Consider the following 528,443-nt stretch of genomic DNA (forward strand, 5'->3'; position numbering starts at 1 on the left):
CCGCTCTGTCTCCTGAGCCACACCTGACCCGGGTAAAAATGCAACTTCCTGTTTCACGTGCACATATTGGTCCAGCACCATAAGCCTTTGTCTAAGGCCCTTTTCTACAGAAGTGAACAAACACAAAGATCATAACAAATTTTTAAACGCACTTCAAGACGAGTCAAAAAAAAAAGAAAAAGAAAAAGGCTTGTTATGTTAATTTGTGATTCTAAATATTCTGCAGATGTGAGACCACGTGGCTGTTTGTCTTTCTGTTTTGGCCCCTCGATAGACTGGCGACCTGTCCTGGGCGTACCCCTGCCCACCTTTTGCAGCCGGGATAAGGTCCAGCTCCTGGATGGATGGTTCAGACAGAGCGAGCATCACGAGTCGCCGCGCTGCTGCCACATTCAGTTGTGGGTTTTTGTAAGTTAAAGTTTTGTTCACTTTAGAACAAAACTAGGCCTGTGTAAACACTGTTTATAAGCTTCATGATTCTTTCAGTGTCCCATGCTGTCTGTTAATAAATTTTTAACAAGGAAGCGAGGAGGATCTTTGACAGCAGCACTCCCAGCTGCCACTGAGTTCAGAGTGAAGATTCAACCTTCAGACTGAGTTGCAGATATAGGATATTTAACACAGCTATTTTATACTTGAGCTTCTTGGTTCCATTTGAGATCAGATTTCCTTCTGGTACAAATGAAAAAGCCATCAAATCAAATCTATCTTGTTAGAACAGCCAGACATTACTTTTTGCCTTTTTCTTTTAAGTTTAAACAAAGATAACATAGCTGATCAGGTTATATCAGTTTCACAATAATCTGAGTTTTTACCATTTTTACCTTCAGTCACTTAACAGCTGCTCTAAATAGATTTGAACACATTTGAAACAGATTCAGATTTAAGACATTTTTAAAAACCCCGTCTGAAAACAAATGGCTCTCCTCTGCTTTCCCACCTAAGACTGGACTCGGTTGCTGTCCTCATGCAGAGCAGAAGTGCGTGTTGTTCCATCCCCTTGTTGTTATTCTGTTTTGTTTTATGTGTTCTCTCCTTTTGGTGAATGTGCCTGCCGGTAGACCGGTGCATCAGGTACAAGCTGTTCAAACAGGCCCCGATACAAAGGATAGCAGCATGTCCCTTTCTTTTCAAAAAGCGACAGGCGGAAATAAATGTTTCTATGCTGTAATCAGTTACTCGCTCCATAGAGCAACGTTATGCCAAAGCGGGGCATTTGAGACTGTCAAGGTAAGACATTATCCTTCCTGAAATAAATTGTAATCAATGATGACACAGACTGATGGGAGCTGTCTGCTGAAAAATTGATCCATTTACCCTGACTCTTACGTTTCAGCGATAGATTTAAAAAAATAAATAAATAAATGTGACTGACCATTTGGAAGCTCCAAGATCTGAGAGACACGTTAAGCCGGGAGACGTTCCAGGTCGCCAAAATCTGGGCCGCGGGCTTAAAACATCCAAGTATCCATGTCAAGAAAATTTGCAGAGTGAGAATTTAATAATGGCTTTAGTATCACTTATACCCCAGTGGGCTGACTGGGCCTTCATGCCTGCTTTCATTCTAACTGGATGTATTCTGCATCAGCGGATTGGCTTCATTGAGATTCATCTAATATGGCTGTTGCAGGGTTACAGCCCGGATTTCAGAGGAGGTTTAACTCACATCCTCCGTGCTATTCTCTTCCTCGCTCCGTGGTTGACAAGAGACTCGTGCTACGTTTGTTTTCCAGCTGGGTGTAATTCAACATCGATAGCACTTATCTGTGCTCCACTGATCTTCCCTGGCATCGGGAAACCAATGGGATAACGCCTCTCATGTGGCAACTTCTGGCAGGCGGGTTGTCGCTTGGAGCTGATCTCACGAAGTCGTGTTCAAATTTGTAGATACAAACCAAAAAAAGTAAGTGCGGCAGGGAAGGAGTCGCTGTTCCTGAGTAAATCTGCACAGAAAGAAATGTTTTTAGTTGTGTTTTGTGCTGTTTAAGTATTCCCAATGCAATGCAACAAAAAGGCTGAGTGCATTAGTGGGCTCAAAAGACTGGAGTTCTGTTAGATAAGTTTAAAATACCTGTCAGATTATGTTTGCTGGGCCACAAAGGGATGAGAGAAAACGGCAAATTCCACAGTTCTCTGTATTTGTACTTATTGTTGCAGTCAAATTAAAGTTTTCTGCAGAAAAGATGAGATTTACAGCTGCACCAGTTTAAGCCTAATATTACTATAAGCCAGGTTCGACAAAGTCAATAAAAAATTGATTACAAATAGTGGACACCCTCTCAAACATGATCATAATGCTAATCCTTGGCTTCTAAGTAAACTGAACCTTTGTTTTTTCAGAGGCTTTTAATATAACACAATGCTGGACAGAAAACAGCCCCTGGCAATGTATAACTGTAAGTTGCTCATTTGTCATAAAATTGGGAAACAAAGATGTAAACGGTGCTGCAAACACATTTAATTCCATTGTGTGGTTATAAATTTTAACATGAGGGATTGGAGAGCCGAGAATATTGAGTAGCTTTTAGAGGCAGCCTCAAGTGGCTCTTCATAAAACTGCAGCTTTTGGCACTGACACAAAGGACAGAGCTACCTGCCGTATGGTATTCAGGAACATTGCGTAATTTTCTGTAGCAGCAAAGCAGCGATTTGACAGTAGACATCTGGCTATAGGAAGGTGCTTCTACCACTGTGGTGTGTGTGTGTGTGTGTGTGTGTGTGTGTGTGTGTGTGTGTGTGTGTGTGTGTGTGTGTGTGTGTGTAGGACTGAGAGCAGTGAGTAAGAGACTTTACTTTTTTAACTGTTTAATTACCAAGGAACAGCTGGAAAAGAGAAAATATTTAAAATATCTACGTGTGTGTGCATGCATGTATTTTTGTATGCATGCGTCTTTTTAAACGGTGAGCTGTGCGCATTATGAAACTGATGCACGCAGGTGTAATTTTTAATAAGGAGGAGCGAGTTTAAAATAAAGCGGCATCACCGAGTTAGCACCTCATGTCTCTCTGCACACGTGTGCACACAACATGGGTTCAGTTCCTCGCGCTGTGGTGTGTTCCAACATAAAGAAGCTTTTGTCTCTCTGTGCTTTGTTTCGGATAAGTAAATTGGGAATGTTGCGATAAGAAAGATGGCTAAAGGAGCGCTTCTTTTCAAACACAATTTATTTGTTGTATGTCACATGTACAGAACGTCACAAAAGCCATTTTTAGACCTGCAGATATGAGAAGTATTTGCATCGTTGATGACGACTTTAAGTCGGTCCTTGAGAAAAAGAGGAAACGCTGGCGCTTATGAGACTGAAAAACCACTTCAATAATTCGTTAGACATTAGCGTGACATGTTTTGTTTTGGGTAAGTGCCAGACTCCCTGAGGTACGCTTGCAATCAAATATGAACACGGCGACACAAGGCTGCTTCAATATTGATGCTGTTTGTTACAGACCTTGATTCATCAGCATCTTTCTAATGGATTTAACACTGAATTCAAATGTAATCCTCTAAATGTAAAAGGTTTGTAAATGCTGAGGAAAATTGAGATGGTTCGGCAAATTGGGTACAGATTTTAAAGGACAATAGACGTCTTCTCAGTGAAAGCCTGAAATGCTCGGACCCCCTGAAATGCCAGCTTTATTGTCTCAGGCTGTTGTTGTTGTAGTTGAGTGTTTATTTTCCCCTAAAGTCTTAAACTGCAGCAACTTAAACATGTGCCGCTGTGTAAAATGCTTCTGAATTCATCCACACTTTTGCAGACGTGTCGGTGCTGTGAGGTTTGTGGCCTCTTGCCCTGCAGCTGTTCTGACAGTAGGTGCATTCACCAAACGGATCCTCCAGTTCACAATCTGACGAGTTATCGAGACGAGTCTTTGGTTCAGGAGTCGTCCGTGAACTGGGAGAGGCACGCTGAATATATGCTTTGATTGGCCCATCGATGGTCTGATAAACAATACCTGTCACTCCTCCCACGGGTGGAGGTTACACAGCGAAAGAGGTGCTTTCATACTTTGTATGCTGCATTGAATTCATGTCTCATGAATTGTATGGCTGAAAAGAGTGATGTAAAATGGGCAGATTGTGTAAAAGGCTATCATTTTGTATGCGTTGAGATGCGGGAGGCGTTCAAGTGAGCAGCTAAATTGTGGGACATGTGCACGCTTGGTGTTGAATCCATCAGCAGTCCATTGTTTATGTAACTGACATCTTTTAAACTGGGGGTTAGTCTTCACATTTAGCTGCAGAGATGTTGGCACTTTGAAGGTTAACTCCAGTCCGAACCTGGAATATTTAAGTAGATTTTTTAAGCTATAGTAAATATCTTGGCCTTGCTTGACTCTTCCTGTGAACGAGGACTGTCTACATCAAACCAAGTGTCAGCAAACTCAACTGAAGGGCATAGACACTGCTCACCAGGCTTTCAATAGAAAGACGGGTATGTGTGCTCGTTTTGTTCACTGCGTCATCGTGTAGTGTATTATTTATTGATATTTTTAATTCAGTTCAGTATGATTGATGTTGTGCCAATTCCCAGCAACAGTCACGTCAAGGCTTTTTTACTGTAAAGCAAAGACCCTGCAATAAGATAAGAAATAAGAAAGAAACCCAAACAATCCTATGAGCAAGCACTTGGCGACAGTGGGAAGGAAAACACCTATTTTTAGAGAAAAGGCAGAAGCGGGCTGATTGAGGTGCAGCCGTGTGCTGTGATTGGTTGGGGGTGAGTGGTGAGAGAAGAGAGCGACAGAACATCATCAATCGTGTGATTTGTGCGTGCTGGAAACGGCTGCAGAGTGTTATTAAAGGCTCCACAGTGTGGTCTGTGCAGCAGCCAGACAATGGTGCTTCATGTGGTTAAAAGCTACTCAGAGCTCCAGTTGAGTAAAAGGTAAATTCTTAGGAGGGCTGGCACAAGCAGCCCCTTTCACATTAAACTGAGGCATTTTATTAATCTCAAGAATCCAAAATATCACATAATAGAGCTTTAATCATCCGACTTTGTTACAATAAAATCTTTCGGCTCAGAGTGGGAGTAAAGTGTGAAATATCTGAGCTCTGCATCCAGACTGCTATACTGTAGATACTTAGGCCACCCCACCTTGTGATTCACTGAGTCATGCAGCACGATCACTTAAACGTGTTGTGTGCGGACACACACACACCACAGCTTTGTTTACTGGGTCACGAGGCCATCTTAATGAGGGTGTTTAATTTACCACAGTCAATACTAGTCTTTAACCACCGATGTGCGTTTGAGCTCTCGCTCACTCTCATTGAACACGTGCGCTCGCATCGCACGTGCTAGCGGTTCACACGCTGGAAATGCCAATGCCATCGACATTTGCTGACGTCATCTCCCGCCGGTGTGAATGAAAGTTGGATTTTCAGTGAACTTGACTTCAACTTTTCAGTGTGAAGTTCACATCTGATCAAAAGAGAGAATCTAAAAGACTCGCGTATGCTATATGGAAGGCTGTTATATGTCGAGGGCGTCAGCAAAACACTACAATATTTAACAAACACACTCATTCTGCATCTCACATTTGTATCAGCTTAGCTTGTGTTCACTGGAAAATGTTACAGTTGCTGGAGGAAGCTGCATCGAAGAGCAAAATGGTCAAAAGGTCCTGAAACTGCAAGTTTAATATTTTAATTTGAGAAGGAAATCCTTATAACTAAAGTAAGATTAATTATTTAGTACAAGTTTAGCACAAATGTTAGATATGTAACATATAAGTAGGGATGGGTATTGTTTAGGTTTTATCCGATACCGGTGCCAAACCGGTACTTTTGAAACGGTGCCGGTGCTTAAAAAATGGAGAACACAAAATTGGTCCAAAAGCCTCTCATGTTCAGCTGTTTGGTTTTTTTTGGGTTTTTTTGTAAAAAGATAACAATGTTAGCCTTTTCTGCAGCTATAGGGCATATATGGCATCACTCTTGGCTGGAAGCAGTGCTTAATCAATGGAAAACACAAACTTTGTCCAAAACCTCTCATGTTTAGCTGTTTTCCACTTTTTCTTTGGTCATTTTAGCCTTTTTGGCCAGGGTGAAGGGAGTATCTGCCATCAAACAAGAGGACAGCCGCTGGCTAGGGGCCAGGACTCTCCTCTTCGGGTTTTTGGGGGATGTTGCTAACTCCGGGCCCGATAACAGGCACCACACCCGCAGTAGATGTGCTCGGTGTGAGGTCTCGCAGCAAGCTATCAAATACGGCGCATTTCTGGGCTTTAAAAAAAAACGCTATGCGTCGCCAGGTGTTTCATCGGATTTGAGGAGTTACTTCCTTTGACAGTATCACAGTATCAGCTTAAAGCACTTGTTGCAGGCTGCTGAGTTTGCATATTTTGCTGTGAAGTACAGCCAGACTTTTGACCGCTTCGCCTTGGGCATTTTTAATCTGTAGCTCTGCTCTAAAAGAACGTACGTACCTGGCCTCGCCTACTATCCTCAGAAACGTAAAATGATTGGCTAGAAGTGTGTCACAGCTCAGGAAAAAAAGCACCGAAATAAAGCACCGAAATGTGCGCTGCTTTTCGGTCTGGTTACTACCGTTTATGTCAGAACCAGTATCCGGCACCAGTATCCGGTGCCATAATGGCACTGGATACTGGTACCCATCCCTACATATAAGTCTGTAAATGATAACATAACATTTTAGATCGCTACAACGGTTCTGAAGGATCTATAAACAGAAGACTTGTTTAAACTTAGGAGGTAGATGTGGGGAAAGTGGAAAAAGAGGGACAGTCACACTGACTGACAAACGCCTTAGTTTATTCTTCTTTGTTATTATATCTGTCTGCAGTTTTGGTGTTTGAAGAGGCCAATTTGTATGCTTCAGTCTTTCTGTGTTTAGTGTGCTGCTGATGTTAGTTTGTACTCCCAACTCTGGTTTTTGGTGTTTTATCTGATTTTTTTAGATTATTTTCAAGTATTTCATAGTTTAGCCCCTCGCTACATTACTAACCTAACTCCATCCCGGCCAGTGTGCTCTCTTAAGTCTTTGAATTACACAGGACGGCTCTGCACAAAGTCTGAATTTAAGGCGGAAGGAGAACCAGCTGAGGCAGTGTGCTGCTCGTGGAACAACTTCTACAAGCATCTGAGCCAAGACTCAGATATTTGCTCTGTTCTTATGGCACACTTCTTTTTTTTTTTTTTTTTTTTAAAGAGTCTGAACAAAGTTTGTACTCCGTATATGCTCCATTTTAAAAAACGAACAAACAATAAAATAACCAATTAATGTTAAGGCTACAGACTGAGAAGAAATGTCATTAATGAATGTGAACGCGCACAAACGCACATCTGCTGCAGTGTCTGTTCCTGTGTCTCCACCGTGGGCATTACTATGTCGTAGTTGCTAATAAGAACCAGCGTTGGAGAAAATTAGACACTTCTACTTTCTAATTTCGTGTTCCAGTTTTTTAGTAGAAACTTTTTCCCGTCAGATATCAAAGCCCATCAATTATCGTAACAAAAAACCTTAAACTCACTCATTTCTTTCTGAGCATTGCCTCAGTATTATCCTAATTTATACAAGTATTCAACACTAGTGACACCAGGAGATCAGAGAGAAAATTAACTTCTGTGCCATAGTGTGTGTTTGTGTGAGTGTGTGCGTAGGGATGAGGCAGATAAGGCCGGTGCATATGTCTGTGTGCGATCTGTGATGTTATTCGTCACCTTTATTATCGCTGCACTACATAAACAGTCGGTACAGTGCATTTCGCAACACACTGCTGAGAGTAAAACAGGATTCAAATCTAGATCTTGACCCTTCAAAGCTTCACAAGAAGCTCTTTGGCGTAGTTAAATCATGCTGCAGTAACACGGGTTATCAAGTGTTGCACACGCTTGGCCAGTCTGGCAGCTTGAGCGCATAATAATCTGAAAGTTGTGTGCATTTTTGTGTGTGTGTGTGTGTGTGTGTGTGTGGATTCAGCTTGTTCATTTAGGTGAAAATGCCATGAAACTGTAAGACCGGCTGTGAACCCAATTAATTAAATTACAGACAGGAATCTAAAAATTACTCCGAGTTTAATTTAAGAGTAAGTAACGAGTAAATGTGAAAGGCCAGCAGGACGTGAATTTTAGATCACGCTTGCCGTACTTACCAGAATCGACTCGAATCATTCAAACGAGGTCCGTGCTCCGTTTAGATGTGGCAGCCATAATTTAGCCATAATAACCAAACTAATCTCACTTTTTCCGTCGGCACGTCTGTCTTCGTGGAGGGCTCCTTCACTGAAGAGCTGCACATCATCTGTCTGTGATGACGCCTTCTTGGAGTCATTTTGCGATGAAGTGTTGTAATTTACAGTGATTTCTATTTTATTTATTTATTCGTATCCACTTATGCTTCACCTGCTTCTACTTAAGCTGCTGATTTCCCAGGATGACTTCTGACAGCTCTCAGGGAGCAGTTACTTCTTCCACCCAGCTGTGGATGAATAGCACAGTGATAGCTTGAGACACCCCCCTCCAAAATAGAGCAGCACTTTACTTTCTATGGTACTGGAGCTGCTGATTGTTAAATGTAAGTACATGCAGAGGAGTACACAAAAAGTCTGATTGTGAGGTACATTTGTAGTTGAATACCTGACTAGGAGGTATTTTATTGCTCTCTAAGAGCGATGACTAAGGGATTACACGTGCCCCATGCCGGGGAACAAGACAGCTGTACCACCTAAAGTGAACTGGAAGCAGTTAAGAGGTTGAGTGCTCAGGCGTGTGTGTGTTTAATAGTTCCCCTGGTATATGTATAGGCTTTCACTTTCTTATTACAGCCGATTCTAATAATATTTGAGAATAATAAAGAATCAAACTGTCATTTAGTTTCTAAATAAAAGAGAAATAGCTCCAATTTAACACTTTAATGCCCATTTGTACTAACACACTGTCCTTATTCCTCCCCTCATTCCCATCAGGTTAAACCTGCTGTCACCTCCTGCTTATCCAAGATTGAGCTCTTACTGACAGCACGATAAGAACACATGAACATGTGTATGAAATCCAGCCCTGTGTGAGAGACACTTAGCTTATTGGGAAATCCACGAATCCTCCTTTTGGTTGCGCTGTTCAACTCGACACTTACTATTGACGGTACAGAATGACGTCGTCTGCTGGGAAGCATTCAGTCCTCTTTACTTTTTGTACACTGTGTAGTGATGTAGCTGTAACTTTAAACGGACATTTTCCTCCACAAACATACACCCTGTATCCCGCAACACTCAGGCGCTCTCAGAAACGCTCCTGATTGGTCAAAATCAAAAACTGAATCCTCTCATTTACTAAAGAGACTGTTGCCCTAGCACTCCAAACTGTGGGAGGATCCATCTGCAAACGTAGTTTAGACACAGCTGTGCATATCACCTCCTGCACGTCATTATGAAATGAAAGAAGTTTCTCCATACTGTCCTGCCAAATAAAGCAAGTAAGGTGATTAAGGATCCAACTCTTACTCTGAGTTTAAAAAGTCCTCTGCAGAGATGAGAGCACTCCATCAGGCCTTTATGGTTCAACAGCTTGACAGGAGCCACTCTGGCTACATGAGCACGAGTGGATGCTCAATAATTAGTACTGCTTGCTGTTTAACAGTGTGCAATATTTATTTAAAGACTTTTATGGATTTCAGTCCGGTCATGGTGTTCTTCTCAGTTAATACTCTTGGGGGGAAAAAAGAAAACTAACTAGGATTTTTCCTGGGAATGTGTCCACAGGACATTTAAACACCACTGCCCCTGCCACTAATCAGTACCACAAATACTAGTTGGTTAAACTAACTATTCATATTTTATTAACATGCATTGCTGGTTAACTGCTGGTCCAAACATGTTATGAATCCAGTAGCTGCAGAGGAAGCCCAGGCAGATGGCGGCCTCTCCTTCTCTCTGTGATTGGAAGTTGTAAACATGCAAAGTGAAAAGTAAACAGATGAGACCTGCACAAGCAAACTCTGACACTGTGTGTGTGTGTGTGTGTGTGTGTGTGTGTGTGTGTGTGTGTGTAATATTACACATCCTGCAAAGCATCACATAATTATCGGTCATGATTAACAGTTTCAAATAGCTCTTAATAACACTCGCAATATCTGTATGGACAATATTAATATTTTTTATGAGTCTTTGTCTGATATTTAACTGCTGGGAAATCCCTACTTTATACAGAATGACCTTGCTAGACAGCAGTTAATTAACATGAAATTACAAAGTAAGATGTACTGCGATGACACAGCTTGCACAAAACAAGGCCGAGCAGTCACTCAAATGTATGATTTAGTGCATCGAAAGGCTGACTATAAATCAGCCCTGCCTTCACACAACACCCTCTCTGTGAGGAAAAGCTGCCAGCTTGGTGACAACAGTGGAGCAGTGTTTTCAGGTGGAGCCTCTGGCCTGGAGTCTGATCTTGTAGGAAGTGACATTTGCCACAGGTGGAGCTCACAGGCTGCCAGCTCAGCTGAGCCTCCTCACACGCCGAGCCTCCTCACACCAGCTCTAAGTCAAAGCTACCGTGCATCACTCGCTCGAACAACAGACGAGCTGTCTGTGTTTGGTCTATGTTAGAGTGCGCGAGCTTGCCGTGATCTGCTCCTGTTCTCCTCGGTAACACGCCGGACAGAAGGTGCACGGACGTGTATGTGCTCAAGAGAAGATGGGAGTGATAAAGAGCCCGCTTGGACTGTTTGTTCTTTTACAGCGTGGCAGTCTTACGCCCTGAACACACCAGTTGCCACGGTAACAGTAATATTTCTGACACCAAGGTGGAGGATGATGTAGCGGCGCAAAAAGACATCTAATGATTGGCACAGTGTCTCTGACGCATGTGAATAAAAAGAAATGAGCGATTTGGCTCTCCTCGTTTGATCTGCTTCGCTCTCGTTGCTTTTTTTTCATTCCTTAAATCCCGTCTCGGCTCCGTGTCGCAGTCTGAGCCGCTCTCCTCCCTTTCTCTGCCTGCTCTCTGGCTCTGTCGCATTGAATCCTCCCCGTCTGGCTGCGTGTGTGTGTGCGCGCGCGCCTCTGTTTCTGCTCTTCAGCTCCTCTCTTGTGTTTGCTGCAGTGCTTTGATTCAAGCCGGAGCGTTTTAAAGCCACAGTGGCGAAGAGAGGTCACACTTTCACACACTTTTGCACATGCACCGACTCACACTGGAACACACACTTTAAAAACAGTGATGTGTTGCAGCGAGGAGCAGTTGTGTGTGTCTGTGTGCTCTCTGTGACACCTGAGGCTAAGCGGGTTCTGTGGAGCGGTGTTAGCACTTAATGAGATGTCTCATCACATACACACATGCTGCATAAACACTCCATTTCCCACTCTCTGTCACACACTGACACACATCTTTACCCGCACCATCAGCGCAGGGTGTCACTAAGCTGTCGCATCACAAGTGCTTGACACAGAGTGACTCAGGAGGTGATCGGAAGCGATCCCTGTCGTGGCCGGCTACTGGCCATCATTTGATGGCGTTCACCAGAAATTGAACTTGTCAGTGTGGTCAGCACGCCGCATCGATCCGCCTGCTTAATTGATGTGTGCATTGTTAAGTCGTCACTCGTGAGGGTCGCCCGTGGCTTTGTGATGCACTGCTGTGTTGTTAATGTCTAATGAAGCAACTGAAGCTGGAGCAGGAGACTTCTGGGAAGATAGTTCAGTGGCTTGCACCTTGCAAACGATGATCCCATCGTTTGTGGGCAAATTGGATGTCACCATCACGCCGACTGGGACATTTCTCTGGGAACATGTAGGGTGGGATGTTTATACTGCCCCGCGTGCACCCTGGCTGACGGTTCTCAGACAGGTCTAAAATTGTCCCCACAAGCAATCTTTGAAGAGGGAGTAATGGAAACGAAATGGAGATGGCAGTGGACCACACCTGCCGGGGGAGCGCTTGATGAAATCCCTCATTTGAAAGTAGCCCACGTATGATGGTGTATCCACTGCTGCTGTTTCACCGACCGAGCTTTCATCAGCTGTATATACGTGCGCTTTTTAGCATGCATTTCATATCTCGGGCTTATTTTCACTGATTAAAATCATTCACTTTGTTATCTGAGCTGGCTCTTGGAGCGCTCAGAAACGGCAGCAACTGGGCAGCATCAGTGGCTGGATGGATCAAATCCCAGCTGTGCTGATTGACAGGAGGCTCAGTGAGTGACAGAGCCATCAATCCCATCTGTCTGAGACACTGTGTACCCCATCCTCCTTGTCTATTCTCTTTTTATTCAAGCAGAGGGATTACAGCAAAGAAAGCAGCAAAGCAAGCAGTGAAGGGATTATCGAACAGCAGCAAAGGGATTAGAAGGGAAAGTTGCACCTCAACAGAGCAGCGGACCCCCGTGGCCCATGTAAAAGACTCACGCACGGGTTAGAAAGCTGGCTCCACGGACAGCTGCTGCCACACCGTCTGCCAAAACTAGAGATATTCTTCAGAAGGTGTTTGGCACGCAGAGTTGCCAAGACTTCACAGCTCTACCCTGTAAGCATTAGCTGGCTGTTTGGACGGTGAAAAGACACAAAAGGGATACATCAAAGGGACTTGAACTCTAGCGCTCGGTCGTAGTTTCAGCTGGGGATCCAAATGAGAAATTTCACGTGCGACCTCAAGACCAAACGAAATGAAATCATCTGCCTTCCTTGTGATGCTCAGACCTCATCAAAGCAGGGCTTTGACCTACAGAAGGAAAAGCTGCCCACTGTGGGCAAAACCTACCTTTTCCTGTATTTCAGTAAAATCTGAACGTCTTACAGCAGATTTAGCTGTGATGTGACGAGACGAACCATTATTGCTTTATGGGTTCGATTCAGTGTTCCACTTAAAAATTCAGAGTTGAGGGTATTTCACTCGCACTTTAGAGAAATGCTTAATATAGTAGCACCATTCCTGCCATTTATGAGTGGCCAAGCGAGATAATTAAAGGCAAGGTGAAGTGCTATAGAAGGCAGCAGTGCTCGAGTAAAAGAAGAATAAGCCCTCAAGTTGGTGTAAACAACACAGGCTTTAACAAGAAAAGCTCTCTGAAGGTTCAGTCCTGCTAATGTATCGGCCTTTTGTGAAACCAGCAGAAACTCATTGTGGTAAGTTTAGTTATTAAGCAGCACAGGAACAACATGCTTTGGCTTCTCAGTAGTGACATGTTGCTGCAGCTGCTTTTGTCTGCTTACATTAAGCAAAGATGAAAGCATTAGTCAGTCGGCTGGCATATTTTGGGTCTGGTGGCTCTTTGGAAACATCTTGTTGGGTCAGAAATACTATTTTAAGCCCATCAAACTGTTATCTAATGTTTTATGCATTCAGATAAACAATTGGGAACAAATGATGTGTTTTTCCAACAGCCTGCTAGTAACAAAGTACCAAAGAGCTCATTTCAAATCAGTCTTTGCCGTTATGTGTAAACACAATGTTGGTTCATCCCTTTAGTTAGGTGCTTGAATAGGTCAAGTGTTTTAACATAAAAACCCCCAAGTGAAAAAGCAGGCAATGTCCAAAGACCATCTTTGAAAAACTCTGAGAACTGTTGCTCAAGACCACTTAAAAAAAACAAAGAAAAAGCAAGAAAGTGTCTCCCTCGAAGCAAAATAAAGAAATGAGGGGCTCAAGACTTTTGCACAGCACTGTAGTAGTTCCCTCAGAAGCAAGGGTGACCGAGTATCCACACAACTGTTTATTGCTCACATTTATCCTGGGAAACCTTTCAATCCTGCATTTCCAGCTGCCGGGCATGTAACATGAATAATACGTCACAGCCTTGGGGTGTCTGTCCACTTTTTGAAAGGTTGGTGGTTCAATCCCTTGTTGCTGTACGGTATCCTTGGGCAAGATACTGAAGCCTGAGTTGCTCCTGATGTGTTCACTGTATGAACGGAGGAGTGAGGTTTGTAGTATAGAAAGCTGGAGCAGAGAAGTGCTGCGTACTGTAAGAGCTAGCCCATTTACCCTAATCACCAGACCGCCCTCAGATGGATCCTTTTAAAGAGGTTTGGAAAGCGCAGGCGTCTTAATGATGGCCACATTCCACTCGGGTGGGGGTCCTGCTTTTGTGCATGCTGGTTCAACACGGTTTACGGAGACACGGGCATCATCAGTCCCCTTCTGATATTTGAAAGTCTTTCCATACAAAAGGTCTACAGGACACCTGTGAGGTAGAGATCGTGGTCTCTAGCTCTCTAGGGAACATTTTGGTAGAATGGGAAGATGAAAATGTACAATTACTAAAAATACATTTTTGGAAACAATGTTCATTTCAACAGCAAATGGTGCTGAAGTTAAACGCACGATGTCCAACTGCGTTTTTAAAAATTACTTTTACTGTGCTAGGTGAGTTAGATATGATTTGACCATTTTGAGACATCCTGCTGAAATGCACATTAAAGATGGGGGATTAGGACGTGCGCTTTTTTCCATCCTGTAGGTGGCCATGAATAATGTTAAATTTATGAAAGCGACTGCTGGAGATGAATCCGAGGTATAAGTAAAGGATTTTTTTCTTTTAAAAAGAAATCTCGCCAACTTTGTCTGAATGAAATGTGTTAAAACTTTTTAGAAAAATGAGTTAAAGGAGTGGTAGCAAAAATCATCCCCTTCTATTATTATGGGGAAAATCTCTGGGAAGCTTGTTAGTAAAAGTCTTTCTACATATACACTGATTAGACAAAACATCCTCAATGTTAGAAGCAGGAAAAATAGACAACTGTAAGGATTTGAGCGAATTTGACAAGGACTAAACTGTGATGGAAAGACAGAACATCTCCAAAACTGCAGCTCCTGTGGGATGTTCCCAGTCTGCAATGGTCAGTATCTATCAAAATGGGAAGCAACAGTGGCAAACGAACGACAGGATAATGGGGATCCAGTTATAGCTCAAATTGTCAAAATGGTTAATGCTGGTTCTAATGGAAAGGTGTCAGAATACACAGCATCAAAGTTTTATTCTGTATGTGTGTGCAAAGCCACAGGGCGCCCATGCTGACCCCTGTTCACCACTGAAAGCACCAACAATGGAGAACCAGGTGGTGACGTGATCTGATAAATCACATGGATGGCCAGGTGCATGTGCATCGCCTATCTGTGGAACACCTGACAGCAGGATGCACTACAGGGAAAAACAAACTGGCAGAGGCAGTTTGATGCTTTGGACAATGTTCTGCTGGGAAGCTTCGAGTCCTGCCATCGATGTGAATGTTACTTTGATACATACCATCTGCCTAAACTCCAGTGCTTTATTTAGCTAGCGAGTAGTTGATTATATACAAGGCAACAGCTCATGCCTTTGGTGTGGCCCTAACAGGGAGTAAGAGCTTTAGTCTGTTTAGCCTCATTTTTAAGAGCAAATTGAAGTTTTGCTCCGCACGTGAAAAATGAAATATTCACAGTAACACAACGTGCATTACATTTCTGTTGCCACGGGAACCCATTAATGTTATTGCAGATTACTAGGCCTTTCATAAATGTGATCATCAGCACCCCATAAATATTCAGCTCACACACAAATGATTGCTCTGACCGCAAGAAAGTCAGCAGAGACCTAATTAAGAATAAACTTGTTGTAAATGCGTTTAAATGTTTTATACTTACCAGTCATCAATAGCTGGCATCCTGAGCACATGAAAGCTACAGGAAGCGATTCATAAATGTGCTGGAAGTTTGAAAATGAGAGCCCCCCCCCCCAATCTAGGTAATACAGTAACATTTAGAAAGGTTAGTGTTGAGTTGGAGTCCTTCAGGTAAAGACTTTACCCACACTGAACTTCCCTTCAGCTGACATTGGTTAATTTTAGGCAGCTGCTGTAGGACCGTTTCAAACCGTTTACCATGTTTGTTTCACGCGACATCAGGAAACCAATCAAGGTCATAGCCGACTGTTATCATCCATCTCTGTTTTTCCACATATGCAAATTTGATTAAGTTATTATTAATCAAGGCCGTCACTCAAATCAGCTGAAAAGTGGGTCACAACATCCATCTTATCACAAAATTACCTCTGCAATTTAATCTGACGACAATTAAGCACCAAGCTATTCTTCCATCCTGGCACCATTTCCTCCCTCACCACCTTCAGTTAACCTACTTTACCGAGTGGATGCAAGCCAACTGCGCATGGCTTAGCGACGCTCCGAGTCACTAGATCCATGGAGGAGTTTGAGAATGTCAACCAGCGTCAGCTGCCAGCATCCACCCAGCAAGCATGCACAGAGTAAGTGAAGCATGATCAATAATGCCAGTTGAACTCCAAACTTGAGTGATTCGGTGCGGTTAATAAGTAGATAATCAGATCTATTGAACCCCTTTAAAGACAGCAGGGTGTCAGAGGAGATGCATAACCTGCCACACACGAATCAAGTTATTTGGAAAAGTATCAAGAAAAAAAAAATAAAAATCCTTCAACGCAACCACACCCGGATTGAATGCTAATAAGAGGCAGGGGTGGGCTGAGAAAACAACATGAACCTACTTATGTAAAATAACCCAAACAGCCTGCCTCCAGCACACCAACAGATCCTGTCACATTCCAGCAACAAAGGTGAGAAAACCGGAGAGTATAATTTTCTTGCATTGATCAGCAGGATTTCAGTATATGCCAAGTTTTTTTCCCCACTTGGTGAAATCTAATTACTGGTGGGACACATTGTTCTGAAAGGGCTGTGATTTGACAGCTTCATATGAATTGCACGACTCCAGCTTTCAGATAAAATACACATTTTGCTCCAGCTGAGAAGATCAGCGCGACGTTTGTAGGGAAACTTTGACCGAAGGACTCTGAGATTATTAGTTCTTAAAGACCAAAGCTGCCCTCCACTCGAGCCTTTTGTGCTTTTCTTTCGGTGCTTATGGTTTTACTAAAATTAGCCACAAAATAATCGCCTAATGATGGGAAGGTGCACTGAGAAAACTGCTCTGACCCAGGCAGGGACGTGGGACGTCTGCAGGTGTCTAGCAGGTAGCAGCAGAGCTTTTGATCCACGGAGACCCTTGATGACCCACAGGACTCAATCTTGTTAGAGGGCAACCTGTGGATGCTCGACTCAGGAGTTTGGAGACTTTGGCTCTTTGCTGTGTTCCTTAAACTGTGTGTGGAGACCATCTCCCTGCTGCTGCTGTCAGGGTGGGTGCTTGGTCTGCAACATGGCGTTTCTGACGTGTCAAAGAAATGAATCAAGGACCCAGGATTTGCCGGAAGGACATCACATCGTAACAAGATCACTGATGTTACGCACCTGTCAATAGTTTCAGTGTTGTGGTATAATAACATGTATCGTGTAGAATATACAAGGCACACCAACACGATTCAGATTTAGTTAGAGCTAACTTTATTTGTAAGTACAGAGAACATATATCACTTTATTTTTATTTTTGAGATGCAATCTGTTTTCCTTCTTTTGCAATCCAGCTCAGTCTCTCAAAGGACCCAAACATACTGAGAACAGGTAAATGTAGATTTAGAAGACAAACGAACCCTTGATAAATGTGAACATTTGGTGTAATGGAGAAAGAAATCAGCAGGCAGTATTTCTGCTAAATAAACAGCTTTGTTTCATAAAAAAAAAAGACGTGATACAAGGAAAATGGAAATGTCACAGACCCTATTTTCATATTCTGCCAGCTCAGCTGTAGATAGCATGAGCTCCAGAATAGGCTGACATTATATCCCCTTGTCTGAAACAAATAACATTTTCCATCTGTGTGTACTTTTTCTCCAATTTATTCTTCTTTCCCCAAGACACTGAGCAGTAGTACATTGTCATAAGCATGTCTGTTAGAATGATTGCTGGCTAAGACAAAGAGAAGCATTGAAACTTTATTGCATGAACTGCTGTTATCATCTAACATGTGCAAATATACACAGAGGGAAGCGACAGGGGGATGGAGGGATAAATGAAAAGGTGGTTGGGTAGATGAGGCAGAGAAAGCAGGTAAGCGAGGATCGCTAACCAGAAGAGGAGGCAGGAACTTTAACATTACTGCGCAACAGCTTGTCAGAAACACTTATTCATAAAAAAAATCCCACCAATACAAGTTTGTCTCTTTGAAAAGAGTCAAACATGATAAACCAGGAGATACAGCGAGGCACTGCAGTGGCCTGGGAGAGCGAGGAGACAGAGTCCCAATTAAAAACTACGGCGTCGCTGCTCAGTATTGATGCACGGTTCGAAAGCGGATTCATTCTCAGAGGTAATGGAGCAAAACTGCTGGAAATAATCCAGTGCAGTACAAAGTGATATTTTAATTTTGTCCCCCAATCAGTGTATTCTGTGAAGGAGCACAGATGATCTGGGGAAAGGAATCTGCTGTGATCTCTCTCCTGGCTCGCTGTCCCAAACATTGCATGCTTCACTGCCTTATGAGGAAACATTGACACTTTCTGCAGATGATGTGTGATTGTTCTGTCACCGGTCAGAGTAATTCAACATTCAGTCATCGCTTTTTAGGGTGAAAGGCCTGCAGGAAACACTGGGGCAAAACAGTCTAATTTTTGTTTATTCTCACTGGTTTTTAAATGTGCTGGACAGTCATTATAGAGCTAAAACCACAGTCCTCTGCACTAGATTAGATTTATTTGCTGTGATCCAGACAGCACTTAGGGGCTAGTTTGGATATTTTGCATCAGAGTATGGTGTGCATGTGAATACATTTAAATATCAGCTGGTGTGTTATGGGGGAGGGGCTGAATTTGCTCTCATACGCGTGCACATTGACTCATTGGTACAAACACACCCACATAGATGTATAAAGCAGAGTGCTGCTGCTGCTGGGAGTCTCCAGAGTCCCTTATTAGTCCGGCTAATTTAACATCATTTGACAGAGAATTAATCCATAAATTAATCAGCAGAGCCTCAGAAAATAACATCACATGGCTCCATTACAGCACCATGTAATCCCATTTACACCTAGCATTGAAAATCCCCATGCAGACAGACCATCCGCCATAATCTCTGGTTCTGAAGAGACCGTCAAACTGCTTCTCTGACAACTTTTCCAACATCACACAAACCAGACACTCTAAAAAGACCTCAAACGCCACGTCTGTGTCGACATACCTCTAAATATTCATACAGATACGCTTTGAATTAAGAGCCATGTTCAAACCAACGCTAATCCGATTTGCATATATCCACATTTTGAGGGTGGGTGGGGGTTAAAATCAGACATGAGTAAGAAAACACCTGCAGAGATCTTTTAAAAAAGGAAACCACTTACTTTCACTGGCCTTCGACATGAGATGTTTCTGGTGCGCCCTTGTCAACAAGCCATCTTTATTGTGCTTCTCTTCTTGCAATAAAACCCCATACGAAAATATGGTCTAAAAACCAGATGGACCAAATGTGATTTCATTCTTCAGCCCCTCAGTGTACTGTGCTGTCATTTCTAAGGAAATGTTGGGGAGGGGGGGTTGTGCCTAAATGCTACAGTGATTACACATTCCCAGAATGCACCGTGAACAAAGAAAAACAATGAAGATTGTTCCCATACGAACAACAGCGACTGTGTAATACATCCACAAGTCTATTCTTCTCTTTTGAAACCAGCAAAGTATGAAATCACCGAGCAGTCAGAGACAAAAAGTTCAATCTACTCACGTTGAATGTGTGAGGCAACAGCAATGCAAGTAGTTAAAACCCTGTTAGCGTTAGATATGTTTAGCTCACATTAAGACTAGATTAAGACTTCAGCAGTGGGATGTATCACACTTCAAATATATGATCTTACTCTAAAATATTTAATGCTATTTTCCACAAGTTGACGGATGTGCGCAAAGATGCCATTATTTGAGTTAAATACCACAACTATGGAATTACTTTAACAGGGGACTCAGTAAATTTCTTCTAATCAATACACCGTTTTGGACTGTCGTACATTTTTGCTCCCATCAGGTATCTGGATATGAATACGGCCTCACTGTGCATCCCCCAGTGCACCCAAAGGAATATGTACATATCTAGGGCCACAAACGCCCGTCTTCCTCTTCCTCCTCATTTCTCTCCCCGTTTCTCCAGCTGCCACCATTTCCGGGATCATATCGTCTGAACGCCTGCCTACTGCCACTCCCCCCCTCCGCTCTATTCTTCAATTTCCAGTATCAGGTCATCTCCCTCCAGGGAAGCATCGGGTGTGACATGAATAGCCTTAATGGTCCCAGCCATTGGGGAGTTGACCACAGTCTCCATCTTCATGGCAGAGAGGACACACAGCGGTTGACCTTTCTCCACCTGTAAGAAGTGCAAGCACAGCTCAATAAAAAAATGTCAAATGTACAGATCGATGAACAAAACTAGCTGGTTTAAATTTGGATGTTTATGTCTCATGAAACTCTGAAATTTAGATTCTACTACAGCAATGTCTGAGGTTTTTCTCTTTAGTGCGCACAAGACTCTTCTGACGATGTCTCAGGTTCAGCGTGCACTACTTCCAAGCACTTTGTTCTCCAATGTGCCCTTCTCTCGCTTTGAACACATTTGTCCTGTTTGTTATTTATTCCCACTGTCTTGCTATTTATTTACAGAAAAGAATTTCGCTGCTGAGGCCAAAGAGACAATCTTTGAAAAAAGGACTTGTATTGACTCAACGGGATCAGATCAAGTATCCAAATGTTAGAACATTGAGAGCAATTACAAAAAGCAGAAGTACTTTAATTGAAATGAGAGATCACATGATGAGGGAAAAACTGTAAAAACCCTAAATCGACTGACCTTGGATCCAACTTTTACTTTGACCTCTAGGACCTTTCCAGGCATCGGTGCTCCCACCTGACCCCGGATGGACTTCTGAGCTTTGGGATGGAACTTCATTTCCTGGGTGAAGAGACAAGACAAAAAATAACGCATCCATCTGTCTGGTCAGTCACTCTTCCAAGTACCCCCACACACGCCTGTCGCCATTTATCCACTCATCCAGGCAGTGATCTATCCATATAGTCATAACTGCCCATTGAAATGTTCCTCTTTGCTGAGTCCCCTTCTACACTTCACAACCATCTGTTTCTATGAATAAAAATCACTAGGGATAGACTGTCTGTCACAAAATCTGTTTTTCTTTTCAAATCCGACTTCAACGTGCCAAACAATTTTCAAGAATCTTCCCTTGCATGCTTTATACAATTATAATTCAAGGATATCCATCTTTCACTCAAACTATCCAGTCTAACGGTTATTCATCATTTACCAACTCGCAAGTTTGTCCTTTGATTAAAAGTATTAATTTCTCTGCAACGTCATCAACCCGTCCACTTTCCCAGCTGTATCTCACGTCTCTCCCCAAACATTTCCTGCGTACCTTCATGGCGACTGTGTCTTTAACAAGCACAGATCTCAGCTGTCCGTTGAGCTCAAAAAAGACCTCTCTCTGCCCGGCCTTGTTCAGGTCACCCAGTGCCAAGGCCTTGATGTGGAGGATCTTCCCTCTCTCCAGCTCGACCTGAAACACAACAGAGAAGATGAGAAGAAGGCAAGAAAAATTAAAGAGGGGACGGTGTGCAGGAGGAAGCGACGGCGATTATATTGCATTAGAAGACTGAAATTAACACATGGATACTCAGTTCACAAGTCCAGCTGCAGCAATAAAAGACTGCAGAGCCTGTTGGAGGAGAAAAAGTTAACTTAGGCAGATAATATTTCCTCCTCTTCCTGAGTTCTTATTGCTTTTAGGGTGGGCTGAAAGCAATAAGACATCCTATGTCTGTGAGAATTTTTATTTGACACTCAATAAGAGCGTTTTTTTTTTTTTAAGCGGTTTTTAATGTCACCACATCCAGTTAATTTCCTGCATCTATTTTACCTCGGTGCTTTTTACTTAACCTGCGTGTGCTGAAGTGTGTTTGCGTAAGACGGCGAACAAAGAATTGCCCCCGTTTACAGGAAGCACCTTACATGTTAGCTCTGTTGCTAATGTGGTGTATGTGTTTGGGAAGCGCTGAGCTCAAACCACTAAGTGCCAACCATTTAGACTAGGGGCTGTGGGTTAATACTGCTCTTAACATAATAGTGTAGTGGGGTTAAAAAAAAAAAAAAAAAAAAAAAACAGGCTTATGCAAATTTCTTAATCACAGCCTAAAACACGCTTTGTGTGACACTTCTTTGAACGGCAGTTTGGAGTTTAAATTGCTGCTAAAATCGCTTTCTGCTATCAGAGAATCATCAAATGTAAACTGCGGGACAAATGCAGGCTCTTTCATGCTGTACGTGTTGGTCAGAACTGGAAGCTTTGAAAGCTTAGTCATTTTAGACATTTCAGACATAAACACTATTGTGAAAATACACAAAGGATCATTTTAAATGCCGTCTATCCATCCATTTTCTTCCGCTTGCACTCGACAATTAACCCAGTCCCTGGACTGTGGGAGGAAACCAGAACACCCAGAGAGAACCCATGCAGACATAACAAAACTGGCACACCGGCTGCATTCAAACCCAGGACGTTCTCACTGTGAGGTGACAGTGCTAACCGCCACACCGCTGCACTGCCCTGGTTTTCAAAAAAATCCTTTGCAGCCAAGAACTTGTGGACATCACCACATGGTGTTTTTCTCCCCTTGAGATGCTCGGCCAGGCCTTCACTGCACCTGCATCGAGTTACTGCTCAGTTTTGTCTTCATGCACTAAAGAGCATCCTCTGCTGGTTTGTGATCAGGTGACTGACATGACCGTTGAAGAATATCACATTTCTTCGCCCCAAAAACTCGGCACTGTGAAACGTTGTCCAATCGGTTGTGCAGCATTTGGCTCAATCTGAGCTGGCCAGTGCATTCCTAATTTTCTAAGAATGCACTACATAGCTGATTTGGCTCCTTTTTTCCTCTGTGATACTTTTATTTTGTTTGTTTTTTGCTTGATGATGACCACCTTTACTTGCATCAACATCTTTCTGCACCTTACATTGAGAGTTCCAGTGAACACCTACCATGTGCAAGTGCAACACTTGAGATCAACTCTGAATCTTCTACCTGCCTTCTCTATCATAGAATAAAAATGGAGCAGGGCTCATCTGACCTTGAAAAAGAACGGCTGTAAATAATTTAAGTCCTGTAAGTATTTCTTTTTTACACCTCTTAAAGTCTGTGGTCTGTAAGCAGTGCTGCAATTTTGCCTCTGTCTGTCAAATGTGACAGAACCACAGAGTACTTAATAGAAAGCAACTGTTGATTCAATCAAGAGAAGCGGTGCATTTCTATAATCTAGCTCCAAATCTGACCCAGGGAACCCCAATTTGATGACTCCTGTTCTTTGCCCACTGACCTGCAAATAAAACACAGCTGACAACTATGAGGAGAGTCCGTGTTTGGCCTACAGTCTGTAAGCCGTTTGATTCAAGTTCATTTTCTCCAGTCTTTTGAATATTCATACACCAGTTTGTGCCTATTTATGTCAAAGAAAACTCAAATCCCAGGCGCCAGGTGGCAGTTATATAATGCACTCTGGTGTTCAGCATACTCGTCCAATATTTTTTCTCCTGCAGATAAACTTTTCTCATGCGACACCATCCCCCGCTGAGTCAACTTGCATATAGAGCCACGCTTCTGTGCTCTTTTGTGACTTGAATAGCTCGTATTTCAACTCGGTCAAATCTGTCTGCACATTAAAAACATGTCACACACGCCTGTGTGTTTTCGAATCATTTAAGGAGTCATTTTTCTTTCACTGAAAATCAGATTCATAAGGTTAACTGACAACCTCTCAAATGACCTCAGAAAACATGAGCGACTCAAATGATTAGCTGTGAGGTTTTTTTTTGTTTTTGTTTTTAAAACAAAAACCTATTATTGTACTCTGGCCCCTTTTCTCCAGCAGGCTCCTGGGTGGTTGTCAATCTGCTTCTAGTGCTATAAGAGCAGGAGGAGGAAATGCTGCGCTGCTACTGACTGAGATCACACCACTGTGTCGTCTGTGTGTGTGGTAGAATTAATTCTGTTCACCAAGTTTCCATTTTGGCCCAAAATTCATGTTTTGGGAGTGATGCAGAAAAACATCCCAATTTATTTATAATTTATTTATTTATTTATTCATTCATTTATATATTTAAATGTGGGTTTCCATCTGCTGTATATACATATACATACAGCCATATTCATTCTGCACATGTCCTCTGAGGCTAGAAACTGAATCGGTTTTTACTTTTACCAGACATGTCAATTCAGACATCAAATAGAGGAGACGTGGTATAGACAGAATGACAATTAGAGAAATAAAGAGGCAGGCAGGGGGAATGACAGAGACATGACAGCGGGCCAGAGGAGGCGAAAAATGCTTCCTGTCTTTTGCACAGCTGTTCACTCTGTTGTTTGCTACCTGTGAGTGTGTCTTAAGACAGACGCGCCTCATCTCTGAAGCACAAGCAGGTCGACCACCTTCTCATATCAATTCTGGTCAGTCGTGCTTTCTGGCTTGCCGGTCTTCCCCTCGACACCAGCCGCTCTACTTCTTCATTTATCTCACTGGGTGGAAACTCATTTTTCCCCGTCTTTCTATTTGTCCAACTTTTTCTCTCTGGCTTTCAATCTCGCTTTTTGTCAGTCCTCCCGTGTGTCACGGCTTTCTATTTTGTATTGTTATTTTGTTACCTATTTCTGGGGCCACTGCGACTCTCATGACATTATTAATTTCCATCATCTGCCTCTTTCGGCTTCTCTTATCTGTTGTGTAGCTCTCCGCGTCTCCTACTTTGTTTATGCTTCCCTTCGTACCCCACACTGCCATCTGAGCTGCTGAGTATCCATTGATATTCCAAACTAAACCTCAGCGCAAAGACAAAAATACACGATGCTGCAGATATGTATTGATCTTAATTTTATTCTCTTTCTCTGGGTGCTCCGACTCTTTCTTTGCAAGCTTTTGCCTTCTCTCTCTCTCTCTTCTTCACATTTACACTGAACTTCTCTGCAGCTGATGTTGTTTTGATAGGCCCTTGACAGCGCTTTGCAAAAAACACAGCTGCCTACCTTTTTCCATCTGTGTGTCTTCTACACTACATCTCCTCTCAGGCGTTCCTATATAAAACACTAACTGCATATAAGAAGAGTTTCTAACCATTTAGGAATCTTTTGATTATTTTGTTAGAGATGTGAATGTATAAGCAACTATAAAATCCAACACTTCTGTGTGCTGTCTGCAGCCGCCACCTTTGTTGCATAAGCTTCTCTACATTACACCTCTTCTATTGTTTCACAGTTAACCACCTACAGTCTTCAGGTTCTGAGCCCCACAGATAAGCAAGAGAAGTTATTTAAAGTCAGTATACCTACTAAAACAACTGCACACCTCAGACTTAGGACCTTCTTAGAATTAGTATGTATAACAAATTCTTCTGCACTTAACAACATCAGATAAACTACATTGATGGTTTCAAAGCCAATAAAATACTTTTAGACCAAACACTCAGCTGCTTCCTGCTTTGGTTTCTTACCACTATACTGTTTTTTTGTGTCTCACATACACACATCATGAATCTCTTCTAACCCAGCGACACATTAGTGCTCTTCTCGCCTTTACGCACCAGCCTCCTGTCAGACTCACCTGCTTAGCCATTTTTGTTTATCATATCCCTGCGTTAAACAAGTTTCCCTTTCTGCTTAACACGATGTCTTTGATGCGACTTTATTAATGACTTGTGTCGCCCGTGACAGTAATGAGATTATGTGTCGGTGTCTGCGCACATTAGCGGTGATGGTCGGTAAATAAATGACTCCGTGTTTGTGAAAATCTGTGTTTATATTTCTGTCAAACATGATTAATAGCACACTGAATCATCAGCACATGCCAGACACACGTAAGGCGATGTCGCCCTCCGCCTCTTTTTAGTGCTGTATGCATGTGTGGGTGCATGACTGCTATGGACTGACCAGTAACCCGTGAGTAGGTGTATATTTATGTATGTGTGCACATTAAAAAAGGCATCAGATGTTTGTTTTTCTCCAAAGTGGTAACTTCTCTTATAAGAGGGACATGTGTAAATGGCCAGCGCAGCAGGACTCAGCAGGATTCATAAAAATAAATACAAATCCGATCATAGTTCTCTACAATATTCAGAACAAATGTTTGAGGCTCGCTTTCCTTTCTTGGCCTATTCGCTAGATTTCCAACAACCTTGATGGGAAGTGCGGAACAATATATGATTACAGTGAAAGCCTTTATATCCGATTCCCACAACATCAGCTGCTGCAGGCTTTGGGTCCAGCGCTGAGCTCTAAAAGATGTGCTGGCTAAATCATTTTTGATCAAGACTTTGTGTCTTTTACAGACTATCTGCCAAAAGCTCATAAACACTGTCAGTTACAAGAACACAGTTAATAATGCATCTGCACTGCAAAAGTCACGTGTATTGACAGCTATCACCTCGGATTTGTCAGAAGCACCTACAAAGCTCCAGCTAGAAACTAACCATTTCCTGTTTTTCTGGGCTTTTCTCTGCTTTCACAAAACTTACTGTAATTCTACAAACTAGTCAGTACGGCCAAAGCTACAAACACCAATTGATAACTGTCACAAACTGACACGATGCTACCTACTCTTCTGCGCACTGGACTTTTTTTTGTTGCCGTCACTCATTTGGCCACCACGCAGTCCATCTCCAACTTCACACTCAAGCTGTCAGAGTCTCATCAAATGCAACATCTCACATGGCCAAAAAGTCAATTCGCCCGGAACTCATGCAACTCAAAACTCCCCCCAGTGACGGCTGCCTGTCTGTTAACGTTGTCAGTGGTGCTTTGATAGGTGCTCGACTGCCAGGTTATTAATATTTCACTGGTGATAACTCTGGCTTTCAAACATAAAGGCACGCGGCACCTAAGGAAACTAATGCATTATGTATCAGACGGTATGTCCTGAAGAATATAGGAAGAAAAAAGCGAATATAGCCGATAGCACAATGTCTCACCGTCGATACGCGCAATATAAAACCATGCCAACTCCAGAGAACTCCAGTTACAATAGTAACAATTCACGCTTAAATTCAGTGAAACAGCAATGAGACAACTGAAATCAGTCATTCTAGTCTTTTAGCCTCCGTGAGGTGACTCACTCTCCTTACGACGGGTCACTCTTTGACATGTTTTCATTCCACGGTTTGCTCGGCACCGCTAATCGGATCCGATCTGATGAAAGTGCCCATCGTCATGACAACAGGGGCAGGCTCGTTTCTGTGGCAAAGACTGATGTTGAGCACAAAACTGAGTGAAAGTAAAAAAAAAACAAAAAAAAAAAAAACGACAATAGCTCTGACGGAGAGGAGATTAGATAAACGGCAGCAAGACGAGGTGACAGCTGAGGTTGGAAAGAAACATCAGTGCACTCGGTAAGTGTGAATGACAGACACTTAGGCAGGGAAAATGCAAACAGAATCATTGAAAGGTAAGACGGGCTGTGTATATGAAGTCTTCAGTTTAAAGGAAGGACAGTTAGGAAATCATTTTAAATGGAAGGAAAGTCGATACAGCAATAGGCAAGACTGATTATTGATAGTTTTTGCTTTTCTTCCTCTAAAATTGCAGATTTATTTTTCTTGCAATTCACACTGACTATTTAGTATGTTGCCGAGTGTGAAAAGAGCTGAACAATGTATCCCAAACTGCAAATTCAAAGCAAATAATTACATGCTAAAACTGCTTAGGCTTAATCAAATGTTTGAAGGTTTTATTCTGATCTGTGGTTAGGGGTCTGGGTATGGGTCCCCTTACAGAATTCTAACTCGAGGCATCAAATGATTTGGGTGGATGAGGTGGAGCTGCGAGTCTTTAGGGTCAATACTAAATGAGCACAGTGGATTTTTCCTAATAATACAGCAAGAGGGTAGTAGTGCTTCCTATGTCTCCGGTAATATAAAAATCAATTAACACCAGCCTGGAAACATTTTGCTGCACTGAAATGAAGCCGTAATTAAACATGGTTGCCTTTCACTGCTCTGAATCACTGTCAGTCGGATCCGTGTGCGGCAGTCATACTGAGGGAATGAAGAGCAATTTCTGAAAGGAAGAAAAAGATGCAGGAGGATCAGATGATTTATAATGTATGAAGGCTGTTAGGAATATACTGGAATTTTAATACTCGTCAAAAGATTAGAGAGTTTGACGTAGAGTACAGAAAAGAACCCTTATGAAAGAAATATGTACTATATAGACAATTAGTTTAACATATGAAAACAAAATAAGGACGATGTATGAAGGCTGAGGGGAGAGTAGGCCGATTACTCACTGAGCTTGCAGCAGAATATCACACACTCTCAATGCACAAGACTTAAAAAGTAGATTTTAAGACACCATGGAAAATAAATCTGTGGGGTTTCTCTACAACACACCCCATATTTATGAGCATGAATACTTCTGAAAAGCCTCCAACTACATTCAACCAAAACAGCAACAGGAGGCTGAACACACACAATCTCTACAAGAGAACTGGAGGTTTTTTCATATTTAGAGAGAAAAAAATATGTAAAATGAGTTAAAATAATGTGTTTATGGATTTAAAGGTTTTCAGTGACTCATTTTGCAGGGCGACTGCAAGTACCGACGAACTGACTGCTGATTTAGTTAGCTGGCTATATTTTGTCCATGTAGTTTAAGATTTCATAGTTATATTTAATTTGAAATATTCAAATTGAGGCACATTTAGGGGATCAAAAAAAAATCTTTTAGTATAGATCCTGTACGCCAAATGCTTGCACAGACAGCAGATGGCAACTCCTCCAGCTGCAACGGCAAATTTAATTGTATAGAAGTTTATGATGTAGCCGTGGCTCAGGTGGTAGAGCGGGTCGAACTGATGAGTATGTGCTATTTTTATATAATATAGCAGGAGGGTAGCGCAGAAAAAAAGAGCTTGTATGAAGGTGTGTGATTAGGTGAGCGATCCTTAGTACCAGTCCATTATGAGAAAATGCATACGGCACACTTGTATTTTTATTATTTCAGACCTCAGTAAACATTTCCTAATCAGTATATTCTTGTTTGTTTTAATTCTTTAATACAATCTTTAATTCTAGTGTTCTTTTGGGGAATTATGGCCGCTAGCAAAGCAGACAAAGAACTCAATAAGCCATAATGTAGCTTTCTTGTGAGAGATAAGTCACCACCATAATTCCATGAATGGTCCCTGGTTTCTACATGAATCCAAAAAACCAACAAGGTGACAGCTAAAAATACCAAACTCAAGGCTTCAGAATAGTAGTCGAACTAATGGCTGAGATTAGGGTGGAGTTACTGTAGACTGTAACATTTTAGTTACAGTGTTACAGTGTAACATTTTACATTTAACACTAACTAAAATGTTAGTATTACTGTAACATTTTAGTTACACTGTAACATTTTAGTTAGTGTTACTGTAACATTTTAGTTACACTGTAACATTTTAGTTAGTGTTACTGTAACATTTTAGTTACACTGTAACATTTTAGTTAGTGTTCCTGTAACATTTTAGTTAGTGTTACTGTAACATTTTAGTTACACTGTAACATTTTAGTTAGTGTTCCTGTAACATTTTAGTTAGTGTTACTGTAACATTTTAGTTACACTGTAACATTTTAGTTAGTGTTCCTGTAACATTTTAGTTAGTGTTACTGTAACATTTTAGTTACACTGTAACATTTTAGTTACACTGTAACATTTTAGTTAGTGTTCCTGTAACATTTTAGTTAGTGTTCCTGTAACATTTTAGTTAGTGTTCCTGTAACATTTTAGTTAGTGTTACTGTAACATTTTAGTTACACTGTAACATTTTAATTAGTGTTCCTGTAACATTTTAGTTAGTGTTCCTGTAACATTTTAGTTAGTGTTACTGTAACATTTTAGTTACAGTGTACAGTGACACCAAAGGCAGCAGGTTTTCAGGTTTCCTCAATTTATCAAGGTGACAGGAATCAGTTCAGTTTCATGATGTTGTTATAATCAGCTTCATTTTACACTTCACAAGGTTAACATGTAATTGTCACGCGTGTAGGTTTAGTTAAGTTAAAGAACAAAAACACAGGAAGGGCTGCAAATCTTAATCATCCTTTTATAGAAGTCATAAAAAAGCAGCAACAAAAATACTTCACAAGGTCACTTCAGACCTTGTGAAGTTAAAAAAGAAAAAAATGTCACAGACATCTCTGCCCTGCCTCACCTCCTGCTCACTTGTTTTGTACTGATGCCATCTGGTCAGAGGTACAACCACACCTCTTCACCCAAACTGAAGTCTCTTACTATTCTAGTCCATTACTAAACTACAACTAATAATAGTTTTGTTTGTATCCGAGTGAGTTTACTCTTTAGGGACAGAGAAATCTAATAGAGTACCATTTGTATTCCTCAATACCGAGTCGCTCATCTTCCTACATGATCTGGCATTAAACGGACCAAAATCATGTCTAACCTCATGTAAAATTACAGGATAGATTTTGAAGGAAAACAAAAGGTTATTAATACAGTTTTATTACGTTAACAGACCAAATCCATCTGAAAACGTTTCTCTGTGATCAGACGCGACTGTGACATTTGTAGCAAAAGTTTCTGTCAGCAGCTACATCACACTCTAATCTGCTCTTCAATCTGAACTTTAACAATCATTTTAGGCTAAGTTTTACTCAAAGTGTTAATGAGTAATGGGAAAAAAATTATAAAAAACAAACGAGTGTCCTTAAACGTGCCGTCTCCTTTTCATAGAGAACTGTTTAATAAGCACGGCAAATACCTGACATTATTTCTGCTGACTGCATATTTATTAAAGTTTAAACTCTTCTCCATCCTGCTGCTTCTACTCGTGTAACATTATGAAAGTGGCAGAAACTAGGTGACAGCCAGTTATTACCTGTACTTACATGCAAAATGATTCAACTCATGTGTTTTGCTTCTTCTGACTGCACTGTTCAGCTGCCTCTCTGCTGCAGATTAAGCGAACACTATAATCTTTATAAGTCAGCACCAGTTAAAATTTTTGGCACGACATGTTGGTCCCAGTAGTTTTCACAAGCCTCGTCTCAAACATCATACAACTAAATTAATCTGCTATTTCAGTGCAGGAAGGCCAATCTGCTGGCCACAGGGATCAGAAATCCTGTTTGTTGTTCCCCTGGTAAATTGTTAATATCTCCGTCCTCCCACTGTTATCAGCACTTCACTGTGACTGCACCAAACCGAATCAAACCTCAGTCATCTGCACTGACGGAAAGATCATTTCCTGCAGATAACGTCTTTTCTTTATTAAACTGTTAAAACATCAGAGTTAATTAAAGATAAAATTGGGCCATTAGAGGAATTAAGATTAAATGTATTATGATACAATTAGTGACAGTTGCTTAACAATAACGTGCACTTTTCTTCACCCCACTTCCCTCCAAAAAAAAGCAAATGATAAAAGAGGTGTCCACAGACAGCAGGGGTTTTTGTGCATTGTTAGCATTTATTTATTTAATATCCTTTAATATCCTATGAAGGTTGGCTTTGAATGCACAAGAATTAGGCTGAAAACAACTCATTTAATGAACTCTACTTAACTCAAGTCATTTCTCATCAGCTAACTGAATCCAAGAACATTTACTCAGTTAAAATCCTGCTTTAATAGGGGGAAGTTTTTAACCTCGTTTACGTGTCCGTGTGGTGATTCATGCATGTTAAAGATGATATTGTGAGCGTAACAAGCTAACAAAGCCGTGGCAGGAAAAACAATTAGATTAGTGATGTAAAAACAGTGAGAATGGTGTAAGTGGTTACTTACCTCAAACTCTTCCGCAATCTTGGGTCCATCCAAGAACAGCCTGGTGCTGAGACAATCCACTGGGCCAAAGTTGGCTGAAAAAAGAAAACAGGAAGTGCCGTTTTTGTTAGAAACAGTGTCGGCGCCAGTTCTCTGCACATCAGTTAAAAAAGTTCAGAGATCAGCTCTCTGATCCAGGATCAGTAATCTTGATAACGCTTGTATGGTTCTTCAGAGCCACAAGAGAATTAGATTATCCAGGCCGAATTCAATCATCCGAACTGATGGTGTACTCTTGTGGTCATTCAAATGGGAAACATATCGACACTGGAAACCACGACCAGCAAATCTATGATTCTATCAGGAACTTACTGAGATAATTCACACTGACAGTGAAAACTTCAACAGAAATAAGAAAAGAGGAGTTTAAAAAAAAATAAAATCAAAAAAACGTCTGATCTAAAATGTGAAAAAGAAATAGAAATAACTGCATTACATCATGCCTTTATGCTTACGCGTCATAAAAGTCAGTCACAAAGTAAAAATGCAAACACCTTTGTACTTTCAAGAACTACAGGTCAACAGAACAAAGATCTTCTATCCTGATTTGTTTAGAGCACGATGAAGGCAGGATCTCCACCTCTGAGCCCCTGACATGGTGCAGCAGCAGTGACTTGATTTTAAGTTCATCAGATGTTCCGTCACATCACAGGTCCCTCGCTGTAATTACTGCAACTCATCCACAACTGTTGATGGGCAGAGGGAGGAAATCCCACATTTTCCCCCAGATGTTGGCAAATTAGCCACAACCAGGTCCCTCCAACTTAAATTAATCTCTCAAGTTAAAGAATCAGAAAGGAAAAAGGATTTTCCTTTCTGATTCCCTGAAATGCTGTCCAGGAAGAATCCCACAGCTTCAGTTTAATCATTTAATCTTGTTTGCGTAATTAAACTCGCTGCCGTGTAGGATTGACTTTACATCCACTGGATGATCTGGGATCAAGCCAAACTCCTATCAGCTTGATTAGACTAAAATATAAACTTAGATATGGAGAACAGGCCCCGGATATGTGCCTTTTATTAAACTCCCACCAAACTTCCCATATGCTGATGCATAATAGCTCATTTTCATCACACCACACGGGAGAAACTGCAGAATATCCAGCTTTAAAAAATGGCTTGTTTTGGTAAATATTGTAAATATGAAACACTCATAAAAGAATGAGTGTTCACATTAGATTAAGGGTTGTATAGAGCCTAGCCCGCTATTGAAGGAACAACTGCACATTAATTAAAAACCTTCACATAGAGCCAACGCCAGACTAACAACTAACAACGTCCTAACTCCACAAAGAATAATTAAACTCAGGTCAATCCAGGCAGCAGCTTCAAACTGCTTCCAGTCAAATCTGATTCATATGTAACCTTTATTGTTGAATTTGCTACATTAGTCATTTCTTGCTCCAAGCTTGTGCCTTTAGACCAAGTTGGAATTACGATGATTTCTCTCTCCAAACACAAAAATATTTGCACCAAATGGGTCAACTTTATACTCTGCGTTCCTGACCCAAGTTTGGCTGGTACCAATTTCAAGCCCCAGTAGTAACACAAATGAGAACAACATACCACAAACTAAGACTTGTTTAATCACACGAATGCAGTGTGATTAAACACACATTTCACACAGCAGTTAAATTACAAAAATTGAAACAGAAAAAAAAGAAGTCTCATAAACCCTACAGTTTATTTCCAGTCGGTCCACTCACCAGTAAACTCCTTAAACTCCTGGAACACCTTGGGGTACATGGCTGCTGACATCACATCCTCAGGGGTGATGTCATCCCCGTGTGTGGCTCGCAGGCCCTCTTCCAGGGACTTGAAGTCCATAGGTGGCAGAGAGGCACCAGGTCGACCGTCAATGCGGGGAAGAGACTTCAGCACCTGAAATAGGATGTTGAAACGGAAAAGGAGGAAATGAAGTCTTTCTGGATTTTCTTCATAACGTCCCCATGGGAGGTGGAAGCATGTGAAATATCTAAAGTGATGGTAAAACCTTCACATTGTACTTCACAGCTTTACATAAAAACTTGAACCTGTCAAAAACACTAAATTGACACAGAGTGAGAGGAAGAGGAAGACAGATGCACTGAATGCTTTGAGGCACAAAGGAGGAGAGAAGCAGTAGAAACAGAATGGAAACTTAAGTTATTTTTTTTTACATTTACATAAAAACAGCAGCACTGTCATGTCAAGCTCTGCGGTGGTTTCTACTTTAGTTCTCTCCATCTCCCTCATTTCAGCCAGTAAGCTACTATCAGCCCATCAAACATGACTGCAGCGTTACACGTGACAAAAATAAATGACAATTCAAAGAAACTGTTCAGAAGCGATATACAGACACTGCTTTAAGACCAATGATATGACATTTTATCTGCCCACACAGTTGCTGGTGTCTGAAAGAGACAATTGATCTGGGGCTAATAATAATGTGCGCTGAGGAGATCATGTTGAGAAGTGTCAATTCATCTAAAGGCTGCTGTAAAGAGTAGGAACCCTTGTTTTGTCTCCTGAAACATGCAAAAGGAGGAAGCTACTGGAAGACTTTGCGTTTTCACTCGTGGTCTTTGGTGCTGACCTTTGTGGTCTATGTTATAGTGTGAAAAACTAAGCACATCCCATGACTCAGTAGGTCATAGAAGCACCTTCAACAACTTAAAGTCGTACACAAAGCAATTCATCAGTTTCTCACATGCTGTGGAGGAATTCTGGCCCATTCTTCTTACAAATGCTGCTTCAGGTCATTGTTGTTTGTGTGCATCTGTTAAGGTTTCAATCAGTTTGAGATCTGTTCTTTGATTGGGCCATTCTGTTACAGATTTCACTGTCCTGGTCCAGTTTTAGACAAGCTTTAGTTGTCAGAAGATCGTCACACAATATTGCAATATACAGAGGGGGTCATGGTGAGGTGACCCCTCCTCCACCTTGCTTGATAGTTGCTATGAGGTGTTTGTGCTGCTCTGCTGTTTCGTTTCCTCCACTTTGGTCTTGTCTCTCCAAAGGACGTTGTTCCAGAAGTATTGTGGCTTTAGTTGAGATGCAACTTTGTAGACCCATGTTCTTTTTAGATAAGAGGCTTCCCGGCTAGCCACCCTCCCACACAAGTGATACTTGTTCACTCTTAACACGCCAACTGACGCCAGTAAAGTCAGAGATGTTATATTTGTATTTTTTTGCAGTTTCTGGTCAGAGCGTTGCACAATCTGACCTCGGGGGAGAATTTGCTGGGATGTTCACTCCTGGGAAGATTGGCAGCTGTCTTGAATATTTTCCACTCGTGAATAATCTTTCTCACTGTAGAATGATGGACATCAAATTGTTTGTAAACTTTCAACCCTTCTCAAATTGATGGACAGCAACGGTTGCTTCTCCAAGTCGTTGCTTTTAGTCTTTCCTCCTTGGCATTGTGATAATACATGCAGAGGTGCACACACACTTGCTGATGATCAGTTCATTGATTGTATTTGTTTATCAGCTTATTTTGTTAATAACAGTGAAATCAGTTATGTTTTACAGTTTATCTGAGGTTATAATGACCTAACTTAAGACCTGCTGAGGACCAGATGATTTTTATTGCATCCTGATAAAAGTAAAACCTTGGAACTGAAAAAGGGCGTACTTTCTACCACAACTGTATACATTTGTTATGTTTACTAATTTGTGTGCTGCTTTGCATCTTCATAACATCATCAAGCGTGTGTGTGCACCCTGCAGAAATCTCTAGAGAAAGGGCCCAGTGCAATTCTATTAGTCACAGAGCTAACCGTTCAAAGATAGCTTACTCATTTGTGCGTGTGCGAGAAAGGCACTTCAAAGATAGCAGGTTCACTGGAGTCCCTGCTCATTAGCACAGTCTCCTCTGAGGATGGCCTTACACCTAAATGCTTGATTGTTTAAGTGTGAGACACAGACAGTGACTCCGTGTGTGTGTCTGTTTCCATTAACAAATAAAGGAAACTTCCTCCAAGGTTATTTGGTGACTCTCCACATTTCTGTGGGAAATCCTAAACATCACACGCACTCAGTTTTCCCCTTTCCTTTCTTTTCAAGTATGCTCCTCTGAGGGATATGCTGCATTTTTAATGACACTCATTTCATTAGCTCGTTTCATTTCTGATGGTCTAATACACTTCTCTTTCCTCAGTCTCACAATCCACATTCCCACCTTGTCCCCCATCTTTTTCCCTTGTCCATTGTGTTTTTTCCACCCGCACCAGACGAGGAAACAACTCAGTTACCACTTTATGATTCAAAGGAATGAAAGTAACTTTGCGACAGCCTTTGAGAAATGAATGAATGTGATATAATTATGGAACGCCTGTTCACCAGCTAATTAACACCACCGAAGCACCATTAAGGAAACACTGCTGCTTCTTTGCTGATAGTGTACGAATATAACCTTAAGCTACAGCGTACAGCTGGGGTTATACATGTGTGTGCTTATATGCATTAATAAAGATGAGCGACACAGCAGCAACTAAAGGTCAATGACTGAAGGCAAAGTAGTCACAAGCTAGCTGTGCTTTCTAAAGATAATGTGATAAATGTTTTACTTTCTTTCCGTTAAACAAAATTCCTCTCGTGTCTTTTCACGTCTGAGCCGAGGTTATGTAAATCAGTCATGCTGATACATGGTGTGTGAGAGTGAATATCAGATTTAGGTCTCAGCTGTGCGGCTTCCGTGTCGACATAGGCAAACACAATAGCACACAAATTAAAACACAATGAAATCAAAGCAAAAGTAAACTGTGGTAGTCATCATTTAACTGAATGAACGACTGAAGTTATGCTGTGCGCTCAACTGCCCCTCGGTGCTGACGGGCTGTCGGTGTCTGAATATCGAGAGATTTAGTCAGATGTTCTGGCTGAGATGAGAGGATTTCGTATGAAGTATTTACTCGGAGTACACACTACGATGCAACCTGCAGCTCTGATAGTTGTTTTTTAAAAAAGCCTGGTGACTTTTTTGCATTATTTGGAATGCAAATATCCACTTAAATAACAAGTTAAATGAAAAAAGAAAACAGTGACACTTTAGCATCTTGCAGCGTGAATGCTGACTTAACAGAAAACCACATAAACCAAACCTGATGACCGGAATGAACACAGCAGCTATCTGCGCTTTTTAAAATGGTAATGACTCACCAGACAAAGTATTTAAAAACATAAGACACACCAATATACCATCACAACTAAATAAAAAACATCTGATTATGGTTGAGGAAGAAGAAAAGTGGCAGGAGGACAAGCGATGTTTCAAACAAACAAAGAAAGGGAAGGACGGGAGCCAAATGACGACAAAAACAAACCAACAGATCGTTTAAGATAAAACTAAGCTATGAACTGAGGCTTTAAAAATGACTTGACCAGTGGGGGAATACATTAAAGTATTAAAAATTCCCTTTAACTGTACATCTACACACTTACACTGCTCAATATATTAGATGGAAAAGGAAATACTGAAAAAAAAACTTTTCAGAAATGTCAACTAGCCACTATGTTAGAAACATTGGGGAAATTGTGACATTTTTTAAATCCTCTGTGTGTTCTTGTAACTCCCAAGGAGACGTCATGCTGGTGGCCCCCTGATGCGCATAGCGGTCGCCCTCGCTGTATGCACTCGTGAGGAGACGAGAAAAGAAGAGCAGAGGCAAAGAAACTGTTTTCAGCTTGTGCCAGATGAGATAAAGCATGAAACACAACTTGAGTGTTTGCATGTGTGTAACACCTTTAATGAAGCTCTCTGGCCCGTGTTTGTTACAAAAAGGCACAAGTGAAGGACGTGAAGGACAAATGTTGAGCGAGTATTTTGTGATCTAAATAGCCGTGTCCATTTATTCCAGCAGATTGGAAGTTAAATGGTTTTTAAATAAATAAATGAATGCTTTTGTACAAATCCTTATTGGAATTATATACAAAGACTCCAATATGAGTACCTTAGATCTGAACGGCTCAGGGAATCCTCCGTGTGGTATCCCAACGTATCCCTGAAGGAACTCGACGACAGAGAGGGGGAAGGACAACTCGTCCGCTCTCTCCTCCACCTCTGCTCTGGTCAGGTTGTTCTGCACCATGAACTGGGCCAGGTCACCCACGATCTTTGAGGAAGGAGTCACCTAGCAAAGAGGAAAAAAGTCTGAGCACTTTGGGAGTGTTAAACCCATTTCTGGATAAAGAAAGTTACTATTAGCCTGATGTACCCTTCAGTTGGATACTTATCACAGTTTGCTTAGGACAAGGAGAGCCGCTGTTATTCACTGTGGCCTTTAAGCTGACAGAAAAAAAAAAAAAAAAAAAAAATATATATATATATATATATCCACATATTTATAGAGGAAAAAATAAAGTATTAAGAGAAAATCGAGCATCTTTTTAGTTGGGTAATGTTAGAGTAGAAGTTGCTGCAGTTTGTCTGTCAGGCTACAGCATTCTTCCACGCCAAGTCCTCCCGTTTGCAGAGCACAGGTATTTCTGCACATCCGCGGTGATTTCAGCAAAAGAGAAGTGGTCACAGAGTGTTTGTTTTAATGAAGATGCTGTTTACAAAGATTAAGCACAGAGAGACCCGGAGGAAGGGAAATGAAAAGATGTTTACATCGACACAGCCTCTTTAATCATCTGATTTGGTCTGCTCCGTGAAAACAGAATGAACCTGAAAACGAGGAGGGAAGAAAAAAGGGTGCAGAAAACATTCATTAAAATCACAAGTATTCACTCTTTCATTATTTATAATGGCATATCATTATGGTAATAGCGATCCCTATTAGCATAATGGTGATAGGTAGAGTCACTTCAGACTGAACAGGACACTGGTGCAAATATCAGTTGCACACATTACTCTTATTGTAATGATTGGAGACGCAAATTTAAGGCTTTCCTGTTGACTTCCATCTGGTGCTTGGACCATTAAAGTGAGAAAGGGGTCAATTAATATGACTCACCAACTTCCAATCTCATAAACAAACACTACGGTTTGTACTCAGTCCTTAACATTTTATTATCTGTTAGAAAGAGAGAGCCAAGGGGGAATAAAACAGAAAAGATGCTGTTAGTTTCACCTTCCAGATTTAACCTCTTCTAAATTTAAAAACCATTTTCACATTTTGGTTTTTGGGGTTGTTTTCAACCCCGATGCATCGTCTGTAAATGTAAGAACTGACAGCTGAAGGAGCAGCGCATGCAGGAAGCGGGTCCACGTTTTACACAAAGTCTATTTCCAAGGCAATTAGAGCACTCAAAAGGAGAGAGAGCAAGGAGAGAAAATGGATGAACAAATATAGATTAAGCTGACATTCCCTGAGGAATCCCCAAACAAAGACCTTGACACCTATTTCTCAAAGAAGCGACACCAAATTATTGTGAGGAAGAAATAAAGCACACACATCCCTCTGGGATTACTACAACCTCCTGGGATTTGGGTGCTTGTTAGGCTATCTGAGCTCGTGGGATCACTTCAGTCTTTCAACAACTACAGCCCCGTGTGTGTGTGTGTTCCTGTTTAGGCATCTTTGTGAGGACCAGAAACTGGCATTCTACTATACTTGTGGGGACCAAGAGAGGACATGCACACCAGTCCTCACGAGTTTGAAGGCATTTTCAGGTTCAAAATGTGGTTTTAATGCCAGGGTTACAATTAAGTTATGGTTAGGCATTCATTTTTGATGGTTAGGGGTAAGGTAAGCAGCATTATGTGAACTAGATGTCCTCACTAAGATTGCAAAACGAGAATGTGTGTAAGCGCTTTTTGTGTTTAGACATAGCAATACTGACTTTTTTCATGTCAAGCTGCTGTAAAAATAGAAAATGCCATCAGTGGAAGCAACAGTATAAACGATTTAAGCTACACTGTCAGATCAACAGAGCAAATCCTGATACAGCATTATAACATCTTTGGTTAAAAAAAACAATACTTAAGTGACAAAAATAATGAAAGTGTCTCAAACGGTTCCTCCCACTGTGCAACTGCATTTTAACAAACATCAACACGATCAGATCAGTTCTTTTGAAACTTGTTTCTGTGCAATCAGAAGCAAAGTGTCAAGAACAGCCCCAGGATGCCTGCTAAAGTCCAAAACCATTTGGACTATGTTCAAAGGACAAGTGCAAGTGATTACGCAGCGAGACAAGAAACAAGATAGAAGAAATGCATCTCCCTTCAGCATTGTCGGCTACAACACCTGTAGTTCAGGTTGACGGGGTTTGTGAGTAGAGGCTATAATGACACCCTGCTTTTACACAATGAACGACTGCAAAAAGCCTTGAGAGATTTGAGCCGGTTGTTAATACAAACTGTGGAGATGTCAAACAAAAGCATACTGCTGAGTTACTTAAAATCGATCAAAACACAGCAAAGCTCAATGTTGCTTAGTTTTCTCTGCGTCTGGAGTTCATGTTTCTCCTCCTTTCACTGCACAGGTGTTACATCTTTCCATCTTTATTACCCATCTTCACAGAACAGCCTTCTTACTTCATCCCTCACTCACTATCTTGACCTTTGTCTTTACACTAAAAGCCAACATGTTGGATTTTTACTCTTCATGAATCAACTTGGTCCCGTTCCCATCCCTCTTCTCTCTAGTCCGTCTGCCAAATATTTCTTTTTGCTTGATCCACAGTAACATCACGAGTGTTACTCTCATTATCAATCTCTGTTGATGAATCACCCACCTCCAACTCTCTCCGGATGCCTCACACACGGGGAAAAAGAGAAATCATATTTTCAGCGGTGTATGAGCTATATATGATGTGTGAGCTTTCCTATATTTTTAGACGAGGAGTGAGGAAAATCACATTGTGGTCGGGTTAGAAAAATCTGATTTCCTCTGTTCCTGCGCGAAGCCGAGCTCAGACTCTTGGCTGCTGATCGCTCTCCGTCTTACTGATAAGATGGTGTCTTTATGCCACTACTTTAGAGGGGAGTTTAGCTTTTGACTGAACTGACGTAAGTAATCAGCTTCTTGAGCCTCTGAACAAAATGCACTGCTGTAGAAAACGCCTGCTGTTATCTTTTCCCCCTGACAAGACCAAGAAACCGGGTGTTAAGCCCCGCTAAAAGGTTGACAGTGCACCGTGTTACATCTACATCTTATTCAGCCAGAAACCTTGAGGAGAGTCGCTGGATTCCCTCTGGGAAAGACATACTGGGACCAGATTGGATATAAAATTTGTAACAATCTGCTCTGAGATGTTGAGACGCGCAGAGAGAAATCTGATCAATTGAAGGTCCTGCGTTCAATTTCAGAGCGTCACTAAAACAGAAAAAGGAAAAAACTAACCGTCTTTGTCCTGGGGAGCAGAAGTTTCTCTGTAAATGTTCATGTTGATCCTTTCAGTAGCTGAGATGGCAGAGAAACTGACCCACTTACTGACATTGCCATTCATCGAGTCACACTTTGGCAAGGCTGAACATAAAAATAAACATCTACGCACATGTTTACTGTTGTATAGATACAGTGCTAAATAATTTACACTGGACATATTTTACATTCTGTTACCCAAAGCTACTTTGGAGACTGAATAGGGAGATTAAATTAGCTCCTGTCATTTCTGCCTCTCTCCCATAAATTCTTTTTATCAGGAATTAATGCCGATTAATCCAAATTAAAGCTCTCATTATCACATCTGAGACACGAGCCCTGTTCCACCCTCACCCACCTCCAGCGGCTCTTTCTGTTCCCACCACCTCCGTCTTCCTTTTCTCTCACACTGCTCTTCCACCCTCTGTCCATCTTTCTCTTCAACTAATGTGCAGTCCTCACTAAGTGGTCCTGCGTGACTTCGCACCCCTGGCAGCAGAAATGTGGCACAATGGCACGTTTGAGTGTGCGGCATGCCGGTGGATTTTGTGTGTGCATCTGTGTACTTTGCTCGAAATGCAACTATCCAAACCTGAACTGCCCTAAAGAGCGTAGGATTATATCATCCAGATCAGTGTGTGCGCGACTGTTTCAGGGAGAAGGCAAATGTAACGAAAACACATACACGCCCTGCCCAGCCAGCCAAGCTAGGAGCAGAGTGAAGAATGGTACCTGTCACGAGGGGAGGAGACGAGAGAGGAGTGATAACGAGAGGCTTAGAGAAGAGGGGGAGGGGAGGAACGATAGAAAGATTAGAGATACATGAAGGAAGTAATCGAAATGAGGGAAGGTGGGAGGCGGTGATGGAGGAGGAGATGAGACCAAATGAAACTGGAGAGTGAGAGTGGGGAGAGACTGCAGACGGGGTGATGAAGAGTGAGGCAGGAAGACTAAGAGGGAGAAATAAAGGGATGGACAGATTAACCGAGGGGAGGAGAGACAGAAGCAAACAGAGAAGAGCAGTAGACATCTGCAGCCCCACGGGCAATACAAGGAGGTGGTCCACCTCGAAGTATGAGACCGAGTGTGTTTTGAGATGGGGAGGTGAGTGGATACGTGCTTGTAATTGCAAGAGGAAAGTGACAGGGTAAGGGAAGAAGACAGAGCACACTCACAAATGCATATACAAGCTGTCCTCTTTATACCGACAAGCTCTGAGACAGATGTAGCTGAGAGAGAGGAGGAGACTGGAAGTTGATAGCAAAACAAGTTAAAAGCAGGGAAATCGAGGAAGGGAGGCCCTGGTGAGTTTGACAACTTATGCTCAAGCAATATGCAAGTCATTGCCAATTAACCCAGCAGCTTTTGCTGCAATGCATGTTGCGCTGACATTTGCGTAGATAAAAATTAACTTTAGAAATGCTCGTTGCTTTATGTGCATTTTCAGTTCATATCACTGACACAAACACTGGAGCCATCTGTTCGTGTGTGGGGGTTTCTCACTCGAGTCTTCCAACCAGTAACGAGTAGATTTAGAACGAGACTATGCACTATGTGACCAGTAGGCTGACAGGAGGGCAAAGGAGACTGACATCAACCAAAACACGCAGCGTACATGATGTGTTGTGGAAAAGGGAAACAAATCTTGTGTCTCTATTCTATAGCTGCTCACCAGTTTCAAGGTCATATCATCAATGGTTCTTTTCAGCTTAGCATTCCCAGCACTACATTTTACCACATGCATGCTTTTAAACCTAATTAAACTGTATGCGATACATACATGAAAACAGAGCACAATCCTAATCCTACTGCAGGTGTCATATTTAGTAGAGTCATTGTAGCTTGGGTCATTAAATAGTCATAGTTCAAATGCTCTGCATGCAAACGAACGGCTGGTCCACGATCATTAACAGATTCAATCTGATCTTTCTGAACTTCATGGTCACTAATGCGAAGGAAAACTAATGAGGTAGTTTTATACCTGTTTATAATTGTAAATCAAGTCTGTGGATTAAGGCAGATTTACAGAACTGGTACAGGATACTCAGCAAGCAACGTAATGATTATATTCAGCTGCACATCTGGAATTAATATTAAGCTATGAAACTGTCAGGCTTATAAGCATTTTATGAAAATCTCCCAGATTCCCGTGTCGAGTTTGATGTTGTCTGGTACTGAGTGAGAGGCCCATGAGCTTAAGTAATGATGCAGTTTTGTAAGTTGAGACATCCAGTACAAATATCTTGATTTCTTAATTCAGAACATGACACCCACTGCAAGAAAACATGAATTAATAGACTCTGTGAAGTAAACAATCCCTTTAATGCAAATCACTTTTATGTAAATGCTTTGAAGACGATTAGACATTTAACTTTGTTTTTTAATCTGAAATAATTAGAGCTGTGTTCTTGATTAAAATGAGGAAAGTATCCCCATTTATCCTTCACTGACGGCACTAAACTTCAAAGATATGGGCTTCGCCGTGGTGCGTGTGGGCATATACTTTAGGTGCACTGCTTACTGCCAGTGCAGTATGTGGTGTGTGTACTCCATGTCTATATCTGACAAGCGCACTCCTTCTCCCTTATCGACAAACCAGCAGTGTGAGAGACACAGCCATTGTTGAGCTAACAGGATACAACGGAGAGCATAGCAGGGCCCGTAGGCACATTAAGCCAACATTGGCTTGTGCAGTGAAGCCCACAAAGTCTTAATTGAATTGATAGAGAGGCATGGGCAGAGGGGTAGGGGATTGATGAGGAAAACATAAAGGGGGAGAGAAAATTAGGGAGAAGGGACCAGAGAGGGAAAATTGAGAGACCTAAAGAAAGAGAGAAGGTGGTGATAAAATAATGGGGAATCCATGGGAGCATGTCTAAGGTAAGAAAAAGCAAAATAAAGAGATGGCTGAGAATAAATGCAGAAAGCAGCATGTGGAATGGAGAACAGAAGGAACGTGAGAGGGTGGCTCGATAATGAAAGAAAATGCAAAAGAAAGAACAAAATAATTACAGGGAGAGAAAAAGAAATGTGAAAAACATAGTAATTAATGAAAGATAAACAAGAAGCAGGCAGGAGGTCAGCCTAGGCACAGAATGACAGCGTTCCAGCAGAGCTCCCTGTCCGTGACTACAATTAGTGATGGCTGAAGTTACGTTAAATCCACCTGGTTAATGAGAGGATAAATGAGCCTAATGTAGACTAGCCGGGAAAAGATAAGCAAGTCTAGCAAGGGAAATGACAAAGCTATAAAAAGTTAGGCACACAACAAAATTACTCGGAGGAAAAGGGAGCTGAGGAAAGCCAAATATACTGCTGCACTGAAAGTGAATTCAGACTGCACAGAACAGTGAACGCACCTAACTTAATCTGGGATTGTTTTGCTCAGCCAAGCCAGGAAAGAGGGGCGGCTTGGCAGACTGAGTCAGTGAGAGCCAGGCTGATGAAAGAATATGGAAAACTCATTTCTAATTGTGCTTTCAGCAGGAAATTCACGTGACCCAAGTCAGACATAATATTACAAAGTAAAACATCATTAACGCTGCAAATGTGCCCGACCTTGTGCATTCTACTCATTTCCCCAAACCCATTTATACGGCTCTGTTTAAGAAGATAATGTAAACCAACACAGCTGATGCTCCTAAATCAAGGACTTTCTAATATACTCTTATCTGCCAAGTTAAATTAGGACTTTCTGGCATCAGTTACTGCAGCTGGGTGTTGAGGCCACTATCATCACTGACTCCAAATGCATCTTTGTTGTGCTGGTAAACTAAATTAAAGCTTGCTCATGAAAATAAAGAGCAAGCTGGGACGCTCCGTGTCCATGTCTCACCTTAATAAGGTCTCCAAGTAGTTTGTTGGCCTCTGCGTAGGCCTTCTTCACCTCCTTGAACTTGTTGCCCAGTCCCATACTGTGAGCCTGCAATAGACCAATGAACCGAGTAAGCTTTTCTTTTCATTACAACCAATTTAAGAGAAAAATCAAGGAATGCTGGACAAGCCAGTCCTGCAGCTGAACACTTGGGAAGAATTCTACAGCGACGGTCCTGCGGTTTAAATCACTTTGAAATGATCTCTTAAATTTTTCAGTGTGACTCTAACAGCACAAACGGTGTCAGCGCATTAGAAAACAGGCACAGCGTGAACGCAGTTAATCGTACCAGTCGCAAATTTTGGAATTGGATTCGTACAATGCAGTAACCTAATGTTTTTAGCCTCGAAATAATCCACTGACAGGCAAAAACAAAACAGCAGCATTTAACTGTACCTGGAAGTGAAGGTTGGTGTACTGTCCCCCGGGTATCTCATTCTCATACACGTCGGCATTGCCAGATTTCATGGTGGCAGTGCAATCAAACGGAGCATACAAGCCTCTGGCTACTTCCCAGTATTCACTGTAGTCAAACACCTTCTCCAGAGCGATGCCTGCAAAACAGGACAATAAACTGACATCAAATCTGTGCTCAGTGCACACAGTTATGTGACTTGAACTGAAAATTACTTTACACTTAAATGTCACATGGGGCAAAAACAAAAGCAAAGATATTTTGATGTTTGAGGTCTTTTAATATAGAAAACTAAAGCATGTCACTAGAGATAGAGACCCTGAGCAGAAATTTGAGTTTGTAATCTTAGGGGTTACTTACACTCGCCTGCCCCGTCTAAACCTGTTAAATTATATGTTAATGCAAATATCTAATCAGCAGATCACAAGGCAGCACTTAAATGCACTCAGACCAAAGTGTCAAAGTTCAAACGGAGCATCAGAATGGCAACAAGGTGAGTTCAGCGACTTTGAATGTGCTATGGTTGTTGGTGTCAGACTGATGTGAGCATTTCACAAACTGGATTTCTACTGAAATTTTGTCAAACTATCACCTTTTTCTAGGGTTTACACAGAACTGTCTGGGAAAAAAGCAAATATCCGGCAAGCAGCAGTTCTCTGGGTGAAAATGTTTTGTTGATGGCAGAGGTCAGGAGAAGGGCCAGACTGCTTTGAGCTGATAGGAAGGAAACAAACTCAAATAACCACTTGTTATAACCGAGGTATGTAGAAGGGCATCTCCGAGTGCACAACATGTTGAACCTCAAAGCAGATGGGCTACGGCAACAGAAACTTGTATCAGCTCAGTATAGGAAACAGAGGCTACAATTCTCAGCAGAGTCACCAAACAGAAGATATGAAAAGCAATGGATGATCTTTTTAAATGCCACAGCCTACCCGAGCATTGCTACTGACCATCTCCTGATGACTCCTTTTAGCAGGATACGGTGGATTGTCACAATACTCTCAAATAGCCTCCAGAGTCATAGATCTCAGAGCACCTTTAAGATGTGCTGGAACAGGAGATTCCCATCATGAATATATATCGCTGACAAATCTGTGTGATCACGTCCAACCCAGTAATAGCACAGCATATGAATTGGCTGATGGGATTAAATGCATTCAGCATTAAACGACAATACTGTTGTCTTCATGTAAAGTAGCAATCACCAGATTTAGCTTACATTGTGATACGGTCTATAAATACAGATGAACCGTTAGTGAAGCCATGGGAGCCTGCCATTTATCTGAATTAGTCATATTGACAACATGCGCACTGTGCCGACTAGTCAATTGTGGGCTTATGATGCTGATGCTAATGCAAAAAAAATAAGCAGCATGTTAAACTGAGCAGTGTGCTAAACTGTTGTTAACACACACCAATCAGGTATGTTTGAATACATCTCCAATGACACCACAGTGTGCCGATTCCTACTCTCAGCTGTCTGCATCACATACAGCAGAGTACCATCAAATAGAGAACATCGTGTGAAGAGGAGATGTGCCTGCTTGGTAGGTTTCTATGTAGTCTCTTTCCCTCCTCTATCAATAACACAGTATCAGCCTGTAGTTTTTATAATGTACTTTCAACAAACTAGTCTGCAGCACAAGCAGCAGCTCATGTCTTCTGGAAGGTGTATTACAGGATAATATCTAGTTTACCTATTGTGTAAATTGTACTCTGAGCCTGTAAGCATGCTGGAAAAGTCACTCTGTATTTTAATCTAGTCTTTGCTACATCAAAGCTGCTTGTTAAATCCCTCGGATATTTTGAGATCTTTAAAAAAAAAACTAAAACAGCATTTGTTGCTGCCACTTAAGGTGTGTTAAAGCAGCTTACCTTGCAACTGCTTTAATACCATGACAGAAATGGCAGTACACTGAGCTTTTGGCTAATGATGACAAAAATCAGCCATATTAACGAGCCAAACTTATTACTTCAATAACAGAGACAAGCTTGTACTTTTTAGATTGAAGGAGTACATACTCCAAAGTGTTTGCGTGCCTCCACTGATCTTGGCGGGTAAATGGAGCTACTGTGAAATTAATGTGATATTAATGTGCATGTTGTTGCTCCTCAAATTCAACCGTCTGCCAAGTCAGGCAGTAATTGGGTCAATTTTCTTCTCTTTGTGAACACTTATTTTTAATCTTTCATTTATGCTTCCGTTGTGAAATTATAGTTTGGATTAATACAGTGTGGGGACATGTTCGGCAGCTGAGTGTGATTCAAAGGTCACCGTGGGCGAATCTTTAGCTCCTCCCTAAAATCAGCTGCAGCTGAGCCGCCACACTCAACTTTATATGTGTGGGGGCTTTTAGCTGATGGACAAAGAGACATTTGCAACTTTAAACCACCTAATTTTAAGTCCACCGATTTAAAACGGTGGATACATCAAAGAGGAATGCCCTGTAACCATGGTAATTCAATCACTTCCTGTCAGTGTGAGATCTGGGCGTGAGAAGAGAGGGGGTCCCTGAGCTCTTAGCTTTTTGGAACCGGAGGTCATGGGTAAGGGCTATGACCCCAAAACATAACCTCCTTTATCATAACTTCTGACATGAATGTAACCACAATGCACATAATTAACATCATGTTTTATTAAATAAGACTCAGTGAGCAAACTCAGCTAACACTGATTTAACTGGTTTAGTATTTAACCAACAGTAGAATTGTAATCTCAGCTAACCTAAAGTCTGGTAGGCCACTCTACACCAAGCAAGTTAATGCACGTGTTAGCCCGTCTGCTCTTTTTCCAAGTCTTAATTGCAATTATGCTAAATGGCACATTTCTCACTTCTGTCACACTGCAGGGGATTAACAGACTGTGACCGCCAAAGAATGATGTTTGACTACTAAGGCTTTGACCTAATCAACTCAAATAGTGATTGAAAACGATTTTTTAAACTGGTTTGAATTAATTCCCAAACACGGTGTGACACTTGATATTGTTTAAAAATAAACAAATGATATGTGACTGAGTTATAAGCTGAAATAAGGAGATAATGAAAGGTCAAAACATCATCTTACAAGCTAACATTTCATTTAAAGTGTCAGCAAGTGGACAGGTTTACACACGCCGAATCCGAGTCTCAGTGGAATTTGGGGGGATGAAGATAATCTGCAGTAAGAGTTGAACAATGACACCGTTTGTTGCAAAACATTTAAAGAACTAAGAACATCTTAGTGGCGTCATATTCAACGAGAATGAACCATTCAATATAAGAGAATCTTGTGTGTCATTTCTACAGTTCTTGAAAACATCTTCAACAACTCTGGAGATGTTTTGAAGATCTTCTACACGTCTTTGTCTCACTCTCACACACCCCCCTCTCTCACCCCGCTGCCATAAACCTGCATTTACTTTACTGAAGAAAACGCTAATTTTCCTATAAAAGCGGTTAATTTGGCATCTGTAACCATTTGCTTGCCTAAAAGGTATGAAAACGGGACCCTTTTAAAAGTATGCACATGACTGTTATTGTTAGACAGCTTCAGGATAACGAGACCACCCATGGCCCAGTCCTTGATGGTTTTAATAAATGGTGTGATGAGTCCCGTCTTTAATTAAACATATCCAAAACAAAACATATCATCAGCAACTTTAAAAAAATTTACAACGGTCTGCCATATCTGAGGAAACTCATTTCCACATTGACAAAACTATGATGATTTGATTGCTCTTCTGTTGTCCCTCTATATTTATTTGTAAGGAACAGGAGCTCACAAATTATTAAATGGTCTAACAAGGCCGACTGGCGAGCCACAGCTGAACACATGACACATTGCATGACACATTATTCAGTCAGTAAGTAACACAATGACTGAATTACACTATGTCACTGGCCTTTCAGTTTCTTTGGTCAACACTGTGGTTTATTCTAAACAGAATTAAACTAATAATAGAAAAAAAAAGATATTTCTGAAAGGATTCAGGGTGTCAAGTCCAACAACGGTGCAAAACCCCTGGTCCGGACGGGATTCCCGGCCGCGTCCTCAGGTCATGCGCGGCTCAGCTGGCTGGAGTGTTCATGCACATCTTCAACCTTTCCCTCTCTCTGTCTGTAGTCCCAGCCTGCTTCAAAATGGCCACCGTCGTCCCTGTACCCAAATCCTCCACCATCTCCTCATTGAACGACTGGCGACCTGTAGCCCTGACCCCCATCGTAAGCAAATGCTTCGAGAAGCTGGTCAGGGACTTCATCTGCTCTGCACTACCCGACTCACTGGACCCTCTACAGTTCGCATACCACCACAACAGGTCCACTGATGATGCCATAGCCCTGACACTACACACTGCCCTGTCACACCTGGAGAAGAGAGACACGTATGTGAGGATGCTGTTTGTAGATTACAGCTCAGCATTCAATACCATCGTTCCCTCGAAGCTGGACAGGAAACTGCAGGATCTAGGACTGAGCAGCTCCCTCTGCAGCTGGATCCTTAGCTTCCTGTCTGACAGACGCCAGGTGGTCAGACTGGGCAGCATCACCTCATCCCCCATCACACTGAACACTGGTGCTCCACAGGGGTGTGTACTGAGCCCTCTCCTGTACTCACTCTACACCTACGACTGCACAGCCACTAACAGCTCCAACATCATTGTGAAGTTTGCGGACGACACTACAGTGGTGGGTCTTATCACCAACGGTGATGAGACGGCTTACAGGGAGGAGGTCAGCGCCCTGACCCACTGGTGTCAAGACAACCATCTCACCCTCAACGTCGCAAAGACAAAGGAGTTGATAGTGGACTTCCGGAGGTGCAGAGAAGTACACACCCCCATCACCATCAGCGGCACTGCTGTGGAGAGAGTGAGCAGCTTCCGGTTCCTTGGCGTACACCTGGCTGAGGATCTTACGTGGTCAGTACACACAAACAAAACAGTGAAGAAGGCACAGCAGCGCCTCTTCTTTCTCAGGAGACTGAAAAGATTCGGCATGAGCCCCTGCATCCTCAGGACCTTCTATCACTGTGCCATTGAGAGCATCCTCACTGGATGCATCACCACCTGGTATGGCAACAGCACCGCCTACAACTGCAAAGCTCTCCAGCGAGTAGTGCGGTGCTCTGAACGGATAATTGGAGGTGAGCTTCCCTCCCTCCAAGACATCTACAGGAAGCGCTGCCTGAGGAAAGCGGGGAGGATCATCAAGGACTCCAGTCACCCCAGCCATAAACTGTTCAGACTGCTTCCATCAGGAAGGAGGTTCTGCAGCATCCGGTCCCGTACCAGCAGACTGAGAGACAGCTTTTTCCATCAGGCCATCAGACTGCTGAACACGTCATAGACACCTCAGCTTCACTACTGGAACTTCAACATTATGCACTCCACACTGTATATAAATGCCACTTGTTTTGCACATATTCAACTCTGTATATTTTATATATTTTATTATTATTATTATTTTTTTTTTTACTATTTAATTTGTAAAAATGTGTATACACACACACACACACACACACACACACGTAGGAAAATATTTAGTATACACATCCAGAAATGCATACACTATTATATATTGTACATATATTTATTAGTTTCAGGTTGGCCATTCTTGTATTTTGCTCGTTTGTGTTGTTGTGTTTGCACATCTCTGTTGCTTGTGGGGCTCGCACACAAGAATTTCACTCGCATGTGCTGTGCCAGTGTGCCTGCACATGTGATGTGACAATAAAAGTGATTTGATTTGATTTGATTTGAAACACACTTCAACCAGACCGGTGTGATAAAACAATTGATCACGACCGACTTGCTCCCTCTCTTATATCATATTATTCTTTTGTTATCTTAGCTCCTACTTCGCACTCTCTCGCTTTTACTGTTAATACTTTAGCCAGCTTGCCTTCTTCCCATAGTAATACCATTTTTCTTCAACTACTTTAAAGCATTTTATTCACACAATTGACTTTATTTGGACTTACCAGGTTTAAGTTAATCAAGATTTCTTCATCTAGTTTAATTTTTGCTTAATGCGGCACCTAAATCTTTTGTGTATTTTGGAATAAGTTACATTTCTGAAGCCTGGTGTAGTTCAAATAAAACAATTCGGAGTCTAAATCAACAGCAGCAGCAGCTGCTTCCTGCTGTGTGCCAACATCATCTGGCTCTGTCCTGCAGAACCTGCTCAGTCGACTCCAGCCAGACTGTCTAAAAGACCCCTACAAATTGAAATCTGCAGATGTGCTTCATTCCCAGTAAAAGTCCCAATGATGACTGCCTAACCTGGAGAGAGGTGCTCTAACTCAAGCCAGCCTGCGACTTCAATAGCAAGCAAACAACCAGCTTCAGCTGCCGTATGATCAAACTAATGCCCCTGGTACTCTAAAGACAATTAAGGAAAAAAAATGGTCTGAAAGTCTAAATGACTTTGAATTAGTCTGAAATAATAAACATTCAATCTAAGATTAACTTTGCAATTAATTTTATTCAATAGTAAACTGAGAATCAGACACAAATCTTCATCTGCTCACCCCTTGCTCCTTTTGTACACAGATCCTTGTAAATAAATCCGACACACACGCAACCGTATGACGATAAATCTATAATTAGAACACAAAGGATGATAGGACAAGCTTTTTCCATAATTGAATAGTGTGGACTCGTTTGCTTCACTTGTTCCCCCCTTTTAGGCACCCATGGGAACACACATGTCCATAGATCACTCACACAGATGGCTGCTTGGTAGTGACGAACTGCCATCAATATTCAGCTCATTAGCAGCACAAAATCACTAACAGAGGATACAAACAGACAGACGCATACTTCTGCTTTCATTAATCTATACACACGTTTTGTAGACTGACACACATATACAGTTGTAGCACGCACACACCAGAGGCTGATGAGACGAAGACACAATAACATTGTGGGAGAAAAAACCCAAATACAAGGGTAGATGTAGCAGGTTGGATACATTTAATGCCTCTGCTCAAACGTTTGTCTGGGTTCAGCTGTGAGTGTGTAGGGTTTGACCGTCTACCGCAGTTAACGTATAACCTCTGAGCAGAGCGTCTGCCATTTGTTACTAAATATTTTATCAATTAAATCCAAGCATGATGCACAAGAGAAGGCAGTAAATGCAGTGTCAAATAAACATGAGGACTATTTTAATATGTGTCATCATTCAGCTGCATAACTATGTGTGAATATGTATGACTTTTAAAACGCATGGGTATGTACGCACGTCGCGGCTTACTGCATAAACAAAGAGACAGCATGAAGACAAACAAATTAACCACAGAGCCAATGCTTTGCCATTTCTCTGGGAGAAGGAGATACCAAGAGAGATTTTGAGGGAGACGAAGGGAAAGGACAAGCAGAGGGGGAGTTGGAGGCATGGAAAGTGCAGTTAATTGGTTTGTCGCAGATTGAGAAAGAAGGAAGAGGAGGATGACGAGGGAAGACAATGTAAAAGCAGGGGGAGTAATAGGAAAAGGCATAAGAGCAGAGAGAGGGTGGGAGATCGAATAGGCAGCGCACACTACACTGCACTGATTATTGCTTTGAAAGAGAGATGGAAGAAAGCTGGGAGAGAAGCAGTAAACAGACTAGGGTCAGTGAGGTATGGAAGTGTCAGACAGTGCTTTTCTTGATTACAAATGTAGTAAGATGGGCAAACAGAGAGGGAAAGGGAGAGAGGCACAAAAATCACGCGGTGATGAAAAGAAGACACGAGGCCAAGATGACAGGTATAAAAGAAGCTGGATGTGAGAGGGAGCTGTATGCATAATGCATTTACCAGGGTCACCCCAGGATACAGGATAGAGCACAAGTATGCACAAATGTGTGTGAGACAGTCTGCAAATTGAAATTCCATGAATAACCTGAGAGACTTGAAAAATTCTGGCTTTTGAGTAATGACCTTGTCTTTCTGTTCCCATTTTTTTGGTACTTTATGCTCACAAATTGATATTGTGTCATTAAACCGGACTGCGACAAAATTTCTTTCACTGAAACATTTATGTCGTGCTCTACAATGTTTCCTACTCGAGTCCAAGAACCTGTTGCATCCAGCTGTGGGTTAAATGAGTACTGAGTGAGCAGCAACGATGCAAACAGATTTTCCTTCATGGCTCAAGCCACACATTATGCTGCGAACACAGCACGTCCAAATGGCTCTGCTACTACGTTGCTTTATGAACAAAAATCACTTCCTCTTCTATGAAAGGGTTTTAAATGTGAGTGATCATTGCATTTTGCTGCAGAAACAATAAGCCAAGCAAAGCAGCTCATTCACTTTGAAGGACTCCTTCAGGTACAAACACCACCAACACCTGTGGCGTGCCGACTCGAGTTTGGGTGTAAAAATGTGAACCAAGCCTGTTATTGCCCTAATAAATAATATGTTTTTAAGTTTTAAACTATTTTTCTATATTTATGCTTTCATGGTTTTATGATATGGTCTAATACATTTTCTAAACTAACAGTTTAAGGTGGGTTAATTACTTTAAATGTTAAGCACTGATGTAACCATGTAAAACAAACTAAGGCTTGCTAGATTCTGCATCAGTTTAACAAAAAGTGATTTTATTCACGACAGGAACTGCAGAACCCTCTTCAGACCACGTCTGAGAATACACCAATAAATATGCAAAGCAGGGATGCACATGTGTGTATCACCACAGACTGAGGAGTCTGTGCTTGAGGATAACTGCAATGGGGCTACATAAGAGTCTATGCCAAGCGATCAATGATAAAACTAAGGACAATCACCACACGGCAAAAAACAAGCGATAGAAAATAGTGTGTCACAGAATATCAGGGCGACTACGCCAGTCTATTTAAAACATAATCGCCAATAATTTACCCTACAGTGCCAAACTTCTTATGTTAAGGACAGCTGACAGTGTGCAGTATGAATATCATGTAAACAAAATTAGCTGGGCATTTTAAGGTTCTGAGTAATGGAAATGAGCTATCACATCTGGTTAGCAGAGCTGAGTCAGTATTCCCAACAGCATTACTCCACATAACTGAGCAGCAAACTCCACATCACTTTTAATTCCTTTAACCCGATTCGTTTCCCTTCAATTTTTAAACAGAAGTTTTACGACTGAGTGCGCTAACACATCTTTTCTGCTGCCCTCGCTGTGGGAGGTCACCGAGCCCAGTCGCTGATCAGAGGTGTGGGAGAATATAACATAATGCACAATACAAAGGCCAACAACAAGATATCTGGTACGATGCTGTTTGGGAAAGCAAATCAGTCACTAAGTGTGACATTAAGACATTTTCAGAGAACCTTAAACCCTTGAAACGCTCCAAGGATGCTCCTGATGTGCTTGTGCTGCACATCAGGTTTCAACTTTTAGCAAACTTATGAAATACGACCACCTTAATAATGGCTACTGCTGATATTGTTTATGAAACCATGTGAACCATTTATCTTATGGATCAGAGGAGGAGTTTTTTATTGACCACAGTGGTTTCCTTCTATTTGCTGTCTCCTTTTCTTTACATCGCCCTCTAACAATCGACTGTGTACTGTACATTATCACTGAGCAGAACACACAGGTCTGCCTGACTTTGACTCATGCATCTATTTGTTGATCAATGCCTTTCCTCCTCTGAAGCAGGACACTCAAAAATGTATTCTGAGCTTGATCTCATTAACAATTCCAAGCTGCAGGTGTAGTTTTAAACATTTAGTTACTCATCGCAATACTTACTAGTGCTCCTTTGGCCAAAAATAATTGTAATTCTTTATATGACTTTATTTTTTTTTAAACAACTGACCTGAGAGGCTAATGAGTGTGTGACATACCAGTGTCAAGCTTGGTCCCCTTGGTGCAGGCAACCATGGCTCCCATGCTGGGCTGGGAGGTCATCCCAGCCATGGAGTCAACCTAGAGAGAAACAATCAATATGAATACTGTTTGACCGAAAACCTAATTCATGACCTTTGTAGATCGCCTGTACATGTAGTCCTTCCCAAAGTCTTCAGCTAATTACACTGACCAGGCAGCGTTATGGCCACCTGACCAATATTGTATTGACCCCAGTTTTGCTGCCAAAACAGCCCTGAGCTGTTGAGGCACAGACTCCACTGGACCTCTGAAGGTGTGCTGTGGTCGTGTAAGCTGTCAAGCCTCTATGGATTGGACTAGTTTGTCCAGCACATCCCACAGATGCTCGACTGGACTGAGATCTTGAGAATTTGGAGGCCAAGTCAACGCCTCAAACTCTGTTGTACTCCTCAAACTGTTGCCGAACCATTTTTTGCTTTGCAGCAGTGCACATTAGCCTCAGCCATCAGGGTGTACATGCCTACAGCAACACTTAGCTAGGTTGCATGTATCAAAGTAAGATCCATAATGAATGGCTGGACCAAAAGTTTTCCATGTGAATATTGCCTGAAGCATCACACTGCCAGCTTGACTTCTTCCCATAGTCTATCCTGGTGTCAGGTGTTCCCCATGTAAGTGACACAAGCACCGGGTCCATCCATGTGATGTAAAAGAAAACGCGAGTCATTAAACCAAACCGTTTCATTGCTCCATGGTACAGTACTGATGCTCCTCTGCTCATGTTGTATTCTACATTTCTATCAGAACCAACATTAACTTCTTCAGCACTTTGAGCTCATCTGTTGGATCGAACCACATGGGCCAATCCCCACGTGCATCACTAAGCCTTGACCGCCCGTCACCACAGTTGCTTCCTTTCTGATAGATACTAACAACTGCAGACCGGGACCATCCCACAAGAGCTGCAGTTTTGGAGATGCTCTGACCGAGTCAACACCCAGTCTAGCCATCACACTTCAGTCCTTGTCAAACTCAATCAACTCCTTATGCTTGTCCATTTTTTATGCTTCTAACATCAACTTAGAGGAAAAAATGTTCACTTGTTCTGTAATATATTCCATCCACCTACAGTGGCCGTAATGAAGAGATAATCAGATTTATTCACTTCCCCTATCAGTGGTCAAAACGTTATGCCTGATGAAAGCACAAAGAAAAAGTAATTTTAGCACACTTTATTGCAATTGACAGATAAACCAATGAATACAAATGCTGAGTGGGCGTTTAACCGATCCATGGTGGGCAATCAGTTGTTGCATACGGTGTTACAAAGAACTGAACAGCACAAACAGCAAATAGTAGCCAATTGTTATAATGAATCTGCCCATGCTGGCAGCATGCGTCAGTGATCGCAGTAAGGAAAATGATCCTGGCTTCAGCAACAGTTCCATCTTAATTTCAGTGACATTTCACAATGCAAACTGCAGGAACTGGTAGAAAATTAATGTTTGTTCATGTTGTGAGGATAACTGGCGTGTAGACTGAAATAATTATTTTCTCATTATTTGTCGAATAGCAGTTAGCACTCGCCATATGGCAAGCATCCTATAATGACCCTGATATCAATTTTAAATCAAAGTTATGGAGAAGTCCCACTTTATTAAGTCTCATAGAAGAAACATGTTAAATACGTACCGCCACATCAACTACATCAGCACCAGCTTCAGCGCAGGCCAGCATGGCAGCAACACCAGCTCCAGCTGTGTCGTGCGTGTGCACATGGATGGGTACGTCTGGGAAGCGGTCCCTCAGAGCGCTGATCAGAAGCTTACTGGCTTCTGGCTTCAGCAGGCCGGCCATATCCTGGTGGGAGATGGAGGGGAGAAAGGTTATAGGTCTGAGGAATACATGCAACGCACTCATTAGCACAACAGAACGAAGAGTCACATTTTCTACACTCATTATGAAGTGTAAATTATAACTGATATTAATACAAATCGCAGGCAGAGCTTAGATGTTTAGTTGTGCTCCCTTTGATGATCATTGCACTTCAAGAAATTATTATATATGCCGGTTTCCTCCTTTAAAAGTTAACCTCATTAGCTCTGCCAGCTTTTTATGAGATTGTCACAGCTGCGTGTGATGGTGCACACTGTGGCAGAGTGCGAGTTTATCATTTCACGTTTAAAAATATTCGGTCATGCCTGAATGAAGAAATTAATTCATTGTGAGCATTATCAGTCTATTCATTTAGATAAGAAGCTCAAATATACAAGTTAATTTAATTGAAGCAAGCTGAAAACCTTCAGCTGCGTTCAACAGTTCACTTGTGAGAGTAACTCAATGTGTCACTTTAAATCCATGTGCGAGGTGTGTATGCTGTGGACACTGGTTATTGATGGCTGGATATTAAACATTAATTTCCATACTAATGGCACCAAATGTAACAGCATCAGAAAAAGATCAGTACTGTAGATGCAGAATATTACAGTTTGCTCACATGATGAAATATTGGTCAGTTTTCAAGTTCTCGAATTAGTCAAGCCAAAGGAGCTTTACCATCAACACAAAAGATATTTGCATTCAAGTGCTAGTTGAACTGTACACCACCCATGTTATCCAGCTAGACAAGGTTTAGTTTGTAGTTTAAGCGCCAATCATGATGTACAGAACTTACACATACAACTGCTGGTGTAAGAAGAGAGCATGTGTGCATCTGAAGATGAAAGCCTTCATAAAAGCTCTTCACCTGATACTATTTATGTTATTTATGTCTGGAAGCAAACTGGCAAGGATTTCCACACAGGAGCAAAGCAAGTGCCAAAAACTTTAGATTTTCAGAGGGAAGGAAAAGATGGCCTGTGCAGCTGCCAAAGTTGAGTAGCACTAAACCGCTCCCAGGTCTTATTTACTTACCTTGATAGATAGGATGTGAGTTCCAGCTTTGACAAGCTCATCTGCCAGTTTGACATAGTATTCCAGAGAGTACTTCTGCCTCATTGGGTCAGACACGTCACCTGTGTAGGAGATGGCAGCTTCAACTACGCCACCTGCTGCTCCAGCAGCCTCCATACCCAGCACCATGTTAGGCAGGTAGTTCAGAGAATCGAAGACACGGAAGATGTCCATGCCGTTCTCCTTGGCCACCTCGCAGAACCTTATGGTGGGAGCGGGAGAGGCGATCGTGTTAGTCGACCCACACAAACTGTAGTGTTTTTAAATGTTAATTGTAATCAGGTCATGGATGCTGTCAGGACTGCCTGTACACGGTGAGATTATCACACAGTCTCACTCACACATACATAATGAGTTCGTCTTCATGCACAGTGTACTCCAGATAATGGTGCACATCCGGGTAGGGATAAGCGGTTTATATCCGTCTCCATATCGGCACTCATAAATATTGCTGTACCTGAGTAAATACAATATTCCCACTATTTTCATGAAAAGTACGCTTACACAGCCCACAGGAGCTCACAATGACTGGAGAGAAATGTATAGCCGCCTCATTATCCGAGCTGCTAGTGGTAAATCCCTCCTATTATTGCCTTGGCCTCGGTATCTTAATCAGGTTTTTCATAAACAGGGTGAGTACGTACTGTAGCTGTGCTACTGTGAATGCAGTATTTACACAGACTGAGAGCTTTTATTTTGGCAAATAAACAAATACGCATTGTGTGTTCATTTGTGCCACAAGAGGATTAGCTGTCAAACGTCTGTGTCCAGTCTTTATTTAGAAATACAGTACAATGTATACAAGCGCTGTCTAGTCTATGCTATCTGGCGCCAAATGGAAAAAAACACTGCATTGCCCTAGATATCCAACTCAGAGCTGAAGTGATCATCATTCATGCAATGCAGGAGGATAAGTTTTGTTGTTAAGAAGTTCATAAAGTCCTAATCTAGTAAGCAATCATATGACCCCTTCATTTCTTTAGGCCGCAAACATTTCACATCCCTCTCCCTCCAAAGTGTACTATGACCCTGTAAAAGAATTTAAATCAATTAAATAGAACGGAATTACTCTTTTGATTTGATTTAGCTAATGAAGACGCTTAGGTCACTTGGCTGTTAGCCGCTGCACTGAAAACATTGCGGGTGAGGGAGTGAGCGTGTAAGCGGGATGGAAAGGGAGCCGGGCAAACAGATCAAAGTCATTAATCACAATGATGTGCAAATTTTCGATGGCACTCTCCCTATGGGACGCAGACTGAAGAGGGAGACGAGGACCAGGAGGAACAGAAAGAAAGGGGGAGTTAAAAGGAAGATAAGAAGTGTATTATGCAGGGAGACGAATGGAAGCATAAAAATGGGAGTTATGAGTGGGGATAAATGATTGGTGTATGGAAAGGAGGGTTAGAGTAGACGTGTAAGGATAGGGTAGTTGTGTGATCCAGGCTCTAATATTTGTGTATGCACTGCAGGTGTGTAAGCTTGTATATATATTACTCATGCACATCAACAAAGTAAGCTTGTCAATCCATCTGGAAAAGAACTGCAGGCGTGTCGGTGCATGTGTGGAGGTAGTGCAATATTCATGGCCCTAAGTGCATTACTAATATACAGCTGTATCAATGATGTGTACCTCGGTAAGCATGCCGAGAGACAACAGGAACACATCAACCAACTGACATGATTAAATGTGAGTAAATTGTGTGGTTTGTGGCTAGCCACCGTACGGTGCATCTAATTAGATATATCGAGAGGAGAAGCAACTGTGCTGGAAGGCTAGGTTGGACATGTCCAGCTTTTATTTTGTAGGCGCACTACTGCTGGGTAGATGCTATAACATAATTATTACAAACACAAGTAGCTATAAAACATCCCTAATGTCATTAACTTGAGCTTCAAGAAGCTAACTGCTGAAAAGGTTGGAAAACAGCATGAAATATGAAGCTCGTCTCATAAAGCTGTCAGAAACAGTGTCATCGTATGTTGATTAATTTTTATCGATATGGGAAATCTAAATTATATATGACACTTAGGCAACTGTTCTTAAAAATTTAAAAAGCCAATGTGGTGTAAGAGTGCTGTGCAAATTTTATATGAGCATTGGGGAGTATATTCACTTTTCAGAGGTGGAAAAGAGTGGAAAAGGCTGTGCAAGTGTACAAAACAAAATCTACAAAGATGATTCTGTAACAAAAGGATGTAACCAAAACTCACAAAAGGTTTACAGAAAACACATTTTGTTATTTTGAAATCATTTCTCAATTCCAAACTACATCATGAGCAGAAAAGAATGAAAAATATGTGAATATGATTAAAATGTCTTCCTCCAAAGAAGCAGACACCTTTCTAAAATGTTCTTTAATAATATTTCTCCAGCCTTTTTGAAGGTCTTTGAAAGTTTGTCGTTGGACATCGTTTTGATTTTTTACTTATTTTCAGTTCAGTCTTCGGACCGTACCATTTCACAGGAACTTTAGGGAGGAACTGGTGTTGTGTCTGCACACCTTGCCTTAAAAATTTTAATGGACATATTTGGATTCAGAATACACATATTCATAGTAAACCTGAATAATCTGAAAATGTGCGCGTCACTCACTTAAAGACCGCGTTGTCAGGGTAGTTGGTGTAGCCCACGGCGTTGGCTCCTCTCAGCAGCATCTGAAACGGGACATTTGGGATCAAAGCCCTCAGCTCCTGCAGCCTCTTCCAGGGACACTCCGATAGGAATCGCATGGCCACGTCAAAGGTAGCACCTACAGACACGCACAGGTTACACTTTACGTCAGCTCTCATCTTTCACCCCGACTTTGATCTCAAAATCAAAAAAAAATTATATTTCAAACTTCTCCCATTACCCACAAACACATGCAGATTTAAAACAGTAATGGCTGCTCAGATGAAATATCCGATGATAGCTTCACATACTGTTCATTCAAACATATTCATTTTTTTTTAAGTCACTTTAAAAATCTAAGAAATGTTGCAGTGGTAGACGCAAAAAGGAGAGATAGCAATCCGCTCATTTCCCTTTCTGGGGGAGTAGATTAGCGAATCTCATACCCGTTTATCATATCAGCCAGAAATATTGAAGCCTCCAGTGATATTCTGCTGATCCAACACTGTCATCATTAAATTTCATTTTCTGAACACTCATATGTTTAGACACGGAGAGAATACCAAGTATAAGTGCTTGTTCCTTACTCTAAGATGTAAGGATTGCCAAGGAAAAACCCGCCTCTTCATAATTTTTAAAGAGATTTGGGATGGGGGGGGATTTTAACCAATGTCAGCATCTCTTAAACCAATAGCTTGGAGCGGAAATGACTTCAAGCAATCCTGTGATGTTAAACATACTAGTATGAATGTTTCATTGCACGTGAGATAGCAAAACATGATGCTGGGTGAGCAATTCATCTGGGACGGCAGAATGTACTCTGATAATTTGATAACGCAAATGAAGACTGACAGCTGGTCTCACACGCAGGACGTTAGGCAGGAAAATGTTGCAGCCTGCCTGTTTTGGGTTGTATTTTGGAAAGAAAGGCTTTCACTCAGAGTTGAATGTGTGCCCAAAAAAACCAAACAAAACCAAACCAAAAAAAAAGATAGAAAAAAGCCCTCTATCAAAATTCTTGTAGTACTACAGTACCCTGAATTAAAGCTGAAAGTCTGCACTTCAATCACTTCTTCATTGTCTGATTTAAAATCCACTGTGGTGGCATACAGAGGAAATAAAGTACCATTGTTTAAATACCAATAGATCCAACTATACATAAGGATGATTAATATCCATGTGAATTACTGAGTTACATAAACCAATGTCAGCATTTATCGTTTTTGCCTGCGCGCGCAATACGGCCTTGATGTAACATTGATTCAGTTTTTACGTCCTCTGAGATTCCACTTTGTTACTGTAGTTTGCTCGAGCCACCTTTGTGCAGTCAACTCTCTCCCGCTCGTACCGACAAACTGCTTGCATGCCCGAAAACCTGCGAGACGCCTGATTACACAACTGCTTGTGTAATGAACAAGATCCAAATAGCAGCATGATGGCATAGAGCAATTAAGAATCTACTTTTTTGTGTCCCCATCTGATAAATTTCCCAAGTGTAAAATAGTTGAGGAAACCATATAGACGCATTATGTGACCCAGTTCATTTTACTGCATCTTTGCTGGTGTGGGGAGGAATGCTATATCAGGAAAGGACTTAATCCTCAAAGGGCTTTCACAGGCTTAATCTCTTCAATGATTCATTCTGCCTCTAAGCAGCTGAAACATGTGAAAGCAATATTCCCCATCTAAGACCACTGTGTTAAAAAAAACAAAAACATTCCTACATAGGGACATTAAGTAAGGGTAAGAGAATTCAATATTCACACGATCGTCTCGCTTTAGCATAGATGAGTAATATTTTTCACCTCTGATCTCTCTGTAACAAAAGTGCACTGTACAGGGACGCCTTCTTAAGGCAGGCCTGGTCGTCATTTCTCCAGTGGTTATTAAGTGATTTACGAGGAGCTGTTTAGAGGTACTTTTACAAGCGGCCGCTGTGGGACGGTGGGTGCTAGAGCCAACCTTTTAACTGCACGTAGTCCAATTTGTTTTCCACCCTAAATCGATATGAGGTGAGGAAACAAGGCTGGCAACTAGTCAGTCTGGGAACTTTGGATTTTAAAAACAGTGAGGATGAAAAGGTGCAACATATTTTATCTGAAGAGAAATCCACTCATCTTGGCACGCACTACTTGGCCTGTGAGTGACTTGCTTCTATAAAGTCTTATGTGACCTCAGAGATCTTTTCAGTCAGGACCACTTTAGCTAAAACAGGATTGTTATTGCCATCTGTAGTCATTTGTATTTTGTTGTACTGCTGTGTCCTGGGAAGTCTCCGCCCTTTCATGAACGGGTGGGTAGAGGATACTATCCTGAAAGCTTTCACCTAGCTGCCGTCTTACCGCTGCTTTCCTCTCGCACATATAAAGGATGGCATCGCCGCCCCAAATCAGAAAAAGGTTTCAATGGCAAAAGATGAGACTGACTACGAAAAAGGAGCGCTGTGGTCGAAGGTGGTTGTAAAGTCGTCGCTTAATTCTCAGTAAAATATCACTGCAGTTTAAGGTTTGTTTTGAGGTTTCACATTTTTAGAGGCATTCAAACGAAAAGCTGTGGGGAAAAAAAAAAAAAAAAAAAAAAAAAATAAAGATCCTGATGTTGGGTTTGAAACCAACACTGACCCCTCTCGAGCAAAAGCACCAAACTGAACATCTTGTGTCAAAATATTTGGTGACGGATTCTTCATTGCGCTCTAAACGCTGTGTCGTTACTGCAAAACTGGCTTAATCAACATTAATTAATATGGAGAAGATGACACTCGGTGAAGTTACAGGAAGCTTTCAGGGGAGTGTCTCTTTTTAGAATGAAATCTGCCTTTAAGTGTTTAAATAATTATGAGAAAGTACCGTGCAGTTTTCTCTGACTCATAACCATATCACGCAGGAAGCACTGAGGCCTCAAGAGGACCCACTAGCAGATTACCTTTCTCTTCCAATTCAAGTTTTCTTAACAGAGAGAAATCAATCTTACGCTCCTCAGCTCATAATATCAGCTTATTGACAGAATATCAGTAGTTGTGTAAACTTTCCCAGCCCACATTCAACCTCCGACTTCAGCGATCTGCTATTACAGATCTGAGGTTTGAGGTTTCTTCCTGTTAAAAGGGAGTTTTTCCTTCCCCCTGTCGCCAAAGCACTTCCTCAAAGGGGGTCGTCTGATTGTTGGGGTTTTCTCCGTTTTGTAGGGGCTTTACCTTATAATAGAGCCAACTGTTGATGTGATTTGCTGCTGTGTGCATTTTTAACTGATTTATTCTAAATTTATGAGAATGCATTAATTTATGGAAGACATAATTACACACTCTACCTTTAAGAATCACTACATTCTAAATAAACCAATGTGTAAAATGGAAATGACATCTTTATATGATCTTACTATGTTGTTTGAATTGCCACTGCTGTAGCCAGGCCTTTTTTAAATGTACATCACACTATTCAACCTATACAAAGACTTTCAGCTCTTCAGCTTGCTTTGAAACAGTCCAATGGGTCAATGTTTTAGACTTTTAAAGCCCACATTAACTGTCTGCTCAGAAAAGGATGTTCTCTTCGATGTTTGACCATAAAAATGGCCTCAAAGCATGCTGTGTCTTTTCTCTTTTCAACTGTTTGACATCGTCCTCATTTCTGGAACACGAAACGTTCTGTGCAGACGCGTCCAAGCCATTTCTAAAAAAAAGGATTTACCAGAGCTTCTGAAAGGCTTGACAACTGCGCCGCTCAAACACAGCCAAACTGAATTTATATCCTCTTTCTTCGGTCAGTCTCATAATAACACCACAATATTCCGGGTGATGGAAGCCAGGAAGCATTTAAGCCCTTTTTATTGAAATATCTACTCAGTAATTGACTTTTGCTATAGCCTTTTTATCTGTCCAAACATGAAGTAAGTAGACAGTTGCTTAATGTGAGATCAGCTCAAAGCGCTCTCCCACAGTAATGAAATATATTGCTTTTCCCTTAACTGGTGCACCATGATCAGTTTCCAAGAGGAATTTAATCTCAGAAAGGGTTTATAACTCCAAAGAGTTTTCACCAGAGACTCTTTCATGTCTTTTTTTCCCACCTCATTCTGTTCAACCAGCATTTAGCCAACCGGCCACTAAAACAGGACCTGAAATAGCGAAAGGCATTTGTTGTTTACTTCTTTGTTCTTCTGATCTCCTCAATCACGGTCGTTTTCTATATAATTTAGCATTAAATTGAATGTTTCAACCTCGAGAGCTTCTCTGGGCATATCCTTCCTGTGAATGTGTGTGCCCTAAGTGTTCTAACGGGTGAATGTACTCTTTGAAACCAGTTCGTAACAATTGCACTTCACACAGGACCGTTATCAAGAAGTGCTGATAATTGGTCACGTAGCCAGCTGTTCAAGCATGCTGCTCGCATTTTTGCTTCAATTTCAGAGTAATTGCATATTATACAGGGACACTATTGGACTGCGCACGCTTCAAGAAGTTTCAATAACGTGTGATTTTCTCTATTCATTGAAGAGTAGGCAAAAGGTACAATCACTGTCTATTGAGGGAACTTGCTGGGGACTCTGTTTTGGAAGAACAGGTGGAAGAATTAGATTGTTTTCAGTGACACAAGTTTCACAGGTCAAACCGGAAAAAGTACGAGACGCAATGAATGACGATCACAGCAGGAGTGCGGGGAGAATAGAAAGGAGAGGCACTGATGACGAGATGCAATAAAATAGCAGGTCGAAAGGTTTTGTTTAACTAGATAGCCAGCAAACCACTACTGCCTATGGGAGATCAAACATTACAGCTCAGTTATTTTTAACTTCATTCAGCGTCATACAAAGGACATTTTTAGGGGCGAAAAGGGCAACAAAAGTGGACGAGTTTATCGTAACGTGACGACCAGGAAGCTTACCTCCCCAGTTCTCCAAGCTAAAAAGGTTGCTAAAGTTGTGGCTGACAAATGGCGAGATCTTCTTCAGGTCATGGGTCCGAACCCTGGTAGCCAGGAGAGACTGGTGAGCGTCCCTGAATGTGGTGTCCATCAGCAGGAGGCCTTTGTGGGCACGGACAGCCTTGGCAAATCCTTCAGGACCATCACGCAACAGCACGTCACGGAAACCTACAGGAGGGTCACCTGATAGTGGGGAAAGGGAAAGAGCACGTTAATGAGGAGAGCAACACTGAAGAGAAGGCAAAAGGAAAAGCTTTAATGATAATATAGCTCTATGTGATGAATATTAATCAGATGTTTGAAGATTTTTTTTTATTCCACCACACATACGTCTATGAACTGAAAATGGATTGATGTAATGAAAAATGTAAAATAAAAATTATTTACACATCACAGGGTTGCACTTATAGCAGTGCAGAGCAAAGAGGGTTTCATTTGATTCAAACAGGGTAAAGACACAACGTGTAAGCACCCCTTTTTAGTCTTTGTGTATCGACTTTAAAAAACAGACAGTATGTGGCAAGTTAACAGATTTACACCCGTTTAACAAGTAAACAGTTTGCACATGTACTCTATGAACATGGAGTTTTCTCTTAAGTTGTGCCATTAGCAGGTCTGGCAGTTGTCATAACGTCTACTAATGAGGTAATGGCATCTCTCAATGCTGCGCCTATCACCCACAGCTCAGGAGATCAGCTATAAAAGAATTCACGAATATAAGCTCAGCAGCTGGCTTATTAGACACACCACCCACCAATTTGTGAAAATGGTTTGCTCTTGCTGACAGTGATTCCTACGGCTATGGTTTTATATAGAAACTAAGATGCTACCTTAAGTAAAACAGAAGTGACACAGCTTCGTACAACATGTTGCCAGCTTAGAGTTAACTTCTAGGATGGTTCCTAGTTTGCCCGTCACGTCTCCTCCTTCTCAGTCCTTCGTTTTCTGGAATGTGCCCATGATTTTAGGTCTCGGATCAAAAAAGCAAATTCTGCTTTTGCAAATTTGACAATGCAGTCAATATTTAGCCCTGACTTGCAGCCTGTACAGGCTGTACCGTGTCTCCCTGCCACAATATACTTGCTAAATAGCTATAAATGTTTAACAAGTATATCGTGTACCATGTTTAGTGCCTGAGGCTTGTTTGTGAGCATCTAACAGTTTGTAATTAGTATGTGTTCATAAATGAGTTTGAGGTTAATTTTGGTTTGTATACTTCTCTTGGTACCACCAATGACTTTGATGGTGACTCATCTATTAACTGAGATATTTCAGTCTTTCGGGACACAGAAATTCCAGCTAACAGATGAACTCTTAACAGGAAAACAGCATCACATCCATTAAGAGTGCTTTTTAAATCTTGCACGGTCTAATCCCAGAGGGACCCGAGATGAAGACTGTTGGACATGCTGGCAGTGTTTAAGTGTTTCTGGTTAGCTCACAAGACTATAATGTCACATACAGCATTGAAACATAACACAACTGCTAAAATCATCCACAAGGAGAGAGAAAAATTGATGCTGGCATTTCCAGTTTATTACAGCTTAGTGGTCCTCAAAACAAACATCACATACCCCTGGCTCTACGCCGCTATAACCAACCTTCTATCCTAATCTTTTTCTCTTTGCTTTGCAATTAAACACAGGCACAACCCAAGGTATTAAAATACTGGAAGCACAATTTGGACCTATTTTTGCTGTGCTGTGTACAATCATCAATCAAAAACACTCGTTAATGAGGTACTTTCTGCCAGCTTAGATGTCCTCCAACCTTGCTTCTCTCACTCTCTTCTCTCACTCTATCCTTGCTCTTGACCTTTTATTGTTGTACCTCATCCCCGAAAACAAATGATCTGTGCTATAATTGTCTCTAAGGCCTGCACAAGTAAAATGGGCAACACACATGCACACACAGCAGCACAAATACATTTGTTCACACGCACAGCAACACATTAACGTAGAAACACAAAATGAGCTCACACTGGCAGAGTAGACGAGCTCTGTGAAGTCATGCTGCTGAAGCAGAAAACAGACATTTGAACTGATCAAGATCTATGAATAAGGGAGCCTGGATGATTCATTGTCAAAGTTGCATTTGTCACAAAAAATGAAATCTTAGAAACTTTGTTTTTAACCACCTGTGACGTCCTCGCATCTAAAGAACAGTGAGAAAATGAGGGCGTGTGCTCTGGGACTGCAGAGCTTATAGCATGCCACAGTTTCCTAGAAAACATTTGGCTCTGGAGTAGATTTTACACACACACACACACACACACACACACACACACACACACACGAGTGCAAAAACTATTAGAGAGATACAATTCCCGGGTTGCTGTGCTTGATTTTGACCAATCTGCACACGAACATACCCAGTCATCTGCACTGAAAACACCTCACTCCTGGTTCCCGGCTTTCTTGCCTTCTCTGTTGCTCAGGCTGATGTTATTTCATACCTCGTACCCTTTATATTCTTCTCCTGCTCCACAACAGCAGCTAATATGACCTGATAAGACTGAGCTACAGTGCCCCGAGCATCACTATTACCTAATTAAAATAAAACCAGTATGCCATACCTTTGTTCCAAGTTGACATCTCTCTACAAAAAAAAAAATCTGTTGTGTGTGTTTGTTTGCGTTTCGGAACATTTTAATTGACAGATCCGGTGGGACTACTAATTAGTGCTTTACTAAAGTCAGGTATGCTGTAACTGTCAAATTATTGTCTATAAATAATTCATAAACACACAGCCTGGTTAAAAACTTGACTGGAAGTAAAGTTCAGGAAAAGCATTTTCCCCCCTAAAACCAGCTGCATGGCCAGTGAATAAAGTTACTTTGCTATATACACACAACACCTAAGGTATCTTCAAATTTCACAAAGACCAATTATAATGCTCTAAAACAGAAGCAAAAGCAGCGAAAGCCATTTTTGTTTGAAGATTGGTAATAAAAACGGGTTAAAAAACAAGCAGAGGAAAACAAAAAGGGGATTTTAAGGATTTAAGTCCATGTTTCTGTTTTTTCCTGTATACTATAACACAATATTGTACAACAAACTACTTCTACACTTTATTCCAAAAATGGAAATACAGTGTACGATGGGGAGTTTGAAAATAGTCTGTCATTTTTATTAGTCATCCTTCCTAGAGCGGGCTCACAGGCATCTGGTCATTAACCTCTAGATGTCCTCCATTAAATAAATCCAGATAATAATTGGAACAAGGTTTCAGACTACAACGTTTCAGACTACAAATCCTAATTAGAAAATAATGGCCTCTGAGTACTTAACAGGCTCTGTCAGAACACCCTCGCCATGTCTTTCAGGAATACTTTCCATCCCATCTTTCCTCAGTGTGGTGGGACCCAAACTGCTTACTGCTTATCTTTAAAAGTGAAATTGAGATATCCCAATGTGACTGACCTTTGCTTTTCTCTTATCAGAGAGTGTTACATAGCAATAATCCTTTAAATATCTTCCCCATTGTCCCTTCTCGCCAATATCTTGATCAATTTATCTGTGTCTCACCTGTCACCACACCCGTTTGACCATTTTCTCCATATACAGGGATTATATGCTGCCCGAGCCTTCTGTCCTCCTTTCATAACCCCTTTCTCCTTCCATAGCCCTGTCACTCCCTCCATCCCTCTCTCCACAGAGTGTGATAATACAGGCCTAATCCCTCTCTTCTCTCAATCCCTCTGTTGAATGAAAGAAAGGATATAAGCACATTACAAATCTCATTACTAGGCTTTAGGTATGCCTCTGTGCGTCCCTGTGCTGCATGCACCTATCTCATCAGCTGCTTACAGTAGGTATGTGCAGTGTGTGTACACAAAGGGACTCTGTCTGCAGCATTTGGTGCAGCATATGTCAGGTTTGTGTGATTTAATGCACATGTGCATGTGTGTTTGCTCTCCTGCAACAAGAGACAGGCAATGATGGCCTTCAACAGAAAATTTGCCTAAATGAAAACAGTGGAGGGCATGCATGGGGAAATGCACACTCAGACGTGCACAAACGCCGCAGATCATTCGCTCCTATTCTGCTCCATTCCGTTCCACTGTGCACGGGTTTTAGATGTCAGATTTGATTAGTTATGCCTCATTATGATTCGTAATATTCACATTATTTTGCTATAAATTCATGTTTACTAGGCATGCTGTGGTATGTGCTGAGGCAGAACGGGGTGCTGATAAACATGTCAGATTATTACGGCTGACTATTTCGTTGCTGTCAAAAGGGAACAGCTGCATAAATTCATGCGGTTTGTGCATGGAATACTTTTACACCTGACAGAGAAGTGAGAAAGGAGAAAAAGCAAACCACTGCAAAATGACCCCGGAGACCAGATTAATTCGCATAAGTCCTTTGTTTCAATAACTTTAAGACATATTTAGGAGTAAAACTAAGAACACGTAACTTTAAAAATACATATTTAAACAGCCTTGTTGTTCTTCACAAAATGTACTTTAACACTGTAGTTAGCCTTGAGGGGGGAAGGGGGTGGCTTCACTCCAGAGACCCAAAGCAGCTCATCAAAGAGCCCAGCTTGGCCCTTGGCCTTTCCTTTAAGACTAACAAGGGAGTCGTGCACACAGCGGGGTGAGAAGCGGAGAACTTCTGCTTTCAGAAACAATGAGCTGCACCTCTCCCCGACTGTACTCACAGCTCAGCAGAGCACTCTGGGCTAAAACCCTTTACCTCCCCAAGTGCTAAACGGAGCCATTTAGGAAGGCCTTTCCGCCTACAGCTATCAGAGCGTTCGACAGACCATTCGTCATTCGGCGGGTGCTTTTATCCAAAGTGCCCTATGGATACACAAGTGTTTACATTTTTAGCAACGCTGCCCCAGGAGAAAGAGGAACCTGTGACACTTGCTGTGGCAGTACCTTGCTAAATGAGTCCAAATGTAATAAATTCAATGTGGGATGATGCATTTTGATATTTTTATGATAACAGTCCTGGACACTCGTCTTGTGGGTCACAACCTGTCTTTTATTTTAACTTTTTTTTTCCTTATAACATTTTGTTGACTGAAGCTCAGGCCCAAGCTTCGTTAAGCCAAATGCTTTTACGGTTTGGGACAATGTGTTATTGATTTTTGACTGGGAGGGCGAGCTGCCATCGGAGTTTACTGAATAATTTGTGAGGGAAAACTGTGTGCAATGACTGGTGAAACTGCCTTTGGATTGACGTACCCATGGTGACGGGAGGAACGACGGGGTCTGTGGAAGAGGGCTTAGCTTTGACTGGGATGGGTGTTGTTGGTCCATTCACCATCACATGACCTGGATACGAGCATAAAAATAGAGAATACAAATCAGATTGAGCCTAGAAGACATCCAGCAAACCTGAAAAACAAGAGGGTATGGATTATAGGACTTGTGTGTCACATGTGTCCTGCTACATTTGTGTGCGAGAGGTTTTCTGCACATTAGACATCCAGGTTATCTCCCTTTTGCACAGAATTGAGCTTTGTCTTTTTAAACCCAAGGTTTGGTGAAAGCCTGAGATAAGAATATTTAACTTTACTGGTCTTATCAGTAAGTTGGACCTCCTTCGTAGAGTAGCACCTAATCTAAAGGTCTTTAGCACCTGAAATGTTATCATTTTCCCAACTCTTAGTAGCTACAGAAACAAGCAGCTCTGCTCGATATAGTTGGTTGCCAAGCTATTAATCTTTCTTAATAGCCTCGTCTTAGATAAGCTTAGCTTTGTGGAAAAGTGCTACAGTTTTGATGGGCAATAAACCTAAGCCCAACAATCAATGGTGACAGTGCTCAGTCAGTATGGATCATGTAAATTGATTTGTTTTCCACCTTTAAGTGTTACAATGTATCGTTTCTGCACTGACCAAGGTAGTGCAGGAGTTTCTGGGCTCTGTTCTGAGTGGGTTTGAGGTTGAAGAGCTCTTGGTTCTCGTCAATGAACTGGGTGTCCACTGTGGAGTGCAGGAACTGGTGGTTGGACAGAACGTTCTGGAGGAACGGGATGTTGGTCTAGAGATGGAGAGAAAAAAAAGGAGAACGTGTGTCAGTAAAAACGCTGAATTAACAAAGGCTTCGTTTTCACAAACTCACACACAGTATATGAAAGCAAGCGAGTCAAGACCACAATCATGCTGCCGCTCTGTTCTGCAATTTAATCACTTGAAGAAAAAAAAAACAAAAGCTCCTGCTTTTTTGAAGAAAGCGTCTCGAGTAAGAGCTCAGTGTTAAACAGTTAAGGATACAAAGCATACGCGCTACCGTCACATCAGTAAACAAGTTGTAATGTCACAAAAAACTCAAAATTTTAATAACGCAGTACTTCAAACAGTCCCAGCTTCAATAGATAAGCACACGTGTGTGAGGAACAGGGAGAAAAGTCAACTGTAAAACTAATTACATTTTATTTCTATGTTGCTGGTGTTTGCCTGCCTCCAACGTATTACAGCGCCAATTATGCTCTCTAAATTAGCCAAGAGAGGGAGCGTGAACAAGGGAGAACATACAGGAGAAATATTTAATTGTTGGAGTTGATTTCATTACTTGATTTGTTGCCTGTTTTTCCCTCCACTGTTGCAAGCCTGACTTAATGTGACTAGACTGCTTTGAATTGTTGTAGGAGCCACAGAAAGTGATGGGGGGGAGGAATAGGAGAGCGATTAGTAGAAGGAAAAGCACAAAAGAGCAGAGAGTTGGAGGGACTGAGTGAAAGTATGCGTTAATATATTCTTGAAGCAGCTTTAAACGTGTTCATCACTGTTTAATGTCCCAAAGGAAGGGCGGTGGGGTATAAACTGTGTGAAAGATAATTTCTCCAAGTCTGTCAAAAGTGTCTTTGCATGCAGCCCGATGTGGACTCTTAAGTGACATTTAAAAAGAAAACCTCATCCACACAAGTATACAGAACCAACACACGCAAACTGAACCCCAGAGGACCACCCCAGTATTCTGTGTGACGAAACTTGAGCCCATAAATGTCCGATCCACTCAGTTATCTCTGCAGTTTATAGATGAATGTCTCCGTCTCACACACACGTAGGCAAACTACCTTTAAGCATATGCCCCCATTAAACGTAACCCACATATGGACCCAATTGACCTAACAACCAACCATAATTTGGGCATTTGGATGACGGTCAAAACCAGATTGACTTCAAATGATTGCAACAGCACAATTACTCAGAAATCATGTAATTGGGAGAAGGCAGTTGGGGAATAAACACACACAGATGCATGCCCCACATGCAGTGCTGAGAGAGAGGAGGGATGTAGGGGAGAGATCAATGTGCCTGGGCATATTAAAGCTCATGCTAGTCATACTAATAAAAGGCAAAGATGGAGTTGAATGCAAGAGAAAAAGCAAAAACTAGGTTTTTTTTAATAATTCTATGAATGAGACCATTAGTTCTTTCAAAATACGAAGTGAAAATGTGGGAAAACTCCACGTTTGCCCATTGATCACATCCCTAGTGAGGGGAAAAGAGGGTTTGTTTTCCGAGGGATACGGGCACAAACACAAGATGACACTGCAGTCTTAGCCGTCTACTACTGGGAGAGGAGCTGGAGAGCAAAAGCGACAGGAGCTGTAGGATTCACATGGCTGTGCTGCACTGCCAAGCCTTGGGCTACAAGCTGTGGACCAAAACAAAAAGGGATTTTCGCCCAATGCTATCGCTGCAGTAAGACTTCAAAAACCTGTGGACCTTTTTTTCCTCTTCCATTTACAGAATCTGCCAACAATAACTGCATTAAACTAGATCATATGCTGCTGCCTCACATACCAGTCTCCAAGCAGCTTTGTGAAAGCTGGATATGGTTATGTAATACATTTTTATTGGATCAAAATCAAAGCTACAGGCCAGCCAAATGAAGACTGGCAAACCCAGTGCGTTTGATTAAAAACAAAACATATTAGCTAAAGAAGCGATGTGTTTCACGCCATTATAGGGTTCACTTTGGGAAAGTGCAGATGGTACGTTACGATGCTACCATCAGTAGCAGCTTAGCAGAAAGGTAAAACAGGAGAAACTCACATCTAGGCAGTTTAGTAACACTTGTAACTGTGACGCAATTCCAGCAGGTTTTAGATCTCACCCTGGGTCAACACACCTGAATCACATGATTAGTTCGTTACCAGGTCTCTGGAGAACTTCAGGACATGTTGAGGAGCTAATTTAGCCATTTAAATCAGCTGTGTTGGTTCAAGGACACATCTAAAACCTGCAGGACACCGGCCCTCGAGGCCTGGAGTTGCCCACCCCTGACCTAAAACCAACTCCACACCTGCGGGGTTTGTCTAATCTTGATTTACTTTAAAGGGGCAGAAAAACATTTCCCTCAATTTCCAGTCAGTCTCACTGGCCATCTATTTGAATCTTCATTTTCTGTTACAAACATGTCATCCAATTTTGGCCAAAAAAGAAAAAATAAACCGTTTTCCCAATTATTACTTTTACTCTAAAACTAAAAATATCATCTTATGTTTAGAATCTAAACTCAGTTTATGACAAGCAGGATTTTATTAGTACACAGGAGTCGTCTTTTATTTTTTTTAAATAAAGGGCCTTGGGATATTTTTGTTTCACCTGGACAAGTTTAGAATATTTTCTCGACATCCACATCTATTATTTATACGTGTAAACAAACGTAATAGGTGGAGGGTGCAATCAAAAAGTTGAAATAAAAAAAAGAAATGTGACGAGGCAGAGACACGAGAGAAATAACACCAACGGTCGTATCTAATGAAAGACTCGGAAATAATGGAGGAGAAGATTAACGTCACTATTAATGCATGGAGGGTCGTCCTTTTCCTCTGCTGTACTAGATCAATGTGTTCATTATGAGGCTGCTCAGTATGCCTGTGGCCATCACACTCACTCACACACACACACAGATGCACAAGCAGTCCCTTCACTCCATTTCCCCTAATGATTTTTAATGCACACTCAAAAAAAAAAGAAAAAAGAAAAAGGACAAAACACACAAACACTTGGGCTCTCCCTACCTACCACTTTGTCTCCTTTTCAACACGTCTTCATCTCAGTAATGTCTCACACAAACACTCAGAGGCCCCTTCCTGATTTGGATGCCCCGACACAACCGCTGAGCTCCAGCTTTCAGAGCTATGCGCACAGCATGCAAAACACGAGTGCTCACACACACTTTCCTGCAAGTGATGATAGCGGCTTGAGTTCCCAAATGCTTTGCATATTCTTTAGCACATACACACACAGACAGACACACACCTTTGAGAACAGTATTAGTTTTTAGTGAACACATGTACTGTAGAGCTGAATTCATGTTGAATTCAGGCTCCCTCCAACATGGAATACTTAAACTCTCACATACATGCCTCCTGAGGAAAAACCAAAAAAGAAATCCCTGCCTTTTTTTTGGCTACATACTAAATAACAGGCACTTTTCCCCCCGGCAAAAGATGACATCTGGCTGCGTCCTCGCCCAACTTTTACCCTTGGAGCGCTTTGTTTATCACCACAAGAGTGTCTGTTTTATTGCTACTCTGCTCACAGCCCGTCGTTATTACTCTTGTTGCAATCAGCTTTACCGGTGATTGTCAAAGCAGCGTTGTGAGCTAAGTATTGACGTCGCAGCCTGTTGGCACAACTGCACACAAGTCAGCTCCATCACTACTTTGCAACACTTTTCCGTAGGCTAAACATAACGTTCAGTTATTACCAATTTAACTTAGATTTTTGGAGAAAATATGGCAATGTACCTTTCTTGCAATTATTTGCCTCATAATGAATGAGGAGAAGCCATATGTTAATCCAGATATAATTTAGACGTGACGGTAAAATGCAGTCTGGATATCTCAGGGAGGAAAATAAATCGTATCACCTGCTAGTTTATGCATTCTCGTTGTCTGCAATCTGTCTGCACCAAGATTGGATGTCATTTTTCACTAGCAGGTGAGTAGGTGGAGTGAGGGGAAAAAAATGCAGGTGTTACAGTGTTACAGTCCAGACTGCTCCTTATTTATATCCTATAAATAATTTATAACTGTAAAATAGCAGGGGGTCACACAGAAGGGATGGTGTTTACACATAGATGGAGAAAGAATCAGTGACAATAATGCAAAGGTGTTTTCACAGATCAGATCATATTCGGAGTGCAATTTGCAGCTGACATTTTTTCACCATCATGGTAAAAATCATATTTTTGGGAGTCACATGTCTACTTGTGTTATTGCCTTGTTTATATTCAAGCCTAAAGTAAACAGACAGTAATCTATTTAGACAAAGCTGTCCTGTTGCCTTATACTCCTGCAACGAACACCCGAGATAGAGCCAGCTCTTTCCCATTTCCTCACCGATTCCCTAGATGTTTTTTTTAGATGATTTTAAAAATATTTTAATCATATTAGCAAACTGAGAATTAGTTATGCTGACATCAATTTCTGGGTGAAACAAAAGAATCCAACAGGTTGCAAGAGACGTCTGCTGTATTATGCGGTCCTACGTTTGCTAAAATACCAACTGAAACAGACACCTGCAAAGTATAAAACCTGCTCTGTTAAATGTGTAAAGTGATATCATTTTATCTGTTGATTCTGGTTCCTGTCACCCTTCTAGTCTTGCACAGCCACTAACAACTCCAACATCATTGTGAAGTTTGCGGACGACACTACAGTGGTGGGTCTTATCACCAACGGTGATGAGACGGCTTACAGGGAGGAGGTCAGCGCCCTGACCCACTGGTGTCAAGACAACCATCTCACCCTCAACGTCGCAAAGACAAAGGAGTTGATAGTGGACTTCCGGAGGTGCAGAGAAGTACACACCCCCATCACCATCCGCGGCGCTGCTGTGGAGAGAGTGAGCAGCTTCCGGTTCCTTGGAGTACACCTGGCTGAGGATCTTACGTGGTCAGTACACACAAACAAAACCGTGAAGAAGGCGCAGCAGCGCCTCTTCTTTCTCAGGAGACTGAAAAGATTCGGCATGAGCCCCCGCATCCTCAGGACCTTCTATCACTGTGCCATTGAGAGCATCCTCACTGGATGCATCACCACCTGGTATGGCAACAGCACCGCCTACAACTGCAAAACTCTCCAGCGAGTAGTGCGGTGCTCTGAACGGATAATTGGAGGTGAGCTTCCCTCCCTCCAAGACATCTACAGGAAGCGGTGCCTGAGGAAAGCGGGGAGGATCATCAAGGACTCCAGTCACCCCAGCCATAAACTGTTCAGACTGCTTCCATCAGGAAGGAGGTTCTGCAGCATCCGGTCCCGTACCAGCAGACAGAGACAGCTTCTTCCACCAGGCCATCAGACTGCTGAACACGTCATAGACACCTCAGCTTCACTACTGGAACTTCAACATTATGCACTCCATACTGTACAGTAACGCCACTGTTTTGCACGTGTCTCAACTCTGTATATTTTTACATATTTTATTTATTGTTTACTCTATTTAATTTGTAAAATATGTGTACACACACACACAGAAAAATATTTAGTATACACATCCAGAAATGCATATACTATTATATATTGTACATATATTTATTAGTTTCAGATGTAGCCATTCTTGTATTTTGCTTGTTTACATTATTGTATTTTGCACAACTCTGTTGCTTGTGAAGCTCGCACACAAGAATTTCACTCACATGTGCTGTACCAATGTACCTGAACATGTGATGTGACAATAAAAGTGATTTGATTTGATTTTTGGATCTCAGTGCAGCTATTTGACACTGAACAGGACCTAAACTGGGTCCTTGAGGGATGCCACATTTATTAGACCTAGAGATGAAGAATGGTTTCCTTTTCTTGGGCAGTAAAGGTTGTCTTTCAGATGCAGGAAAACCAGTGTGAAACTTGACTCTGCAAAACAGCTTTGTGCTCCAGATGTTTTTAAAATGTCAGCAAATGTAATTATACAATGACCCACCGCATCACCATCATTCAGAAACTCATATCACTGCTATGTGGATGACACTTAGTTTTATCTACTTGCTAAGGACTCCTACAAAGAGACAGTGAATCATCCAAAATCCTGGATGGGGAAAAAACTTCAACTAGAACTGAAAAATATTTTATTTGGTCCCCCTTAAGCTCCACAAATATCCTCACTGAGGCACTTTATCCACTTATGTTCAAATTCCATTTGAAATCTTGGTGTTTTTAATGGATAGCTCATTGATTTTTAACAATTAAATCAGTGTTATAAACAGCAGCTTTACCAACTACAATCTATTGCTAAATGAAAGCTAATTTGGTCTCTAAAGGACTTAAACATTCATCCATGCTTTTATCACATCTTGGTTGACCATTATAACACCGAAGATTCAAAATGCAGCTGCTTGACTTCTAGCTGGCACAACGACCCACTTCAGTTTTAGATAAAACCTGTGAAATGTCAAATTTAAGTACCGTATGTTTTTTTTAAATCCCTACATTGGCTACACATCATTGGTATCAGATATTTTAATCCGTTATTTTGTAGAGGTGGGAATCACCATATATCCCACGATACGATATTATCACGATACTTAACGCACGATACGATATTATTGCAATTTTTAAAAATATTTTGCGATATTCAGATTCTGCACATAAAGTTTAACTTTATCAATATTCATTTTATCTAATATCAAAGCCTCGCACTCAGTCTTTCTCTCATTTCAGTCAGTTTTATTGTTGACAAACTGAACGGTTTGTATTACAGTCTAGTCCAACTTAACTGAATGCAACCATCTGGTACAATTATAGCTATTCTGAACTATGCAATTTATGAAAACTATGCAGCCCATTCAGCAACTGAAGAATTTGACAGTAAATTAAAACAAAATATAATTTTACATTAAATAAAAAAGTTTTAAACTTAATTAAAATAAAACATGTCTTAAATTAAAATAAGTAAACTGTCATGTTTATTGCTGCCAAAAAGAAAGTTAAACACATTTGGACAGTGAAGGAATGTCAGGATTCTTGCTCAGAAAAAGGATCAAAATGTTCTGAAGTCAGAGTTCCAGTCCACAAAAACTTTTTTTGTAACAAAATATCAATTTCTGCTGTCCCTGTATCGATACATTATTAGCAAACAAAATATCACGATACTACACAGTATCGATTTTTTCCCCCACCCCTATTATTTTGCAGGTTGTGGAATAATCTGCCATCCAACAGAAAAAAACAAACAAAAAAACCCCCCAACAACCTATTTTCTGTTTGTTTTCATCAAATCTGAGGTGCCACAAGGTTTGGTCCACTGTGAATTTTAGCTGGTGTTTCTGATGTAAATTCTCATTTAAAAATTATCTGATTTTTGACTCCTTTTTATAGTTTTTAAATACTATTTTATTTATATTTCTACCATTCTTGTAGTTTTTGCTCTATTTTCATTTTTAACAGTGTTGTTTGACCATGTGAGGTTTGTGTTTTGAAAATTGGTTTTGTTGGAGACCTGGGAATGTAAATGAGTTTGCCTGGAAACCACAATGGGTCAACTTCTGTTGTTTTAAATGTGCTACATAAATAAAACTGGCTTGACATTCGCTTGAAGAACTAAGACAAAGCAGAAAGGTTACTCTGCCTCCGAGGCATTTACCTGCAACATGAAACCAGTGACATAGCTGCTCATCCAGCTCAGGATCCAAATTCACAAGTTAATTCCAGTAAAATGATAATTCTGACCTTCAGCCCACTTTGGGTTAAGACTCATTTGGTGATCATTGTGTCTAAGTTGTATTAAATGACCAACTCATCTAGAAGGAGTGGCGACTCTTATGAAGTGTGGATGAGCTCATTAGTTCTTCAGACAGATGAACTTAAAAGAGCCTCCGGGTGGCAAACGTCCTGTGTTAACTCACTTAATCAATACAAGTTTAAACAACTAAACAGTGCAGCGCTGTATCCAAACAAACAAAAATGCCAGTTAAATGCAAACTACAAAGTTCATTCGCTAGTTAGCTTCTTGTTTTGAGGCACTCCTCTTTGCATTAGTCACAGATCACCACAACTACAAGCCGAAGCATCCACAGAGATGCGATAAATATGGCACACTTGTCTAATTGAAGCCACAAATTTGAAATGTCACTTGCTCCACTGAGTCCCTTAATCAGCATGCATTTGTTTTCAAATTCCAGTGTTCAGCTATAAAGTCAAGATTTAGCTCTGTGAAATTCAGTTTTGAGGCAGGGACACAAGCAAAAAAAAAAAAAGACCTTCTTGTGAACATCAGACTATGGGCATCTCTAATTACAGACTACAAACCTGCTTTTTAAAAACGCAACTGAGCCGACACCATTACGCTTTAAATATTTCACACCACATAATGTTTCCTACTTTGGAAAACTTGCCAAATATTTTGTCTCTTACATAAAGTAGACAGCAGTAAGACCTTCAGAGTAAATCGGTTCATGTTTTGTGACAAACTGAGGAAATTTATGCAAAAACTGCAACGACAAAGTATCAAAGACACTACTGGTGCAGACTTTTAAAAATTTAAAACTGCGCTCTGCATTTCAACCAAATGCACAACACAGACACCTCATCTCTGTCTTCTCCCAACGCGTACACCGGCTCCCCCCGTCATAGACAGCCTCCATGCTCATGCAGTGATTAGGAGTTGAATAGGGGAGCTGTCAGGTCATTCGTCTTTCCTCTCCTCTCCTCCTCTGTCTCCCCTATCCCCATCCGTCATGCCTTAACCACTGGCCTGGACACATAAACAAGATCAACACACACACCCTCGAGGAGTCGACGTGCACGCTTACACAGACACGAAGAGGACCCCACACACGCGCTACAGATTTACTCAAGCAGTCAAGACAAACAAAACACACACACACAGAGCTCTGGCTTTTAAAGAATCCAACAAGGACCCACGACATTAAGCAAATATTTACAGTTACAGTGACATGCAGGTGGACGAAAGGAGAGAAAAGTGCTACCAGAAACTCCCCGTGCTGCTGATGACATATTCTGACTGGTGTGTAAAAGGTCAGATGCATGTGTTAGCTCTTATTCTTGTCATTAACTCCACACTGATGGGCACATTCTGTGTCCATGCCCTCCCCCCCTCTACTTCTTTAACTCAATAGCGATGCCTTAATGCTCTGCCCTCCATTTCCTCTTTACATCCATCCTATTTCTCACATCTTGTCTTCGTGCTAAAAGTAATCAGTAAATGTTCATCAGGCCAAGCATCCTTATCCAAATCCAGCATCCTTTACAGCCCTGAAATATCCTCTAAAAATATTAAAGAAAAAAGGAGCAGTCTGCAGTCACACACACTCCTCACCCCTGTCAAGCTAACAAATTTGTTCATGACCATTTTCATGGCCATATCTACAAATTAAATCTAGAATCTGCATTTGACATTTGCTATGAGGCTCTTTCCTCAGTGAAATAAAAAGTCTGATTGGCAATCTTTCCAGTAATAAACCCTATCACCACGTCACGGCAGAGCAATTTTTACTTTGTAGTCACAGGAGGAGATGACGACAGAAATATCTCCACTGTAAATCAGCCCATGGGGTATGGGGGGGAAAATAATCTACCAAAATATGAATAAATAAACAGATAGAGAATGGTTATTTCTAGGATTAAAGTTTTCCGTGGGCATCTGTGATCATTTGTGTACCTGAGGCTTTATGAAGCGGCTGAACACTTCATAGAACTACGTAAAAGGAGGAGGAAAAGTAATCTAAAGCTTACAGATGGATCTGACACATGCTGGTTTATTTTCAACTTATTCCTAATACAGTGTGTTGGCTGCCTCTCTGAGACGCTCTTGTCCATAGTGCTGAAATTGCAGCTATCCGTGGTGCTGAAATCACAGGCATCCTGGACAAAATTGGGTAAGAGCTATTGCGCTTTTGTTCTTAGGATCTCCCTACAGTGGCATAAACAACAAGTTTAAAATCCAAGTGAAAACTTCTGCAGACGACAATACGCTGCCTAAGTTGTGTTCTGTGACAGTGTTCAAGCCCACACAGAGGATGAATTACTATCAAAACACGAGCTTATCAGTTCGCTCGATATTTACAAACTTGCACATCAATCACAGCAAATTTACAGCTGTTTGTTTCCCTTTTTCTTTTTTGAGCGACAGTAATAGTGATTCTGGCAAATGCAGGAAATTACAGGCTAAAACAGATGAGATGGTGAAGGCTGATACAGCAAAAGCTAATAACGGACACAAAACAACCCAGTGAATGCGTCTGGACATCACAAATTTCCTACACATGAGTTTTGAAACATTCCTAAAGTAATCATGCAGGATGACCAATTCACGACCACCAGGGAAAACCATATTCGCCAAGAATTATAAATAATATCTGGTGAGTTTTCCTTAAGCGGCGTGGCTCATCCGGTATAAAAAAAATGAAGTGCTGAACTGGCTAAAAGAAGGACTTCTTAAACTCTTTCAGACACTCTGAGACGCAAGTTTATTAAAACAGATTGCCGCTTAGCGGTATTTTGGGAATCCTTAAGCAGTCTGTGACGCACCGAAAGACTCATGATGTACTTCAAACCCACAGGGCATGTTGTCTCAGACTCTGCCAGCAGGTGTCTGGCCTTTTGTGTTAATTATACTTGAACGTGGGAATGATTATCTCATGATCCCTTCAAACAGAGAAGGAAAAAAAAAGGTGGCCCTAACTAAAATGACAAAAAATGTACACATACACCTCTTATGTCAATTTAATGTTTATAAAAATTAACAACTCCCCTCAAACACTCCTGTCCACTGAACCGCGGCCCCTTCCGAGAGTTTTGATATAACATAAAGCAGCAGGGATCTTTTAGTGCCTGTAGAAAACATCAGAAATTCATAGTTTCACCCTGGGATCCTAGCTCAATAAAACTCATTACAAACCGTCTCACATAGGGAGCCAGCAGTAGCAGAATTGGAGCCTATATGGCTAAAGGTAAAGTGTAAATAGATATTGTACTGCAAAGACTCAGTAACTGCTATACTTGTGTTTATTTGGCAACCTCAGTTCCATACACAATAATGGTGCCTACTAATTTTATATGACAGTTGTTTTAAATTAGAGCCAGCAGAGCATCTACAGTAGCCAGCATAACTACGTCAGGACCTTTTAACACAGTAACGCTAAAAGTGATTGTGTTAAAAGAATTGCCTTTAATGACTTTAGGATTCTATCATTGGGTTCGCAGCTGTATTGAAGTTTAGACTCTGAGCTCTTGGCCCCTGCAGGCATGAAAGCTGAACCAAAGAGCAGATTATCTTAACAGGGTGAGAAGCACTTTCAGCCTCTAAACTACTGGCAGTGTGATGAATTTAATTTGGATATACATGCTGAATCATTTTTGTCCACTATTTTAGATTACAGCCAGCAGTTTCAGGCACTGGGGTTTTGATGAAAGCACCTTCTGATGGTAGCTCTGTTGGTAGACTTCTGCACATGTCAGTGAATCTTGTTGACCTGTCAGAAGCGAGATGTAGTCTTTCTTTTAAGGTTGATGTGTAATTTAACATCTTCTCTAGTACCAGCTCAGAAGGCTTCGACGCTGTGCCCCGAATGTTAACGTGTTTATAATGAACAAGTTCACAGCACGCTTGGACAGATTAAAGTTTTTGTAATTCTTCCCAAATGTCAGACTGAAACATTAAATTTGAAGTCTTGCTGTGAGACTTCGGCGTGTGCAGTCCCAGGGCTGCATAACACCCAAATGTGTCTTGTTAAGGAAAACCTGAAACAAAATGTTTTTACTTCACTTAACCATCATTTCATTTGAAATAATTGCCCATTTCAATTCCACTCAGTCAATATTAAAAGCAGCAGTGACCACTCATTTACAGAATAATGCTACAATGAACACTTAGATCCACAAAATACTTTTTTTTTTACACAACTTTTAGGTTTACATGTATAAAACATTAAATTAGTGCTAGGAATTTCCTGAAAAATGATATGTACACAGATTATACTTCCCTCATACTTGTTTGCAACAGTATTGAAGTTATTAAGTTGTGACCTTCAATTTCAAATCCCAAAGAAATACTGTAGCTGAACACTGAACCACCTTTAACAGTCTAATTAGTGAGTAATGACTGAACACTCAGGTGATACATTGTATCGCTTCAAACCCATTTCCACGTCAGGTTCAAGCTGTCCAGACTACAAAGTATCCATCAAGTGACTCGTGAGTGTCTCCAAGGTAACTGATAACAATTAATCATAGAAACCCGAGTACATTCTTAGAAAGCAGTTCCAAGTATGCCATGAAAGCACATACATATAATTGAATGAGAAATAACTAGTTAGGCCCACAATTTATTGTGCACTTCGTGGAACCCCAATTCAGCAGTCATGTGTTTGATGTCGTTACTATCCCACCACTTCATCAACTTCCATAACAGCAGACGATGTGTTATAATTACAGCGACACACTAAGACAGCAAGAGCACGGAAAACAGGATTCAGTGAGTCGCACGTCGCTTTCTAGAGATCAAAGTAAAGCAATATGTATCTCCCCTATCCCAAAGAAGCCTCAGTATTGTACTGCTGGGAGTAATGCCTCCCATTTCATGTGGACCTGTATTGATAGTGAGTCATCGAGTTTCTGCACTAATAAATATTAAGCTGTCAGAGCAGGACTTTTATTTTAAAATAAAAACAAACCAAAATGGAAATTCTTGACTCAACAGTCAAGCCCATATTTAGTCCTTCCTCTTCATCTACTGCTCAGCATGCTGCCTTTAATGCTACAACATTCACAGTCTCTATTTTGAGGGACTAGGGGAGCCCAGAACACCAAATGACTAACAGCCGCCTCTTATTTACAGAATGTACTATAACAGTCTAGTTTTTCCTCAGCACAGAACATCACACATTATTTATTTGAATATTTTTATAGCCTTATCATGGTTGCTGGATTTTCTAGTTAGTATTTATAGGTTTTGACATTTGGGTCTTCAGTTTTTTTAAAATCCGAGCTCCTTCCTCTTCCTTTAGTTCCTGTGACTACACACACAGGTGTGTGTGTTGTTATCAGAGTGTGTGTACAGCTCATGTGCACTGACCGTGGTTCTGAAATGGCTTTCTGGCAGCAGTAACTCGCAAAGTTACAGACTTTTATTAGCCTGAACAGCAGGGGAGGCACAGGTGAAACATGGATCTGTTTTATTTAGCTGTGCTAGTGAGCCAGCAGGAACAACAACAGGGCTCTGGCAGTGGCAGCGCTAAACTCTGTGCAGACATTTATTAACGTTATTAGTTACACAAGCATTTAACAAATCAAAATGTCCTACTGTGAGAAAAGTCTATTAGTAATGTTTACTTGCACAGCCAATAAACCAATCATAATGTGATTAATCCTGTAATGCGGCTGAGGTAGAGCCCATGTAAACAACAACGCTCTGCTTTTCCTAAACGCTGATATATTCTCATAATCAGAAGTTATGTGCAGTTTTAGCTTCAATATTTAAAAAATGAGTTTAAAAAATGTAAATATCTTAATCAAACTTTGACTCTGTACTGGAGGCTTAACTGCATTTTTCCTTCAGTTTATTATCTTGAGGCATTCACCGAGTCAAAGAAACCCTCAGTGCTTCATTCTTTGGTGAGCACATCTAAAAAAGGAGAGCTTTACCACTAAAACATGGTAATAACAAAAGCCGAAATGTCATCATCTCACAAACTAAGACTGTAATAATAATGTAGCCACGCCCTGTAAACACTAGGACTGGTGCAGTACATTTACCAGCCACAGGTGTAATCACAGTGTTAACCCAAGTAGCACACAAATAAGAGCAGTAACCCTTTCATGCATGAATTATGACAACCTCAATCAGGATTTTTTTTCTTACGTATTTTTATTCATCTTTAGGCATGAAAAAAGATTTTTGAACTTAATTTTTTTAAAACATGTACTTTTCAAAGAGTTTTTTTGACTTATGAATTTGGTATCGAGTGACACATCAGTGTCCAATGTTGTTGTTTATCTGCAAGTAAACCATCAACACTGACACAAACACAAGACAACCGCCTTTGAATAGCTGCCCACTGTAGTGACCACTATGCGTGAAAGGGTTAAACAATTTATCAGGATTTTTCTTAATACTTTAGTGATTTTGTGCCACAATGTGATAACTATAAATGGAACATGTTACTGTACGCTGTGATTAACATGTGGTTATACAGTGGGGCAAATAAGTATTTAGTCAGCCACCGATTGTGCAAGTTCCCCCACTTAAAATGATGACAGAGGTCAGTAATTTGCACCAGAGGTACACTTCAACTGTGAGAGACAGAATGTGAAAAAAAATCCATGAATTCACATGGTAGGATTTGTAAAGAATTTATTCGTAAATCAGGGTGGAAAATAAGTATTTGGTCACCTCAAACAAGGAAAATCTCTGGCTCTCACAGACCTGTAACGTCTTCTGTAAGAAGCTTTTCTGTCCCCCACTCGTTACCTGTATGAATGGCACCTGTTTGAACTCATCATCTGTATAAAAGACACCTGTCCACAGCCGCAAACAGTCAGACTCCAAACTCCGCCATGGCCAAGACCAAAGAGCTTTCGAAGGACACCAGGAAAAGTATTGTAGACCTGCACCAGACTGGGAAGAGTGAATCTACAATAGGCAAGCAGCTTGGTGTGAAAAAATCAACTGTGGGAGCAATCATCAGAAAATGGAAGACATACAAGACCACTGATAATCTCCCTCGATCTGGGGCTCCACGCAAGATCTCATCCCGTGGGGTCAAAATGATCATGAGAACGGTGAGCAAAGATCCCAGAACCACACGGGGGGACCTGGTGAATGACCTGCAGAGAGCTGGGACCAAAGTAACAAAGGTCACCATCAGTAACACACTACAACGGCAGGGAATCAAATCCCGCAGTGCCAGACGTGTTCCGCTGCTGAAGCCAGTGCATGTCCAGGCCCGTCTGAAGTTTGCCAGAGAGCACATGGATGATACAGCAGAGGATTGGGAGAATGTCATGTGGTCAGATGAAACCAAAGTAGAACTTTTTGGTATAAACTCAACTCGTCGTGTTTGGAGGAAGAAGAATACTGAGTTGCATCCCAAGAACACCATACCTACTGTGAAGCATGGGGGTGGAAACATCATGCTATGGGGCTGTTTTTCTGCCAAGGGGACAGGACGACTGATCCATGTTAAGGACAGAGTGAATGGGGCCATGTATCGTGAGATTTTGAGCCAAAACCTCCTTCCATCAGTGAGAACTTTGAAGATGAAACGAGGCTGGGTCTTCCAACATGACAATGATCCAAAACACACCGCCCGGGCAACAAAGGAGTGGCTCCGTAAGAAGCATTTGAAAGTCCTGGAGTGGCCTAGCCAGTCTCCAGACCTCAACCCCATAGAAAATCTGTGGCGGGAGTTGAAAGTCCGTGTTGCTCGGCGACAGCCCCAAAACATCACTGCTCTCGAGAAGATCTGCATGGAGGAATGGGCCAAAATACCAGCTACTGTGTGTGCAAACCTGGTAAAGACCTATAGTAAACGTTTGACCTCTGTTATTGCCAACAAAGGTTATGTTACAAAGTATTGAGTTGTATTTTTGTTATTGACCAAATACTTATTTTCCACCCTGATTTACGAATAAATTCTTTACAAATCCTACCATGTGGATTCATGGATTTTTTTTTCACATTCTGTCTCTCACAGTTGAAGTGTACCTCTGGTGCAAATTACTGACCTCTGTCATCATTTTAGGTGGGGAACTTGCACAATCGGTGGCTGACTAAATACTTTTTTGCCCCACTGTATAAATCCAATAGAAGTAATGACTTATCATTACGTCTACCTCACTACTTATGATTTATCTACGCCATGCATGGACCAAACTATGATCTGAATAAACAGGAAAAAAGAAAAATGGAAGACATAGAAGCTCTGGGAAAAAGCTACAAAGCATTTCTAAAGACTTGAATGTCCATCAATCCACATTTAGACAAATTGTCTACAAATGAAGGAAATTAGGCTGCTATTGGTATTCTCCCTAGGAGGGGGCATCCTTCAAAGACTACACAAAGAGAACAATGTGCAATCCTCAAACAGGTTAAAAGAACTAAATGGTAACAGCGAGAGACCTTGTAAAACGTGTAAAAAGGTAGATGATGAACCTATTTCTCCAAGAACACACTCGAGCACTCTTAAGTTACAATACTTACCAAAGTCAAACTTTCTGACAAAAATACTTTGGGCTGCTCTCTTTTTCACAAAGGCCCGCCACAGTGGGTAGCTCCACATATGATTTAGCAGATTTTTTTATTAATAGTATTTATTTTATTTCTATTTATTTATACATACACCAGATGCACTCCCTGACACAAACCCACCTACATGGATCAACCCGGGGATCTTTTGCTCGTTAGGCGAATGTGTAAACCACCACACTGTGGAGATGACTTTTAGACACAAATACACAATTTCTTTGGGGGGGAAAAGGCTGTGCTGCACACTAACAGAGGTACAGGGAGTACCACAGCTTGGGGCCTGGATGTCTTGCCACCATTGAGAGAACAATGGATTCCAAATCACAACAGCTACTACAGGAGAGTGTCGAGCAGCGGCTCAGCTGAACAGAATAGTTGATATATTAAAAAAAAATAAAGTTCATGTTTTGGAATGGCTAAGTAAGAGTTGTGACCCCAAACGAATTCAGATGCTGTGGCATGACCTGAGGCAGACTGTTCAAGACGTCCCAGAAATTCTGATGAACTCCAACTTGTTTTGTAGGGAGAAATCATCTAAAACTCTTCCAAGATTCAGTGCAAACATCTACAGGAGACATCTTATGTTGTGGCTGATGCTGATGAAGGAAGTGCTGCGAGTCATTTAATTGAAGAGATGACCTTATCCAGCCAGCGCTGGGTAATTACGGCGTGTGTTCAGTAAAGACATGAAACTGTTGTGTTCCTATTTTAGATGGCGTTTGCCTATAACTGTGACATAGGAGACAATCACGCAGCATTTAATGAGTCCAAGGGGTTCACAAATGTATCCACAATACACTCAGACACACACACACGCACCTACGTTTCTAACACAGAACTAATGCCAAGAAACTGCAGCTTATTTCAGGGGAAACAATCAACAAACAAAATCTCATTTGCATTATTTTCATTTGCACCTCCCAGCTTTGTATTTTGACATTTAACAGCCTTTTCTAACAGCTCGCTGCATTTCTGTACAGACCCATTTGTGTAGTTCCCCCGCACACACAAAGTTAATAGTTGCCTCTTAACCACAGTTTGTAATTTCCACTTGTAAACTGCAGCAGCACACTTCATTAAAGCAACACACTCTTGGAAATATTCAGCTCGAATGTGCGATTCTTTTCTCTCACCAATTCGTTCCTAAAGTCATTTCTGTCCTGTGCCTGTACGTCTGAGTGCATTTGTCAGGGTTGTACGCATGAAGCAATATAGACAAATGAGGACCAGCATGTTTTTCCTCCCTCACACTGCATTTACTGCGGCTCATTGCTGGTAAACTGTCGACCAGGAGCAACTTGGAAATCATTTGGAGACACTATTACTAATGCAGGTGAAATAAATAAAAGAAAAATGACATGCAAACGGCTCCAGAGCAAAATTAGAAGATGATGTTGTGCGACTGTGTGTGTGTGTGTGTATGGATCTGTCCTTCTCTCTCATTATCCCCAGATTGAGACAAATAGAGGGGATCTTGCCCTTCGATCTAAACCTCTACACCATTTACCCTCACATCACAGCTGAGCAAGTGTGCCATGTGGGTTTCTGTGTGCATGTTTCATTTAGCCTTGTGAGAGGTGTGTGTGTCTAACACTAATGCTGTGTTTGCCACAGAGTCCGTTTGTGTGTTGTGATATCGCACGGTCATTTCAATCTGTGGGTGAAGGTGTGCATTCAGTCACGGATGTTCTCTGGATGTAGGTGCAACGCTTGTGTGTGTGAACAGAAGCATTTACCACACTGGTGATTATGCGCGACATGTTTGTGCACAGTGGTGCTCAATGAGCGCACTCGTTTGTGGGTTTCAGTGCTGCGTATATTTAGTCACTGTGTCTCACAATTTTCAGTGTGTATCACAAGCAGAAAGCAGGAGCTGATTTAAAGAAAAATTCCTGAACTTATTTAATAAGAGGATTAAGTACAAGTATGTGAAATCCACAATATATGTGGTGGCATATTTGTTGACCTGGAAGAAAAGACACAAGCATCTTGAATTGACTGGATTGGCGGTGGGTGCACTGATAAGGCAGTCACCGCAGGTATTTCAAGCTGTCCTAAGAAACACTGATTTTTTGAGATATTACAATTTATTAACATGTTACCCGTTTACCTGATCTGTCCACTTGTGTCCAATAATTACAGATTGTAGTAAGGGATCTGTCACTGCTGCATACGAGTCAAGTCAAGCATGTTTCAGTACTCTCTCAGTGGAATAACCTGAAAGAGCAAAATGAACTTCCTAGTTCCTCTCGCTTTGCCTCATCTCAGCCACTGTGTGCGCCTCTGACAGGCTCTTTGCATTACAGTGCTGCCACTCCTTGCTGTCCAGGCAAAATGATGAGCAATTTCCTGCTGCTGTGTCCTGTAGAGGAACAGATCGCTTAGATCCAGCTTATTTTAAAGTGCTTAAGAATGCCGGCAGTATGACTCACAGTCTACAGAAGAATGTATTTAAGACTTAAGGCTGCATTGAGAAAAAGAACCTAAACATGTGAAATGCATAAAACCTTTGCACCATAGTGTGAAATACTACAAAATCTAAATCATCAAGGGTGAAAATGGCTTTCAGTTCCCCCCCCCCATCTCATTCAAAAACACACCTATATACTTGCTGCCGGCAAGGACGTGTTCTGCAGCTGCTGTCAAGGTTCCATATTTGATTCAAGCTGCACAGTGCTGACCAAACTTCACCTTTTCTCTTTGATGGTAGCCCACATCTACTCAATTGTTTAAGAAGAGCCATTCAGCAAAATCCTTTTAAGTCTGTTCTAACACTCTGTGTATTTGGATGCAGGATGAATTAGCAGATGGGGACCTGAGCAACCTTTACAAGGGAGAAATCATTGTGGTCAGATGGCAGTCGCATCTCTGAAAACAGCAAAGACTGTGGGCTGCTCTGAGTCAGCAGTGGCAGCTACTTGCTCATCTCTATAAAGAGATGGTAGCAAGCGGGACTTCCGGTGGCTCGTAGCACCGCATGGCCGCATAGAGAGTGACCTCCGGCACCAACCGTGTGTTTCCCCGGACTCGAGAGCTGTATTAGGGCTACATTGCCATTTTTCGACTCAAGAATGAGTGGGGATAAATCTAAAAAGGGAGGATACGGGCTACGAAACATTCTTGACTGTGAAATGGAGAAGGACGCCGCGGCTAGTGAGGCAAGCCTCGCATTGGGACAAGATGGCGACCGAGGTGAAGGTCTGGGTTGGCTTCGGGATGCTGTGAGTAGCGTACTGGTGGCCGAAATGGCTACATTGCGAACCGAATTGAAGAGTGACTTCAAAGCATTCGGTACGGAATTTCGGGAGGATGTAAAGAAGCAAATGGCCGAACTCTCTAAGGAATTGAATCAAAGATTACACGAGATGGCGGATCAGGTGGAGGAGATGACTGGTCGGCTAAAGCACGTCGAGGACAACATGGCTGACTCGGAACGCTGGGACATTGGTGTTAGGGATACACTTGTGCAGCTGTTGGAAAATCAACGGGCGCTTCAGGAAAAGGTGTCCGATATGGAGGGCCGCGCTAGACGCAAGAACATCCGGATCTACGGTGTACCGGAAAACTCGGAGGGCTCGTCGGTGACTACCTTTGTTGAAAATCTGATCAAAGAACACCTAGGCGAAGATTTCGGCCCGGACCGTGCTCTCGGCATTGAGCGCGCACACCGCGCGTTGGGACCGAAACCACCCCCGAACGCCCCACCACGCTCAATAATAGTGCGCTTCCTCCGGTTCTCTGTTAAAGAAGAGATTCTCCGCACGGCGTGGAACAAAGGGGTACATATCCAAAACAAACGGGTGTATTTCGATCATGACTACTCTCTGGAAGTGCAGAAAAGGAGACGGGAATATATCCCAGTTAAGAAGGCTTTGAAGGACAACGGGATCCGTTTCCAGACACCACTAAGTAAGATGCAAGTGTTTTATGCGTCAGGCAATGTCCTATATAATACCGCGAGCCAAGCTGCCGAGGATTTAAGAAAGCGGGGAATAGCCGTGGGTAAGATCACCTTGGGGAACCAAACCAACAGGATGACAGAGGACACGATAAAGCAGCTACTTCCTTGGGAAATGCAGACAGCACACTGCGGGGGCGGCTTCCAGCAGCACGTGCGGGAAAAACTCCAAGCATTCCGGAGGGAGCAAGAAAAAGTGTCAGCAGACGAGTGAACAGCTGATGGCGGGACAACGGTGAGATAGCTGGCGGTAGAGTTTTGATAATCTAACCGCAGGAACACTGACTTTCGTATCCTTCAGAATTCATATTTCTTTAGGTTGGTGCCTACGGACATGGTTAGAGAACCACCACGTTATGTCTAGTAGCGATAAGAGACTGTTTCGTTTATTTTTTGCCCTTTTTTGGCTTTTTTGTCGGTCACTCCCCTCTTGTCGGATGAGGGGCCCCACCCTGTGGCCAGTCCCCTCAATGTCAAAGGATACTGTTATATCCTTTGTATTGGAAGCTCCTGTTAATGTTTTGTGTGTTTGCTGTTCAGTGAGTTCTGGTTGTGATGTTCTGAGGTCTGGGTTGATTATGTTGTATTCCACATATCCACTTGATGGCTTATAATTTCTATAAAATGCTGTCACTAAATGTAAATGGCCTGAATAGCCCTATTAAAAGAAGCAAATTAATTGCCAAATTGAAAAAGGAGACAGTAGACTTGGCATATTGGCAAGAAACTCATCTAGATAATGCAGAACATGAGAAATTAAAAAAGATGGGTTTCAGACATACATTTTATTCATCGTATAGGGCCGGGAAAAAACGAGGAGTAGCTATCCTTATCTCAAATAAAATAAAATTTGAACATATATCTACTATAAGTGATAAGGAAGGTCGGTTTGTTTTAGTAAAAGGTAGAAGAGAGAATAAGACGGTCACACTATTAAATGTCTATGCACCCCCAGGAAGCAACGCAAGCTTCTTTAAGAAGATATTTGATTTGATCTCTAAGGAAACGGTGGGAACTCTTATTTGTGCAGGAGATTTTAATTTACTGTTAAATCCCAGATTAGACTCAAATAATAGGGACAGGAAAAGCACGTCTGGAGGGAAACGGGTTAAAGGAATGTTAACGGAATTAGGGCTTATTGACGTGTGGCGATCTATCCATGGGTCAGCGTCAGGATTCACTTTTTACTCTGCTCGACACTCAGTGTATTCGAGGATAGATTACTGTTTTATGTTTAATAGGGATTTACACAGGATAAAAGATTGCAGAATAGGTCCAAGAGATGTCTCTGACCACAGTGGACTTTATATAACGTTACATTTGGACGGGACACGGAAGACAACTTTGTGGAGACTAAATACCGGTATGTTAAATGACCCCGCTTTTGTGAAACAAATGACAGCCGATCTTAACTTGTACCTGCAGGACAATGATAATGGAGAGACAAATCACAGTATTGTATGGGATGCAGCCAAAGCTGTCCTCAGAGGTAAAATAATTGCGTGGTCGACCATGATTAAAAAGAAAAAGTCACAAGAATTGTTACAACTGCAGGATAGATTAGTGGCCTTGGAACAGTCAGGTCTAAAGGATAAAAATACTACAGTAACCCACCAGATCAGACAGATTAAGCAGGAGATAGATAAGATATTGAGCGAAGAAGTAGAGAAAAACATAAGGTTCATGAAACAGAGGTATTATGAGGCGGGGCCTAAGGCGGCGAAGCAGTTGGCGTGGCGGATTAGAAAACAGCAAGCTGAAAATAATATTTATAAGATTAGAGACCCGGTTGGTAACAATGTTGTAACTGACCTGGATAAAATTCAAAAAGCGTTTGAAAAGTATTACAAATCCTTATATAGTCAATCTACTCAGGGTGATGTAAATAAGATGACTGACTTTTTGAATTCCTTAGACCTGCCTACGATTGGTCGAGAAGCAAATAGTAAGTTAACGTCCTTAATATCTCGGGAAGAAATAATTAAAGCTATCTCCAGCCTTAAATCCAATAAATCACCAGGTACCGACGGGCTCCCTGCCGAATGGTACAAAACCATGAGGGAAAGCCTTCTTCCCCTGTTGGAAACTAGTTTTAACTACATTTTGAAAGGAGGTCTGGTACCTCCCTCTTGGAAGGAGGCCTTCATATCGGTTTTGCCAAAGGGGGGACAGGATAGACTAAACTGCAAATCTTATAGGCCGATAAGTGTCCTGAACTCAGATTATAAACTATACACAACTATTTTGGTGCAAAGAATGGATGCTGTAATGCCTTCTTTGACTGATGAAGACCAAACGGGTTTCTTGAAAAATAGACAAACCCACGATAATATTAGACGAGCTTTAAACATCATCGAACACATTAATAATAAGAAAAAAAGCTCAATTATTCTCAGCTTAGATGCTGAAAAAGCATATGATTCAGTGAATTGGGACTTCCTCTTCCTAGTGATGAAAAGATTTGGTTTCTGTAGCGAGTTTATAAGATGTTTCCAAGCTCTTTATTCTCTCCCTACTGCCAGAATAAAAATTAACGGTAGCCTCTCCGATACTATTTTTTTAGAACGAGGATGTAGACAGGGGTGTCCAGCAAGCCCCTACCTCTTCAACTTGTTTATCGAACCTCTAGCCCAGGCTATACGTCAGGAAACATCGTTGAAAGGGATTGTAATAGGAGGGGACGAGTACAAGGTGTGTTTATATGCAGATGATGTCTTGGTGACAATCATGGATCCCAGCTCAGGTATACCAGTATTAATGGGGATGTTGGAAACATATGGCCTGTATTCAGGGTATGTCCTTAATGTAAAAAAAACTCAAGTTCTGTCATTTAATTTTTCTCCGGACCAGACACTACTGGCAAAATTCAAGTTTAATTGGGAGGCAACTGCTATCAAATATTTGGGAGTGTTTCTGCCTAGAGATCTGACACAACTGTACGATATTAATTACAGTCGTATTAATAGAGAAATATATAGCGATCTCAACATTTGGGCCTTGCTCCCTCTCGACCTTGGCAACAGGATACAGATAATTAAAATGAATATTCTCCCCAAACTACTCTATCTTTTTCTTGCTTTACCTATTCAAATTCCAGAGAAGCAATTCAGGGAATGGAATAAGCAGATTTCGAGATTCATTTGGCTTAACAAAAGACCACGGGTGAAGTTCTCTACTTTGCAGTTGCCGAAAGACAAAGGGGGCTTGGCTCTACCTTCATTAAGGAATTACTACTTATCTGCTCAGCTGAGGTCCTTGGTGTGTTGGTGTAATCCATCTTTTTGTGCGAGGTGGAAGACTATTGAGATGTCTCTCTCAGACACGCCAATCCAGTCTAGACTTGGTCACGCGGCTTCTGATTTGGACGATACCTTGACGCCCAGCCACTGGGTCACTTTTACATTAAAAATATGGAGGGGAGTGGTCAAGCAGGCGCAACTCCAGGAAGAGATAAAACTTCTGAGGTGGCCAGCGTATGACCCTGATTTTCTACCTGCTTCCCACGATAGTAGATTTAAACAATGGGTGTGGCATGGAATCACTGCTGGGTGTTTGGTTATTGTAAAATCTAAAATTATGGCTTTTGATACCCTATGCAAGACTTACGATCTCGGGAAACAAGACTTTTTTCGATACTTGCAACTCCGTGACTATATTGGCAAAAGACTGAAGAGCTGTGTCCGTGGAGACTTCTCGATTGTTAATATTTTCATTGATGCTTATGACTCTGGGAGTAACAGAGCCTTGATAAGTAAACTGTATAAATGTCTGATTAAGCTCAAAGGGCACTCAACGATTTACATAAAGCAGAAATGGGAAAAAGAAATGGACATTGTGATTACAGAAGATGGGTGGGCACGGATCTGGGAGACACAGTTTACCACGACTAACTCCAACATGTGGCGGGACTTCTGCTGGAAGAACATTATACGCTATTTCATAACGCCTAAACAGAAGTCTAAATTCAGTGCTACACCTGCGTTTTGCTGGAGGAATTGTGGGGAAGTCATGGCTGATTACGGTCATATATTCTGGTCCTGTCCCTTCTGGACGGAAGTTATAAAGATAATTACAGAGGTGTTGGGATTCCACGTGTCTTGTACATTTACCTCATTGTATCTGGGATATTTTACAGACGATTTAGTTGCAGATGATGTTTACCTTCTGAAAGTTCTCTTGGCTTCTGCGAAGAAGGCCATAACAAAACGCTGGCTCTGTAGAGATCCTCCCACTGTAACACTTTTTACCTCTATAGTGGAAGACGTCAAATTGATGGAATGTATGACTTTCACTCTGCGACTGCAGGGAGATTTGGGAAGGAGACGGTGGAGAAAATGGCTGGACTTTACAGCTTGTGGCAGCACCCTTTAATGCATAGAATTAGCAATGCAGACTTGTTGACGTATGTATGTGTGGATGTGCATGTTATCTTCCCATGACCTCATACTGTTTCTGTTTTTTCTTTTTTCTTTTATCTTGTTGCATAAAAATGTTCCTAAACAAATAAAAAGTGTCAAAAAAAAGAGATGGTAGCAAGCACGAATATGCACAACCTCTAGGCAGGGACACTGCTCTGTTTTTTTTTTTATTGCACTGTGAGAAGTACTGACCAAATCTTTGAACACAGGAAAAGAGCAGAAAGTAAAAACAGGAAAGTCTTATTTAGCTTTATGGTGCTCGCATCTACATTAGATTTTGTTCGTCTTCTTCACAGCTCATTGCTTTCTGTCAATTTTGGAGAGGTGTGGATGTTCAAATACAAACTCCTTTGCTAAATCCAACATGCTGCTTTAATTTCCCGTCAGAAACAAATATGCAACTGATGGCACACACCACTAGTGAGTTGACCACTGAACCAAAAGAGAGACATCGATGGATGTGTTCAGCGGCGGGTCAGTAGGCCGACTCCCCTGCAACCGTTTTCACTTTGAGGGCTAATTTGGCCTGACCAAACCAGAACAGGTCTGGCCTCTTTCTGATTAAGTGCAGTGCTACTCAGAGTGAACTTCACATCCAGCCAATCTTTCTGCTTAGTTCTCAGTCCGAAGGAAAAAAAGACTTTCCCCTTGTGTGCTTTACCAGATTGAGCTGTAGAAGCAGATGATCTGCTTAGGATGCACCTTCGCCCTACTTTATGTGAAAATGCATTGTATTTTATTCATAAGTGCACTGATTGTGGGATGTATATAAACCAACTTCTGTGCCAGTAATGAGAGTTTCTCCTGACTCACTTGATCCGTTAGCCAGCATTAGGTCATGTCATTTATTTCGTTCAGCAAGGTCGCTCGCTCCGGGAAGAGAACTGGGTGCTACAACACTAGAGGTTTGATTAATTGTGAATCAACGGGCCATCAACTGGCCGCTCTAAATGACTGGATGAAATAATATATCAAACATCCCCTTGCTGGACCTTCCTTTGAGGGAGGTTTGGCTTACAAAGTTAAAAATATGTTGGCCCAAAGCAGCAGGGAAAATAAATAAATAAAAAGTCAAGAGGGAGAGATCAAGGAGCGACAGATATAAGAAAGAAAAAAAATGAATGATGGGGAGTCAAATGCTTGAAATGGAAATGAAGAAAGGAGATAAACAGGAAGGGGGCCATAAATTGTGAAAGATGAACAAAAAATTGAGTCTTGGGTTGAAATTTAGATACACGAAAAACCAATTCACCCATAACAGAACCACATCTCCATCCCTCATCTCGTTCCTACCATCTCTCTCTGAAGTTTCATCTCCAGTGTGAGATTTTGTTGCAAAACAGAACTGCGCTTATGTGAAATTTGGGAGTGACTTAATTCCAACATCCAATAGCTCTGATGTTTTAGGTCCTAACTTAGTAATGGGACACACACAGACACACATACACGCGCCCGAAGATGGTTTCCATTTCACGGCCGTTCCCAGCAGCTATCAGCGCGGCAGGGAAATCAAGCCCTCGACCACCGTTTGAAGTAGTATCAGCTGCACTCTCTCCTATCGCCTTCCTATCACTCCATCCAGCCCTCTCTTCTATCTCTCAGTAACCCCTCTCTTCCTCACTTATCTCCTTTATGCCCTCAGAGATCTTTGGCCCCTTCCCTAAGTCCCCGTCCTCTCTCTCTTAATCATCATCGTCTGCTCCCGCTCTCATCCTGGTCCGACTGAGAATTGCTCGAGGCGGTAAAAACTTCGCTTCCCCTTGTCACACCAGCCGTCTTTTTTTCCTCCCCCTCCTCCATCTCTCCTTCCTTCTGTCCACCCAACCCTCCATCACATTTTGTGTAAAAATACCCCTACAACTACGAAATCCTGCAATTGCAGTTTGGAGATATTATATCCGAAATATGTTTTATCAGTACTTCTCTATATATGACTGCACCACAATCTTTCAGGCCTGTTTTTTAACAGAAGGTGATCGGGCCTCATTGTATGCTTCAATCTATAGCAAACCAAAGAGACGCAGCATGCGGAACCTTAGCTTCTCTCCTAAGGTCTCTTATTTTGTCACACAACTACTTATGTCACTTTTATGTATACAATTAAGTGCTAATTATGCTTGCATTTGCATGGAGACCATCTGAAAATGTGCATTATTGCCCCCATTTGTGCAATTCACTCCTTGTATTTCCTTTCTCAGCAAGAAACACTTTGCAAACACACCTGCATGTAGTTAGTTTAACCCCATGGCTACTTTTTTCTAAATTTTGCAAAGTAAAAAAAATATATATTAAAAAGAAATAAAAAAAAAAATCCCGGAACTCAGTAAGAGCTTCATACCTGGAAGGCCAAAATGAATAACTGTGCACACTGTGGAAAAGAGAAACCTGGGAGAACTTCTCCTTATTCTTTCCAGCATGCTGAAGTGAGATATAGAGAAAAAGGTTTTCTAGGCTTGCATGTAGAAATGTAAATGTGAGAGTAGATAACATGCATTAGATATCGCAATATCTCGATGTCCATCTCTCTGTATCAATATCTCGATATCCATCTCTCTGTATATAGATATATATCGAGATATCTATAGATAAATAGAGCTCTATCTATAGATATCTATGACAGATATATCGAGAGAGAAATATCTCGATACATCTCCGTCTGTCTGTGTACATTCACTCGCTAATGCAAATATCTAAAGGTATGTGAAATATCTAATCCCATGATAGCAGCTGAATGCATTTAGAAAATGTGAACATGAAGAGCTGATCAAGTTCAACCCGAGCGTCAGAATGAGGAAGAAATGTGATTTAAGTGGCTATCAGTGTGCCATAGTGCTGGTGCCAGACAGGTTGGTCTGAGGATTTCAGAAACTGCTGAACTACTGGGATTTTCCCCACACAACCATCTCTAGGATTTACGGAGGATGGTCGGAAAAGGAGAAAATATCCGGTGAGCAGCAGTTCTCTGGGCAAAAATGCCTTGTTGATTCCAGAGGTCAGAGGAGAATGGCCAGACTATCTTAGCTGATGAGAAGGCAACAGTAACTTAAGTATCAGCTCATTATAACCAAGGCTGTAAACAAGCATAACAAATGCAGAAGAGCGTCTCTGAACACAACATGTGGAAGGTTGAAGCAGATCGGCTAAAGCAGCAGCAAAAAAACGACGATGGGCGACACTCTTAAGGTGAGAACAGGAAATTGAGGCTATTATTTACATGGACTCACCAAAATTGGACAACAAAAGAGTGTAAAAATGTTCATGAGCCTCAATCAGCTGTGACATTTGGATGGTCGGGTCACACTTGGACATAAACAGAAAGAAAAGCATGGATCCATCCTGCTTTGTACCAGCGGTTCAGGCTGCTGCTGTAACTGAGCATTGTTTAAACACTACAGCCCACCTGAGTACCTTTGCTGATCATGTCCATCCCTTATGATCAGTGCACCTATCTTCTGACGCCGCTCCCAGTAGGAAGAGACACGGTCACAAACTCAAGTCATCTAAAACTGGAGCTGGAGATTCCCCAACATGGATGTGCAGCTGACAAATCTGCAGCTACTGTGTGATGTCATCATGTCAATATAGACGTAAAATCTCTGAGGGACGTTTCCAGCACTTTTTTAAAAATCTAAGCTGTGAAGAATTGGGCAGCTATAAAGGAACAATGGGGCCAGTAAACTCCAACTCTGTGAAATGTAATGAAACAGAAGACTAATATTAAAGTATCTCAATTTTAATCATATTAGTAGTAAACCGCCTCATTAGTGCTCTTTGACCTTTGGCTTTATAACAAAGACGGGGTCCAGTACAGACACCTAACTGGTGGGAGGGGGCAATGCGTGCCAAATCCTTATTCTGTGCATTTCCTATATATAGAATAACAAATCCCACCAATGGACTAAAAACAACACGGTGCCACATCTACATCTAAGCACACATTTTTCTGAAAGTGCATCCTTTTACTTATTTTAAATTAACTACATTGAGCCAGTGTAGGTCGTTGTCATCACTCTTCTTCCTCATTGTTAGTCTCCCACATTCTCCATCCCCAACTCCTCATCTTGGCTCTTCCTCCTCCTATAGCACATCTTCCGTCTCTTTTCCTCCTTCCTCTCCCCCCACCCCTCTACACCTCAGCCCTGTATTTGTCCTGCTCCTCATCTACATGCCTCTCTCTTGTGCACACACTCTCTCAGTCTGATGCTTGACGCTGCCGGAGACCGATCACAGCGCTTTCCTTTGCTGCTCGATGAGAAACCCACACTTCTTCCCCAGATAAGGACAAAAGAAAAGAAGATGAGATGCAGACAAATGGGAAAAAACAAAATCAAGAGTCAAGTGACTCTGTGGAAGCAGGGCAAGTAAAAGAAAGATCCCTTCCTGAGGAGAGAGGAGATTTCTAAAAATACAAGCCAGCTTACTCTCTGGATTCTGTTATTTTCTCTCTCCCTTCTTTGTCCCCTCCTTCATTCAGTACCTGTTCTGTGGGATTAACATGACTTAAAATTCAATCAGCCTACAGCCCTGACGGAAGAGCGACAGAGGAGGCAGACAGAGCGCTGCAGCTGTCGACCGAGTGAGGGGACGACCAACGGGAGAGAGAGAGGCAGACGAAGAGAGAGATACCGACGAGAGAGAGAGAGAGAGATGGGTGTTTTTCCACGGAGCTGAGAGAGCGAAAGCCGCGGAGACGGAGAAATGTGACGGCTTCAGGAGTCATGGTGGTGGAATGATCCGGAAAACGAGGTTAGTAAATACATCTTTTTTTTCTCACAGAGGGCAAAACAGGGGTGAAAGATGCTAGATGAAGATGAAAGAACAATGAGACGACTCGAAAAACAGAAAAATAGCTCTACTGTGCTTTTGAAGTAGCAAAGTGCGCACAGGAGGAGAAGAGGGAGAAACTGGAACGAAAAGAAATGAATTGCAGATAATAAAAATTAAATGCAAAAAAAAAAAAAATCCAGTGGGCTTGTAACATACATGTAGCTGCGGCACTAACATATAGATGCACACTGAAAGGAACACACTCGCCGAGAGACACTGACAGAGTGCAAAGATTTAAAGCACGATAATGAGATTGATTTCTTAAAAGGTGCCGGTTTGATTGACAGGCCAGAGAGTGGAGGCGGGTGGACTTTTGAACCGTCTGACATTCGTGCCACTGATCAATAGACCAGTTGTTTTATTAGGCTCAGTGTGTGTCTGTGCGTGAGATTCGAAGACAGAGCAAGTGAACGGAGAGATGCAGAGGCTGTGCGTGCTTGCAGAGAGTATCGCTGCATGGCTACTTGGATGCGTGCGCCAGCATGTGTAAATGTGTTGCACGACTGTGTGCGTGCTGAGTGCATTTGTGAGCGCAAAAATCATCCATTGCAGCCTACCGAGAAGTGCTAAGAGGGTCTCGGAGCTATCGATTCCCTCTGACTGACAGGTGAGAGATAGAGAGGGAGTGTGGGAAACCGAGGGAGAAAGAAATGAGGGGTGGCAAGTTGAGGAGGGGGCCGTAAGAGAGGCGTGAGTGACAGAAGTTGTGGAAACAGGGAGGTGTGGAGGCATCAGAGGGAAAAGGGAGGTCAGCAGGGTGGAGCAGCGAAAGGCTGATTTATAATTTATGATGCACACAAAAGGAGTTTTCAAAATGGAGCACATGCACAGTACACACTGCATTTACACTACGTCTCTCTCATTTTAAGTTTTCCAGCCATCTCCCAGGTTACTCCCAAACCACCTTTTCTGCACTTGCCTCCAAGGTCATCAACAAACGGCTAATTCAGCGTGGGAGAACAAATGCAGCAGCGAGTGTAGAAGAGCCCCGAGACACACCGGAGACCGCTCCTGGAAGTGAGGGACAAGAGGAAGAATCAAAACCGAGCGTGTACAAGAACGAAGAAAGGACCAGATGAATGAATAAAAGAAAAGGGGAGCTGAGAGTGGAGGCAAAAAAAGGAGCAAAGGGAGGGTGATGGAGGAGAGAGGTGAGAAGGGGAGGTGAAGACTACTGCTTGGATTCTTACTTGACTGAACTGCTTGAGACAGAAAAGTTGAACCCAGCTATGAGGAAATCGTATCAAGATGCCATAAATAGGATTTTAAGCAAAGTGGATTCCTGGATTTTTTCCAAACCCGAGTCTCTTTTTCGGAATACCGCGCCAGGATTGAGCGAGTAATTCAGGATTTCCCAGGTTTTCTTCATCTATAGAAGCCTAAGAGGATATCGTGGGATTGGAATTTCTCCAACTCTCTGGTTGTCTGACACTGACCTATATCCGTCTCCTTTTGATGTGTGTGGGGATGTGTGAGCGTGGAGTGGAGTAGGACAGGTTTCAGTGCAAGCACACAATAACCTCCCACCCCCCTGTGCTGGCTCAGAATAAGTAGAAACACCTGGGGCAAGATCTGTGCAACATACACACACACAAACACACACACCCTCAAACCAGGATAACATGTGGAGCTGATTCGGATTATAGAGCCGCACAGACGGAAAAGGTAATGTCCATGCAATTACACACACACACACACACACACACGGAAAATCTATATCTGCATGGCTAGCTCTCTTGTGCTGAATCATTGAGTAAATCAATGCAGTGCACACCAGCACTCACTGAACTGGGAACTCAGAGCTCTGTGCCCCTCTCCCTCTCTCTCCCACACACACACACACACACACACACACACACACACACACACACACACACACACACACACACACACACACGACTACAAAATGAACAAAAGTGCATTCAGAAGTTAGAAGTAGTGTCAAATCTACCACTTGGCACCAATTTTAAACTTTTCTTATCATCCTTGTATTCTTTTCACATCCTTTTTCACTCTACCCTCCCATTGAGAATCTGTGTGTGTCTGAGTGTCAGCCAGCCGTCTTGCATCACATTACCTACTAGGTGTGTCTCAGCTTGGCTTTCATCACCTTGCCTTTATGTAATCTCACCTGGCGTGCTGTGTGTGTCTGTGGGGTTGACTGTGTGTCTGTGGTGTCAGCAGCAGCAGCCTAAGCAGCACAGATCCGTACTAACCTCCCTTCGTTTGGGGCTTTTTACGTAAGCTTTGCCTGCGTGCGCACACAAACGCGCAGATTTGGCACACTGACACGGGAGATCAGACAGACTGGACAGACAAGGATAAGAGGGCGATGAGACAGAAACGGAGAAGGGAGAGAGGGTAAATAGTGATGTGCGGAGATGGAAAAAGGAAAGGGAGGGGTGGCACATGATAGTGGTGGTGGGTATTGAAGGCTAAGAGAGGTCAGATGGAAGGATGGCAGAGGGTGAGTTATAATTAGGGTTGCCAACCGTCCCTTAAAAAACGGAATCGTCCCGTATTTAGAAACAAAAGTACACGTCCCGTATTGAGCTAATAAGGGACGCACTTTGTCCCGTAATACAGTGAGAATCAAAAGTAGTCTATAACTTTTAATGGAATTAACACTTTGTTTGAAAACATAATTCCCAGCCCCTCTCCTGCTTTGTGACCAATGAGCTGACAGCACACTTATGACAATTCGAGTATGACAAGTCAGATTACCGCTCATCTCATTGGTTGAGGAAAGGTCGCTTACGGAGAAAATACCGGAAGACAACCGATGACCACAACAACAAGCATGGCCAACAGGGAAACAAACGCCGACACTGCGGTGCAAGTCTCGGACGGCACACTGTGCGTCCATAAAATGAAGGTTATAACAGAAAATCTGTCGCTCGCTCTCTCTGTCTTTCACTCACACAGACACACCACCACATCAACTTTGCTAAATTGCTAATGAAAAACATGATCAGGCAGCTGTGATTGAGCAGCAATGTAAATCCAACTATTTTCACGGTTGTTGTGGTCGTGATAATTTTGTGATGCCACATGGAAAAGGCTCGGATGAGCTTTCCAAAGTTCTACAAGTTGTGCCTCCATCGCTTGTGTCCAGATCACACGCTGCACAGCTGTGCTGCAACGTCTTTTTCACCGACGTTTACGTGTTTGCGCGTGAGCAGCTGCGGTGACACCCTCACGAGCGATTGATGATCGGGAGCTGGTCGTGAGGTGTTAATCGCTTCTCGTTACCCCACGTATACTACACGACGCACGATGAAGGCCAAAATCGGGCTGATCACCAAATCGGTCGCACGACTCAAAAAATCGGCTCAAAATGGGCCAAAAATCGCACAGTGTGAGCCCAGCATTAGAGCAGCAATGTTTGTTCGCTCAGAGAAAGAAAGAAAAAAGGCTGCAAAAGCACAGGGAGGAATGGGAAAAGGAAAACACCTGGCTGGAAAAGTGCACTATAAAGCGCACTGCACTGTGTGCTGGCGCACTTTTTCCATAGGCATGCTTCTATTGGTGGGCACATGAAGAACATGAGGGGCGTGAAAGCTCGGGGAACCCTTTACCAATTTTTTGTCCGCCAGGCCACGGCAGAAGCAGATATGGTATGTAAACACTGGTTTGTTTTTTAAACCCTCTGGTTAAGGTTAATATGGGCATGTGCAGTGAATATTAGCGCTATGTGGCCAGAAGTGTAATAATATAATTTATTTTGTGTAATAAACAACAGCAAGGATAGATGATTACAACAAATAGATCACTAATACATAAAAGTAATACATAGATGAATAATGATGATGAGTTATGATGCGTAATCATGGGAACAAGTGGGTTTACAAACAGGAGCAGCTGATTAGCTTTAGAAAAGCTGAAATAATACCTCAACTGAAGCCAATTGTACTAAATGCACTAAATGTGCACTGTTACAAGAATATTTTTCGTTCTATTGCTTTCTATTAATTTATATAATTTTAAGTTAAGTAGGACAGAGTTCTTTTAAAGAAAGATTTACTTATATTCTCAAAAGTTAAGCATGACAGGCTTCTGTTTAAGAAAGAGACCTGTTTTACTGTGTTAATGTTGTCATTGTGAGCTAAAAATAAATGGCTAAATGATCATTTGTTTCCCATATGGTCATATCACAAAGAATATGCATCTGCTTAAATCAAGTTCAAGTCAAATGGTTAAAAAATAATTTCACACACAAAAAAAGAGCTACCACACTGGGAAGGGTGAAGACAACTGGGTTGCCCGGCCCTGGCCACGAGGTGTCCCTTATCTATTTTTCAGGGAGTTGGCAACCCTAGTTATAATCAGTGACAGACTGTCATGTGACAAGGAAAAAACAATGAGTGGAAGAAGTAGGGAAGGATACACAGTGATGTGATGAAGGTCTTATGGTAACAGTGAAAAAGCAAAGAAATGGAAGGATCAAGATGAGCACAGTGTTGTATAATCGAGATTTCAGAAGCAAGAAACTACATTAAAATGAAGGCAGTGGGGGGAAAAAAGACCTGAGATGAGTGACTAGATAATAAAGTTAGAAAGAGACACATCCAGGCTAGAATACATGAATGAGGATTGACTGGGTAGGAATTAAAAATAGAAAAACAGATGAGAAGAAATAATTAACAGTGACAGATGGTCATCATTATGTTGCTTTCTACTGTTACCATTGGCTACAATTAGCCTTGCATGGCCCCAAAAACTCTGTTAAAGATCACTAACGCCAGTAATGAACTATTTGGAGATATAACTAGGAGGGGAATACAACGTACCATAGGGCTTTTCCATGTAAAAAGACGAGCCAATTATCGAGTACCGGCTTATAGGAAGTGAAAAATCTACCTTAGAGGAACATTAATTATCCCAGAAACAAACGAGATTCAGCTTAAAACAATACGGCACATGTGAACAATAAGCTTTCTGAATAACCAAGACAGGGCTCATTATTTGCTCCGTTGATAGTTTACAGTTTTGACTCCCGCTTTGAACGGGGGCACAGCTAATGCAGAAGAAATGACGACTAACTCCTTTTGAAGTGCAACAAAGAGGCTGTTTGGTTTCTATTAAGCAAATCATCAATCTATAATTGGCTCTGCTCTCCTGCTACTGAGTTTCATAAGAATACAGAGCAGGTAAGTGTCATTTGACTCAAACAGTGAAATAAAAGCAGAATAAAAGAACAATTTCTCAATTATGTTGTTAATGCTCCACGTGGCTTCTTGTTACCGATGGTGCCTGCCCGTCATTCTCAGGCAACAGTAAGGCAGGTGAACAGATGGGGCACTTGCTGTTCAAAATACAAGACTTGCCAAGATAAACAAACCAAATGTGTGTATATATTATATTATATATATTTATTAACTGATGGGTTACCGGGCAGTGTTGGTTGTGTGCTAGTTAGTGTGATCTAGCTCAAACAACATGCAAATCCAGACATTTTTGCAGTATGAACTGCATCTGGCCTGTGAATTAAGACTAGGCTGGGTGATTATAATTATACTAGCATACTACAAGTCTGATATGCTAATAATTACATTAAACTTGCTCTCATGCATTTTTTAATCTTTAGAAATGGTAAAAATACCCCAGAAAAGCCAGCTAAACGTAGATTAGAGCCCATTACTAAATACTTATGCACACCACTTCAATATAGCAAAAAGTCAAACTTGGTTATGGTGACAGGACAGTAGCTGGTCGCGGGGCGAGGCCTCACTGAACAGCTGATTAATGAACAAAGAGCCAAAAGGAGGATGAGGGACCCAAATAAGTGGAAAAGTCATGAACATTAATGATAATTACATGAAACAAAAAAAAAAGGCACGATTAAACATCAAAGATCATAACCTATGATGGATGTAGGATGTCCCACACCTGCTTGATTTAACCAACTTTCCATCAAGGAGAGAAGTGGAAAGTTTGAAACCCTGAAACAAGGGAAACACGGTTACTGTCAGGAGGATGGCACTTGATGGATGAATGGACGAAAGAGGGGATGACAAACGGTGAAGGGAGAGACGTGAAAAGCTGAGCTGTTAAGGAATAGTGGGAGGATCAAAGGATGAGGCATCAGGCCGCTGTCGGGATCAGGGATCAGAGCGGCAGATGATGGACAGAGAGGTACAGAACGATAGTGTGATGAAGAGGCGTAATTACAACACTGTTTAAGATAGGGAGGAACACTCGGAGGATGTAGAGAGACTGAGTAATGAAGAATAAAAAGGCGAGCGATGACACTTGAGAGGTGGATGATAAGAGAGCGTGGGGATAAGGGAATAGAGGAATAACAATGTCTGAGAAGAAAAACTGCACTAATAAAACAGAGACACAAGGAGGAGGGGGTGTGTGAACGAATGGAATCAATCCGATGGGACTGAATGATAAAAGATTGAGTAATTAGACAGTTGGTAGTCGAACGTAGATTTGTAGGATGTAATGATAGCAACGAAAGGATGACAAAAAAAAAGGATGAAAGTCAAAAGATGTCAAATGACGGAAGGAAGTGTGAAGATAAAAGTAGAGAATGATTGAAGGAGCAAAAGAAAGTTACCAAGAGGTTACCCGTAAAGAGGTGGAAGGAGCGAGCAAACGTGCTGTACAGAAAGTAAGGAAAGACACGGGGATGAAAGTATGAGTAATTAAACTGTTGACAGTCTGTTTAGGCACAGCAGGTGCCTGATGAGCAGAACAAACCGTAACCACGGCAACCACTGGAGACAGATGGAGGGGTGGGTTTTGGGGACGGAGATATCCAGGAGATGGGAGAAATGGGGGAAAGTCGAGTGTGAACGTGAGGAAACTTGGGGGAGGGGTTAAGTGTGGGGTCGGAGATGTGGTGGAAATTAAGACTTCACGCAGCAATCGTATTTAAAGAGAAGTAGAAACTACAGCTAGAGACGAACACTGTTATCTGTGCTCTCTTCATCCAGTTCTGTGTTTTATTCTGCCACAGAACGATCTCTTATCCTTCTAGAGATTAGAGAACATGATGAGCACACCTCCATTATCAAAAAGCAGCTACGCTGAACTTGATGTCCTTTGTAGTGGCAAAACACACTGCAAATATAAGATGGTCAGGTCAGTGTGCTCCAACAAGCTCCATCAGGCCTGACCCATTTAGTCCTGACCAAAACAGTGAGCAACAAAGAGAAGGGTCAGCTCAAAAATCACATAAAGGACACACACAAAGGAGAAACACGAATTAGAAAACAATAAAATTTATGGTTTCTGCAGCGTTTTATAAACACCTAGAACTAGATCCAATGAGTCCCAGCAGAATTTTGCAAATTAAGATTAGGAATTAACCCGCATATCTGTGAAAGATTAGTCCACTCTAGCTAATACTGATCCAAATCTATGAAACTAAATGAGAAAATTAGGTTTATGTAATGTGATTCAGCTATGTAGACTGAGAATTGCTAACAAAATTTCACAAAATTTAACTTGCTAATCCTGCTTTGTGAAAACCCCCTCTAGAGATGGAGGAAGAGAGCAGATGGATTTACAGGAACAGCACAAAACTTTGATGTGTTCAATCCCATCAAAACTTTTCTCCAACGAGCCTAAAATGCAAGATGTTATGACCCCATTTAAACCTTTTATCGCATGTTCAGTCTGTAAAAAGGCAGAAAAAGAGTAGGAAATATGGGGTCATACTTCCAAAGCCTAAGCGGTTTGGCATTCTTGCTGGATAAATGACTGTTGATTGTCCCAGCACTATACCATACCAAGACAAATCAAAGGTGCCCTTCAATCTGTCAGGTCCACTGACTGATATTCTGGGTGCATTTACTCATCGATGATTGATTTTGGGCTTTTCATGAGTTTAAAACCAAGAACTGAAAAAGAAAGTCTGGGCTTTTAAAGCACCGTCAGAGTCTTTTAGACTGCTGAGATGCACATTCTTCACATCGAGTTTAAATCCAAGCCCGACAAAGGCAAACATCATGATCATCAGTTTGGAAGTATGTCCCACAATTCTGCCAAACACGCTGGGAACAGCTTCCTGCCAAACCAGCACTACGTCTTCAGTTCACATGTGTTTGTCTGCATTACAAATATCACCAACAGATGCAGTTGGTTGTAGATGTTCAAGTGAATCATGGTGCAGAATGCAGCGTGGGTGATGACTATCAGAAGGAACCGGCTTGTACTTAGTTGGAAACACTTAAGTCTCACAGCAAAGCACGCAGCATTTCTGCATGTATCAGCACTGCTAAGCATTAGAATATGAGACGCAGTAATCAACAAACTCAAGGGAAACCAGTTTCCCCTGCAGGCTCATTGCAGTGCAGCCTTGTTTTGTCTGCATTAGTATCACACACTGGGGGGAAAAAAGCTCTTTGTGGTGAGTTACATTGCAAGTTGTGATTCATAACAGCTAAAAGTGGCTTCAGATCAAACGCGCCTGATGCTAACGAGACTCGAGCAAGGAATCGCTTATATGCTACATGCTACATTTATGCCTCCTTCTGATTCTACTTGTGCTACCCATCTCTTATCACTGGCCTTTTGTCTTTCCTCATTTAAGTTCCCTTGGTTCAGAGAGGGCCATGAGAAAGATGGGTGACCACTAGAGCAATATAGAAAATCGAATGAGATAAAATAGAAAAAGGGTAGAAAAAGGAACAAACACATTAGTGAAGACAGTTTATTTTTTATAGAAGTGTGCGCCTGTGTGGAAGTGTGTGTGCGCCCGTCTGTGCAGCATTAATCAATACATCCATCACTGTGATGCAGAGGCCTGGCTGGCATGTCACTGACCTACTGTGCTGGATGCAGAACGCTGATTGGGTAACTGTTCTCTTACTCAGGATTTCCCCTCACTGAGCTGAAAAGCCTGCTGAATCACCAAACTGCCACATGCATACACACACGCGCGCGCTTTTCCACCAAGCTGCATCCCGTGGCGTCAGCCAATCAGGGTCCATATAATTGGCGCTGCAGGGTGTCTGACTGGTGGGGATGTTGACAGATCAGCAGTGGTGTGTTGGCACATCATTTGTAGACTTGTATTTGTACTGAATTTGTGGTTGATTAGCCTTATCGACGTAAACACGCACAGGTGCACACGCACAAAAGCATCCATTGATAATATGGTGCTGAAAGGCTGACATTAGGTTGGAGTTCGGATGGAAAGGCAATCAGATAACGAGCAGTCATCTGCTTATAGAGAAATAAGCGCCAAAACAGGTCAATAAGGGACAATGAAGCTGAGCTTGAAAGTTAGAGAGACGAAGATGAAGAAAGAGCATCAGAAGGATTAAAAAAAATAAAAACAGGACAGGAAAATGCAAGCACATTATGTTCACGGTGAGTGGCAGGTCAGCTATTTTACACCACTTACATTACTGTGTGTCTGCAGGCAAATTTGTGGATGTAAACATAACCATATTTAAGTGGGTGCAAGTTTAGAAGTTCAAGAATGTGACTGTGAAGAAAAATAAACTAGGATTAGAAACTGAAGCAAGAGTTTCTCCTGGGTGACCCCTCTGTCTGCAAACTCAAATGCACACAATCAACCTTCACTAAAATCTTACAAATCAAGAAAGAGAATATCTACTGGTACCAGACTTAAGGGTAATAGGTGTCACACCACAGGTTAAGTCACTAATATTTAACAGCACATCACAATTAGAATATGGGAGCATTTTTTAGAAGCAGATAGCCAGATGAGCACAATAAATTTGAAGAATCTTTAACTTGCTTTCATCTACAATAAGGTGTTGAATGAGGAACATGCGTATGTTCACGTCCCTGTGAACATACGTGAACAGTATGTTGTTTTTCAGACCTTAAAAACACCTTTCTGAACTTTAGAAGTGACAACTTGGTCGCTGCAGAACAAAGCAAAGATTTCACAACCTCCTGCTTTAATTTTCAAGTTTCACATGTGTTGAGCTCGAGGCTCTTGACATCATGCAGCCATTTAATCCATCCTTTCCCCTAACGACCCCACTGATGTCATGTGACATCAGCAGCCTGCACTTGTTTTAACCTCGGCACGCTCGCACAAAGTGCTTTGCAGTGCGTTTCTCTTTCACCCACCTCCATGCATCTTGAAGTTCAGTGCCTTGCCCAAGGTCACATTTGTCAAAGCGTATGTGGCCATGTCTCAAACAACCAACTGTGCAATTAGTGGCCAACCCACTCTGCTACAAGAACCGTGTCCGCCCCGCAGTCATGGAGAAGTCTTAAAGAATGGCTCGTGGATGCCAACTGATGCAAACACAATTTCCTTCACAATCAGCGCAATATGGAATAGCATCAATGAGCATGTGGAAACACAGAGAGTGTCAGCTATTAATTACATGATTTTATTGGCTTACTTATTGTCATTGTGGAATTTAATTAGATCCTACTATGCTATTGCCATCTGGAGTAACAAGTCATCAAAAGAGAAAAGCATTGAGCTGCTTCCCCCTATCAGCAGTATGACAGCTATCCTCCACAATGAAAAATTATTACTCTCCAAGTAGAAAAGACACTCTGGCACAGCAATGTAACCAAGTTATTTTCAGTGCTTTATGTCCCTTATTTGCTCAGCTGTCCCCGTGATCCAGCTGCTGAATCCATCTGTAAGATGTATAGAAAGAGACTGCTAGCATTTACAAAAGGATGTTCAAAACATAATGTTGAAGTCCTGCTTTGCATTCTGAGTGACAATGAAGCATTACAACGATTAAGAAAAGCTTCCCGGCGAAAAGAAATGCACACACAACACAAGCTGTGCTGGTACACTTCTATAATGGCCACAAATACCAGTAGGAAGAAAGTTCAGGCGGTGTATACGAGAGTTACATAACAAATCATAACGGCACCACTCCCCGTCCCTCTGTGCCAATGAAGTGCCAAAGAAAATCACTGTCACCTCTGTTGTTTGCCAATTCAATTTACCTCCCAGAAAATATAATCCCCAAGCTGTGCAGTTGTGTGGGCTTTCCAAGGGGAGGAAACTAAATTACAAACCCTCAGCAAATAATGGGTTATTGGCTGCCACAGTTATAACAACCTTAATGGTAATGACACTGTTAGAGAACTGGAAAGAAAGCCTCCAAAGCTATATGTTCATTTGATTGATGGAAGAGGAACAAAATAGCCAGATGGAGGTGCACATATGTGAGCCGTGACACCAAGTAGAGGCCTACTCGTTGCTGTGGTTCATCACGTCAGGTTTTCCTGCTCAGCCTCTCCGTGGTTCACCAATTCACAGCCAGCGCCAAATCAGAACAGCAGGGTTAACACCTGGTTTTTGGGATGTCTGGCACATCCTGCAGCCGAGCGCTTCCACATATTGCACGAAGGGAGGTCTGGCCACTGTGACAGCCACACTTCAAAAACAATCACAGGTAACCGAGGTGGTTCAACTTTTATGACTTTTTAAGCAGTTTTTAACAAGCCACTCCAAGTTCATTAAAGACTGGGTTGCTTATCTATGCAAAGCTGATGCGAAGTGGCAGCTTTTATAAAGCCAAACTTCAAAGACTCCATCAATATTGCCATTTTTTTTCCTACTCCAAACACAGTGAGCGGAGAACAAGCAGAGTGGGTTGCTTTCTCTTAAGTGTTGCCATGTTTAAAGATTAGATAGTTTCAAGAGCTCCTGGCTTTTCATAAGGTACAGTAGCCAAAAGCACCCTACAACGCTAGAATCTCTCAGATCAAACACTCGTGTCTTCAAATTTTGTACAAATAAGAGTAAAAGCTCTTCAGACTGCTTAAGAAAAATCGCCAAAACCACCAGAGTTTTTATGATCTTCATGCAAGAACTGTGAAATGTGCCTCAGTGAGACAAAAACAAGGATAATATATGAGCCACTTAGTACATAAACTGATGGGAAATTTCACAGGAATGAAAAAACAAATAATTGAACCAAAAACCCAAATGAAAACACGTTAAATATCTGGCTATGAGACGTTCCAGGAATAGAAACAATTATTGAAATCTTCCAAACAAGAAGGATTCCAACAGGAATTAGTGAGAGTGGGTATTGCATACAGATGAATATACGAGTACGTACACACACATTCATTTCTTCCTCTTTCAAATACAACAGAGGCTTGGGAGGAATTAGTTGAGTCGAGTATTTCATAAGAAGTGTATTATTTTGGAGTGCCACTGTGAAGAGACTGCAGTCTTTTTATTTTAAAGAGAACACACTTCACTTCTTTCACTCCTACTATTTACCTCAGGGGTTCTGTGAGCTTTCTTTCCTCCCCATCAGTACCCCCATCTGTATGGCAAAAAGATGAAAAGACCGAAAAAGGACTCCACACAAACGAGCATGTTTTTGTTCTTTCTTGAGAGGCCCATGCTTGACACAAAGATTAGGATTACACTGTAACTCCTGTTTGAAAGATAAAGATCTTCACACTTCTCAGTCAGCCAAAGACCTGAAACAAATCTAAAGTTGGAGCGTTTGTAATCATCTCATTTTCTTTTGGGACAGCAGCCCGTAGTTTGCTTAGTTGGGTTACTAAATTCTACTCCTACAACAACAAAACAGCATTTAGAGAGGAAACAAAAAGACTACTTTCACATACTTGGCCTTTACTTTTAATTTTCTGACCTCAAGATGTGGTGCTTTAAATGTCCCATCCCAACTTATCTGTAATTTTCTTGACCACTAACCTCGTCACTCCTCCTTACCTCATCGCCTTTCACTCCCACTTCTCCCACCACTATCGTGACGGCGATGACATACAGAGTCGTTTTTAGCAGCTCTCCCTTCCTCTAATCAAATCCCGTCTTCCCTCCCTCATCCCTCTCTCTGACAGTGATGGATGGCGGCCTTCACCCGTTTATCGCCTTTACATATTTCTCTGCCCATCCGCTTAACGACACGCATTCACACACAATGACTTCATCCCCCTTTCTCTCCATTTTCCTCAAACTCTCCTCTTCCATCTCACTTTTCCTCCGCTCGTCACACAACTGGCTTCATTTTATCCCATCTTGCACCCTTCCCTCCTCCATCTTATGTACTCCATTTTTTTTTGCTTCCCACTTTCACTGTATTTCATGCTTTAGTCTCTCCTTACCTCTGCATTTGTTGTTTTTTTCCATATCCAATACCGTTACCCCGTCCCTGTGCTTTCTATACATACTAAAGAGGACCAAGTACGACAGAGGAGCGATAGTATCAAAAGGATGAGTGGGCTTACAGTACACACGACTGCTGCAAGAAGAGGCTACGTGGGTGTTCTTTTGTTCCTTGCCTAGAGAGAGTGTGTGTCTATGTGTCGGCCTCCCTATAATTATGATTGTGTGGGAAGACTGTTTTGGTATGCTCGCAGTTGTTTCTGTATGCAAGTGCTCACCTAATATGAAGGGCCTGGATTATGAGTAAGAGTGCATGCTAGAAAGCCTTAGTGTAACCGAAAAAGAATTTGAATGCGAGCGAATGAAAGGCTGCCTCCATATTTGATCTCTGCATTTATGCTAGCGGAGCTTTTGCGTACTGTAACATCAAACAATGCAGCAGAGCTCACGTGCATGCCAGCCATATGAATAGACAGTCAAATGATGCCGCTTTAAAACTTTCCATTCATTTCTACCTCCAAACTAAACGCCTTGCAGTCCAGCATTAACTGCTTAGTGGCAACGCGATGTCTGGCTGTCAGTGATTTCTGACTGAAGCCTGTTGGGACACCTATTCACAGCCCAATAAGATCTGTGGATTACCGTGCTTGTGATAAGTGGCTTCTGAGAGCAAATACAAATCCCCTTGTTTATAAACATTGCAACATTCCCTAAGTCGATTATGGGCTAATGGCATTTGCGAGTGCCAAAGTGGATTCGCGCACACACGCCAATCTGCAGATTTGGAAATATAATCACAAACCTACATGTGCAAACACACAGACACACATGGATTTTATTAACATTATTAATAGGGGCTGGCATTTAAAAGGCCCCGACATTAATAATGATCCACAGAAACCAAGGACAACAGGTCCAACATGTGAAAAACAAACTTCAAACAGACGCATTAGAGCTTTTACCACAAGTCATGCCTTAAGCTTATTTTAATTTGCATGGGTTCGGGTTCAACAGTATCACAGAAAAAACACTTAATGAAAATTCATCATTTTAAAGCCATTAGTGGCAACGCATTCAGCAGTGTTTGTCCTCACTAAGAGAAGCGGCACCCTCCAGGGCTTGTGGTGGGTGTTAAAACTGAAGCTTGCTGGAGTTGGGGTGAGGTCAGGTTCAGTCTCTTGGCACCGAGTTGTGCTCCAGAGCAGAGGGTACAGAGTAGATCCTTCCATAGATGCTTTTAGCTCATGTTCTCACTCTCACTTTATGCAGCCTTTTTTGCTCTCGTCAACAGTCTGTTTCCTGCTCTCTGGACAGCTATGGGTTCACGCAGGGTCGTGCAAGAAGAGATTTCCCAAAATAGAGTAAAAAAAAAACAAAAACACCTGCAAACAACAGATATGGTACACAAGCCTAAGAGCTTGGATGAGCTAGCAAATACACATGTACCTTCATATTAATAGTCTGTTGTTCATACTCCTCTTTGTCTAGTTTCCGGCGCATTTTTGTGCTCTTCTCTGTGATTTATTTCTTAATCATTAATCTTTTATCGACTGACCTCCTTGACTTTTTTTTTTTGTCCCAAAAAGTGTCAAGTAGGCTTTGTCCCAGTGGGCTTTTGTCCTTATTGCTATATACTGCGATGTCTTGTTCTCTGTGCACGTGTGCCTGAGCGAGAGTGCAAAAAAGTGTGGGTGTGTTTGTGTTGACACACATAAGTGTGTCCCCGGCTTATTGCAAATTCAGCAGCAAACTCTTAAGAGCACAAGAAGACTTCCTAAGTGCAGACAAGTGTCACATTAATTCACAAACAGGAACACGCACTAGACATGCATGGTGGGAGTTCATGTCTACAACCGTATATAGCAAGTGCAGATACTTACCTAGCTTATTTCAGTTACTGCACGCGCACACATGCCGTACTATAGCTTTCTGAGGCATCGGTACAAAGCGTTAGATAAGAATTTATTGATTCCCAGAGGGGAAAATCCAGTGTTACAAGAGTGTCACACACACAGACCAAAGAGACAAGGAAAGATAAGAGGGGGGAAGAACTGGAATCAAAAAAAGCTATATATTTGTATAACAGATGAACAGAGATAAATATCAGGCAAAAGCTATTTTCAACTAGTGGTTAAAAACTGAAAAAGTTAAGGTTAAGGCATTGCTGTAGGTTACATTATACGCAAGTGACAGTTACCCGATAGAACCAGGTAAGATTAGAAATGTAAGAAGTTGATTTGAGGGATTTATAAGCTGTGGCAAACATCTGAGTTGTATCATTTCAAACAAGAGGATTTGTTGAGTTTCACATCTGAAGATGTAATCTGGGTACCTTTTTGTGTGCAGATTTTGGAATCACAAATAAGAATGGGTCACCAGAGGTGTACTGGCTAAGGTCCAAAGGAGACTTTCTCAAATACAGTCAACTGTATGTCCTACACCGACTGTCACTAAAGGGAACACATGAATCAGAAGAAACACTCATCCTAGGCTGGAAGCAGCTATTAAATGCCATAGTGCATCAGGCATACTGCTGTGTCACTCTTTATTTTTTGCATAAATATGAAATTTAAAGAAAACTCCTCACAATTTAAAAAACTTAAAGTATTTACTTATTGGATTAACATGTTTACTACTTGCATCTTTATCACTGTTAAAGAGGGAAAAAGATGCAATGAGAGCATGGAAGAAGAAAAGAGTGAAAGAAAAAGAGCGAGAGTAAATGAATGGGACAGGGTGCTATCTATCTCTTTGGCTCTGATCGATCAGCAGCTGAGCAGATCAGTTACATCCAACTTGTGTGCCAGAAAGCTTCAATACTGCACTGCTCTGGTTGTAAATGAGATCTCCTCCATAACAGAGGAAGAGCACCAAATGAAGGAGAGAGTGAGACGCTGAGTGAGTAAGAAGAAAGAGAAATGACAGTTTGGGAGGGGAAGAAAGAAATCAAGAGAAAGCAGATGGAGAGAAGAGATGAGCGGGAAAGTTAGATAAATGAAGGGAGGGAGGAGAGAAATAGCGAGGAGGGAGGGAGGGAGCCTCTGAGACAGGCAGGGTGCAGCATATAATCATGTGTGGTTTGCAGGATCAGAGGGTGTGTGTTTGCATGTGTGGATAGTTTGTGACTGAAAGTTAGAGCAGCACTGGCAAGGAGACATGGAGGGCAGCAGAATCAGCAAGCGATAGGGAGACGAGACAAAATGACAGAGGAAGTGCTGCCGGAGAAGGTGGTGAGGTAGTGCTGTGACTGATAACATTGTCGTACTTGGGTTGCCTCAAGGGCAGACAAGACGGAGAGAAAGGAAAAAGAGGGAATGAGACATAAAGAAAGAAAATGTGGTAATTTACAGAATAGCCAGAGGCAGAAAGATGGAAGGTGAGCAAGGATGTAGAAACAGGATAGGCAAAGATAACAAGGAAGACAACTGCAGGGAGAGGATAGAAGATGAGGAAACAAAGCCCGATCCCTGGAAATAGAGAAAGAAGAGGAGCGGTACAGTAAGAGAGAGGTGTGGGAGTGGACAGTGTGGGCAGGGAGGACACGAGGAGAAGGCTTTCACAAGGAGAAGAGGAGACAGAAGGTGGAAATTAAAAACAGAGTGAGAGTAAGGCCAGGAGAGTTATTAGATGACTGAGAAGAGCTAAGCAACGAGAGTAGAGGAGGAAAAAATGAATGAGACAGACAAAGGTCAAATGACGGTGTGGAGACAGATGCAGGACGCACAACAGAGGACTGCACGAGCATTACTGACATTCAGCATGCCGCAGGCAAACCAAGTGTTAGCAAAGCGTGGGGTAAAGCTGGTTTAGCGCTGATCGTATGAAGACACCACCTGACATTAGGGCTTTTCAGGGAACATGGCGGAGAAGACACATTTTTATGCAGTATTACACTTTGCCAGAGTATTGTCACATTTTAGTATGCATGGCTCCACAGGAGTGCAGGAGCAGTCGACTTCCAGCATCAACCTGCCCCAGGGACTGGCTGTCACTGCAGGCTTCCGTGCCTTTGTCCTCCTCCCCACGCTCCCACCATCCCACTCTCTCCTGCTGCAAGCATTTTCATCCTTCCTTTTCTTTTTTTTGAAAATGATGACACTAGACATAAGGAAATAACAATCCCTGATATCATTGCTAAGCTGGAGAGCATCTTGGGAGTTTTATTTTTAGGCTGGGTTGAAAACGGTACAGAGTTCCTGGTAGTCATTGCAGCTTCCCAGAACAACCAAGAGGCACTCAAGTAGCAAAAAGCAATGTTTTCTAACTCTGCAGTCTATTGACGTACAACTGAACGGCTTGATGGGATGGGCAGAAAACCGGGCTCATGCCCAAACTGCATTGCTCTTGATAACTAATATCTCATTGGTTTAATGTGCTGCCCAAGCATCATGCTTCAACAGGAAACGCAGGATATTAAAGCAGCAATGGAACCATTCAATAAAGCAAAAAAGTAGTTCTTGCGTGATCTATACCACCTTTTTCATTCCTTCCCCTCAGCTTTTACCGAGAACATTTGAGATCCCAAGATTAAAAAAAAAAAAAGTATATTCATTTCAGGCACTAGAGTTCTCATCTTCTCATTTACTCAATACAAAGTTATCATTCAAAAAGGAGACAGTGTAGCCTGGTCTAATATAGAGCTCACATTTTGGAAGCAGACCAAAACTACCATGTAGCAGTCTTGCTATCCGAGCTAGATTGCAAACGCTCCTCTAGTTTCAGGCAGAAAGAGTAAAGCCAGAATCTAATGGAAAATATTGAGCCGAAATTTGCGTCAACCTGTAAAGCCATCGTGATGCATAGTTATGCCTGGTCATTACTCAAAGTATTGGGTTGCACATACTGTATATCACCGTGTAATCATCACACTCTAGTTTCTGCACTGTCAGTTTACAGATTGCTTCATATGAAAATATCCCCATATCGTTCTTCAGTGATGTTTTTGTGTCCGTCCGTGACTCACCATCTCATCTCCCCTCATCGCATCTCTGACTGTTATCAACCATCTCTGTCACTCTTTCTGCATCTAGGCTACAGTTGCTATAACAACTATTAGGCATGGCAATCAGTGGCTGTGACTCACTCCTATACCTTATCACTAAGCCACAATGTGTGCATTTACTGGCAAGATAAAGGCAGAGGGATGCCATTTCAAAGCCACAACACAAACAGAAGTGAGATTTTTAACACCGAACAAAACAGCTGACCCGCCCCTACAACCAAAAAGCCAATTAACAGCCAAACGGGGAGTCATTTGAGCCAATAATGTTACACTGACAGATGTCAGAGACACAGTGTATACGTTTTGAGTGCCTTTATTCACAAATAACCAGAATTAGCATGACATTTGTTTATATGTTCTGATAGGGTTTTCCAGAGATGCTTATCATGTTTGCAAGTATTTGTAACAGTGTGTGCCCAAGTGTAACCTGATGAATCAGAGCTTGTTGGGGTTTTTTTTGCTTTAAAATAGTGACTGAATTATGGATCCTCTCCATACATTTAAAAAAAACAAGGCTGCAGAGTAGAACGACTTGCTTCTAGTACGACTGTACTGCCATACATACTGTATGTGTGAGACTTACAATGGGACCCTGGTGTGTTTAGTACTATGCCAGGCTTACCAACACCTGCATTGTGCTTTATTTGAGCTTTGCTGTGGAATCCAGGCTGATGGGCTGCTGACCCAATTTGATTCCCTGACCCATAGTGTTAAGAAAGGGTCCTATGATATAACAATAATCCACTCTAACATGTTTCTAGGTAACTGTTACTATGGGGACTGGCTGTGTTCAGTCTTTTGGGATGCTGTTGCTAGGCAATAAGCTACAGTGGCAAAGAGGTAGACAGGACAGAATATACATGTAAGCCAATTAAAAAAAAAAAAAAAAAAAAAAAAAAAAAAGCACACAGCAAGGGAGGCAACCATTTTTCAATACAGATTTTTTTAATGCTACAAAGCACCATGTAGGCACTAGTGTGAAGTGGTACTTGTTTAGAAGAGGCCTTGACCCACACAGGTATGGATGTGTGTAAAGCAAGCCCTTGCTTCACTTCTGTCTAGTCAGAGTAGGTGGAAGACAAAAAAACCAGACACACACATAGAAATACGACCAACTGTATGAGTTTAAAAACTATGTCTAATCTTTTCCCCCCCATCTGTTCTCTTTTTCTCTCCAGGTCTGTGAACAGCCAGGCGTTCTACCATGCCTGTCCCCCCACCCTTCAATCCCCGCAGACAAAAACACCTACCCCACACACACCACCCCGAAGACAGAGCAGAGGGCTCCGACTTCCCATCCCTCTTCCCTCTGCCCAGTCTGTCCGTCTCTCTTCTGTCCCCTCTTTTTGTTTCATCTCTGTCAACTTCCTCCCATCTCATCCACTGCGCCTGTCCCAGGACTGCAAAGAGAACCCTCCCGGACTCTGTCCCTTTCCCAGTCTTTCACTGGCTGACTTTGGTCACATGCTGCCTGCTTCCTTCTCTAATTGGAGCAGGGGAGACGTGGGGTGTGGTCTCGGCCTGTCCTTTCCACTGCGTGTGTCGAAACCTTTCGGAGTCACTGAGCACGCTCTGTGCCGACAAAGGCCTCCTGTTCGTCCCACCGCATGTTGACCGGCGGACAGTTGAGCTGCGACTGGCCGATAACTTTATAACAGAAGTGGGCGGAAATGATTTTGTCAACATGACCGGATTGGTTGATCTGACACTGTCAAGGAACACCATCCACCTTATTAGACCAATGGCCTTTGCTGACCTGGAGAGTCTACGCTCTCTGCATCTGGATGGTGAGCAGTTATTTTATTCTCAGTGTTCAAGACTTGAATCAAATACACTACTTAAACGTGTTTTTACCCGTTTATTGTTTTATCCAGGTAATCGCTTGACAATACTCGGACCTAGAGACCTTGCAGGTTTGGTCAATCTGCAGCACCTGATTGTCAACAACAACCAGCTGATCAAGGTCTCCGTGCAGGCTTTCGATGACTTCTTGCTCACACTGGAAGACCTCGACTTATCTTACAATAACCTCAGGAGGTGAGTTTTTGCTTTTGTTGGGTATCACCCACGTGCACAGCACATCCAAGCCACAGACATTGTTCTTTAAGCAGAAATCATCAAAAATGGGGCCTGGAGCCAGACTTGCAACGTTTAAAAACGGCAGTGAAGTCCGTTGTTGATAGAGTTTCTCACTAAATTACTCCAAAAACTTGTACGTGTGAAGGTTTTGTGCCTTTCCACTGATCTCTCAATTGTTCATATGACGGTAAACTCAATGAATTAAGAAAAATAAACTATGAGATTATTTTTCTTGCAATATTTCAGGATGTTCATCCTCCTTGTAAATAGGTCATTCTTAAATAGATAGTATTTAACAAGAATACTTTATTTTGCACATTTTGAAGACATATCTCACATGGGTTTATGGTTACAAGTTTAAGTTTTAGGAAAACACCTTGTGCTACACAACTTAAAGGGGAAAAGAACCATATACTGTTGTTTTTCTTAGGCTGCATACAGTGGACTGAACGTGGCCCATGAACTAAATTGAGTTTGACATCCTTTGTGTCAAACTCAATTTAATTCATGAGCCAGCATACACTGACACACCCGTCTCTGTCAGTGTATCCTGCACACAAAATTTACACACAAATGCACAATGAAAACACTTGGCATATGAGGCAACGAGGAGAAGAAAGGGAAAGAAAAATGAAAGTCAATTTTGATGAGGTTCTAATTTTCTTTCACTTCGTCTGAGCTCACTCCACTGCCACCGTGTACACTGTTATAGCTGCTCTATACAGCTGAGTGCAGGGTGCAGTATTCTTCTCGTGTCTATTTAGGACAATAGGGATTCAGGGTTACTTTCCATTCCTCTGGTCTAAATGATAAGTCAGAACAATGATGATATTCTCTTTTAGACCTCTATTCTCTTCCTAGTGTCCCTCTGTGCTGATAAATTCAGCAGCATTGGGCTGTCAGTTCTGATTAAGATGTTTCATTTGTCTCCTCTAAAGCAGCTCTTTGGCCTTTCTCCAACCTCTAAAACCATAATCTAAACCATAAACATGGTCTAATTAACTATGCCTGGCACTTCTTTCCTCTTTCAGGCCTGTTGTCTAATCAAACTATTGTACAGATAAATGGAGGCCACCTGCTGTAACCATCAATGTTTACCAAATTGTTTTTGTAACTGATTAAAATCACTGAATACGTTTATTTAGTCAACTACAAAAAGAAAAGCATGCTTTGCACCCAATGAACTTTATTACTCAACAGCAAGGTGATTGTAAAGTTCAGTTCGGTGAACCTGGACACAAAAAAAGGTTAAAATCAGCAGGGCTGGTGTGACTGACGCCAAAAAATAAATGCTTCGTATTTTTCCTATTTTGCTAGTTCCAGACATTTCATTTGGATTCACTAATTGGTCCAAAACAGGGAATGACAGCACTAATGGAATACTAAATGACTACAGCAATGGGTCACAGATGGGACTTGGGGAAACCCAGATAGAGCAAAAGATTCAGAAGGAAAACAAGCATCTGTTGTTGTTGTCTGCCATTGTTGTCACTATTAATTCATCGTTGCATATTTGTTCTCTGACGAGTAAGAAGAAATTACCCAGAGAACAACAAATGAACTGTGGATCTATCGGTGCTACAATCACATCCTTTAATAAAGTGGTCTCAAGAGGTGGATCTGTCTTTAGAGCTGCTGTTACTCCATCTTCACACTGCATGATCAATCTCACTACAAAGTTTACCAATTCAATAAATCTCACATTAGCCGTTGTTCTTTTTTATATCTACAGGGTACCATGGGAGTCCATTCAGAACATGGCCAGTCTGCACACACTAAACCTGGACCATAACCTGATAGATCACATAGCGGAAGGAGTCTTTGGAGAGCTGTATAAGCTTGCAAGGCTGGATATGACCTCCAACAGGCTCCGAACCCTGCCTCCTGATCCTCTCTTTGCAAGGTAGCTCTTAAGCTTCAACTTTTATGTTTCCCTCAGAAGTAGCTTAGTAGAAATATCCTGTTGCAGACGCCACAAAGCTACCAGTGTGTGTGTTTTTAGCAGGGTGCTTTCTGGCACAGAAAAAGAAGAAAGACAATGCTGGTGAGCTGGCATTCGGTAAATTCTTTAGTCAACATTTACTTTTATGCTATTTATGTGCCACCACAAATTCTCACCACTTCGCTGACTCAAACATATTTCAAGTTTTGAAATAGTGATGGCGAGTTATATGACGGTTATAAATAGAAGTACGCACTCATTGTAAAGCTGTCAGCTGTGCTCCAACTAATGTGGAAATCAAAGTCCAGCTGTGACACAGCTTTGGTCAACTGGAACTCAGTGGGACTGACATTTTTGTCAAATCAACCGTATGGGGTGTTGCACTGACACGATTTCTAACTCGCCTGTCTAAGGACTACGTTGCACGCTATGACAGACCATAGTGTGCAAGATCATAACAACTGACCAGTGCTTTGATTAGTAATAGAGACATTTCAGCTCAGGCCACCTTTTAAAAACAAGTTAAAATGATCTCTTTAATCATAACTTCCCCTGTAACTGCATCCAGATTTAAAAGGGAAACCTGAATGCTTGCACAACAAGTTGTATTCTTCTATAGTTTATGCAATCCAGTGTTTAAATCTTTTATATTTTAACATAAAGTTCAGTCTGATTGTACTAAATAGAGCTTCTCACATAGCCATGCTATACACAGCCAGTTTATTCTGCAGTTTCACATGTTCCCATACCCTCTACAGATCACACCAGTCATTAAATGCCATATAAAATTACTTATAACAGCTTGGTATTAAAATGGAAACTTGGGAACAATTATCAAGTTTAAGGTTTTAGAAACATTTGAAAATAAGTTATGGCACAACAAAATTTTTTACAATTGCAGACATTTGCACAATAAATGAACTCCACGAATTGCTTCCCTTCCACTGATCCATGTGTTCAGATAACGCAAAGGTGGATTTGATGTTCACATAAATCAACGTACAGTCACAGTTAACCCTTTTCTAAAAACGGCTGTGAACTGTAAAATGCTTTGCGGGAGCAGATCAGTATAAAGTACATTAAAAGCAGAAAATAGAGTGACACAATCAGACAGCTGAGCCTCGTCTATCAAGCTTTGTCCAATTAACTTCAAAAGAATTTGTTAAACAAAAATTGCAACACTTGTGCAACGGTGCCCATTAGAGGTCTCAGAAAACAAGTAGTGGTCTCCAAACCATTTGTCAGAATGAGAATCAAAGCTAAAAATTTGTGGTGAGCAAAGACAGCCTCATCTACCAGCCGTTCACACTGTATAACTGACAAGTTTTACTCAGTGATGCATGCAAAGCTCAGATTTCTGTCAGGAGCAAATAGCAGAGAGGTTGAACATGGTATGTTCAAATGTGAAGATACCATGTTCACATTTGGTTTGCACCAAATTGACTTCAACCTGTCTAAGGACAAGTTCATGAAAGACGTCCTAAAGTTGTTCTTAGAGAGAGATGTTCAAAGTAAATCATTTATAAAAATTTAACCAAATGCAAATTGATTATCTTCATGAGTTTTAAGGCTCTTTTGTATTCACTACAGGTACTCGTTTCAAAATGAGAGAAAAGACAATTATGAATACTGCATTTAAATAACCTCGAAGTCCAGCAAGGCATCATTAAGTGAATGGACTGACTGCTTTTCTTTTATTATATTCAGGTCTCAGACAGGTGCAATAAGTCCTACCCCATACAATGCTGTCATAAGCCTAAATTTTGGAGGGAACCCACTGCACTGCAATTGTGAACTGCTGTGGTTAAGGCGCCTCATCCGTGGAGATGACATGGAGACGTGTGCCACTCCTGCTCACCTTGCTGGAAGGTAAATCATCGTCAGCTGGTCAACGGATTATTCTGATTCTTGTAACTAGTAAAGGTTTCCTCTATCATAGGGCAACAATGTAATAAGTTACAGGCTGAACAATGTTTTGAATTAAAATGACCTAATTCTTACCTTAATGAGATCAAGCTCAAACTCATGAGGACAGGTACGCCATGCAGCCAGTTTTAAGAACACTGGCGTGATATTTTGCCCCTAATTAGATACTCTGAACTACCTCTACTTCCTACATCACTCTTTTCTAAATTTCTAGTCTAACTCTAGTCAAAACCACACTGAAAATGAAGCATTTATGAGGAAAAGGAGTTGCTGTCCTCATCAGTCTGCTATTATTCACATTTTCAGCATTTTTGAGTTTGTCATCATAGGATCCTGGTGTCTCTTAGTTTGAATATGTATGCGGACAGATGTTAACATGATAGGCTTTGATAGAAGGAAGCTGTTGGTCTTCGCATTTTAAGCTCCTGTCCCACATATGATTCTTGCGTGACTCATTGCAAGATGCTATCTGGTTAATTGATCATTTGGGATTTGTGGAGAATAGCAAAATTAATCTGCTCCACCCATCTCCCTCCACCTCTCTCACTGTCTCTTTTCTGTGCCTGCAGATATTTCTGGTCAATTCCTGAGGAGGAGTTCACATGTGAACCACCTCTCATCACTCGCCACACGCACAAGCTGTGGGTGCTGGAGGGCCAGCGAGCCACGCTAAAGTGCCGTGCCATTGGTGACCCCGAGCCAGTAGTCCACTGGGTTTCACCAGATGATCGCATCATCGCAAACTCATCCCGGACCAGCTCCTTTAGCAACGGGACCTTGGATATCTTGGTAACAGTAGCCCGTGATGACGGGGCATATACATGTATCGCAATAAACGCAGCAGGTGAAGCAACTGCCACTGTGGATCTCAAAATAATCCCCCTGCCTCACCGGGGTGGAGTAGGTGGAAACGCTGGGAGCAACAGTGTTAACACCAAGAACAACAGGAACGTGACCAATGGAATTTTACGGACCGATCCGGGCTCGTCGGATATTAGCACGGCCAAAAATGGAGGGATTAACAATGGCGGTGGACGCGGAGGAGAGCCAGAGGATGGGAAAAGAGTTGGAGGGGATGACGAAGAGGGTGACGGCGGTAGGGCATCTGAAGGAGAGAGGACTGATGGAGGAAGCATGGAGGAAGAAGAAGGGGACGAAGAGGAAGGAAGGATGATTGGAGTACAGGGAGTAACATCGACATCGGCTCAGGTCCGATGGGATTTGGGGCGTTTGTCTGGAGCTTACGTTGTCTGGATGTATCAGATACAGTACAACTGCACCGCCGATGAGACGCTCGTTTACAGGTCAGTTCAACTTTACTCACAATGCAAATAATAGAAGCTTTTGTCGCTTATCTAATGGCAAACTTAGACAGTTGCCATATGATTGCTTTCTCAGCTTCTCCTCCAGAAGGTATTTTTGCAGGGTCATGCCCACCCTTTTCTTTCATGCTAATCATTTTAAATATTTATCCATTACAATATGACACCTCAGTAGTCGAACTGTTCATCTTGCATATTGATGTGCGGATAGCTTAAGGGAAAAGTGAACGGGGAGCGGAATAAAGGGATAGTGGACGAGAGAGTGTTAATAATTTATCTCCATCACTATGACACTTAATCTCAATAGGCAGTAGCCAGTGCATATGGGTGAGTGCAGAATGGGAGGATATGTGGATAACGTGGAAAAGGATTTGAAGGAGGGGGATGTTTCTGAACCGAGCTGCGTAACATAAACATCAAGAGGCCACGGTGTCCATCTAAAAATGCACGATAACAGTGATGCAACATGTATTTAATCTAAATACACTAATTTTCATAAGTTATGTCAGTGTATGACTCATCATAGTCTAAGAGGGAGATAAATAACCACTTAGAAAGTTGATTTGTAGTTAAAGGATTCAAAGCTCTTATTTACGCCATGGCATACAAGTACAGGGTACAGATCTGGAAAACATGGAGGTAAAACTAAAAAGCAAACATCTGCAAGTATTTGAAAATTCCGCTTTTTCCCCTCAAAGATCTAATGTAGCTGTGGCTATACAAGATAAGTTCTACATAAGGAAGACCAAAAACAATATCCTGAAAAATCGCATCTTTTTTATTTGCATTTCTAAAATATTGGGCTTGCATAAGAATCCATGAGAGAAAACAGTCTAAACAAAGCTAAAGGACAAGACTAATGTCTTTCAATATAAAACAGTGTGGCTTTTTTTAGCTACTTGGTGTGCTTACATGTACAATACTATGGTGCTGTTCATGAATTATAGCGGTACACAGTCAAAGTTTACTGTTTTTGAATTTATGAGCGTAGACTGATGAGACATTATGCGTGGGGTTATTGCTACAGTGGCTGAAACAGTGAGGAAGATGGGATAAGACACTGGGCTGGCTGAGCAAGGGCTGCCACTGTGCTATTATTTGTGTGGGGTTTTTATTTTAGCTGGCAGTAATGCTGGGGTTCAATGTGGCTTCCCTCAGGTATTATAAAGAAGGCATTAAGCTGTAAGTGTATCGTAAGGGGTAGAGCAACTCGTATGACAAAGACTGTAGAGAACAGAGATGGAAATATGATTGTGAAGAAAAAAAGCTATAATCTGAAAGTTTGAGAGCAAAGTAAAAATAGTAGGAACCTGAGCTGTTTGCAAAAGGGTGGATGGGGAGGTAAAAAGCAATACTATGAGTGAAGGATACAGTTAGAAGGGGAAAGCAGATGAATTTAGACATGTGGACTGAGACCTGTAGAGACTGAGAAGATGGGTTCTACCCAAATCACCTTGAGGTGAGATTGAGATAAAAGCAGGATGTGTGAAAGCAGACTGACAGTAAGGAGGACAAGAGAGTAGAAGGCCCACGTGGGAAAAGGAAGACAAAAACAAAAAAAGGAACCGAGGGTGGAGAGAGGGAGGGAAGGTATTTAAATCCATAACTGAAATAGAAAGACCGTGTACACAGATATACACCTGGGTATGAAAGAAAGGGGGAGGTTGGGGGAACTGATGCAATAAGGGAGAAAGGAGAAAATGGAGCCCACAGAAACGTAAGACAGCGAGAAAAAAAAAAACAAGCAAACAGGAATAATGTGACAAGGGAGCAGGAACGTTTAGAAATAGAGACGAGGCAATTTTGTGGAAGCAAAGTGCTCCTCTGCTGAAAAGGAGGTTGTGCAGTTGAAAGGATGGAGATAAAGAGATGTCCAACAGGAATGCAACATCAAAACAAATAACATGCAGATTCTTTAGACTCCCACGACACGCTTGTTATACCTAAAATGAACTCACTGAGATCTCGAGTTCCTTGTTGATCACTAGTGTTAATTTCTCAGTGGATAATAATCTGAGATCAGGGGAGCAAGCTGGTTATCTCTAGTAACAAAGGTTAAGAGAAGATACTCTCCACAAACTATGAGATATCAAACAACACAATACCAGGTTAATTAGTTTCTCGATTAAATTTGACTCAAAATTTAAGTGTATTTTCTCAAGGGTGGTTTTATAAAAATACAGACTTCTTTGGGCACCTAAACGTAGCTCTTTAAGGCAAAAGGTTGACACCAGTAAAATGCTTTTCTTAAACACTCAGCTGTGAGAGAAACAAAAGAAAACAGAAGAGATAAGCATGAAAGAATGAGTCACAGACCAGCTGGGATCACAGGAGAGTAAGCGATCTGAGGTTTTGCCAGATTGTGACACATACAGCCCTCTGTTTTCCTGGTGGTGTGATTTGTTCAGAGTAGGGTAGTGGCCATTTTAACAGGTCAGTGTGGAAAACAGGTTGAAATAGGAGACAAGTCTGGAGGCACAACCCTCAGTCTCTCAGGACAGAAAGAGGAAAGCAGCATACTACAACGCTGTCGAGCATTTCCAGTATGGCTTCCCATCATGCTATCAATGAGCTAGTGCCAACTAAAGTTTCACACGAGAAAAAAAGGAATCAACCAAAGCAAGTCTGGCTTAGAAACTCAAAAGGTGAGACCAGGTCAGTGAGATTTCAGGTTTTTTATCTGGGATTTGTGTTCGTATTCTATTGCTGAATTTGGGAGGAGGAAACACCAGCCACTCGCTGAATTGGGCAAAAGATGGGAAGAGGGGGAGACGAGGGGCATTCAGAAATGAAGACAGAAACACAGGAAAAGAGGAATCTTTGAGAAATGACAAGAAATAAATGCATCGTAAGATGGTGGTATACAGACAAGAGAACAGCAGACTGCACTGTATCCTTTAAAAGGTCAGTCGTATGTTAGACAACACCGACCTCCATTTTAGCATGCTTTGTAATTCTGCTGGCATCTGTGAGAGTACCAAGTACAATGTCATGGATGTGGCTTCCTTTGAGCTGTGCTCCCTCACAACATTAAGCCAGCTTCCTTCCCGGAGCTCTGCTACCCTTTAACAGCACCACACGGTCACTGATCCTTCAGTGTGACATGAAACCCAGATTCTGAAAAGCACAGTGAAAGAACTGCCAAAGATTTCCTTGTTGCCGGTAAATGTGAGCAATTGACTTCTTTGCCCACGCATGGGACTGGTCTACCTGAAGGACAAAGAGCAGGACAGGAAAGCACGAGTCCATGTTAATGAGCCAGCACTTTAAAGCAACCGATGGAGCACCATCTGTTCAAAAGCGCGTTTTCGTCAGCACTTGCAAGTCACAAAGAACATGCAGTCATAGACAGTTTAAGGCTGTCAACCCTCATCGGCCGGCACTACAGCTTTGTGGAGCTTTTTCGGTCGCGTCTTAATCAGAAGCACGTCAACTTTAATGGCAGCTGTGATACTGAATTAACACATTGACATATTCCATGTACTGTATGCAGGAACACAAAGCTGAAAGAAGCATTTAATTAGCTGGGATTGTAAACAATGACCTCGCTACCAGTCAGAATCTACCTGACATGTAGTAAATAGACATTTTACAGGAAACAGATTCCATGTTCAGCACAAGTCTCACTGAGCCCAACCTCTGTATAATCCATTATTCACTAAGAATTATACAAGGTATCTGCCGTTTCACTGTGCTTCATGATTTTTTTTACGTGTAAATCCATCTATTTTTAGCCTCTGGCAAGCAGTTGGGAATTAGTTATGAATCACTGCTATATACGGTATGTCAGAGAGAGCATCTGTATGACACTTGTATATGTCTGAGCCAAAAGTTTCTCATTAGGTTTAACAACAGTCTTTAAAGTGCGCAGGAAGGCGTAGAGTGGCTTTGACAATTTTCACAATTGCACCCCAGTCACCACATGATCGACCTTTCTGCCGGGCACTCAAAGTGCCAAGTTCGGCTAAGACTTAATGGGAACAGTAACGATCACAGGGAGAGCAATGGGAGTACATTGGAGAGAAAAATCACGCAGAGTTTGAGAAATAATGAGAATAATGAAAGTTGTGTCTAAGAAAAGGCCGCACTGTTAAAAAGTACAGAGCGAGAGGTTGAAAGCCGCAGGAAAGGAGCGTGCTGAGAAACCGAGCTGAGAACACGGCTAATGAGTCACAAAAGGAGAGGGCTTTAATAAAAAATCCTGAAAATTAGGTGTTGGCATTAAAGATTTTTCCTGTTGCAAATTACCCACCATATCTGACTAATATTTGAAAACACTGAATTGTGCTATGGATGTATTTATAAATGCTCACCCAGGGCACTGACTATAGCTACACCAAACTATGTGTCAGTTTTATTTATACAGCATATTTCATTACATGTAAACTAAATGTGCTTAGCAAAAGTGACAAGAATCTAAACTACAGTGTGTTCAGCCAACAAAACCAGGAAAAAACAAACAACACACTGAGCTGTGCAAATGATTTTCCCCACTGGTCCAATCAGAAATCCATCAAAATCTTCACATGGTTTCACTTTGTCATATTACAACATATTACAACACAAAAAAAAATAATCATAAAAGCAAGAAGATATGTGCAAATGCTGAGGCTGGGATTGATAAGGATGTAATAAGAGATGTGGCAGGGAGCAGGGCATGCCGAGGCATGCGGCTTCAAAGATGGAAAAAGAGGAAAGCAAAATGAACAAACAAGGACAGCTGAGCGGTTAGAGGGCAGGGAGGGAAGCGAAAAGGAGATGAGGTAAAATGAAGTGAAGAGTTTTACCCCACGGGAAGAGCTAATTAAGTGTTAAACTACTGTGTCAATACATGCGTCAGCTCATATCAGAGGCTTCAAAAGGAAGGGGAAGAGAACAGGGTCAGCACTCAATACATATGTCACGTTATATTATTCTGTAGAGTCACATGAAGGAAAAGGACGGGCTAAGCAGGTAGCAAAGGATGGACAGGGAATTTCCTATAAATATCTAGGTGGTTAAAGTGAAGAAAGGGGGAGCAACGATGAGGACGACAAGGAGAAGGTCGCATAATGAAAGAAAGCAACCGAATCAGGCATCGAGGGGGGAAAAATAAAATCAGACCGAATAAGGAAGAGTTAAGTGAAACGCCAGATAAAGGAAAGCAAAACAGGGGAGGGTGGGGTGATCATGGAAAACTGAAGAAAGCAGACAAAATTGAGAGAGACAGATAACAAGGCAATAAACAGTCTGACGAATCAAGGCTAAAAATGTATGTAGGAAAGAGTGAACATGGGGTGGGGGGGGTGAGGAGAGCTGGATAGATGTCAGCCAGAAGGAGATAATTGCTTTGTTGTTCCTCTTCATCTTTCTTTCTCTCACTCACTCCTCCGGCTCTTGCTCTCTGTGCCCAATCTTGTCTGGTGTCAGACCACCAGACTTGGTAACTCTGACAGAGAGGAGCAAGACGTGAGGCGGCGAGAATAAGATAAGATAAGATAAGATAAGATAACTCTTTATTGTCATTGCACAGTCATACATAGTACAGTAGTACAATGAAATTGGAAAAACTGTCCTACGTCGGCACTACATATAACACAACAAGATAACAAGAGAAGACAGGAAGTACGATGTGAAGAAAGAAAAAAAATTGGGCTCCACCACTCCTTGATTCCCTCCATCACTCTCTTTTCCTCTCCGCCTTACTCTCACGGGTACTAATAATTACTCGTTTCTGTGTCACCGGCTTGAACAAAGCACTCACTTGTCTCGATTACTTTCTTCCTGCATCTGTGGATGTGCACGCCTTTGCAGGCTTTAACCATAATTAGAAGCACAGGGATGGAGCAAACTCTCTTGGTATGTTAGAAGCCGGCCCACAAAGATCGAGTCAGCGCAAATACAGACAACACCACGGCCGTTTAATCAATCAATTTTCGTAGTCCACGATGATCAGTCCGAGTTACACGAGATGCACTTTGTATTCATGAACATAATGTCTCGAGCAGAGGTTTGAGCCGGATATTATTTCATGTGTACCCACACCACATAGCTAAATACGGGTAAAAAAATGAATAATGCAGCGAGTGCTAGCGAATCAGCATATCAAAGATGCATGCGTTTGTGAATGTGTCTGGGTCTTCCATGTATATTTTAGTGAATTTGCTTGCCTATTTTTGTCGCTCCCAGTGTAGCAAAAACAACTAGAGAGGTGATTCACAATCTCATAAGGGAGGAAGCAGTGGCGGGGTGGGAAAGACGACAGAGGGGTGGTGGGCAAGAGGAAGAGGAAAAGAAATATAGGATACAAATGATGAGGTGGGTAGTGAAAAGGAAAAGAGGCGGTAAGAGGATGAGGGAGGAGCAGTGGTACCTAAAAAGGAGATGGCAGAGGAGATAGGGGTAGATGAGAGGGGAGGAAGAGTGACCTTGGATGCTCAATCATGGTACATGGTTATTGGTGTGGCTAATAGAGATGTAGTGGAGTGACTGAAAAGGAAGAGAGGCTGGGAGATCAGGTAGAGCCTGGTTGAAAATACCAAAGGATTTGAGGCAAGCAGATGAGGTAAAAGATACACAGGATTAGACCAGAGGAGGAGAGTGAAGTTGTAAAAGAGGTTGAACCAAAGATGACTGCATCACTGCAGATTTAGGCTAAGGAAAAAGAGGGATGGGTGATTGCACCGCAATGAAAAGCTCATAGGATATGAGGAGATAAGAGAGCCTGATCACCCAAACGGAGGAAATCTGGTCATGTAAGACTGATGGAGGAAAATAATAAAATAAGTTGGCCGCATTGACGGTGGAGGACTGATAAAGAGCTTTACAGGAGTATATAGAGGGAAGAATGGAGGACAGAGTGAATAAAAAGGGAGGAGTCTGAATAGTAGGATTAGAAAAATGACTAAAGGTGTGCATGACTGTGTGAGGCATGGTCACAATGGAGGACCAAATCAAAGACTCATCCAGAAAGCTTAGTTGTGTTAGGCTAATCCAGACAGATGCAAATATGCTGGTCTAGAATATCATCTTATAAGATTTAGGCATTCTTTTTCAGTATCCAGCAACACACTAACTCTGAACCAGTATGCACTAATATGAATCAAAGTAAGAAAAGAGATTTGGGTATTAGCCTGTGATAGACAGAAGCAGCAACTCACTGGAGTACATGAATCACTCCAATGATGGTCAAGTCGCTCTGTCTTGTGGGATCTATCAATTATATATAGATGCATAAAGGCTGTGGATGAACTGACACCATTGCGATAAATCTCGGGGGCTTTGATAAGCCTATACTATGACCAAGGCTTTTTATTCAGAAACAGAAGCATAGCGAGCGATGCCTCTTGTATATTTCAAGTTAGAAATCTGATTGAGCACCCCCTGTCTTTACTACTGGACTTCACAGGAGTTATTCACAATTCTCTGACTTGACTGATTGCACAAGAGGTTTTATTTTGAGCTTTCATCCCTGAGATATTTGGTCATAATCCTCGGTTTCACTTTCACACTCTTTTTGCTGTAGGAATATGAAAACTCCTTAATCAAAACCTCTCATCTTTTTATGTCAGTGCTGGTTACTGCTGATGTTTAGGTTGTCCACTGTAGTTTATATCCATGAGTTCAGAGATCTCTGACACTTCTTTACAGTTCTGTGAGAAAGATTAAATTAGCTTCAGCATACACATTTCTTAGCGTATCAAAGTACAGCTTTATTTTTGTAATTGGCATCTCTCAAGCTTATGCTGTGCTTATGATGTTGCTATTGAAAAATTTGGCAATTTTATGTCAATTTTCTGAAAATAAGACATGACTAATATCCTGGGAAATGAAGCTAGGAAAGTTGATTGGTCCCGAGTGCTTAGTGAGTGGATATCAGAAGACGAGGTACTCTTAGTATAATTACTACACTGCTGAGTCAAATAATGAGCCTTTGCCATGGAAACATACACCTGGAACCCAAGCTGCTCCACCGCACAGCACGAGTTAACGGGCAGATTTGTAACTGTGTTAGAAGGGACTTTATAGCGACCTAATGACCGCCGGATGAGGACGACTTTAATGACGATGCCCCATGTGTCTACTCAGATTATCTGGGAACCTGGAGTGTCACACAGTATGTTGTAATTTCTTGTTAAATTCATACCGAGCTTCTGCTGAAAATTAGAAGTTTGGAAGCATTTCCTTGCTATTCAAATCACCCCAGGCAATTTGCTAAAACGGTGCAACCGTTTGAAACATTGTTATTCGCAAAGAGAGAGAGGAAGAAAAAAAATATTTTCTTTTAAATTATACGAGTGCAAAAGTTGATATTGTGGACATCTGTAGAAAACATTTGGTTTTGTTAACTTTTAAAGCCTTGAGGAGGTGGTGAAAATGATCAATATTCCTACTTGCCATAACCCAGATCCACTGCTCTGGACTGTAGCTTGCCTCAAGAAGGCCCCTCTCATTTCCCAGCTAGCACTGCATTATTCAAGACGACTAATCCCATCTTTACACCAACATCGATATAACTACGGCTGTGAGAATTATCAGATTGGTTTTATTTGAAAAACTTCATTATATAACAGGCGCCAATTATCCCCAATTTAAAACTGAAGAAAAACAAGACCAAACCGCTGCCGTCTCTGGGTCTCCATTTTGAAGGCATTACATACTGAGTAAGGTTAGGGGACTTCTGCAGCAGCTCCCTGGATGTCTGAGTCATCCTAGATGGCATTTATAGGATGTAGCTCAGGTCTGAGGGGAGCTGAAATGGTTAGTAACGTAGGATACAAATAAGCCCTTTGATGTAGCGTGAAAGCGAATGGAGGAAAAAAAAGGACTTGGACAGCGTGATGCAGAGGAAAAACAAAGGAACTACTGACAAAATACTCTGGTTAGCAAAACAAAACTACAATACATACTTGCCCACACAAGAGGTTTGGAAATGCAGAGGGCAGAGTCATACCCATCAGCGACACTTGAGGTGCGCTTCAGTCTCCCACACACACTTTACCCTGGCATGTCACATACACAAACCCACTGGCATCAAAACACACGTTTATTCCCTCATCCCATAAATACAAACATAGATCCAGGTGCAAACACAGAAAAAATAAAAAATCACATGCAACTTATGTAACGTCTGCTCCCTCGATTCACCGTCTTTACCCCCCAGTATCCCTCTATTGTTCACCTCTCGCCCATTTGTTATATATATATTATAACGGCTGCTCGAACACTTAAAATGAGGACACATTCAAAGCACTTCTCTCTTTATTATCCCACGCAAGCTCTCACTCATTACAGACACACAGGAAAACATCTGCACTCTAAAAGACCAAAGCCAGATTATATACGTCTTAATTTCATAACTTCTGCTGAAAAGCAAACATCAACTATACTTTAACTTTAATTCAGAAATTAAACCTAAAACGACCAAATGTGTAGAGTTTTGCTGTGATGTTTGCTTCCCGCAAAGATGCGAATACATCCCCACATACGTAGACACGCTCCTGCTCTCCAAATGAGCAGACAGAGTTCTCTTTTCATGTTCCCTAGGCGCGCTCCCCATCAATAGCCTCATTTTCCCCTCACTCCCCTACTGCAGTATTTACTCCGGTGCCGTTTCTAGCCCTCCCTTTACACCCATTTCCTCCGCTTGTATTCCCAATCTTCAACCGTTTATTTCTTAAATTCGGTCGGATTAGTCAAAATATCGAGGTCAGGTTTCAAATTACAGCAGACGCTATGCATTTCTGTGCACCGTCCATGTTTATGTAACTGACCCATGTTCTTTTCCCTTTATTCCCTCTTTAGAATCTTACCGTCAACCAGTGATCGATTCCTGCTGAAGAACCTGGTTTCCGGTGTGGACTATAATCTGTGCGTGTTGGCCATTTTTGATGACACAATCACATCTTTAGCTGCGACAAAGGTTCTGGGCTGCACAACCTTCTCCACCAAGGATGTTTACCCTGCCTGTCGCTCTCTGCAAGCCCACTTTCTGGGCGGGACACTCACCATACTGGTTGGCGGCGTTGTTGTTGTCACTTTACTTGTGTTTACTGTGGCACTCATGGTTCGCCACCGCGTTTGCAATCACGGGGACCATATAATGTGTCACAGCAGCAATACCGAGGCAGGAGGCGGGGCCTGCTGTCAGGGGAGTGTAGGAGGTGGGGACAAAGGAGGAAACGGTAGCGGATGCTACCAATCCAATGGTTCTGGAGACATGATGATGGTGGTCCTGCCCAATGGTCTGCCTTCTAAGAGAGGAGGAGAGAAGGACAATGAAAAGGAAAAAGAGGCCGATTCAGCCTCTTCTGTGCCTCCAAAACTGCCTCCTAAGCCCAGGCCGAAACCTAAAGTCAACCTGGAGCAGTTTCTTTCAGCTGGAGGCGTGGTTTCCACAACGACAGGGGCAGGAAGTGAGATGGCACTGGTGGTGAGACAGCGAAAGTTGGACAAGGCGTCACCGTACACCTCAGAAAGTGACAGAACGCCCCTCTACTACTCCCCTTCTCCCCCCTCAACCCTTCCCCGTCAGTCGCGTCAGAGGGAGCGCCCAAGGCCCCGACTGGAGCGAGAGCTGACCAATCGTGCTAGTTTTTCTCTCGCGGCACCCCTGAGAGACTCGGAGCTGTTGGACTGGAGAGTCGCACCCAGAGGCAGGGACAAATGGAACTCCTCACAGGCTTATCAGAGCCCCGTTTCCCCTCTGAGCCCCGCCTGTGGAACAGTTAGCAAACGGAGGCACTCGCTCGATATGGGCTCCTCGGTCGCGCTAGCGACTGATGCCGCAGCGAGTGTCGCCAGGCGCTACGGCGCTGTCAGTTATGCCAAGCGGCTAAGCGTCATCTGGACAAGGCGGAGCCAGTCGCTGCATGGAATGCTGGTGCAGTGCGCTTCGACAGCAAGCACAGCGTCGTCGACCACGAGCGACGAGTGCGAAAGCAGCGGCGGGTTCGGGGGTCACTGTGATTTCCAAAGGGGATATATTCATGCTTATAACGCCACCAACTCCAACTCTAACACTGGGATTACTCCCGGGAAAGCAAATAATGGAAAAGACAGGAGTAGGGGAAAAGGAAAGGATGGAAAGAGCGCGGAAGAACTGGAGGAAAGCGTCGTATAGGGGCACGGATTACAAAAAGTGGAGGGGGATAAAGGGTTCTGTACGAGGACAGTTTGAATGAGATGCTGATTTAAGAAGGCCAAAGAGGTGAGGAGGGATTACAAAAGCAAAACTGTTTTAGATGAAAAACTTCCAGTTCAGAGGAAGGAAGGAGAGCAGGTGACTCAAGTGTCACTAATGCAGCTTCTTGATTTGCCCTGTGAGCTGAGAGGAGGGAGGATACCAAGAAGTGAGGTCAGGATTTGTAAGAGGCTCTTCGAGGAACCTCGAAAGTGATGGCAGAGAAATGTGACCAAAAAAAAAATTAATAAAAAAAAAAAAATCTTTAAAAATTCAAGGCGACGGGGAAAGAGAAAGTACAATCATCGCAGTGAAAGGAAAAAACAAATATGTGAGAGGGACATGGGGGGATGTAAATTAAGGAAATAATGAGGGAAAACAGCAGTAAGGAAACAGAACAAGGGTTACAGCAGAGGAGGAGGAGATGTTGTGACCTGTGTGGATCACACTAACACAACCACTCAATTCTCCAGTCTCAGCTCCCACACCACCATGAGGCTTTACACCGGATCAAGAACACCACCACTGTTAATACTGGAGAAATACTTGTGACAGAAATACATCAGTGAAAAGGTCTGGATGCCACTCTGTTGTTTTGGCTTTCACGCAGCCGGCCATTTTGAAGCTCTTTTCTGAATGTGACTTTTATGTGTCCTCTGTGTCTGGACAATGATTTTGGCTCGCTGCGCCTGCGGATTATGGGAGTATAAATACAGAGCTGGGTGCATTGGACATGATCAATCGATACAGGCTGGAAACAGCGAGGGGAGCCCAGACATTATTAAAAGAAAGACACTGGAATTACAATGGAGTTGATATGGATTACAAAATGGAGACGGGAGTGCACAATGGAACGTGTAAGCGTGTGCATTTGTAAAAGACGAGATCGTATTGGATGTCAGATGATAATGGACCAAACAGATGAATAATGCTAATGGATGCGCAAGTGTGCATGCGTCTATGGATCAGGGACAGGATGCATTTGTGTGCCTGTGTGTATATGAATGTTCGTGGGGTGGGGGGCGAGCCGGTGAAGTAGACTCCATGTTTCAAAAATGTTTAGTGCTTTCTGGATATGCTGTAAAAAAGAAAGGAAAAAAAACCCTAAAAATTAAGGTGAGAGGCGTCCTTGAGCTCCACTGAGAGTGAAAGCAGAGCGAAATGTTTAAATACGCCACAACCAGTACAACTTATTTTCAGCAGTGTAGCATGGTGAGAAAGCGGAAACTGTTAAATGGGAATTAAAATTTCAAATTCATTTGTGTGACTTCAAACTCCTTTGTGCCACATGGGTTCATGGTAAATCCAAATCGAATGTTCTCAGAAAGGAAGCAGTTTAAAAAAAAATAAAAACAAAACAGTAAATGAATCAAACTGCTGCAGAAGCCACTAAACGCTATAAAATCTGTTGGAAGACTCTTAAAAACCTCTATGAGAGAGAGACACACAAACACATACATATATAGTATATAAATAAAATAATGTTACTTGTCGCACCATGTGTTTGTTTTTCAAAGTTTTCTGGGGAGTGATTCTAGGATCGAACGCAAACTATGAAAAGTGTGATTTTTTTGTTTTAGACAAGAAATCTTGGTGAGTAGGAAAGAACATGATTATGACTAGGCAGTTAAATTAACTACCACAACAACAACAACAAGAATAAGCGCACAGCACAAAACACAAACTGGCAAGCACACACACACAGATGCCTATTAAACAAAGCCAATTCCAATAATAACAATCAGTGTTGTTTCCTTTCTGTTCTCATTTCATTTTGCCAAAGTCAATATTGTTCTCTTGACTTGATATAAATAATAAAATTTACATGTATGGAACTGAGACTGAGTCATTAACGCGTGGCCATGTGTCATGTTTGTGCGCTTGACTACTTAAGTACATTGTGTATGCGTGGGGGGAAAAAAGAAAGAAGCACTGCATCTGAATATTAATCGTGTGTATTTTGGTGCATCTACAACAGCAGATTTCAGTGTTATATTTAAATCTATTGCAAAATTAGATTGGATATAGTTTAATAAAAAAAAAGTGCCAATGCTGCTTTGGTTTAGTTTGCACTTGGACAGAATTGTGAAGATGAGTCAGTCCTCGTGAAAATGTTTTGAGCTCCAGGCAAACTTGTGAGTCAAAGAAGCTGCAGCGCACACGCACATCTGTGGGGCGAAAATGAAGCTGTTTACTTGTCAGTCAGTGGAGCTGATTAGGAGGTAAGGGTGAAGTAACATTTCTTATGGTAATTAAAAACATTTCTTACAGTAAAGAAAAAAACATGAGGAAAAGAGAACATAAAAAGAAGCAAACTGGTAGGAGAAGGGAGATGAATGAGCTCAGGAACAGACAGAAATGGGTTTAGAAGGAAAAAAGGTGTAAACAAGATTTCAAAGGACAGATTGGATATGACACAGAATAGGAAAGAGCGCTGATGTGACAACAGACAGACAGAACGGGAACTAAAAGCCGTCAGGCTAATGGATCCTGAAACCGATGCTCTGTTATTATCAACAATATTAGCTGGTTTCAGACAGGCTCTGTATTTCAATATAAGACATTACAAGCTCCTTTCAATGCTATCTGCAGCTGAGATCAACACTCACTTGGAAACGAAGCGAGCTGGCAGCAATCTGCATCTGAGCAGAACTAATTAAACTTTTAAACATACGAGAAGAAGAAAAGTGTCAAACATGAACTATCAAACCAAAACATCATTTCTGTTAATTATTTACATCTTTCAGGTCATAGCGGAAAAAGCTGAAGCGGAGGTAGAACGGATCTAGTCGTCTCTGCCCTTTTCTGAGGTTTTCTGAGGTTAGATGGGGGAAAACTATCCCACCAGCACAATCCGAGTTTCTCGTACTTATTTCACTTTGTTGCTGAGAAAACACTTCAACAGTGGGCTGAATTTGGTGCATCACTAAACATCGACAATAAGATCAACAGTGGCAATGTTGTATCGCAGCAATAATGCAGTAGCTAAATGTTGTTGTGATGAAGGGCATTAAGACTTGAAGATTTCTGTGTGTCCCTGGCAAAAAACAAAGACAAAAAATAGAAATGGGGAAAGGAAAAACCAACATGAACCATTAGTGCGATTGTGATTCATTGCATCCCTAGCTGAAATGAACTGATTCCTGCACAGGGCTGCACAACTGTTTATTTTACTTCAGTTTAATATTTACTCCAATTAGTCTTTCAGCCCACCTGAGAATAAAGTCTTATATTTCATGAATTTTTTTTTTTTTTTTTTTTAAATTCCTGTCTCCACTTTCTGTTGAGTCCTATGCAGATGCTGCCAAAATGTAGATATGGAGGGAGGGGTGCGGCTGAGAGACTACTGAAACACCTGGAGACAGACTACGTGTCATGGTCCTGGGCCATGTGGGCCCAGTATTCTTAGTTCCTTGTATTTTTGTATTTCGTTCCTTATTTAGGCCATGTTTTCTGAGTTGCCCTGTTGTGTTGTTCCCTAAGTGTTTTCCCTTCATGGCTTTTACCCCCTGTGTGCCCCTCTGTGTATTTATGAGCCCTCGTCTCCCTTTGTGGTTGTTTCATGTTTCCCCAGCCCGTTATGTCTGTGTTTTCCCCGTGCTCTCTCTCCTCCTGTCTGAACCTCTGTGCCTGTACATGTCATGTTCAGTTCACCCCGCCCTGTCTCGTTATGATTATCAGTGTCACCTGTGTTCCCCGTGTGTGCCCACTTTCCTAGTTTACCCTCTGTGTATTTCTGTCTGAGTCTCCCTCTGTTCGGCGTCGCGTTCTCCCTCATGTTGTGTGTAATTCTCCCCGTGGTTCGGTTCCTTGTACAGCTCATGCTTTAGTTTTCCCAGTTTTAGGTTATTTTGTATTACTTCTCGTGGCCAGCAATAAAGCTGTGTTTTTTGAGTTTATCCCCGTGTCTGTGAGTCTGCATCTTGGGTCCTTCTCCTGCCTGCCACACAGCAAACCATGACAGAAGAACGCGACCCCGAACTGGACCCAGCAGCTCACAACCCCTCCGCGGACCTCCAGGACGACTTGGTCTACACGGTGGAATACCACTGTGAGGAATGGGCGACGCTACCTCGAGGCGAATACCGGGAGACCGTAGCCGTCCGTCTTCAGCGGATAGTGTCCGGGCTCCCGTGGCTATTCGGCGCGCTGCGCCCCCACATCCGGGACTTTCTTGTGTCCGCCGTGGGCATCCGTCCGGGGCAGCTGTCCCAGAAAGAACCAGAAACGGTCAGGATCGGGACCATGGGGCTCACCACCGTTACGCCGCCTGTTCGCTTCTCATCGGCTTCTACATCTCCGCCACCGCCTGTCTACACTACGTGGCGCACGGAGATGCCAGAGGCCAGCGACTTCGGTGAAGAGGAGCGGCAGCAGGTGTTACGGGCGTATCGGGAGGACGAGCTCCGTTGGAAGCCCTGGCTTATCACCGAGGAGGAGCTCTCGTCAGCTGTCCCACCACAGACCGACCACCCCCCCTCGCCGCCGCGATCGGGCTACTCGTCTCCTGCTTCCTGCCTGGCACGGATGTGGTCTGAGGGCGAGGAGCCGGTCGCCACGGAAGGCCAGGCTGAGCCCACGGCCGCCCCTAAGAGGAAACGGCGTTCCCGCCGCTGTCGCGCACCGCCACGGCCCGTTCTGCCCTCCACTGAGCAACACGAGGTGGCTGTGGGGGGCGCGGATTCCGACCTCGAGGAGCGGCAGCGCGCCATAGGCGCGCAACCGGAGGAAGAGCTACAAGAGGAGCCATGGCTCGCTCCCCCCTACGATGAGGTTTTCCGCGGGACACGGCTAGCCCTTGGGGGCCCCCGGAGTTGCCTGGGACTTCCGCCTGCCACTCCGCTAACTACCGCCTCCTCAGCCGCTGCGACGCCTCAGGAGCCTCCATCTCCCACGTCTACGGGGCCCACGGCCAAAAGAAAACGGCGTTCGCGTCGCCACCGCATCGCCCGACGCTCGGAGGTGAGTGAAACTGTCCAGTCGCTCCAAGTTACCTCTGAGCAGAAGGCATGTGAGGAGGCTACGGACTTAGCCGGTGAGGTGGCTAGCAATGAGCCGTTCACCGAGCCGCAGGCCAGAGACAGTTCCGCTCCCGCTTCACTCAACCCGGCAGGGACCACAGACTCGATTCACAGACTGACAAGGTTTCCCACCGCCTTTGGTTTTAATAGCAGTAGGGAGGTGTTTCCTTTGGTGTCTCTTTCCGTGTCTGCAGTTCCAACTAAATCTGAGTTGCCTGTGGTTTCTCTCTTCCCTCCTGAGCCGGCCCTGCTCCTCCATCAGTCACTGAATGAAGGCAACGAAAGCATAGCTAGTGCTCCGGTGTGCCCAGCTACACTTGCTTTTCACGAACCAGAGACTGTGAACACTGGTCATGAACCCCTAGCATGTTACCAAGATGCACACATAACAGCAGATCATGGTGACCAGGACACTGTAATGTCGCAACACGTCTCCTGTCTCCCCATAGATAACAAACCAGGTGGTTCTGAACTGTTTTGCTCCAGCACCATAACCACCACTCAGGAGATGGAAGCTGGGGTCAGGATTTATGTGACACCATTTTCTCCTGCCTCTATGAACTCGTCACTAGATAGGGTTTTGGCCCCGAACAATGTCATAACCACCCTCTCTCAGCCTGAAGCGTCACCCGCTTCAGTTAATGGTTCACGTACCGTTTCACCTGTATCTGTCTCTCCACTCAATAGGGTTAACACTCTGCAGCCACAGATCACTGCGGGTACGGGTTCCAACAAACACGTCCATCCAACACACCACAGTCATGCTACCACGGTGCCAATGGTTAGGTCCATATCTGTGTATTTACTGTTTTTCCAGGAGTCAGCTCCTGGTGATCTAAGCTTTGTTTTTGTGGATCGAGTGGCGGTCCTTGTTTTCCGTATGGTCGAACCAGCTCCTCTGAGCCGCACACTACCACCGGTTGAGTCCAACCAGCTTATGTTGACCTCTCCTAGGACTACACAGACTGGGCTAGTAACCTCTGAGCCCCTTCGGACTGATGTAGACTCTGGGAACCTAATGATTGCTGGCTCAGAACTGGTGGTCCCTACCACTGTCCACTTCATGGTTTCTTGTGTTAAGCTGTTAAGCCCTATGGACTGTTTTTTACCTGCTCTCTCTCTCTCTGGGTTTGTGCCTCAGCAGCCTGTTTTTCCTCAGCTCCTAGTCCAGCCAGGGGCCTTCATAACTGTTTGTCCTGCGTCTGCTGTTGGACTCCCAGGTGTGCCTATCTGGCACCCTGTGGCGACGCCACCGCTTCGCGTCACGTCAGCTGGAGGGCCCGAGGAGCCCACCCAGCCACCTTCTGCTTCTGCTCCTCCTGGTCCAGCTCCAGCCTGTGCTTCGTCAGCTGCAGCTCCAGCCTCCGAGTCTTCGTCAGCTGCAGCTCCAGCCTCCGAGTCTTCGTCTGCTGCAGCTCCAGCCTCCGAGTCTTCGTCTGCTGCAGCTCCAGCCTCCGAGTCTTCGTCTGCTGCAGCTCCAGCCTCCGAGTCTTCGTCTGCTGCAGCTCCAGCCTCCGAGTCTTCGTCCTCGTCTGGCCCAGCCTCAGAGTCTTCGTCCTCGTCTGGCCCAGCCTCAGCCTGTGCTTCGCCTGGTCCAGCTTCATCCGCGTCGTTATCCTCGCTGGGTCCGGCCCCAGCCTCTGCAGCGACGCCTGGTCCGGCCCCCGCATCGCCACCGTCTGGTCCTGCCTCGTCTGGTCCTGTGCCCACCAGGCCACGGCCAGCACGCCTGAGACTGGAGAGCCGCCGCTGCCTTCGGCGCGGTCGGCCCCCTGAACTGCTCCGTCGTCTCCTTCGCCGCCGCCGCTGCCTTCGGCGCGGCCGGCCCCCTGAACTGCTCCGTCGTCTCCTTCGCCGCCGCCGCTGCCTTCGGCGCGGTCGGCCCCCTGAACTGCTCCGTCGTCTCCTTCGCCGCCGCCGCTGCCTTCCGCACGGCCGGCCTCCGGACCAGCTCTGTCACCTGTGCCACCCGCCTGGTCGGCCCCCCGACCGTGTGACCCGTGAACTCTTGTGCCTGTGGGCTCTGGGTCGGCCCCCTGAACTTTATTTTGACTATGGTCATGTGCTCCTGTGTTTTCTGTTGTTTGTTTTGTTTCCCGTTCTGGTCCCTCCGTCCTGGTCCCCCGCCTCCCGCCCTGGGTGGGTTGTTTTCTGTTTTTGTTTTGTTTTTCGGGTTTGGGCTGTCGGGAGCCAGCCCTTTAGGGGGGGGTGATGTCATGGTCCTGGGCCATGTGGGCCCAGTATTCTTAGTTCCTTGTATTTTTGTATTTCGTTCCTTATTTAGGCCATGTTTTCTGAGTTGCCCTGTTGTGTTGTTCCCTAAGTGTTTTCCCTTCATGGCTTTTACCCCGTGTGCCCCTCTGTGTATTTATGAGCCCTCGTCTCCCTTTGTGGTTGTTTCATGTTTCCCCATCCCGTTATGTCTGTGTTTTCCCCGTGCTCTCTCTCCTCCTGTCTGAACCTCTGTTCCTGTACATGTCATGTTCAGTTCACCCCGCCCTGTCTCGTTATGATTATCAGTGTCACCTGTGTTCCCCGTGTGTGCCCACTTTCCTCGTTTACCCTCTGTGTATTTCTGTCTGAGTCTCCCTCTGTTCGGCGTCGCGTTCTCCCTCATGTTGTGTGTAATTCTCCCCGTGGTTCGGTTCCTTGTACAGCTCATGCTTTAGTTTTCCCAGTTTTAGGTTATTTTGTATTACTTCTCGTGGCCAGCAATAAAGCTGTGTTTGAGTTTATCCCCGTGTCTGTGAGTCTGCATCTTGGGTCCTTCTCCTGCCTGCCACACAGCAAACCATGACACTACGATAAGGAAAAGTGAAGGAAATAGAGATAGAAGTTTGGCTTTCACTGCGTGCCTCTCAGTGTCCACAGTATGCCCATAAGTAAGACACTTTTTTAAATCTGTTTGAGGAAGAGATCGAAATCAAACAGTGTGATAAGTCTGTGTGTGTTATTTTTGTAATGCAAATTGTCAGGGATGGGGTAAAAAGGGTCTTTTTCCCTCTTGTGCTTTGAGCATCAGACACCAGGCAATGCTAGAGTGGCAGACTGTGTTCGAATATGAAACCATCAACAGTGACAGGGGGAGTAAAACGGTGTGCTGGAAAGTGTGCGCGCACCTGCGTGTCTCTGCACATGAGGGCTGGAGGGCAATTTGATTTAAAACTCATAAGAGTCTTCCTTTTAATGTGGCCAGAGTCTTTGCTACAGTCACCTTTAAAAACTGCGTGTCTGCCTGCATGTACATGTAAGTGTGACAGGTAAGAGCAACAATGCAGCACAACTCTCCCCCTGGCTTTTTTTTGCCGATGGCAAAAACCTGTCCCAATTTCACACAATTAAAAAAAAGGCTGAGTTACATTCAAACATTCACAGCCACAGACAAAATTACCTTTCAGCAAACAAACGTGTGTCTGTGCACTGCGAGATAACCTTCTGGCAGCGTTTGCATGTTTCTGTGTGCACGTCTTATTGGTGCATCCCGAAAGGTTGTGTCTGCCAGCAGCCAAACTTCCTCTGACATTTGCAGTTATGATAAAGGTATGATGCATTTCCCTGCAGTGTGCTGACTAACTGCTTACTCAGGATGCTTTAAGAGTCAGCAGCTAATGTGCTAGATACCAGTTGGACCAGTTATAGAACATACTGAAGTGTACACCTTGACAAAAAAGGAGCAGACAAGACATCTGTCTAATGGACAAACATCCCATGAACATCTGAGAAAACGTTATTACCAACCCCAACACTCCATGAGTGCTACGCAGCTGTCTCACCAGCCTGAAATTATGACAAATGACTACACAAAGCTATTGAAAATGAGGTTCTAAGTAAAGCTGGAGATTACAAATATGAAGAAGAAAATGCACACAGGAAACCCCTCTCAGATAGGGCTGCTCAATTAATCGAATTTTAATCACGATTACGATCTGGGCTTTCAACGATCATTAAAAATGACTGAGCCGATTATTAGCCCCTCCCTCATTTATCCGCGACACCTTAAAGGCCGGTCCGTGAAAATATTGTCGGGCATAAACCGGTCCGTGGCGCAAAAAAGGTTGGAGACCGCTGATTAAGAGGACCCGAGGGAAGCTCGGAAAGCTAAGCAGAAGTTATTTGGAGAGTGACTGCCGTTGGTTGAAAAGAGTTAAAAAAAAAAAAAACTTCAGTGGTGTTGCACACTATTTTATATTATTATTTTAAAGTCATTGTTAACCCTTTAAAGCCGGTCAGAGCAGTAAGCTCCGTTTTGCGTAACTATTGTTAAATCCCTGTAGAACCTGAACCGTGTAAGCTAGCGCAATAATTTGTTTTGCATATGAAACCGGAGGAGTTGTACTTACATCTTATGCCATCAGCTTGTCCTCGGTCACGGTTTCGTTCCACATATAGCTTTGCAAAAATTGCATAAAAAGCGCTTGCAGGAACAAAAACATAATATTCCAGAAACACGCTTCACCGATCCTATCAGCTGTTCGTAACACTTCCCACAGTGAAATGATGCACATGCTGTTTTCTTTGCAAATTTGCATCATAGGATTGTTTTTTGTTTTTCCTGCAGTATATAAAAATTGCTGTATCTCCAAAATAAAACTATGAAGACACTCAAAATAAATTTCCTGTGGTGGGAAACTATTTTTTGCAACTTTATTGTATTTAAGGTTTTGAGGGATAAACCTCTTAAATTTCTCCAAGTAGAAATATATGTAAACAAAACAAAAGCGATTTTCAATTTTTTTTGTAGTTTATTGCACTTTTTTGCAATTTATGTAATTACTATGGACTTAATGCATACATATTATTAAAATATGGGCTATAACAGTTGTATTGATGTATAGCAACTTGAAATGCTCCCACAAATGGCACTACAGCATGTAAAAAAATAATATAAGCTCTGGTGGACTTGGTTCTATAGTAGGTCTTAAAGGGTTAAATAAATATCGTCAAATAATCGTGATCTCAATTTCAGTGAAAATAATCGTGATTATCATTTTTGCCATAATCGAGCAGCCCTACTCTCAGATACTGCGCTTTACCTACGAGTATAATACATTTTTAAATCACCGTTCAGTGAATGCAGTACGGAGCAGCAGCAGAAATCACACGGGGCTTCTCACCTAATTAGTCACTTTTACGTCAAGTGTCAACAGGATACAGTGGCTATAAGTGTGAGATTGAGAGTTTAATTTACAGCGATAAGTAACGTCCACAAGAAAAGCATTGTTTCTCTTAAGCTCACTTGGCAGAATAATCATTGTAAGTTTGCTCACAAAGAAATGAACAGCCTCTAATTTTCATGATCTTTTCCTTTAAATGGAGAGAAAATGTCTAAGAAAGAAATCTAGAAAAACGTAAAAGTTATAAACTGATTTGCATGTCACAGAATGAACTAGTATTTGATCACCTTTAAGCCATCTGATTTGTGTATAAAACACCTGCTCACAGAATCAGTGCACCACCATGGGCAAGACCAAAGAACTGTGAAAGGATATCAGGGACAACATTGCATCGTCTGGGCTAAAAGACCATCAGCGATAAGCTTTGACGAGAAGGTGACAACTGCATGATTAGTCGGAAATTTGAAGAAATATAAAATTCATCAATTGCCCTCAGTCTGAGCTCCGTGCCAGATCTTGCCTCATGGAGTGAGGATGATCATCATCTGAACGATTCAGAGGCGGCTTGGGAGAAAAGTGTGGATCGGACGAAACCAATATCAAACTCCCTGGCGTCAACATGACTTGGGGACTTGAGCAGCCGATGAACGGGACTGTGTGCCGCAAGGGTTGTGGATGAGCCTTTCAGCATGACAGTGAGGCTGATGAAGAAGCCCATTAACGTCATGGAGTGACCTCAGTCCTGTAGAAAAGCTGCGAAGAGAGCTGAAGGGCTAAAGAGCAGAGAGCCTAAATCCCACCTGAGATGTACAGAAACCTGGTGACCAACTACACGGCTGGGCTTGCAAACAGGGGTTTCTGTACAGAGTTATTTTTTGCTTGAGGATAGATATTTCAATCAATGACATGCATCTCTTTCAAGTCATCTTTTAAATCTTTTATAAAACTCACTGGGTTTCCAGGATCTACAGTTGATATTCTGTCTCTCCCCATTAAGATGAAACTACTACATAAATTAGAAACTGTTCATCACTTTGTAAGTGAGCAAATGTACAAATCCAGCAGGGGATCAAATGATTTCCCCCACTGAAAATATTTAAGCAAAGTTGATTTAACTAAATTTTTGCTCTACAGTCTGACGATGGTTCGTTCACCACACCTGCATGTCATATTATTGTGAGTAGACTTTAATCATGCTGTTCAGTCAAGCTGATTTTTGTAAAAACATGGCTTAAAAACACCTTTCCAGTAAACCTAAAATCCTCATCTGTGTGAAAAGATGTAATTTTACCATTTTAAGCTGCACTACTCATTGGTTCTTCAAATTAAAACGCTATCCTGAGCCTTCAACATATAGAAACCAGCCAGACACTAATCACCGTTTCTGTCTAGCATTGAATCATTTTCCAATCACGGTTAACAAGGCTAAGGGGAAATGCAGTCTGAATGATAAATACAGGTTGTCGAGACATCTAATGACAAAGGTTGATGAACACGCATGTAAATATTACCTTACAGTCATATCTAAAGGAACCTTGACAATATTTATGCACCGATTTAAAGTATTAACAGTCTTACCCTTGCATTTACTGCAATCACAATATCATTAGCAAGCCTCGAAGACGTTGTTGCAGAAAAGAAAGATACAGATCAAGGGAGAGAGCGTAGAGGAGACCTCCTGTATTGTAGCAAATCGGGAGGAGAAAGATTAATTGACCATGCATGACACAGCGAACCAGATTTCATTCTTAGTCCCTTATTTAGACACTTACAGATAGCTGAGCATCCGAATAGAATAAAAGTGTTACCCAAATGTAAGCGCTGATAGGCAATGTGCAAAACATCGATAATGAGGCAAACATATGGCGTGTTTAATTCCATCAAGTTAGCAGTTTATGCTACACAGCATACAAGAGCAGGCGTGGAGAAAGAAGGCAACGGTAGGAAAGAGGAGTGGAGCCAATGCTGGAAGTAGAGAGGTGCTAAAATGATATAAGACAGAGCCTCCTGCACGGCGTTACCTTCATGCATCATTTCCTCTCTTCTTTCTCTCACACTCTCCACAATCTTTAATTTAGCCTTCTATCTAATTTGCTCTCCTTCACCTTCACTGACTTCTCATTCAATCCTTTGTTCACTGCATTCACTCGTAATCCCTGCTCTCTTCTACGCCATCGCTTGGCTCTTCTATTGTTTTGCCAGTTCACTTTGGCAATCTTTCACTCATTTTAATATGTTCTCCTCACTGTAAGACAATATTCTCTGCCTCATTCTCAGCCCTACTACTGAGTGTTTGAGTCTTTTATTGGTCCTCAGTTTTCATTGTTATAGCAGTACTGCACTGCTAAAACAATAGTCGGCTCCATTCAGTTTTTATCTCACCTAAATACATTGTGGCATTTCATGTTTGCCCCTCTGTCCTTGTCTCTCAGTTTTCCCTTTATGGTTCATTTTCTGCATCATTTCCCACATTTGCCTGCATTTCTCAATATCCCCGTTATTCATTCTTTAAAAAAGAAAAGACAAAGTAGTAATAGGTTACTTTAGTATGGCAACATACAGCAAAAGGTAACTGGGTATAAAGATCTGAGGATGTTTCAAGGTTAAATTAAGAACTAAACCCTGAATGTGGAATTTTCCCTGGATTACGGCACAATCGGAGTTTCAAAAACTCTAAAAAGCAGAAAAGAAAATTAACCCAGAAATCAGCGTGGTACTTTAGCAGCTTAGTCAAATGTTACACACGCTCTCATTTAGCTGCTTCGCCCTTGCAAATTTTGTCGCCGTTCAGTTTGCCACGGTCGCCATGAATTTTAACTTGTAATTTGCACAAAGCTCTAAAGACTGCAGAGCCGCTCAACACCATATTGTCTGTGTACAACACTAGTTGACAATATTTTTGAAGTTGTAACATGCAACAACAATATAACAGTTTAAACAGCTGTTGGATCACTTTCCCCCTCAATACATTAAAAAAGTTTTACACAAAGAAAAACCCAGATTAAATGTTTTTAACAAGTTTAAACAACTTTTGCAGCATTTCCTGCTACTGGGATCGTCAAATTTAAAATTTGACAATTGTGTTGCATACGAGCATACAACTGGATGAATAGTTTAGGAAGAGCGGTCGTATTTAAAATAAGCATCCAACCCAGTTTAAACTTCACGGTTCAAGAGTATTCAGGTCATTCCTGGTTTCAGTGAAGACACTCACTCTTAGAAATGCCCAAATAGCATATCAGATAACAATTTCACACAATACATTGAATTTCAGATATTACAACTTAGTAATTTCACCAGATTTTAAAGTTTATTTTGGCTGTAAATCAGTGTAATAGGAAACAGTGATTTGAATCTATACTGTACTTGATAAAGATTAAAATGAGAAAACTGGGACACCTACTAAGTTTTCATTTTTGGTAATTGATTTCTTATCTAAACCAAGTAAGATTCTTTCTTTTCCTTAAATTTTACTGGTTGCATCTTGCCAGCCTCCCCCTCTTTCCCCTCTCACCCCCTTTCTTGGTCACTACCTTCAGTCAGTCTCAAACTTGCCATTTACTCAGTTTGTCCCATTTTCCCCCCACTTTCATCAGAGCAGTGCTTGCTGTTGCAGCCATTTCCTCTCACTTCCATCCTTCTTTCAACTCCGCACCTTCCTGTTTGATTGACCGCTGCTGCAACTAGAGGAGGATGCCATTTCACTGGTACCTTAAAAATAGGAGTAGGTTTTATTCTCTACGTCTCCACAACGTCTTCTCTGTTTACCACTACGCCTCTTCACTGATGTTTCTCAACTTCTCTGCGTTTCCTTTCAGTATGCTTTTATTTCTGAACAATCTTCTCATACGTTGCCCCTGATGCGACATTCCTCCGTTTCCTTGCTTCACCACAGGAACTCAGCTCATCATTATCTCTCAACATGCCACCCACTGCCCATCTCTTCACCACTTTTCCCCAGAACAAAGGATGAAAGGGGAGCTTCCTGGCCTCTCTTCATCATTTTTCCCACTGTTCAGTCTCTTTTGTCCTCCATATGGCGATGCCACCACCTACTCTTCTGACACATCAGGTTTCCTTCATACTCATGATCAGAAAGATGCAGTAAAAACTCATCTTGGGACCTTCTGTAGTTTCTTTTCTGTGATGTTGACAGTAGGATTTCTTTGTGTCTGAGAGCCAATATAAGACAGATTCTGTGGAAAGTTTTAGGTTTCTTTAGCCCTCATCTAGAAACCAAGAAACTTTGTTAAACCAATAAAAAGGACTAGGAAAGAAAGAAAAATCAAGTCATCTGGGAAATGGTCACAGGGCCTGATGGTAATGCAACATTTCTATCTGTGGCAACACTCCTAGAATAAATGCTGCACTGATGCTAATGAAAACCAAACATTTGCTTGTAAGCATTCAACAAGAGTCGGAATGGAAATATGTGCATGTTTGCACCAATGCAAACGCATCCACAAAAAATCGTTTTTGTATTTTTTTAACAGTGCATAGTTTGAAATATTACAGAAAGTAGTGGAATAGGTGGGGCTGGTAGATAAAAAGACACATGTGACAGGCCGAGTTTCTCTCAGAGGCAACAACTTTTACTTGCACTGTTCTCGGCTGCCACGTTCAGCTTGTAACCAAATCAGTCACTCACAGAATAAACTATAATAAACTGACCGACCTGATTGAAGAACATTGTCTTATACCCTCAAACACTGACTTGCAACTTTAGCACCTAAACTGCTGAAAGTGGGCTCAAAGTGTCCTTTGACTTTGCATCTTAGCAACCAGTAAGTCATTTAACCTTGCCCCTTATCTACCCGTGCCTAAAGGCCCAATGCTGCAGGACATGATTATTTTAAGATACTGAAAGTGTTTTACAGAGCTTGGTGCGCTGTCTACTAAAATCTTTGTTCCATCTGGAAGGAAATAAACAGAAAACAGCGAAGCTTTAACAATATCCCCAAATGCTTGCGAGCAACAGTGCAGAGGACACTGCAGAAAGTGTATTATTGCCATGGAAAATGCAGTTTAACTGCATACAGTAGGGCTGAACGATTATGGAAAATAATCTAATTGCGATTTTTTGCCCCAATATTGCGATTGCGATGCGATTATTTTTTAAGGTCTTTGTCTTCTGTATTATTAAACAAAGACAAGCAATACATCATATAGTATGGCCAATACTATATTACATTAATTTTAAACTGTTCTTTCCTGGAAGACAGACCTCTGTTATGATGACATGAGGTGATGCATGAATTGATGACTGACATTTTTATTTAACTTCTTCAATCACAACAGTATATTTGAACATACACAATAGTTTATTTTTAGCTTACAAACATCTGAGCATAAAGTGCTGACAAGGAACCCTGGTGTAAACATTAAAATGAAAGTCAGGACAATGTGCAGATTGCAGAAATATACATAAACAAAATCAGTGGCTTTACCACACTCAGTTTTTCGACATCTGTGAACTACTAGACAGTCATTCAATTAAAAAATAATATTAAATAAATAAAACTAATAAATAAAAAATACACACATCTTACTGATCTCTGCAGTCAGTAACATTACACATAAAGTGCAAACATAATAGCAATTGTATAAACACACACACAAACACGCCTTTAAAATTTAAAGGCGTGAAATTGGACGGTCTAGTTCTGATTAGCGTCACCGCTGTCTCGGTGGAGTTTAATAAACTCGGCCGTCTGCTTCTTGCTATCTAAAATATAACCAGACACTGGTGTAAATTCTCGACTGTCTCATACTTCTGTTTAATAAGTTTTCTGTTTGACGTTTAGTCAGCTGTGTGAAAACCAAGGAGGAACCCACCCGGGGGATTAATAAAGTTTTATTTTATCTAATCTAATAACTTTAATCTCAGCCAAACCGATTTACTCACGAACAAACAAAACACTGAAAAAAGCCCAACAATAACATTTTTAGGTTGTCTAAGTGACTTATATATTACGTTTAACCCGAGCAGCGAAACTCCGCGGTGATCTGAAAATGATGTGCCGGGAGTTGTGCCGTTCTCGGCCGCATCAGTAACCCTCGAGGTCCCGGCTAGCTGTCGAGCTGGTGGGTAGCAGACGCCTCTGAAAACGTCGAAGCACTTTTGCAAATATGGGATATCTTGATAAACCGAGCAGATATTTGATGTTTACACAACTACTTTCTCGCCTGAAAATATGTTAAAAGTTTATTTTGTGACCCAGAAAGATTAGTATGAGTAATTTTAAAACTTAGTAGCGGCCGCCATTGCTGGAAACTGGAGTTTGGCTGGGCCGCGCTATGAATTCTGGGATATGGTAGTAATTTGGACAGCCTTCGGCGCGTCGCTGTGACGTAATCGGTCTACAAATGCGGCCTCAGGAGGATGCAGCCCATGAATTTGGACATGTCCAGAGTATAATCGCAGCCTTTGCGGTTAGAAAATTGCACTTGATCATGTCGCGATATTATCGCAAATGCGATATATCGTTCAGCCCTAGCATACAGAGATGTCAGACGTAGACATGTTGCTCTGCTGCGCTCATAGCACTTTCTGAGACGGGGGAATAAGAAAATGTGAGGAAGTCTTGGGACATGAAGTGTCTTTAAGACGATGAGAAAGAAAAAAAAGTCTCCCATCGTTATACAAACACCTTTGAAGCATTTGAAAAACACAGAATCACAAAATCTATTTCAAAACGAAGGAACAAAGCACTAATACCACAGAGAGAAAACAAATGTGCAGCCCTTCCTCCACTTGAAAATATGCACTGGAGCATTTGATCATCAAACACATTTATTTGCTCCAGTAAAAGAGCTACCTATTTAAAAAAGATTAAGGCATTGATCACCATTTGAGCGGACTCTGAGATATTAAAAAACTTTCTCCGATCATGGTTTTATTTGAGAGAAAATGACACCAGCCTCCAGCTATAATTTGTCAATGATGACTCCGCTCGTGTCTGTGGGCAAAGAAATAATGAATCATGAAGTCATTCTGCAGCGGTCTCATGCGTTCTTAGTTATTATGCACAGGCTGGATTGAACGTCATAAAGACAGCAGCACAATTTAAAGCATAAAAGGTTCAGGTCAGTCACCTACATGAACACCAACTGATTATTCTGTAAAACCAATGCAAAGTTCAGCAAAGGGTGAGCTTTAATCAGTGTTCTATTGTGGGCAATTGTTCAGACAAGATGTGAATAATTAAATATTTATGCAGTGACTGAAAACAGATGTTAGAGCTTCCTCCAGTGCGTGGAACAGGTAACGACTCTATCCAGACGCAGTGAAAGATGCTCGCCATTTTCTTATTGATCACATTTCTAACTTTAATACAAAAAAGTGGATGTTTACCGAAATTATCCTAAAGAATTAAGGACTCAGTTCAGTTTCTATTTTTCCTTAAATGTGTAGCCCATAGGGGAACTCTAGTACCTAGTATTTAACCTTTAAAGGGGGGGGGGTGTTCCCCAGCAGATGTTCCTGAGCACTTTTAACTCGCTATTAAGTGAGAGGTGCTACAAGTCAACATATGAAAAAGATTCGGGTCACTAGAGTCACCAGTAATGACCTGGATAACTGAGAACCTGCACAGAACCATAAGGGAACAAGAACGTTACGATAGCCATGTTTGTGCTCAAACACAAAGCTTCCAGATGAATCCGTTGCCACCCTCTGCTTTGCCTCCATTGATCATTTCTCAGAAAGAAACAGAATAAGATTTAACCCTAGCACGCCCATGGCCTGATGACTTCTCCTAGTTATGCCATGATTACTGCACAATGCAGAAATTGAGACTGCTGGGCACCAAGCATCTTCAGGGAGCTTATTTCTTTACAAGGCAATAACAAGTTCCACACTTGTGCTTCAGTTTCAAAGCCTTGAAGGCACTGTTATACGCCTGCAAAGCCGATGACCCCGTCCTTTCTGCTGGTTTTGAATTCTGGCAGCAAGTCTTACTTAACATAATGGACTCTTACGGCCACACTTACAACTCTGTTGCTTTCATACTCTGCAAGAGCGTACACACTGTCAGGGAACTGTACATGAATACACAAAATTAAGCTATGATATTTACATAATTGTAAACAAATAAAATTGTGCAAGATGCAAACAACATGACCTCAGCCACACATGCAAGTCAACCAAGCTCAACACCACTACCCTGCACACACACTTGCAAACCTGCATATTAACAAAACAAAACATAGTTACAAGCAAATCTTAGTGGCAAAAAACACAGTACCTTTACTAATAAAGGAAAAATAAACAAGGAAGTGAAAAACAGATATGCCAAGGTAAATAAAAGGGGAAAGAAAATCTTAAAGCATGAGAATAAGAACAGCAGGGTTACAAAGCTTTTAAAGAAAAGAAAAAGACTCAAACTAAACTAACACTGGCCTTTGAAACAAGTATCACTGCTTGACATTTCTTTACACAGTCCACCACTATTCTGGGACACTTAAAAGTCCTGCTGGAACAAAATAGTCACTTTAAAAGCCTCATATATACACAGCAGAAAAACAGAAGGAAATTTTACCCGTACCTACAGCATCCCAGCTCCCTAACACATTACAGTGCTGCCTCACACTTGTTTGGTGTGGCGGCTCATAACTTTGAAATACGGCTACTACTTTCCTCATCATCCTCTTTACCTCCTGCCTGGCAGCTCAATCCTCAGCATCTTTCGTCCAATATATCCACTATGCTTCTTCTGCAAATGTCCAAACCATCTCAGCCTTGCCTCCACACTGCCAAACCTGAGCCGTCCCTCTGATCGACTCTAATCTTCTCCATCCTCCTCACTCCCAGTGAAACTTAACATCTCCACCTTTGCCTGCTGTCTTTTTGTCAGAGCCACCATCTCCAAACCACACAGGTCACTACCATCAGTGTCATATCACCCCTGACACTCATTCTCCACCCTGCCTGTACTCACTTCTTCACCTCTTTTGCGCACTTTCTATTGCTTTGAAAGGTTGACCCCAGGATGGGAACTCGTCCACCTTCACTACGTCTCCTCCTTGCATCTCCGCTGTCACACCCGTCTCCCTCTCATTCACACACACATTCTCTTTCGCTTTTACTGACTTTCATTCCTCTCCTCTCCACATCATACCTCCATCTCTGCAGGCTCTCTTCCACCTGCTCTCACTACAAATCACAATGTAGTCTGAAAGCATCCTCATCCATGGGCGCCAGTTTAGCTCAGGGCCCGGGTTTGGGTTCGAGCCTCAGGCGCGACCCTTTGCCACATGTCTTCCCCCTTCTATCCGTCCTCGCTTCCCTTTCCTTTCTTCTCTGTGGCTATCAAATAAAACTGAAATGTATTTATTTTTGCTTTTTTAAACAACTTATTTTAAAATTACACTCAAACAAATCCTGCCTAACAAAAAAGTAACTTCAAGTGCCAAATTACATTATATTTCTTCACATCAACATACGGCGTGGGCCGCCAGTGGTCACGAATTTGAAACCCCTAATCTAGATCCACAAAGACAGAAAAGTTCAGAAGTTGCACCAAACTTCTCCATCAACACCCTAAAAGCAAGTTTAACATGCTCTTTAACCTCTCTTCTTAATCCAACGTAAGAAAATATTACTGCAGATGCAATAAACAAACAACTGCTACAAAGTGTCAGTAAATTGGTGATTTCATAACTTAAGATGCATTTTGAATGCTGTCAGGTGAAAATTCTTTAACAATGCAGAGCAGTGATCATTTAAGCGTCTTGGTGCGCTCTAGACTCAGTTAATTCTAGTTTGGGTGGCATGTTCACATTACAAATTACCCTCAGCTGTCAGATTGAGTGAACACAGTTAAAATAATGCAGCTGGCCTGCAGTAAATCCAACATTGGTGAACGTTTTAATGCTCAGCTTTTGCACAGTCCAGACAGAAATCTAAGACGTGGCAGAGGAAGTGAAGACATGAAAAGGCAGGTGAGAAAAAAATGATCATGACTGAAAAACAAAAAGTGCAGCCTGCACTTAACACTCATCTCTAAGCCTACTTATTGCAACCCCCTACCAACCATACCTTATTGCTATCCTGAATTGAAAGCATTTGTTTTCTCAGCAGCAGCCCCGAGCATTAAGCTTAAACGCATTGTCTACTCAAAATGAAACAAATCTCCGCATTCTCTCACAAGAGCACACCGAGCCCTGCACACATGTGAAAACAAAGACACGGAAACACACACACCTTATTACTTAAACCTTTGAGAAGGAAAAGCCTGTATTCTTAACACTCCCTCCTGGCTCCTCTATCGATCTGAAAGCCTATTCATGCATCCTTCCTTTTATCCTTCCTCAGCCCCTCCCTCATTCTGTATTACAGAATCCAAAGTGCCAATCCAAAATCATCAGAGAAAACACCGATAAGAAAATGCCATTTTCCTTCAAGGGGGAGAGTGGCATATCCTAAATATCTTCATTTCCTATCAGAACTTTACCAACCAGGCTTATCTGATTTTGGACAGTCATCAGATGGCTGAACACAGCAAACAGTTATTCTACTTTTTAATGTTTGTTGTGAGAGGTGGCTGAGATTGGGAGCAAGCGCCTGATTCTGTTTTAATTGACAATTAATGAATCCAGACATTAGCTGATCCAAACACCTGGCTAAGGGCAAGCCATAATTAAACTCATTAGAATTAGAAAAGACTTTTGTTCTCAATCAGTCATTAAAGCAGCCAAAACACCAGGCGCTTTCCCAAAGTAATTTCTCTTTCTCCACCCCTCCCTCTCCTGTAGCACTTCAAATCTTTTACCAAGCTTCTTAATAACGCTTCTCCTCCCCGCCTCGTATTCCTCAAGGTTTAACACTTTTCCGATATTTCCCTCAACTTTCTACTTCATTCTATTTCCGTTCTTCCAATTACTGGACAGATGGGCTTTTGGAAATTTCTTCCACAGAGTTCAAGTCCAACATCTTTTCCAGACAAGCAAATCTGTTTGTAACCTTTCGGGATTTTTGGACTCCATTTCTTTCTAATGTTGGGCTTTTCACTTCTGAAATAGTTCAACAAGCAACCAACGCTCTGCGGTACAGAAACACATTGTGTATCTGATGAGTTTAGAAGTGCAAGATTTTGGTGTTTTTCCATTTGTTCTTCTGAGGGTGAGGAGCCTTGTTTTATGGTTCAAACACTCGACGGCCACTGGCAAACCCAACCGACAGATGGCCATTTTTCTTTTTTGTGTGTGTGGCAAACAAATCCTCCTCTATTCATGCAAAACTGTTTCTTGATGAAAATCTTTCAGTTTTTTCAGTATTGTGTATTTATTTGACACATCGTAAACTACTATTACTTAGGATAAAAGCCCAAAGAAAGGTCTGATAACTGAAATGCACCGTTGCTACCAGACTTAATGAGATCAAATCAGGCCATTAAATCATTTTCTTTCAGGAGAGCAAGAAACTTATCCAATTATGTACATAAGGATGATTTTAGTTATTTGACAGCTATCTGGCAGGTTCTTTGGACCGGGGAAAAAAAAGTAAAAGGATGCCTCAGACCATTTTGGGGAACATTTTTCATTTCATGTTTTAGGCATTTATTTGATGCTCTTACCCAGAGCCACTTAGGAGTGAAGGCAATGGTAGAATAAATCTCAGTTCTTAGATCACCAACATTATGGGGATAAAGGTTTTTCGAAATGGAGGTATAAGAGAATTTTTTTTAAACTTAAGACCAAATTAGAGGCAGCAGATGTGCAGAGGGAATATGATTCAGTGCACAGAAGGTGATGTGGGAAGAAATGGGTTTTCAGCTTATTACCGAGGACGGGGAAGGACCGTACCTTTCTGACCGGTTGCAAAGTTATTCCACTTTTTGCGCTGATTCATTGTGGCCCACGGGCTTCCTGTGTGTAAAACCCCCTGAAATTCCTAATTGTAAATAATCCCATGCCAAACTCTGTGCTGGACTGCCACATTTACTTTACCATAACATAGCTTCCCCAAGCCTCCGAGGAATACGCCAACTTTCAGCAAATATGTTCTTTGATCAAGGGGCTGCTGTGTGAAATACAGACTGGTACTCATTTCCTCTGCTCAGAACAGCCCATTTGCACAGCAGGCAAAAATGAAAGCACAGCAAATTTATGGTATACTACAGAATAGATTACTGTGACTTTTCACACCTACTAGAATAGCAGTCCTTATGCTTTTGATGACCTCCTTTTTACATTTTCTGTAGCACCACCATAACTAAATTCTCTAGTTGTGTTCACTAGTAATTAAATGTGGTAATTAAAAAAACGAGTCTGGTATTATCTAATGGTAGAAGTGGAGCAAATGTAATATTTGCCATATATATATATATATATATATATATATATATATATATATCGTTAGCTTCATAGCATAATTGCCTAAGTCATTTGACTAAGTCAATGACTTAGGCACTTATGCTATGAAGCTAACGATATATATATATTTAAAAAATTAAAAACTATTCTGTGGCACGTGGCCTTTGCATCAAGCTGAAGCTTCACATATTCAGCTTCAACTTGCTTTAAAATGCTAACTTTTAATCAATATTTTGTTTCTTCTTCCCAACACTAAAAATCCAAGCTTAATGAATAATGCAGTCTCACAGGACAGCAACCAAAGCTTTGGGCTTTCCCCCCGCTCTTTCTTCCCCCTCTCCTTCCGTATCGATCCCCCTAGAAGTGTCGACTTTGTGATGAAATGCCACTGTGAAAGGTTTTTATCCAAGACAGCTGTAAACATGTCACCTCTGCCAGCCTTCTGGCTCTGTATGGCCTCAACAAGGCCTTTTGTAAATGTCTCAACTGGAGGACTGTTAAGGGCAAGGCTAGTTTTACAGCCAACAAGAACATTACACGCTACTTTGTCTCAAATCTTGCAATCAAGTGCACCTGAAGTCCGCAGTCCTTTTTTTCCCCATGTCTAAGTGGAATTGAAGGGTAAGGCCTGAGCAACGCTATAATTTGACCAATGAGTGTGCATACACACTATTGTATGGACACAGTGCAATTTTGAAAAAGGGTAATTGTAATGTGGAGCTCAACTCGGCACTTAGCACAAAAACACAAAGATCAAAACAACAAAGGAAGATGTGGTCAGAGGTAAATTTTATAGAACGTATTGATGAACTGTGCTGAACGGTTAGCAAGACAAACCATTCAGCTTTACGGGAACAACAGATACTTTCAAACCAACGCTGAGCGAGTGCAGCCTTGTAACAGAATTTTATATTAGGGAGAGAACAGAGCAGGTACACTGCAGGCTCATTCTTTAAAAAAAACACTCAGAGCCACTGGGCTGCCAGATGTTGCAACGGAAACAAGCAAACCCAGCTGTTAAATAACTCAGAAAACCAAAAGAGATGTGCCAACACTTAATGTAAAAGCAGATTTCTAGATTATGGGGTTTTGTTTCTTTTTTTAAAGCAGTTCTGCGTAGAATTAGCAAAACTGACATTTATGAAGGATGGGGTTTGTTTTTCAGGTTCTCAAACATATTTAAGAAATAAAGACGTGCATTCGCAGGTGCAGTTGTCACATTTCCCTGCAAATAAACTACTGCTGCGTTTAATGCTGCCCTCAAGATGAAACGAAAGCATTTCATTCTCTTCGTCAGTGTGGCTGGAATAATCAGGCGCCCAGCCGGTCGAGAGTAATCGAGTTCTGTGTTCCATTATGCCTTTTCAATTAGAGCTGGAAATTTCTGAGGAAAGAAGAGAAGCCCCTGGGAAAAGGACAGGGAGACAGATGCATGGCCACTGCGGCTAAAATTGTATGACAACGATTTTTGTGAAATCGAGGCTGCGTGCCAGTGAAAGCATGTGAGGAAACCAATGACGTCGAGTCCAATCCGATGACAAATGAACCTGGAGCTCCTGACGTCTTCCCTGTGTTCCAGAAACTTGTAATTAAAAGCCGAAGGGAAAAACATCTAGAACGCAGCGCTTGGACAATGATTACATCAGTGAGGATTGATAACTCCGTATGTTTACTTCCAATTAATGCTATCAGAGGCACCTGTGCCACAAGAATGAAGATGCCAAAGTCTTAAAGGATATATATATATATATATATATATATATATATATATGACCCTTTATTGCAATGCATAAATCAGTTGGATTTACATACAATGGGAACTTATGCTTGAGTGTTGAGTAGATTCTGGAGTTTGTGTATGAGTAATAGATCATTAAACCCTAAAAGCTTCCTGAAAGTGTGTGAGAGTAAAAACATCAGTGTGTGTACCGACCCTTAATTAAAACTACTTAGACCCCACTCGTGTGCGCATTTATATTCACGTCACCTCTACCAAGTCTCACTATTCATGACTATGCATGGGAACGCACACAAATACACTTGTGTGATTTAAACTCCTGAATACGTCTCTAAAGGTTTCAGTCAGCGAAACACTGACAGCATAAGTCTAACCTTTAAAGACACACCGCTAACACACTTTCTTTTATTCGTCTCAAAAACATGAACATTTTGAATGCGTCTAAGGTTAATGGGACCAAAAACAGTTTAGAAACAATGCTCAATCAACAGAGGCTTTTGAAACATAGTGAAAATAACATGTTCCGTCCACATATGAATATATTCATCGTCTGCACGGCTATTTAGAAGCTCGGCTGCCCACTCTCAATCCAAGCCTTTAATTGCTCTTTGGTTTTCATTTGTACTCACTGCCCACATTGACACTTTATAATTCATTGCTCCTCATTCATAACTACTTTCTTTGCCATTCAAGGTGTTACGCTGGAAAACAGCTGAACAGCAGCTGCCAGAACAGTTCACCGTCTGCCTACACACAGTGATTTACAGCTAGACGAAGTTTGTGAGTATTTACCTTTGTTCTGTGCTAGTGAACTGAACACATAATTACATATGCTGCAACAAGTTGCCTCAAACCACGGACGCCGTGACAGACGGCCCGTGTCCTGCCAGAGTACATTACTAACCCGTGTAATCAAGTGTCACCTTCAGTAAGATCATTCCTGCCTTTTCTCTTTGAGTGTTCATCGGTCGCTCTTATCACAAATTAACATTCAGTCGACCAGACCACCGCAGGGAGCAAGATCAAGGAAGTGTTTTTGTTCTTTTGAATGAATGCTGATAAACGTGCGCTGTGATGTTAAGGAAGAGCAGGCGGTGGAAGGCAAACAGGGAAAAGGGAAAAAGAAAAAGCGACAGGGGAATGGCGATGGAGCAACATCCATCCGTTTTCTTACTGCTAACAACATCCAGCTAGGGTCGCAGGATGCAATAGCCAGGCAAGAAGTGCAGTAAATCCCGGACAAGCGGGCGAGTCCATCGCAGCACCAGCACAAATTGATCTGACCGCCTATGACTAATTTAGAATCATCAATTATTGTGGCAGGAAACTAGAAAACGTCTCCACACACAGTAGGTTTAAACCCACAACCTCTGTTAACCACTCTACCATCATCTACCATCTTTAAAACAAATGGCGGAGAAAATCAAAGGAAGCAAAAGCCCCATGTTCTTCCTCCCTTTCCAGCCCTACCATGCTTCTCTCCTTTTGTCACAGCCAATTTCCAGCCGTTTAATCCTGGTTACGCCTTCAAAGTCCCAGCTGACAGCACCCAGTTCAAACTTACTGTGATGTATATTGGCGAGTGGCAGCAAGATGCGGGTTCTGGCTACAAACACATCTGTTTCATGTCTGTTGTTTAATTAGCTGTTGGAACTGAAACGCTGTTTTAGCGAGCATATAATCTCAATATGTAGTTATGCTTTGTAAATCGAGAGAAGGCAGCTTAGAGCTTTCACTTACTACACTGAAGGTGCATTTATCTTGTTTCTGAATGACCACCGAAGAACTACACACAGTAGTGGTGTGATTTATTAAAGGACTGCAATGTTTACATGCTAGTAGAGATGCACCGAGTGTGACCTGTTGATACAAATTTCGACGATTCTCATCCTTTAAGAGCTATAACTGACCAAACAAATACAAACAAAAATCAACTATGCTTCTTTCATAATAAGAGAAATTATTCAACCTCCAATTTCCCCAAAACTGCAGTAAGTTACAGGATTTTCTCTCATTGAAACAAGTTAAAAGGAGGCGCTCTGCTACTGGAAAGAGTTATAAATAATAACAAATGTCAGGTGCTTGTCTATATATTCAGATAAGAGGACATAGAACCTCTCGTTCGCTCATCTCCATCCTAACTGCTGTGATCCTTTGCTCAAATCAACACTGCCGATTTGCAGCTGGCTCCAAACTCTGGCCAGCTTTAGCAACTTTGCCGGTAGATTCTTTAATATGTCCATGTCCAGCATGCTCAAAGTGATTTGTGCGTCCGACCTTTAAAAGATTTTAAATATATAGATAGCATTAAACAGGTAAAATGAGAGAAAGTTGGATTTAAAGTTGTTTGGAGACTTTTTCACTTTGTCAAACCACTAAAAATGTTTCACGTGTCCACTTTTCTTTTCCATCACGGCCTTTTATATTTTTTAATATATTTAATATTTTTCTCAGTATCTTTAAAGTCATCCAGCATTCCCACATCCCCCACGACTTTATTCCCATGCAGTAATTGGATTTCAATGTTCTTGACCTTTTGTTGAATTTCCTCAAATTAGGCTTTTCAGGACTAGCGCTTAATTATAAAACAAAAGTGTGTTCAAGATTCACAAAAACATGAAAGGCACGCTGTTTAAGACACACACACAATTACAAAGCTATTCATGTGATTAAGTACCGTGCAAGTGGTTGTTTAGAGGTGTGAAATGAAGAGGAGATAGACAGATAACCCAGCCCCTGGAGACACTGTGTTATTTCATATGAGATTTAGAGTGCATGACTGTGTGTGACAAAAAGCAAGCGTGTGTGTTTGTGTTTCACAGTGAATCTAAACCACTTATTCCTCCTACTGAAAAGTCAGATGAGATGGATTTCCTGTCTCTCTGCTCTTCGTAGATGCTATTTAAATTATCCCGGATCAAAAAAATAAAAAATAAAGAAGTGTAGTTGTTGGAGGAACTTCGGGCCACAACAGATGGAAGAAAGGATCATCCTGTTACCTGGTCAACATGATCTTCAGGCTACTAAAACAGCAGCATGAAAGCAAAGAAAGAAGAGATAACTGATAAATAGGAAAAATTATCTGGTACAGGGATCTCAGTCTTTCCAATGCTTATTTGTATTTACTTTTTTACTTTTCAGGCTATATATTCACCAGTAGTTTATAACACGTAGCCACACAGAGATGCTTACATTTGTACATGATGCTCATTTAAAAAAAGGTCTTAACACTTTTGATATGAGAGGATTTACGTCTACATTTATGGTGCGGCACACTGAAACTCAGAAGTAAAAAAAAACCTGCTATACATAAAAAGTAGGGGTGCAACGATATTCGTATCGATATTGAACCGTTCGATACAGTGCTTTCGGTTCGGTACGCATATGTATCGAACAATACAATTTTTTTCAATTTATTTTTTATTTTTTGTGTCCCGTTTGGATCTATAGCCATCAGAATTGTTGTCTTGAGGCCAAGAAAGATGCCAAGAGGATTTATTTTAAGTGGATCATCATATTGGTCCATTTGATTGACCTTTATTATAATTATGAATTTATTTTATTTTCAGTTGCAAACGGGACAGACATGACTGTGGGATAGGACAGGGGGAAAGAATGAAAGAAAGAGGGGGAGAGAAAGAAAGAAAACCAAAGGGGAGAAAAAAAAAAAAGAACAATACAAAATTTGTAATTTATTTTATCAACTTTCCTTCTGACGATGCTGTCTGTGTTGAGCGCTCAGTGAATCTGCATTTGACTACTCTGCCTAGGCTCGAGAGTGCAGCCTAGGCGGAGTAGTCGAACGCAGATTCACTGAGCACTCAACACAGACAGCATCGTCAGAAGGAAGAGCGCAGGGTAAGCTAGCGAGACAGAAGTGGACCTCCCCACCCTCATTCAGATCTGGTGTTTGGAATTATTTTGGTTTTCATGTGACGTATGACCCTGAAGGTAAGCGAGTCATGGACTAAAGTAAAACAGTATGTTGGATGTGCCATGCAATGCTCAATTACATGGGTGGGAGCTAGTGTGTTAGCGCAGTTAGCTCGTTAACGTGTTGGCCGTCTAGCCCCTCTGTATAGGGTAGCTCGTTAATGGAGATTTGCCGTGTTGTGGCGTTAAGGTTATTTCAACGAGATTAACCTGAAAGCACTAGTGGGAACACAACGAATATGACTGCACATTTACACCGACATCATCCTAGTGCAAAGACAAAAACAACAAGCATGCATGCTACAAACTTTAGCCGAGTCATTTAGACAGCTGTTAGCACAGGATTCTCCTTATGGAGACCTGATATGTTTAATATGCTGCTGAGAATATAGCCCAGAAGAAGCGGATAGTATAGCTTTTATTTTGGAAAGAGACATTTCTCTGTAATAAACTCTCTTTTCCAAAGATGAGTGATTCCTCAATCAGATACAGGGCTCGCAATATCGCTAGCCCGACGTCCCGGGGCTATCTCTGCCCTGCCTGTCGGGCTATTGTAGGAAGGAAAAATATATGTCAATGCTTTTGCATTCTTTCAGAAATGTAGCTGGGTAATTATGTCATTGGGTGAGCCACTGTCAATATGTGACATATTGAAATCGTGTTTGAATTTGCGCTTGTTTTTTTGCTTTCACTTTGCAATCGCACGAACTGTGTATAGAGAGCGACAGCACTGATCTGTGAGTGATGATAATTTGTGCACCAATTCCTCTGACATCGTCTTATTAATTGTTAGCTTACTATGCAAACATGACAAGTGAAATCTCCCGCAGCTTAAACATGTGAGAGGTTGATCGCGCAGAGAATCGCTGAGCTTATGTGAGTGCGGCAGGATATATATTTCACTACGATGACCTGGATGACTGAGAACCTTCACAGACAGATATATATTTTAGTTCTGCTGAGCCAAATAAGACAGGTCAGGGTGAAGAAGTGACAGCCAAAGAAAAGCTTACCACAAAACGGAGAAGTTATGACAAATCAGACTATAAGGCAAAAAGAAAGTGCAGCTTTATGGTTTCATGGACAAAAGAATTTCTGTGGCTGCAATATGACGAGCTAAAAAACAACACGCACAAGGGTTAGGGTTAAATTTAAAAACTGTACTTTTGTGTTAAAATATATATTTATAATTTTAATAAATGACAAATTAAAAAGGCATGAACATTTTTTTTTGTATCGAAAAAATATCGAACCGTGACACCAAAGTATCGAACCGAACCGTGAATTTTGTGTATCGTTGCACCCCTAATAAAAAGCCCAGACTACTGATTTATATGAGCTCAAAGGTTGCAGTTCTATATTTGGGTTTTATCTGTCACAATTCATCGGTATAACTAACAAAAAAGGATTAATGTTTGGGTTTTGGAGGACAGACTAAAGGTATAAGAAATAAATGGAGATATGAGAAAACAAAAGCTCATGTGGGGGGAAAAAGAACAACTCATGTGACCGACTCGGTGAACCGTTATGAGGCTCAGCACTCTGAAACTAAAGAAGACTAGAAAAAATTGCATTTCCTGCGAAAATGCTGTGTGGATGCCTTACGCTGAAGATTTCTGCTGAAAAAAGCAGAAAAAGTTGAAAAAACAAAAAACATTGCCCTGAGCGAGATTCGAACCTGGCCTTTCTGATCTATAGGCGGCGTCTCACCTTACTGGACCAAACTGATTCTTACAAAGAAGAGGTGGAGAGACTGACAATTCTGGTGAAATTAGCAGAAGCTGCTTAGTATTGTGCTAATAAGAGGTGAAAAGGCTAAACATTTAGCAGAAAAGAGGTGAATCAGAAGAAGTTCTGCTGAAAAGAGGTAAAGAAGCAAAAAGATGAGTTGAAAAGAGGTGTAGAAGTGCTTGCTGAAGATGGCTGTATGTGTAATGACACACTGGAGAGTGTCAAGAAAGCAGAGCGCATGCAAGCAGGGAACATGTGTAGCAACTGTCACAGGTAGGATTCGAAACTCTGCCCCCGGGTCTCACGGCAGCTGCCCTACCCTCTGAGCCAAATGAGTTCTGGTCTCAAGCAAATATATGATGAGAGAGAAAATGTGCACTGTGGAGCAGAAGCTCAAATTAGCAGAAAAGAGGTGAAGAGGAAGAACTTTGTTGTGAAATGAGGTAAAGAAACTGAAATTTGTGCTTAAAACAAGTGAAAAAGCTGAACTCTGAAATCCTGCTAAAACAGTAGTAGAGGCTGATATTTTTCAGCTACTCACTGAGCCAAACTGGTTCTCACGTAACTGAAAAAAGGTGGAAAAGCTTAAAATTCTAATGAAAACAGCAGAAGAGGCTAAGTGCACTGTGGAGCAGGAGCTCTAATTAGCAGAAAAGAGGTGAAGAGGAATAATTTCTGCTGAAAAGAGGTAAAGAAGCAAAAAGCCGAGTTGAAAAGAAGTGTAGAAGCAGAAGTGCTTGCTGAAGATGGCTGTATGTGTAATGACACACTGGAGAGTGTCAAGAAAGCAGAGCGCATGCAAGCAGTGAACATGTGTAGCAGCTGTCACAGGTAGGATTCGAACCTCTGCCACCGGGTCTCACGACAGATGCCCTACCCTCTGAGCCAAATGAGTTCTGGTCACAAGCAAAGATATGATGAGAGGGAAAATGTGCACTGTGGAGCAGCAGCTCAAATTAGCAGAAAAGAGGTGAAGAGGAAGAACTTTGTTGTGAAATGAGGTAAAGAAACTGAAATTTGTGCTTAAAACAAGTGAAAAAGCTGAACTCTGAAATCCTGCTAAAACAGCAGAAGAGGCTGATATTTTTCAGCTACTCATTGAGCCAAACTGGTTCTCACGTAACTGAAAAAAGGTGGAAAAGCTTAAAATTCTAATGAAAACAGCAGAAGAGGCTGAGTGCACTGTGGAACAGAAGCTCAAATTAGCAGAAAAGAGGTGAAAACAGCAGAAGAGGGTGAGATTTGTGCTGATAAGAGGTGAAACTGCGGAACCAATCAGAGGTACTGCTTCTGTCTGCTTCATCAGGCTGTGTACTTGTATGTATTTCTGCCATAGACTGTTAACCAGAATCTGAGGTCCATATTAGAAAAGCTGCTAAAATCATTAAACTTTGCAGAATTGTAATAAATTATCAATATGAATTACCGGTCTGTGATAGTGTATAAATTTGTAGTTAAAAAAAAAACATGTGGGCCAAGGTGGAATCGAACCCACGACCTCTGGTCTGAAGAGCGGTGTCATTACCAATCGCGCCACCTCTAAGGGGGCGGGCGCTTTGAAAAAAAGGGTGATGAGGAGTCAGAATTAGATCGCGGTGAGACGCGAAAAACGCCGTTTTTTGGAGTTACAAAACGTCGTGTAACTCAAAAACTAGGTGGGATAGAAGCATAATTCTTGCACTGGGTGAATCAGCGGACTTTGGTGTACTTTGACTGCGATTTACATAGCTCTTTGTATCTCCGTCGCGGAGATATGACGAGAGAAGAAACGGCTTCATTTTCGGAATTTGAAAAATGAGAGGAGGACAGATTTCCACCCCTCAAACAAGTCTAACTCATCTCAGAACGGTAATAGGTGAGAAAATAATTCTTGAATTGTGAGTGTCAGGAGTGTCTGAAGATATACAGGGACAAGCCTCATGTCTTAACTTTGCTTCGTTAAGGAGATATGACGATTTGAAAATGCCTTCAGTTTCAGTATTTCAGCTCTGAGTTTCACAACCTCCCCATAGACTTTGAATGGGGAGTTTTTAGACCATGTGTCACTTCGAGGCAAATTGTGAAAAAAACGTAACTCTCACAATAATTATAGTGACACTGTCTTAAAGCCAGCAAAAATACCTACGTTTTGATGTATAATTTGTGGAAGTTGAGTGGAAATTGAGCGAGTAGCAAGGAGTTGTTCAGACATGAAGAGAAAATTCAGAACGGACGAGTGTGCAGTGGGAGTTAATTGCATAGCAACCATAGCAACACATGTATTTTCTGAAAAATCACAAAGTTGTAACTGAAAACTTAAAGAGTCATTACATGAAAACGGTAACAGATATGAAAAAGCTGAATCACACAGGAATAGCCCAATCATCTGAGAACGTTTTAAAGTTTGAATGGAGTTTCTAGGTGAAAGTATGAGGAAGTAGTTAAGTTTCAAAGACAAGCAAGTTTTAGCAGAATTGTAGAAGTTTCCCATTCATTTCAATGGGACAAATTAAAGGAAAAAAGTGTAATATTTTAAAAAGTATAATAGTAATAAGTACCAAAAGATATAGCAGTCGAAAGCAGAAATAGCAGAACAGTTTAGAGTTTGAATGGTAAAAATCGGCTGAAAACTGAGGGAGTAGTTAAGCGGCAAAGAAACGGAGCAACTAGAATAATAAAGGATAAAGAATAAAGAGAAACAGGATCTCAATAGTGTGGATGCCTACGGCATCCACCCAATAAGTTTGCTCTTGAAAGCAGGCTGAGGTCAAACGGTTGTAGAAGGGGGGAGAGCATCACAGAAGAGAATAAAATAAAGTGTGAAAGGACTGTTTACAAGCAGAGAAAGAAGTGTATGATAAAACAGGAAGATATGAAAGAATAAGCCCTGGGAAATGCTGTGTAAACCCCGACACACAGATCAGACTGGCGAAAATGAAACCAGCGTGGAAACAAAACAGTTTCAGGATGGATTACTGGTGTTCTGATATCTAAAATTAACCTGTGTCACTACAACACTATCAGCAACCTCCACAAAAAAGGGGAAAAACAGTGTCAACATGAAAGGTACGACGACAGTTTTGGTTCATTTCTATCATTTCTCCACGCCAACTGCTCCACTGATAACTGCATAGTGTGAGCATTGACATTCACAGTAGCCATAATTCACTTGAACACTCCAGTTAAAGGTTTTTTATATTGTATATCACGTTTTTATGTGAAAAATTCTGCAGTAACTCCATCTAATCTATGCAAAACAAAGTCAAAACTAAAGATTTCATTCAAATAAGGAACAGAAGGAAAAGTCAGAGGCAATCTTGAGATGAAGCCTGTGATCTCTCAGACTATAATGAAGCGAAACATTACTAAATTCTTCAAAGAGCGTCTCTGAATAGAAACCCCACTGTTCTGCCCCAACAGTTTCCATCCGTCTCTCACAAACGATGCAAGAAACTGAGGTCATCTCACCCTTACAGAGCATGGTTAAACATCAACTGATATAAAACCACCTGTGAAAGGCAAAAAAAAAAAGTCACCTCCAAAGAACAGAAGTGGAAAATTTTACAATATTGAAATCACCACAGTTACAAAACTTGACTGATTGGATTGTTGGAGATCAGACTTGACCCTAACTATTATTTTTCTCCTCCTTTAGGTAATAATTTTTGTCACAGAAAACACAGGAATTAGCAAGAACATGCGCAGAAACCATTAAAAAAAAAAAAAGTGTATTTGCTCCTGAAATCACTGATGTCATCATTAAGTTCTGCTGTGGAAACTGCAAATGCCAGTGAACATCTTTTAAGGTGGGTTTAATAATATGTTGCAACATGGAGAAACGCCAAAGTGGTCTCTGACGATGGCCGCCGCCCTGATCTCTTTTATGCAACCTGACCAAACTCAAAGAAAATTGCAAAGCACATCACGTAGCTCTATACCTCCCAGATCAGCTCATCCTCCCCCAAAGGAGAATTACAACCAACCATCACCTCCCTTACCCACGGCGCCTGAATGTCTCTAACCCACATACAATGGCCCCACTGTGAAGGTGTGATAAAATCCTACATGCATAGAACTAGTGACAAATTGATTTTACTATTAATAAAGTGATACTGTTGAAATATGTGATCAATACATAGAATAAAATTTGCCATTACACTTTGGAGCAGTGTTTCCCAACCACTGTGTTGCGGCACATAGGTGTGCCGTGAGAAACGATCAGGTGTGCCGTGCAAGATTATCTGGTTCCACCTGATTAGTACTTTAAGCCAGTGGTCCCCAACCCCCGGGCCTCGGACCGGTACCGGTCCGTGAGTCATTTGGTACCGGGCCGCGAGAGTTGAGGCTCAGGTGTGAAATGTATGGTTTTCAGGGTTTTTATCGGTTTTCAGCGTTATTTTGTTATCGTCTTTATCGTTTACTCTGTTTTCCTGGGTCTTTTCACGTGTGTTATGAATAAACCTTTTTTTCGGTACCGGTACTGGTTTTATTTTGTTGTATTTATCCGCGACACCTTAAAGGCCGGTCCATGAAAATATTGTCGGGCATAAACCGGTCCGTGGCGCAAAAAAGGTTGGGGACCGCTGCTTTAAGCGACTGGCGTGAGTACTGGCTGAACAATTACGTTCTCTTCCACTAGAGGGCAGTACTACTACCTGCTCTAATTAAATAGGTTGCTAACTGCCAGTAAAACAGAAGAAGACGAAGAAGAAATTACATAATAATCATGCTGTGAGTTAGACAATGCAGCACATAATAGCAATAGATAAAGTAGCCATCCTGACCCGAGTCCTGGAGAAAATTACGATCCAGATGAAGGCCCTAGCTTGAGTAGTGGTCAGAAAAAAGCAACAAAGGTATACTGGGGACGAACAGAGCCAATTCTGCTATACCTGGTGCGCAGGGAAAAATGATCAACATTGTTTTGGTGACATTTTTGTTTGGTAGTGTGCTGGGTGATTTCTCTAATGTGCAATATGTGCTGTGGTTACAAAAGGCTGGGAAGCACTGGTTCAGAGTGAGAAATTGGTATGACTAATATCCAAACGTTATAATTTTCAACTATAGTGGAGATAATTTCACAATGCTAACATCCAATTTCTATCCAACTTCATATGCATTGATTAAGTGCAAGTGATTTAAGTGTATAAATGCTAAAAATGGGTCATTTTACATCTTTAGACCCAAGCTCTCCTGCTGCTCAAAGGCTGAGGTTTACTGACAGATTTGGTGCATTACAGTAAGATGTGCTGCTTTCCTGCAATCCTGTGCACTGTTTCAGCACGGGTAGAATTAATTTTACTGATGAGATTTTTGTAGTTAGCATCCTTCAAAGTTTTCTTTAAAAAATAAATAGACTAATCCGCAAACCTAATTAATTTTAAATAAATGTGTTGTCAAACAGTTAGGTTAAAGCAACAGGTTTTAACTTTTCCATAAATCTTCTCGACACTGACTAGCAGAGTACACGGGTGTCCACAGACCCCAGCTTACCAAATGTATGTTGCACTCTTTCCATCTTGATTGGCCTTTTAATGTTTCCTCCTATCCATCCACCCTCAACCTCCTGCCTCATGTCCTGTTGCTTTCATCCATCTTTCTTCCCGTCTCTTGCCTTTTTGACGCTGAATGCGTGACATTTCCCTGCCTAACACACGTATTCTTCTTTGGGGAGCTGTGTGCTCGCAATCATTGCACATACACAGAGATGCTGATAGACATGCGCACATGTGGACGCATACTGTATAGAGAAACAGAAGGTAAACACATCTGAAATGTCAAACACAATTCTACACAACGCAGCACAGCAGGCAGCCGCTTCAACTGAGCAGCTCAAACTTTGTTGTTGAGTGCACTCTCTAGTTTTAACTTTTATTTCCAAGGTAAAAGTGCTCTTAACATGCTGAGACTCTACTATGACTGCCATAGCTGCGGTTACGCTGAGACCTACTGTAACCACAACAGTGGAGTACCCAGATTCACAGGAATTGAAGCGCTGCTGTTTTTTACTGTAAAAGTCTATATGAAGACAGATTAGTACTTGTGGTATCAGGTGGGTGCTGCTGCAGCATGTGGGCTGTGCATGTGTGAGTGTGTTTCATGTTAAGAGAAAAAAAATTCAAGGTGATTTCACTCACCAGTATGAAACTAGAAAAGAGGATGAAGGATAAATAGAACAGAGGTCATTGCAGAAGGTGATTTAGAAATCAGCAAAGAGCAAGATTTGAAGAGTCCTTGATAACATGGCACAGCAGAACAATTTGAGCCTGCAGCAGCTAAAACACAGATCAGAGAAATGACAACCAGTGTCTTAAACGCAGGTAAAAGCAATGTATGGAAGAAAAAGCAAGTCTTTGTTCACACTTTGGTGAAGAATGTTTTTGTTTGTGAAATAATTAAAGGAACGAGTCCTTGAATTCTTCAACCCTGGGACATAAACACCCATGCAAGCAAACCTAAAACTGAACGGTAGCAAAAGTAAGCTGCCAGTTCTCCTCAAAAAACCTCTACGAAAACTGTTGTCATGGTTTCCTGCCCGCCACCAGCATTCTTTACACGAACAATTTTAATTTCAGGCCTTGTTACGTGATGTTCAATGTCCCATTCTCTGCCGGTGTCCATGAGGCTCAGAGCTTTTACAGGAGTATGCTGATACAGAACAGAAAGGCGGCAATTCCTCCTCAGATGTAAAAGGCACTGAGCAAGGTCACACTGGGTAGCTGACGTGTGGCGCACACCATCCTCACCAGCTCTTAACAACATAAGAAAAAGCCTTTGCACACTGATAACCTTGTTTCTGTTTTACATCAAAGTTAGTTATAAAAAAGTATCGCCATTGAAAGTAGGTTAAACACTCAGTATAACAAGCTAAAGCTTCAAGCTTCAGTGTTGCTTTCATTTACTCCAAGCTTTTGTCCATAATAATTTATTTTTATGTGCATGTTTTGGGCACCGTTTTCAAACAATTACTTAAATTAAATAAATAAATAAGAGTTATTATCAATGTGTGGCATTCCTGCATAAGAAACGGCATTTCCACACAGCTCTGGCTTCACTGGACCACTTGAAAGATGGAATAACAAAAACAGTCCAGCATTAACAGCAGATTCAGCGTTTCAATCCTAAGACTTTACACACTTGGCTGCACCACTGTGCCAGGGGTCCAACTAGGGCTGGGCCATATCATACCGTTCACGGTAATACCGATATAATGTTGGATAAGAAAACAAAATATCGCAATAGAATATGGGTAAAGCACGTAGGCGCGGTGCCTTTGTGTTCATACGCACGTGGCTGAAAAAGTATGGCGGCGACGGAGAATGAAAAGGGCGAAAGCGGATCGTTGAATAAAACGAATGAACCAGAATTAGTTTGTAAAAATGCTGCAACTTCAGTGGTGTGGAACTGGTTTAGCTTTTGTCCGTCAGATACACAACAAAGCTCTATTTTTGGTAGCACATGCTAGCGGGCCGTCGTTATTAAAGTGTTGTTTGGAAAATATGGCACACTTAAAATCAATCCTTTGATTTTTCTGTGCCTTATGTATGAATTCTGGTTGTGTTTACTGACCTCGAAATGATTTTATGTCGTACACGGCGCTCGAAAATCTATCAAATGTTTTAGTACGACTTTGCTAACCTACGAAGCCGCACCGCTTGATGGATTGTCAGAGCATTAAGGCTACCATAGGCAGGAGCCTCGCGGAGTGATACGTACTGTGCTTCAACATAATATTACCGTGTTGTGCGTGTGTATAACCTCTTTAAGTTTTGTGGATATTATACATGGTTATGCTGAGGATATGTCGGCCGATTTCCACTGAAAATGCCTTTTGGTTAAACTGTCAGCGACTTTAATGCACATAAAAAAACAGCTGCTTGTTTAAGTGAAAACACATTGTTTTTGTTTATTTTGCACTAATAAAGTTGTGGAGTTGTAAAGTGTTTTTTCTAGTGTCAATTATATCGTCAGTTATATCTTTATCACAAATTTTCAAATGTATATCGTGATAAATAGTTGTGGTCATATCGCCCTGCTCTAGGTCCAACCTGTACATTCAGATCACCTTTTTTGCAACACACACAGGTATCAGCACTTCAGTCTTATACTCAGTATAACAACCCAAAATGGACAAACCTCAAAGTATGTGTGATATACATGCTCAGATACACTATTCCTAAGCATTGCACATTTCCCTCCATTAAACCCTTTTACACACACACACGAAAAAAGTGATTTTTTTCAAGTATGATTCAAAATATGAAATACTGAAGACCTCAGCATGAGCAAATCCACCGATTGGCCACATGCATGTCTGAAACCCTCTCCGAAACATTCTGCATTTCAGCCATCGCATGAATTCAACCTTGGAAAGAGAGACTACTCAAGGATAAGATGACAAAAATAAATTTATCTCCAGCCCATCTCTGTATATCCAAACAACTTCTGCAATCTTTCCATTACCCAGCTGCTCCAACAGCTTCATCTACATCTTCCACAGCTGATGCAACTTTTCTAACTGTTACACAAAAGCAAGGCTGCACTTTGTCTTCCAACCAGGTTAATTACAAACTACAATTGATTTTTCATTTTTGTTTTTGTTTTTTGCTTGAACCAATTTAAATTTCATAAAATGTAAACTTGTAGACTTTGTTATCCTAAAATAACTCACCTATTTTCAACCTTTTGTTGCATTTAGCCATGTTCATTGTACGGTGGAAAAAGACCACAGAGAGGATTTATGGATGTAATGAAACTTTGCAACCTTTTTTGCTTTGAAATCATTAATGACATTTTCTGTTTATGTTAACTTAAATAAACTGGAAAGCATCTTTTCTCTTACCCACAGCTTAAGATCAGATATTTTGATACTGAATTATTCACGAAGCTGACTTTGTCTACTTACCAAAACCCTAAAGATTTCAAATCAAGTTTTTCACTTCAGTGAATATTTGCATCTATTGCCCGACCTAATCTTACAACAAAAACATCAGAGACTTGGCTCTCTGATACACTGTTATACATTGTTGCCAGATTAAAGATTAAAAACACCATTTACCTCTCAGTGGAGAAAAAGGCACATGTTTTGAGCTGCATGTATATGTTGGATTAGACTCATCGTGTTAATTTTTAATTGAGGAGAGAAAATTGCACATTTAAATGTGCTGTGAAATGTGTGAATGATGACAGCAACAGGAAATCCAAATTACAAAAAAAAAATAAAAATCTTGTGCTTGTCTAATTCAACTATTAATTGGTTTTATAACATGTTAGCCATTTTTAGTGTTTATAAAATGCTAAATGTTATTATGCTGGCACATAAATAAAAAAAATATAGAGGTTTCCATTTATCAATGTAACATTGTACAAAGTTTAACAGGAATGTTTTGATGGTCGTCTCAGCAGTTACTGATCACAGTCACATGGATTGAGGGGGTTTAAATTGTTTTCTTATTAATGAATAAAATGCAAGTTGTCATAATTGGATTAAAAATACATTTCATCTGTTTCACCGCGGTTTAATAAAAACGTGTGAGGCGCACATGCAAACACACAGCGCTATAAGAGCCCGTATAGCGCTTTACTAGTCCCTAAGGACCCCAAAGCGCTTTACACATCCTGTCATCCACACACACACACACACACACACACGTACGTGATGGCAAGCTACATTGTAGCCACAGCCACCCTGGGGCGCACTGACAGAGACGAGGCTGCCGGAGACTGGCGCCACCGGGCCCTCTGGCCACCACCAGTAGGCAACAGGTGAAGTGTCTTGCCCAAGGACACAACGACCGAGACCGTCCAAGCCGGGGCTCGAACCAGCAACCTTCCGATTACGAGACAAACTGCCAACTTTTGAGCCACGATCGCCCCACATCGTTTACATCTTTCTCTTTGTTCTGCAAGTGGGAAATAAACTCCCAGGCTTGTGTTTCTCCCTCACCAGCAGCAGTAATGCACTTGTGTTTCTGTGTATGGGCTGCAGTGTTATGAAAGGTGGATAGCACTACCTTAACAAGTGCAAGTTGTTGTGACAAAACTGCTATAAGCCAACAACAACTGGCCCCTTCTGACACAGGCAGAGTGTGTTTTCAGTCGGAAAGCCAAGAAATAAAGAGCAACATAAACCATGTAATCAGCCAGAAAGGTCACACAGGCTAAGTGTCCAAGACTAAGCGCACCACTTCTTAGCTGTGGCACTCTGCAGCAACTGAGTACACACTCGCTCTCTTTCAGCTTTAAATGCATCACACCATTAATCTAAACTACCCTGAGTAGTTTTAGACAGGCTCTTACCATGCCAGCCACCAATACACAGAGTAGAATTCAATTTATATCCGAGCTGTGAAAGAATCAATCCCCATGCCAAAATGTTCATTAGTTCCCGAGTTTCCTCATCAGCTCAACTAGCCAAACAACAGCTAGAAAAGCAAATTAAACCAGGAAAAACATGCACAAAGTTGGAACCCTTTGGAGCGCACTTGGCCGAATGTCCTACCTTAACCCCTCTCACTCTGAACTCAGCCAGAGCTCGGCTCATCTTGGAAGCTGCTGTGTTCAGGTCCTTTCCGCTGGCGATGACTTTCACTAGTAATGAGTCATAGTGTGGAGAAATGACGGCACCCTGGAAGGCTGAGGCGCTGTCCAGACGGATGCCCATGCCCTCGCCGCTTCGGAAGACCTGGCAGGAAGAACACGGCACAGGTTAATATTTTTGAAGGAAAATGTCTGTCATTTCACAAGAGAGACATTTAATATAGAAAAAAGGTCATTATTGATAGTCTGTTATCAATATATAATACATTTTCTGTACACTCAGGACAAATTCTCAATTTCTGCAATTTCTGATTTGTTCATTAACAATAAACAAATGTGCAAAACAATATATGCACAGTATTTTTGTGGATTTCATTACATTGGATTTTTCTGCAGTTGGCAAGATAATACACTTGGATAATTTGCCAATACAAGATTTAGTGTTCTCATTAGGGATATTATTGTTTTACCCTGCAAGGTCTAGTAATGCTACTGAATGCATTTCCCCCCCCAGCTATTCCTCTTCGATATATTTTACAGGAAGCACTAACATTTGTGTTATTTCTGCTATTGAAACTGCTATTAACTGGTTGTATTTTCACTACTTTGGAAACAGACAATACTGGTATATGTCCCTGCAATCACTGTTTGAGCTGGGATCAATGACCAGTGCAGGCACATCTATTCAGACCCTGAAAAAAAGCATATTAAGGAGCCAGGCAGAAAAAGTATCCTGGTGTCTCAGTGCACTGAAATGTAACAGTGTGTTAGATTCAAATGAAGCCTTTCAAGCTTAGTCACATGTCTCTCATCACTCCCTCATTTAAAATATAAAAGTTAACTTTAAAAGACCAAAAGCTAAAACATTCTGCTCCTTCTGACAGGGCTGTCATTTAAACAACAGACATTGAAGCATCACATCTACCAGGTGCCTAAAACCTCAGCATAACGTAACATACACTGAAAATAATGGAGGCCAGATATACAAGAAGAGGAAAATAACGAGATGAGAGTGAAGAAAACGAGCATGAGATGAGTGAGAAAGGCTGAACTGTTCCAAACCACTTGGCAAGAGAGCAGAGAGGAAGGCGAAGTGAAGAGGAGAATGAGGAGTGTCCAACACTACAGCATATGGAGCCCCTCGAGGGCTGGAGGAGAAAGAGGAGTCGAAATTATAATTATAACAATGTTTTGCCACACTGGTGATCTGCTGCTAATATTAACAGATGAAGTGCAGAGCTGTCAACATTCATAATAACATTTTTTCATTAATCATTTGCACCACAACTCGACATTTCATCTAGTATGACCCCTCTCCTGTGAAACAACTCGCTGCCACATTAAAAAAAACAAAACTAAATAAATTTGTGATAATGTTTTTAAAAAAAAAAAAATTTTAAAAAAAAGTCAAGCCAAGCCTCATCTCTGTTTTTCATGGGAAGTGGAAAATCAGAGCAGCAATTTAATGTGCAAACACATAAATACAGAACATAATGAAAAACTTGAAAGTCAGTATTTAGTATGACCATCTTTATTCAACATGGCCTGAGCTCTTAGGCAGCTTTTAGTCAAAGTTCTCCAGGCTTCTTAAAGGACATTCAGAACTCTTCGTAGGCTGTGGCTCCCTTTTCTTCTGTTCTCTGTCCAGAGACTAATGTTGAGGCTCTGCGGTGGTCGACCCATGACTGATGGCATTTAAATAATAATGTAATATGTATACTTTATTGATCCCTGTGGGGAAAATCCTCTCTGCATTTAACCTTTCTAGACTATATTGCATGGTGGAACATCTGACCCCCACTATGTCTTAAAGATGGCTGTAGACCCTCACTGATGTGCCTCCCTCCTGACCTACTCCATATATGCCGATGATGATTTCAACCAAATCTTTCAAATTTGGATTCCTCGCTCCATAAGACCTGTTGCCACTAATTTTTAGTCTTCTCCACAGCCACACTTCCACCGAGACAATTTCTGAGGCTTCACTGAACAGCAGAAGGATAAACTAACGGGCCTGATGCAGCTCTCAGATCCTGTGTCAGGTCTGTGGCGTGTCCATTTCTCAAGGATGTGACTTTTAGATACTCTTCATCTGCTGTAGATAGTTTGTTTTAGGCCTGGCACGTCTTACTTTGTCTTCTATTTGTCTGGTTTGTCTGTTCAAATGTGCCATTTTTTAGGCAAATTGTTCTTTGGGAATCACCCTGTTGGTGCAAAAATACTATTTTATGCATTAAAAAACTATTGGCTATAGCAATTTTTACAGATTTGACTAAAGAAATGGGAACAAATCATGTGTATCCAAGGACAGAATTTCACATTGGCTCTTTATTAAATTGTAGTATGCATAAACACAAGACCTGTTCATCCCATGAACAAGGTTCCAGTGTTACGTGGATAAACAGAAAACTAAAAATTCAAAGAAAAACTTTGAAAGGCCTTCGGAAAATTTGAGCACTGTTCACTTACAAAAAAATAAAAAAATAAAAAAATCTAACGCTTCTTGGAAGCAAAATATAAAGTAACGAGGGGTGTCTCAACACATCTGTACGCCATTTCTTTACCAGTGACTTGTGGTAGAACAAAGTTAACCATTTAATCGCTGCAGAATTTGCTAAGAGGAGTGCTAACAAAGCGTTATGAGAGTTGGCACAAGAGGTGATGCAGCTAGAATAATTAGGACTGCACATTTTGGTGCAAGTATTTTTGCACTTGATGGATTTAACAGTTTAAAAAAAAAAGAAAAGAAAAAAAAAAGGACAAGTTGGCGATGATGGAAATTGTGGTTGTAGGCAGGTTCACTATAAACTGGACGGCGTCTTAGAAAGACAGACAAGAACCCACAGTATCTGTGTCAAAACTGAAAAAAAGCCAAATCAGCCCAAATGAGCACATGTAGAAGCAACATTTAAGCCAAGTTAAGTGCCGCAGCAGGGAAGTAAAAGATGTGAAACTGCAATTTAGACATCAATACATCTGATCATCAAGCTGAATACTAAATAAATACCATGAGTATTGATGCATTTTTCAATTTGAATTTAATATTTCAAAGAATGACTTATTCATTGGATGTCCTCCACCAAGGAGGAGTTTTGATTTGTTTCAACTCAACTGGAGACCAAGTGGAGAACGACTGCCTGCAGAGAGCAATATCCTATTTCAAGGATCTCCCCTTTGATATGGGGCTGGTCATCAGCACTTCAAGTGTTGCTCAAGTAGATCTCAAATGTTTAGACTTTTATTTTACAATTTACAAGCTACTCTGCACATATTAGACCAAGTTTCAACCATGCTTGTGTAAAAAGTTGATCAAATCTTCTCAATAGTGCCTGATAAATTAAGACGTGGAATATCTACGGTCTCACTGAACTCTGTCACACACACACAAACACACACACTCTCTGACTCACTCACTGGCCTGCACCAGTTACCAGTCACTTTGTGGAGCATTGGACTGCCATTACCTCATAAGACTTTGTTGTTACACTTTCTCTTACCGTACACTACTAAATCTCCATTTGCACTATTTGCCTATTTGCACTACTCTGCCTGGTTTACACTCAATGTCACTTACCCATTATATTGTATATTGTATAGCTTTCTTGTTATATGTAAAATTGTATTTATTTAAATTTTTACTTTTTAATTATTTTACTTGCATTTTTAATCACTTTTATATTTAAATATATTCAAATGTTCATTTGCTATTTATCTAGGGATTGAGAGTAACGCAATTTCTATTCTCTGTATGTCCTGTACATGTGGCAGAATCGACAAATAAAGTTGACTTTGACTTGACTACTTGAAATTGTCCAATCTCTACAGTGTTGTTTGCATTGTTTACCCCCCCCAAATAAAAAATAAAAAAAGTGAGTGGTAAATGAAATATTTTACTGAAGCACAAAAAGCAGGAACAGTGATGTTTTCTGCTAATTGAAATGACAAAGAAAGTCAGAAATAAAGCAAACCCAAATATATCTTAGGTTTCTTTTTCTGCTGCTCACAAAGAGAAAAAAGAAAACCATCCCACAGTTCTGTTGATGGGCTGTACTCTGCCAACTGTGGCTTATCGGTATTGCCAATGGGGCTCTAGGGCAGTTTGTTTCCACAGTCATCTTGAGGCCGTTGCCAGCTCTCATCTGTGCAAATACCCCTGGGAAAATCTACAATCTGTTTACTTTTCCACTACTCATTAAATCTTTCCTTATTGTGGACTGGCTATATTTTAAAATTGTTCTGTCATCCTATAAAGCTGCAGGCCAAGCATACACACACACACACACACACACAAGACAAATGCAGTTGTTTGCACTGAGTGCTATGTTCAAGTGACTGGCTGTCTGATAACTGTCCAGGTTTTTCTTGCACGCTGTTATTTAATATCAAAAAGCTAGATCTCCCAGAGGCAAGTAAAGCGCTTAGCATTGCTTATGCTCAAACTGATGCTGCTTTTTGATTTATTCAGGCTATAGTCTTCACAGAGGTTCACTGGGCATCTGGGCCTGTTTCAGCAACACCCCACTGCATAATGAGAACGGTACTTGGCAAACTCTTTTATACAGAGGTTGAAAAGATGAAAAGGAGGGAGACGGATCAGTAATTAGCTCGAAGCCAATTCTGTTCCTGACATCCTGGCTTTGTTGTTGGCATGCACCTCAAAGTTTCTGAAACTATTAGGGCCACCGAACAGCGATACAGTCTCACATTTGGATCAACATGTGCTGATGAACCTGATCTCAGGATGACCACGGACATCTCCAAGGAGGAGGCACAGGAGGGCACCACCACTGAAATCACACTGGATTAAATCTAAAAGCAGGATCTGATGATTTGACAGCTATATGTAGGAGCAGCCCGTAACAGTGCCTGGTGCACTGTGCAAGATACGGAGCACGTGGAGTTTTCTTCAAGGACAATGTTGCTTATTCAGCAAGACAATCCCAAAACACATTCAACACATATTACAATACCATGGCTGCAATGCAAGAGTGCTGCAGACTGCTCACCCACATAAACATTTTGATGAATTAAGGACCAAAACCACTGAACTGTTAAGTAGCCGAAATCTTGTGCACATGGAATAAAAAAAAAATTAAAAAAATGTATTTTCAAACTACAGCTATGACTCAAACACAGAGGTGATGCAGCTCTGATAACTAGGACTGCAAATACTCCATATGCATGTTACAATGTTTTTGCTGCTACAGTATATCAATATGATCAAGAGTAGAAGGAGTAATTTTCTGCAAAGTGAGACTCATGACATGTAGTGACAATACAAGTGATTCATAAGAAATCTGGCACAAGAAAAGATTTATCTGTAGCTACCGAGTACCAACAAAGAGCACCAGTCCAAACAGAAGTTAAAACCCATTTTTAAACATTCCTGGAATAGAAAAAGGGAAGACATGAGTCTAAGAAGACTTCAAAAAAACTTAAAAATTAACACACACACTGAAATAGGTTGTGTCATAATATGGCTCAGTAGTATGTATGCACTCAACGTCTGAGCACACTCCTGGTGAGAGTGTGTCCTGGGATCTCTCCTCCCAGACCTGGATCAGAGAATCAGAGAGCTCTAACAGTCTGCAGTGATTTTTAATATCAGGTCCACTGATACAATACGTTGTATAGGCTAATTCTTGGGTTCCCCTTAGAGGTACATGAGAGCCAGTCAGTGACATCAATGTAATCATCCAGGAGCTGCCTATACACGCTGACCATATTTCTGCGCACCACAAGCCAAAGCCTTTGAACCGGCATAAGCTCCAATTTTATCCTGGTACCTAACAGCACGCAGGCTACCGTCCTTGATCCTCCAAGTATATGCTTCCCCAGGCTCTCTCTAACCCTCTGTCAAAACCAGTCATGCTGGATGATAACACGACTTTAGCCACACTCTGCTTCTTCAGACTCCTTCACATCTATCATACATGCTCAGTGTGAATCCGCTCTGATCTCCGAAGAGAACGAGGCACCTGTAGTGAGCCTGCCAGTTTTGGCGTTTTCTGGCAAATTCAGAACTAAGATCCCACAACAGGATGCCGGGCCCTCACGCCACCTCATGGAGTCCAGTTCTCATAGTGTGGTCAGAAACATGCTGGGACCCTCTGTTCCTCCTCACAAAGAGGAGCAGATACTGGCCATCCTGCTGAGTCGTCTCGCTCTCTCTCATAATGTAAGAGTCCATCTCACAGCATCTCTTCCACACTCTTGAGACACATCAAAACTCCTTGCAACACCACATACGGATGTGCCATCCTGGACGAAACGCCACCAGGAGGGAAAAGGAGGGCAACGGTCTGGTCAGCACCTGCAACAAAATTCCCTTTTCGGATACTGTCAATTTAATTTGTACCAAAGTAGGTCAAATCCCCAACAGATTGTCATCAAATCCAGATTGGATATCAAAGTGGAAGTTAGATTAAAAACAGTTTTGCCTCACATGCAAACCTACACACTTTGCCTGTGTTCATTTTCTCCAGTTCAGACACGTAACCTCACAGCATTATACCACATATTTGTCATAACAATCTTGCCATACAGCTGCAGCCTCCTGCAACACTGAAGACTGCCTGCACAGTCTCACTTAACTGGACCCACACAAAGAAACACTGATGTATTTAATAAAAGATTTATGTTTGAATACATAAATCTTTGCTACAGGCTTTAAAATATGCTGGACAGCAATAAGAAATGCGGCTATAAAAACACATTCATGCAGAGAAATCTGATACCAATATTGTTTTGAAATAGATTTTTTTTTAACTGTAAACAACTCTACGCTGCCTGTGTCAGGAGACTAATCAAATGGGCAGGAAGACAGATGCTTACCGTTACACTTTACTGAACAAATATATATACATGGGATATGTAGTTGGACTGGAAGCCAAACAACTCAGTGGATATTGGAACCAGTCAGACAAGTAGTTTAAATGGGAAAATACAAATGGGAGAGGAGGAGGGGGGGGGGGGGGGGGGGGGGGGGGGGGAGGAAATATAAATTCCAGGACACTATCAGAAACAAAACATTTCCACTCTGCGCCCCCCCACCCCCTTCCCAAATTAAACCAGTGTAGTGGCATTTCTATATTTACTTTTGTCTGCTATCTGTTAACGAGGGCTTGTGAACTCTCGCGCTGTGCCTTTGTCAATATATGAAGACGCAGTATGTGATCACTGCATTGACGGTGGCTTCAAGCATTTAAATATCAGCAGAATTTTGCCAAAGCAAAATGCCACAGAGACCATCCACTCGCTCAGCATGGGCTCGAACAAAAACAGCATCTCTAAAGATTTTGCAGCCAGAAAAAGAAAAAGTATGAGAGACTATACAGGCAGATTTGAATGGAAGGCCAAGTACCACATAAATAACTAGAAAAAATGTGCATTTCCTGCGAAAATGCAGTGTGGATGCCTTAACGCTGCAGATGTCTGCTGAAAAAAGCTGAAAAAGTTGGAAAAAAAAAAAAAAAAAAAAAAAAAAAAAAAAAAAGCTGCCCTGAGCAGGATTTGAACCTGGACCTCCTGGTCAAAGGGCAGCTATTTAGCTCACTGAGCCAAACACTTTCTCACAAAGAAGAGGTGGAGAGATTGACAATTGTGCTGAAATGAGCAGAAGCTGCTGAGAATTGTGCTGATAAGAGGTGGAAAGGCTGAAAATTTATCAGAAGAGGTGAATAAGCAGAATTTGGGTAAAAAAAGAGGTGAAAATTCTGCTGAAAAGAGTTCAATCAGCAGAATTTCTGGTCAAAAGTCATAACACACATCATCAGAAATAGCAGAATTTTTTAAAGTTTAAACATAGTATTTCTGCTAAAACTTAGTATTTATACTAAATAATATTTTTTTCCTGCCAAATCATAGCATTTGTGCTGGAACACAGAAAGTTCTGCCAAATCATACAATTTGTACTAAAACCTTATTTATGATTTAGCAGAAACACTGGGACTTGGTAGAAATACTATGATTTACATGAAATACTTTGACTTAGCAGAAGTACTACAATCTAGGAAAAAAGTACTACAGCATAGCAGAAATTCTATCATTGAGCAGAATTACTAGGATTTAGAAGAAATACTAAGATTTGGCACAAACACTGATGTGGCTCAAGAACCTTTATTGTGCATTTATACTACGATTTGGAAGAAATACTATACTTTGGCACAAATACTATGATTTGGAAGAAATACTATGTTTTAGCACAAATACTATGATTTGGCTCAAATACTATAACTATCCTCGGTCAGAAGGAGAGGCTGACATCCAGGGATTAGATTACCACAGGTGGAGTTTATTGCAGTCAGATGGATGGTACAGGGAGGTATGGCATACAGTAGGAGGATGTGGAGAGGTGATATGGTGTGGTTTCTATGATTAAGAACAGGGTATGCATTACAACATGCATACAGATTAAAGATTAAGAAAACTGGCAACAAATTCCTCCACTACAAATCAGTCTGATGCCACTTTTTACAGGGTTCCCGTTTACTAAGGCGCTACCCAAAAGGCGCCACAAGAGGGCACTCCAACACAAGAGATGACCTATTTACACTGATGCACTTAGTAAACAGCCCCTACTTAGCCACTACATAATACAGTGATAATACAGTATACAAATTCACACAAATACTATGATTTGGCAGAAATACTATGACTGAGTAGTAATACTATAACATAACAGATTTCCTAAAAAAAACTATGAAATTGCAGTAATTCTATGACTTGGCAGAGATACTATGTTTTAGCACAAATACTATAACAACGCAGAAATACTATGACTTAGTAGTAATACTATAACATAACAGTTCAATGTTCTTGCACAAATACCACAATATGGCAGAAATACTATGTTTTAGCACAGATACTGTGATTTGGTATAAATACTATGATTTGGCACACATACTATATTCCGCAGATACACAATAACATAACAGATATTCTACGACTTAGTAGTAATACTATAACATAACAGAATTATTAATTGGGCACAAATACCACGATTTGGCAAAAATACCATGATTCGGCACAAATACGATGACATGGCAAAAATACTATGATTGGGTACAAATACTATGATTTGGCAATAATACTGCATTTTAACACAACTACTGAGATTTGATTGAAATACTCTGATTTGGCAGAAATACTCTGATTTGGCAGAAATACTCTGATTTGGCAGAAATACTCTGATTTGGCAGAAGTACTCTCTTTTGGTAGAAATTCCTGCTAAAAGGTAGTATTTCTGCGTTTTAGCAGAAATACTGTAATTTGGCACAAATACTATGATTTGGCAGAAATACTATGACTTAGTAGTAATACTATAACATAACAGATTTCCTAAAAAAAACTATGAAATTGCATTAATTCTATGACTTGGCAGAGATACTACGTTTTAGCACAAATACTATAACAACGGAGAAATACTATGACTTAGTAGTAATACTATAACATAACAGTTCAATGTTCTCCCACAAATACCACAATATGGCAGAAATACTATGTTTTAGCACAGATACTGTGATTTGGTATAAATACTATGATTTGGCACACATACTATATTTCGCAGATACACTATAACATAACAGATATTCTACGACTTAGTAGTAATACTATAACATAACAGAATTATTAATTGGGCACAAATACCACGATTTGGCAAAAATACTATGATTGGGTACAAATACTATGATTTGGCAATAATACTGCATTTTAACACAACTACTGAGATTTGATTGAAATACTATGATTTAGAAGAAATACTATTACTCCATACAAATACGATGCTTTGGCACAAATACTATGTTTTGGCAGAAATACTATGACTTAGTAGTAATACTATAACATAACAGATTTCCTAAAAAAAACTATGAAATTGCATTAATTCTATGACTTGGCAGAGATAGTAGTAATACTATAACATAACAGAATTATTAATTGGGCACAAATACCACGATTTGGCAAAAATACCATGATTCGGCACAAATACGATGACATGGCACAAATACTATGATTGGGTACAAATACTATGATTTGGCAATAATACTGCATTTTAACACAACTACTGAGATTTGATTGTAATACTATGATTTAGAAGAAATACTATTACTCCATACAAATACGATGCTTTGGGACAAATACTATGTTTTGGTTCCAATACTATGATGTGCAACAAATACTATGATTTGGCACAAGTACTATGCCTTAGTAGTAATACTATAACATAAGAGATATACTATGGTTTTGCAGACATACTATGTTTTTGCACAAATACCATGATTTGGCACAAATGCTATGATTTAGCAGAAATACTATGATTGGGTTCAAATACTATGATTTGGCAATAATACTTCGTTTTAACAACAACTACTGAGATTTGATTGAAATACTATGATTTAGAAGAAATACTATGACTCCATACAAATACAATGCTTTGGAACAAATACTATGATTTGGCACAAGTACTATCATTCAGTACAAATACTATGATTGGGCAGAAGTACTATGTTTCAGTACAAATACTATGATTTGGCAGGAATACTCTGATTTAGCAGAAATACTATGTTTTAACATAAATACTATCTTTTGGCAGAAATTCCTGCTAAAAAGGACTATTTCTGCTTTTTAGCAGAAATACTGTAATTTGGCATAAATACTATAATTTGGGATAAATACTATGATTTGGCACATATAATATATTCAGCACATATATTATAAAATAACAGAAATATTATGATTTGGCCTCAAAACCATGATTTTGCACAAATACCATGATTTTGCAAAAATACTATGATTTAGCAAAAATACTATGATTTAGCAGAAGTACTAAGATGTAGCAGAAGTACTTTGTTTTAGCAGAAATACTATGATTGAGGAGTAATACTTAAACATAGGAGAAATACTGATACACAGACACACATACACAGACAGTAAAGGGAACAGGAGCTGTGGAGAGTCTGGGCTTGGTATATGTAGGTCAGTTAAATTAGCTGCACCTGCTGTAGTCAGCCCTTACACACACAGACACAGAGAGAGGTGTGAGTTTTCTTCAGTGTATTTCTGACATTCAGGATTCCACTCGAACAAATGGCCATAATTTCCTAACCGTAGAGGCTAGAACGGTCATTCAGGCATCGTTTTATTCAGAAGAGATGGGGGAATCTTCAGGTCTTCATAATTCAGAGATAAAACATAAATTATTAAAGATATATGACTTGTAATACACTGTAACTGAGTAGAGGCGAAGCAAAAACTGCCTTGACTTGTGCTCAAACAACCTTTGGTAACTCTAAATCTATATGGAGCATCAAAATCATTCTTTCACCGTAAGAAACAGCAGGCTTTGGTGAACAGTCATGGAAATTTTCAGGGCTCTGTGGAAATCCATCAAAAAGATATGACGAGAGAAAAAAGTGCCTCATTTCCAGAAATTGAAATCTGATGAAATCTGAGCGAGGGACAAATTTCCTACCCTCAAACAAGTCCAACTCATTTCAGAACGGTAATAGGTGAGAAAGAAATTCTTGAATTGTGAGCGTCAGGAGTGTCTGAACATATACGGGGACAAGCCTCATGTCTTAACTTTGCTTCGTTAAGGAGATATGACAATTTGAAAATGCCTCTCATTACAGAAATCCAGCGGTGATTTTGAACAAACTCTCCATTGAGTTTATATGGAGAGTTTTCTGACTTTGTGTTACTCTGAGGAGATTTGCAAAATATCTATGAGTCCCACAACAATGATAGGGATATTTTCTGAAAGCCAGCAAAAATACCTACGTTTTGATGTATAATTTGTGGGGCTTGAGTGGAAATTGAGCGAGTAGCAAGAAGTTGTTTGGACATGAAGAGAAAATTCAAACAGTTTCACTGTCCCCTCTGAGTTAATTGCATAGCAACCATAGCAACGCATGTATTTTCTGAAAAATCACAATTTTGCAACTGAAAACTCAAAGAGGGATAAGATTAAAATGGTAGAAGATCTGAAAAAGTTGAATCATACAGGAATAGCCAAATCATTTGAGAACATTTTAAAGTTTGAATGGAGTTTCTAGGTGAAAGTATGAGGCAGTAGTTAAGTTTCAAAGACAAGAAAGTTTTAGCAGAATTGTGGAAGTTTCCCATTCATTTCAATGGGACAAATTAAAGGAAAAAAGTGTAATATTTTAAAAAGTATAATAGTAATAAACACCAAAAGTCATAGCCGGCATTAGCAGAAAGAGCAGAACAGTTTAGAGTTTGAACGGTGAAAATAGCACAAAAATTGTGGAAGTAGATCCACGGCGAAAAGTGTACGGAAACACCCGGAATAATAAAGAATAAAGAGAAACAGGAACTCAATAGTGTGGATGCCTATTAAGGCATCCACACAATTAAACCGAAGGTGGCAGCTTCTTTCAGCTCAGGGCGCTGTACAACAGGAAAAATTCTCTCACTCTTTCACCACGTCATTTTATCTCCATCTTAACTCGTTTTCTTTCATGCACACAAGACATACAAATAATTTAAGTGCTTAAATGGTTTCACACACACACACACACACACACACACACACACACACACACACACGGTTCTCTGTTGTCTTGTACACTTGTGTGGGCTGTCATCTTGTTCCTTATGCAATAATCCAGCTTTATCCTCCTGTTTTCCTTGGGATTCCTGTTAATCAGTAAATGCACATGTGCACACAAGCTAAAATGAAGGCTTTTTGCTTAATACTATCTTCCTTATAATATTTCCACAATCAAACAATGCCACTTTTCACCATCTTCCCTCCTTTTACCCTCACAATTTGTTCAGTCGTTACTGCAAACTCTGAAAGAAAGTATCCTTTAATGTGATCTCTACCTTCTTTTCCAAATGCTCAAAGTGCCTCTCTCAGATTATCCTCCACTCACTCTGAAGCATAGATCAATGGTATATTTCTCTTCAATTGCAACAATAGCTTATGTAAAGATTGTAGAGAACTGAGTCATAAAACTACAGTGCGGTTGGCACAAACAAATGAGCTGAAAAGTTTCACTTGACCAAGTCGATATGCCACCTTAAAACAGTAATAAGTGAAGAGCACGAAAAAAATGAGTCCAGAGAGCCCATTTGAACATTGATTTAAGACGTCTACACATATAACAACACATCAGTGGTTTTACTGAAATGGTTTTATCCAACTGTTGGGAGATCACAGAGTTTCAGTGTGAGAGCTTTGCAATTTATCATGTGGACAAGCTTTACACCACCGAACTCAGAGACTGGAGAAATCCCTCTCAAGCAATAACAACAAAAAGACACTTTACTATACAAAAAGAGCAAATTCATCAAACATTTGTGTTGCACAGCTCTCTTTTTTTTCAGCAATAACAATTTTAATTATAAAAAGTGCCAAAGCAGAAACATGATTTAATGTGTTTTCACTTCTTTGGTAAAGGAAACAAAGTCACAGGTTTGATCAATCGTAGCTCCCAAGCTCACATTTGCCTCCGCAGCAGGAGTGCTATGGATGTGGCCACATATATAAACACAACTGGCCGAACCTCTGCCCCTGAAGTAAAGACGGTGGGGCAAATGGCGGCTTCAAAAAAAATCTGCGTTCGCACCTGTGCATTTTTAATTGCTTAATTTTGAGTTTATAACAATGCATCGATTGTTGGAAGACATACTTACACACTAATTAAAAGTGCAACTTCTAACTTTCAAGTAAAAATACAAAATCGGCCGACTGTTCCTTTAAAATTGAAAGTAATATAAACTAATATCGGTTGGTCAGCTTCGGTTGGTCAGCTTCCCGCTGTTGACAATACTGTGTTTTTAAAGACGTGGTACATTGCAGCAGGGGAGTGTAAAGTGCAGAAACAGACGTGAAATGACTTTGATTTTGGGCCTTAGTTTCAAACAAACAACTGAACAAGATCCTTGTTACCTTCAACTCATTTAGGGATTTTAACACAGAAATGGTTCAATTTCTCAGCCTCCGTAAGTGGACCCTATTCCAGATTTCACAGTTAGCTTGCTTTTGTGATAACAATGAAACCTCTTCAAAACACTCTCCAAACCATTTACCATTAAGTCTGTTTTCCCTTTTATCCACTCTACTCTCAATTCCCACTTTACAGACTCCTCAACCGAGGCTCACTCACAGCCCCTTCACCTCAAACCTTTCATCACCTTCGTCAAACTCAGTCCTGCTGCTACCTGGTTAAACTCTTTTGCATTTTGGCAGCCTAGGCTTACATATAGACTTATAAGTCAGCACGAACGCACCTGAATCTGATCTATGGAGAGGAAACATTGAGACAACACTGCCTGCCAGAAACAGACCAAAAGTGAAGGCAATATCTGAGCTCCAACTGATATCGTACCAATTAGAGTTGGAGAGGAGCAGATGGAGAGGCAGAAACACAGAGAGGTAAGGAGAGCAATGAAGGGAACGAGACAGAATAACACATGGAGTTGGGGAGAGATGAAAATGTATGTTCCATGTTAATGTTTGAAGTCAAGCTGCATGGATGAATGAAGACGGAAAGAAGTGAGACAGGGGGAAGTGAAGTAAAAACAAGGTCATTCGCCAACACCTATTTCAATACTTCAAAGAAACAAAACAAAAGACAAACATGTTTTAAGAATTGCATCGTGTGTCCAAGCATTACCAGATGAGGCCGGAGGGTCCTTCACGACCCCTAAAAAAGACCCTTTTTAATTAATTCTCTATACAAAGTTTGTGGGGAGGTCAGAAATGAACACCAACTTCAAAGGGGGGAAATAAATCCAGCTTTCAATCACTTGACACAGAAACAAACTTCACAACTTTGTCACCAGTTTTAAAGACTCGATGTCTCTAAAGCATCTTCCTACTTTTCTCTTCTTTTTGCTAAATGTGTAAGTGGGTTGACTCCCAAGGAATTTGGTGACAGTTTATGTGCAGCCCTGGAAAAATCTGGCCATCTCCTGAATTTAATTACTGATGTCCTTCATAACTGGGTGTCTCGCTGTCACAGCTTCTGCATCATGTAACTGCAACGTGCCAAATTAAAATGTGCACTTGGTATGCTGTCACAAGCCCCCCGAGCCAGTATGTTTACCACAGTTTTCAATTAAAATATTGACCTTTTATTTCACTTAAGCCTAAATTAAAGAAATTCCAAGGGAAATGTTAACTTTTGAAAGTGGGCAGATGCCATAAGCTCAGTCTCCACTGACACCATAATGACAGAAGAACCTTGAATCAAAGTGTGAAAAAAGGAAATCACACAGCATATATGCTGTTCCAGTTGAGCATAACAAGGTGACATCTTTGTATGTGGCACAGAAAGCAGATAAATCAGGGCCAGTCATGGAAATGAGTAATAGACTGTTGCCTCAGAAGGACGTCATCTCTCTCCTGCGCATTTCTTATGGTCACACATTCACTGAGAACATGCACAAGCTCTGAAAGCAATGCATTACTACCTCGATTATTTATGAACGTATGTGAAAAGAAAACCTTGGCGTTTGCCTTCAATACTGGAATACATCTAAGACGTGGAACACGTAAGGCAGCACACACAGCCAGATCCTTATTTGCTCTATCCAGACTTTTGTTCTCAAATAAATGAAAATACTAAAGCAACTATGCACCCAAGTGTAGTCAAAAAAATCCTGCCGTCTATATATTATTTACAGAGACTCAAAAAGATTCAGTCACCAATCACATACAATCAAGACATGTGATACATGTTGTTAAGACTTTGGCAGAATTTAAGCCCAACCACATGCAAAGTATGCTCACAGTCTCTTTCTGTTCCTCAGACTGTGTTGAATCATTGCCAGAAAAGTATTTTCTGCAGACCAAAACAGACTGTTCATGCTCAGGTCCAACTGAAATCAATGTATCACACACACACACGCACACACAACCTACCTGACAAACTAATAACCCAAACATAATGCCATTATGTTAATGTTATCTCAGAGGTATCAGACGGGTAACAAATTTGGCAAAAAACTTGCTACAAATTAAATTGATGGTGTTCTATGTGTATGTAGTACATCCATGTGATGCTACTGGCCTTTAGCTACAGGTGCTTTATGCTGGTCTGCTTTAATACCGAACTCCACTGACTGGAGAACTTAAATACCTATGTTGATAATAAGCGGGACCTCTCACACTTCACTATAACACAAAGGGACAAACACTAGAGGTTTATTTATTTTAAACAGAGACCTTTTCACAGAATTAATGGCTGCACTGGTTACATAAATCCGACTCGGCTGAATCATGGCTACTCTAACGACAGCAAAGCAATTTCTCCTTGCTTCAATTAAAAGTTACTCTGCATTTTCTACAGTCTTTCACAAGTTATTAGCAAAGTCTGAAACCAGGGAGACATGAACATTCTCATTTCATTAACAGAAAGTTAACTGGAGACTTTCAGTGATGCATGAAAGGAGCCTTTTGTAAAATCATTTTCTTTCACTGAAATTATTTTTGAATTTTGGGAAAGAAAAAACCTGCACTGGTCATCTCTTACATGCACGAGGATCCTTCTACTGCAAATAATCCAGTCACACTGTCAATGGAAAATCTTTTAGTGCATATTTTTCATTATCTGTGGCTGTAATCCACAGCTGCTGTACAAGTGCATGAATTTAAAGTACATCTACTCCGATACTTTATTTCACTTTTACTCCTATATTTTCAATTTCACCTTCATTTCCTGTCCTGTACAGTACAGGTTCTATTTTATACCATCTCACAAAACCATTACCTACCTCACTTTCCTCCCTGTATGTCTCCCTGGGGTATCACTGGCTTTATTTATCCTCTTTTACTTCATTTAAAATCTTTTCTTCCTTTCTTCCCTGCTCTGACTTTCAGTGTTTATTTTTCCTCCTGCCTTCCGTTTCCCTCTATTTACCACTTCACAGCAGCATCGATACATTTTTAGGCCAAGTCCAAAGATGTGTTTGTGTCCTTCATAATAAAAACATATTTATAGCCAAGTACTAACTAATTTGACAGTAAATGTTTGTGCACACTGCAGAGCACACATGCCCTGCTTTCAGATTCTTGTTGCCATTTATCAAAAGCCCATTTTTTGATACTCATACTGAACTGCTTTCTCCTTTCAATCCTCTCAGAGTGTGTGTTCCAGACGGAGGTGTAATGACCCTAATAAGCAATAGAAGACTGCTTCTTCACAGTTTTTCTTCCTTTTCATTTTCTCCCTTTTTAGCTCTGAATCTTCTGTCAATTATCACCCATTCTGCCTTGCTTCTACTCCTCAGAACACATTAATTTCCCCCTCTCTTCATATTCTCATCATCCTCCCTCTCATTTTCACCCCTTTCCTCCTTTTATTTCCTTTCTACTCCTGTGTAATTCCCATCTTCGCTCCACCCCACACACCCGTGGCCCAGCACTTCACTTCGACTGCCATCTTCCTTGCTTGAACCCTCTTCCTTCTTAATCTCTTCACAATTTCGTCCCTCCCTCCTTCATATATTCCTCTATTAAAAATTGCCATTAATCACCTAATTACATACAGTAGTAACTGTTCCATGATTCCTCACTACCATCATGAGGAGAAAATATGAAAAATAAAAATCACGCACAGCTCCTTAAAAATGTACCCATAAATGTCCACATTTTGTCCAACACCAAGCAAAAATCCAAACAAAGTGACTCCCAGCATAACCTCAGGAAGAAATACTGGGGCAGAGATGCTTGATGCCACACACACACACACACACACACACACACACCCCTCATGTAGTATTTAACATCCGTGTGACCATTAGAGTCAGTGGCAACCAGATGTCTCTGACAGCACTACAAGCTGTTTGGGGGTTTGGACGGAGGTTCAATGGACACAAACACACTTATTTGAATTACTAGCAGTTCACACTTACACAGACTTGCAGCCACAGTAGATATAAGTTGGTTCAGGAGGAGATGCAGACTTCTGCTATGAAGATGCATGTTTACACGCGTATGTACTGCATGGAAATAAATCCTCAGATCTTGCACATACAGTTTCCACCTGTCAATGCCTATGAGATTCTGAAGAGAGCTAGTGATGTCTAAGTTTATACTCAAAAAATAAAAACAAACAGTGTCTGAGGAGAATAAATTCAAACATAGTAATTCAACAGCCTAGACAAGACCCATCAAAGTTTCATCACCTCAGGGAAGCTGTTGGATTTTAGGTCCTAATGTTTAAATATGGAAATCTTGTTGAGTGTCCTCAGAAAACACCTTCAAAGTTCACATCTGTCCTGTGTGATTCCACCTTAATGTTTTCTAGTGTCTCTCTGCTTTTTACATTTAAGCAAATCTAAAGCTCAATTACAACCTGAGCATTAAGGTTGCCCTTACTTTCAACCTAAATTTTATTGCAGTTTATGCTCATAGAAGCTACATGTTGGCATGTTCTCATTCTTGGCTAAGCTGCACTGTTTGCACTGGTTTAATGGTTTATTACTGAATTGTTAGTCAAAATAACAGCATGACTTTATAGATTTAAATGGGGTCCACTGGGTCACTGTCACATGACCTCACATTTGACTCTACGAGACCTTAATATACAGAGGACTGTGGTTGTCTTAGTGACTGTAAAACAAGCCCACCCCTCCACCGCCGTGTTTCACAGTTTGTATGTAGTGTTTGTGCTGATATGCTGAATTCGATTTTCAGTAAAAAGTTCCAACTTTGTAAAGCTAAACTATGCTACATTTGCACATGTCTTTGTCATGTCTCGTCTATAATATCCTGACCATAACTTGAACCTGGTATTCAATACCGCTGCACAATCCACTTCGTATCGTCTGTCATGTCTTTATCATACAGTTAGTAATGTATAGTTATCATTATAGTATTGTTTAGTTAGTAATTAGTACCTTTTATCCCTTAATTTTACTGAAGTTTAGCACATTATTTATTTGTAATTTCTAGTTTGATATCTCTTGGAAATATATATTTTATATACTTATAATGCACCATGGGGGGCTTGGGGTGAAACAGAATTTGGGTACACTGTATACCATGTATACTGTTGTATTGACAATAAAGCTCTTGAATCTTGAATCTAAGCTGTGCTGCCATGTTCTTTTAAAGAGTAGAGGCTTTCTACTGGCCCTTCCAAAGAAGCCACACTTGTTCAGTCTTTTTCTGATTGTACCATCATGAACTTTGTAGGCTTCATTTAGCTAGTTAGAGTGAGAGGTAGGTCTTTGATTATTTTGAGCACTGCATGGTCTGACCTTGAGGTGATAATTGACTCCTATAAGATCCATGACGACTTGTTCCCACTGAATGTGTCTTTTGCAACATTGAGTAAAAGTCAAATGAAAGACTACCTCATTGTGGCTGTTTTAGTTGGACACACAACTTATCAGGATTTAAAAATCTTGCTCTGCTCAACACAGTTGGGGACCTTTATGTGAAACGCCATCATCCCCAGTCAAGGTATTTGGATTTTCTACCAGTGTGCTTTACTTTTGATTGCTAGTGCAATATTAAAGGATTTTTTTCCCTCCGTGTGCATGTGGCACTTCTTCGCCTGCGGCAGAAGCCTTAGCCACTGCTCAGGCTTGTCGAGACTTCTCTCATCTTCTTCTGGCTCACCCAAAAGTTCAAACCATCTATCAGCTTTCATCTGCGCTGCCCATCTTCCTCACTGTGACGGCGCCGAACACATCTTAAGGCTATGCCTATACCATCCTAATATCCAAGTGCTTCCTCGTCAATTCCAACTTCAACAGATCTTTGATGTACTTGTTGCTTCAATGCTACGTATTTCTTGCGCCTGCAGGATCATGCTGTTTAGGTTCATAAAGTCGGCTACATTTTTTTTTTTTTTTTAAATCTATCACATACACCGATATGTTTTTCTGTACTCTTTTACAGTAAAAAAAAAAAAAAAAGAAGAAGAAGAAAAGGAATCGTCCATGTTCAGTAGTTGTGTGAAACCGAGGGACACATGAGTAATTCAGCACATTAATCGGCCACCCCTGCGTTTCATATAAACTTCCTCTGTGTATGCAAGTATGTCCAATAAATTAAAGGCTTTCATTGAGATTTTGTTATAGAACTGTCAAAGTTACAGAAAGCAGTATTTTTTATGCAGCAAATAAAGAGTTCATTAACAACCAGAACAACAGTTAAAGGTGCTTTTTTTTTAACTCAGATTGCTACGTGGTTCAACGTCAAATTTGACATGAAATGCTACTTTTAATAACACGCAAACATTTCACCAAACAAAGAAAAAACTGCAAAATGCAGTTTCCATTGCTAAATTGCATTTAACTTTTAAAATAGTATCTGTGCACTTATTGCTTTATAAATGTTATTCACAGTGGATTTTATTTATATATTAAACACCGACAGCTGCAGACAGAGCAGTTTGTCAGCCTTTATCTGTTCTGTGTGCTTCAATACAATCAATCTCAATTTGTTCTTTTCTAAAATTATACAGTGCCACCCTGCCATGCAGCGTAGAGATAAATTTTAAAACTTTTTGCAGCAACCCAAGACAGGGAAAAAAAAAAAAAAAAAAAGAGGAAAAAAAGAAGAAAATAAACCAAAAAAACCCACATTATGATCCAAATTTTATTCCTGTAGCAACACCCAGAAATCACAAGATGATGTTCCTGGTCACAGATGCAATCAGCACCATCAGCAAACACATACAGATGACAGATTAAAAGGAAGCTGCTGTGTGCCAATAACACATTACGAAACCTTTTGCACATTTATCTTTTTAATCATGTGACAAAAACAGAGGGGGGTGGAAAATATGGCAACTGAGGAACAATGTAGAGAGAGAGAGGAGGGAGGAAAAGGCACTTTGATGGGAGAAAAATCCTGGCGCCAGTCAGTGGCAACCCTCAGCCTCCTAGTAGATACAACCTATGGTATGAATTTCAAAATCCTAGGTCACTTCCTTCAAGTTATCATGTTCACAACACTTTCAGAAGTCAACATCACTGAGATTCAAATCCATCTGTGATTTTTAGTAGATACGATTAGGGTATCAATTTCAAACTCTTAGGTCGCTTCGTTCGTGTCTACGTTGCCTGCCCGACTGCGCCTGCCCGACTGCGCCTGCCCAGCAGGGCGACGACAATACCCCAACAGCCTTCTATGGCCGAGGGACAAATATAAGATAAAATTCAATGGAAGAGAAAAATTTGATCACAGACTACTTTGTGTGGTTTCTGTCTCCATTTTCATTCTCATGTCTGCATTAGGAAATGCAACACCATAGCAACAAAGCAACAACACAATCCAAAATTCACTGGCAATCACTTCTCTCTCTTATCCTCACGCTCTCTATACAGTATAACAAAAAGCATCTGATTCTTGCTAAGCAGGTCACTTTAAACTACTTCTTCCCTCCCTACATTGCGCCATCCTGATTTTCACTCCATTTCTCCACCAGCTCCAACTTTGTTCCTACAGTCATTCAACTTTCAGCCAATTCTTAAGATGAATTCAGCTATTATTCTGTCACTTTTATATTTTATATATGCAACAATAACAACATATTCATGAAGTGGACCTACTTGTGTGTTCAAAGCATACAAATAAGAGATTAGCACTGGTTGCACTAAATGCTACAGCAAATACAAGACAAGAGCATCACCGTAGACTGCTAGCTAGTCCAAACAAGAGGAAAGAATATTAGCCCTTTCTAAGATAAGGAATCTGGTAAACAAATAGCAGCTGGTTTTATAATATTTAGAATGAGTCAACAAATTAAAACTCATCAATTCATCTGTTACAAAGAAATTATCAGATAGAAAAAGCAATACACAGACTATCCATCCCTTTTATTTCCTGAAATGCTTCCAATGTGATCGACTGTGTTATACACTGGTCTCTGTTTACCAGAAAACTGTAGGTTTGTGTACAGGCTGATATTTGTGTCATTAACTGGTTCATGTACTTGATGATCTGCTGAATGTTCATATGAATCGTCTGCTCCGTGTCTTTTTTCCCCTCACTCTCTCAAAAACACCCCACACGTCTAAAATAAAGGCCTGGTCCTGTCACCTCATGCATTGCAGACCTTCCCTTCTCATCATCCCCTCCCATCCAACACATACAGAACTCAACTGTTTTATTTTGAAGTCAAGCTGAACTAGCAAAGACTTGAAGGTCTCAAAGGCATTAAAAATACATGACAGATAGACAGAGAAAAAGAGCAAAGTTGAGGGAGGAGAGCTGTAAGGGGAATTGACAAAGAAGGCAAAGCCAGAGTGCGATGTAGCCGAGTCAAACGCAAACAGTGGGAGCTTAGGAAGCAAAAGTGGGAGTGAAGTGGGGTGAGAGCAAGAGGGAGTATCAGGAGTGCTGAGGAAAATGCCAGAGATTAAGGTAAAGCTGCTACGCAAATTTCAATTAAATGATAAAAGAAAAAAAACAAACGTGAAAGTGAAGCTTCATCGACTTAAAGTGCTCGCTGTGCATCACTCTTCAGCCCACGGTTGATCACTGGTGGACATGAGGTAACCTCATGTCTTTACCATGACATCATATTAATCAGCACTTTACTTTCAATGTTAGTGGCTTCAACTGCTGCTCATAGTTGAGTTTAATTCAGGTCACTTCATGGAGCCGACTGTTACTCAACCAGTCGTTGCTTCAAACTGCTAAATTTCATGGACTTTACATCGTCTCTGGTCACTAATCACAGCCCTCCCTGTGTGGATGCCGCTTAAGAACTAAGGTATGACAAGCCAAGGTTAAGGGAAGTGAAGTTATAATGCTAGATATTAAAAAAGGGAGGGAAAGAGGGATTATTAGTTAGCCAGTTTTATGGGAAAACATTTGGGTGGGCTGCCAGGTCCTTCGTTCAATTGGTGTAGCAGCAGCTGGTGAAAAATATAGATCAAGAGCAAAGTTCAGAAGCAGAGAACTTTTTCCAATCCTGACTCACCAAAGAACCTTCAGGGGCTTTGAGCCAAAAGACCATCTCCTAGATTTATTTTTAACACCACTTTTAAACCTGCATTGTACATACTGTGTCACAGAAAGTGAAGAAGAACATCGGTGTTCAGCAGGGAGATGCAGATAGATGCTCAAAAATAAATAAATAAATAAATAAAATAAAATAAAAAATTATTACTTTCAGCCTACAAGCGTTAACCTGAGAGAAACAAAACACTGCAGCTCCCTAACACCAGGCACAAAAGCAAATGACAGTAAAGGAACGCATCAGCAGCACAGAGCTCAACAAAAGAAAGTAGAAATCAGTTAAAGTCAAATTGCACTTAAAAAAAACAAACAAACACCAACATTAAATTAAATCATCAATTTGAGGAAACAAATTATCTTAGTTGCCTAAAACTATTCAGATATATACACAGACATTTGAATCTCTAAGCACATAAAGAGTTTGACAAATATTTGGACAGTCACAACTTTTCTGTACCTTTTCTCTGTATGACACAACATCAGATCTGAAATTAAACAGTCAACATCCAAGTGAAGTGCAGACACCAAGCATTAATTTAAGGGGTTTGAAGAAAAATATAGCAATAACCCAACTGTGGATTTACAACAAACTGCATACCCGTTCCTGTCTTTCAAATAATCTTAAATAAAATGCATAATTTTCCATCAAGTCCCGTCAGACCATGACAACTAAGGTTGGAAAGCACGGACAACAGAATAGATTTCCTCCTTTGTCATGTTTGCAGCTGCCAATCAAAAAGATGGTGGATCTTTTAGCCTTTAGTGTTATATGCAGTAGTGAACTCAAGAATAGGGAGGTTAAGATGAAGTGAGAGACTGAATGCAAAAGTGAAAGTATTCTTCAAAGTCACAATGAACTTGCTGCATTTGACTAAATTAGAGCGGGCAGTATGTCCCTGCACGCTTCACCATTCATCCAACTGCTCCTGTCTTTTGTCGCAACTGGATGCTATGCATCACATTGCCTCCACTACTTTGCTTTCGCACTGCAGGCTTAGTTGTTGCTCCTGGAGTACTTAAAAGTTGAATGGGAGGCCCCTCTTCTATGGGCTTCCAGTTTGGACTCAAAAGTAGAGATAGTGTCTGTCTCCTAAGATTTGGCTTAAAACTTAACTTTTTAATAAAGCGTACAGTTAGGGCTGGATCAGGTGACCCCGAATCCTCCCCTAGTTATGCTGCAATAGGCGTAGGCTGCTGGGGGATTCCCACGATGCACTGGGTGTTTCTTCTTCAGTCACCTTTCTCACTCACTATGTGTTAACAGACCTCTCTGCATTGAATCATACTTGTTATTAATCTCTGGCTCTCTTCCAAAGCATGTCTTTTTATCCTGTCTTCCTTTGCTCATCCCAACCAGTCACGGCAGATGGCCCCGCCCCTCCCTGAGCCTGGTTCTGCTTAAAAGGGAGTTTTTTCTTCCCACTGTCACAAGCAAGTGCTTGCTCATAGGGTTGTAGTTGGGTTTTACTCTGCATGTATTATTGTAGGGTCTACCCTGCCATACAGGTAGACCCTGAAGCGACTGATGTTGTGATTTGGTGCTGTATAAATAAAATTGAATTAAAAAAAGAATGGCATCATTAAGGATCGTTCTGAGAAGATTTAACAGGCAAACGACCTATACCTAAACAACTTTTTAGTCAACTGTCCAACTACCTAATAGGTGAAGCTACATATCAAACAGCCGTTTCTACAAAGCTTCCTTATTCAACATATATTGCAACGGTATTAAAATACAAAAATCATCACAAAAATATTGCAAATACTTGCATAAATATTTGTTTTTATGAAAAGAGGATGGAGATAAGTGAGGAAAACAGAGGAAAATCTAACTGTTCAAATACATTTTAATCTTTCCTACGTCTCAAATTCACATCCACGTTCCATCTTTATCCGGCATTTCCCTTTCCATTGTGTCCATCTCCTCAGGTACAGCTTTATCCCTCCTAATCCACCCTCATCTGAACTCCTTTACTCACTATATCTTTCTCATCCAAAACCTTCTGGTGAGGTCTTGCCATTTCTTTGACTTTTGCCTCAATACACTCCCAACTTGCCCTTTCAGTCTATTCCTCCAACATCTTTTTCAGCTTGAACTCTGCCTGAAACCAAGTTTGTTTCTTACTGCAAATATAGTTTTTAAATACACGCCACAGCTGATAGGTGTATGTGGTGTGTACTATTTAAATATCCTTACCCACGCTTTGTGCTCAACTGTAAAATTGGGATTTTAATATCTGCTAACGCTCCATCGCAGACCTGTTTCCATCTGCCCTCCTTTAAAAGGACACAAACGCAGCAGAATATTCAGTTGAAATTGAAAACTATTAAGCGTCCCATCTTTATATGCATGCATACGTGCAATCCAAATTAATTTTCATTCTGTCTTATTTTGTTTATGACCCCTCTGTCTGCCTCATCTCTCTCTCTCCCTCACATGCCATCTTTTTACAAAGACCAATGAATTAATGAGCTACATTTTTATCATTGAAACTGATGAATTACTCTGACAGATTAACAGGAAACTGGATATGCATAATATAATCAAAGTGTGTTTGTGTGTGTGAAAAGAGTGGCTATTCGTGCTGCAATGTAAAAGCACCAATATAAAGCAGTCATTCTGCACAGCGAGTCTTTACTGTGTGGGCATGTCTTTTTTGTCTAACAAGGACAAAAGCACTTTGATTATTATGCCCAAGCCTTGATCTACCCCTGCAGTAATGCATGACGCATCACACACACCCTTATCTTTGACTTCCTCAGTCTCTGCAGCATTTCTTTCTCTAATCAAAACTGCAAACGGATCCATTCCTCTAGTTCTGACCAAGTCAGTCCAATGTATTGTATATTGCATGAGACTTGTCAGCAATATTTATAATCATATATGAAGCAACAAAACAAATCCACATGCAGCTGTGAGGTTTGTAACTGTAATTCTGCCCCTTACGTTGGACCAAAATCTGACTATAAATTTCTGGTTCATAAATCTATCAATTTTAACAAGATCTGACCTGCAGCCTCAAAACATCACAGCTCCTCCACCATGTTTTACAGATGGCCTGTAGATGTACCTCTGCTTCTGACCTGACACTTTTTTGTACATTCAGTTAAAGAAATCTGAGCAAACCGTGTTTTTGCGGCAGGATCTTTGCAATAAAGCGCCTACAGTACAACTTAAAATTGTTTTGAAAGTTGTAATCAAATGATTAGAAAACACTGGCTGATCCCGTGATTGAGGTGCCTTTTTTATTCTTGAATGATTTAAAGGTCAGTGTTAAGTGGTTTAGCACTCAAACCAAAAAACAAAAGAAAACATTCCTCTGAAAATGTCAGCTGCAGGGACTGGATTAGCTACTTTATACACATTTTCAACATCTAGAGATAAAGGGTACCACACAAAATTTGTCCCTTCATTTGTTTTCGTTAACCAATCAAATTGAAACTACAAAGAGTACTCATCTGTAAAATCATTAGTGGATTACAATCCCATAGATTACATCTGCTGTCCTGTGTGTTATCCAGTACTTATCTTGTCCTCTCCCTCTCCATCTTCTGTAATGCTTGTAGTTGTTGCTGCCATTGGTATTACCAAGTCTCAGACAGTACTTTCAGTTCAAATGCATATTTCTGTATGAGCTGACTGGAAATACAGTTAATTGTGTTGCTCTCTGGAGGCCAGATTCATTAAAAACAATACTTATGTTACATGGAGACCTAAGCCACACAGTCACTCTGACAGCCTGGGAGCCAGCTTTTTGAAAACATGCTACTGCTCTCATCCAATGAATGCTGGCCTCACTGACCATTGACAGCTCTTACGGAGGCTCTCACTGTGGGGGATCTAAAGTAAGTACAGATCTGGACACACTGGGATTTAAACTCAAAATTATACTCTAGCACTGCTGCCACGCTATGACTCATTTTAGTCTGTGACAGCTTGTGGCACGGGTCACACGAGCATGCTGAACTTTTGTGCTAGACCGACTTAGGATGGCAACAAAGTCTAAGAGTCCAGATGGTCCAAATGGCCTCTCAATATAGTACAATTACCCCATTCAGGTTAATTAGCTGATTAGTGTTTAAGCTGTAGACATATTTTAGGGGATTCTGTCGGCATTTTTAATACCTACATCAAAATGTCACTTTCAAGTTTTATGAAAACATTTCATTTCCTCATAAGAGTAAAAGTTTACAAAAAAGGTAAAACTGGTAAACATTGGTGTGTTACAGTGTTAAATCATAATACTTCCAAGTTACACCTGTGCACAAAACAAGGACATTATAAGAGCATGACTATGTTTAGGCTGAAGTCCTTAAAGAGAACAATGTGAACATGACTCTGGAACCACAGTGGCAGAAAACACCAGATTTTTCTTTTTTTATTGCTTTAATACTGATATAACATCCAACTTGTGCGCTGCGGGATCTTTGCACTACTCTACAACTACACACAACGTGCACCTTTGTTGCACAAAATGCTTATGGTGCCCTGATATTCAAAACAAATCAACACCTAAAAACTGAACTGAGGACAATCCGGGATGCTCCGATGTTTGCAGCATAGATAGCAATGCCACAAATTGTATTAGTGCATGGCTTCTGTTTAATAAACTGTTATGTCAGGTGTCCCTTGGAATATATGGGTGTTAAGTTAGCCCCCAAATTGAGTAAATTCAGTCTTAATACCCCGAGGCTTAGGATCGTTAAAATATATTAGTATTCGTCTTGTACCCAGACTCAAACTGAGCAAATGTATTCTGACACCCCAGGGCTCAGACTGATTAAAATATATTAGTACTAATATGTGGGGCACAAACATAAACAGGCCACGGATCCCTGTAAGATGTCTGCCCACAGTTCCCTTCTCCACCTCCTTAGCCCAACCTGTATTCCTCTGTGCCAACATGAGGAGGATGGCTGTTTGAATGCTTGACATTATGACAAACATTCACTCTGGCTCCTAGTTCCTCCCAAACGCTCCAAATCCTCATTACCATCCTCTCCTCATCGTGCTCGTCTCTCTCAGCCAGCGGCTGAAGATAGTGTCACAACTGCCATGCGTCTGATTTAACAGTGTGAGCTCTCATCAGACCATCTCCCTCACAGTCTGCACAGCATCATTCCACCATCCAAGCAATTTCTTCCATCATCCGTTGCTGTCATCCCATCTCAATCGCTGCCCCGTCCTCTGCCTTGTTAATACGTTCGAGGCAAGACGAGACATTATATTAAGAGTTATTCTTGCCCTCAAGTTTACTTGAGATAACTATAATCTAACGTAAAGCTCATCTTCAACTTTTGAGTTTTGCCAGAAAGCTCCAGTTCACAGGCCTCCTCTATCATGCACTTTTAGTCTGGGTACCACTTCACCATCCTCTCCAGGATCACTCCGTTGGCCTCGATTTCTTCTTTCCTCAAATACTCCAGCCTCTTTTCACCTCCATCTATCCCCAAGAGTTTCTGCTCATTCTTTTCCCCCCCATTTGAAATCCATCTGTTGATGGAAGTACTTCTGTCCTTGCAAGTGCTCTTTCCTTTTGTTAATGCTATAATAGCCTGAGCTATTTTGCTGTTGAAAAACATTGTGATACTCGTGAGTTGCTGCAGATCCCGCCCTTGCTGCCACTTCTCCCTCTCTTGTTGTTGCACCCTCTTGTCCTTTTTTCCGTGCCATCTTTGTGACATTGGACAAACCTTTGTGATTCTTTTCTCTATTCACCCCTAAAATATCTCTTTAGCCTCCTGCGGCTCCTCTGCCTTTCCCCTTCCTCACCAGCTAACCCGCACAGTCACAACTGCTTTATACTGTTATAAAAAGTTTTTGTTTATTTTTTAGTTTTTTGTGGCTCCGTTTGTTCAACCCTGGTTCTTAAATGCCTACTTGATTCTTTTTTGCATTGTAATCATCATAATACTTGGTTTCTTCACCATCTCATTTCCTCCATGAATTTCAATCATTGCTCATTTTCACTGTCTCCATCTCGCCAAGATATCCTTGTTTTTCTATTTTTCCATTTCAGTAGATGTAAAAGTGACACGGTGACACTTTCTCTGGGAGATTAACCCTTTAAAGCCGGTCGGAGCGGGCATGCTCCGTTTGCGTAACTATTTTTAAATACCGGTATCACTGCAACCGTGTAAGCTAGCGCAATAATTTTTTTGCATATAAAACCAGAGAATAGGGCTGGGCCATATTATACCGTTCACGGTAATACCGGTATAATGTTAGGCAACGATAGGAAAATGAAATATCGCGATAGAATGGGAGTAAAACGCGCATGCGCAGTGCCTTTGTTTTCATACGCACATGGCCGATTGTTGAGTGAAACAGATGAACCAGAATTGGTTTGTAAAAATGGTGCAACTTCCGTGATGTGGAACTGGTTTGGTGTTTGTCCGTCAGATACACGACAAAGCACATTTTTTTGCAGAACATGCAAGCAGCCGTTGTTATTGTCGTATTTGTCGGACTAAGATGCTCTTAAATCTGGGAGTAATCTGGGTCCTAAACTCTGTATGCTTCAGGTCAAACAACACTGCAGCATCACTGAGAGTTAAAAACTGTCTAAATTCTTTCATCTTTAATAAAACGATCAGCATTGCTGCTTTACCAGGTGTAACTATAAAGTTTAACTTCCAGGCATCCATGAAAACAAAAGTTATTACATTTAACGGAGTTAGAAGTTAGCAGGAAGCTAGCGGAAGTTAGCTCGCTAGTTTCGCTAGTTACCTAAGCATGATATTGCATGTTCTGACTGAGAGATTTCTGAAAAAATTCAAACGTACAGCTCTGCTATCACTTCCAACATAAATGAAGACAGGAAACTAAACAGCAGTGACGTTTGTAGGGTTACTGAAGTTGGGCTAGCTGGTATATAATGATGTGCTACGTGATCGCTAGCGACACAGCTATGTTAGCATAACATTAGCACAGTGAAGCTGGAGGATGAACGCTAACTTTTTTCCACTTATAAAAGTTAACGTGAAGGTTCCTCATGGTTAGAGACAAATGCAATCGCATGGCAGGATGCTGTAAACGGACCAAACTTCAGTCAGGAGAACAACTGAGATAATCCATCCACAATACGAGGTTAGTCATTAATATACTGCAACAACATGGGAATAGAGCAGCTGCCAGAGAATTCAACATTAATGAATCAATGGTACAGAAGTGGAGGAAGCAAGAAGAATGAGTTTAATAAAGTTTGATTTATCTGACTGCTTTGTTTCGCTTAATGTGCCTTATAATCCTGTGCACCTTATGGTCCGAAAAATACGTACTGCACACTGCAGTTTAATGTTGCAAAGCACCTCTTTTTAACTTCAGTGGATATTATACATGGTTATGCTCAGGATATGTCAGCCCATTTCTACTGGAAATGCCTTTTGGTTAAACTTTCAGCAAGGAATTTGCATTTGCACTGTTGCATTTTTATAAAGCTTTAATGTACATAAAAACCAGCTTCTTGTTTAAGTGAAAATAAATGGAAGGTTGTCTTTTTGCGCTAGTAATGTTGTGGAGTTGTATTTTGTCTCGCATCCATTATATCGTCGGTTATATCGTTATCGCAAATTTTCAAATATATATCGTGATAAATATTTTTGGCCATATCGCCCTGCTCTACCAGAGAAGTTGTACTTACATCTTATGCCATCAGCTTGTCCTAGGTCACGGTTTCCTTCCACATATAGCTTTGCAAAAATTGCATAAAAAGCACTTGCAGCAACAAAAACATAATATTCCAGAAAAAGGCTTTGCCGATCCGATCAGCTGTTTGTAACACTTCCTACGTCTATCAGCACGAACTATCGCATGTCCACCATGACCTGCCGAAACCGGAAGTGACGTCATTTTGCGGAAATGTAGTTTTTTACCATCAGGGCCTTAATGAGTAGGGATGGGTATCGAAACCCGGTTCTTGTTGAGAACCGGTTCCCACTGTTTCAGTTCCTTGGAATTGTTTGCCATTTTTGCAAACAATTCCCTTATCGATTCCAGTCACCCCGAATGACGTCACCACGTTGCGGAGCGTCATTTACCTGGCAGGAAACACGGCGCCTAAACAGCTCAAACGCTCAAAAGTTTGGTCATACTTTACGAGAACAGATGACAACGGGGCAACTTGCAATACTTGCAAAGTAGATATTTCATTTAAGGGAGGAAACACTACGAATATGCAAAATGAATGTCGTGTTTTTAATTCCGGTCCGGACTCGTGAATCTCAACCCAGCAGCACGTCCTCTCGCGTTAATGCGGCAGGTAAATAATCAACAGTGCATATTATGTTTATTTTGATGCACATGCCGTTTTTTGCAAATTTGCATTAGAATATTTTTGTTTTTGCTGCAGTACATAAAAATTGGTGTATTCCAAAAATAAAACTATGAAGACACTAAAAATAAATTTCCTGTGGTGGGAAACTATTTTGTGCAACTTTTTTGTATTTACAGTTTTGAGGGATAAGCCTCTTAAATTTCTCTAACTAGAAATATATGTTAAAAAACAAAAATGATTTTCAATTTTTTTGTAGTTTATTGCACTTTTTTGCAATGCATGTAATTACTATACACTTACTGCATACATATTATTAAAATTTGGCCTATAATGGTTGTATTGATGTATATCAACTTGAAATGCTCCCAAAAATGGCATTACAGCATGTAGAAATAAGTAAAAGCTCTGGCGGAGTTGGTTCTATGGTAGGTCTTAAAGGGTTAAGAGAATCATTTGTCCTACAGGTTACAGCTAAAAGTAACTGCTCTGCCATATTCTGACCTCAAAGGGTTAGTAGTGCCTGAATAATATTTGTAAATGGTGAATGGACTGGTTCTTATATAGCATTTTTCTACTCTGAGCACTCGAAGCGCTTTATACTACATGTGTCATTCACCCATTCACACCCATTTATACCAGCACTTTCTACACTTAAGTACTTTCTATCCAACATTCACACAGAGTGTGCAGGGAGCAATTTGAGGTTAGCATCTTGCCGACTGGAGCAGCAACCTTCCGATTAGTAGATGACCTCCAAAGCTACAGCCAGGGAAAGGAAAGGCTTACAGCACCTGGTATTCCCAGGTGGTCTCCCATCCAAGTAGTCACCAGGCCCTACCCTGCTTAGCTTCCAAGTTCAGATAAGATCGGTCATAATCAGGGTGGTATCGTCGTAACCTGCTGTCCAAGGTTTTAGTCTTTGCCTATACATGACAGCATAGCTATTTAAAAAAAAAATATACATTTCTTTTCGATCTAGCTTCAAAACCTAAACCTGTGCACGCTATGTCCAATCTTTATCTTTAGATGTTTTGGTTTTCTCCATATGCTCTTTCCCTTTTTTTCATTTGCGGCCTTTATTAGTAGTATTGTCATGTTTACATATTTGGTTTTATTCTTTTGGTCAGACAAAATTAAGTACATTATGTCTTTGAATGTGTTTGACTCGCTATCCATCCAAAGCATGTTTGCTCTGCCCATTTCACCATGGCGCCTACTCCTCATTGTCCATCATCCTTCACTACTTCCCCATTCCATTACCCTCTTCTCCTCTGCCCTATCTCTTTTCCATTTCATCATACCATTCCTCATAGTTAATTATGACTAACCTGCCTCCTCTCCAAGTCTACCCACTGCTCACCAATATTCACATCAAATAATCTTTTCTCCCAGACCAGGAAGCATGCACATGTAGAGTGGAGCTAAAATTAGTGGAGCTCCCGCCCCATATCACAGCATATGTAGCCACTGTGGTCCATGCTGAATTTAAGTGAAGCTTTGTCTCGTGTTATTAGACTTGAATACAATCCCACAGGAAACATGGAAGCAAGACGCAGAAACATTCTCCCAACTTTAAGTATCTCTCACTTTGTTCCAAGTGCTCTGTGTTTCCCGTCTTAAAGTTACAGCTACCCTCAAAAGTTCAAACTACACATCAGGTTGATGCAGCCCACAGTAACTGAATGGATTCTTATACTACTAAGCACTTAATACAACATGTCATATTAACCCTACATTGCTCTCCAATTAATGTGTGAATGTTAGTTAGCACTTAAAATCATAGAAAGTGCTCGTGTGAATAGGTGAATATCTTGCCCAAGGATACTTGGCATGCAGACTAGGATTGAACCACCAATTGTCCGATCAATAGATGGCCTGCTCTACCTCCTGAGCTACAGCCACCCAAAGTGGCCACCTGGTGTGGAAGGTTATGGCGTAGGGTTAAAAGAGGATTCTGGAAATGTTGTAAGTCATGACACAAATTTCCTGAAGGACTCCCTGATGATGGGATTTTGCAAAAACTGCATGAATCAATTTTTTTCTCCCATGTTGAACGTGCGCAAAATTTAAGTTGCACATCAAGTACAATGTGGTGTCAAATAACTTCGTCACAGAGACATGTCTAAATAAATGTATAATGCCAAAACTTTGCTTTGTGTTTTGTGGGAGCACCATAAGTCCCATTTTGGATTAACCCACTACCAGGCTTATATTAAGCTTCAGACATTGTGGCTTCAATTACATATTTATAGAATATTTATCAGCAGTTCACATAATGATTGCATGCAAGTTGCTATTGATAATTGATAACTGTATCCAAGTGTTCTTTGCCTAAATGCAAAAACAATTACTGTGTGTGCCAGGAGCAGATCGTGTACAGAACACAAGCTGCACCCAGATGGGATGTTTGTAATATTTTTGTTTATCATCTTTATTCAAAAACAAAATGTAGTGGGGACACGATTACATTTCCTTTAAATCATTTGTTTTTATGCTTTCTTCTATCCTAAATTCTCACACCTTCACCACTTCCATTAGTCTCTCTCCCTTTCCTCTCAAGCAGACCATTTGGGACATGTTGCTAATTAACACCAAGGATGCTTGGTTGCCACGGGGACTGGTCGTAACTGGTGGCAGCACAACGATAAACAAATAGAATGTGTCATAAATGTCACACACAGACACCAGTTGTCTGTGGCTCCCCCCCTCCTCGCACGCACCAACACACTGGCAAGCAAACGCACTCGAGCAGGCCACAAACATGGTTGTTAACATATAACAGGCATGTGCATACAGGCAAATTCTTGGCGAGAGAATTAAAACGCACAACAACAAAGCACACAGACACACAAGTGCAATACTGACACACACGCACAGACTTTGAGTGTCACAGCATCGGCTTGCCATGTCTGGGGATACGGGATGATTAATCACACTCTGTACAGATGGCCACACTGGGGAGAAAAAGGGAGAAGAGGAAAGCTGTCCTCCGTCTGCTCAGCATCCATCTCGCATTTTCTCTCTTCTCTCTCTCTACGCTTTTATTTCCCTCTGTCCCCACTGGTCTCCGCTGACCCCAACTCCTCTCCCTCTCTGCAGCATGCGAGATTTATGAGTGGCTTTCAGAGACATGCCGTCTTCACGAGGGGTCGACATGACCGGCATTAATGACATTAGCTCCATTTATTCTCTTTCATGAAACGCTCAAACAAACCCATGCACACAGGTAATCTTGCTCTCTAATCAGATCAAAGGATGTCAGCCCACACATCAGCAACATGCTCAAATCAAACTTATAAATCTGCACTCTCTCCATTAAACTCACAACCCTGCTGCTCTATCCACAATTATGAAGCAGGATTAAATAATCAGAGAAGGGTAATGATGTGGTCGTACCAAAGAGAAAATGCACTGGCCTACTGCTGAGTCACCCTCACCTGCAATTATTTTTAGACAAAATATGGAAATGCAAAGCAGGTTTTAAAAAGTAACAGTATTCCTATGAGGAGGAACGCAGCTTCCTTTGGTTAAAACAACACAATTGTGAAACCTCAGATTGAGTCTCGGCTTTTCAAAAAGTTAAAAAGATATATTTTTTTTATCCTGAGTATCACCATCATTCAGCTCAGCACCACACACTGTCACAGCACACCAGAGACATCAAGCCGACTAAACTTTGGCTTTGGGCTTACAGGGCACTGAGCAAACTCAGGTGTCTTGAGGTTTTACTTTATTGTAAAAATGAAAGGTCAGAGAAATTTTTATTGAAGAATAATGTCTCTGCTGAGGTCCTCTCTCCCTGCTGAGTTTCTTAAACAAAACAAACAAAAAAAAAGACTATAGAGCAAAGAGTAGCGAGGAAAGGGAATGATGTCACTGAAACGAAGAGACCAAATACATGTTGGTGGACAAAGTACACCTCGTCGATTTTTAGGATTTTGGCAAAAGAACCTGGCTGGACTCAAACCGAAATTATGCTATGGCAGGAAACGTTTCTAATTATAAACCAAACAAAAGTTAGGTTCACATGATATCAACCTATAGCTATATCTGTTAATATTGGCTAAATTATGCAACCTAAATATGTCAATAAGAAATGCCCATGTGACATCATCACCTCCAGCATTCTGGTAGTTTTTAATGTGCAAACAAGGAAATTAAACAACACCCTGCTAAATGCGGCATTTCTCGGCCATAATCCGTCGTTCATTTAACGCTGGAACATTTTCAGTTTACCGACTTCATTCCTGGATGAAAGCAGCGACATGGCAGTAACGTGTCAGCGTTCAGCCATTACTGTGTGCATTACCCATAAACCTCTGCTGCACAGGTATCGGCTGCTTTCAGCATGACCTAACATCAGGCTCCATTTGGTTTATCGCTTACAAATACCACCCTGTAAAGCACGTCGGCTCCAACGGCTTCCGAGAAAAGCATTTGCAGAAGGTGTGGAAGTGTTTCATTCATTTCATACATGACCTAGGGAAGTATCACACAAACACAGGCTGAGAAAACACCGAAACAAGAGCGGGAGTTCGCTACTTCACAGGCACACCAGAAAAGTAGTGAAAACATCTGTGGGATGAGGAATGGACACTTTGCAACCTGTGAGCCTGAAGCAAGTACATTATCCAGGCAAACCTGGCAGAGACAGGTAGAGACAAGAATGTGAATGGGAGCTAATGGGGATAATATGGAAATAGAAGAAATGGTCGAGCTGCAGGGCTGGAGCCAAATCCTGCAGCTATCTATTCAACAAGGACACGATTTTATTTTGTTATCGAGTTCTTGTCTGGTTCACAGAGGGTTTGGTGAACTCGAAACTACCTGACAGAATACATAGCTCAAACCAAGGAGGCTTATTAAACGTTATTTAACTAAATAATAAAAAAAAGACGAACAGTGAGTGTAGGAGTGTGTGTATCTCCCAATTTAAAAAAGGAACCTCATTTCCTATGTCGGCTAACTGACAGAAGAGTTAATCTGGCGTCAACAGGTAAAGTTCATTATTGCTGACATTTAAAGTGCCCGATCAATGGTTTTGCTGGAGCCTGGAGCAACAGCCCATAATTCAAAATGAGTTAGAGGGATTTAACCACAAATGCAGCATATAAACAAGAACAGACTGCAGCTCTCAAAACAGGAACGACGCGAGATCGCCGAGTGTATATTTATGCACATTGTACGTGGCAGTGAATTAAATGAGGATCTCTGGCTTTAGCCCAGTCTCTCATATTACACGTCACATTAACACGGATGGTTTCACGTATAGCATATGGACTAGATAAGAGCTTTAGTCACAATCCAATTCTTGCCCAATTGCTAATGTTCGGTCAAATTTTAATTTAATTGCCTTTATCCCAGCGATATTCAAAGAAAAATCTGTTTAACCAGCATGAACAGTCCTAATCCACAGCTGTGAAACAAATTATTACATTCCCGCCAGTGCTGTACGTTTTCGCTCATTACGTCCAACTAATAGAGCCCAGCCACTGGTGGCGTCTGTGGATCAGCCAAACAGGGATGGAAAATGAGTTAGATTATGTGTCATTTCATAGATTATTTTTATTCCTCTTTTCTTACAGCATCTTCCATTTTCCCCATTAATTCCCCCCTTTTCTGTCATACACAACGACTGCTTGCCTTCTGCAATATACTACTTATACTGGTATAACTGGCCTGGATTACAGGAGCTCCCAAAGTCCTTGTGAATTTAGCATTTTACACCATATAATCCGCTAGCAGCGCAGAAATATTTTAGCTTTTTATGTTAAGGCACGGCAAATCCAATTTCAGTCAGGGGTATCATTTTCTGTATATAGAGGGAAAAGGTATAAAGTTTGTGTCAAAACACACTGGCCACAGTCTTCTATGAGTTCAATAAGGCTTAAAAGTAACACTGGAAAAGCAGCAAGAAGTTATATTCAATTTCTTTGCAGCATGCTCTGCACAGGTATGCAGTCAGTACACTCACTGCTCTGCTTGCCTTTCTGTACAAGTCAGCACATGCCACTGCTGGACAGAGCCCTGCACTATGAAGCAGTGATGCCCATGTAACATCAGGGTAACTGTTTTATGGATGGTTTTTTACTGGGGTAAATCGCAACAGCATCTAATGCTCCTCCAGAGCAGGTTATGTTTGAGAGAAGAGATCAACAGGTATGAAATCATCTCCTACTGACCAATTGGTTCTCTAGAAAATGGCATCACTATTTCTGGAAGATCCCTGTGTGCATGGACAGCAGTTTTTACTAAAGGACAAATATCTGCAGCAATCATTTTTTCCACAGAAGGCGGCGCAGGTTTGGATTTTTTCCCTTTAAGAACAAACACCTTAATTTAGAAACTGCATTTGATGATTGATGACACATTTGACATCAGGAAGGGGTCAAAGATTTTTTCCCACACCACCGTACCAGATAATCCATCAGATACTCCTGTGGCTAAAAAAAGAGATAGATCTAGTCCAGTGTAGTGACAACAGCACCTAAAGTGCGCACATTAATGCAATGTTTATTTTTCTAATATTACAGTTTCATCAGCCTTTATAAAACTCACCCACTCTGCTGCAAGCACACCAGTCCATCTTTGTGGTTGGTCAGATGCTGCCAGCACCATCCCTCATATGAATGCACAGGAGGAAACTGTGGAATACCTTAGAGTTGATAACCAGCTTCATGTGGCTGCTACGCCCAAAAACTGCTTTGGGTATGCTGAACTTGTTCATAGTACAGGACCTGATCTCTGCTCTTCTAAAAACTCACTATGTTGAATTTCAATCAGCACCACATCCCTTTAATAGTGTCAGACGTTCTTCATGTGTTACAACACTAATGCTCCCGTATGTTTTCATCTTTTTAAATTTGATTTCTGTCTTTAATGTCCCCCCCCCCGTCAGTTTCAATATTCACCAACAAACATCTTTAACTTAAATTACTGTAAATCGTTTATTCCAATTTTAATACCGTTCGAAGCTTTTATTGTTGTCCTAACGCTACTTTTAAAAATAAATCTCCTCTTAGATGTCTGTATTTCATATTTCATTAAGTAAGAACAGCCCAACCCAAAGGGGAGCTTTATTTGTGAAGGTATTTTCTTTACTCCTGGTAATCCTCAAACTAGCCATATTAATTGATAAAGACCTTGAACAAAAAACCAAAAACAAGACATATTTGTATGCCTTTCAGAAAGAACCCTTGGGTTTCAAAATACTCAGTTTTGTTTCTGTATTTCATGGCTGTTTCTATTCTGTTATATTCTTTTCCTCCATCTCTGCAAGCTACTGCCGTCTTTTTCTCCAATAAAAATGGAGGTCTGCCGGGAATGACATTTGGACAACATACTAACACAGACCTCCTACTCTTTTCCCCTTTTGCTTGTTAGTTCCTTAAGCGATTTACAAAAAATAAAAATAAAAGTAAAAATAATCCTTGTGCTTCTAGGTCACAATTCCTTCCTTTGACTACCTCTTTGCTCGACCTGTCAACAATCCTTCCCCTCACTTCTGTGGCTTCTTTCCCCCTCTCACCACCTTGGAGTCTGTTTGCTTTTCTTTCAAGCTCTTTAAAGTCTGTTTCCAGACTTAGACTTTGTCCCTCGCCTACCTTTTCCAAATGCTTGCCGCACGCTTCTCGGTGCAGCACAAACTCACTTCCTTCACCTCATCTCTCCTCGCGTGTTTATTCTATTTATTCTTGGCTTTCCGTCTCTTTTCTGTTTATTTTCTCTCCTGCGGGTAGCGCATCATAAACACTGCTTACCCCGTGGCGATTTCAAGAGCCTCTTTTTAATGCAAGCCAACTGTCACACAGAAATGTGCACGCACACCTCTAGCTATGTGACCAAGCCTTTACAGCGAGCTGTACATTAGCGGCAGTAAAAATTCACTTCCAAAGGCCCACACGAAGGAAAAAAACCAAGACGCATGCAGCTTGAAGCAAACGAGTCTGTTGGTGCAGTATCAAATAAGTTGGGTACAACTCACATCCATGCAGTCATGTTATAAGCTCTCACACACACCACCACACGCTCTTAGATGTTCACTTTACACAAAGCACTGTAGGGTGTGTAAATGGCCACTTCTGGTGATCCAACTCTCTGCATTACTTCTCCAAATCTGTCCATCTTTTGATCATCCTCTTCTCATTTCCACCTCTTGCTGTTTCAACATGTTTCCCCCCCACCCCCACTCCACCATTCCGCCCGCTAACTCCATGCGTCATCGCCCCCTCACTCTTTCCATGTCTGTCTGTCCATTCCTTTCTTCTCCGCCTTTACTCTTCAGAGGGCTCTTCATTTCAGTGGAACGATGGATGAGAGACTGGGGCCATCTGCAAGAGCTGATAAAACCACCCGCAAACACACGCAGACATACATACCGATGCAGAAACAAGGAGAAACTCATACAGGGATGTTGATGCATCACTAAACCTGCGAGTGCACACACACTGGCACTCCACTGAACACAAAGGAAAGGGAAAAAGCAAACAACATCCGACAAGACGACGTGTACAAACCGACAACAGCCAGGCAGCAGTTATGTAGGACACGTGCGCTGAAAAGTCTAGCGCATATTCTGCATGTCAAGAGGGAGAGGAATAAAATAAGCCCAGAGAAATCAAAGGCCTGAAAGTAAATGCTTTAAGTTCAAAATCTACAGGGTGAGAGCTGTGGAGTAAAGACCGGACTAGAATTTGAGTAACTCTAAGGATGGGGATGTGTGAAGAGAGCAAAGCTGAACAAGAGTGGGGGACAAAAATGCAGCAAGTGGGAGAGGTGGGATGAATATAAGAAGTAGATATGAACAGCCTGCAGGGCAGATTATGTAAAGAGAAAGGGGGGGTGTTGACGGGATGGTCGGCACATCCAAATCTGATATCTGGGATACACTGAAGAAAAGCTGCTGTACCAGATTTACATGGCTGGATCAGCTCAAGCGTTTTGGTGTCCGAGGAACTGAAAATTCAACTACGCTCATTAGTAACATATGCACATCTATACTCAGTACACTCATCTATTCATTATTAATAGATAGCATCTTCATAATCAAGCTGAGCGATATGTGATAATCATGTCATGTGTTCTGGGAAATCGGTGGTATATTTCAGTTCCAGCTAACTGGAGGAAGTTTCATGCTTCAACTACTCACATACACGCCGTTATTTCAGTGCAATTCTCCTTTTCAGCCCCCAAAAAAGAAAAGGCAACTGAATGATGTGCAAGCCAGTGCACTGACAGACACTGGCTCTGCATTATAATATGCCAGCTCATTTCAATGTTTGAGAAACAAAGGCGTGCTCAGACTCCTGTCATGCTAATGCAGGGCCACTGGAGGACACAGGGGACTTTCAGGATGGCTACCAGAGAAAATAATCCTGAGAGCCTTCTTCAGTTGTTCTGCTTTGCAATTAGCATGCAAAGAATCACTTGTCTGCCAGTCCAACTCAGTAGCCACGCTCTCAGAGGACGCAGCTGCTGTCAACAATACCAATTAAAAGTTGTGACTTTGCCCAAGAAAATGAGGTCAGATTAATATTGGGCCTCATTCACAAACAGTGAGTTATGTACAAACCTGAGGTCCATCAATATCATCTTATCAGAATTTGTTCATACTCTGATTTCTTTTTGGTTGCTCATCAGTTTCAGAAAAATCTTTTTTAAATCAGCCTCAAAAGCATAATGTAGGCTTCAACACACACTAGCAGGCATTATCTCATTTATAAATATGACCATTGTTCTTTATTATAATCACACAAAGTCTAGCTTTTCATTTCCAATCCCACTGATGCTGGAGGATATGGTTGTTTTCCAATAATGCCTCGAGTTTCTTATCTTGGGCTGACAGATCAGGTGGTTCTGTTCCTCCACCTGTTCCTTCTTATCCCTTTTCATTATATCAGCTTTGATGTACAAAGTTTTTCTATTTTCACTTGAGCATCGAAGGTTAAACAACGTTCAACGTCTGTTATTTCAGCCCGTCTCGTCTCGTGTCTCCTCGCTCATTCCTCCTCAGAAACCTCCATTTCCGTTTCCTCAGCTGGACTTTCTCATGTTTTTGTTTTTTGGGATTCTCTTACAATATTTGCGTTGTGCGGTTAGCTTACTTCAGGGGTGCCCAATCCCGGTCCTTGAGAGCTACCGTCCTGCAGCTTTTAGATGCATCCTTGTTCCCACACACCTGAATCAAATGAATGGCTTGTTATCAGGCCTTTGCCAAACATGATGGCATGCTGAAGAGGTAATCAAACCATTTGATTCAGCTGTGTTGGAGTAGGGATGCATCTAAAAGCTGCAGGATAGTAGCTCTCGAGGACCGGGATTGGGCAGCCCTGGCTTACTTCCTTACATAGAGAAATGGTGCGCACATATAAGTCTGTTGATTTCTAATGATTGGTATTCACCAACATACGTTTCACGACTTATGGTCATTTTTTGCATGCACTTCTTTTTGCATAAATAACTTTTTCATCCACATATTAGGCTACGTTCACACTGCAGGTGAAAGCGCATCAAATCCAATTTTTTTGACCCTATGCGACCCATCATATCTGATCATGGTCTGACAGTGTGAACGGCACAAATCCGATATTTTCAAATCCGATCTGGGTCACTTTCGTATGTGGTACTGAATCCGATACATATCTGATGTTTTAGAAAGCGACTGCTGTTTGAACGGTCATGTCGCATTAAATCCGTTTTTTACGTCACTGACACAACACAGACGCCAATTATCAGCGCCGGAGAAGACACTGCGAACGCTTCCTGGCCATCCAGTGTAGATGTTAGTGAAACTGTTGGGAAGACAATGTGAACATTTTATTTGTACTGTATAATCTGCAGATTCTGACAGAAATCTGCAACTATCCTTTGAAGCACCGCTCCTCTCTAAAACAGCAATAAGGATCATTATTAGGTTATCTACATTATTATGTAAATAACAAAATAACTTTAAGCAAAAATTGGGAAACGTGAAGTCCAAAGTCATTATATTAAGAGCCACCAGTCAAACAATACTGTTTGCTCTGGATCTAAACAGAGCGCGTTGTGTGTGAAGTCTTCTTTTGCGCATGCGGGCCGCTTTGAGCGTTCACACTAGAGCTCGTTTGCTGTCGCATTTTATTTGTAGTGTGAACGAGCAGACAAAAAAAATCGGATTTGATCAAAAAATGGGAATTGAGCATTAAGACCTGCAGTGTGAACGTAGCCTTAGTGAATGTGGACCCACTGTGAAAACTGAAAGTAGGCATTGTGATAAATGACTAGTGAAGACACCTGCTTTACTTGTTCCGTGCATCCCCAGTCAAAACATGAATAAATGTGCTTCACCACACTTGAAGCTGATAGCTGTCTTTACCTCTTACGCACTCAAGAAATGAACAATCTTGATTTTATTGTCATTTAAAACTGACAGAAACAGTCATGTTTCAGAAGGAGACTGGGTATTTTATCATTATACAGCTTCAAAATCCTCTAATGAAAAGCTCAAGTTTCAGGTCATTGCTGTCTTAAAGAAACATTAATGCCCCTCTTTTCTTCTGAGGTGCTAGAAACGCTCATTTGAAATGGATAATCACTGAAAAACAGAGTGTAGGTGTAATTTCTCATTTGATGCCATTTTAGACATTAAAAACTCAACTGCCTCCATCTGTCTTTAAACAAACATCTTTTACAGGGTCAGTCGCAACTTTTTCGGTAAAAATGGAAACTTCCTCAAATTTAGTCCCAATGAACTCGAGCATCCTTCAGTAATGTTTCATCTGCACAAACAAATGAGCTTGTCTGAAATCAACAAACAGATCTGCCTTTCAATTACACGGTAACAGCAGGAAGATTAAAGAACAAATTACATCAAATTGTGGGAACTCTGTTTTTTTTTAATGAATAAATAACAAGATGAAGTTAAGCATCAGAAAGCTCGAACATTATGAAGTTCTACAGGAGAAAGTGCCTGAACAATAATCTCAAAAAACTACTTCTAGAGTACTTCAGTTACTCCAATCCCCTCGCAGCCGACGCAAAAAGGGAAACTACTAAAGAGAAACGAATTTTTGTTGCTAAATTAAACACTTTCAATATGCACACTGTGTAGCAAAAATATAAAGGTAAGCCTTTCCTAATGTACTGATTTCCTGTAAGTATTCCCTGAAGCATTGATTCAATAATGCAGTACAGACATGGCACTCGATGTAACCATGCAGTATTGTATTATATTAATACTAGATGTGTGAACACATGCAAGCATCCTCCATAGAAAATGTAAGACAGAAAGAACACAGATAAGAGCTGTGAATACACAGGGTGCAGAGACAAAGTAAGACATTGAAAACAAAAGGAGGAGAGAGAAAATGACAGCCAGGTATGAGAAGAAAAACAAAATGACAAATAGTGCAGCGTTAAGGGGCAAAGAGATGAAGTATACTGTGAATAGAGTGAATGGAAGACCAGGTGTGCACAAAAGCAGGAGGGAGAAAAGGGAGGAATCCGATTTAGACAAACGAGTAAAGGAGGAGGAAGCAAGATGGAGGCGCGGGGGACTAAGTGATAAATAAGGAAAAGATTTTCATAGAGGGGATGAAAGGAGGGAGAATGAGTGGAAGCATAGAGAAAGGAGAAGTGTTTAAAAGATGTAGAAATAAATGAAAAGAGGGGGATAAGAAAATAAACAGAACGAGCGTTTAAAAATTAGATGAAACTGGGGGAAATCTGCAAAAACTAACGAGTGACATGACAGTGAGGTGCAAAAGAAAGAATAGGCGGTGGAAATCAGGTATGAGAGAGGAAGAGGCAAAAATAGATGGGGACCAATGTGACAAGAAGGTGAAAGAAAACATTGAAAGAAATATGAAACTGCAAAAATCAACTAACAGAAGAGCAAAAGACACGAAGCAGGTGCACAGGGGGGGAAATGAGAAATGACAGAGAACGGGTGAATAATAACTAGAAAGAAATATAAATATGAAACTGAAGAGAGGAGATGGGAGGGTGATAGCGAGAGTAGATAGAAAACAGGAGGAATGACAAATGAGAGTTGGAGAGAGGGAGGATCAGCTGGAAAAACAACATAAACGACAGGAATATGAGACGGCAAGAAGGCTTGTCAACAGCAGGGAATTTCAATTATAGACACAACACACCTGTGTGCATGCAGCACATCTACGTCTGAACGTGCTGCACACCAACACTCCCACACACCTGCATGTACAGTCTAGATCACATACATAAACACAGAGGCAGAAAACAGGGGGAAACTGATAGTGACAGCGGGAAGTGAGGAAGGCAGATGGAAATGGATCCAGGAGAGGGTGAAAGGGATAATAGAAGGGAAAAGATACAGTGGGAGCAGAGAAAGATGCAGTATAAGGGAGAAAAAGATGGCAACTACCACACTGGTCGAAAATATGGAGAGAAATGTAGCTGGGGTTTCTGTTAGGATACACACTCACCTGACATTTTGTTAGGTACACCTGCTCAACTGTTCATTAATACAAATGTCTAATTAGGGAAATCACATAGCAGCAAGTCAATGCATGTAGACACGTAGACATGGCTAATACAACCTGTTAAAACAGAGCATCAGAATCAGCAGGAAAGGTGATTTAACTTTGAACGTGGCATGATTGTTGGTGCCAAACGCGTTGGTCTGAATATTCGAGAAACTGCTGATCTACTGGGATTTTCCCACATGAGCAACTCTGTGGTTACAGAGAATGATCAGGGGGAAAAGGAAAATATTCAGTAAGCAGCAGGAAGAAAATGTCTTGTTAATGTCAGAGGTCAAAGGAAAACAGCTAGACTGCTTCAAGCTGATAGAAGGGTTGACCCCTACTCAAGTAACCACTTATTACAATCAGGGTATGTAGAAGAGCATCTCTGAACACAAACCTTGGAGCAGATTTGATGTGTTATACTTTCATAATGTGAAGATGGGCTAAAACTTAAATCTTAGTACCAGGTGAGCATTGCTGAGATGCCACAGCCTTTCAGTACTCTTGCTGACTGTGTTCATCCCTTTACAGTCACACTAAATCATCTCAAACTGGTTTCTTGAACATGAAAATGACTTCACGGTACTCAATACGGCTTCTATACAGTCTCCACAGATCTCACTCCTATAAACACCTGTGGGATGAGGCAAAACAGTGTCCAGTCCAGCACAAGCAAGGCGTACCTAATGAAGTGTCTGGTGAGTCTTCGTATAAAACTAACTTTCTTTTAAAAAAACAAAAAAAAAAACATGTTTTCACAGTCATCAATTCTTCATTATCCCCAACAGCTACAATAAAAAGGCAGCAGCTCGTCTTCCTGGGCTCCTCCAGAGTGAAGACTGACGCAAAGATTGTAATTTTATGTTTCAATAATTAAATCTACAACATGTCTCAAGTCCGAATATTTTTTAGAATACACTGTGTGCATAGCAGGGGCAACAGCTTGTAGATGTGCATTCCTCTGCTGATAAACTGCACCTTTTGTTGAGCATTTAATTCGTGCTTTGTTTTCTCATCACTCCTAATGATGTCTGAGTGGTGGGATTTATGCCTGAAAACTCATTTGTTGTGTTGCTTCTTTTATTTCTCCGAGATGTATCCACTTACTCCTCACTTCGTCGGCAGACCAATTTGCTAACAAGTAAATGCAACTCAACACCTCAAAGACTAAGGAACTGGTTGTGGACTTCGGGAGGTCTAGAGCAGGTCCACTGCCGGTTCAGATAGAGGGGGAGGAGGTGGAGGTGGTCAACAAGTACAAGTACCTCGGGCTGTGGGTGGACAATAAACTGGACTGGTCATGCAACACAGAGCACCTGTATAAAAAAGCCCAAAGCCGACTGTACTTCCTCAGGAGGCTGAGGTCTTTTAACATCTGCAGGAAGCTCCTGAGGATGTTTTACCAGTCGGTGGTTGCTGGAGTACTTTTCTATGCTGTGGTGTGCTGGGGGAGCAGCACAGCAAAGAAGGACTCATCCAGGCTGGAGAAACTGATCAGGAGGGCTAGCTCTGTGGTCGGCATGAAGCTGGACACTCTGGTGACAGTGGCAGAGAAAAGGACATTAAAGAAACTGCTGGACATTATGAACAATGCTGGGCATCCTCTGCACACGGCCATTAACAACCAGAAGAGTCTGTTCAGTGACAGGTTGCTTCTCTCAAAGACAAGAACTAACAGACTTAAAAACTCCTTTGTCCCACACGCCATCAGACTGTTTAACTCCTCTCTGGAGGGGAGAGGGAGGGGAAACAGGAGGACAAAGGAGGGGGGAACAACTAAGCTGTAGTGCCTCTTCACCTCACTGTGCAATACCTTTTGTGCAATACTTTTGTAAATAGTCAATGGTGCAATAGACTCAATACTTGAAATGTGCAATTCACTTGTATTTTTATTCCTATTTATTCCATTTATCCCCTTCGTATATTTTATTTATATTGTCTCTGTATTTATATTTATTTATATATATATATATATATATATATATATATATATATATATATATATATATAATATTCTCTAACTCTGTAACTTCTGTCGGTGCTGTGCTTTTTTGGAAATCGAATTTCCCAGAGGAACCCACCCGAGGGATTAATAAAGTTCTATCTAATCTAATCTAAGTATTACTCAGTTTGTCTCATTGTAACATTTTAAAAAAGAACCAGATAATCACAAATGCTCTTATTGCTGGGAGGAGTTGTGTCGCTGGAAATTGAAGACTACCGAAGAACGGCAACGATTTCCAAAAAAAGAAAAAAAAAAGAAAAAAAAATCTATGCCATCGACTATCCATAACAGTTGGGATTTTCTTTGACACCTGGAATCTGGAGCAGTTGAAGTGAAAATTGGAAGACAAAGCATTTCACGATGTTCACTCATGCATATTTCCCCAATTTCAATAAGCTTTGGTCTCTGAATGAAAATAGATTTCTCCTGAATGAGCTACAGCAACCAAGTAAGAAACTTTGCTCACTGAGACTTTCTTGACTCAACACAAACACCGACGGTCTCTCAACATGTTCCATAGTTGTTTTTATCAAATCATTAAAAGGATTTGCAAACACAATCATTTCCGTGCACATTATAAGCAAATATTTGGCTTTGATGAACAAAAATTAGCAGTGAAAAATACAAATGGAAAGAGGAGAGATGAGAAAGAGGTAGGAACGCAGAGTGAGGCACACCAAATGGATGAGCAGACAATTCAGTCGAGGGTAAACTAATAAAGGAACGGGAGAAATGTCACTTTGTAAAAATACAGGCTGGTATGGGCCTATAATTACCATGGTGATGAGAGGCAAAGATGGGAAAATGCTGCATTCAATGCATGAGATACAAAAACAGGGTAAAAAAAAAAAAAAAAAAAAAAAAGCATAAATATGATAAAAACATATTCCTCACACAGCGATTCAACAAACTCCGCCTTGCTCACACGGGAGGAATCACCCCACCCACGACCTTCAAGGTCAAACCCTTTTTCTTGGGAAATCACATCTTGTAGGACTGCATGTGTGTCTGTAGCCACAGTACTGCTGGTTTGCCCTCCTGCAGGTCTGGTGTTCTGGTCAGGGGTCGGGGGTGTTAACAAGGGGCAATGTGAACGTGCCCCTCACTCCGTTTTCTTGCTTTATGTGTAATCCTTGTATAGTGCTATCGGAAACCAAAAGAGATGTTTCCTCTCGTGAAGGCACTGGACAGTAGATTGTAGATGTGATGATGCAAGATCACCACATCTACATACTGTATGTGTGGGAAAATCACATCCTGCTGACTAATAAGTGCATGACACGGTTTACTGCACCGAATGTGTTAGTCTCTCTGCGAGGGAACGACTTTAATCTGCGTATAAAATAATAAGGTTACCATTATCATTACCAGTAATGGTGACAAACCGCTTTTTATAGACAAATGCTGACCTCGACACTTTTTACTACCATTATGGAAAATACTGCTAGTCCTTGAGTTATGAGCGCACAGACCGCCAAGGTTACATCATTACGTGTCACTGTGGGTATTAGTTTAGCAGTTTAATCCAATTTACTCACACAGCCTTGTGATTGGTCCGTTTTTCTTTCACGCCACAAGTAGACTGCAAAGCCCTACACCAGACTTGGACTAATAACTTTCAAACTAGCTGAAATTACATTATAGCATCCTTAAGGCATCTAAAGATTATGAAGTCTCAGAAGTTTAATACAAGCTACACTGGATCCAATAAACAAGGATGCAAAAATCAGGCGTACGCATATATAGACTGCGCGATAATAACATTAACTGCACAGTATTAATAAATAGCTATGACAAACAGCCACATTTCCTTTGCTTGTTCTCTTCAACGGCAGCTTTTTCTCGAAAAACTCATCTGGGTTTTCCTGAATGCACATCTACTGGTTGGTCTGAATACAGTATTGTGCAGAAGTCTGTGCAAAGGGTTCCTTTGGACATTGACTACTTCTTCACACATGTGCAGTCCAGTCCTTGTAGCTGACCATTTTCAGTGTTTGTTTTTACTCGTTTGATAAGCTACTGACCAATGACTCATTCAAGCATGAAAGGCATCCAACTCAAGAGATTAACTAGTGTTGCACCTTAAGGCACTTTGTTACTAAAAGCCTGTCACAATGACATTTGTTTCCATTTCTTTAGCTGAATTTAGAGACAAAAGCTTAAAATAAAAGTATTCATCTATTAACTCAAAACCTGGCAAGCGGTACAGTGTTCCCTGCGAGTGGCAACCCCAGCCATCTACAGCATCTTTAAGTCATTTTCATAAGAAACAAGGGGGAAAAAATCCAATAAAGACTTGACACAGGACCTGGAGAGGCATTTGGCCCTTCAGTTGATCCAGCCACTGTTCACTAAAGCCTCATCAGAAACCGTCTCAGTGGACGTGTGGCTGTCGGGAAGCCATTCTTGAGGCAGGGAAACAGGGAGAAAAGGCTGAGGGGGCCAAATTACACAAGAACTGGACTGACAATCAGTGGCAACAGGTCTGATGAGGTGCTGAAACTTTAAAATGTCAGCTTTATTGAATGAGTGTGGATTATCTGACAGAACAGAACAAAAAGGCACCCAGCATCGAAAGGGGAGCTCTGAATGTCCAACAAGCATGTAGAGCCATTCCTGAAGAATGCAGGTGGTCGTACCAAATATTGACTTTGAATTTTTGAGTTTTTGCCTTGTATTCGTTTGTGTTTCTACATGCTCAAATAAACTCACTGCATCCATTTGCCCAAGACTTTCACAGTACTGCAGGTAATGGTAGCAGGCGTCATGAGATGACCCAATGAGATACCTGCATTTTTAAAGACCCAACTCTGAGCTTCTTTCACAGTGTAATGCAGGACCACAGTTTTGAAAACATACTGTCAAAATTCCTCTTATGTTAACCACTTTTTAAAAACCCTAAATCACAAAAATAAACAAAAACAGCACATAGGAAATCGATCAACAGTCAAAACTTTTAAGCAGGAGTTCAAACTTATAACAGACCAAGTTCAGTCACCAGTTGATTACACCGCTGACTGGCGGCTCTGTTAATGGCAGGGAAGAAAATGAAAGATAACAGTGATGAAACTGCCAATAAGATCGAGCCGGTCTGTTTATGGTGTGCAGCTGAAGGTGTTTTTATGATGATAGGCAAGACAAATACACTTCCTCTAATTAGGACTCCACCTGTTTTCAAACTCAAGACTGCTCCTCGGATGAACGAGGCACACATACCGGCACACACAGGCCTGCAGACCCGTGCACAAGCATTTTTAAACACATCAAATACACTGAGTGACACATGCAAATGTGTTCCATTAAAAGAAACAAACAAGAGAAGGATGCTGTTGGGGGGGTGGAAGTGGAGACACAGATGTGAGTAATGCTGGTTGACACGTTGAAGAGAAAAGACAAGTGATGTATGGGAGGACAGTTAAATCCTCATCTGATCGTCACATTATGACTAATGGGACAATGAATGAAGGAGGAGAAGATGAAGTAGTCTGGTATTGCTCCAGTAAGGGTTTTCTGTTCCCCTGGTTTAGTACGCCGAGCAGGACATGACAGCAGGAAGGGAGGAAGGAAGGACAGAGTGGAGGCAGAGTGAGTGAGAGGAAAAGGAAGATGTAAAATGAGTTTCTGAGTAACAGAAGAAGGAGGTTGAATAAAATGAACACTGGGAGGAGAGGAGAACAGCAGGACTTGGCCTTGCAGAGACGAAGCTGGGAAAGACAAATGTGAGAAAAGGATTGGATAAGAGATTGTTGGTAATGTTAAAGGTTAAGGGATGTTAAAGGTGAAAGGATGAGGGAAGATTGATAGTTGGATGTAATGGATTGAGAGCAAATGTGGAAACAATGGGAAACTGGGAGAAAAGGGCACCGTTGACAAGGAGAGAGGAGGACAGAGTTAAGAGGAAAGGAAGAAATGAGCACATTGGAGCAACTCTGAAGATGGATCAGCAGATAAACGAGATGAAAAAAGGGTGATCGCTGCTCCCTTAGATCACATGTTAATCATTCACTTCAATACCTCAGCATACTATGAAGCAAGCTCAAACTCACCCCCACTGTTTCCCCCGCTGTGAACAACAAAACCATATTTCCACCATCTTTATTTTACTGCCGTAACGTGATTTCAGGGTTCAGTAAATAGTCTTTCATCATCCACTTATCACACTATGGAGTAAAGGTTTTTCCACTTGTGCTTCTTAGAATCACCTTCATATCTCACAAAGCTAAACTGATCACAGCGTTTACGTGCCAAAAGACTCGCAAACACACCGAATGTGAAGAGCTTCTGAAGAAAAATAGATTAAAATACAAAATGTCATGGTGCTGCTTTAATACTCTCCGCCCTTCGCCTTCCAAAGCAGGCAGTCCATTCCTCCCAGTCATTCTGTCGACGGGGCTGCTGCCGTGCTTGCACTACGGCATCCATCACTCCTCATCCCTCGCTCACACCTTACTTTATTTCTCCCTCTATGAACCTCTCCTCTGTGCCTCCTATGCCTAAACACCATTTTACTTGCTCCAGGCTACGCTCCCCTAAAGCTAAGGCATTAGCATATTTTTCATTCTGCTTCCTCCAATGTTTTAATGGTGCATAAGCAAAGCATCTTATGGAAAATATGAACCGAGAGAAGAAGAGAAAACAGTAGTTTAGGGAAACTGTATATATTGCAGGTAGTCAACACCTTAAGGAAATTCCTATTTAAGAGCAGACATGAAATATACAAGTCAAACTTGTGAGATTTTAATATCACTCAGTGTATGCAGACCTCTGTGGTATATCCACGCTGTGCCAATTAAACACCAACCTTGCTGTGTTGCATGAAGCTGGTTAATATTGTAAAGATTTACTGAAATTCAGTTGTTTTTAAGCAAATTTAACTTCATTGTTGTTTTCCAAAAAGTCTAAAAAGGCATAATTTACTTAACTGTTATTAAAAAATGTACCAATATAATTTTTTAACTTTTTGCAATGAAAATGCAGCTGTGGTAGTTCTGGGTGCGATTTGTTTTAACATTATTTAACATATCCATTATTCCCTGGCAACACATCTATTAAATCTATTCAGGGCAGAAACTTGCCTGGGGGTGAATGTGTTGGTGCAAATATGGCACCATACTGGTGAGAAAAGTAACTAGAAGCCCCAGAAAAACTCAGTAATGACTTCATTCCTATAATAAATAAAACATTGCCTATTGATTTTGAAGTTCAGGTTCAAATCTTGCTATCTATTATCAAAGTTCAATTTTTCCTCCCTGTTTTGTTTGCTTTAGCGCACACGCGCACAGTGAACAGCCCCAGAAAACTAAGGAACAGCACTGCAAATGTGAGCCAAGTATTTACCTTTATTTTGCATCACTTTGCTCTTCACATACAGATGAGATATAAAAATAGCCTCTGATGTGGTGCTGTTCCCTTTTTACCTCCAACATCAAATATCCCACCTTTATTTTTGCAGATTTTTATGCTGTTCTAACGTGAAGTTTTTTCTAATCCAAGTAAAGGACAGTTATTTTGGTGCTTTATGGAAGTAGTGTGTGGCTCCAGTCCTTTCCTCCTGAAACACAGCACTGCTGAAAATCCATCACCTTCTGTGCTACAACCACGTGGGTTTCAAATATTTGGAGCATCGTGTTTGAAGGGTTATCTGTATCTGATCCGACCCTGCGCAGAAGTTTCAGTGTCGTTATTTCTCAAAGACAATTACTCGACTTTCCTCGGACACCTCAAGTGAATTACAACCTATAACTTTCATCCTCGTGCCCTTCACCTTTTACTTTGTTGCTCCGCCTCCGACCAGTCACGGCCATCCAGCAATAATTTATTAAGTGCCTGGTGTCCCATTCCTCCATCTTTATTGATTGTGTTTATTTCATTCACCTTGCATGGTGGTGGTGAGGCCTCCCTCTATTGTCCATCATGCTTCCGCATTCAAAATCACAGGTAAATGGTGCAGGATGACAGGTAAAGAGACCAAAATAAACCCAATGGAGAAGGAAATTAATAAAATGGCTGAAAAGAAGAGTGAGCGCTCTATGAAGAAGGAATCTGGGTATGTGAAATATGTACATTATTGTTAAGCTGAGTGGTAGGTTGGAGGACGGTTTCTGAGAATTGCAGGGGGAAGCTGAAGAGGAAAAATATGGAGTAGAAACAAGGTGGAAAGTCCTTGAAATGGAAAGGTCACAAGCCCCTTCATGGCCACTCTTCTCACATAATTTTCACGGTGAATAGTAATGAACGTGAGAATGCCATCTAATGAGGATGGTATTTAAAAACAGATTCGATGTTTGGTCCTGCAAGGCCAATTTAAAGGTGATCCTGGAATATGTGCTGCTTACTATAATACAACTTAAAATTAAGAAAATTCTGAGATGGCTCCTTTAATGCGCTGATATGTCCAGGTTAAATTAACTCTGATCATTGAGCCACGTATCCCGCTAATAAACTAAAACCCCTTGGAGCCAAATGAAATGACAAATTAAATTTAAATCTATATGCAAAACAACTTCTAGTTCACCCCTTTTTAACAGAATTAATTGGTAAGACCAGGAAGTCATTGGTAATCCATTTCTTTTTAATCAAAATGTGGTGAGTACTTGTAAACCAAAAGAAATGTTTTCAACACCCCCACCTCCAGACAATGATGAACCCACTCAGTCTAACAGTTTAAATGCACCCATCAGTGAAAGCTTTCACATTTCTAGTTCCTGTCAGTAGCAGCAGCCTCACCCAGGCCGTGCTGGATGTGAATACTCCTCTCTCATTAAAACAGGAAAATTATATCATATCACTCTCGTTTGGAATCACTGGCTCTATTTTCAGAAATCAAGATCACGATGCAGGTGCACGCATGGTCGGCTCCAAGGCTCTTATTGTTTGAGTATAAACTAACAAGGTTAAAATAATTTGATATGCCGCAAACACTGGCTTTTGATAGAGTGCACTCAACTCCTCTGGCAGATTTAGTGAATTTAGAGATCGCAGGACACTGGTGGAAAATGTACACGTGAAATTTTAAATATTATTCCTGCATTTTTGGCCAAAAAGAAAGAACCTTTTAACTCTTGCAGTCTTGTTCACACCATCTGAACCGCCACAAAAAAGCTTTTTGATTTTGTAAAATCAGCTGGCCTCTTTTGGCCTTTGCCACCTTCATTAGGTTTCTTAGTAGACAAATAGCTTCACTACACCAGCAAATGAACACAATGAGGGCACTTGTAGATAAAGCCTACCTCAATCCTTCCCGTGTCTGGCTGGAAGCCTCTGGATGGGTCCTCGGTTGTCACTCTACACTGGATTGCGCAGCCATTCACCCTGATCTTGTCTTGTTTGAGGCCGAGTTCTGGCAGGCTGCGGCCCTCGCACACATGGAGCTGAGCATGCACCAGGTCCACGCTGTGGCAGAGAGAGAGAGGCGATGAGGTGAATTATGGACAACCTGAGTATGGTTTGAATAGCCCTTAATTTCCCTTGATGTCACTGTGGAGAACATTTTTCCCCACACTTACAAGACTTATGGGAGCAGAAAGATCACTTTTCCCTTAATGTAAGATTTTTTTAGCTATTCTTGGCATAAAATTGGGGCAGAGAGGGTCTGGAGATAAAATGGGTTTAATTTCTCACTTGAGGAAATGAATCTGGAGTGTTTGACAAGCAAACAATGCATTTGATAGCCTACTACTAATTTAATGCTGCTGAAACAATAACTCCAGGACAGTGAGAGAGGGGTAAACAAGCTGGGCACAGTAAATCCAATTTAACATAATCTAACCAAGTGATAAACAGGTAACATAACTTGTGTTCATTAGAGATTATTTAGGCATACTAAGGTGCTACAAAGATGAATAGATCACTACTATTTTGATTTATTAAATTTGAATGTGTCAATCACAGATGTAGATGCTCACAGCATGTGTTTCATTCAGCTCTGTGTATTATGTTACATGTCAAACAACATCAGAAACGTAAAGTATACAAATTGTTTTACATATGCAAAACACTTTATTCACAACTCTAGAAATGCATCATCACTCAGGGGCAAGTGCAAAGAGCAGTACATTATGTAAATCTGTATTCAGTGATTATTCAATATAAGAAGGAATTTAAATGCAAGAGGGACAGAGTTTCTCCCATTTCCATGAGCTGTAACCCTTAACATCAATTTTGGCTCATCTGAATGCATTTATTTAAATGTAAAGCTCCAATGAGGTGTTCTAGGTTAAGCTTCATGACCTTATGCAGTCAAACACACAACCAAATGTATAAAAATACTTCTTCCTGTTTATTTTAATGGGGGCACATTTTAAATGCAGCTGTGGACAGACACAGTGTGTGGGTGAGGGGAGATGTAATTCCTTACACAGCCCACCCACTGCCCAAGACAAACAACTACACAACCTCTCCAGCTTGAAGGATGAATGAGAAACATCTTGGCACACAAGCTTAGATCATGGTCACTGTTTTGGCTTTCATCTCCTTTATGTCTCATTTCTGTTGCATCCACATCCTGGCTAAACAGAAGGACGATTATGCATCAGCCTGCTGTGAAATGTGTTGGTGGAAGACACCAGCTCTCTCTTGATAAGTTGGACAGGCGCCAACATCATGTCTTTGTTCCACTTTCATGAATAAGTTGGAACTTTGAAGTTAGACAGCTCCACTCAAATCTTCCAATAACAAAAGAACAAGATGAAATGAGACACACTGGGATATGCCCCCAACAGCAGTTATGGGAATTCCTCGGTTTCTCTGCATTTTATTTTATTTTTAATTAGGATACAGATTCGAAACCAGACTGAGAATACTACCAACAAAAACTGGTCACTATGTATCCACACTGTTAGCCTCTGAGGGCTATAGAGCTTTGCCCGACAGTACACAGGAACAGGGATTTTTATTCTCTCTCTTGTGTTGTGTACAATTTTATTAAGGCTAATAATTGAGATAAAACTATAATACATATAATAATTGGTGAAGACAAATTTATTTTGACAGTAACGCCTTCTGTCAGCAGTTCAACTTGCTCACTTAACATAAACACACTGACATCTGCAGAGCATTCAGATATTCATTAAAAGTAATGCAGAAGAAAAAGAAAGGAAAAAAAGAACAAACAAACCCAAAAGGACAACTATTGAAATTCTAATATACGGCTTATGAGATGGAAAATGGAAATTGTGTTCCTACTGAACTTCTTTAGTGTTATGCAAATAAATATTTCAATGACAAACGAGATGACAAAACATTTTCTCAGTTGAGAGTCAAACGCTTGGCTTTTTTTATTGCACAGATCAAGTCTGACCTAGATTTCCTTCTGTACATAATTTATCTGGAAAACATAAGGCTATTCTGATTGAGTGAAGCGCCTTGAAGGTTTATGAAATTCATTGTATACTAATTTGACTCCGACAAATTAAAGCGCCTGCAGCAACATCTGTCCCTCAGCGCAGTCATTTACAGAATAAAAGTCATTTGGATCATTAGCAAGTTACACAATGTGGCCCAACTATGCAAGAAGGGGATGAAGGTGATTTGCCTTCAGTGAAGTAAATGCCGCGCTACAGCCTAAGAGCTGTTGCTCGGCTACAATAAAAATGTGAGGACAGTAAATGCTACATGTTGTAACTTCTGGCAAAGTAGAGAACACAGGATTAACCACACTTATTAGGACTGACCTGAAACATCTGTACGGAAACAAAGTTGGATACTATAAGCAGGGACGAGAGTTTGATAGCTAAGAACTTCAGGTTAGGAATGATGCAGCTAGCTGTATAATATGTCCTGAAAGCTCCGACTCAAATAGATTACAGATCCACATTTCCACACTTTCAAATAATCTCACGGTCTGAGAATGACCTGCGGTAATAAGACTAAAGCAGGGAGTGAAAGATCAAGAAATATCCAAATGGAAATGCTGTTTGTCTAAACGTCACTATTTGACGTTTTGTGTCCTTTCTCTCTTCTCTCTTGTTTAAGAATCTCATAACCATCTTTACTATAATATACATGCTACATATATAATGCAGGACTCATTTGCAAGCCTAGGACATAAAATCAGGTTGAATATATACTTTGTAACTGGAAAAAATATGGGTTATGGGTATGCATAATTAATAAATGGATTATTAATATTCCTCAATCTCATCGTTTGTGCTTTATGGTTCAATGCGAGAAATATAATCTGGAAGTTCTCTGTACAGTAATGTTCTGTTCCTATATACACAACTAAAAGTATGTGGAGCCCAGAAATTGCAGCATCAACAAAATTATAAAGTTTAAAAATTGACCTGCTACTTAAGCAGCCCGGTTACACACTCTGCAGCCCGTCGCAGCTCTCTGCTTCTACACCTGATACTTTAGCGTAGCCTCAGATTACACCGACACACTTCATGGCTAAACACTGGGATTTCCAGGCTTCTACCGTTCTACCTTTAAAAGCCGGAGAGCAGTCAAATGCTGGAAGTGGAAGCTAAATTGGCTAGTCATTCATATGTATATTAGGTCGTTACCTAGGAATTCTGGAGGGAGGGGAGTGGGGGTGAGTGATTGAGGGGGTGGGGGAGTGGAGTGTTTCAGTTTGCCATCTTAGGGAGAAATCAACACATGTCCTTTGTATGTCCTTTGTTGCTGACATTTATTGATGAAAACAGTACAAAAAACCAACCATTTGTACACATATTTACAAATAATGATAAAAAGTGAGTGAGTACATTTCAACATTTTCAGCAATCACTCACAATCCTGGCACTGCCACGGTATCTGTCGTCTGCATTTACCACATGTGTACCTGTAGCAGTGAACACATCGCACAGTGGCCTGATTTTTTTTGCATCTGTGTTTGACCTGACACGTGGCCCTTTTTCCAGGGCTCGGTGTGGAGTGGCATACCTGAGTGGTGAATTCATTGCGATCTGTCTGTCTAGTGGATTGAGGAATTTCCCTGCGAATCTTGTTGACTGTGCCGAGGATGGTGGTTTTCCGTCCAAGAAGTTTTTGCGCAAGTGAAAGCGATGTGAAGAAATTGTCCGTGGTAACATTTCTGCCCTTGTCTAGGAATGGTTCCATCAGCCTCATTACTACATTTTCAGAAAGTCTCTCCCCAGTGGGACGATTGGGGTCCTTGCCAAGATATGGGAAGACATTGCAAATGTACTTGGATTTTAGGTCGCAGGCCACCCAAAACTTGATCCCAAACTTGTCCGGTTTACTTGCAATATACTGCAGGAAACAGCACCGAGTCTTTGATGGGAAAAGCTGTTCATCAACAGTGATATGTAGACCAGGGTTGTAGCACGTGATGCAGTTGGTGACAAATGATCCCCACACACTGGAAATTGCAGCGAACTTATCAGTCTTTGCTCGATCACAGCGGGTGGACTTGTCATCAAAGCGTAGGTGTTGCATGATGTCTTGGAAGCGGTTTCGTGCCATACAGGGAGTGCAGAATTATTAGGCAAATGAGTATTTTGTCCACATCATCCTCTTCATGCATGTTGTCTTACTCCAAGCTGTATAGGCTCGAAAGCCTACTACCAACTAAGCATATTAGGTGATGTGCATCTCTGTAATGAGAAGGGGATGCAGAGGGATGCAGCAGTCTCAAAATTGCAAAGCTTCTGAAGCGTGATCATCGAACAATCAAGCGTTTCATTCAAAATAGTCAACAGGGTCGCAAGAAGCGTGTGGAAAAACCAAGGCGCAAAATAACTGCCCATGAACTGAGAAAAGTCAAGCATGCAGCTGCCAAGATGCCACTTGCCACCAGTTTGGCCATATTTCAGAGCTGGAAGAAGTCTGCATCCTTCAAGAAAAACATGATTTTCATGCAGGACAATGCTCCATCACACGCGTCCAAGTACTCCACAGCGTGGCTGGCAAGAAAGGGTATAAAAGAAGAAAAACTAATGACATGGCCGCCTTGTTCACCTGATCTGAACCCCATTGAAAACCTGTGGTCCATCATCAAATGTGAGATTTACAAGGAGGGAAAACAGTACACCTCTTTGAACAGTGTCTGGGAGGCTGTGGTTGCTGCTGCATGCAATGTTGATGGTGAACAGATCAAAACACTGACAGAATCCATGGATGGCAGGCTTTTGAGTGTCCTTGCAAAGAAAGGTGGCTATATTGGTCGCTGATTTGTTTTTGAATGTCAGAAATGTATATTTGTGAATGTGGAGATGTTATATTGGTGTCACTGGTAAAAATAAATAATTGAAATGGGTATATATTTGTTTTTTGTTAAGTTGCCTAATAAGTCTGCACAGTAATAGTCACCTGCACACACAGATATCCCCCTAAAATAGCTAAAACTAAAAACAACTTCCAAAAACATTCAGCTTTGATATTAATGAGTTTTTTGGGTTCATTGAGAACATGGTTGTTGTTCAATAATAAAATTATTCCTCAGAAATACAACTTGCCTAATAATTCTGCACTCCCTGTAGTTCCAATTATCTGTGGGTTTCCCAGGTTTGCTGACCAGCAGTCATTTACACTACCTTTCACCCCAATAGAAGCGTACGCTGCAGATGGAGAGCCAACGGCTAAGGCCAGGAGAAGTATCTCGAGTCGCCTTCAGAGCTTCCTGTGTTTCATCACTCTTGACATGCTTCATAGCATTCAAGAATGGACTATTCAACATGCACAGCAAACGGAGCATGTTCATTGGTTCATGGACCTCCCTGAACTAATGGCATTTATTGCAATTGTCATCTTGCGGGGGGTTTACAGGGTTCCATCGGTAAATGACTGCTGGTCAGCAAACCTGGGAAACCCACAGATAATTGGAACTATGGCACGAAACCGCTTCCAAGACATCATGCAACACCTACGCTTTGATGACAAGTCCACCCGCAGTGATCGAGCAAAGACTGATAAGTTCGCTGCAATTTCCAGTGTGTGGGGATCATTTGTCACCAACTGCATCACGTGCTACAACCCTGGTCTACATATCACTGTTGATGAACAGCTTTTCCCATCAAAGACTCGGTGCTGTTTCCTGCAGTATATTGCAAGTAAACCGGACAAGTTTGGGATCAAGTTTTGGGTGGCCTGCGACCTAAAATCCAAGTACATTTGCAATGTCTTCCCATATCTTGGCAAGGACCCCAGTCGTCCCACTGGGGAGAGACTTTCTGAAAATGTAGTAATGAGGCTGATGGAACCATTCCTAGACAAGGGCAGAAATGTTACCACGGACAATTTCTTCACATCGCTTTCACTTGGGCAAAAACTTCTTGGACGGAAAACCACCATCCTCGGCACAGTCAACAAGATTCGCAGGGAAATTCCTCAATCCACTAGACAGACAGATCGCAATGAATTCACCACTCAGGTATGCCACTCCACACCGAGCCCTGGAAAAAGAGCCACGTGTCAGGTCAAACACAGATGCAAAAAAAAATCAGGCCACTGTGCGATGTGTTCACTGCTACAGGTACACATGTGGTAAATGCAGACGACAGATACCGTGGCAGTGCCAGGATTGTGAGTGATTGCTGAAAATGTTGAAATGTACTCACTCACTTTTTATCATTATTTGTAAATATGTGTACAAATGGTTGGTTTTTTGTACTGTTTTCATCAATAAATGTCAGCAACAAAGGACATACAAAGGACATGTGTTGATTTCTCCCTAAGATGGCAAACTGAAACACTCCACTCCCCCACCCCCTCAATCACTCACCCCCACTCCCCTCCCTCCAGAATTCCTAGGTAACGACCTAATATACATATGAATGACTCCAGCATTTGACTGACTGCTCTCCGGCTTTTAAAGGTAGAAACGCAAAATGATGACTCCGCGGGGGTCTAAGGTAGAAAACCAAAATGACTGCTCTCCGGGGGTCTAAGTGTAAAGTAAGGTAACAGCCACTAAAAGCATTTACTTTTCTGACACTGCAGCTACTCCCCCCTCCCCTCACATACACACTTTAAAAGTTACTCACACTAGTACAGTTGAGGTATTTGAGCGAAGCCCAGGAGATGCTGCTGTTCGTCCTCGGAGCACGACTTCACTACGGTGCTAATCTTTTTTTAAACTAATTGACAATGAATGTATCATGTAAAATAAATATTTTAAAGTTCTACAAATTTATCTGTCAAACAAAAGTCTGATACTTTGACAGCGCAAAATTCAGACCGTTTCTCTTTAATGTGACGTGTGTATTATGTGTTGCACTAATGCAGCTGTGCCAAGGATAGCTGCCACTGCCTTTTCACACATCTACTCATTTTTACTACATTCGGCTTAGTAAGACTGCAAACTTTGCCAAAAAGTGACCAGATCCATTTACCCATGGCCAACATGTAATTTTATAAAAGTCTGCCAATTTAAAAAAGAAAAAAAAGAAAGAAAGAAAGAAAAAAAACACAAGTGGTTGACCTCTACGCCCTCTTTTCTGCATATTGTGTGTGCACTCTCCAATGCAAGTACTCTTCATGCACCGAGCACAGCAGGCAGGCTACAAATAGCAGTTTAATTATATTTCGCCTAGAGCCCACCAAACTAGGTACTCCTGAGTTGCAGCACTACCCTGCGGTTTGTTCTTTGTCAATTAGATGGTGGAAATTTGATTAAATTATTTCGTTTCAAGTAAGCACAACAAACTGAAAATGATGACAAGGTTCAGACTCGAACCCACCACAGTACAACAACTTTAGACTGCATTCAGACATTATTCACCACCTGCCTTAAGGCACTTGTCAATTGTTTTTAGGTGTAGTACAGCATATTCCCCAGTTTAGCAAATGATTACAACAAATGCAATGCAATACAAAGCTGCCTGCTCTTTTCTTTTATACACTAAGCCAACGAGAGGGAACGAACTCTACCTTGAGCAAACTTTGTAGCTGTAGAAATGCAAGTCCTTTCCACCTTTATTAATGACAACAAACTATCTGTGTACGTGGTACATTTTTGCATCTAAAAACATGAATATTTTCACAGATTTTTACTAAATGGTTATTTGTACTCAACTCTTTCAATAATTCTGGAGTACGGATTATTCTGACTTCAAGGCCATACCTTCAATACATCCAATATTTTTTGTCCTGAAAACACCAAGCATGTATAAATCCTTCAACATACCCAGTCCAATATTGGATCTGTTCTGCTCCGTTTCAGCTGACAAGTTTATTTATCATCCCTGCCAGAATTGCCTTTTGTTTTTTTTAAATGCTGTCAGAACCCAAATGCCAAATACATTACTTGGCCTTTACTTCTACGATTGTGCAACAACCTCACTTAAGGCTACTTAAGTTGCCTGTAAACACTTAGACCAACTCTGAAACACCAGTCTACTAGAGATATAAATAAGACACACACTTTATCAACTATGGAACAACATAAAGGTTCAATCATAGGGCATTTCCAGCATTAGCTGGATTCATTAATGACTGCTACTATCACAAAGTGCAAGTCAGATTTCAGTATAACAAAAGCTTTTTTGGGGACCAGCAGCATAAACCGTGTTTCACCAGGACAAAGACACCCAAGAAATATCTGAAGTATGGAGGTCTGTCTTCATACCGTGTTATATTTCAGCTTTGATGGCTAAACGCACATTTTCTTGTGGAATCTAAGCATTGACTTTTAAAGAGTCACTGGCCTTATGTTTGGAAGGAAAAGTCCTGATAGCCAAATCCGCATTCTACACTCCGGCGTTAAAGCTCTACATTAAAGACACCAAGACAAATCGGCTCTTGCAGTCTTCGCAAAAAGTCTAAACTCCAATTGAACTTACCATGTCTCCCTCCGAGAAACTTCAAAGATGAGGTAAACCCTTTCATCTGAAGTCGAGGTCAAGACTGTGCGCATATTGTTTATCCAAGCTAGCTCACGTCTTATCAGTCCAACACACTCAACCTGAGAGGATTTAGCTGCAGCCTAACAAGACATCACCGTTAACCGAGTCGACTTTAACGTCTTTTTATCTAAACGTCATGTTTGATGGAGTAAAATATTCTCAAAGACAATGGAGCCAGTTCCTTTCCTCAAGATATCCTGCACTGGAAATGCTGAATCAGTGCAGTATGGCCATGTACATCTTATAAAAGGGTTCAGGAAACTTTTAGATTATGTACTAACAAATCCCAATTATTTAGTTTAACCTGTTTTCATGACACATGACTAAATTAATTTGCCTGGTACTTTGGATCTAGAGCCTTTAACAAGCCATAGCTGTAGGCTAATATATACCTGATATACTGTGGAATTTTCCATTCCTATTGTGTACAAGTCCTCTGTTGTCAGACACCGTTGGCTCCTACGAATCTAGAACCCATCTGATCCCATATTTTCCTTCTGGCCTCCTACTGTAGTTAAAGGTAATTATACAGAGATCAATGGCAGCAATCTTTTCACAGTAAGAAAGTAGACATAGGACTCATTTCCTATCTTCAATTTCAAGTTTAAGGTGGTAGAAAGAGGAAGACCGTAACGAAGGACCAGTTTTTATGCATGCACCCCTTTGTGCCAAAGAAGGCACAAAGTAGCGCTAACGGGTCCTACATGCCACTACTAGTGTTACACCACAACTACATGCATCTGGCTGCTTTGCCATTTGTTTTGTTACATTTGTTCCCGTGAAACTCATCCTAAATATCATCCTAAAATTACTGCAGGTCATCTCCAGAGTCAAGAGTACAATGAAGGTTTCATTAAAATGTAATTCTATTAAAATGAATCATCACGTCTGCTCTGAGTTACGCTCTGTTACAGTGCCAAGGTGCAGCGAGATCATAGAGGATGTATAATGTACTGACCTGTGACAGACAAACCCACTTCTCCCCATTAAATTCTTAAATATGTTCATAATCTATATGGACATTGCCAGCATATGATTATTTTTCTGCCTTTCCCTTTTGTTATTATGGACACACTCATATTACTTACCTTTACCAAACACATTCCTACATCATCACATTGCACGTGGAAAGTACATTAGCCTCATTCTTGTACCTGAGAGCACGGCATCGAGCTGCAAGCGCGGAGAACTTCGTCTCAATCTGTCACATGTGCACGCGCGCACACAGAGGCCATGAAGGCTGAGTACTAATTGCATATCATTTTCAGTCGCTTCACTCAGAGCTCGTTAGCAGGGGAGAAGGGGGTGGCTGTGCGCCCGGAAATAAAAGTGGAAGATAGAAAGAATATAGTATAGCGAGAGGATGAAGCAGTTTGTTGTGGCCATAGGAGACCAGAAAACGGGGAAGGAGCAATACAAGGAAGGCAAAGAAAATGCACAACTTCACTCTGAAGAACCATACGGATGGAAGAAATTAAAAACCAGACAAGATGACAGCTATATTTCTAATGTTTAAGGCAGGAGGGTGAGAAATGAAGCGAGTGGAAGGAGAAAGAGTGGGAGTATGGTAAAGGATAAAAGGCTGGATACTAAGACTGAAAGAACGAGTGGGAAAAGTGGGAGTGTGGAAAAGATTGGATTTGGCCTTGCTCAAAAGAAAAGGAATGAAGGCAAAGAGGAGGTGGAAGGACGTGAAGGTGGCAGAGGGAGTACGGGGGGGGGCAGTTGGGACTGGAGAGGGAAGGAAGGATAGAGGGATAAGATGGATAAATTAGAGTGTGGAACGAGTGGGATAAGAAGGAGGATGTCCATGTCGAATTGAGAAGGGAGCGAGGGAGTGAGTAAAATGGAATGACTCAGGGTGAGGGATAGATAATGGTAAAACAGGGAAGGAGATAAGACAGGGAGGAAAAGAGGAGGTGGCAGTGCATAAGGCAGGAAAGCTTTAATAAAGAATTTGTTGCAAAATCAAAGCATGGCAGAAAAATAAGAAACGAGCTTAAATTATTTGACTTTCAGGTAAATATACATTAGTTTTCCAGCCGAGTGTAAGAGGAAAGGATTTATATCATCGTAATGTCTGTTTGCTCAGCAGCCCTTACATCCAACGTACATACCTAGCAACAAGGAGAAACGGCTAGTCTGGTCATATGAAACTTACATGCTCCCACTGGCACAGATTATAAAGAACAACAAAATAAACTATCGCAGCTATGCAGATGACACACAAATATATATCACAATGTCACCAGGAGACCGAGGCCCTGTACAGGCTCTTGGTAAATGCATTGAGGAAATTAATGACTGGTTGTGCCACAATTTTCTCCAGCTAAACAAAAACAAAACTGAGGTAATAGTCTTTGGCGCCAAAGAAAAACGATTACAGGTCACCAGAGAACTTCAATCTATACACCTAAAAACCACAAACCAGGCGAGAAATTTGGGTGTAGTGATGGATGCAGACCTAAACTTAGAAAAACACATTAAGACAATAACAAAGTCAGCTTACTATCACCAAGAATATATCAAGGATAAAAGATCTGATGTCTCAACAGGACCTGGAAAAACTAGTCCATGCATTCATCTTTAGTAGGCTTGATTACTGTAACAGCATCTTTACAGGTCTACCTAAAAAATCAGTCAGACAACTACAGCTCATTCAGAACTCTGCTGCTCGAGTCCTCACTAAGACCAAAAAAGTGGACCACATCAGTCCAGTCTGAGGTCCTTACACTGGCTGCCTGTCCGTCAGAGGATAGACTTTAAAGTTCTGATGCTGGTCTATAAAGCTCTGAATGGTTTAGGACCAAAATACATCAGTGACCTCCTGACCCAGTATGAACCTTCCAGATCCCTCAGGTCATCTGGATCCGGTCTTTTATCAGTTCCCAGAGTCAGAACCAGACACGGAGAAGCTGCATTCAGCTTTTATGCTCCTTATATCTGGAACAAACTCCCAGAAAGCCTCAGATCAGCTGAAACACTCAGTTTATTTAAATCCAGGTTGAAGACTCACCTGTTCTCAGCTGCATTTGAATAAAGCACCAAATCCACACTTTTAAGCTTAAATTTCAAAACTAACATTTTAACTACTGATTTTATCTATTGTTCTGATTTTATGTGTTTTGATTTTATATACTGTTTTGTTTGTTTGTTTGTTTGTTTGTTAATTAGTTTGTTTGTTTGCTTGCTTGTTTTAATCAATTTTAAATCATGCTTTTTATTTGTTTTTGTTTCTAATGTCTCTGTAAAGCACTTTGAATCACCTTGTTGTTGAATTGTGCTATACAAATAAATTTGCCTTGCCTTACACTAACTAAACAAACATAGCATTTAAATTAGCTTTGGGGAGCTCTTTGGCAGATTTGGGATCAACCAAGCTAGCTGTTTCTTTATGCTCGTCTCTGAGCTACAGTTACACACATAACAGATAAATGGCAGCAATCTATTCACAGTAAGAAAGGAAATGAGTCCTATTATCTACTGCAACCCAGTGTTAAAAATGGGATTAAAAGCATAAATATTAAAACTCTTGATTAAAATACTCATTTCATAATGGGAATAAATATTGATAAAAGCATTTAAATATAATAAATACTGATAAAAAGCATGTAAACATAAGATTAACTAATATGTGGATAAAAAGGTGCGGAGTGTTTTCGTTAGATCCACTGAGCAACCAATCATTGGCTGGTCTGAATCTGTGTGCGCTGCTCAGACACCTGTGTGCGCCTTCGCGTAGCAGTCAGATACGCATAGACAGAGACGGTGAAAGATCCGTTACCCGTGCGGTGAAGCAGCTAACTGGATAGTAAAAGTCCTTTTTCAGTGAAATAATGATAGTGTATTCCGAAGGCCGTGCACCAACGTGAGCACTGTGAAGCCCCGTGTAGCATTTGTTGCTTCACGTGGTCAGGTTTTTTCCCTTTGCTTATTTGGATTGGATTGGTTTTGAGGACCTGAGAAGAATCGAGGATCCATTTTCCAGTACTGGATGGTGAGCCCAGCCCAAAGAGCCGGATGAACTGGTAGATTTATAACCCTACTGGTTACAAACACACAGACTGACTATTGAACACTGACAGACTGAAATTGACTTTTAAAGGACACAAAAGACAATATATCCTTGGTAGGGATGGGTATCGAAACCCGGTTCTTGTTGACAACCGGTTCCCACTGTTTCAGTTCCTTGGAATTGTTTGCCATTTTTGCAAACAACTCCCTTATCGATTCCAGTCGCCCCGAATGATGTCACCACGTTGCGGAGCGTCATTTACCTGGCAGGAAACACGGCGCCTAAGCAGCTCAAACGCTCAAAAGTTTGGTTATACTTTACGAGAACGGATGACAACAGGGCAACTTGCAATACTTGCAAAGTAGATATTTCATTTAAGGGAGGAAACACTACGAATATGCAAAAGCATTTGCTCACAAAACACGCGATGACCTTAAATGAATGTCGTGTTTTTAATTCCACTCCGGACTCGTGAATCTCAACCCAGCAGCAGCGGTAACGTTTGCACGTCCTCTCCCGTTAATGCGGCAGGTAAATAATCAACTAACAGTGCATATTATGTTAGCGCGATCTGCCTTATTACAAAACCTGCCATTACTGTGCATTTAGGCGACCATGATGAGAGACAGACAGAGTCTGGCTCAGATGCTGGCAGTTCTCGCTGCAGTCTACCGGTAGCGTCTCCTTTCAGGCCAGGATAGTCACTGCTCGGTGACATTCGTCTAAGTTTGTGGTCAAAGGCTTGCACCCATTTGCCACAGCAGATGCCCCTGATTTTCGGTAAGTGAATGTGTTCGATTGTAGGCAGGGACATTACTGGATATTCTTGTGTAATTGCTACAGAATAATTTATGTTATACTTGGTTATTGCTACAGAAGAATATTTATTTTACTATTTTACATTTACAATTTTTTTCCCCGGGGACCCTGTGACACCCCATTGAAGAGCCGTAGGCTGTGGATCTCTTAAGATCTCACTGTTGGGTTTGTAAGGCCATGTTACTCCTAAATTTCTATCTTGTTCAAAGAGAAGATATAAAACAAAGTTCTAAGCTAATCGACTTTAGTGTTCTCCTTTTTTAAAAAGAATCTAAAGAATCGAATCGTTAAACAGAACCGACATCGTGAAAATCTTATCAATACCCATCCCTAATCCTTGGCTCAACTATTTGTGGGTTTATTTTATTTACAAGAACGCGCTCCACTTTTGGTTAACTGTGCACAATCTACTAAACTTTGATAACTGTTAATAAAGGCTTTTTTGTTGTTCACACCTATTGTGTGCGAGCCCTGTTGTCAGACAACGTTGGCGCCTACAATCTAGAACCTGTGATCTGGCCCATATTTCCCTTGTGTTCTTGTATTGTTGTTAAAGGTAACTGCACTGCCTATACTACATACCAAGAAGGCGGGGTGGGGTACACAACTTGGACAGGTCACCAATCTGTCACAGGGCTATACAGACACACAACCATTCATACTCATTTATGCCTGGTGCCAATTCAAAAATCACCAGTTGACTTAACCCCACTAAATCTGTCTTTGACCTGTTGGAGGAAGCCGGAGTACCCGGAGACAATCCACAAACACTCCACAGAACGATGGTTGATTTGACCACATTGTCTTCTTGCTGTGTCTTAGCAGTGCCAACCACTGCGTCACTATCCTGCCATTTTTATAGAACATATTTTAGATGTAATTTTCTGCTTCCATCTTCTGTCCTGTTCTTTTATCCTCTTGTCTTTTGCCCCTTCCCTTCCCACATGTGGCCACATGCAAAACATTTGCCCCTTTTGAAGCAAACATTGCCAAACTGAGCTTTTGTCCACACCATTTCAGGGTGTACTCACATGTTTCCTAGGCATATCTGTTCATGTTCACACAAACCACGTCTCCGGTAAATTCATTTTTCAAGATGGCTTCAGGGCAAGCGGTTAAAAAACACGAGAAATATATTTCTTGATTTGCATTTCAGGAAAACTAATACAGACTCTTGACTACTAAATGTGCATACATTGTCAACACACACACACCTCAACTCATGTCTAAATGACTGGGGAAAAAATCTGTAAAATTCTTCCAAGTGGGGCCTGCAGGAATAAAAATGTTGAAAAACAGTGTAACAGATAAAGTGTTAGCAATGGATGGCAGGGGAATAGACCGAGGGATAAACACAAACAAAGGAAACAAGAGAAATCAGGAGGGGAAAAGACGAATAGAACGTGAAAGAAAAGGAGATCCACAGAGAGAAAGATGAGGACAAAGAGAGAAAAGTATGAAGGACTGATGGAAGGGACAATAAAGATGAGGTAAATGGAGCGAGAGAGAATATCAAAGAAAAGCAAACAAGAGCAAGAGACAGAAAAGGAGGGAAATAAAGCCACCAAGCCTCCCATCTTGGTTTGTATGATTTTCATTAGACATTTTTAGACGGCAAACAAGAAAAGAACACGGAGCTCGAGTACAGGAGGTGAGAAATGGACAGACAGGAGCAATGAGGAGATGAGGGGGATCAAGAAATGAGGAATTTGAATCCTGTGGTGGGAGGATGCAGTTTTGGCATTCATTTGACTGGCAGTTTTTTGAAAGAAAATGACCAGTTCAAATGCAATCAACATGGCTGGACACGGAAGAGGGAGGAAATATTGCACAATAATGCAGGAAGAGGAAAAATGAGGAGGGGAGAGACTGAAAAAAGAAAGATGTAGTTTGTGGAGCAGGATAAGGCAAGGAGTCAAAATATGGACAAACATGCTGCTATGGCATACACCCGCACATAAAATACACCCAGACTGATTAGATACACCACCACCCCCTCCCCCCCTTCTCAAGTCTCACTATGAGCCTATTAATTAATTCCTGCTTTCCTTGTTATGAAGCAGATGGAAGTGTGAGGAGGGGAATGCAAACTAACTAGTGTCCAGAAGGCAGCGAGGAGCAAGAGGAGAAAAGCCAAAAGGAGAGAGAGGAGGGGGGGGAGGGAGAAACAGAAGGGACAAAGGGAGAAACTGCAAACACAGGACAGGCACAGGGAGAAACAAATACACAAAAGTGCCAACAAAACATTTTTAAAAAGCATTTTTCAGACAGTCTACAATATGGTCTTCAACCATCTACCTATGACACTAGCTTCTTCCATTCAATCACCAGAGCAGCACAATAGCGTCATCACAGGTGTAACAATAAGACATCGGCTACTTTCACCAAAACTCAGTCATGCAAACAGACTGTCCATCCTGTGCAGGTAGAACAAAATAAACATGCATCATAATGCAAATAGGAAACTGGCGATGTTAGATATACTGAGTGTAATGATTACTGTCAGTCTCGATAATGGAGTGTCAAGTTTGTCACGAGTATTTCCACAGAGACTATATTTGAACAGGCTCCCCAAGTATAAATCACAAATACTGTTAGCAATTTGTTTTTGTGTTTTTATTTCCCCCATTCCTCTGAGAAAACAATGTCACCCACATCTCATTTATTAGTCTGCAACCCCGACAGTCACACAGTTGGACACACAGCGTAATGTCGTGGCTGGTTATAGGCAAGATTGAGATTTTCACTTTTAGTCATCAAGCTTTGTGTCGTTTTTTATAAAGTCCATATGATTATTGTACCAGGCAAGCCGCAGGACATTTATATATTTATTTTTAATTACACAAAGCAAGAAGTAATTCAGTCAAAGAGGGAGTTGTGTAAACGGCAATGAAAAAGAAAAATGGATCATTTTTATGAAAAGGAAAAGCAAGCAATAAAAGTGGATTCAAATAGTTTAAAAACAGCACCTTCTGGCAGAGGTTTTGAAAAGAGCTAACAATTTATGAAATGAATCGTTGTTAATGTATCTGCAGTTGAGAAACTGAACAGTCAGGTCAACCCCCAACTACAGTCAGCCTGCACAGCTTATATTGCTGAATTGTATGCATGAAATGTTATGCAGGCCCAAGCAGATGTTTTGCCTTGAAGGCAAACAGACAGACATTGCTTCGTTTCCCTTTTAACTACAAGAAATCCAACATCTCTAACAAACACGGCTGGGATGGCAGCTTTGTCCTTACAACATGCTTTATTAACTTAAGATGAACTCAACATGATCTTACTGCTTGACCCATGAGCTATCCAAAGACTGATCTGAAATCACCGATCATTAAAACTCTGAGACAGCATGGAAGCAGCAGACTCATGGACTCATGCAAGTCCTCATTTACACTTGACTTGTATCTCAACTTTATATTTGCACTGCGCTACATTTCAAGGCTTTCACGGGATCTAACAGGAGTAAGAGCTCTGAGCATAAGATCTAGACTCATGTGTAAAATTGATCTGCTCTGAGACACTGTGGAGGTGATTAGACTTGGATATTGACCTGATGTCTGTGTCCACAGCTTAATATTAACTCAACACTGCTGGTTTGAAATGAAACCTACCCGCAGACCTAAATTTTATTTTAAGCTCTCAATTTGCAAATCTGCATCCTAAAATAACCCTTAAACATTAAATAAGGTGATATTAAGTAAACATCACCATCAACAAGGTCTACAATGAGTGCACAAGCTGCAATGAAATCATCAAGTAGGCTTCTGCCAGTTGCAAAATTCCCTTTGAACTGGGCCCAAAACTGAGCCTGAAGGTAAAACAGCAAAAAAAACCCTCTAAAGTCCCACAAGCCCCCATGAACCCTGAAAAATCCCTCATACACCTACGCAACACTCGAACATGTTTATCCTGTGTGCTTCACTCTTATCTGTATTCCAGGTACCTCGTCTCAAAGCAAAAGGCAATCATGCAACATGTGTTTTGAGACCTTTGAAAGTTAAGCCTAGTCTTCTACTCTTATTTTTCCAAGTACAATTAGTCAGTCAGTCAATATGACATGGATGAAACCTGACTTTCAAGCACTTTTGGGGGGTTTTAATTAATGGAATTTAGAAACATATTTTGATATTGGATCACCTATAATCAGCTTCTTCTAGATAGATGAAAATTATACAATTAACACCTTTTGAGTTGCTCAGCAACCTAATTGTATCCTGCTACCCTGCAGAATTATGGTGAAAATATAATTACATATCTACCTGCCTAGGAAGAAAAAAAAAAAAAAAAGAAAGAAACTGGAATAGTGCATTTCAAGGGGTTGAACTTAAATTTAAATTAAATTTCTCTTAAAGTCTCCAAAGATGTACATGGAAAACAACACAACCACACCAGCAGACACACGAAAAACACCACAAAAATGCAGAAGTCCATACAGGGCTGATAAAAGGCAATCCAAGTTCCCTCACTCGGAAAATTGCACAGTTGAAGTCACAAATCGAGACAGGGAGGAAAGACGCAGATAAATAACCCACCTCCCTCAAACACCCACGCAATCACAGCCACAGCTATGCAAGTCAACATACTAAATACACATGTAGTTAAAAATCCATCATGTGTGTCACACTCAAAGATATCCAAGAGGAAGCGAGCAAACGGCGCATGTAAACAGAGTTATGAAACCGTACAAACAGACAAAGAGATAGATATACACCGAGACACGGGGCCATGAGTCAGACCAGCCAGATAACGTGATAAGTATAAAATATGAGCTTTGGCAGAATAAAATGGAGGCAACAACAATAAGGAGAGAGTACAAAGGCTAGAAAAACGATATGCAATAAATACAGCGTGAAAGAGAAGAATGAGGAGAGCGGGGCAGAGAAAGAACAAAATGAATTATGTGCAGATGAGTTAATGGTGAGCAGCACATTCAGAGAAGCAAACGGAGGCAATAGGGTCACAAAAAAGGATGAGGAAAGAAAAGGATGGTGACTAGAAGGAGAATTTTAGAAAGCACAAGAAACAAAGGTCGGTTTAACTAAAAACTAAGAAAAGTCAAGCTCAACCCAGAGTTTACTCATGAAGACGTGAGACTTTCTTCTTATTGAGCTGCAGATTAAAATGCATTTGATTATCTACTGAGCGTTTATTGAAGCAGGCCGCTGCATACAGCAGCTACTCAAAGCTACACTGTCCACACTCATCACAAAGGAGCACGTCAGCGCAACATTTTCCTCTCTGATGTGATTTTACTTGTTGACAAATTGATGTCTATAGCAAACAGTGATGTCACAGGTAAAGCTGATCAGATGGATCTGTCAATGACGTCCTTTGGTCCGTCTTTAGAATAAAGGAGCATCACTGGTCTTATCCTTTTAATATACAGCTCGTGTTATTACCGTCAGTGCCACAGCTAATTATTTTAGTTCTGCAGAAAAATAAGAAAGCACACATGGTTCTCAGACGCATACATCGATGCATTCAGGGACCTGTGACATTTTTGTGAAATTTGGTAACCTTACTGGTGGAATTTTCTTTAGACAAATCAAGGATGAAATCCAGTCGCACAAAGTCTCAGGGGATTCCTCTCTATACCGAAGCGAAAAGGGAAATATTTCTAATTAAACCCACTGCTAACTAAACACACTCAATTTCCTTTTAATGTATGGACATTTATGTTTCTTGTGTTCGCGTGTAAGAAATATCTTTCTTGACACAAGCAGAGGCATTTGAGACAATTTATGTGGAAGCTGATTAAATATATGATCTGCTCAGTAGCTAGGCCTGCTGTATGCCAGACAGCACAGCGAGGCAGCAAAGCTTCCTTTACGTGTAGCTGGAAGGGATTTCATCTGTCATTTCAGCCCATTATATTCCACTCACAGATCTCTGCCTAACAAGCTGGTGAATCATTTGAATGCAAGCAGCAGAGCTTGGCATCCATTTTGCTAGTCGGTGTGTGGGTGTGACAAGCTAACAATATTGACAAACATGACCTGCGATTGGCTGGTTCAAACAGACAACGCTCCAGCACCTTTTCACACAAGCATCAGCGGGTCGAATGTACAGTATGTCACACAAAGTGAATCAGTGCTTGACAAATCCCTTGTGGTTCATGACTGCGCAGTGAAGTCAGAAATGAAACTGACATCTTCATTAGTAAGTCTTCAGCGAGAGCCAAGCCGCTTTTGCTGCTCCTCTTTGGTGGCAGACAACATTTAAAGCCAAGGAGAAAGAAAAAGCAGTCACTTGCATCTCCAGCTTAGGGGGAAGACTGACGTATGGCCCCCAGGTCCCCACCCGCTCCCATCCCCCAGACGCATGTCTGTCCCAAGGCCTAACCACTAAATGCCTCCCTCTGATGCGCACTCCTCTGGTCTTCATCACGTGTTTTAGAAGACTTTGTTCAGAAGCCCTGAGCCCCGGGGAAAGGCTTTGGATGAATCCAAAGGGGATTACTGGACAAAATGTATGGAAATTACAGTTTAATTTATCATTTAAGCTATGGTAATTCATGCAAATACAGTTCTAATAATTCCAGCCTTGGGTTTAAATGGTGGCGCTCATATGGCTGTGCAGTCCTCATACATGTAGAGGACAGTGATATAGTGCAGGAAGTGTAGCGCAACTTCTAATTTGTCTCTTAAATGTGAACAAGAAAATCTAAAGACAGAAACCATGACAAACACCACAAGGACACAAAAGCAGGCATTACTTTAAGATACAAACCGATAGCATATAACTGCTAATATTGTAGTCTACATCCATATCCATTTAGTATATGCAGGTAAAGTTTAATAGTGAGAATATAAGCAGCAGATTCTTTTTAGGATCCAACTAAATATGAAATATGCCCACAATCTGCTTATGTGTCTGAGTTGTGGGGAGGATGGAAGCAAACGCATAAAGGTAAGTTGATGAGCAAAATCCTTTGTATTTGATATGTTCTTCACAGAAAATGAGCGAGAGGCAAACACATTTTAAGTGATTTCACACTAAACCCGGCTACACATTCTTATCACACATGTGGCATCCAGTCCACTGGACCAATGGGTCATAAAAGCGTGGAGGTGCTGTGCCCCTTCACTCCTACACGTCGTGCTATAACAGTTAATCTTACACAAAAATGACTCAACTTTTCACTGCTGATGCAGTCTTAGAAAATGCATCTGTAATAGGACGTGTTCCCCGAGCTGACCTCTCTTCTAAACCCTGTAGCAACAAAAACAACTGCAACGTGTGACACAGCATAAAAGCATCAGCGCACAAAGTACATATGCAAATTGATGCGTAGCAGAAAAAAAAACCCCACCACATTTGGCACGTCTGTTAAGTATTTTGACATAAATTCGTTTAATGGCACAGTAATGTAGTGGATCTACCAGATTCGTAAACATCGGATGAACAACAAAAATATGAAGAACACAACAGGGATGAAAACAAACATGCCTGAGTAAGTGATGAAGCGACTCTGCCTGTAAGGCACATTTTAAGCTCAAGCCTTTTTGTCTTGCACCTCCTTACAGCCTCGATGCTAATGGCTACTACCAACAGCTCCATTCATAATTAATAACCAAACGCTTTCATGTTCTCATCCATATATTTTTATTAGACAGGATGACTTGACTAAATATAGAAAATTATTCAGAGACCTCAGTCCTTAGTGTACATAAAAACTGAAATAAAAATGGCAGCTGTCATGATTATCATGATAAGCTTACTTCCTGTTATCATAAATAGCCTCCACTCACTCTCCCACTCACATGAATGAGATTCTCCCCTGGCGTTCACACACACAGCTACATCCCTCATTCTTATTCATATGCTTACTTCTCAATCACTCACTGTATGCTTCGCTGCACAATTATAATCACCTTAAAATTATTTTATGACGTGCTCACAAAACCAAACTCCTCAGAGTGCATGCACACACACACACTCACGAGTACACTTCATCACACACACAGCACAAAATGGCTAGATTCAGTTGGAAAATGTGCCGCTTAGACACATTCTTTACATCAACATCAAAGCATACTGTACTATAAACATACACACGTTTTATCAGAACACATGCACACCCTGACAATTACTACAATCATTATCTGCAATATTACAAGGGAAAGCATGTCCTCTGCACTGCTTAGTAGTATTTGCCTGCCAGTGGTTATTTTACGGACACGCACGCAACAAACCCTGCGTGGCCAGAGGAGAAGAGGTGGATTGTTTACTGCGGCGTGTGTTTGTGGTGCCGAGGACCACAGAGACAGGCAAGCGTAAACAAAGAGGAAGGGCATGAACAGGAGCAGAAAGCAAAAGAAAGTGGTTCAGTTAGGAAGTGCAAGAGGAAGCAATGACTGGAACAATTAAAAAAATTATTTTTTTTTTATTTATTTTTTTAAATCAAGGTAATTTGATCAGCAGATGGAGCGAGGGAAATGAATTCAGTGCGGTCAACTGCATGGCTGTATGTAGTTTATGAGATCTTAATTAAAAATAAATGCACAGTGACTTTGAATTGACCTTTCCTCTAATATCTTAATATAGTTAATGTGCCAAGAAACACGAGAAAGGCAAAGAGTTGAGAGAACTGAAGAGGGAGGGGGATAATTGCTGATGTGGCAGCAACTTCTTCAACTCCCACGTTGAGAAAGGAAATCAAAGCCAAGAGCAGAGAGCTGGAGATGCTGGCTGCTGAACTGAATATTCAATGAGGAGGAAATTAAAAAGAAGGACAGAACAAAAGGAAGATAGACGATTAAAAAAAAAAAAAGAGAGAATGAAAGACAAGCAAAAAGAGGGAAAAAGAGGCTTGACGAGAAAATGAAGGGTAGATAAAAGGCGTTATTATGCATCATGGCAAAGAGCGTTACAGTAAAACATATTCATGCAGGAATTCTCTAGACTCAGACATATCTAACCGACGCAGACTTTGAACTCTGGTCCAGCAGGCTGCTGCGCTTTATTCTTACAGAGGCTCTGGGTCACTCAATTCGTCTTTTAATTCACCTCGCGTCCTTTTCCCTTTTCCAGTTCCACCCCTCGTTTGTCAGACTCTTGTCAAATGATGTGAGGCTTTGTTACTTTCTGTCTTTCTTACTCCCTACTAACGCTTTCTCAGCCTGATGATGATTGAGAGTGGTCATTTCAGACTAATTAGCAAGCCTAGACAGACAAATAACCAGGTGCAGCACACACATTTTCTCTCAAGCGCCGCTATATTAATGCATGCACGCATATCCACGTATTTAGAGGCTAGAAGAAGGGTGCTGTACTTTCTCTCAAGTACACATGAACACACACATAACCAAAAGCAATAAAGCCCAAAATAATGTTAACTCAGTTTGTCTGACACACAGGATCCAATTTCCTGCAACTTTGTCTGGAAATTTGACAAAATAGAAGCAATAAAAGCATGAGAACACTTTTGTTTTTGCTCGATAGACAATCATAATCTTGTTGCAGCACTTCTAAAAAGGCCATATTCCATGGCAGCCTCTTCATCTGCTCATCCTGTTGCTGCATTAAGAGCTAAATGTAATGAAGGCATTTCTCTCAAACACTGCCTCTTATTGTCTCTCTCACCATTTCAAAGAGCAAAACGGCACAGCGGGCCATTTATGTAGTCGTACTCGTTTTTTCTCAACTGTCATAAACCGTAGTCCTCAAACATGAAGTATTAGATAACATCAGGTTCTGATTTCCTCATTAACACTTAACATCGTACAGCAGATACTGGTTACTCCACATCACAACACATGTAACTATACAAGACTCATTTAGTACGGCCAATCCTCACGATTATGGATTTAAAAATAAAAAAAATACCACCACCAGCTTTAAGAGATTACCCTCACCAACTAGCCTCACCTCTCCCCCCCCACTGTCACTCAGCACCAGATCCCCACAGGGCTGCGTTCTCAGCCCCCTACTATACGTCCTATACACATGTATGCACACCAACCCATGACACAAACATGGTTGGGCTCCCACCGTTGCTGAAGCTGAACATACTTAAATCTAATAATGGACTTCAGGAGACACAGACAGGACCACTCCCCTATAAAGGGAGAATGGGTGAAACCTGTCTCCACCTTTTCTGGCCACTCATATCTCAGCTGGTCTCACCTGGACCCACAGCACCATTACCTTGGTAAAGAAGGCTCAGCAGCAGCTGCATTTGCGTGTCGTCCTCAGGAAGAACAACCTGGACCAGATGCTGCTTCTGGCCTTCTACCGCTCCTCAGTGGAGAGCGTGCTCTCCCACTTCCTGGGTGTTTGGTATGCAGGGGCCAGAACTGAGAACAGGAAGGCTGTGCAGAGAGTAACAATAAACTAATTGGCTGCCCTCTGCCACTCCTGAAGGCCATCACCACATCCTCCCTTCTCAGTAAAACAAGGGCCATCACAGGTGACCCCTTGTACCCCGACCACCACCTGGTTTGATCCGCTACCCTCTGGTCAGAGCACTCAGGTCATTCAGGTCCCACGCCTCCAGACTTAACAGCTTCTTCCCCTGGGCCATTTGGACGATTCCCCACCCCTACCCTATTCTATCACCGCACAGATTAATCAGTGCAAGAACTCCAAACAACTGAAATGTTAGACTTAACATCGAACACAGCAATGCAAGAACGTGTTTATCAGTTTCACTGTGACACAAAAGCACATCGCACAGTCAGTACAGCTCACATGCAAGCTACTGTTTAAAAATCGTCGATTGGCTATGTCAGTGATGAATTTGATGGATTTTGTTAAGTAACCATGCAAAATTTATTTTCAACATAACACCGACTGTTGGTGGCAACAGGTTGTTTATTTCCATCTTGCAATACAACAGGTTTAACTGTCTTTTCTTGTGGGTTAAAAGCTGCCTGGAAAGCTTCATTTTTTCCTGCCAAGAATGGAAAACAACTGGCAAGACAACGATGAAATGAAGATGCTGCACAAAATATAATGGCTTCCTCCCAAAGTTCTGTTATTACTCAAGAAAAAAAACCCTCTTTAGTCCAAGTCTGCTGCAGATATTGCATGGACTGCATGTTTGTAGATCTGGCCATGTCACTCATTTGAAACTTAATACACATGAGCACATATTAGATTTTTTGCATTCTATTTATAGAATCTAAAAAACGCAGCAGCTGCAGAGGCTGTCATGAAGCAGATACTTTCCTTTATATGACATTTATACTTGTTTTGTATGTGAATTTTGACAGGATAGAGTCTCAAACTGTACTTTAAACAATTACTGCATATAGTCAACTGTTGCAACTTTGCCTTACTGACCACAACTTTTATCCTGTGCTACAACAAATTAGCATTCAAACACCACCACTCTCACATGTTTGTGAGGTTTGTTAATTAAAAATAATTAATGGTATTACCAAAGCAATAAATGCTGAGTCATTTTGCATTTGTCATTTATAAGCTAGCAACAATAACTAAAAGCAGTTTTTCCAGATATGACGCTGAAGCCAGAGCTTTCTGTACCATATATCAGACTGTTCGTCTTTAGTGTTGAAGGTGAGATATGGTTCACATGAGGTGTACCTGTGATTGTTTTCAGGGATTTGAATTGATGGAGCTTGATGGGGTGACTCAAACAGAGGATGTAGGCACTGACTGAGAAACATTTATGGTTGGAAGGTGGAGCAGCTTCATTTGTTAGGACAATTTCCACACTGGAAATATTCTGCTAACTGTAAATGAACTGTTAGAATTTCTTATTGCGATTTCCTTATTTCTTTCTTATTCTGAACTGAATATCGACTTGACACATGTGTAGGAATGGAAATTGATGATTTAGTGATTCACGATCGATTCAAATGTCTGTTGAAGCATTTCCCGTCTTTGTTGTGGTAAGTTTTGGAGTCTCCACTCAAAAGTCATTACTACATATATTACACCGAACACTTTTCGTTAAAGTAATGTAGTACGTTTCTTAATTATTCCCAGGAGAAAGTAATTTGTTATACTACTCGTTACATTACTTTTCTGTTACTCTGTAAAAATAGCTGAAACAGTCTCATAATCCCCATTTAACATAAACCTGAGGCTACAACCCCAAACACCAACAGAAACTGCTAATGAGGATGCACATCTAAGCTCTTTCACTTAGAATACAAAACTGACCACACAAAGCAAAGATAAAAACAAGCACAAAAATGGGAGGCTGCAGACTAAATGCTTATCTGCTTGTTACCTGTTGAAGTTCAGGATCTGGGGCCTGTTCTTCGTACCTCGCTAAGTAGGTTAGCTGGATTAGATTGTTGATGATTTCGCGTGATCTTGGATCGTTCGGTTCCCCGAAGCTCATCCGGGACTTGCTGTCATAGCAACAGAGCCGTAAGCGTAAACCTGCTCGGGAGCAGGTTCACTTTATGTAAACAGGATTAGATCGCGGCCACGCAGGTATGTCCGCTTCATTTATACGAAAGCAACAGCGATATTCCACCACTGTTTCACCATAAATAAATAACATCAATGTAACTAAAGATAATGCAGCACTTGATCCTTTTATTGATGTCACACAGATACATACAGGTCATTTCCTAAAAAAGGGAAATGTACTATTAACATTCTATTACATGTATGTGATTATTACAGATGTAATTCATATTTCAGAGTAGTAATTGCAAATCACTTCGTGTAATCAAGATGAGAGACCACGGCTATAAAAGCGAAGGTGGATTTGGGAAGCCTGTCGCAGCCATGTCCTGTCCGTTTACGCGAGCCACCCATTGCGGAAGGTGTAAGATTGATAAGGAGAGTCCTCAGAATCCAGCGTATATTGCGGGACAGATAGGATCCTTTAGCTCAGCGTGACAGTGTGCTCATAGAGAGATATCGATATTCCCGTGAGGGTATTATTCACTTAACCAACTTGTTGACGAGGGGGTGCAGGACCACCACCTGTCTTTTTTTTGCTCTGCCCTTTTCTTGGTTGCTTTTATGAACAAACAAATAGATTATTTCAGGGTCTCTTTCCAAGAGACGAAAAGCAATATAAGTGATAAATATTACCATTCTGTAGAATATTCTTATATTTCACTTTTACTTGTTCCCATGTTCTAGTGGGTCCTGTTGTGGCTCTAATGTGAAAGGGGATATAATATAACAATATAATATAATGTAATATAATATTGGATAATATAGTGTAATATAATAAATCTATGAATAAATAATAAAGTGACTGAATAGTGGTATTGTCATGCGCTTTGGGTGCCTTGAAAAGCGCTATATAAACCCACTCCATTATTATTGTTATTATTGAATTACTTACGAGTTTAATTTGTCAGCAACTTCCTGCCAGCCCTCTCTCCTTGCTTTTGCAGCCTTTGCAGTGTTCCCTTGCGTTTTAATTAAACTCTGAAACTCCTGAAATCCCTCAATCAAGAGTTCTTGCTCTGCTGCCGAAAAATACCGAGCCGAGCGCGCCCCTTCGACATTTTCGCCGACCAATCAGCGGGTTGCCGATCAATGTTTCTACTATCGATGCGTAGCCCCTTTTACGACACCCAGTGATGTCACATTACTGCGTCCAGCTGTACTAATCGTCAACAACAGGTATGTTCGGGGAACCGGATTAGCGAGCTCACGGTTAGCGCGATGGTTTGGTCTTGGATGTGTCATTTGATCTTGGATGTAGTGAGCGACGTACGAAGAACGGGCCCCTGGCTGCTTTCACTCTGGGTTAACGGCTAGCTTAGCATACAGTACAATACAAATGTATTTATATAGCACGTTTAAAACCAGGTTACACAAAGTGTTTCACAAAGCAAATGACAAATGATTACACTGAGCAATAAAATATTTAAAAACAGTAAAACAAAGAACAAAATCCTTAGTGATTAGAGATAGGGAGTAGGGCTGAACGATTATGGAAAATAATCTAATTGCGATTTTTTTGCCCCAATATTGCGATTGCGATGCGATATGCGATTATTTTTTAAGGTCTTTGTCTTCTGTATTATTAAACAAAGACAAGCAATACATCATATAGTATGGCCAATACTATATTACATTAATTTTAAACTGTTCTTTCCTGGAAGACAGACCTCTGTTATGATGACATGAGGTGATGCATGAATTGATGACTGACATTTTTATTTAACTTCTTCAATCACAACAGTATATTTGAACATACACAATAGTTTATTTTTAGCTTACAAACATCTGAGCATAAAGTGCTGACAAGGAACCCTGGTGTAAACATTAAAATGAAAGTCAGTACAATGTGCAGATTGCAGAAATATACATAAACAAAATCAGTGGCTTTACCACACTCAGTTTTTCGTTTAACCCGAGCAGCGAAACTCCGCGGTGATCTGAAAATGATGTGCCGGGAGTTGTGCCGTTCTCGGCCGCATCAGTAACCCTCGAGCTCCCGGCTAGCTGTCGAGCTGGTGGGTAGCAGACGCCTCTGAAAACGTCGAAGCACTTTTGCAAATATGGGATATCTTGATAAACCGAGCAGATATTTGATGTTTACACAACTACTTTCTCGCCTGAAAATATGTTAAAAGTTTATTTTGTGACCCAGAAAGATTAGTATGAGTAATTTTAAAACTTAGTAGCGGCCGCCATTGTTGGAAACTGGAGTTTGGCTGGGCCGCGCTATGAATTCTGGGATATGGTAGTAATTTGGACAGCCTTCGGCGCGTCGCTGTGACGTAATCGGTCTACAAATGCGGCCTCAGGAGGATGCAGCCTTTGCGGTTAGAAAATTGCACTTGATCATGTCGCGATATTATCGCAAATGCGATATATCGTTCAGCCCTAGTTAGGAGGAGAGCCGCAGCATTCTGGACAAGTTGAAATTGTTGGAGGTGAATGAGTTGGAGTCCAGTGTAGAGAGTTACAATAATAAAGTCTGGGGGTCAGGAAGGCATGGATAATTTTTTCAAGGTCTTTGCGCAGTATTAACCGTTTGACCTTAGAAATTTGGCGCGATTGAAAAAAGCCAGAACCAACCACAGAGGAAACCCGTTTTTCCAGCTTAAATCAACTATCTGGGAGTACATCTAGATTACTTACACTGTCTGTAATAAAGCTAGCAAAAGGACCAAATCCAGCAGCTAGCTGATCATATGGAGTATGACTATCAAATAACATGATCTCAGTTTTCTTCTCATTTAAAATGAGAGAGTTGTCCGACAGCCACTCTGACCTCTTTCAAGCAGTCAGACAGGTGATTCAAAGGAGCTGGCAGGTCATCAGACAATTTGAAATAGATTTGAATGTCATCAGCATAAAAGTGACAGGACATTCTATACTTGTCAAAGATGGAACCCAGGGGTAACATGTACAAGGCAAACCGTAATGAGGCCCAACACAGAACCCTGCGGTACTCCACAACAAAGAGAAGCAGTGGCAGACTTGCATTTGCAAACATCCAGCCTTTTGTGCAATAAAAACAAACGTCCATATCCGCGCTGTAGACGACGTCGCCGTTTTCCCCTGACATGCAAACTGAAAGCTGATTGTAGCGAGAGTCCAAGAACCGATAAGCGGGATCGATGGGCAGACTAACAAGTCCAAGAAATTTGACTGAGAACCGCTTTTCTACAACTGGTTCTCGATTTCCATCACTACATATGTACTAGTTCAGGAACTCGTGTGCACTCTTTGCGAGGCCTATATGAAGACGTATGAAGATTTAAAATTTAATTTAAAAACCCCTTTTTCCACAACAGCCACACAATCGCTCACTGTCTCTTTAGAATACTCAGAGCCCAGCATGAGCCTGGGGGTATAATTATATCACTTTAGGATCTAAAGGACTCCTGTCCACCAATCAACCGAATGTGCAGGGTCCCTTGACAGCATGTGGACACACACACACATACACCCTGACTTGGTGCACACAGTCACTCAGAAACACACACTGAACGTACAAAGGAAAGATCATTTACAGCTAAATTACAGACAAATTGAACCTTGAGAGAGGAGAAGTTCAAAGACAGAGCTGGAGCTGAATGCAGAGGCGGTCTCGCAGTCTTTCACAAACACACTTGTGCCTTTCAGACAGACGAGCGTCTCTCACACACAGGGTATACCTCCCAGGCAAAATGTATCTTACATTTATCTCACATTTTGTCTGTCGCATACGCAGACACCCCAGACAGAACTGCCTCCATTGTTGAAGAATTCGGGAAAGCAGGAACACAGATGAATAGGTATTTGCACAATGTTCCCTGTGTATTTCTGAGTGTGCGCACGTCTTCGTTGATGCCTTTGGACTTGAAAATCTTTCATTACGGGGGCGTATTTGTGTGTGCATCTATGAATGAGAGTGAGGTGCGAGTGAGTGAGTGTGTTCATTCCGATTACAGATTGTGGTATTCCGCCTCCTCACTGACACTTGTGTACGTGCTCATTACCACTGCTGAGAGAAAGAGCAAAGCAAAAGCAGCAGCGAAAAGTTAGAGGATGCCTTCTCAGTCAAAAAGACACCACCCTGTCAAGACGCCAGAGCTGTGGAAAACCAAAAAAGACAACTACTATCAGAGCAATGTGGAGAGAAGGTGGAGGAGAAGTGAAAAGAGCATCTGTTATGGGAGAGCAAGCGGGAGGACATATGGAAACATAGGAAGAATGTTTAAGAAGAAAAATCTAAGGTTTGTGGCGATATCAGCAGATGTGTCATTGCTATTTGTCTTTACAGACTTACTGTGTTTGCACCTGCACAGATTTATCGGAAGTGGACAATGCAGGAAAAGAAACTCACAGTACAGAACTGCTTATTTAATGCAAACGTCTTTACACTCATTTGTACTGAGATAGAACTCGGGCTGGTCTCACTGGATTGGTTAAGGCATCCTGCAATGTGAGGTCTATGTGCTAATGGGTCTCAAGTGATTCTTCCCTGCTAGCAAACTCCTGCCCGAGTAGAAGAACAATTCATCTGTAGTGTCCGCAGATATAACCCTGGCCTTACTTCTTCAGTTTCTTGACTAACTACATAATATTTGTCATGGAGTTATGTAGCATTAACTAAACCACTGACCCACGAAACAGTATAGATAATCACCCAATATATGACCTGCTTTATGAATATGGGAGCAAGAGTGTGCCCAAATTTTAACCAGTGACTTTTAAACATTCTTCCAAAGGTCGCATGTGAGAGCAATTATGTCCTCTCCACAGCACCTCCTCATAAAGTTCAGTGTCAAATTGAAGATTCTGATTACAACTTCCACAGCTCTTCATGTCAGGCGCCTTCCTTTATTGGCAAACTTCTAAATTCACACATAACTACGATGTATGAGGTCAGCTCATCAGTGCTTCCTGGTGGCACGTCTGTCCAGGTGAAAGTCAAAATGAGACTGGAGATTTTGACTTTCGAGGTCAGGAAGTTTTTTTTCCTCCATTGGACTTGAGATCTGTGGACACTTAATAAAAGATGCTTAAGACATCTGTGTAGGCCTGATTTCAGCCATTTATACCAGGTTAACTGCTGCATCTTAGTATATCATGTGTGAAGCTGCCTTTGCAATGTCACTTCATTACTTCAAAGCTATTCTTTAACCATCTTTCATGTTGTCTGCTGCCTGCACTAGTACATGAATGAATGGAGCCAGAAAGACAGGCAGGTACAGAGTGATGAGACAGCAGGATAAGAGAGCAGACTGAGAGACTGAGGACAAAAAAAAAAAGGAGAAGTTCATAAAGGGACAAAGAATGGATGAGGCAAAGGTGAACTTAAGGACAGAGATTGTGAGAGATGAATGAAAATGGATGTTGAGGTGAATACGAATGAGAGGAGAGGATGACAGAGAAGAGATGGATATGGGGGAGGAGAGCAAGGAGAGGGGTAGAGAAGGAGTCACGGCTCTGACAGAGAGCGGTAGATACGGAGGGAGGAACTGACAGGGCTGAAAGGATGGTGCAGGGAGACGGGAAGAGCGAACAGGAGGCAATGGTGTGACAAAGAGAAGGGAGGGCTGGAGAAATGGGCAGAGGTCAAGAAATAAATGCGCCAAGTTGGTTGAGGAAAGACAGATGAAGGGAACAGCCTGAGGGAGGAGCGACAGAAGAGGCAGAATGGTATGGAGGAAGAGGCGATGGAGGATTAAAGAGAGAGATGGAGGCAACTTTGATACATGAAAGTATACGTATTATATTAACCCTCGCTGCAGATAGCATCCTATTACTACCAGCTTAGCTTCTCACTGGAGACACTAACATGTATAGAAATAAGGGATCTGCATAACGTTTGATCACTCCTGTTTGCAGTCAGGTGAAGTAGTGGCACTCTACTTATCCAGTATCCCCGTGTGGATGGAAAGTGAAGATAAGAAATGTACATGTGCAGGTTGTACTTTTTTTCCTTTAAAGAGGAGTGAGTGGGCTTTGAGGAGCACCGTGTTCAGGTGGATTTTTGTGAGCCCCGCCTCCCTCTGTTATTTGGGCACAGTATGCCTTGTGGGACTGTTTTCATACATTTAAAAATCAAAATACAAATACCCAGCTCCACATCAGCCCAATGTTGAGAACCAAAATTCTTAAATAGCTGCTGGCAACAGAGGAAAAATCTGCTCCAAACCTCATGTCAACAAACATTTTTACTGCTAGATAGTTCAGGCGAGATAAAGCCAACATTTGGAGACCTCTAGAGATTCACGGGAGAGTTATTGTTTTGTTCGAAGCCACTGACTCTACTTGTACTTTTGGTGCCAAATTTCAACTACACTGGATGACAAGAGTTCAAATGGTTGAGGGTGAAGCATAGTCCAAAAGGACACTGCAGCAGCCTGTGTTTTAGCCAGCCGCAGGCCACTTCTTGGACCCTGCTCTCCTGTCAACTCTCCACATTATCCAGCTACATACACGAAGAGAAACCCACACCTGTGGACTTATGTTGCCGTTTTTAAGTGGAAATGATATGAGCACCATTACATGAAGCATCAACTCCCGCAAAGCCTGCCAAGGATTACAGGTGATAATGGACATCCAGTAATCCACACATACACGACAGAAAGAGGAAAACTAGAAAACCCAAAAAGTGACAGACATCAAACATAGAAGAGATAAGGAATAAAGATGTGGAGTAAGAATGACTAATTTAAGGGAGATAATCCAATTACATGATTGTAGGGCTTACTGGCATGGTGACCATCGGACGTACATAAATGTTTTGAATGAGCGTGCAGAGGGAGGATTAAGGTATAAAATTAAACTAGGACTCCGCTGCAGCCAGGTTGGAGAAAGCTAAATTGAACAGAGAATACAGAATGAATTAAACTGAAGATATTAAAGTGGTGAAAAACAATGTTGGAAGAGCGCGGGGGAATGAACGGCGAGTTCAGCAGAGAGTTTCAGAACTTGGTAAAATATTTCCCTGACAAGTCTGTTAATAAGAGTGCATTTCGCATAAAAACAAGAACTAATGTGCTCACACCTCAGGTTGGAAGTGCAGTCAAGTGAAACGGAGAGCTCAAAGATGAATGGACGCAGTAAAGCCCTAATACAGTTTTCACTTGTCGTTTGCGCGCAAATGCAATGTTAGTCTCAAAAGTACATTTCCTCTACAATTAAGACGAATATACACTGAACTTCACCTTTTCAGGCACTGTTCTCTTTCCAGCCATCATCGGGAGTAACCCTACCCTGGCTGCTTTGAGCTAAACCTGAAATGAAAGCTGTGCGTGTGACAGCTGAAACTTTCAGACACGTTTCACAGGGAGAGCTGCCCAGATTCAAGTAATTACTGCACTCCTGCCAATTCAAATGACCCCAATTCCCCAAAATGTCAAATTACCTCAGCTATATGGGGTTTTCTCTGCAGGATGAACAAAATATGACAAACTGCTGCAAGGACGGATAAGAGGGGATCCGTAATACATGAGAATGACTGTGTCAGTTTACTGTCTTGCTGATACAAGCAGGGGACAGGTGGATGAGGCTGCAGTGAAATAACGGGATAAAAAAAAAAAAAACATGGATATACAATGTAGAAGTATTGCTCATATCTGGTGTTCACAAATAATGCAGAATGATGCAATAATACAGACGTCCTTGTTGAGTTGAAAGCAGATGAAATGTTAGTATGATATTGCCACAGTTCTTTGGCGTCCCTTTCCAGTTTCAAATATATTGGACTTGGCACGGCACTCAATAGCAGTACAGCAGTACGTGTTTACATCACGGCAATATCTGCTCCTCAAATATGAAATGCACGACTTATTATATACATGCCATCTTATTCTAACATTATTGCTTCCTAAAGACTATCCCAGTATAGCTCTGCTTAGTTTCTATCATTCATACGGCGACATGACTAAAGGAGAAAAAAGCAGATCAGGATCTAAGAATTGGTTTGTTTAAAAAGATAACACATTAAAGATAGGTTTATGTAAACTCAAAGGTTTTTGGTGCCTTTTGCACAGTAGGAATGTTTCTAATATTAGTGCATCAGTCTTATGTTGAGCAGACCCATGTTTGCCATCTTTTCTTTCTGGTATGTACATGCTGCAAACGAATCGTTTCAATTATTGACACACTAACCACATCTCTGCACTTCAAGTCCAAAAGACACCAACACCGCCAACGTGCCCAGTTCAGTAACTCAAATTACCAACTTGTGCAAAGCCAAAGCATCTGCACCCCTAATAATGCAAATATAAGGGCAATAACAAGCACATAATAAACCATTTAAAAACACCAGAGTCATAAAATGACCCACCATAAAGCTGTGAATGCAGAGAGAAGCTAGCTGGAGACCAAAACCTCTTAAAAGCTATACATGGAACATTTAATTCTGTTGTTACACTTGGCATTTTTAATGTGAGAGCCTGGGAAATGACTCACTGAATATTTAAGGACATGGCTATTCCACAGCGGCTTCATTTTTTACCTCTGAAGGTTACTGCCTTTGTTTCGCACAATTACAGTTATTTACAACACTATAAACTATTAAGCTTAGCCAAGGCAGGGAAGGGGGGGAAAGAAAAAAGCAAAGCGCTTTTGAAAATAAACTATTTGACATTTTTGATAGGACTTAATGATGAACAATCTGCACACACACAGGGTTTGAAAACTACATGGCCCACTTCAAGTCCATGGAAGAATATCGAAACATGTTGCATGTGTGGGCACGGGATATCCAGGGGCTTAAATCAATAAACTGTACCTCTTAGGGGCACTGGCAAGGCAATACACTCAGCCACTTTTTCCAGGAACACCTGTTCAACTCCTCGTTAAAGCAAATATCTAATCAGCCAATCACATGGCAGCAACTCAACGCATTTAGGCATGTTGACACAGTCGTGATGGCCTTCTGAATTTCACTGAGCAGCAGCTGCTGACTGACTTTACTGGGATTTTTCTAAACAAATCGCTCTATGATTTACAGAGAATGGTCAGAAAACGAGGGAATATCTAGAGAGCAGCAGTTCTGTAGAAATGCCTTTTTGATGCCAGAAATCAGAGGAGAATGGCCAGACTGCTTCAAGCTGATTGGAAGCCCGTAGGCCATCTCCGAACAAACGTTAAACCTTAAAGCTGATGGCCTTCAGCAGCAGAAGCCCACACCAGGTGCCACTCCTGTTTGCTCGAACAAGAAACTAAGGATATAATACAGGCTCACCAAAAACTGCACACGTGTTGCTGATCACATCGATCCCTTTAATACAGTGTACACATCTGTTGATTTCCAGCAAGATAAAGCACCACTGAAAGTGGACCGTCTTTTAGGTACAACTATCAACTTGTACCTAATAAAGTGGCTTTCAAGTCTTTCTGGCTCCAAGTTTTAGGCACAAGACTTCTTGATACATTTCTGGTTTGAATAAAGCAAGCTCTCACCTAGTCAGACAACCCTGAACGCAAACTTCTCTTTAAACGACCAAAATCTGGACTGATAAGAAATGCCGAACCTTAAATGTCGTCTTTCGAATAATTAGTGCAATTACCTACAATTTAAGGGCACACACTTAAACGCAGAGTAATGAATGGTTTCAGAAGACCTTTCCAATGCTAGTAGTTCTTTGACTAAATTATCACCATAGCAAATATTTATTGATGTTTTTCCTCCACTCAGAGCTTATTAACTGTGCTGCAATGCAAATCCTTCAATCCTTTAAGAAAAAACAAGACCAACAGAAAGAAAAGCTAATGCAAGACAAGAGTGTGGAAACTGATTAAGAAGAAAGAAATCAAGTTGTCAGTCATGTGTTTGCCATGTGCAGCAGATGTTTTGTTTCCACCATCTGCCAATAACTTAGTGTTAGTAGCACTGGTTAGTGTGTCAGCTCCGTTTATTAATGCAGCAAATTAGGCAGAAAATCCTACATTAATTAGTCTAATTGTGGTTTTCTGTGTGTACACACATTAGTGCTAAAACCAAGATGTGTCAGTCTTTGTGCAACTCCAGTGCCAATGGATCTGTACCTATCTGGCATTTGTGTCTTATGTTGTGTCTCATCTGTGTTGTTTCAGCTGAGCAAATCTCACAGGTCATCAGTAGAGCAGAATGCTATTTATAGCTTTCATTATCCTCTCATTCTCTCCTGTCCCATTTAAATTTGTTGTCTCTCGACCCTCCTCTGACCTCATCTTGCAGCTTCTCTCTTCACTGCTTCCACCTGCTCAGGTCCTCTTCTTTGTACTTGTCAGCTTTCTGTCAATCTCCTCTTTCTCTGTCTTGTCCATTTCACCCTCTTTCTTGCTTTTTGACCATTTTTGCCTCCTCATGTACTTAAAACTCCACTCCTCTTCCATGTACCTCTAACATTCACTGCCTTTACCTGAGACAATTTTCAGAGCAGGAAGCTTTTTACATTGATGCTGCCAAAAGTGAAGCTTGATTATTCCTACAAAAAAACCTGACGAAGATTAAACATTCTTTAAATATTTGGATGCTCACATGATGTAGTATTATTATTATTATTATTATTACCTACTTATATAACATATGCACAACATATGTTTTTTTCTTACCACAGCATTTTAAGCAGCTCGCGGTCTGGACCACAGCAACGCCTTGACTGTACAGCCATTCTTATTTGCTGCTATGCTCACTGTTCTATTGAAATACCCAGTTACAGTAGCTATTAGATTGCCTCATATGTGACTCTTGAATACTTTGATACACAGAGAAGCTGGCTCATTGACTGCAAGCTGCCCAGGTCCTATAGCTGCAAACAAGCCAAAAGTACCACCCTTCCACAACCGTGCTTGACAGTTTGAGGTGTTTGTTTTTTACCAAACATGCCATTAAGAATTGATTCATTTATTTTAATTTTTAAGGATTGAATGGTCTGATCTTAGGGTGCTGGGACATTTACCCGTGAGAAGATATTGACATCGAGTTTACACCCCAGCAAACTGCCAAAACCTGCTTTTATAGGTGTGCTCACACCTGCTGCTGATCAGTTAATCAAGAGCAGTTAATTAGTAGAACCTCGCTGCTGCTCACCCTCTTAATACCTACAGAAGCAGTAAGAGTATATTTAGCTTCTTACAGGACTGAGAATTATTTTTTCATGACTGTACATTTATTAAGCACCAAGACTTTCTCTCTTTATCTAAACAGATGTAGGTCTAGACTGAAGTAGTGACCCAGCTTTGCATTCTGTGCAGCTTGCAAGACAGCCACTGATTTATTTATTTTTCAACAATTAAGAAAACACAACCAACAACCTGATTTTTTTAGCATATCGGCAGGTCCTAGAGAATCCCCGTCTATGGACCAATCACCCCAAAGAAACACATGCAAAATGCAACGACCCCAGCATCTACAAAAGGTGAACTTCTACTCACTCTGTGATTTCTTCGGTGACCGTATGTTCAACCTGCAGTCTGGAGTTCACCTCTATGAAGTAGTGTTTGCCGTGTTTATCCACCAAGAACTCCACAGTTCCTGCATTCTCGTATCCAACCTGCAGCAAGAAAAGATCACATCAGAGCAATTTTATAGCTCTTAATTATCCAAGTTGTACTGGTAGCATTAGTTGTGTAAACAATCAAGCAGGTAAACCCACTCATCCTGTTGAGCCATGAAGGAGAAAAACAAAAGGCCTTCTTACTCTCTTCAGGCAAACATGACTACATAAAAGCACAAAGAATCAGCCTCATTACTTGTTTAGAGTGTAACAAGTAAGTTAGGGCAGTTTTCATCTTTCCTTAATGCAAAATCAGGTCATTAATCAAGAGGGATTTATTTCAATCTCAAACACCATTTTCTCTACCACCTTTCATCTACTACACTGTAATTATAATCACAACCCTTGTCGTGTACTTTATACCGCCAATGTGTCGATGCTGTTGGGGATGAGATCTTGAAATGTCCTTTAAATGATGTGCACAGTGTAGAAGTGCCACAAGGAAATCATAAACAGAGCATAATAGGGGTGGACAAAGGGGTAGCTGTGGCTCAGGTACTGCCCACATACTCTATTCCAAGCGCCCTTGGGCATAGCAGGGAAACTCGCGTCTCCTTTTATAGCCGATCCAACATTTGCATGTGAACGGGCAAATGACAAACTGTGAGCTAATTACAGACTCCACCCTGGGCTTATTACATATTAACACCTCCACACCCAAAATGATAGATGGGATCCATAGAGAGAGACATATAGCATCAAAAGCTCCACAAATATTGGTTGTGCCAATGTATTAAGTTTGCTTTCCCATCACTACTTTCTACTGGAAAGGGGATCTTCAATTAAGATGTCTGAGAAGTTTATATGAAGAAAATAAGGGATGATGGTTAAATAAGAAGTGTAAAAGACCAGGATCTAATACAGCTACGCATCTAAAATCTCTCACACTCACACAAGTCTGACCCTACAGGCTATGGTCAAGCAATCTAGTAATTGTCCTGTTGTGTTTAGCACCTGGAGGGACACCTTTGGGTCCTGTGGGCACCATAGTGCCGCCCCGAGCTGGGCTTCTTCTGGCATATACCACTGACAGCTGAACAGATTGGAAACTGAGAAGTCCTAAGGATGATTTAACACCCTGGGTTTTTGTTGTTTTTTGTTGTGTTGCAAAGCCATTTCTGATTAGTCGTTGTGGGTCTCAATGTTCTGAAGGGCTAGACCCCTGCTACATCGAAGTAGCGTCACCAACGAACACACAACAGTGCACATCAGGTGGAGTCAACCCTATGCAGTGCATGGAAGCAAAAGTATAACAATGGAGCTACCAGTTCAGCAGATCACAAACATGTTGATTTTATACTGCACCTTGGAGGCACATAGGTCATTAATGATGAATAGGTTTTGACATTTCGTCTTAATGTGACTCACTTTCTAACAACAGCCTTCAAAAAAAAAAAAGAAAAAGAAAGTGCAAACTACATCTCACGACTTCCACATAGTCAGCCAACAAATATTCTCTTTTTGGCACAGTTATGATGTTCTATTAATCAGAACTATGAAATCCACCATATAAAATTGCTTTGTTTTATGGAAAATTGCATTTTAACCTTATTTTCCAGAAAACAAAAGGCACTAAGGAGAATCACCAACTGGTTCTTTTCAATTTCCACTTTGATTTTAATGTCAAGCAGGATTTGCAGTTTTTTGAACTAGTTGTTTATTATAGTTCATGTTTCTTCCTTAGAGTTTTTGGAATGACTGTCTAAAAGAAACTAGTCTGGCACCCGATCGTAACTGTCCCAAACAAAATCTAACTATATAATCACCTTGTGTAATTGGTATTCTTTGAAATTGCACGACTCCAAATGCTTTCCTGCTCAAAGCTGTACATCGCTGCTCTCAGAGTAACACACCTCTGATGGAAATTAGCATGTTAGCAGGCCAATACGAGCGCTTTCCATTCATTCATCTTTCAAACTCCCACTTTGGATTGTCTCAGCACCAGTTTAATTTCACCCAGTGGGAGCTGCATACAGAGTGTAATTGGAATATAAATGCTACATAAATAACCTTTATTATCGTGCCCATAATTTCAAGACTGGGCAGATTTACACAAATTACAATCCTGATGTGAGCAAAGCAATGTGATTGGTTGGTACACCAACAATCAGACCAGCCCAAGTTCCCCAGATAACATCTCAGTGATTATTCCTATAATCAAAGCTTTGTCATTATTTGAAATCTACCGCATTTGAGAAACGGAAAAAGCAAAACGCAAATGTTAGAATAAAATTTAAAGGCCACAAGTAATCAAATGTCCAAACAAACCAGAGAAAAGCAAATCTTGTTTTGTAGTGTTGAGCTTTTTATTTAAATCAGACTAGGATGAATTCACCAAGAGAAATTAAGGACCTAAATTGCTTCTCTCCTGTATTTAAACAAACATGCTTGTTTAGTTCTTAATTGTTAAACCAGCTGCCTTCAGGATTGCTTTGCTTTCCATTTGGCGATCATAAATGTTAAGACATTCAAACGGGCAGAGGAAAAGACGGAGATTGATTGCAGAGACAAAGATGGCCCTAAGCTAAATTGCAGCAATTAGGCTCTGGCAACTAAATAAGACTTGAACAGAGCATCGCTGTTGTGGAAACGCAGTTAGAGTGAAAAATAAAACCAGGCTAGCACATGGGTCTGTAATCAAACTGTCCATTTGAGTAAAATAACACCTGCTTAAAATGTCTTATTAATCCCAAAACTTGTAGAGTTGCATCAGCCCCCAGAAAACTCATCTCACAAGTAAACAGATCAGGTGTATAATATGCAGACTCACATGCAAATTCATGCATCAAATACTGACTGAAAAAAATAAAATAAAAATACAAAATTCAGAAAGTAGTGATTTCTTCTCAAAGAAAAAAAAAAAAGACCTATTTATGAAAGTACCTTGCAAATTCTACCAAAAAACTGACTCAAAGCATTCACAAGCACAGAGAAAACTTACAATGTTAAACACATGCAAACATGTGTGCATACTAGCTATATGTCCTGATCTCTGGTGATGGCACAACTGCTGGGCTACTTTGTGGACACACATTGCCAGAATGCCATTTTTTAGCTTTATTCACCTTTGCTTCAACCTCCTGCATGAAGCCAGTTATTTGATCCAAGACTTAATAGATGAATTCTCATGGAAAGAGATGAGAAAGCACACTGCAGCCTTCAAACAGACATGTAAACACACACCTCCATTGACTTCAAGTGCACACAGATTCCCACATGTACTGTACCAGTGTGTGTGACTCCATATTGCACTGGTGTTTTTTCCCCCCTGCGCTCACACAGTGAGTCAGTGAAGTAGCAGCCAATGTAACAGATTGAGCGGTCACCGTTTTATAAGGTCTGGCAGCCAAGTCAATGAACTGCACAAGGAGAGGTCACCAGCATGCACATGAAAGCATGCGCACACATTTCTTTAAGCATCTGTAAAAAGCATAAGGAGCATTTACACATTTAGCTCCCTGCTGCAAGTGTTTGATTCTGCTTAAATGATCCCAGCACTGATGAATGGACACTGGTGTATAGCTTTGAATAAAAAGTGACAGAGATGGATAGCAGGTATTGTACGAGGTAGACGGAGTCAGCGTGTGAAACAAAATGCATTAAGAACGATTCGTGGTGCTGAGTGTCAATGGAGGGAGGGGAGTTGGAGTTAAAACTGATGGATGATCAAATGAGGACAAAGACAGACGGGGGAAGTGTTCAGAGACGGTGGAAACAGGACAGAGTGAAAGTAGATTAGAGGAAGTATTCAGAGGTAAAATAGCAGAAAACTTAAATGATGGAGGCCCGTATCCCTGGTTACCCTCTCTACACATACTTTACCTTGAAATCATTTACAACTTGGTAACAAGAAGTCAAAATTTAAACTCAGCAGGAACTTGTCATCTTTGGCAGACGCACAGTACCCACTGAAGCCCCAAACACCTTGATCATATCCAAGGGGGGCAAAAAAGTAAAAAATGAAACCAATATCGTGAAAGAAGCAGCTCGACCTTTACCAGTTACACACCAAACCATGACGGCCTAGACAAACTGTGGTATTTTGTAAATACAATAAACATGAATTTAGTGTAATTGTGTAACTTTATTAGCAGCGTCCTCCTGAAATGCGCCAAGAGCCTCCTCTCTGCCCCTTATTCCTCTATGGTCGCCATGGTAACGCGTAAATATTTCTTTCAAAATAAGACTACTACAACACAGGAAGAGAGCCAGGAAAAGGATAAAAGGATAAAAACCCCAAAAACCATAAATTTTACACCCGAGCCTCAAATCTCGCGGCCCGACACCAAACCACTCACGGACCAGTACCAGCCATGGCCCGGGATTGGGAACGGCTGCTTGATACAATACAATGACTAATTGCTAAAGCCACCTTATTTTAATAAAACCACTTGACAGTAAAATATGGCAAATATTTCCATGGAATATATTATAGGACACAGTCTGCTGGTGATCTATAAGCCCAACAAACTCTAGAAAATAAACAGTGGTCACAATCATTAGCCTCGCTTTATCTTTATCCATGTTTTTCTAGTTGAATCTCACTTTTTCCATGTCTTACAATAATGATTGTGACAAAAACTCAACATATCTTCCTCCAATGATGACAGCTAGCTTTTCATTGCAGTGCTTGTGCAATTTGGCATACCTCATCCTCTCCTCGTTTCTCTTAATAAAGGCTTCTTGGCAGTCATCCTATTAAGAGCACTTCCGATGAAACTTGTCAACAGTAGACGATAAACTATATTACCTGGCAGTTTGACTTTTTCCTGTTTCTTAAGGACATGACTTCCAGAAACTGCTCATCTGTTGTAAAGAGTTGTTTTTAAGTCGTGACACATTTGTCCTCCACTTGAACAGTCTTTTTTATTAAACGACAATACACACAGACACACGTACGTTCTTAAGTTTAAGATTAATTTAATGGGGACAACACTTAATGAACTGTTTTTGTGACAAAATGCACATAACAAAGTACCTAAAGATATCATTTAAAATTTGTTGTGTGTAGAGACAGCACTGGTTTGGCTAGAGTTAAATGCCGTTTTATGTCTGAATGATTCACAGGTCAGTGTTAAGTGGCTTTAAAAAAGGAAAGAAAAAACTTCCTCTATAAATGGTCAGATGCGAGGACTGGACTGAAAATGAGAGAAGCAGCAGCCAAAGTTCAAGAAAAAAAACCTTCAGAAAGCCAGAAATATTAGAAGAAAGTCTGTCTCCTTAGAAACAGAAGGAGGGCTGGATTAAGACTTTTGCACAACACAGTTTTTAATGATCACCTTCTGTAACTCCAAAAAGTCAACAGCTTTCAGATCAGCTGTTATGTTTGCTTGGTACAGTACTTTTTCACAGTCACGTGTCTTCTGATGGCCCTGCACGCCGACTCATCTTTTACCTTCTGCCTCTAAGCTTTATTTAGAGGTGATGTCACTGATCGCTTGTTTTTGAAACCAATTTATCTTTGAGCAATTTGTTATTAACTTTTCTAGTCCACACAGGGTGGCTGAGTTCAGCGCTCACTTTGTGTAGAATAAACAAACCCGATCGAAGGACTTCATCAGCCGACTAAACGGTCGCAATCAGTTGTGTTTTTCCTTTATATCGGTTCTTTGAACACTGCCACCACCTCTGCATGCTGCTAGACAGTTATCACCCGATTCACTCCTGAATGGACGATACGAACAGTTAAACATGAACTGGGAGGCAGTACAAATGATTCCACTATGACGACGTCAAGACCCGTCCAGGTACTTTGCTTTTCTCACAGATTGTGTCTGCTTCTGTGTGCATTTCGCTAGGTTTACACATCTAAAGTACTTTGTTAGGTTTATTTTTATATTTGCTTACGACAACAGCATAAATGGTCTGTCACTTATCAGAAAGGCTCACTAGGCTCCCAGTATCCCAACAGCAGAAAAAAAAAAAAGGGGGGGGGGGGCTATCGTCAGTGTGTATGGGACTGTTAATATCCAAATTCCTAATTAAAACAAAGATTTGTGTCAAAATACTATTGTAGCTGTTGAACAAAATAGGCACTTGCAAAGAGACGGTTTCTAGCACCAAATCCTGCAAATCTACTGCACACTGCCAATTTTCAGGAAGGTTTTTTTTTGACATATCCAAGAAATATTGGGTTCAGCTGGTCTCATCAAAAAAAGGAAAAAAAAAGAAAATACGTCTCTTCAGAAATGTCTATTATGTGTGGTGCCCCCACTTTATTTTGAAGCCTACTGCCGTTTGATTTCTGCAAGGACATGCACGCGCACGAACGCGCAGGCACATGCACACAAAAATGCTGGCAGATGAAGGCTGGTGCAAGGCATAACAATACTGTTCATCTTTGAACTAAAAATCAGGAACCTAGCTTAGGATTAGTCATGGAGAGAAGGGATAGAGAAAGAGAGCTTTCAAGATTTATTTCTTAGATTTTCAATTACATTAAGCCCTCAAACTCAGCCTGAAAAAAGTAAAAAAAATCCTCCTAAATTCCACCACAACATATACACACAAACACTCTCCACTGTCACCAGGTCTGCAGACTCACTCAGACTAAAAAACAAGAAATGATTGTCTCAAGGTTGTCACTGTCAGATTGCTGTCTCAACATGCAAATCCTCAGAGGAACAATATTGATAATTCACTGCACACAAATCCTTCCAATCCCCTGCCATCTCCCAATGTTCCATAACCACCAGACTGACATCGACACATGCTGGGTCATGAAATGCCCAGGGACAGTCATAGTAATGTGCTACAAAGCTCCTAAGCTGCATGTGTGATGTGCAGCACATTGCAAAGCTAGCAAAACAAATCAATCACACAATCGATGGTACTGATTCTTTAAATGGGTAAGTCTGGTGACATTGTTGTGTATTGCTCGTAAATTTACTGACAAGTAGTGGGATTAATTCAGGGGCTGCAGTTTAGTTCAAAGGGTTGCGAATGGGAGCCATATGACCATATGCCGTAAAGCTAACGCAGAGTATGTTTCCCCAGTCTGAGCTTTCCTTTTTTCCACTGTTCCATCAAATAAAGGATAAAACTAGCGTACTAGCGTTACGTTTAGTCGACGTCCTGAACAGAACTTTCCTGAATAGAAAAGATTGATTCCTTTATATTCGGTGTACTTAACATTGTAAAGTGAAACTGAATCAGAGCTTATGTTTCAGTAGCATACAAATACACTCACGTCCATTGTTCATTCCGCAGATTAAAATCATAAAATACAGCACAGTTAATAAAAGTAAATAAACTATAAATACACATAGGTTTGCTAAAAGATGCAAAAGAAAAGATTTGAGAAAATGTACTGTAGTTCGGTTATTCAGAAGTCAACTCTGATGTAAAACATCCAACATAATGAGCATAATCTACTGCGTTTAAATATTTGGGAGGTCTGGAAATTTCAAACTTGCAACGCTACGGAGCAGCACTGAAGTGTTCTCTTCTCAGAAATATATGCTAAGCGTCCAGCACTTGCTAAACGGCAAAAGGCGTAAAACACTGGTTTGTTTCCTAAATGACACTGATCTTAATTTTCAGTAAACCCCAGGTGTCCTGCCATCAGGCTCATTTTGAAAGCAGTGAAACAGTCGATGTCATGAAAGCTCATACAGGCTACACTTTCAGCATTTTGTATAATATGAGGGAATCAAAATGTGAAAATAAGCTGACACGCAAACCTTCAATGCACAGTTGATTCACGGAGCAAATATTACATAAATCGTACAATACGTCACACTCTACACCTCATCTAAACATCGCTATGCTGTTCGCTTTAACTACAGCTCTCATTTTTCCCCCTCTTCTCTTGTGGGGATTGGAGTTAATCTGGTGCCAAGACTTTTTGTAATCTGATCCAATTCCCTTTCAGACTTGCAACACACACAATTCACAGCTGATACAACCACAGAAAAACACCAACATGCACACGCGCTCAAATAGATCAGCTACATTTCAGTGGTGCCACCTCTCTAATCCCTTTGCTGCAGACAGCTACCAAAGCGGTGCAGCTCACCCTCCCAAAACAATGCACAGCCTAAAAGCACACATAGGCACCAACACATAGTAACACACAAAAAAAAAGCCAAAAACATAATGAACACATCCCTGTATGCACACACATTTATATTCATCCCAGCTGTAATGAAAGGAGCTTGACCAGAAGCCCTCCATCCATTTACAAATCATGAATTCATCCCTTCATTCCAGCTGCTCGTTATTTCTTTCTCTCTCAGTGATGCCCGTCTATACTCTCACTTCTACTCTTCGCTTGTGTAATTAAGATTCAGATCATTCTCGCATCTTCTCAATAGCCATTTTCAACCACTTGCAGCTTCATTTTTATGCCAAGGCATTTGCAAGACATGAAGCGAACAACTTGTTTGGTCTTCAACAGAAAACCAAACAGACTTCAGGAAGAGTATCGTGGGTATAAACACTGTCACAGATATGTAAAGCAGGGATGAAAGAGTAAAACTCAAATCAAATCAAATCACTTTTATTGTCACATCACATGTGCAGGTACATTGGTACAGCACATGCGAGGGAAATTTTTGTGTGCGAGCTTCACAAGCAACAGAGTTGTGCAAAATACAATAACATAAACAGGCAAAATACAAGAATGGCTAAATCTGAAACTCATAGCAATTGCTCTGTTTAGAGGGTTTTCTGGGGATTTCTCTGTAACTGAAGTAGCAGTTATTTTGGAGTTGTTTGCTACTGTGGTCTTATGTGACAAACTCCTCTCCTGTGATCATGTTCAGTAGATCCAATTGTTTTGCCACAATCAGCCACAGTTGCATCCCAACATTTACTAATTAGCAGTAATCACCAAACTGCTGGATTTTTAAAGGTGTTTAGACATGAAATGCCTCAAAGATTTGATTACCTGCCATTAAATGTCGCACAAATGGCAGACTCCGAGATAATACATTAAACAAATAATGGAAACATCTGTTGAAAACATGGATTATTCTGATTTTTTTATACTCTTCAGGCCATCAGAAGATGGCTGGCAAACAGCCCATGTATAATTAAAAGCAGAAATATTAGGGATGGATGGAGAAAAAAAGAAAGAGGCAGTTAAGTCAGGTACATAAAACTCCTTTTCTCTTAAGTGTAAACTCTCTTGCACTGGCAGCCCCCCCCACTGTCCACTGCCCTCTGATCACTGCCTTTGCTTTTCTCCCTTCATCTTTCTTTTCCTTTACTTGGCAACAAGTCAAAAGACATTACTTGCCCCACCATCATCTGTCCCTATATGTCCACTTTCATCTCTTTCCTTTCCCTTTATGCTTATCAAGCTTTCAGAAATTAAGTCTTCACGATCCCAAAAATGAACTTTACTTTACTAAACTTTACTTTATAAGAAAGAGGGAAAAAACGGAGCAAGTGTCAGTGATTATGGGAGGAGACAGATGGCAGAAGAACCATGAACAGGACACAAAAACAAAGTATTGAAGCGATGAGGGAAGGTAGATGTTGAATGGAGCAGATGGCTGGACAATGAACAGACAGTAAGAGAAAAATGATGCAGCTAAAGACAGATTTTGCTCACAACGTCTTTGCCTAAACACCTGTAGATCTGCTGGAAGAGACCCTGGCAGGGTGTTAATGAGAGGCTTGGGGATGAATAACGATTGAAATGTGTGGCATAAGCCTGATGAAAGGAAAGGCTATGGGGATGAGCAAAGCAAAAAGGCTGGAAGTTGCAAGTACATACATGCTACTACTGTGCAAACACTGCTTATGGACATAGACTAGGTAAGACAGTCTATAAAAGCTTTCTACAGCAGTAGCAGATTAAAGCACTGCTCCAATGAAGCCTCAATAAACAGCAAAAAGGACGTGTCACATGCTTCCTTTACCGTATTTTTTTGACCTATTTTTTATTCTTATGCCCAATTTGTAATAGCCTGCAGCTCCCCCAAGAGAAGAATGGAAAAAGAAAAAGAAAAGATGCTGTATGACACACAGCTGGATGTTGTGACAATATAAGAAATCCTATGATGATATGAGACAAATCAAAGCTGAGGTGAATATGACGACAACTGAATTTAGATGCACTTATTAAAAGATGTGGAAAGATTGTTCAACCTGCATTATTTCTGTGCTTTCAAGTAGCTATTGCATAAACAAAAGTCATTCTGTAGCTGCAGAAAAACTTTCAGATTTCACAGTCATGACACATCAATGATGTTGACGAAAAATATATAAAAATTGATCCTTTGATATTCCCTCACATTAATGCGAGATCGTGTGAACAGAGCAGAAGCTGCAAGACCATCAGCCAACAGTGTAATAGGAGGTGTACAGAGACTGGAAGCAACGGACTCATAAAAAGTGCACACAGAAAGAAGGGATTTAAAGAGGGAGAGAAATGCACACAGATTTTAAATCAGTATAGCTACAGACAATACCTAACAGGAATTTACAGTCCACATGTGGTGGACACACAGCATTGTGGGCTCATAAAACCTGATGTTTACTATCAATTAATTTAAAAAAGAAAAAAAGGCCAACTATAACCATAACTTTACTTGTACTGCAGAGACACAGAAATCCAGACTCATCCTAAAATAACACTGCATGGTTCAGAGAAAGATTCTACAGGCTGATTCGCTGACAGCAAGGCAACACACTGTCACATTTTATGACACCAAAAAATAAACCGCTATACAGAAAGAGAGAGAGGCTATTTTATACATCTTACACCATGTGTATGTGCTAGGGGATCATCTTTTCCTGTAGAAATCTAATGGCGTCAACTTTGGCCCTTAGAAAATGTTAGGCAGCCAACTTTTATACATCTTATTGAAAACATACAACATAACTAAAAATCGGATTAACCTACAGCTTGGAATTAACAGTAAGGTGCCATATAATACCCAAAGACCCATTTATAGATATTAAAATATTTATTTTAAACAACAAAGAACCTTAATCTCAAGACATCTACCAGCTCCCTCTCCATTCAATTTTTCTTCCTTGCATTCTCCCCCATCTTGCTGAAGCCTGCAATATATATGAGGCCATAACATTTTATACAGGTCTTTCTGATCCTCTGCCCTATTTCTAAAGGCCTCCTCTCAATCTGTCTCCTCCCCGCTGCCTCAATCTACTCCTCTTTCCACTGCTTATTCTGCCAGTTTTTAGACGAGTGCTGCTCTCATGCTCATATCAATGTACACAGCCCAGTGTTTCTCAAAAAGACATCACCATACCTGGTCCACAGTCTAAGCTCTGATGCAGGTAATTTGACGAAAAACTCAATGCTCACTTATGATGAACAAGACGCTAAAAGACATCTGCTGGCACTTTCTTGGCAACAATCTTAGAAAAAAAACTAATGCACAAAATCTAAACAGAAAAGAAACCAAGCAATCGAGTGTACACGAACACAGTTATAAAAAAAAATATAAAAATAAAAAATTTTTAAAAAAGTGCTTTTCAGACTTACTCCAAAAATCCGACAGCAAAAGCTCACCTTCAAAGATGGATTCTAACTTTCTGAAAAGCCAAACATACATGCATGAAGATAAAACTTAGACTGAATGCCATTTCTACACTACGAAAGGTGAGGACTCCAATTCCCCAGACATGAAATGGCATCACTGCTCTGCACAGTTGCATTCTGCACTTCTTTACTTCGACAGACGCCCACAGCTTAGGTCAGTGGTTCCCAAACTTTTTTGCTAGGCCCACTTTGTTTTACAAGAAAAATGTTCGCGCGCACATCCTCCAACCACACACGCCCATATTTTCCTCCACTGCGGTTTATTTCACACCTCAAACATTTAGTAAACAATTAAGCAAATACAAGTAATCTGCAATAAATTAAGGTAGTAAGAAAATAAACTACTAAGTCTTTTACGCTACGTCCGCACCTACACAGGTATTTTTCAAAACGCAGCTGTGTCGTCCAAACGTAAACGGCGTTTCCAATCACCGAAAACAGATTTTTTAAAAACTCCTTTTTTGCCTTTACGTGTGGAGGAAGAATACAGAGTTCGTCATGCAACGTCAAAGGTATGTGCCTTTTTTCACGTCACGCTGTGCGCCACGTTATCGTTTACATGAGATGAATTGCAGAATGGCAGATAGAGACAAAATACTGTTAATCTGACTATCTTCAGGTTTTACAGGCTTACACACGCAGTTACTGTCCCTCCATTTACAAAGGCAGAGGCCTCATGGTGTAATTATTTTACATGTAGTTGTTTTTTTCCTGTGTAATAATATTCAACATTGCTATCAATACATTTGTCAAAAAAAGCCTCTCTGTGCAAAATGGGTTTAAAAACAAACTGTGGGATACTGTTTGTCCATGATTTGAACGGGGGAACAAATCGTGGCAGGATCAGCCCGATATTATTTGTATCCAGCTGTAATTTTACTGTATAAAGAGCCAACATCTCCAAAATGTCAGGAGTAGTTAGTAATTACAACAAGTGTTTGTAAACCACAAATCAAGAATGTGGGATACTGTTTGTCCGTGATTTGAAGAGCCCAGCGCTGCTCCCGACGAAGGGAAAACCAATTCTGCAGGGGAGACCTACCTCAGCACATATGCAGGTGAAACCAAAGGGCAGATATGCTTCACCATATTTTCTAGTCTTTGGCTTAGAATAAAGTTGGTTTGGAAACATATTCAGCGATGCTTCATCTCCTGCTTTGCGTTTATGGAGGCGCTCCGTGCCAGCAGTGTCCAAGCGTTTTGTTTTGGGTTTTTTTTTTCCTTTTCATTCCGCACCCCCCCTGCAATGGCTCTGCACCCCCCCTAGGGGGCGGGCCCCAGACTTTGGGAAAGTCTGGCTTAGGTGAATATGAGAAAGCACCAGCACTAAACCTCCCATCAAATTTATTTATATTCTTCTAAGCTAAAAAAAAAAAAGATTTAAAAAAAAGCTGAAAAGAAAAACAGAAAAACACTCGCTCAGAAACATCACTGATATCTGGTATAAATCTGGTATACCCTCCTCTCATCTCTCAGGTGGGGAAGTGCATATTTCAGAGGAGGACTGGTTTCAAAATATGGTCCAGCAAGGGCGTGAGGAAAATAGGAGACCTTTATTCGACATGCAGCTTTCTTCCATTTGGCACCCTGTACCAAACATGACATTTCTAAAAGGCAGTGCTTTAACTCTCTTATACCAGGAAACCTAAAAGAGGTCACGTTTCTATTTTTCACAGCCTTGATGTCTCATGATGATGAGACCAGCATAGGTCAGCTAGACGTGTGAAAGAATAGACACTCGAAAAGATAGGAGAAGTTGAATGGCAAATGTGATGTTTTAAGTGTATTTTAATGCCATTACGATACAAGACGCTAATGAAAACATATCACCCTGGAAAAGCTGAGCCGTTAGTCCCGCACTCAGTGCCTTTTTCTTAACATTTGTGTCCGTTTGTGAGGGGACTGTTTAAAGCTGAATGCAAATTGAAGACTGCTTTTCAGATTGCAACTCATACCCCTGGTATGTAGATACCAGAATCAATGTGTGTTCCAGGTATACATCCAAATTACTTCACTGTAACTGTAAGCAGTCAAGCCAAAATCAGTCATCCTTGCAGTCAGTAGGACAAACTTATGGAGAAAAATGCTACATTACACTGCAGACACTGACTTATACAATCAGCAGTTTTTGATCTCGACTTCCATTACTTGGTTTGCATTTAATCGTTTTATTATTAATGTTTAATATATGATGATGGTCTAAGAGCAATCTAATAAAAATGTTCCAAATACAAACATTTAAGCCTTCAATAAGTTATTATTTTCATAGTATACGTGTAACCGTTTTACATCACCGGTCAGTCACATTGCAAGAATCTCTGATATACGGGCAGCAAGTCGAGCAGCATGCACAGAGAAAGAGCCAAGGACCTGTCAAAGCTCAATAGCGCGCAGCTTTGGTTCGTTATTAATTACAGCTGCAATATGATCAAATGTTTGCAGTGAAAAGCAGATTGCTTCAAACCTCAGGGTAAGAATATCCTCCATTTCAACCTGGAATTAAATTTTTAAAGTGGGGAAGTAGAAAGTACCGACATCAAGTCACACAATCAGAAGGTAAAAACACATTTTGACAGTAATGATTTCCAATCGTGCTTGCTAAATGTTGATTTTGCTGGGATGAAGAAATCCCCTCAGACCTTGAAAAGATTAAGCGTTATCTAGCAAAAAAAAGAGCATGTGAGAGTGTGTGCTGAATTCAAATGGTGGTACACACTGCAGGACAAAGATGTTCAGTCTTATTCTCAAAGTCTCCCGTTACCCCTTCAACTGAACGCACAACATTTTCCTCAAATCCCACTTCTCATGTTTTGCACCCTGCTAAAGTTGAAGACTTTGCATTTTTCTTCACTGCTCCCCATTCATTTCACCTCACCAAACCTCCCCTCTTTCTTGAGTCAGCCTCTCCTCACATCTTAATGTTGTGCATCATTTCTCATTTTTGTTAGGTCAGCTAGCGCCTCCTCCCTCTCTTCCACTTTGCTTTTATTTCTCAGTCACTCCCCTTTGTCTCTCACTCTGCCCTCAATCACCCTTCGCTCTGTCAGCAGTTAATGGAAGCATAATGAGCTTGTTGTCTATAAAATGATGAGAAGTGGGAATGAATGCAGCTGTCTAATGATCAAAGGGTAGGGAACAGAACAAGGCCGGACCAAAGGAGGGCACAAACACACATGGCTATACACTAATACAAGCGGAGTGAACACACTGCTGCAAACAGAGTAATGTTTACTAATGTAGACTGGCGTGCGGCCTGAATCGGACAGAAACAATCCATTCTCAGCAGAAATGCATGTTTAGCAACTTAGCAACCGAAAACTCAGGCTAAAACACTATTGTTCCCCTAATATCCACTTGCTTCCCCACTCCTTCCTCCTCTCCACTCCCTCAGTCTCACACAGAAATAAGTTTTCAACTCCCTAAAGATGCAGTTCTGTGCACACTCCTGAGTGCAGCTGCATTTGTGTGCGAGCCTAAGATTTGGCTGTAGTCTGGATGACAACACCCACACTACAGCATCTGACACAGCTGAAGGGAGGTGAACCGGAAAGAAACAGGAAACAAGGAAACTGCAGCGGCAAGAAAAATAGGAGCGAAGGGGGTTTGTTATCGTTTGCTGCCAGCTCTACGTGTGTGTCGTGTCAATCTGATACGTTTTATGCATCACAATTAGTGTCAGCAAAATGTAGGATGTGCACTGATCGGTACAGAATTATGAGCACTTGACAAATAGTGTGTTGTTCACTCTTGATGCCAAAACAGTCCTGACCCACTGAGGCATGCACTACACCTCTGAAGGTGTGCTGTGGTATCTTGCACCAAGATGTTAGCAACAGATACTTTAAGTCCTGTAAGTTGCGACGTGGGGCCTCCATGCATTGGACCCATTTGTCCAGAACATCCCTTAAATGCAGGATTGGATTTAGATTTGGGGAATTTGGAGCCCAAGTCAATACTTGTTGTTGTGCTCAAAGTATTCCTGGCTCATTTTTGCTTTGTGGCAGGTGTCACAGTACCATCCACTCAAGGATTTGGCCACTGGGATGTGAGGGATGTGGGTAAAAAGGCAGAGTGTACTAAATTGCCCTCAATATAATGACTTGGGCAGGTGTGAGATGCAAGTGTTTTGAGTAAGCAGGCACTTAAGCATCTCTGAGTGTTTTGCTTTCCTTTTGTTTATTTGGAAATGATCATTTTTATGTCAATGAAATACTGACCTGTCCACAGCACGGGGTGAGAAACCGCAACTCAAGACCAGACTGCGTGAGCTAGCCCAAATCCCCCTAAGTAAAGACTGAGCGAGTGGAGGCACGGTCATTTGCCTAGTGAGCCCAGAGCTGTCCAGGTAATACCACACACATATCTTGCACCTCGTGTGTGTGGCACAGTTCTCCAATTGAGCCTAGAGTGATGCAAAATTAATGTTTTACGCACATAGACAAAGTGGTTCAGTGACCATGACACAGGGCACATTATCCTCCTGAAAGAGGCCACAGAGATCAGGGAATACCATTTCCATGAGTGCAGGTACACGGTGTGCAGCAATGCTTAGGTAGGCGTTACGTGTCAAAGTAACATCCACATGGATGGCAGGACACAAAGTTTCCCAGCAGAACATTGCCCAAAGCGTCGCACTGCCTCCACCCACTTGCCTTCTTCCCATATTGTCAGTTGTGTAGTTATGAGTGATCAGTGTATGGTCACAGTATCAATGTCCCCATCTACAAACTTTACAGCATATAGATAAAGGATATAAAGCAAATAACGGCTTCCCACTCGAGCCAGTCTAAATGCTGAATCTTCACCTAGCACTGCAAGAGAGTTAAAGTATTAATCAATGATTCTTGGTCACCATTACTGCTGCAGCCAACAGAGACAAATTTGTAGAATAGTCTCATGATTAACAATGTCTAATGAGAATGAGTGATAGATGACCCAATTCTATGAAGAGCAGAGGAATCGCTAAAATCACCCACATTTGCCCTCCCTCAGTTCTACTGGGACTTACTTCCTCTTAAAAGGGATTTTTCCTTCCCACTTGAAGCTGCTGTTGGCCTTCTACCGCTCCTCAGTATAGAGCGTACTCTCCTACTTCCTGAGTATTTGGTGCACAGTGGTTACAACCGAGAACAGGAACGCTGCACAGAGGGTAATTAAGACCAACCCCAAAAAAAATTAAATAAAATTAAAAAAATAAAAATCACTGGCTGCCCTCTGCCACCCCTGGAGACCATCGTTAGATCCTCTTGTCTCAGGAGAACAAGGGCCATCACAGGTGACCCCTTGCACCCCCCCACCTGTTTGACAAGCTGCTCTCTAGTTAATCAGGTCCCACACCAAACACAAAAGGCTTCTTTACCAGGGCCATTCAGACTATTCCCCCCACCCCTGCCCACTCACCTCACCAATCTGAGCCACGGTCTGAGTAACCCTCATCACTCAGGCCCTCACACACTGACTCAGGCCAAGTCTTTTTTTCCTTTGCACCACTTTGCAACTGCTCTCTAATGTGTGCCTGTCTTTTTTGTGTACATCCTTGACTGTACACATTTCTCCTGTTTGTTATTTATTCCTATCGTCTGCCATTTATATTATATTCTTGCACAGCTGGTGTGAAGCAACCTTACAGTACATGTACACAATGACAATAAAAGGCCATTCTATTCTAGTGCTAGCTCATAGAGGGTCATGTGTTTGTTGTGGTTTCGGGGTATGATTTTAAGGGCCTTGAGGCACTTGTTATTGTGATTCGGCTTTGTATAAATAACGTAGTAGAACTACCTGGCATTGACTTAAATTCAAACTTTCATTATACACCCATCTAAACTGGCATTCACAGACACCACGATTACTAATGACTGGTCTAAACCAACTCACCTCTCATCCTTCGTCTCAATAACAGTCAGTGCCATTGCTGGCAGTAATCTGCCCTATAAATAATATATATAAAATAAATATTTTTCCACAAAGCACAATTTTGACATTTCCTATATTGTCTCTGCACTAGTTTAATTTAAATAAGCAGTTTAATTGACTAGAAAATCCTCTGGCTCGTTATCTGCTGGGATAGACTCGAGGGTGTTAGTAAATGGATGCATACTTTATGGGTCTTCACAATGCTGCTGAAAACAACAGTTTAAACAGCAGAGAAAGCTGTTAAAAAAATGATAAGGTGAAGAAAGCAAGAAAACCCAGAATGTAAATAAGAAAAAGTCAGACCCCAGGGGGAGCAATGACATGGTATAGTGGGGATGGGAAAAAAATTATAACTCAAGTAAAGGATTTTAAAAAAAGACTTAAAGACAGGAAGGTCACGCAAGGTCACTCAAGACTTAAATACATAATCCAACACGCATAACCAAGAAACACTGAACTGCTGATGCTGCTAGTATGAACGAGCATGTGTCTAATCTCATTTTATTACGAGTTCTTGCTTACTAACAGAAGTTAAAAGGACTAAGGGGGAAGCAGAGCAATAACCATGCATATTTCATTATATAGTCCACAGTCCATTATAAGGGGTTACAATTTCCACATTCATTCTTCAGCCAGTTTGCACCAAAGGCCCTGTGCCTTTCTTAAGAAGAGAGCAGGGGTGAAATGATAGTCGTCTCTTCATTCAAATAACTGAAACGTCTACTCATCTTTCAAATTAAATTTTCCCAAAGGTAAATTACTTTTCCTCCACCTCAGAGAGATTTTAGCTTTTACTGCATGTGGCACCACATTATGACTGCGTGCATTGTTCACATTTCTTCCTCAAGTCCTCATAAGAGCTGACGGGAATTAAAGCTGGTGGTTTTGCACTGCAGTAGACATTTTAGACACACTGTGCATTACTAGGATGCAAAGAAATAATTTAATGTAAACTCATCAGGGCTGCCAAATGAGACCCAACAGGAAACACCAAAATGTGACTGATGATTTCATTAGAAGCTCAAGTGTAATTTAGGAGCTTCTGCCCAAAAATGAGGGATTAATGTGTTTCTGGAGGAAGGTTTCCCTCATTAGTTCAAATAGAAAATAGTCAAACTTTGCCGACTACGCAGTTTAATGTCAAACAGTATGTCACACGCAGCTGGATTAAAGGAGATTTTATACCAGGTGTTGGCGTAGGGTTGAGCGGTATGAGGAAAATCTAATGTTGCAATACGTTTTGGCTGCGTGTTTAAATAACCTCCAAAAACAAATGTTATTTTTAACCATATAGTGCCTAAAACCTGCACTGGTATACTCATTAAAATCAACCATGAATGAAATGTTTATTTTTAACCTTTTTTTTTTTTTTTTTTTTTTTAAATCATAAGTTGCACACAGAGGTTTTTCAAAACATAAGGCCCATTTTTGCTTATAACATAAAAATGTGATGACCTCAAATTAAAGAAACAAAAGTCTACTTAGCTACTAAAAACTGACCAAGAACAGTCACAGGTATCACAGCTGGTTAATTTAACACTCTTGAATCCTACTACTTATTCCTGCATCTCTCAGGATCTTACAAAGCTTCAAACGATGTAATTATTAATTTAGTCGTCGACAATATTGATAGTCATGACTAGTCGGCTAATCGTGGCAGCCCAGTTACGTTAAAGCCATTTTAACAACCCTACGTGGAAAAACTCGTGATACGTTGAGCATATTTGATTTTTCCGTCTGAGTTTTGGTTCCAAGGGTTTACTTGTACATATGATGACATTTGAAACTTCTCTTCAAATGTCATGTTTAATATGAGTATCGACCAGCGCTTCTACATGACAAGGAAATGCACTTATGTTTAAAGTTATTCCTGTGATGTACAAAGTGATAAATGTGATATTTTGACTCCTCATATCAAGGGTAGGCAACTCCAGGCCTCGAGGGCCGGTGTCCTGCAGGTTTTAGATGTGTCCTTGATCCAATACAGCTGGTTTAAATGGCTAAATTACCTCAACGTGTCTTGAAGCTCTCCAGAGGCTGGTAATGAACTCACTATTTGATTCAGGTGTGTTGACCCAGCATGATATCTAAAACCTGCAGGACCTGGAGTTGCCTACCCCTGTCATATAGCAATCCATCTATGTCTATACGTTATTGTTTGTATTTGCAACAAATGGTTTTAAATAGCTCTATGTAGGCTTATTATCACTTTGACCTTCACCACAATCTATTGACCTTGAAGAGGTCCAAGGTTAAATGTGACATATTAAATCTTTATACAATACTTTCTATTGTACGAATCAGTTTCTAAATTATAAACTGTCAAATCTTCCACAAATAAAATCATTAAGTTGACCTTGAAGACCTAGTTGGAGTTGAGCCAAATTTTAATGGATTGTTGAACGTGACCCCGCTTCACCCCTACAAAGTTTTATGAGAAATCATCCAAAACTTCTCAAACTATCATGTTTCCAGACAAAATGGTGACACGCACACTCTGCCAAAAATAAAACCACATTATGTTTTTGGCAGCAATAAAATAACATTTAAAAAAAAAAAAAAATGTGGGTCTCTTTCTCTATACTTTACATCAGTGTAGAGCTGGGCGATAGAACGATAACGATATGTATCGCGATATAACTTTTACTCGATAGAGAAATTAAGCTATCGCGATAGACCTCGCCGCTCTTGTCCTCTTAAAATAAAAATAAATAAATAAATAAATAAATAAATAAAAGGTCAGCCAATCCAAACTAAGTAGGGCAGAGCCGAACCAATCACAGCCGCAGCGTCACGTCGCGTGACTTGTTACGTACAGCACAAGTGCCAAGCCGCACGTGTTTGTTTGGGAAGCAGCCAGCGCGTAATGGAGGAAATGAGTGTGCCGACTAGAAAAATCAACCGAGCGTGACCGAAGAGAAAACAGATGATGGTTCCAACGCCGGAGAGATTGTCGAACGGAAGAGCCATAGAAGTTCCGTAGTGTGAAGGTATTTCGGCTATTTCAAGTCTGACAAAAAACAGAGTAGCGTGCACTGTAAATTGTGCCGAAAGCAAGTCTGGAAATACAATGAACTGGTGCATGCGTCACACTGTGCGCCACGTTATTGTTTCGGTGAAATGAATTTCTACAATACTGTTACTGTTCTACTCTCTGCAGTGTTTAAATGCTTACATATACACACAGTTACTGTCCGTCCACACATACGACTCGGTTCTTCTTCTATGCCCCAGCTTTGTTTACTTTTTCCCACCGAGGCTTCTAGACTTCTGATTGGCCAACATTTCTGCACGGTTAGGAATCTAGCGCCACCTGCTGCTTTGGCATGTTCATAGCAGCGTTTTCCTTCATTTCTGCCTTTATGTGTGGACGAGATTATTTTTTAAAACGAAAACGGAAAATCTCCGTTTTCAAAAATACCCGTGTACGTGTGGACGTAGCCTCAGTCTCTGACTGGAAGCGCTAATTCGTCATTCGGCTTTTGTCAGACTAAAGTAACTGTTAAAACTGTTTGAAAAGCTCAGCTATACAACAAGGAGAGATTGAGAATTTCCTTTTAGTTCTCAGTTTATTTGATATTGACAAAAGTTAGTCGTTTTGTCTGTTCTTCTGTAAAACAAACTAAGATTTATTTTTAGAATTAATATTTTGTTTCTAAGTGGAATTGACAATTTAGTCTGTTTTGTTTGTTCTATTTTGAAACTTAAACGCTTTAGCGGCTGCCTTTTGTGTAGTTTGCAATATTTGCCTTTATCTATCTGAAAAAGTCTCGTGTTCCTTAAATACATCTACTCTGAACTTATTATGGGAAATAAATATTTAAATAAAAACAAGCTGCTGATTATTTCACATTTTACTTGTGAGCAACGGCACATTTAAATCTTACAAATATAGTTATTTGGCTTATATCGTGATAGATATCGTTATCGCCTGAAATGAAAAAAACATATCGTGATATGAAAAAATCTCATATCGCCCAGCTCTACATCAGTGGTTCTCAAACTTTTCACAAGGAGTACCACCCTTATGACCGACATTAAAGTGCAGTAGTATAGGCCTATTTATCACCAGAGTTTATACAAGACAATTGTATTTTTTATATGAATGTTATTTAACTTAACTGTCATAAACAGGATGTGTAAAGTGATAATAACAACTGTACTGCATTAAAACATTAACAGGTGGGATAGTCTAAAGACTGCTTTAGATCAATATTACTTTGTTTTAAACAAGGAAAAAAAAAAAAAAAAACACAACTGGAACACTTCAAATTTAGAGCCTCTCGTCACAAAAGAGGATCCTGGCCTATGATACAAGCACAAATCCAAACTCAGAATTCCCCCTTCCAGGCTTTAGGCGTCAGAGCCAACCACAGAGCAAACGCACTGCTGCAACACCTGCAATCATGTCTTTGTTCAGCATCTGATGCATTTTGTTGTTGTTTAGATGGTCCAAGGTGAGAGGTTTGACAACTGAAGGCAAAATTAAAGAGCTGCTTCATTTAGCAGTTTCAGAATAGTTATTCTGCCTCTGTACCCCCCCCCCCCACACACACACACGGCCATTTATTGTTTGCCTTGTTTAAACCACCGTTACTGAACATTATGACTAATTGTCTCCCCTCACCCACCATTTTCTAGTGCGCCCTCCATGACATTCATCCAACTTTCCCTTGGCTGTAATTTCAGAAAGCAGTTGGCAAGAGTCCCCCCAACATCCCCCCCCAGCTGGCAGAAACAATCAATAGCACCTCTCTTCCTCTAGTCTCAGTCCCAACACCTCACTTAAGCCCCCCCACCTCCCCGCCCCAAAGTCTTCTTCCCTCCCAAATTTTTCTATCCTCCCCAGAATGTCTCAGATCGCCAACTCTGTGGGACTCTACTTCCAAAAAGCTTTTTATGCTCGTCTTAACACAAAAACACTTCCATTCTTAATCAGCAACAAAAACAACCCTGCCCGTCTCACACAGAGCTTAAATGTACAAATTCATGCAGTCCACACAGACATGCACGGTCTGCTGCACGTACATGCCAGCCACCGATACTCAAAATAGCACCCATCCAATCACAAGTGCCAATGTCACCCTGACATGGAAGACTCCTGCACCACTTTATGCATCCTACATTTCACAGACCGCAGCAGAATCCATCTGTGCTTTCTGCACACTGTGCACACAAACTATTGACCAAACTGAAAGAGAGAAGGAAAAAAAGAAAGAACGAACGGAGGTGGTAAAGGATGAAAGAAGAGAAAGTAATTATTTACCGCTTATTGGTGCTTAAACGTGAGATTAGCTTGTCGTTACAGCCACCTTCTTAGACATCCAATTATCTTCCTTTTGTTTCATCAATGCTGTTGTGTTTCTGCAGAGCGCTTCATTCAGACTCCTTAATCAACGAGCGGGTGCTACTTTAACATTTTATTGGAGGGAGTCTCTGAAATTTAGTTTTACTATCATTATTATTTTTTTTTTTTTTTTAAACAATGAGTAGTGTTTCTAAACACTGCATTTACAGCATCGTTCATCAGAGATTGAATAACTGGGAAATGAGAGAAATGAGCAGAACAAGTTTATTTACTTATAATTGTTAATTTGATTACTTGAGACAATATGGGATAAATATAAAAGTTTTTTTTATTCCATTTGTTTGGTTGCTGATAGTTTGATTTGGTTCACACTAGAGATGGACCGATCCGATATTACATATCTGTATCGGTCCGATACTGACCTAAATTACTGGATCGGATATCGGAGAAAAATAAAAAATGTAATCCGATCCATTAAATATCACGAAAGCACCTCACAAAACTTGCAACACACCGTAAACACGGTGGGGTTTTCTAGTTGAATATTTCAGAATGCTTTCAGGCTTTTGAGGACAAAAAGGTTTTGAAGCCACAAATGGGTGTAAACACACAGAAGCATGCTGACAGACTGTTGGTGGGTCTGCGGGTAGAGAAAATGTTTACAATCCACTGACCAGCTCCAGAGACAAAGTGTCAGTCTGAATTTGCGAGCCCCCTCCCGTACGTGTCGACGGGGAACATGAATCGTCTCGGCTAGAGCGCATCGTCTCTTCGCTCACCGTCGCCATGGTGATTGACAGCAGAACTAATTCTGCATTTAACACCCTGGATTGACAGACGTGTGTACACACAAACAGCTTTACAGAAGGACAGGCAGGGGAAAGGGCCTGAAAAACCACAGGAGATGGCAGAGACACTCGAAACATCGGTCACTAAAAAGACCGCCTTAAATCCTTGGAAAAAAAACACAGCAGGTGCTGCCATTTAAGAATGGCGGCATACTAGTATCACTGAGAGTCCAAAAATCCAAGACAAAGACCAAAGAGGGAGAAATGGGAATACTTTCTTCTCCTTAAATGAACTGGCATCCAACAGACAAACACCTGCTCTTATTTTTAGGACATCAGTTCTTTTCTTTAGTTCTTCTGACTGATAGGAAACAAAATCATGGACTAGAATGATATCTTACTACAAACTAGTGGTTCTGGTTGTTTATTACATCCATGAATACAGTTACACAGATGCAAAGGGGAAAAAAAGCTTCATTGTGCAGTTTTTCCCTTCATCCTGTTTGTGTCAGCACAAGGATAAATTATTGTAAATCACTTCTTTACACCATTGAACACTTTAACTTCTGAAATTCGATAGTCGTTTAACAGCTGTGCCACAATAGCGCAACAAGTTAGAAGCAACACAATAAACCTCAATCGTGCACATTGTATCCGACTTTTGCTGCCCACCTAACACTAAACTGTACAGTGAAAGATATGCATCTACAATTCTTTTACTACGTACTTGTTTTTAGGATGAAATATAAAACTTAAATTTTCTTTCAATAAAATCCAAACAAATATGTATGAAGTCAAATGGGTAACGTTCAGCTACAGCACTACCACTAACAAGCATTTTCTGTGCATATAAACTAAGACTATGTGCCACAGTCACCCTGGTTTATCCTGCTCTGTGTTCTTTATTAGAAATAATGGTTTGCACACTGCAGAGCTCCAGATTCTTTAATCATTGCATCCAGTGATGTTTCAAGCACACCTGCTGTTCAGCATTTCTGTTCTCCGTGTTCCTTTATTACAGTGAACATGTATTCTGCATACATCTGTAGGTTTTTATCCTACACTACAGAGCGCCTCGACATGACAGTTCTGATTTGGAGCTTCAGTAATATCTTTGTAACTATCATGTTTTCAACTTCAGTAACAGGAGAACAGTTTATGGGCAGGGATAGCTCAGTAGGTAAAGTGGTCGCCCCATGATCGGAAGGTCGGCGGTTCGAATCCACTTAACGGCTACCCTGAGGTACCCCTGAGCAAGGTACCGTCCCTACACACTGCTCCCCGGGCGCCTGCTTAGTGGGCTGCCCACTGCTTCACTGAGTGAATGGGTCAAATGCAGAGAAAAACAAGTAATTTCCCCATGGGGATCAATAAAGTATCCATTATTATTATTATTATTATTATTGTACCATATCACAACAAAGTGAAATGACCTAAAAACAGTCTCGTAAGCGCAATAATTTTTCCCTGAAAAGCAAACAAATCCACAATTAACCAATTTGAATAATATTTGACAAACACCAGTGCGCCCAGCTGTTATGTGAAACTGTGCTACACAAATCAAATCACATCACATGTGCAGGCACACTGGCACAGCACATGCGAGTGAAATTTTTGTGTGCGAGCCCCACAAGCAACAGAGATGTGCAAACACAACAACACAAACGAGCAAAATACAAGAATGGCTACATCTGAAACTAATAAATATATGTACAATATATAATAGTGTATGCATTTCTGGATGTGTATACTAAATATTTTCCTACGTGTGTGTGTGTGTGTGTGTGTGTGTGTGTATACACACATTTTTACAAATTAAATAGTAAAAAAATAAAATAAAATAATAATAATAATAATAATAAAATATATAAAATATACAGAGTTGAATATGTGCAAAACAAGTGGCATTTATATACAGTATGGAGTGCATAATGTTGAAGTTCCAGTAGTGAAGCTGAGGTGTCTATGAAGTGTTCAGCAGTCTGATGGCCTGGTGGAAGAAGCTGTCTCTCAGTCTGCTGGTACGGGACCGGATGCTGCAGAACCTCCTTCCTGATGGAAGCAGTCTGAACAGTTTATGGCTGGGGTGACTGGAGTCCTTGATGATCCTCCCCGCTTTCCTCAGGCAGCGCTTCCTGTAGATGTCTTGGAGGGAGGGAAGCTCACCTCCAATTATCCGTTCAGAGCACCGCACTACTCGCTGGAGAGCTTTGCAGTTGTAGGCGGTGCTGTTGCCATACCAGGTGGTGATGCATCCAGTGAGGATGCTCTCAATGGCACAGTGATAGAAGGTCCTGAGGATGCGGGGGCTCATGCCGAATCTTTTCAGTCTCCTGAGAAAGAAGAGGCGCTGCTGCGCCTTCTTCACTGTTTTGTTTGTGTGTACTGACCACGTAAGATCCTCAGCCAGGTGTACGCCAAGGAACCGGAAGCTGCTCACTCTCTCCACAGCAGCGCCGCTGATGGTGATGGGGGTGTGTACTTCTCTGCACCTCCGGAAGTCCACTATCAACTCCTTTGTCTTTGCGACGTTGAGGGTGAGATGGTTGTCTTGACACCAGTGGGTCAGGGCGCTGACCTCCTCCCTGTAAGCCGTCTCATCACTGTTGGTGATAAGACCCACCACTGTAGTGTCGTCCGCAAACTTCACAATGATGTTGGAGCTGTTAGTGGCTGTGCAGTCGTAGGTGTAGAGTGAGTACAGGAGAGGGCTCAGTACACACCCCTGTGGAGCACCAGTGTTCAGTGTGATGGGGGATGAGGTGATGCTGCCCAGTCTGACCACTTGGCGTCTGTCAGACAGGAAGCTAAGGATCCAGCTGCAGAGGGAGCTGCTCAGTCCTAGATCCTGCAGTTTCCTGTCCAGCTTCGAGGGAACGATGGTATTGAATGCTGAGCTGTAATCTACAAACAGCATCCTCACATACGTGTCTCTCTTCTCCAGGTGTGACAGGGCAGTGTGTAGTGTCAGGGCTATGGCATCATCAGTGGACCTGTTGTGGCGGTATGCAAACTGTAGAGGGTCCAGTGAGTCGGGTAGTGCAGAGCAGATGAAGTCCCTGACCAGCTTCTCGAAGCATTTGCTTACGATGGGGGTCAGGGCTACAGGTCGCCAGTCGTTCAATGAGGAGATGTGTAAGCCACTTGCATATTTATCTAACCACCGATATAAAGAATGCTCTTGGGGAGTAAAGGAGACAAAAGGCACTGGGGAAAGAAGAAGGAGGGGAAAATAGTAGTGTTTTGATGTCTTTATCTCCACATTTCATAATACAAACCATAGAGGCCATTAGTCATGGGTGATATAGCTTCAAAATATCAATAACTCAAAGAAACTTGTGATAATGATGATATAGAAAAGAAATGGTGCTTACAGACAGCAGCATGTATTAGTGCAAACAAAATTAGGGGCATTTTTCCTCCTCTCCCAATGAGCTACACCCACTCCTGATAGGCTACCAGCGAAGTCCAAGTGTTATATTGAGACATCTGTGATATAGATGGGCTGTGCATTTATGTTCTCTAGCTCACAAAACAAAATCATAAAGCCCAAATGTCTGACAGCGAGCGTAGCATGTCAGCCTCCGATGACAAAGGAAGCCACTCCAGCAGCATGAAAGGGGTTTCAGCACAGGGTAGACTAGGGCTGCTCGATTATGGCAAAAATGATAATCACGATTATTTTCACTGAAATTGAGATCACGATTATTTGACGATATTTATTTAACCCTTTAAGACCTACTATAGAACCAAGTCCACCAGAGCTTATATTATTTTTTTACATGTTGTAGTGCCATTTGTGGGAGCATTTCAAGTTGCTATACATCAATACAACTGTTATAGCCCATATTTTAATAATATGTATGCATTAAGTCCATAGTAATTACATAAATTGCAAAAAAGTGCAATAAACTACAAAAAAAATTGAAAATCGCTTTTGTTTTGTTTACATATATTTCTACTTGGAGAAATTTAAGAGGCTTATCCCTCAAAACTTTAAATACAATAAAGTTGCAAAAAATAGTTTACAACAACAGGAAACTTATTTTGAGTGTCTTCATAGTTTTATTTTGGAGATACAGCAATTTTTATATACTGCAGGAAAAACAAAAAACAATCCTATGATGCAAATTTGCAAAGAAAACAGCATGTGCATCATTTTACTGTGGGAAGTGTTACGAACAGCTGATAGGAACGGCAAAGCGTGTTTCTGGAATATTATGTTTTTGTTCCTGCAAGCGCTTTTTATGCAATTTTTGCAAAGCTATATGTGGAACGAAACCGTGACCGAGGACAAGCTGATGGCATAAGATGTAAGTACAACTCCTCCGGTTTCATATGCAAAACAAATTATTGCGCTAGCTTACACGGTTCAGGTTCTACAGGGATTTAAAAATAGTTACACAAAACGGAGCGTGCTGCTCTGACCGGCTTTAAAGGGTTAACAATGACTTTAAAAAAATAATATAAAATAGTGTGCAACACCACTGAAGTTTGTTTTTTTAAACTCTCTTTTCAACCAACGGCAGTCACTCTCCAAATAACTTCTGCTTAGCTTTCCGAGCTTCCCTCGGGTCCTCTTAATCAGCGGTCTCCAACCTTTTTTGCGCCACGGACGGTTTATGCCCGACAATATTTTCACGGACCGGCCTTTAAGGTGTCGCGGATAAATTAGGGAGGGGCTAATAATCGGCTCAGTCATTTTTAATGATCGTTGAAAGCCCAGATCGTAATCGTAATTAAAATTCGATTAATTGAGCAGCCCTAGGGTAGACCTCCAACAACTCAATACTTTGGAAAACATCCAACTAAATGTGGAAAACCTTTTTACTACTAGAAGGGAAAGAAAATTAAGTTCAATCTAACCAGCCTATAAAAAGATCCTAGCAGCTGGTGATGTGCAACCCAAAAGTAAACAAATGACTCGACAGAGCATCGCTGCAGAGCTCGCTAATTGCACCCCAAATGACAGGAAGAGCAAACATCAAATGTTAGCGCAAAAGTGGCTCCTGCAGTGTTTTTCCAAGAAACTTTAAATACAACACCTGAGTTTAACAATAACTAAAGTACCTTAACCTTCTAACTCTTTAGCAACTAAACAACAGCCGCATATTAAAACTCAATTTGAAATAAGTCTTGTAGCTGGTATGTTGTACCTCGGGTCGAGCTTTTTATCCATTAGCTTAAAGCCACACTTTTTTACCGTGTACCTGCATCTGTAATTTCCACCCACCGTTTGCTCTTCCTGTCACATGGAGCGCAATTAGCGAGCTCTCCAGCGATACTCGCTCGAGTCATTTGTTTACATTTGAGTCGCACATCACCGGCTCTAGTATTTCCTCCGCCTTCACAGCCTGGTAGGACTCGGCTGAGTGTTTGTGCTTCAAGTGTTGAACAAGTTAGTTTGTTGCGACACTAGGGTATGTAAACAGCGCATCACTATATCACAGTATTACATTTTTAATCACATCAACTTACAGTGGTATGATACAGCCCTGCTGGCTACCCCGATTGGCGCTGATGAGCTGTGGACATACTTGATTGTGAGCAGCAGTTCTCTCAAGAGACAGCAGAAAGACGAGTAGGCAAACAGGCACAATACTAAATAGAAATAAATTATTTCTCCTTCTCTCCACTACACTTAAATTATTTTTCTCATGTCATCATGCACACAGATTTCAAGCTCCTGTTCTCCTCTCTCCATCACACTTAAAAAACACTGCAACAAATTTTAATTTTCTGCCGTCTTCCACTCGTGTACAAATAAAAATCAATACTGCTTCATTTCTGCGGGGGGGGGGGGGGGGGGGGGGGGGGGAGTAAACCCCCCCCCCCACCTGCCACTAAACCAAACAAAACAGATTGAATCAGAGTTTAAAATGCAACAGCCTCAATCATCATCATCACACCACACGAGTACCAGAATTGAATTCCCTAAAACAGCTGCACAAAATGCAGCGTATGACAGCAACTTTGCCTTCTGCCTTCAGATTAAACTGATAAATATACCATGAAACAAAAATGTCAGGCACTGAGGTTTTGCTGGCATTAAAGTTACCTACAAAGGCACACCTGTTTGCTTTTCCTCACCACCACCACCACCACCACAACAGTTAAGCTAATTAGGCAGTTCTGTTGCTCACAGATACCCATGGTGAGCTCCTGTGCATAGTAACATCAGGTGTGCATATTATACAGTTAGCTGCAGCTCATTTTGAAACACACAAGATGTGTTTTGTCCTTCACACTCTGAGTTTGACTGCTAAATGCACCAGTGTCTCGAGGCAAACTGTGGAATCAAGTGAACCAAATTCATTACAGCAGCTTAAAATGCAATATCATTGCAGATCATAGGCTTGTGTTCTCATTGCTTACGCTCCTTCATAACAGCTACCTCTGCCAAATTCCAATCATGATATAGAGGTTTGAAAAGAAAGTTGGATATTGCTGCCAAACTGTAACAAAGACAGTTCAAAGAGTTCACTGGAAGAGGCCCAAAGTGTGGGTGAACCAACTGAGCACAATACAGAGAAAACATTAATCGTGTATCAGATGTAGTTATATCGAGATATCTGGACAGTAAGAGAGAAAAACAAACTTCCCCATAAGAGAACAACACAGACATCAATAAACCTCAACATATGACTACTCATACCATCACATTTTAATATAGGATGATCAATATAATGAGCTCATTTAACATACAAGCATAAAAGAGAATCATTACAATAAAGAGTACTTGGTGAATTATAGCTGCCAAAGAAAACAGGTTAAAAAAAATGCATAGAAACCAGATATCAAAAAGTAATTTATAATACCAGTCTGGTGGCAACATCCCAGCCAAGTCTCACCTAAAAACTATCATATAGCTGCTCCAAGAGTGGAGTTATTAGTTTTCAGTCAATATCTCATGAAGCTGAAAGGCTGTAAACAGCTTGATGACAGGGTGTCAGACCGGGGAGAGTACCACCATGATGGTACCAGTGTAGAAAATGAGGAAAGTGTAACTAAGTAGGTTATCAGTCAGACAGTTCAAAGCTTAAATAGGTTTGGTTTTTTTCAGTATATCTGGTGTTGTGATTTTAAGTTCAGAAATTCAAGCTCGTCTTATTTGTCTAAGAACTGCAACATTTTGCATTTATTTTAGGCGCTCTCATTTTGTGGTCAAACAACCCTATCCTTCATATTCAGAGCACCTCTGAGTTTCCCTTTTAGTTTTGTTCAGCTTGAGCCATGATGTCAGGAAGAGCTTTTATTTTATTTTTTTTAAAACAAAGCCAGTCAGAAAAAAATCTAAACAAGAGTGTTTCTGCAGGAGAACCTGTTGAAACAACCCTATGTGCATGTGTGTTTGACACAGACACTCCCTGCACTGATGTGATGCATTTCACCTCTTCATGTCCACATCTGCACCTTCAAACATCTGGCAGAGACAGGTTTCATCTCAAACACCTCATGTTTTTCACATTTTATTTAAGAAAAAAAAAGTTAAAGTTAAGGGAAATTCCTCTTCCCAAAAAAAAAAAAAAAAAAAAGATATAATAATAAAGTCACATTGATATCAAGATTACAGTTACTGGACCAAAATAATGAGAACTATGTTTTTCCCCAATCAAGCAGCGCTGCCGTACACTACACAGAGCCACACTCTTGTTTTACGTGACACTGCTGCTCTTCTGAACATTTGAAGGAGAGGATATTCAGTACTGTTCATTAATGCAGCAAAAACAGATCAGAATTAATCTGTTGTCAAACACAGTAAATCTAACAGATGATTTATGCACAGCCAGTCAGCAACAACCACTTAGTCTATACTCAATAAGTCAGATCTCTTCGGGCAGTCGTTGCAGCTCCGGAAATGCTAGAGTGTAACAGAATTTGTCAAATGTAATGTGCAGTGTCTGAGACATGTTACTTTATGTCTGTCTACTTATCACAGGACTGTCGAGCATATGTGCAATAAACCACAGCCCATCAGCGCACAGATGTTCCACACTTGCAAGAACCGAAAAACTTCATGGTCAAACTGGGAATTTTGTACTCAAATGCAGATATTCAACTTTATTTCCATCATAAAACTCGTGTCCACCAAGCAAAGACAGATGGGCTTCACTGCAGCTTTTTCTTTATTAACTCATTGCAGAAGTAAGCGATATAGGACACTACTGCTGCACATCACATATCAAGAGGTATTAAAATAAATAAATAAATAAGCCAAGCAGTACATGGATGAATGAGCGAGCAATGATGCACCCAATCAGTGGGCCCATCACTGATTATTAAAATCTCACACTGCTATAGTGAGACACATCACTCAGATCTAATCAGGACTGGCTGGGATATACATGGGCGGGTAAAAAGAAATGTCAGCTGTAGACCTTTCACTGAAACACAGACAAAACATCAGAAGCCAGAACCCCTCCCCCCAATCCTTTTCCAGGCGTATACAAAAATCAGCTGTTTGAACAGCAGATAACACATAAGAGCACAGAGGCATGGTTTGACAACATCTGATTTTCTTGTGAGACCTGACTCTAATGGCTGCAGGAAGTTACTCCAGCTCTCAGTACAAGGGTTTGAGCTCAGTGTTGCCAGGCAACTTTGTTCTCCAGCACATTCTATCAGGAAATGTGACCTGTATCGAGTTCAAAGACTGCACAGTTTCTCTGAAAGACTGATGGAGGCTGCTGATAATGGAAGATGTGTGATATGTACAGATGGAAAAATGATGGGAGGGGGAAAATAAAATAAAATATATAAAAGCAACACTATGGAGCCACCATTAAAACCAGATAAGAGAGAAACAGCAGGTGTGTGAATGAGAATGGGGAAAAAAGATAAATATTTATACAATGCTATGAAGTAGGATTCAAATCCTCAGAGTTTATATTGTGGAATCTGATATTAAACTGTCACATATCCACTAAAATGTTACATCAAATATCCAGAGTAAATACAAGAATTAAATAATGCTGCTTGTTGAAGCAAGAAAGCATAAAACGCCCAAATCAAAAAACAAAAAAAATCAAAACATGTCAATAGAAATAGTTGAGGCTGGATTGACCAACGAGTCAGATGCTTTCTTCTTGATGTCATACTAAAAATGAGACCACATCAAATCTGGTATTGCTGCATAATTTGGCAGAAATCTAAGAAAGCAGGCATCTAGTACATACAGAGACTAAAGGAATACAAGCCCATACAAGGACTGTTCAAGCAGGTAGTTAAACATGCAATCAAAATGATGGCTGAACATCCCTTCTCCTTTGAATATGTACCATCACCTCATTTGTTCAAGCCTCCATTAAACCAAGAACTCACTAAAGACTGAACTGATTTTAGCTTTTGTGTCTCTAGCCCTAATAGTGTTTTTATTAATGTATGGATATACACTCAGATACTTCATTAAGTACGCCTATTCTGCTACTCTAAATGCAATTATCCAGTCAGCAAATCAGACTGACGCAAATTGATTGTTTTCAGCATGTAGACATGGTCAAGACTATGTGATGAAGTTCAAACAGAGCATAAGAATGGGGAAGAAAGGTGATTTAATTGGCTCTGAGCGTGCCATGTTTGTTGGTGTGACACCGGCTGATCAGAGAATTTGAGAAACCGCTTATCTGCTAGGATTTTCCTGCACAACCATGTCCAGGGAAAAAGAAAACATCCAGTGAGCAGCAGCTCTCTGGGCAAAAATTACTTGTTGAAGCCGCAGGTCAGAGGAGAACAGCCAGACTGCTTTGAAGTTATAAGGGAACAGTAACACATACCTAGTTGTCATAACCAAGTCATGCAGAAGAGCATTTCTGAGCACACCTTGAATACTGAAGCAGATGTGCTACAGTAGCATAAACGCAACACTGGACGTCACTTCAAAACAGCTAAGAACAGGACAGACTACAAATCTCAAATACATCTCAAAACTATTGTATCAATTTATAAAATCCCACGTCGCCTCATTCTCGAGTTACAGCATTCAGTTACAGCACCATCCCAGGGTCAGAAATTGGTGTGCGCAACATGAAAGCATGCATCCATCTCTATATCCTCTAACCGATTTCTTGAACATGAAAATGAGTTCACTGTACACAAATGCCACTTTAGAGCACACCTTTGGTATGTGGTTAAATGGGAGATTTTCATCATGGATGTGTGTGACAAATCTATGTGATACCATCATGTCAGTGTGGACCATAACCACCTAGTTTAATCTGTGGCACAAAGAATTAAGGCAGCTCTAAAGGGCAAAACAGGGTCCAAGCCAGAGCTAGAAGGGTGTAAGCAATGAAGTGGCTGGTGAATGTAGTTTTATAGACACACACAGTGTAGTTAGAGGACAATACTTTTTAATGTTCTTCTTTTATGTATAGTTTTATGATTGCAGCTTTTATGATCTCATTCTTATACACAGAAACAGATTGTGGCACTTTGCACAAATTTCCCCTCAGGAAGCGTAAAGTCCACTGAAGTTACAGCAAGTCTAACTGCTAATAATCCCCCTACACTTCATTGCTAGTTTGACTATAGTTGTTGCTGTAACTAGAGTCAAGCTCTTCGGTTATAGCAGATCAGCCTGCCCGACTATGTCGTGGTGGAATTTCAGCCCACTCTTCACTGCAGAGTTCCTTTCTTGAACCCACATCTTGAGCAGGCCACTGACAAATTCTAATTTTAACTCTCGCTCACAACCGTTAACTTCAGCTTCAACTCAACTTCATTCTCATTCTGAATTTTCTAGTAGAGCAGAATTCAGGTTACCCCCTCAGGTGTGGCACTTCACCTTCCCCTGAAGCAGCCAAAGTATCCCAGCAACGCTGCCACATGTGCGCTTAACTTCGGTATAATGTCTGAGTTTGTGGAATTTCAAGACAATTTAACATTCCACTCGGTTGAAAGAACACTCTGCTGAAAGGTTTGAGCATCATCAAGATGTATCGTGACAGCAGCCTACTGGGTTAACAGTGTTCTTCACCTCAGTTCTTACATCGACTGAAGTTTTGCCAAGTGTCGCTCAGATATTTCAAACCTCAGATTTCAGGTCTTGACTAAGAGGCGCCCGACTTTAACATCTTACTATTGGAGAATTTCAGACAATCACATCCAGGAAGGTTTATTATCGTCCTTAATCATAGACATGTGTCCCTAGAGACATACAAAGAGCTTAATAATCCTCCTTTTCTTACATATTTTAAGAATATGCCCTTTGTAATTTTGTCCAAGCCAAAAATTACACTCTTGTGTTTCAATTTTACAAACTTTGTGCTTGCTCTCTATGCCTTTTTTGAAGTTCTGAAATGTCACAACAAATAAAACTATCCAGAAGTTATTTGATGTGTGGCTCCATTTTCACATTTGATCAGATGTGCACATAAAAAAAATAAAAATAAAAAAAAGTTGTTTGAAGATTTGACACAAACAAAAAGTAAACAAATCAAACTGTTATACTTTTTCACAGAATCAGATTTGCATGTGTGAGCTTGTTTGAGTCGGCAAGAGGATGAATTGGTTTTACTGAGCACATCTTTATACTACCAACTACGGTTTACAACAGTGTGTTTGGCATTTTTGGCCAGATATTGGGAGTAGGAGGAATGAGGAGGACAGACATAATAACAACAATGTAATGTCTCATACAAAATGCTATTAAATTCAGTGAGTTCCTCATTAAAATGAAAAGACATCAATCAAAATGAAAACTGAAACCAAGATGTCTACCTTTCCAGGACAGAACTGAAAGAAAGTATAATCAAGCATGGGTATGTAGAAATAATATGAGTATTCCAGTGTGGGTTATAAGAGCTTGCATCACCTTACTTTCACACACATGCATGCACAGGCTGTGACACATGCACACACCCATTAATAATTCTGAAGTAAGCACCAGAGTGCATCCTCAGCATTGCTAAGGGGGTGTTTCAATACCCGAGGTGAGAGCAGGGCTCAGCTCTGAAGTGGAAGCTTCACTGTGGAGACTGACTTAAAGTGAAATGCAGTCACAACTAGGGCTGCTCAATTAATCGAATTTTAATCACGATTACGATCTGGGCTTTCAACGATCATTAAAAATGACTGAGCCGATTATTAGCCCCTCCCTCGTTTATCCGGGACACCTTAAAGGCCGGTCCGTGAAAATATTGTCGGGCATAAACCGTCCGTGGCGCAAAAAAGGTTGGAGACCGCTGATTAAGAGGACCCGAGGGAAGCTCGGAAAGCTAAGCAGAAGTTATTTGGAGAGGAGAGTGACTGCCATTGGTTGAAAAGAGAGGTAAAAAAAAAAAAAAAAAAAAAAAAAACTTCAGTGGTGTTGCACACTTTTTTTTATATTATTTTTTTAAAGTCATTGTTAACCCTTTAAAGCCGGTCAGAGCAGCACGCTCCGTTTTGTGTAACTATTTTTAAATCCCTGTAGAACCTGAACCGTGTAAGCTAGCGCAATAATTTGTTTTGCATATGAAACCGGAGGAGTTGTACTTACATCTGATGCCATCAGCTTGTCCTCGGTCACGGTTTCCTTCCACATATAGCTTTGCAAAAATTGCATAAAAAGCGCTTGCAGGAACAAAAACATAATATTCCAGAAACACGCTTCGCTGATCCGATCAGCTGTTCATAACACTTCCCACAGTGAAACAGGCGTCAGCGCGAACTATCACATATCCGCCATTTCCTGGCCGAAACAGGAAGTGACGTCATTTTCGCGGAAATGTAGTTTTTTTTACTTGTAGGCCTTAAAGGCCTATACTGGTCATGTTTGACTTTTCTGAATAGTTTCTGGGATGCTTAGAACTCGAATTGCACTGCTGGAAATAGTTTATTTTGATGCACCTGCTGTTTTCTTTGAAAATTTGCATCATAGGATTGTTTTTTTGTTTTTCCTGCAGTATATAAAAATTGGTGTATCTCCAAAATAAAACTATGAAGACACTCAAAATAAGTTTCCTGTTGTTGTAAACTATTTTTTGCAACTTTTTTGTATTTAAAGTTTTGAGGGATAAACCTCTTAAATTTCTCCAAGTAGAAATATATGTAAAAAAACAAACAAAAACGATTTTCAATTTTTTTTTGTAGTTTATTGCACTTTTTTGCAATTAATGTAGTTACTATGGACTTAATTCATACATATTATTAAAATATGGGCTATAACAGTTGTATAGCAACTTGAAATGCTCCCATAAATGGCACTACAACATGTAAAAAAATAATATAAGCTCTGGCGGACTTGGTTCTATAGTAGGTCTTAAAGGGTTAAATAAATATCGTCAAATAATCGAGATCTCAATTTCAGTGAAAATAATCGTGATTATCATTTTTGCCATAATCGAGCAGCCCTAGTCACAACACATAGCAGAAAAATGCAAGAACAGTGGTGGGGGAGGGGGAGCAAGTGTGGAAGGAAGAAAATGAAAGGTGATGCAGAGAGAAAGTGAGACCCCTGGTGATAATCTGCAAAGGCTGCAGGTCTGTGAGACTTTCTATTCACCTTTGTTCTACTTTGCAAAAAACTAAGCTGGATGAGAACTCAAGCTCTGTATGCAATAAACAGAAGAGGTAAAATCCAAACATTTATACGACTACTGTTACAACTTTAACTAGTAAAGAACGTAAAATAATCTTTTTAAAAAGAGCCTGTTGCCTCTTACCTGGCCTGAACCCAGAGAGGAAGAAGGGGAGGGGGACACAGACCAGTACACTAAAGGCCAATTTCAAGTTACCAATTAACCTAGCAGTCATATTTGGACTGTGGTTGCAAGTTTGAGTAGAGAACAGAGAAGTCATGCCAGCACAGGAAGAACGTGCAATATCCACCGTAAAGGCCACAGCTGGCCAGCAGATTCAAGGCTTCCTGCTGTGAGACATCAGTGCCAACCACTGTCCCACAAAAAGCACAACATGTTCATCTTGTCAAGTTAACCAGTTACATTTTTAAAAATCAGCAATACAATATGCCTCATCCCTTTATTACAAGCTTAAGGAGATCAGCAACAATGACAGGCACCAACCAAAGCTATCATAATACAGCAATTCTGGATACACTGCAGATAAGTCATCTATGACCAAGACCATTACCTGTAACTGAGGTCTTAAACTGTAGATCAGCGGTCCCCAACCACGGACTGAGTCGTTTGGTACCGGACCACAAGAGTTGAGGCTCGGCTGTGAAATTTATGGTTTTGAGGGGTTTTAGCGGTTTCTTTTGTTTGTTTGTTTTTAATCGTTTTTATCATTAACTCTGTTTCCCTGGGTCTTTTCCCATATGTTATGAATAAATCTTTTTTGGTACCGGTACTGGTTTTATTTTGTTGTATTTATCCGCGACCCCTTAAAGGCCAGTCCTTGAAAATATTGTCGGACATACACCGGTCTGTGGGGCAAAAAAGGTTAGGGACCACTGGTATAGATTATATTCTTCAACTGTAACGACGTATCAAATAATTAGATTACTGACTTTTTCCCTGCCCTGACGTCCAATCAGTCGCCAGTCTCCTAATCATTTTCTAAGTGCCACCGTGGGGAGACAAAGTATTGACTCTGGAGAGGTAAACTGGCAGGAGAACCTGCTGTTTGACTAAAAATATATTTGGCGCCAGTGTATCACTAACATATTGAAAGAGAAAGCAATATAATATATTTTATTGACGTTGTCACACTTTTTTTACCATTTGTATTTTACGGTTATTTCTATTTCTGCACTGACGAGTGAAGACACTACATTTCGTCGTATTTAAGTCAGCTGGGAACAAAAAAAACAAAAAAACAAAAAAAACGGGTATGTGCATGAGCATGCATGCATGCATGCATGCAGTACTCTTGTTGGCACCTGTCATCCTCACACCAGAGCGACATCACTCTCATTTCAAGCTGTAATATGCAGTCAAGAGCTCGCCGCTGCTGCTCTTAAACACACAAGGAGACATGGTTTGTCACTTTAGGCAGACGAGCTGGGTGATGTTGATACGATTACTGGAGAAGGAGAAAAAAAACTCACTGCTAGAGCAAGGTCACATCACCCGTCTAAGTCTGTCTTACATAACGATCAGTAACAAAGATCATTCTTCAGCAAATCACCATCCCCGTCTCCAACCTCCTCCCTCATCGCTCCTATCCATTCCTCAACTAGACCATTACCCGAAAAGGCCATTTCTTGAAATCTCTCCTGAGAGATGAGGCTCGACTTAGTCATAGTTGAGCCAACTTTTCAATAATTTAAAAAAAAAAAAAAAAAAAAGGCTAAAGACAAGGTGAGATGCTCTCAAACTGTTCAAACACTCATATTCACAATTGCATCCTCAGTCTACACTGCTGACATCCATTTCCACCTATTTTCAAATTACAATTTCATTTTCACAGTTAGGTAAAGCGTCAACATCCCCTTCTAAAAATCACAGGTAGTCGGCACATTAAAATTCTTGGGCAGTATCCCGTGGTCTTGCAGACCAATTATAGACAGGAAAGTGAATTGTATGGGGAATTTGCTCAGGCTTCTTAAAAACAACCCGATGGTTGACAGTACTCGCCAGGAAAGCCTTTTCAGTTTCAGTGAGCCATTTCTTCCCCAGGCTGCCAACTTTTCATAACAAGTGTTCTAAACTTAACGCTGCACATTCGACACACTGAAACCTGCTTTCACAGTCTGCGGAGCAAACAGCGCGTCCAAATGTAGAAGCCGTCTTCACATCAGGACACAACTGCAACGGGGGGGGGGGGGGCTGTATGGGTAAATATCCTTACCTGTCTGGCAAGGTTGACAGCATCCGCGTGAAGACGATCTCTGAGATGAGGGTCCAGCTGGAACGCCGGTGCAATCTCCACAACCTTCAAATCAATCAATAGGACCATCAATATTACCAACATCAGGAGGAAAATGAACATCTAAAGTAAATGATGACTGCAGTGTGTACTGGCTATAGTGTGCATCTTTAAATTGGACCCCTGTAAGCCAAGCTTTCATGACACAATCTGAAACCTCCTGGGATAAATGAAGGCTCAAAACACACAGAGGATAGCACTTTTGTTTTCCCAGCATCTATTAATAACTTTCCCCACAGAAATGTAGGACAGTGAATCATCCGGAGAAACTGCAGAAAACCCGATTGACAAAAGGCAGCCCTGTTACCAAGGGAGCGTGACAGAAACCCAATGTAAAGCAGGGGTTAAACCCTCAGGTGAGCAATCACCAGACAAAGACAACAGGGCTGGAGGCGGGGTCTGGATGTATCCACTGCCTGTAGTAGACCTCGATTATTAGTAGATTAGCAGCCCTTGAGGCACTGAGAGACACGGATGCTAATAATTCATTCTGACACTTCTGGAGGAATCTGGATTCAACTAAATCACAACACTCAGTTCTGATTCATTTAGCCCAACACAGAGGATAAAAATTTGCCTCTTAATTCTCTTAGACATTAGTGGTGCATTCGATAAGCCCGAAAGCAAATGGCTTTATTAACGAAGCGCTGAAAGACACGAGCAATTTAAAACCCTACCAAGGTTGTATGACTGAGTAATTAGCCATGGTGATGACTTTACACTATTTGAGGGGGATCTACAACTAGTACCCACATTTAAAAAAAGAATAATTAAAAAGAAAAAATTAGAAATATGAAACACGATAACTGCACATCATCATCCAGTATGTTGACCTGCTTTGTAAGCCTTTTTTTTGGGTGGATAGGCAGCGTGTAGCAGGCTTATTTTCATGGTAAACAGCGTTGATGAGAGTAAAGCTGTGGGTGATGAATCAGAACAATGAGCTTAAAGATGCTTAAATGCTCCAGAGAGCTGCTGGGTACTGCAGAGTTGGCAGATAATTGTCTATTGGTTCATTACTAGAAGTGGCTGTTTACCCGTAACACAGAAATGTAATCTATTGTTTATAAGGAATGGTGCTTTTTCTATAGTGCTTACAAAAGTGCTCCCAAAGCCCCAGATTTCACTGTATTTCACTATAAGACAAACTAATAAACCTACTTCACCCATTTAGTCAACACTATAATTTGTTTTTTTTATTTTCCCCGCTTGATAGAGTTTGTCATTTAAGCGTTAGTGAAACAGAGTGAGCAGATTATCTTGGTTATGCACAGCCTTGTGTTTAGTGTGGCTGCTGGGTGGCTGGGGATCACTACGCTGGAGCCTGATCCATTTCTTTTCATTGCGTCAAACAAGTCAACCCATCAGGGCAGCTCAGTTCAAGGCAACGTGACCAGTCACAAATTTTAAAATAAATGAAACCCCTAGAACTCAAAATCTCTATCAAATCTTAATGCCATAAAGAAGCCTCTCTCCAAGTAAGAGTAGCACTTCTGCGACATAAAGAAAACTAAAAATATCCCAGCTGCGCTCTGCCAACCCAAATCTACTTCAACAAGCGACTATTCTTGTTTCTGAGATTGAAAGAGATCTTAGATTAAGGGCAAAGGCAGATTAAGGTTGTCAGAATCAAAGACCAGCAGCTCTAGCATGAACAGAGCCACTAATATGATTATCATCTGTAATTTGATTAGAGGGGAAAGGAAGAAAGTGATGAAAACACATGATTAAAACTGCTCTGAGGTGACAATATGTAATGAAATATTACACATGTTAATCAGCTTCCTCTGATGAAAGCACTGCTACATTGAATGATTAGATGGCAATTTCTATTCCCCCTTTCATCTGATATTCAGTCATTTTTGTTAATTTAATAATCAGGTGATGGCGTAATACCTCATTTCTCTCCAGTAACTGTCCGATGAATGCCCGCCTGATTAATATGAATGAATTTAAACGTTCTCAAAGAAACTGCTTTTGTTGATCCAAGTTGATTTGTCGGAGGATTATGCAGTTACTGCCAAGACTCCCATTCACGCAGGATTAACAGTGGATAATTTTTATTGGAGTAAGATCCTCTTACCCCCTGCAGCTTGGAGCTTTCTATGACACTCAGGGCCACCTGTGCTATATTAACCATTATAAAGGATTATTAACGTCACACAGAGTACGCCACTAAATTAGCCCATTTCCTCAAATAAAAGGACAACTAAACACTACAGTCTATTGTAAATTTTCTCAGCAATGCATGCACACCCAATCCATGCTTATGACTTATTTCAGGCCCACCCACCATTATCAGGCACTTCATATTAATCTACTTAATGAAGCAACGCCGCAAATAAAATCTTAAATGAAAACAAAGACGAAAAAGAGGGCATCACCTTCTGGTGTCTCCGCTGAATGGAGCAGTCTCTCTCGTAGAGGTGGATGACATTACCATATTTATCGCCTGAGGAAAGACAAAGATGCAAGTGAGGAAATAACAGAGGAAGCAATTTGTATATATAAAAAAAAAGTAGATAAGCAGCAGTATGAGGACAAAGAGCAGTGTAAAGAGTGTGGCTGCGTTCAAGGACAGGACATTTTCTTGATGCTACGTGAGGCAAACCCAATTTTGGAGCACGAGAGTCGGTCCCCAACCCACCGAGTCGTTTGGTACCGGCTCACCAGAGTAAAATTTATGGTTTTCATCATTAACTCTGTTTCCCTGGGTCTTTCTGCCATGTTGAAGTTGTGCGTCTTATTTTGGAAAAAAAATAAAATAAAATATTTTCACATTACCATAGCGACCAGAGAGCATTAAGGGGCAGAGAGGAGGATGTTACGCTCAATGTTGTTGGAGCATTTCAAGAGGATACCGCTAATAAAGCTAATTACAGTGAATTCGCATTTATCATTATATTTACACAATACCGCTATTTTGTTGTATTTATCCACAACACCTTAAAGGAGTCCGTGAAAATATTGTCGGACATTAAACTGGTCCGTGCTGCAAAAAAATGTTGGGGACCGCTGCTTTAGAGTGACCACAAACAGCTTTTTGCTGCAATTACAGCATCAGATTTGATCGATTGCTACTGCAGATAAGAGCTTTTAAACAACTGAATATGACATGAAATGATGAGTAAGACATTTTATGTCAATGTGACAACACAAGGCTTCTTTTAGTGGCATTATTACTTAACAGGACTAAAAGATAAGACTGATAGTTGAGAAGCAAACTAAATGAAATTCCACAGATTTTACTTAAATGTAGGGCTGTGCGATATGAACAAAATCTCATATCCCGATATAAGAATTCTATCGTCTGATAACGATATAAATCACAAAAATGTAACATTTTCTGTAAATTCTGTGAATCTCGGGCGGCTCGTCTTGCGGGAAGTGTTTCCAGCTGGGCGTCATGTAGCTGGAGTCGAGTGTTTTAACAGATGCATGAAACTATACATTTTTAGACATAAGTTGTAACGGCCGCCGTTTTCTTTGAGTATTTATTACACGGCGTGCTGCGAGGAAAAGCCTGTTCTGACGTTTGAGTCTAAGGTTTATTTTTTAGCACCTGGCGGCTCTTTTTTTACTTCTCATCCGTCAATAATCTGCTCTTTCACGTGATTCAGTTTATTTTGAAAAGTCTCAACAGGATCTTGAGCTTTATTGTGAAAGGTTTATGTGGAACATAAACAAGCGGACACGCGATGCTGTTACCGTCGTTGTTGCTAACCACAACTCATAAAAACAGCCGCTTGTCTGTCCATAGTGTGGTTATATAAAATATAAGAGAAAGAGAACTTTAAGAAATTAATATAGCCACTACAGTGACCATCAAAACGATGAAAAATTACCGTAAACAGTTTATTTTGCGACACCATGAAACAAACGATCGCGTAAAATGAAACGATAGCCGTTTTTATATCGTCATCCGATATATCGTTATATCGAACAGCCCTACTTAAATGGTTTGATGTGCAAGAGTTCATTAAAAGACAATGCAGTCAAGACAGTAGAGCCCTTTTTCTTCACTTATTTATTCCCCAAACACTTTCTAGATTGGTCCTTTTCTCTTCAATAACAGTGACATTTTTTAATTTGACTTCTTCAAATTTCTCCTTTTATTCAAATGATTCAAAATCCAAAGCTATTCAGTGGCTCACGGTTGTGAACCATTTTGTTGTTACAGCTCTTCATCTGTAACAATTTTACTGAAAATTACTGCAGTTAATGGACCATCAAAACCCTTTCAGATCAACTTTTCCAAATAATCATTTAAACTGTCAGTCATCACAATCAACTTGCAGAATAGAATACGAGCAAACATGCGAACCGCCATTTGTTGAGTTAAAACAGTCCAATAACTACAAACTATCACAGTTTAACCGCACTAGTTAACGTTATATACCTCTGAAATAGTTCTTACAATCTAACAGAAGCGAGGATTGATGGAAGCTGGGCAGAAAACGCAAAATAAATACAAGAAGAAATGAAACTGGATGGCAAAGGGAGGAGACAAGAAAAAAGGAGAGAATATTAAAGGGAGACCCAGAGAGGAAAGTGGAGACTGAAGGACTGCCAGAATTCAGAGGGCTGGCAAAGACATGGCTGTTAGCAGGTAATTCAGAAAATTCACAAAATCCTTTGCAAGCCCTAAAGAGAGCAATTAATCAGAGTGAACATGCACACGCATGCACACGTGATTAGCTATGGCAAATTCTGAATGCCACCTTGTGTATGTGTGGCCATGGAAACATGCAGACACCTCTGTGCAGTACAGGCACTTCCTGCAAGTGTTGGTGTCGGATTTCAGTACTGTAATAGAGTGCTTGCAGAGTTACATGCACTAAAATGAGAAGATGTAATGGCTGGAGAATAAATCATCTTCCCTCTCCTTGTTCATCTGCTTCACCTCCTCCCTTAGCACTCTTAGATTTCAAGGGCTACAATGCAGTTTGCCTTCTTAATGAAACTCAGATAAACATAAACCAGATAAATAGTTAAAAGGCAAACGTAAATGAAGTCAGAGTGCACTTACCGAGGATCTGTACTTCGATGTGCCTCGGCTTTTCAATAAATTTCTCGACAAACAAGGCTCCGTTCCCAAAAGCCGTCAGGGCTTCAGAGTAGGCCCGCTGGTAATTCTCCTCAAGTTCCTGACAAACAAGAGAAATCCATACATGTCCAAGTTAGTTCAACCGTTCAAGAGACAGTCCCAGCAAACTAATGCTTTTCAAATGTATGGAGTGGTATTATTCGTGTTATTTAGACAACTGCTGTTCCCCTTTTGCACATAATATTTTATTTGTCCCGACAGAAATGTTTACATTCCCCTAGAGAGTAAGACGGGACACAATATCTCTGGAAGATCACAGTCCACCATGTTCAAGGTCACGACTCCATCTGTGTTTGTCAGTCTGCAAAACTCTGCCAGCCAATTCAGTCTCCTCTATGGAGGAAAGACACAAATCACAACCACGCGCCCTTCCCCTGAGCCTCAGGAAAGGAAACTCGAGTCCATCCTCAGCTGTCATCTCATAGCCTTGACAAAAAAATGCATTTGGAGGCACAACTACAACATTCAAGGGAACTGCAGATGTCATCAGCGCTGCTAAAAGCAGTGTGTCAAAGAAAAGGGCAGAGATGGCACAAAAGGAAGCCACAACTTTCAAAGAACAGGAAATTATACAACTAATACATAAATAAGCCTTTAAATATCTGATCAGACTCACCGGCTACCAATAAGGGGACAATCAAATGATTTAGAACCAAGTATTCACCAACTGGCTTTGTCACCACTTAATCAGGTGATCATGGACTGAAGCGAGTGCTACGAGCACAGGAAGAACAGCTGCTTTGCTAGTACGTCTACATCTCATCCAGTCATCATTCCTGCAAACTTAACACAACTGAGAAACCAGAAAAACCTGCTAGTTACTGTCAGGGACTCCCAAGTCTGACTGAATGCAACACTTTGGGGGGGAAAAAAATGCTTCAAAGTTGCTCAATTACATTGTCATTCACGAGCCTGTAGGTGCAAGAGGACTTTTGAAAGACTGGGAAACTTATGAAGATCGCATTTGTACTCCTTCCACATCTTCTCAGTGCATCGTCAGCTCTGGCCACTGGAGCTTTGACGCTTGCCATTCCCTCGTCCTCTTTCACTTCTTTTGGAAAGCATATCACATCAATCCTAGAGGGGTGGAAATACTAAAATCTAGCAGACTAGCTTATCTTAGCCTTGCTTATCAGTAAACATACACATCTCATCCTACAACATGTTGAGAATATTAGCTTCTGTCTGTTAATTCAGCATACAAATAACCTACGAGCCGGCCTTAATGGAATAAAAAGTCAACCTACGCATTGTTGCCTGGCGGTCCCAACAGTACAGAGAAACCTCTTTACAATTTCCTCACATCGTATCTGCTGGAGCTGCTGAGGCCCTTGTGACTCAACTGAATAACTAGAAATGTCAACAACTAATTAATTAGACTGGGGTACGACTCAGAAAAGGTCACACTTTCCAATATGTTGCCGACTTCCATGACTACGGTAGGACGCAACACTGCCACCACTCATGTAGATCAGAAACTATAGCATAGTGCCAGTGAATAAAGCGGGGCTTACATTTAAACTGACACTTGTCAGTGTAACTTGTGTTTCTCGATCCAGGCTTTAGTAAATGTTTCGGGCAGCACATCCGCCCAACGACATGATACGATACAAGTAGGAGAGCGCGATCTGGTTAATCTGAGGGCCAAGTAAACACGTTAAACCATTTATGGTACTCATTCTTGAGAAATGCAGTTTAAAGGATAACATTACAGTGCTCAAAGGGTCATCAGGGAATATTATTATAATCTAGGGGCAGCAATGACGCTCCCTCCGCTGTCCTGATATTGCTAACGCTAGAAACAAAGCAACCTCGAGGCATGCACTAAAATAGGGGTGATAACTTGACACTTCCTGGTGTTTAAAGGCATAAAAGCCCCTTTGAGGGACACATTTTGAGAAAAAATATATATATAATTGTAAAGGGTAAAATAAAAATCACATCTCTGGCTTCTTTTTAACCCTCTATAATTTCTAATGTTATGTAATAAAACAGAAATAATGACTTAACACAATTCCCCTCATATTGAACAGTGTCAAGATAAACTGTACTGTCTCCGCTTGGCCAAGTCGCCAATAGCAATCAACTGAGGTTATGAGGTTAAAGTACAGCTATCCTGATTTTTTCTCCTCCACAAGCATTTCCCAAAACACCAAACATCAGCCAAGCGACACCGAAAAGCTTAATGAATGTATTTTAAGGGACTCTTGCGAGGTTAACGGTCTGTAACCAGCACCGTTATAAAAAAAGATGCTCACCATACTCAATATAGATGAAATAAAACTGCAGAAGCACCATTTACGCAGGCCATCACTGCACTGTGGGTCATTTTGTGTCATGTCGGGCTCAGACTGCTGGAGCTTGGGATAATTCGGATATTCAAAGAGAAATCTGATCCCAGACCTCGGTCAGTGACGACAATGACTCGGATTCAGAGTCTTGGTTATGTGAGAGTTTTACATCGCTAAACAAAAGACGACACGTTTGATATTTAGTTTAAATCTGGGTGATTATGACAACACTTTTGCACAACTGAGTGCAAAACAAGCCAGAGATATAGCAGCCTGGGTTTGTCTAGAAACTGTCCCCTCTAGAAAGTCTACACTGTCCAGTCACATGAAGGCAAAAATGCCCCGGGTAAAAAAAACAAATACAAATTCCACCAGGCCTATGAGAAACCACACAGCATTATCGCCACAGGCTTGAGGAGGGAAAAGCCGCCAGCATCACTAAATGAGCAAATTTTGCTGAGCTAACTGGCTAGGTCGCACGGGCACATGTGGCTGCACTGAGCGGAGGTTTCCACCTCCATAGCCAAAGGGTTTTTCTGAATGTGGCAAGAGTTTTGAAACATACTTGCAGGCACTAAAGTTGGGATAATAAACAGAAATATTGGGAAGTCCAGTTGTTCCTGATTGCGTCATTGTTTTACATACAGTCTTGCTGAAAAACAAACGATCTGTCGGCCAATCTCACATTTTATATCCAGATAACACTTTTGAGCCAACAGATGAATCTAAAATTCCAACTCTTGTAATATGGGCCTACAATAAGATTATGCTACCTATTTTGACAATCTTCTGCTATTTATATACTGTTTATATTTCAGTTATTAGTATCAAGGACATGTTGAGACATTTTACTGTTATGGACCAAAAAATAAATAAATCATTTAAAAAAAAAATCAAAAAGGTAAGATGCATGAAATCACTGTTTTTATCTTAAACCGTGAGAATACTTTAACTGTGCCTGCTGGACAGCCTCCAATTATACTCACTTAAAAGAAAAGAGAAAGAGCCAAACATAAATCACTCAGACTCCTTCACTAAGTGACCGAGCCACTTTCAGGGCACAGATTCCAATACATCCAGAGTGATTGGTGCCCAGTTTGAGATTTTCAAGTAATTTCAACTCGATTCAAAGCAAACCGAATGAATAAAAACGAAAAAAAAAAAAGTGTCATTAGGTTGGTCGGTCAAGACGCAGTTTAAACAGCTTCCTCTGACACCATACAAGCGCTCACCTCATATTCTCTGACCACCCTCATGCCGCGACCACCTCCACCATAGGCTGCTTTGAAGATAATGGGGAAGCCGTATGTCTGGGCAAACGCCTGCGCCTCCTGCAGACTTGAGATGGGAGCATCTGTTCCTGGGACCACAGGTACTCCTACACAGGGTTGGGTTTGTGACAAACATTACTTTAAAAAGGATGTCAAATGTTACAGAGGAGGGGAAAAAAGGAAAATAAAAACTCTAGGACCATAATTATGACAGTTACTGATATAATCAAAGAAGATTGGCAGCCATTAAAGACAGCAGCGCAATCTAAGATTCACTTGGTCTTGAAATACTAAATTATTTAGTGGCTCAAAATGACAAAAGCATCCCATTAATAGAAATAGAGCTTGTTAGATTTCCTACAGTTGCATAAAAGAAAAAGAGCATGCTCTTAAAATATTCATCACCTCAGTGAATACAAATTTAATACACGCATTAAAGCGACAGCAAATGCAAAGGCAGAGTGAAAGGTAGCTGGAGGTGTGAGTCATCTTGCAGAGTGATTTAAATTTAAACCACACTATTACTAATAGCGTCACAAGCTTTACATGCACACTGCCAGTCAGCTACGCTTCCATTTTATCATAGTAAGTATACAACTACTACCATCACATAATACGAATCTATTATACACGTTTCCAATTCCATATTTTCTCTTTACTCCAACAGCCTTGTATGACTCAAGGTTCAAAACAATCTTCATATTTTGCAGGGCCTTGGTGCTTCAGTTCATCCTCTGATACAAGCCGTTTCAATTCTCCCTTCGAGCCAACTTTCTTCTGATTTGCTGGCCCTTGCAGAATGAAGGCTTGAATAGCAGGGTTGTGAGGCTGCTGTGCTCACCTGAGATGACCAAATTAAGCACATTTGCCATTTTTAAAAGCCAGGAATATTTACAAGAAGCTGTCAGGAAAGGGGCATTTGGAGGAGTCTGAAGCCTGAGATATTGGCTCATAGAAATTTCCTGTACTGACTTCATTATTTCAGATACCTATATCTAGAAAAAGCACAACAGGTCCACTATAATGAGCAAGCCTCAAAAGCCTCAAACCTACATGCAACCGAGCATCATTTTGGGGTGGTCATATCATACCTGCATTCATAGCCAAGGAACGAGCCTCCACCTTGTCACCCATCTTGCGCACCGTTTCTGGAGATGGTCCGACAAACATCACCCCGGCATCCGAACAGGCCTGAGCAAATTCTGCCCGCTCAGACAGGAAACCATAGCCAGGATGGATAGCATCCACACCGTTGTCCTAAGTAGGCACAGATGGATAGACTTTTTTAAATTCACCCATCCCAGAGAAAGTAAATATAGCTCAGCTAAGCTGCATGAGTTGTGTTAAACAGAGAGCCACTGGGGGCCTCAGTTAGCACTTGGATGTCTAATAGTGAGAGAAACAAAGAGGTGTCACACACTAACCTAAATGCTTTAACACATGCAATCTCATGGTAGTGCAAAGAATTTGTGTTACTTAAAAATGGTTCTGAGTTCATTTTATTCTCATTTCATCTTAGTTACCATTACCTTAATCATCATCATAATGGACACCAGTAGGAGACTGAGTGAACAGACAGGCGTAGATAATTTGAGGGTCAGCGGGAAGGTATCGAGTAAGTGTACACACACACACACACACACACACACACACACCAAAGGGTAGCAGACAGATACAGTAGCTGCCGAGGCTGACAGATAGAGCCATCTCTGGATCAGTATGTGCCATCTGCTCTCGGATACAAGGCGGACTATAATTATGGGCTGTCCCGTTGTTAAGGGAGCTGTTACTGGCAGGCCAAAAGAGGCACTGAGCCACACAGAAACATAGCAAGTGCCATGCATGCACACAAGCAGGTAAAAGAAGACAGAAAGAAACCCACAAATTTAACAAGACGTGGACAGCAGATGAAGATTAACAGAGGTTAATACGATACAGTAGGGTGCACGTGTGGGCTCACGCATTCACGTCCAACACAACTGTTTTAATTGTCATGTTGGACAATTTTAAGAAAGAAAATCATCAGCTTGTTAGCGGCTAAGTGAAGATACATTGTGAACAAGAGGTAAACAAACTAAATATGAAAGGGTGAAAACAGGAACACACAATGCTGGCATGGGCTGGCTGAGCTCTCAGATAGCCAGACGGATTTTAGAGAAATGAGTTTGATGCCAAAGGCTCCCCAACTTGGCTGGCTGACCACATGCCCACGCAGAAGAGTATAAAACATGAGAGATTGATCAGAAAAATGATAATAAACTGACAGCATATCCTGGAGGAGTGGAGAGAGGATGGGAAAGATGCAACAAAGAGCCGATATGATCTACACAGAGATAAGTGGCACAGGGAAGAGGAGAGGAAGGGAGATGGGAAATGAAAGTGAAAAGGAAGTAAGGAAAGGAAGAAACAAACTGTGGACACTAGACACGGATACTGACCACGAAGGAAAACAACAGGGCAGGGGTGTGCAAGTAGAGTAATACAATATTCCCTTTTCTTGTGCAAGTAACACAGTGAACAGAAAAGAATCATATTCCAGTCCATGTTAGAAGCTTTTTTTCCTCCACTACTGACAGCAAGAGATGAGACTTGCATAGCATGGATTTTCATTTCAGTCAAAGGCAAAAATTCAATTACAGTCAATACAAAATTTAATAACTCGCCAGCAGCGCTTTATCAAATTCTTCATTTAGGGGACCGTTAAGATGCGTATAGGCACTGTACATGACAGCGCTGTAAGGAAATGGAGTATGCTGGTCTTAAATCAGGGGCAAACGATTGAACTGCTTTCATTTTGGTCAGAACATCAATCTGAAAATAAACCATTTTATCTGAATTGCCTCATTTTGTTTATTTAACTCCACCGAGAGCCAAAATAATAAGTGAAATAATAAGTGAAAAAAAAATCTGATTATCACATAGCTGTACTTCCCAGTGGCTTTATTATGTCTTTGTTAGCTCTTCCAAGTTTCTCTTGAGACATGTGAACCACCATACAGGTGAAGTGGAAGAGTTACTTTTGTGAAGGTGAAAACTCGTTACCTTGGCGACTTTGATGATGTCTGGAATGTGCAGGTATGCTGCAACAGGTGGCAGGCCTTTCCCAATCAGGTAAGCCTCATCCGCCTTCTGCCTGTGAAGACGAGAACACGCAAAGACGTGCATTAGTGAGACGGAAGGTGGCCAGCTCAAAATATAAATGTATAAAAATCAGGCTGCATGTACAAATATGCACCAGCTTTCAATAAATACTGGACAGGAGCACTTCAGTAAATCAGGTAAACTATAAACACTTAAAACATTACCATGATCAGGGTTTATTGGGTACAATGCTGCATATAAAGAGTGAAATAGAAAATGATGGAATAAAAGTGGAGCCGAATAAAAGCAAACGCATTAGGAAGGAAAAGCAGGAACAGGTAGAAAAGTATCCGTGTTATATTTGAAGCTCACAGAGAGCCAAAATAGTTTGTGTGCATGTAAACTAAGCTGCGAGATTACCTGAATGTTTGTAATGTCAATACAATTATACTCATGTCCCCACTTAACATCAACTGCAAAACAAAGAACCCACCCAAAGCGCTGGAGCGGAGAAAAATGCTCCCAAGACTCCTTTTCAATTGCTATTACCTCTAATCAGCTGTTAGCATTCTGTAATCAATATCCAGCAGTGGCAGGCGAGACATTTAGCAACATGTGCCCGTGAAGCCATCTTTATTTAAAACACTACGGCTCACTCTAATGTAGCACACACTAATACCTGTGCATTTGTCCAGTGTCCTGCTCTGAATACACGGCCACGGTTCGAATCCCCAGCTCGGTGCAGGCTCTGAACACACGGATGGCGATCTCACCTGAAAGACGAGAGGAACACATGTGATGACGCAATGCAGGAGGAGGTTTGGTTTAGCTTTGCCACATCTCATTCTCCCAGCTCCATCTGTTCCCTTCCTCTCTGTATTTTCTTTTAATATATTCCCTTTATTATGCAAATGTTTCTTTATTTTTTAGGAGACTGTGTGTAGAGGGAGGCTGTAGTTCTTTCATCATCTAGGTTTTATAAGCACAGACTTTATAGCATTTTATCAACATCCTGTAGCGTTTTGCATCTAATGCCTCAGCTGAGAAAAGAAGCCCAAACTTTGTAATGTATTGCATGAAAACAAGACCTATGCAAAAAAAAAAAACGTCAGACACTGCAACAAGTCAACAGTTTTTAACTCAAGTTTGAGAGAACAGCGTAAAATCTCAGCTTCAGACAAGCAAAACGCTGCCTGACTTATCTTGCTGTCACAAAAGCCAAATACTTGTTTTTCAAGCAACACGCATTTAGAGGGAGAAAGTTAAGTCGCTGAAAACAAGTAAGCTGTGTTGTTCTTGCTTGAAGGCGAGGACAGCGTTCAAACATTTGTACGGCTTTTAAAAAAAAGAAAATAAAATATGAGGAGAGTAGACGAGCATGAAAGGAGTAACTTCTGGAGAAGAGCAACAGCATGAACATGAAAGGGATGAAAGCGTGAGGGATAAGAGAAGAGGACGAGATGTATGGAAAACTGACAGATCAAAATGTAGTTAACTTTAAAAGAACAATGCAAAAAAGAAAAAAGGCACTCGAGCTTGTCTTGAGGACGAAACGCTGTGACAGGAAGTGGGGAACAGAAATGAAAAGAAAGGAGAGGAGTTGCTAGAAGAGCAGAGAGGCTATGGCAGAGACGAGATATGTTTGGTGAAGTGGAATCTGGGCTGATATGATATGATGGTGTGCCCTTATCGCCACATAGGCGCGCGCACACTGCAGCCAAGAACGGCCCGATGCGCTCCAGTGTGAAGAATATGATCTTATGTGGTGTTGCTATCGCGTCAGGCTGATGTGAAGCAGGGGGGGGGGGGGGATGGACGGAAAGCCCCGCTGTGTTCGAGCATGAAGGACAGACCACAACTCATTTGAATCACATGGATGTATTCCAGCAGCTAAACAGAGCCTTTGTGAGATGTATGCATGCAACAGGGGGCCTATAGAGCGCCACGTGCTTTCAAGACCTCCAACAGTACTGAAAACCCATGCACCAATAAAACTGGAATAATGAAACAATGAAGCAAATCAAGCATTTTAAATGTGACTGCAGGAATGAATATAATAAAAGAAATTTGATTAAAAAGCATGAATCTATTTATTTAATCACTCAAACACTCTTCATCACCTGACAGAGCAACTAATTGCACGCTGGCTGCCTCTCAAAGCACATCAATGATGTTTATCCCGCCTGTAACAACCGTACTGTGGACTGCTTTGTGTTCAGGAAACTCGGGTTTTCCCTATAATTACATTTCTATTCAGACCTCAGATACCAGAGCGGGATCATTTTTATTTTTTTATTATTTTTTTTTACTTTCATGTCTATTTTAGTTGAGCTTTGAACGGCAGTGACAGTACCTCTGTGACAGTATGTAGAGCAGAAAATTCAAAAACACTTTAATACATAGACCCAGTACACAGCACAACTTCCGAGTAATGACGGCTGTGGCAGCAGCTCCACATTCATATCCAATATTTTTTTAGGTTAAAGCAAACAAAGCTAGCTTCAACAGCCACCCACATACAATGTGTGCTTAAATATTAGCATACGCCAAGGCAAACTAAATGCTGGGCATTAAAAATTAACAGATCCAAGAGTCTGTTCTCGCCTCAGGGAGACTGTAAATGTCATAACTTTTTTCTTACATTATAAATGAAACTGCATTAAACTGTAGTTAATTTAACAGTGCTTTCAATTGCTTGTCTTCTTCAGTGGGAAATTATAACTGGTATGAAGAAAAAAAAAGAAAGAAAAGAAAAGCAGTCTTACCTCTATTGGCCACCATCACTTTCTTGATTGGTCGATACTCATTCTTCGGGGCAGAGTGAGCAAATCGGGTGAGAACATAAGCCCTCCGGAAAGCCAACACACCAAAGCCACTCCGGGCTAAAGTGTACCTAAACATCCTGAGAGAAAAAAAACAACTGTTCAACTACACAAACAAAACAAATGCAAAGTAAGAAGACAGGAGTAAAATATTAAGATAAATCTAACACATGAACAATGAAACAAGGCTCTTTTTAAATGTAAAAAAACAAAAAAAACAACAACAGTATTTTGGAGATCTGTGGTTCTCACCAAAGGATGTGTGAACCACATTTGGAGAAATTAAATCAGAAGCTCCCTCTGCTGAGCCTCCACAACATGGCATTTTATTCAGAAGTGTTTAATTGTCCTTGAACTAATATTTACAAACAGTCCTGGATTATTGAAGGATTCAGGAAGGGGGAAAAAAAAAAAGAAAGGCTGTACAATGAGCAAATGGTTGAGGCCTGTGAATGTGATGGCTGTTGCTGGGGAAAGGTGGCTGAGAACATAATGGATAGACCAGTATTTTTAATGGAAGCTAGACCATTTTTTTAATGTTTAAAACATATTTTGGAATTGTACAATGACACAGTAACCATTTTAGTACAAATAATGGATGACACAGTGGTGCCCATGGTTAGGTTATGGCCTCTATGGGTGAGGTTCAACTCCAGTCTGGGACCTTTCTGCTCCCTGTAACTGTGCAAGCTCGCTTTGGGTACTCTGGCTGCCTCCCACAGTCCAAAAAACATGCAGTTAGCGGGGTTCAGCTAACTGGCGATTTAAAAATTGACGATGCCTGGCGCTCTTGCCTTAGCCTCGTGACTCCAGGCTGCACCGTGCTTCTCGCCTTAGCTCCCTGCGACCCTGAATTGGATAAACGGAAGAAAATCGATATATACTAATAACAATTTTTAAAAAAAACAACAACAAAAAAAACAAGCCTCAAAGGATAAGCTCTAGTTGATTAGTTACAGCATAACTTCGTCCAGGAAGCCAGACTGTCATTAAAAAAGGAAATTGAGGAGGCGGGAAAGCCAATCAGCTGCTGCTCTGCTTGCCAGCAGCCAATCAACTGCTAGTGTCCAATTAACGACAATGAGTTTCTGGTGCGTTTGTGCAGTTTCTCTACCAAATTACAGCAATAAAAATGAAGACTAATTACCTAGAAAAGTACAACCATATAAACTATGTTTTGTACCAGACACACAGATCTCCCTTTTTCTGCCCATTTTAAAAAATATATATATATAAAAAAGTCAAAAGATTTCTTACAAAGATAATTATAGCTTTGTAGCTTTGTTCCCTCTGAGCTAACAACCGGTAACAAACACACAACCTGACAAACCCACTAGTCGTCACAACTAAATGGGCATTAAGCTACTGACTGTTACAAACGTTTAGCAGCACAACAGCCGCGTGAGCGCCACATGGCACAGGCGCCCATACGCACGTGCGTGAAGGTGCAAACCGTGTCACAGCTCCCTGAGCTTAATGAAGAGCTTCTCATTCATGTGAGGAGACAGGCAGAAGAAGTTCAACGCTAGTGAGGCAGCCAGGCTTCTTCTTTAGGCCAGACCTCAGCCTGCACTTCACTAAAAGTCCTTTGCTGCCACACTGTGGTCAAACGTCGGAACTACAGTCAATTAGGTCCCCTTGAAAGAACAAGTATCAATTTGCCAATGAAACAATAAACCAAACTAAAGGGAATAATCACTGCATTTGATTATTAAATGCACTGATTATGTAATGACTTAAATGCATCCTTCAAGTCTCATATTTGTCCTAAGCCATAATATTATTTGTATGTGAATCCAAATATCTTCAATAAAAAATTTCTTAAAATTCAACTTTGCATTGACAATAAACATATCAGAGCCACATGTCACTACACAGTTATTTCCTGCTTTACTGTGGACAATTGTTTGTTTCTGCTGAGATATATGATGCCATTTCTCACACTGCACTACTTATGTAGACAAAGTGCTGAGACACTAGAGCACCAAGATACAGATCTGGATAAAGATTTAAAAAGTCATTTTCTACTCACGTTCTACTGTTTTGGAAATACTTTTATCACACACTATAAATAATTAGCATTTAGCCGAATTAGAAAAGGAATAAATGAGACAAGAATCGTTCAATAAGTTAATGTCTTGAAGCCGTCTGTAGACACCATGCAGTGGAAACTCAGCCTGAAACCAAATACTGCATCTACACAAAAACAACAGGCACACCTGAAGAAACAGATTCAGTTTCCCAAGCCCTGAATACTGAGCGGGCCTAACAACAACAGACTGAAAAAACTGGATCCTTTCCTTGAACCTTGTAGTAGTACCTCTAGGTAGTCTTGAACTTTAGATTTTAATTCTTTAAATTCCATAAATAAGCCTTAATGACAACCATCACCATGAACCGGAAGCAGCCAATGAAAACAGGCTGTGACTGTGAAAATGAAGCTAGTCAGGGGAACATATATAAAGACGTCATATTACGTGAACTTTCCACTGTAGTGTTATTAAAAAAGCTGTCAGATAAGGGAAGCTGTGGAAGTCATGTCATGATGAAGGCCACGAAACCTTTTAGAAATAAAACCTGCAAACTTGCAAAGCTGCAAGCGCAGTCAGTCAGTATACCAGGCAACAAATCCGGAGCAATGATCTTCAAAATGCTAAACGAAGCTCTTGTAATAGCCTAACAGTCCACTGACCTGAACCAGATATCGCACACGTGTAATCTCCAAGGAAGAGTGTAACATAAGCAGTAAGCAGCATGATGATGTGAAACCAGGATAATTTTCCAAACAGGAAGCTACCAAGTACCTTAAACAAATAGTACGAGAAGAATAAAATTGAATTCTCTTTCAATCCACCGGATGGCGCTCCTTTTTTCTAGTATGGTCTGCGAGGTTCTTCTAATGAGTTTTCTTTCCTAGTCAAACACAGACAAACAGGGACTTTTTGGATTTCTTAACAAGGTCAACGGGGGACAGATATGACTCACGGGATTTGTAAGGACCGTCGTGGAATACTACGAACATGAGCGCCAGTGTCACACGCCACCATCCGATGATGGCAAAGCAATGACTCGCTCGGGCTTGTTAGTTTCTCGCTCAACCAAAAAAGTACTGAAGATTAGACACACTTAGCTTGACAAAGCTTCCAAAGACCCCCATTAAATCCTGTGGGTAATGAGGGTCTGTCACAGATTGGAGGCAGTGAAACCCAGGTATGGTTCCCCATAGACAGGGCCGTACCCAGGCTCTGCTGAGGCACAAGTTGAGGGACGTTTGAGTACCAGAGAAAGGGTTATGCTAACTTGTGACATAAGTCTATGTGCAGTTATTATTGAATACATAATTATTATCTGTAATAACATTGTATCATGAATTAAGTGTCATGATAGTACTGTGTAATAGAGTGTTTATAATCAGGACCATCAGTATAGTTGTTCTGCATACTTCTGCTGCTCCTCTCCATCTACAGAGTATGAAAATAAACAGCCGTCTTCCTGCAGCTCTCCTCTCTCTATTCTGATCTGAGCGGATAAGTAGCTGCACAAATATTAGAGCTCTCAGCTCTAATATCAGATTATTCGATTTTTCAATCCCCAAATATCAGTATTGGTATCAGCCTTAAAATTCTGCCACGTTCTACAACACAAACATGGGTGTTTATTTTAACCAAGCTCACCCAGGTTGAAACTCTCCTACTTAACACAGAACACCACCCCATCTTATTTCCCCCATGGACTTTTTCACTCTTTATGCGAAACACCTGATCAGGTTTAAAGAGGCACGTGACTGGCCAAAGTCTGCTGTCGTGGGCTCAATCTTCTAAAGCCTGAAAGGGACAAAGCCTCAAGGAGGTGAAGGAGTTGAGCTAACTCTCAGAAATGTAATATTCTGAAAGACTGTTATGGATTTTTGTATGATAACGACCAAAACATGGCGCCTACTTCAAGACGTGCATACACACACAACAGGTGGACAAAATAAGAGCACTTTGACGCATGACTTTAACTGAGGGAATCCAGGCAAAATCCGCTTTATCAACAGGAGCTTTTACAGGATTAAACGGCATATAAGTGTTTTGAAGAAGCTACAATTTCCACTCTACTGGAAGGGCAAAAAACAGAAGATCCACAAAAAAAAAACCATACATTCTGGTATCTTCCCCTTTTTCCTATTTATTTATATACAAAGCTAACTTTTTTCAAGATCCCTTTTTGTAGTAAATAGCGACCAAGTCAGAGATCAGAACCACTCATGTTATCCAGGGAAAAAACCTGCTTACATTAACAAAACACTGACACATCAGATACATCTTGTTTTGCAGTTTATCAAGTACTAGATATCATTTTTTTTTTTTTAAATCATACAAAAAAATTACATTTTCAATTATTCTAAATGTAATTTCAATATAATATTCATAGCATACCTGAGAAAGAAAAACAGATCCCTTTCCACTGGCCCTCTAACAGGCGCACAGACAAAGGAATGTGACCTTCGCCTTTCACTAAGTCAAAAAAAATGCACGGGATTGTTTTAGTTTCAGATATGAGCAAGGTTCAAAGAATTTTTAAAGCAAAACTCTGCATGCTGTTTCATTGTGGAGGCTCCAAACGAGCTGCAGGCCTCTCACTCCTGCAGACTGCTATGGTATGAATGTCTGTAGTACAAAAACTAAAAACACAGTCAGTGAAAAGTTGCAAATAAAGCAGCGAAAAACCATCAAAGGATTTATTGTGTCAAGTTAGAGGAACTACATTCATTACGAGACACTTCATCTAGGCGGATCGAGCGCGTTTAATGGTGCTGGTTTCTTCCAGGTGTATCACGTGCTTCCTGTCTTTTCCTGATTTCATTCAGCACACCTCACGATGAAACACGATGCATTACAGCAGTATGACATCATCTGAAACAACTCTAGCATCAACGTTTTCCCTAACTCAACCCCGACCGTATACAAGTACTGAAAAAAAGAAATCCCAGCTGGAAAGCCAAAGTGGAATAATAGCTTCATGCCAAATCTACTCCATGACCTCTTTCTCTCTATTGTAAGTCTCCAACTCTCTCTGTGTCTCTTCCTCTCAGTAGTTACAGCAGCAAAAAAAGGCACAAGCACAAACATCGTCAATAGCTAACGTGGTCTTAAATTTTTATATTGGAAAACCCAGAAAAATAAGTTCAAGAAAAATGTGTTGCCACATGCATGCATCATCCTGTCCTCAGAGAAAGGTTATATGGCTACTGAGTGAAACCTTTGGGTGCTAGGCAGCTTAAAGCACCGCAGCGACTTCTGGTTCGTACATTAACTTCTTGGAGATCAAAGTTCAGCTCTGTCTTGTCTGTGATGTTGTGACACACAGACACACATAACTAGTTTCGACTTTGCCCTGCTTGGGTAATCGAGGGGCAAATACATAGAGCTAGCTATCCAACAGAAATTGGGCAATAACAAACAGTCTACCTTTCGGCGCTTACAGCATTCAGGGTTATCGTTAGAAGAAAAGGATGTGCTGTACGTGATGGACTTCTGTTGATGTTCACTGGCTGTTGTGGGCTCATCAAAAAAAAAACAAACAGGACTATCAAAAAAGCTCAATGAAAGTGCGTACATGTGCAGCTGCTGAAGTGGCATGCATGGACATGCGTCTTCTTTCACAGCGCTTAACCCTCTCGGGCTCCAATTAAGTTTTTGTTGCTAATGCACAAAAGAATACCTGCAGTGGTACTTCTGAGTAAAAAAACTCATAAAATATGTATGTGGGGTAATCAGGTTGTTAGCTTTTAATTGTTGCAAATCTGCAAAGCTTGCCTTGAGAAGGTTAAATAAATATTAAATAGCTGCGTTTTCTTTTCTTTTTTTAGCACTTTGTGATAAACATAACTGAGCAAAAGCATCAGCTGCTTTTTCGGTGAGCCTTCCTCAAATCCAGAGCAGGTAGCCTCAGTGTGCTCGGCATAGTGGCGCGCAAACCCATTTTCCACCTCCTGCAAGGTTTGAGTCGCTATCGTAGTGGATCTCCAGAGCAGATAACCAGTTGCAGCCCGAGATGGTTGAATTGGAGTACATCCAACTCTGAGGTGAGAAACTCCCTGGGAAGCATTGATAACAAGCAGTGCAACGAGTGAACCAGCAGGCAGAACAGAAGATTGGCTGCGGCTAACTGATTAGCAGTGAAACTTACAAACTATCAGCAAGGAGAAAGTTTAATAGTTCTACTAATGAAAACTAGTTAGAAAGGCATAAAAATAAGCATTTAGTCACCAGATATATTCTAAGTAATTACCAAAAGAGACTTTTTTCTTTTCTGTAAAAATATGGCTAAATTTAAAATATTTCGGTCACTGCAGGTACAAATAATCTCTCTGAGACAAAAGCTCAGGTTTCAAACTGCTCTGACCAGTTTCATTTCTACTGTTGCGTTCCACGAAAGTCGGAATTTCAGAACTGCAAGTCAGAACTCTGAGCTGGAACGCCACTTATAAGTCGGAGTAAAGCCCACCGACACCTTACCTTCCTAAGCAGAAAAATTATTCTTGCTTTTTCCAACTTTACTACTAAAACACACTCAATTATGAAATTGAGCTCCAGCATCAAACTTATGAGGTAAATTTAATGGGGTCGATGTGTCCCCCTCAGCTATCAGCTATAAATACTTCTACAAATGTTATAAATATTAAATCCACCAATTCGGTCATGAAAAAGTGAAACACGCACATGGCCGATAAGTTACTCCAGTAACCACCAAGTTAAATCCAATAGCAGCAGCGTGACTGAGGAGGACACTGATTCTGGGGCATGTGCATGTCAGACTTTGGGAAGCCCCCCCCCCCCATATGTCTCTTTGGAGCTAAAAGGAGGTCAATCTTCAGTTTATTCTGCTCCTTCTAAAACCAAGCACTCCAAAACTGAAAATAAAGTTGGAGTATTCTGCACTCACAGTCGACGACCCAAACTGTCCCAGTGTGTGGTGAGTTTGAGAAAAAGTCTCTCCTTTTTTGTTTACTCTGCTATCAAAGACTTTTGCACTGTATACATGCCTTTATCAGCCTACTATGTGTGTATGGTTGTAACTTTGTATAACAAGTCGTGATGTGCTTTTATACATTTAGACTTTCTTTATCAGGCGCCTCATGTTATTGCATGTGTGCCTCCAAACACAACTTAATGTCAGAATGTGTTTAGATGTCTGATCTGATGTGAATCCAGCTCAGTAAGCTTACTGATGTAAAGAAAAGGCAATAGTTAATTATTCTGTTTACTTACAGGAATTTAATATTTTATACAAAGCACGATGTGCTGTGTGAACATATGCGGGAATCCAGCTTAATACAAATAAATCAGCTGCAGGCTGTTGTGTTGAAATGCACCTGAAAAACACCTATTTTACAGTCTGCAATCAATGTCCTCATCATGTGAGCTACAACTGAACTAAACAAGTTTTAACAGAACATTTTCTCACACCCACACACACACACACACACACACACACATACACAAATCTTTCCCCGAAGACATAAAGCAGATTCACTTCGATCCAACGATTCCTGAAAAAGTTATTTTTCATTAGCCGCGATGGAGAGAGGCAGAATGCACACCGAATGGAAAATGGATGTGCATTCAACCGCACTCCCTTCCCTCCTCTCTTCCTTCTTCCACCCCGGCAGTCTCCATCTCTGCCCCACCTGCCTCTGACCTGATAGGCAGAAGTGATGACTCTGTTTGTGTAAACTGGGACAAACCATATCCGGGCTCTTTAAACAAGAATGTTTACAAGACAGAATAACACAGAATAAAGATCAGCTGTATCAGAGCAGCAAGCCCTCGTAAACCAGGCTTCAAAGTTATTGTCAGCAACGTGAGCGTCACGCAGCAGGAACAAGCTTAAGGTTTGACTCTGTGGGGCTCATACCATAAAGGTTAGATTACTGAACTTGTGGAAAAGTAAATCATGGGTTTGAATTCGCAAGTAGTTTGGGATACAAGAAACACCTGTGATCATTTAAGTGGACCTGGAACATGTTTTAATGCTGCATAAAGCTTCTTTAAATTAACTACTAAGCAGACATTTAGCTAAAGTGTAATCAAGGACACGAACTTGAATGAAGCACTGTTGCTTCACAGCAAGAAGGTTTTTGTATGTTTTTCCTGTGTTTGTGTGGGTACTCTGGCTTCCTCCCACAGTCCAAATACATGCGGTTAGTGGGGTTAGGTTAATTGGTAACTCTAAATTAGCCATAGGTGTTAATGCGAGGGTATGTGTTAGCCCTGCGACAGAGTGGCGACCTGTCCAGGGTGTGCCCTGGGTTATCCCCCTGCGACCCTGACAAGTATAAGCGGAAGAGAATGGACGGTATAACATGTGGTGCACTGAAAAGACTTGTGAGCTATGTGAACCTGCTGCATTTTACTTTCAGACACTTTACCAGCTGAGTCAACAGGATGGTCCGACCCCCCGCTGCTACACGCTGCCCCGTGAAGACCTACGATGTACTGGTGAAACATGATCTCTCACATAAATCCTAAATTTTCACGTTACTTTCACTGATCAATTTAGACGCTCTTTTGAGAACCTGCCATTTATTTTCAGCTTTTTCAGGACTGACTTCTCATTTATATGTCGATTTTATTCTCAAGAAAGGTATCTGTGATGCAGTGGGAGCAATGATGAACACTGCAAAGGAGAAAGCTCTCGAATTGTAGAGAGGCAGTGTGTAAAAAACAGCCTATAGGTTATATTACACTAGTCAAGTGTGATGTAACCTATAGGCTGCATACTATCCATTTTAAAAAGTCCCTTTTATGCAAAGTCCTGTTTCACACTCACCAACCAAAATAAGAAATGTTAGATGAAAGCTCTCCATGGCCATTTTCATGCATAAAGTCCAGACAATGTCAAGAGGATCAGGTTGAGACACTGTCTGAAGTTGTTCTTTCTCACACAGAGAGAGACAACAGGTGATTGTGCACATCTGCTCAGTCAAAACACAACTGAAAACTTTAACAAGCACACAAAATCATCTTTATATCACTTCCCTAAGAGGGTAAATTGTAGAGTGGCAGTTTTTGATTGCCAGTTTAATGGCACCGCTTGTTGACTCAGCTAAGTGCAAATGACTGGATGATGCCTTGGCGGCAATTAAAGGAGAAAGTCCAGTATTTTTATAAGAATAATACAAGTTATCCATTCGCAATTACATGGAAACCCCAACAACAGGTCAGCACTCCAATTAGCTGCTTGAAAAACTTGTGTGGAGGATAAGGCAGGTCAGCACACATGCATACTGAAATACACAAGTGTGTCCATGTTTCCAGCATACATTAAAAATACCCATCCATTGTCACTTGAATTTATAAATGCATCAAAATTTACGTTGACAATTTATATATTTACCCACCCATCCATTCTCTTCCACTTACAGTTTAGGGCTGGAGCCTATCAAAGCTGTAATAGGGTGAAAGTTGAATACGATTTGGACAGCTCGCCACAGCTCGCAACAACTATTCACACCAAAATTCACACCTATGTGCAAGTCTTTAGAATTGCCTTTCAACTAAACATGCATGCCTGTGGACTAGGGCTGCCACGATTTGTCGACTAGTCACGATTACGTCGACTATCAAAATCGTCGACGACTGATTTAATAGTCGAAGCGTCGTTTGAAGCTTTGTAAGATCACAAAAGACGCAGGAATAAGTGGCAGGATTTAAGAGTGTAATAACGGACTGAAACAGAAGATGGCAGCATTGCATATACAAGGATGCCAGCTGCCGTTAAACCCCGAAGAAGAAGAAGAAGCAGCTGTGTCCCAGAATTCATAGCGCGGCCCAGCGCAGTTTCCAACAATGGCGGCAGCTAGTTAGTTTTAATGTTACTCTTATTATTCTTTCTGGGTCACAAAATAAACGTTTAACATATTTTCAGGCGAGAATGTAGCTGTGTAAACCTCAAATATCTGCTCAGTTTATCAGGACACCACATATTTTCAAAAGCGCTCCGACGTTTTCGGAGACATCTGTTACCCACTAGCTCGTTAGCGAGCCGGGGGCTAGGCTCACTAGCGCCACGAGAACAGCGGACTCCCCGCAAATCGTTTTCAAACCCACCGCCGTCTTTCGCTACTCAGGTTAAATATATATGAGTCACTTAGACAACTTAAAATGTTATTGTTTGGCTTTTTTTTTTTAGTATTTTATTTGTTCCTGAGTAAATCAGTTTGTCTGAGATTAAAGTTATAGTTTTTACACAGCTGAATAAACTCAAGCAGACAGCTGATTATCAGAAGTGTGAGATGCTCCAGAATATACCCCAGTGTCCTGGGGTATATTCTGGAGCATATTCTGGGGTATATTTTAGATAGCAAGGAGTTTATTAAACTTCACCGAAACAATCTGCAAATTTCATTAAAATTTAATAAACTATCATCTTGTCTTTATTTTTAGTTAGCACAGACCTTAAACACTTAAAGCTGTAAGCTAATGATAGTTATATAAGAGCAGATGCTGCTGGTGCAATAAGCTGTAGTTTTACGTCCAATGGATGATGATCTGATTAGTCGACTAATCGCAAAAATAATCGGTGACTAGTCGACTATCAAAATAATCGTTTGTGGCAGCCCTACTGTGGACTGAAGGAGGGAGAACATACTCCACACAGAGTCACCAGCAACCCAGGGCTGTCATGCTGTGAAGCAACAGTGCAAAAATGGCAACAATAAAAATATATTTAATACAAATTGCAGTTGTGTAACCTGGAAGTAGACAAACATGTACTGTGAGACAGAAGAATGTTGATGCCACTTTGCAAAGTGCTTGAGTCTTCGCTGCACTTTTCGTCGTGAACCATTTAATTTATTAGAAAGCATTTCAGAAAAGAGTACTTAAAAAGGCTCCTTATACCTACGACATATCAGTAAAGACTTACGTCTGGAAATATAATCTCCTGTGATCATCCGAGACCTCCAAATATCACCTAAATCCGTCACCGCAGCACAGTTAAAGCAGGAGTGTCAGCTGGCACAGTTGTCTAAAGTGCATGTCTTCATCAAAAGGGGCTAAGATGACTTTGTAGCATGCCTTTTCAGTTTATTGCACTCACAACAGCTCTAAAGGTTCTGTGTTGCTACAATTTACTGCAAAATTGTCTTTTTGAGAAGCTGGAGGTGTCAGTTATTGGAGGAAGATAAGAACTATAAACAGAGTTCTTAAAGATTTAGATATGCGCTACTTTAAAATTCTGGATCACTTTCCTCCCGTTGCTCTGTCTTTACTGCTCCAAAAACTACCATCAAGGTGAAATTTGTTCCTTCTGAAGGATGTACAGCATTTCCTGCTTATGACTAATCAAACTAGCTGACTTCCTGCTGGGTCTCCCTGAGCTCTGGGATGGGACAGCTGTTGGCATGTACCACAGTGTGACGCAGAGTAAAGGTTGTTTTGAGGATGAACAAACAGTCCAACATCCACGGGATCAAAGGTCAAATATGACGGGGAACAAATTTCTGCATTGCAGAATCTGTGAGGGAAAAAAAGTCAGAAAACAAACACATTGTGCAAGCTGCAAGTTTCAGCATGTACACAGATGTCTACTCTTTTCTTTACACAGAACTCCATCTGCTAAAGGACTCCTGCAGTTTTATATTATACTGTCTATGCAATGCTAGCAGTGATGACTTTTCTACGCCTACTGCAACTGTCCAGTGAAACGAAATCTCAAGCCTGAAGTTTCTGTGTGCACATTTGAGTCGGTTATAAGTCAGCTATGAGTGTGTGACTGTGTGTAACTAACAGAAAGCTCCTGATTAAAACGTAAACGCAGTTGGTACTTCATGTTCTGTTTCAGGTAAACACGCACACCTTGCGCATGTACCTGTGTCACAACTGTGCAGCTAAGACCGTGATTTAAACCACGCTTGCAACACGTGCCACGCTTAAGTTACTTTAAAAATTAGGCCATTCAGTCACTCTCGATCAATCTCAAGTCAAATGCAATCAATCAATGACAGCCGAACAAACAAGACTCATTCATACTCTCTCTCACACACACGCTTTAACCCATCAGTACTCACATGCTGGCGTTCAGACGGTGTCAGTGAAATGATGTGAATCCGCTGAGTAACCGGACACCAACTGTAAACAGTCGACTATCAGAGAGTGTTTATGGTTGTGCGTCTGCTTCTTTGCGTGCTAACCTCTCTCACACAGTTACAGACACACTGCTGCTGCTACTCGAAAGAGAGTGAGCAGAGAGGCTGGCTTGTGTGTACACACAGACTGGCACCGCACACGCAAACACAGAGTCACTTTGGGGCAGCCGAGCTGGCGCTCAAAGCGTTTAGATACACACTCTCACACACACACACACACACACACACACACACTGGCTCTTATGTGTAGTGAAGAAGCTAGGACTCTGAAGCTAGTTGCTAACTGCTTACTGAAGCTAACTTAGCTAGCAGCTGACACCGTCCGTCTCCGACTAGCGGATATATGGAGTCTGCTACTGCGCCTGCCTTCTGCCGTTAATCTCCCTCTCTCTCCTCTCTCTCTCTTCCATAAGCGTTCATCCCTCTCTTTCACATGACGCAACCAGGCGCGCCCCCCTCTGCTCTCAGCCAATCACAGAGGGGAATATGACAGCACGCAGTGAGCGGCAGGGTTTAAAGAGCTCAGACCGGGAGACCCCTACGTAAGGTTACGTAATTACGAAGGGGCTGTCAGCGTTGCACCCTTACAGCTCATCAACGCAGGAATAGCTCATGTGTTAGGAAAGGAGAATGCAGCCACAAGTTTCAAGTTTGGGCAAATGGAGAGTAGGTCGAGTATAAATAATGGGCAAAGGATATAAACTTAGCACAAAAAGTAATGACTTTTTTTGTTTGGTCGATTATTTCTTTGCTGCAGGGGCGATTCTAGGTTCAGACTCTTAGGGGGGCTCAGCTCCTGATCATGTCAGCAGTGCCGAGCAATTAATATTAATGGGATATGCTGTTTGCAAACCTAAATTCAGTTAGATACACATTACAATGTTACACTCTAAAGCAACCTAATTAATTGGATGACCTATTGCAGTAGAGAGTAATTCAGAGTGAATAATCAGAGATTTCAATCTAATCCACCCGTTTTAGGGTGGGAACTTTAGTTATCAAACCCCAGGCATTTTTCTGCCAATGCCAAACAGCTTATTCTGCTAATTTGAGTTTCTGGTTCCCCAGGAGCTGACAATTAGGTGCCCAATTAGCAACACCAGTATGGACCCTGATGTGTCCAGATTCTGTCTACAGCAAATGGATCTGAGGGTTAAAGTGTGCAGGAGATGCATAGAATACTGTGCAGACTGTTGCACTGATAAGATAACAGGTTTTGGTGGAGGCAGTGTGAGGGTGTGCAGCGACTTCGCCCTCACTGGAAAAATGACTTCAAACATCTACTCCAGTTCGAGTTCAGAACCAGAATAACCTGTTTGGCGAGGCAGAGAGTCATGGGTGCAACACACATACTCAATTCTGCTGCTCTACCCTCAAAGGTGTTTGTTTTTATTTGTTATTTTACAAATGTGGCAGCATTTAAGGGGAAATAAAAAGGTTTTCCAATGTTATAAGATTATTTCCAAGAAGCATTGTTACAAGAAAGAAACAATCAACCAAACAAAGTTTACTTTCCACTTTCTGTGCTAAATTTATATTGAGACATTTCCAGTTTGTTCTTTGCTTACACATTTTGTTTAACTTCCATCATTATCTGAGTAACTACATGTATGTTTGAGTTGTGTAAAACACTATGTGACTTTAAAGATCTCTAAAGATCGAGCTTACCTGGCCTGTAAGGAGGGAACTTGTGAATGAGGAAAGAGCTGAAAAGGACCGGATTTGATTACAGCTTCTCCAAATGGTTCTTTGTACTCCTGCTTTATAAACTGGACAATAGACCTCTATGCTTTTATCCCAATCATCATGCACTACGCACAGACAGGACTTGTGCAATATTTAGGCAATGAAACGTGGTTTTAGGGCATCTGTACAGCACCACAGTGGATTGCAAATCAAATAATCAAGATTTGATTAAAATGCAGACTTTCAGCTTTAATTAAAGGTGTTCATCAAAAGTATAGCATCAGCTGTTTAGGATTTACAGCCGTTATTATGCATAATCGCCTTTTCAGTGTCTCAAAAGTAATGGTACCAGTACTTATGACCCTGAGTATATCTAAACCTTGATCTTAATTTAAAAGACAGATATTTTGATATCTTGACATATCAATGCTTGCTTTAGCTAAAAATGAGAATAAAATAGCAATTGCATGTGTTCTTCAAGGACAAGTTTGTAATTTGTTGGATTTTCTGTGCCTGTCTGCATTTGCATGTATCGATGTGAGGACGGGAGTTGAGACACACACACACACAACAGACGCAATTACATACGTGTTTGTTTCTCAACATTTGTTTGCTCTGTTATCGGCCTCAGATAACAGAGTCTGTGTCAATGACATTCCTGACAGGACGCACACAACTCCACCAGAGTTATGGCGGGGCAAAGCAATGATTTCATTAAAGGACTGTAGAGAAGTAAATACTGAAGAATTCCTGCTCACAGATCATCCTTCATTTATTCCAGGTTTTGTTGGGCTCTCTATCTCCGCTCTCTGCCAGTCTCTTAATGTTTGTGATTAATATCATATCTCCTTTACAAGCAGAGCTCCACCTCTTAGATATTCCAAGTTGGGCAACCACAGCAAGCCAAAGTGTAACAGCACCAGCGCCGCTGTAGCTAGGCCACACTGGGCCAAGCCAAAGGAATGTTTATGGGGTCCTTTTCTGGGATAAAAGGGTCTTGATGAATTTTATTGCCATGTTGTGGACTTGTGAGCTTCCCTAAATGCCAGAGAATAGATGAAGGGTGTCAGTACTTACTATCCAAGTGATATTTTAGCCCGGGTGGACAGCTACTACACTTTGTGCTGCTAACTATTCAGAGTGATTCAAACAACCACAGATAAAGAAAGTAAAGATTAAAGTAAAACATGTTAAATGTTAGCTGAGGGTGCAGCCTACTGTTACACTGCAGGACCAAAATAGAAGGTTTTCTAATTACAAAGTGATGCTTGTGCCAGCTAATACATAATAGAGTCCCCTTTCCAACTGTGTCAGTGACAGAGTGCACATCCATGTTGTATCGTGTGATAAAACTTTATTATTTAAATCTTTCTTCTCAAATGCACTCACGAGTCCAAAGTGGTGATATATGCCAGTTTTTAAATTGTGTTGATAGGTCAGGTAAAACCAGAGTCATGATAAACAATATGTTTTTTCCTCAATAGTTTCGTCATGTTTACTGTCTAAGGACAGCGCTAGCAAGCACTCTCTGCTTATGACCAAAATATTAAAAAAAAACAACCCAAAAAAAACCAGCCCGTTCATTTTGGTGGAAAAATGCACCATCGACCAATCAAAAAATGATATGGCAACATGATATCTGATTGTTTAGGAAGAGGGAGAAGTTTTAGAAGTGACGGCGAGAGAGATAAAGACAGCAGAAAGAAGGAGAGCGAGTTTTGAGATGTGAGAGATTTGTGACGTTTAGCGTGTTTGGAGTGTGTAGTTAATGCGTTGTCTTGTTTAGTTAGTGTGTATTGTTGTGGATAGTTTTGTGTTGTGTGTCAGAACAATGAGGGGACTGCTGTCTCCAGGCAGAAACAGGAGTGATACACCTGCTGCTGTCAGACCTGCAGGTATCAGGCTGTGATGTTCTCCTTTATAGTGGACAGAAATTATTTCTTTGGAGTGGCACAAATAATTTGTGTGGCATCTTATTGAATGCAGAACAGCTGATTGTTCTGTAAATAGTTTGAATGGTTGGTTAAAAAAGGGTAAAAGGTAAATGGATGCAAATAACTTTGTTGTTTACAAAACTTGTGCATAGGATTTTAAAATTGACAATTTAATTTGCATTTAAAGTTATGAAATATGATTCATTAAACATGTTTGCGGTTATTACAGTAAAAAATATAACCTTTTCTACTCCGATTTTATGTTTTTTTGTTTGATTTTAGATCAATTGTGTTAATACAGTCTGTCAAAATGAAAACATAACTGTAAATTCAGACACGTGAGGTTGTGCTGAAAAGAATGATACCAAACAAGGCAAATAAAGTTTTAAAGGTGAAATGTAGAGGAAACATCAAAAGTAGTTAAAAATGGCCAATTATACCCTGGACCCCAGAGGGTTTAAACTTTTTTTTTTTTAAGTAACGCAATAGTTACTTTTCAAGTAATTAATTACTTTTAGAATCTTGTAACTCAGTTACCAACTCAGTTACTTTTTGAAGAAGTAACTAGTAACTATAATTAATTACTTTTTCAAAGTAACTTGCCCAACACTGTTGGTATTGTTGGCACCTTGATTGTCAACAAGACTGTGTATGATGAAACGTCGTGCAGTTTTAGTGCTGAGGCATTTCTATGCCTGTCACAACAGCAAAGTGACTGAACAAGTTGTTTTTTATTCACCGTTTCCATTGTGGCCTGGGAAAAATAGAAGCACGCCACATGAGAGAAAGCTGGAACGGCTGCGACGTGGTGGGGGCTGCTCGCTATGAATAGGTGAATGGATACTGCTCAGAAACTTGTTTATTCTCTCCTCAGTCCCACTTCTCTCTCCTCATTGGTCTGCTCCCCCTCTCCCCATTATCTACAAGCCTGTGCACTCTCACTTTCTCTTACTCATTGAAAAAGGCCAACACTGTTGCTCCTGCTTCCCCTTCCTCTCGACATAAGAGTGAAGAAAGGCTCATTTTGTCTCCCCAGCTTAATATGAACCTGTTTCATGTTAGAAATACGATGATAATGCTTTGTCTCTGCAGGAGGATATGTGCAAAAGATACAGAAAGGAGAACCCTGCTTGCAGAAGCAGCTCACACTCTAAAAGTAGTTAGACGTCATTATGCCAAAAGAAGGGCAGACAAAAATGTGCCAGAGATGTTAGACTTTTGTCAGGAGGAGGGAGCGTTTCACTTCAAAGGCCTTTGTTAACTATTATCAGGGGCAAAAACAGGGTCAAGCATGGAATGCTCCAATACGAATACATGAAAAACAAAACAAAGATATTCAGTATCACTGAATACCTGCTCCCAAGTGTTTTAAACAAGTGCACCTAGAAGGACAGAATGATATATCCACGAACAAACAAACAGGGACCCTTTGTAAACACACTAATCGCTCTGTTGATGGTAATAGTTCTCACTAAGATAGCGGACCAAAGAAAACTCAGCACCTGGTGGACCAAAGCTGACCCAGTCGCTTGAGAAATAAACACGAGGCCAGAGAAAAGAAATATGAAAATCTGCTTTTTCCGAGTTGTCTTTTTGTGCAGTTTTCATAAAGACAGCCTTGGATGGAGGAGTTTTAATATCATCCTTAACCCTCGCACAGTTTCTCTTTTCCTGTCAGTTTCTATGAAAAACAACATGCACTCTCTCCCTCACAAACACACACTTATGCACACAGAGTCACTGTAGTTAACCATCAGCGGGACAATTGTGTGCACTCAGACGGCTGTAAGAGAGAAGATGGTCTCTCAAGGTCAATATTAGCCCATTATGGTGTTATATCAAACCCTTTCAACGTGCTCTGTGTGTGTGTTTGTGTGTCTGTGGTTGTGTTCGCTAACGTCTACCTTTGCAGTCCCTGCTTGAATTTTAAACCTTCAAATCTAAGGTATTTTTGAAATAAGGGGAGAGTCACTGTGGCTCAAGGACACGTGATGAATTACCTGACAATACTCTAAATAAATTATTTTCTGGTCTCGGTTTTGGATAATGTCAGAAAGAAAAATAACACTAATGTGGTCATCTCATGCACACAGCTTCACACACCTGCTGCCTTTTATGTGGAGCAGTCAATCAGCAGAAAGGTGGTCTCGAGAGAGGCGCCAAGGAGCCTAACAACTGACTGTACCAATATAAGACAAACCGTTGTAGAATAAAAGAATAAAAATTTACACCTAAAAAAAAGGTTTCATTTATTCCATTTAAACAAATACAGAATGATTAAAAAACAATCCTCAATTTAAACATTTATTCAAACATCAAATGCTTATCAAACAATTAAATATGTAACACCTTTAAGTACAGGATTTACAGCAAAAATGTATCTTTTGATAATGTTTCATAAAAGCACTTAAGTTTGAATAAAACACGAGTTTGAACTTAAACACAAAGTTTGAATACGTTTCAGACTTTAGTGGTGGTAATGCTTGTGGGATAGTTGACCACTACTGCCAGTTAGTTGTCTGTTTCCCCCCCACTGTCTCAGCTCCAACATCCTCCTTACCCCCTGTGTTGCAGTAGAAGGCACTTTGGTCTGGAGGATGTCCGAAGGAGCCCCATGACTGATGGAAGGGTAAGACAGTGGTGGGCTCGCTTTGATTTGAGTCTCTGCCATCAATACTGGCGATCCCATGAGAGTCTGGAGGAGCAATGCTGCTATAAGATACAACCGTGCTGGGATCTAGGACGTTAGCGTTGCTGGGAACGCCGGGGTTGTTATTGGTCACAGAATTGTGGACGCTGTCTACAATACTGTTGCTGCTCGTTCCGGCAAAATCAGAGGAGGTAAATGCTGGAGCCGGAGCTTGGGCTGGGAGCAGATTACTAGCTGGGGTGGGCATGAGGTTGGTGGGACGACTGAGGGCCAGACGCTGGGTGAGGAGCTGGTGCTGCAGCCGCCTGTCGGTCCAGTCCTCCTGAGGCTGGCGATGGATCTTCATGTGAGCGTTACGGGACTTGATTTTGTAGAACATTCTGGAGCAAACAAGGAGGGGAGGGAACGACGGAATTTAAAAGAATGCTTGACAATGAAAACCATCTGTTTGTTTGCCCTGATGCCAAACACAGAAAAAAGTTTGTTGCAAGCTTCCTTTCTTATGACTGGTGCTACTTACTTGCCACACAACTTGCAGGGAAAGAAGCTAGCCAATGGGGTCACAGGAACAGCCCCCTCCAGAGCAAACTGTTTGTCCACTGGCTGACACATGGGCGTCACCTAAAGTAACAGGAGCACTTAAGAGTTAGCGTTCTCTGATTTGTGAGCTCCATTTATGTGACGCATTTAATGTTAGACGACACGAATAGTCCAAATACCCTGTATCCTATTAGCTTCTAATCTATAATATCATGAGAACAGACAAACCACCACAGGAACTAACAACAGGGAGAAAGAAAGCTGGACACGGGGCATTCAAATGCAAAAGAAATAAACAGAACATGTTGACAAAAGGGGGAAAAAAATGCAATTTTAAGTTCCTCGTGGCTTCTTTTAATGTTTCTTACACTTTTCTGCTGATCCAGCTCTACATCTCGTCGCTCGTCCTCCTCCTTTTGTTTCTTCTGCTTGTCCTGCAGCTTTTTGCTCAGGTAGTAAAACTCGACACATTGACACACTGTCTTAGTCCTCACCTGAAACACACACACACACACACACATACCAATCTCGATTTATTGCCACATAACATATGTCTTACACCGTGACACAGGAATATAAAATCAGTCTATGCTTCTGCTGTAAATATGGCTAAAAAGGCCCTATGAACTGACATGTGTCAGGAAGCAAAAAATCACCTGACACATTCAGATATTTCTTCCAGACTTTTCGTGTGCAAACTGCTGCTCTTGTGAATCGAGTTGCAACATGTACTTGGCTCGCTGATGGCTCGGGCGGTGAAGCCACTGCCCTTTGTGTATGAACAGCAAGGTTAGTAATTTGATCCTTGAAGTGCCAAAAGGCCCTTTGGGGAAGACGATGCAGTCCAGTAATATGCGTGGTGAGACACCAAAAACTGAACAGGTTTAGGCAAGAAGAAGAAGAAAATTGCATCTGAGGAACATACTGTTTCACCCTGAAGTAACCAGCAGAATACTTGTGGTGCTGATGTTCTGTTTTTCATTCTATGCGCTGATTTGACCCACAAATAATTATTTTTATCTCAGTAAACTGCTGGCTGATTATGGTGCCGTGTGTCATCGTGTTGCACAAACAACAACCATTTGTTGTGTTTTACCATTTTCTGTATGAGTGAAAAGTCTTTTCCATAAGTCCCGAGAGCGTCACTGAAGAGAGTCTTTTCAGTATCTGTCCAAAGATCACAGCCTACGCACAACAAGAGAGTGGGAAGGGACAAAAGGTGCATGAGAAATCAAAGGGTCACAGTAACATATTAAGCAATGCTACCACATGTAGTAACTTGACAGTGAAAGACAAATAGATGAACAATAAATCTGCAGTCTGTCTCTGTGAACAGTACTGCCTGCATTTACAGGAACACATGGGTACTACCATGCAAAACAATGTCCATTCTGTACTTTACATGGTTCTTAGTGGATTTAAAAGCACCAGGCAAGGGGGAGGGGCTGTGGTATGTGATTGAGGTAGAGAGAAGTCTAAGCTGCTACAATGCCTTCATTGTACGCACAGTGAGAATTGTTCCGCCTTTGCTGTCTCACATTGCTTAGTGTTTCAGAGAAACACAAGAGGTAAATGCCTACGATCACAACATGTTTTAGCTAGTTTTGCTTCACCGCTTTTTGCTGTTACCTTGTTATTTAGATAGTTAGTTAGAAAAACTGTATCCCATCTGAACACAGACCCATGTCCAGATCATGTGACTTCTTTTAATCTTCTGATATAGATGGCTATAGACACATTAACCCCTCCAATCAAACCCCTACAAGTAATACCACTATTGGACTTTGCTGTTGCAAAGACAATTTTTGTTTTCCTCAGAGGCAAACATTCACCAACAAGAACATTTTTATATGCATAACAGCAAAACAATAATATTTTTAATAATAATAGTAATGATCATCGTCATCATCGTCAAGTAAAAAGTTGGGTTGGAGTAGTGGTGGACAGAATAAAAAGTCATGCAACATGACTTTATGGAGATCCAATTAAAATGTCCATAGTTTTATGCCAGCATGATACTAACATATCATTTTCATAAAACCAAAAACTATTGTTTTTAATGTTACAAGTAGGTATGCTTAGTCCATGTAAATGGTATTTTTTTTCTGAGAAACGACTGTTTTCTGGGTAACTAGACACTGTCAATCCAAAGAGTCATGTAAGCAGGTGAGTTAAACTGAGGTCAAAGGTTACCAGAGTAATGGTAGTCTCCTGCTGGTGATGGCTGTGAGAACAACAGCATCTCCAGTGTTGCCTGCATAGGAGGGAGTGGCGGAAGATGGAGAGAACAAAAAATGAGGGATGCAACATTGCCAAGAAAGAAAGAAAGAAAAAAGAAAAGGATAAAGAAAAGGAAGAAAGACTTCCTACCATTGTGTCTCCCTGGCAAGAGTGCAGACAGTGCAGAGCCAGCTCGGAGTTACTGCCTCCCCCTGGTAGGCAGCTGGAACTGCACATGGACAGCAGCTTCTCCACTGAGCACAGATAAACCCAGTAAATTTTAATCAGTTCAGTACCAGTTCATTTTAGAGACACTTTATTATTTTGCTCACTTATATCAACTTGTTTTGAGTTCAGCCCTGACATTTTAGCTTCCCTAAAATGTTGAAAGTCCTTGAATTCCACAAAATTTTAAAGTGCAGTCACTGTCCTGAGCTGGACTGTATTTTTGTGTGCTGCTTACCTTGACCTGGTAAGTCACCAGTTTCTTCTTTCTTGTCCAATGGTTTCCAGAGTAACTGTTCCGTAAGGGACTCTTCGTCTGGTGACCGCAGCCCTGACTGTTTGCCATCGGCTAAGCATGGAGGAAGATTAGCCTGGAAATCTGGACCCACATTGACAAATCTGGAAGCAGGGGAACAAAAAGAGAAACAAACGGAGCGCAAATATGAAAACAGACATAAAAGACAACCATATAAACTTTAAGGTACCTAAATATATATCCGTTGATGTGTTAATGCTTTCTCATTAACAAAACATCTGTAGCTCTGATTCTCTATAACTATTATCCTAGCCAGCAGTACAGTAACAACTGTTGTGTTGCTGCCACTAGTCTTCTGATATTTAGCACTTACCGAAACACGCTGCACTCCTCTTCGCCCTCTTCTTCACACACTGTTCCTTCCTCTCTGTGATGGAGACCTGAAATGGAGGAGAAGAGCCCAGTTCCTCTGCGGGCAGGATTGAGGAGCGGATAAGGAGTGTAACAAATCCTCTTCAGTCCTCTGCAGGAGCGAAGCAGGCTGGGGAAAGGCTTTCCAGTGTAGACTGGCTTGTCTTGTTGCTTTGAGAACAAAAGGAAAAAAATGAGACTGATATCCTTGATGATATAAGGCACGATAATCTAACATTTTGGGGCGAGACTTTAGAAACATCTGCACAGTGGTCTAAGTGTAAGAGCTGACGGGATCAGAGATACTTCTGTGCTACAAATACAGAGAAAAGGCCAACATCAAATTTATAACATGCATGCTGAATGATCACGTGTGTTCTCATGTACGCCGAGACAAATATGAAGGGTGCCCGAGCAACAGCCTACTCTAACTTAAAGCGAACAACAGGCCTATCACCATTTCCATGTCTGTCTCGTTTACACAGTTTATCTACTCAACATGTCTAAAAATAAAAAGCTGTGGTTTTAGAAGCAGTAATGCAGTTGGAGCTAACGTAATTTCTTGACAAAGAAGCATTTAGGCATCCGCCCACTTTGACTGCGATGCCTCTCCAGCTGTAGCGAGTCTCGCCTGCCTCCTCGCTAACTGATCTCCTGAGTTTGGGCCATGGAAGAGTAACGGTGAGAAAATGTGTCAATTAAAACACAGCAGCATGCCACGGCTTATATTTTTATTACATGTGTTTTCTTTTAGTTTCACATCTTCATTGAGACATGAAGTTTGCGTCTGTACTACTTCTGTAGTGGATAGGTAGTTTTGTGCCTCAATACTCTAACATAGAGAACAATATCAAGGCTCAAAATTGATCTTGTAAAATTTTGCATGCAAAGATGTTCTCAAGTATGATTTAGCAACATATATAAAATTATATATTCTAATGTAGGTTATCCATCATCTGAGGTTTTATCTTTTATGCAATCCTACAACCTGAGAACCTGATTAGTCTTAATGCAGACCAAAGCTGGACCTCACAGTCCTGGATATGTGAAGACAAAGCTGATATTGCTTTTGTTGTCTGAAACCCAGCAAACTGAACGAAACAATTTCCCTGAGTATCAATGCATAAGTTTAAAACGTCTCTAATTATTTCACGTACTGGTAAGTGTGCTATACCTGCAGATTTGACTGGTTTAGACTGGCGGGTCCATTCCTTACTTTCTGGGTGAGAACATGAGGAGACGTCTTTTCTGATGTCTCGTGATGTTCCCCAGACGGATGATGGGGATGAGAGGGAAGATGGAAAGGGGAATTGGGGGATGGACCACTGGAGGAGCATAGGGCTCTGGATTGGTGAAGGGATAAACGATGGGAAGAGGGCGTAAGCAGGGTTGATTCAGGAGACTGAAGAATGTCGCGTGCGGCTAGAAAAACATAATCGGGAGGAAGAAATTAGTAAAGGGAGTGCAGTAGGTGTGCACGCAAATAATGAGGCTGCCAGGGCTTTATTATTTACTGATTTGTCTGACTGTCTAATTCCAAGGCAAGCAGACACACAAACAAAATCATCAAAAAGTCATTATATCTGTGCACCAACAAAAGCGAGAAAAAAGTGAGAAAGTCACACTAAAGTCTCTCTGTTACGCAGAAAAACAACGATCGAGTTTCAAGAAAAACCCGCATTTTCGCTCTGCTCATTTTTGACGAGCATGTTTTCAAATGTATGTATGAAATGCATCTATTACGAATGGTTCTGGTTGTGAAAATGTGAAAAGTGAAACCCTGATTTGCATAAGGGAAATGGGAAACTTAACACGCACACCTACAAAAACCCACATGTCCCGTAAATTTACATGTGGGCATTAACCTGTGGTTTTTGATAAGTGGGGAAAATAAAGGTAATTAAAGGGGACACAACATGGGAAGAAGGTAAAAAAAACAAAATCGCTGTTTACTTAGACTCAGGCAATTTTTCTTTGTGTTTCTAAAAATACACCACCTTCCACAACACAAGTCTGAACATAATATGAAGCCAGATTAAAAGTTGGTCTTTGTTTGTTCATTTCATTGTCATATTAGACTCAAACGTATTGACTAAGGGGATTTTGTTTATCATTTATCAATTAGTAAATCAGTACTACAGTAATACTGTCAGCAGCCTGCCAGTTCTTGGGAAAAGGATGCTTTATAAAACAGGCTGTGAATGTGTACAGCTTATTTTAAATAGAAACCTTACAGACTTGAATACAAGTGGAAAATTAATTTAAAGTAAATTCTCCTAAAAATTCAGTCAGTTCTACTGAAAAATGTAATTTAAAAAAGCTTCTTTTAAATATATGTGCTGTAAAATTTCATATTAGTGTAAAACTAGTATTTAAAGTCAAAGCTAATAGTAGTTTTTTTCCTAAAACTGTATGTTTATATATGCAAATTAGACACTATCTTATTTAATATGCATTAATTTGCATAAATATCCAAAAGTACAAATGTTAAAAAATTATGTGTATTTGATATTTTATTTTAGTCTGAAAGTTAAAGAAGTGAAATAAAACAAAATCTTAAAAATTGACCTCTACAGGGGAAAAAACCTGATTCTTTTTTCTCAAACAGTCAAATAAACTATAATAAAAATCCCCCTCTTACCCTGCGGGTGGTCTTTATCCTTCAAGCTTGAAATATATTCTTCTGGATTCTTACTTCATTATTTCATTAAAAAAAAAAAAAAAAAAGCTATACGATACCTGTCATGTTGCCATAGTCGTCACCATGGGAGGCTCTTACGTTGCATTCAATGTTGCCGGGGTCACCAGATGACTGTGGAAAGCTGTGCGACAGCAGTGGAAGCTTCCATATCATCCCAGAAGAGTGGACAGAAGGTGTGGATGAGATGCGGGAGGCAAAAAACTGGAGCATACTAAGTGATTCTCCCTGAGAGACTGAATGTCCGGTGCCCCCGTATCCACTGGGCGAGTCCATTTTGGAGGGCGAGTGGGGTGGAGGAGGTAAAGGTGTGGGAGGAGGGCTAAGAACAGAAGGCATGAAGTGAGAGGATGTGGGAGGAGAGGGGAAAGATGGAAGAGAGGAGGGGTGAGCAGGGGAAGAAGAAGAAGAGGAAGAGGGAGGCAGATAGGAGTCTGAGTCAAAAGCACAGCTTTGCCTTGACTTGACCAGTCCTGGGGTTTCACCTCTCCCTACTCCAAATTCCCAGATTTGTCCAGAGGGATCTCCACCGGGTATCACAGGAAATCTTCTCTTTCGCTGGGAGAGAAAGGCCTCAGAGAAGGAATCCAGTTTCTGAGTGTATGTCCTGCTGTTCATGCCGATAAGCGATCTCTGCGGGAGGGCCCCTGAGGCCAGCGCGTGGTTGACCGCTGATGCTCTCCACCTCGCCTCTCCCTGACTTGAGGGAGAGACATTAAGCCAATGTCCCTCAGCCTCTGCTGGCTGAAACTGAACCTCACCTGAGCCACAACTGGGCCCATAATTGTCGTCTCTCCCTAAATAATTATCACTTGTTCTTGCGTCCATCATACAATAATCTACGCTGCTGTCATTAAAGCTGACTGTACCAGTTCTGTTGCAAGACGGAGTTTGTTTAGGAAAGTGGCTAACGTTACCCTCCCTGTTGTAAACCACAGTGTCACTTTTAGGCTCACTCTTTACGTGAGCATAATTATTATAGGGTGCTCTGACTCTACGCCTCGCTCCTTCCTCACTCGGACAGTTTATCGTGTAAAAAACATCATTTGTGTTACTGTAACAATCACCTTTCCCATCTGTGGTGCTTTCACAACTATCCTTATCCTCCCAAGCTTCCTTTTTGCCATACCAAGAGTCGTCAAAATGGCTGCCTAAGGCACCGTCTCCATCAAGGTGGCCAAAACTAGCATCTCCATCCAAACTGCTGGCACTCGTGCTTAGGAACACTCTGTCCCCCCCAGTACTCGTCTTCCTCGTCACAGAGGAGGCGTTTGATGTCAGGAACGAAGCAGTGGATTCTTCCCCTCTACACTCGTACTGCTCCAGAGGATCCTGGCCAGGCTGAGATGACAGATATCCCGCTTCAGAGCCTTGGCAGTTGGCAAAGGTGAGAGAAAATGATGGACGGTGGCGGTGGTGGTTGAGGTTGGAGAAAGACTGGGTGGACGATGAACGATCCTCCATAATGGGCCTCTGGATTTTGCTAGAGTGCCTGAAGGTAACAAAAACAGAGTTTAAGTATAAAAACATAAATTTGATAAACAAGTATCCAATTAGCCGTCTGTGCAAAGTAGATGACTTGTGTGGTGATAACTAACCTATAGGAAAGATCAGTTGTGCCATGTATTGTTATGCTTTCTATCTTTGCCGACATCAAAATCTGAGCTAGCTAAAAGCCACATGTGTTCTTGTTACAATCAAAACAACCAAGCAAGCAGCACTAACATAGCAGGGTCATTCAAACAGGCCTACAGACTCACACATGCATCAACTTAGTAACCACAGCATCAAGCTAGCAACATGTTATTTAACTTTATTTTTAAATGGCCTGATGATTTCTTACTCTACTGTTTCTAAAACAAAGCATCGTGAATCAGCCAACGGTAGTCTCACGCCGTGACACAAACTGCTGCAGTTCTTAACTATTAGAGACGTCTTTTAAATGTCCATTTTCATTTTTCTAATCATTCACATTCCTGTTGAGCATTTACACTAACACAGTTTTGCACCTTATTTAATCAGATCATCAATGAGATAGTAAATGTCCGCAACATAGTCTAAAGAAAAATGCACGAACGCTGCACGAAAACCAGAGAAGTGACTGAAGAGAAAGTCATTTTCCTACCAGTCGGTGCTCTGTAGAAAAGAAAAATTAATACGCTCCTTCAGTTTCATGACAGTCACTTTTCTTTCTGATACTGTGATTGACATTATACTGTTCGAGTACAGATATTTACATTGGATTAAATCTTTAAGTCTTCATTGGTTTTTCTTCTTTCTTTCTTGAAACCACACTCTGCTCTAAATAGGACACTGAGTGAGTCAGACAGAGAAAGAACCAAGTAAGATGAGATGAAGCGACAAATACACTGTATACGTATTGAGGTTTTTTTTCTTTTCTTTTTTTTTTTTACCAGTCTTTGGCGCTTAATTTCCTTTTCACAGAAGTTTGTCTTCTGTTGTTCATTTTTTCGGATTCTTATTGTTCTTCTTACTGCTGTCATCATTCGTTCTGCCTCTCCACCGTCTCGACTGCTCGTCTAATTATTTCCCCTTTCAGATTTTCGACCTCTCACACAGTCCTTCCTACTACCTCTCTCTCTCCTTACTGTGCATCCTTTGACAGTACACACATACATTAACGCATGCACGCACACACTGTCTGTCACACTTGAAGCAAAATGGACAGCTCTTATAGTCTGTCTTTTTCACAGCGATACACTCATTTACCGACTTACTTACTCACTGAAAACAGATGTACACACACGCACTCGCGCACACACTCTGCCTTTCACACTCACACACACTTGCAGGTGTCAAAGAGGACCAGCGGGGTAGTGATGTTGCCTCGCTGCCTTTTCGTCGTCGTGGTAACCACATCCTGAGGAAACAAACGCTGACGGATCTCCCTCCTTTCAGCTATCTTTATCTCTCTGCCCCCCTCCTCCATCTCTCTGTGTCTCTTTCCGCCTCTTCGCCTGGCCTTATCTCTTTTGTTTCTTTTTTCTCACTGAGCGCCCAACTTTGTTGTCTCTCATGCCGTCTTTCTTCTTTCGCCACCTTTTTTTTAATCTCTGCCTCTTCTTTTCTTTCTATCCCTTCATTTGTTGTCAGCTTTTTAGTTTATGCTGGGGGTTTTTTGAGGGGGGAGGTGTGTTCAAAAGCAGTTCATCACAGACTCTGGAGTAATAACAGTTTTTAATGTTATATACATATAGCTATATGTTTGCTACATGGGCTCTATTTCTACGGCTCAGTAACCAACTCTGACCATGTAACAAGTGCTAAAAGTACTTGTGTTTCTTTCCGGTACACATGGTGTGGTTCAGTATATATGGATGTACATGCATTGTCTAGCTACAGTACACTTTATGTGTGTGTGTGCATGTGATATAGAAGGAGTGCGTGTGCAGAGGCGGTAGCATACATGTTTACCAGATCAAGATTCTCCGGCTGAGTCAGCTGACAGGAAGTGAGAAAGAATGAAACAGGAAGGAAGACGGCGACAAACGATGAGGTTCAGGGAACCCTCTAAACACTGCAGCCCCACCCACTTACCCACCCACTCACCAGCCACACACACACACACACACACATACATAGTATGCACCTTTAACTGCTAATCTGTCATTTTCTGCCTTTGTTATGTCATGTAGTCACCTTAAAACACCAACTCACGACCTCAGACACAACCACCGGCAGGTCCACAATTCTGTGAGCTGCAACGTTTGCCACAAAGACGCACACACACACGGTCATATTAACACACACGAGACCATGAGGGACTCGAGTCCCTAAATATATTACAGTGAAATTAAAATGAGCCTTCTGCATCACCGCCAAGGATCTAAATATACTATGTGGTTAACTGACTGGCAGTGCTAAGGTATAAAATACTTTGTGGTTGGTATAAAAAACATAAGGGTTGGAAGTATGAGCAGTTAAAAACAACAAGACAAAAAAGTAGTGAACTAATATATATTTACACATGTAGTATAAGTATATAAGATCTGTACAGTGTATACAGTCAGCAGTCACATGTATATACAATTATATACAGCTCATAAAACTGGAACCAGCTGTACACATATAACCTGTGCCAATGTGCTCTCTTACTTTAAATATCTGTGTAAACATTAAACTCATGCATATTTTTCAGGTGCATGAGTTTCTTTCTACATATTAAATGAACAAAAACAAAGTTGAACAAACTGAGCATTATCAAAGTATCCTAGACAGTTAAATTGGGATGCCTGTTTGATTAATAGCCACACTAGCCGGGACATTTACTGTCCAACTGCTCACATTTGGAAATATTTCAAGTCCAGTCCTTAGAGAGGTGGGTGACTTTGTAATAAATGAAGAATTGTTATAAGTATTGAATGATCCAATAATCCAGCAACAATCAAAATCAGTATCTGAGTGTGTAGGTGGTCATGTTAATGCTGAGGTCACTTGTACACTGCGATTACACACTGGAAACCTCAGTATTAACATGCATAATAGATAATGCAGTAACTACTCAACTGTCTGACAGATCAACCTCAACATTAGCATATATGTTAAATGCCCATATTTTATTTCTATAAATTACAAGGTGTTCTTTCAAGGCTTCGTGGTGGCCAGAGTGAAACATTTCATCAGATTTTAAACACTCGATTTTAAATACGACACACGCTGTCTGTTCTCTAACAGTGCTGAGAGATTGCTGTCCCTATTTGTTTTTATCTTTTATCTTTTTCAATGTTTGTCTTTGACGCCTTTCAAATACCAAAAGACCAAATGCAGTACAGTGAACTGGTAACTGGCACGGAGAGTCTTCTCCTCCAGAGTTTACTTGTAAAGATGAACTTGAATCACCACAGTGGGTTTCTCAGGCTCTTTATCTCTAACCTAACATTACTACTTTGATGATCATGCCAACATAAAATTATAGTTGTATGGAATCATGTATTTCAATATTAAAAAGGGCAGTAAACTAAAAGCTTTATTATTACTGTTATTATTACAATTTAAAATTGTTCTTCACCTCACTAACGTATTACGTTCAGGGCTTAAAAACCTCAACTGCTCTAAAGACCCTTTAATTACAGAGATTTCTTATGTTGTGTCTGAATCTGATGCAAACGAGTGTTTGCATAAATAAATTCACCTTGAGAAAACAGCCGGATTTAAAAAAAAAAAGTGTGAATGAAAGAATGTGAAAGGATAAAAGGGGAGTGCGGAGGAGGATGTACGGGGGAGACGTTTCTCTAGTTTTCTCTTGAATTCACCCTGAAAACCTGCGGGAGCAGAGGAGGGGGAAAGAGTCGAGCACTTCTGGACTTTTTTTTTCTCGTGTTTTCTCTCCGAGTCGTATCTCTGTCTGTCTTCCGTCACTTATAAAAAAAAAAAAGAGCGATGACTAGCGGGAAGAGAGGAACGTAATGGATTAGAGAACTTGAAACAAACACGAAGCAGACAATTTCACAAAACAAAAATGCCGTTTGAACAGCGCCTCTCACTAACCTTGTCGATCTTCTGTGCTACTACGACAAAATCTAACATCGCCTAAAAAGTCATACAGTGTATATAATGAAACTGCTACCAAACTGCTCAGCATACAACTAGCAGGTGAGACAGATTGTTTTTCAAAACAGGAACGCGTTCCTTTATTAAAGTATATAATAAGATGCGCAGAGAGGGTCTCGGAATAACCAGAAGATATTTTCTGTACAGAAAGTGTAAGTCGAGAGCTTCCCTTTCATTAACAATTTAGAAACACACCGCATCGACAACAATGTCAAGCCTACATTAGACTCTTATAACAAAAAGCTGAAGTGTTGACAGAAAGTTGTTATTTTTAAAGTATTAGTTGCACACTTAAGAACCAGCGCAGTGACGCTCTATCTTTGGGGTCCTAACCAGTGATTTATATGTGCAACTATGTTTATTCTCACAATACGAATGCAGAAACACCAGACGTCTACAGCTTTGGTTGAAATGTAAAGCGAGTGGAAGGAAAGTTCTAAAACCACTACACTGAAAACTGATGTATTTCATGCAAAAACCTCTAAGGCTGGAAATATGGCATATTTTCCTCTTCGTGTGTTAGTCATTCCCCAAACTAGGGGAAAAAAAGAAGCTTATTACTTAAAAACAAGATCACAGGGCAGAAGAGAAAATGTTCAGAGACCCCGCTGCGTGCAAATGTACTCGAGGTGCTACAGACCTCTTTCATGTAAAATTTGTGATTCTTCGTCTTCTTCACAAGTTAACGACTTAAAAGAAAGCGCAAAAGGTTTTAGCCTGGTATAAAAGTGACAAGTTATTTTCATTTAAAAACGTTTAAATGAAAATATTTTTTATTAATGGAGAGCTCTAATAAACTAACACTGCCTAAAACTGTTGAGAAATCTCCCATTAGATTGTTTCGGCCTTTCAGAAGCTGCAGAAGTCATGAAACCTGTTTGAATATGATGAAAGATTTTTCAAACCGTCGAGTTTTCTGCTGCATGATGTTTTATGTACATAGGTGCAGGCAGACGACAACGTTACGGTCATGCTCGCTGAAGGCCGAGCTGGTGAATAGATATTTAAATGTGGAGCTTTAATTTGATCCAAATAATATAATCATTTAAAGTCTTATCCCCACGCATGGATATTGGATAAAATCTCCAATAAGAAGCCATTTAGTAACACAAGCTGCAACTTCTGTTAACACCTTGGCTTTCTGGGCCAGTAATCAGTGGTATTTACCAGAGGTGTGGACTCGAGTCACATGACTTGGACTCGAGTCAGACTCGAGTCATTAATTTTATGACTTTAGACTTGACTTGAAAAAATGTTCTAAGACTTGTGACTTGACTTGGACTTTTACACCAATGACTTGGGACTTGAATTGGACTTGAACCGGTTTACTTGAAAAGACTTGATATTTTACCCCAAATATAAAATTTAACATGCATATTATATGGAGATTGAAAATGTGACGTCATTCACGGGTAGAACCGCAAAGGATTCTGGGAACTCGTGGCAAGCGGTACTAGCGCACGCAGGCTTTCAATTAAAATCAGTCACACAGCGATAAAAAGAAACACAAAAATGTCAAGAAGCTGTTGTATTATTAACTGCAATAGCCGGTCGCATGACAGCCACGGGAAGCCGACGGGTAAAGAGATCGGTTGTTATCGGATTACGTCGTTGAAGAGAAATTGTTCGAGCCATGTTTCCGAAGTAACAAAGAGGCGACTGGATTGCAGCCATTCAAAGATCAAATATAACGTCCCAGAACACTCCAGCTCATAGGTTAGTCTGCTCCAAGCATTTACACAAAGGTCAGTCTGCTGTTGTAGTTAATGCGTCATTTTTCTTAACATAATTGGTGATATAGGTTACAAGTAAGTCTGGCGCTGAACAGAAATTGTCGCGCTATGCTCCTTTATTTATTGTGCATAAATAGTAAATTATCCTGACACAATATTGCGTTTCGCTTCTGTTATTATGGTACACTGACAAAAACATATACTTTTATTCACAGGATAAAACAGGTTTTTTGTATCACTAATTGCCCAGTACGATTACAGCATACAGTATTATTGTCACTGCTACATTTCTGTGATGCTACCAGAAATTATTTCCACTACTAATTAATTACCGTTGAGCTCAAAGGTCCTATTAATAAACGGTTAACGAATGTGTATTTATGACGACGATTTGTGAGACTGGTAAACTTATGATACGTACGATGGTCTTTCGTTCTACACGGTGCATTTCAAGGTCCTGCACCATCCGTCGGTAAACTGTACCTGGGCTTGTTGCAGTGACCTGAAGTTACTAAACTTCATGAGTGTGTGCACTCACTCCAAGAACCGTATGATTATAAATATGCATATAAATATGCTACGATGAGATAGCTGACTTCATCTAACTAGCAAATGTTTTCCAGGCTACGTTGGTGATACAGTTTTTTTTAATGTGTATGATATTTTTGTCATGCGATTTTAAAGCCGGTCCTACAACCGCATCCAAGAATAACATGCAGCTTATCTCAGAACTGTCGGTGAAAATTATTCTTGGAGCTAGGTTTAATTGAGCTGCATTTTAAAGAGGTGCAATTTCACAATTTGTGTATATTTTCTAAGTTCACTATTTTGTATGTGTTGAGAAAAACACAGATTTTAAAATTACATGGTCTAATATTTACATTTAGCATAACTGCAACATTATTTTTTCGTTTGTTTTTTTTAAAGACTCGAAAGGACTTGAAATTCAAAGTTTCAGACTTGTGACTTGACTCGGACTTTTACACCAGTCTGACTTGCCTGACATTACTTGAGACTTGACTTGAGACTTGAGGATAAAGACTTGAGACTTACTTGAGACTTGCAAAACAATGACTTGGTCCCACCTCTGGTATTTACTACTTTTGCCACACAAGTCCTCAGTATTCTCGAGTTGAACTACATCCAGCTTCAGCAAGGAGCTCAGCTGCATACCTGTAAAGTTTAGTAACTTCATTTTGCACTGCTGTGACACTATATCGTTGACAAAATATCAATATCAAGATGCACAGACACCTGCGAAAGTACTCACAAGCGGCTTTGTGGTAGTTCCTGTTACAGACGATGTCTCCGGGACTACATGACACACACACACACACACGAGTCACCGGGTAAAAAAATGAGACCAGCTACACTATCATAGCTAGTAACAATCATGACTCAAACCTATTTAGCACACAGCTGCAAAGCTCTCCGTTTTAAATTACATCCATTTGCATGAAGGTCACAGGGGTCAACTGATGCTGTAGCAGAAGAATCGACGTAATGCAGAACATACAAGAATTTATCCCCTTAACTTCTAACTTAAGTAGTGAAAGCAAACGGTTTCACAGTTGCAGACAGTGTTTCTTGACAGGCTTGGATTAACTGTGGATTGCATGTCTCATCATGGCCATCTTACATCATCAAATAACCTGCTTACCTAACATAGTCAATCAAAATAATAAAGTCTGAAAACAGTTGTGCAAGGAAGCGACCTGTTTCACAAGCCTTGTTATTCCTGCTAAGTACATGGCATTTAAAATCAAATACTTAAAGTGAAATAAGGAATCTTTAGTTTTGTTCTTGGATATTCGAGTCTCACACCGCTGGTTTCACAAGCCTAACCGTGACAAGCTGTGTGGGAAATTTCATTAAAAGTCAAAGATCTTTGATCGATGAAGCCTCTACAGCTCCATCAAGATTTGGGCCAGAGAGATCGACGCGTCATCGGCCAATGGATGCTCCGTAGGTAAGTATTCAATTTCTAACCTCTCTTAATGTTGTCGCCCTTTAACGTGAACTTGTCAGCCGGTTTGTAAGCTTTCAGGTGCAGTGGAGACCGATTTGTTACAGCTATAGGTAGGCAGGCCAAAAAGCATAAATTCAAATGTGGACCAAATCAAAATTTGCAATAGGCCAGATCTAGACCGGAAGCCATAGTTTTCACATATGCACATTTAAAAAAATGTTTTTTTTTATTTAATTTTTTTATTTTTATATGTACAGCTTTACAAATGTACTGTCAATTTTAAAAAGCTGGAATCTGTGGATAGTCGATTCTCGGGAAAATCTGGAAAACCAGTAACGCTGAAGTCGCACAACAACCGCTGAAAATGTGAAGGTCAAGTAGGGACGCTGTCCAAATTATTATTATTTTTTTCTTCTTTCTTCTCAAATGTACCCCCCAGCCGAACATTGCTGTTGACCGTGCGGACTGCAGGACACGGGACCACCCATCAACAGCTGTAAATTCACCAGAGCTATTCTCAAATCGGAGCCATTAGATACCGCACGGGTTTTGCAGCTGAATGTCCGATCGTTCAACGCAGGCGGAACATTTTGCAATTCTCTAGAAAAGTTTGTGTGTGAAAACGGCTTCAGTTTCCTAATCGCAGGTAATAGCGAGAGCTGAAACACTAAACCAAAAAGAAAGACAAAACTGACACTTTTACATCGGCTAACCGAACTCGTACATTACCAGTGACTCAACATTAATCTTACTGAACCCCCACAAACAAAATTGCAACTTTACCAAATCTGATGCGACTGAAATATATGCCTCGGAGAAATGGGTGTAGGTTGCATTTTAATATCCAGTATAGCCCAGTTCCTATAAACTACCCTTCAGGATAGGGCGGAAAGCTGTCACAGAGCTCTGAAGATATCAAACTCATAATGGGCTTTGATTTGCAGTTCTAGAAATGCTTAATAAAATGTCCTTAATTTACCCGTGCTAAATCTACTATTATCATTAAGATAACCTAGTATAACTAAGCTTTCATTAAAGAAAGTGGTACTATGTAACAATATTAAAAGATTTTTTTTTAAACAATCACAATAAAACAAATTACACTGACATTATCATCAGTTTTCTATGTAATATATTACACTATAACCTAGTGGACAAAGAATTTTAAAACTTTTCTGTGACACAGTTAAGAGGAAACAAATTACAGCTCATAAGGATTTTTAAAAGGTGTTAAGAGTATCATGTCATCCACTACTTAAAAAGGTGCCCTTATGTACTAAAGGATATGAGTGCAACCACACAGTACCTCCGATGAGAAGAACTGTAGATGATTATCAGCTAGGCCACTGGAAACTGGTCACAAGCAGTGGTTAGGCAGTAACTGGTGCATTCATATTAGATAGCATCAACTATGAGAGAGTAAAAGCACCTTGTGCTTGCATCTACCTATGTTCTCTCTGCTGCTAATTGTATTGATGTGTTTCTTTGTTCTTAAATGATGAATTTATTTGTTTGTTATCCTCATTGTGCACCTCTTTAGCATTCCTAACACCTGTTTTACGCTACACAGTGACTTTGATGTCTGTATGAATACAATAACACCCAAGAAACAGCAGCAGAGCAAAAAACACAGCTCTAAATGAGAGAGAAATATTTGGGCGCCCAGAATCTTTCACGTCTTATTCTTTTGTTTTTTTACGAAATTAATGCAAAAAATTTAGAATTTTTCGCAACAAATTGTAAGAAAATACTCAAGGTGAAAACAAGTCTCTCCAAATGGGCCACATTCACATTATTTTCTAGTATAAAACAAAATAATGAATTGTAGTATTCGCCACCTTTATCGTAATTCCTGCAGCAGGTTTGCAGCTAAAGAAGAATGAATCTGGTAGCTGGACTGATACAAACGTATCGTGTTTTCACCCATATAAATTCACATATCACATTAATCTGTGCCTTTAAGCGCTTTTTAACTATGAGTACTCGCAATCGAAGTTTAGGGTTCTATATCTTGCAAATTTCAGGGTTTGAACTGGAGAAGTCAGCGATTGACCCACAAAGCTTCTGATCAGCAGATGACCCAGCCCACCCTGAGTCACAGCAATTTACAAATACGTTACTTTGAACAAAGTACCAATCAGGATATGGAAATGTGAAAATGGGTGATGATTATCAGACTCCGTAAAATCAACTGTTAGGGCGAAGTGCAAATCTTCCGTAGGCCAAGTTATCCTGCGAGGCAGACTGTAAGAGAGGCCACCGCAACAACTGAGAGGGAGATACAGGTTTCCATGGTTGAGAAGGGAGACACTGTACTTACAAAAACTGCCTTCCGGATGCTTCACCTGCCACAGCTTTATGGCAAAGTGAAAACCGCTGTCGAAAAAAACATCACATGGCAGGTAAGAACACGTGTGGGAAATAAAGTGAAAGAAAATTCAGTCACTGAACCAAATTTGGGCTTTTTGGTTGTTCGACTAAAATCTACGGCAGACGCACTAAAAACACGCAACACGCTCCTACCCGGAGTTGTGCAGCAGCAGCGTGGTGCTTCAGGAAGGTGACTCTGCAGCAAGTATTGGAAAGCGTTTGATACTTGAAGGGGAAATCGACAAAGCAAAAAAACCCTACGCTCCCTGATTTAAAAAGTCAGTGTCAAGAGTAAGTGGAGGGCAGAGGCCAAGACTGAGCATATCTAAAATGTGCTGCAAGATTGAATGTCAGTGTTCACTCACAGGCCCGACATGAGCTCTTTTTGCAAAGCCGACTGGGGTAAGAATGCATCGAAATGCTTAAAGTTGACAGAGTACGATAAGACTTTAAAGTCTGCGACTTTACTGCATTTAAACGCGGCGGCGGTGTATTCTTGCGCAATAATTTCGTTTTGTCTTTTACTTCACTCGGTAGCTTTGAATACCTACCGTGGCCTGAACTTATATGAACAAATGATAGAATTTTTCTGGAAATCGTCCTTGCCTTTTACACCTTATGTCTGTGGGTGAAAGTAGCATGTACTGCAGCTTCTTTGGCTTCCTCATTTCACCTCCTCTTCTAGAAAGAGTGTAAAAGGCCAGAGTAATGTTAATTAAGTCATTTAAAGATAATAACTTTACTTAATTGTGGTTTCTCAACTACGGGTTTTAAAGCCGAGCATTTAAAAAAGTTCTGTATATATGTTTTTTAATCATTGCCACAGGCGCTGAAGCCTTACTTCCTAACTTTAAAAAAAACAACACAAGAGGCAGTTGTTGCCCCCGTTCTGTCTGCAGATGTCAAAGAAGGTCACAAAAGCGGAGGGAGACAAAAATAGCAACAACAAGGAAAACTCTTCATCTAAAGTTTGGTCCACCTCATTTAAATCAACTGGGAGACGATTAACATCGCCGAAATATTCTTAAAACAGAAAAGTACAGAATCCAAAAGTTCCAACACCTCGATGTTAACGGCTTCAACAAATATCGTCGAAACATTAAAAGCTGACTAAGAGCCGTTTCACACCGTTACCCCACAATGCCACATTCAATAAATACTTCATAATACACGCAGCTGTTTGTCTGGCTAATACCTACACTACAACAACTTTATATGTAACTGGTCAGCGATAAGCAGAGGCCCAGATTTCATCTTAACAATGTTCACAATGAACAAAGTCAAGCTTGTGGTTTTAAGCCTCTCTCTATAAGAGCATGTTTGGTGTAAACACCAACATGTTGTGGCTAACAACACTGAAATGCTACAAGTAATGTTGAGACTTAGCAGTGTGCAGTTTGTCACTTGAAAAATATAAAAAGAAAAAAAATAAAAGACGAAAAGAATTTTCTAGTTACTTTTTCAGCTGCTCAAAACATTTAATGCACGCAGAACCTACCAGTCAGACTTTCAGGAGATTAAGTGGAAGCATAAAAGTGATGCTTTTATTAAAACAGTCCAAGTAATGCGAAAGGAGGAGACGCGCCTGCATATTTAGGTCATTACTCAAAGTTTAAGAGCTGTACAAACATATTATGAATCACTTCTAATACTGACTTGCAGCTTTTATAATGTATAAAATGCATATTCCTGCGAATATATATCCTATTCTTCATGGATAAATGTTGTATGTTTGAATTTAGACTGAACTAGATTAGACATAATCTACAAATATCTAATCGTTTAAAAAAAAAAAGAAAAAAAAGTCCACCTTGAATTTAAATTTTGCTGAATTTAAATTAACTGGTAAATGATGATAGCTAAGACTGGACAGGACAGGTGTGTTTCATTTCTGTGTGAGTATGCTAACTGTGCTAATGCTGGGACCCAGGGTTTTACCGTTAAATCTTCTCTAAATGTATTCTGAAAAACAGTCCTGCCCCACAGTGCTTTGTTTAAAGAAACAAAAACACTGAAATTAGAACAAAAAACGTCTTTTTACCTGTTAAGTTGTCATCACGAGGAGAGCTGTCCCAGTGGCAGTGAAATGCATGTGTGTATGGTCTGCTGGTAGGTAGACATGTGTGTGAGAAAAGGGGTGGAGAGTGACACGGTGAGCGAGAGAAACGTAGTTTCACCAAAGATGATCGGCCTGTCGCTCTTTCAGTCTTTGATCAACCTTGTCATAACGCCACCGTGCGTGTATGTGTGTGTGTGTATGTGTGCATGCATTTCTGTGTGTGTGTGTATTACGAGCTGTGTCATAGTGATGCTGGAAAGAGAAGAAAAAACACCCCGGCGTGTGGCTTTAACCTCACACACACACACATACATATACATGCATACATATGCACACTTTCAGTTTGAGTGGGTGTTTTTTCTCCTCTCTCATCCCTCATTTTTTCTTATGGTCTTCTTTTGGTCTGTTTGTTTTTAAAGGGCCACACACCCAAACACACACACCCTAAAACACAAGCAGGACCCCAGAGAAACCCAAATGCACTGAATAATCAGCTTTTAAATACTGCAGTCTGGTAGAGAGTCCAGGTCCGATCTGTGTATGGTCAAAGTATTTGCCATTACAACAGAATATATGGTGTTTCTCTTGTTTTCTCAGACAAGGAAGTTAAAATCAATGTTGGTGTGGTGTTCAGTTTAAGTGAAAGGGAAAGTTAAATACATTAGAGGAAACATGCTTGTTTGTTCTCTTGCCATCAGTTAACTGAGAAGATCACAACAACTCTCATACATTTATGATGAATGGGCCGTCTGCAGCCAGCAGTGAGTGAGTACGGGAACACGGAGCAGCAGCTAGATCTTAGGGAACTAAATTCTACTTATTGGCGCCTCTAAAGCTAACAACGTAAATAAAAGTGCTTTAATAAATACACAAAATTGATTTGCAGGTGAACCTAGTAGTGCAATTATAGCCTGGCTAATAAACTTTACTTCTGTGAAACTGATTTGAAACAATTGAAGCCTGGAATCAGTAATGTTGCTCATAAATGGCAATTTAATTATGAACTTATTATGTAATTTTGCCTTATTACAAGCATTTTGAAAAAGGCGAATCATCTTTCTGTCATTAATAGGATAAAATATCAGCTAAAAAAAAACTAATAAAGCTTGGATTGACATTCAAAACCCGCCTAAATATGTTCATATCGCCATAAGATAAATTAGACCGTGATGATGCAGCATTTTAATTAGCTAAGGTGCTGCAAGCTAGTTTGTTACCTCGGCAATAAGTCAAGCTAGCATTTTATTTATTTATTTTTTCGGACCTATTTGTTGTTTGTATTAAAGTTCTCTGTCTCACAACAAAAAAGGGTGAACACACATTTCTTTAAGAAGTTTTTACCAATTCCAAGAGAAATGTATATTTAGATATTTTTTGACTTGAACGTACCTTGTTCGGGCTTCAAGGCCGCACAGTGGGGAACGGTGTTAGCAGGAGAGGTAGGGCTGGCATAAAATCTGACTCAGAGAAGAAAAAAGACAAGAAAGGGAAAGGATAAAAAACAGTGAATAGGAGAGAAACTCAGAGTATTTATTAATGGAAAAAAAAATGTTCTGTGTGAGCTTTGTTAGCTTAACAGAGATTTTTAACTTTTGTTTTACGCTTAAGTTAACTTGAAGTTATTTAGCTTCTGGCTTTAGCTTCTGGCTTGCTGTAGAAATAGGTTTGGTATCAGTGTTTTTATCTGTTTATCTAAATAAAGACAATGCACAACACACTCACCGGGCACTTCGTTATGTACAATTCCTCCTTAAAAAATAAATCTTATCAGCCACGCACACCAAGTGCAGTTATGCCCGCAGACACGTTCAAGACACGTTCAAGCTGAGAAAAGTGATTTAATGACTTTAAATGTGATGTAGTTATTGGTGCAAGACAGGTTGATCTGAGTATTTCAGAAACTGCTGATGTACTGGGATTTTCCCACACAACCATCTCTAGGGTTTACAGAGGATGCGCTAAAAAAAAAGAGAGAAAATATCAATGAGCGGCAGTTCTCTGGGTGAGACTATCTGGTTGATGTCAGAGGTCAGAGGAGAATAGCCAAATTGCTTTGAGGTGACATGAAGGCAACAATCCTTACAGAAGGGCATCTCTGGTCAAGCAGCACATAAAGCTAACGGGCTACAGCAGCGGAAGACCACACCACGTGACACTCCTGTAACTGGATCCAGTAGAGCATCTTTTGGTGGAACGGGAGTTGAGTATCATGGATGTACAACAGACAAATCTCAGAGGGAATTTTGCAGCACCCTTTTTAATCTGTGACATGAAGAATTAAAACAAGTCTGAAGGTAAATAGGCGTCCAACCCCTCCTACCGAACTCTACTAACTAATCAAATGGCTGGTGAGTGGATGTTTTTGTACTTTACTAAGCGTTATTTTTCACACACTGTATCTATAGCTACCATAAATAAATTAAGACTTCACTTCTCCAGGGTGAATAGTACCAAATATTTATAAAGTGTTAACAAATGCATTAAACTATGTAACAAGTTTACTGTATTCTAATAAAATTCTTGCTCCTATACTAATATATGGTGATATGGTGACCTGGCTCACTGTAAGTATGGAGTGAAAGTGATTACAACAGCAGTGTGAAACTTGTGGCCAGAGGGCCAGAACTACCTGCCAAAAGATCATATTCAGCTCACTGGATGGCTTTAAAAAATGCTGTCCAGGCTCATTAATACCAGTTAAAACCTTTGGAAAATTACTACTATTTTTAGGTCAGAATAAGATGAATCATAAAGGTGTGAAATACCAGTATTCTTTATCTACAAAATCTATAGGTGTGACGGTTCTGCATCTTTCCACTGTGACCTGTGATGCGTATGTGTTGATGGTAGAATCAGTGTGTTGAAAATCAGTTTAAAACCCTGAAGATATCTTCAGTGATCATTAAATGAGAGGCAGTGGATCATTTCATAAATGGTCATTAAATGAGAAAAATTATTTAATACCTTTTTAAAATCTTGGCGATGGACAAGTCGGAGTTAAAGAATCTACGTCTTTACACCTGAAGTCATTGGAAATTTTGGAGGGGCGTTTGTGATGTATTGATTTTACAGGTGAAATGGGGCTGTATGTGTCCCATGAACTAAAAGGAGTTTTACACCTTTGTTTTACACAAAGTCTTTACTGGGAACAAGTTTAAAACGTGTGTATATCTAGGCAATAAATCCTCTTGTATATACGAATGAATATTACCAAAACAAGAGGTGTATTCAATTGTTCATTAGTATAAATTAGCGACTGGCTTTGTAATTGCTGTGTGAAACGAGAATATCTTGTACTCACTTTGCTTTCTGGCTTTCCACTCTAACTAAATTACAGTACTGTATTTCACTAGCTGCAGTGTTCCATGAAAGCTGAAGAAAGGTCATGTATCTTCATGACACTGTGATGTAAAAGGTGCATCTGTATCTGTCAGACTCAGACTGAGAGTCAGTCATGAGTGTGCATGGCGGTGGTTTGGTTTCGCAGCGGCGTGGGGTGCAAGCATAGGTGCGACACGGGCTCTGATTCCCGGTATCATCATCTTCAAACCTCCCCTGTGATACCACAGCACGGCGGCCCTGTATTGTATCAAGACCCCGAAACTCTACTGAGTTTAGTTTCACGTGTCAGAGGAATTGTTTGACATTTTTATCAAAAGAGTGGGCTTAAAGCAGTGTTTTTAAATGAGAAATTGACACGTTTTATGGCATTGTATTACAAAGCAAGGCTTCTCCATTCATAAAGCACACTTTTCATGCTTTTCAGTATATCAAAGAAAGCCAGACTGCCAGTGTGTGCAGTTAGCCTGCATCATTTTGAGCTTTTCAAATGTGGATTTTGTACCAAGCACAGCATTTTGACAGTCCCAAAGATAAATGCAAAACATGATTGAACATCAAAAACTAGACTTTTTCCCCCCCCTCTGAATCTTAAAATAGCTTCAGTAACTATCTGAAGGATCAAAATTACGTACATACAATGGATTATGATGATTCTAACTAAGATAAAAGTGATATTTATAGGACGATTTTAAGAATATGAAAGTGATTGTTGTTTTTCAGATGGATCATTACAGAATCAACATTGTTTTGGTGTAAAATTAGTTACGAGCAAAACCCCTTATGGAGAAATATTCGAGTAGAAGAAAACGTCAACGGCTCAAGTTTGCTGCTCAAACTATAGCACGGAGGTATAATCGGCAATATAGAGCTATGCATTCATTTAAGTGCTGGACTAAAAGCGCCACCACTTTAAGGTCATTTTGATTCATTTGTACTAATTTAAAGTTTTTAATTTACTCCATTGTGGAGACAAATGTTGCAGTCTTTACCCACCTTACATATCATACAGTCACAGTTACTGGTTATTCAACAAAATATGTTAATGCAACAAAATGAAACAGACATGAATATGTATTGTATAGTATTAATTCAATTAAATGTTAACTAGAGTAAAATATATATTCAAACAAAAAGATGTTTGTATTAATAAGATAGTAATATAATGTATGAAATTGTAGAACATCATTGTACTCATACATTAACTACATGTCGGGATATAAATTGGTATCATTGGTATAAAAGCTCTGAGCTACATCGCTGCCATTTATCAGCAACATATTCACAGATGTGCATATATATAAGTGTACATGAGTACAGTGCTTAGTAGTAATAGTAGCTGTTTTTATGTGCTATTGTGTTGGCTGATGAAATCCTCTTTATAATTAATTCTTGTATTTCAATTTTTAAAAAACCTACATTTTCTATTTGGGAGGTTTCAGGACTGACATCAGATCGTACACTGCAGAGTTAAGGGATTAATTATAGCTGTTATATATTTTTATATACAAGTAACAAGAAAACGTGGTTTTAAAAAAAGGCAAACGATGAATGTCAGTGTAAATGGCGAAACCACAGACTGTTGTTGAAGATCAATAAATTAAATGGGTAACAAATATATAAATATTACATATTCTTCCTAATCAGACAGGTCAATGCTTAAACTTGATATTTGGTCAGGCAAAAAAAAGAAAAGAAAAAGTTCATCCCATTGAAGCCGTCTAAACATGAGCCTCGTGAATTTGGAATTACAGTCTCTAGCGAAATAACTTAAATGTTCCTTTAAAAAAAAAAAAAAAAGTCACTTATAACTTTTTTCCCCTCTAAACTTACATGAGACTTCATAAGTTTATAACTGTGGGGCACGTACAGACAGTAGACATTTGTAACCAACTACTCATTTGTCTAGCTGATTTTATCAATCGCTGATTCATTTATCAGGAAGATAATGGCTCATAAAGCCACTTTATTTAGAAGATGAATTTCAAAGCCCATCGTGAAACATGCTGTACTAGGAACTCTTTGTTGCTGAATTTCTGCCAGTTATTTCATCTGCCTGCCACATGTGAAGCTGTGTGTACTGTAATGTAGAGGATTTTGTCCATAGTTACTTTAAGAGAGCCATGGACAGGTGTGTGACCCCTTTAGTGAGACTCCTAGGTGTGTCTGCTGCGTCTATAAAAACCCATCTCAAGGCGTTGATAAAATAAACACTTCCTCCGTTCACATCTGTGACACACTTTCACACACACACCTGTAATGCAGTGAAAACAATGAACGTCTCATTTGATATCATCTCCTGCATAAACACCGTCAACATCTTATGTGATATTATCAGCGTAAACACAACTCTTAAAGGCGCCTTGCAGACAAACACAAAAACACGAATATGCGGTTGAGCAGAACGCCGTTTATTCTTTTCACTTGACAGACTCGAACATCATGCATCCAAACTTTACTTCTTTTTCCTGTGCGAGTTACAAAAACTCTCCCCCAAAAATTCATAAAGTCACTAAAAAGGAAAATGTAAGATTTCTAAAAACCATAAACAGCACAACCTTTAAGAAAAATGCTCAAAGAACCAGGAATGGAATGTCTTTCACACATTTGAACAATGTAGTGTTATTGCACTAGCTAATGTTTTAAACATTTTTAAACTGCATGTTTCATTTAACCCACTAAATTTATGTTCTGTCAGACTGAAATGTATCTACTTAATGCAGTTTTAATCCATAAGAATGTATTCAGAAACTGCATTAAGAGCAACACTAATCAGTATGCAGCTTTCCTATCCTTTGGCGCCATCTTTAGCCCGTGTAGGGGAACTGCAGAAGCAGTGCTTGTCCGGCGTTGAGCTTGAGGTCTTTCAGGTTTACAGTCGAGTCCACCTCAAAGTCTTTGTCAGTTGACAGCTTCACCTTGGCCGTTTCTGGTAGCTCTACCCCCTCTGCACAAACAAAGGTCGTCAAGTTTAAAATAAATAGCAGAGTTAATAGATATTGCTAGATATCGTCAGTAGACATGTCCGTTGAACTGTAACTTGCCTGTGGGTTCCAGATTTAATTTCAGCTCCTCGAGACCATCTCCCCAGTTTACAGCTGTTATGTATCTCTCGCTCTGATCCCACACACGAAGGAAAGAGAGAGACTTGGCAGAGCTGTAGAGACCATAGTAGTCGCCGTGCAGGAGGGAGCGCTCTTTGCCTCGCAGGTCACTGAGGGATCTGAACCACTTCCTTATTTCAGCGTATTCAGTATGGTTAGACTGTAAATGAAATTCAAGAAAATGCTTTACTGCACTTAAAGCAAACAAACGCTTGATCAGTGACAGACTGAACACACCCACACTTACCTTAGCACCGTCAGTTTCTTCCTTCTCTACATTCCAAACCATCTTCGGAGCTTCTCTGGTCTGGTTTGCTTTGTTGCTCATCTGATTTGCCTGAAGGCCAATTTCATCTCCGTAGGTAAACACAGGGGTTCCAGGCAAGGTGAAGAGCAGAAGCTGGTAGAGACGAATTAGGCCCCAAGTCGTTGCCCGTTTAGACAGATGGTCCTTCTGAGCAGCACCGAGACCCCAGCCTATTTTTCTCTGCTCAGAGTGGAGGGTCTTCAGGACCTGAATGCGCTCTTTACCTGCGGATATTCAGGTACCATAATCATCTACAATGCACCTTTTTGACATTTACTTAGGATTATTGTCACTAATAATAATAATAATCACTACTATGCAAACAGTAGCAGCCTACCTTCCGTGTTTCTACTGAGCAGGTCAGACAAGATTAGATCGACACCAGAGACATTGACTAGCTGAGACACCTCATTAGCTGAAATATTGTTGACCACACCCATCAGAGCCCTAAAGAAAAGAGAACAGGATCAGGTCAGTCTAGAACTTGTACTTGTTATACATCTTGAAACACTTCCTTGAATGTTGATGGGACTATTTTTCATGTCCATGTTCTCTCAGAACAAAGTATCCTGTACCTGATATTTTACTGATGCTTTTAAAATGACTTTTCCGGGACAGATAAGCCCTACAACTTTGTTATCTGTGTGGATAATAGCTAAAGTTAAGAATCTAAAATAAAATACCCCATTTAGTGGTCAACATTGTTTACTTGTGCTGAATCAAAGGTCAGAACATAGCAGCCACACAAACCTCTTCTTGGTGTCATCAGTGCCATTTCCCTGGACCGCCATCCGCAGTTTGGCCCATTCAGGACTGATGGAGGCAATGCCAAGGTCAGATATCTTGATGCCATCAACACCCTTACTCAGCCAGAACTCAGCTGCAGTCTGGAAGAGAACAGATTCAAATTAACTACAGTGGCAGCAAGACCCGAATCTACACCACAGTATATAATGTCCAATTTAATCATCTGTCCATGGGGCAAAAAGTCAAAAATGTGCCATTTGTTTATCACATGTAAAGATAGTGATGTTGCTTAATATGCCTTCTTACTGCAAATAATTAAATCTGTGTGCTTACCTTGACTTTTTCCATTATTTCTGTAAGGTCTGTTTTATCAAACCACACAGGATTTCCTTTGTAGTTTGGAGTCAGGTCAAGCACCACAGAAATGCCTGAAAGAAACAGCAATGTTTGCTCACATCTGGCCCTCAAGAGTACAGAATCCAGCAATAAATAGAAACCACTCTTAATGAAAGAACAGCGCACCAGTTACTCTTTTAGTGTGAACGATTTAGCAAGTAACTGATCTGAAATCAGACAATTACGTACCCTTTTTGTGGGCCGCCTTCAACAAGCTGTCGAGATCTTCAGCTTTTCCAAGCTCTGCACTAATTTCTTGAAGGTTCAGACCAGTCATCTGGTCGGCCTGGACAGTATGAAGAGGTCCGATTACCAGGCTTTTCACCTTTAGCTGGTTAATGTCATCCAACTTTTCTTCAACACCTGAAAGAAAAAATAAGAAGAAGAAAAAAAAAAAGGTAGTAAATAAAATGCTGGGTCAGTGTAAATTTCACATAAGGCAGAAAAACGAGGGTGTGAGCAGGTTAGGGACAAAGGACAGACAGCTTTAGACACATGTTGATAGTTCAGACTGTAGCACCGCAGTGCTTGCAAGACTATGTGAAGGATCCCAGCCACTCCCTCTGCTGCCCATGTGAAGCCTGAGCACAAGGGTGGCTTTGATAAAGAGAACAAAACTGAGTCACATGGAGTTTTTGGAATTCCACCCAAAGCCTGTTAAAACCAAGTGCTCCCCACCAGTTCACTTTATGAACAGTAGTAAGCACTGTTCTTCCTTCCCGATTTTAAAAGCCTGCAGTAAACATTTTTTTTGATATGTACATCTTGATATATTCCAGAGCTGCTCAACTTGGCCATATCTGAATAGAGATATGAAACAGATGACGTGTTCATTTTTTTCTTCTTCTTTTAAATGGTCTTAAGACCTTTAGTCAGACTTTGGCAGCCTAGTCAGCAATTTGATATCTAGACAGCTGACACAGGCCACAGAGAACTAATGAAAGCCAAGAGACGGTCACAAGACGTTATCCATGCAAGTCAGAGCATGTTACCCAACTCAAGACTGGGGCACTTTAAGTGCAACCTCCAACTCTTATTTTGGGAATAAACATGGCAGCGCAATAAAAAAAAAAAAAAAAAACTTTTTTTTTTAAACTTGCAAGAATAAAACCACTTGATCAGCTTCATAAGCTCTCCACAAATAGTCTACCTTTCAATCCTTCAGAGAACGCTTCAAGGTCAGTGATCTGGTAGACAGGCCCTTCATTCCACCAGTTCATCGCAGGAATATCCTTGCAGCGAGGAGCCTGGACTATGATTACAATGGCTCCAGCAAGCATACCAATCCAGCCCAACCAAAAGAGGACAAGAAGAACCCAGCGGGTCCTCACCCATCTGTGGAAGAAAATAATAATGTAAAAATGTCCACTTATTTTAACGCCCACAGAGGAAGACGGCTCTTAGCTGCAGCTCTTACCCTGGAGTGCCAGCAACCTTCATCAGCTCCTCTTTGGACAGCCCGGTGAAGGTAACCTCATCATCGGGAACTTTCAGCTTGACGCTGCCGTTTTTCTCCCCGCCTGGAGCCTGACCGTCCCCCGTCATGGGCTGCTTCTCTGGGTCGAGCTCGTTGAGCTCCACTTCTTTCATGTCGATCTCTGTGTCTTTATTCATGGTTTAACTGGAGGTGGAGCACAAAGGAAAATTATGAATTAATAACTGTATCTGCAAAAGCACTCTCATTGGCTAACACCCAAGAGCTAAATAAAAACAAGACCACCAAAAGGAGTATAGAGTTTTTGTTTTTTAAGGCAGCACCGGCCAAGTCTCATCCCCTCGCCTTTTGTCCACCCTTATGTAACACATCCCCCCCTACACAGGACATACAGGCAACGACTAGATTCATTAAGGTAACCCAGTTTTTATGTAGGAATTAAACAGGAGTGGCGGTGCGGTTCCCTACTTAAATAGACACAAGCTCTTGTTTGTTTTTCCCTTACAAAGCGCTCATTAAAAACTACAAACAAACAAACTAGTTCATGTCAGTCACACTTCAAAACCCACTCAAAACGCTAGCAACAAAAATATCAGCTGTAAAAAAAATACATTCAAATAAACGGAAGACCCATTCCTGAGATGCTCATATGTTCCACCGGTGTCTGATGAAACAATTACTACTTCTTACGTTAAGCAGTCAGCCTCGAGTTACGGAAATACTGCAGCTACCCTTCATAATAAGAGCATAACAATAGCAAGCATAGACTTATTAAGAAAACGATTTAAACAAATGTCACGAGTAAACGACAGTGAACATTTGTTAGTTAAAAAACAAACAAAAAAAACCCAACAAGTAGCTCTCTGACAGTCTAATATAACATAATACACACATGGCTTTAAGATTAAAGGGGTGTAAAGCGGAAATTTAGTAGTTGACCGGTTTGTTCCAGTTCGCTTCAACAGTCATTAAATAAAACCTCTTCAAACAAGTACACCGTAAATGTCTATGAAACTTTCACCGAACACAAGTTAAAATCGACCCGGTAGCAATAACAACTCCAAAAACTGTGTGATATCGTATAATTCCATCTTCCTTTAAGATGATGAAATCAAACCCATCCCTAGCGTCATGTGCTCCTACACGAGGCAGTCTCTCCGGCTGTGAGCTGAACACTACTCCCGCCGATAACACGGCAGGTCTGAAGTTACAGAGTGGCAGAAAAGTTGATGAAGTAAATCAAATTTACCTGTAAAATACAATGTATAGTCCCGGTTTGGCTTTTACTTTACAGCCGATTACCCCTTGTTCTCTACTAAGCGCGTAGAGAGGATCAGAGCGCGTATTTGTACCCGCTCGTTTCTCCGCCTACTGGGGGAGCCGGTAATCCCTCCCTCTCTCTCCCTCCCCCTCCTTCGCTTGCTGTCTCTCTTTCTTCCAAGAAAAAAACCTAACAAACAAACTAATAAACAAACTGAACTCCATGCTCCAAACTAAGAAAACTTTGTTCTGTTCCTTCATAATGGTGTCAATGAAACGCTCTACAAAATGCTGTTCACTTATCAGTTATTATACAAACTGAAGATAATCCAGTTTGCTTCACAGGCAAGATGATTGGTAATGTGATTATCTTCTTCTGATCAGTGGAGATTGCCACTCTGTGTTTCACTGATCTAATTTCACGCCTGAGGGCCTTTCTGTCGCCTTCTTGTTTTTGTTTTACCATATAGACCTTGTTTGCAGTGTTTAAGTGTAAACAGCTGACCACTTAGTCTCCTGTGATCACGCTGACTCTACAGTACCAAAACAACAAAATCAGCAAAATCCCATTTGAGTTGAATTGTACTTGCAATGCTTCTCCTGGGAGCTGAGCAACAGATTAAAACTGAGCATCTTTTCTCTGTAAAGGTATAAAATATGTTGTTGGAGCCTGGTTGAAAATGTCAGGTTCGTGCTGCCGTGACTTTATTTTCTGTGTCGATTCTGGGTTAAAGCTGGTCACACTCATGCCGATGACAGATTATTTCATGCCAGGTCTAACAATGTATATCTCTGTTGGAGACAATATTTGGGCGCAGCCAATCTAAAAACTAACATCCTCCTGTCCCAGATGGAGCTCTAAATCTTTCTCCAGCTGTTGTTGACCTTCATCGAGTTACAGTAAGAGAAGTTACAAACAAACCCTACAGAATTTACTTCCTAGAAGTAACAGTAGACTTCTAGGAAGAGAGTATGTGTGTGGGGGCATGTTTTTCACCCTAATTGTCCAGTTTGCTGTACACTGATGTGATTTATTATGACATACAAGTTAGACAGAATGAAGGCAGAATGCTTGGATTTATAGTTGCCGTAAATGTTTGCATAAATGAATCATACTCGTGTGTGTTTCATGTAGTGCAATAGTGCAAACTTTGATTTTACACTTTGCAATTCTCCCTCTGCTCTTACAGTGTAACTATAACAAAGAACCTTGCTGGCTGTCTGTGAGATAGATGTGTTATCTGTGTCTTCTCAGGCTGCTTGTTGCTCTCTACTCCTCCATGTCTGCACAGTGTTTTTGCCCTTTACACGACCCTGGTGCTGTTTCTTTCTGTCTCTACTAAGCAGGTTCAAGTAAACAACTTGCAGTGACAGGTAACTGCAGAAACAGTTAGTAACATGTTCATGTAACTGAACCCCTGCATGTGTATGCTTGTTCCGTGCTTGTTGCCTTCACAGATGTGACATGTTACGGCACTTAATTTCAAACTTTTTTTTATCTGACTACTTAATCAGTTTTTTTTGTAGTGATACGTCCAGTATAGTCCACTGACTCCAACAGCTCGGGCTTTCAGAGTCCTGTGACGTTACTGCAACCCTTACTAGTATTTATGTACACCTGGCTAGTTTTGGGTTGGGACCCCCTTTTGGGTTCAGAGCTGCATTAATTCTATGCAATATAGATTCAGCAAGGCGCTACAAACTTTCCTCAGAGATTTTGCTCAATATCGACATGATAGCATCACTCAGTTGCTGCAGATTTGTCAGCTGCACGTGCATGATACGTTTCTCTTTCCACCACATCCAAAAGGAGCTCTGTTGGATTTAGATTTGGTGACTGTGGAGATCATTTGAGTTCAGTGAACTCTGTGTCCTGTTCAAGAGGCCACTTTGGAATATATACAGTCAGACAAAAGATAAACTAGAGTGGTGACTATCTGTTGGCAAGCGGAAAGCCTTTATGATCGGCATTAAAAAGTAGATCGAATATGAGTGAAAACATAAAGAAAGATATACAGAAGATTTTTGTGTTATAGATCAGGCCATGATCTTCTTATATGCCATATTTGTCTTCAGGGACTATTTTATGTCTTCCAGAAACAGTGTGGTGCCTGTTTATTTAATTTTCAGACTTCACCACTGGTACATGTTCTTCTCCATGTGGATATGCCTCGGTCAAACCTTAACCAGTGGTAGGGAGGGGTGTCTAATTTAGGATGTGTGACATTAAATCTATTTATACTCTGCTGTTATTCAGCTTAGTCATTGTGCCAGGCTTTTGCTACCTGATGTCGCTAATTTTAAAACCTTTCTAAATGTCTTCTGCTGACTATTTAAATATGCCCAAGAATAAAATCTAACTTTATAACCAGTGTTTGGCAGCTGCATATCTACATGACGCACTCATGCTCACTTCTCCTATTTCATCAAAGTCAAACACACGCCATCTGTTTCTGTTTTTATCTCGGCCTGTTGATCATGTGTGCGTAAGTGGCAGAGTCAGGTTGTAACAGAGCTGCTGAGCATTGGCTGATGTGGACACACTGTGCTTTCCAGCTGGGAAGTATTGAGGATACAAGGAAAAGTTGCGGAATATGCTCTGTTTTTCTGTAAAATCAGCAGAACATGTGGGGAAAACTGGGAGGAGGAGTGAGTAGATCAGGAAACAGGAGACTGGAGGAGGGAGGAGAACTAGGAATGAGGGGAAAGAGCAGACAGGCAGAGAGAGGGCAGGGATGTGTAAACATGTTTTTGAGCTGAGGGTGAGGAATATATTGGAACAAAAATTTGGAGCGGAGCACAGCTCGGGGTATTAATGGAAGCAAAGCTTAGAGCGACAGAGTTAGTGTCAGTTAGTGTTAGTTAGTGTCCTTTTCACACATGTTGTCTCAGCCCTGTGAGGTTTTCAGTTCTGCTTAAACAGAGTTTACAGGATAAATTGGTCAAAACCTAAGCAGCATCTGAATCCTCGGAAAACCGAATCAATCCCAACTTGGCAATAAAACAAGAACGAAAGAACATTAGCCATCATCACAACAAGTTCACAGAGGACACGGAGGGACTGATTCACTCCTAGACTTGTCTTCTTTGTTTATGCCTTTGGCAGAGGAGGAGGGGATGTTCTGCTGGAGTCTATAAGCCAGCACACAGACCCCCACAGCATAATAACAGAGAGGAAAGAGGGCCAAAGTTGCTGCATAGTTTGTTTTTTCAGTGGAGGGGGGAAGAACACAGGGATTACTGTACAGTACCTGTGGTTCAAGGTCACAGTTCACATTACCATAGTAACTGATTGTGTAACAAGATCAAAGTAGGGCAAATTAGGAGCTGATTAGAAGCACTATGTGAAAACTTCTTGCTTAGATTTTTAAAGTTTAGATTAGTGTCAGTCAGTCAGGGCTCGAGTGACCATCTCACTGAATGCAGTCATTCATGCACACACACATATATGGCTACACCAAGAATCGTCTGATCCCCGTGAGAGAGTTTATTTAGTAAGACAGCATGTGCTTGGGAGGAGAGGGAAAAAAAGGAAAATAATCAGCAGTTCAGACCAGTTCAGACCAGTCTGGCCGAGAGCTTACGCTTTCATCTCATTGTTTCAAGTTCCCTGCAGTGAGCTCTCGCATTCAAAGTTCACACCGAACGAATGAAGTTCGGGGAAATGCTGCTTTAATCTCATCTAAAAAGTGCAAAGGTGTATTCACAGATTGATTTGTTCACCTCTTCAACAAACATGAGCATGTTTGTCTTTTGGATCTACAGCCAACAGAACACGCGCGGCTACATTTTGTGTCCTGGATAGAGGGGAAAGGAAGAATCCACCAATGTGCTGCACTGGTGATACAGAGAATGACTTACAGAGCGAAACATACAATTAATCAGACTGCACGTGGACTTTGAGCCATATTGTTTAACGTTAGCGCTCTCAGTTATGCAACTAATATATTGTCCCTCAGCGGGGATATCTGATCTTGCCGACTGTACATTTCGTAACTTTTCTGCTTGTACGCTCTCTCTTCTTCTGATTGTTTTTCTGCCCATTAAGCAGCGCCTCCTGCTTCTTCCTCTGACAATGAGAATGAATGACCTAGTTTCCTCTCACAGACAAAGAGTAGCCTGTTCGGTTTGGAAAGCCTCCCTCTCTTTAATTTTGCATGAATGGAGATAATTAGTCAGTTCTCCTTAAAAATGCACCATTAAGAAAAAAAAAATATATATAAACGATCGAATATAATACACCTCACACAGATGCGGGACACACTGCTGAAATCACAGAGCACACAATACTGTAACATACACACGACTTCTGCTTTTAAGCTCTGTGAAAAATATACTTGACATATTTAAAAGAATTCCTTCCTTTGTATTCCCATCACCTTCTCTGCCATTACAGCATTTTTCTGCCCGGTTCTCTAAACCCTCTCCCCTCTGTTGAGCCCCTCTCTATATAACTAACCACCTCCTCTTGTCAGCAGGAAACAGTGGTTGCAAATTATGTAAGAAGGCCCCCTTTCTGTGATATGAATGCAAAACAGCTGAGCCATGTGAAGAGCTTTGCGACAGCTTCTCCTGTGTGAGCAGAGTGGCGCAGCGGAAGCGTGCTGGGCCCATAACCCAGAGGTCGATGGATCGAAACCATCCTCTGCTATTTTTACTCGTTCCACCCAAACAGAGATTAGACATCCTGCACTCCGCACGGACGATCTGATATCCTCGTGTTGGCGTTGTTCCCACATCATCATAATAAATGTTGTTCCAAGTTCAACATTGCAAGTGACCAATCACCTTCTTGTGACGTCACACTTCTGCGACTTCGAAATACCCACCTTAAAACAAATTTTCTTCCCCCTAGCATATTTATATTGTTGTTTCTGAATACTGTTCTTGTATTTGTTTATCTATGCATACAATTCTTTTGTAAGTACAACACCATTATTGTAGTACTGTTTAATTCCATTTGTATTGTACTGATGTTTAATTAAAGGTTTAAAAAAAAAATTTTTTTTTCTTCACTTTTGCCCGCCTCTGTCTGTCAATCCAGCGCTCCGCTTCACTTGCGAGAAACCGCCGCCTGTCCGCCGAATTTGTAGTCCTTTTAGGATACGTTTCAAACGGTAATTCAATTCAATTCAATTTTATTTATATAGCGCCAAATCACAACAAAAGTCGCCTCAAGGCGCTTCATAGGTACAGAGAAAAACCCAACAATCATATGACCCCCTATGAGCAAGCACTTTGGCGACAGTGGGAAGGAAAAACTCCCTTTTAACAGGAAGAAACCTCCGGCAGAACCAGGCTCAGGGAGGGGCGGGGCCATCTGCTGCGACCGGTTGGGGTAAGAGAAGGAAGACAGGATAAAAGACATGCTGTGGAAGAGAGACAGAGGTTAATAACAGATATGATTCAATGCAGAGAGGTCTATTAATACATAGTGAGTGAGAAAGGTGACTGGAAAGGAAAAACTCAATGCATCATGGGAATCCCCCGGCAGCCTACGTCTATTGCAGCATAACTAAGGGAGGATTCAGGGTCACCTGCTCCAGCCCTAACTATATGCATTATACATATGTTCCTCACTTGGCTTGCTGTTTGTTTGCTAGTGATACGCTACTTGACGACAGCATTAGCTAACCAGTGTTCTCTAGACCAGCGTTCCCCAACTTTTTTGGTGTTTCGTGGCCCGGGGGTTGGGTCAGGCAAAATTGCAGGGACACCGTGTAATTGTTGTCCCTGGGAGACTGTGTAATTAAAACATTAACACGATGGCCCAGGACAAATTTGTAAATTTCTGGATTACTGTTAATCTCCATGGAATCAAGAACTCATGTCCAGTTTCACAGCTATGGACCAGTTAATTATGTTTCCAGGTGATATTTTGATTCACACAACCATTAGTCTAGGCCTTTTAGTTCAAATTCTATTCACTTATGTTTGTAAAATGATCAGGGAAGCTACTGCAATTTTGCCTGACAACATTTTTATGACAGCTATATTCACCTGTACATTTATTATATATTATAATACATTGACACGCAATTCTCTGGAGAACACTGGTTCGCAAGTAGCCTATCACTAGCAAACAAACAGCTATCAATTTCAGCCATTTCAAGGAAAATATATGTATAATGCTTACTGTTTATTAAAGAAAAGTGTCTTGAGTGGAATTCAAATTGCTGGATCGGCGGACAAAAGGCGGTTTCTCGAACAACATTTGTTTTTGAAGGCGGGTATTTTTCGAAGTCGCAAAAGTATGACGTCACAAGAAGGTGATTGGTCACTTGTAATGTGGACCCTGGAAAAACATTAATTATGATGATGTGGGAACAACGCCAACACGAGGATATCAGATCGTCCAGAATGGACATGCAGGTGATCTATATGGACCTGAATATGACATTGCAGCATGACTACAGCCTGCTGAGCTGAGTTTCTTAGTCTGTCATTTGGTATGCTAAACATTTTTCTTATAGTTTAGCTGGTAATTTGCCAGAGAGACAAGCAGAACCAATAAAGATGACAACGGACCTGTGAGCGTCAGCCTAAACTCAGAATCTTGTTAAAAGCTTTGAGAGGAAGGCTTTGGACCATTGAATATGAGGATCTTCAGGATATTTTGACAATTTCAAAGCCTTTGTGTTGCTGTAAATAGGTGAATCAGATATAGCAACTAAACAGGCCTCTGATCATTACATTTATATCCTATGGGAAACAGATAAAAGCTTAGGAATACAGTGGTAGGGGATGTTAGACAATATGCACAGCTGGAGCTTCCTCAGTACCGTCTGTTGTTGTTCACTTTGTTCTATTGTCTCAAAAAGGGTATGTCCAACACTTTTATGTGCCTTTTTTTTTTTCTTTTAGCGTCATCTTTGATGGAGAATATGTTTCCTTTTAGCATCACAAACACAGTTTTGGGGGGTTTATATGAGGAAAAACACAACAAGTCATACAAATAAAAATGAATATCTTAATTTAAAATGTTTAAATTAAGTGTCTATGCTGTGTTGAAAACTACGAAACATTAGAGCACCCCCTGGAGTATTTCCCTGATAATTACATGTTTAATACAAGTTGGAGGGCATTTTTATGACTGTGACAATGTGACTAATCAACGGTGACTGATCGACAACAATATTAAAATCAGAGAAAGGTAAAGTGAGTAACATTATGGTTACAGTGGATATGGATACGGTTGGTCCAGTCCTGTTATCTTCATATATTCATAAAATTATTGCTACATAAATTTATATATCTATATATACTTTTAATATATTATTTCATCTTACTATTCCAGTTTTAACAACATTTGAAAAAACTACCACATATTGAATGGCCAGAGCCTTTCTTTGTGTAGTTTGCATGTTCGCCCCGTGTTTGCGTGGGGTCTCTCTGGGTGCTCCGGCTTCCTCCCACAGTCCAAAGACATGCAGTTAGTGGGGTTAAGTTAGTTGGTAACTCTAAATTGCCCATAGGTGTGAATGCGAGTGTGAGTGGTTGTCTGTATGTGTTATCCCTGGGACTGGATCCATTATAGCTTCTTAGATTTAATTTATATAACAAAGAAATAAAGAAAAAAGTACGTAAAAACCATGGACTCATTTTTTAAAAGTATTTTTTTAATGTTTAATTTTATTTTCATGTACCTACTGGAGGAAATAAATTGTTTAACATTAAACTGAATAGTTTGACGTCTCGTCTCTCCTACGTAATCACGCATTCGTACACGTCACCAACCAGGAAATGAGTACATCCACGGAGAGGAGGGGCGAAAGAATCACAACAGAGCCTTTGACCGTTCGCGTTTTGTGCCGCTAAAACCACAGCGCCGTTTTTCTTTTATTGACGAGAGCAAATATGTCACGGAAACTCAAAGAAGACTATTATCGGTTCTTCTCCGTTGCCGACCCACGCACACACGAGAAGGGCCACACCGAGTACAAAGTGACGGCGAGGGTGAGTTTACACTGTTTATCTCTCCTTAGCTACAGCGTCATTAATTGAAACCTATCGTAGAGTCGGGTGTAATCATGCTTAATGACTACGTGGTTAGCTGTTTTGCTTATTACTTGACAAAACGTATTTTAACTTGAAATGCGTAGCACAAAGGTGTTAGCTTAGCGCTGTTCTCTTTGGTCTTTAACATCAGTTAAAAGTAAGTGACTTGGTATTATTATAAGTAGTGTTCATTTCTAACGAAGTAGAGTGACAGGCGCCCGCAGCTAGCTCATATAAATAAACAAATAACTATACAACGGGCCTTTTATTTGAGGCAGTGGTGCACAATGAGCAGCCCAGTGAAACAGAGAGAACTTGTGATCCAGTTCATGAGCACCCGCATGACTACAGAGGCATGCGTATAAAGTCAAAGAGGATCAAGCACTCATGGCTCTCCCTTAAATTTATCATTTAAATCGTGGCCTCTGCAGTGTTGCCAAAAAGCAAACTTGCTGTGTCTCATTGTTAAACATGCAGCCAGTTAAGCGAGTTTTACTTTATATTCTATCATCTGCAGTTTGTGTCCAAGCGTCACCCAGAAGATGTGAAGGAGGTGGTTGTGTGGAGGAGGTTCTCAGAGCTGAAGAAGCTCCATGGGGAGTTGGCCTACACACACAGGAACCTTTTCAGAAGAGAGGAGGAGTTTCCACCTTTTCCCCGAGCACAACTTTTTGGTACATGAGTAAAGATTGTGTTATGCTTTAGATTCCTGCGGAGCCTTTCATGCAATTGTTGTGCTTAATGTCTTTCATTCCTGTTTTGAGACTTTCGTCACAATTCTTGTGACATTTCCTGTCAGATTTCCTTGTCTTTATGAGAAGTGACATGTTTAGGGTCGGTCTTTTTGCTTTGGTTTGTGAGTTTTGCCCATCGTGGGCTTTACTTTAAAGCAGCTGTGTTGTATGTTTTTGCTGATGAACTGAGGGTTGTCTTGTGGTAGTGTGGCCGAGCGGTCTAAGGCGCTGGATTAAGGCTCCAGTCTCTTCGGAGGCGTGGGTTCAAATCCCACCACTGCCAGCGTGAGGTGCTCTTTTAAAATTTCATTATTTACAGCAGGTAGCGCCATTTATTTTAATCTGACTCTTCCTGACAGAACCCCAGAGGGATTTGTGTCTCTATTTAAATATCTTGAAGTGACTCATGAAACTAATTATCTGAGAACTGTTCAAAATGTTGGATCAGACCTTTCCAAAAATGTGCTATATGTGCTAAATTTGTTATAATGAGATGCATTGGATATGCTCTTTTAAAATTTCATTATTTATAGCAGGTAGCTCCATTTGTTTTAATGTGACCCTTCCTGAAAGCATTCGAGGGGAGCATGTGTATGTTCTCTAGAGATGCTTTGCCTTCCTCCTGCACTCTATTTGCATGAGTGTTGAAAATGAAAAGCAGCTGTGCTGTATTTTTTATCAGATCATGCTGATGAGAAAAGTCTGAATGGGAGGTGGGCAGTTTTGTGGTAGTGTGGCAATTATGCAAACCTGAACTCTCTTTGGACCTTGTTGTGATGTGTACAGCAACATCGACCAATCAAAGTTAATTTCACAGTTAGCATGTCAGAACTGTGGAGTACAGTCCTCCCTTCAAATGTATTCTGAGAAAGCTAAAATGAGGTAGGATAGTGAGTCGTAGCCTTTCAGCAGGTAGTGTGGCCGAGCGGTCTAAGGCGCTGGATTAAGGCTCCAGTCTCTTCGGGGGCGTGGGTTCGAATCCCACCACTGCCATGTAAACATTTTCATTTGGCAGTGGAGAGAAAAAAGGAAGTTTAAGACACACCTCTATTTGTCTTTATTAGAAGCATCATGTTTAGGGTTGGCCTCCTTGCGAAACATTGTGTGTAAAAACTCAAGTGTAAATATGGTTCAGCAGGAGCAGCACATTCCGGGAATGGTGCGACTCCCTGCACAGAGTTTTGTTGTCGATGGAGACAGTGTCAGGTAACTCAGTCTGTGGTCCGCTGTTCCTCATTCTCATGCTGGTCCGTCAGCCAGCTGAAGAGAAGAGCAAAGTTATGGTACACAAAGAGCTGAACTGGCTTCATTTTTCAGTGGTTACTAAAATCAAACTGCAAACGCAGCAAATCAGTTGAGCCATACCTATAAACAGTCATGATTCATGAGTTCATTCAACTTTTCATGCCCTGCTTAATATGATGGCAGCAGTTTTAACCTCGACAAATGGCGATTACTTAACACTAACACTAACGGCAGCTTCAGAAGTGAAAAAGAAATTGTAACACTTCCCTTTTGTCTCTTGTAACTTTAGGAAGGTTTGATGGGGCTGTGATAGAGGAAAGGAGAAAAGCAGCAGAGGCCATGCTTCAGTTTACTACCAGCATTCCTGCTCTGTATAACAGCCCACAGCTGAAGGAGTTCTTCAGAGTAAGACACACTCAGAGAGGCACTCTTACAATCAAAATCAACCATTACTCAAATTTCAACAAACATTAAAAGACGGAAAAGAAAAATGAAACGTGTGCCAGGTTAACATTCGTTATATTACCAGACCCCTTTTCTCTAATGCTGCCAGTCTATCCCTTCCCTTACTCAGGGTGGTGAGGTAACAAGGCCTCTGGATGCCACACCTCTCTCTTCTGCGGGGCCTCTGCCTCCTCCTCTCATCCCCCTCCCCAACCGTAGGGCATCAGACTGTGAGCCTGCTGAGGAAGAGGAGGGCAGGGAGGCTCCCACCTTGCCCCAGGATCTGGGCAATAACCTGAGCTTAGAAGTGGGAGAACCAGAAGTGGCAGCTGAAGCCTACAATGAGATCGGAGGATCTCCAACAGAAGAAGAGCAAGAGGAGCTTAGCGACACAGAGCTGGATGACCGAGGTAGAAATCTCACAATGTGTGATGGTCTGTTATGTCCTCATTTAATTCTTATATTCTTACAGTTGTTCTCACTTTTTTGATCCGTGTTTTCCCTCCAGTCCCATCTCCATTCACGGACCCCGAATCAAAAGAGACCCAGGAAGAATTCGACTCACTGTTTGACTCTGTGGCTGAAGGACTCCCATCCCCAAAGGAAGAAGTTCCTCCTCCACTATCTGATAATGACTTGGCTGTTTTTGATCCCTGCTATAAACAAGGTGATGCCAAAATAAATGTGAATTTAATCATATAAAGCTGATTTTAATCTTCCCGAATATGTGTCTTATCCATTAACGCTTTTACTTACTGTGTCAGTGGATAAGAAGATGTCTGTGATCAGTGTTTTTTGAGGCTTCCTGATAACATATACTAGTGTAAATGTCTTTATACATTTATGCTGGAGCTCTATTAGGACTTAACTGCTGTTTCTGGTTAAAAGCATCACAATCAGTGATTTATTTTAGATAGTGACTTTTTAAAACCTAACAAATAAAACATAAGACATAGTTCACTAAAGACAATATCACTACTACTACAATATCTCTTTTTCTTTGATTTACAGATAGATCCAATTCTTCCACCGACCACTCAGAGTTATTCTCACTACCATCAAACAGTGTGGACGGAGAGGACGGGGGTTACTTAAACCAAGCTGCCAAGGAGCTGACAGCTGCCATGGAGAGGGAGAAGGAGGGAGAAATTAGTTCTGCCATTTGTGGATACAGGATGGCAGTGGATATTCTGATCACTGGAGTACAAGGTGAGCCCTCAGTGTACAAAAGTATCAGTGGGTGGGTGGAGAAAGAGAGAGATACTCCTGTAAGAGGTAAAAATACTGATGAAGGAGCCGAGGAGGTGGTTACTACTACTTACTACTACTACTAGGTGGTTGTCGCAGTGTTGGAAAATTAGAATTACTAATCTGCTGTGAGCATTCTGAGTTCAACAAAAACCTTTTATGTTTTTTTCACATGGAGCATTTTACTCGAATGCTCTCTGTCATGTCTATTTCTGCGTCAATTATTAAAACAGCTTTGTTGCTATGGCAATAGACCATGAAATCAGTTCGTCAACTGCAGAACCTGCAGAATGCCAGACGGTGCACCGTGTCCAAATGAAAAATAAATTGTGCGGTTAGGTTTACAGCTGTGACGCCTCACCGACCATATTCAAGCACTTTGTCCGATGTGCTGCTACCACGCCGATAAATGCGCCGTTAACAACTTTACTCTCCTGCGTTAGCTGTTATTTTGCTATAAGCTGTTGTGTTACTGACAAGTAAGTTCTGACATCAGTTGTCTATGGTGAATTGTGCGTTTCTTTATGGCCAAAGGGAAGTGTTGCACTTGCAACAGTTCTACTCTTCGTCTAAGGAGCGTGGATTGTGACCTACACCCATTTTCACACCTTGGCTCGTGTAGAGGATCATTAGGGGGTCTATGACCCTCCTGGGGGACGCGCCCCAATGTCTAGAGGACCAGAATCAACTTTCAGCATGTCGACACGCACCGTGTGGCCTGATGTGCAGGTAGTGTGGCCGAGCGGTCTAAGGCGCTGGATTAAGGCTCCAGTCTCTTCGGAGGCGTGGGTTCAAATCCCACCACTGCCACTTTAACCTTTTCAGGTGTGGAAAGTACAGTTCAGTAGCTTCATAAGAAGAACTGTGTTTAGAGTTGCTCTTTTTTGCAAAGCTTTGGTTACCTCTTTAAATGCAAAGATGCTGTACTGTATCTTTTTCATGTCTGTGTGGTCAAGTGGTCAGGAGGGTAAACTCTGCTAACCCATTAACCTTCTGACAGTGGGCTGGTGTTTTTTTTGCAAGGTAGCGTGGCCGAGTGGTCTAAGGCGCTGGATTAAGGCTCCAGTCTCTTTGGGGGCGTGGGTTCGAATCCCACTGCTGCCAGGGTTGTTTTCCTTTTCCTAATCATCTGTATATTGTAAAGCACTGATAATGATTTGTATTATGCTTTTTTATGCTATCTCTCATACAAACAGCAATATAATGGTAGATGGTCATATTAAATGATAATGAGGTCAGTGCATGTTTAGACTCATGGACTCAGACTGCTGCAAACACTATGTTTCCAACACTTAGCTCTGTATGATGTCCATCAGGTTGGATGTGCCTGTTATGGACACCTCAGACATAGAGTTCTGCCTTTTGTTTACGAGGGGGGAGCCAATCAGAAGAAAGCTGTATTAAAAGGAGAGGTTGGGAAGCTGTAATAGCTTGTCTCAAACAAATAAATAAGGATTATTTTCATATATTCTAGTTGAGTCCAAGAATGCGAAGTTAAGAATGAGCATAACGTGTCCCTTTTGTTGTCTTTGTCAGTCTCCTCTGTTCTGTTACACTTTTCAGATAAACCCTCCACATGTACAATATTATACACTAATCATTTTTATCACTGTGTCTATGCAGGAGACACTGATCCAGTACGCAGGGAGTCTGTGATGCGAAGGACGGCGCAGTACCTGAAGCACGCTGAGATGTTGGTCGAAAGGCACTCCTCACCCTCTCACACTCACACACCTGCACATGCAGAGGACCACTAGATGCACGTTCGTGTATTGACGCACAATGTACAATATATGAGAGAAGCTGGAACACAATGGAGCTCAGGGTCGTGGCATACACGGGCATGTCACGCAAAGGCATACTGACGAAAAGTAGAGATAAACAGTTTCACGGATACGTGCACATACGGACATTTGGACCGTGGCATTCCCAAATACAACCGCATCCACGTGGAAATGAAACAACATGGCACAAACATACAGACCCACACGTCTGAGGTACACACTACAGTACAAACTGGATCTTTAGTTGCCTTTGTTTTGAAAAACTTGTGACTCACAAAATCTACATATACAGAAACTGAACGTAGCTGTTAACTTATTGGATTAATGCATCTCTTCTTCTTTTTGTCTTTCCTTTACATTGTCCTCTTCTTGAGCACAATAATGTATAAGTGTATCAGTGATTTACATTTTTGCACAATCTTTTGTTAATAAATATGATTTTAATTTAAGTGAGTAAGATTCCTTCGCTTCTTCGCTACATTTTGAAACACTGGCTTCACTGCTTCAGCCAACAGTGTTACCAAGTCTGTAACTACAGCTGTCCACAATCAGTCAATCAATTCAAAATAAATGTGGTTTTACTACAGGTAAGTAGTAAAAGTGCAAACAGTGTCAACACCTTTGTGCTATTTGGAATAAATCACTCATTTTTTAATAAATTAAACTGAGCTCTATCTTCTAATTACCTGTTTGAAATGAGTACACGTGACATAATTGCAGTAGTCACATGAATAAATCCGATTTTGAAAACGATGGCAACATATAAAAAGTACATTAAATCTCCCTAAAGAATGGTTGTTTTCCTCAGTAAAGATGCAAATAATCATTTTGCCCCTTAACAGATCCAACTGTCTTTTATTATCTAATCTAATAAGGGCACACAAATAAATTATTAAGGGGATTATGTTGTCTTTAGGCCTTTCATGGTCTTATATTTGTCTTTTCGGTTCAATATAAGCAGCAGATAAATAAAAGTGTGCCCATTTTGAACTACAAATGCTGAATAATAGTTTTGCGTGGTCTGCTTTGATTTCACTGTTTGGCTCAGGAACTGTTCCAACAACTGCTGTGTAACGTCATGTGCTAGCTGGAGCAGGAGCCTGACCAGGAGTCATGCTAACCATGCCACCTTGAAAACACTGATTCAAACTAAGTAAGCTTGGATGATTAAGACCAGTGTGACAAAAAAGTACTGGTCATACCTGTAAAACAGGTGTCTCCCTGTTGCAGGCATAGATACTGAAGGTTTTATCTGTCGCACTGCATAGGGGGTGGGTCATACTGAGCATTTGGACTATGAGGGCATTCACTTCATCCTGTTTCTATTTGGAGGAATGAGACTATTCCCAGTGTCCCTCACAATCGCGTTGCATGTGGGTCTGCAGTAGCAAGACATTACCTCTGAGAGGCACTGTTGACTTATTGGATTATAATCACTAACAAACGCTGTAGTGCAGAAACTCATGCTCCCTGTTCATGTTAAAATCAAGGTAAATGTCATATTTGTTTTTCCCAGATGAACAATTTTGAGCACAAAGCAGTGAACTGGGGAGGAAACTGAAACCTACTTGTAGCCGAACTCTTCTGCCTTCAGCTATACTACTTAATGAAAAATTGATGCTACAGGTTTTGCTTTTTTGCATGCCGAGTTGGATGTTAAAAAAACGGCAAGATGGTCCAAAAAATATTGTGACTATATCTGCATATACTTGATCAGTCAAATCAATTTTTCATGCATTTTTGTGACCAAGTATGTAAATGAAGCTAAACCACGATACGCACCGACTACCTTTTTGTTAGGGGATATTTTGGATGTTTGACTAAGAGGAAAGAGATGAAATGCCAAAAAAAAAAAGATGGAAAAGAGAAAAAAAGATCACAGCCAGCACCAGAATCCCTTCTCTGGAGAGGAGAGAGGGATTGAGTGAGCGCTGGAAGGACAAACAGATGGAGAGGTGACAAAAAAAAGGGAGGCCAACGAGAGGAAAAGGCTACCCTTTCTCCCACCACATCGAGGGGTTGCAGAGTGTGAGACATGACAGAAAGGACGGAGGAGAGGGGAAAAAAGACGGGATGAGATTAGAGGATAAGCAGAGATCATCCCTCCATTGTTAAAGGGATGGGAAAAAAGGACCCTCCCTCTTCCTCTATTTTCCTCCCCTCCACCATACCTCCTCTTTTTTCTTTTTGCATGCTTTGTTTTGACCATTGTAGTGAGCTTGAAGTGGATGGAGGGATGGCGAGAGAAAGCAAGAGATAACATTGCTCCATCCTGTTATACATCCCTCTTTTCCTCTCATCTCTCCACCTCTCTACCTTTCTCTCCATCTCCCCCTCGTTCTAGTGCTCCACCTGTGAAATGTAGAGGATGTGAGATAGGAAGATGGAGAGACAAAGAGATGGAGGGAGGGTGGGAGGTTTGAAATCACAGGGGGGGTAGAGCCTCACAACATTAGCATGCTGAGAGTGTCAGCACTCTCCTCTTTTTTTCTCTCTCTCTCTCCCTCCATCCCCATCCCTCACTCCGTCTCTTTCTCCTCACTGGTCACTGCAATTATACCATCAAAACACTCCAGCCTGAGAGCATAATAGCTTCCCCCTGTGCGTGTGTGTGCGTTATCACGAGAGATCAAAAGAAAGAGATGTGTGTGTCGGTGTGCGCCTGTGTGTATTTGTGCATAATTTAGTGCCATGCATGGTACATTACGTGTGCATGTATGACATAAAGGGCAGCTATGCGTGTGTGTACCCATTCTGGATTTGCAGCATGTGTAGGTGACATGAGTGTGTATGTTTAAGTATCTTTTTGAGTCCTGGCGACTAGAAAAACTGCTTCTCCAACCCCTGACCTAACACACTCTTAAGCGCACTCTAAGAGACCCACTTTGCATGTGTGTGCGTGTCTGCCGAGTTTCTATTTACACACACTCTCTCGCACTGGCTCACACTAATGGATGCATGCAGGCATACAGTCATGCCTCTGAGAGACAAACCGTTATGACCTACATGCCCAGTGGGTCATCATCAAGCCAAACTGCACACTGTGACACCTTTGGGTGTCTATACACACACACACACACACACACACGACGCACACACACTTTCTCTGACTGTTTTTATTTTTGCTCTCTCAACTTCCTCTATTGCGCTTCCCTTCCGCCCTCTGTGTCTTCCTTTTTCTCTCTTGTTCCCTAACACACACATACACACTAACCCCCCTCTGTGAGCTTGTTATTCTTCTGTCCATTCGTTTCTCTCTGTCACCTTGCCCTAAGCTATTTGAGTACACTTCTGCCTCTCGTTCTCCCTCTCCTCTCTCTGTCTCCCTCTCTCTCACACACACACATGCACGCACAACCATTTGTTCTCTTTCTGTCTGTCTGCTTCACTCTCACCCTTTCCAGCCTGCCTGTCTCTCTGTTTCTGCCTGTCTTGACATATGTTAACAGCCTCTCTGTGTCTCTTTCAATTTGACCCAGAGCCTGAACGTCAGACAAAGCGTATCACTAAAAGCATGCAGGAAGAGTTTCAACATTTGAGCACAACTCCACCAATTTTAGACAGAAAATTCAGTTTTCTTCATCCTGATGAATCTCATAACACCCGGTGATAACTGTTTCTGTTTCCAAGAAGCCAAGGGGAGCCAAAAGCCTGCCTTCAGACTGCAAAGAAGGCATGGACGTCCAGGAAGGGTTTAATTGAAATATGTCATTGAGTTGCATTATGGGAAATGTAGGATTCAGTCTAGTATGTGTGCTTACTTCAGAAATAGGTGTAATCTATGAAAACCAAGCAACCCAGTGACACGATCAGACTTTAAAGCATGTCGCACACACACCGCAGCACCGAAAACCATCAAAGGCTACAATGAAACGTCTCTCATGAGGACAGCCCTGCAGGAAACAAAGTCCCAGTGTTACCTTTGCTGTCAGTGCATTCAGTGGAGTTACCAGCCAGTTAGCTGGAACACTGTCTGATGTTATTAACAGGAGAATGATCCAATTTGCACCTTGAGGCTTTTTAAAGGTGAAGAAGGAGTGATATTGAGTTCTGCAATATCTGCTGACCCACCTGTTAAAAGGGAGTTTTTCTTTCCTACTGTCGCCAAGATAGATAGATAGATAGAGAGATAGATAGATAGATAGATAGATAGATAGATAGATAGATAGATAGATAGATAGATAGATAGATAGATAGTGAATGAATGGATGTGCAGCCGCAGCGTTGGGTGATCATTTTCTGCTACTTTGTCACTATGATTGGTTTTCTCTTGCGCTGAAAATACTCATCTGACCCACTGTTGACATGAAAGTATCGATTAATGCAACTTTAATTAGATTTTTATATCTATTTCTCCCTTCACCACCCACTCGCTGCCCTCCTCTCTGCTCCCAGCATTTTCTGTCCTCTAATTTCGTCTCTCCCCGCCATCACTCTTTCACTCCGACTAAATCAATGAACATACACTTTATGCCATTTATTGATCTTTTCGTATCTATCTATCCTCACCCCCTCCTGCTCTTGCCCTCTCCGTTTCTCTCACTCTTTCCCCCCCACCATCCTTTTTTTCACCACTTTCTTTCTCCCCTTTGAATATATAATCTCTATCCCTCTCTCTCTGTCAATCTCTTCTCCTTTTTATCTCTCGCTCTGGGATATCCTATTTATATGGCTGGCACCTTCACGCTCCTACCAGAGTGTGTGTGTGTGTGTGTGTGTGTGTGTGTGTGTGTGTGTGTGTGTGTGTGTGTGTGTGTGTGTGTAAGAGAGAGTGAGAGAGAGTGTTTGATGTTAGTCTAAGTGGTTAACATAATATGAGCCCTCAGAGAGATGACGTTCAGGCACTCACACACAGACAGACACACAATTTTAGGCTTTTTGGTACGCTTTTCTGTGAACAATTTGTGCTTTTTAGTATTCTCCAGCTTGTGCACCAGATCCATGTATTATCTATCAATTGCATTCTCCCACTCTGTCCAAACACACACACACACACGGTCGCACATTCACAGCACACACACACACACACACACACACACACCTTTGTTCCTCAAACGCCTTCCTAGAATGACAAAAACCCAGCATTATCTTTTGTTATTTATTATTGCAGATGGAGCCATTATTTCATGACCTCGCCATCTCTCGTTCCTCCTCCCTCTGCATATGTTTTTATTTATTCAGACCTCTCCCTACCTCTCTTTCCTGCCCTCTCCTCCTCTCCGCGCGTTTATGTTTATTCAGATATGTCTCCCTCTTTTTCTCTCCATCTTTCTCCCCTCTTTCTCTCCCTCTGCACCCATGTGTCCAGCTTTTGTTACAAGCCTTGTTTCCATAACAACTGCGACCTTTCACTCAGTGCATAACCAGTTTTAATCAGAAGTAGAGAAAGGAAGAGATGGGATGAGGCAGAGGTGTTGGGGTAAGGGGGGCGGGGGGGGGGGGGGGGGGCGTGATTTAGGTGATCCGTGAAAAGAAAAAATACAAAATTAACACAAAAAATTTGCAGTTTGAAAGCGGACCCTGGTCTCATTGGGAGAGCCTGCGAACAGTTTAGTGGTGGGTTTGGGTGGGTGACATTCCCAGCAACAGGTTACTAAGTGCTGCTGAAGTTAAAGCAAAATGTTTCCCTGCTATCAGGGTGTCTGTGTAATTAAAGCAGGCAAGCTGAAGTAGAGCAAGGACATCTGTAAAAAAAACAGACCATTATGGTCCACTGAACATGGGTACCTTTGCACTGCTGCTTCCAAATATTATACCTATGCATTTTAAAGGCATCCTATAAATCCACATTTACACTGTTAAATTCACATAATTTGTGTAAAATCGGATTAAAGCTGCCACATGTTAAAAATGAATGCATTTAGACAGAGAGTCTTTAGATACTCTGCTGTGTTTGTCTTTATGCTCAGGGGTGCTGGATCTCACAGACAGATTCCTGTGGTCAGATAAAACTGTTAATGACTGACCGGGTGACAGTCGGCGGTAAATAAAACCTTCGCAGTGCAGAGAATGTGCTGCTGAAGGTCTGTGGCATCACTACTGTAACACAAACTGAAAAAATGCTTCTCGGTTTTTGGTCAGAGTAATTTCCCCTTAACATGTTTATGGGCTCGTCTGTGGATAAGTAGCCTTCTGTCACAAACTGCTACGTGAATTATATAAAAGCCAATTAATTTCAAATGAAGCGACGATTTAATACAGCACAGTGCGTGTATGTGTGTGTGTATGTGTGTGCATACTGGGGGTCTTGCCAACATGGGAGGGACCGGACTGTCAAGTGGACAGCTCTCGAGCCCGCTTGCCCGCCCACCGCGCGCCACTCCACACCGGGTGCAGCGCGTGAGGTTGATGCCAGCCAGAGATAGATGGATTGGCGAGGGAGGAAAAACCTGCACAGTGACACAACTAGAGTAAAGAGGAGGCGTTTGACGAGTGAGGGAAAACTGAGAGAGTTACGGAACAAATCCAGAGAAGAGGGAAGCGGGAAAAAGCAGGAATCCTCCTGCTGACTGGTTCCTGTCTGCCCGCACCGATGTCCAAGGCCCGTCCGGTGACAGCAGGAGACAACCAACCGAGACAGAGCGCACAGAAACGGCCGTTGGGGTTGGAAGGCTTCGGGGAACCGCTGGAGCTCTTCTCTGTGACTGAGAGTAAGTTCATTTTAAACTTCAAACCTCTGCCTTACATATTTGACATTTTACGGCGTTTAAAGAGCTACGAAGGTCAGCGTCTGCTCGAGCTGCTCGCCTCTATCTCGCTCTGTTTATATTTTCTTTCATACTGCGACATTAGTCCGCCGCTGCCAATTAGTCACAGGACGCACAACGCGCGCGCGCGCACCCGCACAAACTGACCGCTCGTGCGTCAGAATCGCCAAAGCAGATGTTGCCACGCGGAGGCTTTAAACACTCTATTAATTATTCAAAGTGATATAATTACGCCGCAAATAGATAGATAGAATATAACCTATGTGAACGGGGGAAAGAAATGGCCCCGAAAAATGACTGACCCAAATAATTTATAACATAAAAAAGTCCTTAGCTAATATTTTTGATTGTGTATGTTATAAATCCATAGTTATGAGTTACATTTATCCAGCTCTGCTTAAAAATACGCTAATTAAAAGAAATTTCATTCGACAAGTATGGTTGCAACCCAGTATTAGGAACATTTTAGTAACCAATATGTTATTATTTTCCAATGTTAGAAAATGAACTTTTTGAATGTAATTTTCCAATATAACATACTTAAATGGATCATATAATACCAGTGCGTTATCTGTGCTTTGTTTCATGTGTGTTTTCGCTCTTGTCAGTCTACCCAGTGACAGCTCCGGCAGTCCAAGAGCACCATTCTTAAGCCTAATCTAGTGGTTAATGGCTTTCATAGTCATTGCTCATATTTTGTGCAGCTTGCACTGGCTTTGAAAAGCTAATCTGTCCCTGTTATAAGCCCATTGGTTGGCTTGCCATCTGGGCTGTATTATAGTAGAGAGGAGAGGGCATTTGAATAATTGATATTTAGCTATTTATAGGAGGATTATTCTCTTCATGTTTCACCATCTATCTATCTATCTATCTATCTATCTATCTATCTATCTATCTATCTATCTATCTATCTATCTATCTATCTGTTTTGTCTAGCTATTGTTTTTTGTGATGTGTGTGTTTGTGCATCCTTGTGTGTGTGTTCATATTTTCTGTATTTTCCTGTACCTCTGTCAGTCCTTACATCTGTTCAGTGAGCTGTAGTGTATCCATCTGAAGTGGATTAGCGGTGTTATCAAAGCTAAGTAGGACTACTGCTCATGCACACGTAGGCACACAGACACACACATGCACACACACACACACACACTTGCATATGCACACACACTACGTACATGCTGCTCTCACTCTATTTCACTCCACAAGGACCATTGACCATTGTTAGCCCTCTCTCAAGCCTCTTTTGCTTTTGTGCAAAAGTGTGTGTGTGTGTCTGTGTGTTCATGTGTGTGTTTGACGGTAAACACTCTGATCAAACAGTGCTTAACAAGCTGCCTGAACTGATAACAGAGAGAGGAGGAAGAGAGGATGAGAGAGGAATGGAGAGGAAGGAAAAGGGGTATCGGGGCAGAAATGAGGTTACACAGTGATATAAAATAGGAACTGGGATGTGTGTTTTTGATCTTGATTAAACAGTGAGATGTACTGTCGTTTATAAGCCTGGCATTCACTGGTCTCTGCTTTACAACCTTTTCCAGGAATTCTAGGCAAGCCATATAGCATTAGCCTGGGAGTGTAATAAGCACCTAAATTTTCCACCATACAGTGTTTTGTATTTTTTTTCCAAACTTCTGTTATTGTGCGTGATCCACATCTATGTGCATTTATCTTCCTCAGTTTTCTCACATATAGTCTTCTTTGATACTTGCACTGTCTAAGACAACACACGTTCAAGCACAACAGGAAGGACAGCCTGAAGAGAGGAGGGCGATATGTGACAAAGATCATGAGCCAGATGTTAACCCTTCCATTAGGTCTTAGTTGGTGCCACAGGATGTCGCTTCCCTCACTGATGAAACTGATCTTTTCTGTGCTTTCTAGCTAAATGTACTCTCTTTAACACTGCCACAATGAACGTTTAGCTCTATACAAATACATTGGAGTTGTTTCTTTTTGCTATTAAAGTGAAAGTGATTGTGTCCTGCAATAGACCAGTGACCTGTTTTGCTGTCCAGGTAACGTTCCAGCCATATTGTTGCGATGGGCACTCATTCACTGTCAACCAAGTGTAGTCACAGATAAACAGAAACATTTGCTATCTAGCAGATATTTATGCAACCAAAACAGCCTCTGAGATTTTTGCCCTTAATGCAGTGCGCTACAATTGAATGGAACTAAAAATGACATTGGAAAAAAATGAAAAGCAACCAGAGCAGATAATCCACATAAAAAAGCCCTACAAACCTTTTTAGTAAGACCTGTTTCTTCTTTATACAGTAAAAATTTTGGTGACAGGGTCCCCAGTAAGGACGGGCGAGAAAGGTGTGTTTTATACACGGTTTTATTCACACACTTTTTATACTCGATCTTTGGCTCTCTGTGTGCCTCTTGGGTTCACTGCTAACAGTTTTGTGTTTTCTCGTCTCCGGCCCCACAATTACTGTCAGAGGAGAGGTTAATTAGACATGCCCAACAGGTTTGCTGCTCTCTTCATCAGACACTACTCCCCCAAACACACTGCTTCAACTCTCCCTCTTGTGACTGAGCCCAGAAACCACACCCCGCCAGCACAATTGTACACTGCTCAAAAACAATCATGCTGTATACCTATACTGTTATCGACTGGGTAATGTGTTAGAAATGAATGATGCCATGTTTGACGTAAGTGAAAATGATCAACCTACGGAGTACTGAATTCATTTGTATGGCCCCCATGTGCTTGTGGGATTTATCCCCATGCCCAATGGCAGTCAGGGTGCTGTTGCCTAGCCTGCAGAGGTCTTTGCATCCCTCCATTGATATGCCTCCCCAGATCATCACTGACCCACCACCAAACTCGTCATGCTGAATGATGTTACAGGCAGCATAATGTTCCCCACGGCTTTTCAGACCCTTTCACATCTATCACCTACACTCAGGGTGAATCTGCTCTCATCTGTGAAAACCACAGGGCGCCCTGCTAATTCTGGTGTTCTATAGGAAATGACGATTGAGCTCCAAGCTGCCAGGCAGCGAGCACAGGGCCCACTACAGGATGTCAGGCCCTCAGGTCACTCTCGTGATGTCTGTTTCTGATTGTGTGGTCAGAGAGATTCACACCAGTGGCCTGCTGGAGGTCATTTTGTAGTTCTTGCAGTACTCATAGTCCTCATCTTTTTCCTCCTTGCACAAAGGAGCAGATACCGGTCCTGCAGATGGGTTAAAGACCTTCTAGGGCACTGTCCAGCTCTTCTAGAGTAACTACCTGTCTCCTGGATTTGGTTTTGCTGGTTATCTTATTATTTCCACTATAATCAATATCATTATCCAATAAGGTTGACTGATTTAATGCTGTACTCTGATTAAAAACTGTTTCTTTTCTGTTTTGAGCTTTAAATATTAAATTAAATACTAAAGCATGTAGCACTTTGAGCACTACACACAAACCTATGGTCATCTTAATTATTGGTATGAAATTTAACCTCATGTATGTAACTTCATTTGGCTGCAAAACACTTGCTACTACTCAAAATATCACAAATGCAGCAATTATAATCCTTATTGTGTCTCTTTGTGTCCCTTCTGCCTCTCTACAGCCATGGATTCACCCACAGATCTTTTTGATGATTCTGCTCCCCAGATACATACATTTGCTCCAACTCTCAACTCCACAGATCTTGCTGGAATCCATCCTCAGCCTAATGCTGGCCGCCTTACTCCTGCCTTTAGACCCCCCGGCTTTCCACTGATCCACCATCTCCTCCAGCCGGGTGGAGGCCCCAGGAGGATCGGAGGGCTTCTGAACACAAGCCTGAGCACACACAGACACCTGGAGGACAGAAATGTGGAGGAAGATGAAGGAGAGAGGGATGGACACATGGAGCAAAGAATGGAAGGGGGAGATGAGGGGGCGATAGAGGGAAAGGACGACTTGCTCGGGGTTAAGAAGAGGCACAATGACGCGGCTCTCGCAGTCGAATGGAATCAAGACATCCTGAAAGTGAAGAGGATGAAGCTGGAGAACCGACAGAGGGATGGAGAGGCTGATGAGGGAGGCAAACAAGGAGGGAGGGAAGAGAGGAGAAGGGAAAGGGAAGAGCTGAAAGAACAGCTGGAGGAGGCAAGGGAGAGACTGCAGGCTTTGCAGGAGAAAGTGTGGAGAGCTTTTGGGGAAAAGCACATGGCCGAGGATGAGAAGAAAAGGAAGCGCAGAAACGGAAGCAGCGGTGGAGTTGATGGGAGAGAAGAGGATGTAGGGCTAATAGAGGAGGAGGACATGACAGAAGGGATGTACGATGAGGAAGACACTGATGGCGGAGAGATGGAAAAGGAATCATTTTCCCTGCTTTCCGAGTCCCCTTTCGACAGCTTCCACAAACGGAAAGAGGAGCTGCAAAAAGACCGAGAAAGAAGGATGGAGAGAGGAAGAGGAGGAGGAGGGTTGCACTTGGAGGGTGTGATGGAGGGATCGGGGTTGTGGCTGGACTGCGGAGGTTTGGTCAGAGGAGACTGGGATGGCGGGATAGATGACGAGAGTGAGGAGGGAGGGCAGAAGTTTGCCGCGGCGCTGAAGCTGGAGTTGGGCAGCGCTGTGGCCCGGGTCATCGACCGAGTTCTCCGCCTTTACACCGAGATGACCGATTTCGCTCCTTCCTCTCCTCCCGCTGCCATCTCTTTTCTCCCATCTGATCCGGGAAGCGACGGAGGGAAGGAGAAGGCAGTGTGGATGGGGCTGTTAACGAGAGGAAGAAGAGAAGAAACAATGAGCGATAAGGAGGACAAAACAAGAGGGCAGGACGGAGAAAGAGAGAAGCAGCTCCACAAGATGAGCAACGGGAGCGCCCTGCCCCCCCGACCACCCCGTCGGACTGAACCGTCCGATTTAGCGATGCCACTGACTCTTCAAAGGTCACCTGACACGCGAAAGGCCTACCCACTCCTTGGCCCACCTCTCCCCACTCACCTCAATCCCTCTCACCCAAACCTCTCCCTGCACCACCCTTCTTTGCCTCGTCCTCCTCCCCTTTCTCACCCTCCCCTCTTGCCTCCAGCCTCTCAGCCCAAGGATCCCTCCTCCTCCTCCTCTTTCCACCCGTCTTCAACCTCCTCCTCTTCTTCCTCCTCTTCTTTCCCTGCGCCTCCCCCTCCTCCCCCGCCTCCGCCCCCTCCTCTCCCTCTCCCCTTGCTCCACTACTCAATGCAGCAGCTTTTCTCCCGCTCACTCCACCACCCTCAGCTCCCCCACCTCCCGTCATCCCGCAAAGACTACCTGAACTCTGACCCTTTCTTGGAGTTCTCTTCCCACCCATCGTCTCACCCCTCCTTCCCCCCGCTCCCCTTGCTCGGCCACCTGGACCCGTCGCTTGCACGCCACACGCACGGGGGGAGAGAGAGGGAGCGAGTGATGAGGGGAGATGGGGGCATGCGAGGAGGAGGGATGGATGGAGGAGAGCTCTACCTGACTGCTGGGGGGATATCCTTTTGTCAGTGTGCTTGAAAGAATGAGGATGAGAGCTGTGTTGGTTTGTGTGTGTGTGTGTGTGTGTGTGTTTGTGTGTTTAAACATGTATCTCCTTAACTCACCTCATATGTACACCCAGGAGGGCTTGTCACCCTGCCATCTGAAGAAAGCCAAGCTCATGTTCTTCTACACTCGCTATCCCAGCTCCAACACGCTCAAGACATATTTCCCTGATGTCAAGGTGTGTGTACACCAGCTCAGTGCTGGAACGACAATTTCACTTCAAAGTGATTATTTTTTAACACACCTCAAAGTCACACGGCAGTATATCAGCCACTGCGTTTTACACGCCTGCTCACTGAAGGTTTTTCTACATTGTTAAAACAATACGGACGACGTCACAGCTATGAAATGCCAATTAGGCCAGTTTGGCTGCTGTAGTATTGGATATTATGACTAAGGAAGGAGAATTGACTGTCCAGCATTTCTTTAAGACATGAATGTGAGTCCATATATTACAAAGACTTTAAAGGTTTCTTCGAACAGGCGTGGTGTTTACAACTGAGGGAAGAAGGACCAGAAGTTATTACTGCTGCAGAGACTTAAAAGCTTCTGAAATCTCCAGTTAACAGCCCTAAAATTAGTGCCCACCACACTGCTTCCTAGAATCTTAAGATTAGCTGTTTTGAGGAAATTATCAGGCGTTTGGGTCAAATTGCTGAAAGAATTTTGTACTTCTTAATTTTTTTTTTACAATTTAGTATTAAGTAAGCATAACAAAGGATGAGCATTAGACTAGTGGATATCTGGGCTGTGGTCTGGTGAGTCCAAATTTGATAGTGGTGGGTTCCAACCTCAATTCCTTTGTCTAAGATGAATAGATGATGTGTGCGTGCGGTTGCTACCACGTGGGGTTTTCAGATTACGCTGTTAGCAATTCATTTATAATTGAAGACAGCACTTAACGAGTGTTTGTTTTGCACTTCGTAGCTACATTGTTTTCTTTTAACAAGACAATGAGGCACATCTTTAAGGTCTTGATTTGAAATGATGCAGCGCTGCTTCAGATAACACGAATCCCCCAAAAGTATTCAAATGCTGCTGCTTCGAAGAATCTTGAATTTATTCAAATCTTTCATTACTACATAAGTTCAGTTGTGTTATAGTTGTGAGGTCTTTTAGGAGTTTCAAGGAAATGAGTAGTCCTTGAATGACTTTTGAGACATACTGTAGCCTAAACAAATACAGTTTGAACAATCTTCTAAAAAAATTTAAATTGACTGTAAGACTGCAATTATTGTAAGGCCATCACTTAAATCACCTAATAACCAGTGATATACTGGGGGAAACCAGGACATTTGTGCACTCCAAATATTCAGATATAATAAAATCTTCAGTGATAATACAGAGACACAAAGTAAAAAAAAAACTGCTCACTACTGATGGTGTAACATGTATATAAAAGTGCTTGAATCTTGTAGCCAATGTACCCATATTGCTGTGGTTTGATTTGATGTATTATATCAGTATAGATGCAGTAGATATAATATTTACTCTGAAAAAATGTCCAAGCGCTAACATGTGTATTATACGTATGTAGTGGTTGGTGCTTCATAAAATCCGGAACTGGCCCGTACGGGGATCGAACCCGCGACCTTGGCGTTATTAGCACCACGCTCTAACCAACTGAGCTAACCGGCCATGTCGCAGTGGATGTTAGTGGAGCACGGCCAGAGCTGCACAGCTCACGAGTTATTTTTGGAAATTTTGTGGATAAGTTAAAAAGCTGATGTCACTGTTGGACATGTCGGGTCTCAAAGCTCAAGGTGTTTTTCATTTCATTTTAATGAGATTTTCTTCTGCAAATAAAGCGAAAATCAGTTGTTTAAAGGTGCTCAACTGCTTGAAAACGTACATGGCCCGTACGGGGATCGAACCCGCGACCTTGGCGTTATTAGCACCACGCTCTAACCAACTGAGCTAACCGGCCATGCGCAAACGCCAAAACTGTCACATATTGCCGACAGCATCCCAGACGTTTTTGTTTCCATATTTCAATCAAGTTCCAAAAGACTGGAAGTTAGATTGCAGATACCCCATTTACTGACGTAATGATAATATTAACTAACCTACTGGTTACAACTACTTCTCCATATGAGTAAAATGTTTCAATGAATAAAACAAATGCTATTTTAATTCACATCCATGCTGCACTTAAAAATGCATATGCTGCGATAAATTATTATTACAGGGTATCTCTTAATAAGGTGGTATTATCTGATACAATCTGCAAGTTTACAGTGATTTAGAAGCATAAACAGTGTGGAGTTGCAGAGATTATTTCTCCTCTTGGAGTCTGTGTCAACAGAAAACCTTAGATTAGGTCATTTACTTTAATGACCACTAAGGGGTGGGGAAAGGGGGGGGGCATACAATGTCTTTTGAATGTAATTTGACATAACAAACAAAGTGCAATTAAGTTAGCTCAAGTCAGGTTAATTTAGCATATCATTGTAAGTGTTTAAAAAAGCACTGTTCTCTTGCTGTCCTCACCTGCTCACTTCCTCTCCTGTCATCCATGGTCTAGTTTAATCGCTGTGTGACCTCCCAGATGATTAAATGGTTCAGTAACTTCAGAGAGTTCTTCTACATCCAGATGGAGCGCTTTGCACGCCAGGCTGTCCGCGAGGCTCTCACCCGGTCGGTTTGGGTTGGCACTGGTTCATGTTAAACTCATTTTATTCGCAGTACTTTCATTGTTTCAGTGAGCCTTATGAGTGTGAACATGTTGCCCCTGTTAGACGAGCTGAAGTAAAGTCTGATTTATACATCAGACATCATATATAACTTTTTTAGAAATAGAGAATCACACAACGCATGATTGACTTTGGAACCGCATGAAGCATCATGGTTTCCTCCATGACAGATATTCAGTTCTGCTATAATCAAACGAACCATTGCAGCTGAGAAATAGATGTCTGCATTTTTTATATTGCTTGATTTAAGAGGTCGGAAAATAAAAATAAAAATATAGATTTTTTTTTTCTGCGAGTGCTCAGGTGTTTAGACACTGTGGCCATGTTGATGTGAACTCATGATGGTAGCGAGTAAAACAAATAGCAATGGGCATAAAACATGACTGCAAAAAGTCAGAAACAAACTGAAGCTGAATATCATTTATGTAAATTATACATGGTTCTCTTATCTGTTTTTTATTGTGAGTGTATTTAAATGAGTTTGTTTGTCTCTGTAACACAGGGATGGTGCGCCTCGTATTAGCCGAGAGAGTCAGCTGCGAGTGGGACGTGATACGGAGCTTTACCGCATACTGAACATGCACTACAATAAAAGCAACATCTACCAGGTGAGGAGACGCTCTAGTTGCAGCTTTCAGCCTACCCGTTGTACGACTGGACTCAGTCCTTGGGTGGGGATGTGAATACTCCTCAGCCCTAAGTACATCGCTAATGGATTATGGATCTTTATGCAGTGCTCCTGTGTTTAAAAGTAAATACCAATCAAGTTAAAGTGCTGTCTACAGTGTCACGGTCTTGGGTCATGTATTGAAGGATAACTTGCACTCTGTTTTTGATGTCTTTTATAGATTGTCATCTGGAATGCTTTTCAAGGTTCACATACATGCCTAACGCAAGCCGTTGCTGATTTTCTTAAGCTCAGCGGTCCTTTGAGTTAAGATCATTTGATCTGAGCTGTTTGACCTTCTTGAGCAAACAGTTCTTAAAAACATTTAATGCGTGTACTGAGCCATTCTTATTGAAAATCAAATAAAAGTCCCACTTTGTGCAAACCAGGTGAGGATGGCAAGACTCAAGCTGTTTTGTCCTTCAGAGGTCAATAAAGTGCCAGATATGGCTGCTGCTTGGACTCTGAATGAGGTCCTGATCTGATATTAATTGGTAAGCTCAGAGCAGACGATAAGTCTAAGGAGGAAATAAACCTCAATAAATCATGTATAGCATAACGATGAAGATATACAATAAAAAGATACTACACCGCTGAAATGAAAAGCACTGGAGCTTGGGGTTATTATTTCGTGTAATGTGCTATTACCTTTAGTGAGCAGAGAAATTATTTTACTTGTATGAGTTTGTGCATGAAAAGGAAACAGAAAATGAAGCACTGTTATATCTCACTGACCTGCTGAAGGACACACACTATCATAAAACAATCATCGCACATTAGTTTCCAATTCTACAGATGATGATTAATTTTATCACCCAAGGTGATCTGTTATTTGTCAGACGTCATTGGATTTAAAAAGGTATTGAGAACGCGAAAACTACTATGGCTACAATGTATCCCGGGAAACGTTCAGGCAGCGCTGAAAAACCGAATCACCTCTGTGATCGTAAAAACAAAGTCACAAGGTTGCTCGAGTCTGAAAAGTCACTCTCGCCTACACAAATTTTTGTGAGTTTATTATTTGATTGAGCCTCAGCTCGGCTTAAAGCTATGTGCGGTTCAGCTGTGAATAGATCGTGTTCGCTTCTAACGTGTTTTCCGTCATAGCGGCGAAAGAATAGGTCCACTTATTAACAATAATCAATGAGAAGTCTCTACGTGCTGTGATAAAGCTGTCTGCTTTGACAGACGCGTTCAGACAAACAGTGGAATCAGAGACAATCAAAGTCACAGTCTGTATTTTACCAAAGTGGGTGAAAACACCTGTGAGGGTGCACTGAATGCACATTATAATAACAGGTATTCTAATGTTCTTCCTGTGAAACTATTCACTGCTCAACAACGCTTATGAGATTTTTAGAAAGTACAGAGACAATCAAAACCTCACATTCTCTGAAAAACACAAGTTTCTCAGTTTTAAATCCCTTTAGATAAGGTAGATAGATATGTGACTGACAGATTCAGATACTAAACTAAAGCGAAAATGGATTTTTCTCTTCCAGAAGACTTCCTAATAAACATTTCCTCCTTGACATCATATTTTTGTGTGCAGGTTCCAGAGAGGTTCATCGAGGTGTCTGAAGTGGCTCTGAGAGAGTTTTACTCAGCCATTTGGACGGGGAGAGACAGCGACCCCTGCTGGAAGAAAGGAATATACAAAATTATCTGTAAACTTGACAGTCCTCTACCAGATGCATTCAGGCTGCCAGGTTGTCCAGTTGGCTAATGATTGCACAGCTTTTATCTGGTCCGTGTGCACAAATGCATGCTCAGACATAATTTGACTAAAACAAGGCATAAATCATTCAGAAACTGGTACATTTCAGACATCGCAAACTGATATGTAACCATCCAAAAGATCATTTAGAACTATTACAGAATTTCGACTGACTTGCAGAGGAATACATACACTTTCTCATACTGACAGGCAGGTTTTGTATACAGGCTCAACAGCAATCCCCCAGTGCTGCAGTCTTGTGACCGCACTTATCAAGGAACGTGACCATACCATTGAATTAAAATGGACAGAGCAGGAATTCCTTCTCCAAACATTCTTCAGCAGCCAGCAGCCAGCTGCTTGCATGAAATCTAAAGCTATTATTAAAAGCACACTCTCACAGTAGTTTTGTGAAATAGACACAAAATACAATTTTTGAACTTCACGTTCATGGGAACAAATTGACTCTTTTCTTTTTTTAGTGTGGACATTGACGCAAAAGTCAGTCACATAGCAAAGCTTCCAGTTTCCAAGAGCACCAACGTACATGATAAGACGCTTCAGGTCTGTTGTTGGCGTAAGCTTCAGTTTCACTGAAGAGGGTTAGGGTTCAAATTCAGCACTGCTTTCCCCGCTGATTTTTCAGTTGCTGTTTCATTAGCTGGGACCACATCCTCATTTTAGGTTTGACACCATTTCTGGTAGATAATGGAACATGGCTTGAGGATGAATTGAGGCTGTGGTTTGGAGAAGGCCTCAGAGGGGACTGACGGTGACCCGTGGGCCGGGCAAATCCCGCTGTACTAATGAGAAGTGAAGAAAACAAGAACAAACAGCTTGTAGTTGCAATGGGGGGGTCACATATAGACAGAGAACTGGAGGTGCGGTTACGCTCAGATAAATTATCTCCGGTTGGTTTGGTTTAAGGGCCAGAACCACTTTCTAGGATGCTGCCATAAATAATATTTACGTTTAAAACAACGTTTTAAAGTCTCATTAAAAAAAATGACAACCTTTACATCCAAATTTGAGCAAGAATGCTGTTCTTACTGCTGGAAACCAGAAAAGTCAAAGCTTCAGATTCGCTCTGACACACAGTCCGAACGCGCATCACCTTTTACGATTAGGTAACCGGCTCCTCTGGCTTCATCACTAATGAGCAGTGTTCCTACTCGGAAAATCGCTGCTAAACATTTTAAATATAAAGCAGCGATGTTGCTGTGCGATGATTAACAATCTCGCACAAACAGTACTTAACAATCACACTCAAACATTTCAGGGCTGCCCTCCCTCAGGGGGCGTTCATCATGAAATGACCTTTTAACGCTGCCTTGTGTGTGGGCTTCTCCATCAGGATTTTATCTTTCATTTTTATTTTCTCTCCAACAACATCGTACCGTCACGTTTCATCCGAAGTTCAAAAGATTAAGATTTTCAAAATGAAGTTGATCTTGTTTCACAGCACGATCTGGTCGGTGGGTTTTGGGTTTTTTTTTTGTTTTTGCTGCTTGTGTATGCCTCTCATCTCTCTGTTCAGTATTAAATTATTATCAAGCTTTTGTACATGCAGTCAAATCAAAACAGCTGTTCTTTCAAGAGGGACATTATATTGAATTTAAAACAGTATAATTAATGTTTTGTTCTTTCCTTGATGTGCTCTTATTGCTGATATATTTACGTATGTTTTTGAATTCTTTTTAAAGTGTTGCTAATCTAAATAGTTCACTTGCACAATAAGTATATATAATTATATACAGTATATATCAACATTTGTTTTCCAAAAGGGGGAAACTTTCACTCTCTCCGCTCTATATCATGACTTTTATCTCGAGGAAAGATGGGTTTCTCTTCAAGAAAATGTCGACCGACAGCCTCGACCTATCCGTGACGTGTTATCAAGTGCATGTTTCCTACATTTCCGTTTTGCGTTGTAATCTTTTATGTCCCTCTATTTTATATTGTACATAGTGTATTCTTTACTGTAGATCTGTGCCTCGTTCAGACTTTGGTGAATTTTGATGTTTAAACTTATCATGAATTAAAGAGATACAAGGCTTGTGTGATGATTTGTGGATACACACATAGACATAGCTTTCTAGTGTTTGGGTCTTGGGGTCCAACATTTGTGCCAGCATGCATTAAGGCTTCAATCTAAAAACACCTTCACATGCTCACTGACACTAATACTTTGTGATGGCTCTGCCCACCACTTAGTCTCGCCTCCTGAGACAGCAACACACACACACAAACTCACACTGGCATGTCTACTTTTTTTTTTCCCCCAACAATGAGTCCAGTCACCTAGTTAAGTGAAGTTACATTCTCAACATAGTAGTATTATTTTGGTATTTTTGCAAGACTTTCTTTGTCCACATTTAAGAATTATTTGTGAAAAATCCTCACTTCTTTCTATTTATCAATCCATTCATCAGTTTATTACCTTCTGTCTTGTATTACCTTCTGCAACATACCATTTGTTTTTCTACTTACTTTTGTAACCCAGTGGTGTAAATCACATAAACAATTCCTATGAAAGCTAACAGCGCTGATTCATAATTTTGAAGCTCCTTTCTAATGACATATCATTAGAAATTGTGTGGCGTGTTATTACAGAAAACAGTTATTTCTAGTCAGCCTTGAATGATGTAACACTGGCTATGTGTCAGGAATTAGTAAGCTTATTATTAGTGCAGAGGTGAATCTGACAGGCTTAAAATGTTTGACATATACCCTATAAAAATGACATGGTCACAGGACACAAAGTCACAAGGTTTCATTAAGCATTCTGGGAAGGAAGCAACACACACACACACACACACACACACAAACACACACTGTGTCTAACTCTAGCATTTCATACCTCATAACCCTCGAGAAGCTCAGACTTTGACTAACTTGAACCATCTACATATTTGAGACAATGCAAACATGCAGTATTTGCTTCCGTATAATAAAAATAATTATTGCATAAATATAGGCGTTAACATGAGTGAATTAACACATATATCTAGCTGTAGACTTTCAGTTTATCTTTCTGGGTCATCAGATGAAACCAACTGATTGAGCGAAGAGAAACGATCTAGGGCCTGTATGACAAGCAGTGTCCACGTGTGACAAGTAAGCTGTTTTTCACGCATTCACGCGCTGCGGTGAAACTCCGAGGAAGCTTCTATTGCTGCTCGAACTAATATCGAGAAGAGAGTTTGGACGTACGATTTTCACTTTGGACTGTTTGACTGCGGGTGAAGGTAATAAAAAAGATACAATACGATCCAAGATGGCGCCGCGTATGGATGCCCTGGTGCTTCAGTGCGTTACTTCTGTCTTGTTTTTGTGCATAACTTCTGTGTCTGGGCACTCCTCTGGATATTCTTACACCAGAGAAGAGCTTCTTAACCACAGGACTACAACACCTGTGGATTTATTTCCAATATTTGTCGCATCCGCGGCAGATTTACTGCAGACTCTGATCAGGAAAGTGAGACGCCGAAAGAGAGGTAAGCGAGCCGGCGCACTCGTGCGTCTGAGGAGACGTGGACTGCGAACTGCTGTTCCTGGGATCTTCCTTTCCAATGTACGATCACTCAGGAATAAGACAGATGAACTGGCCCTGATGAGAAGCATGAACAGAGACTTTGCCTCCTCCTGTGTCTTATGTTTTACGGAGACGTGGCTCTGTGAGGACATCCCGGACTGCGCGCTCAAGCTGGAGGGCTTTCATCTGCTGCGCGCGGACCGGCAGGCCTCTCTCTCTGGTAAGACTAAAGGTGGAGGTGTCTGCTTCTACATTAATAGTGGCTGGTGCACAGATGTAACAGTGATTGCTCAGCACTGCTCTTCCTCTCTGGAATACCTTTTCATTCACTGCAAACCGTTTTATTCTCCGCGGGAGTTTGCTTCATTCATCCTGGCCGCTGTTTACATCCCGCCAGATGCGGATGCGCAGGCAGCTCAGTGCGCACTCGCGGAGCAGATTCTCCACACGGAGCGGACATTCCCGGACTCTCTCATCATTGCTCTTGGGGACTTTAACAAAGCCAATCTGAGCCATGAGCTTCCCAAATACAAGCAGTATATTAAATGCCCGACCAGAGAGGAGAGGACATTAGACCACTGTTACAGCACGATCAGCGGGGCCTATCGCGCGGTGCCCCGCGCTTCACTCGGACTTTCTGACCACGTCATGATCCACCTAATCCCTGCGTACAGACAGAGGCTGAAGCTCTCCAAACCTGTCGTGAGGACCAAAAAACTGTGGAGCAACGAGGCTGTGGAGGAGCTTCGCACGTGTTTGGAGACCACAGACTGGGACACAATGAAGGCTGCTTCTAACAGCTTGGACGAGTTTACGGACACTGTCACCTCCTATATCCACTTCTGTGAGGACAGCATTGTGCCATCACGCACCAGGGTGAGTTATAACAATGACAAACCCTGGTTTACTCCTAAACTCAAAAAGCTGTGGCTGGAAAAGAGAAAGGCGTTCAGAAGCGGAGACAGGGACTGCTACAGAGAGGCCAAGTACAGGTTCACTAAAGAAGTGGACATTGCTAAACATCAGCACTCTGAGAAGATGCAGCAGCAGATCTCAGAGAATGACTCGGCCTCTGTGTGGAAAGGTTTTAGGAATATTACAAACTACAAGCCTAAAACCCCCCACTCCACTGATGACTTGCTCTTAGCCAACACCCTTAACGACTTCTACTGCCGTTTTGACGAGCCATCAGGCAGCCTTCACACCTCCAACGACCCCAACAATAGAGACACTTTGGACACTCATTCCCCCACCTCTCCCCCCTCCATAGAGCCATCACCACCTTCAAACCGTTCACCTACAACACCCCCCTCCTCACCCCACACAAAAGAGGATTTCACACCACCTCCTCCCACCACAACTCTTCATATTCATGAAGCAGATGTGAGGAAGCAGTTCAAGAGTCTGAATGCTCGGAAAGCTCCCGGCCCAGACGGCGTGTCTCCTGCCACCCTCAGACACTGTGCAAACGAGCTGGCCCCAGTGTTTTCTGGCATCTTCAACTCCTCACTGCAGGCATGTCATGTGCCTGCCTGCTTCAAGTCCTCTACCATAATCCCTGTCCCCAAGAAACCTAGGATCACTGGACTAAATGACTACAGACCCGTGGCTCTGACATCTGTGGTCATGAAGTCATTTGAGCGCCTAGTTCTCTCCCATCTCAAGACCCTCACGGCCCCCCTCCTGGACCCCCTGCAGTTTGCATACAGAGCCAACAGGTCTGTAGACGACGCCATCAACATGGCCCTACACTTCATCCTGCAGCATCTGGACTCCCCAGGAACCTACGCCAGGATCCTGTTTGTGGACTTCAGCTCTGCCTTCAACACCATCCTTCCAGACCATCTCCGAGGCAAGCTTTCCCAGATGAATGTGCCTGATCCCATCTGCCGGTGGATCACTGACTTCCTGACGGACAGGAAGCAGCATGTGAAGCTGGGAAAGAATGTCTCGGACTCCCGGACTCCCGGACCATCAGCACCGGCTCCCCTCAGGGCTGTGTTCTTTCTCCTCTGCTCTTCTCCCTGTACACCAACTGCTGCACCTCCACCCACCAGTCTGTCAAGCTAATCAAGTTTGCAGATGACACCACCGTTATTGGACTCATCTCGGACGGGGACGAGTCTGCCTACAGGAGGGAGGTTGAACGTCTGGTGTCCTGGTGCAGCCACAACAACCTGGTGCTGAATGCCCAGAAGACAGTGGAGATTATTGTGGACTTCAGGAAGCACACAGCCCCACTCCCCCCCATCATCCTGACTGACACCCCCATCACCTCTGTGGACTCGTTCCGCTTCCTGGGTACCACCATCACCCAGGACCTGAAGTGGGAGCCCACCATCACCTCCGTCATTAAGAAAGCCCAGCAGAGGATGTACTTCCTGAGGCAGCTGAAGAAATTCAACCTGCCAACACGGACGATGATGCAATTCTACACTGCAATCATCGAGTCCATCCTCACCTCCTCCATCACCGTGTGGTACGCTGGAGCCACTATCAGGGACAAACAGAGACTGCAGCGTGTTGTGCGCTCTGCTGAGAAGGTGATTGGCTGCAGACTCCCATCTCTGCAGGACCTGTACAGCTCCAGGACACTGGGGCGTGCAGCTCGGATCTCAGCTGACCCTTCTCACCCTGGACACAGTCTGTTTGACCTGCTCCCCTCAGGCAGGAGGCTCCGGTCCATTCGCACCAGAACCTCTCGCCATAAGAACAGTTTCTTCCCCTCTGCTGTCGGACACATGAACAATAACCATATGACTGTTCCCACCACTAACACATGACCCTACGCTGTGTCACTGCATCATTCCATGTTTGGCACTGATCACCACCTGCACTCATGTATATATCATGTATATATCTATCCACTTAGCACTTTTAATTCTTATTCTTATTTTTATATTTTTATGACAGTATGTTTGCACTGAAGCACCGCAGCAATTTCCTAATGTTGTAAACCTGCTCAACATTTGGCAATAAAACCCTTTCTGATTCTGATTCTGATCACCGGAAATCAAACTGTTTGACCTCCAGAATATAACCCAGCTGAAGAACACACGGGTAAGTTAAGTCAGGCTTAAAACATTTTAAATCATGTTTTTGAGACGTGTGGCAAGGTCGTGACAAATATATGAGACATTTCTTTATTTCTTGATTCATTTTTTCCACAATGTTCTAGGAGTCTGCGGTTAAATACGAGTACAGTCTATTTAAACAAACAACTGACACGTGTTAATCTTAATGGAAAACATTTTCATGTATTTTTTATTGATTAACCCGGACACGTTTACTACTTAGCCTTGCCATGTTTTTAATCAACTCACTGTCTTCTTAATATTTGCGAATCGTGGTTGCTGGAGGCTTGGTATTTTATTGTGAAGGAACTAACCGGAAGTTGTTTGCCTTTTTATTGCTACCTTCACGGCAGCTCTTTTCTCTGCAGACGCGGACTAAGCTGCTGCTGGATGATGGCGTTAGCGGGGCTACTGGTGCTGGAGTGGGGTCTCTACATCAGCTGTTTTGTCTGCGGGATTGTTACCGCAGCGTCTGTCACCATCGTCCAGGTGACTTTTCTAAGTTTTACTAACCTGCTCCATATATTACATGTTGTACGCGTCCTCTTCCGGGTGGACTTACTTTGTAGTGCGTTTGTCTATCCCAGAAAGTTTAGCAAAAAAGAAACAAACTTCTTATTTTATTTTTTGAAGAAAAATCCTTTAAACATAATTCAGCATACAGTGTTACAGATTTATATTTTCAAGCTACTATAATTGTTTTCGTACAGCTGCGCAGTTACACGGTAATTAAAAGCAGCGCGAGGGATTAAAAAACTGACACGCGCTTCCACTTTCAGTCCAGTTCTGCCCACTCTGTCATTGCCTTCGGCATTTCAACTCTAATTTCTCCATATTTTTAATGTTTTTGGACTCTAGACATCGGAGAAGTTACTTCTCGAAAAATGTACCACAAACTTTTAGCGAAGTGTCACACGAGCATTGTTGTGTGTCAACAACTGTTCGTTGTGTTAGCTTAACAGACGCTCGGAAATGCGTGATATGCACGTGAAATTGTGAACGTGCGTGTGCGCGCGCAGGTTTTTAACTGTACCTCGATGCTTTGCTCATCATGTGACCCAGACGCCTATCGTGCCCAATTTGGCTCCCTGCTGCTCATTTATAGACGTCAGATGCAACCGTTGATGCGCTTATTGTGGTGAAGCGGAACTCAAGCTTTTTAGTGACCCCCTCCCAACCTCTGTCTCTCTTTTTTACTCAGGGTAATTTCGGAGGTCACTGTATGCTGTACGGAGCGGTCAGCTATAATGCCACGTCCAAGCTCATCGGAGTCCAGTCGTCCACATCCTCCTCTTTGTGTTACTTTGTGTCGGCCATATCAATCATGGTGGCAGTGGTGTGTTTCTCTCTGTCTGTGTACTGGGTGTACACTTTCTGCAGCGAAGGGGAACTCAAAAGGTGACCACATGCTGTGTGTGTGTTTTTCACGACAAAGTACAGAGTTGCAGTGTTTGTGTGGGTTTAAAAACAATTTTAATCGTCAGTGTTTTCCTTCAAATATTGCATAAATGCTGGCCTGCTCTGTCATTGTGTCGTTCTTTTGAGCTTGATTTGCCAGCTGCAAGAAAGGATATTTTAAGCATCTCGTAGACAGAATTTAACAGATGTCTGCGTGCACTTTTAGGCTGATTTCTTTAGTTTAAACTGATTGATTACCCAGGAAAATAAGTGTGCATGTAAACATTGTTCTCTGTAGCCAACATAAGCAAAAGAAGCTACAAATACACTTAGAAAAAGTTGAATTTTTGTCAGAGGTTTAAACTGGCATCATTTAAGTAGCTCCTGAAGCTGAACTTAAAGTTGTAGCGATGTAGCACAGAATAAGCTGCAGAGCTGATACAGAGAAGCAGAAATGCATGTGCCATACCACGGCATGGCGACACAATCACACATTAGCTTGCATTTTGTAGTTTGACATCCTTCTTCTGTTTTGCCTCACTTTAAAGAGCACAGTGCTGTTCTCCCGCTCTTATCTGCTTGTTTTTTCTCCTCCTTCACAGGGAGAATGTGTGGATGAACGTGATTATTGCCGTCTCCGGCGTTTTCCTGTTCTTCCTGCTCGTCACGGGCTGCATGTTGAAGATCGGGCGCGACACGCTCTGCTCGTCTGTCACGAAAAACGTCCCCAACACTACCAGGTGACACCTGCACTCATCCACACCTGGCACAGGACCAAACGCTTTCGTCAACACTCGCATATGAAAATGAAAATAACATTTGAAAGCTAGGGAGCGTCACTTTGTGTGTTTTCTGTTTTTTTTCCCCCTTTTTCTCCTTTCCAAAGCTTCACTTTACCCACCCACCCACGTTCTCTTAGAGCTCTATATGAAGCCATATGAAGGTAGATTTAGTTATAACCATCTAGTTATTTTACTCTTGGCCTTTGTCTGTCTTTCAGGATGCCCTTTTTCCTTTTAAAAATGTCATCAGCACACAGTTTTTCATCCTTGGCTACACTGTAATCCTCTGAAAGGGCGAGCACTTAAAAGAGAAGCAAAGACGTGCATGGTGTTGTTAGTTTTTAATTGCTTGTTTTGAGCTCCACTTACTTTGATGTCATGTAACTGCAGCTTTCCACTGCTTCCTCTGACAAAACTGCCTGCAGTTTTTCTATTTGTTCATAGAATCAGTGACCAATAATCAAGACTAAATTCATATAAGACAAATCCAAAATGAATTAAATCATAACCCCGGATTTCTTTTAAACTGTCTAATGCTCAATGTTTTTCTGTGTGCAAAGTTGTGAAAAAGCCCAGTCTGAAAAATGGGCCAGCCCACTTGATGGAGAGAGGTTCTACAGCAGTCTACATAAAGCCGAGGTCGGTACTTCATTCACTTATTTTATGCTTTTGGCTGGAGTCACATGGTCCACACATACTAGCTCCTGTAATGCTTAACATAAAGAAGCATTATTATGAACTGGAGTCCTGCAACACTACAAAAACCCACGAATAAAGAGATGTAGTCAAAGTTAGCATAGCATATGTGTTCAGATTTAGGTAAAAGAGCCTCCAGTACATCTTGCGTGTCATGTTGTTTCCTTCTCAGACGGCAGTGTGGATCAACTTCTTCTTCTGGCTCATCATCGGGGTTTTGGTGATCATCCAGAGGCGTCGGGGCTCAGCGTCCAAGCTGATTGGAGCCGCACCAACTGGAAGCCTTTTCGGGGAGACGGGTGTGACGCCCGAAGAGACTGAGCCGTTTTTCAACCGTCCTGGAAGGCCCCAGTGAGAACGGGTGTGAGCGAGGGGGTTATAAAAGCACATAAGACCAAATAGTGGGAGCGGGTGTGGAAAAAGGTTAAATGAAGTGTTTTAAGGATTTCAGTGAACAACATTTTGAGAATGCACGTGGAAGGTTTTGCAGATATTAGATTTTGGGTTTAACAGTATGTATAAAGCACCACAAAACCAAAACTCCGCTCGACGAGGATGGGATTTGAACCCATGCGTGCAGAGCACAATGGATTAGCAGTCCATCGCCTTAACCACTCGGCCACCTCGTCACCTGAATGCACAAGCATGCAGAGCCTGTCTGTCTGTGTCAGGACACACTGGAAACACTGAAGCGCTGTCAGGCGCTGGTACTGAATTTACCCATTTCCCACATCTCACCCGCCGCGTCACATCTACGTCTGTGGACTCCACAGAAACGTATCTGTTTTTTATTCAGAGCGAGCTTGTGTTGGGTTTGTTTACACAGCCAACGAACGGGAGGGTGTTTATCACAAGGTTTGATTTTATAATTTAACTGTGCTCAGATGTACTTTTGACGAGTAAGACTAAGAATTTTCTACATAAAACACTTTTTTCTTTTTACTGATTTCACAAAACCGGAATCTGCCATAGACTTTTTTTAACACATTTTATTTTTGTTGACTGTAAAATCCTAAAACACTGCATTGTCTTCAAGTTTAAGGTGTCAACACGTGGCTTTAAAGATCGCTTAGTATTGATCTGTGTGGTGATTATGTCATTAGAAACTAAAAAGAAATAAAAAGAAAAACAGGAAGACGTTTCACTGTTTGTTTGTTTTTTGATTGTTGATTGTTGTGTGACACTGACTTTTACAACCTTTAACCAAAGAAGCGTCTGAGGCTGTTCTGCTGAAATCTGCTGCTGGGTTCATCCACACTGATTCAGTATGCTTCTTTTTGATGAATTATTTTGATTTGACTTGAAACATTTGTTGGTGACCACAGGTAGTTAGCTTACAGTGCCACCGTCTGATGAAACACGCTGCAGCTGAACACTGGAAATAACGTTTAGACGTTAAAAAATTGAAATTCTAACCTTTTCTAAGCTCGGGCCTGACGTTCAGTGAGGTGTGCTTCTTACATCTGACTGTGTGTTTGCAATGCTGCGCTTTATTTGTGACATTTCTGGACATGCTCATGTTTGTCGTGGGGAACAGGCATATGGAAACGTTGAATAATGTCTCCCTCTAGTGGCTAATAATAAATAAAGATTCACTTGCACCAAGTCATGTGGCTTTATTGTCAACCGTGTGCACATACATTTAAGACCACATACATTTAAGACCACTGTGGGGAATATTTATTGTCTGAAAAAGCTAGTTTTATACAAACCTTAAAGTGCATTATTCTATCAATACTGCTCAAACTAATCATTCCTGGTGACTTGCAACAGCCGACTAAAGCATAACTTGAACTGATATTCCAGGCTGAGCGTCTAAATGAGCTACTTTCCCCTTCCCTGATCAAAATAGACCCAATAAGCTGCTCTTACAACACGTCACCCTGAACTATCTAATCTCTGGATTGCCTGACCTTACTTGAGCCTGAGGTAACAGCTAATCCTCACTGAAGAGAGGAGGAAGACACTGGAGAGACGGCCACAGGTCAGAAACTGAAGGACGTGAAGAGCGTACTGGCATTTCAAAGGGGAAAAAGAATCACCAGTGGTCCTGTTAAACGAGCTTCTACAGCCACTTCCACCATCTGCACCTATAGCAGGGTCTGCTGGAGGTTTCTTTAAAGTATCTGTAATTGACAGCAAAAAAAGAGCGAAGGATAGAGCACCCTGGAGGACGGCGAGCCCTGCCTGCAACCTGAGTCTCAGAAGAAAACCACAAGGGTCGAGATAAAGCTGATTTTGGAGTCTGTGGTAAGACATCGTCACATGTTGCTTTGCTGTTACTCTTTGGCTGCTAATTAGAAAAAACAACCTGTGATTTTAGAAATCAGTGTTTTTGTAAAGAGCAAAACAGTGGCACGAGTTTTGGAGATGGGTAAGGATAAAAGAGAAACATAGAGAGGAGCAGTGGACACTGCAGGCTAAGCCATGATAAGCCTCTTTAAGCTACTTCACTTTCCACAGATCAAATGTTCTGTTTTAAACCTGTTGATCTGTGCTGGACTTTTAACAGCCAGCTATTGATTCACTTTATCTGTGTTTTTGGCAGGAAAGCTCCAGCCCCCTGCCAAATCAGACGGCACAAAATCTGTAAAACAGAGCTGAGTCCTTAAATCTCAGATTTAAATAGGAGCGAGCCCTTCAACCGCCAGCTTTACCGTCACTCAGATCCATTCAGGTTTGACCCCTGACCTCCATCCATCCCTCTATCCCCGCTCAGGACATGTCTCGCGACCAGTGCGATTCGGTGGCGGTGAGCGTGGAGTCCCTCCTCACTGACGCCAAGAGGATGCAGATGCAGTGCCGTGAACGCAGCGAGCAGCTCTCCGTCGCCGCCGCGCAGCTGAGGACGGAGTCGGCCGCCCTGAGGGAGCAGTGCGAGGCCACCCAGCTCGACATGGCTCTAATCCGCCGGCAGCTGGAAGAGCTGAAAGACACCAAGGCTGCCTTTGAAGCAAGGGAGAGGCAGGCACGTAAACTCAGCAAGCAGCTGTGAGAAAAACGAGGGAAGGTGGAAGATGCTGAAGTCATGAACTGTGATGCAACATCCCATTTAAAGTAACCGATCAGCAGCTTAGATAAAGGAAGGAAGGTCTGACAAAAGAAAGAAGGAGAGAGATAAAAGGATCAGCAAGACAATGAAGGGAAAAATGAAGGAATGAGATGGAACTTGAATCCATCTCCCACAAACCCGAGAGTATAACTTCAAGCAGACCCATGTTTATGACAGCTACCCTTAAAAATGTAATCCAGAGGACAAAGAAAGATTTTAACCTGGAGTTTAGTGAAAGAGGGGGAAAGCACTTTGTCATTATCTACAGCTCTGTCTTTACCTTGTAAACACATAATTGAACTTCACTCCTCTCACATCAAATAAATGATTCCCACACACACTGGTCTCCACATGTCTCCTTTAGAGCGTTTTTTTCAGCTTCATGCAAACTCTTTGATCTACTAACCTGCATATAAATGTGCAGGTTAGGTTAATTAGACTGAGAGTGAAGACAAAGAACGGCACACCTTCAGCAAAGATCATTTGAAATGGTCCTATTTCAGTGGGCAGAGGTGAATATGAAGCCCGGCACCAGTTGTACTTCACATCAGTACACTGTGACACCCTCGATCTAGAGACTGCGATCAGGCAAAGGGACACAAGTAGGAACAACGTATGGACGAGCATGTTAGTTCGATTTCTTAGAAAGTTTATGTAACATTATTTTGTCTGTATTGAATCGACAGAAAACTGAGGAAAGATAAATTTTCTTTATAGGTGAAATGTTTTTGACATAGTTTTAAAGATCTGTACACAGACCAGGATGTGAATATTTGACTCCTCAGATTCTTCTTTGTTGGTAGATGTTTCGTTTTATAACAGGGTTTTGGGTATTTGTTTCAAATGTGGACATATTTACCTGGTCAGCCTGGGTTCCTGCCACCTCTCTCATGCTTTAGCTCACTATCACCTTACTGACTTCTCAAAGCGATGCACATTTACATGTGCCAGCTATTTATGATTTGAACTTATGATTTTCTTGTGTATTCGCTTTAAAATTCACTAGTTGAGTTGAGGTGCTTCAGGTCGGGTCATAGACCCAGGACACCCCGGAGAGATGTCTCAGCTGACCCGGAGGCAGAGAGGGAGCTCTGGGCTTTTTTGCTTAGGCTGCTGCCCCCAACCACACCATCATGAGCTTTCTCACTGTCACCACCTTTTATTTCCTCTGGTGCCCTAAAGATCAGCTGAAACTAATCTGAAGATTATTTTTAGTTGCACTTCTTGTAATTACAGATCAAAAGATCCTTTATTTCCAGAGAGACTGAACCCAGAACACGCAGGAGCAAGTAGCGGTCTGAGAGGAGGCCGTTGGTCTTTGAGTGCGTTTTGTGGCTAGTTAACCTTCTGTCTCCCTCCACAGGAGCTGCCATTTCAGTGACCTGTAGCTGACTCTCCACTGTTCCTGCTGCTTCTCCTCCAAACCCCCCCAAAAACAAACTGAGGACATTTTAAAGCTGCATTAATCCAACCTCATGCACACTGGGCTGCCCAGCATTCATTCACATAAATTGCTCACCTGTGGTGATGCTCAGCAGAAACATTCAAACATGTTGATTTTCCACCTGCATAAGAACCAGTTTATTTATTTATTTCACAATCAGTCAAGATCCTGATCAGATTTTTAAAAATAAAGATAAATTCTGCCACCTGCTGGACGTTTTTAAGTTTGCTTAGCCACCTTTTCTATGGTGTAAAGATGTGCCGGTGGTCAGGATGGCTGAAAACATGGTTCAGCCTGTGTATTCGGTCCTGCTCATGAACTCTTAGAATTTGTTAATTGGTGTAATTAACACGTGATGATAGTGAGTTTCATGTCATTTGATCAGATACGCGTGTTTTCTGCACAGTCGCTGGGTGTCCAATGTGAACATTGCTTATCAGAAGCTTCTTTTCCTTCCTCTCCCACCAGCTTCCAGGCAGTCAGCAACTTTTGTGCAAGACAACACACAACTGCAACAACACAATATGATCAAACATATCCAAGACAGCCGAGTATGTCTCAGTGATTCTGACTCACACCGACAGACACACAAAAAAAAGACAGACAAAAAGGTTGTGTGCTAAAAGATTAGATTTTCAATCAGCATTATAAATCATTCTATAAATACATGGTTGTCATATCGTTAAGAACGTCTTTTAAATAGCAATAGATAACAAACAAGCAGTAGGGTGGTAGGCAGGTGGGATCAAAAGCGCAGAAAAACAACTCAACAGTCTGCTGGGCTTCAACGAGACAAAACCTGAACTGGAAATAGCTGGGAACGTGAGTGTGTGTTAAGTTTGGTGTCGCTGTTGCACAGATCCGCCTTTCATCACCGCTCTGAAAGACAAAACAGGATCGTTTAGAGACCAAACCTTTTCAGTTTGCTGCGTTAATAAAAGACGATTGGAGCAGACTTACTTTCAACTTTCTTTTTTAGTGGCGACAGAGCTGCTTTCGCCTGAAAAACAGAGACGCTGTTTACACGATCGGACGCAGGCTGGTGTACACACCCTGAAGCTGCATCTTTATCGACTGACAGCTGAAGAATCTGGGAAGTCAAAGGGAACTTTTACAAGTGATTTCTGACCTTCTTGATAGCAGTCCAGTCTTCAAGGATGTCGATGTCTCTCAGCATGTAGACGATGAAAGGCCCTGTGAGACAGAGGCAGTCATATTGAGAGACTGAGACTGAAAACTAAACAGAAACAAGAAAACACACTCTGGAAACTAATTGAATCTAAGCTTAATTTAAAAACAATATATAAAATGATATATAACCAATAATAATAACTATGATTCTGCCTTTTGATCGTAGTTGTTGTGTTCTTGCCTTCTGTAGGATTTCCAATGGAAATATCTGACAAAAATGGCTTGCAAGTAAATGACCTTTTCATCAAGCTATAGCACAGACCACTGCTCTGCGACGATATGTTTTAATTGTGTAATAAAGGGTTAACTTCCAATTTACACACCATATAAAAATGTCTGCACTTTGGCGGAAACAGGAAGTACAACCCAAAGAACCCCGTCCCCACAGTGAAGCATGGTGGTGGAAGTATTATGCTGTGGGGATGCTTCAGTGTCTGGAACTGGGAATCTCATCAAAGTGGAAGCAAAACCTCAAGCAGTCCGCAGCAAAACTGAGTCTTTGCTTTGGCTTCCAGCACAACAACAAACAGATAATAATAAAGTAATAATAGTTCTCGTGAAATTTCTATGTGAAAAGTAAATCTGGGTAAAAACTAGCTATGGAAAACTATGTTAAAAACATATATTGCTCTGTTTAGCAGCACTTAAACAATAAGACGGGAGCTCATCTCCTCATCTGTATATGTACACATCAGCGCTGGTGAGGCTCCTCACACGTGGTGCTTACCTGAAACCAAAGCTACTTTCTTTTTCTTCTCAGATCGACCCAGCAGGTTCTTTCTTTTGCACTTCTTGCCCCTCAGCTCATCGCTCCACTCTGGACAGACAGAATCCACCATATACAACTCCACTAAAATGAATTGTTTTGAACACTTTCACTCAGTACTTCAGTTTTATAACCTTTGCGTACTTTATGTGTACGTAACAGCTTTGCGATTGACACGTACCTGAGGTGAGGTCTATATTCTGCCTGTCCTCCTCCAGCCTCCTTATCTTTTCCAGTAGCTCGCCCTTCATGGCGTCAAACAGCAGCGTTCGCTCACTCTGTAAAACACGTGTAGATACAAACAAGCGCGTTAGTTCTCTTTTAGTTGAGAATATTAAGTCTCCAGTAGGAAAGCAGAATGCGGTTGAGAGTGCACGTGCGCGCTACCTCCAGGTGCTGCCTCGCTCCTTGCACTTCACATTCATGCTTGTGTTTGATGACCTGCAGACACAGCTCCCTGTACACTCCTGCACAAAGAGACAGCCAAAGGTGTCTGAGGAGGTCATACTGGCATTATGTGCACTGCTACTCCATTACTGTTTGGTTAAACACACATTAGCAATGCTCTATAAGTAAGTGCTGCATTTGGAGGGTCCAAAACAATCTAAATATTTAATAGGACCCTGAACCAGAAATGCATTCTGGGTAAACAACTACCTTGAGGCATCACACTTTTTCCTTATTGATTTAAAGGTACGGTCAGTTGTTGTTTTTTTAGGTTATTTAATAGGAAAAATTAATTACTCATAAATATACACTGATTTGTGTGAAATTAAGTCTTCCAACAAATTGATGCTGCAACTGATCCAAAACTTAAAATGATGAAAATCCACTAAAAATCCACAGGAACGAGCTTTGTGTCATTCATGGCTTCAGACTCAAGAATAATGTCTGTTTTTTCATCTGAGCAGGTGTCGCCTTCACCAAAAAAGTGAGAACACAAAGGAAGTCAGGACTCACAAACACATGAAAACTAGCATAAACACTCTTGATTATTCCCGATGTTGGTGCAATTCCTTATTATCAGCAGATTAGACATTAGACACTAACATCATGCCATCTAAGGTTAGGCTCGAGTCTGCTATAAAAATCACACATCACACTGTATGAAAGCTTATTCGCCAAGTGTCCGAGTCCACAAATGTTAGCTCTACTTAGGGCTGGGCCGTATCACTACTGCTAGCCTCGCGGAGTGATACGTACTGTGCTTCAACATAATATTACCGTGTTGTGTGTGTGTGTGTGTGTGTGTTTTAACCTCTTTTCAAGTTTTGTGGATATTATACATGGTTATGCTGAGGATATGTCGGCCAATTTCCACAATTATATCGTCAGTTATATCGTTAGGTAAACAGCATCCTGACAGCCTACACTCACTACAGACAAATGGCAGCCAAGGTTGTTTGCACTACAGTGGTATTGGACTTGATTAGGATTTTATTTATTTATTTTTCTATTTATTTTTCTGTACCAGCCACTTGTGTCCGTATCTGCATGCTGTTCTGTAGTGCAGCCAGCGGTTCTCTGTATTCGCCGGCCTTTCCCGTCAGCACCTCGTCCAGCTTGACTTTCACCTGGTTTAGCCGTTCCCGAAACAACCTGCAATCACACGGTGAAATCAGCCTCAACAACAGGCGGCTCAGGCATCGAAAAAAGAGAAGGATAAAGTGTTGAATCCCTTTTCCCCCCTGCTTCAAAAATTACTTCTCTTTCAGCTCCTGGAATTGTTTCTCCAGATCCATCATCTCATCCAGACATTCTCCTCTTCTCCTCTCGCAGTCTTCATCATCCATCTCTACATAGGACAAAGAGAAAAAAGAAAAGGTGGCGTCGATTACATTGCGTCTCTCTTTTTATATAAGCAGTATAAACGTTAGTGGAGCATTTTGAGTTTTTTTTTTTTTTTTTTTACCTGAGCTCTCTTCTTCCTCTTCCTCCTCTTCCTCCTCGTCACTATCTTCCAAGTCGGTCTCCCTCTCCTCCGTACTTTCCTCCATGGTCTCCTCGGCTCCTCCCCCTCTTGTTCCTTCATTCTCTCTGGGTTCTTCCACCTCTCCGTTGGCCTCGGGGAGCTGCGACTCACCCTCTGCCTCCATCTCCTCCTCCGGCTCCTTCACAGGGGGTTGGGCGGGCATGGAAGCCGGAAACTATGTTCGGCATTAATAAAAATATCACATAAAACTAAAGACTGTTTGTGTTAAAGCATTCAGGTGCAATGCAGTTTGGCATCAGAGCAGTTTAACTTGAGCCCAGAGCCCATAGATGCAACGATTTATTTAAAAAAAATGTGCAAAAATCGAATTTATACAATTCTAACAAGCTTGAAAGTAAATATTTAGTATGACCACATTTATTCCTCAACACAGCCAATTCTATCCAGATATGTTTGTACTGCATTAGCAGAAGAGGTGGGCAATATGGCCTCAACAATATAGCACAGTATTGTCACATAATAAAATGAAAGAATACATTCAGCCTGCGATGTTGTACGTTGGGCCAAAGTTTTTAACCTGTTGCTTAAAACCCTTCTCTGCCACATGTAGCTGCATCTGTAATTTCCATCCACAGTTTGCTCTTCCTGTCATGTGGAGTGCGACCAGCGAGTGCTCCAGCTGCGCTCGGTGGAGTCATTTGCTTACATTTGGGTCACACACCACCAGCTGCTAGTATCTCCTCCTTTGTAGCCTGGGTGTACTCGATGATGTGTTTTTGCCTCAAGTGATGAAACAAGTCTGTTATTTCTACATTTAGCTGGAACAGTTTTCTTGCATATTGTGCTTTGTTGGAGGTCTTTTAGCTACATTTTTTTAAAATTGGGATAATGTTGAAAATCTGAAGCTACTTTTTGTGTTCGCATTTCCACTGTGCTTTATAGACAGCTGCATACTCGGTGTTGTACCTCTCTCGAAGATAAAGGCAGTTTGAGCCAAAACAAAATTCAAATTTGCCTGCTTCCTGTTATGTGTAGACACACCACTGGTTCATCAACTGAGTTAGGTTAATTTTCTTGAATAATTCATAGGTCAGTGTTAAGCGGCATAACAAACAAACATTCAGGTAGATGGGGGCAGCTGTGGCTCAGGTGGCAGAGCGGGTTGTCTACCAATTGGAAAGTCGCTAGAGAAAAGTACTGTATGAATGTGTGTGTGTGATTGGATGAATGAGACTTGCAGTAGAAAATTAATTGAGCTGAAAGCCACTATAAATACCAGCTCGTTTACAAGTACTGCAATTTAACCCAGAAAATTGTGCTTCATGTAAGCTAAGTCTTACTTGTTGGGTGCATATATAATTTTTCTAAAAAAGTTGTATAAATAAGTAAATAATAATAATGAAAATAGTAATAATGATATATTACCAAAGTGTCTGTTAAACTTTATTTCATTGACATCCGTGTTTGAATTATTCTTGACTTACGCTACACACAACTCCAAAGGGCACATCCTAAATATAGACTTTATAAAGAATCACACTTCAAAAACATATTTTTGTCCAGAAAATATGGTGGACAATTCAATTATGTTATAAATTATATGTAAAAAGCTGCATAAGCACACAATTAATGTCCCAACAACATTAAACTCAAAAATATAAAACACTGACTGGGATGTTTACAACAACGAATACATCTGAAAATAACATAAATTGTCAGGGGTCAGATTTCATATTTTACAGTCTGTAAAAAATAAAACAAGGCAAAACATTGTGCTGTTAAAACTAAGACCTGCCCGTGGATTAATAACAGTGAAATTTTGCTTACTCAGTAGACGGAGTGGAATAAGGTTTAACAGCAGACTGAGGACGTGGGACCCCCGAGCTACTGTATGGCCTCCATAACCTGCAAGTGAACTGCAAAAAACACAACACAACACCGGAAATGACATGACCGGCCTCACAGACATACAGGCAACAACAAGCTAAAATAACGCAGTCTTGCTTATCCCTCATAAAACAGACCTTCAGAAAAAAGTTTATAACTGAAATATCACTTTAAAGTTGCTCCACAATTTGGCTTCAACAATTAATGGGGGTCTTATTTGTTACCTTACCGGAAGTCCCATCTCAATCGGTCTAACTTTATCTTTTAGCTTCCGGGATGTCAAAGTAAAACCGTGTACGTTATAACAGCTACGGCGGTGCACAGAGTAAAATAAAATGCCCAAATTAGCCTGAAACCTATTGTATTGAACGCGAAATTAATTGTAATTCCCCTCAAAATAACAGAGACGCCTTTGTTGCATTTTCTTTTAAAATTAGCGGGAACTACACCACGGACAAGTCAAGTGCAACACTAGCTAACAATTGAAACCCCGCAGCGACAGAATGACTGCCTGTTCATCACATTGTCCGAATACTCATCTTATTTAATGGCCAAGTGTTTTCTCTTAGAGTGTGTGCCGGTTCGTAGAAGAAAAACAACCATCAAACTCAGTGAAGCATCGCCGGAGGGGCTTCCATACTGACCCTACCTTCCTACAGCGTACGGATTAACAAATAACGTTATCCGTCCACAGATGTAGGCGATGCTGTTTGTAAACAAATAACCCTTCTTTCCATAAATGTGACAGTCAAGAGAAAAGCTCGCTCACCGCGTCCTGTTGTTCCGCTGCGAAAAGTTCAAGTATGATTTACTGTATTTCCATTTTAAAAAGTACTTCCTCTTCGTCCCAGTCTTCTTTAGTTCCACACTTTGCCGGACTCTGAAGCCCGGAAGTTCAGCCAATGAGCGCGGAGACCGAGCACTAAACTGTCCAATAGCAGCGATCAACCCGAAGGTCTCTTGTCCAATCAGAAATACGCAACCAGATCCAGTAAGCCAATTATAATCCAGTTTGTCTTCCTTATTATTCACAAAATGAAGAAATGTTTATCTTTGGGCGAGAAAGATGGCTTATAACCCACTGCGAGTGCGTATAATAGTGAGAAACACATTGTCTCGGTGATATAAGGTGTTTTGGTACAACTTCATGAAGATAGATGTAATTATTTAAAGAGGACACTTAAGGAAGACAAACATATTTCTTCATGAATACTATAGAATTCAGCATACCCGTTGTTTGCAACAAGGATTTGGAGCTGTTTGACCTAAGACTTTGCTTTAATATAATATAATATAATATAATATAATATAATATAATATAAAAACCTAATGCTACAACTGGAGAAAATTGCTTTTTAAAATATAAAACAAAATAAAAAATAATCAAAATTTTACATATATGATTCTAAAAATGCGGTTTATAATTGAACTTATTTTCATTCACGAGGCGCAAATCTGATAATACAATTTAAAGTCCGAGATCTAAGACAAATATTTAATTATAAAATACTTATAGACATGTAGCTTAGCATAGTGTGTACAGGGCGCAGTACTGTACGATCCATTTGTTATTCTTTTTCAATTGCTCTTCCACTGCCAGCACTGTGCAGCTGCTCTGGCACCCCTATACTTAATTATGGTAGTGTGGTCAAATAGGCTGGGTTTGCATTTGTAAGACGCTGTAATTCAGGGGTGTGATGGTGTAATTAAACCCCATACATAGGAGAAGGATCCCAATTTCTTCCCCAAAGTTCTCCTTTTTTTGCTGGTGGGGTAATGTTGGAGCCGTGAACTAAACGTCTGTCCTAACGTCCTTGCAATGTTTAAAACATCAAATCATTTATCCTGTTCTGTTCATTGCTCTCGTTGTTCCCTGAACCTTTGGTGAAAAGTTATGAATGGCATGATGCACTCGTTCACTTAACTTATATTAACCATCCTCCAAGTATGATGGTATTCCTGCAGGTATCCCCAGACATCCTCACCTTCTCAGCAGGTGGACGATGTAGCTGTTATACCAAGTAACCACAAGATGGCATCAAAGTGAGGCAGAAGGGCTCTAGAAGAAGGATTAACAAACAGTACCAAGTACTATAATAAAATACCACACAGAGAAAAATGTCCATTTTACATGTTTTTATTAAAGTTGCATAAAAGTGTAACAAAATTGGACAAAAACAAGACCTGTTGTTGATATTGCTACATTTGTTGGTTGGTTTGTTGGTCTAATCAGTCTTAAAAAAAAAAAAAAAAAATCTAAAGAACACCACTCCTCCAAATGGCATGGTTTAGCTCTTGTATTTAGCCTCAATGAAAATAATCAGTATATATATTGTTTTTTGCAATTTTCCCCAACAGTAAAAAAAAAAACACAAAACAGACTTGTCAATAACAGTCTACGAAGGTATAATAATCCAAACCTGGATTTAGCAATGAAAATCCACTCAAATTTCAACTACTGATTGGACTTGCCTGGTAAAATCTGACCGATCAAAAATGTCCCAGCAGGGAAGGCAAAAGCAATCGCACCAAAATGCATCTGAGTGGATTTTTTCTTTTTGTTCAACTACGTGTTAATCCAAGGCCGGGTGTCAAGAAGTGTCATGATCACGATAGAAACAGAGCAGTATTCAAATGGTAAATGCAAAGAACATCTTTTACCTAAACAAAAATCACTGTATCAAGGCCTAAGTATTAAACACTCACTTCTTTAAAAAAAACAACAAATCAAAAAACAGAATCTCAGTTTGTTTTCCAGAAAAAGAAGAAAGAGTATATAAGGACCAACAGAAGATTCAAGATTTTTCCCCACACACTGCAGGTCTGCTCACACATGGCAGCAGCTTGCATTACCCTTTAAAAGAAAAATGTCTCCTGTTTATTTGGTTTGTGTAACATAAATAATACCTAAGGCAACATCTCTTTATAAAAAAACAAAAAATGAAAAAGAAAGGAAAAAGGGAGGGAGGAGAGAAGGGTGACTGTGGGATGATGGGATGAGGGAAGGCAAAAGAGAAAAGTGGGGGATGTGTGTACACATGTGCCTTTTGGCTCTACCAGAGAAAGAGGCAGACAGCGAAGGTCTGCTGTCACTGCAGGTGTTAGCAATCGGTCACAGGAACCACAGCGAAATCTCGCTGCTTCTCTTGTTAACCAATGGGCTTCGGTCTCTGATCTGATTGGCCCAGGATCAGAAACAGATGGCTTATTCTCTGAGAGGATTGGTAGCTGCACCGGGAGGATGGAGGGGGGCAGCGGTGGACTATGGCCTCGTCTCCCTCTCTCTCTGACTGTGCCTGGTGTTTGTGTGTGTGCACATCTGTGCTAGAGGCAGCTGTGTTTGCCGATGCGTTTCCGCTTCCTCCGCCCCGAGAAGCTGTGTGCGTGTGTGTGACAGAGAAAGGAAAATGCATGCTTTGATTTGAGCAATGTTAGCGGTGATTCCACTGGCATGTCAGGCAGAGGACAAATGTCAGAGATGTGGCTGCTCTGAACGCCCCCCCTCAAAAAAGTATAATGGTTTAGTCTAATGTTTTAGAAAAAAGGAGAAATTGTGAGAATGAGATGGAAGGGTTAGGGGCAGTGATTTAAAAAAAGGCAGCTTTGTTTTGGGACCCCTTGTTGGACTGTCAGTGTGTGTCCGTGTGACAAAAAAATGCATCCAGGAAACAAAAACAGAACCCCCCCCAACCCCCAAACGAAACAGGAACCAGTCCTATACTAAAAATCTAATCTGTCATACAGAACAGCAGAATATACAGGCCCAAAAACACTCCTATGACAAATGTTGCTGTACATTATGTAGCAACACACACGTAGCATTTAGCGACACAGACATACGTTTGTATGTGCAGCGGCTTCTGAGGAGCCTCTCGTGACTGTTCTACGCATTTGAGGAAAAAGAAACTTTCTACTTTGACATCCAGCCTAAAGAGAACTTGCTTCCAAAGGATCAGTGTTTTTAAGCCCGTGACCACCAAAAACAAGCCAGTGACCCTTTCCAGGCTTCAAATTTCCCCTCTTTGCCGTGCTAAAGATACACTATAAATTATTCTTTGTGGTTCCGATTTTTCTTCCCCTCAAAATGACATAGTGCAGACTTCTCAAACACACAAACACACATGCGCACACACGCACAAAAAAACGACAGTCTCTAAATGCACCACTGCAGCAATGCCTCTGATTGAGGGGGATAACTAGCAAAAGACTGTACTGATCCCCGAAAGAGTTAATTAAAAAAAACTAAAGTGAAGCCCTCAAATTGAACCGGGAAGTATGGAAAGAATTATAATGGGCGGCTGGGTCAACTTTAAAACCCTCAAAAACAGCAACGTAAAGATTGGTGAGACAGAAGCGAGTTGATTGGCTTCTTCCTTCCTCTAACCCTCCTCCTCGTTCACCCTTCCGCTGTCTTTTTGGCATCTGCGCTCTCTCGTTCTTCTTCTCGATCTCGGTCACTCTGCTCGCAGTAATTAGGGGACTCGTCTCCTCTTCCTCCTCAGACAGATGGAAGATGGTGTAGGGGTGGGTGGGGAGGAAGTAGAGCTGGATGGGAACGGGTAGCAGAGCCAAAAAAAGAAAAAAAAAAGGTGGAGAGAGGGGTAGGAGTAGGAAAAGAGGAGGAAGGAGAATGCCTGGATTAAGACCAATGAGTCGCTTTTGAATTAATTCACTCTTTAATTTGTCTTTTTTCTCCCCTTCTTGGCTGATGGTTTTTATGAAGAAAGTCCAACAACATGACAACAAAAGAGAAAAGCGACATATGGGGCTGGATCCAGGCAACAACAAGAGAGGGTCTAACTGGAAGCAGAAACAAGTTGCAACATTTCATGAACTTTAATGAAAGAAAACAGACAAAAAAGATTTTAAAAAAATAGCGTGAGCTGTGGTAGGAAGACGAGAGGTGAGGGCTGAGGTGGAGGGGAATATGTCGGATGGAGGGAGGAAGGATGCCATCATTTCTTCTGAGGCGTGGAGAGCTTCTGCATCCCTCGGATCTTGTCGAGCAGCTCTGAGACGAAGTCCTACGGGGAGAGGGCAAGGACAGAAACACATGCGGGGACTCAGAATGACAAATATGCACATCAGAAACGTTCACTTGAAGAGGCAGAGGGAGTTTATGAGCAGGGGAGTGAAGAAGGACTGTGTTTTACCTCAGTAGGTTTAAAACAGTCAACCAGCAAATCCTACAAAACAGGGAAAAACAGGATGAAATAACTGCTGTTTGCAGCCATCTTTCATGCTCTGAAACAGGTGCGCACGTGTGTCCTACCTTGACCCTGGCTGCCCGTTCAACATCACTGGGCATGTCGAGCAGTTCATCCACATCTATCTCCAGCTCAGGGATGGCCTCTTCCTATAGCACATGTAACAAAAGAAGGAGAGAAGCAGAGCACCATCAGAGACCAAACATCCACCAGGCTTCCTTATAAAAATGCTAGAGAACCTCTTTCCACGAACACATGGAAAGAAATCCTCATCCTGTCTATTCTTAGTGCCTGTGTTTATATTATGTGGTTGTCTGCTAATAGACCAGCAAGCGTAAGCATTTCTCTCTCTGTATGACGTGGTACAGTTATTGATGAGTGTCCGGCTGTGGACACTAGAGGGCGGCGTGCTTCCATCAGCCCAAAGCACATGGCAGAGAGAGACAAAGAGAGAAGAAAAACAGCACAGACAGGTTTCATTTTTTTTTTTAAATCTTCTTGAATGAAAAAATAGTTTATTTTCAAGGTTGGAAAACTAAAAAAATAAAAGAATTAATAATCTGGTTAAAAGCTGTGCTTAGTTGCTGTTACACAGAGAGCAATGATACCGTTTGGGGGCTAGAAGCACCAGTGCGAAGGTATTTTACTTTTTGCCACACAAAATTATTAAAATGAATGGACTGACGTTTGTAGTTGGCTTTCATCCCACGAGTTACACGAGGAGACAGGGGTGCTCGTCTACCAGCTATTTAGCTCAGTTTAGCAAAAACACAGCGAGGAGGAGGTGGCATCTCATGTGTCCACTGTGTCAAGATTCACAAAGGCGAGGCGCTGCAGTGTTTTATTGTCTGTGGAGAGGGCCGAGCTAGCTCATTTCCCATCATTTCTCAGGTTTACGTGGGCAAAACAAAGCTATCCATCCATCTATAGCTTGGATGTTTGAGATCGAGTAAGAACAGGTGCATGTCCTAAAGCTAACACCTGAGAAGAAAGACAGTTACAGACACAGGATCCAGACGAGTTCCTGTTTCTAACAGGTCTTTAAAGAGTCCTCCTTCAAATCTGTTGTGCAAAACTGGAAACATTTATTTTAGAATAATTACTATTTACAGACAGCTCATTACTGAAAGCTAGGGTGCTAACTGCTGATGGCCACCCATGTTGTATTCATGTAAAAACCAGTTGAAAGTGGGAAATCTGCTCCTTTGAATCGGGAATTTTTACAGCTGCATTCACATTTAGAATACTTGTACTTTAAAGTAAAGTAACACATAAATTAAAATACACATTTATACACCTAATATAAGCCAATCAGTCATCGCCCAGCTTCATCAGGCTCACACCTAACGTCGAATTAGTCTTCAGGATAAAGAAAGCAGTTCGCGGCGAGTTCATCTTCGTCTCAGTTTCTCCTTATCCAATCAATTCTTTCTTCCGATTAATCTGTCGCACTATTAAAAAGCTTTATTAGTCCCCGTCTCTCCATCTGCCTCGCTCGCACACACTGGCTCAGTGTGCTCCAGCCAAGCTCTTCACCGCTGGCGACAAGAACACAGGCACGCACACTCGTACAAACACTCTGTGCCCCCCCCGAGCTCTTTTGCAGCTCAATTGCTGCCCCTATATTCATGTCGTTCTCTAGGAATCTCTCCCTCGCTCTCGTCCTCCCCCTCGGTTAGAGTTGCCCACACCAGCTGTCTCTGCACCTGCCTGACTGCCCCTTATCCCGTCACACAAAACACACACAAGTCAGTCAGACTCACAACCACACATGGACAGGCAAAACATGCTGTGTGGGCACATTAACAAAGCGGTAGGTTTTCTTTTGGCAGTGAAAATGGCTCAACGTCCCGCACACACCTTGCACACACGGATTAAAGAATTATAGGAAGGGCATTAATAAGTCTGAGCTGAAGTGCGTGTGTGTGTGTGTGTGTGTGTGTGTATAAAAAGGGGCTGTATAAGGATTTAATTTGGGGCAGTCTGTGTGTGTGAGATAGAGACTGTAGGTGACAGCTAGACTTACTGTCAGCAGAGCAACACAACCGCACACACACTGACACACAGACCAGCATGCAGATATCCTGCAAGCACCAGTGCAGACAGACACACACACACACACACACACACACACGCACAAAGGTCTGACACAAAGACTGATCTGCACAACATGTGGCCCCCATGTGCTTCTAAATGAGTCTTTTCTTTTCCTCCCTTTTTGTTAACTCTGTATCTGTGTGAGACACTCGTGAGGTGAGCGTAAAGGACGAGGTGGAGAAAAGCATAAATGTTTCATACGGCTTAATGGAAAAAGATTTAACAGACGCTGTTAAATCTGAGAGGGGAGGGGGGGAGGGAACGCCGAGAGGAAGGAAGGTAAGAGGTTAAGGAGCATATCGAGACGAGGGAGCAGCTGAGTGGAGCAGACTGAAAGAGAGAAGCCGAGGAGGGAGAGAGGAGTGAGGGAGATGTTGAAAAACGCCGGAAGACAGGCTTCTGAGAGGAGACACAAAGAAAGCGGGGAATCACGAGGGAGGATTTCCAAAACAATCCTCCAGACTGACTTACTGAACTAGTCTGGAGGTTTTTGTTTTTTTACTGCTGGCTGCAGAAGATGTGGAGTGGAATAAAAGCTGATTACAAGATATTGACAAGCACTGAAGGTTTATAAACAAAGCAGAGCAGAGAAGAGTGCAGGTAAAGGAAGGAGGGCCTGCTTTATTCTGACGAGCCTTCAGAAGAGCATCAATACTCGTGGGTACCTGCAGCTCTAACATGTTGTTCCAAAGTCTCCTACAGGTTCATGCACTCGGATACGATCAGTGTTGGGGAGTAACGGAATACATGTACCGCCGTTACGTATTTAAAATACAAAATATGAGTAACTGTATTCCGTTACAGTTACCGTTTAAAAAGGTGGTATTCAGAATACAGTTACTTTGTTGAAATAAATGGATTACACTGCGGTACTTTCCTGTTTCATTTTGTCGCGGGTCAGGACTGTTTGGGTTTTGTTTGACAGCTACGTTCTGTTGTTCCAGGCGGCAGCGTTACGGTTGCCATGGTTACAGGGCGACACGCTCTCTCTCTGCGGCTGTGTGTTTCCTGGGTGAGAGAGCGCCTTTTCCTTGTTGTTGTGCTAAGCTAACAGGCAGAATGCTACAAGCATAGCTCTAAAGAATGTTGTATCATGGGCAGTGTAGTCCGTGTTGCAGGGAGAATGGACTGTCATACACGTTATGGGTCTGTGAGCGCGAGGAGGGAGAAAAAGGCGAGTGGAAAGGTACGAGTTGTCGTCGAGGAAAAACGGGAGCTGGAAGCATGTAAATATAATAATAACCACTGCAGCCAAGAAGAGTGCCTGACGAGCCCAGTTGTAAGTACACCGTGTTCGTGTTTTCCTCCGAAACATTAAGCAGCCTTTCAACTCCTCTCTCTGTCTCTCGCAAGAAAAGTTGACCCACACAACAAAGTAAAGCTATTTTTTGGCTACAAGCCGACAGGGGCCCCGCCGTATCAGTCAGAGGTCCCTTTACTACAGCTCGGAGTCGCGGACCTTCAGTAATAGTAATAAATCACACAGCAATAGTACATTCACGTTGCTGTAAAAAGCATGATAATATATTAAGTAATCCAAAGTATTCAGAATACGTTACTGTCATTGAGTAACGTAACGGAATACGTTACAGAATACATTTTAGGGCATGTATTCTGTATTCTGTAATGGAATACATTTTAAAAGTAACCTTCCCAACACTGGATACGATGTACAACTAACACGCAACAGCAACATAACTCAACAAGCGATGTTTCCAGGATATTTTTAAAGAGGAAGTCAAAAAATATTTCAGAATAAAAATCCACCTGAGAAACATAGACAGGTACTGCCCCATGACACTATAGTGGGCAACTGGTGGAAATGGAGTTAGGAAACGGCAGGCTTGGACCACTTTGAGGCAAATGAGGGGGGTCCAGTTTTCAAAACGTAAAAATAGCTTTCAATTTATTTCCTTTAACATCATATACTGTAGTAGGGCTGTGCTACCCTAGACCTCCCTTTAGCCACACCCCAACTTGCCACCCATATCACCAGCATCACTGGGGAAAACACCGCAAACACGTGGTTCTTGAAACTTAATTACACTCTTCCTGACAAGCTCGCGAATATGAGTCCCACGAGGTGAAACGAGAGAGACGCAGATCGTCTGGAGGCTTCCTTCACAACGCAATGAGATGTGACAGTATGAGGCTACCTCACTGGAAAAAAAACGTACCACGCACACTCGCATAAACACGACCTACAAGTGGGTCAGTGTCCTTGTATTATAACAACAAAAAGGCCCGTCATTGCTACTGGAAATACAGCGGGTGAAATAATGACACGGCAGCAAAGGCAGATGCTAGTCAATGTCTTATCGACGTGGAAAGCTTCACGTCGGTGTAGATGTTTATCACGGGCTTGTTTGACAACTTCATGCATAAAGTAACTGATTCCTTTGATAGGATGTGGGCAAACTGAGAGCGGAAAGAAACAACAACAAAGAAGACAGAGTGATTATGTATCACTGAAAATGTAAAGACGTAGGCAGAACAGACAGCCACTTTTGCTCTTCTAGTGCCTCAGTAACAAACCAGGATAAAAATAACCGGGGATGGCCAACAGCCCATTCTGCTACAAAACACACAAACAATGTTTTTGGCCGCGTATGATACGGGAAAGAGAGACAGACGGAAAAAGGAAGTTGAAAACAGAGGCTGGGATGGAGGAAGGAGGGAAGGGAAGAAGTAGGAAAAGTAGGCCGCGTGGCAGTAAACAATGACACCCGCTGCAGTTTCTTTGCGACCTGTCTGGCAAACGCACACTTTATGCATCCATCACAAGGTAATAAATCAGACTAAATCGCACTGTATATTTGCATTAAGAGAGTGGCACTCCATTAAAACTATTACCCTGACTTGGCATGGTGACACAGGTATAAAACGTGTGTGTGAATGCTGACAGTGATGAGTTCCAGGCACTCGTGTTGGCGATGAGAGCACGGCCGCTGAAATGCTTTCACTGCTACTGTGTGTTTTGGTTGTCACAGATGAGAGGAGATGGTATCCATACCCTCAGATCTGCACTGCTAACGGAGCAGCTTTAGTTAATAAGGATCAACTGGGCAAGATGAAGCAGAAACTCTGGGCTTGAAAAGCCAAAAAATGCAAAATATAGGTGGGATATGATGTGCAAGGTGCTTTTACTGAATCCGACGTGCAAATGTTTTACAGCCAGGAGCATTATTACTGTTATATTCCTACAGAACAGGAAGATTGCTGAGCATACATGTAATGGTTAAACCCGAATTTCTGTTAAATGTAAATTTCTCTCTATATAAACAGCAACAGGTATGATATTTTCAATTATTTATCACAGTAATTGCTCTATTATCAGAAACAGACTGTGTTTAATTGTCAACTTGATCCCATTCAGCTGCTCTCTGATAGCGTGACTGTCTTACGGGAACATTCGTGGCAGGTTTGTTGGTATGTTTGACAATCTCATTATGCACAAAAAAAAAAAAAAAGTGAGATAACTTTATTTCATTGGAGAAAACAGATACCAACTGTGCTAAATTGTAATAAGTTTTTGTAATACTCAGCATATGCAAAATACTAAAAGTCACAATAATATTGGATTGTGATTGAAGTTTTGTGATAATATTGTATCATGTGGTGTCTGATGCTTCCCACCTCTAACAATAAAACCACAGGAGGTGAATGCTTTTATGATTCACCAGTTTATTACACATTAAGGCTTCCAGTTCTGCATTATTGGGGGTGCGGTTGCTTTAAATGGCAGGTAGTTGAAGGTCTATGGTCTAGTTCTGGTTACTGTATCTATATGTTAATAGAAGACTGTCGATTATATGGATGCCCTTTTCTAGCCACTCTTTTAAGCATTAGCTGATCCACTTTTAGCTTCAATAAAAATAAATGGTGGCAGCCACAATGCTAAACTTCAAGCCTTAAAATGCAAGTTCACAAAACAATGGGTGATGTCATCTTTTGTCTTTTAGTCTATTGTGAAGCGCTAGGAGTAAAATGGCTGAAACCCGGTATTGTTCGACACCATCATTGTTATGGATAATGACTGAAGCTTAATTACTAAATTATATTTAACTGTGGATCTACGGAAGTGGGTTTGCCAGGCAACCACAGCTCACAGAGCACCACACATGCACTGGTGAGTACAACTTCAAACTCTCATATTGTATGCATGTGCGGGCGTGTGTGTAAAACAAACACTGCAGGATTAAGCAAGGAAGGATATGCAATAGAACTGGGGTCTAACGAATATCAAACACAGAAAGTATAACACAGAAACTAGGGATAAAAACACTCTTTGCTCCCAGAGCATAACATTAGGTTCCTGGGAAATGACAAATCGTCAAGTGGAGAATTTAAGGTTATCCTGGCAGATAATGGGGAAGTAAATGCGGATAATTCCAGTGTGTCGATCTGGCCATTGCAATATGACTAACTGGCCTATTCAGAAACAAGGCCGCAACCGGCGTTAGTACAGCCTTACTTACAAAAGAAGAGAAAACAAGCAAGCTAAAAAGTTGCCTGGAAGCTGTCTTGAGGTGGTAATTCATGACACCCTTGTGACCGATCTGGTAATTTTGTCTAGGGTCATCTGATTACTACAAACAGACGCACGCAGACAGGATGAGGCCAGGATCTGAAGAGCGGAAAAACACTGGGCTTCAACCTGCTTCCTGCCTTACTCTCTCCCGCCGTCCGTTTATCTTTAAGTCTCCTTTGATGCCCTTCCCCTCGAGTTGGTATCACCGCTCTGCCCTGCTCTCACACAGAGAGTGTCACCCTTGGCGCGTTTGTAATTGGCCAGTTCGTAGCATTCGGGCCATCTTGCTGTGGGCATGAAACCACTTATGAGAGAAAGAGAGAGGAGGGAGTCAACAAGAGGTCAGCGAGGGTGTACTGAGGGGTGGGTGGGGTGGTTAGGGATGCATTGTGTCAGTCATCGCCTGCTCCTTTCCATCTCCCTGCTATCTGAGTCTGTCTCACCCTTATGGTTGCTTATCAGGAATCTCCAGGTCTAACAATAACAAGAACAGTACTATAGTCAACTTCCTTTTTAGGATCGCCGCTCTTGCACCAAAAAAACCAACAAAAAAAACACACACACACAAAGCTTTCCATCTGAGGGTCTCTTCTTTACCACAAAGGCAGCCAACCACTTCCTGTTTGAGCATGTGACCTTGGGAGATATTGGGGGAAGGGAAGGTGTAGAGATATCTGTTGGAAGTTTCTATGCTGGGTATCCCTTAGACTTTAAAGAGGGCAAACTCACAAACACAAGTCTGTTTGTGTCTGTCCACTTAATTTAAGTAGTGAGTGGCTGTTGTAATGAATGTGTGGCCTCACACATGACTGCTGAACTATAAACCACAGCAGTCCCTAATCGATGCAAAATACTTAACCCAGCCTAAGATCTCGAAAGTGTGTGTTATTGTGCACTTTCCCGTGCGTGCCTGATTTTCATCTCTATTGCGGGTCTAATCAGTTGGATGTACTTCCTCTCAGGAAGAAAATGATGTCCTGTTTTGAATCATATGAAAAGCAGAAAGAAAGAGCTGCAGGCAGCACAGATCAACTGAAGCCTGTTTATAACCCAGCCTGCCAGGACACAGACTAGATTATATTATTTCATCAGTCGGGTTTGCTTTGCTCTTCCTCGCCCCGTGTAGAAGTTTGCAAACAGGGAAGTGCAGTTTCCTCCTCCCGATAAAGGACAGTATCACAAAGAGAATAAATGTAAAAAAAACAAAAAAAACAAAACTTTAACGCTTCGCTGCATGCATCTCTAGGAAGCAAGGACACATGTAGCTTCTTAATGATACTGTTCTATAAAAACTCTAAAAACAACACGCAGCCCTCATTTAGCACGCACTACCAGCGCCTCCATCTGCTTTAACTCTGCAGCCCTGTCAGCCTTTTCCTGCTATCTCACTACAGATAAAATGCAAACGGATCTGTCATGCAAAGTAAAAAGAAGCAGAGCCTCCAGAGTCTGGTGGTAGAGATGTGGGCATGCTAATGTGAGTCCCGGTGCTGTGTGGGTTGTTTCAGATTTTTTTTGCAGGAGGAAGCCAAACCAAACGGGCTCCGAGTGCACAGAACAAATCCTCACATGAAGCCAAGAAACATTCATCGCTATAATTAGGACTTCGGCACAGCAGTATTCACTGTAACTGCAATTAGGTAACAGAGGTCGCATTAACAGAAAGACAGACAGATACTGTAGTATGGAATAAAGAGCGGGAAGGGAATGGCTATAAAACGTGGATCGTACCATTTAGCTTTCACATAAGGAATATTTTCCTGTATATCGTCGCTTGTAACATGCCTGCAAACTAATCTGTATTTTTGTCCACTATCATAATTTGACAAGCGGATTGTGATAGCGTGTCAAAACTAACACCCAGCCAACCTTTGGTTCAACTGTAAAGCTCTCATTTTAGACTAAACACCCACGCACACACACCAAAAAAAAAAAATCTATTTGTACAGTGAATGTGCAGAAGGTCATCCAAACCTGACCCCCCAAAAGCTGCCCATAGTCATGTCTGATCGCTGTTCGGTTGAATGATTCCCCCGTCAGCTTGTTTGGCCTGACTGAAACGGTTCAGTGGTTTCTGTGTGTTGACTGAACACGTCTGTGTTGCGGTTTTTCCAGGGAGACAGTCTGCTGGACCCTCGGGGTCACAACCAGCCCCGGGTAGACTTGTATTGGTAACTATGCTGCCGTGTAACCCTTTCTAACGACTACACGAGGGCACAGTTTGTCACTGCTGTTTAGATCTACTGCCTTACAAATCAAACCTCTTTTATAATAACATAAAAAAAACCCACCCAAATAATTACATCAATGCTCATCTGCTTAACGCAGTGCATCAGGAGTGATTTAACCTGTGGATTCATGAATCTGCTCACACTAATACATCAAGTGTTTAAGTGCCTTTTCGATATAGGAGCAGGAATCGCAGAGTAACACATGACTCAATGCTGTCACAGTAGGTTGCCCGTGATTGCTTTGTGTTACCATCGTTATATCTAAAGCTACAGAAACATTAACGTTGCCTAAAAATAGAAAACATCACAGTAAGTGCAGTGCACGGACTCTGGTTAGGCAGTATAATGTTAACGATAGCATGCAAAAGAGGCTGATTGACCAACTGTCAAATCAGCATTACTATCAAGAGGGAAGTGTTACTTGCGGTGTTAAAAAATTATGCAAATTTAAGCTTCATCTGTCAGCTAGGTAGAAATAAAAAAAAGAAAATATGAGAAAGCTGACAGTTTGGGAATGACAGGAAGTTCATAAATAACCTTTCAACTTTCAAATGCAATTTTCACGCAGCTTCTCTCTGTCACAACACACAAAGATCATCCATCTCTCCTCTTCAGCTTTGACTAATTACTAAATCCCTCATCAGAAGTAAGGGAACCGAAAACTCTCAAGTGCCCACCTCTCTGCTGCACTGAGCACGGTCCCGTATAAACCCATGGATACTAGGAGAGTCCCTGCTCTGTGTGTGCGTACAAGTGTCAAACAAAAATACACACAACTCTTCAACCAGGCGAAAGAGTCACTACCACAACGACGGGACTAAAAGAGGAGATTATGCGCAGATTAAAATAAGAATGCATACAAACAAGGATTACAGCAGATTATCATTATGTCACTGTTGGCAAGTACTACTAACAAAACTAAAGGGCTTTGAATTTACTTGCTCATTTGCCATGTCATTCACTGAGTAACTTGTTCTTTTTTTTGTTTTAGTTTGTAGCACAATGAGTACACTTCAAAGTCACGGAGGTCCAGTTTAAATATCCGCCCCTCTTCTGCAGTTTTAATTCACTTTTGCTCACGAGCTGCTGTGTTTATCTGCAAAGCCTCTCGATTCATTGCCCCAATATTGAGATATAATCCATATGGATATCAAAGTGAGCTGCGGAACATTATTATTCTTTTATGCAGATCAGTCATCAGAGTCTCTGACCTCTCAAACGCTGCCAACAGAGTGGGTAATCTAATCAGCTAATGCTTTGGTTCATTTCCATATTCAATCAGATACAGGAGAAAAACTCACAACGCAGGCGATTCCAACAGATTATCGCAGCAGAACCAAAAACAAACAGACTGAAACTGCAAAAACTAGGAGCTGTATCGCTGTATCTCCACTTTTGTCTTACTTAACAAGGACGTCTTACTGTACAACTCTGTGACCTCTCGCTGCATCCTGAGTGACTGTAATAACCAGAGACGCACTAAGATGAAACATTAGAGGAAAGAATGAGTAAGAGGCAGACGCCAAAGCTGTCGCTCTGACTGTCCGCTGCACAGCCTGATGCCCTTTAGTCAGCAGCTTGAAAGACGCTTTTGCTTACCGAGTGAAACACACAATGTTTGTCTCCAGATTGTCACGTCAAGATTGTGTTACTCTGACCATATCAGTTTCAGAACGTACAGAAAGCAACGTCAACCAAGCAAACTTTTACTCTGTCGCCTCAAAAGGAGCTTGTTTCTATTCTGGGTTTAATAATGTCACAGACAGGTGCCCATAACTGCAACTATAAGTCACTACATGCATTTGTTCTTCTACTACTTTTAACTGTTGTTGCATGTCAGGTGTTAGAATGAGTAACCTAAACAGGTGAGCACTGAATAATGATCTATGAGCATCAAAGGAATCCAACCAAATATGGCCGTCTCCCTTCCTGGTTAATAAGCAACTTGTAAACACACTGACCAAATATGGTCTGTTGTTCCTTCCTGCTGAAGCAAACTCCAACAAAAAGCACACACTAAGGTAATATACTATAGAAACACCAATATGTGCATCTGAATTTTGCCATTATGTAATAATAATGTAACAGAAATGACTGATAACACCATCTCTCTGTTTTCCCTGTCTGTCGATCCGAGCGCACATCTTTGCTTCATTCGTTCCCAAAGACATCCGAACCAGAGCCCATCTCGTCACAGACCTGTCCTCCAGATTATCGCAAGTGTTCGAGTTTCACAGCGGTGACATCACAGAGGAAGTCAGGACGACACCTGCGGTCTGACCTTGGCAGAAATCACTAGCCGCCTGCCTGAGACTGACAACAGGTCAGGAGGTGTCAGGTAATGTCGACACGGTGCAGCCACAAGCCCAAGCCTCACACATGAAGCGCTCCTGCACAGTCGGATACTGGCATGAAACAGGCACGTGCATGCACATTATGCACATACACCGTCAGCGACGGTGAATAATAAAGCTTCTTCTGCGCTGCCGAACAACAGCTCAAAAGGCGTCTGCTCTAACGCACCTCCCGGGATTAAAAAACCCTCCTGAGTGGATCTGCGTAACCTCACTCAACCTGTGCACGGAGAAACCTCATGAGGATTCTGGCTCCAAACAAATCATCCAATGCCAGGCCCAGCCCCTGCTGTTAAATGTTAGAGCAGTGTCTTGGTTGTGCCATTGTTTTAATACAGTTTCAGCGCGGAGGCCAATAAACGCACATCACTCCCGCAAAAAAATAAAAAGGCACTATTGTAAAAACAACACTCTGGAGCCACATACAGCAATAACAGAGGTCTGTGCACCATCACCATTATGCTCACTTTAAAAAAAAAGCCTCCTCGAGGGTGCAAGAGCTTTCACAAAACAGCTACAGACTTAAGAGGCTATAAGTGCAAGCAGCAGTTTAGTAAGGACCAATAGGAGCAAAGTGTCTGATACTGCACACTGGAGATCATTTAAAATAAAGTGCAGGAAAGTCAACGTGTGCTTCATTATTAAGACGTTGACTGCTTGAGTAGCCTATTTAGATATGCCTATTAAATACAATCTGAAACACAATCACTTGTATAGCACAAAGATGTTCATGGAAAACGATCTTACATCTTTTTATGTTGTTTCACGACAATAAACAAGCAACTGGTTGGTAAAATCCAACCTATGCTTAAGGGTTTAAATGTTGAAGAGGTGTTAGTCAGTATGCAGAGGCTACTCTAGCTGACACGTGCTAACAAGATGCTTAGAAATCTTTGGCATACTGATTAAATTACATGGTAAAGATATTCTTTGAAGTTTGTATCTAAAAGGGAGCTACTGTGCTTCCCCGCCATCCTTCATATTTACCCTAATACAGTTTAAACATGGCCAAAGTTTTAAGAAATGAGGCATGTGCAAATAATCCCTGCGATCCAAAAGTTTAGGCTACTCTAATCACTGCATTTTAGACAGTTTTTTCTCCTCTTTTCTCTGGATGATGTCAGTGAGAGCATACATATCTAATATGGTCATCCCAAGTGCTCCACCTACATGCTGTTCAAACCTTCTGTTGGCAAGTGTCACAAATCATAAGAAAGTTCAGAGGGAGGGGGAAGGGAGCCGAAACAGCTCGTTTCGCACAGTGGCTGAACACAGGAACTGCATCAAGGCTCAGTATGAGATAATTCAAGATGATTTTGAACTGTAAAATCCCACAAGAACAAAAATACTGAACTGGAAACACACATAATAGTTCTCTTAGTTGGGGGAACAACGATGGCTACGTGAGCGCTGAAGAAAAAAAGATGTCGCTTAGAAGCGCGGGCACTAAAGTCGCTGTAACTTCAACAGTATTTAGATTTCTTAGTCACACTGTTGTTGCAGTCCTGTCTGAGTTAACTGTGATAACTCAACTCTCACCTGAACCTCAGAGACACTGAGAAGACAAGCAGATAACATTCAAAGGACATTCTTCATAACAAAAACTATACTTTACATCTATTACACAAATACAGTCAGGGTATTACACACACACACACACAATTCTTATAAGACCCAATTTGTTGAGAAACTGAGATAAACAGGGTTTTTTTCTTCAAAGGGAAAGTGGTAAGTAATCTGGTTATTTTTTCCACACACTGTTTGTCTCACACTTCCTGTGACAACATATAAACATTCCTCTAAATGACTCACATCCCTTGTTCTTTTCCCTCCATTCCTCTCCTCCTTCATCCACGCCTCGTTCGGTTTTCTCAACTTCCTTCCGACCTTACTCACCCACTAACCAAAACACACGTTTAATCTCCCTCACTCACAATATTCTTTGCATTCTTCCACCTCTCCAACTCTGCTGATTTGTTCCTTTGCCGTTTTAAAAACATCCACAGAGTCAGTCAGTGGGTCAGGCTACGGCACACGCTGACTCACCTCATATCCGCTAGGAAAAGCAGAGTCTCCTCAACATGTAGAACCAGGTGTGACGTATAAGTAGATGTGTGTATGTCCGTCTCTGTGCAGATGTGTGTGCACGTGAGCACTGGTGTGGGAGAGTGGGCACAATGACACAGTGGAGTCTTTCATTCATGCTGTGTAACAACCACTCTTTGTAGTCACTCTCTTGCACAGAGTGAAACAGGGTAATGCTGATTGGTATTCAAACCTTACAAGTTAACAGTGTAAGAAAATGTTTGATGCTACTCTTTGGGTGTGTTTGTGTGCACGTGTGCGTTTCCTTTTACAGTCGGAAGTCAGTCAAAGAGGCCGAATTAATCCGTGACTGGAAAAGCTATAAAAGAGGTTGGCTTTCCCTGACAAGTGTTCTCCTGCAGACACACACACACACAGGCGCACGCACGGGCATACACACACACTTTTTTGTGTATTTCTGGAACTAACTCCAACCTTCACTTCTCACTTTTTTTTCACGTTCGAGACCACAACACGCTCAAAGTGAAAATTAGCTAACAAAATAAGGAAATAATAAACAAAGAAAACATAGCTAATAATATGTATTTGTGATACAATATATACAATTTCTGTGCTCAATAAAGCACGAGGTTATTTAAATGTCTGTACATCTATATTAAAATTTTAGAGGTACTTTTATTTTGAAGGGCACACAAACACCAGTGATTCCTGTATTTCAGAAAGTGCGATTTCTTTTCATGTAAATGCATTTCAACTTTGACTTTACCTATTTAAAGAAAAAGGGAAACAGGAAGAACTGAAACTATTGTGGTGAGTTAAGTGTCAGCTGGTAGCATTTCCTCTTTTGTTGTTCACTTTTACGTGAAGAGAGTCACATGTGACTTGTTTATTTCCGAGTATTTTCGCTTTACAGTTTACACAGAGTCATTACCTTGAACGCATGGAACTGGAACACTTTAATATTTTTTGCATGCATCCCTTTTAATTAAAGGGATGCGCTCTTTTTCTAGCGTGCACCACAACACATAATCTACATGTTGTTTGCAAGCAGAGGCAAATCTGCCTAAAATTGCCTAATGTTACATTTCATCAGACTGAGCTAGAAAAACTGCATGCTCGAGCATGACTTCAAAATTATTTTCATCTGATATAGTCAGATTTAAGGACTGAGCAGGTTGACTGGTAGTCAGCTAATAGGCTTACAAGCGACAAACTAAAACCAGATGCTTTTAAAGGGTGTGTATGCTCCACTCGCTCGCATCACTTGATAGAAGTGATAAATGTGGCCCTGGGCTGTGCAGTATAAGCAATAATAAACATAAAAGCAGAATATAAAAACTCAGAACCCTCCTCTCTGATTCATAAGCATTACCTTAGGACTTACATAAACTCGTTTCCTGCTTCCCAGCACTTTTAATTTGGAGTGACTGCAGGCACTGCTGTTTTAGTGCCTGACAAACCCATCTAAACTGCAGTGAGACTACAAACCATTGCTTTTTGTCAGTGTATACATCATGCAGTAGCAGTGGATACATGTTCCAAAAGCACTTTCTCATTCTCCAGCTTCCCTGCCCACTCCTACTACATTTTCCTTCTCCGTTTGCCATCCCCTCTACTTTTTTTCCCTTCTCTTCCCCCGTTTATTGCATTCCTGCTCACCAATCCTGCCTCTGTTCCCGCTAGTAGTCCCATCTGTATTTGTGTGTGTGTGAGTGTGTGTTTGTATCTGTGTGGCCAGCCACGTAGGACCCTGCAGTTTGGGGGTTGGTCCGCCCACTCGCTCCAGTGTTAACCATGTAACGACTGGTCAGCCACGCTGTGATTTAAAGGGATAACGCCACAAAAGGAGAGAAAATGAGTCTTTATTGACAAATAAAATGTTAACAGGCCAGTTACCATGGAAATGATAGCAAAGCTGGAGTGAAATTTGATTATTTTACTAAAAGCGGGGCTGTGGACCTTCTTGGTGTTCCCACTCTTTTCTTTTCCCCGGAGTACGCTCAAACTCACTTAGCACTATATACACAAAGCCATTAATAGAGTGAAGACTCGGTAACAACTGAGAAAGTGTAGACCATGTTTAAAACCACCAACGTTTGAAGAAACACTCCTCGACACCCTAACTTTTACTCCCAGTGAAGGGTTTGTACTTTCAGACTGCCACAGTTTAAAATATAAACTGTGTGACGGGGGTGTTATGGGATTTGGAGGCACTGTTGCAGCTGTTGCCACCCTTTCCCCCGCTTTGGACATACCATCATAGCCCTCACCACATGGCCTCTAGGTCCGCTTTATCAACTGAATCTGATATTATCCAGAGAAGTTTAACTGACTTTAACCTGCATGATGCTTTAAATTGTTGTGTTTCAGTTAATGTTAGCCAAACTTCTTTAACCATTAGTCTTACCCAGCTGTTGATATTTCTCTTCTAACTTTAATGCACTTTCAGTGCTCTGTTCTACGTTTGTCTGATTACAAAACATTGAATTATTTCAAGTTCTGTCTTGTTTTGGGCCTAGGTAGCTTTTTTCAGTACTCCACGCACCAACACACATCACTCCATAGTTGTTTTAGGTGGGTTGAGGCATATATTGATGCTACAACGATCAACCAGTGTCACTGACATTAATATAGTCCACTGCTCTCTAATAAGTGTTAAGGACGTGCACACGTTCGTCCATAATATTTTTATTTTATTAGGAATTAGATGAAAATTTTGCAGTAAAGCACAAGTGGAAAAGACAGCCATGTTTCCTCTTCAAACATTTGCTAATCAACCATGAAACTAGCTGGTTAAATTTAAATCGACTACAAATAAACCAGATGTGAATTTTATTTATTATTATTATCATCATTAAAGAAACTGCAATTGGTGTCTTTTACTGGCAGACCATAGCATCACCACCGGCGTGTGCTATCAATCATTGGCGGACCAATTAGCTCCATTTTTTCCCAGTTTATTGTTACAGAAAAAGTAACAATAAAGCTGAAATGTTTACAAAGTAACCCTAACCCCTTCGACATTTTATTAATCTGCTTTTCATAGGTGGCCAGGCAATATTAGCAAATGTTAACTGCTCCATTGGTAAGCATGTATGAAGGTTTAAATATTACTGAGGAAATTTCTTAGCAACACATATTTATAGCTCGGCAGTTACAGTAAAAACAGGTGACTGCTGTCAAAGTAGCACATGTAAAAGCTGATAATGTAACTATTTTTCTATATCATCATTTATTTATCTTGGGAATCTCCTTGAGATTAAAAATGTCTTTTCTAAAAGCGACCTGGAGAAGAAGGCAGGAGATAATTGAAGATAACCACACAAAATGCAACTGGGGCTCATTACAACTAAGCGAACACAACATCCAGAACATGCGTAATAAAAGATCAACGTCAAAAACAGCTGCAAATCAAACTAGTATCAAACAGATGGTCCTGCCTTTGGAAGGCTGCGCGTGCCTATAAAATACAAGCGTCTTAAAGCGAAAGCTGAGCAGCGTAACATTAGCATATGCCACACCTCCCAGAGACGTTGGCCACATACTGGCGTCTCTTCCTAGTCTAGTAATCAACAGCAAACAGTCAAAAGTTTTGTCAAGCAAAAATCCCCAAACACTGAATCATGTGGTTAATTTATAACCTCACTGGCGGGGAAATAGTCACTTGTTTCATCATTTCATTTTCAATTAAAGAAAGTAAAGATGTGTGACTGCTGTCCTTATAGCTTCAGTCTGAGTAAAACAGATGACGTCACAGTCTTTTCCTGTAGCCGCTTGCAAATGCAAAAATGTGTATTAGTAGCCATGTTTGGGAGGGACTGCGCTATTGGGTAACAAAACCAGGGAGTACTTCTTGGGCAAAGCAAATGCCACATTAACATCGGCTGCAGGTATTCACCAAAGCCCTGTGAATATCATGCAAGAATGAAAAACACAGACTTTTCTTCATACAGGATTTAATTTGACTAAACGGGCGCCCCTTTTTCCACAGTGTGGTTAACCAACATAAACATTTAACAAGGCTTGTTGCCATGGAATCATACTAAGGCTCAGCTCCTCTCTATTACCCATAGCAACTTTAACTGATAGGCTGACTAAGCGGCTGGATGAATATCTGACAGACTGGCTGGCAGCAATGACTGGCTGATTGCTTGTAGCATGTTTAAAGGGATTATGTTAATGGGAAAATAGCTCATAATGAATTCCCTGCTGAACAAACTCCACGCTGTTTTATTAAAAGTCGAAATGGGCATAAATAAAAAGGAGGAGGAGGAGAGGGGAGGTTGATTGATAGGACATAATGATGGGTGAAAGGCAAAATGCGGATTATAGGAAATAGGAGGCACAGCGAGGTTAGGGTAAAAGAAGAAAATCCCAAGCATGCTCTCTGCCTTTGTCAGTGAAGAGGGTTCTCCCCGTGTCCGCTCTGCTCCCTGACCGGCTAAAGCTGCCTCTCCAGTTACACTGCTTAGCAGCACGTGCTTCACATCTACCCATCTAAATGAGCCCAATGTGTTTCCATCAGTGAACCGACTGTAAATTAATCTCTTTGTTGTCTAACAGCCTAGACAGGGACTCGATTAGGACAATGAAAAGAGAGGAATTCAGTGGACGAAAGCCAAAAATAAGCATCGTCATTAGAGACGAACGATGGATGTGCGTCCAGAAATGTGAACTAAATCATTTATGTCCCATTTAAGTGACTGTAACACGATCTGCCTGTGACCTGAGCGTAATAAATCTCCACCGAGCTCAGGTTTTACTATGAACAACAACAGATAAAGTCAGTGTGCATCCATTTGTGTATTTTTTTGGACCCCACTTACAGCTGAAAAGCAGACTAACTGTGAATCATCAGGGCATTAAAACATGCATGACTGAGCGGATTAGGGGATGAAAGATGGACTGGGATAAGCGAATGAAGGAGTGAATCACAGAAAGACAAATAGGTGTTACTAACTTTGAACAGACTGTCTGGGTATCGGTCGCAGTGATCCACGTAATAGTGGCCAAATAATGGATTAAAAATTAAGGCGATTCTAAGCCACAAAAACCACTTTGTTTTAATTATAAAAGTAACACTAGACCAAAGTGCTGAAAAGCTTTACCCCTGAGCTCATTTGTTCAGACTTTTTGGACTCTGCGATGACTACACATAACATATTAATCCGTTATTGGCAGACAATCAAAGCAAATTGATTTTAAAATCCCGTCTAGGTCCGTTAATCACCTCAGCGGGCTTTGATAACTTTGTAGTGTCAGGATATCCCGGCCACAGTGTGCATCATGAGAGATCCTCTGTTAACAGGATGAGATAATGTAGTGGAAACAAAGGTGTGCTGGACTATCTGGTTTTCTGACATCAAATGAATAACAGACTCGTCTATTTATGGCTTTCCCTGAGTGCATTTATCTTCATGGTTAACTGGGGCTTAGTATAATATCTATTTAGAGTCATGTATTCCCAGAAGAATGGATTTTTGGCTTCCAGTTGTAAACAGCCAGACGCCTTTCGCTCACTTGAGTCTTAATGGCTAAACAACCATTACAGCGACATTATGCAATGGTGGAGAAGCTTCAGTAATACAAACTATAAAAAGAACCAGTTTTCCTGGTTTAAAAAAGTCTGGAAGGGAACTTCTGAATCCGCCTACTACACCTCTTACCCATCCTCTTGCTAGCTACTACTAGGAATTCTGCAAACCTGTTAAGTCCCTGTATTCCTCACGCCAGGAATAGAATGTGGGTCAATGCCAGCTCAGTGAGTTGACATGAGCTTACCAACTACTGCCGCCAAGAGCTACACCACAGCTGCCGGCAAGTTACATTATAACTCTCCATGTGACACCATGACCGCAGGTTTGATATATACATGGTTACACTCAGGCATCGCTAAGGCCAGGGAAATCATTAAAATGGTCCTCCATGATGGGATATTTGACCAACCAGACATTTTCATCTCATCTGTCTCTGGTTTACCATCACTATTTGTGCCTGATCAAACTCGTTTTGCCTTACTTAAAAAGTTGTAGGACAAAATAAACTTTATTGTCTGAATGACAATAAAATTGGGTGGATAAAAACCAGAGACTGCTGGTCAAAAATAAGTTTTCCCTCTGTTTTATTCTTATAAACTGGTGGCTTTTATTTATTCAAAGTAAAACTGTCCCCAAAAAGCAGCTACACGGTTTATTTCACACCAAAGGCATGAAATAGGAGAATTGGCGCTACTTCCGGTCGGACATTAATAGCGGATTAAATTAATTCACAGGTGTGCTTTAAATCCGCTTCAGCCAATCAGAACAAAGAGCAGCGGCCGTCGATTTCGCGACGAGGCTATAAAAGTGCATGTGCTACTTATAGCCCTACATGTGGGTGAGAACATGAAGTTTGCCCACATGGCTGATTTAATAAATGTATGACATTAATCTGTGAGGCTCTTCCTTATTTTACATACTGATCCACATGTGTCCGTGATACTCTGGGCTATAGAACAAGCGGAGCTAGGCCAAAAGCACCGACAAAGGGCCCGTTAATGTTTCTTTATCAACAGTTTGCCTTTGGATTAGACAGACACACAGACTTTCCCCCGTTACGCTACACCGCGGAGCCCTATTACTTAACAGAGCCGCCTAATCGATACCTTCGATCGGTTTGGAGGCCGGTTATTGTTTGGGGTCTTTACCTCACAGTCGTAGAGGTCCGTTAGCTGGTCGATAATCCACTCCTCCAGGTTCAGTCTCTTCCTCAGCTCTTTGCGGTCATATTTGACGGTAACGCGTCCCTGCTTCCGAACTGGTGTCTCCGGCTCCTCCGTGGTACCGGCCGGTGTCTGGAAATATACCCGGGGTTGAGGGCTCGTCTCCGGGCTTGTTACAGCTGCCATTGTCGCCTGGTTTGGGAAAGAGAAAAAATGCCCCCGGAGCTACAGAAGTGTGAAGTGAGCGACAGAAAGAAGGCAGAAAACGGTCTGTGGACGTGCGGCTCGTCGCTTTTCCGCAACGAAAAATCCCGGCTGGTGAATTTGTGACTTGGAAAAAAATCCCCCGAAGAAGAAGAAGGACGGACGATGGACCTGATGCTTTTGTTGTCAAAAATCGCTCAAAGGGACATTCGCAGCGGCTGCTCGCTTCCACCACACAAAGGGGACCGACGGCCACGGAGAAACGTAAAGGCTAACCGGCTTACTGGGCTATTTACAGCATGCAAACTCCGCTTATATAAAAAGAGACGGCAGAAGAAGCAGAGCCGGCCTCAACTCTTCATTCAGTACAAAGAGAAATCACACGTCTCTCTCTCTCTCTCCCCCTCTATCTCTCTTTCTCTCTGTCCCCACGAGGAGTGCGTGCGCGCTCTCTGACCGGACTCGAGCGCATCCGACGTACCAGGGGAAAAAAAAAAAAAAAAAAGCGGATAAAGAAAAGAGACGTTAATTACCATACGCTTTCAAAAGCAGCCAACTTTTTAAACTTTATTTCTTTTCCTTTTAAAACGTATTTCCCAACTTTACCACGTGACCACCCATCCCCCGGAGTCCACATTCCTTTTATTAAATCGCTTCAAAATGCCCGTATAAGTGCTCCTCACAATTTCAAAGACTTATGTTATTTACCCACGTGATCTGTTAAGATTTCTCCCACAGCCCAACTTTTGACAACCTGTTTGCCCTTTTTTAAATCGCCTGTTCTCCATCGTTGTGTGCATTCTCAGTAGGGTAGGGACACATGCATTGTGTTGAACCAATACAAAAAAACATTCACACAAATGTATTTTTTTCCCTTCAAACACTTCCTTTTTCAGTTTCTTCACAACTGTTAGAATATCTCCTCTAGAATCTGTGAAATCTAGGCTATATGGGTACATTTTCACGCCTACACCTCACTCTTTGTGAAAATAAGAAGCTTTTATTTCACAACACGCAAATTATAATTGTATCCCATGTTTGCAAAATGCACTTTCTCCCCCTTGCAAGAGTGCAATCAGTGCCACGGGCAAAACGCAGCTGGATCTTCTTGTTTGCTTTTGCAATTTAACTTCATCTCTGATCAACTTGGTGAATGTGATCCACGAATAGGAACGCAGTGCAGTCAGATTTCTTCACAGTGTGCCCATTGTGCCGTAACAGCAGGGAACCCTACACCCTGGCTAGGCTGCTTAATAACAAGAGTTTTAATAATAACAGGAGCGCGAAGTGAAAGGGGGAGGTAAGGAGAGGGAGAGCGAATTCATAATGTCTCCGGCTTGCTCTGTTGGTGTGACTATGGGGGTGTTCACATCTGTCAACATGTTCACATCAGTGTGTTTATGTGCGTGCATGCGTGCGTGTGTGTGCAGCTATTTTACAGACAGCCATGGCAACGAGACGTAGAAAAACCTGAATTATTCAGCGAGCATGTCTGAAACTTACAGTTGAGTAAGCACAGGCAGGCCCGTACACGCTCGTGTACGGTACACACACTAACATGAACATCCATGTGCGCTTACATGTGAAAAACACCAGTCACTTTTATAGAAGGAAACAATAGAGCTACAACAGGTCAAAGAGCAAAATCCATTTCCAAACTATCTGTGTGCGTGAGCGCCAGTACACCAGCTAACTGGAGTTGTAGAAGCTGGCTGGGAAATATGGCTTTTTATGACTTCCAGTTAAACAGACCAGTGGAGATGGAGGTCAGCATGACGTAGTATGTAATGTTACAGCTCTGCCTGCACTGGTGAGAGTGAAAAGTGTGACAAATATGTTAAAACCTTATATATTCGGCCTACAAATCTCAAACTTGCAAAGATCAGGAGCTTCTGAAATGAGAGGAAAGTGTGGAAAATTATGGCCTGTGGATGTGTGTGTGTTTCACAGTGGATCCCAGATTTGTTGTCCAACACTATTTATTATTATTTTGTCACGTCCAGTCCATGGCTGCACAACCTCCAAACCTGAAGTACACGTGCTACTTGAGTATTTTAGTTTTTCCTTAACTTTATACTAATTCTATTCTAATTCAGTAAATTAAATGTAATTTTTCACTTTATTGCAGTTTTGTCTCCTTTAGTTACTTTTCTGTTTTACATTAAAAACATGACAGGAACTAATAACAAGCATACAAACCAAGCTGGTGGATTTAAACTTGGTTTGCGTCCTGAATTTGACCTGGTTGTTCATTAGTTTGCAGCTAAAAGATTAAAGGCTGATGTCTTTACATTTTCCTACCTTCACAGTTCCCAATACTGATGCTCTGTATTAAAAGTCTCATAAGGTCAATATCTGATACAACTCAGAGAATATATGCATATACTCTGGTGATAAAAAATAAGTACATAGATAAATCCACTGTATGTTTCCATGCAGGACTACAAATTAATGACATGCTGCAACGTTTTAGCTGAAACTATACTTATTTAGTCAGAAATTCACCCAGAAAGGCAGTGCCATCTGCTTTGTTTCTTTGTTTCTTTGTTTACTGCTGTTTTGACGAGCCATCAGGCAGCCTTCACACCTCCAACGGCCCCAACAATAGAGACACTTTGGACACTCATTCCCCCTCTCCCCCCTCCATAGAGCCATCACCACCTTCAATCACTTCACCTACAACACCCCCCTCCTCACCCCACACAAAGGAGGATTTCACACCACCTCCTCCCACCACAACTCTTCATATTCATGAAGCAGATGTGAGGAAGCAGTTTAAGAACCTGAATGCTTGAAAAGCTCCCGGCCCAGACGGTGTGTCTCCTGCCACCCTCAGACACTGTGCAAACGAGCTGGCCCCAGTGTTTTCTGGCATTTTCAACTCCTCACTGCAGGCATGTCATGTGCCTGCCTGCTTCAAGTCCTCTACCATAATCCCTGTCCCCAAGAAACCTAGGATCACTGGACTAAATGACTACAGACCTGTGGCTCTGACATCTGTGGTCATCAAGTCATTTGAGCGCCTGGTTCTCTCCTATCTCAAGACCCTCACGGCCCCCCTCCTGGACCCCCTGCAGTTTGCATACAGAGCCAACAGGTCTGTAGATGACGCCATCAACATGGCCCTACACTTCATCCTGCAGCATCTGGACTCCCCAGGAACCTACGCCAGGATCCTGTTTGTGGACTTCAGCTCTGCCTTCAACACCATCCTTCCAGACCATCTCCGAGGCAAGCTTTCCCAGATGAATGTGCCTGATCCCATCTGCCGGTGGATCACTGACTTCCTGACGGACAGGAAGCAGCATGTGAGGCTGGGAAAGAATGTTTCGGACTCCCGGACCATCAGCACCGGCTCCCCTCAGGGCTGTGTTCTTTCTCCTCTGCTCTTCTCCCTGTAAGGCAAGGCAAGGCAAGTTTATTTGTATAGCACAATTCAACAACAAGGTGATACACCAACTGCTGCACCTCCACCCACCAGTCTGTCAAGCTAATCAAGTTTGCAGATGACACCACCGTTATTGGACTCATCTCGGACGGGGATGAGTCTGCCTACAGGAGGGAGGTTGAACGTCTGGTGTCCTGGTGCAGCCACAACAACCTGGTGCTGAATGCCCAGAAGACAGTGGAGATTATTGTGGAAGCACACAGCCCCACTCCCCCCCATCATCCTGACTGACACCCCCATCACCTCTGTGGACTCATTCCGCTTCCTGGGTACCACCATCACCCAGGACCTGAAGTGGGAGCCCACCATCACCTCCGTCATTAAGAAAGCCCAGCAGAGGATGTCCTTCCTGAGGCAGCTGAAGAAATTCAACCTGCCAACACGGACGATGATGCAATTCTACACTGCAATCATCGAGTCCATCCTCACCTCCTCCATCACCGTGTGGTACGCTGGAGCCACTATCAAGGACAAACAGAGACTGCAGCGTGTTGTGCGCTCTGCTGAGAAGGTGATTGACTGCAGACTCCCATCTCTGCAGGACCTGTACACCTCCAGGACACTGGGGCGTGCAGCTCGGATCTCAGCTGACCCTTCTCACCCTGGACACAGTCTGTTTGACCTGCTCCCCTCAGGCAGGAGGCTCCGGTCCATTCGCACCAGAACCTCTCGCCATAAGAACAGTTTCTTCCCCTCTGCTGTCGGACTCATGAACAATAACCGTATGACTGTTCCCACCACTAACACATGACCCTACGCTGTGTTCACTGCATCATTCCATGTTTGGCACTGATCACTACCTGCACTCATGTATATATCATGTATATATCTATCTACTTAGCACTTTTAATTCTTATTCTTATTTTTTTTCTCATGTCTATTTAAGCGTTATTTATGACAGTATGTTTGCACTAAGCACCGCAGCAATTTCCTAATGTTGTAAACCTGCTCAACATTTGGCAATAAAACCCTTTCTGATTCTGATTCTGATTCTGAAAGAGGACATCCACATGGGGGAGCTGTTGACGTGCTCTTTCCTGTGTGGTCAGCTTTGTGATGCAACACAGAGACAGACACAGGGAGAAACTCTCTGGTTAAGAAGACTTATTTGTTTTAATGCACATGTCCCAGACCAGCTCCTTTGGGTTTACTAACTGCCTGAATAAATAAATATTCGACAAAAAAGGTGCTTTTCTATTTATTTCAATAACTGCCGCAATTTTGTGGAGTAGTCTTGCTCTCTTTTCCCTTTTCTCTCTCCGCCAAAGTAATAAATCAAAGCAGAACCTTGCAACCTCTACTGTATGCTGTGTACACAGTGTTGACTCACCTGTGCAAATACACCTGTGCTTAACACAGGCTACTGTGATTGAGGTGTGCACAGGTAGGTATCAGCCCTGTATCCTCTTAACAAGTGAGACATAGCTGGATCTAGTACATCCACATTCCTAATTATTGCACAATCAATCTTGCAATGAACAAAAAGAGACAGTAGTGTTGCTGTGCAGCCACTAGATGGCATCATAAGATCAGATCGCAGTTGTAAATGGGCTTCGCGATCAGTAATCTATAATAAATGAGTGGATTCCCCCATAGGGAGCTCTTGGGGGCATTGGGGAGCTCTCATCTCATTTGGAAAGAGTAGACTCAAATGAATGGAGCTGCACCACAGGTAAATCAAAGTTCTTGTAATGTGAATCTGCATTGTGTCTGAATGCCTCTTGGGGTGTTGGGGGGCGGGACTGTAATCAGCACATCGCCTACACGCCCACATGATAGCTTTTCTCGAGAACACATTGACAATAACCCCGCGGTGTGGTGGAGACAGATGGGTCCGGCCTCCAGTGAACCGTCAGCATCTTCAGGCCAAAATCTCTGCTACACTGTTAACAGTAATCTGATCAAGTTTTCTCTGCTACCGTTGACTGAGTCAGGCCTTTCCCATTAAAGCTAGTCTGTGCACTGTATATGCTTCTGTGCGGAGAGACAGTGAATATGCCTGTGTGTCTTTGCACAATGTGTCTTTGTGAGTTCTTTGCTTTGCGTTGGAGAGAAAGATCTGGCTGTTACTAGACTGAGAGGGGAAAAGATCTGGGTGGTGGTGGTGGGGTCTTCCCGTTCTCCACATCTCTTCTATGCGTCCCTTATTTTGTTCCTGTTGCCTTTTTTTGGTCTCTTTTCTTAACCCTCTTTATCAGGAAGCTATTTTGATCATCTTTCACTTTCTTTATTTTCCTTCTCTCTAAATATTCAACTTTGCTTTCTTTTGTTTAACTGTGGGTAAACCAAACAGTAAGGAAGAATAAAGATTTCGACTTCCTTGTTGCATGAAAACTAAATGCCTGAGCGTGATTAGATCTCGGACTCACTGCAGTTACGTTTCCAGTCAATGCGCACTATTTCTGCGCCTTCCTTTTCACGCTTCTTAGCAAATGATACTTCCTTGTGCTTTGCCTGTCCTCCTTTGCATAATTTCCTTTATTCTTCCTCTAAAGTAGTTGATGGGCAATTTAATTTAATTTCAGTTTTATTTATATAACGCCAAATCACAACGGCAGTTGCCTCAAGATAAAGACCAACAGTGACCCCTATGTGAAAGCAGATGGTGACAGTGGGAAGGAAAAACACCCTTTTAACAGGAAAAGGTTTAAGGTTTAGTCTCACCTTAGACACACGCACACACACTTCATACACAATACACACATTATTTGTGGTTTTTAGGTCATGAGAGATTTTGTTTCAGAGACCTGAGGGCTGAAGCACCCTCCAGGATCTTGATCTTACTCCAGGTACAGTTTGAAAACATGCAATGTAAGCATGTAAGTAAGCGTCTGCATTCACTCTTTTATCATGTTTTGTTACCTAATTCCATTACCTAATTTTTTTTTCTTTGCAGATAAGCCTCAGCAGCCAATGGGAGCGCGACACCTGTTGGAATGAGAGATGAGATAGTGAGGAGGAGAGAGGGAGTTTGTTTAGCAGGGAGAAGATAGGGCAGCCAGAGGAAGAGAACTGGGTGAAACAGAGAGTGGGAGGTGGAGAGAGGCCTATTGACAGCACAGGTGCCCACGCTTCAAATGCAGGACTCAACCCAACATTGTTTGCGTGAACCCACAGAAGATGTGCCACGGCCCCGTGCTCATGCATGCGTGCTGCACTGCAGAAAGAATGCACATGCATCAATCCTCCCTGTGTTTGTGTGGTGTCATGCAAGATGCTGTACAGAAAGTGTGCCTCATTCAGGGTCATGATTTTTGATTTCAAGGAAACGCACACACAAGACTCAATTGCTGTCAGTCAGCAAGCTGCAGCATATCTCACATTCTTGCCCAGCGTAGTTAGAGGAGTTGAAAATGTCAATAGTTGCCAAAAAAAAGAAACAATTTTAAAAAACATCAGTTGCTCTGGAGCACTTTTTTATGAGGAGCCAAACGTTGCTTGGCAGCAGGATTTGGACAGGCCCGTGCTCTAACTGTGCCACCTCCGTTGCTCTCATGCTTCTTTAAACATGATACGCTGCCACTGATCTGGAGGAGGGGAGGGGGGAAAAGATCTTCAGTTACCTCACCTGCCAGTCCTCGGATTTATTTCCTGTTTCTGGAACGCAGATTTGTTATCTTGAGCCCGTCCTTAATGGCGCATTCCAACTTCCTGAGTTACAGGACCACTCATTGCTCCAAAATCACCTCTTAAGCTGATTACTATGCATTTCCAATAACAGTGATACTGTCTTTTAATAACACTGCTGACTGTGCAGGCAATCTATCAGTGTCAACAAAGAAGCAGACTTAAAGCACTCGAAGGCGAGAGTAATTCAGAATGAAAAGAACTTGGTGATTGCTTTTGCACCCTGCAGTGAACTACAGGAAATGTCTCTAATATTTTCATGGGGGACCTACGTGCGCCTGTGATATTTAATGAAAAACGGCCTTACACAATATTTTATTCCTCTTACGTCAGTACCCAGCTTTCCTTGCCCCGTGCCTCAGAGCAATAGTTTGTGTCACTCTTCTGTCTTTGCTCAAAAGAGAAAATGTTTGTGTCCTCTCTGTACGCACGGAGAAAACAAGAGGGATTTCTTTTCCCTTTATGTTGTTTTATTTGGAGGATTTTTAAAGATTAGCAGAATGGCGTGACGTATGGTGAAGATTCTGGGCTGCTGGTTGGCTAGCGTGTTTCTGTGTGGGAAGTTTCCGAATCACTCCGGTCTCACACTCTGAAGGCATGCATGCTATTTTAATTGGTGATTCTAAATTGGCCATAGGTGTGGTCTTCCGCTCGGCATTAAACACTAACAACACAGTGTCAAATCAAGTCAACTTTAATTGTATAGCACATTTAAAAGACATAGGGTGTCAGCCAAAGTGCTAAACAGACGTTCCTACAGTAATACAGAGAAACTCCCAAATGACCCCCTATGAACAAGTACTTGGCAACAGTGGGAAGGAAAAACTTCCTTTTAACAAGGAGAAACCTCTGGCAAAACTAGACTCAGGGAGGGGCGGCCATCTGCCTGTGGTTGGTTTGGGGGTTCTGATTGGTTTACCCTAGCCTAGCAAAAAGAAACTTGGAACATTAGCTGGGCGGAGCTTCTTTGCTCAAAGCAAGAAGAGCCTGAGATGACCTTACCGTGACCTTGGCCATGTTTTATATGAACTTAGAGGTAAATGTAGGGAAAAGCATAACGTTAACGGAAGACAGTTTGAATTTGCACGATGGGAAGTTTGTAGATTTACTTCAAATAAGGGACCAAACTGTCTAAAAAAGGGTCATTATTTTTTAAATATGACACTTCCAGGTCTCCCAGTGTAATGGAAGCAGAGTTAGGATTGAATGGAGTTGGGGAGATTTGGAGATGCTGAATCATGGAACAGGAACAATCGTGCATATATGTGATATGCTGGACCGTGTTCTCTGAGCTTTTGTTGCATGCATGCTGTACAGAGGAGACAGAGAAGCAGGCAGAGGAACTGAATTAAAACACACCCATTTTACTACACCCCCCCTCCCTCCACCCCATTCTCATTCACTCAGCGCTATCTGACGCCGTCCCTCTCTCCTCTCAAAAATCCTCTCTTTTTTTTCCTACAGAAAACATGCAGGGAGGAGAGGAGGAGGAGAGAAGAAGAAAAAAAACGCGTCGGAGGCGACAAGGGAGAGAGAGAGGAAGCAGAGAAAGTTGGTAGTGGAACGAGAGGGAGAGGAGAGAGGGGTCGACCAGATGGAAGGAAGGAAGGAAGGAAAGGATCTCTCCAAGGGCTCAAGTGCGTGATTAAAGGATTCTGCACAAATAAACAAATATATGAATCAAAGCTTATAATTTTTAAAAAGTGGAATTATAGGCGCGTCACCGCTTTGCGTGGACGCGGACAAGACACGGCGGCGGCGGTGCGCACTGAAACAACCCGAGTCCTGTCTTTAGTCTGGATTTTACTCATGTTCTTCAAACTCTCGGGGAGGCTCGCTAACTTTTAAGGACAGTGCCTGACTTTTAAGAACCTCCCTCCCTGCCTTCCTCGCTCGGTGTTTCAATTAACCCTCTCCCCGGAAAAAGAAGAAGAACAGTAAAAGAAGCTCTGGGGCTGGAAGTGCAGGAAGGAAGAGCCTTCTGTTCCTTCCGAGGAGTTCCAAGTCGCCGTAGCCGGGGTTTAGGCGTTGGCACCCGGGCTGGGAGTCCCTTGTCATGGCCGGGGCCAAGCCGGGAGTCCACGCGCTGCAGCTGAAACCCGTGGCCGTCCACGAAGAGCTGAAGAAGGGCGGCAAATTCGTCAAGTGGGACGAGGTGAGAATGAAATGTCTGAAAGTTTCCTTCAGAGCAAACGCATAATAGTGTGCCATTTATGTTTGCGTGTCGCAAAAGACCTTGAAGCGACACGAGCGCGATCGGCCGTCCTGATGCGGCACGCTTTGACTAAAAAGACACGACAAGGGACAACATGACAGTTTTGACAGTAGGCCCACTGTCGCGCGTGCCTGTGCGTGCGCGCGTGTGTGGCTGAGATGTAGACATAGATGTAATAATGTATTTACAGGTGTATGTGCACAGTCTGTGCTCAACACAGCAGCGCACTTTATTTGCAAATGTGTGCGTTAATCAGATACTCCAGCCAAAAAAAAGTTCCCCATGTAGTCTGTGCTTGAATGTGAGTGTTGTGCTGAATTCTTGTCAAGCCGGTTTCCCCCTGGGCTCCGGTTCAGCTCAGACCTCTCTCTCTCTCTCTCTCTCTCTCTCTCTCTCTCTCTCTCTCTCTCTCTCTCTCTCTCTCTCTCTCTCTCTTCTGAAGTGTGTACGGGGAAACCTAAACACACACCAGCCTGTGTCACTGACCTGTGTGTGTCCATGTGTCTGGGCGTCCATCAATGATTAACGGAGTGGCTGACTGAAGGGCTCAGTCTGCAGGCCCTGTGTGTTGGATTTATATTACAGCTGCTCGCACTGTGTACACCACAGTGTGTTTATCCATGTGCGGTGCAGGTCATCAACAATCTCGCTGCCGGGCAGGTGTGTAGCTCCAATAAAGCCGTTATCATAGCAGCACTTTGCAGACATGGTGCAGTTGTGTTGACACACAAGACGCAGAGAAACTTTCAGCCAAGTGCAATTTAACAGGGTGAAAAAAAAGAAAAAGAACCACAAGAGTGTTTGAAAGTAAGACAACTTATAAGCAACACAGCCCGACATGTCATCACAATAAAATGGTGTGTGTATGTTTCAGGCCTTCATGGAAAGTGTCTCGTCACGCAACACATTGAACTCCCTTTGATTTCCTTCCCTTCTCTCACACACTAGCTTTCTGTTTCTCTGTCTCTCAAAGGGAATTCCCAGGAAATGGTTATACCGCTTATTAAGTGTGTGAACACTTAAAAATATGTGCGTGCCCTTGTCTGTCTCTCGCTCCTCTCTGTTTTCCGTTTTTTTTCCCTTCGCTGTCAACAAGTGAGTTACGGCGATGCAAGAGGGCCTGTTGCTACTAAAACGTGCAGAGGAGCGCTCTGCACGTTTGCTCTGAGGATTAAAATCGGCATCGCGAAGTGAGACTGTGGTTGAGAGTTTGGAGATTAAAGCCTCCGGCTAGTCGGTGTCCAGAAAGGTTCTTAGACATGAAACAGACTGAATTAATATTTAAAGAAAGCGAGAGACTCGGTGCTTTTATTCAGGAACACGGGTCGGCTTCTTTCACACAGTCAGACTGTGAGTGAAAAAGATGCTTCTAATTAGCCAGCAGAGAGTCAACGAGCATCTCAGTTTCCTCCCTTTCCACACAGCACGATAAATGCTGCGTTAAAGCAAGTAAAAGTTTGGTATTTTTTGTGCATATTTTCAGCTCCGCATTCTTTCAGCAATAACTTCAAGGCTGACAAACTGCTGTTGAACTTACTCCCTTTGATTTCCGTTCGTTCTCTAACAAAACACGAAGAGTTAGTGTGTGTTTTGCGCTGCTGCACCTTCCTCTCGTTTTAATATAGGGCTAAAGCAAACAGCCGTTTTATAGCAAGTTATTTCACCAAAATCAACATATAAACATTATCTGGTGTCAGCTTTACGATGGCAGGATTTGAAGCTGCCTGTTATTGTACATTGGGCATCGTTGCCGTACGAGTGGGACAAAATGGGCATCTTGAGTGGACAGATAACACACACGCCGGTTCGCTAATGTTTTAGAGAATAAACAGCTGGAAAAACGAAGGTTACCAGTTTTAAAGCAGTTAGTCAGCATTCATTTTCTTTCAGTTGTCTCCAAATTGATGCCTTTATTTGTCCCAGACACAAGATAAGATGAGTTTTATTTATCCATTGCAAGAAACTCTTCAAGAAGAAGCACATTTTGCATATTTGGACTAGTAAATGACAAAATGGTTAGTGGAGTGGTATTTTCATTTGAATAAAAGCAGATGCTTTGGCAGTTTAGTGATCTGGAGCATTTAGGTGTGCGTTAAGGGTAACACAGTCTCCACAGGAAACTACATCCCAGCAAATTCACCCCAAGGTCAGACTGTGCAGTGCAATGCAGAAACTCTGTTACATCTCAGAGTCTACAGGCCTCAGTTAGCATTACAAATGTTCAAAGCTCACTACAGTACAATTAGAAAAAGACTGAAGAAGTGTGTTTTGTTTGGAAGGGTTGCCAGGAGAAAGCTTATTCTCTCTAAAAAGAACATGGCAGCCCAGCTGAGGTCTGCAGAATCCTGCACTGACCGACCGCTCAAAGCCCATTCCCACTGCGCTGTACTCTATGCCTTTAAGTACTTCCTAACACACACTCTGAAGGATTCAATGGGGCAATTTGAGGTTCATTAACTTGCCCCGGGACACTTCAACATGCAGACGCCGGAGGAGCCGGGAAATGAACCACCGACCTTCCGATTAGTAAGGTCTTCGGGGCGCAGTTGCCCCAAAGTTTTCCTGTGGTTACACTTTTTAAAAAATGAAGAAATGCACCGCTTATGAGTCGACACTGATATTTCAATTAATGTTTGAAATATCAGTATTTTTGTTGAATTATTTTCCCTTCTTTTTTTCTTTTGTTATGTTTTGTTTTCGCACAAAGAGCCGCCCTCATCTTTACTGGGAAATAACAAAAAGGCTTTAAAGTCTTTTGTCACAGCGTCTTTGAACATTTAATCAGGCAAAAATGACCCACCCAACACACAGTCATCCTGATTGTACTAATATAAAAATCATTTCAGTCAGATAATTAATATATTTCAAAGTTTAGGAATGGAAACAAGAAAATGTAGGCGTGCGGCTTTGATTTGATTGTGTTTGATTTAAAAGTTGTTGTTTTTTTTGCTTTTCCGACACAGAAACAGAACGATGCAGCTTTCCAGATTTAAAGCCTCAGAGGTGTGTTTAAACTGGACGTCATCTGCTTTAAATTGAGCGTGAATCCAAAATAATAGCGAGCCAGTAGTTTTGTAACTATTGGTGGTTGCTTGTCATTTATTAACTGCGATATTTAAGAATATTGAATGTGATTTTTCTCTTCTCAGAGTGATGTTCGCCAAAGTTTTAAGCCAGCTGTGTCACAGACTTGGTGTATTCCTTTAAGTACTTAGCAAACTGAGATAAGCATTAGGAAACACACACATATACAGAAAGTGCCTGAGGGCGGTATAGTTTGTTTATATGAAAAACCCTCATTCGACCCCCCTCTTTTCCTCTCTTCCTCATTACTTTGTCCCTCCCCAACATGTCTCTGATTTTTATCCTGTTCTTCCCTCACCATCCCTTCAAGCTTCAGCCTCGCTCTCTTTCTTTCCTCCGTTAATTCATCTCTCTTGTATTTCACACACGTCACCCATTCAGCTGCTGTATTCTCTTCCACTTTTATTGTTTTTAGATTTCTTTAGCTCTGTTTCTGAATGGCCTTTAGGAAGTCTGCTGTAGGCACATCAAATGACACACACACACACACACACACACAAATACTGACTCATGCTCGGGGGAGGAAGGAATGTGTTCCAAACTGACCCTCTTTCGTCTGCGATCGGGCTCGTCCGCACACACACAAGCGCACGTGCTCTGTGTGCACGCGTGGTTGTTTTGTCATGGGCGTGCGTTTTGTGTTGAATGACTTCCTGTTTGAGCTTGTTGTAAAGGCTCCAGAGCCAAACCATTTTCCTTCACTCTCCCTTGGTCCGTCTGTTGACTGTACCATTGCAGCTGCTCTGCCCTCTGCAGCCTGGCCACAATTCAATTTAGACAAATTCCAACTGGAATTTGGTTAAAATTCCTCCTAAACAGCCAATTAAACAAACAGAGACAGACAGTTTGTCCACAGAGTTGCTTGGATCGCTGTCAGTGTGCTGATATGAATCTTAAGAGTCAATTAAAAAAAGAAAAAAAAGAAAAAACTTTAACAGCATTAACATTTGCCTCTTATGCAGAGTGTTTCATTCAATCGATTTTTCTTTTTTTTCTGTCTTGTTTTTAGAGCACACGCTTCCATGTTCGCTTTGGTCATTACCAAAATGAATAGGCCAAGTAGACTTTTTCCGAAATTTGTGGACTTGTTTATATTCACGTTGCATAATTACAAGCAGACTTGGGCTTGTAAACAAAGTCCCATGGAATCACAAGTTGCTCATTAATTGTACAGAGGTTTGGGAACCTGGCATCATTTTGGGATTACAGGTTTTGGCTCCATTTCAAAACCCTGTAAATTGAGTGAAGCACGCTGGACCATAAAATGCTTGCTTTTTGGGCTCATTTCCCACAATCTGGTTGGGATTATTTTGTCAGACTTGAAATACTGCACAGCAGTTCACTTATAGGGGCGCAGAACTATAATCTTGGTGACAGCTGAAGAAACTTAAAGCTGCTGTTGTCCTCTGTGTTTATCAGGACCGTGCTGGCAAACCAAACTGACAGCCAGCACTTGTTCACAATTCAGAAATTCCATCTAGGCGTTTCTTTCTGCGGTTGCCATTACTCTAATCTAGTTTGAAGTACACTTCTGTGTGCTTTGGATAAAGTCATGAAAGTTAAACATCATATCAAAAGCCAAATATGATATTTGGATGATTGTGAGGCTGTTTAATTTTAATGACTCCGTGGTCTGCTCAGTTATAATACCCCATTCCCGTTCAGGTTGTTAAAGCAATAGTTTGAATTCTGGAAATATTCTTATTTGCTTACTTGCCAAGAGCTCAATACCTCCATCATATCTGCAGGCTGTTTAGTGCTTAGTTTAGAAAATCAACTGAAAATGGCGTTGGTCTGATTATAATAACCTCTCAGAGTAGCTTTGCATGATTCGTTGTTTAAAATAATGCTTATCTGTGTTAATTCCGACTATAATTATATATTTTTTAAGTCATAGTCTTTTGACTGTAATGTTATTGTGTTTCAGTCATAATTTAACTGTTTAAATTTTACATTTTTACTCAACTAAATATCATAAAATTATAGTAGACTTGATCTAAAGTCGATTCATCTGACTAAAATATAAAGTGTAAAGGTTTACTGGTGAGAGATTGGATCTCGTCTCTCTGGAATGTTTTCATCTCATTTTTATTTGTTGACGAAATAAAAGTTTTTCTACTCGTGCAAAACTATGAAACCTTGGTGCAGCCCCCTCGTCCTTTGTCTGAAACAAGCCATTGTAGCTTCCTCCCCCTATAAGTGCTTAATATAAGCACCCACCATGGCAACAGTATGTGCTAGTCAAAAGAAAACTGTAGTTTGTGTTTTAAATAGATTTTATAGACCAACACTATAAGTTTAATGTGAGGCATGGGCTCTTATGCATGTGACGATAGCACGTGGACTGCAAAACTGTCTGGATCTGTTGTTGAAGCATTGCTCTCCATTCCTGGATAAGTGCAGCCTAAAACTTGGTTATGACCCAGCATGTTCTGGCGTGTTCAACAGAAAACCTACTGAGACTAAATGCTGGCCAAGCAATCATCTGGATAAACTCCTGATCGTTGGCCATTGTGCTGGTGAAACAGGCATAGTGTTCGGTGTACATGCTGGAGCACCTCATCACATTGCCTCTGTCCAGTCAGATATTCACAGAAGCCTATCAGACCAGACATGATGCGCTCATGGATGTCCAAGACAACATCAACAGCTCAAACATGCGCGGCAGCATCCAGGATGACGCACGGTGGTACTCATGCCAATGTTGCACTCGCACTGTTTTTTGTGCTCTGACACCACTGGCTTGAGAGTGCAGTCGAGTGCATTTTTATTTGATAATCAAATCATGAATCTTACCACTGACTAAGACCAATCAACCGACCAATCAATCAACTGGATTTTCCAAGAGATTAAAATTATGTACAAAGAAATGGATTAAAAAAAAGACATAGTCATTAGTCTTTTTTTAATTAGACATTAGTCTATACATGACAAAATAAAAAAAATAATATAACAGAACCACTTTAAAGTTTTTGGCCTCCATTAGCTCTATAGAGCTGTTTTTATATAGCTGCAATCATCCATGCACTGTGGCCCTCCTGAGGTTTTTTTTTAGAGATTGCCCAACAGAAATTGCATGTCTAAATAAACACTTTTGATGCATTCTGAAGGACTGATCTTCAAGCTGCCAGCTACCTATAGTCTGGATGATGTCCAGTTGCACATGTGAGGATAGAGCAGCTAATCATCCAGAGATTTCACAGCAACCAAGACAGTATCATGTGTCCTGCCCCCCGGCATGCCCTACCCTACATATCATTTCCAGGAGTGAGAATGTCTTCTGTTGTGCTCTACATGTGAAAAATGGGCAGCTATGAACACCATCCAAACCCGATTCTCACCCCTCCCCTGGAGTTCATGCCTGAAAACTAATTCAGGCATGATTGATTCATATTTTGGTTATTACATCAAACTATTTCGCTGTAGTGCAGGTGGTGGTAGCATGCCAAGACATGTTACAGGAAGTCAGCAAAGGCAGAGAGGAGGAAGGAAGGTGAGCTCGGTGTAATCACACTCCTGTAGTGGTTTAGCGAGTTCCTTTGAGGTCAGACACCAAAATGGGAGGCAGGAGGAATTTGTTGCATCTATATAACTAACAGAGGCTGGGTGAGATGTTGTGACATGTTGTTATAGATGTTTTTTGAGTTCCTTTTTAAAATTTTGTTCATAATTTTCAAGGGATTAGAGTTCTAACACTTGTGTTGCTAAAGGTCTAAAGAACAGGGTGTGGTTTAGAAGAAAAAGGTCACTGCATCAAAAACATATAAAACAATTACTTACTCAGGTTTTAAGTACTTAAAAACTTTAGAAAAAAAAAAAAAGGCAGTTGACCGAAAACGTTTCCTTGCGGAACTCCCATGTAAAACAATATTGTGAGAAATGTCACATGAGTAGTTTTTAAATACTTGGAACCTGTTGTATCAAAACATCAGGAATGAAAGCGTTTTCAAAAATGTCTGAAAAATTGCTCTAACAGTTTGAGTTTTTTTGCGAAGTTCGTATATGCTAATGCCAGTACGGCTGATCGTGCCAAATGGAGACAATATTGGAAGTGACTGAGGGGGGGTATTGCCTCCAAGACGATATTCAGTTGCTTACTGGGGGGATGGGATGTCTATTTGTAGTACTGAGTTGTATTTTCAGCTTAAAAAATGAAGAGAAATGCACATAGTCTGCACTTTGGCTTATTTGAATTTCACCTTATAGCCAATGAAAGTCAACCTTTTTCAACACACAACCATCATTTTCCTAAATAATTGTCCCAATCAGTGTGCATCCATTGCGTTGGATAAGAGAAGTTTTTATAGTTTAGTTTTTAATGTATCCTGAATTGCTCATTACTCATAATCTATTAAGCAAGAAATCTATTAGCATGTTAAATGAAAGTAAAACTGTTATCAGCTGAACCTTCTTGTAAAGGTTTGCATTTCAGCCTGACCGTATCCAGTCGCACGCTGCAGCTCTGATAGGAAATATCTGCCACAGCATTCTAGGGTGATCTTTGCTTTCTGAAAACAAGATCAGATATTGTCGAGCCACGCTTCCTTTCCGTTTTCAAATAGACCCTTTGCTGTTCATGTCTCAACGCTGAATTCTAACGATGCTGGAGATGCAAACCAGGGTTTCACAATGACATGTTTGTGAAAGGCCGTGTTTAAAATGAACACATTTCAGACCAGAAAAACCGATCTCTCTCACGAGCAGAGTCGTCCTGTCCTTTTATAGGAGAGCACAATGAGCTTCACTATTGTGCCAATTGCTCCTGTGTGCCAGTATTTTCACAAAGTGGATATCTTGGTTTGGCTCTTGATTGATGCGCGGAAGCGGCGCGCCACAAATTGCCGTTATGAGACAGATGTTTGGGAGATTAGAGTGAAGGCAGGAGCGAAGGAGTAGAAGTGGAGGAACGGATGCGCAGAATCGCGGGAAGGGCCCGACACAGTGTCGACAAACGCTGCTGACATCCTGACAGAGTGGTGAGAAACAAGGGCCGGATGGAGAGGGAGAGAGAAAGGTGGAAGGTCAACCACAGCCACATGTGAAGTGTTGGGACCGCCATCTGAACTCTGCATCTCGTCTCCTTCTCCTCTTTGACTCTGTTACGAATTTTACCTTCATTTTCTGCCGTCTCTTATCTTGTATGTAATCTCTTGCACATTTGTCATTGCCATCTTTCTTCCTCCTCCTATTCATCTATCTTCTTCCTGTCTTTTGCCTAAGCTCTTCCTTAATTTTCAGACGAGTCTCCCCTTTGCCCTCCTCTTGTATTTCCCTCTTTCTGTCTTGTGTCTTGTGAGTTTTGAGTCTGGTCAGATGTCATGCCGTATCCAATCGTCCACCATTAGTTTTTGGTCCTAGATGGCCTTTATCTCATAAAGCACATAAAGTACTAGAACCACTGTAATGTGAAAACTTTGTATCACCACTATGGATCTTTCCTGTAGATGAACTGACCAATCAATGTTAGTCTTCAGGAAAGTTGAGCATCACTATGTGATACCATTTTACTGCGCAGCAAGGTTTCTTGGCTGTTTTCATCGAGGAATAGAAATACACTTGGCCCGCGTAGCGCTGTTAGAAATCACTGTGACAAGCAGACTGTTGAAATTGGATCAGGTTATAGGGATGATTCAAAGAGATGGACATTGGCTGATTGAAGACTGCCGAGGGTGTAACTGTTTATGCTCTGATGCACATTAATCTGAATAGTGTGATGTGCAAATCTGGTGATTGTTCCACATTCAGATTATTCAGCCGCTTTTGTATTTGTGGCACATGTCCGATCAGCTCCCTGAATGTAGACGCCTGTCATCTGTTCAGCGCAGGAGTTGGCTTTCTCGTGTTGCTCTTAATTCTTTGCGCTTGCGTTAAAAGCAAGTTCTCTGCAGAGAAACAGTTCAGCTCGGTAGGTCCGTCGAGTCGAGCGGAGAGCATTTGCAGGAGAAACAAGAATTTTTTTTGTGCCACAGACTGGACTGTAGTCGTTCCTGACGACGACAAACACTTTTGTCTTTACTCTCAAAGGGCACTTTGATCAGACAAGTGCCTTTCAAACAACAATTTTCTCTTTTAGTGAACATTAAACTGCTACAGAGTGCCAGTCCTGTGTGTGTGCCAGTAGGGGGGGAAATCACAAAAACGGATCTTGGCACTTTATTTAGCTGAGTGAAACCTGTGCACACTTGGGTATTGTTCAGTATGCAGAATGTGCCTCTGTCGTCGGAAGGGTTAGTGGTTCATTTGCTGCCTATACAGCCCAATCAGATGAGAGTTAAATGAACCCCGTGGAAATGAAATGGTGCAGCACCTGCAAACAGGAAAAACGGTGCTCGTAAAAGTACTGAGCATGTGCAAGAAGGTAGCACTAACCAAAATATTAAAAAGACTTCAAGAGAAGATCTAGTGTTTAGATCTAGTATGTGTGTATGCCCATCAGACGCCATCTACACCTACACTAAATAAATCTTCACAGACCCGCTTATTTCATTCCTTCCATATTTAATCCTATGGCATACTTTCACATCTCTGGCTTCACTTCTCCCTCCTCGCTCTCCTATGTCTTGAGTCCAAAGGTTACCTACTGTCATCAACTTTTACCATGTTGCCAAAGCAGCTGCTGAAACACACTCGCACTAAGTGCACGCTGGCCCTCTTTCACACACCACTCCCGTAAGCTATTACAAAACACACACACAGAGTTGCAGTGACCAAAGGTGCAGCTGGAGAAGCCACTTTTATCAGTTTCCAACTAATGGCTTTCTCCTGACTGGCATTACACACACACACAATAATTTGTGGTGAAGGCAGTATAACGTGTATTTGGCTTTCTACATCTGAGCTGTTACACATTGTGATTTTTCAAGAGGTGTTCATTAGTTTGTCCGTGTAAGACATCGGCTCCAGGGGTGGTCCCTCCACTCTGTGTGTGTTTGACATTATATGGTCAGGTAATGACGGTGTTTGTCACTGGGTCAGGGCATATGGAGGCAGTCCGGAGAAGGAGACACGGTCTTTAATCAATTAAGGAGGAAGAGATGTTTTTAAACGTTGCTTAGCGAGTAAAGCGAGGCAGCGATTGACACGGAGACGATGAAAATGCAAAGAGGGAAATAAGACTTCAGAGGGATCCTACATATGGCGGTTAATTAGGGAGTGGGTGAGGTCCAATTATAGACCCACCATCCCCCTCTTACACCAACACATCATAGTGTGTTTACAGTAAACATGGTGTCTGTGTATTCACGCCCGTGTGCTAATGATTTCCTGGTTAGTTTTGTAACCTTTACACTTAATGTCAGGTGGAAAATACCTTTGCCTTTGTGTTGTAAAAATAAAAAAACACCTTCAGATAAAGAATAGAGGCATAAATGACAAATTGTTGTCACTACCGTTAATCTTTTGGTCTACAAATTCCTAACTGCAGCCTGCAAATAACTGACTTTATCTATCCAACAATCCCAAAACCAAAGACGTTCAGTGTACGCTGATTAAAAAATATCAAGCCAAGCGTCAAATCCGAACATTTTTGAGGCTACGGCCAAAGAATGTTTGGCATGCGAGCTTGATTTAAGTGATAGGGAGGAAAAAAACAACTAAACAAAAGAATTAAGTGAAAGTATTTCAGACTTCATGTGGAGTCAGAGTGGATGAACCGTGAAAGAAACAAGAAACTGTGTGTATTTCAAGTTGTAAAGGCAACTAACAGGTATGTAAAATCCAGCAGACGTTAAAATGCAAATATATTTGACCAATACTGGTGTGTGTGTGTGGGTGTGTTTGGGTTCATCCTCCAGCCAGTACTTGTAGTATTGCATGTAGGCTTGATAGTGATGTTGTTATAATTCTGGTCATCTGAATCTAAAGATCATGTGTATGTGCTTGCGTGTCTGCCCCCACTAGATTACACAGATACCGCGCATATATTAGTCAGTAGATAGTCAAGTGTCAACAAGAAAACCCGAGTAAGGTTTAGAGTTAATCTCATATTTAGTCCCATTTCAGTACAATCTGAACCAAGCTTAAACCAAAGATGGTCTCTTTATACATCTCTCACTTATGCATGTAAATTAGCAGCACCTGTACTTTTCTTTGTGTGAACAAAGAAATCCGCTTTCCATCATCCTGTTGCACTGGTGTCTCCAGCATGGTTTAAAAATATTCCCTACCCTCTCTGGATCTCGGTGCAAAAGGGGTGGGTCTGCCTAATCAGAAAATCCTGTCAGAATTGCATACAGCATCAAGTTTTCCTAGAAACGATTGTGCATTAATTTTCAGGCTGCTGCTTATTTTTCGGCTGCAGGTCTTTCATTCAATTCCAGAAAAATTTCTCAAGTTGTTCCTGAAGGTTGCACAGAAGGTACTAACATATGACATTTATAATATAATGCATAGAATAGTTTGCAGATAGCAGGCAGTGAACTAAACCACATAAGCCCCTACATGGCTTAAAAATATCTTTATTACTGCTACTTTACTACTATTATATTACTACTTTATTACTGTTTTTAACAATTAGAGGAATAATAACATTGCAGCTTTTACTGACTTCGAAGATGACTCATCAGTCTCAAACATACGGACTTGATAATGACTGTAGTCACAATGACAAAATGTGTGCTTGCAGTTGAGATGCAGTGTATGTGTGAACCTGATTATTCTGTCTCTGTTTGTCTCTGCTAAACATGACCTGACCATATTCATGGATTATTGCCTGTTATTTAATATTGGTTATGTGTTTTCTCAGCTCATTATATTCATGGTGCACAGTAGTCATGCTATAGAGTTTGTTAATACTAAGTTGTATACATTGAGAACAGGGTCACTTCAGTGTACTAAGTAGTAACCTTTCTATCCGGTCGTTAAGTGATGACGTGACGAATCCTACTTCCGGGCCTAAAGTAGTCTGCGTTTAATATGGCTTTTGTGTTGTTAACATGTTTAATGTTTTGTATTTACTTCAATTTAATCTCAAAAAGCTCCTAAAACAGTCAGTGATCACTGTTGACCTCCCTCAGCTTTTATTACCGCTAATCATTTATTTAAGCTCAGTTTTTAAAACCTTAGGATGTAACTACAGCCCAGCCCATGCAGCAGTATATGAATGACTAACCTCGTATTGTGGATGGATTATCTCAGTTGTTCTCCTGGCTGAAGTTTGGTCCTTTTACAGCATCCTGCCATGCGATTACATTTGTTCCTGACCACCGAGAACACTCACGTTAACTTTTATCGAGTGGAAAAAAAGTTAGCTTGTTTATATTATGCTAACATAGCTGTGACGCTAGCGGTCACGTAGCACATCATTATATAGCAGCTAGCCAAACTTCAGTAACCCTACAAACGTCACTGCTGTTTAGTTTTCTGTCTTCATTTATGTTGGAAGTGATAACAGAGCTGTACGTTTTAATTTGTTTCCAAAACCCCGCAGTCAGGACATGCTATATTGTATTTAGATAGAAGCTAGCGAGCTAACTTCCTGTTAACTTCTAACTCCATTAAATGTCATAAATTCCGTTTTCATGGATGCCTGGATGTTAAACTCAATTGTTACACCTGGTAGAGCAGAACGCTGATCATTTTATTAAAGATAAAAGACTTTAGACAGTTTTTCAACTCTCAGTAATGCCATAGTGATCGTTTGATATATGGACCTGCAGCGGAGTTTAGACCCAGACACGGCTAGTGACGTCAGACTGAACAACCGGATTGTCTTCAACTAACAATATGTGTGCAGTTTTATTACAACATAGGCTAGCAATGATTAGCTGTATATCCAGTCTTGCTTTGCAGGGACAGTAGAGCATGAAGCTGAGGTAACATTGTCAGGTCTGTCATATTGTTCCACTTATTGCCGTCATCATTTTTAGCTGGTGAGGTTGAATAGATCCTTAGTTTAGCAAAATCTTTAATTTAAAGGCAACAATTGGTATAATCTTTTAAAACTGGCTTTTTTGTTTGAATGTTTTTGGGTTTTTGTTATATTTGTTTGTCATTTAGCACTAGGAACATCTGACTTTCCAAATGGAAGTTTTAGTTTGTGTTTTCAGTTCTGTTGTCTTACAGACATAAGATACACAAACAAAAGCTAGGCTGGAGATTTGCAAGCTTCACTGCAAGACATTTGCTCTGACCAATCACCGGCTGAAAAGAGGCCATGACATCAGGTCACAGCCTTAAGATGGTAATCACAGCGTGAAATTGGGGATGTATCCATTTGCACCAGTGAGTAAGCAGAGGTCACGAGTTCAGTGATTAAGCGCACGTTTGACTTCACGATTGAAGTTGCATTCAAATTATTCTGTCAGTGAGTTTCTGTTCAGAGCGAAGCAGTAACTCCTGGTATCTCTAGAGCTGGCTGGAGCTTCAGACTGTGTTTTTGTGTTATAGCTGCTTCTTGCTAACTAAGCTAACGCAGCTCACTTTTAAAAGAACATATTGCTGCTTATTAAGGCCTGATGATCGGTCTAAAATCGCCCCCTTGTCTACTCAGTCATTGCTAGTCACTATAGCAACAATAAAATGGCTGACATTATGCATGGTCAAGTTAGAAAAATGAGGCTAATTTAAGATTTAACTTCAGCTACCTCTCCTGACATTTTGTTTTATTTTCTATTATAACATTTTTTTCTTGCTCCCATCCACCTACTTCTATCCTGTTCTTAAACCTTTGTCTTTCTCCTTTATTTACCTCTCTTGCTAACCTGCGCTCTCTGTTAGCCAACCTTGGAGCCTAAAATGAAGGTAGGTTCAGCTTAAAATGTATGTTTTGCAAGGAGTCTGTAAGGGAACATTTTAAGAGTTTGGGAAACACTGGGAATATTTTTGCTTAGGGTTGGTAACACGAGAAACCCAGCATTAGACGCTAAATTTGTTGCTTAGCATAAAAGCTAAAACAGGAAATACGACTAGCCAGGCTCTGTCCAAAGGTAACAGATGGTGAAAGATAACAATATATCACAAGATATGTGTTGTTTGGATAGCTCATGGGTTTAAATGAAAACACTAAACTAATATGGTGCACATTTATTCCCTTTTTTGGATATAAAGTATAAATGAAAACTGTTAGCATTGTTAGCCGTTTTATAACTGTTTTATAGATGTAAAGAAAAATTGTGTACTTTAAGTATACAAGAGTATACTTAAGGACTACAGTCCTTTATGGAGTCCCATAAAGTTTTCCTGTCTTTGCCAGTTGCCTCCATCACTTATTTTATCAACCCACTCTGTTTTTGTGTGGAAGCCTTCTAGTGCTTTTTTCCTGTTCGCTTCATTTTTGTGTTTGAGTTAAAATTGCAGTTATTAATGTTTCAGCTTTGTTGAACTCACATGATAGCTGCATATGTTTTTCACCACACATTAAGGAAATTATAAGCTTCTTTCCTTTGTTAAGTTGATAGTGAGAAAGTTTTATGTGGTTACCAGGAGGTCCTTCTCTCTCTTTATAATCCGATTATGAGAAGTATATTGTTAAGTTGATGCTTTGGTGTTGTGAGTCTGTCACTTTAATAGCAATTTGAATCAACATCCCTGTTTCCCGGGCGGTCTTGGCAATGTGTTTGTCTGTTGGACCAGAGTGTGACTGTAATTACGCAGCCAGAAGCTCTGTGTGTGTATTTGTGTGCCTGTGTTTGTGCATGTGGTCATCGTATCTTGCGTACGACTCAATAATGATGATGCAAATGATATGTTGATTCAGGCTTCTGTGCCATCATTATGCTGCACATGAATGAGATCTTCATGCTGGTTAAAGCTTGTGGTTTCCAGCTTGAAAACAGCTGTTGAGCAACATGTGACATAAACACACGGTGTCCTTTCCTTTGTCTTTCTGTCCATCTACAATGTCATAAAGTTAAACAAAGTAGAGTTTTATACTAACTGGGTCTTATTATTTTTGTAGGTTGGCCATAATTTTGATGGTAACAACAAACTTTCAGTATGTAGCGAGCATTTAGGATTTTCCCATCTGTTGAGTCCGTGCTTCTTCTGCTACTATACAGATGGGTCGTGATTTTCCTTGAAAAGTGTTAGCAAAGCGTATCTGTCCCGGTTCAACAATAAGCAAATGAGTTACAGTGGGGCAAAAAAGTATTTAGTCAGCCACCGATTGTGCAAGTTCCCCCACTTAAAATAATGACAGAGGTCAGTAATTTGGACCAGAGGTACACTTCAACTGTGAGAGACAGAATGTGAAAAAAAAAATCCATGAATTCACATGGTAGGATTTGTAAAGAATTTATTCGTAAATCAGGGTGGAAAATAAGTATTTGGTCACCTCAAACAAGGAAAATCTCTGGCTCTCACAGACCTGTAACGTCTTCTGTAAGAAGCTTTTCTGTCCCCCACTCGTTACCTGTATGAATGGCACCTGTTTGAACTCATCATCTGTATAAAAGACACCTGTCCACAGCCTCAAACAGTCAGACTCCAAACTCCGCCATGGCCAAGACCAAGGAGCTTTCGAAGGACACCAGGAAAAGTATTGTAGACCTGCACCAGACTGGGAAGAGTGAATCTACAATAGGCAAGCAGCTTGGTGTGAAAAAATCAACTGTGGGAGCAATCATCAGAAAATGGAAGACATACAAGACCACTGATAATCTCCCTTGATCTGGGGCTCCACGCAAGATCTCATCCCGTGGGGTCAAAATGATCATGAGAACGGTGAGCAAAGATCCCAGAACCACACGGGGGGGACCTGGTGAATGACCTGCAGAGAGCTGGGACCAAAGTAACAAAGGTCACCATCAGTAACACACTACAACGGCAGGGAATCAAATCCCGCAGTGCCAGACGTGTTCCGCTGCTGAAGCCAGTGCATGTCCAGGCCCGTCTGAAGTTTGCCAGAGAGCACATGGATGATACAGCAGAGGATTGGGAGAATGTCATGTGGTCAGATGAAACCAAAGTAGAACTTTTTGGTATAAACTCAACTCGTCGTGTTTGGAGGAAGAAGAATACTGAGTTGCATCCCAAGAACACCATACCTACTGTGAAGCATGGGGGTGGAAACATCATGCTATGGGGCTGTTTTTCTGCCAAGGGGACAGGACGACTGATCCGTGTTAAGGACAGAATGAATGGGGCCATGTATCGTGAGATTTTGAGCCAAAATCTCCTTCCATCAGTGAGAACTTTGAAGATGAAACGAGGCTGGGTCTTCCAACATGACAATGATCCAAAACACACCGCCCGGGCAACAAAGGAGTGGCTCCGTAAGAAGCATTTGAAAGTCCTGGAGTGGCCTAGCCAGTCTCCAGACCTCAACCCCATAGAAAATCTGTGGCGGGAGTTGAAAGTCCGTGTTGCTCGGCGACAGCCCCAAAACATCACTGCTCTCGAGAAGATCTGCATGGAGGAATGGGCCAAAATACCAGCTACTGTGTGTGCAAACCTGGTAAAGACCTATAGTAAACGTTTGACCTCTGTTATTGCCAACAAAGGTTATGTTACAAAGTATTGAGTTGTATTTTTGTTATTGACCAAATACTTATTTTCCACCCTGATTTACGAATAAATTCTTTACAAATCCTACCATGTGGATTCATGGATTTTTTTTCCACAATCTGTCTCTCACAGTTGAAGTGTACCTCTGGTGCAAATTACTGACCTCTGTGCAAGTTCCCCCACCTAAAATGATGACAATCGGTGGCTGACTAAATACTTTTTTGCCCCACTGTATGTAGTCCATGAAATGTGCGATGACTTTCTTTTCTACAGCATTTTCCTCGTAAATAAATATGTAAATGATTAAAGTGTGAAAGCAGTCCCAAGTTCAGGTGTTTTACCTAATCACTGTTTTTTTTTTTTTTTTTTTTTTTTAAATTATCAATGATAAATACCTCTCACTATTTTCACACATTACGGTTTTTTTTGTGTTTTTTTTTTTTTTTTTTTTTTTATAATTAACTACAACTATATTAAAACTGTTAAACAAAAAAACCAAACTAAAATTAAATATATATAACATGCCTTTAATTTTAGACTACAGTCTTTTCAATATAGTCTGATTAGTCAATCTGAGGATGCATCCGTGGACATGTTTGATACTGGGACTCTGTTTGACTCAAGCGTTCACATTCCGATTCCCGTTCAGAACGTCTTTAATGTGCCACTGACAAACGGCACCCATATTATGACAAAAACAACACTTATAAATAGCACGAAGGCTAATAAAAGCTAAAGTAAACTTAAAATTCAAAAACAAACTAATGAAAAATACTACAGAGCAATTTGAGACTGACCTAAATACTACACTCTGCTATGCAAGTACAGATTTTACACTCACTTACATTTATATTTTTAAGTAAAGTCATTTAAAAATAGTCATTTGGCTGCGATGATTTAAGGTTTAACATAAATAACTAGACTTAACAAATGTTAGTCAAATCTGTTTGTTTTTTTCTATCATAGACAAAAATAATTCAGCTTATTTATCAGATTAAGAAATCTCCAAATATCAGTATTGGTATCAATATTAAAATCCTATATTGGTGGGGCCTGATTGCCTTATGTTATGGAAAAGCTAGCTGAAACTCCAACAAACTGGCTGTAGTTGGCCAAAAATACCAAATTTTACAATGCTGTTGAGTTATTTATTTTATCAGCTTATGTCTAGTTAGTTAGCAAGGTACTTGCAAGCGTATTAATATTAATCATAGCTTTTGAAATGATCTATATTCTGCTATAGTACAAGCTACATGCTTATCTTAGATTACAGAATATAGTTGTTTCCCAGTCTTCCTGCTGACGCCTCATGATGTAATACCAGTATCCTCTTTCATCGCTGGCGTGGCTCACTTTTTCATTTCAGAAATGTACTTTAGAGGTCTTTACCCTGTGGATAGTTCAGCTTTTTGAAGGATTTAAACTTTTTTACTAGCAAACAATGACAGAGAGCGAGTGTTTGAGACCTTAATTCACTGTGTGTTGTGATAATGTTCCAACATAATACCCCATCAAATTCAAGGCCAAATCTATAAAAAGTAAGACCCACATTGTAATAAACACTGGCTCCTGTTTTGAGTTGCACATTGTGTTTTTTCTCTTCTTGGACCTTTATTTTGTGTTTGCAATTTTTTAACATCTGCATTTCTGTTGTCGCCTAGGAGCCTAACAGTACACAGCCGACGCTGATAAACCTGAAAGTTGATCCGGAAGGATTCTTCCTCTACTGGACCATAGGTGCTGGCCAGGTGAGACGTACTCGATGTCTTACACACACAGAGTTACACACATACAAACTGATTACCTTCAAAGTCGGCCAAATAGACTGTCGCACATCTCCGAAGTACTCGGACACAATCAAATACAAATGAGCCACTCTAACCATAATGGGTTTTTAATGTACCATCATGAGTGCTAATATGGATATTACACTTGTTATTTGTCTACTTTAACACCACTACATAGCTACGCTCCCACTTCTCCTACATATTTCATCTGTCTTTCTAAATTGCTGTTTCTTCCTCAGCTCTTTGTGTCACTTATTGTGGTTTTACCGGCCCATTAGTTCAACCAAAATGGGTTTCATCAATTTGTCCTGGCCTTGTTTGTCTCCTGTTTTCTCCTGTTCACTCTGATCCCTGTAGTCTTTGTGGTTATCAGCAATCCTCCATCTCTTTTCCCCCCCATTCATGTGTTATTGCTTTCCAACATCCGTCCTTCCTCTCCTTGACTTTAGAGGTTACGTTTAAGCCATTAGTTTAGTAATATTGGATTTTGCATTTTAGGCATTCAGCAATAAACTGGGAATTGGCAGCATGATGGTGATTCTGACTGTGGTTATGTATGTAGATGTATGGGATCATAATGAGTTATTCCTTTGATATTGGAGTATGGATATGGTAATCTGCTGTCATGGATAAACAAATCCTGTGAACAAAGCTGCCCTTCTGTTATATAGTGAGATATAGGCAATATCTCACTGTTATCCTTTTACTCATCTCTTCACATAACCGGTATATCTCGGTTATGGTGGTCTGGTCTGTACATTTTATAAGGCTTTCTGGATCAAATGACATTACAGGGGCAGCTCAATTAACTCCCTCCCACACGCGCTTACACACAAACAAAAGTCTTTCCCAGTGACTTTGTTTTTCTCCTTCCCTTTCTTCTGCATGCACAAACCTTCTCCCTCTTTATTTCTGGCTGTCTGTTTATCCAAAAGGCATGTAAGGAATGACCTGTTGATAGGCAATATTATCACTGGGTTCTGTCTGCGTGTTTTGCAGTATGTGTATGCACTGCATGTGTGCGCATAACTGGGCCAGAGCACACGTCACGCTGTCGGCCTGCACATGTGTCAGCATGTGTTTGTGCATTCACATAACAGACACAAGCTTTAAATACTCATTCTATCCTGACGTCTTACTTATATATATGTGTGTGTGTGTGTGTGTGTGTGTGTGTGTGTGTGTGTGTGTGGGGGGGGGGGGGGGTATTAGGATAATAGGCCATTTGTCGCCTGAGGTGCAACTGTGACACTGTTTAGCAAAGAGTCAGATTGTCAGTCATTGAATGTTTTCAACAAGGTGGTAAAGCTGCTCACTGTGACTGAAGATAGTTTCACAAAAAGATGACTTGAGACAGCATTTGAGGAAAGAGAGGAAAGGGACAACACATTGTTTCCAATGTCACTGATTAAACAGTGTACATCTTTAGTTTTCTCGGAGTCATTAGAGAAAAAAAATCAAAATAGGTACACTCTATGCACTTTCTTTTTGCAAGCTTGATGCCTAAATTACCCACAACACAATTGTACCAGTAGTTTGGACAGAGATCCGTATAGACTGAAGCAGAGGTGAGAGGTGGACCGGACACTCTTTCCCTACCCACAGATTTATCACATGTTGCGCTTTGAAAGAACATCATCCGGTCTTTAAGTCTGACGCCATTAGCTGTTTCTGGGTCCAAACTCCTCTTCAGGTCCCAACGTCAAACGAACACTGCGGCATCACTGAGAGTTAAACTGTCTAAATTGTTCAATCTTTAATAAAATGATCAGTTTGGCTGCTCTGCCAGGTGTAACAATTAAGTTTAAAATACAGGCGTCTGTGAAAACAGGATTTATGAAATTTAACGGAGGTCGAAGTTAGCAGGAAGTTAGCTCGCTAGTTTCAACCTAAACATAATATACTATGTTGTGACTGAGAGATTTCTGAAAAAATTAAAATTCACAGCTCTGCTATAACTTCATATATAACTGACAGACAGAAAACTAAACAGCAGTCACGTTTGTAGGGTTACTGACGTTTGGCTAGCTGGCATATGATGCTACGTGGTGGCTAGCTACACAGCTATGGTTAGCATGACATAAACACATTAGCACAGTGACGCTGGAGGATGAACGTTAACCTTTTTACACTCAATAAAAGTTAACGTGAGGGTTCCTGATGGTTTTGGAGAAATGCAATTGTATGGCAGGATCCTGTAAACGGACCAAACTTCAGTCAGAGCCACTGATATAATCCATCCACTGACGTTTTTTAGGGGTTTGTTTAGGTTAAATAACAAGATACAAAGCATTAAAACCATTAAAAAAACAGCCTTAATAATTGCAGAGTAGTTTGGACCTGGAAGCAAGGTTCATATGTTATCGCTTGAAGACCGGATTGTATTGAGTCCATGTTGTTCTGTCACAAAGTGAAATAGACCGGTTTCACATTACTAATCAATTGAATTAATGCGAGCTTGAGCTTCATTTAGAAGAGTTTTTGAGACCTCTACATCATCAGTGTGATTTAAAACCTGAATAAGTTGCATAAGTTGAGTAAATTTTTAAACATTAAGTTGCATAAAAATGCCAGAAGTACCAGAAATGTACAAATAAAAACTCATATGGGCTAATTTATATTTCATTTCTTTTTGTTCTTCCTAAGTTGCCAAAAGGTTCAATAAAAACACTTCAGTTTTTTTTTGTTTTTTTTTTAATCTAATTTTCCAGCATTTATTTTGTGGTCCAGGCTTTACAGAGTTAAACAACATTTCCATGATAAACAGCCGTCTGTTACACACATGCTGATTCCTTATTTGCTTGACTCTAAACACTTCTACACATGCTCCGTAGTCCTGAAACTTTTCTAGACTTCACCACCATGCAGCTGCACGTGAGATTGTTTAGTGGGTGGGACAGTTCCAGTCTTTTACTGGCCAATTCTCTAGTGCCAAGCTGGTGTTGTGCTTGTTTTATACCCATTTAAGAATAGAGCGGGCAGTAATTGGGTAGATGTGCCCTCCCTCCTGCTTGCTCTATCAAGGCAGCGCCCTCACCCAAACCCAACAGGGTGTTTCTAATCGTGATGATCTACAGCAGAGAAACTCCAGCCATGTGTGGAAAAAGGCTGATTAGTTATTACATCATTTGCATTGTGGTGTTTCTTTATTTATTTATTTTTTGAAATAAGAAGAACATTAGTTTAATGCCTCCTTTGAAATAAAGTTGCACTAAATGCCAGATTAGATTTAATCCCTGTGAGTGTGATGAAAGAAATCTAGGTGGACTGTCTGTCAAGCCGACTCCAGTCCATTTGCTTGCGTGAACCCAGTTATGCAAACAATGGATTTTCACAATATCAGATTTTATCTTTCCACTACACCAATGCCTAAGTCGAGGAAGATTCCCCTCTGCCTTACTGGAAATGCAAGCAGCAAGCGCTGGTAGTGCCGCCTCATTTGCCTCGTGTGCCACAGTGTTTGACTTTTCTTTCATTGCTGCCTTTTGTCTTTGTTAGTGTTGGCATGACTAAGGCCGATTGTGGTCCCCATTCTTACTTCAGTAGCGGGAATCCAGCTCTCTGATGACCGCGGCCACGAAAAATCCTTAAAAACCTTCAGGCCACCAAGGCTAATTACAGGGAAACACTGGTGTCCTTGACATGGATAGGGTCAGACTGGCAGTGACTAATAGTGTTTGCTCATTATGTTGGATGTTATGTTGAAAATGACTGGCCAGTGCTGTTATATTTGTTTCTTCAGCTTTTCTCAGAATGAACAGCAAATGAGAATCGGGCTCGGGGAAATCTTCCTTGCAAACGTCCTGTTGCTCGTGTTGTTGAAAATAGGCGCACCTGAATGTATAAAAATGCACTCGGGCTTTACAGAAGTCCTAATTTAAAGTGGCTGTAGTCATTTCAACGATACCAGAGTGAAGCTTCAATTCAGCGTTGCGACTCCCCAGGAGATTTCCAAGCAGAGCTGAAAAGAAAGAGGACACTGCAACACAGATATCCAGCGATCATTAATGAGAACAGTTAATACGCTTTTACACAGATGACAAGGGTATTCTGGAAGAAACCCATTTCTCTGAATAGAGCCACCCAAAATATTGGCTCTCCAGTGCATTTTTATATTTTTGCCACTCTGACATTTAAATGATAAAGAGCAGAGATTTACACCAAAGTCATCTATGAGGATTTAATTTGAGGATTCTTCCCAGTTGACTTGATCAAGATCTATTGCATCAACCTGATTCATTTAATTCAGGGTGCCCGTGGTCACTGAGTGGAACTGGATCACTCACTAGAGTCATTTTTAGAATCTCAGCAAAGGCCTTGAAGGACATCGAAAAAGTCCGCAACCCAAAAATGTCAAAAGCACTTTTCTAACAACTTAAGAGGATGTGTTGTACCACAAAGGTGGCATTGCATTTTATTTAGGACAGGCACGCAAGCATGAAAGCTCGACCCCTCCTCTGGATTTCATTTTGAGCGGAGTTTCTCTTCCGTTTCCCGCCCAGCATATAGTTCTTCTAATCGCTGCAGCTCAACAGTAATGTCATAACATGAAATAAATTTACTCTGTGGATGAAAAGATGTTGTTGTGAATAACTCGAAGAGGAGCTGACCACCCAGGATGCAGTGGGGCCATTGATTTGAAAAAAGAAAGAAAAGAAGTAAACTTGTGTTGAGAAGAGCATCCCTAACAAACCACTTAAATATTGGCCTACGTGCAGCCCAGGGGAAGCATGTTTCCATCCCTTTTCCTCTTCCTTCATCCGTCACCCTTCTATTACCCTCCTTTTATTCCGCGCTGACTTTATTTGGATTACCTGCCTCCTTTTTCTCACCTTTTCACATAACTTTTCCTCATGAAATCTGGTTTATCTCAGTCGCTTTGAGCCTTTTCACCTTTTTCACCAGGTAATTCTCTCCTCATCCTGTCTTATCTCCATCTGCGTTGTGTCACCTTTGTCTCAATCTTCGCTTTGTTTAACATTTCCCTTTAAATATATCTCTACTTTTCTCTTCTTTTTTTCCAGGGTCTCATTTATCTCCGTCTCTTTGCTGACACTTTTTCTTCACGGCGATTTTCTTCCTGCTGATAATTTCTTTCTCCATCCTTCTACAGCAATCTTTCACATCTCTTCCTCTGCACCTCCCCCTTCCTTGTCTTTGTTATCGCCCTCTCTCCATCTTTGTGTAACGTCCAGAGGTTCGGCTTATGAGACCTCTGACGTATGAGTGTATACTCAGAGCCCAGAACGTCCCATAAGTCTTCCGTTGTTCTGTGGAAGAGCTTTGTCCTGGGAAACATCACACATTAAATAAATCCTTCTGCGAGAGGTGTTTGGTGTGCGGGTTTATCCATTCTCAACTCTGCTAGTGCCGATAACGACCAACTGTTGCTGACAGAAACACAAACACACACGCGCTGTACACAGTGGTTGTGGGCAGACACACCCCACCGTGCACTGGTCTGCACTGTTTTTCCCCCTGTCTTTCACTTCACTGTGCTCCTTTCTTTGCCTCTGAGATAAAGGAACATGACCTGTAACAAGAGTTTTCTCTGTCTAGTCAAAGAACAACTTCACTTCAACCGCTATTTACACTCTTTTGGTATTGCATTTATACATCATTTGCATGTTCATTTGTTATTTTGGCCTCAAAACAAATTACTTGATTTGCTTTGAGCAAATAACAGCTCAGCAAAGTTTCTAATTTAAACTTTAAATTTGTTTATTTTTTAATGGTTATTTAAAAAAACCTGGCTTGGGTTCAAATAAGCTCTTTTTTTTGGTAATCAGCCTGTCATTTCTGAGGATTTATGGAGGCATTAAATGTTTTCCCATGACATGATGAGTAACATGTTGTTGGATGAGATGCCTCAGCACACACTGCAAATGTAACCGTCCTAAATACAAGTTTTCTTTGACCTTACTTAACTAACCTAAGGCATGTTGTAGCAGACCGCTATGGTCCAATAGGAACCCAGTATGGAGGAGCTTTCTAGGAGGCATTGCAGCCCTCCAACCCTTAAGCAAAAACTTAGCACTTTGGCACTGTCGAGGAAAAAAAAAAAAAAAACCCTTTCGGTCATCGTTTCGTCTTCAGATCTGTAACAGTAAAGGCTTGTGACCTGCCATAATTCTTAACTCCCAAAGACCCCACTTGAGTAAATAGCTGTGGCTAAATGCTGAACGCAGAGTGCATGCCAGTGGTCGCGGGTTACACAAGATCCACATGCACATCCCATACCCACACATCTGTTACAACATATGCTTGCAACTTCCTGCTAATTCTGCAGCGTGTCCTTCTGCTGTCCTCTGGCCAAACTTTCCTCCTCTTTATATTTGTGTCTTAACCTCCTAGGACCTGTCGTCCACATATGTGGACATCACATTTTGAGGTGTCAAGACCAAAATACAAAATTTTGCTCTAAAAGGGCCTGATATCCACTTACGAGGACATTATGCTGCCGCTGTTCTATCGAAATTTAAAACGAATGTCCTCATATCTGGATCTCATTTTTCTCAGAAGCAAAAATCAGTAAAAGAAAAGAAAATCAGGTAATTCTTTGTTTTTACATTCATCAGGTCCCAATCAGCCCAAATAGCAAAGAGAAATTGAAAATGCATACTATGAAAGAGTTCGGGTCTTAGGAGGTTAAATTAGGTATCATGCAGATGCTACTGGGGTTAAAAGAACAGTAAGGTTGAGGCGAATGGAGCATATTTGGATGGATGTTAAACTATAGCCATAAGTACATAAAAATGTCAAAAGTTTATTGTTTGCCATTTTAGTTTCTATGCATTTTTTTATTTTTTGCTGTAAGAAATCATCCTATGAGAGGGAGCAAGGGACATTTATAGCCCGACTCACACGGCTGACAAAAAAACATTGAACCTGCAATCTTATATTGCAGTCCTACTGAGGCCTATTGAAGCTGGGTGCCAGTTTCCCCTTAAACTCCTGTTTTCGCCTTTTTCTTATAGTCGCCCTCCATTGCTATTTTTATACTAAACTGACAGCCAAAATCTGTGTAAATCTGCCAGTATGTTCAACCACTGCACATCGCTTTGTGACTACTGGCTAGTCACTAGTAGACATTCAAGGTTCCAGTCACTGTAATGTATTTACCATCCTTCCATATTCTATCAGTGGCGTCCTTGGCTGGTATTTGCATTCATCTCTTTCTGCAAAGCTGAGAAAAGTTTAACTCGGGACGAGCGCCCAGCTGATAAAGGCTGCTATAGATGCCAGCGCCGATGTACCGATACTGCTGATATGTTGCTTGTGACCCATGCACCTTGCATTTCCTGTGGTTATTTAAATGCTGTGATGGATTAGCCTGCTAATAAATCAGCACTTGATTTATTAGCATTTATTTATTTATATTAATTAAATTTATTTATCAACCACTGAGCGTGGCTGAGATTTTCCCATTTCTTCTTGTCAATCCAACTTCCATCTACCATTTGTTTCACTGCAGAGTAAATGTCTGGGTTAAACAGAATAGAAACGGGAAACGAATATGGCGGGATGTGATGAGTCATATGGTTTTAAAGACCAACGCCAGCAACGCACATCTTTAGTGTTTTTCGCTTGGTAACAGTCCTGACAGTGCTAGCACGGATGATCATTTCCAATGAATAAAACTGACCTCAATTCAGTTCTGTACTTTCGATCCTGGTGGAGAGCAGCCTCAGCTGTCACCTGGTTTGAGGTGAAATGCACCTCGCCCAATGACTAATCTTCCCGTTTGCTCGGTTTTACACTGCCTGTCCTTTCTTTCACACGTTTGGCTTCAGCTCTGTCTACACTTCTAATCCTTCTTCAATTTGTCCTTCTCTCCCTGCCGTTTCCCTTCCCCATGTTGCTCTCCCTCTTGGGGCAGCTGGTAGCTATCAGAGGGATAAGGCAAAAGATGTTCCTCTAATATAAACTGAAGGATGACATTTCCTCCCTCTCTGATCTCCATTTCTTTTAGCATTCCACCTCGCTGTCTAGGTTTTCTGTCCTTGTTCTTCCTCTAGATTTTAATCAATGAATACATGTTCTCACCAGTGTTTGGTCTTTTTTGTTTTGTTTTTTTGGGGGGAACAGCACTTCTAATCTCTCACTCTCTCTCTCTCTTGGCGTGGGAAAGTGGGCAGGAAGTAGTTCAGACGCGGCATGGGGGTTCTGGGGAATTTTTTTTTGCCCCCTCTTCCCTCATCCCTCCTCCCTTCTTCTACTCTTCTTGAATTCCCCTTGTTCTGTCCTTCCTCCTTCCACTTGTCATTTCTTCCTTCTTTCCTTTAAGGTGTCATATCGATACCACCTGGGCTTATAAACATTTGCCCCCTGAGGGATGTAACCTGTGTCTCAGACTTCCGGTTTGGTCGGTGATTTTGCACGCCTTCACCAGACTGACGTGTAGGACACAAACCACAAACAAAAACCTGCAACGATATGTCAGGTATTGTGTGTGTGTGTGTGTGGTGTGAGTTTTAAAAAACACCCAGGAGGCGTGAAAGTGATACGAACCATGCAAATCCAACATGACAAAAAGCATTAGGCAGTGGATGAGGCTGAGATGGGATTTTAAATAAGTGTGTATCTCTTTAAAGAGGTCATTTGGTAATAACGTTGCCGTTAATGAACCAGAACCGTATACTGAACGGGTAATAGTGAGTGCATGCATGCGTGTGGATATGCCAGGCTAGGAAGTATAGTAACAGCCTCTTGCAGCTACACAGCTCTGTGTGTGTCTGTAAATGAACCAACTGAATTGTCAGTAAAATGACTGTTGGCAGGTATAAGTAGAGATCTAATAGAGATTATCTCCCTTGCTCAAGTCGGACATCCCCAGAGGAATTAACTTGGAGCGGGGGGCTTGCATAACACACTCTTGATCATCTTTACACACACATATGCGCACACACAGTGGTTCACAGGGGAAGTTGAGCGTGTCGGCCGATACTTTGACAGCTTCCTCCCCGTGTTTTATTTTCTGTTGACATTATCTGCTCGAGCACATGGCAGACCGAGTCTTCCCATTAACTCCTGTATAGACGGAAACATAGTGACACTAATGCACACACACAGACACGCACGCACAGACAAAAATCACGCACAGTGTCAAAATTCAGTTCTTCTCTGCGAGAAGAACTGAGACGCTGCACGGTATCGAATCCATTGTGTGAGCAGATGCTTGTGCATGTGTGCGTTTCTGTTTGACAGACGTGTCGTTCTCTCGGCGTAGCTAAAGAGACTGCCACCCTGTCTCTGTGTGTTTGCGTCTATCAGTATGTGTGGCTTTACTGCTCAAGTCTTTTGCAGTTTCCTGAATTGTGCAGCGTAATGTTTCAGACTCTGAAGTGAAAATGAATATTAAATAGAAAATAAACTTTTGAGCCACTCAACAGCTGAGCAAACACATTTGTATAAATGTGTTTCACTTGTACTTAGCTTTCACTCTTCTGTCCAGTTCCTCCTAAAACTCTTTAGTGGGGTTTCGAGGTCATTTGATGCCGACTGTCGGGTTCTTTTATTCTGAAGTTTTAGATCATTATCTTGCTGTAAAATGAACCGCCAACCGACCAATCTCTCCTCCTTTCTCACCATTTGATAGTGAAACACAGCACCTTTTTCTGCACTACAGCATTTTCCCAGTAAAGATTTAGAGGGTATAGTAACCCAGATTGTTTCAACACAGCCTTTGTACAGAAATGGGATTTGTAAGTAATCAAATGTTTGCACACCTGCAGAATTTTATTGCATAAACCTTCAAGGTCAAATTAACACCTATTGCTTCATGAAAGCTGAAACAACCCGTCTTCTATATATACGTCTGCTATTTTTTCCCCAGCAGCCTACCACTACCTACCCTTTAACCCTGTATTTTGCACAACTCTGTTGCTTGTGAAGCTCGCACACAAGAATTTCACTCACATGTGCTGTACCAATGTACCTGCACATGTGATGTGACAATAAAAGTGATTTGATTTGATTTGTCCAAGTACAATTTCTTTTTTTTTTTTTTTTAAACAAGCTCAAAATTTTATTAATACTGTTCTAATAACAATAAAAACTAAGAAAATGTCAATTTTGAGGAAAAATCAGTTATGTCACATTAAACACATGCAAATAGAAACACGACTCACAACCCAAACAATTAGTTCATTCTTTGTTAATTGTAGTTGTGGGTACTCAGGGTATATCTGTCACTGTTTTACTTGCAGGTACAGATTTGGTAATGTGGTTAAACTGCTGGCTCATTTACAGCCTGTAAGATGTACTTAATTTTCTCTTTCTTTAGAGACACCACTCAAATATGCATTTTGATTAGCATAGTATCTGTAAAGACTTGCTTCTTTTGTCGACATACAGACTACCGGCTCGAAGTTGGTAGAAGACATACAGGTGTTTGTGTCTACTTGCCTGCATGTTTATACTTAATCTTGTTGTCTGAATATACCTGCAAGGTTATTAATCAACACATTAAATATATATTCAACAGTTGCTGCTTTAAGTTAGGCTAAGCTAAGCTACTTTAGCCCGACAAAGTTCTTGCCTGACTTCGTTTCTATCGTAGTCTGTCATTGCCCCTACTCAGACCTATTTCTCCCCAACCAGTTACTTGGAAACCAAGGTATCTGCCTGAATGTGATGGCATGCCAACAACCGGTTTGGCTAGGATTATAATGATGAAAGGGACCAAAGTGAAAGCAGTTCCTCTTCCTCAATTTCTTGTTCAGTAGTCATGCCTGGCAGCTAATATACAGAACTTTCGAATTGCAATATAAAATATCTCAGACATTGGTCACAGCACACACCTGAACAATGCTTAACAGTGTTAAACCCGGCCGTCTCGCTTATAGGCTACTTGAGATTTTTATTTGAGATTTTACAGCATTGAGAATTTAGTTGCAAATTTGCACACGATGGTCACTTCACCCAAACTGAGCTAAACGTCCAGTTCAAATTTCTTGTTTTACAGGCCTGTGAAGTGTGATGGGTTGTGAACTGCACGCGCTTCTATGTCACTGATGTTCTGGTTTCATTGTGAAACAACGCAAACAATAAATTTTGTGAAGTAGACAAACCCAGGAAAATGATTTATGCTGATTACAGTTTCAGGTTTAGCTGAGGATACGAGTGTGACTGTAATGTCAGTTTCAGTATCAAACTCAGTTTTAAGTGTGTGTGTTTGTGTGTGTCGTGGGCTGCGGGTGGCTGCACACGAGGGCCTTGTTCAACCCGGCACTGATCCATGCGTGTTTGTGTTTCATGACCAATCATGATTAGTCCAACTGTTCTTGTGTTTTACGAGTTTTCATGTGCGTGTTCAGCCCGGTTCACCCTGTTTTTATTTGCACTTTGAGACACTGTGCGGTGCTCATTTTGTTCAAGTCCCCTCTCAGTCTTGTTTTTCGTCTCCATAAACGATGATGTTTTCCATTTGGACGGACCTCGGCTCTCTTTCATGTTTTATTGTTTGTCTCAGTCTTAATTTTTCCATTTATTCAGCATCTTTTCTCCGTCTCTGGTGATTTTACAGTAACACGCATTATAAATCACTCTGGATCAGATCTCCTGCTAAGTGGCTGAAATGTGAACGTTCGCGTTCTCGCTCTAATGTTTGCCGGCTTTTCATTTTCACTCTGAAGACGACAGAAATATGAAACAGCTGAGTGAGGAAGAAAGCAAGTTAATAGAGGATTACGGGCAGAGTGGAAGAGTGGGATCAAACTGGTATAGACAGAAAAAATATAACAAAATGACAGAGTTATAGAGCTGTCCCATGCTTCACAGGGGTATTAAGTGTTCCCCCCTCCTCCTTCTATAAACACCTTGCCAAGTCTCCCATCAGAGCCATAAAACAGTTTAAAGCTCTCTTTGTTTTACGTCTCTGCTGTTTCTGTGTCCTTTAAAGTCCTCTTCTGTCTGTTACCTCTCCACTGCTGTGCACTGATTGGCCCGTTGGGTCCCAGCCAGAAAAGTCTAGGGTGGATACGCACGCCGTCCTGGCCTAACTGTCCCTGCTAGTGTGCATGTATGAACGCTCAGGAGGTATCAGTTTCCTTTTATGCCGTCATTGTGTGCCATTTGATAGGAGCTGTGATTGGTCATTTGAGACGTATTTAGCAGCGGTGATCTTTCAAACACACACTTGGGCGCGTCACAGGAAAGGAGTGGCGCTCCCCTGATTGTTTAGTTGCCCTTTCATATTATTCTAATCTTGAGAAAATGAATGGGGGACGGCGGCGAGGCAGGAGAGACTAGAGAAGCGGGAAGTCAATCAAAGAAATGAAGGAAAGGAGTGAAAGTGAGCAAGGCCCTAATCGCAACGCGGCAGCGTTTTACTGTACTCACTTCAGTGACTAAATATAAACTGACCTACTAGTTATTGCTGGATCAAACTCACCTCTGCACGCAAACAATAAAACATTAAGACACAGCCTGAGCTACAGCCCCCACCCCCCATAGCTATGAATGATGATTAACCCAGCTCTGTGTGGAAAGTCAACCGACGTCCACCTTTTAAAGTTATATTTCGCATACCGATATCCACATAAAAAAGTGAGAAGCCTAAGAGTTTTTGGTTAATTTTTAGTTAAGAAAGAAACATCAGCTTTTAGATTTACATGTTTTCTGTTGATTAAACGAGACAGGTTATGTTGCTCCCCGTGTTTGTGCCAGTCAGATTGGCTCCTGGGCGTTGCTTGTATTGTATTGCGTGGACAAAACAGACAACTACTCATCTCCTCTTACTGTAGGTAAGAATGGGAAGAGTTGTTCTTCCAAAAACAGGCCTGACTCTACCTGCGAGATCCGAGACACTGGATGGACCGAGTTCAGCTTGTGTGCTTCTTCTTTCTTGCCCACTTTTTGTTTGTAGTATATTGTTGTTCTTGTTGCCATATAATAAGTCTTTTATTGTTGAACTGGAGTGGCATGATGGTTTGGATTATGAGGGGAAAGAAATGTGCTGGGGAGGGGGGAAGCTGTCACAAGTCGGTGTACTCCAACTGTCCGGCTAAATGGGGAGCCAGGAGGGTGGTCGCTTTGCACAGTTTTGTATTTAATCCTTTCGGCGACGCTACTTTATACACTCTTGACATGCCTCGCTGTCATCATGTCATACACCAAACACAGCCTCCCAGTTTTGTTGATCTATTTAAGCTGCAGAGCTTCCCATCTCACCCTCTGGCATGTCAGCTCCGCAGCTCAGGAGGGCCCAGATGCGAAAATCAGACTGTATTCCTGTGATGTAATGAATCATTTCAAACATCAGTTGTGTGGCTGTGAGCGGGACTCTAGCCAGCCCTAGGGTGGAGTGTGAGATTCAAGATGCCGGGTAAGCCTTCTTCTTGCTTCCCTGGCACACTGAGCATTATCTAAAAGTTTATTATTTAAACAACAACTGGCGTAATAATGGTCCGTTTAATATTTAACATTGAGATCTGGATCATATCGTTTGATTCTTATTTGCAGGTGCCTGTAGATTTCTAAGCTGTCATTTCTTTAAGTTTATGATGTGTTGTTGATGTTGGCCTGAAATTTGAACTTCACAGTTCATTGTTGAGCTTGTAAAAACAACACAAAAACAAACCCACACAGCGGAGGAAGCGGTGTCACATTAACGTACTGCATGTTTAGTGCAGTCTTTACACTAGTTTACATAATGGCTCGCAACAAATGCGGATAATAGCCCACTATTACGCAGCAGTATGTTACATTAGTGCTTTTGTGGTTTATTAAAATAATTCACTTATCGAAAGAGCGACAGTTTAGTATCACTTCCTTGGCGTCAGCGCGGAAACATACATAAAACATGAATTGTTCTGAAGGGTGCGCCTCAGCTTTTCTTTGGTGGGAACACTCTGTCAGCCACCTGCCTATGTAATCCACAGCAGAGTGCAACAAGTTCACAGTAATCGCTGTAAAAGGAGCGGGTGTGCATTCTGGGAAATGTAGGAAATCGCTAACTGAAGCAGAAGTGCACACGGCAGGAAAATTTCTCGGGTCCAGCAAAAACAGTAAATTAAAGTAATTTATAGCACTTTATCACAACATGGCTCCTGGAAAACTCATAACCCGAGTCATTCAGAGCAGTAATGAGCCCGCAGCTGAGTCTGAAGTGATAAATAGAGGGAGCTGTGTTTGGTCTTTGCACAGAAAAGATGAATGGAGCGCTACAGCTGCCGTTACTAGCTTAAATATTACACACTGAAGCACACGGATGCACACACGCCAAATGGGCAGAAGGATGGAATATGTCAGGAATGTGCTTTCAGAGAAGATCGACCTTCACACAGACTCACACACCACGTCATGCACTTGGAAACACGACCTAGTGGCAAAACACAGATTTCATTTGGCACATTCTGCCGATCACATGCTGACACATTCGTACTCATCCTGCGTGAAGGTTTTCTCGCGTTCTGTGTATCCAATGTGCACTGACTTGCAAGGCTCTTCCACACACAGACACACATGCGCTTGCACACTCACACATACACACCCTGTCTTGCTCAACAGGTCAGGATGTTTCACAAGTTGCAACCTGCACATCAAGGATATGTCTGCGTGCATTATCACTGGTGTTGAGTGCGTGTGTGTTAGAGTGCAAAAATGTTAACTGTTAAGGACGCGCGCACACACAGTCCGCAGACCAACTTGTAGACTCATTTCTGTGGTCTCCAAGGAGTCACCATGGCAAAGGCAGAATGAAACCATGGCCTGTGGGAGAGAAGACATGTGCGTGCGCACATAAATGTGTGTCCTACAGACCCAGAAGTGGTTTATTCCCCCAGGAAGCAAGTTATTCTCCACAGGCCAATCAGAGGACAAGGTTTGAGACAGAGTTTAATCCAATTGGTCCAACACTTCTGACCTTTAATACTCGCAACCAATCCCGGGGGAGGAGACAGTCTGCAGGGCGGTAAAATCACAACCCGAGTGTAATAATGACATAGGAATCAGGAAGGGACGAGTTTAAATACTGTGAAATGTTTTTGCTGTTATGTTGGACAGAGCATACAGTGTGAGCAGAACACGGAAAAGGAATGAAAATGGCATGTTTGACAACATAAACGAGTGCAGACTCGTGCAAAAAAACACAAATGCTTTATATTTTTCACTGATGAAATCATAAAGCAGAGTCATAAGGTTTTTAAAGCAAAGCCGCTCAGACCCAGAAGGGCAAGCGAGGATAAAAAGAAGTGACTTGGTGACATGGATGAAGTAAAAACAGCTTTGGGGAACGAGTGTTGGACTAAACAAATATTTACACAAGGCGATGCATGCATCCTCACGTGTGTTTATGGCTGGATTTACGACCACGCTCCCCTCCTCCTGTCCGACCCTTCCATTTTTGTCTCCCCTCGTCACCTCGAGGCTAAGGGTGTAATTGTTGCCAGTCGCTATTACAGAGTACCTCTTTTTCACTCGTTTCTGTCTCCGTTTTTCACTCGTTTGCATGTGCGTGCATGCGTTCATGTGTGTATATATTTGTGCCGCAGCATCAAACATGCAAATGTTCTCCAAAGATCTGTCCTTCCTGTGTGTGTGCAGAGTCCCTTGCCATTTTCTGTCTTCCGTCACCCGCACAATTCATATGTCACTGCTTGTGTCTTGTGTCTAGAGAAGCGGTGGAGTCTGATGAAAGATAAATAAAAGAGGTTTTAATGGAACGAGGTAGACGGCGCATGAGCTTTTTGCCCGAGGAATTAATTTCTTGCACAGGCTTTTATTCAAGTTTTTTCTCTTTCTCCCACACTGCTCCATGCAAGAGCAGCAGACTTTTGCTCTATCAGCATTTCTGTTCGCTGCGTCTTACATAAACTGCTAACAGCAGTAAATAATATGTTTAAAACCCGTATGTGACACGAGAGCGGTGGTGCGTAAGGAGGCTCGGCCACCGTTATTGGTTAAAGCACGTTTTCTAATCGAGATTTTGATAATCCAAAAAACCCCAAAACCTCCTAATAACTAATAAAAATAGATTCAGAACCACCAGAAACACATGTGATCATTTCACCCAAATTTCTCTTTGATGAATGGATGCACTTTATTTTAATCAGTCCAGCTCTCTGCACAGAGAGTGTAAGGGCTTTTATTTGTGCTGCATGGATCCTGTGTATTAGATCTGTTTTTCCTCTATTTATTTCTATGAGTCCATCAAGTATTTCTTGATTTATAATCATGTATCACATCAGAAGCCCTCAGAGTCAGGGAAACAATATATGTGTGCATGACACTGTGTAGAAACAGATGAACTTACATCTCACAATTTCCTCTTTCCCCACCCGTTTAATAGGCTGACTGATAAAGATTAGTTGTCCTGCTCTCACACGCTTTCACTGAGTGTTTGTGATAACACAAATCTTTTGATATTCCTCTCCTGTAGGATGTCGAGATTTTGGACATCAGTTACATCAGGGACACCAGAACGGGAAAGTATGCCAAACAGCCAAAGGTTGGTAATATTTGTTTATGCCTGTGTGGGAGAAAAGAGGGGGGAGAAGCTGTTACTTTGTCCCCTGACCACAAACGTGATGCTCAAATGTGACTGTCGCCAAACGATTCATGTGCGTTTCCTCTCTCAGCTGATGGTGCAAAGGTGACGGAGTGCTAATGAGGCTGATGACAGATGGACTATCAGACAGGAAGTGATATAACCAGCGACTGTTAGTGAGGAAGTCATTGTGTAAGAGCCTAGATCTGACCAAGGCAGAGTGTGAAATATGGGCGCGTATTAGTGGTAAACAATTCAAACACAGATGTGTGGCGAGTTCATTCTGCACGTTAAAGTGTTTATTACAAATGGTTCTTGAAATGGTAAGATAAAGTCTTATTTTTTATGTCATACCGTGGTTATAGTATGAAAAGTGCATTAGAAATATTGACTAAACCTGCTATAATCAGTGGATGATATCTCTGTTATTAAAGAGCCTTCTCATAATTCATGGTTGCACTTCCTCTCTCATGTTAGCATCTGTGAATCTAGGAAACCGTCAGCGACTGTACGACACCTTTGAGATTTACAATCTGGGGTGAGACTTCCTGATTTGGTCTCCATGTGAAGTATTTACCTGCTTCCAACCAAATCCTGCTCGAATTTGTGCCCCTTACCTACAGATTCTGTATTTTCATATGTTGATATGTGAACATTGGTAGTATGGATGCCGTCTTTGAGCATTTTGCGTGTTTCTTTAGCACTATATTCCCTATAAACAGTCTATAAAGAGTGCTCCTGGCTAATGTATTTAACTGAAATGAAAGAGAGACATGATGTCACAAGAGTGATCTATAATTGACAGAAAGCCATTGAGTGTTAGAGAGAGTTGGTGGAGGGAACACAGGGGTGGGCTAAAAAGGAGGAAAGAGTCGTTTGGTTAATTAGATCAGGGCGCTACACCGCATGCATCACATTTAATATCCTCAGGAGATGGAGACACGGACGAGTTTTATCTGTCCGCTCAGTGTTCAGATCGTTGTTGAATTTGCTAGATCATGTCCGTGTAATGAAACATCCTGAAAAAGCATAAATATCTTTGTGTGCCAGGACGCAAAGGTGAAAGAAGTGCTGGGCCTTACTAAGGAGGTGAACGGAGAAGGGAAGCTGTTAACCGTCGTCTATGGCAATGACCTGGTCAACGTTTCTTTCCTCAACTTCCAGGCCATGCAAGAGGATGTAGCGAAGGTAACCACAATTCTTAACTAGCTTAACTGTCCAAATAATTTATAGTTTAATGTATTTCCTCCTTTTCTTTTCCTCTTTTCCATCCTCATGTCCCCCACTGCACTCCTACCTGTACAGCTGACTTTATTCCCTCAAGCCTTGAGCTGATTGCTTACTTTACTTTGACATAAAGGCGTGCGTATGTTAAGTAGCTAAAAACAGAGATTAATTCCTGTGTGTGTCTGCTACACTGTATATAGTAACTGTTTCACCAAGGTTTAACATGAGGTGAACAGTCAAACAACCGTCTTTTATCCCTTTCATGTCTGTGTGTTTCCAGATTTGGACAGATGAGCTGTTCGCTTTGTCCACAAACATACTTTCCCAGAATGTATCGCGGAACACCTTTCTTTACAAAGCGTAAGAGTTTGTGTGCGTGCCGTCCTACAATACTGCGAATTTTCGATGATTAAAAAATACTCATACTTGACTGTTCTTTGTCTTTGTCAGGTACACGAAGTTAAAGCTTCAAGTGAACCAGGAAGGGAAGATTCCAGTGAAGAAGTGAGTACCACCCTCGCCAACCACTTTTAAACTGCTCCTCACTTCTTCTTTCTTTTCCTCTTCTTTGTCTCTCTTCCACTTTCTCTCTCGGCTCTTTTATAGTGACTCTGATTTTTTTATGTTTACAATCACTTCTTAGGTTTCTGACTCTTTTTGCTTGCACGCGTCACTGTAAACATTTGATCTGAATGTGATTTTGTACTTTGTCTTTTAGTGTCATCAAGATGTTTTCTGATAAAAAGAGAGTGGAGACAGCTCTGGAGCAGTGTGGCCTCATTAATAACAAGGTAATCACTCAATAAAATCACTGATCACATGGATAGTCGACATATGGGTTTGGTGAACTGGTGTATGCATCGAGAATGGCTGAAATGAACTGAACTGCGGAGGCGTTGCATATAGTTGTGTTCTTGGTGTGTCTTTGCAGTGCAAGGAAGGCAACAAAAGTTGGCAGGCCTGTGGAAGAGTAGCAATAACAGAAAATAGTAAGATTTCAGTGGGTTGCAGGACAAGACATAACACGTGAAATGCTTGTTTGTGGATTTTGTTACAGAGAGAGGCTAGCTGCTGCCTGTACTCTTACACAACAGTTAACATGCTGCTCTTAGAGGCATGTTTGTATTCAAATAATATTGGCCTCACAGTTTTTAAACACAGCTTCTAACATTTCTAGCTTTTATCTGTAGCCACATGTTACCCTGAGTTAAAAACCACCTAGCAAGCTAACATACAAATGTAAATCCTTTGTTGTACATAAAATAACTGCATACTAAAATACAAATTGATGAAACGGTTTAATAATGCGGTGAAAGCACTGAAAATACAGGTGAACTAATAAATGAACAGGTAAACTGGCTGCTTCAGCTACTACATATAGCTAGCTAAACATAGTATAGCTAGCTAACTGACTAGCTTTGATTACTGCAACTTGCTCGTAGTGTTTTGCTAAACTTTTTAATTATTACACAAAGTGCAACTCTTTCTCTTACAGTACTTTCTTTCACACCCAATAAAAACCTCTTGAAGTTCATTTTAGCAACAATGGAAATAAACCAATTTACACAGCAAACTAAAGATTGCCATGAATCTTGTTTTCTCGACAGTGTGCCTGCGGTTAAAATGTTAATCATGGTAACATGCTTTCTACTAAGACTCTTTCTAAAACAACTTTCTGCTAATCTTTGCTTGTATCTGCTGTGTACAGTACCTCAGCCCTGTGGGTTTGAGGTAAAATTAGTTTTTTATTTATTTATTTTTAAAAAATTTTTTTGATGAGTCAGTGCAATCTTTCCTAAAATCAGTTTGAAGTCACAAGACTTTTTTTTTTCTTGAAGCGATACCAGATTGTGCAAAATGTGCTGTCAGCATTTCTCTGTAGATTGCTGTACTCTGGAGCCTCCTGCTGGGTACTCAGAGCAATGCAGCTTATAAAAGCCTGTTAATATTCTCTCTAGACAACAGCACATAGCAGTGTAATGTAATGCTGTCTGTTGTTTATTAACTTATCAATGTGTGTGCTTGAGGCAGAGCCTGTTTATAAAATCAAATCTGTCTTTTTGCTTCAGTCAGAGGGAATAAAGCCAGATGATATCACCTGGGATGCCTTCCAGAAGCTTCTGGACAACTTATGTCTTCGACCTGAGATCCAGAGCATCTTTGAGGAAAGGTGCGCTTTAAGGATGCTCTAGCTATAGTCTTAGGATTTCTAGTAAAACTCTTGCGTACATGTTATACACTCGGACTCTTATTTTGTCTCTGCTCCAGTGGCTCCAAGAGGAAGCCGTTCATCTCTTTGGACCAGCTAATGGACTTCATCAACCGCAGGCAGAGAGACTCCAGACTAAACGAGGTGCTCTACCCCCCACTGAAAAGAGACCAAGTCCGACAGATCATGGAGAAATACGAGACCAACACCAGTCAGCTGGAGAGAGGTCTGTAACTCTCTGTGTGGCATCAGGCTTTTATTCAGAGCTGAATCAGTGGATATGATTGGTTGTTTTTAAAACTGACCTATTACAATTTCATGTCTTTCTCCTCAAACACGCATGTTATTTAAAGTGCTGTATGCACTATAGTTCTTGATGACCCTGATGAAGCGATAGCAGGCCAAAAAACGTTGGTAAAGTACTAAGGCTGTTCTTTATCTGTGTTATTATATTAATAAACCTGTGAACAAATTAGCAGCACAGCCATAACTATGTTAGTCCGCGATCTGCGAGATGATTGGCTGTCCTGCTGCAGCGATCACATCTGGCTGCCCTCTGTGCCTGTTGATGCCTCTCCTAAGAACAGCAGTCTTTGATCTGTTGGGATGTTTCCGGCTGTTTTGAAACGCTGTCATCGCGTTCTTTCTTGCAGACCAAATCAGTTTGCAGGCATTCAGTCGGTATCTGGGGGGAGAGGAAAACACCATCGTACCTCCAGAGAGGCTGGACATCATCGACGACATGAACCAACCGCTCTCTCACTACTTTATCAACTCGTCACACAACACGTACCTCACAGGTGTGACATGTAAACGGCATGCATGCAAGCGTGATGGTTCATTTGCTGGGCGCTTTTTGGTTCTGAACCCATAGCTCTTCTCGTATCTTAGTGGGCCAGCTGACCGGGAATTCTTCGGTGGAGATGTATAGGCAGGTGCTGCTCACCGGTTGTCGCTGTATTGAGCTGGACTGCTGGAAGGGCCGACCACAAGATGAAGAACCCTACATCACCCACGGGTTCACCATGACCACTGAGATCCCCTTTAAGGTGGGAGCTGCTGCAGAAATGTCACAGGCACAATTCTGCTCTCTTTGACGTTTTTGTTTTCCTCTTCATCAGCTTGATCAGTTGCAGTTTTGTGTCATTTTTTACTCTTGTAAAAAATTTAATGTGGAGTAATTTTCAACAAACAAAACCTGTGCTGAGGGATTGTGTCCAGTTTTGAGTTTTTATCATTCTTGTCTTGACTGCAGGAAGTGATTGAAGCCATAGCAGAGAGTGCTTTCAAGACCTCGCCATACCCCGTCATCCTGTCCTTTGAAAACCACGTGGATTCGTAAGTTGCACGTCTGTGTGTTTTGTCAGGAGTATTCAGATGATTTGGTCTTCTGCAGACTCTTTGCATTAGGGATAAGCACAGCACGCTTGAGTTCAGGTTATTTAATACCAGACCAGATGCAAATCCAATCCTTTGAAGGAAATGCTCGCTCTGTAACATGTGCAGTGTTCAGAGTGCAAAACATTCCTAAACCAATGAAGGGTTTATTGGGTTAATGATTTTTAGGACACTAAACCAACCAACCAACCATTTCCTCTGTCCTTTCAGAGCAAAGCAGCAGGCTAAGATGGCAGAGTACTGCAGGACAATCTTTGGAGATGCGCTGCTCATCGAGCCATTGGAGAAATATCCAGTAAGTCATCTCTGATGTGGATGCTGAACTTTTCCCTCAATTTGCTGCTGCCACACTTGTAAAAGTACCGAATTTCCCAGAGGAACCCACCCGAGGGATTAATAAAGTTTTATCTTATCTTAAAAGTGTAAAAGTCCAAATGACTCCAGATGTCTGAACAGATCGGGTCACTGCTGGGCTGAAAAACTTGAAGCTTTTTTCCCCCCGTTCACCCAGATAGAACCCAAAGTTTCTAAACCCTGCACTCAGTGAACAGTGTATTAGCAAAGACAGATAACAGGCTTCTAGCTGTTTCATGTGTACTCAGCCTTTTTAATGGGGTTTATAATGAAAGGTAACATCCCACGAGCCTGAACATAGCTCTAGTGCATGACTTGAAGACCTCCATTTATACCAGGTAGCCAATGATCAGCCTAGATTTGAATCTTTAGCCATGTACTTGTTTTATAATCAGCTCAGCGAGGGGGTTCAGATAAAAGCAAATCAGCAAAAAGGATAGAGCATCATCTTGGTATATACTGCACTTGATGGTGCTATAGGCTAGAAGTTGGCTTTTGATGTTTTTCCACGGCTACAATGAGTTTTTAAATGATAATTAGCAGCACCCTCATGTAGTTCCACATTCAGTGGTGTGAATGCGTGGGGGGTTTAGGTCATGTGTTTGTTTTTTCAGTCTAGTTTTAGATGATCACTCTTTCTCTCTCTTTCTGAGTCTCTCTGTTTCTCTAAAAATATACAATTTGTCCCTTTTTTTTTATATAACAACTTTGAAGTTTTGTTTTTTTTTTAGTTTTAATGATTACATTTGCTGTTCCTCAAGGCAAATTATTAAGACACTAATATCTTTTTACTCGTCTGTCACGGTGTTACTCAACTTACAAACCATCAAATACGATTGCACTCCTTATGCCGATCAGCTTGTGACCTGACCCGTCTTGGCTTTTGGTTTCACAACGCACAAACAAACGAACAAGAAGTATCAGCTGGTTCAGTCCCAACCGATGGCCTATAAAAAAATGTAATTACCAAGGTAGAAACATCTCATCATGGGTAAAGCCAATGAGCTCTCTCACAACCTTATTGTTGCAAAACATACTAATGGCACTGGTTACAGAACAATTTCTAAACTATTGAAGGTTCAAGCAAACACTGTTGAGGCCATAATCCAGAAGTGGAAATGACATCATTTCACCATAAACCAGCAACGACCAGGTGGTCCCCACAAGATCTACAGAAAGACCTGCAGTCAGCAGGCACCATTGTTTCAAAGAAAACCATAAATCATGCAGTCAACCGCCATGCCCTGTATGCACGCTCATCATACAAGGCTGAAGAAGCATGTTTAAAGTTTGCTGAACAACATTTAGACAAGCCTGTGAAATACTGGGAGTCTATAGTCTTGTCAGATGAGACCAAAATTGAACCATTTGGATGCAATAAGTCACACCATGTCTGAAGGTTAAAGGGACTGCATTTCACCCCAAAAACACCACACCAAGAGTGAAGTTTGGAGATGTGAACATCACGGTGTGGTGTGGCTGTTCTAGCAAGCAGCACTGGCAAGCTTCAGATAAAAGGAAGCTAACAAGGAAGGATGGGTGAATGGAAAATGTACCAAGACATTCTTGATTAAGAATCTGCTGCCATCTGCTAGGATGATGATGATGATGAAATGAGGATTGATGTTGCAGCAAGACAATGATCCCAAACACACAGCCAAAGAAACTTAATTTGTTTTAGAGAAAGGAAAATAAAGCTGCTAGAACGGCCCGGCCAATCACCTGACCCGGATCCAATTTAAAAAATCAGGATTTGAAGAGTGTTTGTGTGGATGAATGGGCCAAAATCACACCTTAGCAAAGCATGCGACTAGTTTCTCCATACAGGAGGCTTTTGCTCAGTATTAAATACATTTCAGTAAGCGCGTTCAACACTTGCATCACTTGCTGACATCTGGTGAGAATTTCACGTCAATAGCACCTTTAGAGATATATTTACTTAGAAAATTGGAGGAGTTTCAACACTTATTTTAGCCTATGCATTTCTAGTTTCAAGAGTCATAGAGGCCAGTTTAACATTACCAAACTGTTGAAAACTGTGACCTTGTTTGCTTTGCTTCTTTTAGCGCAGACTCATTATTCATCTCAGATAAAGGCACATGTGCTTCTTTTTATTGCTCAGCTCATTCAGTCAAGTAAAGATAAGAAAAGATGCTTTATTTATCCCCAAAGCTAGAAAATTACTGTGTTACATCACCTATAACGTTAACCGTAGAACAGCTCGAAGTAAAGTAGAATAGCTTGCAAGAAAAGCAAAAACCAAAACGATATAATATGATAAAGAAAAAGGGCAAAACTTGCAGAAAAGAAGGAGCACAAAAATCGTATTTTCTAGTCAAATATGTGTAGCTCTAAAATACCTCTTCTCATTATATTTAAATATCAAGAAGCTCGTCAATGCGACTACATTATTCTCCTCCCTCTGACAGCATGGTGTTATCCTTGTGATTTTAGCTGAGCGAAGGTCAGCTGCTGCCTTCGCCGCAGGAATTGATGGGGAAGATTCTTATCAAAAACAAGAAGAAACATCACCATCACCGACCCTCTGAGAGTGGCAGCATAAGGCGCAAAGAGCCAGGGGAGCAGTCTTCGCCTCACAACGGTAAAGTGCAGGCAATCACCCGTTCTCCCCTGCTGGGATAATAACATCAACTTAGCCTTTGTAATGTGGTAAATGATTGTAACTGAAAACGAAGTTGATGTAGACGATCAAAAGAATTCCTGTTAAGCTGATAGTTTGCTGTTGCGTGTGTAGACTGCCCTCTGACAGAAGAGGGAAACCAACTCCTGTCCAATGGAGAGGAAAAGCTGGCTGAAAGGATGGTGAAAGACTCCGAGCCTCGGAAGTCCATTGGTGGGTTGAAGAAACAAAGGATCCCAGCACATTGTAGAAGTTGTCTTATGTAAAGTTACTTTTTCTAATCACACCCTACCAGGAGGTGAAGGAGAGAGCGAGGAGGAGGAGGAGGACGAGTCGGTGGCAGAGCTGAAAAAGCCAAACTCCGACGAGGTAGGTGCCAGCAAGAGGACTGATGGATTGTTTGACTGGCTGGTATTAGGCTGCTTTATGGATTAGTGGTATCTGCCTCCCGCAGGGTACCGCCAGCAGCGAGGCGAACGCCACGGAGGAGATGTCAAATCTCGTCAACTACATTGAACCCGTCAAATTTAAGACCTTTGAATGGGCAGCTAGTAAGTGTGTGTGTGAGTGCTTAACGGAAAAGGAAGGATGCATTCACTTTATCAGGCAAAAACTGCGAGTGAGAGGAGCAGCCGTGTTTATGGTGTAGCTCATTAGCCAAACAGACTCACTCGCAGGTAGCATCATCTTGTCACAGGTTATTCTGACTTGTTTTTTTCCCCCTTTGCTTCTCATTTCTTTCAACAGAGAGGAAGAGGTTCTTTGAGATGTCATCGTTTGTTGAAACCAAAGGCATGGATGCCCTGAAGAGCTTCCCTATAGAGTTTGTTGAGTATCCTTGCAAGCTTAAGTTTAAAAGTGGTAAAAAGAAGTATTTGGGCAAGGTTTAAAAAGTACAATTTATGGTTTCATGAGAATTTACTTGCTGAATTATTATTTACTGGGTGTACTGACTTTCTCAAATCTTAGGAATAAAGATTAAACGCACAAAAACTGCTGGTAGGCATACTTTCCTGTCTGTGTAGTTAGGCGGGCTAGCTTTTCTCCCTCATTTCTAATGTTCGTGCTTCAAGTTAACCGCCCATCAGACTGTAGCCTCAGTTTTAGCGGACATTGAAAGTAGTATCAGTTTTCTCATCTGACTGTAGAAAATCAACCAAACAACTGTGTTTCTCTAAATATCAGCTGCGCTGTCAGTCCTTCTCAACAGTTTTTGACATTATTGATGGAGGAAAATGTCTCATCTGGTTTTGATCTCGACCTTAGACCAAACACCAGTGACTCTTTTTTTCTGGTGCAGTTTACAGTGTGTAATAAATAAATAGTTTCTGCACATGTGCAACACTCTACCTCTGTATACAGTGTTAATCCTTAGCAGGACTCCTCCAGGTACAATAAGAACCAGCTGAGCCGAATCTATCCTAAAGGAACAAGAGTAGACAGCTCCAACTACATGCCTCAGCTTTTCTGGAACGTCGGATGCCAGATGGTGGCGCTAAACTTCCAGACACTTGGTAAGTTGTGCTACTTTTAGTCTTGGACATAAAGAAACTGGATGTGTTTAAAAGTTAAGCCTAAACTGTAAGACAGCAAACCCTTTGCATTCACATCATGGAACAAATTGGGACTAACTTGGAACACCAAAAAGACTCAAGTATTCAAACCCTAACCCAAAAAATAGTGATGATGTCCTATAACTTCAAACTACCCTCATTCTACATGGAGCTACTTTTATACAGGGTGGGCCATTTATATGGATACACCGTAATAACATGGGAATGGTTGGTGATATTAAAGTCCTGTTTGTGGCGCATTAGTATATGTGAGGGGGCAAACTACTCAAGATGGTTGATGACCATGGTGGCCATTTAGAAGTCGGCCATCTTGGATACAACTTTTGTTTTTTTTTCAATAGGAAGAGGGCCATGTGACACATCAAACTTATTGGTAATGTCACAAGAAAAACAATGGTGTGCTTGGTTTCAACGTAACTTTATTCTTTCATGAGTTATTTACAAGTTTCTGACCACTTATAAAATGTGTTCAATGTGCTGCCCATTGTGTTGGATTGTCAATGCAACCCTCTTCTCCCACTCTTCACACACTGATAGCAACACTGCAGGAGAAATGCCAGCACAGGCATCCAGTATCCGTAGTTTCAGGTGCTGCACATCTCGTATCTTCACACCATAGACAATTGCCTTCAGATGACCCCAAAGATAAAAGTCTAAGGGGGTCAGATCGGGAGACCTTGGGGGCCATTCAACTGGCCCACAATGATCAATCCACTTTCCAGGAAACTGTTCATCTAGGAATGCTCGGACCTGGCAGCCATAATGTGGTGGTGCACCATCATTGTGGAAAACTCGGGGAACGTGCCAGCTTCAGTGCATGAAGAGGGAAACGCATCATCATGTAGCAATTTCAAATATCCAGTGGCCTTGAGGTTTCCATTGATGAAGAATGGACCCACTATCGTTGTACCCAATATACCACACCAAACCATCACTTTTGTTGGTCCAACAGTCTTGGAGGGATCCATCCAATGTGGGTTAGTGTCAGACCAATAGCGGTGATTTTGTTTGTTAACTTCACCATTCACATAAAAGTTTGCCTCATCACTGAAAAAAATCTTCTGCGTGAACTGAGGGTCCTGTTTCAATTTTTGTTTTGCCCATTCTGCAAATTCTGTGCGCCGATCTGGGTCATCCTCGTTGAGATGCTGCAGTAGCTGGAGTTTGTAAGGGTGCCATTTGTGAGTAGCTAATATCTGCCGAAGGGATGTTCGACTAATGCCGCTTCCAGTGACATGCGGCGAGTGCTACGCTGTGGGCTCTTGCTGAATGAAGCTAGGACAGCCACTGATGTTTCTTCATTAGTGACAGTTTTCTTGCGTCCACATTTTGGCAAATCCAACACTGAACCAGTTTCACGAAACTTGGCAAGCAGTTTGCTGACTGTAGCATGGGAGGTCTCGTAGGGTGTCTTGCATTGAAATCTGCTGCAATGACCCGGTTACTGCGTTCACCAGATATCGACACAATTTCGATCCGCTCCTCACGTGTTAACCTCTTCGACATGTCAATGGCTGTGAACAAAGAGAAACTTGTAAATAACTCATGAAAGAATAAAGTTACATTGAAACCAAGCACACCATTGTTTTTCTTGTGACATTACCAATAAGTTTGATGTGTCACATGGTCCTCTTCCTATTGAAAAAACAAAAGTTCTATCCAAGATGGCCGACTTCTAAATGGCCACCATGGTCACCACCCATCTTGAGGAGTTTGCCCCCTCACATATACTAATGTGCCACAAACAGGACTTTAATATCACCAACCATTCCCATGTTATTACGGTGTATCCATGTAAATGGTCCACCCTTTTACATGCTTTACATGCAATGGGACTCAGAGTGGACAACAAATCTTCATGCCACACAAACATTGTCCCCCAGCACAGGCTGAAGCCACTCCATCGTAGTGTTTGCTTGGATTGAACTGGCACCTGAGTATGGGCAACCCATTTTTTACTGGCCTTAATGGTGACAAATTCAACCGGCCTAAAATTAAGCTTTGAGTGAAAAGATGCTAAATAAACCCTGCAAACACCTGGTGGCACCATCTAAACGCTCTAACAATTATTAATAGCTATGAATAATATGCATTTATCATTACTGTGGTTTATGTATTTGTAAAGTTGTTTTAATTTGGTTGTCTTTCAAAGTCTTTAGTCAATTAAAGGTTGGAATTCTGATGCTGGTTGATACTAATATCTGCTCTGTTTTGTTCTTCCTTACTCTTAGACCTTCCTATGCAGCTGAACATGGGTGTGTTTGAGTATAATGGCCTGAGCGGTTACCTGTTGAAGCCAGAGTTCATGAGAAGGACAGACAAACACTTTGACCCTTTCACAGAAAACATAGTAGACGGCATAGTCGCTAACACGGTCAAAATTAAAGTAAGACATATCTGAGTTCAGTATTTGCAATTTCGTTGCTCCCGTGAGTGAAAAAATGACAAATTTGTAACCCAACATCTACCAGGTGATCTCAGGCCAGTTCCTGACAGATAAGAAGGTTGGTGTGTATGTGGAAGTGGACATTTTTGGACTTCCAGCTGACACAAAAAGGAAGTACAGAACCAAAACATCTAATGGGAACTCGCTGGACCCTGTGTGGGATGATGAAATGTTTGTCTTTAACAAGGTAACAGACGAACAGAGCAGGGTTCGCATATCTTTTAAACCTTTATCTCTTGCTCTCTAAACTTCTCTCGTGGTGTCAACACTCTCCAGGTGGTCCTCCCTACACTGGCCTCTCTGAGAATAGCTGTGTTTGAGGAAAACGGCAAGTTCATTGGACACCGGATTCTCCCCGTTTCGGCTATTAGGCCGGGTAAGGAAATAAACACTCTTGGCATCAAACAGTCACTATCAGAGGCCATCACTGATACTTTATTTGCACTCAGTGGGAACATCGTACATGGTCTTTTACCATCTGTACTAACGTCAGTTATTTATTTCTTCCTCCTTCTAGGCTACCATTACATCAACCTGAAGAATGAGCTAAACCAGCCGCTTATGCTGCCGTCACTTCTGGTTTATACTGAAGCTCAGGACTACATCCCTAATGAACACCAGGGTAATGACACCATGCAAGCATCACTCTGGATTAATATGTCACACAAACAGGCTAAAAATAAACTACATCCACAAACCTTTGAGGCATTTCTCTTTTCTTCTTGCATTCAGCAACGTTTGCCAAATATATCCTCGACCTAGCTTATAGATAACACTTTTAAAGAAGCAACTTTTAAACAATAATTAGTAGCAGATTTAGCTGTGTGGTCACCTGACCACCCTGAAGATGACACTAGCCAGCACATGTTTGTGTATAGTTTTGTCTCTAGCCCACTTGCATATGAAGGTGTTTTATTATTTGGTCAAGCCATGCTTCAGTGTTTGGATCTGGATTTTTTAATTATTATTTTTTAATTACTTTCATTTTCTTTATATGTATTGTATCTGTTGAGCAATAACTTTTTGTGGAAATACTTACTTATCTAAGTTTCATACCTTTTTAGCTAAAAAAACAGAAGTAGAAATTGAAATTGTTACCTTTAGCTAACTTTTAGCTAACATGTTTGTCTTCTCTGTTTGTTGGCTAGTTGTTATGATATGATATACATGGCAACATGTGGCTTTAAAGGAACAATTTTAATAGTTTAAGGTTAGTTTTGAAATTCACTTATTTACTGTTTTCCTGAAATTAAACTGTTTACTCTACAGACATGAGCGGTATCAAAGTTAGCAACCAGCTAGCCTAGCTTAGCATGGCAAAATGGAGGGCAAAGGGTAGCATGACTCCCACAAACAGATTTAAAAAATGAATCTACCCTAAAAATGAAAACTATTCTCATATTATTATTATTTTGTCAGCCATGTTTACAGCACTATAAGTTACACTAACCTGTATATTGTTTCATGGATATCTGTGTGTGTCTTCAGAGTATGCAGAAGCTCTCACCAACCCTATTAAGCATATCAGTGAGAAGCACAAGAGAGAGACACAGCTAGCTAGTCTCTTAGAAGACAACAGTGAGGTGAGACAGGTATGTTGATCACATTAGTTCCCCCACACTCTACTTTTGCTTTCGCCTGTACACTTTTATTGTAGGTTTTAATTCATTACATGCCATTTTCACCCAGCCTCTCACCAACCAGCCCAAAGAAGGAGAGAACAAGAGAGAACTCAGTCCAGGATTTGGAATCCCCTCCCCTTCCCCAACACCCCACCTCCCCCCAAAGGAAGATCCCCCTGATGTCATCAAGTTACCTGCACCAGGTAGCCACAAACCTTGTCTAAATGATTAAGTATATAGATTCTACAGGCCTGCACATGTGTTTGCTTGTTATAGTTGCATCTATAGCGTAATAGAAATTGTGATATCTTGAAACTGTATTGCTGTGTATTAGCACTGTGCAGTCTTGGTCCAAGACTCTATTATATGTTGAAATTACCTAACGAAATATGTTCACATATGTGTCTTTGATAAAGCTGTGAAATGACCTACTTTCACTGTGTGTGTAATTCATCCACGTCCGCTATGTCAGTTTTTCACAAGTTAAAGCGTCAGGCTTTTCAAAATAAGACTTTTACAGTCCTTTTTTTTTTCTAGCAGGGGCATCAAGTTCTGTTTATTTGCATCTGAGTCATTTGTCCATCATCCATTTCATGCGCCCTGTGTGTGTGTCTCCTCTTGTGTTTATTTCTCTTTGTGCGTAGTACAATCTCAGAAGGAGGACCTCATAGGTACTGTCCTAACAGGTAAGGTCATCCCAGCTTATTCATTTCACTCATTTCACAGAAATCTCACACACAGCTAAGTGTGCAAAAATTATTTTGTGGTCAGGCTGGCCAAGATGGAAATGACAAGTTTACAGCAATATTTACGCTGGTTTGTGTGTTTGTCAGATGTCAAGGTTCAGTCTGTAGAGGAGCTGCAGCAGAATAAACATTATGAAAAGCTCCTTAAAAAACAAAGAAAAGAACTCAAAGAGCTGCGCAAGAAACATCTGAAGAAGGTACGCACAGACAGATTTAATTATCGAAACTAGTAATTGAAGTATCAGTTTGTTGCTTGTTGCCTTTGTGCTGCAAAAATAAATTGGTTTTTGTGGTTTGTGTAGGTGTCTAATCTAAGTAAGGACCAGAAAACCCAGCTTCAGTCTGACACCCAAAGGAAACGCAGCCAGATTGAGAAACAACTCAAACGCAGTTTCAAGAAAAGGTAAGGATGGACATGGGGGGTAACTGGGCAATTTTTCCCCTGATGTTGGGGGCAAAAATCCTAAAATATGAAAAAAGGAACCAGTGATGGAAAATAGTTTTTCAAAAGAATGCTAATGAAATGTGTTAAGGAGATACTGAAATTGCTTACCTGAAATTGTACCTCAGTGAGTCCCAGGAACTGGTGCAGAGCGAGTTGGCTGCCTTGGATGATCTGGAGAAGCAGAAGAATCAGCTGAAAGAGATTCACATGCAGCAACTCCTAAAACTACGTGAAGAGCTTTTTGCAATCGAAAGAGAGAAGCAAAAAACACACCTGCAAGAGGTAATCTCTCTCTCATAAACGCACACGCACAGCTCTTGCATGTACAGTGCTGTGAACTACTAGTACTTCCATAAGATTTAAAAGGGTAATTGTAATTGGTAAGCACATGCCAGGCTGCTAATCAAGCGCACTTGATTATTTATCATCAGGTACTGTGAAAACCTTCAGAAAAGCGAATGTTTTGTCAGTTTTCTGTGCTGGAGCATTCTCGTGTGTGTTAACACAATGCCACGATCTTCAAACCGTGGAATGCTCAGAGAAACTGCCAAAACTTCATCTCAGGCTCTGCAGACCTCAGTTAGCGTGTTAAATGTTAAAGTTTATGACTCACACCCAGCATGGTGGTGGAGGTGGGATGATTTGGGTTTGCTTTGCAGCAATAGGACCTGGGTACCTTGCAGTCACTGAGCTAACCATGAACTCCTTTGTACACCAAAGTATTCTAGAGACAAAAGTGAGGACATCTGTCCAAAAGCTAAAGCTTGGCTGAAACTGGGTCACGAAACAGGTCATTGAGCTCAAGCACAGCAGACAACCTACAACAGAGTGCCTGAGTAGTTGTGTCACAATGCTCCAATCAAAGTCCAGACCTCAACCTGGTTGAAATGCTGTGGTGTTACCTTAATAGAGCTGTGCATAAACAAATGTCAGTGATTTGAAGCAATGTTGTAAAAAGTGCAGTGATTTGCTAACAGGTCGTCTTTTCTGGGCTGTGTTTCTAGGCCCACCAGAAGTTGAAGGAGATTGCCAGTGAATGCCAAGCAGCTCAGGTGAAAAAGGTCAAGGAACTATGCGAGAAGTAAGTCAGTCCATTTCTACCACTGGGGGGGATGTTGCGTGTGTCAATCATGCAGGCATAGTGTGAATGTTCACTGCTAGATGGACGAAGATGTATGTCTTTTTAAATGTTTTAAAATCCCACCAACGTTCCTGAAATCAGTACATTAAAGGACTATTAAATGGATATTAAATGCTGGATGCCACAGCAGCTAAATGTGACTTATGGGTCATATGTGTCTACCGAACTGAAAACACCACATCTGCGCACCAATATTGTAAAAACCTCTGCACCAATTTTTTATAATACACTTGTTTGAGTCAACAAAGTGTAAAATGCAGCAGCCAGACGTCTTACTGAAACCAAAAAAAGAGAACACTCCTTTTTTAGATTTATTTCTAGTTTTTGTTTTGTTTTTATTATGTTATTATAATTTAACATGAATGATCAAATGGAAAAAGCTGAGTCAGAAGGAATTTGTATCAGATGTTTGGGGGATGACAATCTCCTTTTAGCTACTATGGTATATTTCATTTTTGCTTTATCTGCAAGGTTGATTTGATAGTCCTTGTTTGGACCTACTATCTGTGTGTCACTGTGTCTGCAGGGAGAAGAAAGAACTCCAGAAGATCCTGGACAGGAAACGACTAAACAGCATCAGTGAAGCCAAGAACCGTGAAAAAGACAAAGCTGAATCGTAATAATTTTTTTTAAGCATTAGTAAAGAAAAAGTCAGCCTTATCTTAAAGAATTGAATTCCTCACTCTTCTTTTCATCCTTATATTTTTCTCTTTAGGGAACTGAATGAGATCAACAGGAAACACATTCAAGATTCTGTCTCTCTAATCCGTGGGGTAAGTACTCGCCCTAGCGCACACACACTTCATCTTTTATCACCAGCAGTCCATTTTTCTTGTTTATAGCTCATATTTCTATTATTGATATCAACTTCAAAGCACTTCCTCTGTCTTTGTTTTTTTTTTTTTTTTTTTATTCCTTTCTGTATCCCAGCTGGAGGAAGCGCAGACCAGGAGAGACGACAAGCTGCTGCAGAGGCATCGGGACGTCCTACAACGCATAGACGAGGAGCTTCCACAGGTGAGCAAAAGAAGCGAGACTAAAAAAGTTGGATCTGCAAAAAATCTCCAACTTGTCCAAAGTTAGAAATACATGTAGCAACAATGCTGGCATCTCTATAAATAGAAATAAAAAAATGACAAAGATAAGCCCAGGGGTTTATTTTTAAACTCTCACTTTAGGATCACAAAAATGAAACCAGTGCGGAAGTTCTTTAAACCTGCATTGTTTCTAGTGACCAGTAGGGGGCGGCACCACTGGTTGCAAATAGGAGATCGGCTGTTTACTGATGGTTACAGCTATCTTTTATATACAGTCAGTTTCTTTATTCCAGTCATTTCCTGTTGTAGCTGAAATGAAAATGTGTTAACATTTTGCCTCCGTGTCGTCTGCAGCTTAAGTCTCAGTTGGATCGGAAACTGGAAGAGGAGTATCACCGCCTTCCCGAGGAGATCTGCCAGCACCTACAGCTCGAGCTGCAAAACAAAAATCTCCAAAAGAACGCGCTGTTCTCCGCCTTGTCCAATCATAGCAGTCCCAGTACAGGCTCGGGCCCGCCCTCCAACTGCTCCACGCCCTCTAACTCGTCAACGCCCAGTCGGAGCACTTTGCACAGGAGCCGGGACAATAGCACCGTCTCTCTGGCCGATTCCACTTCGTCGTCCACCACGCCCGTCTTGTCAGACGCAGAAATGTCGTTCAATTAAAACTTTTACTCGTTCAAAGGAATATACAACAGGGGTCTATAGTGATTGTAATGTGGGATAGTAATGATGTAGAATATTTACTAATTTTATTCTTTCTTTTTAATCCTGACCTTTTTTGGTCTTGTCTACAGAGCTATATTATTTTTTATTTTGGCCGTTTTTGTCAGAAAACTCATTGTGGATTATGTTGGAATAATTCATAAGAATCGTCACCAGAGCTGTTTTGTTTCATTGTTCTTTTCTTGTCTTGCTTTTAATGTCGCCCCCCCCGTCATTCCTATTGTTTTGTGTGGTCAGTCATCTTTTTCCCAGGCTTATAATGGCTTTAACCTCTTTTGTGGACGTTTCTGGAAAGCTTTAACCTGTGCAGAGGGGGGAACATAATTATAAACCACATAAGTAGCTCCCAGCTGCTGAGAGTAATGGTAAAGGGGTACTTCTCATTACAAATTTGATCAGCTTTATTTCTTCACAGCTTTATCTCCTTGAGAAAGACGGGGAAAAGGAAACAACCAAAGGAGATTTTTATTTTTCCCAGTTGTTATGAGGTTAGAAAAATGCATCCCAGATGTGAGCATGTGAGTATCAGGACGGATAAAACGGGAAAAGGGTGATTTTAAAATTCCATTACAGCTGAACTTTTAGCTGTAATGACAGTGGCTGACCAGCAGGTGGTGCTACAGCCTTATCCATTTTATTTTTTTTTTTAAATTGGTGATTTGAGCTGTCTGTGCATGCAGCCTGATAATCCTATTAGACTGTACCCCAACACACACGCCTGCACATGCACACCTGGATTTGCCGCGTCATCGGTGGGGATGAAGCCTCTGCCCTTTAACCCTCCATGAAATTGCAGCCAATGAGGAAGGAGCAGAGGAGGGAGGGGGCATGAGCGCACATCCATCTGGCTACAAATTATGAGGGGTTTTGGTGACGCAACACTCGCTTTCTAAAACATGTGGGCATCTCTCTCGACACATATACACAGTTTATTGGTTCAGAAACCCAAAGTCTCTAAAATCCTCATCCCATCCAATCTGCTCCACATAGATGCGTATTTAACGCACAATAGGGACAAATCAAAATAATTTTTTCCAAATATCAGAGATTACGACACTCAAGGGAATTCGAGTGTGTATGTGTGTGTGGCCAGAACTTAATCTGTTGATGAGGCATCTGCTTGTGGGGACAGTAATACTTCCTACTAAATGGGGAGAGTTGGTGTGTATGCACTTCTGTTGGTGCAGTTAGTTTGACTGGAGAAAGACATCAAAAGCTAAAGTAGTGTCATTACTGTAGACGACAGTCTGATGATGACACAGAGCGGCACTATGACATCTTAATGTAAAAATGCACTCATTTTTCTTCTTTTTTTTAAATTAAGGCTTTCTATTAGCGTGGTATTAATTATTTAATGCTGCTTGAACTTCACTAAAGCCTCAAAAATACCACTTGCATGTTTCCATTTTTTTTTTTTAAATGGACATAAGGTACATGTACATTTTATGTTAGCTTAAATATGCCCTTCCCACACGGTTCCTTCACTGTACTGGATAGCCAAAAATGGTGTGTGGCATTGTGATGTACAAACTGAATGGTACATTTAAGTTAAATATCAGTTTCTGTCTCTAGCAGAGCTCCCTGTTTGGCTGTATATATTTTGATTTTTGCTTTTGATTTTTTCCTCTTTACTTTTTTGTCAGTTTAACAGCAGCGGTCTTTGTTTTCTTTTCTCGTCCTCATCGAAGGGGGAAACGATGGTACTTTCTTTGGGTACCGTGTAGGTATTTAGCTGTATGTGAATTTTACTACTGACCACAAGTGCTGGTGAAAGATGGAGGTGAGAGAGGTCAAAAACGGCTGAGAAGAGAAACGTGGGTTTCATTTAAATGTTTTCTCAAAGAAAATAACTATTGGATGACGTTTTGGGAGTCCTGTCTTGTCCTCTCCTGCGTCCATCCTTCGATGAGCACTGGCTGCCTGTATTGTCTGTCTGATTGCCCCCTTCACACACATCATGTAAACTGTCATCTTTTGAAACTGAATTTTATACAACCTTTTGTCTTTTATTGTGATTCAAGTCTTTATTGATGAAAGACTGTGTCTATTCAGGCTGCTGAAAAATGAAACCCTTCATATCAAGTCCCCCATCACAGACTCAGTATGTGTGTTATTTTTTTTGGCATTTTAATATATCTGACGATTTAATGGCGCTGTTCTTTGTTCTCAAAAAGGGAATCTCTGAAACTAATAACAGTTTTGCTTTGGTTGGTTTTTCATATAGGTCAACAGTAGGATAGCCACGACAGGCTCTGATGATTTTCTGTGCCATGCTCCACAGAGTAGACCTACATGTGCATGCTTATTTGTGTAGTGTGTTATAGATTTGAGCCTTTATTTCCAACGTTGGTCTCAGAGGTGAAACTCACCAGTCTCAAATAATTTTACTTGCCAAAAATATCAACATACTCCTCGCAGGTCGTCTGTTTTAAAGGTCAGCTTAGTCCAAGCAATTTAATTCATTACTTTTTATAGTGCCAAATCACAGCACAAGTCATCTCAGGGCACTTTACATAGTAAGATCGAAACTCTATAATATTTTAAAGGGGAAAAAAAAACAAAGAGTTAAGCACTTGGCAACAGTGGCAAGGAAAAAACCCCTTTTAACAGGAAATGACCTCTGGCTTGACTACGCCCACTGAGGCTACCCATCTGCCTCAGCTTATTGGGGCTGAGGGAGGAGCAAAGAGAGGAAAAAAGCACTGAGAAACAAAAGTCAAACACATTCCATATCCAGTTAACACTATCTAATGTCCTTGAACATCATAAAGTCATGACTATTGGGTACTCGAGGTTTTTCCATTCCTGTTTTTGAGGAGAAACGTACATCCCATTTTTCATCTCTTTATGTTTAAATGCACTTTTACTCTATTTTACGTGTATATAAAAACCTTTAGTTCCTGTGACGCCGACATCAATGCAACTACTTTCTAAGGATTTTACTTTTTGTGTAACGTATCAGCCGTTGTTTATTTTGTGTACAAGAAAGGTTTTCCTCTTTGCACTTTGAGCTTGGATTTATTTTGTACTGTTCTTTTGGGTTTTGGATGGAAAATGTCATCGCATCCTAAATGAGTTTTTAGATTTTAAAATTTTAGTGAGAAATCAAACACAAGTCATGCACCGCTTGCCAGAAGTGACATTTCTAAGCAGATCTGAGATTTCCATGTGGAACTCCAATTTAATAATGCAACTCTTTTCTCTGCTGTTTGCAGGAAATGTATCTGTGTATGCAAGTGAATAAGTAGGCTACAGTATTTCAAATTTGTTTTTTCTTTTTGTGCAAAGCTTTTGATATGTGGACTCTTACTCTACTGTAGAAATTCATGTTGTCAACGGCTTTACAGATGATGTACAGTGTCTTTATAGATGAGCTAAGACAAAGATTTTAAAACCGTTTACAGATGTCAGCTTAATATTAATTTATTTTAAGTATATGGGTGGGATCACCTTCTGAGGCTAGGGGGAAAAGAGGAGTCGTCCAGTCTTCTTAATATAACGATTATAGGATGTATGTATCTCCTCCTTCATGAGTGGGCCAGTGTTTGCACGAGCATCGTCACACACTGAGATTATTAACATTTTATTATAAATCCCAATTCTTGTGATTTCCACATTTTTCATCCCCTGCAAGTGCAATGTTAAATTGTCCATGTGTGTTTAGGTGTCAACATATGTCGCCCATATGTAACTTTGAAAAATTTGTATCGTTCGTGAAATTTTATTTGATTCACCCCTAAATATGGAATGAAGAATTTGAAAAAACATCACCGGCCTGGCAACAACCACCAGTAAGGCAGTGAAATAATTATATTTTGATAGTTTGGCATGTAAAGGGTAGCAAGTGAAAAAGAAATGTATTTGCATAGTCTATTTAAAAAAATAAATAAAAAATCAGATCCGTACAATAGTTAAGAAATTATAAAAATCTGTGTTAATTTTATAATTTTCTTAACGGTGTCTAGGTCCAACAGCTAACATTTTTCCAGTTCTTCAAGTTTGAGTAGATGCCTAAATGGGAATATATGACCCAGTATATGGCCCAGTTGAACCTTGTGTTTATAGCAGGTTCACAAATGTTGCTGATCATATAGAATTTCTATGATGAAATCCGCTGTTAGCATGCTAATATTTGCATTTAGCCCAAAGTATTGCTCTGCTGATTAGTCTGACGTCAAGATTTGACATTTTATTTTGATCCGACTTTAAATTATATTGGTTTAATACTAAATTTGAATGCTAAAGAATTAGCATCTTTGCTAGTCCATCCATCCATCTTCATCCGCTTTGGCCGGGTCGCGGGGGCAGCAGCCTAAGCAAAGAGGCCCAGACCTCCCTCTCCCCAGCCACCTCCTCCAGCTTGTCCGGGGGAATACCAAGGCGTTCCCAGGCCAGCCGAGAGATATAATCTCTCCAGCGTGTCCTGGGTCTGCCCCGGGGCCTCCTCCCGGTGGGACATGCCTGGAACACCTCGCCCGGGGGGCATCCTTGTCAGATGCCCGAACCACCTCAGCTGGCTCCTTTCGATGTGGAGCAGCAGCGGCTCTACTCTGAGCCCCTCCCGGATGGCCGAACTTCTCACCCTATCTCTAAGGGAGAGGCCAGCCACCCTTCGGAGGAAGCTCATTTCCGCCGCTTGTATCCGCGATCTCGTTCTTTCGGTCACTACCCACAGCTCGTGGCCATAGGTGAGGGTAGGGACGTAGATCGACCGGTAAATTGAGAACTTCGCTTTTACACTCAGCTCCCTCTTCACCACGACGGACCGGTGCAGCGTCTGCATTACTGCAGCTGCAGCCCCAATCCGTCTGTCGATCTCCGGCTCCCTTCTCCCATCACTCGCGAACAAGACCCCGAGATACTTGAACTCCTCCACTTGTGGCAGGAACTCATCCCCGACCCGGAGTGGGCACTCCACCCTTTTCCGGCTGAGAACCATGGCCTCAGATTTGGAGGTGCTGATCCTCATTCCCGCTGCTTCACACTCGGCTGCGAACCGCTCCAGTGCGAGCTGAAGGCCCTCACCCGATGAAGCCAACAGAACCACATCACCTGCAAAAATCAGAGATGAGATTCTGAGGCCACCAAAGTGAAAGCCCTCCGCCACTTGGCTGCGCCTAGAAATCCTGTCCATAAAAATTATGAACAGAACCGGAGACAAAGGGCAGCCCTGGCGAAGCCCATCTTTGCTAGTCAACGGGCTATTAGAGTTAATACGGTGGTCAGATTTTTTACAGTTGATAAAACTCTAAAGAAGTCTTTTAAATTATAACTATTTCCTCAATCAGGATCTTTAATTCTTTACCGTGACACTGTTTTAGTCGAGTGCATCATTATGCTGCTTTGGCACACAGTCAGGGAAGAGAAGGCCAGTCTGTGTGCTAATGCCGTTAGCTAGTTTCCTTCCCAAAGGCATAGAGCCCCTGGGTTGTTGTTTTTTTTCATGTCAGCTTTGAGCTGTAACCTTTTGTTTTTGTCCCACTTACCTTAAAAAATCCCATTCAAACAGACCTGGACACTACTGTGTTCTGACACAAACACATTAGCATAACGCTGGACACTGTTCACTTTAGCATCATGCACAAACACTGCTCAACTTTGTTCTTCGCAGACATTTGGTGTGACTCTGCTCCCTCAGGCCAGCCCTACAGCTTTTGGCTGTTCTGTCCTCCCTCCCTCTTCAATTCCTTTTGCCTCAGTGCCCCATTTCCTTGCCTCCAGTTTCACCCAGTAATGAGACCATCTTTCACTTTTGAACCAGTTTAATCAAAAACTGCAGCTGTGTTTGTACACATCAGTTAGTGACAGACAGCATGTGATATATTAGACAAGATGTGTAGCCAGTCTTGTTCACACTGTGTATGTAGTGTATGACTGTGAGATATAAAGGGAATACTATACAATGATCTGGATGTAATGCTACATTGTTCGTTCATAACTGATATAAGACTGAGCATTGAATAATAAATGTCTAACCTCCATTGATGGGCTGTAACCTTTCCTGATTCATTTGGTTGGTTTTTGCGATGGATGGTAATTGTTCACCATCACCAACAAGTCTGCAACATCTTCCTTTCTGCTGCTGGTTAATTTGACATTAATGTAGTTTTTTCCCCCAGGATTTTGAGGCACATACAGTGCCTTCCATTCATTTGTAATGAAAAGTGTCTATTATTTAACACCTTTAGTTGTGTAATGGGTTTTGAGTTAATTGAATATGACTGAGGCAGAGCATTGCCTTCACATCCTCTTGAATTCAGACTATTTACAGCAAGTAGAGATACTGAATTGCCAAGAGAAACTTCCTCAAGTGCTGTAGTACTAAACAATAAACTGTTGTGCTTGATTTTAATATAATCTATCCATCTATTCAACAAGTCTTTTTAACCACCCATCCAACCAGGATCACAGTGTGGCTGGAACTTAGCCTTGCTAACATTAGAAGGTAAGGCAAGGTAACCTGGAAAGGATGACACTCCATCACGGGTCCAACAGTTTTCACTTTACTAATACACTAATATGTTTTTGTTCATTGTGGATTAAAATATTCTGCCAGTCTAACTGCTATAGTGCAGGTACACTTTGTAAATCTGTGGGTATCCTTTGGTGTCTTTTGGATCCAGTGGGTTGTAAGGTGGGCCGCTGATATTCGAGCCACTTTCTCAAGTCTTTTCTGATCAGTTTTGAACTCTGGCAGGGTGCATTGACCTGCTGAGAGAGATTGCTGCTGCTGAGGAGTGCTGTTGCCTCCCCAAGTTGGTACTTAGTCTACAGCAGTGTTTATTAGGGTAGGAAATGTCAAAGCAACGATGGCAATGATCTGATAAGAACAGACAACAGAGGAACAGCTGTTGTTCAGTCTGTACTTGGGTTTGAGTGAATCCATAAGACACTACACGAAGTGAAAGAACACTAAACTTGGTGAATTTACTGTATTTGCCTCTGAATAGTAGAAAAGTCAAAGTATAGGATACTGTAAATTGGAAATACCCAAGAATGGTATCATCTAATTAGGTGAATCTAAACAGGAAAAGAATGATTGAAACGGACAACGTCATTTCCTTAATCTTCATCATAATCGGTGCCGTTCCGCAGCTGTGCCTCACCTCTGACCTCTCTTTAGGAAACAATCTGCCCAAGGACATCAATAACAATATTAACATCATAAAGACATGATCAGAGCAGACAGGAGCAAGAGTCTATCCTAAAGTCACCGAGTGCTTGAATGAAAAGTAAAAACACATCCCATGTGGGGGAGGTGGCCTGTCTTGCTTTAGAAATAGCTCAAGATTAATGCGACTAACCTTGTGGTCTTGAAGTAACAAAAATGTCAGTCATTACTCTCTCTGAGCCTGCCTGGTTCACTCAGTATAATGCACACATGTTATTGCCCTGATGCATTATTAAGAGAGAGCAGCCTTCAGCCTCCCCTCTTAAAAGTAGTCGTTTTATATCTGATAGAGCACATGGCAACAAAGGACTGTTACAGGCACTGGGTGCTGTGCACGTGTTGTACTCTGTTGTTGTACTTTTTCTGCTGACTTGTACTGTATTTGTGTGTGTGCGTGTGTGTGTAACCCTCTTTGACTGTGTCACAGTCAAAAAATGAAAGGAACACTTTTTAATCAGAGTATAGCACCAAAGCAGTTATCCTTGTTGGATATTGATCTGGTCAGATAAGTAGCAGAGGGATTTGTTAATCAGTTTCAGCTACTTTGGTGTGAATGAAATCAACGACAGGCTCACTAGAGGGGCAACAGCACGATGCACGTGGAGGCCACTGACATTTTTCTGTCCTCATCTTTTCTGACTGTTTTTCTCTCGTTTTGCATTTGGCTAGGGTCAGTGTCGTTGCTGGTAGTCACTCCAGAGGTTGCACAGGTGGACATGGATGTAGAACAGGGGTGGGCAACTCCAGGCCTCGAGGGCCGGTGTCCTGCGGGTTTTAGATATTACCCTGGGTCAACACACCTGAATCACATGATTAATTCGTTACCAGGCCTCTGGAGAACTTCAGGACATGTTGAGGAGGTCATTTAACCATTTGAATCATGTGTTGGATCAAGGAAACATCTAAAACCTGCAGGACACTGGCCCTCGAGGCCTGGAGTTGCCCATCCCTGCTTGGGAAGGTCCTTAACCCATCATCAGGAAGTGTATCTGCTCCTCCTAAACTGCCAGAGCTACAAAATGACCTCCAGCAGGCCACTGGTGTGAAAGTCTCTCACCAAGCAATCAGAAATGGACATACTGAGGGTGGCCTGAGAACCCGACGCCCTCTAGTGGGTCCTGTGCTTGCAGCCTGATTGGCATGGGTTATAAAATACCGGTATTAGCAGATCTACCAGTGGTGCTCTGTGTATTTCACAGATGAGAGCCGGTTCACCCTGAGCACACATGATAGATGCGAAAGGGTCTGGAGAATGCTGTGCTGCCTATAACATTGGTTAGCATGACCTGTTGGTCAGTGATGGTCTGGGGAGGTATACCCATGGAGGGATGCACCGACTTCTACGGGCTAGGCAACAACACATTAACCCTGCAGACCCTACGCTGGTGCACGTGGTCCCGCATTCCTCATGGTGCACGACAATGCTTGACCTTATGTGGCAAGAGGATGAAGGATTCCACTGACTCGTCCCCACACTTACTTGATATAGTCCATCCATATCAAGTAAGTGTGTGTGTAACCTGACCCCCCACCCCCCCACCCTGCCAGGTTGCACCTCAGACTATCCAGAAGCTCACTGATGTGGGAGGAGATCCCCCAAGAGACCATTATGGGGCGATCGTGGCTCAAGAGTTGGCAGTTCGTCTTGTAATCAGAAGGTTGCCGGTTCGAGCCCCCAGCTCCGACAGTCTCGGTCGTTGTGTCCTTGGGCAAGACACTTCACCCGTTGCCTACTGGTGGTGGTCAGAGGGCCCGGTGGCGCCAGTGTCCGGCAGCCTCGCCTCTGTCAGTGCGCCCCAGGGTGGCTGTGGCTACAATGTAGCTTGCCATCACCAGTGTGTGAAAGAGTGGATGACTGGATGTAGTGTGAAGCACTTTGGGGTCCATAGGGACTAAGTAAAGCGCTTTACAAATACAGGCCATTTACCATTATGGACATTGTCACCCATGTATGCAACCACACGGGGGCCATACAAATGACTGAGTACCATGTTGAGCTGCTGTAATGAAATTTCAGCAAAATGGTCAAGGCTGCAGCATCATTCTTTTGGGGTGTCTTTGAACTCAGCCCTCTGTAGTTGATACTTTTCATTTTCAAACAATGTGGCATCCTTTTATTCCTAACCCATGACTCCGTCCATATCAGTACAGCTATCCAGTGGGATTTTTATTTTATCCCACTGAGATCTGATGTGTTTTCAAAGTGTTCCTTTAATTTTTTTTTTTCAGCAGACATAGTTTCTCAGTCCATCCACTGTTTGGCACTAAAAAAATTTGCTCTGTGTATTTATCTTACTGGCTGACTACTGGAAGCCTGCCAAGGGGCAGCACCCAGTCCTTGTGAGAATCGCATCATCCTGTTCTTCTGGAAGCAAACTGTAAGCCATTAAAATAAAATTACTATATATTCTTGATTGGTTGTAACTTTCTGTAAAAACACATTTGAACCCAAACTCGATCTGCAATATAAAAGCAGAGTAACAAAGACCAGCAGCTCCTCTCTGTTCAGTACAGACACACATACACAAACACTGGAGAAGGGAACCTTTTTGTGATAACCATAAGCAGAGAAGGTGTAGTATCCAACCAGAAATCATTGCTCCTTACACCACCATCTCTACCCCTTCCTTCTTTCTCTTATTTCCACTGTCCTTCTTTGTGGCTACTGGGCATGGTAAGGAAGGTTAGCTGAAAATATAATCCGTCACTGATTACCTGCTGCAAATCCTCCGTAATCAGAGCCTCTGAGGAGACGGCTGGTTCGAGGGATTACTCACAGTTTATCCAGCGACAGTAATGCGTTTTGGTAATCACCTGCATCATTTCAAAACTACTCATAACCTCATAAACAAATCAGTTCATCTGTGAAATCTATTACATTTGCACCTCTTATCTTTTCTAGGTTAACCACTTCATTTCATTTCATTTCCTTTTTCTACCTATTATTTTCCCACATGATCCTGCATTTCTCTAGCACTATTCATGGGTCTCAGATTGTTATTTTCCCTTCATGTTTCCTCCTCATTTGCACCCTGCAAATAAGCAAACAAGCTGCATTGTGCATATTAGTTACACTTGCTTTGCCTATAATGGAAAGGCATCCCTCAGTTACCTTATTTTGAAAAACAGATTTTTATTAAGATAGATGCTTTTGATTTGAAACAGTACTTTTGCATTCCAACAGCCAAAGAGAGGCAGGTGATTATGCTTTTTAATTTAAAGTGTATATATCTCATCAACAATACCCACAGTTCAACATACAACATGAACTGATGTGCTGGAAAATTAAGTAAATGGAAATCCACGTTTGCCTCTTCCAAACCTGCTTAGTCATTTTTATTTCATGTGTGCAGATGACTCAAACAAATCTTGAGGTGTCCCTCCCTTTACTGTGTGCAAAACAACATTTGGTTTGGTGAATACTAATAGGAAGTTGTTTGTTGTAAGTGCAGAGCCAATTAAACGACTAAGAAGTGTCAAAATCAGTTTATGCGTAGAGGCAAACATTTGGACCCATGAGAGGAGGCGATCGCTGCAGCATGTCACTCCCCGTCTTCCTCCTCATCCCACAGGATAATTCTGTGTCAGCACCGACTCCATCACTTCTTTCTCACGCTTCGATTTGTCCACTGGTTTCCACTCTGGCTCAAATTCTGGTCACATTCACCCTTCTTCTCCTTCTTCCGGCCTTTCTTTTTGTCTTCCTCCTCTCACACTTTGTAGCGCTCTTTCTTCCGCCCCTCTCCCAGTCTCTTGTTTTGTCTGTCTGGATCTTCCTCTTTCTTGTTCCTCCTCTCCTCCTGTATCTCTCCCTCAAGACTGTTGTGTTTACTCTTTGTCTCGTTCTCCTCCAGTGGAGGATGGAGACATGCCTCACCGTTGTGGTTACCGGCAGCTTGCCGTGGGAATAACAGCTGCCACTCCGTTGTTGAGAAACTGACAGAGAAGAACGAGAAAAAGGGAGAGAATCCAGCAAAGTAAAATCATGCAAAACATAACTAGTTTCAAGCATCTGTGTCAAAGTTTGAGAGTTTTCCTCTTTAATTAGGTCAGTCTTGAGAGTGAATGAAAAGCACATGAGATTAGCACCTGGACTATTATGCGGCTAGAGTGAAAGCTCTCTTACCTCACTATTCCCAAAGTGCTGCAAAGCAAATCAGGGAACCACAGCAGAGCTGTTTATTGGCTAGCGGAGCAACACAACGCTTGTGCTGGTCAGGTCTCAGGTGTGTGTGTGTGTGTCTGTTTGCATGCGTGAGTGTGGAAACTTCCAGCAAACATCCCCTCTAGCTTTGCTATAAATATGATGGTGTTTCTCGGGTTGCCGGGTTAGATAGCAGCTGAAAAGCTGTGCTGAATCCTGACGAGATAATTAAGTGTCAGGCAGTTGTGTCAGTTCACTGAAATTAATGTGAAAACATAATGCACCAAGAAGTAGAGCTTGCAGCTTGAACTCATCCTACCTTTTTTACAAGGGTAACGCAATTGAACTGTGTTTTCCTACATATATATATGTATATTAGGGGTGCAACGAGACACAAAATTCACGGTTCGGTTCGATATTTCTTCGATACAAAAATGTTCATGCCTTTTTAATTTGTTAAAATTATAAATATATATTTTAACTCAAAAGTACAGTTTTTAAATTTAATGTCGCTGAAACAACAAAATAATAAAAAAAATAAAAACATCTACCTGATTGAGAAATTACTCCTCTTTGGAAAAGAGAGTTTATAACAGAGAAATCTTTCCAAAATAAAAGCTATACTATACGCTTCTTCTGGGCTATATTCTCAGCAGCATATTAAACATATCAGGTCCCCATAAGGAGAATCATGTGCTAACGGCTGTCTAAATGACTCGGGTAAAGTTTGTAGCATGCTGCTTGTTGTTTTTGTCTGCTTCCACTTGTCTTTGCACTAGGATGATGTCGGAGTAAATGTGCAGTCATATTTGTTGTGTTCCCACTAGTGCTTTCAGGTTAATCTCGTTAAAATGACATTAATGCCATAAGGCGGCAAATCTCCGTTAACGAGCAACCGCGTGGGGCTGGACGGCATTAACATGTTAACAAGCTAACTGCGCTAACGCACTAGTTCCTATCAATTGAGCATTGCGTGGCACATCCGACATACTGTTTTACTTTTGTCCATGACGCGCTTGTTAGCCCTGCGACAGACTGGAGACCTGTCCAGGGTGTACGCCTCTTGCCCTATGACAGCTAGGATAGGCTCCAGCATCCCCCGTGACCCTGAGAAGGATAAGCGGAAGCGGATAGATGGATATATGTACAGTCATGGAGGAAAACAGCTAAATGCAAATTAAAAGCATGATAAGTGGATTATGTTTCCTTTAAAACCTGACCTGTATAATGTTGTCATACCTGGAAAAAAAGCCGTTAAGTTTGGCTATGATCAATCCAACATGGTGTCTGGCAGCAACGTTGTCGCTTATTGCATCTCAAAGAATTTTGTCATAAAGCTTCTCACCTGTTTGCATCCATCCTTTAAATTACTGCCATCTTATGGCCACATTTGGCAGTTGTCTGTGGCAGGTGTGATTCTGCTTGACTCCGCTTAATATTTCTGCAACACTGTGTTCAACCTCCACATCATCTAAAAATTCCCTAAAATACTCCAATTATAATTTCAAAAAACAAAAAAACAAAACTTTACAAAGTCATGCACAGAACTGAATTCAGTTCTGTTTCCCTTTTTATAAGTTACTTAGATCATGATGATCAGACTGTAATATACTGGATCTCTGTTGAATACTTTTATCCTCCACATCTTCTAGGAACTAGTTCATTCATATCTCAATATATTACAAATGCTTGAACCAGTTCTTATATTTCACTTTTCTACTCTCCCCAGCATACCTCATTCACCAATTCTCAACCATTCACACAAACACTTTAAGCTTTCTATCTAACACTTACCTACATTCACACTGATGGATACATCGGAGAGCAACTTGGGGGATTGAACCACAAACTTTCCAATCAGTAGACCACTTACTCTACCCCCTGAGCTTTAATCATCCCGTACATAAATATATTCAAATAGACAAATGTTGTTTTAGTGATAACATGGCCAATCATTTTGATGACTTTGTTTGCTGATGACACAGTCATGTTCAGAGGTTTGCAGGTAACCCACTCTCAGAGTAGCACATCATTAGATCCTTGAGCTACAGGCCAATATTAATGTTAATGAAAAAACTGTTACAAACCATGTAACAAAAAACTGTCAGCTGGTTTTAAGTTTAAAACTCTCAGCCTGAAAATGGCTTTTAATTTTCTAAATTAAGTAAAATATTGCTTTTTCTGGATGTCTGCTGCAGAAACTGTAGATGAACATTTTTATAGATGATTGCAATTACAGGTATACACTCAGGGTAAACACTTATCTCAAGTATGATTGATTTATTTACTAAAATAAGCATCTTAATGGTGAAAAAAGACTTTCTCTCCATTATTAGAAAAGAAACACATTTCTGAGCATTTTCCAGTCACGTTTTATTTAATTTTTGAAAAAAAAGAAAAGAAAAGTTTGGTCTATATATCATGTTTCATATCATGTCATTTTCAGCATTTAAAAATACTCTTTACTACGACATTTCCAACATCGAACGCTGTATTCTGAATGACTTTAATTCATGCAATAACACACTCTTGCACAGTATGATATGAACAGCTCACACATATGCACACATCCACACACACACACACACACACACACACACACACACACACACACACACTGAAAACAATAAGAGTACACTCTTATGTTCTTGTTCTACTTTGTGAGGGATTTTTTTTGTATCAATTACAAAAATCACCAAAACAACACAAAACAATGCAATGAAAAGCACAATAATAAAATGAATGAAAAAATACCAGATGTTTATATTAAAAAGCACTTTGTGAGCTCATAAATAGGGCGGCGTAAGTATACATTAAAAAAAATATAAGGTAGAGAGCAACGTAGTGGCTAACAATGGAGGGGGTGAGAACTGGAAAAAAAGGGAGAAATACTCTTTTATCTTTCACACATGGATACACTACATATGGTTTCAAACCAGAAATGTGGCAAAGCACAAAAATGCTAAAAATGTTTTCTTTGTTAATTTGTTCAGGTGTTACAACAGATTTTTTACATATATAAGCAAACATTTGGTAAAGTATACAACAGACTCGTCACTGTGTGAAACAGACTGATGTCTTCATGCGCCGAGACACTCAAAGTTCTTGAAATAAATTTTTACTCTATATAAATGAATACAGACAAAATATTCCAAATTATCATTGACAAATAGCTCTGTAGTAATGATTTACACTATTAATACTCAGCTCATTAGACTGATAAGTAATGAATAACATTCATTTTTTTCAAGGTTAGGTGTTTTGTCTGTATTTATTCATGTTTTTTTTAAATTTTTTTTATTTATTTTTAAATAATTTAATCATGTCTTCTATTTTCCACATGGATCAGCTCCTGGATGTTTATGTGATCAAATAATAGTTTGAAAAATAATACAAACTATGGAATAATAGATCTTGGAAAAATGAATGAATGACAATAGCAAAACACTGCTGCTGGTTTCCAGGTTTACCTGAAAACAAATACTCTTAAATAATCTTTCCATTTCAAAATTCAGATATTATCTATTCAGATAGATGCAGTACATCTGTTAAACCCCACAAAACAAACACAGGCACAGACCCTTTTTTCACAACCGGTTGAAAAAGTGAGGACAGACCAAAAGGGTCTCACTTTCCAAAATGTCCTTACTGTAGTGGTCTACAATACCATCTGGTCCTCACTATGATAGCTGGACTAGAACACACACACACACACTGCAAATCATATCATTACACTTGATTGAATGAGTTAAATATTTTTAACAGCTGTTGTCACAATGTAAATACTTTTAAGTGTTAGATTTTTTCCACATGGTTCCATTTTCATCTTCTGAATTTTTTCATATGAATTGATGATGAAATATTGTGTGCAAGAGCGTGTGTGCCTGTAGTCATCAGTCAGTCAAGAGATGTGGAGTCTGTGACCTCAGTGTACGACAGGCACTGCCAAACTCCACTCACATACACACGCATATTCGTTTTTAAAGAAAGGTGCCAGCTTTCCAGTCTCGATAGACAGCCAGATCGATTATATATATATATAATCTTATTTGACAGGTACAGACACAAAGACACCTTATGGGGGTAGAGTACCGGCCACAATTTACCTGCCTCTCTATTTCCATTTCAGGCGCACATGCAGGCATGTACACAAGGGAGAAAATCAAATTTCCAGGCCTTTTTACTGTGGGTCAGGTTGGCATTCAAATTCATTAATCTAGCATATGGGAGTCAGCTAGGGACACGTGGGGTGAGCCCTTGTAAGGAGATTACAACCCACACAGGTGCACCAGCACACAAAAAGGCACAGACAGACATAGACATACAATGGATACACATGCAAACGACGGGAGGCAAAAAACACATGTTGAGTAATATACGTGTGACAGGGGCATTGTGTTGACATTGTTTAGGTCCATTAGGTGAGTGGAAGGGTCACTGCAAAGCAAATGTGGCCACTTTTGTCCTAGAATGAAATCCTGGTGGGCGTGGTCTCAGCAACGTTCCCACTGATCAGTTGTGAGAGATGACTGGAATGGTCTGAGCAGTCAAATAATCTCAAATTAATCGAACAGACTTGAGATTTTGGACTGATATATTATCACCATTGTCAAAACACCAAATTAGAGAATCTTCTGGAAGAATCAAGCTGCATGAGAACTGAAAGCTAAACAACTTATTTCCTTTTTTTAAACGTGACAGTCGTCCATAGTCTGTCACATTCATTAGAACAAGGGCAAGTGAGAAATATAAGAAAACCTCTCTCTCTCACACACACACATGAAGTGTCTCGCACACACCAGCAACAGTCAAGAAGACAACGGCTAGCAGATAGATGGTCGCTAAGCAACAGGCAAAAGACTAAAAATATGGTCGCATTTCTTCATTCACTTAGAGAGCAGGCACACGCACAAACTCACACACACACGCAAACACTTTCAGTCGTCCTCCAGCAAGGCTTATCAACCTTTAAAAAGCCTACATTTCTAAATCCGTCCCAGTATTCCAGTATTCCTGTGGCGTCAGCAGCACTATTATCCTGCCCACTCATTCGGAAACTGGCAACTGTTACTGAAGCTTAAGTCATTGAGGAAAAAAAGAAAGAGTTTGGCCCTAGTAAGAGGCTGGCAGGGGCCATGGCAATGTGCAAGTCATGCCAAACATTGAAACACTGACCTCGGTCGTGGAGGGTTCAGGCCTAGGTTTCAACATATTATGTGCTGAGACCAAATAATTACAGATCATTAAAGGGTGTGAATGTTAAATGTTAAAATGAACAGCCTCAGCCGTGAAATTAGCAATTTTAGCCTCGTACAAATATGACTAATTCAAGAGATTTTTAAAGTTGTCGTTTTTTTTTACTGGTAAGGCTTAAAGTTAGGGGCGTGGACGCTATCTCAACCTATCAGGCAAATGTCAACGTACAAACACACATATCTTAGTTTCACTGTGACTTATCATTATATATTATATTTAGTGCTGTCAGCGTTAATCTCGTTAAAATGACGTTAACACCATAACCGCATTAACGCGGCAAATCTCCGTTAGCGAGTTAGCGCGGATCGCCCCGTGCGTGGGGCTGGACGGCGCTAACGTGTTAATGAGCTAACGCATTAACAAGCTAACGCATTGTCAATGTGCAAGCCCCATGCGTGGGGCGATTCGCGCTAACTCGCTAACTGAGATTTGCTAATGCGGTTATGGCGTTAATGTCATTTTAACGAGATTAACGCTGACAAACTATCAACAACCCACTGAATACTTCCAGTTCACATCTTCCCAATGTGGCAGTTTGCAAAATTTGGCTTTCAGACTATCCCCACCTTTCACATGGACAGTAGAGTTGCCTTAGGTTGACTTAACATGACCTCAGCATCTGAAAGGCTGAAAACGTCTTGACCAACGCCCTTTTCTACAGGTGTTGGGACAGGACATGTCATCACGTTTAACTTCTGTAGAACAATGTTAAATCTTTGCAGCTAAAAGGAATATGGCAGATGTCCAAACTCTATCATTGAAAGTGGGCTGGGGAAAACAGCTTTCCTTTATTTCCTGCAGCAAAAGATGTACCATAGAAAGAGTGAAGTTGCAATGGATACAGGAATGTTTACCCCCATAGAGCAATGCCTGTTTGCACCAATCACCCACTTATCTTCCATTTCTACATCCACCGAACTTGGCGGGGCTGTATCAGAGGCGTGGATTGGTCACAAATTAAGGCGGCTTTGTCATGTCTGCATTTATACGGGCTGACAGCAGTGAGTGGGCTGTCCATATTTAACAATAAGGATGGCAGGCAGGTAAATTGTTGTTTTCTGTCCTATTCTTGTGTCAGTCAACAAACCAAAAAGCTAAATTATTGTTTATCTCAGGATGATTTTTCTTGAAGATCTCCGTCAGCATGGTGGGTAGTTGAGAGAAAAATCGCCCACTTCCTGCAGAGTATCTCTTTCTATACTGTTTTCAACAAAGGGAAGTTGGCGTTTAATAATAATCTACACTGACAAGCCATATGCCATCCCTTCTGTCCAGTTTCGGTCCAGCCTCCGGGCAGGACCGGGCTATTAACACCACATAATGCAGATCTGGGCTTTGACACTTTAAACGACAGACACGGATGACAAAACAGTTCACACGATACATGGCCTAATATTCTCGCTTTTAGCTATTCTGAATATCTTACTTTCACTTCCACGCACACCACGCCTGAGTTTCACAGAAAAAAAAGTTTCACGAAAACATAATAAATAGCACAGTTTTACCCATAAAATATACCAGATCATTTACCACATATATCTGTAGTGTGAACATTTTTATGAAATTCTTGCCAGTTATTTTGTTTGTTTGTTTTTTTTTTACAAACTACAACCAGCAGCTTGTAGACTGCACACTGAAAACGTGATCTGTGACTATTTTCTTCTATCTCATCTTTGGATACACACACTTGTGATTTATATGTATATATATATATATATTTTTTTAATTTTTTGTTTAGATTACAAAGAAATGTCCCAACTGGAGCAGAACAGTCATGTGATATTTCAGAGCTGCCGTACATTTCCTTCAAAGTGTCTCACTCTCCTGTGGTTTTATGTTCACACTCTTCTTGTTGCATTGGGTTTCCTTAAAAATGTCCTCTCGTTTCTCTTTGTTTCAGAGAAAAAAGTCCACGTGAGTCTTTCTTGAATACCTCCAGAGTTTTACTTACAGAGTGGGTCTTAAGATAGAGGGGATATCAATGACTTCTCGCACACACATCAACGACAGTTTCTGTTATCATGTACAATTAGAAACACTGGCTGTAGTCATGGTTCTGATTTGTCGTCAACACCGTCGTCTCGCAGTCGATCCTTCGCTCCGATTCTTGTGTTGTTCATCGACGGCATCACAGAAGTCCCTGCTTGGCTCAAAGTTGTTCACATTATCCGTAGTTTAAAGTGTAAACAATGCACCTCACGATGTGTCGTGCACAAAGCTTCAGCTTTTTCTTGGTGGACTGTTCTTGTTGGTTCTTCCTCCCCACTTTAGAGATTTCTTCACTTGAATTTGTCTTGTCCATTATCAGATCACGCTGCATTTATACGGTTTTTCATTGT

The 528,443-nt window shown here is 41.3% G+C and overlaps 10 protein-coding genes, 8 non-coding genes and 1 pseudogene across 26 annotated transcripts; 10 read left to right on the plus strand and 9 right to left on the minus strand.

Annotated features, from left to right (window-relative positions):
• Positions 1–17,284: 17,284 nt before the first annotated feature.
• pcxb (pyruvate carboxylase b) lies at positions 17,285–335,549 on the minus strand. 2 transcript variants are annotated; one of them, XM_085451506.1, is made up of 27 exons: positions 335,019–335,549; positions 322,904–323,040; positions 320,818–320,911; positions 320,100–320,190; positions 318,149–318,314; positions 317,019–317,164; positions 313,418–313,535; positions 310,773–310,840; positions 308,311–308,394; positions 268,927–269,045; positions 231,753–231,915; positions 177,770–177,952; positions 71,420–71,564; positions 70,764–70,853; positions 65,525–65,746; positions 60,627–60,783; positions 57,995–58,235; positions 56,774–56,941; positions 55,099–55,180; positions 45,274–45,431; positions 44,839–44,925; positions 37,644–37,823; positions 33,417–33,591; positions 31,672–31,745; positions 21,269–21,409; positions 20,686–20,787; positions 17,285–20,205 (listed from the first exon to the last, which is right to left on the minus strand). In XM_085451506.1, coding segments are annotated over exons 1-27 (3,543 nt in total). In that variant the 5' UTR covers positions 335,021–335,549; the 3' UTR covers positions 17,285–20,055. The 2 variants fall into 2 exon arrangements, with proteins under 2 accessions (XP_085307632.1, XP_085307633.1); XM_085451507.1 differs by lacking the exon at positions 335,019–335,549 and adding an exon at positions 324,396–324,613.
• On the plus strand, positions 101,823–140,470 carry LOC146715084 (leucine-rich repeat and fibronectin type-III domain-containing protein 4). Of its 2 annotated transcripts, XM_085451505.1 has the most exons (7): positions 101,823–102,613; positions 120,186–120,794; positions 120,882–121,044; positions 122,819–122,989; positions 124,736–124,897; positions 125,524–126,258; positions 136,060–140,470. In XM_085451505.1, exons 2-7 carry the CDS (start codon positions 120,212–120,214, stop codon positions 137,375–137,377), a joined length of 3,132 nt encoding a protein of 1,043 aa, XP_085307631.1. In that variant the 5' UTR covers positions 101,823–102,613; positions 120,186–120,211; the 3' UTR covers positions 137,378–140,470. The 2 variants fall into 2 exon arrangements, with proteins under 2 accessions (XP_085307631.1, XP_085307630.1); XM_085451504.1 differs by having other exon boundaries at positions 120,186–121,044.
• Positions 209,814–209,932, minus strand: LOC146715085 (5S ribosomal RNA; annotated as a pseudogene).
• Positions 335,550–340,948: 5,399 nt separating the features above from the next.
• LOC146715086 (uncharacterized) lies at positions 340,949–363,318 on the minus strand. Of its 4 annotated transcripts, XM_085451509.1 has the most exons (12): positions 363,141–363,318; positions 362,808–362,875; positions 347,758–349,208; positions 346,193–346,440; positions 344,981–345,189; positions 344,590–344,750; positions 344,277–344,380; positions 344,100–344,160; positions 343,003–343,091; positions 342,275–342,400; positions 341,887–341,987; positions 340,949–341,746 (listed from the first exon to the last, which is right to left on the minus strand). In XM_085451509.1, the coding sequence occupies exons 3-12, from the start codon at positions 349,178–349,180 to the stop codon at positions 341,218–341,220; spliced, it is 3,051 nt and encodes a 1,016-aa protein (XP_085307635.1). In that variant the 5' UTR covers positions 349,181–349,208; positions 362,808–362,875; positions 363,141–363,318; the 3' UTR covers positions 340,949–341,217. The 4 variants fall into 4 exon arrangements, with proteins under 4 accessions (XP_085307635.1, XP_085307636.1, XP_085307637.1 ...); XM_085451510.1 differs by lacking the exon at positions 363,141–363,318 and having other exon boundaries at positions 362,808–363,040; XM_085451511.1 differs by lacking the exons at positions 362,808–362,875; positions 363,141–363,318 and adding an exon at positions 361,401–361,445.
• A 3,829-nt stretch (positions 363,319–367,147) lies between these two features.
• Positions 367,148–372,081, minus strand: slc3a2a (solute carrier family 3 member 2a). Its single transcript, XM_085451513.1, has 10 exons — positions 371,996–372,081; positions 370,729–370,932; positions 370,462–370,646; positions 369,501–369,674; positions 369,249–369,343; positions 368,919–369,055; positions 368,506–368,615; positions 368,109–368,392; positions 367,802–368,021; positions 367,148–367,704 (listed from the first exon to the last, which is right to left on the minus strand). The coding sequence occupies exons 2-10, from the start codon at positions 370,923–370,925 to the stop codon at positions 367,565–367,567; spliced, it is 1,542 nt and encodes a 513-aa protein (XP_085307639.1). The 5' UTR covers positions 370,926–370,932; positions 371,996–372,081; the 3' UTR covers positions 367,148–367,564.
• A 4,504-nt stretch (positions 372,082–376,585) lies between these two features.
• Positions 376,586–376,657, plus strand: trnam-cau (transfer RNA methionine (anticodon CAU)). Its single transcript has one exon. It is a non-coding gene; the product is annotated as a tRNA-Met (tRNA).
• Positions 376,658–379,745: 3,088 nt separating this feature from the next.
• Positions 379,746–385,908, plus strand: snx15 (sorting nexin 15). Its single transcript, XM_085451516.1, has 7 exons — positions 379,746–379,962; positions 380,522–380,678; positions 382,273–382,388; positions 382,558–382,837; positions 382,936–383,094; positions 383,439–383,636; positions 385,299–385,908. The coding sequence occupies exons 1-7, from the start codon at positions 379,864–379,866 to the stop codon at positions 385,430–385,432; spliced, it is 1,143 nt and encodes a 380-aa protein (XP_085307642.1). The 5' UTR covers positions 379,746–379,863; the 3' UTR covers positions 385,433–385,908.
• On the plus strand, positions 380,940–381,021 carry trnal-aag (transfer RNA leucine (anticodon AAG)). The gene has a single exon. It is a non-coding gene; the product is annotated as a tRNA-Leu (tRNA).
• Positions 381,650–381,731, plus strand: trnal-aag (transfer RNA leucine (anticodon AAG)). Its single transcript has one exon. It is a non-coding gene; the product is annotated as a tRNA-Leu (tRNA).
• On the plus strand, positions 384,404–384,485 carry trnal-aag (transfer RNA leucine (anticodon AAG)). The gene has a single exon. It is a non-coding gene; the product is annotated as a tRNA-Leu (tRNA).
• On the plus strand, positions 384,698–384,779 carry trnal-aag (transfer RNA leucine (anticodon AAG)). The gene has a single exon. It is a non-coding gene; the product is annotated as a tRNA-Leu (tRNA).
• A 5,877-nt stretch (positions 385,909–391,785) lies between the features above and the next one.
• Positions 391,786–403,093, plus strand: prox3 (prospero homeobox 3). 2 transcript variants are annotated; one of them, XM_085451514.1, is made up of 6 exons: positions 391,788–392,109; positions 395,742–397,618; positions 397,740–397,847; positions 400,194–400,306; positions 400,865–400,970; positions 402,582–403,093. In XM_085451514.1, the coding sequence occupies exons 1-6, from the start codon at positions 391,992–391,994 to the stop codon at positions 402,753–402,755; spliced, it is 2,496 nt and encodes an 831-aa protein (XP_085307640.1). In that variant the 5' UTR covers positions 391,788–391,991; the 3' UTR covers positions 402,756–403,093. The 2 variants fall into 2 exon arrangements, with proteins under 2 accessions (XP_085307641.1, XP_085307640.1); XM_085451515.1 differs by lacking the exons at positions 400,194–400,306; positions 402,582–403,093 and having other exon boundaries at positions 391,786–392,109; positions 400,865–400,953.
• Positions 399,234–399,307, minus strand: trnai-aau (transfer RNA isoleucine (anticodon AAU)). Its single transcript has one exon. It is a non-coding gene; the product is annotated as a tRNA-Ile (tRNA).
• On the minus strand, positions 399,523–399,596 carry trnai-aau (transfer RNA isoleucine (anticodon AAU)). Its single transcript has one exon. It is a non-coding gene; the product is annotated as a tRNA-Ile (tRNA).
• A 6,205-nt stretch (positions 403,094–409,298) lies between the features above and the next one.
• Positions 409,299–413,371, plus strand: tmem179ba (transmembrane protein 179Ba). The gene is made up of 6 exons (XM_085451517.1): positions 409,299–409,341; positions 409,709–409,844; positions 410,557–410,753; positions 411,356–411,493; positions 412,096–412,174; positions 412,404–413,371. Exons 2-6 carry the CDS (start codon positions 409,746–409,748, stop codon positions 412,584–412,586), a joined length of 696 nt encoding a protein of 231 aa, XP_085307643.1. The 5' UTR covers positions 409,299–409,341; positions 409,709–409,745; the 3' UTR covers positions 412,587–413,371.
• On the minus strand, positions 412,779–412,860 carry trnas-gcu (transfer RNA serine (anticodon GCU)). The gene has a single exon. It is a non-coding gene; the product is annotated as a tRNA-Ser (tRNA).
• Positions 413,372–417,339: 3,968 nt separating the features above from the next.
• Positions 417,340–423,391, minus strand: brms1 (BRMS1 transcriptional repressor and anoikis regulator). Its single transcript, XM_085451518.1, has 11 exons — positions 423,274–423,391; positions 422,445–422,533; positions 420,597–420,831; positions 420,389–420,479; positions 420,156–420,283; positions 419,072–419,151; positions 418,866–418,962; positions 418,646–418,735; positions 417,857–417,921; positions 417,688–417,727; positions 417,340–417,606 (listed from the first exon to the last, which is right to left on the minus strand). The coding sequence occupies exons 3-11, from the start codon at positions 420,817–420,819 to the stop codon at positions 417,599–417,601; spliced, it is 822 nt and encodes a 273-aa protein (XP_085307644.1). The 5' UTR covers positions 420,820–420,831; positions 422,445–422,533; positions 423,274–423,391; the 3' UTR covers positions 417,340–417,598.
• A 1,234-nt stretch (positions 423,392–424,625) lies between these two features.
• On the minus strand, positions 424,626–448,323 carry ppp1r14bb (protein phosphatase 1, regulatory (inhibitor) subunit 14Bb). Its single transcript, XM_085451519.1, has 4 exons — positions 447,656–448,323; positions 427,777–427,860; positions 427,658–427,690; positions 424,626–427,528 (listed from the first exon to the last, which is right to left on the minus strand). Exons 1-4 carry the CDS (start codon positions 447,854–447,856, stop codon positions 427,460–427,462), a joined length of 387 nt encoding a protein of 128 aa, XP_085307645.1. The 5' UTR covers positions 447,857–448,323; the 3' UTR covers positions 424,626–427,459.
• A 7,556-nt stretch (positions 448,324–455,879) lies between these two features.
• Positions 455,880–512,543, plus strand: plcb3 (phospholipase C, beta 3 (phosphatidylinositol-specific)). 3 transcript variants are annotated; one of them, XM_085451522.1, is made up of 34 exons: positions 455,880–457,104; positions 475,353–475,439; positions 491,860–491,928; positions 493,018–493,155; positions 493,475–493,554; positions 493,645–493,698; positions 493,913–493,985; positions 495,264–495,364; positions 495,463–495,629; positions 496,057–496,203; positions 496,295–496,452; positions 496,659–496,741; positions 497,012–497,096; positions 499,610–499,757; positions 499,911–500,009; positions 500,092–500,165; positions 500,251–500,347; positions 500,544–500,628; positions 501,186–501,310; positions 503,602–503,756; positions 503,842–504,003; positions 504,093–504,192; positions 504,334–504,438; positions 505,305–505,399; positions 505,506–505,641; positions 506,083–506,124; positions 506,272–506,381; positions 506,487–506,587; positions 506,755–506,911; positions 507,634–507,710; positions 508,297–508,386; positions 508,486–508,543; positions 508,701–508,787; positions 509,162–512,543. In XM_085451522.1, the coding sequence occupies exons 1-34, from the start codon at positions 457,006–457,008 to the stop codon at positions 509,471–509,473; spliced, it is 3,756 nt and encodes a 1,251-aa protein (XP_085307648.1). In that variant the 5' UTR covers positions 455,880–457,005; the 3' UTR covers positions 509,474–512,543. The 3 variants fall into 3 exon arrangements, with proteins under 3 accessions (XP_085307648.1, XP_085307647.1, XP_085307649.1); XM_085451521.1 differs by having other exon boundaries at positions 455,881–457,104; positions 505,305–505,408; XM_085451523.1 differs by lacking the exon at positions 455,880–457,104 and adding an exon at positions 470,592–470,988 and having other exon boundaries at positions 505,305–505,408.
• The last annotated feature ends 15,900 nt before the right edge of the window (positions 512,544–528,443 follow it).

Source organism: Copadichromis virginalis, linkage group LG3, assembly GCF_057382275.1.
Source record: "Copadichromis virginalis isolate Kocher_CV1m ecotype Utaka linkage group LG3, C_Virginalis_male_GT1.1, whole genome shotgun sequence".
NCBI lineage: Eukaryota > Metazoa > Chordata > Actinopteri > Cichliformes > Cichlidae > Copadichromis > Copadichromis virginalis.

Bases quoted from the DNA above. Each gene is read 5' to 3' on its own strand.
- LOC146715084 (XM_085451504.1), top strand. From the start codon at position 120,212: ATGCCTGTCCCCCCACCCTTCAATCCCCGCAGACAAAAACACCTACCC. The intron at 122,990-124,735 runs GTAGCTCTTAAG...TATTATATTCAG, and splicing joins CCTGATCCTCTCTTTGCAAG to GTCTCAGACAGGTGCAATAA. The intron at 124,898-125,523 runs GTAAATCATCGT...CTGTGCCTGCAG, and splicing joins CCTGCTCACCTTGCTGGAAG to ATATTTCTGGTCAATTCCTG.
- pcxb (XM_085451506.1), bottom strand. The intron at 58,236-60,626 runs GTGAGTGACGCG...TCCCACCATAAG, and splicing joins CCTGACAACGCGGTCTTTAA to GTTCTGCGAGGTGGCCAAGG. The intron at 37,824-44,838 runs GTGAGACATGGA...CCTCTTTGCTAG, and splicing joins TACTTGGAGACCTTATTAAG to GTGACTCCTTCCTCAAAGAT.
- LOC146715086 (XM_085451512.1), bottom strand. From the start codon at position 350,183: ATGAACAACAGAAGACAAACTTCTGTGAAAAGGAAATTAAGCGCCAAA. The intron at 349,209-350,130 runs GTAAAAAAAAAA...TGTTACCTTCAG, and splicing joins AAATTAAGCGCCAAAGACTG to GCACTCTAGCAAAATCCAGA. The intron at 341,747-341,886 runs GTAAGTAGCACC...TGTTTGCTCCAG, and splicing joins CCCTGCAAGTTGTGTGGCAA to AATGTTCTACAAAATCAAGT.
- slc3a2a (XM_085451513.1), bottom strand. From the start codon at position 370,925: ATGAATAAAGACACAGAGATCGACATGAAAGAAGTGGAGCTCAACGAG. The intron at 368,616-368,918 runs GTTTGTGTGGCT...TCTTTTCTTTAG, and splicing joins ACTGATGACACCAAGAAGAG to GGCTCTGATGGGTGTGGTCA. The intron at 368,393-368,505 runs GTAGGCTGCTAC...GAATATCCGCAG, and splicing joins GCTCAGTAGAAACACGGAAG to GTAAAGAGCGCATTCAGGTC.
- snx15 (XM_085451516.1), top strand. From the start codon at position 379,864: ATGTCACGGAAACTCAAAGAAGACTATTATCGGTTCTTCTCCGTTGCC. The intron at 382,838-382,935 runs GTAGAAATCTCA...TTTTCCCTCCAG, and splicing joins CACAGAGCTGGATGACCGAG to TCCCATCTCCATTCACGGAC. The intron at 383,637-385,298 runs GTGAGCCCTCAG...GTGTCTATGCAG, and splicing joins TCTGATCACTGGAGTACAAG to GAGACACTGATCCAGTACGC.
- prox3 (XM_085451514.1), top strand. From the start codon at position 391,992: ATGTCCAAGGCCCGTCCGGTGACAGCAGGAGACAACCAACCGAGACAG. The intron at 392,110-395,741 runs GTAAGTTCATTT...GCCTCTCTACAG, and splicing joins GCTCTTCTCTGTGACTGAGA to CCATGGATTCACCCACAGAT. The intron at 397,619-397,739 runs ATATCCTTTTGT...CCTCATATGTAC, and splicing joins TCTACCTGACTGCTGGGGGG to ACCCAGGAGGGCTTGTCACC.
- tmem179ba (XM_085451517.1), top strand. From the start codon at position 409,746: ATGATGGCGTTAGCGGGGCTACTGGTGCTGGAGTGGGGTCTCTACATC. The intron at 410,754-411,355 runs GTGACCACATGC...CCTCCTTCACAG, and splicing joins AGCGAAGGGGAACTCAAAAG to GGAGAATGTGTGGATGAACG. The intron at 412,175-412,403 runs GTCGGTACTTCA...TTTCCTTCTCAG, and splicing joins GCAGTCTACATAAAGCCGAG to ACGGCAGTGTGGATCAACTT.
- brms1 (XM_085451518.1), bottom strand. From the start codon at position 420,819: ATGCCCGCCCAACCCCCTGTGAAGGAGCCGGAGGAGGAGATGGAGGCA. The intron at 420,480-420,596 runs GTAAAAAAAAAA...TGTCCTATGTAG, and splicing joins AGAGGAAGAAGAGAGCTCAG to AGATGGATGATGAAGACTGC. The intron at 420,284-420,388 runs GTAATTTTTGAA...GTGTGATTGCAG, and splicing joins TTCCAGGAGCTGAAAGAGAA to GTTGTTTCGGGAACGGCTAA.
- ppp1r14bb (XM_085451519.1), bottom strand. From the start codon at position 447,856: ATGGCAGCTGTAACAAGCCCGGAGACGAGCCCTCAACCCCGGGTATAT. The intron at 427,861-447,655 runs GTAAAGACCCCA...CATGTGCTATAG, and splicing joins CGGACCTCTACGACTGTGAG to GAAGAGGCCATCCCTGAGCT. The intron at 427,691-427,776 runs GTAGGACACACG...CCTGTTTTGTAG, and splicing joins AACGGGCAGCCAGGGTCAAG to GATTTGCTGGTTGACTGTTT.
- plcb3 (XM_085451521.1), top strand. From the start codon at position 457,006: ATGGCCGGGGCCAAGCCGGGAGTCCACGCGCTGCAGCTGAAACCCGTG. The intron at 491,929-493,017 runs GTTGGTAATATT...TTTGTGTGCCAG, and splicing joins AGTATGCCAAACAGCCAAAG to GACGCAAAGGTGAAAGAAGT. The intron at 508,544-508,700 runs GTAAGTACTCGC...TCTGTATCCCAG, and splicing joins CTGTCTCTCTAATCCGTGGG to CTGGAGGAAGCGCAGACCAG.